The following is a 576,716-nucleotide window of genomic DNA, read 5'->3' on the forward strand; positions in this document are numbered from 1 at the left end:
GTGTAAAAAAAATCGTGTGCCCCCCCCAATTTGTCTCTGGATTAAAGAGACTGTTGAGGTAATTTCAGAACTTGTTCTTTGACGTCATCTTATGGAGGTTTCTCTCCGACACGGCGCGTCGCTCTGCTGTCTCTGAGAGTTCCCGGTGGACATTTCTTCATCTCCTGATGTGGCACAATTCGCGCGATGGGAACAAATTCTGGCAAAACAAGAGCGCACAAAAAAAGAAACCGGGAATGAAAGAGATAAACACTTCATGCCTAGGCGCTGTTCCGCGCAAATATGATACCGCCTTTTCGTCGACTCCATCAATTTGGCGAGCGCCTCTTTGCCGACCGGTTCGCTGTTCACCGTGGGCACCGCCAACAACAAGGCTGATCGAAAAGTTGCCTCTGTGGCGGCAATATTTGTTTTATCGTTTCGGAAAACGGATGTGGAAAGACGCAGGCACGAAAAAAATGTCGCACATTCAAATCGCGGCCACGATTGCGATCCCCGCAGCAATGTTGCCCATACCGGAAAGACACAATGAAAAAAAAAATGCTTAAAATGCAGCTTAACCGCGACGTCACTTTCATGAAATGTAATCCACGCTCCGCTCCATATCCGAGGCATCGGCAGCAGCTGAGCCGAGTTTTGATTGAGACCGGAGCACCAAGAATTCACCGTAAAGCAGTCGGGGTGATTGATGATCCGGGCACCCGCTGATTCACTCCGGTCCCTCGCTCGCACACCGACGGTCCGTCGCCTCCTCCAATCGCTACCATGGTTACGCTTCTCTTCACCTGTTAATGCCTCCACCCAATGTTTGAGGGCTCGCTCTACCAGACGCTGACTGTTTGTCTCATCCATAGCACCATCGCCGCCGCCCACCTCACTTCTCTATCCACTTCTTCCCGCGCACCGCTCCACTTGGAAATTATCTTTGCATCATCTCTTTTCCCAAGCTTCTTTACTTGAAGGGCCCTTTAACTCTTTTCCATTACGCCCTCAGCATGTACGTACGTTTCTTTAACTTCTGTTGCTCCGTACGCAGCCAACGGGGCTAATCGGAGGTCCTGTGGCACCGTTTGTTGCTACCTAGCCGAGCATTCTGGGTCATTTGTAAAACGGCAAGATGGAAAAAAGACTACTTCATCCTTCCTGCTGCCAATGAAGGAGTTATCGTCTATCGCGATGGGTTGGGAGCGGGGATCAATAACTGGTTTATTTTTCCCCAGACGTCTGGTTGTGTTTTGGGGATTTGCGAGGAGTTTGGGAGAGGAGGGAGAGAGAGCGAGAGATGGCAATTCTTGCCGCGGGCAGATTAATGCGGCGTAAACCAGGCGCATGGTGAAACCGCCGCCGTTCCCGTTGACGCCATCGCTTGGAAATTCCCTTCTTGGAGCGGGGCCAGGCCGATGGAGAATTTTCAGCGTGTGAATCGCGGAGGCGATGCTCGCACGTACGTATGCACGTACGTTGAACTTCTTTTGCGCCCTACGTGGCCAACCGCGCCAATTGGAGATTCCGGAGGCGGGGCACTGAGCAGAACAGCCGCAGCCATGGTCAATCCTCTGCTGGATTAAGGCTCTCCCCCCCCCAAGCCTTCCCCACCGTCGCACACGGCCGCGCGACCCAACGGCAACAGCAGGCGACCGTCTCGCCGCGAATTGACGTTGACGCCAGGCTCGGGTGCACTGTGAGGTCACGTGGAGCGCAGAAGGCTCCTTCGCAGCAGAGCATGGGATAGACCCGAGTGTCTATCCCGCGGTAACTGACTGAGATGGCCGGCAGATGCAACAATCAACCAAGCACCTGCACGCAAGCCGATTTCATTGCCCCAATATCCATGACGGACGTAACTCTTGGGCATTTTCCGCCATCTACCCCACCTGCCCGGGCCACCGCCTCGTCATTGGAGTCGGCTGCCAGCCATCGTCTTTCAGAGGTCGCAAACGGGTTTTGATTCCTTACCCGTACCCGTACCCGGCCGCACCAGGGTCGCAAACGGGTACCCGTACCCGGCCGTACCCGTACCCTACCCGTACCCGGCCGGGTAGGGTACGGGTATCAGGTACCTGATTGCGAGCTCTGGGATGAAGCCATGTTGCAGGCGTGGGTGGGTTGATTCTAGGAACTTGAATTGTGAGAAGAGACGTTGGGAAATGAGTGACAAACAGTTACTCACCAGTGACTCACGGTCTACCCGTACCCGGCCGCATCAGGGTCGCAAACGGGTACCCGTACCCGGCCGGGTACGGGTAGCCGGGTATCGGGTAGGGTACGGGTATCGGGTACCCGGTTGCGACCTCTGTCGTCCCTTCCAGCCACGACGCGTCCTGCCTAAGCCTCACTTACTCGCCTTGACAGCCGGTGCGATGTCGCTAACCTGCAAACGCTCTCGAACCCAGAACGGCGGAGATGCGTTAAGCTCCGCGCACGGCCCCTAAAAGCTTTCCCGTCTCGACAGGCCCGGCAGGAGGTTAACAAGAACGCTAAAACATGAAGGTCGTGGAGAGATAACCTGACGGTGAAAAATAAATGAGAAGTAACAACTGGGGCCTCCCTGTGACCTCATTGTGTCTGCCGTTTCCCTTCGGAGCTTAGTACACGGTGGAATGGTGGGAGTTGGCGAATGAGAAGCAGTGGTTAGGAGATAGTGAATCTGAGGTCTTGTGGGAGCCAGGGAAAACACTTACGAATCAGCACCCCCCCAACCCATCTGATCTTGGAACTGTCCTGTATCAATGACGTCAGCGTTGTCTAATCTGGTGGGACCAAAGTGTTGCATTGGGTGATTCCAACGTGGCCGTGTTTGCGTGGAATTAGTGGTCAGAGACGTGGAGACGTTGAGACGGAAAGGCTGAGATCCTGGATTCGAATCCAGGTTTCGGCTGCCCGTGAGTGAACGCGTTTTTAATTGAAGGTGTCGTGAAGTGACGGGTCTCAGTTTTGTCACAAATCACAGCGCACAAAAGAAACTGGCATTGTAAATTTGATTCTTTTCACGAAAATTTGCAAAATTACATCTCTGAGAATTAGAATATGAAATGTTGGTTTGACTGGCTGTGTGGCAGTGCATGTGGCAGAGTGCAGTTCCCCTCGCCTGGATAAAAAGCCACGCTAAGGAATCTCAGAAGTAGTTCTTTGTTATCGTCTTCCGCGGTCCATTCTCCAACATGTGGCGATGCACTGCTCGCAGAGCTTGAATTATTTTCATCTCGTTGCATGATGGTGATTATATTGGAATTGGGGATTTTTTTTACATTTTGGGGTGGCTTCAAGAGAGCAGGAGGGTCATGTGGGCAACCGTCATACCTTCATACTGCGGCGGGGCGATATGTAAACGTGATCATGCGATTGAATGGAACCTCACTGATTAGTGCGGAACACCGCACGCAGAGATAATAGCCACGGTGACAGGGTCGGTAACTATGCGTGAAATTAATTTAAGATTTCAGAATATTTTGGTTTCCAATTTGAGCGGTTGAGTGCCTTTTTTACTTCACGCTTTTGTTACGTATTTTTTTTTTAACGAAATTACTTTTGTTGTTGTTGTCGTTTGGTCGTGTGTTGGTAGTGCCGGTATTTAATAGCAGTGCTTGTGGAATTTAAATACCGACCTTATAGGCCTCGCGAGTGCGTGCGCGTGCAAAATACGGAGGCGTTGTACCATGCTCAATAAGAAGTTGACTAAACATCCGCTCAGTCAGCGTCTTCCTGAGAACAATAAACTACAGCCTTGAGACGGCCGGGCGTTCGTAGCAACGCTCGTTGTCTTTAATCCAGCGCTGTCGAGGCAGAAGCGGGGATTGGTGGATCGCCGCACAACTGTTGTGAAATTCCACTCCCCGTGGGCGTCGAGCAGGTGCCGTACCCTGGCTCGCCAGGAGACGGTGGTACAGCAAGTGGACTAATCGCCATCCGTTTCCATCTGTACAGAGATGAGTGTTGCCCCATCGCACACGTGGGTGTTCTCAGGTGCTCTGGTTTCCTTCCACGTCTATAAACACAGATAACATCAGGAGCTCCTGCATAAGAGTCTACGACTCGGTGTGGTTTTTCCTGGATAAATACGTAAATTATTATTACTATTAATCGTCTGTTATTCTCCCGATTTAAACAAATAACTTGTGCTGCTCGTATTAATGTATTATTCGATGGCCGAGGCATGTAGGGTCAGTGGGAGGCATTGCGCAGTTGCGCAGAGGGGGATGGATTTGGGGTTGTGGTCTCATCCCGCGGTGGAGGCAGTTGTTAGAGTTCACGACCCCATCTGTACAGCCGGAGAGATTAACTGCCAAGCAAGGAGCAGCTGGTGGCTATGGCCTCTGTGTGAGTGCGTGTGTGCTTGCGCGCGTGTGTGTGTGTGTACACAGGTGCAAGACCGATTCACTCGATGTAACACGGCAGATGCACTGGGTTAGTGGTCGTACGGTGGGCAGTGCGCTGCGACACAAACCCGGCTACCCGAGTTGGATACCTGGCCACGGCTAACGTCGGTGGAGTATACCTTAAACTGGACCCTGGTCTCCCTCTGGGTCAACTTAGCCTTAAACGAGTGCCTGGTTCCACGTGTAAACATCAGCACTGCAGAGACAAAGGCGGCCGGGTCGTGTTGCCGGCCACACCGCCCCCTCGTATTAACTTCTCGCTTTACAGCACTTGCCCCAACAGTCTGTTGAGGTTATGCGGGGGGAGCGGGGGGGGGGGGTCTTTTTCTCTGTGTATACACAGGTGCAAGATCTATTGCTCGTAACACAAGACCAGATAGAGGAACTGACCAGCACCAATGCCCTGGAGATATGTCAGTGTCAAAAACTGGTTTTATTAGGTTTTGTGTTCCCTGCAGGAGTAAGAGGGTTTTATGGTAGCTTGGCATATGTATATACCATGTGTATGTATGTACAGCTGTGCGCGAGAGCGGGTGGTTGAGTGTCCGGTGAATGTGGCGCAGTGAAATCCTTGTGGTGTAGTACAACTCCTCTTATGGGCATTGATGTTGGGGGTTTTATTGTCATCATCATCGTTGTGCATTATCAGTCTACTGCTGGGTGAAGGCCTCCCCAAACCAATGCCATCTGTCATGGTCCCATCCTTTATTTTAAACGTAAATCTACAAAGGCAAAGTAGCCCCTACCTAAAACTATAAACTATTTTTTTTTTATTTTACCAGGCAAGGTCCACTGAGCCTATATGGCTCTTTTTTCAGAAGCGACAAATGCACACGGTACATACATACGCCAAGAGAAGCGATGAATGATAGCTCAACGAAGTGGCTTATCGTGTGCGAATTGATAGCAGCCGAATATTCTCAACGCAAGTTTCTCAATGTGGAGGGAAAAATTGGAGGACCCGAAGAAAAATCCACTCCACCACGGGGAGAGAGACGCCGCAAACTCCAAATATAGACCAAGCGTCAGGGTCGGGATCGAACCCACAACCTCCTGTATACCAGGCGAGGTAGTTATCATCTCACCACTTGGCAATGCTCATTTCCAGTACTGGCCCTGAATCAGTGGCAGAAATTCCAAATTCCCATGTCAGAGACTGCGAAAATCCGAGCAACTGTCGGCGCGCTTTGACATCTTCATATCGGCTTCATTGTTACGCTATAAATACAATCGTCTGTATATTCAGACAGACCCAGTCTATTGCGGATGCGGTTATCCACGGGGGCCTGGTTCTGGCGTTCCCCAGCGCGACGAGCGGGACTTTCGCTCAGCACGTGGCGATGTGAGACACGTCGCATCGCTCCAAACGGCGGCGCTTCGCGATCGATCGGCGTGACCGCCCCCCCCCCTCCACCCCCCGTCACGTCCAAGAGCGGCTGTCGTGCCGCCCAAGTCTTTTTCCGAATTTGTTTGCGCGACGAAAGGCAGCGGCAGCGGCAGCAGCAGCTCCGATGTGAAAACTTTAGCGGAGGAAAATTGCAACAGCAAAAAAAAAATCTTCATGCACAATGGCAGTTGGTAATTCGTGCCTAGATGGTTACACAGTTACGTATGCCGAATGCGTATACGGGGGAAAGCGTTTAACCACGCTGAAACAGAATCCCAGTCAGAATGTTTATTTAGGCTGCAGGAGGAATCCGATGAGCTATGAAGCTCTTTTTCACAGATGTCGAGGTGAACAAGTTACAACAACAAACACAACAGGTGTGCAACATAGAGAAAAGGTAAATCGCTGTCTGTGGTGCTGATGTCAGGAAAAACCGCCACTTTTTTCTAAATTTTATTGCTGTGGATTTCACACCTGATGATTGCTTGTGTTGCAGTCGAAACTTCGTGAGAATTTGTATTGTTTTATGTTTGTATTATTTTATTATTTCCCTTCTACGTGACTTTACTGAAAGAACCAAGAATATGAATCCCTGCAGTCACGAAAGCTTTAAATCTAAATTTAAGTCAGTAAATTATCAATATATACATTTTTTAAACCTATATGAGTACAATTTGCACGAGTACATAAATTCCTGCCGATGTTGCAACATGAAAATGCAAGCTGGAGCAAGGCAGCAAACCAGCAGCAGTCATGGGGGTAAAGGTTTGTTCACAGTGCCTACAGATTGTTGTGTTGGTCACGGATATAGGAACCTTACGGCGGGACCTCGGGGTCCCGTAAGCCCCCGGCTCTCGCGTAAACAAATTATAATGTAAACTAAAACTTTGCTCTTTTTAAATCCTTTATATTAAGTTCGCTTGCTTGCTTGCGCGCTTGCGACCGTGCAAATCTTTCAGTCATTTTTTAACCCACTTCCCGTGATCCAATCGAGCTGACATTTTGCACACATACTCATTGTGCGTGACAATGCATTTTCGTGAAAATGTTTTCCCAAAATTTTACATTTTTTAGGAACAAAAAATTATACGTAATTACCAATTGCTTAATGGTGGCAACCAATCATCTGACCCATAGGTGGCAGCCATCTCAAGCCAGAGGACGAGAGGACTCTAGCCGCCACGTATATAAAGGATTTATAGTGAATTAACTTTGTTTTTACGGGTTAATTTTTTCACCAATGGGTTTGAAGGATGGTGGCAAGTAGGCCTTTAAAACTGAGAACTACTTACCTGCAGTACCTCTATTTAAATACACTATCGAAAAAATAATGTACACCCCTCTGTCCATCATCGTGTTACTCAGTGTGGATTTGTGAATACACTTTGTAAACAGTACCTAAATTAGTAGGCGTTTTCAATGCGCTGTTCATATTGTAACAAGCGTTTATACCAATGTTACTCTACAGAGTAGTGGGTCGCCGCTCCTCTTATCCACATTGATACGAGCGGTATGTGGGGACTATGGCTTAACCGCAAAACCTATCTGCACAGATGCATACGGACAAGAGAAGTATTATAATCAAACAGGAGGAATTAACGGTGCGACACATCTCATCTGTTAAATATCTGCAGGTAATAGGATTGTCATCGATTGATCCTGGCTGCAGACATTGGTAGGTCTCCAATTTGATGAGAGCAGTTTCACTGTATTATGCATACCGTGATGACAAATGAAGGACTCAAGTCGTGTAGGCAGTTTGAGCAGCTTTGGATGAGATTTGTTATGATCGTGCCCATACCCGAGCATGGAGTGCATTCGCTTGTTCAGCTCTTCTGCGCATTCATCCTCGCTGCTGCGCTTGGACACGACGTGACATAACAGAACGATCCGTGCCAGGTGGATCGCGGCATTTATTTGTGTGGTGGGACGGAGCCGCCAAAAATAAATTAGTTAATTACGATTTTGACTTCCGTTTATTCGGGACCCTGGGGTCCCACCATAAGGTTCATATGATGATTTTCCCCCTAACTTTTGAATGTACAGTAGAAGCTCGTTATTTCGGTATTTGATCATTCGTTATTGGGGATTATTCGGCACGGCTGTGCTTTCGCCATACATACGGTGTATTAGTAATTCGCCACGAGCCGAATTGCCGTACGGGATGGTCCATTTTCGGCATACGCGTGCATCGGCTCTGCGCGACGCGACCAAAACAACGACTCAGTCCTGGTGGCGGCCGTGCCTGGTCAGCGGCAGTGCAGACCCCGTCGCTTTGGACTTGACGTCGTTTGTTCACTCTGTGCAAGCCGACCCTTCTCAGACTTGTCGTCTAAACCGACATCAAGCAGTGAAAGGGACCGAAGTATTAATCTCCGAGTCTGCGAGACAAATTCAAAGTTTGGATGGAATTTATGAAGGTGTGTCAATGCGTACGGTGCGTGAAGAGTTTGGAAAGCAAATTTGGAAGAAAATAAGCTCCTTAAAAAAAGTTTTTTTTAAACAAATGTTTTATTAACAACTTCGTTTAACTCGCGGCCGAGAAGTACGTCAATGATGCGGCGCCTGCTCCCACATCAACGCTTACTTGAATTAATTGATGACTTGCGTAACTCGTTCACACGGAGCAGGCGATTCGAGAGTTTAGGAACCGCGGCGTTTTTTAAAATCTACACAAATAAATAATAATAAGGCATCCATACAAAATGTAAATTGCTTTAAAGTTGCGAATTAATTGATTAATTGATGCCGATTTTGGTACAGGCATGCTTTGTCACCAGATCTGAGTACGTGTGCACAATTTGGAATTGATTGGACAACGGGAAGGAGACTACATTTTTGATTACAAGATTTGACCACGACACGGGGATCAAGTTAGTAAAACCGTTGAAAAAAATTTATTGGGGAAGGAGGCACAGGGGAGTACCATTGTACATAATTCGGAATATTTTTTTTTTGACAATGCAGCAATGAAGCGAATAGAAATCTGTGCAAAAGCAATTGTGTCGCGCGACAGATCTCTTGTCACGGGGACCGATAGCTCCGGGTGATTCAACACGCCAGCCCAGCTCGGATTCGAAACATGGTGTACATTGATATGCTTTGTAAAACTTCCCAACGCGCTTCCCTATGTTTCAATATTAAACTTTAGATTTCAGTGCTCTGCGACAATTAAGCCTTTAGCATGTCACTGTCATGTGAAGAAAAAAAAAGCAGAAATCCAATCCCCTTTGCCCTTGCGGTTACGAATTCCATTTTACATGCCGCACGCGAGGTCCTCTCACCCATCTCATTCTTTCATCTTTATTTCGGATTGCTCACTAGATTTACATTGTACATAGCTCTGGTTGGTTATTCGTCATGTTCATAAAATGTCCCTGCTGCTCTTTGCAGCCGCTGTAAACCCTCCCTTCCCATGTAATGTGCCGGCTACCATTGTACCAACCGCGCTATGCAGCCCCTGTAAACCCTCCCTTCCAATGTAACGTGCCGGCTACCATCGTACCAACCGCGCTATGCAGCCCCTGTAAACCCTCCCTTCCAATGTAACGTGCCAGCTACCATCATACCAACCGCGCTATGCAGCCCCTGTAAACCCTCCCTTCCAATGTAACGTGCCAGCTACCATCGTACCAACCGCGCTATGCAGCCCCTGTAGATTCCAAAGAACACAGGATGAGATGTTACTATCCTTTGTGCAAGCACTTCCAAGAGTTCATGAACAGTGAGCCTGGTGAAATTTGGGGAGCGCATCGTCAGCAGTGACCCTTTGGTTCCTAGGGTGTTTCGGCCTTTCATACTATACACCCTCCCCAAAGGCGGCCAGCGACAGGGTGATCAATCCTACGCTTGCGTCCCATTCCCAATTAGTCATAGGAGTTGCCTTGTTGTTGGTAGCCAACATCCCATGGGACTATGCATGACAGGGGCGTCCTCCTCCCTGAGTCAAGCATTGTTGACTGCATACCTCCTGGCCCTCTCACTTTGGGGCCCAGCTGGGGTCTTTCCTCTTCATCCAGAGCCACTGACTGCTGCCTTCTGCCGCCTCCGATACAGCTTTGATTGCCGAACGCTGGCTCTGGCCCTTAATTCCCAGGTCTCTAAGCAGTCTGGTTGTAGATGTTGCCACAAAACCTCTGCAGCCCACCTCCACTGGTCGGACTTCTGTGTTCCAGCCATGATGCCGTGCTTCGGCAGCTAGATCGGCATAGCGCAGATGTTTTCGCTCATAAGCCTCATCTACTGAGTCCTCCCAGGGTACTGTGAGCTCAATGATGAAGACCTTCTTGAGCGAACGGGACCAGAGCACCACGTCAGGTTATAGGGTGGTGGTTGCGATCTCCGGAGGAAACACAAGTTGCCGGCCAATGTCAGCTAGCATTTTCCAGTCGCGGGCCAAGCGCAGCTGGTCTCGCTCTATTGGTGTAGAGCCGCTCTTCGGTGGTTTAGCCCCTTCGCGGACAAAGGTCGTCCGTAAGGGGTGTGATGCTGCTGGGGGTGGTAGGGAGTTGGTGGCAGCTCGCTTGTCCTCCAGGGCGGACGCAAGGTTTTTAAGGACTTGGTTGTGACGCCAAGTGTAGCGTCCTTGTAGAGGCTTGTTTTACACCCTGTGAGAATGTGCCTGAGGTTGGCTGGCATGGAACAGAGGGCACAGTCCGGATCTTCACCATACCATTGGTGAAGATTAACTAGTGTTGGAAGGATGTCATATGTTGCTCTGATGGAGAAGCTCAACCGCCTCGCTTCCGTGGCCCACAGATCCTTCCAGCTGATCTTCCTCTTCTCCACACTGTCCCATCGAGTCCACTGTCCTTGTTTGGCAAGAGAGACTGCCTTGGCCCACCTTGCAGCCTCCTCCTGATGGCGTACTTCCTGCACTACCATCTTCCGCCGCTCTGGTGCAGTGGCCTTACTCCAAGCAGCACGGCTAGTTAGCCCAAGGCCTCCTCTCCCTTGCTGAACATGACCCACAATGTCAGCATGTCTGAGGGCTGCTGTTGCCTCCTGGACTGCTTTTCCTGGCCTCCATTTGCGCCCAGTTGCCAAGGTCGGCGCGTTGTTGCTCACCACTGGGTCTCGAGATTCATTCAGTGTCATCTGGAGCCTGGTTTTTGCACACTTGAATTCCTCGGTTAGACTGGTGAGGGGCAGCTTGAGGACACCATCTCCATAGAGGCCTATGGTGGTAAGGCATCGTGGAACTCCGAGCCACTTCTTTAAGTAGCTCGTGGCTCCTCTTTCCATCTTCTCCACTGTTGAGATTGGAACCTCATACACTGCTAGGGGCCACAACACCCGGGGTAGGAGACCAAACTGCAGACACCAGGCCTTTAACTTTCCAGGTAGCTGGGTGTTGTCGATGGACTGTAGGCTACTACTGATGTCTTTGCGCAGCTGTTGCACCTGGTCTTTGTCCTTCAGGCTTGCATCCCTTCCAATGTAACGTGCCAGCTACCATCGGACCTACCGCGCTATGCAGCCCCTGTAAACCCTCCCTTCACATGTAACGTGCCGGCTACCATCGTACCAACCGCGCTATGCAGCCCCTGTAAACCCTCCCTTCCCATGTAACGTGCCGGCTACCATCGTACCAACCGCGCTATGCAGCCGCTGTAAACCCTCCCTTCCAATGTAACGTGCCGGCTACCATCGTACCAACCGCGCTATGCAGCCCCTGTAAACCCTCCCTTCCAATGTAACGTGCCGGCTACCATCGTACCAACCGCGCTATGCAGCCCATGTAAACCCTCCCTTCCCATGTATTGTGCCGGCTACCATCGTACCAACCGCGCTATGCAGCCCCTGTAAACCCTCCCTTCCAATGTAACGTGCCGGCTACCATCGTACCAACCGCGCTATGCAGCCCCTGTAAACCCTCCCTTCCAATGTAACGTGCCAGCTACCATCGTAACAACCGCGCTATGCAGCCCCTGTGAACCCTCCCTTCCAATGTAACGTGCCAGCTACCATCGTACCAACCTCGCTATGCAGCCGCTGTAAACCCTCCCTTCCCATGTAACGTGCCAGCTACCATCGTACCAACCGCGCTATGCAGCCCCTGTAAACCCTCCCTTCCAATGTAACGTGCCAGCTACCATCGTACCAACCGCCGCTATGCAGACCCTGTAAACCCTCCCTTCCAATGTAACGTGCCGGCTACCATCGTACCAACCGCGCTATGCAGCCCCTGTAAACCCTCCCTTCCCATGTAACGTGCCGGCTACCATCGTACCAACCGCGCTATGCAGCCCCTGTAAACCCTCCCTTCCAATGTAACGTGCCGGCTACCATCGTACCAACCGCGCTATGCAGCCCCTGTAAACCCTCCCTTCCAATGTAACGTGCCGGCTACCATCGTACCAACTGCGCTATGCAGCCCCTGTAAACCCTCCCTTCCAATGTAACGTGCCAGCTACCATCGTACCAATCGCGCTATGCAGCCCCTGTAAACCCTCCCTTCCCATGTTATCTGCTTGCCCCTTTGGCCGGGTCGCCATGGAATTGGCCTTACCCGAAATCAACTGACTCACCGACTGACACGCTTCATAATTAGTTTATTTAGGGTTAGGCCGCGAAGGTTTTGTCTTTACTCTAACCCTCCACCACCCGACAAAGGCCATCAAATGAAGCCTGCGTGTATAAAATCGACTCGCACGCGTAGGGGATCCACGTGAGTCGCATGGAGTGTTTGGCATGGGGACTTTTTAAACTGCGACATGTCACGGGGCATTTTCTAGTACGAGCACACCCCACCCTCGCCGTCGCGTACACAATTACGCACACAAGTGCGGTGTAGGATAATCCCAAATTGACGACTGTACCGTTGAGTCACTGCACTTAATCCGCAAACGTACTGCGTCGTTCCACTGCGAGTTTAATCGCACCATGAGCATCATTTCTCCTCTCGCGGCGCTGGCATCATTGACGGAGGAGATTTTGTCCACGAGCATGAAAGGAGTCGTCACAAACGCCCGGCAAGCCGTTTGAGGGTGAACCGCAATTAACAGTCGGGTTCTCGGGATACGAACGTACATTTCGCTGCATCGCCGTTGCGATATCAATTCAGGAGGACCGCGTATCCAGCTTGGGCGGTGGTGACTGCGGACGCCTGTAGTGCAGCACTGTGGGGGCGAGCGTTGGTGGATCACACGGCAGGCAATGTTAAACAAACTCCAAACAAATGTAATACGTCAACGGAATGAATGGCCTGGTGCGATCTGCCTTTGCCTTTCGTGCATTCTGGAAAGGGTGAAGAGGAAGAAGAAAAAGCTGCCACTCGTGTGAAATATTGTACCGAGATTTTTATGACTGACTACAAGGGGGGGTTGGGGATGGTGGGGGGTACCCACCCCCCTGCCCCCCGCCCCCATTGCAGACAGTACAGGACCGATTGTCGCATGGCTACGGAATAGCAATCCCGGACCGGTGCGCCACAAATCCAAATCCGAAGCAGCAGCGACGAACTGAACGCACGGCGAGATTTCACTAATTGGAGGCTGCCACGCCGGGACGCTGCGTGGTGGCGGCGGCTGACAGACGGCCGCGCCGTTCTCCGTTTCGCCCGCTCAGCTGCTCTCCGCAGGTGTCGCCCCGCCAGTCCCCCGTGGCCGAACGTCCGACGGCCACGCCTTGGTTCTGTGCGCGGCGGTTGGCGCTCCGCTCGCGACATATTGGGTCGGATCAGTCACGAAGCACGCCTGCTCCGATCCGCGACCGTCCTGTCTCGCCGAGCAGTGCACGGCGCCAGCCTCAGTGTGGACCCCTGACGGAAACCGGCCGACGGGTCCCCGCGGGCCCACGGCGCTCCTACTGCCGCTCCCCGTGGTAGCGCGCACGCCTGCGTCGGTTTCACCAGAATCGGAATCGGAATATTTGTAGTGGAGGAATCCCGTGAGGCTATGAAGTTCTTTGTCACAGATGTCCAGTATTTCACAGATACAACGTTGCGACGGATTTGTAACGTCCTCAACTGGCCCCCGACTGGACATCTGTGATAAAGAGCTTTACAGCTCATCGGATTCCTCCAGTCGAAATGAAAGATTCTGAGACGTTCCAGTACCAGGCTCTCCGACCCGAAGACCTGGACCCAGTTGCCGGTGGCAGATGTTCGGCATCCACCCTCGAGTCCGAACCGGTGTTGAAACGGACTGAAAGCAGTGTCGCCATTCGAGCTCGGCAAGCGTGCGATCGGCGCCGGGGCGGTCGTGATGGGCCGGACTCGCGAGGGTGCGCGCCATGACGAAGCGTTCAGACTTAATGCTGCGGCCGATTTTCAGCAGGAGACCCGGCCGTGATATAATCCCCCGCGTGACTTGCCCCGTCAACCCACGCTGCCTCGTTTCATCACCGCCCCTCGCGCGACAAACAAGCAATTAAGTGTGTGTGTGCGCGCGCGCTCGCAAGCGTGCGTGCTTTTTACCCGGCGTGGTGTTGGGGTTCGAAGGGGCATGGGACACACATCATTCAACCTGGCCACCAGCCCGCAAGCATCAAAGTAGCGTGAAACAACACCGAAGTCAATTGGAAGCGAACAGAAATCGCGAGTGTGTTTTGGTCGCGGTGTACGTGTGTGTCTGTGTGCATTATAAGTGACAGTTGGCACAGTCGGGGGCACAGATGGTGCATCAGCCAGTCATCTCGGTCATCTCAGTCAGTCGACTCGTGGCACCTGGGTCTGCCCCGTGACCTGCTGCCAGCAGGCGTTCGACACTTCACGTGGCCTCAAGGTGCACATGGCTTGGCACAAGTGTCGTGGTGACGTCACCGTTACTTAGTGGCGAATGGCGGTTGTTGTTATTATTATGGTGTGTGGGGGGAACGGTGGCGCAGTGGTTAGCACGCTGCGCCACGAACCCGGCGACCCAAGTTCCATTCCGGCTCACGGCCACCAAGACCAGTGACGATTATCTGAACCGGTCCTGGGTCTCCTTTAGGTCAACTCAGCCTTAAGTAAGTACCTGGAGTGGTGCGTAATCGTAGGAACTGGGGAGAGGAAGGCGGCCCGGGCACGGTTCTGATCACATGACCCCCCTTATTGGTGCACCGTGTCAGCCGTCGTAGGTGCTCGCTAACAGAACTTGCCCCAAAGCCTGTGCAGGCTACATGGGGGATCTTTGCCCTGCGCGCGCGTGCGTGTGGGCGGGTCGCGTGCATTTATTTTCATCCCCTTTATTACGTTCCGTCTTAGAAAGAGGACCCGTCTCTTTCACAGCTGACAATCTCCCCGGGAGCGCGGAGTACGACACTTTTTTAAAAGCCATGGACTATTTGTGCGACAAATGATGAGGGAGCTCGCCCTAATGATGGGGGGGGGTGGGGCGCCCGTACCCACGCTGATTTGAGGCGTGCATGGAACTGAGCCTTTCCGACTCTTCTCCCGCGGGCCTGTATGCTCACGCCACACTTTGCCTAAAAATGTAATTACGGCGTCGTTAATTCCGGTTGTCAAGCCCCGCGCGCACTTTCTCCAGCCAACGAAGTCGTTTTTCTTTAAGCTCCCTCGGGGTGCTTTGGGGACTGGGCAATTATCGATTGTGATTATCGAAGCAAACGTCGTCGTTGTTGTTTTTTTTCCCTTTTTCCCCAAGGCCGTCTGTTGTTGTTGTTGTCGTTATTTGGGGAACGTGGAATTTCCACCACTCGTGGCGGTAGCTCGGGAGGCGGTCACCGCCCTCGGCGCTCATTTGAGCGGGGAATCATTTTGAGAGCGAAGAACGTGCAATCGAAACGTCGCCTACGTCGTGTTATTTTCTGTCCGGCCACCGTTGTTGTTGACGAGCGAGTCGGTTTAAAAAGGAAAGCAAAAAAAATGTCACACTGTGCTCGTGCACTGTCGCCAACGCAGGAATTCCGGATTGTTGAGCCGCTGTGCCTAGAGGATTTGTTGGATGACACCGATCATTGTGAGAAGATAATGGGGCTTTTTCCACCGACTTTTGTTTTTTTCTCTCCAAAGTCTCTGACCCGGAAACATAAGACCCTGGCTGACAGCCTAGGATTTTATGTTCTCTGGCTTCCTATGTAGCATAAAAAAATATATATATTTTATCCGAGTGTTACAGACTTTTAAAGCAAGTGCTTTAAGTGGCTATTAAGGTTGGCGTGCCACACAAGGGGGTGGCGTTGCCAGCGTTACGCCGTGACCTCTTTGATCTCTCAGTACTTACGTTGCACTCATTTCAGGCTGAGTGAACCTAGGGGTGGCTCAGGCCAGGTTAATTTACCTAACTTCACCGGCGCTTGCTGCGTTAGCACTGGCGTGCACCTGCGGTACGGTACGTTTAATGTGTGTGTTTGCGTCGCTGTTGTGTACTACAAATGTTCAGCTCTTAATCACCACCCCATTAGCGAATTTCACGTTGCTAAAATCTCGAAACTTAATCTGTGTCTATTAAACAGCGAATGTTCCACGGCATGCCTCTTTGCCCACTGTCGCGCAGGCCCCTGCTGCCGAAGACGCGACGCGACGCAGCGATGGCAGACCCGTGCCCGTCGACCACGAGCTTACGCGGCGCCTAAATTGATTCCGCTCGGACCATGAGCCGCAACAAACCCTCGCTCGTGTCGAGGCTTCCCAAGTTCGGCTACGGAGGCGTCGCCAAGTCCCGAGGACCTGACGACGCCGACGCCGCCACCGCCGGCGATGACGAAGACGAGAAGAGGTCGAGGCCCTCGCTCGCCTCCACCTTCGGCTTCCGCGGCAAGAAGAACGACGTCGCGAGGAGGCCGACGGCCGGCATTGCCGCTGCCGGCGAATCGGAGCGGAGAGAGGCCGAGCCGGCACCGCGAGCGGCTCCCGACGCGGACGCCGCCAACGGAGGCCCCGGGTCGGACGATCGCGGCGCCGCCCGGCCGCCGCCCGCCCGCTCCCCGTCAAAGCCGCGGGTCGCCCGGCAGGCGTTCGGCTTTGCCGGGCCGGCACGGACGACGAGGGCCCCCCCGGTGAGGTCGGTCGTGGAGGAACTGCGGGAGGCGTCGGAGGACCGGCACCGAGCGCGCTCCAGCAGCGACTGCGAGCGGCGCGGCGCGGGCGACCCCGGCGAGTGCCGGAGTCGAACCGAGAGCCTCAAGTCGGAGGCCGGCAGCTCTAGCAGCCTGGGCGACGACGGATTCCCGCCAGAGACGGCGCTCACGCGGGCGCAGAGCTTCTCGCACGCGCTCGCGGCGCCCGCGGCGTCCGCGTCGGTCGGCGCGGGGCTGCTCCCGCCCCTCGCCGGTCAGCTCCAGCGGTCCAAGTCCATGTCGAAGGCGCTGCAGGCGCAGCCGGGGCACGGCGGCGCGACCTCGCGCTACCGCTTCGGCCGGCCGAACAACGCTTCGCAGCCGAACCTCACGCAGGCCGGCCGGACGAGGCCCAGGGGCGCCGGCGCCGCGCGACCGCCCGGCCCGCTCAGGGGCCCCGCGAGGAGCTCGCCAGCGGACGCGGACGAGGCGCCGACCGTCGCGAGCTTCATCCCGTCGTCGGCGCTAAAGAAGCCGAGGTTGCCCGGTTTCGCCGCGCCCGGCGCCAACGGCAGGGCCGCTGCCGGGGAGGAGGCCCACTTGCCGCGAAGCCGGCGAGCCCGAAACCCGGCGGGGCTCCGGAAGCCGGGATTGGCGTTCGCGCGGAGTCGCACGCGGGAGGTCCAGACGACGTCGCTGCTGCCGAGGGGGGAGTGCAGGTGGACTCGGAGAGCCCCACCGAGGAGGTCGACAGGAGCGAAACTGCGTCACTGCAGGACAGCGAGTCGAGTGAGTGCTCGCGTATAACGTGCATATGTGTAAATATGCATATACTGCTCTACGTTGTATGTATTGTATGTTGAACTTCTTCTGCACCGTACGTAGCTAACCCTGCTAATTGGAGACCCGGGGGAAGGACAACGAACGAAACACAAAAAGGAGTTCGAAAAAACATTTAAAGAGCATAACTACTCCCAGTGACTTCCGAATATCGAAAGGATGAGTCTTCCAGACGGCCGCGGAAGTGCATCCGAAAGCACATCTTTACGATAGTTATTGTGACCCCATGTTACGGACATTGATGGATGGACGGACAGAGCTCATGCATTGACGGTTTTCAAGCAGAGTTGTACATCGTCACAAATTAATGTTTAGAGGCGGCGCGAATTCCCTCGCGAGGCGATCTGTGTGAAATGAGCGCTGCACTGCGCAGGAATCCCGCGCTACGTTGCCCCCGCACCTCCGACTAGCGCAGTTGGCTACGTACTTTGTGCGAAAGAAATTCGACGTGCGCACAAACGTACACACGTACGCACGCGGCTCCGACCGCACACCGCACGCGCCTTTAATTTACCGCGAGTCTCACTGCGCCTTCTCCTGCGTGCCCGGCTGCAGGCGAGACGATCGCTCCGCTCCACGGGACCCACGGGGCCCACGGCGCCGTTTGCCACGACACGGTTCCCGACCCCGTCGAGGTCACCTGCTCGGCAGGCAGCGACGACGGCGGCGGTGACGGCGACGACGGCAAAGCCGGTGACGCGGACGACCCGGTGGATCGGAGCGACGCCGATCCGGCAGGAGACGGGGAAGAGCCGATAGGGAGGAGGGAGACGGACGGGAGTGGCGCTTCCGTGGACAGGAACAGTCCGGTAAGGCTGCTGTACGGCTGGATTCAATGATTTGCCCCCCCCCTCTCCCTCCCAGCAGGGGGCGATCTTTGTTGCGCGTAATTCCGGTTGAAGCAATTGGCAGGTAGTTTGTCGGCATTGAGATGTGTCGGCCACGCTTTTTCTTTTCGCCGTGGGACCGATAAACCGGAGAAGGCGTAGGAAACCCATGCAAGACAGCCTGAGGGCGTACAAACTGCGCACAGAATGGGAGACCTCGAGTCATGAATCGAAGCCAGAGCCTCCTGACTGCGGGGCTCTCAAGTGTTCACACCACGCTGCTTGCAGCCAAACGTCGAGAGCGACGCCAAACAACGAGTGGTACAACAAGCAAACGCGTCGGGAAAGTGCGGCAGTTTTTTGTGAGCTAGTTATCGTTCTTTGCGTTGTTTTTTTTTTCTATTTTACTCAAGAGGCACGAGTGTGTTACGGATGCGCTGCCAACCCGCCGAACAGAAAGTGCACGCGGCCATTCGTGCCGGAGACTGTGCCACGGAGGTGGATGTCACAGAGCTACCTCTGGGTCCACACGGTAGAGGGCAGCACTTTCTCACCCGCTCGGCACGTGAGAGTAATTGTTCGTGACAGGACGATTCCGCCTGGGTAAGGTAGAATCGACCTTGGGCGAGGAGGTTCAGGACCGGTGTTAAACGATTCGCTTGTGACTTATTGATCGTGAGCGCTAATCATAGCGCAGATCCCTAACCGCTACGCTCCCATTCCCCACTGCTACGGTCTGTACTCTGCAGTGAATAACTTACGGTTCAAATGTAAATTGTTAATAAATGCAACTTGAAAGTTAGCATAATACCGGTGTGCCTATTATTTTCTAGCAATGCATTCCATTCATCTTCATGCCTTTAAGGTAACATTACACGAGAGTAAATTTAATAATAAGCCAGCGTATCAGATTTATTTATTTTTTTCGGAGGTGGACCAGGCAGCGCTTACCAAACACATTTGTTTCAATCATTTATTGAGCACATGTTGCCCCCGGGGCTGAGAAGGCGCACGGAAAACGGTGTGACGGAGTAACGACCTTGGGGAATTTCTTCGTCTCGACTACAATTTTTGTTTGCAAAGTGGCCCGCCGAAGACAAACCGCTGAGCTCGCAGTTTGTCGCCGCCCGCAGAGTAATTAAACGCGGGGGGTCACGACTAATTAACTTACACGTGGCCCCACTCAAGGCCCGCTAAGTGCCACTGCTCGATACTATCAATCGCCTGCCCCACAGCCTTCCCCAATCCCAGTTCCACCGTCTCCTGCACGACATTTTCATTTCGTTTCTCTTTGCTATTGTGCACCCCCTATGCCTCCCCCTTTATACAAACTAAGAAGACGGTCCCTTCCTACCCGCCCCCCTCCCGCCCCCCTCCCTCCCCTCCCTCCCTCCCCCTCCCTCCCGCTCCCCTCCCTCCCGCCCCCCTCCCGCCCCCCTCCCGCCCCCCTCCCGCCCCCCTCCATGGACAGCCTTAACAGACTGTTAGCGAGCACCTATGAAGGCCAGAACGGTACACGAGGGGGTGGGTGGGCCAGCACCACGCCCGATCGCCTTTGTCTCCCCAGTGGCAATGTTTACACACTGCACCAGGTACTCATTTGAGGCTGAGTCGACCTAGGGGAGGCCCGTACCGGTTCAGATAATCGTCACCGGTGTTGGTCGTGAGCGGGAATCGAACCCGGGTCGCCGGGTTTATAACGCAGCGCGCTAACCGGTACACTACCGCTCCCCACCTACACTACCCCATATACAGCTACACTACCGCCCCCCCCCATACACCACCACCACCACTGCCACCCATCATACCTCCACCACCACCACCACATTCCACCTTCCCTTGTAATTCATTGACCTCCATCCATGCTATTCGCAATGACCTCAATTCCTCACCCTTCAGGGAGCAAGGAGGGGTTTGATGTTCAGCAGATGAGGTGCAGGGCCTGGCCTCCCGGGTGTTGTGGGGGTGCGTCTATGAAGTCTTCCTGTGGGTGGCGCGTGGGGGAGGGGGTGGGGGGGGCTGCTCTTGGGGTGGACAAGTTCAGATAATAATAAGGGCTCCACCTACATTGGACCGCGTGCTGTTTGGGAGTCATCGGGGTCACGGGGGGCCCCATGCCACGGGCACGAGGACTCGTCACGTTGTCCTCGCCTCCTGCTGATGTAGATGCCGGAGCAGCAGCAGCTACAATTTGGCATTCAGATGGTTAAGTCGGATAACCGCGTCAGGAGCCAGCGGAGTTGTGTATCATCATCGCCGTGATGTGTCTCCTTCGTATTTGCGGATCGGGGCATTGCGTCCGTTACACGTTGTACGGACTCTGTTCTGCGTGACCACAGTCGCACCACTACTACTGGAGAGTTTTTAATCTTCCATTTGTGCATCAGGTATCCGCATCTGCCACCGTTTCTGCAGTGGTTGCGGTTTAGGGTGGACCGTGAGCGTCACTGCAGTCGAGTGAGTGCTTGTGTGTACGTGGGGAGTGGTGGTGGTGTAGCAGTTAGCTCCGCACTACAAATCTGGCCGCCCGGGTTCGATTCCCGCTCATGGTCAACAGCAGTGACGATTATCTAAATGAGTCCCGGGCCTCCCCTAGGTCGACTCGGCCTCAAATGAGTACCTCGTGCGGTGTGTAGACATCGCCACTGGGGAGACAAAGGCGGCCGGGCGTGGTGCTGGCCACCCACCCCCTCGTGTGCCGTTCCGGCCTTCATAGGTGCTCACTAACAGCACTTGCCCCTACAGTCTGTTAAGGCTATGCGAGGGATCTTTGCCTTTGTCTATATATACCATGATTATTCCAGGTTTTCTAAAATTGTAAGCAGAGCCATCGTTCTCACAGAGAACCTGTGTGATAAGAATTCAGTATTAACCGGCGATCTCTACAAACAAGAATTAAGGATGTGCGAGAAGAGCCAGTGGTGATCTTAAAGCCCGGCGCTCGTGGAAATTACACTCAGTGTGGGTGATGCAGGTAGCCCAGTGGTTCGGAGGTAACGCTCCGTTTGTGAAACTCCCAAAGCAACTGACCTGCGAGGTGGCCGGGAGATGGCAGTATGGCAAGTGGGTTTCTGGAACCCATCTGTGCGGAGTCTGTGAGTCTTGTACCCCTAACGAGCGTCTTGGAGTTTTTCTCCCCAAGTCCTCCCCCCCCCCTCCCAGTTTCTTCCCAAATGCAAAAACACACGTGCAAAGGATTTTTTGCTAAAACTTTCTAATCATGCAGAATTCTTGCCAAAAGGGGAACTTGAGATTTTTAGCGAGGCCTCTCTGAATAAACTAACCACTTGCGGTGGTGAACAGGGGCATGGTGAACCGGGGGATAGTGCACACTGCGCTGTGAATCTGGCAGCGTGGGTTCTATTCCCAGCCACGGTTAACATCAGGTCCTCGGACTGGTCCTAGGCTCCCTCCTTAACCCGGCCGCACTGACCTGCATCAAGCAACGCGGGGCTGGGGGCAGCGCCTTCATCCAGCAGCGGATAGGCAATGCAGAGTAACTTTCGTTTTAATTCCACGACGTTTGCTGAGAAGTGTTTTTGATTCATAATACGTTTCTTTTGGGCCAGATTGCGTCGGTATACATTCAGATCCCCAGTCACTCACCCGCTCACACACCCCCGCGGTGGCTCGGCTCGGATGTGCCAGTGGAAACATGGTTGGCGCACTCACCACTGACGGCCGCCTGGTTTTGCACCTCGGTGCGAAAGAATTTCAACATACGTCCGGAGAAACTTCGCGATGCTGAAAAAAAAATTGTGGTTGAATTTATTATTCATAACCGGCCCTGCGTGTTTCGCCACCACCACTCTGAGCACTTAGCCGGCGGTGGATGTATTGACCGTGGCCCGCCGGAGCTGCGTACGCCGGCAGGGAGTCTGGACGCTCAAGTGGGCTCCCGAGGCTTAAACTATCAACTCCGGGGAGCGAACGCACGGCCGGCGACTGCCAATGGAGCGAAGTTACGGGCATGGCGCACGAAACCTTGGTGGCTAGGAGATGTTAACTACCTCGCCTGGTGTACGGGAGGTCGTGGGTTTGATCCCGACCCTGACGCCTGCTGTCTATTTGGAGTTTGCGTGTCTCTCTCCCCGTGGTCGCGTGGAGTTTTCTCCGAGTCCTCCGTTATTCCATCCAAATTTATAAACGTGCGTTTAGAGTATTTCGCTGCTGTAACATTTCCACGTGATAAGCCACTTTGTTGAGCTATCGTTTGTGTCAGGTCGCTTCTGAAAAAGAGGTGTATAGCTCAGTGGGCCTTACCCGGTAAAATAAAACAAGTTGCGTTTTAGTTTAGTTATGTCCTGGTGCAAGGAATGAAATGGGGGTCCTTCTGTCCGATTTCTCTGCCCTTTTGGCCCAACGCCTGGGCCCCTTTCCTTTGGGGCCCTTCTGTCTTTTGGGCACCGAAGGCTGTAGCGCTGAAGATGGATTGGTTTTTGGTGAGTTAGAGTTCAGCGATTGCTGATGACAGTTTTTAGGATTGAGTGATGTTTTTTTAACTGATAGGGTTCAATGGCTTGTATGAACTGGTCTTCATGGCTCAGTTGGATTGAGGTGGCTGGGCAGCTTTGAGGTCATAGCACTGAGATTCTCTATTGGAGACCGGATTTCAGCCTTCCGTATTTATACCAGGTTTATGGTTTCAGCCAGAGTCACGAATAACTGCGGCAAATAAATCTAAAAATTGTATTTGCACTTAATTGGGCCAAATCCCAGCTGTGAGAATTAAGACACTGCCATGGCTACTTGAAGGGCTTTTCAAGTCTGTGAATGTGTCTTGTGCAGATTTTTGCGAATGCATTCTTTGTCTAAAGACACATTGCCGATAGTGTACCGGGAATACAATTTTGCTAAAATAAATGACCCTTTATAAAAAGGCATGCCGCTTAATGTGCACACAAGAGCACGTTTTAGCGAAAACGCCTTGTGTGAACACGCGTTCAACGAGGACTTACCTACAGTAATTGTTGTGCGTGAAGTGTTACCACCGTAGCTGGCAATTTTTTAAACAAATTCTTTAACCAATGCACTATCGCCCCCTGGTGGACACACTGCAATTTCACATTGTTCCTTTTATAATAATTATCCGGAATATAGGTTTAAAAAAATAATTATTAAGATGTATAAAGGGCCCTTAAACAATCGTTCTCCGTGTCGGGATTTGCGCATTTGCCATCGCTTGTTTCAGAGCTGAGCAGTGAGAGCCCCAGTTGACGCCCTGGTTGACGCTCCGGGGTGTATTATAGCCGTAAGATCCGCGCCGTGTCTGCCTCACCGCGGGGACGTTAAAGATCCAACGACATCGTTAAACAAAAAAATAGCCGGCCACGTGCGTTGCGGAGTCGTCGTGCTAATTTGACCAAATTTTTTACCGTATCCGCGTAGAGTATTTGCTCGTTATTTGCAAGGGACACGTTCCGGGAGTCGCTCGTGAATAGAACGTTCCGCGGATAATATTGGCCTATGAAATCTTCAATTTTAAATGAATTACCTCAAATAAAAACATAAACAAGCTGCTAAATGTATGCAGATTATCATAACACAAAAATAATAAAATTGGTTAATAAGTATTAAAATATTTATTAACTTACCTTTATCTCATCACTTTATCTCTCTCTCTCTCATTGCAGTCGTGTAGAGTTCCAGACGTGATTCGCAGATAGCAAGTTCGTGAATTACGAGGGAGTACCGTACAGCTTTAGCTACTTTGGTCAAACCACTTTTGGCAACGTTGCCCCCTTGCTGGCAGATTACATTCGTCTGTGAAAAGTTGCGGCTTTCGTGATTGCCTTGTGCCGTAAGAAAAGCGCAGCTATCAAATGTACCGAACGTTGGCTTTTTTTACACGCTTTTATTTAATTCGCTCTGTCTGTTGTTGTTGATGTCGTTGTTGTATCCTCACATCTTGTAACTCAATGTTTACCCACTTCCTAATGTGTTATCGACTGCAAACTTGGTATACTTATGTCATACTGATGACAATACTATATTCTATCATAAAAAAATATATATTTTAGAACATTCTTTTTTACATGTTATGTTTCGGCTTGGGTCTAATTGTCCACGGTAAACTGACGTTGGCTGTAAATCACCACGGTCCCTTACGTTATGGCAAGCTTCGGGGCCACTTCCTGGAGTCGTGGAGTTCTTCCATTACTAGTTCGATACATTTCATTTAAGCGTGTTTACATTAAAAAAAAAATATGACTTATTTTCGGTTCCAACACGCAGGGACTTTGCTGCAATAATCAATTCAGATTACCTGACCGCACCGTTATTTTATTCGTGCCTTCAATCAATCGGCCAGTCAATCGTGAGCCCAAGCAACTTGCTGACCCGCCTTCGACCCGACATCTGTGAAAAAAGAAATTTCATAGCTCATCAGATTCCTCCAGGAATACAGAGACTCCTCTACTTACGAACGAGTTAGGTTCCAGAGGTCTGTTCGTAAGTCGATTACAAACACGTTGTACGGCATGTACACTCAACACGGGGAATGACTTTAAAAGTTGTATAATCTCTCGTAGATGTAGATGCCACCGGTTCTTCACGTTCTGCAGATGTAGATGCCACTGGTTCTTCATGTTCTGCAGATGTAGATGCCACTGGTTCTTCGCGTTCTGCAGATGTAGATGCCACTGATTCTTCACGTCCTGCAGATGGAGATGCCACTGGTTCTTCGCGTTCTGCAGATGTAGATGCCACTGGTTCTTCACTTTCTGCAGATGTAGATGCCACTGATTCTTCACGTTCTGCAGATGTAGATGCCACTGGTTCTTCGCGTTCTGCAGATGTATATGCCACTGGTTCTTCATGTTCTGCAGATGGAGATGCCACTGGTTCTTCACGTTCTGCAGATGTATATGCCACTGGTTCTTCATGTTCTGCAGATGGAGATGCCACTGGTTCTTCATGTTCTGCAGATGTAAATGCCACTGGTTTTTTACGTTCTGCAGATGTAGATGCCACCGGTTCTTCACGTTCTGCAGATGTAAATGCCACTGGTTCTTCATGTTCTGCAGATGTATATGCCACTGGTTCTTCATGTTCTGCAGATGTAGATGCCACTGGTTCTTCATGTTCTGCAGATGTAGATGCCACTGGTTCTTCACGTTCTGCAGATGTAGATGCCAACGGTTCTTCACGTTCTGCAGATGTAGATTCCACCAGTTCTTCACGTTCTGCAGATGTGGATGCTACTGGTTCTTCATGTTCTGCAGATGTAGATGCCACTGGTTCTTCACGTTCTGCAGATGTAGATGCCACTGGTTCTTCACGTTCTGCAGATGTAGATGCCACTGGTTTTTCATGTTCTGCAGATGTAGATGCCACTGGTTCTTCACGTTCTGCAGATGTAGATTCCCCCAGTTCTTCATGTTCTGCAGATGTAGATGCCACTGGTTCTTCATGTTCTGCAGATGTAGATGCCACTGGTTCTTCACGTTCTGCAGATGTAGATGCCAACGGTTCTTCACGTTCTGCAGATGTAGATTCCACCAGTTCTTCACGTTCTGCAGATGTGGATGCTACTGGTTCTTCATGTTCTGCAGATGTAGATGCCACTGGTTCTTCACGTTCTGCAGATGTAGATGCCACTGGTTCTTCACGTTCTGCAGATGTAGATGCCACTGGTTTTTCATGTTCTGCAGATGTAGATGCCACTGGTTCTTCACGTTCTGCAGATGTAGATTCCCCCAGTTCTTCATGTTCTGCAGATGTAGATGCCACTGGTTCTTCATGTTCTGCAGATGTAGATGCCACTGGTTCTTCACGTTCTGCAGATGTAGATGCCAACGGTTCTTCACGTTCTGCAGATGTAGATTCCACCAGTTCTTCACGTTCTGCAGATGTAGATGCTACTGGTTCTTCATGTTCTGCAGATGTATATGCCACTGGTTCTTCATGTTCTGCAGATGTAGATGCCACTGGTTCTTCACGTTTTGCAGATGTAGATGCCACTGGTTCTTCATGTTCTGCAGATGTAGATGCCACTAGTTCTTCACGTTCTGCAGATGCAGATGCCACCACCACCATCTATTGCGCGGCGGTTGAACCTACGAAGCTCGGTCTGAACAGGCGACTGGGCATAGGGGCAGGTTTGTTCGTATTTCTCAAAGTTCGTAAGTCGAATGTTCGTAAGTGGAGGAGTCCAGTGTAAATACAGATTGTGATGCGGTTGTGCACCAGCAGATGGCAGGCTAAGTGCACGCACCCGACAGTAAAACCGACCGCGTTATGGCAGCAGCCTGATTACCATCGGAGCCTTCACCCCCCCCCTCCACCGTTTCTCAAATTAACATTTTGCGCTCGTTAATTTATCGTTTGACACCGTGATCTTGGAAAGGTTTAAACTGCTAATGGTTTTGTTTTTTCCCCGCACACGCTGTTTCGCCTGGCTGCGCTGCTAATGCAGCAACAGCTGTAATGCGAGCGGTGTCTCAAAGTTTCACTCGTCTCCTTCCATTGCTCGGTTCACTTTTGTTTATTTCATTAAACATTCACAGCTTTTATATTCATTAAGATATCTACGCCGTTAGCTGACATCACCTTAAAAAAAAAAAACACCAAGCACCGTACTGATAATTATCCACCGTGCAAAATGCATTATTAAACAACAACAACTTGACATCAAAGATGTGCCCATAGGCTTCTTCGGTCCATTGTGTGCGTGGGGCGGGGGTTTCAGTGTGCTCAGCACAACCATCAAGATGAAAATCCTCCCCGTTTAGCATCGCCAAGGGGTGGCCCGTGCCACGACTTGCGGGCACCGTGCCCGGGGCAGCTCAAGTGCGGCTCGATAAGAGGGCCCCCGCCGATGTTTAACTCGTCCGCGTGTCTTCTTGGTTCTTTCGGTAAAGTCACGTAGAAGGGAAATAATAAAATAATAAAAATAAAACATAATAAAATAATTCTCACAACGTTTCGGCCACAACGCAAGCAGCCGTCCTCAGGTTAAGACCAGGTCTGTCGGGGAGACAGTGACTTTACCGAAAGAACCAAGAAGAGGAATCCCTGCAGTCACGAAAGCTTTAAATCGAAATCCTCCACGTGTCTTCGATTGATCCCGGAGAAATCGTCAAGAGTGGCGGGAGAAGAGCGCCGGCCACTCGCCTCTGGCAGTAGGTGGTGGGTTGGGGGGGGGGGCTGGTGTTTGGGCGCTCCCGCGGATTTCTTAATCCGAAAACTTCACGGCCAATCGGCGCAAGCGACCTGGGCCGTGTGACTCCCCCCCCCTCGCCCCCCCTTATTGACCGACTCCACGTGGCTCTTGTTGTGATCCTTTTGTGCCACGCGAGCATCTTGGTACGCGGCTTGGAGCGTCCAAGAAGTTTGGGTCCACCCCACCCCCTGTCGCTTGGGCTGTCGGGGAGAGTGCTGTGGGTGGTTAAAGACGAAGATTCCCCCAGTAGCCTTCGCAGACTTTTGGGGCAAGTGCTGTTAGCGAGCACCAATTGAGACCAGCGTGCCACACGAATGGGTGGAGGGCAACCGTTGTTCGGTGCCGAAGGTCACCACATCAGGTGCTAAGTGTCGGCTTGCTTCACCCGAGGGGAAGTCCGGACAACGGTTAGAAACCAACACCGACATCTTCATGGCCTGGGAAATCGAACCGATGTTTGTGTCGGGGTTGTGTTCGAGTGCAAAGATGACGAGCTTGCCAGTGCCGGATTAAGCTCGTGCAGGGCCTGTAGCATATGTTATAAAGGGGCCCTAAATAAAATAAAAACACGTAAATATTAAAACACACATTTTTTACTTGCATAGTAGAGTAATTGTATTTTTTCATTTGCTATACAGCTTGATAATACAACAAATCGCTAACCTTAAACACCCAGTCGTTCGTAAAAGTCGAAGGCGGTATAGTACTATAGTAATAGAGCAAGTGCGGAATCGCTGAACCGGAATTGATAGCTTGAAAACATTTAGCGCGGGGCCCTTGAAAGTGCGGGGCCCGTAGCTACTACACGTGCAGCTACTACTCGTGTAGCTACTACACGTGCAGCTACTACACGTGTAGCTGCTACACGTGCAGCTGCTACACGTGCAGCTGCTACACGTGCAGCTGCTACACGTGCAGCTGCTACACGTGCAGCTGCTACACGTGCAGCTGCTACACGTGCAGCTTCTACACGTGTAGCTACTACACTACACGTGTAGCTACTACACGTGTAGTGTAGCTGCTACACGTGTTGTAGCTACTACACGTGTAGTGTAGCTGCTACACGTGTTGTAGCTACTACACGTGTTGTAGCTGCTACACGTGTTGTAGCTGCTACACGTGTTGTAGCTGCTACACGTGTTGTAGCTGCTACACGTGTTGTAGCTGCTACACGTGTTGTAGCTGCTACACGTGTTGTAGCTGCTACACGTGTTGTAGCTGCTACACGTGTTGTAGCTGCTACACGTGTAGTAGCTACTGTTGCTACGAGGATAATGTGGCACTGGAGCTCGCCACCCCCATGACAAAGGTAGCCTTCTCCTGTAAAGCCATGCGGGCTGTTGTGGCAGGCAAATGCTGCACGCGGCCTGGCCACCAGTGCTGATGTTTTCACACCATGTCAGTTATTCATTTCAGGTTGGACCGACTTAAGACCCGTGACTGCACTCGCTCCTGGTGTTTGCTGCGGCTGGGAATTAAAGTCTGTGTGCGGATTTCCGTGGTAAACGACCGCACCACTGCTCCGCTGTACAATTTCTGTTATGACCCTGGAACAGACTGTTGGGGCAAGTGCTGTTAGTGAGCACCTATGAAGGCCGGAACGGTACACGAGGGAGTGGGTGGCCGGCACCACGCCCTGCCCCCTTTGTCTCCCCAGTGGCGATGTTTACCCACTGCACCAAGTACTCATTTGAGGCTGAGTCGACCTCAGGAAGGCTCAGGACCGGCTCCGATATTCGATTGTTGGTCATGAGCGGGAATCGAACTCGGGTGGCCAGGTTCGTAGCGAGGCGCGTTAACCACGACACTGCTGCTCTACACACACACTCTCTACACACACACACTCTCGCACGCTCGCATGCCGCACGTGCACAATATGCCGTTGATGCTCCGTCGTGGGAAGCCATGGTGTGGAATACTAAGAGTGGCTGTCGGAGAGACTTGGCAGATGTGTTATTTGTGGTGCGGTTGGTACGCCCGCCGCTGAGGGCGCAGCGGTACACTCGTCGGTACACTCGTCTGTACGCACGTCGGTACGCACGCCGGTACGCACATTGTTGGTACACGCATTTGCAAATGAGCGTTAGTTGCCAGTGCGACCTGAGAGCCATCGTGGGGGGGGGGGTCTTCCGCTGCTCCGTGCCCGTTGGGAAAAATTGGCAGTGAATTCCAAAATTAGAAAGTTTAATTCTTCACCTGCTGAAATGTGCCAGCACCCAACGGTCCTGCTTTTTAAAGAATATTCTATTGGACTGCCCGGGCGAGATTTTGTTAGCGACTGTCTGCTTTGGCCGCAATCATGGCCAGTGCTCTCTCCGTTTGGCCTCCCGAATCGTGCACTTGTCACAACTCCGTGCCAAGCGCCACTTTTATCCTCGCCATTATTGGCATTCGTATACCCAGGGGAACCTTCCCTGGGTCTCAACAATCGTTCCAGGAGGGGGTCCTGCATGATGATGTTAGGCCAGTGCCTTTATAAATGAGACCTAGTGTACCTGGAGACAACCTGTCATGCACGTGTTTGTGTGGGGAGCCGTAGTGTGTGTGGGGGGGGGGGGGGGGGTAGCACATACTCTTAGGTTTTTTCGATAAAGTCACGTAGGTAAAAAATAATATTAATAGTAACAAATAAAATAAATCACGACGTTTCGGAGGCAACACAAGTCTCCGTCATCAGGTAGGACCATCACAGCTAGATTTACTGTATCAAGTGACTACTTGTCTCGTTGTCTGTTAAAAACTCTAACAGATATGTGGAATTCCTCCCCGTAGAGGGTATTAATTCTAGATTTGAAGCTTTCGTGACTGCAAGGATTCATACTCTTAGGTTTATTTGGTAAAGTCACATAGGTAAAAAATAAAATTAATAGAAACAAAATAAAATAATAATCACGACGTTATAGCACACTGCAGCTACGAACCCGGCCACCAGTGACGAATATCTGCACCGGTCCTGCGCTTCCCCTAGGTCGACTCAGCCTCAAATGAGTATCCGGTGCGATGCTTAAACATCGACACTTGGGAGTGGTGCTGACCACCCACCCACCCCCTTGTGTGCCGGGCCAGCTCTCATAGGGTCACTTGCCACTGATGTTAGCCGTCAACTGGGATTAACGCCGAGTCTGCCCGATTCTTAGCGCAGTATGCTGACAGCTATGCCGCCACTCCCCGCCCCCCACCCCTGCTGTCGTGGACTATCGAAACCTCTAGCGTGTGAGGGTATAAGACTCAAAGCTGCACACAGTCCTCAATGCAGTGAATGGACCAAATCTATCTGTGGACCACACCCATTGCTATACTGCTATCTTGTGATACCTCACTTCCACGGAAGCCATACGCCCACAATACCTGTTTCAAACTCAACTCAACTTTTTTTATTTTACCAGGTAAGGCCCACTGAGCTATTTAGGTCTTTTTGAGAAGCGGCCTGGCCACACATGACAGCCCAACTTGGCGGCTCATCACGTTGAATTGTATCGCAGCCAAACACTCTAAATGCGTGGAGAGAGACGCGCAAACTCCAAATATGCAGCAGGCGTCAGGGTCCGGATCGAACCCACGCCGTCTCGTTCCATGTCTGCGTGTGGACGAATACCCCGAGCCCGTTTGTGAATCCACTGCTGGTCCACGCCCGCGGGTCACGGTGGGTTCCATGACCATACTTCACCGCACTGGTCAGCGCACGCTGGCGGTGGTCGGGGGGAGGGGAGTCCACAACTAACACCTCATTGCCTGCACTGCCCTCTACCGTCTACAATGCCCAATAACACCGGTTTGTTGTACGCTTGTTACGCGTCGCATGCAAGCACTATCCAGGCTCATTTTTCCTGCTTAGCTTCTGAGGTCTAACAGGATGGGGCACCCTCCAGGTGATTTGGTCGCTGGCGATTCCTGCTGTATTGGGTTTCCCTGCGGTGGGAAGTCGGTGGTCAGACATCGGATCGGCGGAGGTCGCGGTAATCCGGCAGACGAACCGCCCATCCCGTTGCGTGGAGTCTTCACGATGGAGCTCTGCCGCTCACCGGTGTAACGGCTACGCCACAGAGCCAAGCCAATCGGCGCCAAGAACCGGCAAAGCACCAGCATGAACAACAGCAGCAGCAGCAGCCGGCAACGCTGTACAATGCAGCAGGAGAGCGCCAGCTGCTCGACTCAGTTCCAGAAGAAGCTCCCAGCACGCGGAGCGAAACGTCGGACATCGTGCCGAACAGCACGCGGCACGGACCCCGCAAACACGTGGCGGTTGCGGGAGAGCTGTGCCGCCGATTAGGTGCTGACCTATTCAGCTGCCATTGGGACCTTGTTGGGGGGGCGGGGGGCGGTGTGGATCGCCTTCGAGCCGTTCCTGTCCGTGCAGAATGCTAACGCGCGCCCGCAATTGCGCCAAGGCTGCTTGCGGAGGGCTAATTGTTATTAATGGGAAGGCAACAAGCAATAGCAGAGAGTCGGGCCTGCAACAAGCCTTTTCTCCCAGTATTAATGAACGGGCTGCATGATTACCAATTAATCATTTAGTAATCTATCGCGAAAAGGTATAATTAAATACTCGGATTTCGCCCCACCCCCCCACCCCGTGCCCCCCCCCCCCCCAACCTGCTCCCCCTCCCCACTCCTAATTTACCACATGGACCCCGTCCGTCGATGTTGCGGCGTGGGTTTTTACTTTTGCGCTCGCGCGTGATGCAGCGGCAAGTCGCGAGCGCGTGGGAATGTGTCGGCGCCGCTGGAAATGCGACGCGCGAGACAAAAGTCGCCCACCCACCCCCGTGGTCGCACGGCTGTGACTGACGCACTCTACGGGGTTGAGAGCGCCAAAGAGGAGGTGTGTGTGTGTGTGCGATCGCGGGAGCTGGGGGGATGCGCGTGCCTGCGTCTGGCCTGGATCGTAGTCTAAACTGTATTTAAAAAAAATATTTACCAGGTAAGGCCCCCACTGAGCTACGTAGCTCTTATTGAGAAGTGACCTGGCCACAAATGATAGCCCAAGGAAGGTGGCTTTTTGCATACAGCAGCCAAATACTCTAAACGGGTGTTGATTCTAAATGTGGAGGTAAAAAGCAGAGGACCCGGAGAAAAATCAATGTGACCACGGGGAGAATATGCAAACTCCAAATACACAGGTGCCAGGGTTGGGATCAATCCCCACGCGCTCCTGCATACCGGGCGAGGTAGTTAACATTTCACCACGTAAACTAAACGTGCCAATTATTACTACTTCAGCACACCGGTGTGTTGGAGAGTAAACGAATGTTTATAATTTGAGTTACGACGTTTCGCTGGGGATTACAACCAGCTTCATCAGGCGATCTAACCCCCAAAATAACGTTATTTAATTATCTCCACAAAGTAGATGTACATTGAACGCTGCCAATGTGCATCATCTGGTTGATTTAAATGTGAAGGGGAAAAACCGGAGGACCCGGAGAAACAATCCACGCGACCACGGGCGAGAGAGACACCGCAAACTCCAAATATACAGCAGGCTTCAGGGTCGGGATCGAACCCGCGACCTCCTGCATGCCAGGCGAGGGAGTTGACATTTCGCCACCGCGGCGCAGTGCGGTGAGATCGTGGCCGTGCAAAGGTGGCAGCAGATGGAGTGGGCGGTCGGAGAGGGTCCGCATACAATCGATAATCCTTTAGCGGGAGTGAGGGGCAGCGCTGATGCCCTTAGGAATCCGAGAGCCGTCTGTACTCCGGGAGAAAGTGTCTCGGCTTATGCGTTTTTTTTCCTCTGTTTATTTATTTCATTGATATTTACCGACAGCAAATGCAGAAAGGCGCGGAACCAGAGACCCGCGCGACGTTTAGGCACTCGGCAACAAAACAAGCATGAGGCCCAGAGTTTCCAGTATTGCTGTGGTCTGGGAAACAACGGGGAATCAAAACAGCAACAATAACAACGGGCAGGGGGAGGGAACGGGAAGAACATGTCACAATATTTATTTCGACCGGAGGAATAGGATGAGCTCATGAAAGCTCTTTGTAACAGATGTCCAGTAAGGGGCGGGTAAACAAAGCTACCGCAGCAAAACGATACAAAAGCAATGATAGGAGTGCAGAGTAGAGGCAAGGTAAAGAAATCCCTGAGATGGCTGGCAGATGCACGGGGAAGGGAAGCTGGACAAGAGGAGACCAAATCTTCCCCGAGGCCAGCGGGTTGGAAACCAAAATAATAATCTGTATAAAAATAAAGCTCTATTTCGAGAGCCGCACAAAGCATGTGAACACACGAAATGATCCTTCAATAAACGACGTCGCGAAGCGGTCCTTAAGAGCCGCACGCGGCTCAGGAGTGGCGGGTTGGCGACCACTGCCGGTAGACCCAATGGTGAAGCCTGTGACAGAAGGGGGTTGGTCGGTGGGTCCTCCTCCCTCCCCCGTGTGTCAGCTGTCTGCATGTATGTGGAACTTCTTTCGCGCCGTGAGCTATAAAGCTAATTGGAGGTGCGGGGAAAGGACAACAAATTAAACGCACAAAGCAGTTTTAAAGAAATGAGTTGTCAATCTAGACGATTTTAAACGTGCACAGTTCCAGTGGCTTCCTAATATCGGAAGGAAGAGCGTTCCGGACGGCCACACGAGCGCATCTGAAAGCGACGCGCGATGCAGCGACCGTCTTTGTTCGATGGCCAGACAAAAGCCGCTGCTGCAGGCACGACGAGAGGATTCATACTCTTAGTTTTTTCGGTAAAGTCACGTAGGTAAAAAATGAAATGAAAATTAATAAAAATAAAATAATAAAAATCACGACGTTTCGGAGGCAACACAAGTCTCCGTCATCAGGTGGGACCGTCACAGCAAATCTGGCTGTGACGGTAAATCTGGCTGTGTGACGGTCCCACCTGATGACGTAGACTTGTGTTGCCTCCGAAAGGTCGTGATTTTTATAAAAAAAATTTTATTAATTTTTATTTCATTTTTTATTTACGTTACTTTACCGAAACAACTAAGAGTATGAATCCTTGCAGTCACGAAAGCTTCAAATATAGAAAAAAAATGGACGAGAGGAGTTCGCTTTAGGATGCTTTTATGCTCCTTGACGAGATCAGCGAGGTATCGTGGTTCATTTTCGGCAAGCGCTTTGTTGTGTGCAGCGAGTTTGGAAGTTGGGTTACCACGGCTCATTGCCTAAAGCATCGCGACGAGCGCTGGCGCGATATCTGTGCTCACGACGGCGTGATGCGGTGACGAGGATTATTGCGATGTCGGCTTTGATCGCGTTTTGCGTTTTTTTTTAATCCTGTCTCTTTCTTCGCCCTCGCTCTTCCCCTCGCCGTTCTTCTCGCGTCAACGAAGGGAAATTGAGAGTTTTTTTAAGTTCGCCCTTCGCGTAAGCCGCATTACAAATCTGCGATTGCTTTGGAAAGCGCGCTTTGCTGTCCGTTACGCAAGGAGCAATTAGAAATTCCACTCGCCGGAAAAATGATGACGTGCAATTGTCATTCTGATAATTACTTCAGAAAACTTTTTTTGGCAAAGCACTTATGGCATTTTTTATTTTATATATATATTTACAACTTTCATTATTTGGATTGTTAATTTGTACAAATTCTGTCAGGATGTAACACATTTAAGAAAAGTAAAATGAGCAACGACAATCAGTTTTAAAATTATGATTAAATTAATCTAAGTCGTTTTCTTCTAAAAAGAGCATTGAGGCATCGGCGTTCATCTGTTGACAGCCCTTACAGAGCCAGTGGTAGAAATTCCACATTCCTATGGCGGGGGCGAGCCTATCCCAAGGAAGAGCGCTGTTCTCCACGAAGTGTCACCTCGTTTTAATGACCCCGTGGAGACGGTGGGGCCGAGTCAACCCCCCGCAACTACCCAACCACGATGGGAGCTCTCGACCTTCCGATTGCGAGCCGCTCGCTCTACCGCCGGTGGCTCGGCGGGCGATCGAGAGCGAGCGGCGTGAGGCGCGCTCTGATGTTGGCTCGTGACTGCAAGGGGCCCGCAGAGTGTTGGTTGTGGCCACTCGGTTGTGGCCACTCGGTTGTGGCCACTCGGTTGTGGCGTGCGGCGGTTGCAGCCGCGCGAAAAAAGAGATGAGAGGGATTCGCGTGCGTCTTATTTGCGGGATCACTGGAGCGCTAATGCTACACAATAGCTGCGATCACGGCGTTTAATTTCCTCGCTTTTTGTTTTTGTTCTCATCTCTGCAGAGGCCTCTCCGCCGGCTGGAGAACAAAGCTTGGGCGCACGAGGTTGGGTGAGGGGAGGGGGGGGAAAAAAACTCGTCGCGTGCTTGGGCCGCCCTTGGTAGCCTCGATAAAAAAAATTCAACTCGGGCGAATGCCTCTTCTCTCTGTATTGCTTTCGTTATAATAATTCGCAACGTTGTGGCTACACGACGGGAAGGGGAGTAGAGTTCGAGGATGGAAAGTAAGTGATAAAGAGAGAAAAAAAATGGCAGTGGCAAGAGAGACGATTGGGAAACAAGAGGAAGCGGATGCATCTTCTTGGTTCTTTCGGTAAAGTCACGTAGAAAGGAAATAATAAAATAATAAAAATAAAACATTATAAAATAATTCTCACGAGGTTTCGGCCACAACGTAAGCAGCCGTCCTCAGGTCACCTGAGGACGGCTGCTTGCAGGTCACCTGAGGACGGCTGCTTGCGTTGTGGCCGAAACGTCGTGAGAATTATTTTATTATGTTTTATTTTTATAAATTTTATTCTTTTATTATTTCTCTTCTACGTGACTTTACCGTTAGAACCAAGAAGATGAATCCCTGCAGTCACGAAAGCTTTAAATCGAAAAAGGAAGCGGATGGTAACGGAATGGAGAAACAGGAGCAAGGGGCCAGGAGAGATGAGGAGGATGTGGAGGAAGAGGAGGAAGAGGCTGCATGAGGGCCTTGACGCTGCTGCTGTATGGTGAAGCGGAGTCTGTTCTCACAGTGGGCGGTGCCTGAGAGAGGGGGAGGGGCCGTTTGGCACATAGAGATTGGTATTCAACAAAAATAAATAATTATACGAATTATTTCATTTTTCGATTTAAAGCTTTCGTGACTGCAGGGATTCATCTTCTTGGTTCTTTCGGTAAAGTCACGTAGAAGGGAAGTAATAAAATAATAAAAAAGAAAACATAATAAAATAATTCTCACGACGTTTCGGCCACAACGCAAGCAGCCATCCTCAGGTGAAAACAGGTGAAAACTAGGTTTTCACCTGAGGACGGCTGCTTGCGTTGTGGCCGAAACGTCGTGAGAGTTATTTTATTATGTTTTATTATTTTATTACTTCCCTTCTACGTGACTTTACCGAAAGAACCAAGAAGATTAATTATTTCATTTTACATTAATTATAATTGCTATAATGTCATGATAGTAAAGTCCTTTATTTACTCTGAAAATCCCACCCGGAGTCTCCCACCTGCGTTTAGTTGGCACCGAAGTTCCCGGAGACAACTCGTGCGTACGAGGGGGTCAACGCTCCGAGCTCTGCTCGGTCTGCTTGCCGCAAGACCTCCTTCTCTCGTTCACCTCGCAGGCTAAGCCTGGCGACCAGGCCAAACCCTTGCATTGCTTCGCTGAGATCTGACCGAGACCGGGCACATTCGGTGCGCTGCGGCTCCCCCCAACCCCCCCCCCCCTCCCCCCGGGTTCACAACTTCACGGACACATACACCGCGCGCACAGCCCGCTTGTGAATCTGCTTGCTGATTTTAGACATTCCACGTGTTGTGCCACCGCAGGCTGGGTTTGGGGACGCTGCCGTGTTGTTGCAATGGTCAACACACTGAACTCGCAATAGAGAGGTCGGCTCTCACCACCGCTCCCCCTCCACCCCAAACACTCACCCCTCCTCAAGTGGAGGCCCTTATTCCAGCAGTAGCGTGAGAAAAGGAAATCGCAGGGGGCCACACCGCAACCTCTTACCTCTCTCTCTGTATGGCAAGGTGCATTTCGCCTTATCTTTTTTTTGCCTTTCCTTTGCTTGCCCAATCGAATTCCCATACTCTGCGCTGAAATCGGTTGACGCGTACGGACCGGACCCTCCGCGGGAAGTTCTCCAAGATCTCCTCGGCGGGTGATGTGACGCGATGATGATGTCGTGTTCTGTCCTGTCGTGTTGTCCGCGGGGCTCGTCAAAGCCATCTCCTTAACTCCCAATCCGATCGTAGATCCTCCCAGATGCTGCGAGGTCCATGGGATTTAGTTGACAAACGTCGAGTGTCTGCGCCTTCCATTGAGTGGGCCGGAGTAAAAAAAAAAGATAAACCACGAGTGGTGTGTGGCCGCGCGCCGTGGTACGGCAACGGTAGTGCAGCGGTTCGCGCGCGCCGCGTTACAAATCGGGCCACCCGAGTTCGATTCCCGCTCACGGCCACCAACATCAGTGACAATTATCTGAACCGGTGCTGAGCTTCCCCGCAGGTAGACTAAACTTCACGAGTACCTGGTACGGTTTCTTAACACCGCCACTGGGGAGACAAAGGCGGCCGGTCGCAGTCCTGGCCGGCCACCCATCCCATCGTGTGCCGTGCCGGCCTTCATCAGTGCTTACTAACAGCACTTCTGGCTGTCGCCTAATGAGGCTGGTTGTAATTACCAGCGAAACGTCGTACTTGCATTGTAAATGTTGTTTACTCTCCAACACAGCGATGTGCTGAGCTAGTAACGAATTTGCGTGTTTTGTTCATGTGACAAACCTTACTAATTGGCTGTATCTGGTGGTGGCGGGTTTAGCAACACATATTTATGCATGCGAACCAAAAAAAACAACCTCTAATGGATAATATTGGTCTAAAAAGTCTAGGTGTTAAACTAATAGCACCTGCTCCAACAGTCTGTTAAGGCTATACGTGGGATCTTTGTATTTGGTTATTATATATACGAATTGGTATCTCCTGTAATCTCTCATTTACTTGATACAGCTGTCGAGCTGTGACGGTCCACCTGAAGACGGAAGCTTGTGTTGCCTCCGAAACGTCGTGATTTTTATTTTATTTTACTTTTATAAATTTTAATGTTTTACCTACGTGACTTTACCGAAAAAAACCTAAGAATATGAATCCTTGCAGTCACGAAAGCTTCAAATCTAGAATTGGTTGTGGTGGTTTACGATTTTTCTTTTCAATATTTTGAACGGGTTTATTTTTTACTTCCCAGTTAATCAAATCACCGGGAATATCAAATCATAGTAAAGGATACTTGCATGTATATATTGCGCCCAAAAAATAACAACGTCTCACAGCGCACTTGTTTGACCTGGGGGATCCCCGCAAACGGCAAGCCAGAAGGGGGTCATTTTGATCTTGGCTGTCCCAATCAATCAATTTACGAACAATTTCTCAAGTTTGCCAAATTTGGACCACAATGCCAGCGCGGGTGGCCTAAAGTGTTGAGCATCACGTCACGGTTTTTCTTTAATGTCCGCTACAAAGCACGGTGGCGAGATGTTGACTACCTCGCCTGTTATGCAGGAGGTCGTCGGTTCGATCCCGAGCCTGACGTGTCCCGCTCCCCGTGGTCGCGTTTGGAGTGGTTGGCTGCTATAAAGTTTCACGTGATGAGCCACTTTCTTGAGCAATTGTCTGTTGCCAGGTCGCTTCTTGAAAAGAGCTGTACAGTAGCTCTGTGGGCCTTACCGAGTAACATAAAAACTGTTTAGTTTTTTTCGTTTCAGTTCAAAGCAGATATTGAGTAGCAGCTACTATTAATACATTTGCAGTATTAACCAGGGCGACCGTTGGGCTCGAACCGCGAACCTTTCTGCAACAGGCGGCAAACACATCACCGCCGCCATGCTCCCCATCTCGTCGGTTCTCAGAACCCAAGTGAGGTTCTGCTCGGGTTGTCCAGTGGGACATATGTACGTTGAACTTCTTTCGCACCATCCGCGGCCAACCGTGCAAAATCGGAAGTGCGGGGAAAGTACAACAACACTAAACACAAAAAGCAGTCCTAAAGATTTGAGTTTTCAATATGGATGTAAAAGTGCATAGCTCCAGTGGCTTCCTAATATCGGAAAAAAGAGCGTCCCGGACGGACGCAGAAGCGCATCTGAAAGCGCGCGATGCGGTGACCACCGTGTTTGTTCGATGGCCAGCCAAAAGCCGCTGCGAGAGAAAATCAAAGGTAAAAGTGACTAGACAGGAGCGTACATCATCATCATCATCATCAGCGAACACACACACAATGCACGATTGAACCTGGGTTCCCATCGGTGGGAGTCAGGGATTTAAACCTTGGGTAGCAGGTTTATTACTCTGACAAGGGGCATAGTGGTAAGTCTCTAACCACCCACCATTCCCAATTTTAATCACTCTTGGCAACATTCTCATATAGTGCTCTTTGTTTTTGTTATATGTACGGCTTCAGAGCAAACAAAAAAGATCACCCCGTGTAGCTTTTCCCCTGTGTCTCAGGAAAATGAATCATGGCTTTCATAAGAAAATGACACCAAGCCTTGTAAGCGGCGTGTAACCAGACCGGTGGTCGGGATTGGCCGTTTGCCCATCATGTGACCCTCCCCGGAGCCTCTGACGGTGGCAGCACCAGGCATAGGGATACCGGGCAAAAGGTTTACGGCCCCAAGCAGATCAAGTGGCCCCAGATTAATGCAAAACTAGTAATAATACGGAAGAACCAAATATCAGCTCAAATTCAGATCCGAATAAACGTAACAAGCCAATTCACGTTTAATGTTTTTTTTATTGATTTGCTGTCATCTCTATCTTGGCCACATCTCCCGTCTTTCGTTTCACGAGCTTTCCGTCTCGCCTCTCTCTCTCTCCATATCTTGCACCTCTGTATCTTGTCTATATATCTCTCTGGAGGGAGTGGGGGGTGGGGTGTGTGTGGACCAAAAATTACTTCTGCTTAGCAACCCTAATGGGCCAGCACTGCCACCACTTGGCTACAGACTGTCGTCTTCATTTCATTTGCGGACTGGAAGGCATACCAAATAACAGAGACACCCATAACTTGGCACCCAAACTAATAAACAGGACCCTGCGGGGTGGGCTGGTAGGAATAATACTTAGTACCGGTACAGAGATATCGACCGGGTATAGAGGAGTTAAAGAAAAAATTACTGTATTCTAGTGTAACGTTAATTAAAAGTGTTTGTTTTGACAAGAAACGCTGTGAGATTTAAAGACTCGTAGTCTTTCATTTCCAACACCACCCTCAACACCACCCCTCCCACGGACGGACGGACGGACGGACGGACACATTAATCTATTGGTGGTCTGGTCCACTTCGTTCCTACCAGTATAACAATACGTATCTACCTCTTGTGCAACTGAACCGGCTGCCAAACCATTACGCGATAAATGGAACTGCAATATGGTTCCGTACTGATGTGCGTGTGTGTATGTTCAACTTCTTTCGCCACCATACAAAGCCAACCGCGTTCATCGGAGGCGTGGGATGCATTGGTGGCAGCTGGCAAGATGCGCAACCGTGCCAGCAGTGGCAGCAGTGCAAGCAGCAGCCCATGTTTCTCAACAAAACGCTTCACGTGATGCTTGTGTGTGCGCGCCGCTCCGTGCGTGACTGTCTTTGCGTGGTTTGATAGTGAGCCTGATGTCATACCAGCAAAGTTTGGCTCGCAGATGTTCCCCGTGCACACTCGTAACACACTCGGAGCAAATAAAAACAAAGCATTGACCGTGTAGCCTGTACAGGCTTTTGGGGCCTGTTAACGCCGGAGCGGTGCACGAGAGGCTGATGTGGCCAGCACCACGCCCGGCCGCCTTTGTCTCCCCAGTGCTGATGTTTACCAATTGCATCGAGCACACTCATTTATGGTTGAGTAAAGATATGGGAGAACCAGGACTGGTTCTGATATCGCTCGCTGCTGATGTTGCAGTGGATGGGAACTGAACTTTGGTTGATGGATTTTTGAAGCACAGCATTCAGACAATCGTCACCGACCTTGGCCGCGAGCGGGAATCGAACTCGGGTCGCCGGGTTTGTGGGGCGCACTAACTAGGATACTGCTGTTCCCCTAACCCGAACACACACACACAGAACAAAGACCTCCTGTATAGCCTAAACAGACTGTTGGGGCAAGTGCTGTTAGCGAGCACCTATGAAGGCCAGAACAGCACACGAGGGGGTGGGTGGCCAACACCTCGCCCGGCCGCCTTTGTCTCCCCAGTGGTGATATTTACACACCACACCAGGTCCTCATTTGAGGCTGGGTCAACCTAGGGGAGGCCAAGGACCAGTTTATATAATCGTCACTGGCGTTGGCCGTGGGTGGGAATCGAACTCGGGTTGCCAGCTTCGTAGCGAGCTAACCGCTACACTACCGCTCCCCCCACACGCACGCAGGCACATACAGACACACGCACAAACACGGCAAGCAATTGTACACAGATCCCTGTTCTCCCCTTGGAGGCTCACATGCACACAGGAGGGTTCATCGCTGCACAGTTTCATAAATTCGCAACCAGACTGATAACGCTTTACAGCGCTGGTCTTCACCGATAATTGCCCCCCCCCCCCCCCATTCCCCCCACAGTTTTATTAAACCTCTGATGCCAAAATAACTTTTGACCATTTTGTTATATTTTACAAAAATGGTGGGGGGAGGGGGGGGGGAGTTGTGGAGGGAGAAACAAAAAAAAACCGTTCAGTAATTGGTTTTGTTCCTCCCAAATACGAGCGGCAGAGAGTTTTAAGCTGCGCAAATGTCTGCACAATCTGGCCGGCCGGATCCAGCATGTTGAGCCAGCGACTCGCAGTTTGAAGGTTTTGTAATTTTAAAGTCTGGTTGGTGGGTGGTGGGGGGGGAGGGGATTTACCCAGCCCCATCATCCCTACGCGGTCGATAAAATGAGTAGCCACTTTGCGGGGACGTCAACAGTGGTAGCTCTATGGAATGGACTCGCCATAGGAATTCCCACCGCTGGCTCGGGGCTGAAAACGGGAGATTAGCACCAATGATGCCTCGATGCTCGCGGGAGCCGCGACTGGTGTTGTGTGTTTTCCAAAGCTTAACGAGTGAGCGAGCGAGCGGCGGCGGCAATGATGTAATTACGATTTTGATTTATACAGCGTCCTAACGCGGCCGCGTCTGCGGTCGCTCAACGTCGTGCCACGCCTCTCAGGTGTCGCCGTCGCGTTTATTGTCCGTGAGATTGCGCTGAGCCAGCTTTTAAGGCCCATTATCGTTTGATTTGCCACCCATCGCTGCAGCGGCAGTCCCAACGGAACTCCTGAGCTTTTACCAAACACCCGGTCGAGAAATTATGCTTTTTGAGCATCGAGCTTGTAAAAAATTATTTTGGCTTAAAATTTTATAATGATTTTTTGGAATCTCGATTTGTCGCAGTTGCGCTATCGGCATTGTCACGGGACGGAGAGAATCCATGAGGAAACCTCACGGAGTGGTGCGGTGCGTGCCACGCGGACCCGCGAATGGCTGCGGAAGATTTTTTTTTTTTTACTCCCCCGTGAGATTTATTTCCTGAAGAACCCGGCCCGACTATCCCACACACAGCTTGGGGGGGGGGGGGAGGAGGGTTCGTGTCCTGGCACTCGCAGCTATGGCGTTGTTTGTTGCGTGACGGTCAATTCCATATTCATCGTTGTGTCAGCTGGAATTTGGCCACATGAAGTGAATAATCAACTTCAATGTGATGGGCGGGGGGTTTGTTGTTGTTGTGCGGTCATTATCGATCGAGCTGAGACCATCAGCTCCGCTACCTTTAAAAACTCGGTTTCAACCCCCTCCAGGGCGTCTCCTCCAGTGGGCATTGATTTTTAAGATAATTTATTCTGGTATTAAGGTACGCCCACCCCTTCCCTTCACCCCCCCCGGCCCCCCTTTTATTTTTTCCTTCCCCTCCCCCAACCTTCTCCCGAGAGCAAGGATGGGCAAACAAAATAACAAGAGACTTTTTTTTCGAATTCGGTAAAAAAACTCAATATTTCAAGAGCCGCAACGCACGTGAACAAGTACACACACACAAAGACATACATACACACATACACACAACAACAACAAACGCCATTAGCCACTCAATGGCGGTGACGTCACCACGGTGCTTGTGCCAGGCTATGTGTACGTTGAGGCCACGTGAAGTGTCGAATGCCCGCTGGCAGGAGGTCACGGGGCAGATCCAGGTGCCATGGGTCGCCTGACTGAGATGACTGGCCGATGCACCACCTGTGCCCCCTACTGTGCCAACTTGCTGTGTTTTAGCCACCCGGCGTTCCACTCGTTCTTGTGAGCGTCGCTCCTCCGCCCTCCGTTGTTGTTGGAGGGCAACTGCCTCCAACTGCCCAGTAGCGTCCTTCACGAGCCTCCTCCACAGAGGCCGATCTTGACACCGCTGGTACCAGTCATCAGCAAGTCCACTCAGCTCCACATCCTCTTGTACCACATCACTCCATCTCTTCTCTAGCCCATGCCGCGCCCGTTTAGCCCCCTCTATCTGGCCAAACAAAAGCTATTTAGACATGCGGTGGCTGGGCATGCGGGCTTACGTGACCCAGCCAACGCAGCCTTGCCTGCCAGAGGAGCTCACCGATGGGACTTTGTCCAGATCTTTCAAGGATTTGTGAGCTCACACAATCCAGCCTGGTTAAACCCAGGATGGATCGTAGGCAGGCCAGCCTAAATGTTTCTAACCGGCGAAGATGTTTCTTTAGGGGGGTCCACATACAAAGACAAAGATCCCCCTATAGCCTTAACAGATTGTAGGGGCGAGCACCTATGAAGGCCGGCACAGCACGCGAGGGGGTGGTTGGCCAACACCACGCCCAGCCGCCTTTGTCTCCCTAGTAGTGATGTTTACACATCGCACCAGGTACTCATTTGAGGCTAAGTCGACCTAGGGGAGGCCCAGGACCGGTTCAGATAATCGTCACTGGTGTTGGCCATGAGCGGGAATCGAGCCCGTGTCGTCAGGTTCGGAGCGCAGCGCGCTAACCGCTACACTACCGCTCCACATACATACACACATACATATACGTACACACACATTGCGGTATGAAGCAGTCCGTTAAGATCCACATGCGGCTCTGGCGCTGCAGGTTGCCGACCCTTCCCTTCGAGGGTTATCCAAGTTAAGGAAACAGACATCAAGGATGTAGAGTTTATTGACACGTGGCCAGAGACAGGTTCAAAATATTAAACGTTTGTAACAATCATTGTACTCCGCATTGTCTCTCTATACTGTCGTTAATTCCCATGCACGCCCTTTGTGTATACCTGGATCGTTTGTGCAATAAAGTGACTTAGCAAAAGAAACAAAAACCCCGTTTTAATCACGGGCGGCTAAAATATAGCGCTACTCGTACGCAGGATCTCAGCTGTACGATCGCTGTGCTCCGACAAACGGCCGACCGTGGCGATCGCTGCCTTCCGATTAGCGTGGTCGGCTACGTACGGCGCGATCGAGGTTCAACATACGTGCATGCGCGTGTTGAACTTCTTTCGCACCGTACTTAGCCGCGCTAATCGGCGGTGCTCGTGAGTTTGCGCCACCTGCCTGGAGTGGCGAAAACGTAAACCGCTTTGCTCGTTCATCGACACGGTCTCTACCTTCCTTCGTGCGAGCCTGCGCCTGGGATTGCATAAAACTCTGCGAGTCTAATTTCCGTGTTGTTTGTTTTGTGTGTGTGCGCGCGCGTGTGTTTGTGGGTGGATATTTGCAGGATGCCTCGAGGCGTGAGCCGTCCTGCGAGCTCGATGATGATGACCTCATGCTTGAACTCGATTTTCCGGATGAAGCCTCCCTGCTGGCGGCAGCCGCGGAAGCCGGTGAGTTGGGTTGCGGGGTCAAAAAAAGGTAAACCTTTGGGAGGCAGTACAGCAAGTAACACACGTGGCCACCGGTATTTCGCGGTTGTGCCGCGTATGCTCTCCCGACGCGGTTTTCAGGGCGGTCCGCGTGCTGTCTGGCACGATGTGTCAACGATTGTGCCCCGCGTGGGTTGATTCCGCTTTCTGACACAAGTTCTCGTGCTTTTTATCGTTTCGCTGGTTCTGCCAGGAAATAATTACTCAATACCCCTTTTTTCGGAGGGTGCAGCAAGTTTTGTGCAGTTGCAGTTTGGCGTTGCGATGTTGTCATCCACTTTCCGAGTGATTTTCCAATAATTTTTCAAGCATTGGGATATTGGGCCCAATGCTAATTACGCTGGGGGGGGGGGGGGTTGTGCTTTTTAGCTAAGCGAGGAAACTGGAGGACCTAGGAGAAACTCATGCAGAGCAGTGGGAGAACTTACAAACTAAATTTCGATTTTAAGCTTTCGTGACTGCAGGGATTCATCTTCTTGGTTCTTTCGGTAAAGTCACGTAGGAAGGGAAATAATAAAATAATACAAATAAAACATAATAAAATAATTCCCACAACGTTTCGGCCACAACGCAAGCAGCCGTCCTCAGGTGAAGAACAGGTCTGTCGGAAAGACAGCTGTCACCTGAGGACGGCTGCTTGCGTTGTGGCCGAAACGTCGTGAGAATTATTTTATTATGTTTTATTTTTATTATTTTATTATTTCCCTTCCTACGTGACTTTACCGAAAGAACCAAGAAAACGTACACTCTCCGCACAAAAGAGGCGCCACAGTCAAGGAATCGAAGCCAGGCCCTCCGAGTTGTTACCACCGCGCTACTTGAAGCCAGACGTCGCACGTGATGCCAAACGACATGTGCTACAACAAGCGTGTTTTTTTTCGCGAGCGAGTTATCATTCTTTGGGGGGGTGTTTTTTTTTTCTTTTTTTTCTTTTTCCCCAAGAGTGTAGTTTACCAAAATTAGAAATTGGCTTAACACCGTAAGCAGGGTCCTCCTGAAAATTGTGTTGGGACTTCCCGAAGCTTTCCAGAATAAATAAAGGAATTATGGAAGCCAGGTCTTGGTCTCTGCATCTGATTGATCAATCGATGTGCATTGTTTTTGTGGCCTGCTGGATGATTTAAAAGGGACCCTTGTATATTATGTCTACACAGCTGTGTGTGGCTTGAAGATAAAGCTTTTAGGAAGTACTCTACTCTCAGAAGCATATCATAGAGGTTATATATTTTCCGTATTCAATAAGGATGTGTTAATGAAGTGACGGATTCCAACAGAAGGAAAAATGTAATGCCAATACGGTGAAAATTACACAAGGCGATGGGGGGAGTGGTGGTGGCATAGTGGTTAGCACGCTGCGCTATTATCGTTATACAAGGCTCTCATTTTTTTAATGAAGCGTTTTCAAGTTACATTGCGTTGCCGCGCTATATTTTAGCACAATCGGTGCACGGTCGGTCATCTTTTTGTAAATATATACACATTGTTTGTATTTCTAAGTTTTTTTTTTGGCACAGAAAGTCAGTTTGCCAGAGGCGTTGAGGTTTGATATTCGGGGAGGAATTGGCGAGGCTGATGAAGAGGGTTTGGGGGGGCGATGGTGGAGGCGGGGAATGGGGGATTCTCTGCCAGCGCGTGGCGACGTCTGCTCGACTTTCCATCCGAAAATGCTTGCCCCTGCCACCAGCCCCCGCGCGAGCGCCGACGGTGACCTTTGTCGTGTGAAGTGTGCGTTATGAGGTCAAAAACGCACGCGCTCAAGATTAATGAGGGAGCTGCCGCATCGTGTCACCCACTGATTGCCGTTCGTTTTTCTTTCATTCGTTCTCCCCTCGCTTTGGCGTTCATATTATTATACATTTCTTCGCTTTTGCCGTGCGGCATAAATACATAAGCGGGCCCTCGTATTAATTCCCTGCGCAATGTCATTACTTAAGAATTCCACATTAATATTTCACAGCGTATCGACGTAAGCAAATAAAAAAAAATTCAGTGTGAGCAAGCGGTTTGCCAGAGATTGATTGAAAATGAGATGCGCTTGGCCTATTTAATTGAGGCTCGTTCAGTTACTGTGCTCCGGAGTTGTGTGTGTGTGTGCGTGCGCGCGTGCGCGCGTGTGAGTATGTGTGGGTATGTGTGTGTGGCTTCCTTCACTGATAGTCAGGGTAAAAGTAATTGCCATTCTTTAGGTTTAACCCTTTGACCTTCTGAACAACACTGGACAAATTAAATTGCGACAAGGGCCTCCGCTACGCACGCCAACAGCTGTGTTTGTGTAATGTGAACCTGTGCAGTAATGCTCTGGGCCCTTATGCTGGAAAGACAAAGATCCCCTGTATAGCTGTAACATACTTTTGTGACAAGTGCTGTTAGCGAGCATCTCTACGAAGGCCGGCACGGCACACACGTGGGGGGTCCATCACCATGCCCGGCCGCCTTTGCCTCCCCATTGGTGATGGTTACACGTCGCACCAGGTAATCATTTGAGGCTTACTGGTGTTAGCCACGCCTGGGAATTGACCTCGGATCGCAAGGTTTGTGTGTGCGGCATGGGATCTCCTGCACGCCACCGCTGAGCTCTACTCGTCATGCAAGCCATTAACGGACTCGTAATAAGAGCTGTTAGCGAGCACCAATTAAGGCCGGAAAGCTACACGAGGGGGTGGGTGGCCAGCACCGCGGAAAGGCTCAGAACCACATTAGGATGTCACTTACCACTAATGTTCGCCATGGCCAGGAATTGAACCCAAGTGGTTGGCTTCATAGCACAATGCGCGAAACCACTACAAAGACAAAATTCACCCATATAGCCTTAAGCGACCATAGGAGCAAGTGCTGTAAGCGAGCAGCGATGAAGGCTGACGCGGCACACGAGGGGGTGGGTGGCAAGCACCACACCCGGGCCCGCCTTTGTCTCCTGAGTTGCGATGTTTACACACCACTGCACTACCGTGCACGCTCGCAAGCACCGTTTCGTCTCAGGCAGCCGAGCCCTGGATTGAAACGCAGGATCTCAGTGGTCCTGGATCGGTGCTTTGACGTGGAACGGGCAGATCGCTCGTTGTGTTTGCAGATTGCCGCTCCTCTCTAAAGATAATGATACACTTGAGTAACATTCAAGAGTTATCACTGACACTGGCAACAGATGGCACGCGCGTTTATATCGCAAAGACGTTTTGGTTGCTAGTGGAAGGGTGACGGCGCAGCCCTTCAAACGCTTGCTCGCACCACTGCTGGCAGAAGCGCCTCCACTTGCGAGCACTGCCCCGGAGTGCTTGGCCTACTCTTCCATTCTGGCCAGACGGTGATGCGACCCGCAGGTGTGGTGGTTGGTTGAACACCCTGCAAGTCGAGATGAAAGAGTCATTCTGGTAGACGGAGTACTCGGCATGGACGAGTGGACGTTCACGGGAGCAGCGGCCACGGGTGAGAGAAGGCCCGGCTCGTGGGGGTCGCGTTATGAGGGGGGTCAAGGAATGGGCGGTTGTTTGCAGTGGCGGAGAGATTTCACGGCATCGTGGGCGGGGGGTGGCAGGGGGGGCGAGCGTCGTACGAGAGCTCCGTCTGCGGAGACGCAAAGCGTGCGGGGGTCTCCTGGCGCGGCTTTGTAAACTCGAAGAATGCAAACGTGTAGAAGTGATGACCGCGGCAGTGGCGATAGAAGAGTGACGCGGAGACGGCTGACCGCCAGAGAGCGAGCGAGTGGCCGGAGTGAATCCCCGCATCATCGATCAACCCGATGACTGCCTTACGTCGATTCCTATCGGGGCGCGGCGAGGTCGGGAACTCGGCTCCCCACGCCGCACCTCCGAGTTCCCCGCACCTCCGATTGGCGCGGTTGGCTACGTACGGTGCGAAAGAAGTTCACTGTACAGACGGACGATGACGACAGCGTTCCAACTTCATCCGCGGCGCGGACGGGCGGGGAAAGCGGAACCCGATGGCCAGGGAGGGAGGTGGTGGGGTGGAGGGACCTGGCGTGAGTCGTTGGTGAAAAGCCGGCTGGCACTGGTGAAGCGTCCCACCCCCCCTTCCCCGCCGATATTTGCCGCGGAAGCGATAACGGCGGCCTCGCTGCCGGCGCTGACCTCAGTTACAGCGCCGAGGCTGCGATAATTTTTTTTTATTTGGATAAAAATAGGACGGTCGGTGCTGTCTATCATATTGTACATTTCAATTCTGCGTGCGGCTTTGTGTGTATTTGTCTGCGCGAGCGATCGTTTGTGTACGGCGGGAACTTGTAAATGATTCGGAGCGCATAGCTGCGTATCGTCAAGGTGCAGTCCTGCAATTTAATATTCACTTCACTGCTGGCAGAACCACTCAGCTACCCCAACACAACCACGTGGACTCTGGTGGAGCAAGTGGACTGCTCCACTCAGCTACCCCAATACGACCACGTGCACTCTGGTGGTGCAAGTGGACTGCTCCACTCAGCTACCCCAATACGACCACGTGCACTCTGGTGGAGAAAGTGGACTGCTCCACCCAGCTACCCCAATACAACCACGTGCACTCTGGTGGAGCAAGCGCACTGCTCCATTCAGCTACCTCAATACAACCACGTGCACTCTGGTGGAGCAAGCGCACTGCTCCACTCAGCTACCCCAATACAACCACGTGCACTCTGGTGGAGCAAGCGCACTGCTCCATTCAGCTACCTCAATACAACCACGTGCACTCTGGTGGAGCAAGCGCACTGCTCCACTCAGCTACCCCAATACAACCACGTGCACTCTGGTGGAGCAAGCGCACTGCTCCACTCAGCTACCTCAATACAACCACGTGCACTCTGGTGGAGCAAGTGGACTGCTCCACTCAGCTACCTCAATACAACCACGTGCACTCTGGTGGAGCAAGCGCACTGCTCCACTCAGCTACCTCAATACAACCACGTGCACTCTGGTGGAGCAAGCGCACTCTCCATTCAGCTACCTCAATACAACCACGTGCACTCTGGTGGAGCAAGCGCACTGCTCCACTCAGCTACCCCAATACAACCACGTGCACTCTGGTGGAGCAAGTGGACTGCTCCACTCAGCTACCTCAATACAACCACGTGCACTCTGGTGAGCAAGTGGACTGCTCCACTCAGCTACCCCAATACAACCACGTGCACTCTGGTGGAGCAAGCGCACTGCTCCATTCAGCTACCCCAATACAACCACGTGCACTCTGGTGGAGCAAGCGGACTGCTCCACTCAGCTACCCCAATACAACCACGTGCACTCTGGTGGAGCAAGCGCACTGCTCCACTCAGCTACCCCAATACAACCACGTGCACTCTGGTGGAGCGAGTGGACTGCTCCACTCAGCTACCCCAACACAACCACGTGCACTCTGGTGGAGCAAGCGCACTGCTCCACTCAGCTACCCCAATACAACCACGTGCACTCTGGTGGAGCGAGTGGACTGCTCCACTCAGCTACCCCAACACAACCACGTGCACTCTGGTGGAGCAAGCGGACTGCTCCACTCAGCTACCCCAATACAACCACGTGCACTCTGGTGGAGCGAGTGGACTGCTCCACTCAGCTACCCCAACACAACCACGTGCACTCTGGTGGAGCAAGCGGACTGCTCCACTCAGCTACCCCAATACAACCACGTGCACTCTGGTGGAGCGAGTGGACTGCTCCACTCAGCTACCCCAACACAACCACGTGCACTCTGGTGGAGCAAGCGCACTGCTCCATTCAGCTACCCCAATACAACCACGTGTACTCTGGTGGAGCGAGTGGGCTGCTCCACTCAGCTACCTCAATACAACCACGTGCACTCTGGTGGAGCGAGTGGACTGCTCCACTCAGCTACCCCAATACAACCACGTGTACTCTGGTGGAGCGAGTGGACTGCTCCACTCAGCTACCCCAATACAACCACGTGCACTCTGGTGGAGCGAGTGGACTGCTCCACTCAGCTACCCCGATACAACCACGTGCACTCCGGTGGAGCGAGTGGACAGCTCCACTCAGCTACCCCAATACGACCACGTGTACTCTGGTGGAGCAAGTGGACTGCTCCACTCAGCTACCTTAATACAACCACGTGCACTCTGGTGGAGCGAGTGGACTGCTCCACTCAGCTACCCCAATACAACCACGTGCACTCTGGTGGAGCGAGTGGACTGCTCCACTCAGCTACCTCAATACAACCACACTCCAGCGCACCGTTGTCCGCTTGTGCTCGTGGCTGACATCAATGGCGAATCTCGTTTCCTTCCCCCGATTGAGCAGGATGGGAGCCGGGGTGACATGTGTCCTAACATTGTGCAAGCAACGAAATGATGGGTGGATGGAAAGAAATGGGGGGGGGGAGGGTCGGGGCAGTGAGATTCAAATGAGAGAAAAATATTAATTCTCCCACCCCTCCAACTACCTCTGAAAAAAAAAATACAAACAGAAGCTCGTAAAAAAATATTATCGTCGCGTAATTCAGCGGCGGTTTCGTGTTTTGTGGGGTTACTTTCAAGCTCGATTGGATGTCTAATTCCCACGACGCACCGCGCGTTTAGGGTGTTCCGACTGTCGCTCTCTCGCTCTCTGCGGCTTCGCGTCCGCCTCGTAAACGAGCCAGCGCCCGTATTCGACGCAAGTCGTCGGGGCTGCCGCCGGCAAAAACTGACCGCGGCTTGAACTGCGGCACCGGCGCTTGCGTTCGCGCCGACGGCCGCGCACGCTCGCGTGCCGTCAACTGCCCGTGGGCCTCCCCTTTCGATTCGTCGCTCAAATAAATGCGCGCGTCGCGACGGCCGAGGGGTGAGCCCAGAGGCTTGGAACTGTCGCCGATGCAGAGTCTCTCGGTCTCTCGTCTCCAGCCTCGGTTAGCGCGGTTGGCTTCGCTCGGCGCGGAAAGAAGTTCAACATGCGTACGCACGTGCATGCAGTCGGGCGGAGCGGTGTCTTCCTGCGTCTGACGTGGCCCGGCGGTCACCCGTTTGCCACCAGTTTGAATGCAGCCGCCCGCCATCGTTGTTGCCGCTGGTGCGTTTACCGTAAAAAAATATATGTATTCGTACACGCCAGAAGCGTTCAGTCCATACAAATGACATCCCGGCAATGAGCTCTGTAAGTAAAGACGCGACACGTCTTGTAGCAGCGCCGGACAGTGCGGTTTTGCTGTTGGAACTTGCCATGCGTCGTAAATGTGAATACAAAAGGAAAGAATGTAAAACTGCCATGTGCTGTCTGTTTTGTAGTGGCCACTAACGATCGCGTGCCATCGTTCGCGAGAGCAGGTCACTGTGCACCGGCGTCATGGTCCAAATGAGCCAATTTTTAAAGAATTGGGATTATACACCGCAACCGTCGCTCCCCCCCCCCCCCCCGTACTACGAGATTTGGCAGGACCCTCCAGAAAGAGAGTCAAGAGACCCAGTGAAAAACTCAACGAAACATTTTTTTCTTTTACAAGGCAAGGCCCACTGAGCTACGTAGCCCTTTTTCCGATGCGACCGGGCCATGAATGATAGCCCAACAAAGGGGCTTATCACGTGGACATTTATAGCAGCCGAATGCTCTAAACGCATCATTCTAAATGTGGAGGGAAAAACCGAAGGACCTGGAGAAAAATCCACGCGACCACGGGGAGAACATGCAAACTTCAAATATACACATGTCGTCAGGATCGGGATCGAAACCACGACCTGCATACCAGGCGAAGGAGTTAACATCTCACCACCATGGCATCCTGATGCTTTCCTGGGTAAACAAGTGGATTGGTAAAAAAAAAAATATTCGGCAACTTCCCTGATCCAAAATGCTGCTGCTAGACCTCTCGCCCACACCTGTAAATGCGACTGTATCACCACCACCACCACGATACTCCGATCCTCTTTACTCGGTCCCATTATGGATCATCGACAAGATTCACCCTCGCTGTTCTTCAGCGAAGATGAAGACCTGCCGACCTATCTTCTCTACCTACCTTGAAGACCTGCCTACCGCCTCTCCTCTCTAATCTCACTTTTACACTTGACCTCTCCTTCGTGGACTCTATACTCCAGCAACGAAGGACTTCTTTTCAAGGCCGGAGTAAACCTTTGTACGTGTGTACGTTGAACTTCTTTCGCACCGTACATAGCCAACCGTGCTACTTCGGAGGTGCAGAGGAAGGACAACAAACTAAACACAAAAATCGGTTCCAAATAAATGCATTTTCAATCTAGATGATTTGAAAGTGCATAGCTCCAGTGGCTTCCTAAGATCGGAAGGGAGAGCGTTCCAGACGGCCGCAGAAGCGCATCTGAAAACTCGCGATGCGGCGCCCGTCTTTGTTCGACGGCTGAGCCAAAAGCCGCTTCTGCTGCGAGGATGACCGGAGTTTGCGTGATGATGGTTGATGCTCCTTGACGAGATCGGCGAGGTTATTGTGGTGCGTTTGTGGCGAGCAATTTGTTGTGTGCAATGGGTTCATTGTTTATCCCCTGCTCCCTCTGTGGATCTGGAGCTCCCTCCATCCGGCCATCTGTGTCATGGACTTCCTGCCTCTGTTTCAAGTCCAGGCCCAAGACCTTCCCCTTCTCCACTTGCCTATGACTGTCTGTATTATATAAATACATGTCAATTATATGTAAGCATGCGTGTGCGCGCATAATGTTTGTGGGGAGCTGTAGTGTACTGGTTAGCGCGCTGCGCTACGAACCAGGCGACCCGAACTCGATTCTCGCTCATGGCCAACACCAGTGACGATTATCTGAACCTGTCCCGGGCATCCCCTAGGTCTACTTAGCCTCAAATAAGTACCTGGTGAGTTGTATAAACATTGTTACTAGGGAGATAAAGGCGGTAGGGCGTGATGCTGGCCCCCTTGTGTATCGTTCCGGCCTTCATAGGTGTTCGCTAACAGCACTTGCCCCAACAGTCTGTTAAGGCTATACTGGGGGATCTTTGTCTTTGTTTGTCTATACACACACGCCTCCTGTTTCCACACAGCGCACGCCTCAAATGTGTGTTTTGCCGCGTGTTGAGATCCGGTTGCGTTTAGACGCCGCTCGCAATAAATCCGAACGAATCCAAATCGCCGTCGCCCAAGTGTGACGCTTGTTGAATGTCAGCCGGCTGGCCGTGCCCAAATTTTTTTTCTTCTTAAATGTCCGGCAACGTTTCTATTTTACTTTGAGAGTTTTGCTTTCCACGTGGCCAGTCGGTCATGCCACGGGGCGGTACGTAAGGGACGCAAATATTTTTAGTGGCAACGTAACTCGCGGCACTGCCCGGTTGATTTTTTTTTATCTCCCCACTCCCCCCCCCGACCCACCCACTCCTCTCGCCTCTTTCCAAGCCACGTTTAAAAAAGGAAGCGTTTCACGTAACACATTCCGCTTGCTCGTCGCGTGGGCTGGGCTTTTTTGGCCAGGGCAGCTGCCGCGTCCCGGGGCCCCGCACGGTCAAGCCACCGCGAATTTTCTTCGCGAGCCCCGCGGCGGGTTACCGTTAAGCGCTTCGAAAGAGGAAAACAAAAACGATTCTAAAGTTTGGGAAAGTTCGTCGCTCGGCTTTGCGGTGAGGTACGGTCTCTCTCGAGGCGTCTCTGTTCGTCTGTCCGCGGCGTTGGCCTTTTTGAGTTTTCTCATCTGGCTCGGTTGGGTTTCCTCTTTGCTCTCCAGCAGTCGGTTGACGTCAAGGGGTGAGCGAAAGAAGAAAAAAACCGTGTCGACATTGATTTGTTTTAGCGGCTCCTTCTCTAACGAGGTCCGGCTCCCTTCGGGGCCTGAAACGTGAACAACAACAACAAAAAAGGGAGAGAACAACGGAGAAATATTTATAAATAATAAAAAAAGCCGCTGCTGTGATGCCGCGGTGGTGTTCAGTGGGCTGCGTGCGTGCACGTGTGTGCGTATGTGTGCGTGTGTCTGCATTTGTATGTGTGCGTGGGGAGCAGTCGGGTAGTGGTTAGCGCACCGCGCTACAATCCCGGCGACCGTAGTTTGATTTCTGCTCATGGCCAACACCGGTGACAATTATCTGAACCGGTCCTGGGCCTCCCCTGGGTCGACTAAGCCTCGAATGAGTACCTGGTGCGGTGTGTAAACATCGCCACTGGGGAGTTAAAGGCGGACCGGGCAGGGTGCTGGCCACCCACCCCCTCGTGTGCCGTGCCGGCCTTCATAGGTGCTCGCTGACAGCACTTAACCCAACAGTCTGTTAAGGCTATATGGGGGAATCTTTGTCTTTGTATGCATGTGTGTGTGTGTGTGTTTATTTTCCTCGTCATTAATGAGAGTTATGCTTCTTTAGCATCTGCTGCCTGCTGGCCATATCCTAAATGATGACAAGAGATGTTTACCCCTTAATGAACCTCACCGGATGTGTTCATTGCACACGGACCGGGTCTTGCCGACGACAACCCATTCGCCCTTAATGTGCCCGAACTCGTCAGATCTTGGAAGCCAACTGGGTTTGAGCCTGGTTATTTCTCGGATGGGAGACCACGCCAGGGCTTGCCAGGTGTCGTAGGTCTGGCGCTGAAAGGTGGTGGTGCTGAGCGCCACTTCCTTCGCACACATGGTCAGTTTCTTCCGGGTTCCCAAATTTTTTTTACACCCAAAGCCAAACGCTCTCATGTTGAGGTACTCTCACCCCTTCCAAGACGTCTGACTAGCATGGAAGAGTAGGCCAAAACACCATCTATAGCTGTTATTTAGAGCTACCGCTAGTCAGAGGCCCTTCCGTCAGGATATCCGTGAGCAAGTAATTGGAATAAGCAATTGCAGGGCTGCACCTTTACCTATGATACGCTTTGTCCTTCGCCCCCCACACCTCCGATTGGCACGGTTGGCTACGTACGGTGCGAAAAAATTTCAGCAAACGTACGCACAGGCAGTGCTTTGGAATGGAACCTTGGGATTTAGTTTTAATTCTGGAGACTTTGGGGAAATATGTCAGCTGGTTGATATATTTTTTTAAATGGATAATGCATGTGCACTCGTGCTTTTGATTATTCTGTAGGGTGTGCAAGGATCCCTTTTTTTGCATAAATTCCCGTCTCAAAATCGCACCCCCTTGAGCGTTGCTTCTCTCGAACGATCATTTCCGCATGATGGGGGAAAGAAAAAAAATTAGTTCCGTTTCCAGCAAGCGCTTACGGGTTCTGTTTTAACCATTGCCCGGATGAACACGTCGTTGACGACGGCAATGTAAAGCTATCAAAGGTATTTGACGTAGCGTGGGCGAAGACGCAATTTTACGCCTGTAAAGTGTTTCCCCGTGGAGCTGTCGCGAGATGACTAGGTTGGTCCTTCTCTGTGGACGGGACCAAATATTTTGTTGAGATCATTCCTTGAGACGCTTCGGCACGTGATAGGGAGCACAACCAACGTTTTTAGGTGCCTACGCCGGGGCCGGATGCGTTTGCAATTTTCGCCCCCTTTCGTTTACCAGCACTGTGGTTTACGACGGCCGTTCCTTGCGAAAGTGTCCGCTTACAAATGGCTACGCAGCCAGGCAGATATCTGAAGGATGAAACGAGGTCTGTGGGCTGACGTGGCGCTACGGGGAAAATGACGCGCGTCACTGCTGTGTGCGCGTGGGTGCCCCTTGTGTGCTTTGTGTGTCACCTCAGTCGGTCAACCCACGGCGCCTGGGTCTGTTCCGTGACCTCCTGCCAGCGGGCCTAACACCTCACGCGGCTTTCAAAGTGCTCCTAGCATGGCACAAGCGCCGTGGTGACGTCACCGCCACTTAGTTGTTGTTGTTGTGTCGTGGGCAGCGGTAGTGGTCATTGGCCTTGCCTAGGTCGACTCGGCCTTAAATGAGTCCCCGGTACGTTGCGTCAACAACGGCAAGTGGGGAGAAAGAGGAGGCTGGGCGTGGTGCTGGCCAGCCGCACCCTCGTGTGCCGAGTCGGCCTTAATAGGCGCTCGCTAACAGCACTCGCCCCAACTGTCTGTTGAAGGCTGCGTGGGGGATCTTTGTCTTTGTTATTTGTTTAGGATGATGCTGCTGTTTGTAGATGCCTGCCGAGGCAAACTGTATACGGAGTCATCCTGCTTCTCATGTTGACATCATGTGCAGATGCTGTTCGGTACGGCGTAGTAGGTTGAACAGCAGTGGCAGAAATACGTGAAATGATTTAAGAGAAAACATTTGTGGCGTTCTCTCAATAACTCCAATACGTCATTACGCACGAAATGTATTCCTTAACGTTTTTTTTTGTAAGTTTCTCTTATTAATTTTTTTCCGACCAAAGTAATTTGCCGTTTGCGCCGTTCGCAAAGCACAAAGGCGGCGGGTCACGGAGGCGCTATGTGTATGATTTGTAAGCTTGATTGGAATAATCTTTGTAACATTGCATCTCCCTTGTGTTGATAATCTATTCCTTCCTGATGAGCCGTTACAAGGGCAACTGGTTTCATTTGCTTGGTCATGATGAATGTGAAGTGCTTTCGAACTGCAGGCCATACCTTAGCATATACCGTCCGTCTCATTCATGTCAGTTATAATTAAGATGCTTACACTGTTGTTAATTGTTGAAGGTTTAATTATTGTTCCAATTATCGCGGTTAGCGCAATGCGTTACGACGCGCGCTGACCCGAGTTCGATTCCCGCTCACGACCAATAACAGTGGTCCTGGGCCTCCCCTAGGTCAACCCAGCTTTAAATGAGTATCCGGTGCAGTGTGTGTAAACATCAGCACTGGGGAGACAAAGGTGGATAAATGTAGGTTTGGCCACCCACCTAATGTGGCGTGCTGACCTTCATAGGTGCTCGCTAACTGCACTTGCCCCTTCAGTCTGTTAATCGCCATATAGGGGATCTTGCTCTGTATCCGAGGTCTCCCTTGAAGAGAACTACTGTTAGAGGTAGCCAAGGAGGCTTCGAGGACAGAGCGTCAAGTTGAATATATTAATTCTAGATTTGAAGCTTTTGTGACTGCAAGGATTCATACTCTTAGGTTTTTTCGGTAAAGTCACGTAGGTAAAAAATTTAAATTGCTAAAAGTAGAATAAAACAAATTAAAAAATTCACGACGTTTCGGAAGCAACACAAGCCTCCGCCTCCGTCTTCACCAATTACTGGACGACACAAATGTCAGTTTCACCGTCATTTGGCGAACATCCCTCCCGTATGCGGAGCGGGTGGGGAAGCGTCGCCCACTAATGTGTGCAACAGGGTCGCTCGAAGGGATCTCGGAGGTAGCTCTGTGATGCCCACTTCCGTGGACTGTTCTCTATGACACACAAAAGGCTTTTGGCTCTGCTGTGCGAGAGATCTGAATGTCCCGTGGCACGGTAATTGGCATCACAACGTGGATATAATTCAGAACATTTATGACAGAAGAATCTATTCAAACAACATTCGCATGCAATCCCTTTTTAAGTTTTAGTTATCATCTCTTAATTTTTCAGTAACAAAAAACCCTTGCAGCGGAAAGTTGCGACCCTTCACCTGTGCAAGCAATTTAAATCGCATCATCCCAAATGAAAGCACCTGGTGCAAAATGCTGCACTCGTGTGAAGTGTGTTGCAATCATCTCGATTGTCCACGCGACACAGTGACTTTAAAATAATATTGTCGCCGCTAGGAAGAAATACACACTTGTGCTGTGAAAGGCCTCATTATGAGCGTGTCATACGCCTCCACCTGTGGAGTTTGAGCGCGCGCCCAAGTCCTCTCTGGACAAAGGAGACGAAGACACACTCCCATGCACCGCCGTAAAGATCCCCCTCCGCACAGCGCGAACAAACTGTTGGGTTTCGATTTAAAGCTTTCGTGACTGCAGGGATTCATCTTCTTGGTTATTTCGGTAAAGTCACGTAGAATGGAAATAATAAAATAATAAAAATAAAACATAATAAAAAACGTCGTGAGAATTATTTTGTTATGTTTTATTTTTATTATTTTATTATTTCCATTCTACTTGACTTTACCGAAATAACCAAGAAGAAGACTGTTGGGTTGCAAGTGCTGTCAGTATTGAGTAGCGCCTAGCGAAGGGTGGCACAGCGCACGAGGGGGTGGGTGGCCAGCGCCGTGCCCGGCCGCCTTTGTCTCCCCAGTGGCAATGTTTTTTTTACACATAGCGCCAGCTATTCATTTGAGGCCGAGTCGGTTCAGTTTTTTCAGTTTCATTTATTAGGTATAACCCTGTGAGCCATGCGACTCTTGACTCGGGTGCAACCGCAACAAAACATAAACAAGAAACATCTTAAAGTGACTACACGCAACAGAAAAATCCTGGAAAAAACAGCAAAGTCTTCCAGAAAAAAACACGACCTAGGGTCGACCTAGGGTAGGCCCAGGGCAAATTCAGATAATCGTCACTGGTGTTGGCCGTGAGTGGGAATCGAACTCGGGTCCCTGGGTGCATAGTGCAGTGCGCTAACCACTATGCTTCCACTGTCCAAAATAAAAAGATCCCCCATATAGCCTTAACAGACTGTTGGGGCAAGTGCTGTTAGCGAGCGCCTATGAAGGCCTGTACAGTACACGAGGTAGTGGGTGGCCAGCACCACACCCGACCACCTTTGTCTCCCCAGTGGCGATGTTTACACACCGCACCAGGTACTCATTTAAGGCTGAGTCGGCTTAGAGGAGGCCCAGGACTGGTTCAGATAATCGTAACTGGTGTTGGCCGTGAGCGGGAATCGAAACTGGGTCGCCGGGTTCGTAGCGCAGCGCGCTAACCACTACACAACCGCTCCCCACACACACCACACACACCACACACAATCATTAAGGAATTGGAAAACCAATCTGAAGCACTAGCAGGGAGTGCTGCACTGAGCCTTGGCATCCAGTGAGGTTTTTTTCCCTTTCCCCTGGATAAATAAACATCTGCCTTCGTTAATATTTAATATGTATAAATAAACTGAGCCTGCCTATGACCTGTGCACCCATAATGCCCTCAATCTCGTCAGATCACGGAAGCTAAGCAGGTTTCAGCCTGGCCGGGGCTTGGAGCTTACACCGCCTGCGGGGGACACCACGTATCGTAAACCGTGAGCCGCGAGGTGGCCAGAGGATGGTGGTCGAGGAATAGATTCGTGAATCCATCTGTGTGGAGCTTTGAGTATTATGCCTCTATATGCGTAGGTTTTCTCCCAATACTCCTATCCCCCGCTCCCCTGCAAGCAATGCAAGATCCTCCGGGAATAAAAGTTGATGCTGGATATAAGCCCACCCCCTTGAGAGCAAGGCTCAGCCGTGCTGATATCCAAACTAGTGTGCTTCTATCAGAAGCTGCCCTTCGCCTTCCCCTCCACCATTGTAATGCAAGCACGTGTTGCTTACATGAGAACCATGGTTACATAGGGTGTGTTCTTATATTGAGCGTCTACTTTCAAGGACATTATTATGACAGAGGCAACTTGCCGAGGTGGCTAACATAGTGATCGAAGGCGTCGTGAAATATTGAATGTGTGCCATCGCAGAGACAGCTGCCACTGGGGGTGGCCCCTCTTGGCTAGACCACGGCATGGTTGACATGAGATGTGATGTGAAGTTTCCTTTGATCGAAGCGCCCCAAAAACTTGATTGAAACATTTGATCATCTCCCCCTCTGGGTCTCTGCTTCAGTCTTGTGGGTCTCTGTGCGAGTCACTCTATAAACTATTAAGCTATAAACATTTTTTTTATTTTACGAGGAAATACCCACTGAGCTACGTAGACCTTTTTCAGAAGCGACCTGGCCACAAATGATAGCTCAACGACAGTGGCTTATTGCGTGTCAATTTATCGCAGCAAAATGCTGTAAACTCTGGGAGTCTATAGGTATCCATGTAAATCTATACATTGCACAGGGAAGGCTGCCAATGGTAGCGAATGGAATAGTTGAGATCTGGTGTGATATCAGCTGTTTTGAGTTGCCTAAGCATTTTTAAGCCAGTGCACTTGACATTCGGTTGCCGAACGAATACGTTACAAGGTCGCACTCATCACACGCGGAGTGCTTGCCACAGATGAACCACAATACCTTGCTGACCTCATCAAGTCGCAAAGACCATCACGCGAACTCCGGTCATCCTCGCAGCGGCTATTGGCTGGCACAATCGGGGAATTCTCACCTCGGTCCTGTCCCCCCCCCTGGGTGGGTTCGTGCGAGCGATCGTATACGGAGACCTCTCTCTCTCTCGTCGACAGAGGGCACGGATGGAGTGAGGGCGGCTGAGATGAGGGGCCACGGTCGAGGAGAAGCACGGAGGGAGGCGCGCTCGCACTGGAGGTGAGTGACTCCGAGCTCCGCGCTCATTGGGTCAGGCTGCTGCTGATTTGCTGCCACTTTTTGTCTGGCTTTGACTGCAACACCACGGTGGCGGGGGGGGGGGGGGGGCACGGGAATGGGGTGGAGGATTTTTGGCGTTCGTGTTCGAGTGGCAGCAACTGATTTGTTCCAGCTCTGGTGGCATGCCGAAATTTATCCACGGTGTACCACCACTCAGTTTTGCTAGACCTTTCACTGACCGAACAATACAGGGCGTTTTAAAAAGATGGAACCGATTTGAAATCGCTATATCTCTGCAACCACGAACTGCCCGTGAATGAAACTCTTACCACTTGAAAAGGCGGGGCATAGAGTTTCAAACGATTACCGCTAGATGCCTATCCCAGCGCACAAACAGCCCCTAGCCTCAGTCATTCGCAAGACACACTGCCTCAACGTTGAATAGGTCGCACAGGACCCCAAGACTTGGCGCTACACTCTTGGCCCCCAAGATCGCCAGACATCACACCCCTTGTGGGGATACGTCAAAGATCGTGTATTTTTACCACCATTAGCGACAAATCTGGATGACCTCAAAAACAGAATCGCGGCAGCAGTGACTTCAGTGGAAGAAGACACTTTGAGAGGCGTTTGGGACGAATTCAACTATCGTCTCGATGTTGTCCGTACAGCAGGTGGAGGGCACATAGAGCATTTATAAAATGGTTCGTAAAACTAGATAACTCATTAAACCGTTTGTAACTTTTTGTGTGATTGTAACATGTTGCCATCGTGAAATATATTGCTTTGAAATTGGGTCCATTATTTCAAAAACCCTGTATATCCGGATTCTGCTGGAGGAAACGATGACAATGCTATCACTGGGTTTCCGTTAAGACCGGTGGTAGCGATCGTACGGTACCTGGCCCCATGACTCTGTTTCGTCCGGTTGGCGGCCAAATCTGGTCTCCCACTTTTGCAACGGCATTGTTATTGCGTTTGAATGAACGGATGTGTTTGACGTAATAATGATCATATTTAAATTGACTTGTATAAATATATATAATTCACGTGTCCTCTTGATTTTGCAAGCATTGCTCAATTTTACAGAACTTGATCAAGCAAAATATATTATTCAAAACGCAGCGATAGGCACAGAAAGGAAAGCCCTGTCTCTCTCCCTGTGTGCGCTTTTTCGTGCTCGAGAATGGCTCCTCATATCAAGCAGCCGATCAATCAATTCGGCTGTCAGTCCGACCGAGCGGTCAGAGCTTGTGACCGACAATCAGAAGACTCAACTCGGGGTTGCAGCTTGACCGCCGGTCTGGATCGATGCGGTTATCATTGCCCTTGTCAAAAAGTATCCCCCAGTGGCTGTTGTCTGGGGACGCTCGTAACCTGGCAAGGAAATGTGGATATTTCACCAAGGGCTGAAGACCCCCAATGGGGATTGAAGCCATCCCTGCCTGACGCTCGTTTAAGTTGTCGTAGCAGGTTATCAGGATCAGAATATGTATTTATACTGGAGTAAATTCGATGAGATAGAAAGGGCTTTTTCACAGATGTCCAGTCGTCCAGGTATATTGCTCCGTTTGCGTGCAACGTCAAATATGTGGCTTGATCATTAACGTGACCTCACACCCCCCCCCCCAAAATCAATCGTGAAAACACCACCACTCGTCGCTCGGGGGGTTTCGTATGGTGAGGTAAAGTGTGGGTACACCCATCTTTGCCAAGACGGTCTGGCCAGCCTTGAAGAGTGCTGCCAACATATTGTGCTGTCTTACAGAGGGCTCCAGAGAGCTCCCTCCAGCGGATGCCACCTCTGCCCAGCAGAGTCGCGAGCAAGCAATTGCAGGGCCCGCACCTTTACTTGAACAACAACAAAAAATATCTATATACTATTTAATTCGCCCAAGACACGGAGGTGTAATTCATCTCGTAACGGGCGCAAAACAAATAAACGGAGTGTGTATTTCAAACTGGATTAATGGCGCGGGAAAAGGGCACTCGCTCGCTCGCAGGCACCGTGAGGGGGATGCGCTTGAGCGCACGCCGCCGTTCATTAGCAGCGGAGCCTGCAGCAGCACCTGCGGTGGTGCTCAACACCTGGCCACGTTCTGGGGGTCAAAGGGAAATTAAAGGAAATGGAATGGCTCGTTGAAAATGAGTAGGTTCACACCGGCGGGCAGTGTTTTGTTGTTGTTGTTGTTTTTACATTTTCTCAGGGGGGGGGGGGGAGTGTGGAAGCTTTTGGCTAGAACCTTTGCGTTGGTCTATTTGCATTGAGCGTGGCCAACCACCCCCCCCCCCCCCCCCTCGTGTGCCACTGTGCCGGCCGTCATAGGTGCTGCTCGCTAACAGCACTTGCCCCAACTGTCTGTTAAGGCTATGTGGGGGAACTTCATCTTCATGGCGGCGCCACGGTTACCGCACCGTTCAGCGTTCCCTGCGCTCCCTGCGGTCCCGAGTTCAATTCCCGCTCACGACCAACAATAGTGGTGACTATTTACACTCGTCCTGGGCCTCCCCTAGGTTGACTCGGCCTTAAATGAGTTTCTGGTGCGGTGCGTAAACATCGCCAGAGGGGAGACAAATTGTGGCCGGGCGTCGTGTTTGGTGACACCACCCCACCGTTTGCCGTGCCGGCCTTCATAGGCGCTCGCTAACCGCACCCGCCCCAGCAGTCTGTTAAATACTACGCAGTACGTGGACTGTTATGTGTGTGTGTGTCCGGGTAAGCGATCGTTCAGTGGGCTTATGCACTGCACTACGATCGCTGCCCCGTGACTTCGATCCCCTATTCACCGAGAACATCATTGGCAATGGTGTCTGAACATGTCCTATGCCTTCCTTTGGTTTACTGAGTACCTGGTATGGTGTGCAAACATCAGTACCTGGGGAGACAAAGGCGGCCGGGTGTGGTGCTGGTGGCCACACCAGTCGGTACTGGGCCTCAGCAGCCTATAACGCCCGAGAGAGCATCTGTTCTTTGTCCGTGCCTGCTGCCACTCCAGGCTTCAGCTAATAATGAAGACATTGTGAAGTGTGTGACACATTGGAAATACTCGTCCCAAATACTCGGAATTCCCAACCCCGCGGTTCAAACAACAGCGTGAGCTCCGAGACTGACCGCTTTTCGCCATGCGCAGTGACGCAGAAACGCACTCGGCATATCTGAAATCGATCCCTCGCCTAGAGAAACTGAATCCAGATGTTAGCGACGTGTCGTGTTTTTCCGTTCTCCCCCATCCTCTCCCCACCTTTTTGGCCGCCGTGCATTTGTCCTTGTTGCCGCTTGTAGATCATCCACGCATTATCCCGACTTGGGCGCGATGGACAATAATACCGCGTGCACCGGTCGCCGACGGCCGCCGTACAATGCGGCGGAATTGAACTCTTTTGCTGGCGCCTCGAGAAGCAAATTCGAGGGCTTTCGTCTCGTTCACAGCGATGCTCTGGAGCGATTCGACGGGCCGAATGGAAATGTGCGCAGGCGGCGTTAGAATTACACGTTCGCAAAGAGAGGCTGCGTCTTCGGCGGCAAAACTTGAATTGGCGTCCCGGCGTGTCTGGATGCCATCAAGATGCTGCACGAAACAGTGGGGTGTGTTGATCGTCAGGGCGAAATGGAGGTGTGGATAGGTGTATATTTTGAAGAGGCAGGAGTGCCTACAAAGACAAAGATCCCACGTGTGGCCTTTAACAAGCTCTTGGGGCAAGTGCTGTTTGCGAGCACCTGTCAAGGCTGGGACAGCACACGAGGGGGGTCAGTTGGTCTACACCACGCCCTGGTCACCTTTGTCTCCCCTGTGCAGATGTCTACACACCGCACCAAGTACTCATTTGAGGCTGAGTCGACCAAGGGAACGCCGAGGCCCTGGTTCACATATTCGCCGCCGATATTGGCCGTGGGCAGGAATCGAACTCGGGTTACAACACCGTTCCACGTACACCGCACCAAATGCGGAGGGTTCGCCAATCGAACCCGTTCACACTGCTGGGTGAAAACAAAAACAAGCCAAAGGGAGAGCGAATGGGTGGAGGATAGGGTGACGATTTTGACCTTGGACTTGGCAAGGAACAAGGAGTTGACGGAGCAGATGGCCTAGTGGGAGGGTCATTCTGCCTGGGGTAGTCGAAGGGATGGAGTTAACTCCCACTGAGAGGTCGACTAGAGTCTTAGACAGGACGCCTTGGTTGATGGAGTGTCAAAGGCAGAGGTGGAGGGGGGCGTCGGTGGGAGATGAGAGGGATTTAGGTAGGCAGAGGTTGAGCCTACGAAGGAATCTTGAAGAGAATGAGGATTGAAGTCGAAGTTTATATCACGCATTATTTTTGTTCTGCACAGGAGTGGGTTTAGGGCAAAAAAAACCCGCAAAAAAGAACGAAATTTTGATAAACCGCTTACGTGGTGCTCGGCGGGTCACGCGTGCAAAAATACGAAAAGGAAAACGGCGTGGGGATGTTAAATAATGGATAGTTTAACTGGAAGCTCCCGGAGAATGCTCGCGCAAGGGCACGTCAAAACAGACAGCCGCCGACTGTTAATATTTTATGGCTCCTTGCGGCGATGGAGCTGCCCTTTTTTTTCCTTTCCTTCTCCCGCGCGCGTTCGTGTCCTCGCGTACACTTGGCGCAAACTTGAGCCACCATCCTCCGCCACGCAGAGACGTGTTGCTCGCCGCTGCCTCTGGGACGTTGTTGGGACTGACGCGCGGCGAATCCTTGCCGGCACGGCGAGTCACCGCCAACGCGGCGAGCCACTGCCGATGCGGCGAGCCACCGCCGGCGCGGCGAGTCCCGTCCGGTGCGGGAAGGCAGCATTTCAACGTCTCGTTCGGGCGCTAAAATAATACATTAAAAAAATAGATTGTGAATGCTTCGCTACCCCCTTGTTGAGATTCGACAAATTGTCACGGTCCACTATCACGATTTGTTTAAAATATAAAACAATCTAATCTATTTTTGCCTTTGTGGTGCATTTTGAGCCTCTAGTTTCTGCGAAGTTTACACGAATAAATTAATGCTACGTATATGACAGGACGCCCCGCCTTTGATTGGTTCCTGGTGGTTTTGTTTAGGATATAGATCCTCAGTGACCCGGTATTGCTAATGCTATCTCACTGTGAATGTGTGTTCATTGCGGCTGTCTGAATTTGTGTGTGTGTTTTTTTTCGTGTTTTAAATGTGTGATGCATCTGCCAGTGCTGTCAGTCAGTCAACCCATGGCATCTGGGTCTGTCCCGTGACCTCCTGCCATTGAGCCTTCAACACTTCACGCGGCTTCAACGTGCACATAGCCTGGCACATGCTCTGTGGTAATGTCACTGCCACTTAGTGGCGAATGGCGGTTGTTGTTGTGTGCCCGCTGACTCTGTGTGTGTGGATGTTGACCCTGTGTGTGTGTGCACGTTGACCACGCTTTGCAAAATCTCGTGGGTGCCACATCTGCACATTTCTTTCGGGGTGTCCAGACCCTCATGAACACCCACAGTGGCGGCTCACCCCGCTGCTTCTCACAATTGATTATTGCGTACAAAAACGACCGCTCATTGTGAGCGTGGCAAATGGAGAGTGGAGACCGTGACCTCTGGGGGGGGAGCACAGAGCACACTCCCCCGTGCTCACCTGTGCCTCCATTTCCACATTTCCACGCCCGGTGACAAAAATGTCCATGGGAACACGGGGGGGGGGGGGGGGGAGGGGGTGAAGCCTCGGGTAAAAAGCACAACACGTAAAAATAAAAAAAACCCTGGCCGGCTAATCCCCCCCATCCAGCGGCTTGCCCGGGACTCTTTTTGTCTCGCCAAAGTGGCCGCCAGATTTAGTGGGCAAGGCAAGCCGATGATCTGGAAGGCGTGGGGCTGGAATGGATGCCGGGGGCTCGTAGGGGGCAGCCTTTCCCGGCCGCTCTGTTTTAGAGGGCCAGTGCGCTTCGAGGTTGCTGCTCCGCTTGTGGATCATGCGGACGAGCTTTGGTAGATTTTGACCTTGAGCGGGGTGATCACGTAGGATTGAAAAAATAACAATAAGTTGCCGGGAGGTGGGGAGAAAATACAGTAATATTTGTGTTCGTCTCGTGGATTCCTCGACGTTTTCCAAAAGCCGCATTTGAGCTCTTCCGGAAGTATTTAATTTAGTGGTTTCACTCCGCCTCACCTGCAGCCGTTGTGCGATATTAAAACTTGAATCTAAATATATATATCTTTGCGTTGCTGTTCACTTAGCCACAGGCAAGAAATATAATTGAGAAACTTGGAAACTGTTGGGTGGCATGTAAGGGGAAGATACGTTTGCATGTTGTTAAATAGTCATTTTTTGCTCCGGATTGCATTTCCCAGTTTTGGCAAGTTCTTTGACCGATTTTGCCGAGTTTCGAACGTGCGCTCAAGAGCCTTACCTGGTAAAATAAATCACAGTTTAATAGTTGTAATACTTTAGTTAAGTCTCTAATAGCTACGCGACTTCACACACCAAAGTTTCGTTACGAGCGATTAAAGTGCCCCGGCACACACCGTTACGGACGGACGGGGACCCCCGGTGCGTGAACGCATCCGACCTCATTTGGAAAGCATTCAGCAAAATTCAAGGCCGAAATTCCATTCCCCCCTGTAATAACTCTCCATATTCACGAGATATCTTTTCTTTTTTCGGCCCAGTTGCAGCGTTGAGCCCCTTTGCTATTAAGCGTTAAAGCGGCACAATTATGGCGCGACCTCGCTCCGTTGACCTTTGCGGCCTATTTTTCCCGCGTGCACACCCAAGCACGGGTGGAGGTAGGAGAGGGGGGTGGGGGGGCAGGTGGGCGGCTTACTGCAGCCCCCCCCCCCCTCCACTGCAAGGGCATGCCAGGGTCTGTGCTGCAAATGAAAACCAAAACTTAGACGAAAACCGTCGCACGCCCTGGCCAGTGCACTCATCGTACCTATCTCGGTTGATGGAAATTGTGGACGTTTTTCACGGCAGTTGTCTCATTCGCGCGTGGCTTTTTATCGACTCTTCATGTAAACAACAACGACAAACGACGTCGCTCCGATCGTAACGTCCGCACGTGCGTTCGAATTCGGCGGCATGCAATTACTCTTCCGTATTGCACCGGATTATGAGATCCCCTCCTGTGTCGACAAAGTTGTAGAGGTCGCAACTCGGACACGCGCACCTACCAGGTTATGAGATGCACCCACACAGCTTTTTCTTTAAATTACATGGGGGGGGAGGTGGGGTGGGGTGAATGAATTTTATTATCTTGAGAAGGCGGGACTGCTTAGTCGGTTCCGTGTCAGTTTCAGTTTCATTCATTAGGTAGAGCCCTGTGAGCCATGCGGCTCTTGACTCGGGTGCAACAGCAACAAACAAAAACATGAACAAAGAACATCTCAAAGTGACTACGCGCAACAGAAAAATCCATGAAAAAACACCGGGAAAACCCAAGGGCCTTGTGGCATCACGACTCACAGCCCTTCCCCAAAAATGCCATCACTTCCACACGTTGCATTCATTGTTCTGTTTTATTTTATTTTTTCCAGCTCTCGTCTTTGTCATGTTGTCACACCCCTCTCTCGTGTTTCACCCTGTCCCCCGTGAAATATTTTATTTTGCCATTCCGAGGCCTATTTACAGATTATTATAAAGTAATAAAATTATAATAATAACGTGCAGCCCTTTAGCGCTCTACCTGCTGGATGAAGGCCCTCTCACGCTACGTTGGTCATGGTGTTTGGTTGACCGCACTTAACTGTGCCGGCCCAGTGCCGGTTGGGTGAATGGGAGAGCTGCGATGGTTGTCATAAAGGACTTGCTTGGGTATCACTCGCCGCTGATGTTTGCCGTGGCCCGGAATCAAACTCAGGTTTTCCAGGTTCTGCAGCGCAGTTCGCAAACCACTGCGCCACACTCCTGCAATTAGACTCTATTAATTATACTCATCATCATCATTGTTATTATTATTTTAACACGTTCCTCCCCGGGTCACCGTGTTCATAGCGCAGTGCACCGGCCACGGCGCCACCGCTCCACCCGTGATTTGCTCATCTCGCATTGCAGAGCAGGAATGAGTCATCGTGCGCCGTTGGCACGACCCGCGGGAACTTTTCCACGCGAAAAGCAGGTTAATCATCCTTCTTATCTGAGAACTCGCCCGCGTCCCTGTGGCCCGCGTGACCGCATCGTCACGGCGCCCTCTGAGCCCCCTCTCTTCCCCCCTGCGCCGCCGTCCGGCTGTTTCCCGGCACGGCACACGGGGGGGGGGGGCTGTTGGTGCGGCCCAGCATCACAAACGGCTGCCCGTCACTTCTCCAGAGCCCGACGTTGGCACACTGCGACGGCCGCTCGCTTGAGGCTGAGCTCAGGGACGCCCAGGACCGGTTGGTGTTGGTGGCCGTGAGTGGGAATCAAACTCGGGTCGCCGGGTTTGTGGCGCTGCACGCTAACCGCTGCGCCACCGCTCCCCTCCCTAGCCGGCACACACAAACACAGGCTTCACCTCACTCTGTCTAAAATAATGGGCCTGCCTGCAAGTTTACAGGCCGAAAACACTCCACGTTGCGGCATCGCGAGCCCTCCCCAAACTTCATCCCCTTTGGACGAGGCTGTAACACTTCTGAACTTCTGAAGAACTGTAATATTACTGGCATTACAGCTCGTAGCCTCAATAGATTATTTCTGTTGTGTGTTGCAACATTGATGGGGTCTGCTGCTGGTAAAATCTGATGGCAAGAGTTTCCCCCATGGACTGTTTCTAACTATTGATGGATTCATCGATTAAATCGATTCTCAGGGTCACGATACATGCGCCATCGAATTCTCGCTTGTCAGAATGGACTATCTGCCCAATGGGATGCTTCTCGCGTTGCCAACGGAACGGAGCGGATTCCAGTGGGGCGTCCGAGCGAGGAGACGGAGTGATTTGAGATCGGCGTGCAGGTGACTGCACCCGTTGGGCCATGATGGGTGGCAGCGGCTTGGGGGGGAGGCCATCATCCAGCAGTGGATTGATCAAGGCTGCTGCTGCTGCTGATGATGATGATATGCTTCTGAATCTGGCCCACTTGTGGTTATGCTATAGTTGTAATTTTGGTACCTCTGTTTTTGTTCCGTGAATGTTTAAACGGTTGCTTTGTGCAGCACCTAGAGATATACTTGCATTTATTCGCCGATTTAAATGCAAATCTTCATGTTATGTATACACACGGTTCCTATTTGCCTGCGGTTTCTCAGTGACCGTGGGATGCAATTTGCACGAACGACAACAGCGTGTTTGAAGGTAAACAAATTATTCAAAGAGAAGACGTTTTAGGCACTGGCCCCTTACCATGCTATGAAATCAGGACATGGAACGTGCTAGGAGCAAGACAGGCCCGTTGCCCGGAACGTCTACTCTCACGTATAATGTATTTTTTTCCCCTTCGCGATGGGAGTCAACACCAGGGCGTTATTGACGAACGTTCTTGAATTTTCTTGCCGTTGTTAAAAATATGAATAACGGTGAGCGACGTCCCCCCTGGGGGAGGGGGGGGGGTTTAAACGCCCGATGCCTTATTACCGTGATGCGCACAACGCTGGAAACAACAACAACAATAACAACGGCGGCGAAGACGACGGTTCGCCCCGTGCATTGTTTTCCGTTTTTATTGCCCACGGAGCCGACACTTTGACGTGTCAGAATTCCATCTCCGCCTGTTTATTACCTCCAAACGTCGTCGCACGTTTAGGCCGCGTGCATCGGGCTTTGCCCCCCCTGCCCGCCCGCCTCCGCCCTTTCCCACCGTCACAAGCGGGGGCCGCCCGCTCGTTACGTGCGATTTGTGAGGCGTTTGGGATCGTTTATGAGGATTTGTGGGGGTCTGCCTCTCTCCGCCCCTGGTGGGGGACTACTCGTTGTCCATCTGTCGCGACGCTCTGCTTGCCCCGCTCGCTCGCCTCGTGCACTCACCCCGCACACCCCACTCGCTCGCCCCGCTCACCCCACTCGCTCGCCCCGCTCACCCCACTCGCTCGCCCCGCTCACCCCACTCGCTCGCCCCAGACACTCACCCCGCACGCTCTCCCCGCTCGCTCACCCTGCACCCTCACCCCGCTCGCCCCACTCGCTCGCCCCGCTCACCCCACTCGCTCGCCCCAGACACTCACCCCGCGACGCTCTCCCCGCTCGCTCACCCTGCACCCTCACCCCGCTCGCCCCACTCGCTCGCCACGCTCAGCCCACTCGCTCGCCCCAGACACTCACCCCGCACGCTCTACCCGCTTGCTCACCCTGCACCCTCGCCACGCTCACCCCACTCGCTCGCCCCAGACACTCACCCCGCACGCTCTCCCCGCTCGCTCACCCTGCACCCTCACCCCTCTCGCCCCACTCGCTCGCCACGCTCAGCCCACTCGCTCGCCCCAGACACTCACCCCGCACGCTCTACCCGCTCGCTCACCCTGCACCCTCGCCACGCTCACCCCACTCGCTCGCCCCAGACACTCACCCCGCACGCTCTCCCCGCTCGCTCACCCTGCATCCTCGCCACGCTCAGCCCACTCGCTCGCCCCAGACACTCACCCCGCACGCTCTACCCGCTCGCTCACCCTGCACCCTCACCCCGCTCGCCCCACTCGCTCGCCACGCTTAGCCCACTCGCTCGCCCCAGACACTCACCCCGCACGCTCTACCCGCTCGCTCACCCCGCACCCTCGCCCTGCTCACCCCACTCACTCACCCCAGACACCCCGCACGCTCTCCCCGCTCGCTCACCCCACTCGCTCGCCACGCTCACCCCACTCGCTCGCCCCAGACACTCACCCCTCACGCTCTCCCCGCTCGCTCACCCTACACCCTCGCCCCGCTCACCCCACTCGCTCGCCCCAGACACTCACCCCGCACGCTCTCCCCGCTCGCTCACCCTGCACCCTCGCCACGCTCACCCCACTCGCTCGCCCCAGACACTCACCCCGCACGCTCTCCCCGCTCGCTCACCCTGCATCCTCGCCACGCTTTCCCCGCGCTCCTGCGACGAGCTGCAGGTGGATTTGCGGCGTTTGGTCAGTGGGGGGGCAGACCAGGCCGGGCAGCAGCGATTGAGGGTTAGCGGACGTTGTTATTGGTGATGGTTAGGAGGAGGCGAGAATGGATTTCGAGCGGGCGATGAAAAAAAACGCCTCTAAAGCACGCGGTCGCAGCCAATCAAAATTGATTGGTGGCGTTGTTGTTGGGGGGTGACGGAGTCATCGTTCGCGTTTGTGTTGGGGTGACGGAGTCATCGTTAGCGTTGGTGTTGGGGGTGACGGAGTCATCGTTAGCATTGGTGTTGGGGGTGACGGAGTCGGGGAGTCATCGTTAGCATTGGTGTTGGGGGTGACGGAATCATCGCTAGCGTTGGTGTTGGGGGTGACGGAATTATCGCTAGCGTTGGTGTTGGGGGTGACGGAGTCATCGTTAGTGTTGGTGTTGGGGGTGACGGAGTCGGGGAGTCATCGTTAGCATTGGTGTTGGGGGTGACGGAATCATCGCTAGCGTTGGTGTTGGGGGTGACGGAGTCATCGTTAGTGTTGGTGTTGGGGGTGACGGAGTCGGGGAGTCATCGCTAGCGTTGGTGTTGGGGGTGACGGAGTCATCGTGAGCGTTGGTGTTGGGGTGACGGAGTCGGGGAGTCATCGTTAGCGTTGGTGTTGGGGGTGACGGAGTCATCGTTAGCGTTGGTGTTGGGGGTGACGGAGTCATCGTTAGCGTTGGTGTTGGGGTGACGGAGTCATCGTTTGCGTTGGTGTTGGGGGTGACGGAGTCATCGTTAGCGTTGGTGTTGGGGGTGACGGAGTCATCGTTAGTGTTCGTGTTGGGGGTGACGGAGTCATCGTTTGCGTTGGTGTTGGGGGTGACGGAGTCATCGTTAGCGTTGGTGTGACGGAGTCGGGGCATCATCGTTAGCGTTGGTGTTGGGGGTGAAGGTGACGGGGAGGCATCGTTAGCGTTGGTGTTGGGGGTGACGGAGTCATCGTTAGCGTTGGTGTTGGGGGTGACGGAGTCATCGTTTGCGTTGGTGTTGGGGTGACGGAGTCATCGTTAGCGTTGGTGTTGGGGTGACGGAGTCGGGGCATCATCGTTAGCGTTGGTGTTGGGGGTGACGGAGTCATCGTTAGCGTTGGTGTTGGGGGTGACGGAGTGGTGGCGGAGTCATCGTTAGTGTTCGTGTTGGGGGTGATGGAGTCATCGTTGGTGTTGGGGGTGACGGAGTCATCGTTAGCGTTGGTGTTGGTGGTGATGGAGTCGGGGAGTCATCGTTAGCATTGGTGTTGGGGGTGGCGGAGTCGGGGAGTCATCATTTGCGTTGGTGTGTAAACATTGCCACTAGGTAGACAAAGGTAGCCGGGTGTGTTGCTGGCCACTCATCCCATCGTGTGCTGTGCCGGCCTTCGTAGGTGCTCTTAAACAGCACTTGCCCCAACAGTCTGAAATCTATTCGGGGGGATCTTTGTCCCGTCGTGTGCAGCATCTTCAGGCATTGCTGCAGAAAAAACAATAATGATTTCCAGCCCTTTGCTGAATGAATGCTTCCTCGCGCCTTTTCGATCACGCACTTCGCTTCGTTGACCGTACTTCACCACACTGATCAGTGCGGGTTGGTGGTGAAGGATGGGATGGACATGGTGGTGCACGTGACCGTTTCAGATATCGCTCACCGCTGACATTAGCCACGTTCGCTTCTAACAGCGCAGTGCTCAAATCCGCTGCACGTATCACTCCACAGTCCTGTATTAAACTCTCTATTAAATCGAATTATTATTAATTAGACAAATTCCACATCAGGTGCCAATGCTGTGGGGTGCCTAGGGAGAGGTTTAATTTGGCGCATCAGTCTAGGGTGCGGTAACCAAACGAAGGGTCAGTGCCATCGTGGTGGCGTGCAGCGGTGCGTATGTACCATGCGCGTGCAAGTGTGTCCGCGTGCATGCCCATCCACCGCATGCCCCAGGAGCTTCTGTTCGACTGGATAGAGGGGGCTAAACGAGCGCGCCACGGGCTGGAGTGATGTGGTACAAGAGGACGTGGAGCTGAGTGGACTTGCCGATGACTGGTACCGGCGGTGTCAAGATTGGCCTCTGCGGAGGAGGCTCGTGAAGGACGCTACTGGGCATTTGGAGGCAGTCGCCCTCCAGCAACAGGGGCAGAGGAGCAATGCTCACAAGAACGAGCGGAGCACTGGGTGGCTGGTACAGTGGGGATCAACAGTGGTGCATCTGCCAGCCATCTCAGTCACCGGTGTAGGCAAATCAGTTTCAAAGACAGTGCGTATATTATCGGAGCATATTTGTTTGCATGTTTGTGTGGTTAATGTAGACTTGATGCCTTGGTATTTGAACATCTTAACACAACTCCTGTTTTATTGGCAGAAAGGGGCAGAGCCTATATTTGTTTCTTCATCGTTTTGATACTGGCAAAAAAAGGTCCCAAAAGTACACCTTGGTCAGTCGATCCATGGCACCTCCTGGCTCTGTCCCGTGATTTGCTGCCAGCAGAGAGCCTTGGACGCTTCACGTGGCCTCGGGGGTGCAACCTGACCGGTCGGCTGGCCGTTCGGGCGGCCAGGCGATAGACAGGTCACAGGCACGGCCGCGTCACGAGAGCCCTGCCGGCGGGGGGGGGGGGGGGCACTGCACATTGCATTCTGCATCGCCCGCTTGCACTCAAAATCAACGATAATGAAATCGCGATGACGGCAGTAATAACGGACGATTTGCATCAATTATCAATCGTTGCAATAACACCGACACCCTCCGTGGTGTCTTAACGAGGTGGAATTTGTATAGGGTGTCCATATATATTCATATTAATATATGCCATCCATTATTTAAAGAATGATAATTTTAACAGCAGTCGATGATACACTTACATGAACCCACACTTGTTGCTAAAACAAAAAATAAAGGTGCAGCCCTGAAATGTCTTGCTCACGCCACTGCTGACTGTGAGGCCTGCGCTAAGTGGCTGCTTTTGAGAACCGTTCTCTAGGCGTGTTTGGGCTGCTCGTCCACGCTCGCCAGACGCCTCGGGAAAGAGATGGGAGAACCCACACTTTACCTCACCATGCGGTAGACTGCCGATCGACTACCTGTGGTGGAAAGAGGTAGCAGCAGGGGGATTCAAGAAGAAACGTCCACCGTCGTTTTAACTGTCACTCCGAGAGATCGAGCCGGCGGACCTCCGGTGACCCGCTGATCGTTATGCTACCACGGTGGCATCACTCTACCGGGTGACACGGAAGTTGACCCTCGTCCCTCTAAACCTCCACGTGTCTCCACCGCGACTCTGAGGACCTCAAGAGATGCGAGGCAGTGCCAGGCGTTCTCCAGCGTCTTGGCTGCGATTATTTCGACTGATCTCTTTGCCACCTGCAATGGTAGATCACGCAAAGAAGAGTTTTGGATTTTTTTTTGGGGCCAAACGCTTGGTTCTGCTTGCTTACCCATGCAGCGGAGCCTCACTGAGTAGTCACTGGATTCTCTTCAGGGAGGTTCCTGTGAGAGTTTTTGCCCGGGGGGCGGGGGGTGGGAGGGGGTTAGGAGGCGATTGGTTGTTGTGTCTTTTAGTTGTTATTTTTGTACTTAAATCCCATTGCGATTTTTGCCAACAGCCTTGTTTTTTACAGTGTTTTTTTTTCTTAAAGATTTTGCTGGTTTGCCATGGATGTTTCTGTTGCGTGTCGTTCTTTTAAGGTGTTCTGTGTTCATGTTTTTGTTTGTTGCGGTTGCACCCGAGTCAAGAGCCACATGGCTCACAGGGCTATACCTAATAAATAAACTTGAAACTTGATCATCGATCGCTGTGTAACGTTCCGAGCGAGTGGTTCGTGGGCTAGCAACTTCGGCACACCTGAGCCTCTTCCCGCGAATGACGTCACTGAGATCGTTAACGTCCACGGGGAAGCAGGCGGTACGTCTACGGTTAATACCCCCGCGGCATTAATCTTTCACATAACCCCAGCAAACTGTTGTCAATATTTCCTTAATAATGGATGGTACCTTGGTGGATGGCCTGAATATATGTATACATATGCATCGCTAATGGAGTAATGCATCCCCAGGCAGTGAGTGCATTGTTTGACATCTCACTCTATTGTTGGCTTTTTTGCTCCAAAAGTGACTTTTTCATTGTATTCTTGGCCAGGTGGTTTTTCCCAATCTTCCCGGTATCTGAGCAGTTGCTGCGAATACGCCGCCCTTGCATAACCCGCATCGGGTTAACTGTCGTCATGCGATGCGTGATATTTCCGAGATAGGCCACGTAACAGTCTGACCAAGCATGGTGTCGTCCGGTGCCCTCCACCACCCGGCACGCCGAAACAAATGAACGGCCGAGTGTGCGAGCATTTAAGGATGAGCCGATTCCGATTGTTCCGGCTAAATTGAAGGACCAAATGTAGCTCGGTCAGACGCGACCATTTGTTGGGCACTCCCTTGAGCGTCGTCGGGACAGGAGCCAGGAAGTCAGACCAACAATCCATGAAGTCGTTAAAAGTACGTTAGTTTTTCTGTCGAAGCATGTCTTGCAGCCTACCTTCACTCAGGACGAGATCATTAATTCTCCTGTGCTTCCCCCATAGTCCGGCATTTCACCCCCCCCCCCCCCCAGCCATCCGTGCTGTCGACCACCTGCTCCCGTTCATGTCCAATCTCAAGACCATCATTTTTTTTCTCCTGCCCATCACCGACAGCCTCTCTTACTAGTTGGCTGTGTCGGGTGGTGGCGGGTTTAGCAACACATTTATATATTTATTCGATCTAAAAAAAAAACCCTGTATTATGGATGATATTGGTTGCGAAAGCCTACATGTTAAACTGAGTATCCATTGCGTTCACTTCCGTGAGGAATGCGGGACCGCTGCAGACCCTCGTTTAAAACTATTGAAGCTATTTAAAAAAAAATGACCAGGTAAGGCACACTGAGCTAATGTAGCTCTTTTTCAGAAGCGACCTGGCTAACGCAAATGATAGCTCAACAAAGTCTTAAATCGTGTGGAAATTTACAGCAACACCGAATACCCTTAACGCACGATGTTAATTCTCCACGTGGAGGCAAAAAGCCAGAGGACCCGGAGTAAAATCCACCCGTTACAAACGGGGAGGGAGAGAGAGACAGACACGCAAACTCCAAATATACAGCAGCAGGCGTCAGGGTCAGGATCGAGGACCCGACCCTCCGCGCACCCTCACTCGGCTGACTGAGCAGATTTGGGTGAATTCATCAATGACTGGGTGGGCGACCGAGCCGTCTGGGACCAAATTAAGGGGCACCCCTCTGTTAAGAGGTGGCTCTCGCGTTGTCACGCGGCGCGCTCGCCTATTGGTGCCGAGGCAGCCACTTCGACGGAAGCGCGCTCGCGTGACGCCGGCAGCGGTGGCGCCATTAATTGTGGAGCCTTTCACCTCCCAGGTGAGCTCCGGCCTTATTAAGTCCGGCAAGGTTTATCGGTGTAACAAAAATAATTGAATGTCGCCGCTTTCATTTCCATTTATTTTTTCCGGGCGCCTTGATGGGACACTGTGCGTCACGTCGGAAAGGACTCGCCGTGCGACTCCGAAACGCCTCCCGAGTCGGAGAGCAAAATAGGCGAGGGGAGGTGTTCCTTTTTAATGGCACCGGTTCAATGGAGAGGGCACGGCAGAGGTCGCAACAGGGTACCCGATACCCGTACCCTACCCGATACCCGGCTACCCGTACACGGCCGGGTACGGGTACGGGTAGACCGTGAGTCACTGGTGAGTAACCGTTTGTCACTCATTTCCCAACGTCGTCTCTTCTCACAATTCAAGTTCCTAGAATCAACCCACCCGCGCCTGCAACATGGCTTCATCCCAGAGGTCGGAATCAGGTACCTGATACCCGTACCCGGCCTGGTACGGGTAGGGTACGGGTACGGCCGGGTACGGGTACTGGTACTCGTTTGCGACCCTGGTGCGGCCGGGTACGGATAAGGAATCAAAACCCGTTTGCGACCTCTAGGGCACGGTGGACGATGGGCACAGACGGCGATGAAAAGGATGTGTTGTTGAACACCGCAAACGGGTACGGGAGGGGGGACGAAATAGCGTTTCAGATGCGGGGAGCGGGGAGGGATTCTCACGTGCCCTGTGCTGAATAATTTAAAAGCGGCAGAGGCCATTCAAGGCTGGCGTAGCTGCCCCCTCAACCGCCAACTCCCCCCCCGCCCCCCCTGTAGTTCTTAATTATTAATTAAGGCACTCTCACTCGGTGCTCGGTTGGTGGTTATTATCAGTGTTGTGGGAAACATTGCAAATTGATTACTGTTAATTACAAAACGCGGCGACGACTTCGGCCGAGTGAAGGGCAGGTGGGTTGGCGGGTTCCCTTTTAGTTTTCATTACCCCCACTGCTCTAATTCGTGCACTTTTGCCAACTGGCCGGAGTTAACCTCATACTTAATTTGGAGCTTTCGTGACTGCAGGAATTACTCTGTGGTTCTTTCGGTAAAGTGACAAATAAAGAGAAAATAATGAATTAAATACTAGCATACGACGTTTCGATTGCAACACAAGCAATCGTCATCAGGTGTAAATGAAATAGAAACACAAATCTAGTATACTTAGAAATGTAATGTAATACAACAGATAGTCGGATAACATAACAGTCAACACCCTACCTGGTCGATTACGTTCTTCCTTAGAATGCTAAATTTGAGAGAGAGATAAAACACAGAAGCAGAGACATATAGACAGACATATAAGTAGAGACAGCTATCACAGAGATACCTAGAGAGAGAGAGAGACGTACATAGGCACACAGAGGAGTTAACCTCGTCCGTGTGTCCGCAAGTCCTCCAGTCGGGGTTTTGTGAGATGGGATTTTGTTGTAGAGATAGCTCGGGCAAACAAGTTTTTTTACGAAGCCGGTAAAAGTAACCGAAGGATGATTTTTTTGGTAAAGTCACGTAGGTAGAAAAAAAAATAGATCACGACGTTTCGATCGCAACACAAGCAATTGTCAAGAAAAAACTGCAGTGTTTTTCTTGCTGTGGTTGTCCCACCTGATGACGATTGCTTGTGTAGCGATCGAAACGTCGTGATCTATTATTTTTCTACCTACGTGACTTTACCGAAAGAGCCAAAGAGTATGGATTCCTGCAGTCACGATAGCTTCAAATCAAGATTGATGATATTTTTGTTAAGTTCATGCCTAGGACACGAGCCGTACGAAACGAGCTCGCAATTTTGCAGGGTTTGGAAACCTGCCGGTTTTTCGAAGTGAAAATTAAGTTTAACAAGCAACCAAAACAATCTTAAGATGTTAATCAAGCGGCTCGATTAGCTTTGAGAAATCGGTGTTGCCTTATCATTTGTTTCCAACGTTTGGCAAATTTGGAATTCGCCGTTAATTAAAAAGTTGTGTTGTCATGAAAGCACACGGGGAGTATTATAATGATTCGAAGACAAAGATCGCCTTACAGCCTAAACAGACTGTTGGGGCAAGTGGTGATAATGAGCATCTGCGAAGGCTGGAACGGTACACGAGGGGGTGGGTGGCCATCACCACACACAACCGCCTTTGTCTCCCCAGTGGCGATGTTTACACCCCGCACCTGGCATTCATTTGAGGCTGAGTCGACCCTGGGGGAGGTCCAGGACCGGTTTAGATAATCGTCACCGGTTTTTGCTATGAGCGGGAATCGAATTCGGGTCGCCGGGTTTGTAGCTTAGCACTTTAGCTGCTGCGCTACCGCTCCCCACATTATCATGGTCCACACCCCGCCACACACACACACACTCTGACCGCAGTGGTTTGAGGATAATCCTCGATCCAGGAATGCGAGCCGTAGGATTCGACAGGTGATTTTTTTTTCTTACTTTTACCATTTCTCAATAGTAAATGTTTTAGGTTTTCTCTCCAACACACTGGTGTGCTGTATTCGTAATGAATTGACACGTTCTGTTTACGTGACAAACCTTACTAATTGGCTGTGTCGGGTCGTGGCGGGTTTAAGGACACATTCATATTTGCGGAATCTAACCACGTAAAGAAAACCTCGATGATCGATTTCTCAATTTGTTCCGTGTTTTTTTTTTTTCCCAGACACAGTTTCGCATCCCTACGCTAGCCTGAATGCAGCGTGAGATTTTACGTTGCACACATTTCGCAGCGGCGAGGCGACGGCTCATCCGCATGCTGTGGACCTGGGTTTGATTCCTGTGGCCGTTCCGGAGTGGCTGATGGAGAAACCGCCACAGCAGAGGTCGCAAACGGGTTTTGCTTCCTTACCCGTACCCGTACCCGGCCGCACCCGTACCCTACCCATACCCGGCCGGGTACGGGTAGGGTACGGGTATCGGGTACCTGATTGCGACCTCTGGGATGAAGCAATGTTGCAGGCGTGGGTGGGTTGATTCTAGGAACTTGAATTGTGAGAAGAGACAAGACGTTGGGAAATGAGTGACAAACAGTTACTCACCAGTGACTCACGGCCTACCCGTACCCGGCCGCACCAGGGTCTCAAACGGGTACCCGTACCCGGCTGGGTACGGGTAGCCGGGTATCGGGTAGGGTACGGGTATCGGGTAGCCGGTTGCGACCTCTGCGCCACGGTGAGGCTCCTCAACGAGGCGGCTTAAAATTGAGACGCTCGACAGAACCGTGGGAAATCAACGACAGGGAACGGTGAGAAGCACTAGGTTGTGAAAGCTTGCGAAGGGGGGGGGGGGCGCTTCCCATGATGAAAATCAACTCCACCGTTGGAGCGGCCGTAGCACTCTGGTGATAATGAAGATGCTAAGCAAGGGGAGCGGCGATAACTGTGTGCCTCGGTAAGGTTTGAACGATGGCTGTTAATGCCTTCTTGGCCAAATATGGGACACTCTTAGACACTTTAGCATATTCTTGTCAACCCACCAATTTGGGTCCAATGCAGTTCTGTGGTTGTCTACGAACCCACGTTACCCCAAAATCACGTTGCTATGGAAGCTACGGCTTTAACATCGCACTGTGAAAAGAATATCAGCGCGTCGTCCGCATCGCTTTTGTATTTTTGACGATACCGTCTGCAGGGCACCGCAGTTGCGAGATTTTATCTCCCTCGCCTCATTTTCAGGAGGTCGTGGGTTCGATCCCGACCCTGAGGTCTGTAAATTTGGAGTTTGCATGTTTCTCTCCGTGGTCATGTGGATTTTTCTCCGCGTCCTCCAGTTTTTCCCTCCACGTCCTCCAGTTTTCCCCTCTACATTTAAAATCAACGTGCATGGAGAGTATTTGGCTGTTGTGAATTTCCACGCGGTGAGCCACTGCGTTGGGCTACCATTGGTGGCCAGGTGGCTTCTGAAAAAGAGCTCTGTCGTTTAGTGGGCCTTACCTGGTTAGAATAAAAACAAAACCTTCGACGCGAATGTTGGTGAATCAAAAGCCGTGTACGTGCTCGTTAAATTACGGAAGAGATCTGTCACAGGAACACGAGTGGAAGAAAAAAACATCGGCGGCTGTATACTTAAGAGGACACTTTTTTAAATCAGACTGGGATAGATATGGTGAAAGAAAAGAGGTGGATAAAAATATAACATAATAAAATACAATTGTGAGAATTGTATTTTATTATGCTTTATTTTTCTTATTTTATTATTTCCCTTCTACGTGACTATTCCGAAAGAACCAAGAAGATGAATCCCTGCAGTCACGAAAGCTTTAAATCGAAATTCAGGTTGGTAGTATTTTTGGTCTTTACAAAACTGAATGTGATGCAGTGATACCCCTATTCACATCTCCAACCATTTACGTCGTTTGGCAAATACGTCGTCGCTTTATTAACACCACTACCCGATTTGCATCGCATCAACCCACCCTCGCGTCGCTGACAGCATCGTCCATCCTCTGTCGTTATCCGTCGCCTCTCAGCTTTCGCCTCCACCTATTACCCTGTAAGTTGCTTCGATTCACGTCATTTCGAAATTCGGTGTATTCCTCTTAACAAAATGTCAAGAAGCGCGGAGAGGTGCGTGCTGGGAATTACCCTGAGAGGCAGGAAGAGGACCACTTGCATTAGAAAACACACCCAAGTTAGAGACATCATATTGTTAAGCAAAGTAAATGGGCGTCAGCAGGACATGCCACGATCACTATAATTATGGTTGCATAATCGAAGGACTGTGAGAGACGGTGACATGTCTGGGAAGCCTTCGTACAGCAGTGACTCGATCATTGCCATTGTTCGTGATGAATGGTACAATATTTCAAACCTCGATTTTGTCTCTCAACTTTTGACTTGAGGAATTGATCTCAAATTAACACCGTAGGTATGACGCTTCCGTACTTTGCGATCGAGAGCTTTAAAAAAAATGCAACAAATTTAAATAGAAAGTAAAAATGCCAACATGTTTGCAGACAATTTTTTTTTTACTGAGGCCTATTAAATGGTTTAATTGTCCTTGGGGGTGTGTTTGGATGCGTAGATGATGGGGCTGTAAACTTCTGTCGTGCTATAGGGTGTAATAACGTTTTTGTTACATTTTAAATGCACGCAGGCACAAGGCGTTCGGTACAAGCAGACATGAGCGAAATAAGCAGAGAACGTCTACTTAGCTGTCCGGCGTGCTTTCGCGTTGTACCGCACGTGCTGTTGTTCATCCCCGACAGCCTCGCTCCGTGGTCCTGGAAGCTTCGAGGGTGACTACGTTCGTGTGCTAGGAGAGCTGCACAACACAACTGTGAAAACCCATGCGGCACAACGTGTACTGGGGCACGACAACAACCGACAGCCTCCGTATGATGTTCGGGCTGTTGGAGCAAGCGCTGTTGTAGTGTGCACCTATCAAAGGCCGGCACGCCGCAGGAGGCGTTGGTGTGGCAAGTATCACACCGCGCTGCCCCGTCGCTACTCCAAGCTGATGTTGACACACCGCACCAGCTACTTGACTGAGCTCACCCGTCGGAGGCCCAGGACCCGTTCCAGATCATAATCATCGATGTAAGCCATGGCCAGGGAATCGAACTCGAGCGGTCGTGTTCATAGTGCCTGGCGCCAAGCACTACGCAACCGCTTCTTACTCGCACAAAGGCAAAGACAAAGGTCCCCCGTATAACCGTAACAGACTGCCGGGGCAAGTGCTGCTAGGGAGCAACTTCGAAGGGCGGCATGGTACACGTGGGTGGTGAAGTTGACACGCCGCAGCAGCGTCTCACTTGAAGCCGAGTCGACCCAGCGTAGGTTTCGGGAGCGGTAATAAAAAAAAATATTCGCCACCGTTGTTGGTCGAGAGCGGGGGAACGTAACTCGAATCGCCGGGGGTCGTGGCACAGCGCGGCTGACCGCAGCGCCGCCGCTCCCCGCCCTCGTTGCGCCCTTGCGCACGATGGTCGCGAGCGTGTGGCCTACTTACGTGGAAGTGTTGCGCTTGAGTGGGTCCCCCGGCTGCGGCCAGCATATTTGATGGGCCATAACCCAGTGTGACGCCAGCACTCGCTCGACATCTGCGGCTCGCTACGCAGCACTTAACTCAGTGAGCAGCGGGCGGGCGGGCGGGCGGGCAGCAGGGAGTGCGGGCAGGGTTAAGCACTAAGCAGCCATACAACGAGTTACTAGAGGGTAGGGGTTGCCACCTGTCCTTTTTAAAAAAAATTGTCATTATCCGATTTATTAAAATGTTTTAGGGCGGCAGCGGTGGTAACCACTCCGTGCCTCGCAACAAGAAGCACCTGGGTTAGATTACCGACTCGAGTGCCTTTCTACGTCGAGTTTGCATGTTTCTCCCACTGTTGCCATTTTTCCAATGTCCCTGATGCGTGTTACCGATCACGTACAAAATTCCTCGTGTGCTGTCCGGGCTGCTGGATCGTGGGGTGTTTTTTATTGTTGTTGTTGTACCACTGCAATCACAGCAGCAGTCGTGTGGGTCGTTTGACCATACATCGCTACGTTGGTTCGTGCGGGTTGGCGGAGGAGCGGGCCTCGAACTGGTTCAGGTGGAACTCAACACTGATGTTAGCTGCAGCCAGGAGTTGAAATCAGGTCACCCGGTTCATTGGTCAGCGAGCGACCAACTGCGCCGCCTCTCCACCCCGCTCGTCTGTTCACCCATTGTCTTGTAGGTCAACCGTCTCATTTGTATTTCTACTTAATGCGTCGTCTCGTTTGCAAAGTTGCGTCCGCCCCACGAACCTGACCCTAACGTCACCGCATCATATCCGTGAAGTGCAACTCTGCGGAATCTGGCGTGCGCGATCCGACGCGTGCCGCCGTGAGGAGCGATCAGTCTCGCTTTGGAATCGAATCGAGGAAATTCACGCAAGTTCGGGACTTGATTTTTTTCGGGGGGGAGGCGTTGGTTTGGGGGGATTAGTTGGGGGATGGCAGGGGATGTGTGGGGGGTGAGGGCGGGGCGTGAGGGTGGGGGCCGGGGGGGTGAGGTCCTCGAATGTAATCAGCCCATCAGCATGCGTCTTCGCCGGATTAAACTTAATTAGTCTCGGCCGGGTAATTGACCTGCTAATGCGCGCAAGATGCCTGTGCGCATGGCAGCTCTTAACGAGCGGCTCTCAGTGGGGAGCTTTGTTCACCTCGGCGTCGTCGGCGTTCGCCGTCTTAACCGCGCACCTTCGAGGCCCGCGTGGTGGCACGCTCGAGCCCCGAGGTCAAAGGTCACATTGGAAGGGTACAGGCCCGCTCCGACTGTGGCCCTGCCACCTGGCTGGCACGGCGAAGGGCCGCGCGATGTTCCTCGTACCCGGCGGGAGGTGACGGCGAGATGGAAGTGTCCGCCAGACGGGGGCTGATACAATCTTCCGGCAAAACGTACCCACTTGTTTGTGCCCGATAACTTTAAGTGGTTAGGCTGCCCAAAAGACAACGCGGTAAAATTCGTTGTCGTTGCTGTGCTATGCTCCCCAGGGACGCTGCCGTGGTGTGATGGTTAGCATTGCGCACTCGCAAACCTGAGGTCTCTAGGGTTCAATCTCTCTGCACGGCAGTTGAAACGACGGCGCAAATTTCTTTAATCTTCTCCCCACCCCCCCTTCTTGTTTGCCCAGTAGTGTAAATGGGTTCACCACAGTTAGCGCGTGGCGAGGTAAAATGAGGGTAGTCCCATCGCTACGTTCCAAGACATCTGACCAGCGTACTTTCTAAAAACGCCCTCTCGTGCTACCTCTGGTGGAGACCCGTGCCAACAGACGGCGATGCAAGCAAGATATTGCAGGGCTGCACCTTTACCTTTGACCGTATATCATCAGGTGACACCATTCTGTTCAGGTGAGACCATTATTTTCACCTCTTAGAACAACAACAACAAAAACGTGTTAAAGTCCGCGAGAGTCACGAGGCCAGAATACGTTTCTCTCAAAAAAAATAATAATCCAATATTAGCAAAAGGGGAATTTGACATCATTAGCCAATTTTTCTTTCCTAACGTGTCCTCGTTTCCAAATTCCACGCGGCTTACCAGATGCGCGCACCTTTCATCGCGTTGGTATGCATTTAAAAAAAATAAATGGAAGGGAATGGACAGTCACGCGTGCACCGGCATATGTTACGTGTACGTCGCTTTAAACGGCAAAAGTTGTCACCGCCGCTGGATGCGTGATGCCTGCGCGTTTTATTGCCGAATTGCGCGGAGTTCGGTCCTGATTGGGGCTCGTCCTGCCGCGCGTCGCCGCCGTGCGGTTTTGACGTCTTCCTGGCTCGGCCTCATGAATATTTCAGCAAATGTGTCCTCCCTAGTTTGTGCCAACAGAGAGGAGCCGGGGTTTTAACGAGGGAGCACCTGGGCAGTGAAAATGATTCGCTTGCGTGCGCGGTCACATGTGCCGCAGACAGACGCGCGCACACACAGTCAAGATGAAGATCTGCTGCGTAACTTACATAGACTGTTGGGGCCAGCTACGCTAGAGAGCAACCTACGAAAACCGGCACGGCGCACGAGGTCATCGTGTGGTCCAGAAACCACACCTGGCCGCCTTTGTCTTCCCGCTGCTGATGTTTACATACCACGTGACGTACTCATTTAAGGCTGAGGCCACCTAGGGGAGGCCCAGTGCTCATTTAGACGAACGTCACTGATGTTGGCCCTGGTAAAGAATCGATTTATTGTCGATGGGTTCATAGTGCAGTGCTCCAACCACTACGCTCCCGCTACCCACAAATACAGACACAAAGACAAAGATCCCCAGTGTTGCCTTAAACAGACACTTGGGGCAAGTGCTGTTAGCGAGCACCTATGAAGGCTGTCACGGCATACGAGGGGGGTGGGTGGCGATGTTTACACACCGCACCACATACTCGATTGAGTCGACCTAGAGGAAGCCCAGGACCGGGTCAGATAATCGTCACCGGTGTTGGCCACGAGCGGGAACTGAACTCGGGTGGCCGGGTTCGTCGGGCCCGAACCACTGCACAGTGTCCTAACCACTGCACTACCGCTCCCCATAACACATGCGCCCACACACCCACACCGCCCACCCACGCACACACTAACGTATGCATGTATGCATGCAGGCAAGCGTCGCGGGTGCACGCAGGATAGCTCTGATTAAATAGGCGCGGTGCTCACGCAGCAAATGTGTGCTTAGGGAGCGCGGGCTAATTTGCAAGTGAGAGAAATTGTCCTTCTTGGCAAAGTACACGCCACGATTGAAACCCCTAACGGGAGAGAGCAGGAGAGAGGCGCCGCGTACCGAGAGAGGGAAACACGGTGGGAGACGGGATGGAAATGGGAGAGAGAAAAAAGGGGCGATTGTGGGAGAGATGCAAATTGAGAGCTAGAGAGAGCCAGAGAGTTGAAGAAAGGCCCCCGATATTTTTTTTTTGTCACCAGAGGCTCAGCCAGGGTTATATTAGGTCAACCGATTCCCTTCCTAATGCAAATTTATTGACCTACCTTCTTTTTTGCACGTACGTTGGTATAAACAGCTTAATAGAAAGCGGTAATCTTTTTCCCATCGTAAAAATGATCTCAGTAATTCACCCTTAACCATATCCCATTTGCCGTTGCATTTAATAATTCCAAGACCCTGCCACAGCGGTCTAATGGCTGGAACGCTGGACTTGCGCACAGGTGACTGTTTTTGATTTTTATCTCCTGGCGTGGCAGTTGAAAGATTGGGGCAAGTTTCTTAAATTGCCCCCTCCCGAGCCCCCCATGCCACCACCTCTCCCGCCTCCACCTCTGCCAGATAGATGAGTTCACCACACATGGGCAGTTTGCATGTGGTGGGGTAAAATGTGGGTGTCCTGACCCAGGGTAGAAGAAATTTAGTATTTTGTGGATGACTTTAAAATTTTACAAACCTACTCTTGCGAATTATGTCACGCGATGTTAAAACATCCACTGTGAGGAAGACGGCGTGTAGTATTTTCACGGTTAATGGACTTTGCGGTATTAACCAGGGCGGACTCTGGAATCCGAACCGTGAACCCCTGCAACAAGCGGCTAGAGAACAGGACACCACAGGGCTGCCCCTTTACTTTTTTCCCCCGATTTAGAAAAATAACTGTTTGGAAAATGTTTTAGTTTTTTAAATATTTATCCAAGAGACCATCTCAGTAATTCACCCCTAACTCTATCACACGTGATCTGGCCACAATGGACACCCACAGTTCTTCTTCTACTTCCAGAGGACACCACGGTGGCTAGTAGATGTCAACTACCTCGCCTGGTATGCAGGAGGTCGTGGGTTCGATCCCGACCCTGACGCCTGCTGCTGTATATTTGGAGTTTGCGTGTCTCTTTCTCTCATCATCACGGTGGCTAGGAGATGTTAACTACCTCGCCTGGTATACAGGAGGTCGTGGGTTCGATCCCGACCCTGATGATGCCTGTGTATTTGGAATTTGAATGTTCTTCCCGTGATCGTGTGGATTTTTCTCCAGGTCCTCCAGTTTTCTTTACACATTTAGAATCATGCCTTTAGAGTATTTGGCTGCTCTATATTTCCACGTGATAAGCCACTCTCGTTGAGCTAGCATTTATGGCCAGGTCGTTCTCAAAAAGAGCGATATAGTTTCAGTGGGCCTTACCTGGTAAAATAAAATAGTTTTTATAGTTAAAAAAATGCAGTTACGCAACCGCTCGGGACGGGCGGTCGTCACGCGTCACGCGCACTCACTGGATCGGGGAGCCTCCGCACTGGCGGCGCTCTGCACCTCGCCCGATCCACCGCTGCCAGGGTGACGTCGAAGAACGCGCTCGCAGGTGACGCAGACAGAGCGAGCACGCAGGCGCCGGCAGTCGCGCGCAGACGCCACGACTCGCCACGCTGCCGGTCGGTGCTTCATTGTTCCCCGTGCGATACGTGAGATTCTGTCATTTCGAATGTCGAATCACCGGGCGGTAAGGTGGTGAAGGACAGGGGGGGGGGATTTGGGTTGGGCTCTGTTGTCTTGTTTGTTCGAGACCTCTGCGGTGTCATCAGATAAGCCGTGTCTGTAATAGTGATGGGTTGCAGAGGGAGCGGTGGTGCTGTGGTGAGCACACTGCGCGATAAACCCGCAACTTAAGAGTTTGATTCCCCAGTGCTGAGGTTTCCGCCCGCTTCCTGAGGCATTGGCCAATCATCCCCCAATGCAGGACTCGCTTCATGATTTACCGGGTAAATACACGGCATCATTATTATTAGAACAAGAGAGATTGCTTTAGAAAATGAAAATAAGTAGGTGTGAGGTGATCAGCCGAGGTAAAAGCTTGATTGCAAATCATCTGTGCCAAATGTAAAAAAAAAATCGGAGCCGTTGCACGCCTTCCACATCGCCGGTAGTCATTTCTGGAAGATAAAAATGGAAATGATGATGATTTTTTTTTTGTTCTCCTCCCGGTGTGCACAAGCGCTCCTCTCACCTGCAGCTATCGCCGTGCCAAGACATTACCATGCGCGTGCCGGTTAAAGAAATAAAATGCGGCTCCCGGCAAAAACCGGCTGGAAGTGCGCAGCGTGAATCATCCAGGATTGGCGGGCGGGCTAGGCGGGCTGGGGGTGGGAGAGCGGGTGGGATGAGGTGGGGGCGGCACAACGCCACGACGCGCACGCTCGTATGTCGTGCGAACGAACGCCGATGAAGATGTGGCCGGCTCGGCTCGCCTCGGTGGCGGGGGGAGGGGAAAAATGATTCGTCCCGGCTCTAATCTGCCTGCCACTGCGCAGGAGTTCCAAAGCATCGCTGCGTGTGCCTATTAGCGGACAACAAAATAGGTGGCGGTTTTCAAACGGCACGACCAAAAAAACGGGTGCGGGTAATTTGGGTTATCTTTTTTTTTTCTTCAAGGTGTTGTTCAACTTCAGAGTGCCTTGGCGGGCGTGCGTGCGAGCGCGTTTTCTTTTCAATGTCGGGGTTTTTTTTTTCCGGTTCCCTTTAGCGTTCGTCGTTTTCGCGTGTCACCTTTTACGTTGGTCACCGCCCAATGTTTTTAAAAATAATCATCCGTGGTACAGATGGGGGAAAAATGCTCGGCTACCAGAGCCTCGGCCAGCTTATTAAATCGCCATCACCACCATCGCCGCCTCCGTACACCCAGCAGTGCATGTTAACGGTGCAATGCCGCTTTACATATAAGCAGGCATTCATGTGGTGGAGAAATAAAGTGTGGGGACTTCAACCCCTTCCAAGACGTCTGGCCAGCATGGCATAAATAGGCCAAATATCCTACCCTGCAGAGGGCCTTTCTGAAACTCCCTTTAGTGGAGAGGCCCCTCTCGTCTGCGATGGCGTGAGCAAGCGATTTGCGGGGCTTAACGTATTCCATGTCGATTGTCAGAATTGAATCTGGGTCCCTAAGCAGTTCGTGGGATTTGGCAGAATCGTGGAAGTGTGTACGGAGGCTGCGTGGCATTTAAGCAAGAAAGGGGAGGAGGGCCTTTGGATCCTCGTCGTCACTGCGTTCCAGATCCCACGCTCCTGTGCACGCACTCTCATTGGCTTATGCAATCCACGCCGCCACTGGGGGTGCAACATTTGCTACAACTTTACAAAAAGAATCGACCTTTGAATCGAATCGTGACCCTGAATTGCCACGACTCGTCAGATCGCATGGATGGTGAATAGTTCCTCCCGTAACTCTTGAGTTGACTTGCTCTTGCCCAGTTACTCCCCCACGTAAAAAGACACACAAGAAAACGATTACTCATGGAACCTTATTGTTGGTGAGAGAATGCCTATTAGATCTGTTATGTCACACGAACTGCTGGTGCGGCCAAATATTTGGCTCCCCCAGGTCTCTCGTAGCAGAATTGTTTAATTCGTAAAAGTAAGTGGGCTTGTGCAGGACACGTTGCCACAAGGGATGACGGCCGGTGGTCAAGAATCACAGCGGTGCGGCGGCTAAAAGAGGTAACCCGTCTGAGATGACGTCCATCGTGGAAGTGGAGCAATGAAATTTATGCACCTGTGCAGGTGCGGGGTGGATCGTAAACATCACAGGATCGTGCGAGGTGGTGATGGCTTTGGGGGAGGCCTTCGTCTAGCAGTGGATCAATCCTGACTGATGATAATGAAGGGCTATCGACCCAACGTTGTGGCCCAATTCAAGTTCAGGATTGAAATTTCCAGCGGTTTTGTGTGAGGTAGAGATTGAACCCGATTCAGTTCATCTATGGGTTTACACATCTGCGTGGTGCACTCTATCGATGCCTTGTGGTCGAGAAGTTGACTTATGGGCTTAGGGTTTACAGCGTTACGTTAATCTCATGAACACATCTTTGAAAGAGGGCCTCGCTTCGTATGGACCTCGTTCCCCACGGACCTGAGAAGAGCATCGTCGGATGATTCTTTTTGTGGGGCGCACGTGCGTCCGTGCGTGCACGCGCCTGTGCGTGCGTGTGTGCGTGCGCCCGTGCGCGCCCCCGTGCACGCATCCACGCGTCAGCTGCGTATTGCGAACAACATCCTGCGTGGCGGGGGGCATGGCCCACTCCCCGCTCGATTAGAGTGGACCTGTGCCCGAAAGGGGAGGCACACGCACCAGTGCCACCTTCCGCATCGATCGGTTTACGTCCCCTGATGGCATCGCAGCTCCGCCAGACCCCCCCCCCCCCCCGTCCCTTTGGATCGGCTCGCTTCCGATAAGAAGAACCAGTTTCATTGCTACATTGTAAACCACGACACTGCGCTTCTGTTGGCCAACAGACAAAACAAATATATCTTGTTTTAAATCAGCACTGAAGTTTATTTTAGTGCAGAGAGAAGCAAACTATGAAGTGCAATGTCCACCTCTAAGGGTAGTCTATCTCTGTGCGCCGCATCCCCCCTCCTTCTCTCTTCTCTGAAGAAGAACCACGGCACACATCAATGGTGCCTATTCTGAGCCATCCCTCGGGTGACTCGGCCTAAAATGGGTTCCACGTGCGCTGGTGTGTGAGCTTTCGAGGTGAGGTTTGGGGGATCGCCACGGGATAGGGATTCGGGAATTGGGATGGGTTGCTGGATCGTGAACAGCATCATCGTCATCAACACCGCCATCTTCATTATGATTTATCGTCAACATCATTCGCCCGTAATTCGATCTGACGTCGTCTTTCTCCATCGTTGCCATCATGAGCGCGTAATTTTACTTGTCATCGTCGTCGCACTTCGTCTTCATCTGCATCGTTTCTAAGCAGTTGTCGAGCCGTCGTTGGGGTTGGCACTGTAACCCGCACGCCAGCAGAGGGCAACAACAACACTGAGTGGCGGTGACGTCACCACGGCGCTTGTGCCATGCTAGGTGCACTTCGGGGTCCACATCAAGTGTCGAAGGCTCTCTGCCGACAAGAGGTCACGGGACAGACCCAGGTGCCGTGGGGTTGACTGACCGAGATGACTGGCATAGGGCACAGCAACTGTCACGCGCGCTTTAGCGCGCACGCGTGCGCGTGTGTGTGAGAAACGCAAGGAGCCTGATCGGTCGACTTCATTGCCAGTGCGAGCATGATGAAATTATGACGCGTGGCCCATCACCGGGGCCGTCACTGGCAACGGGTGGTTTTCCACTGGCTAATTACGGAGCTGAGCCGGAACTGAACCACGATACACTGGCCTCGCAAGGCATCCATAGTCCTGCTCGGGGCCAAACAGAACCTGGGATGGGGGGCGAACGACGCATTCGTTGCACGCGACCATGGGGGACACGACATCACTGCGTGGTGTGACGACTCAGAAAGCGAGCCGCTTTGGCCAGTGGCCTTTCAAACCGTGCGTTCGACCTTGGCCGGCCGGAACGTTCGGCGTTTGCTTCGTCCTCTGCGGCATTAGGCTACCCTTTCAACCCCAAAGCCCGCGCGAGCCCAGCGCCTCCAACATGTGGCACGTAGCGGTCCGTGTGCGTAGGCGTTGCTGTGCATTTATATACGTTGCTATTTGATTCCTTGAAGGCTGCAACAGCATGCTGCTGCTGCTGCATCCTTGGAAAATGCGTATCGCTATGTACGAAAAAAGGAAATTAAATAAAGAATGAATGTACATGTTATCATTTACTTGAAGTGTAAATAGCTACCAAGGTCACCCAACTAAATAATTCCTGGGTTTCGCATTGTATTCCGCGTTTTTGATGCATTCTTTATTTCAGCTTTGCCGCGGATAACATTTCCGTGGGCTGCTATATTAATTCCCTGTGCGTTTTAAACGCTGACGATGCACGCTCGCGCACGCACGCACTCACGTACGATAGCGCGGGTCGCGTGGCACGTCTGCTTTTGGAAAATATTGGCAGCCTGAGGTCACAGCCCCCATATTCCGTTTAATAACATCAACCTCTGCGCCAATTCAATCTCACGTGCGCAGGTTTGCCTGTTAACGCAGCAACCTTCGCCAAAAAAAGTAGGCGTACAATTAAAAAAGACGGACGTTACATTTAATTTTTTTTTATAATTAGGGGACTTCTCCCCCCCCCCGAACGCCTCCGCATAATAAAAAATAATTACTTTCATATATTTTGTGATGTTGGTAGCGCTGCTGACTACGGAAGGTGCTTTGTTGTTGCGTGTGGAAAAATACAAATAAATCCCGCTTACAGTGAGGGAAAAAAGTATTTGATCCCCTGCTGATTTTGTACGTTTGCCCACTGACAAAGAAATTATCAGTCTATAATTTTAATGGTAGGTTTATTTGAACAGTGAGAGGCAGAATAACAACAACAAAATCCAGAAAAACGCATGTCAAAAATGTTATAAATTGATTGGCATTTTAATGAGGGAAATAAGTATTTGACCCCCTCTGCAAAACATGACTTAGTACTTGGTGGCAAAATCCTTGTTGGAAATCGCAGAGGTCAGACGTTTCTTGTAGTTGGCCACCAGGTTTGCACACATCTCAGGAGGGATTTTGTCCCACTCCTCTTTGTAGATCTTCTCCAAGTCATTAAGGTTTCGAGGCTGACGTTTGGCAACTCGAACCTTCAGCTCCCTCCACAGATTTTCTGTGGGATTAAAGTCTGGAGACTGGCTAGGCCACTCCAGGACCTTAATTTGCTTCTTCTTGAGCCACTCCTTTGTTGCCTTGGCCATGTGTTTTGGGTCATTGTCATGGTGGAATACCCATCCACGACCCATTTTCAATGCCCTGGCTGAGAAAAGGAGGTTCTCACCCAAGATGTGACGGTACATGGCCCCGCCCATCGTCCCTTTGATGCGGTGAAGTTGTCCTGTCCCCTTAGCAGTAAAACACCCCTAAAGCATAATGTTTCCACCTCCAAGTTTGACGGTAGGGATGGTGTTCTTGGGGTCATAGGCAGCATTCCTCCTCCTCCAAACACAGCGAGTTGAGTTGATGCCAAAAAGCTCCATTTTAGTCTCATCTGACCACAACACTTTCACCCAGTTGTCCTCTGAATCATTCAGATGTTCATTGGCAAACTTCAGACGGGCATGTATATGTGCTTTCTTGAGCAGGGGGACCTTGCGGGCACTGCAGGATTTCAGTCCTTCATGGCGTAGTGTGTTACCAACTGTTTTATTGGTGACTATGGTTCCAGCTGCCTTGAGATCATTGACAAGATCCTCCCGTGTAGTTCTGGGCTAATTCCTCACCATTCTCATGATCATTGCAACTCCACGAGGTGAGATCTTGCATGGAGCCCCAGGCCAAGGAAGATTGACAGTTCTTTTGTGTTTCTTCCATTTGCGAATAATCGCACCAACTGTTGTCACCTTCTCACCAAGCTGCTTGGCGGTGGTCTTGTAGCCCATTCCAGCCTTGTGTAGGTCTACAATCTTATCCTTGACATCCTTGGAGAGCTCTTTGGTCTTGGCCATGGTGGAGAGTTTGGAATCTGATTGATCGATTGCTTCTGTGAACAGGTGTCTTTTATACAGGAAACAAGCTGAGATTAGGAGCACTACCTTTAAGAGTGTGCTCCTAATCTCAGCTCGTTACCTGTATAAAAGACACCTGGGAGCAAGAAATCTTTCTGATTGTGAGGGGGTCAAATACTTATTTCTCTCATTAAAATGCAATTCAATTTACAACATTTTTGATATGCGTTTTTCTGGATTTTGTTATTGTTATTCTATCTCTCACTGTTCAAATAAACCTACCATTAAAATTATATACTGATCAATTCTTTGTCAGTGGGCAAACGTACAAAATCAGCAGGGGATCAAATACTTTTTTCCCTCACTGTACATGTAACGCGGTGATTTGCTTGGATGTTGAATTCTAATTTTGCTCTCCGACAATATGCAGTCAGAGGTGAGGTTGAGTAGAAGGGGGAAAATAACCGGCAAATGCCAATTTTACGAGAATTGCAACTTGCGAAAACTCGCCCCAATACAGACCGTGTGCCCCGGGGTCCGTGTGTTAAATATCGCAGGCAGCGTTTCGGTGCCTGTCGACAACGCATTACCGCGCTTTGGGTTAATTGGCCCGAGGTCACGGATAAGTTCCGTCTGTGAAATTACAGAATGCAAAGAGTCTCGGCTGCCTACGGATTGATATTGCGACGCTTTCTTTAGTTCACCGCACGCACCTTAATGCTCTCTTGTTGCAGCTTACCTTATGTATTCTGTATTGATCGGCCGTTCTTAAATGTCTTGCACGTAGCCACTACGTGTTTTGGGTATTGATGCGGATCCCTCGTTGCGTGCGTGTGCGTTCACGTGCGTGTGTAACTCGCATGTGTTTTGTGTGTATATATGTATGTGAGTGGTTAGTGCACTGTGCTACCAACCCGGAAACCCGAGTTTGATTCCCGGCTGCAGCCAATATGAATTGCGAGCGATGTCAGTACCGGTCCTGGGCCTCCCCGAGGTCGACTTAGCCTCAAATGAGCACCTGGTGCGGTGCGTAAACATTTCCGCGAAGGGAGACAAAGGTGATTGGGCGTGGTGCTGGCCACCCACCCCCCCGTGTGCCGTGCCGTCCTTCATAGGTGCTCGCTAACAGCACTTGTCCCAACCGCCTAAAGGCTATACGTGGGGAGATGTTTGTATTTGCTTTGTTTGTATTTGCTGCATGTATGTGTATTTATGCAGGTTCAAGGACCAATCAAAGTAAATGGGTGATCAATATTTTCTGAATTTACATTAGCTAAGGAAATTGTGTTTTGTTTTGTACATGTGTATGTATAGTAGCTACATATGTTTCCATAATACATACGTGTGTATATGTGTATGTATGGTCCTCCCCTAGGTGGACTCGGCCTCAAATGAGTACCCTGTGCAGTGTGCAAAAATCGGCACTAGGGAGACAAAGGCGGCCAGGCGTGGTGTTGGCCACCCACTTCCTCGTGTGCCATTCCGACCTTCATAGGTGCTCGCTTAACAGCACGTTCCCCAACAGCCTATTAAAGGCATTTCAGGGGGATCTTTATCATGCGTGTGCATAATATGATATGTATATATATATGCAAATTCAGAACCCAATCCAAGCAAATGGGTAATCAATATTTTCTGAAATCATATCAGCGAAGGAAATTGTGTTTTGTACATTTGTACGTGCATTTTTATTACACACACACACGCGTGTGCGTACGAATGATCCGTCAGCCTCCTCATTCGAAGAATTCCCACAATTCAAAGAATGTTTTTGTTCCCATTGCGATGATCGCGCCTTTTTACCAATTCACCCGGAATGCGCTCCGTCTCACCAGATCTCAGAAGTCAAGCCGGCTTGAGGCCTGCATCTTCTCGAATTGGCGACCGTCACGCACGATTGACTGCTCTTGCTACTAATGCTGCTGTGGGGTTACATGGTCGATAGCGGGGAGGGCGTTGCAGCAAATGCCCGTCAATGTATGGCGAGTCCTCGCTTAACGCGTGGCGGCGTTCGCACTACAACCAGCACGTGTTCGCACTTCAACGCGGCTCTTCCATTCGGGAACACTTTTCGCACAATGCAAAATGCGCACACCGTGATAACGTTGGACGCGCATCGCTATGACGTGGAAGGCGCGCACTGCTGTAATGCGGAATGCGCACAGTTATAGCGCGGTATGCGCACCGTTACAGCCGTTATAACGCGGGACGCGCCCTTTGACAATGTGGTTTCCGAGCAGACGACGAATTATGTTGAGCTGCGTGGCTCAGCAGAGTGATACGGTGCGCGGAACGATACAGTAAAGCGGGCGGCGTGCCCTCAGTTATTTGTCGTGCCACCTCACTGCGAGTGCTCAGCAGTAGTAGGAGTAGTGACACCGCGGCTCGCAAGACTTTATTGTTACATTACGGCTCGAAATTTGTTTTCGCTTCACACGTTTGTAGCTTCGTGCGGCCGCGTTGCACGAGGACTCGCCGCACTCCACCTGTCCACTCACCGCTTTCACCGACGCGCGCTCAGAAACGTGGTGAAGTATTCATAATAGAGTTTTTTTTTGGTTAGATCGCGTGAATATAAATGTGTTATTAAAACCGCCACCACCCGACACAGCCAATTAGTAAGGTTTGTCACGCGAACAGAACGTGCCTATTCTTTACTAGTACAGCACACCGGTTGTGTGTTGGAGAGGAAACCCACTACAACTTTTACAATTATAGTGTAGTGTATAGTGTAGTGTATAGTGTAGTATACTAGTTCATCACTCACCGGTTGTGTGTTGAAGAGTAAACCCACTACAACATTTACAATTATAGTGTAGTGTATAGTGTAGTGTATAGTGTAGTATACTAGTTCATCACTCACCGGTTGTGTGTTGGAGAGTAAACCCACTACAGCATTTACAATTATAGTGTAGTGTATAGTGTAGTGTATAGTGTAGTATACTAGTTCATCACTCACCGGTTGTGTGTTGGAGAGTAAACCCACTACAGCATTTACAATTATAGTGTAGTGTATAGTGTAGTATACTAGTTCATCACTCACCGGTTGTGTGTTGGAGAGTAAACCCACTACAACATTTACAATTCAAGCACCGTGACGTTTCGCCGGTAATTACAACCAGCATCATCAGGCGAACAGCCAGAGTTGCGGAGATTCCCTCCTGTTTCTAGCCGGTGAAGTATGGTCAAATAACTCCCAACGACCCGCACGGTGCGGAGAGTACCCTCATCCAGCAGTGGATCGACAACGGGGCGGTACGCACGCACATCATCAACGAGGATGGGTCATTGTACGCAACACCCCCCGCTGCGGTGGTGTTCGCAGCGAAATTATAATTCGCTGCGTGCGCCACGGCTGGGTTACCTGGGTCTCTGCAACAAGATATGCTAGCAATTAATCACGAAAGGCTCTCGGCTTGCAAAGTAAAGGACGCGAAATTGAACGCACGTTATTTTCGTCCGTCCGCAATGCTCTCGATGTACCTGGAACATCCTGCATTCCAGTTTCCAGTTAATGCCTGCCCCCTATATGTCAGTGGCCTGTGATACATTGCATTCTTTGCTTGTGTTGGCACGGCTCGCTTATTTTTTTCTATCCCTTACCACGGCAACCTGTGTCCATTTCTCACGAGCAAACCGAGCCTCTTGCGCGCGGCTGCTAGCTCAGTGTGATCCACGTGTCACACCGTGCCGTGTTGTCACCTCTACACCCCCCCCCCCCCCCCCCACTTTCCCGCTGTTCACATCCGAGCCAAGCTAACGGCGCAGGGGCGTTCGCGGTGCGGGTGCCGCGGTTGTTTTCCCCGCTGGCAACTTCGCGTGCCCGGCCCGTAACAAACCGCGATGCACGTCGGCATCACCGGCATGGTGGTGGGGGGGGGGGGGGAGCCAAGCAGGGCCAAGGGGGCGGAGCTAACGACGAACACTCATCGCTCGTCATTGACCTCGTGCGTGATGTCGTTGGCGCGGCACGGCTTGTTTGGTGGGAAAACAACTTGGCGCACCTCCTTAAGCCGCACCGGGCTTGGCTTGGAGCGTCGCCCGGCGTGGCTCCGTTGTCCGTTGGAAGAAATAGTCATCGTTTGACCTCCAGTTACTCGGTGCAAAAAGTCTCAATGGATTCTCACCCGGTGACATGTAAAGTCTTGTTAATCAATCAAGTTCCACGGGCTGACTTGCACACAAAGCACGTACCTGCGTTAATGCACCTGCATATATGGATATGTGCTTGTGTGCGTGGGTGTCCATGTGAATATTTTGGTTATTACTATTTATGAGTCCGTGCGACCGTAAGTGATGTCACGTCACCTTTTTCCTCCGAACGCTCCAGTAAAATTGAATTCGTAAAGATGCTGCTTACCATCGTTTTGTTTGAATCATGATCTCCTCCAGGGCATTTGCTCAGCTCACGGTCAGCCCTGCGCATTCCATCTCTTCCCCATATTGCGTCAATGATTGTCGTCCTTTATTCGCTCAAATAATCTTGATAGCGGTAATAATATTGCCATTTATCCAGGAATGCATTAGTGAATCTGAAGACACTGCATGCAAAGTGTACCGGGAATGGAGTGTCCAGAGGCAACGGTACTCGCAATACAATGAGGTGACACTCGCATATGCCTAAGCATTTCCCAGCCACCTATTTTGCCGCCCTGTATCCTGCTAACCACGTCGGGAGACTCGCGCTCGCTTCTGCGCGACAAACAAACAAAAAACACCTTCGTGCTCCGCCAACCCTTGCGTGCGTTACGAGGCAGCGGATTGTTGCGGCCCTGCAACGCCACTCCGAGATTCAGCCGTGCCATCCGGGGAGACCAGCATGGTGGTGTGACGGTCGGCACGCTGGACTTGCCATCCCAAGGGGGAGCAGGACTGCACCTCGTCCCTTCACCTGAGCACGTTAATAAATTAAGAGGCGGGGTGGTGGGGGGGGGGTGCCTTCCGAGAATTGCCTTATATGCTGTGAGGTGTGGGCGAGGGGCGGAGGGGGGGGGGCGGACGAGGGAGGGGGGGCGGGGTGGGGGGCTCGTTAAAGCATTGTCTAACGGCACCATTAGTGAATGAGCCAGAGCCATGAATGACAATGCGTTGCGCAAATAGGCCGCTGCTGCCGAACCCGCAGAGCTCCCAGGGGACAGATTTCAACGGCACTCGGTAGTTTCGGGGGGGGGTGGGGTAGAGTGTGGGAGGGGGGGGGTGGTGTCTGGCTCTTCCGCTCGCTCTCTCGCCGGAATAACGCGACGTACGCACGGGACATCGCGCTTCCTCTTTCCGGCGACATCCGTTGCGCTCCCAGTTGGCCGTGCGCTGTTCGGCGTCTTCCTGTGGCTGTGTGTCCTGGTCGGCGTCGTGGTCATCGTCGCGGTCACCCTCCGCGCTCGTTACGCAGAGCCCAGCGCAAGACGGCGGTCCAACGGACCTCTTGGGCGTGCGTTGAAATCGCTGTAATGATCTAGGTACAGGGCTTGGTGTGTTTTGATTAATAAACAAACAGATTCGACTAGAGCGCACAAACAACTTTGCAATTAGCGTGCTGCATTCTTACACCGTTTGCAGTGATGAAGGTGACCGTGTGAATTGCTAACGTAATGGTAGGTTCTAATGGTGCATCATAACCAATGAAGTTTCGGTTCTGCAGCAGGCTTCAGCTCCCCGTGTGGAGGCGGACAAGGGTTCCCAGCGGTTTGCTGTCCTGCATTTGCGCGATTAACCCGTGGTGGCTATCCAGTGGGTGCATCATTCGGGCTGTGGATCAAACTTTGCGGATACGAAACGAGACGGCACGTTTCGGTCGTCGGCTGCTCCTCACGCGTCGAGGGCTCGGCGACTCGGCAACTCGCGTGTCCGCAAACGCCGTGCTCGAGGAAACCAGGAAACAGTGAACACGTTCTACATCTTCACACCCGTTACGCATAGGTTAACCATACGTGCACATGTTTGTACGTATTTGTGTGGCGTGACCGTTAATGACAATCGGTAACAAGTGGTTTTGGCCTCACCATTCTCTCATTCGGTATGTTTTACGTGGTAGGTGCACAGAGAGTGCCTGTCTTCGCTCTCGTGCGTTTGGGTGTTTTGGTATGCACGGAACGCTGTGGTGAAGTATGGTGAAAAAAACTCATTATGGCTGACATGTTGCCTTTTGACGTTTCGGTGAGTTGTCAAAGGCTTCTAAATTGTTATTCAGAGCCTGCTGAGATGAGATGTCTGTTTAATGCTTTCCAGGTAAGTTTGAGAGCGTGTGTGCGTTCGCTTCACGTGTCTGTCTGTGCGTGTGTGTCCGTAATTTCAAACAAAGTGCACCTGGCCTGGCACAAGGTCCGTGGCGACGTCACCGCCACGAAGTGGCGAATGGCCGCTGTTGTTGTTGCCTTTCTTAGTTGTAGCTCTCATCAAGGTGATCCGATTCGAATGGAACTCCAGCGTGAAACGTGCGTTGCTGTTGGGAGCGAACCTATTGCAAAGCGAAAGGGATGAGCTTGGAGATGGGAACCCCGGCGCTTAACGGACCCGTTTGCTGAAACAATCTTCTCAAGTGGCACTCACTATGAGCGTTAATAACAACTTACACTGTGACCAGGCAGCTCACGGCACATCCATCCTTGCACGCAGGTTAGGAGTCTGCCCAGAGGCCAACAGGGTTATGTGTCATGGTGCAGGAGGCAACAGGCGTGCGCCGTCTATACAAACATTTAATTCGCCGCATGCATGTCTGTAAACCTGCAAATGCGAGAAACCACATCTCCCGCCGGACAGCCCATTGCCTAATTACGCCCTTGCTGCCATTTTATGTAAATTCAACAGGTCAGAGGTTAATTCTATTCTGGCTGTGGCATGCCAATGTGTCACGCGGCTCTTAAATGCCACGCTAAGGAGGGGCTCCCCGTCCGTCCGTCCGTCTGAGACTCTTTCTCCCCTCCTGCCGCCTCCTTGTACGGCTGGGAAAGTGACGAGCATCGGAGGAATGAATAATTTATATACCCGACGCTCGGCCTCAGATGTAGGCTTTGCCTGACGTGGGCTGCATAACCTGAAGCGAGCGTTCTCCCTCGGTTCATACCACATTTTGGCTTTATCTCATTTGCGCTTCTCCGAATACATTTCTTATTTTTTTGGGAGAAACAACAGTCGCTTCAAGCGGTGTGTCGCGCCGGCCGTAGCAAGTGGGGTCGTCTCTTTTTTTTCACATGCATTTTTTTTCTCTCTCTCTCGTTAAACGTTTTGCGATACCACCCGTGAATGGCAGGTGGTTTGGTTAAAGGTTGCCGATGCCACTCAACACGTTTCCCGTATGGATTGCGGGGGTGGGGGAGGGGGGGAGTTTTATCTTCTTTGAGCAGCCAGGCTGGGCAGCAGCAGCAGCTCTCAATTCGACGGACGCCTGGCCCCGCTACCCCCTGCGCAGGCTTTCACGGTTAGCGCTTCAAGGCAGCGCGAGCGACGGGGGCGCCGATCTTTTTCCAGCCCGCAACCGCCGCCAACGCCGTGTTCTAAGTTTAATTTGAATTTCGCCCGAGCCGGGCCAGCTGAGGGCAGGCAGCGTGGCTCTGCCAGCTTGAATGCCTGCCCTGGTGGTGCCAGTAGATCCAGGGGGGTTAATCTGTGACTTGAAAGCTCGGCTACGTATGGTACGAATGAAGTTCAACATACATACACACATTTGGCGTGCATTTTTTTAATCTAACATCATCTTTGTTTGACCCGCAGTTAGCTTTGCCCTCTCTCTGCCTGTGCCAACGTGCAATTTGTCTGCATCGTTTCCACTGCAGACTGTGCTTCTTGGGCTGAATTCACCCAGGACAGAAACATCTGTAACAATCTTGGGGTTTGTCCCATTTGCTAGAGTACCACTTTGCGCATAAAAGGCATTCGTAATGATTACATTCCCCAATGGCTGCGTGTGATGATGATGATGTTTCACCTGTCGTAGTAATCAGGGTACGCTGCGATAAGGCGATAGATACTGCACCTCCGATTAGCACTATTGGCTACGTACGGTGCAAAAGAAGCTCAACGTACAACGCTTAACGCACATCCTCGCCATGCGCCTGGCCGAACCACAGGTGCCAGGGCAGTCGTTCAAACCGACATCAACGCCACCTTGTAAACAGGACTTGGAATGCTCCTGCGTGGGCATCGGTCGCGCTCGGCACAGGCTGGCAGAGGCATGCCGCCCGCCCTCGTCGGAAAGGTAACGGCGGTGGGGTAACGTTACGTGCGGTCGCCCCTTCTCTTTCTGCTCGGAGGAAGGGCCGGTTCTGGAGCGTTAGCCCACTATATATTTTCGCTTCTGACCAAATCACCCCAAATGCACCCAATCTCCTCGGATCTGAGCAGGGTTAAGCTGCTTATTAACTTGGATGGGTAAACAGCCACCGGGGCTCGCCAAACGCTATGGATGTGCGGCTGCGAGGTGGCCAGGAGATGAGTAACGGAGTACGAGAGATGGGGGCAGCTCGGTGTCGGATAGATCACGCATGATGATGTTGAAAGACCGGCGTTTACATTTCGAAGTTTTCCCATCTCTGAAATGTGCAAATTCACGTGTTGTGGAACATTGACTCGATTAATTACGAGTGCTGTGCTGTTTACAATGCACAATGACAATAACGTGCAGGGAGACCTTCATAAATTCACTGCTGGATGAAGGCCTCTCCACGCTGGTCAGTGCGGGTTGGTTAAGGGTGGAGGGGGAGGAGTGCCAAGACTGTTTGTACGTTGAGCAGAGGCGCAACCGGGTACCCGATACCCGTACCCTACCCGATACCCGGCTACCCGTACCCGGCCGGGTACGAGTACAGGTAGCCGTTTGCGACCCTGGTGCGGCCGGGTACGGGTAAGGAATCAAAACCCGTTTGAGACCTCTGACGTTGAGCTTCTTTCGCACTGTACGTGGCCAAAACGCACCAATCGGAGGTTTTTGGACGTCACCCGTCACTGATGCGAGCCGTGTGCAGACATCGAGGGTCAGTTGGCGGTTTCCTACTCGCCCGCGCGCGCCACCCTGAGTTCAGCGTGGCAGCGAAGCGACCGCACGTGAAGAGAGGCGATGTCTTCTCAACTGGACCTGAAGGCAGCAGAAAACAAACAAAACAATTGCCGAGCAACCGTTATTCTTTTGGAAAACACCGGTGGCTTTCACTGGAGGGCTCATCGAAATCCTTGCGGGCGGCCTCCGTGCATTTATTTTGGCAGGAGCTCAACACGTGATGTGGAGTTTTTGTTGTTGTTTGAAGATTATATTTGGGCTGTGAATCATGTTATCGATTGATTCATTCATTCATGCAATCATTCATAGGGGTTTGCAATTTGTGTTCCTCCAGCGGCCGTGCCTTTAACAGGATGTGTCACTGTTGGCTTAATATCTTATTTTCCACGGATGTGGAATAATGTTTCACGCGGGTCTGTCGTGAGGCAACAAAAGCCAACCGATGCGAAGGGCACTCAACTTTTGGCCAATATTTGATTTCATCGGTTGAAGAAATACGTTGATAGATGGATGACCTTAATATAAGAACCAGGTAGCAGTGCTCGCTCTGACAACACTACAGTGTGAACCTAGTGACCCGATTTCGATAAAAAAAATCGGGTCGCCATGTTCTAAATCAGGTTTAGCGGTTTTATAGAGCAGCGTAACACGTAGGCTTTCGCGGCCAATATTATTCATAATCAACGTTTTTGGTTTTAGATCGCGTTATTTATAAATGTGTCGTAACCCTCCACCACCCGACACGGCCAATCAGTAAAAAAGTGTCACGTTGACAAAAGACAAAAAGTTCACTGCTTTAGCCCACCGGTGTGTTGAAGCGTGAAACCACAACATTTACAATTTGAGTACGACGTTTCGCTGGTAATTGCATCCAGCATCATCGGGCAATTCGCCAGAATTCTGGCGAATTGCCTGATGATACTGGATGCAATTACACATTTATAAATAACGCGATTTAAACCCAAAAACGTTGATTATGAATAGAGCAGCGTGTTTACCGTCACGACACCACTCCCTCATTCGGTGAATGTTCATTTTTTTTTCGAGAATCAAATGGCAGCAATCGAACGGTAAAATAAGCAATGCGTTTGATTGCAGTAGGTCTCAACGAGCGAGTGTCAACAGCGCGCGGACAATCCTGAATTCACAGCGGAGAGCCGTAAAGCATGGCCGCAGGAAAACCTACGCGGTAATGAGATATAAAAAGTAACACATATGTACGTTCGCGGTGCATCGGCTGCGAGGTCTACGTCTGCGCACAAAAAATGCACTAATCCTGTGACGGTCAGAAAATGCGATGCAGAGCCGAAGAAATTAGAGCGAAGGAAAAGGCCTTCGATTCACGAAGTTTGAAGCCTCTTGTTTGCTCTAATGAAAGCGCGCAAATGTAACCGAGTTCTTTCAACGCCCTGAGTGGATTTCCTGGAAAGATGCGGTACGATATTTATTTTTATTATTGCCACGAGGACAAAATTCCCTGCTCGTCGCCTTTTGTGTCGGTAATGAAAGAGCCACTCTCGTTATGTGCACCGCTGTGTAAAAGTACAAAAAAAATCCCAACGTATATTTACATCGAAAGAAGAAATGACAAGCAAAATTCTTAAGGTCTTTGTGCTTTTGTAGACTAATTGCTACTTGAAGGGAACGTGCCATTATCTGTTTTCTGCAGCATGCAACAGCGCGTTGTGGTCTGTTATATTGCCGCCTATGTTTAATGTCTAATCTGAGTGTCCTAAGCTCTACCGTTTGCTGACATGCGTGTTTATTTTTGTTTATTTTCCCGGTCTGCGTGAGCCCTGTTGGCTTAATGAATAGGGTTTTTTGTTGCTGTTGTTGCTGCTGCTGCTGCTGCACTGCCACGTAATCCAGTGAAATCTTATTTACGCGGCGGAGACGTCAACGACGACGCTTTTCCCAGAGCGCCACGCGTTCGCTTCGGAGCTGTCGCGTTAGAGTCCCGCACGGTCTTTATTGCTCGCGCGTCGGATTGCCGACACACTCCGCATTGCCCCTCCGAGTCGGAGCGCGCTGGTGGCCGCCTGCGAAAACGTAATTGCGAACAACAACAACAAGAAACTGGAAACTCGGCGATTCACCGAGATGCATTCCCGTTGCGTTCCGTCGCGAACGTTTCCGCGATGTGGCGATGCCACGACGCACCCGCGCGATCGTCTCGTGATCATGGCTTTTGCTCGCTTGACACCAACGTGTTCCACCCCCTGTGAATAGTCACAACGTTTTTTAATGATGTGCCTCTGTCAAAGTGTGCACTTGATTACTACTCGCCTCGGTTACTCCCACTGCATTCACGCAAACCACCCACACACACTGTATGCAAGTCATTAGGCATGTAATGATGCAGAAATTCATTAAAATAAAAGTATCGCCCGTTTAACCTCCATGTTAGAGAGCATTTTTTTTTAAAATCCTTTATATTAAGTTCACTTGCTTGCTTGCTTGCCCGCTTACGACCGTGCAAATATTTCGGTAGTTTTTTAACCCACTTCCCGTGATCCAATCGAGCTGACATTTTGCACACAGACTCGTTGTGCGTGACAATTTATTTTCGTGAAAATTTTTTTCCAAAATTTTCCACTTTTTAGGAAAAAGAAATTTCATATTTAATTTAAAATACCAATGTGATAAAAATGAAACTCTTACTCAAGAAAAACAGAAATGAATAATAAAATAAAACCGATGCCACGCATATAAAGGATTTATAGTGAAAAACTTTGTTTTTACAGGTTAATTTTATTACTGAGCACGTATTGAGGCTCACACGTTGGTACGGTCACAACTGCACCTAAACCATCTTTGGCTTCCCAGTTTTGTCTCTCTCACAGCAGCACAGTGTATTCAGTTTAGGCTGTGGCAACCTTGTGGACACACAGGTCAGGTTCAGATGCAAGTGTTCACCTGTTTTTATTGAAGGCGAGGTGTCAAACCCTGGCCTGTGTTTGCAGTGTTGGTATTTGAACCGTACGCACGCGCGCGCGCGTACGCAGATGCGAAAAACGTCAAATAATTCGGCATGTAACGATTTAGCGACTCATTAATTAAAATTGATTCCTTAATTCATTCATTATTCAATTTTAAGGCGCACAAATTGAACCTAAAAAAGGCGATCGGAGGCGCGCCGTGATTGTCGCGCTCACAACACACGTGTCCAGATTGTCCACGTAAGAATTGACTGTTTGCGAAATAAGCAATTGATAAGGCAAGTGATATGCTCATTCGGCACAGAAGCTAAATGGGGTGGACAACAAACTATATTATCAACATCGTACAACCGCTGTTGATGACCCCTTTTATCGACCACGCGTGGATGATGGTGGGGCCGGGTGAAAATCCCCAAACGGGATTTAAACTAGCGACCTATTCCCATTGCGAACCCGCTTTCTCTCCCGCCGAATCGCTGCGTTCCCATGAAAATATAAACAGTCGCTGGAAACAGCCGTACAAGTGGTTGACAGGCGTGCGAGCGTGCGAAAAAGGCCTCACTGTTCATATGTCAAATCGCGTTCCATCAACCAAAGCTGTTATTTACGGCTTGTTTCTGTGCGAATGCGTGTTCACTGCGCGTGCTCTCCACCGAGAAGTACTTCGTAACAATTAAGCTAATTGACTCCTTTTTTTGCAGTAATTAATAGGTCCACGATCTGCCTCGCTTTTCAATCCTCACAAAAAAAAAACGCTCTTCCTCGCACAAACAAACATACAAATGCTCGAAAAAGCACCCCTCAATTATTTACGAGCAGACGAGAACGACAACAACAACAACAACAAAAAACCCGAATATTTTTGTAAAGCAAAGGTTGGCTTTTGAAGCGTTCATTATCTGCAGGGCTCTCTATCTCCCCCCCCCCCACCGGAGTGAGGCATTGGCAGCTCTCGTGTTCCCAAACGAGCCACGTGAACGTGTTTCCCCTGTGAGCCGATGCTTGTTCCAGTCCGACGGCTTCGGCGTCCGGCAAAGCTTTGAGAGGAATTCTTCGTGCGTCGAGGCCTTTGACGCGTCTCGCATCTGAGATCTTCACGCCCTCGCCTGGTGCACGAGGAGGTCGAGAATTCGACCCCGACCCTGACCACCTCTTGTATATTTGGAGTTTGCGTGTTCTCTCTCTCTCTCTCCCCGTGGTCGCGTGGATTTTTGGAGAGCTTTTGGCTGCTATAAACGTCCACATGATGATAAGCCACTTCTTTGAGCTGTCATTTGTGATCGCTAGGGCGCTTCTGAAAAATATCTACATAGCTCAGTGGGCCTTACCTGGTAAAAAACTTTTTTTTTTATTAAAAAAATATTTTTCGATTTAAAGCTTTCGTGACTGCAGGGATTCATCTTCTTGGTTCTTTCGGTAAAGTCACGTAGAAGGGAAGTAATAAAATAATAAAAATAAAACATAATAAAATAATTCTCACGACGTTTCGGCCACAACGCAGGCAGCCGTCTTCAGGTGAAGAATGAGACACTGCCAAGTTTGGAGCGTATATATAAGCTGGGTTGGAGGTGGAAGAAGAGCGCCTTGACAAAAGAATTTGCATATCACCTCCAACCCAGCTTATATATACGCTCCAAGCTTGGCAGTGTTTCATTCTTCACCTGAAGACGGCTGCTTGCGTTGTGGCCGAAACGTCGTGAGAATTATATTATTATGTTTTATTTTTATTATTTTATTATTTCCCTTCTAACTGACTTTACCGAAAGAACCAAGAAGATAAAAAAAACATTGGTCGGTCCCACGCATCGTGTCGATGAGAAGTGCCGCTGATGATGAACGCGCACCATATTTAACCTCGTCTACCTCCCCCTGACACCCCACACCAACCTATTCTCTATTACAGCTCTCGGCCAAGCTTTGTCTCTTTAATGAGGAAACTCATCCAGGCAGAACTATCGACTATTAACTAATTCACAAGAAGATAAGGGAGGGGGAGGGGGTGGCAGACGGGAGAGTTGGGTGGAGGGTTGTGGGGGAGTGACAAAACAACAACACATGCAAAAAATCTTCTTATTAACAACGATGGCACCTCGGGTGTGATGATCGCGGAACGCTCCGATTCATTTTTGCCACCCACCCCCCTTGCCAGCGGTTCTCTCCGTTCGTGCTGCACGCTGCATGCTTAATGCAAATTAACCGTTTCCGTGCCCTTAAGACAGCTCGCCTCTCGCGCTTTTACCATCGAATCAAAGATGTCCCCAGACGACTGCCGCTAAAGTGCATTGGTATGCAGACGCGCGCGCCCGCATGCGCGCGTGCGCCCCACACGTGCTCCAACGTTGCCGAATGTACAGAGAGACAAAGACGACCCCCCCCCCCCCCCGTCCTCTCACTCCCCTACCCTCGCCTGCCATAGGTGGATCAGACTGCTGTGGGCAAAGTGTTGTTAGCGAGCGCCTGTCAAGGCTGCTACGGCCGTGTCTCCCGCCTTGTGCTGATGTTTTACGCAACGCACCAGGTGATCGCTCGTTTATGGCTAAGTTGGCCTAGGGGAGCCCCAGGATCAGTTCGTATGAATTGCCGCTGGCAGTCGGCCGTGGCAGGGGAATCGAACTCGGGGTGGCGGGATTTCAAGCGCAGCGCCATCACCACTTACGCAAAAGCTACAAAGGAAAAGACCCCCCCCCCCCCCCCCGTATAGCCTGAACTGATTGTTGGGGCAAGTGATCATACGTGCGCAACAGGTGCGTGGGTTATTTGTTTCTCGTACGCGCACGTGTGTGGCTGTGCCGGCCTCCATAGGTTACTCACGAACAGCACTTGCCCCAACAGTCTGTTGAGGCTTTACGGGGGATCTTTGCCTCTGTTGTTTACCGCTGCCGTTTTTCGCCCTTGCCAAATTAGTATTCTATATATAGAGATACCGTGCAGAGAGAGCCTGTTGCTGCATCTCTGTTAAGTAAATTCGAGGACGTTTTCGCATTCCGTTGTGCGATTGTTGACGGCTGTTTACTCCCCGCTCTGCTAATGTGCCTCCACGTGCCCATTCGTATTTGCGGGGGTCCATTTTGCACCGTTGGTAATCCAAGTCACACGTGCGGCGTGCGAGTAAGAGCGAATCACTCATCGTAGGTGGGATCAAACATTGCCAATAAGCGCGAGGGATTGTGGAAATGTAGCAAGCGAGCAAAACAACGCGAAACACGAACTCGTTATTCGCACAGCCGCATCCATTGAAGGTTGCAATTCAGCCACAGTTCAAATACGGTGGGCAATTAACACGGTCGGCTACGTACGGGGTGCTAAAGAAGTTCAACATGCATTCGTGCAAAAGAGGACCGCACTGTAATTGGGAATTAAAACACACACACACAAGTGGAGACGGTGTTACGGAGCGTGAATCATTTTCCTTCTTGGTGGATTCGGAAGTCGCGATCTTTACTTTGAAGCTGTTAACCACAAGCTTTAGACCCATGAAAGGGGCTTAGAGATTTATGGTAAATGGCCTGGGATGTCAGCTCCCGTTTCCTTCTCGTGGAGAGAGAGAGAGAGAAAGAAAGAACCCTCGGTGTTGAATCTGGATGATAATTCGCGAGTTAAAACTCTCCAACCCTATATTCAGTGTCACTGTGAGAACTTTCTGTGTAATCTTTATCCTTTTGTTGGGGGAAAAAAGACAGTTATCAGGAAATGGTATGCGGTGTGAAAAGGGTTCATTTTGGCCCACTTTGACAATGCATCGCACGCTATTTACTTGAATATAAAATGTATCTTTTCTTGCCAATGTATTACAACCACCACCATCATCCGCCTCGAAAATTTCTTGCCCAATGATAGTCACTGACTGCCGTCTCGGTTGGCAGGTGGGTATTGCATTTGGCACAAAAATAGTTGAGCCCTGCGTGTACGTTAAACTTATTTCGCACCCTTCGTAGCCAACCGCTCTAATCGGAGGTGTACGCACGCACAAGCAAGCCACTGTCGCTCACATTTAAAAGTTCTTCTCGCGCGTGCGCGCGTGTGTTGCAGTCGTGGCGATGAAATGAAGAAAGAAAGATGTGTCCACGAGTGAGTACGTGCGCAGCGACTGCGTTTGTTACAGGGGTATGGGTGGCGTGGCGGTTCGCTCGCTGCACTTGTGATCCCGGCAACCTGTGTTTGCTTCCCGAGCACTCTCACGTCGTCCAACCCATTGGTGCGTGAATCTGGTCTGCCCTTTAGGTCGGCTCAGCCAAGAAGGAGTACTGTGAGCACCCCTTCCGCCAATCCTACCCTGCCCTACCCCCTGCGGACATTCTGTTTTTTTGTGCTTCAGCTTCACGTGAAAAAACGAATGTGCGTTCGTTGTAGCGGCCTCTGGCGGACACAGGGTTCATGTCGACAACCCGTTACGTTGACCGTGTACGAACGGCAATGATGCTCTTGTCCGTGAGCTGATGCTATTTGATGGATCGATCTATAATTACACCTTTATCATCAACATCAGCTTGCCAGCCACGCGTGAAGCTGGCCCCCACATCACAAGTAATAATAAGGAAGGTGTTTGAAACCGCAGTTGTCCCAGCAGCCTTTACAACTCAATCGGAAAGCTCGGTATTTGTATGAGTTTTTTACGAGTGAGTGTACACTAGGGCGACGAAAGGCGGCCGGGCATGGTGCTGGCCACCCACCACCTCGTGTGCCATGCCGGCCAGCCTTCATCGGTGCTCGCCAACAGCACTTGCCCCGGCGGCCCGTTTAGGATATACGGGGGTTTCTTTGTCTTTGTGTAGATGGTGTTGCCCTTTTTGCAGCATATATATAGAAAAATAACAATTGAAATAGGTGTTGGATCCGATTTGTGCATCCGTCCAAAACCAATGAATGTAAATTAGCGCGCGTGGGCGCTTGCGCGGCGACGTGCCAAGGCGCACTAGCGCCTGCGCGTGCATCGCCAGCGCCAGAGTGGGCGACTCGAGAGATGATGGTGGGGGGGGGGCGGGGGGTGAGTGTTTGGTGGGGGGCAAGCGGGTGAGCGAGTGGGGCACGCAGGCATTGGACCGTGAGCACGTGTCCGGGCATGGTGTTGGCCACCACAACATGCCCGGCCTTCGTAGGATGCTCGCGAACACCACTTGTCCCCGACAGTCCCGTTGGCGAGATGTTCACTACCTCGCCTGGTATGCAGGAGGTCGTGGGTTCGATCCCGATCCTGACACCTGCTGTATATTTGGAGTTTGCGGTGTCTCTCTCTCTCTCACCGTGGTCGCGTGGACTTTTCTTCGGATCCTCCGGTTTTTCCCCTCCACATTTAGAATCAACAGCACGCGTTTAGAGTATTTGGCTGATATACATTTCCACATGATCGGCCACTTCGTTGAGTTATCATTTGTGGTAGCCAGGTCACTTCTGCAAAAGAGCTATATTGCTCTACACGCCTTACCTGGTAAAATAAAAAAAATTGAAGTCTATATGGGGGTAGGTTAATTCTTTTTTGTACAAACAACTACGACGTTCCGATCGCAACACAAGCGAAACACAAGATCGTCATTTCCACCTGATGACCACCGCTTGTGTTGCCGTCGAAACGTCGTAGTTTTTGCCATTTTTTTGTTTAACCTATCTACGTGACTTTACCGAAAGACCCAAGAATATGTATTCCTGCAGTCACGAAAGCGTTAAGTCAAGATTCATACGCGGGGGGGGGGGTCCTTTATTTTTGCGTGCGCGTGTTTGCGAGTTGGCGGCGTGCTGATGCCCACGTGGTGCGTGTATGCACGCAGAGACGAGTTTCTCGCTCGTTTCAGTCACCCGCCAGTCGCGTTGAGATGAGCCTTCTTTTTAAATCCTTTATATTAAGTTCGCTTGCTTGCTTGCTTGCGTGCTTGTGTGCTTGCTTGCTTGCTTACGACCGTGCAAATCTTTCGGTCGTTTTTTAACCCACTTCCCGTGATCCAATCGAGCGGACATTTTGCACACAGACTCGTTGTGCGAGACAATTAATGTTCGTGAAATTTTTTTTCAAAATTTTTACACTGTTTAGGGAAAACAAATAAAATATTTAATTACCAATTGCTTAATACTGGCAGACAATCATCTGACCCATAGGTGACAGCCATCTCAAGCCAGAGGACGAGAAGACTCTAGCCGCCACGCATATAAAGGATTTATAGTGAAAAACTTTGTTTTTACGGGTTATACTTATTCGTAGCTTACCTGCTGCTCTCGCACAAGTGGTGCGCACCTGTACGTCATGAAGTTTTTATTCTCTGTGCGGTGCCAGGGTGGTGTTGTGCCAGAGCACTGGGCCAGCAACGTTGTTGAAATCCTAGGTTCGATTCCCGAGCGCCTGCTAAAGCGATGAAACCCAACGGAGATTAACGTTTCACGAACCGACCGGGGAAGACGGAGCCGAGAGAAGCCGTCGAGCGATGGAGCTCTTTGTCAGAGATGTCTCGAACCCCACTTCGCCCAAAGCTAGGGTCGGCAGTGGCGGAAAATCACAGAGAGAGCTACGTTAGGAAGTTACATTGTGAGTGGCGGAGTAACGTTATGAAAACGGCAATGCAGGTTTCTCTCTCACTCGATGCGCCAGTCGCAGTAGTCATAGATGTGTTCCGACAAAAAGGTGCACAAAGCGAAACCGCATGAGAGAGCTATCCTACCGAGTAGCACACACAGTCAACACACAGTACATACGGTACAAACACAGTACACCGCACGGTACACACACAGTACACACACACTGTACTCACAATGTTGCCCACGTCTGACTGCATCGCCGAATGTAGAGTCAATTCAAACGGCATAGGAGAAAAAAAATTGGTTATAAATAGTGACAGAAACCTACATCATAATCATAGTTTCCAGCTGTCTATTAACCTGATGTTGAATGAATGCCTTAAGATATGACAGTGTGACTGGCTTAGAATAGTATAAACAAAATAAAAACAAATTATGCTCCAATTCTTTTTTTGGTTATTCGCAAAAGTCAACAAAATGTGACAGTATTTTTGTTCCGCTATCATTACCAAAGCTGACAATAAGCAATCATTTGCAGCCCCTGACCGATCCACTGCTGAATGAAAACCTCGCCATGCTGTGTTGGTCACAGTGGGTTGTTAAAGTATACTTCACCTCGCTGGACAGCGTGGGCTGGTGAAGAGAAGGAACCAGTGCGGAATTGACTCGCCGCTGACGCTAACCCCGGCCAGTAATCGAACTTGGGGCGGCAGTTGCGTCAATCGCTTCGCCACCACTTCATCCAACAGCGATCCAGATTAAACAGCGGACACAACAGAAGGGCGTTTGAAATTGCAGTTACAATGCTACACTCTTAAGCCGCAGAGAGAGCAACTCGCGATTATGACGAATATAAAAAAAAAAGTGAAATTAGAAAAACTAAATTTAAATGCGTGTGTCACCAATGACAGAAAAACAACCCTCGCTTGCATACATTTGCTTTTGTGTGTTAATTTTCCCCAGTGCAGCTCTTCGGTGATGTTTAGCAGATGGTGCGGAGTAAATGTTTCACTCATCTGCGCGACCAGCCATGCAGAGACACGGTGCAGAACATTCAGCCTATTGACACTCAGTCGTCAATTCTAGGTTTGTTTTCCCACATGATATGTTGCCTTATGGTTCGTTTTGGGGTACATGAGAAATATGTTTCGCTTTGCCCCTAGACGCCGAAGAGAGGCTTTGGATTCTAATTATTTGAAAATACAGCTCAAAAGGGACACTATTGTTTTTTTCTCTCAGCTTCAGACTTTTTTTTGTTACTCCCGAATTAAAAAAAGTTTGGCGATGAAACCCAAATCGTTCGTCTGTCACCACTCGCCTTCCAGATCTTCGTGAGATATAACGATTGGCAGCCCTCGCACACAGATCTCCCCAACGCCATCTCTCTCATGGAAGTCGCTTGGCCACACTTCACCACGCTGGTCATTCCTACCCTCCGAAGAGATAACCGTAGTCAAAGCGGTGACTTCAATCGGACCTGATCGTCGCGTCAATTTTTTTTGCATACCATGTTCGTGAAATATTTTCCTCCACTGTTTGCCGTGCACGCGCGCGGGCGCGTGCGCGCGTGTGTGTGTGCGGTCTGCATCACGGTGCCTTTTTAAATCTCTTCGGAGAGAGAATGAGACCCCACTCTTTCGCCTGTCAGCGGCAGCCATTATAATTATCCCACATTGACAACGAAGGTACCCATAATATACGAGCGTGTCCGTTTGTCTCCAGCGTATATTTTAGATGATGAATCGTGCTTTCATTTGATCAGGGTAATTTAACCCCCTCTTCCCGCACCCCCCTCCCCCCATCTCCTCGCCCCCCCCCCCACAGCTTGGGATCTTATTTTTAAAGCATATTGATTTGCCGATACATACTTGTTCAGAATTATTGACGGTGACATTATGAAGTCATCATCGTCCGCTGCTTCATATTATTACCTTTGGCTGCTGACATTTATGGGAATAATTCAAAATCTGCTGAAGCAAAACAAGTGCAGTCGGCTCCAATATCTCTCGGGGAGACAACAATTACCATTAAATTCCGAGCCCGTCTCCAATGCCATGCCACGCGCACACACGCGCACGCACACACGCACGCACACATGCACGCACACACGCTTACTGATTGAGTTCTTGGCCAGCGTCGCTCAAGTCTCCCCGCAGTTTCCACTTCAAGCGTCCAGTTCGCCTCCACTTGCCCCGGCTGTCGAGCATATTAATTAAGTCGTATATCTCCCAGCCGGGTCAGTCATTGGTATTTTTTGTCCGTACTTCATCACGCTGGTCAGTGCGGGTTGCTAAAAGGGGAGGGGAGGAGGCCAGAACCGGTTTCGGGATAACCCTGCCTGCCGATGTTAGTCTTGGCTGGGAATCGAACCCAGGTGGCTGGGTTTAGAGTATATCGTGCCGATTGTTGGACCGCCCTGCCGCTCTCCACCCCCTCTAGTATGCACGTATGTGGAGCGTCTTTCGCAAGCGCACGTATCCAACCGCGCTAAACTAAGGCGCATTAGCGTGCATGTTGCACGGTCCTCCTGATGCACCACTCGAGTTGGGAGTGTTGCCTGTGGATTAGGGGGGGGGGGAGGTGGTGGGTGAAGCGGTTAAAAAAAAAAAACGGGCGGCAGAATGGATGAAGCGAATTTTTATTCAGAATTAGAATCTCTATTTATCCCGGAGGAATCCGATGAGCTGTATAAGCTCTTTTTCACAGGTTTCCAGTCAGGGGTGGGTCAGAAACGTTCCAAGAGGAATGCTGGGAAACATGGATGGGGCCTGTTGTAGGGAAGAAATAGCCCAACCCATTGTTAGCACGTGGCTGGGAATCGAACTTGGGTGGCTAGGTCCCGAGCGCAGCGCACCAACCACTGTGTCACTCCTCCTGGTACTGCACAGGAAAAGGTTGGTTGGGGTCACCATGAGCCCCCACTCCTGGACATGCCCCCCCCCCCCCCACTGTCCCTCCCCCCCCACCCCCCATGGGTTGCCCCCCCACTCAATCGTGACCCAGCCACTCGTGAGCCTCCTCCATCCCAGAATTAATCGCTACCCTGTAATGGAACCGCACTCCCTCGTGTGCCCCCTCTGTTTAATAATCCCCAGATACGGCGCTCTGATTGATGCGAGCAGATTGTCAATACATTAGCTGTTGCTGCTTAAACCAGACATGGCATGCACACGCGCTCATTAACGGGGCAGCCCCGCAAAGACCGAGCGGCCACGTGACGCCGCTCCCGAATTTCACCTCTCCCGTGCCAGGGGCCCGCAATGCCACCGCAGGGGTGCCGGCAACCTCCGTCGCTGCCTCTCCTCTCTCTCGCCGCCGCCGCCGCCGTGCCAACAGCGAACCACCAAAAAAAAAGAAGTTCCACCCACACTCTCGCTTCCCCCGCCCCCCCTTCCCAAGCCTCCGGGTTTGATCGTACGGGACATATTTCATGGTATATGGGAGGGGAGAGGGGGGGAGGAACCGTGGCATTCATTATAATGTGGAGAGAGAGAGAATGAATAATTCAAGTGAATGTACATGCTTGGCAATGCTCAACAATCGGCGAGGCTCCGTGTTAATTGTTAATGAGGTGCACCTTGAAGGCAGGCGCTCGGCATAATGGGGCATTGTTCGCTGGCCTGGTGGGACCGTGGTCTGTCGTCCCGTTCGCGTTTAGACTTCTCCCGCGCCGCCCGCCTCTCCTCATCCTCCTCCGCCGCCTGTGAGCGGGCGTCTTCGATCTGTTCATATTCCGTCGTACCGTTTGTTGCATGTCGGAGACCACAACTCACCTGGGTGTGTGTGTGTGCAGTGGTGCAATGGTTAGCGCGCCGCGCTACGAACCCAGCGACCTGAGTTCGAGTCCGGCTCGCGGCCAACATCTATGACGATTATCTGAACTGGTCTTGGGCTTCACCAAGTCGACTCAGCCTCAAATGAGTACCTGGTGCGAGGTGTAAACCTCGCCCCTCGGGAGACAAAGGCAGCCAGACGTGGTGCTGATATTTGTCTTTTGGTGCAAATGATAGCTCAACGACATGGCTTTTCACGTGGAAATGTATGGCAGACATAGTTTAAGCGCATGTCGATTCTAAATGTGGAGGTGAAAATCCACGCGACCACGGAGCGAGAGACATGCAAACTCCAAATATACAGGTGCCAAGGTCGGGATCAAACCCACGACCTCCTGCGTACTGGGTGAGGGAGTTAACATTTTGCCACCACAGCACCTAACTACTGGCCAGCCCCGGTGGGCTAAATATCCAAGCACTAACCAGGCTCAACACTGCCTGTCTTCCAAGATCTGATGGGCTTTGGGCTCATTGAGGCTTATTGAGTGGTAGGCATGTTTGAGTGTCGGTATCAGAGGGTTACAATTATGCATCGGTTAACATAGATTCTCTAAGCTCACAAAACATGCATCGAATCGTCCGTGTAAGTTCCTTTGATTTCCTAATCATGTATGCTGTATGTTATGGGTTCACGTGACCTACATTCAGCACAATTTGAAAAAAAAAAGATCTGCTCCTGAATCAAATCACGGCCCTGAATAGCAACAATTCATCAGATCACCGGTGGAGGGGTGCGGGGGGGGAGAGGGTCACCACGGGGAGGTGGTGATTCTTTACACCTCCACTTGGTGGCAGGTCTTTTACCATCTCGGCAAGCATTCATTCAATTCCTACTCAAGTACAATACCAGTGGAAGTTGCCTTCGGCCTCTCCTAGGATTGACTGTTTTGCTTACCTTTCCTGTACTTTGGACTCCTATCTTTTTTTAAAATATTTATTGTTGTAATGTTCTGACCTGCTCATATTGAGCACCTGTGAAAAAGAGCTTTATAGCTCATTGGATTCCTCCACTATGAATGCATATTCTGATTCCGATAGACGTACTGCCTTAAGATTGTTAACAGCGGTAGTAAGTAAAAAAAAAAGGAAATCGTTAGACCTGTTACATCATCGCCAGGTTTTTGATTCCGCGATGAATGCGTTTTGCCCGCGAGCACTTCCCGGTGATGGATACTGCCACGGTGGCGTAACGGTCGGCGCGCTGCACTCGCAAGCCGGCGGTCCTCGTCGACGATTCGATGCGATCTTCTGGCGCCCGGCAGTTGCGACGATGGCGCGAGTTTCAAAAATACCCCCACGACCCCATCGTCCCTCTACCCAGCAGAGTAAATGTGTATGTCACGGTGAAGTCGATCGGCTGGTCCTGGAGGGGCCCTCTAGAGCGGCGTTTCGTGGGAAGTCCTTCTGCCAGCAGCGGTGCGAGCAAGCCAATTGCAGCGCTGTTATTTTTACCTTTGACCTTTTTGGTCTCAAGACAAGTCGTCAGCTGTGCATGGGGCTGCACAGCCGCCTGGTTTGCAACTCGTGTACTATGAGGCGGCTCCCTCATTGTCTGGATTTCCTACTTGACATTACGAGCAGGTTGATATTTATACTTTGAAACTTCTATTATCACGCTTCCCTTCCGTTGTGTGATTTCACGGGCGGCCGCCCTGCGTGCCGCCGCGGTGACCTTTATTAAACGTGCTATAATATCGGGGTCAATCGTAAATTCTAGATTTGAAGCTTTCGTGACTGCAAGGATTCATATTATTGGGTTTTTTGGTAAAATCACGTAGGTAAAAAATTTAAATTAAAATTAATAAAATTTAAATAAAAATAAAATAAAAATCACGATGTTTCGGAGGCAACACAAGCTTCTGTCTTCAGGTGGAACTGTCACAGCACGCTTGCTGTATCAAGTAAAATGATTAAAATTATTTACTTGATACAGCAAGTAAAATTATTTACTTGATACAGCAAGCGTGCTGTGACGGTTCCACCTGAAGACGGAAGCTTGTGTTGCCTCCGAAACGTCGTGATCTTTTTTATTTTACTTTTATTAATCTAAATTTTTAACCTACGTGACTTTACCGAAAAACCCAAGAATATCAATCGTAAATCATGAAATGTCTTATCGTGATCCGGAGTGACGTCTCGATGAATATTCGGAGACGCTCCAACGCTGTGCGTCTCAACTCGCGCTGGGCTTTCCGAGTGTTTACGCAGCAATCGATTGAAATCGGTGGGGGGAGGGGAAGCAAATTCTAACCTCTGATCCACTTTGTGCTGCTGGACGAGAGGTGATGGCTTTTGTATGTATGTTAAACTTCTTTCGCACCATACGTATCGCAACGTTGCCAACCGTCATGTCATCGTCAGGCCTGCCACTCTGGGCGTCGCCTATGGGGGGGTTTCCAGCCTTCGCGAAGCAGGAAGTGAGGGTGACCGCCCCCTTTTTTTAAAAAGAGGCCAGCCCAATTAGAAAAAAATAGGCTGGCAATCAAACTCAGGTCAGGACACCGCTTTCATAGTGCAGATATCACCTGCCATTGGCGTTAACCGTGGCCGGGAATCGAACTCGTTTTTTCCGGGTTCACAAAGCGCCGTGTGGACCACTGCACCCGTCGCTACACCCCTGCTGCACCGTCCTCCTGGCCATGATGCGCTGCTCGAGTGTCGGGGGGGGGGGTGTGTTGAGTGTGGATTGGGGAGGGAGTTGGTGGGGGAAGTGGTTAAAAACAAAAAGGGGGCGGTAGTGTGGATGAAGAGGACTGCTGGAGAACGTGAATGGGGTGTGTTGTAGGGGCAGTGCAAGCCCGACCCAGCCCGTGATAGAGAGCAGGATATGCCACATAAGCAACCACCCACCCCTTCACTCCCAATACTTCCCCTGCAACTCCACACACTCAGCGGCTGAGCACTTTTTATACATTTCATTACGCCCGAATTTCTCTGCGCTCCGCCCGAGTGTGTACGTGCATAGACAATATATATATGGAAATCTATCTCGGTATTTGACCAAAATGTATACCTTTCACCCAGACCTGAATGGCCGTTTTAATGCCGCGCCGTTGCGGTGGCAGCAGTTCACGTGGGGCGGTGATGCACGTTGGTCCGTACCCCACGGCAACATGGAGCGATTGTACTGGAGAGGGCAGTGTCTGCGTGTGTTCTACAGTGGTGCAAGGCTACAGGCAGACGGCGAGGCCACCAGGTATTCCCTATCTGCCCTTGTTGAGATGGCACACCGGTACCGGGCAGGGTGGCAAATGCTTAAGGGGTCATTAAAAAAAAAACATTTAATGGCTATATTTGAAGTTTTCGTGACTGGAGGGATCCATACTCTTTGGTTCTTTCGGTCATGTAGGTATAAAAAATAAAATAAATTTAATCACGACTTTTCGGGTGGGATAACCACAGCAAGAAGTGTCCACTTCAGCAATTATTTCTTTCCGTGGTTGTCCCACCTGATGACGGACGCTTGTGTTGCGCCCGAAACGTCGTGTTTAAATTTATTTTATTTCTTATACCTATTTAATGGCTAGTTCGTCGCTGTGTTTGTTAGCGAGGTGAGTGTGGTAGCTTTTTTTTTTACGGGGGAGATGATCATTAAAGAAGGCACATCTTAATGTGTTTGACAGAGAAGTTGATTTTGGAGAGAGAAAAAAGAATGTGAGAATATTAATATAATGAATTTAAATATTGACGGCATGTGACGCACGTCCGATTAGCACGTAATGGCTACGTACGTCGCGAAAGAAGTTCAACATACACAGACACACGGACACTATATGAACTAAGCTCTCTGACCCACGGCGGATACTGTTAGCATTTGCCACCCCAAGTGGTACCGACCGACCTCCCGTCGGCTTTTGTCGCATGTGACAAATCACTCGGGATGTCGCCATATGGCGATACTCTGGCTTGTGGTACGATATATAAGATCCGTGATAATCATGTTGTCCGTTTTGTTAAACTGTCATCATGTGGTGCTTGTCATCGTTTATTCTCCGTGCAAGTTTCCTCTCCCAGTAAAATATTTACGAAACAACAAAGGCAACAGTCGAGATCGTTAACGGATATCCATGAATATTATTCGCAAACTCAGTTGGGTTGTGAAACGTTTATTTCTATTTTTTGGAGCGATCAACGGCAAGGAAACGATGTGGCGTTGTCGGTTCGTAAGTTATACGATAGGCGTCAGTTCCGTGCCTCGGTGGCACGTTTAAAACATCGCGAGGGAAACAGAGAACGCGATTGGAGATAAGTGAATATGACATGACATGGATACGCAGCAGTTTACTTCGTTAGTGGGGCGTCGTTGGTTTGATTGCTTACACACCACGGTGATTATGTTGGAGTCGCAAAGCAACCAACTCCGCTCCCGAGGGATTGCAGTCGTGCATCCATAATCGTGTTCATCAGGCGCTTGTGATTTAATGTGACTTTTAAAAGAAATGGATATGTACATTTCTCTCGACGCATGTCTTTCTCCAAATTGTGTTCAGAATGTGCCGTCGGCAGCATCTGGTGAGATTGAGAACGGTTCCGCCCGTGCCTCGTGCTGTTTTAGAAGAGGGATGAACGTTACTTGGTCGACGCAGCTGCGTTGGCAGTGGTGCATCAGCACAAATAACATAAACAAAACAAACACAATGATCGATAATGCTGCGTGGCCTTAAAAAGAAAATATTGCCTTTGTTCATCGCACATGAAACGAGCGGCAAGAGAGATGATGAGATTTGCAAGCTGCATTATACACAACGGGGCCTGATGATGATAATAAATTAACGACCTCGTCCTGCTACGGAGGAGGTCATGGGTTCGATCATGACCCTGACGCCTGTATATTTGGAGTTTGCATGTTCTCCCCATGGTCATGTGGATTTTTCCCTGGGTCCTCTGGTTTTTCCCTTCCGCATTCAGAAAGAAGTGTTTAGAGGTATTTGGCTGCTATAAATGTGCGTACGACAAGCCTCTTCGTCGAGCTATCGTTTGTGGCCAGGTCGCTTCTGAAAAAAAGAGCTACATAGCTCATTGAGTCTTAAATTTCGATTTAAAGCTTTCGTGACTGCAGGGATTCATCTTCTTGGTTCTTTCGGTAAAGTCACGTAGAAGGGAAGTAATAAAATAATAAAAATAAAACATAATAAAATAAAATAATTCTCACGACGTTTCGGCTACAATGCAAGCAGCCGTCTTCAGGTGAAGAATGAGACAATGCCAAGCTAGGAGCTTATATATAAGCTGCGTTGGAGGTGGAAGAAAGAGCGCCTTAACAAAAGAATGTGCATATGAAGAGGAATTTAGCATATTCATGGAAAATGCGTAGGAGGTGGGCGGGGGGGTTTCAAAGTCATATTATGCCCATGCATTATGCAGGATCAACAGCACCAAGGGGGGGTGCAGGGATTAGCAGTAACAAAGGAAAGGAATGTTAATGATATGTAGCTGCAGTTACTCAACAACCACGTAGAAAACTAAAGTATAAACTACATAAAAAACTAAAGTATAAATAGCATAGCACCATCAGTATACTTACTATACTCTACACTAAGCTGAGTTACTAACAGCAAGTAATACATTACAATTCTACGTCGTAAAAATTATATAATATGCTTCCATCTAAACTTTATTCTATTGCATCACACGAGCATATACCGTACTATATACTGCCAACATTAAATTATATACTGTATTGCTGTAAACCAACCTATATCTTATACATTTCGACACCCTAATGTGTGTCGAAATGGTTTATTACGTCCTTCCAATGATTGCTAAGCCAGAATCCATCTTCTCGGTTTAAATTGTCTCTGTGTTTGTATATGTGGATCGCCTCATGAACGAATCTCTCATGATAGCCAGATGGCTTGCAGAGAACCTCTGTCTTGGAGAAGTCAATATCATGTGAGCCCACTGAGTTGTAACAGTGATCTGCCACGGCTGAGGTGTTTGTCCTACCGTGTTTCAGGTCAGCTTTATGTTCACGGATGCGGTCCGAGACATGTCGCTTGGTTTCCCCAATGTAACTGCTACCACAGAGGAAACTTAGTTTGTAGACGCCAGGGTACTGTATGTCTGGAACCACATCTTTTACAGACGGTACCAGATCACGGATTTTATGTACTGTGTTGAATCGGACCTGGATCTTGTGTTTAATCAGGATTTTGGAGATCTTTTTTGTGACCCCAGCAATGTAGGGTAAGGTGATGGTCTTGAAAGGCTCCTCAACAGGATCCTTCTTGATGGTTGGAGTGATGGCTTTGCGGATTGTGTAGTCGGAGTAACCATTAGCCTTTAGAGCTTGGCGTACGTGTTTGAGTTCACTGGCAATGTGTTCATGGGCTCTATGATATAGAGTCTTGATGAGGGAATTCTTCTGGGATGGATGGTGGTGGGAATCCGGTTTTAGATAAGCATCCGTATGGGTGGCTTTCCTGTAGACAGAGTGGCTCACTGAACCATCAGGTCTCCTTTTGATTAGGACATCCAAAAAGGGTAGCTTGCCATCTTTTTCGACTTCCATGGTGAATCTGATGGCTGGGTGTATGGAGTTGATGTGGTCGAGAAATTGGTCTAGAGCAGCACGGCCATGTGGCCAGATGACAAAAGTGTCGTCTACGTACCTCTTCCATAAGGTCGGGCGTAGAGTGGCAGTCTGGATGGCGTCCGTCTCAAATTTCTCCATGAAGATGTTGGCTACAACCGGAGATAGGGGGGAGCCCATTGGGGTGCCCTCAGTTTGCTTGTAGAAAGTTTCATTCCAGGTGAAGTATGTATTGGTTAAGCAGTGTCTCACCAGGGGGGGTACCCCAGCATTCAGTCCATGATGAACCAAGTCTTCAATGATTGCGATGGTATCAGGTACAGGAACCTTGGTGAATAAGGAAACCACATCAAAACTGACAAGCAGGTCGTCTGGGGACAGGGCAATCCCCTTGATTGTCGATACCAGGTCAGTAGAGTTTAGTACCGCAGAGGTGTTTTTTCCAGTGAAAGGCCATAAGATTTCAGACAAAAAACGAGCCAATTTATAGGTGGGGGAGTTGATAGTAGAGACAATGGGACGAAGAGGTGTATCTTCTTTATGTATCTTTGGCAAGCCGTATAATCTTGGTGGCCTGGCTGCAGAAGGTTTCAACGAGAACTGTTTGGTCTGATCAAATAATGCGGTTGAATCAGAAATGATTTTGTTGGTTTTAGTGACGAGGCTGTTGGTGGGGTCTTTTTATTTTTGTATAGCTGCCATCGTTGAGTAGTTCTTGAATTTTGTTGTTGTATTCTATTGTTGTATTCTATTTTTGTCCATGATGACAGTGGCATTGCCTTTGTTTAGCGTTCCTGGGCTCAATCACAATCACATGATCTGTGGAAGTTAATTTAACGGAACTGCTTCTGACAAACCTCCTTCTGCTGTTGGGCTGTGACGGTTCCACCTGAAGACGGAAGCTTGTGTTGCCTCCGAAACGTCGTGATTTTTATTTTTATTTTTTATTTTTATTTTACTTTTATGAATTTTAATTTTAATTTTTTTACCTACGTGACTTTACCGAAAAAACCTAAGAATATGAATCCTTGCAGTCACAAAAGCTTCAAATCTAGAACTCCTTAACACGCATGATGAGTGCCGCGCTTTGCTGTGCGCCTTGACGTCGGGGAAGTTCCACCTTGTTCCAAGTTGAGTTGAAAACCAAATTGAACGCAATCGGCTCCTTTGGTGCACTCATAATGTGAGCCTGGTTGAGAACTTCACGTAGCTGCACTTCGGATTATCAGCTCAATCATAGCGGCTGATCGAACTCCACGTTAGAAGCTAGACGTGCAGTGGTGCCAGATCGGTGTTCTGATCTCTGAAGCACATGGCTACTTAACAAACAAACACTACTACTGTATTTAAAAATCTAATAAATAACAGAAGGTATTCATGTATGTTGAACTTCTTTCGCACCGTATGTAGCCAACTGTGCTAGATGTATTCATACAGGAATACCTTGCACTTTCGTCTGTTTAGAGACCAGAGCATGGACGAATGTCAACAATGAACGAATGTCAAAGCAGAGCCTTTGTTTAGCTTGCACATTTATTTTGGCCGGCAAAAAACGTACGTGCAAAACACATTCCTGCGGAGGGAGCTGGTAGGAACGTTGGGTTGCTCGGTCAATGGCCAGGGTCAACGGCGGCGTGGTGTATTCCGCAAATATGCCCGACTGTGAGGGCGGGCACAAGCCGGCGTGAGTAGGTTAAACGTTGAGTTTTATAAGGGCACCACGGGGTGACCAGCCTCTCACCACCCAGCCACACCCTCCCCACCCAGCCCCTCCCCACCCTCCCCACCCAGCCCCTCCCCACCCTCCCTCCCCACTCAGCCCCACCCTCCCCACCCAGCCCCGTCGTGGAAGGTTGGGGATGAAATCGGACGAAAGAGGAAAGCGGCGTGGACGAAATTTGAAATGTGGTTATAGTTGAGAACGGCAGAAAGAGCAAAGCGACGAAAGTCAAGTGGACACAGTATCGCTGTACTGAGAGTTCCGTTTGGGTTAGATTGTGTGAGTGTAATGTATTTTTTTCCTAATAACCCTCCACCACCGAACCGAGTCAATCAAATAACCTTATCATGTGGGCAAATGTATATAAACTATAAACTAAACATTAAACAATTTTTTGAAGTTTTACCAGGTATGGCTCAGAAGCGACCTGGCCCCAAATGATAGCACAAGGAATTGAATCAGAATCTTTATTTTTACTTGAGGAATCCGATGAGCTATACAGCTCTACAGCTCTAATCTTGATTTGAAGCTTTCGTGACTGCAGGAATCCATACTCTTTGGTTCTTTCGGTAAAGTCACGTAGGTATAAAAATAATAGATCGCGACGTTTCGATCGCAACACAAGCAATCGTCATCAGGTAGGATAACCACAGAAAGGAAAAAAATCTGCTGAAGTACAGCTACTTGAGCAGTTATTTTTCTATCTACATGACTTTACCGAAAGAACCAAAGACTATAGAGCTCTTTTTCACAGATGTCTAGTTATGATGGGTAAGAACGTAGCAACAACAAACAGTACAAAAACGTGATCATTGTGAAAATTACAATAAGGGTAAACAAAATCACCCAAACAGATACAAATACAACTAAACCATCCTCATCCTACCAGGCAAAGCCCACCGAGGTACTAACTTGTTTTTCAGAAGCGGCCTGGCCACCGATGATAGCTCAACGAAGTGGCTTATCAAGTGGAAATGTATAGCAGCCAAACACACTCTACTATGCTGTCAATTCGGGTTCGGGTTACTATTACTGTTTAATTTTTTGTAGGTCTAACTAATAAATGATTTCTTCAAATTATGGACACATTTTGAGATGTTAGTGGCTAACCCTGGTACCCTTGAAATTGACGTTTCTAAAATTGCATATTTAGCTGTGTCGGTAATTACACACACTGATATTATTTTTAAAGATCTGACTCTTTTGCACTGGATGAAGCACTTTATAGATCATATTTCTAGACATCATTATTGCGAGCATTAGATATCGATATTCCTGCTGATGTGTGACACGCTAAATTGCCAATGCGCGGGTGGATGACCAGCATAGCACCAACAATGGCGCTCAGTTGTCGTGCAGATAGAGAATCACCCATCTTCAGGAGGAGGGTCCTGCATTGGGATGTTTTGCCAATTACTTTTTGCAACACATTCTTTGTTTCTCGTCCGAATAGTTGCGGTATTCCAATGGGAAGCATGTGGTGACGCGAAAGTACATATCGTGGCCCACGCCCCTTCTCGCTCACTCTCTCCGTTCACAAATTCAGCCGGCTCCCTCTCTCTCTCTGTCCCCACTCCTCCCTATGCCCAATCGCGATTCCCAAGACCCCCTCGCCGACAACGGGGGACGGTGGTGGGAAGGAGCAGAGGGGGAAGCGGGGGACCCCTGGGGAGAGAGGGGGGGGGGGACTCAAACCCCGAGAGTTCGTCCCACCCATCGTAGGTCCGACGTATCCCCTCCACGTACTGCGAGCTCCTTTGGGAAGTGAACTGGGTTCCTAAAGATTGCTCCCGGCGCGTGCCGCTAAAGCGTCGGACAGTCGCGTCACGCGACGCCGCGTAACAACTCGACGATGGGGGTGGGGGAAAAAAAAAAGGCCCCGCTCGGCACAGCCGCGAAAACCGCCGCAGTAGTCATCGGTGCCTCCTTATCCCCCATAATTCTCGGCGCCTGATCGCTCGCTGTGCATCATACCGATGTGGGGAGGTCAGGGCTGGCGACACTCATCTCGGGTCGAGAGCAGCACCCTCAGGGATGGCCCGGCACAAGCCTCCTCACGCCGCTGTCGATGGCCGCATTAAATCGCCGTGACCTCGGTGTCCACGTTGAAGCCCAGACTCGCGGGAGCCTGGGATAGAGCGGGGAAGCTCGCGGTGCTGCCCGGCAATGAGCCGTGCTTGCGTCCCGCCGGAGAGAGAGCTGCCCTACCCTGTCGCGTGCACGCGCGCGTTTGTATGCGACAGACGCGTGTCACTGAGCGAGCGAGCGCGTGTTTTCTGCGCAACCATCGCGCACACCGCTCGTCCGTGAAGGTGTCATCCGTCCATCATTATTGTTATTATTGTCGTGGTTGTCATTGACAGTCGTAATAAAGCCCTTCATTATGCAGCTCTTTGTCAATGCAATCCACTGCTGGATGAAGGCCTGTGTTGGTCACGGGACTTGTTTGACCTTACTTCACCAAGCTGGTCAATGCGGGCGAAGTTAGCCCTGGCCGGGGAAGCGAATTCAGGTCGCCGAGGTTCATTCAATTTCATAGCGCGCTGCGCGACCAACCATTGTGCCTCCGCTCCAGCGCCATCATCCATTATAATTACGGAGCTATAATTAGAGAGCAGTTTCACCTCGGTCGATAAAACAGCACACACATGTACACACAGGCCCGGTATAAAGATTTTATCGTACGAATCTCATCGCTGAAACCCTCCACGCGTACGCCGTTCGGGAGGAGGAGGGGGGGGGGGAGGGAAGGGTGGGGGACGTCTCATCGATATTTGACAGAGCCCCCAGGTGTTTCTCCAACTTCTCGAGCTGCAATCGGCTCCAACGCTTCTGTTCTTCGCCGTTGAAGGTCGCTCGGGCGGTCAGTCAGATTTATTGGCGGACACTTTCTGTCGACGCGTAGCACGAGCAGGGCTTCAACCGAGCAGTTGAAACTGCTGTTTTTGCAAAATCGTGATTTTGTAATAGCTCAGTGGACACCCTGTACTCTATCCACACACTCTCATGTAGCAAGCGCAGTGGGGATTAGTGGTTGTAGTGGTTGTAGTGGTTGGCGCGCTGCGTGCGCGCGATGAACCCGACGGCCTGTGCTTGATTCCTGGCCGCGGCTCTCGCGAGAGGCGAATGTGCTCCAACTTCCACCGCGTAAAGCGAGGGGGAGACCTGTTTGCGACGAACGGGGGAGCGGAAGGCGGCACTGCGCCATGAGCCCCGCGATGAGAGGGTCCACACTTCCCCACGTCAACGAACCAAGCCGCCACACTGAGCAGCGTGGCGCAAGTGTTGATTAGACAACCTCCTCGGGAATTACATGGAATTGGGGAGGCCTTCATCCAGCAGCGGAGTATAATTTTTTTATTTTTTTTTCCGCGAGCAAAACATTCACAGAAGTTTCAAAGGTTTTCCTCTCGACTCACCGCCGCGGCTGTTGTGCCCAGAAAAGAATGGAAGAGTTTCTTGAAGGTTTCCGCGTCTCCGTGGCGTTCGATGGTCCCTTGGTAGGCACCCCAAGTCCTTTGTGTCGCCGGTGGCACCAGCCCAACACCCTTCATTCCTGTGGTTTGCTCCGGCAGGTGAAGGTGAAGCGAGTTTATTGACAATTTAATTGTTGAATCCCCCCCCCCACGCCCTCAACAATTGCGATTGACTGCTTCGCCGCTTTGCTTAGATGTGCAGAAAGATTGCCTTTTCAGCCATGAAAGAAAATTAATTCCATTGATGATAAAAGTTTTTTTTTTCGGTTCGATTGCATAAATATACAAATGTGTCGTTAACCCACCACCACCCGACACAGCCAATTATTAAGGTTTGTCACGTAAACAAAACACTGCTATACACTACATTATACACTACACTACGATACACTACTATTCACTACATTACTATACACTAGACTAATATTCACTACATTACTACAAACTACACTACTATACACTACACTGCTATATACTACACTATACACTACATTGCTATACACTACACTATACACTAAACTACTATACACTACACTACTATAAACTACACTACTATAAACTACACTATACACTACACTATACACTACACTACTATACACTACACTACTATACACTCCACGATACACTACACTATAAACTACCACGATACACTACACTATAAACTACCACGATACACTAAACTATAAACTATAATACTATACACTGCAATACTATTCATTACACTACTATAAACTACACTATACACTACATATTGGGCTCTACAGAGGCCCATCATGAAGCGATTAGTTGTTAACAGGGGTACTGTGTTTATTAGCCTCCTCTCCCCCCCCCCCCCCCCCCCCACGTGAAGCCAAACACTCGTTCAATGGAAATGGCCAAATATCCCAAATGCAGCCAGGGCCCTCGTGAATAAGACAATCCTCGAGACTCGATGAAGCCTTTCCCGGGTAAATAATCAACGTTATTAAAACACGTTTTTCTTTCTTTTGTTATCGGCATTGTTGATGCATTTCATTCCGCTGAAGCAAGCCCCGCTTTTAATCTCTCCCATTTTGGGAAACTCATTACAACGATCCACACGTATCGTCGGTCGATTGCAATTCAAAGGACATTTAAATATTCTGCCGCTGATTTAAGGCGACCGGTCGTTTGAAACCGTCCCTCGAATGTACCGCGGTGCCCCCCGACCCCCCCCCCCCCCCCGCCAAAGTTCACGCGATCATTCGATGCGCCGCCCATCGCTCACGGTTTTGAGCGCTCCCTCTTGAGCAATCGTGACAGGAGAAAAGGGGATAAAGGCGCAGCCCTGCAACTTCACTCTCACGTCAAATGCTGGCGGAAGGGCCTCCGCTAAACGCGCCGCTCTGGAGAGCGCCCTGTAAAGGGGGTGCTTTGGCCTACTCCTCCACACCAGCCAGACGTCTTTGGAGCTACGGGTGCGCCCGCACCTAACCCGGCCGCACGTAACCTGCCGCCCGACTTACTGCGGTGTAACCTTTTATGATCGTTGTTACGTTAGAATGATTACTCATGTTTACTCAGGATAGCCTCACTGAGCCTCGAGACTCAATTTCGGGTAAGGGGGGGGAATTATTGCTTTGTACATTACACATTTGGAGCATTTTGCGGGTAATTTTTCACAATTTGACAAAGACGAACGCACAATGTCGTTTCGAGTGCCGCGCCGGGAGAACGACCGGAACCATCGGCCCTCCTAGTTGCTAGTCGAGAGCAACTGTCCGTGTAGGCCCGCGGTGTCAACATCACTGCGCCGGCCTACGTCTAAATCTCCTTGGGAGCCGAGGGCCTTCGAAGCTAGATGCCCGCCGCGTGGTTACTACGTTCGGAGGGCACGCACGGACAGCCGATGTCTCCCAGAATCTTGCGAGCGCAGCTGCAGTAATTAAGGACCGCTGGGGTTACGCTGTCGATATTTCTACCCAGTGTTTTGACAGATCTAATTAACCCCGTGCGACCTTTTTGCTGGGTTTCCTGGGACAAATTGAATTTGATTCCCCTCTCCTGCGCTCGCAAGTGCATCGCGCAGCGTTTTATTTTATTTTGCCTTATTTATTTATATGTTACCGAAATAAATTGCGGTGAGGTTAGTGCACGTCCTTACGATATTTTCACTTGAAATCCCCTGCAAGTTGATTTATTAAAATAGCGGCGATACATAACCCCGCTGAGCACTAGAAGCACAAGTGTCATGTTTTATTGCCATATATAATGTTGCCGAAAAGGTAATATGGCTGAACGCTATTATAGAGTCTCACGCAAAGATGAATTACACATCCCAAAAGTTATTTAATCTTCGTAATAATCTCTGCCGCCCTGGTCGGTGCGTGTGTACACGGGAGGGTTGTGGTATATGTACGTACATAGATAGGGGTGTAATGATGCATCGATTCTTAGGTTGATAAAGAGTCTTCAGCTCATGACGCGTGCATCAAATCGCATGCGTAAGGATCGATGTTTTAATTTGTACGGAGTATACGTTACGTGTGGAAGGAGTTGTGGTGCAGTGGTTCGCGGAATGTCCTCTGAACCCAGAGACCCGAGTTCAATTCCCGGCAGCGGTTAAATCCCACTGATGAGTGATATCCAAACCAGTCCTGGGCCTCTCTCCCACGTCGCCAGTCTGTAGAAGACTCTTTCTCATTAGGATTCTGGCTTTCTCTCCTTGCCAGGCCCAACCGCCACTGGCCGTCCGACCGTCTGTCTCGTGGCCAAAGAGAGAAAAGCGAACTTCATTTAACGCAATTTTGCTAATTTATGGCGTCGCTGGGGAAATGAAACAACAAGCAATTACACACATTTGAGAAAATTAAAATCTGTCGAGAAAGCTCCAATTTTTTTTACTGGATTTTTTTTTTACCTTCCCCTCCCTCCCTCCCTCCACTGCCTCCTTCCCTCCCTCCACTCCCACCCACTCCAATCTCCCACCCCCATGGAGGATGCGTGGCGGCGGAATGCCGTTCAGCGGTATCTTGCCCACCAGGGAGACACCGGTCCCAACTCTGTACGACGTAAATAACCCCTTCACCTGCAATAAAGTGCCTTGGCGGTGGAGCGCAAGTGGAGGCGCTGTGCGCTCGTCTGATAGGGGTCTGTAGGCTGGGGATTTAAAATGCAGTTTTTTGTCCTAATTCATCCACATCACCTACATTTCCCAGGGCGCTGGTGTGAAATGAATTTATGACGAGGTGCCTCCTTGCTCCTCACGTCCGGTGGATTTTCTTCTTCTCGTCGTTGTCGTTTTTTCTCTCCATGGCCCTCTTCGGAGAGATGGTTGCACTGCAGCCCCGCCACGGTCTGGGGCGTTAAAGGCCCCGCTCGGCTAAATCATCAGCAGCAGCAGCAGTCTCAATCGGGTTGAGACCCCCATCCACCTCGCCACACTTGATAAACAAAAAACTACCGCAGCCTTTAAAGGGAACACATGTAATGGGCAACGTTTCTGTCAATGGCCCTTCTTCATATCACATTCGTATCACACAAGGGTGCCACGGTGGCGAGATGTTAACTACCTCGCCTGGTATACAGGATGTCGTAGGTTCGATCCCGACCCTGGGAGTTTGCGGTGTCTCTCTCACCGTGGTTGTGAGGCTTTGTCTCCGGGTCCTCCAGTATTTGGCTGCTATAAATTTCCAAGTGATAAGCCACTTTGCTGAGCTATCATTTGTGGCCAGGTCGCTTCTGAACAAGAGCTGTATAGCTCAGTGGGGGCCTTCCCTCTTAAAATAAAATAAAAACAGTTCGTAGTGTTTACATATTAAGTTTTGAAGAACTCCTTTACATTTGAACCCATAATCTCGGCAGTCCCGGGGTCAGGTGCTCTGAAGCGACACTCGCTTGCTACGTGAGGTTGCTCGCTCACCTCATCGGCGCTCACCGTGGTCAGAATGAACCTCGTGCACCGGGGGGGGGGGGGGGCTCACTCGACCAGGCGTTCCCCCCACCCCCACCCCCCATCCCTTCATTCATCACGGGAGGCAGCTGAATCCCGGATTGTCATCCAGAGTCTCGGCAGCGCCGGCTCTCATCCATCAGTCCCCCTGAGCCACTCGGCCTCGCCGTTAATGGTATCCTTTGAAGACACCCGCGCCCCCCAGTAACTGCGGAACGAGGGCAGGTGGTGGGTATTCCGATTGGGATGTGCAAAGGAAAGCGCGGGGGGCGGGGAGGGAGAGGGCCGCTGTGGTTGTCTGTGATTAATAGCGATACATTATATTTTCCAGCTCCGTAAAAAAAAAAAATGACGTGGCGCGAGAGTTGCTTCCCCATCGCTTGCTCGGATGTCATTCAATTGAGCCACTCGGTGTAAACAACCGCAGGACAACGGGCACGAGGATGTAACGCGGCGATGGGTGCTAATCAGTCGATCGCTGCCACCCCATCACCCCCTTCCTTCCCGCGGGGACGTTTGCTTTGCATTCTTCGAGTTGATAGAGCGCGCGCCGGGAGACCCCCCCGCACGCTTTGCGTCTCCACGGACGGAGCTCTCGTACGACGCTCGCCCCCCCTTCCCCCCTCCCAATGCCGTGGAATCTCTCCGCCGCTGCTACCAACCGCCCGTACCCTCAGCCCCCTCATAACGCGACCACCATGAGGCCCCGACTTCTCACACCCGTGGCCCCTGCTCTCGTGAACGTCCACTTGCCCATTCCTACAAACCGAAGTTGAGGACTCGGTCTGCCAGACTGATTCTTCCGTCTCACCCACATCGTGTTCAACAAGCACCACACCATGCTGCAGGTCTACGGGTTGGCACGGTCGGCTACGTACGTTGGGAATAAATCCAACGTGCGTATTTCCCGACCTTTGAAAACCCCTCCCATCGTCTCATTCCCCAAGCTCTCACAACGTTGCGCAAATCAAGAGTTAACACATTAACCCTTACCCAGCAAAATCTTGATTACTCTGTTTGTTGCTGGCCGCTTAACGCGTTGGGCCTTGGGGCCCTGTGCTCGGAAACCATAAAACAACGACTCTGAACGCAGAGCACCTGTTGCCGGTGATAGCTTTGTCCCCTAAACGTGGCAGGTTGATTTGCCGCATTGCACTGAGAAGACATTGGGTACTCTCCAGCGGTTCGCAACAAATTAACCCTTTCCCTTTGAGACGTCTGCAAGTCGGTGGGTGGGTGTCCCGTTCACCGCTGAATATCGGAACATGCGAGCGGTTCAGCATATATTTTATTTCGAGAGGTGTAGCGCCGTTGTTTTTAAAGGCGCTGTACTGACCGCAGAGAACCGTAGCGACACCAGCTGCACTCTACGATCGCTGGCGCCAAACCCGTGCCACACGCCTTCCCGCATGGCCTTGTGGGATCCTCGGTACATTTTCCCACCTGAAGACGTACCGATAAAGATAAACCGATGATGTATGTCACGTACATCATCGGGACGGGAAAGAGTTAAGGAGGAGGTGGCTGGATGATGCGGACAGCTGATATCTTGGGCTTGGCAAGACACACTGGGCTGGCACCCGTGAGGTCCTGGGTTTGAAATCAAGTTTCAGCCGCTCCCAATTTAGTGTGGGTCTTCAGGTGTAGCGAGTTAATGGGCTCAGCCTGGTCAGAAATGACGGTACAAAAACCACCAGATTGGTTTTCGCTCGCATGAACACCTGCCTTCAGTGGCACTGCAATCCATTTCACTGGCTGCGGGAGAGTAAGTATATTTTCTTTTGCAGATGTACTGGAGTGTGGCAACCAATGAGACCATTTCTGGTATGGAAAGCAGCGCCTCTGTTTGTGAAATCACCAATCCACCCGGCCATTGGACGTCTATTAATTTATCCATTAATCCATAGATCCATCCATCTAGGCCAGCATCCACGCATAGATCATCCATCCGTCCATTGATTCCCGTTCATTGTGTATAAATGCTGTGGTCATTTATACAGACAGGAGCGCATGACCTGAATATTAACCGTTTTAAAGGGAGGTCGGTCGCCCTGGCTAGCGCGGTCCGAGTGCAAAACAATAACAACGTTCATGCCTGACAAAATTCAGTATGTGCTCGCTGTCACGGTGCATTTTGGGTCGTTAAATAATAAATAGATCAGGGTCTGGCATCATCGCGTAAATATTTAAATGTTAATGTACAAATGTTTGGCAGCAAAATGAGTTTAAGCAGGCAGAGTATGGGATTAACATGAGTCTTTTATGTAAGCGAGCGCTGCGGTGGAGAGATGTTAACTTCCTCGCCTGGTATGCAAGAGGTTGTGGGTTCGATCCCGACACCTCCTGTTTATTTCGAATCGACAGGCGTTCAGAGTATTTTTCTGCTGCTTTTCATTTGCACGTGATAAGCCGCCTCGTTGAGCTATAATTTGCGACAGCCAGGCCGCTTCTGAAATAGAGCTGTACAGCGCAGTGGGCCTTTAAATGGTAAATGAAAAACAGTTTACTTTTTTTAGCCTCATCGGCAGGGTTAGGGGGGTCCGTTGAACAATGTTTTCTTCGGGACGTTTTTTCTTGGCGGTGATGTCTAGCTCTCCGATGGGTTTGCCGGGTTGGAACCGCGCGATCTCCGTCATATCGGCTCCTGAAGAAGCTGCCAGCAGCGATGTGCGGAGGGAAAAATGTCGAACGGCAACGCTGAGCAACGACGGTACAGACCGAAAACGCGTCGCGAAGCTACAGGCTTGCCTGACCGCTCGAGGCGCGTGGATCTGCACAAATACCATGGGAGTCTGTTTCGTGTGAGGTAGAGGAATATTCTACAATATGTCATTGGGCGCTGACATGGTGAGACGTTGGGAATGTTGGGGAATAGTATTTGAATAAATGGCATGGCTTTTTTTCATTTCATCTGTCATCAAAGTCATTCCAAAGCAGTGTAGGACATGCACAATGGAGCTCTTTGAGACCAGGACCTTTAAAATTCGCTTGCGTTCTTTAAAATGTGCGAGTAATTACAGGGGATAGATTGAACCGAAAATTTAACATTGTCCCAGCATGCTCATGCTCTACGCCATCGGTGTAATTTCATTTTTTTTCATTATTATTATCTGTTACTTAGTGCTCTTGTCGGTTTTCTTTACACTTCACAATGTGCGCTCTCAAAATTGTTCAAGAATAAAAGCGGTCACCAACTGGCGTGTCCCAAGCCTCGTGCGGCTCTTTAATCCACCGCATGCGGCTCTATCGAAGGGGAATAACATAGCACACACTTTAAACTATTTGAACACATTTTGGTTTTTTGCAGGTAAGGCCCACTGAGCTATGTAGCTCTTTTTCAGAAGCGACCTGGCCACAAATGATCGCCCAACGAAGCGGCTCATCACGTGGAAATGTGTAGCAGCCAAATAGTCTAAACGCATGTTTATGAATGTGGAGGGAAAAACCGGAGGACCCGGAGAAAAAGCCACGTGACCATGGCGATAGCATGCGAACTCCAAATATACAGCAGGCATCAGGGTTGGAATCGAACCCACGACCTCTTGTATACCAGGCGAGGTAGCTAACATCTCGCCACCATGGCGCCCTATCACAGAAGTAGCAAAGAATAATTAATGTCTCTCATGCTGTACCAAAAACTGTCTATATATAAAAAAGACAAAGACAAATAACCCCCATATAGCCTTAACAGACTGTAGGGGCAAGTGCTGTTAGCGAGCACCTATGAAGGCCGGAACGGTACATGAGGGGGTGGGTGGCCAGCACCACGCCCGACCGCCTTTGTCTCCCCAGTGGGCGATGTTTACACACCGCACCAGGTACTCATTTGAGGCTGAATCGACCTAGGGGAGGCCCGGGACCGGTTCAGATAATCGTCACTGGTGTTGGCCGTGAGCGGGAATCGAACTCGTGTCGCCGGGTTCATAGTGCAGCGCGCTAACCGCGACACTGTTGCTCCCCACATATGTATACACATACATATAGACACACATATAGACGCACTTATAGACACACTTATAGACACACTTATATACAAACATTTGGCTCTTCGCAGAACTCACGGGCACTTTTTGGCTCTCGGTTTGTTACAGGTTGGCCGCCGCTGGCATCGCGTGTCCCCTCCTCGCACGTCCGCCGTGTTCCGTTTGCTCGCGTGACGCGTGACTCGCCAGGAATTTGCGGCGAGGATGAAAAGTTTTCCCCCAGACGCGACGGGCCACGCAGAAAAGTTCCGGTGCGCAATTTAACTCCCGTCCCGCTCGTGTCAGATTCAGCGAGGATGTTTAGCGCCGCTGAGGCGTGATGCGCGGTCCCTGCGTGCCGACTGGCGACGATTTAGCGCTCTGCTCTGGACTGGTACCACGACTCGATTTGTTCGGCCGTAATGTACGTTCTTAATTTTGGAGCTTTCGTGACCGCAGGAATTCTTTCGGTAAAGTCACGTATAAAGATACGTGACTTTACCGGTGTTGCTCTCTCTATGTATCTTGGTGATATCTGTCTGCTTATATGTCTGTCTATAGTTTTATGGTTAGATTTTATGTCGCTATTTCATTATACCTGATGATGATTGCTTGTGTTGCAATCGAAACGTCGTATGCTATTATTTAATTTATTATTTTATCTTTATACGTCACTTTACCGTAATGTACGTGTGTAAGGTGGACTTCTTTTGCACCGTGCGTAGCCAACCGAGCGAAATTGGAGGCGCATGGGGAAGGACAACAAACACAAAACAAAAAACGGTTATCAAGAAATTAGCTTTCCATATATATTTTAAAGTATACAGCTCCAGTGGTTTTCTAATATCGGAAGGAAGAGCGTTCCAGACGGCCGCAGAAGCAGATCCGAAAAGGCGCGATGCGGTGACCGCCGTTTTTGTTCAATGGAGAGCCAAAAACCGCTGCTGCCAGGATGACCGGAGTTTGCGCCGTGGTTGATGCCCCCCTGACGAGATCAGCGAAGTGTTTCTACAACAAAACGACACCAGCAACTCTCGATTAATACAAAAAAAGTGCCCTCAGCCAAAGTGGTTTCCCTGCTCCAACGAAGCACTGAGTCAGTTGCGTTCAGATTCCCTCGTCTTTTGCAGCCGTAAGCCAGTGGCGGAAATTCCACATTGCTCGAGGAGATATTCCTCGCGTCTCTGTCCGTGGCTGAGAAAAGGTCAGCGTGGTTTCCTGCTCGGTCGATTCAGCATGGGATGGTGCACTCACCTCCGCTTTACAGCCAGGAATCGCGCGGTGGCGCTTCTACAGTAGCCATGGCGGGTGGCGAATGTCTGACAACGACCTGATGACTTCTCTCCCCACAACGTGGTTCTCATTTATCGACTCCGGAGGAATGATGGGCTGAGTCATCCTCCAAAGAGGATTCAAAACTTGCAACCTTCCGCTCTACTGCTGAGCCATTTGGCCATAATAAAAGCCAAATCGCACTCCGAAAGGCTTGCCTAGCTCAGCTCGGGCCTGTCATTTAAGTGGGACTCATATTTTGAAGAGTGTTTTATATGATTGGTTTGACAAGTGTTAGATCGATTTCTAATTATACCCCGCGAGCCACGGGAGCATGGGGGGGGCTTTAGTTAAGCGCGTGTCCATAAGTGATTTTTTGTTTTGAATGCTAAACAGGCTTTGCGTGTGCCTAACGGTCCACACAGCGCTGACACGTTACGGCAGGTATTAATTAGCCACTCAAGCCGGTAGCCTGCAGCTATCGCTAATAGGGGAGGGTAAAAAAAGAAATAAGACGGCCACTTAGGAATCGATTTAGGGCCTGAGTGGTGCTGTCGGCATCAGGCATTGCCAGCAGCCCCCTGTTAGGGAGTAATTACAGCTGTGCTTGATTCCTTACTTGATATTCCATTGTGAATGTGTCGAGGTTTTTCACGACCGACACCGACAATGTCCCCCAGGTACGTGTTTTGCACGAGTCGATGCAACTTTGCTTGGCACGTGTTGGGTGGGGTGGCGGGGGGGGTTACTGTTGTAGATTTATTTTGGCGGCGTCCGACAACAACGAGAGGCAGGCGCTGGTCCGCACCCTGAAGACACGGCGGTACGCAGTGCTGCGGTACAGCGAGCTGCTGTATGCAGTGCTGCGGTACAGCGAGCTGCGGTACAGCTTGCTGCTGTACACAGAGCTGCGGTAACCGTGTCTTCCGTGTCTCTCGGCGTCATTTTATTGGGAAATTAGTCGTTCGTTTAATTTTTGTCTTGTGTACGTTTCCCAACAAATTGGTTACGAAGCAAACAGACGAACAATAATGAATTGTTCACGTTATACGTGAATAGCTGTTACCGTTCAATGAGTGCTTTGCGAACAGATGTCCTCTAATTAAATTTTGACTTAAAACTTTCGCGACTGCAGGAATTTCTATTTTTGGTTCTTTCAGTGAAGTCACGTAGATAGAACATAAGACAGCTTTGTGTTGCGATAGAAATTTCGTAGATTTTTTTGCTTTTATTTTTAATGAAAATTTTATTTTATAATTATTTTTATTATTTTATAATTAAAAATTTATATCCTCAATAATTGACAACATGGTTGATAATTATTTGTGTGGATATGTAATTATTTCTGGACCAGTTCGTGAAATCTTCTCTCCAACATTGACGGCGTGCCGAATCAACAATGAAACCACGAGTCTGTTCATGTCACAATTGTATTTATTTGGGTTGTGTCGGGTGGAGGAGGGTGTATGACACAACATTGTCATTTGACTCACGCGACGGTCTGACCCAAAAGAAAAAAAAATCGATTTTGACTCAATCGTAATTATTTCCCGTGAAACACTGCAGTGTCATGCTCATGTGGAGAGGACTGGATTGAAATAACTTTAAATGAAATATTTTTTATTTGTACTGCAAGTACAGCAGATTCGGAAGTACAATTACGAAACAGTTGTAAAGTTACAGGTAACTGATATCTTCATCATCTGTCCATCGTGAAAATTAACATCGTGTCAAGAAACTCGGTGTCGTCGCAAGCCTCCTGCCGTCGTAAACGTCACGACGAAAGAAAGTGATAAATAACAGCGAAATTGACATGGCGTTGGTACAAAATAAAAAATCGCAGCCTTGCCCGTGAGCGAGGTTGTCTTTTGAGTTTTTCTGGGGGGGGGACAAAACGAAACCACAATTCTTGACGAGCTGGCGGTGAATTCTTTACTCTCCCAACTTAACAGGAGCAAGCCCCACCCCCCACCCCTTCCCAGCGACCAAAGCCTTGCATCGGAAAGGAACCACAGATGCCCCGGGTAAAAAAAAAATAGATTCAAACAAGGCAGATGACGCGCGTAAATAAAGAAAAAATACAAAAGATAAGCCGTCCAGACGCATTGAGATGTGTGAACGAGCGGTGTTGTGCGAGGCCGTTGCGTGACGTCACGTGTTCACTGACATTTGTTTGGAACATGCGTCCCAAGTGCTGGGATGCCTGATTATCCGACGTGTGGTTACATTATGGGAACTATGCATAGGTGTACATGCCGTACTGCCTAGCAAGCTCTCCGCATTAGCATGAGTTGAGATTGCTAAATCTCTAGAAGTACTGTTCTTTTCCCAGAAACCTGAAATTATACTTGCGTGTTAAATCTGTGAATGAATGGGTTCATTTGTATCTCCTGTTTTGGATGGACTTAACCCCACCAGCCACTTGAGGAAATGCATTCGCTACAGTAAGAAAAATAAAGATTTTATTCCTGCACCTTGAAGCCATGACGATTCATCGTATCTCGGGGCGGTTTCACCTAGAACTTTTCGTGATAGTTTTGGAAGTGTTTAGCCACAACGTCCATTGCTTTTTATTTTAAACAAAAAAAAACGATTACAATTTTTTTACAAGGTAAGACCCCTTGAGCTATATAGCTCTTTTTCAGAAGTGACCTGGCCACAAATGATAGCTCAGTGAAGTTGCTTATCATGCGGAAATTTAACGCAGCCAAATAATCTAAGCGCATGTTTCTATACGTGGAGGGAAAAACCAGAGGACTTGGGGAAAAATCCACACGACCACGAGGAGAACATGCAAACGCCAAATAATACATTCATCAAGGTTGGGATCGAACCCATGTCCTCCTGCATACCAGGCGAGATAGGTAATATCTCGCCACCGTGATGCTCAAAAATCCACGCGACCACGGGGAGAACATGCAAACTCCAAATATACAGGCGTTAGGATTGGGATCGAACCCACAACCTCATGTTTACCAGGCGAGGTAGTTATCTCACCACCGTAGCTCTTCGTAAATTAATTGTTTTTTACACATTTACTGCAAAGGTTTATGAAGTGATATAAAAATAAAAAATGTGTAGATAATCTTACTATTATTAAGACGCTCATCCCAAAAATATAACTGGTTGTGTGAAGACTTAAGATGGTGCGCTGTTCGCCGCTCCTCGTACGAAGGAGGAGGAAAATCCTGGTGGCTTAAACTGTCCCAAATCGCCATAATCCAAACCTAATTTAGCCGCCAATGCAACAGACAGCAGCCTAAAGGAGGCTGTCAGTCCACATTTGCGCTATCAGCCTTCTCGTGACACGCATCATAAAAGTCAATATCCCAAGCAGGCCACTCCGTCAGTCACACACTGGGCACCCCCTTTACAAACAGCTGAGAATTGGGAAGGAAGGAGAGAAAGGGGGGGGGGGGAAGAGAAAGTTTGGGTTGTATATTTAATTATTTGGTTATCCGCGCGCTCTATTTACTTATTTTGACATTGCTTTCCTGGCACAACGCCCTTGTCAGTTTACAGTAAGTAATATTGTTGTTCTTTTTTTTTAGGTCCTTTCTCAGTTCTGTCGGTAGTGTTTAGCAAGAGAGAATTTATTTTAGCATCTGTGATCGGTCGCACTGCTGGATGAAGGCACCCCCCCCCCCCCACCACCCACCTCGCCTAAAATATGGCGCATATAAAACTATACACCTTGTGTGTACAAATTATACGCCACGTGTTAAAATGAACATTGGCCCAATCGAAGTCAGTCGATCATTCTGTAGGTGTAATGACCGAAATCAGGAAGCACTCGCCCCCCAAGTAAATGCGCAGCCAAACGGACTTCCAGGACGTATGCGACGGTCTCCCGATGGTGTAAGGAGGCCTCCGGGATGATGGAACCCGGGAGGCACGGTTTGAATGGATTTTGAGGAAAGGTTGAAACGGGGAAAAAAGGCGAGAAGCAGAAGTCGAACCTGGAGGCGGCGACGGTTGAGAACCGTCAAGGGAGAGAAGGACGGGGGAATGGCTGGAGGACAGACGGTGACGGGAGGTTCGAGAGAGAGAGGGCTCGAGAGGGATCAACGGGGAGAGCACGAGGGGGAGGAGGGGACGTCCGGGGGAGAGTGCGAGAGTCAAGCCTCGAGAAGAAGCCGGGCCCAGAGCTCGTGCCGTTTCACAAACAAAGAGGCTCCGAGTCCATGTGTGTCGGTGTCGTTTCATAGGTAAAAAAAAAAACCCACGTAAATGGGAAAGTGGCAATGTCCCCACCTCACCCCCCCCCCCCCCCCCTTGTCTAAAATGACCAGAAAGGCCTCATTTTAAATCCTTTATATTAAGTTCACTTGCTCGCTTGCACGCTTACGACCGTGCAAATCTTTCGGTTGTTTTTTAACCCACTTCCCGTGACCCAATCGAGCTGATATTTTGCACACAGACTCGTTGTGCGTGACAATTTATTTTCGTGAAAATTTTTGTTCCAAAATTTTCCACTTTTTAGGAAAAAAAAATTTCATATTTAATTAAAATACCAATGTGATAAAAATGAAACTCTTACTCAAGAAAAACAGAAATGAATAATAAAATAAAACCGATGCCACGCATATAATGGATTTATAGTGAAAAACAGTGTTTTTACGGGTTAATTTTATCAAACGAAGAATATCCCATTTCGGAACTTTACCGGGCTAACATTGCTGCACTGCGTTGTGACATCGAGAACTGCAGTGAAAGGAGAGGGGAGGGAGCTGCTTCTGAAGTCTTCTCCGCATGGCTCTCACGTTGACGCAAAGCAGCTGTGATTCTACATATCAAGGTGGTTGAGCCGGATGATCGCGTCAGGAGGAGCAGCGGTGCGAGAGTGTCTCTGTTTGTGACTCGGGCACGGAGTCTGTGTCCCACCTTCCGTGGTTCTCTTCTGGATGGGTGACCGCACGCGTCGCACGCTGCCAGAGAGTGGTGATGTTACTCAGATCTCTTCATCCACACAGAGGGGCACGCCTTTTGCACACTCCGAAAACCGGACGGTGTTTATCCGCAAGTCAATCAAAATGTTCATATTCTCATTCTCAGAGCGGAAATAAACTACATTTCGTGAAAAACCGAATATACGATTTTATTTTGTAATGCCAATCAATTTGTGGCCTTAACCCGGGGTTGAACTCTCCCTGTCAGCTCTGCTGGCTTTACCGCTCTGACCCCTGAGCAACCTGGCTTCCTCGGAGAAATACGGCTCTATAATGGATAAATATTAATCTGCGCGGGCTCAGTGTCTGAGACACGATGTCAGCCCCCTTGGACCACTCGGCTAAATTTGGGTGGCAGCTTTATTGATGGACCCCCACACCCCCCATTTGGCAATGTTTTGCCACTGTAAGCTCAGCCGATGCATGCGGTGGATAAAGGAGGGTTTAAGAGCGCACCGTGAAGGCGACGTTGGTGACATGAGGCCTTCAACGATCATTTAATTGTACAGACCGACGTGAATTATACCTCTTAATGCGCGGCTCAACGCACTGCATAGAGGCAACGTGAGGCAAAGGGAACGGTGCAGCCCCGTAATCGCTTGCTCAAGCCACTGCTGGTGGAATGTCCTCTGGAGGGAATTTTTGGCCTATGACCTCCGTATGTATTTTGAACTTCTTTTGCGCCGTACGTAGCCAGCCGTGCGAATCGGAAGTGCGGGGGGAGGGGGGGGGACAACAAACCAAACGCAAAAATCACTTCGAAAGAAATTCGTTTTCCATCGAGATTATTTAAAAAAGTGCACAGCTCCAATGGCTTACTAATATCGGAAGGAAGAGCATTCCAGACGGCCTCAGAAGCGCATCCGAAAGCGCAGCGCGATGCAGTGACCACTGTCTTTGTTCAATGGCTAGCAGCCAAAATCCGCAGTGGGGATGACCGGAGTTCGCGCGATGATGGTTCATGCTCCTTGACGAGATCAGCGCGGTGTTGTGGTTCATTTGTGGCAAGCACTTTGTGTGCGATGAGTACGACCTTCCATGCCGGACGGCCATCTTTCAAGAGGTGGGAGTCCCCACACTTTCCCCCACCGCGTGCGAACAACCGTCCGACTGTGTGCCGCGCGCCCATTTGCACGGCCGGGCACTGAGAGCGCGGAGGGGAAGGGTGGGTGTTGAGGGGGCGAGACATTTAAGAAACTCGCCCCGTTTTTTTTTGTCGACTGCCACGTCGGGAGATCGAATGCAATCGGCGCGACCTCCGCATCGCGAGAGCGGCACCCTGGCCGTCGCATCGCTGTGGCAGGGTCTCCCCCGGTAGCACACGGTGCACGCACTTTGGGAGTCAGAGCCAGCGGTGATTGGTTTTACTCGTCTTGTTAACTGGTCCGTCGCGGCGGTTTGGACGTATTCATGGAGCTGTTAGCTGACACCCTCCTTAATCTTTTTTTTAAAACTACGTCGACCGCGGCGGCATCCCTCCCCTGTCTCGTCGACATGACTAATGCGTGTCGCTGCGATATGCAATTCTTTACATTAATCAATATGGGGAAAAAAACATTTACCGTACATCTGCCTTGCCAACGAGCTTGCGTAAGTCAATCCGAATTTGTTCCACCGCTCTCTCTGCCCGTACTTACCTTCCCGTGCCCATTTCGTTGTCAGCGAATTATTTTTTGTTGCGGAAGCACATTTTTCGCGCGGTGCGTATCAGAGCGTGCGGCTTGCGTGTCAGGCATAGGTGCCTCCTCGCGGAAGGCGCGCTTTGCCTGATAACGCAGCTGTACCAGTTCGGCTCTGGCGGGACGTGACATCCGTGCATAATTAACCGGGCGGCGGACTGCAGGCGGCTGCGATGCCGCCTGCAGTCCAGCGCTGCGGAGGCAGCGTCGAGGGTTGGCGGATCACCTCGCGCGAATGTTGCACAACTCGCTCCACCGCGTGCGTCCCGGAGATGCCATAGCGTAGCTGGGAGTAGGCCGGTGGAATAGTTTGCCATCTGTTTCCATCTGTACGGGGATTGAGCGTTTCCCTCTCCTCTCGCAAGGCGTGGGGTTTTCTCCAGGCGCTCGCGTATTTCCTCCCACGTGAATAATCAACACTGCTCGTCATCAAATGGCTGAAAATACCTTACAAATAAAATCGCAATGTGGCAGCAGCAGGGCCGTCCTGGACAAAAGATGCCTCCGACTCGGCGTGATTCCCCCGGGTGAGCAAGAGGAATTATTTTCCCTCGGCTGTCCGCCGTAGAGTGACGTTGACCGAGTCTCCGTCAACGCTCTTGGTGGGCTCGGCGGTGAGTGACCCGGAGTGGCTGGTGAGGCCGGTTCTGGAGAGGGCCCCACCTCGTGGCCACAGTCCTGCCGGGCGTAGAGACTGCGTCGCCGTTGAGCCGGCACGGCTGCTGCCACTGCTGTTGTTGTTGCCGAATGTTTACGGTGGCGAGATGTTAACTACCTCGCCAGGTATACAGGAGGTCGTGGACGTTTTCCGACCCTGATCCCCGCTGTGTATTTGGAGTTTGTGTGTCTATCTCACCGTGGTTGCATGGATTTCTCTCCGGGTCCTCCGGTTTTTCCCTTCACATTTATAAACATGCATTTCGAGTGTTTGGCTGCTATAGATGTCCACGTGATAAGCCACATCATTGAGCTATCGTTTGTGGCCAGGTCGCTCCTGAAAAAGAGTTTCATAGCTCGGCGGGCCTTATCTGGTAAAAAAATTAAAAAGTTTATGGTTTTAAAAGTTGATATGGACTGCAGGAGGAATCCGATGAGCTATGAAGTTATTTTTCACGGATGTCCAGTAGAGGTAGGTCAGCAAGTTACAACAGCCTGAACCGCCACAATACGATCCTGCGCGCACGAGAGAAGATGTGCCGGTCAAGCAACGTATTTGACGATGCTGCTGCTGCTGTTGTTGTTGCGTTGACAGTGGCGCACACAAGCACAATTGTCACACACTCTGCACATTCGTCAATAACACTGTGCCCTTTAAGATAATAAAATATCTAGGCGACGTTTTGGGCAATGGCCCTTCTTCATAGCACACCGTAAGCGCATCAAGAAGGGCTGTCACCTAAAACGTTGCCTATTGTAGATTTGCCCCCGTAACGGCCACAGTGTCATTGACAAATGTGTTGGTTTTTTTTATGATTAAGTCCCTGAGCGCTGTGAGTGCAATCGCTCTGTGCGTGTTGCGGTTTCTCCTGGTACTTCATTTGCGTTCCCAACGCTCCTTCGTAGAGCAATTGACCAAGCAGCCCAATGCAGGAACCTCTGAAACGCTCTTTCTTCCGATATTAGGAAGCCGCTGGAGTTGTGCACTTGTAAATCGAGATTGAAAACCCATTTCTTTCGGACTGCTTTTTGTGTTTAGTTTGTTGTCCTTCCCCCGCCCCCCCCCCCCCGCACATCCGATCAGTACGGCTGGCTACGCACGCTGCGAAAGAACTTCAACATACATGCATGCATACCGTTTGCAGAACCAATAACAGTACTGAAAGTTATCGTCGAGGTCAAAGGTCGTCGTGGCCGCTGGCCCTTGATGCCATCTCAACGCGCCGCTGTCGCTTCCTCCCTCCTTCTGCCAGGTCTTGTAATTCTTGCAGAGGGGAGACTAAGTGCCTTTGCATGTTTTATATTCCGAGTGTTGAGCATTCGGCAACGCTACGTTCGCATTTAGTGCTTTGTTCCGAGACGCCTTTATTGACGTGAAGTGCGCCGTATAAATAAGGATTGATTCCTTGACAACCCATCCTTCAGGGCCCCCTCTTTACAGTGGTGTCCCACCATCCATCTGCGCTCGGGTTAATCTACTTTTGTCATGATTATCAGTATTAGTAACTTGTTTTCAGGGGCGTGTGCTGATCAACAATAATCAAATTTTGCAAAAATCCAGCATAGCAGAATGACGCAAGTGCATGCCGTAACGCCACAAGTTTTTCCCGTGATGGGTTTTTCCACATCGTTTACAGATATTTGATTGTCATCGGCATGAGCCAAGCTAATGGGGCCCATAACTTCGAGGTGAGGGACTCCACATTTGGTCATTTCCAGAGCCAAACTTCGCGGCATTGAGCGGCGAAGTGGCGAGCGCTGGCAGCATTACTCTGCTGATGGGTCCACAGTTGTCTTGTCACTCCTGCCTGTCCGTTGGGTCACATTTGCTCAAATTTACTTTGATGGTGACCAAAGACCAGAGTGCTTGTCATGCAAGTTTTCAGGAAATGCGTGTGGCTTTTTGCATATGCGCCGAGGCTGTGCGCCCTTTTTTCTTTCCAACATACTCACGTGTTGTTTTGGAATTGCCTGAACACTGAAGCCTTGCCTTGTAGCGTTAATCAAATTAATTTAAGTGTTGCATTGTGCAGTGAGCCGAGGCATTAAAGCAAGTAATAAATTGCCTCCATTTCATAATGAACTGTTATCAGACGTGGGCACGCGCCTAATGTTTCACTGCACGATTCATTGACATTTTGGCAGGATGACGGTAAAATTTTTGTTGTTATTTAAATTCGTGTTGGTTACTTGATAAAATAAACGATGGATCGTAGATTTATCAACACACAGAGGGATATGCTGAATCGCATGTACAAGAAGAGCTGTCAGCCTTATCCAGACCACCAGCTTCAAAGAACTGAACACCGTGGCCATTTTGTCATTTGTGACCTCCAACTTCAACGAGTTTTGAGAGGCGATTAAACGGCCGCACATCCAGCGACTTTGAGCTTGTGTTCCTGGATAAGGCTGACGGCTCGTGTACATGCAGTGCAGCACAGCTTGGCGTCTTGTGTTTAATCTATCTGTTCCCAACCTGCTTTCAATGTCCTGTTGTGGTGTGTATCTCGTAACTTGCAGATTCAAATCAGGGTCGGTAATATATATATTTTTCCCCAAATAAATGCATGCATACCCCCAACCAAGAGGAAATGATGTATAACTTAATTAATATTTTTTTCATAACAAGCTAATCTAGGACGCAGCAAATGAGAAAATGGTCTGATGAATCCCATTCAATCACGGCACTAATAACAAATCACGCATACATTGCTGTACACTCACATGAGTGCGCTGTTAAAGAACACGTTCCAATTCGCAAAATAGAAAGTCATTCAAGGTTTTGGCGGTTGTGCTGGGCGGCTCTACGGCGCGTTTGCAAATGACGTGAACTTCGAAGGCCCCATTTCACCAACGCCACTTTCACACAATGCGCCCTGAATGTCTCCTTGCCCTCCACGTGCGTCAGCTGAACTTCCAGTGGCAAGACTTTGGCAAGTGGCCATCAACAAAAGCTGCCAGCCCAAAGTTAGCCGAGTGGCTCAAACGCCGAGCCAGCGCACTGGAGTATTTTGTCTATTAGATAAAGTATAAATCTTGACTTAAAGCTTTCGTGACTGCAGGAATTCATACGTTTTGGGTCTTTCGGTAAAGCCACGTAGATAGAAAAATAATAAAATGATCGCGACGTTTCGATCGCAACACAAGCAAATCGGCATCGGGTGAAAAATGTTTTTGTAAAAAATTTCGTCATCAGGTGAAAAAACATTTCACCTGATGACGATTGCTTGTGTTGCGATCGAAACGTCGTGAAAATTTTATTATTTTTCTATCTACATGGCTTTACCGAAAGACCCAAATAATATAAATAAGTATATTTATAGTGGCCAGGTATCTTAGCTGGAGAAGTTATTCAGCGTTTGAAAATGAAACTCATGACAATTTAAATCTAATGAAGTTAAATTATTGTAATGCTTCTTAATTTAAATGAAGTGCATATGGACAAGTGTAATTATACAATTATTTTTATAATTATTATTATTATATCAGTGATGTATATCCCTCAAATATTTGTATTATTATTATTGTCCATTGTTTACTCAGAGTAGCCTCACTGAGCCTCAGTACGCTTTGTCAGGATGGTCTATCATTGGGAATTGGGAGAAAACCATCCACCGATACGAGGGATCGAAACGGAGCAACTACCATCTGATTTACTCCTTGCAGTCACACGCCGACACCGCCTGTAACAAGCCGGTGGTGCTTCGCTCATCCAAGCTCTAACCAGGCTCAACACCGCTTTGCTTGCTAGAACCGTCAGGCACATTCACAGTGACTTAATCTCGAGTTCCCGCAATGTACCGTGGGCTTCCTGCTTGCTTTGTTTTCCCAGCGCAGTTATTATGTAAGCTTCTTCTGCTGCTGCTGCCGCAATGAGTGTGCTAGATGAGCGATGTTTATTCCCGACGTCGCTCCCGAGGGGCCGTTGTCTTCTTCTGGCAGACGCCAGCTCATGTCAGAGGTCGCAACCGGGTACCCGATACCCGTACCCTACCCGATACCCGGCTACCCGTACCCGGCCGGGTACGGGTACCCATTTGCGACCCTGGTGCGGCCGGGTACGGGTAGGCCGTGAGTCACTGGTGAGTAACTGTTTGTCACTCATTTCCCAACGTCTTGTCTCTTCTCACAATTCAAGTTCCTAGAATCAACCCACCCGCTCCTGCAACATGGCTTCATCCCAGAGGTCGCAATCAGGTACCCGTACCCTACCCGTACCCGGCCGGGTACGGGTAGGGTACGGGTACGGCCGGGTACGGGTACCCGTTTGCGACCCTGGTGCGGCCGGGTACGGGTAAGGAATCAAAACCCGTTTGCGACCTCTGGCTCATGTGTGTGTTTGCTGGAGTGGCCAAGACAAGGCCTGTGTTGTTGTGACGGACTCTGGCGCTCGTCGGAGAGAGTGTAGCGGCGGCGGCCACGGACGAACGGGTTAAGGGGAAGGGCTTCTCGTGCCCTCTGTGGGATTGCCACCGCAGTAGCAGCTTGCGGTTGAGATCTCTGTAGAGTTGACTTAGACGATTCATTTTGAGGGCTTTGTGGGAGTGGTTTTCACTGCTCCAGCCAACCCCAACTTCCCAGCTGCCGTGTGTATCACCTCCCTCCCTCTCCCCATCCCTCCCACCCTCCCCTCCCTCCCTCCCTTCCCTCCCACCCCTCCCTCCCACCCCTCCCTCCCACCCTCCCCTCCCCTCCCTCCCACCCTCCCACCCCTCCCACCCTCCCACCCCTCCCACCCTCCCACCCCTCCCTCCCCTCCCTCCCTCCCTCCCTCCCTCCCTCCCTCCCCTCCCTCCCACCCTCCCCTTCCCTCCTACCCTCCCCTTCCCTCCCACCCTCCCTCCCCTGCCCTCCCTCACCGCATCCCTCATCCCCATCCATCCTTCTCCCCATCCATCCCTCCCCTCCCCCACCCCACCGCATCCCTCTACCCTTCCTTCTCCCCCTCTCCCCATCCCTCCCTCCCCTCCCCGACACCTCCCTTCCCTAACCCCATCGCTCCCTCTATCACCTCCCCTTTCTCACCTCTCCGTTCCTCACCCAGCTTCCTCTCCCAGCTCCTTCCCTCCGCCAGCTGTCTGCTCCCTCCCTCACCTCCCTCACCTCCCTCCCTCTTCTAGCTCTCTTTTCCCTAACCAGGACAAATCCTATTAGGACGAGTGCAGCCTGAGATGGAAGCAGGTGCCAGATTAAATGTACACGCAAAAAGAGCCTTCGGCTGGGTCCGTTATGTGGCCATCTCACGGGCGAGCACACAGTGAGTGTGATATGGGTGGCAGTGAAACGTTTTAATTCATTCTGGGGGAGAAAAAAAACAAAATCGCAGGTTACGTTAGATTAAGAGTAATTTTTTTTGTTAAAATAAAGAGTTGCGATGTATGGTTAAGAAAATGATCTTGTCCGTGGTGGTCATTATTGTGATAACCGCATGGTTTATTGTGGATATATGTGAATTTGTGGGCCTCAGTGTGAATCTATAGACCTCTGTGTGAGTCTCTGGGTCCCAGTGTGGGTCTATTAACCTCTGTGTTAGTCTGTGGGTCTAAGTCTGAGTCTCTGGGTCTCCGTGTGGGTCTGTGAACCTCTGTGTGAGTCTGTGGGTCTGTATTGGAGTCTGTCGTTCTCTGTGAGTCTATAGATCTCTGTGAGTTTATATTTCTCAGTGTGAATATTTAGATCTCTTCTTCTATGTGTGACCAATGTTGATATATAAAGCAAGAACGGTTATTTTACATTGAGCTGGTTAAGCCAGATAATCGCATCAGGCGTAGCAGAGCCTATCGCTGTGATGGTTTTTTCGTATTTGTAAATCGGGCATTGAGTTGATAACCCTGCAGGCTATGGAAATGCAGTGTTCGAAATTTAAAATATAACGTATGATTTCGATTTAAAGCTTTCGTGACTGCATAATACTGTGTTCAAGGCCACATGCATATTTAGAGACAAAAATCATTTTCTAAACAAGGCAATAAAGGTATAAATGTATTTTACAGGGCAAATCGGTGCACAATCTGTACCATGCGATAAAATTAACTTTCACCGCGATTTTCTCGCTCTCTTTCTCCAAAGAAGATCCCCTGCGATACCGTGTCGAGCAAATTCCTTCAGGACGTCCATTTGGAAGCAGAAATTGAAAGAAATCCCAGGGAAACTGAAAGAAAAATCGATCAAGATTTAGAAAAATCCAGCAGCATCCTTCAGGACTTGTTTTGAGGTTGTCTCTTTTATTATTATTTTTCTTCCGCTGCGATAAACTCCATTTGTGATTCTGCGCGAGCGGCAGTGCACGAGCACAAATAGCGGACTCCACAGAGCTGGTCACAAACGCTGCCGGGAGGAGAAACGCACACGCGCGGAATGGGTGACGTTTCGGGCAAATGGCCCTCCTTCACGGCAGAGGGATGATCTGTCTGCTATGAAGAAAGACTGTTGGCTATTATATTATTTTTTTTGGCGAGTGTAATTGACCGTTTGGGCGGCACGGTCAGCACTGTGTTAACACTCACAGCAAGAAAACAATTCCTGGATTCAATTTCTGAATCGGGTGTCTTGTCTTGCGTGGTGGAGTTTTTAGGTTTCTCCCCCTGTTCTGCATGGGTTTCCTATCAGTTCTCCTATTTCTCTCCCTAGCTAATAAAACATACTAATAAAACAATTATTTTTTATTAAAATTATCAAAGATAAACCGGCATTGCCCAAACAGCCAAATGCTGAAATATTACACTGATAATGTATCGATTGGGAGTGCGCACAGCGACGTTGCGAAAGCTTGGTAGGACCCTCCTGAAAAAAGTGCCTTTAGACCCGGCGAGCCTTTCCTGGGTAAAGAAGCGTAATGATATAATAATAATGATCATGACGTAGTTGATTTTTCGTTTACAACAGAGTGCAGCTTGGCCAGTGCAATTGTGAGTGAATCGTATGTCAGGGTAGAGCCTCCAATATCTGACAATTATTATTTTGCCAGGTAAGGCCCCATTGAAACTATGTATCTCTTTTTCAGAGGTGACCTGGCCACAAATGATAGCTCAACAGCGGCTTATCATCGCGTGGCAATGTTTCGCACGCGTGATGTTGGTTCTAGATGTGGAGGGGGAAAAAATCGGAGGACGCAGAGGAAAATCCACGCGACCACGGGGGAGAGAGAGAGCTTGCAAACTCCAAATATACATGCAGGCGTCAGGGTCGGGATCGAGCTCACGACCCGCTGTATACCAGGCGATGTAGTTAACATCTCGCCACCGAGGTGACATCTGCGGTGGCTGCTGTGAGGTGTTTTTTTTAACGACTCGTCCGTACAGTTTTTAAATCTCACGTCGAGAAGGTTAGGCTGCTTTTCGCACCCCGCTCCCTCTCCCCTCCCCATCACTGAGTGCCAAATTAAAGTTAAATCATTAAAACGTACGATATAAAGAGTGCCGGTGTTCGCCAACGCCACGCAAATCTCCTTAAACTCACGTCAAGAGGCCTGGCACATTGCTCGCTCAGCTCATGGCTCTCAACAATTCCATGTTCGTTGGAAGCGGAGACATGACATCGGTCCCAACGTAAGGTGTACAAAAACAGCAGTCGCAATCATGTAATTAATTAATATCAAACCAGTACTCGGGGTTGAACTGCTCCCACTTCTTCCAAGCTGTCTGTCAAGTGTGGAAGAGTAGGCCAACTGCCCTTGATAGGGGCTGTCTAGAGCTCGCTCCTATTCGAGAGCCTTCTGCCAGCGGTGACATTAGCAAGCCTCTGCAGAGTTGCATCTTTACCCTGCGTAAGGCAGCCGCGTTGATGACGAATGTAGTTTTCAGATTTCTAAATATTTTATAATAATTCTCCGTAGTGTGTCAGAGTTTACACTTCTCTCTCTGCCCCCTCGATAAGTCCTCTACTCACACATGGACACCCCCCCCCCCCCACCACCAGCCAGTAAACACCCAACGGCACCTCCACAAGCGCTGCTTCGCGGTCTCATCGTCGCCTTCCCATCGGTCGTCTCGTTTCGCGAAACGTCACCGCCGGAGAGATCCAAAACTACGCGGCGACGCCGCTTTGCCCACCAACGAGCGAAGTTTGGCATGAAGCAAACTAAATAATTTGCATCTCCTGTTTTGGATGGACTTAACCCCACCAGCCACTAGAGGCAATGCATTCGCTACAGTAAAAAAAAGATTTTAATCCTGAACCTTGAAACCATGCCGATTCATCGTATCTCGTGGCGGTTTCACCTGGAACACGTCTATTGCTTTTTATTTAAAAAAAAAAAAAAAACTATTAAAAATTTTCTACCAGGTAAGGCCCCGCTGAGCTATGCAGCTCTTTTTCAGAAGCGACCTGGCCACACATGATAGCTGAACGGAAGTGGCTCATCACGTGGAAATGTATAGCTGCCAAATACTCTAAACGCGTGATGTTGATTCCAAATGTGGAGGGGGAAAATCCACGTGACCACGGGGAGAGAGGTGTGCAAACTCCCAAATATACAGCAGCAGGCGTCAGGATTGGGATCGAACTCACGACCTCCTGCATACCGGGCGAGGTCGTTAACATCTCCCAGTCACCGTGGCTCCCCAAGCGACGAGTGCGAGGAGTGGCGGCACCACGGCGCGTGCGGGGGTGGTGCCCCTCTGCGCACACCTCGCTGTGCGTCGAGAGCAGATGCTTCATTAAAAGCCAAGATACAAACAACAGCTGCAAGTGTAAATTCAAAAAAGCACCCGGCAATTATGCGTAGCGCTCGTAATCAGCAAGCCAAATCGATAAATGTCATCTCTCTAGTCCCCGTCAAACTATGCAGCCTGCTCGCGTTTATTAATTTACCTCAGCTGTGTGTGTGTGCACGCAACGTGCTTCTCTACAGCAGACACCAATGTGTAGGCTGTGAAGGGTCCTTGCACGAAACGTTGTCTAATATATATTTATTTTGGGAAGCGTTATTGACGAATGTCTTGGAAGTCTTCTTTTGATGAACTCGGCCGTATAAATTCTAAAAGTCCTATCATTTACCCTCTAATACAGGAGCCATGTAGGTGCGTATATATTACGGTCGTATTCCCGTTTGTGTAATTCACCCCCCCCCCCCTTGTTTAACGTTCCAAAGTTGCTCAAATAAATGAGTCGCACTCGCCCATCGCTTGATTCGTGATAGCATTTTTTTACGTTGAGGCTGCACGAGGCCTGAGGGCGATTGAGGGCGTGGGCTGACGTCGGAATTCAGCGTCTCTATCTTGGATCGGGTGGCGCTTCTTCATTTCTCGTCGTCGTCGGACGGGGATATTTATTCCACCTTGGCATCATTCATTCATGTCCGTATAAATAAAGGAGGGCGTCACGGGATGAATTAATTAGATTTGCTTGGCCAACTTACGGTTGCGAGGCTAACGACACCGGCCCAGCCGAGATTGCGGGTCGCTGTCGCGGCGTAGCGGTTCGGGCACCGGACCTGCGACCCACCACAGGACGCCAGTTCGAACCCCTCACGTGGCAGTTGCAGTGCAAATTGGCACGTCAGAGTCGTGTGCGTGCACGCTGATCTCCTCTCGCACCGTACGTGGCCGGCCGTGCTGACGGGCGGTGCGGAGTTAGTCGATCGGCACGTCGCGTTCGGCAAGGAGTATAGAGTGGGTGCTATTCGCTAGCAGAACTGGCTCCAACAGTCGGTTAAAGCCTATATTGGGGTGTCTTTGTGTGGACTACATTCATGCGCACTTTACTATCAGCAACCGCCCCCCCGTCGCCGTCCCCGGCGTGGGTACGATATCATGATTGTATCATCATTCACGGCTTGGCAGGAATGCGCTTTCTTTCTCTTTCTCTCGCTCATGAATGCCTCCGTTTGATTTTTGTCGAGCCACACCGGCCCCCAGCCGTCTCGTCGCTTTGGCAAACCCCATCGCCGATTCTGCCCCACCGCTTCTCTTCAGCCCACATGCGATACAAACTCCTTCAGGTGGTCGGAGCAAAGAATATATAAAGGAATGGGTGCATGCACGTTATAATAATGATGATGATGATGACTGACTTATCAAGGAAAGTCACACGAAGTCCAAAGATCATCTTCTAGTGCGGAGAGTTGTTTATGCGTGTGGGCGGAAACCGGAGCATCCGGAAAAAAAACTAAACTTTTTTTAGTTTACCAGTTAAGGTCCCACTGAGCTATGTAGCTCTTTTTCAGAAGCGACCTGGCCACAAATGACAGCTCAACGAAGTGGCTCATCACGTGGACATTTAAAGCAACCAAACTCTCTAAACGCGTAATGTTGCTTCTAAATGTGGAGGGAAAAACCGGAGGACCCGGAGAAAAAGCCACGCGACCACGGGGAGAGACACACCACAAACTCCAAATATACAGCAGGCGTCGGGGTCGAGATTGAACCTTGCATACCAGGGACGCTTGTCACATGGCAAGCGTGCAAGACATGGGTGGCAACAGAGCACGTCAAAGGTGCATGCAAAAATAGTGCTTAAAGAACAAAAAAGAACAACACGAACAACATAAGTGGGCATATTCATGAGCCGCGCACCACTTTTTGCGAGTGTTATTTGAATCTTAGTCTCGAGGGCGCGTCAAGCACCTGCTGAATTCGCCCACGGTGCAAGAGAGCACGCGTCAGCCACCTCGGGCGGGCGGGCGGGCGGCATGGTCTTAGTGGGAGCCAAGGTGGTGGCATATGGCGACGAATTGTGCGGAAACACAAACTTGACGTGAGCACAGCAAATAACAACAAACAACACTTCGCCCCTGCACACCTGTGATTCCGAGAGCTCTCTGCACAAGGCGTGCTTAATGCAGTCGTTCTCTTGCTTTGGATGCAGCAACAACAACAACAAAGATCAAAACTTTCAGAATATCATTGAGTTCGAGGTATATTGTTTGTGTACGTCCAGTTTAACTTTTGTTCGAAATCACGTGTGAGAATTGCAACATGCAAGCATACATACACGTGTGCGTGTGTGCGTGTGTGCATGAAAGTTGGAACGGTAGGGAGAAAAGGTGATGCATCTACCTGCCGTCTCGGTTAACTCTTGACACCTGGGTCTATCCCATAACCTCTTGCCAGCGAGCCTTTGACACTTCACGTGGCCTCAAGACGCACCTAGCCTGGCACACGCGCCTTGGCGACGTCACCGCCGCTTCAGTAGCGAACAGCGGTTGTTGTCGCACGCGTGCACGATGGAGCATTGTGTCTCAAGATTTGTGTACGGCGATGTGTGTGTGCGTGTGTTTGTCTTTGTATCTCGAGTTTGGCCACTGGCATGAGCATGTGCGAGTTTTGCGAGTGACAACGCATAAATGTGCGCAGCGCGGCGTGTGCGAGTAATGTGATTGCCCAGCAGGAAGTGACATGGGAGTTCACTTTAAGAAGGTTCATTAGCGTTCATTAACTTTCGAGCGTCTTCACGGCGAGATCGTCCCTTGCCCACGATTGTTTGGATATGAATTCATTTAGATAGCAGCACGGCGCACGGGGAGTAGTGCGGTCTGGACCATCCCCCACCGGGTGCGATGGGAAGAGTTGCCACCCTCGAGGTACAAAGAATCAGGACGCATCATGGGAATAAGAAGAATATCTCACAATATTACACTATATTTCCATTCATTGTTTCGTATGTACGTATGTTGGAACTTCTTTCACACCGTACATAGCCAACCGTGCTCAGCGGAGGTCTTGAGTCGGTGCACTAGTGTTCCGCAGCTGATCGAAAGCGGGACTTTTAATCTCCCTGGAAGATTCCGCGGTACACATTTCTCACCACAGCTGCCTCAACAGGATGGACGATCCTGGGAAAACCTGGACAGGTGTCAACTCTTGTGGTGGCACAGTGGCACCACTCGCTGTGCATCGAACCAAGCGACCTGATTTCGATTCCCAGCCGCAGAGAACATCAGCGATGTTTGAATCGGTCCTAGAGCTGATGCTGCTGCTGTGACGAGGTGTTAACGACCTCGCCTGGTGTACGGGATGTCACTGGTTCGAGACCAGCCCTGACACCTGCATATTTGGAGTTTGGTTGTGTGGATTTTTCTCCGGGACCTCCGGTTTTTCCCTCCACGTTCAAAAACGTGCTCTTAGAGTATTTGCCTGCTATAAATGTCCACGTGATAAGGCGCTTCGTTCAGCTATCATTTGTGGCCAGGTTGTTTCTGAAAAAGAGCTACATGGCCTTACCTGGTAAAATAAAAAAAAATGTTGAGTTTTTGTTTAGTGTTAGTTGAACCCGCCTTAAATGAGCACTGGCAGCGGTATGTAAACATGATCACCGAGGAGACAAAGACGGCCCCAATAGTCTGTTGAAGGCTACACGGGGGATCTTTGTCTTTGTGTTTTTTTTTCGTGTTGCTTTGCCAGCAGGCAACTGTGGGGAAATTTTCACGCGTGGGGGTTTGCGATAAATATTAGTTAGGAGAGCCTGCTGGCGCTGGTCATACGGTATTGCTCGGTGTTATGCAATAAAGAATGAATGAACTCGCACATTACGTAATGTTTAGCAAGCGGAGAGCCCATTGAGAGGAGGGTGTCTCACTTAAATATGAAACAACCGTACTGCCAACCCTCCCCCTGTCAGACTGGCATCGCCGCCGCCCCTCAGCCGTCGTCCTGCAGATGGTGGGCCCGCAGGACGACGCCACGTGGCCATTTCGGGCAGGGCCCGACCGGGTTACGTGGGGTCACCCGGCCACCCCCAGGCAGAGGTCGTAATTGGGTACCCGATACCCGTACCCTACCCGATACCCAGCTACCCGTACCCGGCCAGGTACGGGTACTCGTTTGCGACCCTGGTGCGGCCGGGTACGGGTACGGGTAGGCCGTGAGTCACTGGTGAGTAACCGTTTGTCACTCAATTTCGGGTAGGGTACGGGTATGGGTAGGGTACGGGTACCCATTTGCGACCCTGGTGCGGCCGGGTATGGGTAAGGAATCAAAACTCGTTTGTGACCTCTGCCCCCAGGTCTGGCTCCAGGGGTGTGTCGCGGTATCCCTTGTCCACCGAGGGCGAGCTTCTCTGATTCTTGTGTTTTTCAACCGTTCACGAGGGGCCCGACTCCACACGCTGCTGCTTCCGCCGCGAGCCTCGCCACGTCGGGTGGACTGAGAAACAAACGAACTGCTAACTCACGCGGTTTTTGGTGGCCGAATGACCTCTGGGCACGTTAAATGTTATTTTCCTAAACGCACAGTGGGAATGTTTACACGTCTCAGTCAGCGCTCTGTGCTACGAACCCGGCCGACTCGAGTTCGATTCCCGCTCAATGCCAACATCGGTGACAAGTGTCTCCATTGGTCCCCGGGCCTCCCCTTGGTCCACTGAGCCTTAAATCGGGGGTTCCTGGTGCGGTGTGTTAACATTGGAACTGGGGAGACGAAGGAGGCCGGGTTGTTGTGCTGGCCACACAACTCGCTCGTGAGCCGTGCTGACCTTAATAGGTGCTTGCTAACAGCACTTGCCCCAACAGCTTGAAAAGTCTACTAGGTAGATCTTTGACTTCGTACGTGCACAGACAGTTCATTTGAGTTTCATCAGGCCAGCGAGTTCTACATTGTAACTCGTGTTTCGATAAAATTGTGCAACTTTCCCCTTGGAGGTTACATCTTCAATTGTTGATAATAGTTTACTTATCCAGGAAAGCCTCAATGGGTCTCAAGGCTCGTTAATAGGATGGCCTTGCAATGCGACGTTTGGCCAATTGCATTCTAAGAAACCAGAAGTACTCTGAGGAAACCCAGGCGTACTAGAGGATAACACTCAAGCTTGAATAATAATCATCATAATTATACACTCTGAACTGCTATAGCCGGTCAACCGCAGTGCGGCAGCATTGTTATTTTCACAAAATCTAGTGAATCCCCAACCACTTGCCTCCAGATTGCTGGATCACAGGCGCATGCCACCACTTTCTTCCCTCATTAGTAACGAGATGAAGCCAGAATAAAAATCCAACATTATTTGGTGACACTGCTGCTGAACTTGCTGCATCGGCAGTGGTGCAAAAGCAAAATTAAGAAGTAAAAAAAAACCTCAACACATTGGCCACTCCAAACACTGACGGGTCATTGCCCGAAACGTCGCCTGTTTTATATATTTGTTTTCTTTTAAGGCCGTGGTGTGTGTGGTTATTTATTTAGTGGAAAAAAATTGTCTCGGGCTCGCCAACTCATCGGGAACACTTTTGCCACAGCGCATTGTTACGTGCAATCCGTAGCACGGATGCACCTTAAGTTAATAAACACAACATTTGAGGTTTTATAGGGTGGTGCAGAGGACCGCCCTAAACTCTGCAGACCATTTGCATTACCGCGCTCTGCTGTTCTTTATCATTTGTTTCATGGGCTAGGTCTTTACGCTGCTGCTGCTGATGCTGCTGCTGCTGCTGCGTGCAGTGGTGCGGTTTTTGTCGCCGGGCGATCAATTTGGGCCCCATTGAAAAGCAAATTGTACTTGGAGGAATGCGCGGCTTTCATGCGCGGCTGCGCACGTACGCTAAGGTGGCTGCTCATAAACATCGCGTTAGACACGGTCGCGCGCGCAAACTGACGCGCGCGGATGACCTCGCGTTTCGCAGGCAGGGTCGGCGCAGCGCGCAACGGTTGCGCGCGCCGCGAGCTGTCTCAGTCTCGCCGCGATGGGACACGGCGGCGCGGCCCTCCGTGTCGGCGAGCGGTCCGCGGAAGCGCACGTCAGCCCGCGTTCGGGTGACCTCTGAACCGCAGGGTAGAGGGCAGCACTGACCCCCACCGGCTCTGCTGCCGTGTGAGAGTGAATGTTCATCGCGTGATGGTCAAACTGTTATTTTAACACACGGGAGATGGAATTTGGACAAATTAAGTGCGCAGCCACGTTTAGCGTGATGGGTTACATTCTTGGTTTTTTCTTCTTGGTTTTTTCTGTAAAGTCAAGTAGAAGGGAAAATTATATTATTTTATTATGTTTTATTTTTATTATTTTATTATCTCCCTTCTACGTGACTTTACCGAAAGAACCAAGAAGATGAATCCCTGCAGTCACGAAAGCTTTAAATCGAAATTCTTGGTTTTTATTGCATGAAGTAAATATACTGAAAACATTTGACCAGTGAAACTTTTGTGAGAATATAAGATGGCCATTCTTCAGAGCACATGAATGGCTATGAAAAAGGGCCATTTTCTGAAACGTTGCCTATTATATATTCGCTTCCTCTTAAGGCCGCAAGTGTTATTGCCGACCGTGTTGAGTCTGACAAGCCACTTTTAATCAGGGGAGATTGAATGATCGATGAGATTCACACCCAGGATCTCAGCTGTGCCGGGGCCTAGCGCTCTGACCTCTGAGCTGCCTGGACACCTCGAGTTGCGTTTCTGTTATCAGTGAACAAGAAAAGGGGCCACCGGGAAGGGGCATGAAAAACCAGACGGGGGTTTGGTCATCGCAAACCTGTCGAGCGTACAGCATATGTATGTATGTTGAACTTCTTTCGCACCGTACGAGCTGACCGTGCCAATCGGACGTGCGGGGGGAAGGACAACAAACTAAGTACAATAAGCAGTTCTAAACAATTGAGTTTTCAATCGAGATGATTTAATATTCATATCGAAAGGAAGAGCGTTCCAGACGGCCGCAGCGTGCGATGCAGTGACAATCTTTGGATGCCCCCACAGCCATAGCGTCTGACCATTCCTTCACGAGCAAGCGCCGCTGTGATTGCTAAGATTGTTATGGTGCGTCACGGTGGCATGAGGTTCTCTAACTCGCCAGGTACGCTGGAGTTCAATCCCCTACCCTGACGATGCCTTTTGCCTATTTGTAGCATGCTTGTTCTCTCTCAGCGTGACGGCCGCGTGTATATTTCTCCAGGTTCCTTTGGCTTTGCCCTCCACATTTAGAAACGACGCGCGTTTGGGCGAATGTTCCGTTGCTGTGAATTCTCACGTGTGACGATGAAATCGGGCACTTCCATGAGCTATCATGTGTGGCCAGGTCACGCCTGGGAACAAAAGAGTTAGTGGCTCAATGAAGGGTGCGTATGTGGGACATATTCCATTGTTTTCCGAGAAGAGCTCATAAGGGTTGCTGTGGGCCCTCTCGCAAGGTCCGTTGTGTCTTGCATCACGGTGCGTTGTTCGTCTGAGAGTCATGCATTCATGAGACATGCAGTTGTATTTAAAGCAGAGATGGTTCACAGATCTGGTAGCATAACGATATGAGCTGCACAATGTCGACCATCCATTTTTACCAACTGTGCGAGTTGTAGTTGTTGTTTTTTTAATGGAATGCAGTTTTGCTTTGAACTTGGTTTGCACTTATTGTTCATTTCTCACTCGTACACTTTTCTTCGAAACTAGGAATGTACACAGTGGCTGCGTGTCGCCTACCCTTCCAAAGTATTCCAAATGCCAGGCTTGCAAAACTTTCACCGCTCTCAGCCCACAGCGATTCCGCGACCTGTCACGATTGAGAGTCAGTGCTACGATGTGTGTGGCTCAAAAAGTAACATTTGCAAAGCAATATTGTTTTTCTTCTGTTTGTGCCATGAGCAGACGTCGGCGCTGAAAGTTGCTCGGTCGAAAACCGAAATCAATGGCCCTTGTTGAAATTTACCAAGCGAATGTGTCTTGGAAAAGTTGAACAAAATCTAAAAGCCAGGACAGTAGGAGAGAACGGCTAAATCCTGAGCCACCGACTTGCCCTCCCTCCCATCCCGAGTTACTCAGCGAATCGTCACGGTTCGATAATGTATGACGCTTGGCGTCGTACGCGTTGCCTACGATTCTCGGCACGAGCTTTTGTCTGCCGTTTCGCTCTAAAATGTAACGCCGCCGGATGATTTGGAGCGAATCGAAAAAAACGTCTCCAGCCTCGCCCGGCGCACAAATCGACGACCCCGCGCATCGCGGACGCAGGAGCACACGTTCATCGCCGCACCCTCCTGGCGCCGTGCTCCTCGCCGCGAATGACAGCGCAGGGAAAGCTTGGCGCAGCGCCGTCGCGGCGCAGCGCCGTCGCGCCGCGGCAGACGTTGACGGCAGTGGCGGCGGCCTCCGTAAGTCGCCGCTTTTGTCGCGACGGCAGCGGCGGCAAATTTACATGGCGGCGTCCAGGAAAGTCTTTTTTTTCCTTTCTTTCTTTCTTCGGCTGGAGGTGCTGACTTTGTTACTGCAGAACTTCGCTTCCGTTACAGAGCTGCAACAACTTTGAAGTTTATTTATTTATGAACTATATATTGTTTTTTTTTCCCCAAGAGCCAAGGATACAAGTGGGAATAATGAAAAGGAGGGAGGGCGAGAGACGGCATGTTGTGTGGAGTCACTTTGCACCCTCGTACTTGGGGAAGGAATGAGAGCAGTTAGGCTCGCCACCCTCCTGTTCCAGGGTTAATGGATCGGCAACAAAGTATTTCAAGGGGGGGGGGGGTGAAGGAAATAAATGAGAAAAATGGCAGGGAAGGAGATGGGGGGGGGGGCACAATTAAACCAAACAAGACCCAAATAAAAAGAACATAAATGCGATGTCTAGATTATTCTCAGTTTTTTGTTTTCTGTCGAGGGGAGGGTGGCTTATTGTGTCCGGGAGTCCATCTACGCCTCCCCTATCCCTTCTCTCCCGGCACCCAATTCCACGGATATTCACGCTGGGTGCAAATTTGAAGTTTGCAAAGCAACAATGTGTGTTTTGTTTTGTTTCCCTCCTCTTCCTCCGCCTGCCAAACACTCCCTCACTCCCACCCAACACATTCAAATATCAGTTAGCTAAAGTATCCGGGTCTGTTTGCAGGCGGTTTGTCGCATTGTTGTTTATATCAACAAACTGAAATGTAGTGAAAATTATGAACGTAGGCGTTCATAAGTGTTTCGCGTATGTGTAATGTTTGAATACTTGCAATACGCCGCCGCATGCTTGATGTTTGCCGATGTAGTTGCTGGCACGCTTTAATGGAGCTCGCAACAGTTACGTGATGAGGTGAATTATGCATTCGTGTTCGGTGTAAACGTTTTTATGCTGTGACGAAATGTTATGCACACTCCGAAGCGCATGTAAGGCACACCTTTAACCGCGCGCTCGATTTTACTAACGACCTTCTGAAACATAAATTTTAGAAAACAATCCAGTGTCAGCGCTTCTGAGCTTGTGGCCTTCCAGATGCTTTTTGGGTGAAATGTGCACTAAAAAATCCGTTTTGGCATCTCCACATGCATGGCATGCTGAGATTCCCGCAAGGGTTTTGCTGTTGAATACACTTATTTTACAAACACGTTCTCATCTGTATCCAGTCCGCACACATTTCTCTGCAATTCTAGAACATTCTCAAATGTAAAATTTTTTGTTGATCTCAATCTGGGTGAGTATCATGAATTACATATGGGTGAAAATTATATTATACATCACGTGTAAGTCAATTAGCCAGCCTGGCACGGCTCAAGAAGCACCAGCTTGTTTTTTCCCACTGCAGAAGCCGAGCTGAGCCGTGCCGTTGTAACGGCGCAAGTGTGAACAAGTCGGGGCCGCGTGTAGATGACACGTTAACGCCGTGTCCTCGCAGTGCACCCCACATGATGTCATCAGCTCCGCCCCTGGCCCTGCTTGGCTCCGAGTCAGATCCAGATGTCTCGCGTGTGCCAGCTTACCGCGGTTTGGTTCTGGCTCAATGTAGCAAATAGCCGGTGTCAAAAGCACCTGTACCCGCACCTCCGATTGGCACGGTGTGGTTACGTACGATGCGAAAGAAGTTCAACGTACGCACCATGAGAGCCCCGTGACAGCTCAGCTCAGATGCGCCAGTGGAAAAAATGGGGTGCTAGTTGACACTTTCCAGTCGTGCTGGTGGGGCCCCCCTCCTCAGATCGACATCTGAGGAGGGGGGCCCCACTGGTCGCCGGGCTGCATTGGCTTCTGGTTGCCACAGATGAACCACAATTCCTCGCTGATCTCGTCAAGGAGCACAAAGCATCATCACGCGAACTCCGGTCACCCTCGCAGTGGATTTTGGCTGGCCATCGAACAAAGACGGGTCACCGCATCGCGCGCTTTCAGATGGCGCTTCTGCGGCCGTCTGGAATGCTCTTCCTTCCGATCTTCGGAAGCCACTGGAGATATGCCCTCTTTAGAACAGTTTTTTGTGTTTAGTTTGTTGTCCTTCCACCGCATTATTATTCACATTTTCAAAACGACGACAGCAAAGTGCAGAATGGGGGTGCACGCTGTCCGCACGACCGGCATCAACGTGCGTAACGGTCGGTGCACCCCCTGGCCGTGATCTAGCAAACAGAAACAAGACAAGCGGAAGGAAAGAGAACATAAAGGAGCGATAAGAAAGAGATAGTAAAACGAAAAAATGAAAACGAAAAGGGAAGAGTGACGGGCGGCTTGTTTTAGTTATCGCCCCTTCCTCTGCACCTCCGATTAGCACGTTTGGCTACGTAGGGTGCGAAAGAGAGTTCAACATACGCACGCACGCATCTGGCCACGCCGTGGGTTCCGCCGTGTGCGAATCTCGGCACCGCCAGCTACGTGAGCAACGTCCCGGAGGGAAGGAGGGAGGCAGTGGAGGCCACCGCCGGCCGCGTGGCCAAACCGCGGCGGACGTCGTCAAGCCGCCTTGTTAGGTTGCGGAATTACGTCGGCAATAAACATCACGAGCGATGCTTTATGGCGGCAATTTAAAATAATAAAAGCTGACCCCCTTCCCCATCCTCGACGCCATCGCCCCACACCCCCTCCATCGCTTACACTTTTCACTCTTGACATCGGCCTCGTGTGATACTCTTTAAGAAACTCCGTCGGGCCGATGCCTTCTATCGACGCGGATCGCCGCGCGCGGCCGTCGCCATTCTCGTCGACAAATTGACGAGGGGGCTTGGGGAAACGTGGGCCCGGCGAGAGAGGCCGCTTGATAATTTATTGATCAGCTTGGTGGTGCGGGGTGGGTGGGGGCGGTCAAAAGGCGCCCCGCGAGAGTTGGTCTTTGCATCGCGGCCTGCGAGGTCAGATTCTGTTTTTTTATCGCTTACATCCCGCTACGCCGTGGGGCTGCTGTTGAGGAGTTGTGCGCCCATCCCGCGTCCATTGCACTGTCGGTGCGAGCGGTAAATTGTCGTGGCGCGCGGCTGGGGGGGTTCCGAGGCGAGGCGTTTGAAGATGCCCCTTCAACCGCTATTGGGAAGCCAACCGGAGCGATGCACGTATTGAGAAACTCTTTTCTTTCGAACTGCATTTCTCTTTGGACAGTTTGTTGTCCAACCCCCGCCCCTCCAACCGCCACCTCCGATTGGCACGGTTGGCTACGTACGGCGCGAAAGAAGTTCGACGTGCGCACGTACACACGTGTGCACGTCGAACGGGGCCACCGTCACGCTCCTCCACGCGTTTAGGCCGCACTGCGTAGCGTCTCAGAGTCGCGCCTGCGCGCGTTCCCTACCAGTTTTAAGTTTGTTTTAAGTTTGTCCGTATGCAATGTTGAACTTCTTTTGCACCCTACATAGGCAACCGTGCTCTAAATGGAGGTTTTGGGATAGGACAACAAACTAACGACAAAAAGCAGTTCTGAAGAGTTTAATTTTCAACCTCAATTTCGGTGACAAATTTATTGATGCACCCCCACACCCCCCATTTAGCAATATTTTGGCACTGGAAGCTCAGCCGATGCATGCGGAGGATAAAGGAGGGTTCAAGAGCGCACCGTGAAGGCGACGTTGGTGACACGAGGCCTTCAACGATCATTTAATTGTGCAGACCGACGTGAATTATACCTCTTAATGCGCGGCTCAACGCACTGCATAGAGGCAACGTGAGGCAAAGGGAACGGTGCAGCCCCGTAATCGCTTGCTCAAGCCACTGCTGGCGGAATGTCCTCTGGAGGGAATTTTTGGCCTACGACCTCCGTATGTATTTTGAACTTCTTTTGCGCCGAACGTAGCCAACCGTGCGAATCGGAAGTGCGGCAGGGGGGGGGGGGTAATAAACTAAAAACAAAAAGTAGTTCTAAAGAAATTAGTTTTCAATCTAGATTCAAAAGTGCATAGCTCCGGTGGCCTAATATCGGAAGGAAGAGCGTTCCAGACGGCCGCAGAAGTGCACGCGATGCGGCATTCCTCATTGTTCGAACTCGCGCTCACCTCTTCAGATCGTCTTTAGAAAGTAACAAAAAAAATTACTCCTCCTCTCTCTATCTCCGTCTATGAACCGGTCTATCGATTCGAGGACGTTCTGTGGCTTGAAGCCGAGGCGGCCGTCTATCTGAACGAGGACGTTTTGCGGCGCAGCTCGAGTTAACACCGCTGACCGTGTCTGTCGTAATTTAAAAGCCGCATCCTTGTCCATCCTGCCCGCGAGCGTGCGAGTCGCAGCCCACGGGGTTAACCCACGCCGCGGGCTCCCGTGCGTCGACACTTTTTAAATAGCGTGTCTGATTGGAAGCTTTAAATGTCACGCTGAAATATCACGTTATTTTATGCCCCCATCGTCACCCTTGCTATCAGAGCTCCCCTCTCTCCCTCATCTCTCGCCCCCTTCCAGCTGTTGCAGCTGCGGCGAGAACCCTTGCTTGTCGTTCTGTTTTCCCGAACCTTTTTCATCCGCCCACAATAAATACCCGCGATTCCACGTTCAGATTGTGTCGATGCCACCACCGCTATCGGAACTGCCCGGTGGCGCAACAGTCGGCGCGCACTGCGGACTTGCAATTCAGAGGTCTTCGGTTCAATTCAATCTCGAGGTGGCGGCGGCGGCATTTTAAACAACGGGGCCACTTTCTTAAATTCCCCCCCCCCCTTCTCAATCGCCCATCACCCCCACCACCGGCCCCTGTCCACCAAGCAGAATTAATGAATGGGTTCACCACGGTCAGTCGATGGGCAGTTCGCTTATTGTGCGGGGCACTGTTTGGGCACTTAAGTCTCTTCCCACATGTCCGGCGTGGAAGAGTAGCCCAAAGTACCCTCTCTCGAGAGGTCCCCTTAGAGGAGGCCCTTCCGGCAGCAGTGGCACGAGCAAGCAAGCGCGGAGTTGCGCTTTTACCATCTTTCATTATTGCGGTTGTCATGCCAACGGCTTTTTATTTATTATCGCCATGCGGATGTTTTTTACATTGTGCGCCTGTTGCTCGCGGAACCATTCACCACCACAAAACCACCGCCAATCCACCACTCCCCAGAACTTGCAAAAAGATGCCCGCGCAATCCCTTGGCAAAAAGCACCCCGATAAGTGCCGAGGTGTAAAATGAATGCGCTGACAGCGGTGACTAATTTACAAAGTTGGTGCCACAATTGCTGAGCCCTCTTTCCCGCGGAGTGCCTTGGCTGTGTGCTCCACTCGCCTGCTGCTAATGCTTGCTGCCGCTTGCTGCTGCCACTGCTCACTGCTGCGTGTTGCTGATTGCTGCTGCTTCCTGCAGCTGCTTGATTACTGCTGCCGCCGCTGCTGCTCAAAGCCGCATCGACACCAGAATATAAGGAAATAGATTCTCTCTCCGAGTCTCATCTTTGTGCATTAGTCGCATGACCGATCAAGAGCACCGATGATGGGATGCATCCCCCGACGCGTTTGTGGCACCCCCTGTTGTTCGGCACGATGTCCGACGTTTCGCTCCCACGCGCGATGCTGGGAATCCATTAGCGTAGGCGTGAACACATTTGCTTTCAATGTTTTTCCAAATATGGCGAATCCGGATGAAATGCCTGAAGAAATTGGAGCCTTAATTGCATATGAGATGAAATGCATTGATATTTGGGCTGATGCCGTTGAATATCACATGCAAGAAATTGATGAATACATTTGGATTTTGTCCATTATTGTGATGTTATATTTCACCCTGAAAGAAAATACCAACATTTCAGGTGTGTCGTCTGCATCATGATGTTTATGTTGTTGATCGAGACACTATAAACAACACCATATATTGGATTTACATTACATCATAGAAATCTATTTTATAAAATTGATTTGTAAACATTTTACAATTATGGGGCAGTATTTGGTTAGGTCGGAGGAGGTAATATATTGGACTTATCCATAATTGTAACATTATTAAAATGTATCGCTAGCCGAGATCTCTTTTGAAAATGAGACTCTTGGTCTGGGTGGAATTTCACGAGGTTATAAAAAAAGTCCACCTATCAATATTTTCAGCGCGTGGTTATTATGGTTTTGTGTTATCTTTATACATTAAAGTCTGTATAAAGTTTTCACCCCCAAATTTTAGTCACGGCAGCTGACACAAATTCTAATGAATACCCTTTGACTGATGGCCTTAAAATTGACGATCGCCAAAATATCCCAACAAAAAATGACCCCCCCCCCCTCTGCCCGTCCTGCCCCGCCAGCGATGCTTCTGCCGTGCGGTGGCTAGGAGATGTTAACTACCTCGCCTGATATACAGGAGGTCGTGGATTCGATCCCGACCCTGACGCCTGTTGTATATTTAGAGTGTGCATGTGGTCGCATGGATTTTTCTCCAGGTCCTCAGGGTTTTTCTCTCCAAAATGTATAAACATGCATTTAGAGTATTTGGTCGTGATGAATTTCCACTTTTGGCGAGCTATCGTTTGTGGCCAGGTCGCTTCTGAAAAAGAGCTATCGAACTCAGTGGGCTATACCTGGTGAAAATAAATAAAACGTTTTAGTTTGGTCGGCACAATGGTTGGAAACACTGGACTTGCAATAGAGAGGTGACCGGATAAATGGCACTATCCTGGCACAGCAGTTGTCTAGCATTTCGTGCAAGTTTTTCTAAATCTCCCTGGCAAAGCATGGGAGAGGAGGACAAACGGGTCACCCTGCAGAGGAACCTCTCTCAAGCGATCTCCCGTGGAGGTCCTCCCGCCAGCAGTGGCGTGAGCAAGCAATTGCAGTCTGTAAGAAAGCGTGTGCCCCCTTTTCGGTTACGAATGTTCACATTGACAAATTAAGGCTCGTCAAAGCCACCGATGAAATATCACATGGAAAAAGTTTATGTAATCATTCTTTTCTGTAAACCGTAATCCGAGTGAAAAGTTATTATCGTTTTAGTTTGTTCCTCGTTTGCTCGATCGCTTTTCCATGATCTCGTCAAGAAACATGAACCGTCGCGCAAACTCCAGTCATTCTCGCGTGGTTAGCCATTGAACAAAGACGGTCAGTGCATTGCGCGCTTTCAAATGCGCTTCTGCGGCCGTCTGGAACGTTCTTCCTTCCGATATTAGGAAGCCACTGGAGCTTTGCACTTTTTAAATCATCATCTATATTGAAAACTCATTTCTTTAGAACTGCTTTTGGTGTTTAATTCGTCGTCCTTCCCCCCACACCTCCGATGAGCGCGGTTGGCTACGTAAGGTGCTAAAGAAGTTCAACATACGTACACACAAACCTCCCTCCCCACCCCCAAAACAAAAAAACATTGCAAATAACCACGTCGACTGAGCGGAAAGAGGCGTTGATAGTCGCTGCCGTGCAGCAGCGAGCCCGCGGCCTCCCGCCTTTCCGGCCAAGCAAACGCTCAGCAATGGCCGTGAACGCCTCGGGCCGATCTCGTTGAAGTCGCGGCACGTAGCGTCGCCACGGCTCATTTCTGTCTCTTCCTCCCCCCTCTCCCGGGGCCGACGGCCGACCCCGAGACTCTGGAGGGGACTCTGGTCACCGCCGCACCCCAAGGATTAGAAAATGTATCGCCGTGCCGCTCTTCCGGCACAAATCTCCGACCGGGCCCTGTTAACCCCTTTCCCGTTCCGAGATGTCTGCAAGTTGCAGGGTGGGTGTCCCGTTCGCCACTGAATCTGGAAACGCGCGCAAGCAGTTCAGCGGTAGTTTTATTTGGAGAGGCGCATAGCGCCGTTGTTTTTAAAGACATTGGACTCATCTTCTTGGTTCTTTCGGTAAAGTCACGTACAATGGAAATGATAAAATAATAACGTCGTGAGAATTATTTTATTATGTTTTATTTTTATTATTTTATTATTTCCATTCTACGTGACTTTACCGAAAGAACCAAGAAGATGAATCCCTGCAGTCACGAAAGCTTTAAATCGAAACATTGGACTCACTGAATGAACTGTGCAGCGACACCACCACACTCAATGATAGCCGGCATGTGACCTTTCATTGCCACCGTGGCGACACTCGTACTCTTAAATGTGTGAATAGATTGGAATGACTTTGTTGGCACTGGGTACAGTCAATAACTTTATTACCACTGCACAGACGCTTCCACCATTACCGCATTGTTTAGATTATAAGGTGCACTTTTTTCCTTTTGTGAGAGATGTTTCATACTTTTTTGTTAATCCTTTTTTTGCGAGACTGGTGTCGGGAAGTGACGGGTTTAATGACACATTTATATTTACGCGATCTAACCTAAAAAAAAACTTCTTATGGATAATATTAGTCGCGAAAGGCTATGTGTTCAACTTTTTCAAGTATAGTCTACAATTTGGATGCATCTTATGATCAAGAGAAAATGGAGTGTTGAATATATAGTTGATTTAATTCTGATTATAATAATTTAAATCTATCAAGCATGTAAACTTGAGAATCTAAACGTGCTCTGCTAGGCATCCGTATGTAAACATAATTAGCAAAAAAATATGTATTTTTTTTATTTAAAGCTTTCGTGACTGCAGGGATTCATCTTCTTGGTTCTTTCGGTAAAGTCACGGAGAAGGGAAGTAATAAAATACTAAAAATAAAACATAATAAAATAATTCTCACGACGTTTCGGCCACAACGCAAGCAGCCGTCCTCAGGTGAAAACCAGGTCTGTCGAGGCGACAGCGTCTGAATGAAACAGCACACGTGCTTGGAGCATATATATAAGCTGGGTTGAAAGGGGGGGAAAGGGGGGGAAAGGGCTCCTTTTGTCAAGGCGGCCGTTGGCTACGTACGGTGCGAAAGAAGTTCAACGCACGTACATAGAGCAATCAAAAGGAAAACAACGCAAATTATATGAATGCAAAGACATGAACTATTAAAGCAAAAAAAAAACACGAGTTGAGTTGTTTGAGCAAAACTGCCTCCTCCACAGAGGTCGCAACCGGGTACCCGATACCTGTACCCTACCCGATACCCGGCTACCCGTACCCGGCCGGGTACGGGTAGCCGGGAATCGGGTAGGGTACGGGTACCCGTTTGCGACCCTGGTACGGCCGGGTACGGGTACGGGTAAGGAATCAAAACCCGTTTGCGACCTCTGCTCCTCCACCACCACAACCACGACGCTAACAATGGTGAATTTAATTCTTCATCGGTATCGCGAATGCAGAGGTAACCGCGAGAGATTCACTCCTAAGTGATTTCGCCATGAGATTGCTTCATCTGAGAGTTGGTGAATCGCAGAGAAAAAAAATGTTTGCGCAAAAATAATGTACTGGAATGTCTATTAATGGTATGAAGGTGCGGTGAATTGTGGCTTCACAACACCATCAAAGATGGTGACAGCAGCAGTAGACAGACAATGGCTGATTATGATGATGATCTATATCCTGACAGTGTCATTCGAATCACGTCCCTCCATCGTCGCATATGGAATGTATTCTACCCGAATGCATTTCCAATAAATTCATATTTTGCTTTATTCGCCGTGTAAGCTATTCATGGGATGCAACCACGTTGGAAGGCATTGATCAAGCGGTGGACAGACAAGTGGCTGATGATGACCACGACGATGATGATAATGACGTTATGTCGGATGTAAAAACACAAACGGTCGGGAGTTACCCATCGGTTACAGTTTTTCATGTCGCCACGGCCGCTGTACGGATGCGTTTAATTCCACGCCGCGTGAGTGATTACTGCCAACAGAGGAGCGAGCCTGCCCTCCCCCGCCCTCTAGCTTCCCTCCGCTGCCCTCATTGATTCGCCCCGTCAGCACTTCCTTTCGCACCGCGAGCAGATGGCGAGCGACGGTGGTAATGTTGGTGGCAGTGGTGGCGGTGGTGGTGGCGACCGTAGTGGTGGTGGTGACGGTGATAGTGGCGGTGGCGGCAGCGGTGGCGGCGCAAGTGTGGGTGGCAGTGTGGGTGGCGGTGGTGGCGGCGGTGGTGGCAGTGTGGGTGGCGGCGGCGGTGGCGGCGGCGGTGGTGGCGGCGTGGGTGGTGGCGGTGGTGGCAGCGGTGGTGGGTGCCAGTGTGGGTGGCAGTGTGGGTGGCGGCGCTGGTGGCGGCGCTGGTTGCGGCGGTGGCGGCGGCGGTGGTGGCAGTGTGGGTGGCGGCGGTGGTGGCAGTGTGGGTGGTAGCGGTGGTAGCAGTGTGGGTGGTGGCAGCGGTGGGTGACAGTGTGGGTGGCAGCGGTGGTGGCAGTGTGGGTAGCAGTGTGGGTGGCGGCGGTGGTGGCAGCGGTGGTGGCGTCCCCCACGTTAAGAAAGCTAGCGTGCCGTTCTCGCTCGCACTACTGCCAAACGCCCTTTGACATTTGTCGAACAGGTTTTTACTTACGGTGGTTCAGTTTCCTAAAAGCTCTTTATTGCTCGAGTGTTACTTTTATGGGAGGCAAATTTTATGAATAGTGTTAAATTGCCCTGCTGTTTGAGGTGGGGGTTACTTGTAACTTACCATTTACAATAAGTCCATTCCTCTACCCGCGTTTTAATGACCCTTTGGAACTTCAAATATTCCTGCATAATAATTCCCAGCAACTTGGATAAGTGACGACCATAATGATCGTGGTGATCGTGATAATATGAGTTCTACTCTGGTCTCGTAAAATTATACAGTTTAGCAATTACTTTAGTATGAAAGTAAGCGATGTACGAGAATTGTACAGCAGTGATGCCTAAAATACCATTTTTCATACATAAATCGAGCAGTAATTGCAAGCATATGTCCGCGGGGGGTTTACCGTCATGAATACAAAGTTAAATTGTGTTGTATTTTCAAGACTCGATGATAAAATTGTACCTGCGCTCTCACGCACACACTTATGTACATATTGTATCACCACCGACGATACTCGCCTGACGTGGTGGACACCACGTGACACGGACAATCAGGAAGTGAAAAACAAGCCCCCTTAATTGGTAACTCGGCGGGGCCTGAGAGGGGATCGGTTAGAGGCAGGGGCATTGAAAGGGATTGGAGGTATAAATGCAACGTGGAAAGGGCGGGAAACGGAGGATGATTGACAGGGAGGACGGTTGGGATTCGTGAGGAGAAGTGGAAGGCGATTGGCTGGAGGGAAAGCGGAAGGTCAAGGAACTTTCTGGAAAGGGGATTGAGGGTTTATATAAAGGGGGAGCGAGGGAGTTCGGGACACTTGGAGTAAAAGGGAATATTTGAAGACCGTGCCTCGTGCTGGAAGAAATAAAGACTACGATTCATAATGAAGGTTTTTTTTGGGTTAGATCGCGTGAGTGTAAATGTGTCGTTGGCCCGCCACCACCCGACACGGACAACCAGTAAGTTCTAGATTTGAAGCTTTCGTGACTGCAAGGATTCATATTCTTAGGTTTTTTCGGTAAAGTCACGTAGGTAAAAAATTAAAATTAATAAAAGTAAAATAAAATAAAAATCACGACGTTTCGGAGGCAACACAAGCTTCCGTCTTCAGGTGGAACCGTCACAGCACGCTTGCTGTATCAAGTGGTTACTTGATTTTACTCCGACAAAACGTGCCAGTTGGATACCACTTCAGCGCATGGGTGTGTTGGAGGGTACACCCACAACATTTGCAATTTGAGTACGACGTTTCGTTGGTAATCGGGCGATTTTGCCAGAATTATGAAGAGATCTACCTGCTCCCGGTCAAAAGCAGAGCAAGAGGTCGTCATCACTGTGACTCCTATTATTGAAGACTTCCGCACACCATGTCAATCCACACGGTTTTCCCCGTATTCTTGTCCAGGGAAATTGAGTTTTCAGGTCCATACGGCATACAGCCCTTTCATTACGGGCACACGTTTTATTTTGTCTGTTTGTGTTTTTTTCTTGTGTGGGGGGACTTTGTAGGATGAACGTTGAGATTTATTCGGGGCGCAGGGTGAGCAATGAGGTCTAAATTTGTCCGGCGAAAAGGTAGGGCGCTGATAAGGGGTTGACAGGTTTTCTGCCGTGTCTGGTGTCACTGCCGATACAAAATACAGAGACCCCCCCCCCCCCCCACTCTGTGTAACCTCGTGGACAAGAGTGGCAGGGTACTGGTGGCCCCAAGCCCTTCCGAAAGCTCCGAGTGACTCGGTGAAAGGTGGTGGAGTGGCCTAGCACCGTGCACACATGCGCACGGCGGTTCCTTCGGGCTAATGGCGTTTCATCGGTTTCCATGAAAGCCACTGGGAAGTTATCGTTGATGTAATAATGAGGAAATATACGTTAAAGGCTTGATTTGTTCCAAGACGATCGGCAGGTTGACCTTTTTCGCCATAAAAGTTTATAAGAACATATTAAAGCATTAATATTCAGAGGAACGTGGATAAATAATGAATTAACAGAGAATAAAAAGGTGCATAAAAATGTGCATAAAATACAAATTCTTACCACAGGCTAAGAAGATGGACCGCTTAAGGGGTTGAGTCCACTTGGGAGCGCTCCGATTGGCCGAAATTCGCGGCCGCGTGACATCATAAACATATCGTTAAGCGAAAATTTACCGTTAATAGAAACGATGGCACCCTATGGGAGGCGGATCGTTAATCGAAATATCGTTAATCAATGGCATCGTAAACCGAGGGACTGCCGGGGGAAATGCCGACAGCGGCTGTTTCGGCCTTCATGGCACATGATCAGGGAGTAGCTTGGCCAGCACCACACCTGACCACCTTTGTCTCCCCACCTCTGATGTTCACACACCGGATTTGTAGCACAGTGCCCCGACTCTACCTCTCCCCACACTGACAAAGCCCTCTCCCCCCATGTCGCCTTAGAGACTGTTTGCTCGAGATTTCTGTTGGCGAGGACTTGTTTAAGGCTGGCGTGGTATACGGGGGGGTTATGTGGCCATGGTCACGCCCAGCCACCTTTGTCTCCCCAAGTGTCGATGTTTCTGTACCGCAGCAGGTACCACTCATCGCCATGCCCAGCCATATCTCTCTCCCCAAGTGTCGATGTTTCTGTACCGCAGCAGGTACCACTCATCGCCATGTCCAGCCACATCTCTCTCCCCAAGTGTCGATGTTTCTGTACTGCAGCAGGTACCACTCATCGCCATGCCCAGCCATATCTCTCTCCCCAAGTGTCGATGTTTCTGTACCGCAGCAGGTACCACTCATCGCCATGTCCAGCCACATCTCTCTCCCCAAGTGTCGATGTTTCTGTACCGCACCAGGTACCACTCATCATCACGCCCAGCCACATTTGTCTCCCCAAGTGTCGATGTTTCTGTACCGCACCAGGTACCACTCATCGCCATGCTCAGCCACATCTCTCTCCCCAAGTGTCGATGTTTCTGTACCGCAGCAGGTACCACTCATTTAGGGCTGAGTTGGCCCTCACGTAGGCACAGTGACCACTTCCAGATATCGCTCGCTACCACTGGGAATGAAATGAGATGGTAGTGCAGTGGGCAAACTACGACTGCTCCCACGCTACTCTCAATCACCCACACACGCAATTATGTGGCGTGCACACATGCGCACATACACACGTTTTCTCTCTCGTGCAGGACAGATCATTGTAATTTCATCTCCTCTCTCTGGAAAGGGAGAGGAACTAACAAAAGAATCAATAAAAAGCATCCATAGTAACCAGCGAGCAAAATAGCTCCGTCATTGGCAAAAGGTTATATGGGCTACAGGGCATCGACGGTAAATGAGAATTTCTTAAATAATAATGTCTGTAGTTCAGAATCAGAATTTGTATTTTTATCCTGGATAAATAATGGCCCCAGTTATCTTTGAGGACATGCAAGTGTAGAATTACAGGCATATGCGGTGAGCGGAGCCGATATTGATTCTCAAACCGAATAAGTGTATCGGTAATTAAATGATCGTGATAAACTCTGGGCGAGCGGTGGGGCAGCGGTTAGCGCGCCCGCGCTTTGAACGCGGGGAACTTGAGTTTGAATCCCAGCCATGGCTAACACCATGGGTCTTCTTCTTTCGTACGGCTGCTGATGTAGTAGATGGAGAGCAACAACTAACGATTTCATGTGCAGGTGGGGCGAGCCGGCTGTCGACCCACAGCGAGAGCAGCAGAGTAGTTGTATCATCGTCGTCGTCGTCGTCGTCGCCCTGATGTCGGCGTTGCGTCGTTATACGTTGCACTACGGTCTGTTCTGCTTGACCACAGTCGCACGCTACCGAAGAGTTTTTAATCTTCCATTTGTGCATCGGCGATCTGTGGGTGGTGAGTGATGTCTGAACCGGGTCACTCAAAATCTACCCCACACCCCCCACCTGACACCCCTCACCCCACAATAAATACGTAGAATAGTTAAAGTATCTATCAACACACAGCCCCTCAATGAAATTGCACTTTAAAACTATTCGGGGGGGTGGAGGGAAAGGGGAGCCGTGGCGTTGTGTTTTGAACATTGCGCGATGAACCCAGTAACCTGAGTTCGATATCCCGTCCACGGCTGGCATCCGTGGCACGCGGTGCCCTGGTCACACCCACCCTGCGCTGGCCAGCGTGGTGAAGTATAGCCAAATGAACCGTTCATCAAGCAAGTGTAACATTTGTGCAAGTAACTAACGTAATTTCGTGTTAATAAATGCCGTATACCGTAATTATTGTTGTAATTATTGCCGAAGCTGAGATGTGTAATCGTAGCGAGCATGCTCAGTGTTGTGTTGCAGAATTGCCCATTACAGCACCTGTTTCATAGATCCTTGGGTAATTTTTCCGGCACGACAGATTAATCATGTCCGTTGTTTCAGCAGAAACCCCCCCCCCCCCCCCCCCCCAAGCTCATGTGTCCAAATTTATAGACAGTTTCATTGTAATTCATAATGAGTACTCTTAAGTTTTTTCGGTAAAGTCACGTAGGTAAAAAATAAATAATAATAAATAATAGAGATAATAATAGAAATAAAATAATAAATCACGACGCTTCAGAGGCAACACAAGTCTCCGTCATCAGGTGGGACCGTCACAGCTCGATTTCGAGCTAAAAGGTCACTTGAGACAGTAAATCTAGCTGTGACGGTCCCACCTGATGACGGAGACTTGTGTTACCTCCGAAACGTCGTGATTTATTATTTTATTTCTATTATTATCTCTATTGTTTTTTATTTTTTACCTACGTGACTTTTCCGAAAAAACCTAAGAGTATGAATCCTTGCAGTCACGAAAGCTTCAAATCTAGATTAAAAACATAATGAGTGCCCTGTGAGTTAGATCGACTACCATTGTGGATTTGTATAGTTTACGGGTGCAACGTTCTGACCCACCACTACTGCACATATGTGAAAAAGAGCTTTACGGCTCATCAGATTCCTCCGGTGTAAATTAATATTCTGATTCCGATAATGCTGACGGCGATGATGAGAAAAACGAAGAGGATGACGGCCACAGAGAATGCGGTACAACGTCGCGCTTGCGACTCGCCGCGGAATTGAGGCGATGAGGGCGGGTTAAAGCTAAAAGGTCAGATCTGTGAACGGCTCGAGAAAGCGACAGCCGCGCTACGGACCGATTTTGGGGATCGCAATGCAAAATAAATTGCGCAAACTGCTTCACACGTGGGGGAAATGCTTCGACGTGCTTTGTGTGGGCATGATGTCAATGTGTCACGTTAGCCCTCCACCACCCAGCAACAGAGCCAGAAGTTGTCACGCGGGCCATCGTGACGATTGATTTGGTTTATCGGCAAAACTGGAGGAGGAGGAGGAGCAGTATTGAAAAGGCCACACAATGTTTAGATATTTTTTTGTGATATACAACATCTCGCTGGAGACTTTACAACCAGCATCATCGGGTGTTTAACAGTATCTCAGATCGCGCCATGTACAAATGTTTTCATAATCAACGTTTTTGGGTTTAGATCGCGTTATTTATAAACGTGTCATAACCCTCCACCACCCGACACGGCCAATCAGTAAAAAAGTGTCACGTTGACAAAAGACAATTAGTTCACTGCTTTAGCCCACCGGTGTGTTGAAGCGTGAAACCACAACAATTTACAATTTGAGTACGACGTTTCGCTGGTAATTGCATCCAGCATCATCAGGCGAATTGCCCGATGATGCCGTGTCGGGTGGTGGAGGGTTACGACACATTTATAAATAACGCGATCTAAACCCAAAAACGTTGATTATGAATAATATTGGTCGCGAAAGCCTACGTGTTATAAAAATGTTTTGAATCATAAGGTTGGTCATGAAAGCCTACGTTAAAAAAAATGCATATTTTAATTCCATTCATATTATACTTCGCTGATCTCGTCAAGTAGCAACAACCATCACTCGAACTCCGGTCATCCTCGCAACAGCGGCTTTTGGCTAGCCATCGAACAAAGACGGTCACCGCATCGCGCGCTTTCAGATGCGCTTTTGCGGCCGTCTGGAACGCTCTTCCTTCCAATATTCGGAAGCCACCGGAGCTCTGCACTTTTAAGTCATCGAGATTGAAAACTCATTTCTTTAGAACTGCTTTTTGTGTTTAGTTTGTTATTCTTCCTCCGCACCTCCAATTTACACGGTTGGCTGTGTACGGTGTGAATGACGTTCAACATACTGTACATAATTATTCACACTTTAAAAACAGGAAAGTGCAGAATGGGGGTGCACACTCTCCGTACTACCGGCGTTAACGTGCGTAACGGTCGGTGCCCCCCGTAGCTGTGATCTAGGAAGCAGTGACAAGACAAGGGAAAGGAAAGAGAAGATAAATACAGGAGCGATAAGGAAGCGATAGTAAAACGAAAAGGAAAACGGAGAGGGAGGAGCGACGGGGGGCGGTAAGCCCACACCGCGGGGGTGAAAGGGGATCACAGATCGGAGACAAGGCGACAGAAATGAGGGGGGTCCAGTCTTGACCCATAAAGCGTCAGCGGAGCCCTGCGCGACGAGTCGTGGCCGTGCTTCTGAGAGCGAAACTTGCCTGGCGCGCGGGATTGCAGACGATACCCCAAGCAGGTGGCGGGTGCGGCGGTAGGGGTTGGCGAATGGTGGGTGAGCGCGGGGTGGGGGCGGGGAATAAAACAAGTTGTATTAGTCTTCTGGGGAAACAAAACTCATGTATTGTGCAGCGGCCCTTGCTTGTGGCGTGTTTCCAAACGGCATGTCTCGGCTCCGTCACGAAGAGTTGTTGCTCTCTGCCAAATATGCCCTGCATGGTGGCTTCCCCATCCTCTCCTGCAGGCCATGCAGTGTATCTTTTAAGCATCTTTTATTGATAAGCTAATGAAACATTCTGCCCGCGGGCTAAATTTGGTTTGCTGCGTCTGCATTTCGGAGACCCGGCTGGCGTCGGCAAGGGGAACGGAGGACAGGTTAGAATCCACGACGGGGCTTGCAGGCAGAAGGCGGTGCGGCAGGTAGATTAGCGGTCCATCTCGCCTCGGAGGTTTTTTAAAATTTCATTTCTAGGGGCAGCGACATGGCCGAGCGGTCGACCGTCCCCCACGTCAGAACGTCGCAATAACAGATAACACGATAGGAGTGCAAAGCATAGACAAGGTAAATAAATCACTTTAAAAATATACAAATTAAACTTCAGCATTTTTTTTTCTTTCCAGGTAAATTCCACTGAGGTATTAACTTACTTTTCAGAAGCAACCTGGCCAACAACACCATCATCATCATCATCGCCGCCATATCATCATCAGCAGCAAAGGCATCGTCGCGAGTTTATTGCAGCGTATGGACCTCCTGAGGCAGACGCGAAGGGCCCAATCAATGTCTGCCAGCTGTTCCCTATTTGAGAGTTCGTGCCTCAAGGTCACAACTCATTTTTCCGTATCGGTCAAAGCCCTCCTCCGCCTCCCGCGCTCACCAAAGCCGAGCCAAGATGCGGCTTCTCCTCGCGGTGCTCCGGCTGCTCGCGGTGACCTTGGCGGGGAACGGTGCCTCTCGGGCAGAGCCTGGAGTAACGCGTCCCGCCCAAAGGAGTCGCTCGTCGTGAATTATTACGCTAAGTGGTATCCACTGTGATCTATTATATAGCTCATTGCGTGATGTATGGCTCTGCCATTTGACTTCAGGAATCGTCCGAATGCGGGACCTTTGAAAGGCATTTCATTCCCATCCGTCCCGTTGAACGAAGTATCCTTCGGATCTAAGCACTTGACTACGTCTGATTGGATAAATAGGCTTTCGTGGGTTACTGGTGTTAATATTTAGTGCGGTGTTAACCTGCTAATTAACCACAGGCATTGGTCTTTGTTCTTTTAATTACAATGAGTCACACATCTTACAGCCCGATACTGCTTCAGATTAAATGCCAATAATCGGTTTATATTTAAATATCATCAGAACTACATTTTGTGTCTCCACGTACACATACAAATATGAAGGGGTTTTAGTCCGTCAGCCTTTTTTTCTTCTTTCGAGACCAACGCTGTCAAGTGAGCAAACTGTGGATCGGTTTTGATCTTTAGCATCTCATCAGCAGGGCCAGATGGCGGCCGTGAAGGTTTCGCTGTTTGAACTCGTACGCCATACGCCGAACTGAATGTCCTCTTCCTTGTCTCTTTGGTCAGGGCAGCGATCTCTGTTATTAAACCAGCAAAGGTTAAACCTGTCGGTCGCTGCGTTTACTGCACGTCCCAACTCTCACCAGATCACCCAACGGACACCTTCAAACAAAGACAAACATCCCCCGTATAGACTCAACGTTCTGTTGGGGCAAGTGCTGTCAGCGAGCGCCTATGAAGGCCGACACGGCACACGAGGGGGGTGAGTGGCCAGCACCACGCCCGGCTGCCTTTTCTCTTCCGAGTGGCGATGTGTACACACCGTACTGGGTACTCGTTTGTGGCTGAGTTAATGTAGGGGAGGTCCAGAACCGGTTCAGATCATTGCCACCGGTGTTGGCCATGAGCGGGTCCCCGGGTTCGTAGCACAGCATGTGAAACACTACTCCTCCACTCCCCACACGTTCCCTGCACACAATAAAAACGGAAATTAAACTTTTTATTTTACCAGGTAGGGCCCACTGAGCTATATAAACCTCTTTTTTAGAAGTGACTTGGCTATCACAAATGATAGCTCAACGAAGTGGCTTATCAAATATTCTAAACGCATGTTGATTATAAATGTGGAGGGATAAACCTGGAGAAAAATCCACGCAGATCATGGGGAGAGCATGCAAATTCCAAATATACAGGCGTCAGCGTCTTGATCGAACCCACGCCTTCCTGTATACTACGGCGCCGCAATTCACACAACCAGTCCCTGATCTCAAGGACCTCCTCCCTCTACGACGTGGGCTGCTGCATGTACGCCAGGGCATTGTCCTTCTGACAATGCTCGTGGAATTTTACTGAAGGTGCTGGCATGTTTCACTTGCGCCAGGGCGTCCACGCATTCATCTCGACGCAGTTGTTGGCAGCGCGACGGGATAGTTTCTGAAATGAGAGCAGGGGCTGCATAGCATCGACACGGCGGGACATCGCGTTGGCACGGAAATTTACTCCGGCGTTGGCGACGGGGAACATTGGCCAATTTTCGTGACAACATTTTGACATTTCGATTTAAAGCTTTCGTGACTGCAGGGATTCATCTTCTTGGTTCTTTCGGTAAAGTCACGTAAAGGAAAATAATAAAAAAATAAAAATAAAACATAATAAAATAATTCTCACGACGTTTCGGCTACAACGCAAGCAGCCGTCCTCAGGTGAAGGAGGACGGCTGCTTGCGTTGTAGCCGAAACGTCGTGATAATTATTTAATGTTTTATTTTGATTATTTTATTACTTTCCTTCTACGTGACTTTACCGAAAGAACCAAGAAGATGAACATTTTAACAAACAGGCAAATTTTACCATTTCGCGTATATTTTATGCCTGTCAGATTGTGGATCCTTGCAGCGCAAATGATTAAGTGAAATACGTGTGTATTTTAGTGGCTAGACAAATACATTTACGGTATATGCGTTTATGATGGAACTATGCATATATTTATGGATTAATATGGATTATTAATCTTATGGCATGTAAACTGAATCACTTGTTTAAGAAGAAACTTTTTTTAAATCAAAATTCGAGAATGGATTTCCGCTCAAGCAAGCATTGGCGAGCCACTCATCTCCTTTGTACAGCCCTGAACCTCTGGTGGAAATTCCACATTTCCACGTGCAGGGCTACGTCCTTCTAACACAGACCGCGATGATGGTGCCTAAGACATAATATTGTTAAGACAATCTTGATTTGAAGCTTTTGTGACTGCAGGAATTCATACTCTTTGGTTCTTTCGGTAAAGTCACGTAGAGTAGATGGAAAAATAACTAATAGATCACGACGTTTCGATAGCAACACAAGCCATCTTCTTCAGGTGAAAACAATACAGCAGGCGGACTGCTGAGTTGTTTCACCTGAAGACGATGGCTTATGTTGCTATCGAAACGTCGTGATCTATTAGTTCTTTTTCCATCTACGTGACTTTACCGAAAGAACCAAAGAGTATTGTCAAATTAGTTTTGGACTCGGCACCTAGTTTCACAGGCGCGCGCATAAAACAAACGCGCCCAAAGGCGCACGCACGCACACACGCACGCACACACATGGCCGCACGCACACACATGCCCGCATGCACACACACACGCACCCACACTCACGAGCGTGTGAGCTGCTGCCAACAACTGCCACTCGTGCCCATCCGTAAGCCGCCAATTTGTTGTCTGCATTCATTTATCCTTTACAAATGTTCCATTGTGTTGCAAATTGGTCCCTGTTTAGACGAATGCGGATTTTTTTTTTTGGGGAAAGTGGCCCTCCCCCCCCCCCCCCCACCGTATGCCTCTGGGGGCTGCTGCGCCGTCGTGGGACAGTGGTCGGGCCGCTCGCCACGCGACTCCCATCGCCGAGAGCGCCGCGTCGTGCCGTGTTTAATGTCCTAAAGTGGATGGGGGGGGGCGGCGGCTGTGGGGGGCGTTCGGGCTTAATGTCCCTTCTTTGAAGGACGGGTGTCTTTCGCAGTTGCTTGGCGATTGGATGCTGAGCCGGTTGACCGCCCGCGTCCTCCCTCCCTCCCTCCCCCACCCCACCCCCCACCCCGAACCCGGCTCAAACACCACAAGCGCACGCTGCATCAGAGGTCACAACCGGGTACCCGATACCCGTACCCTACCCGATACCCGGCTACCCGTACCCGGCCGGGTACGGGTAGCCGGGTACGGGCAGTCACTGGTGAGTAACCGTTTGTCACTCATTTCCCAAGGTCTTGTCTCTCAATTCAAGTTCCTAGAATCAACCCACCCGCGCTTGCAACATGACTTCATCGGCCAGAGGTCGCAATCGGGTACCCGATACCCGTACCCTACCCGATACCCGGCCAGGTATGGGTAGCCGGGTATCGGGTAGGGTACGGGTATGGGTATCCGTTTTCGACCCTGGTGCGGCCGGGTACAGGTAAGGAATCAAAACCCGTTTGCGACCTCTGCGCTGCATCAAGACGAGCAATGCACCGATTCAACAACACTGGTCAACACACTTTTTTCGGCATAAGGTATTCCAACGGTTGTAAGGTAATTTTGGGGTGCCGATTCCAAATCTGGCATCAGTTTTTGTCTATCACATCAGGTTTTTGAGATGTGAAATATTGCATTTTTTATAAAAACTGCAGAAGAAAAATGTTCAATTAATGTGGATATCTACATAAAATTATATTATAAACACACTATCCTAAAAATATTGAACCATGTTTTAACACTATAGCAGTCACTGACTCGCAACAACTTGCAATCATAAGTGACAGAGTTAATTTCGGATAAAATCAATGAAAATGGGGTATGACGATAGCATAAAAATGAGATGTGATAGAGCAAATCTAAGATCAGATTTGGAATCAGCACCCTGAAATTAGTCTAAAACAGCTGCAAAAGTCCAGACCAGAAAAAAATGTGCAATTGTTCCCATTTAGCTCCTTTTGCTCGAAGGTAGAGGTGAAGGTGCGGCCCCGCAATCGCTTTGCTCACGCCACTGCTGCTGGAGAGGCCTCCACTGGAGGGAGCTCTAGAGGGGGCTCTGTAGAGCCTCGTTAAAGAGGGATTTGGCGAGATGTTAACTACCTCGCCTGGTGTGCAGGATGTCGTTGGTTCGATCCTGATCCTGCGGTGTCTCTGCCCGTGGTCGCGTGCATCTTTATTTAGAATCAACATCACGCGTTCAGAGTACAGTAAAACCTTGGATTGCGAGTAACTTGGTCTGCGAGTGTTTTGCAAGACGAGCAAATTTTTTAATAAATATTAATTTGATAAACGAGCGAGGTCTTGCAATACGAGTAGTACGTATACGCTTTGTATGCCGAGCGTCACGTGATCACAACTGATATACGAGTGCTTTGATATACGAGTGCTTTGGATTACAAGCACGTTTCCGGTACGAATTATGCTCGCAATCCAAGGTTTTACTGTATTTGGCTGCTAGTAATGTCCACGTGATAAACCACTTCGTTAACTTATCATTTGTGGCCAGGTCGCTTTGGAAAACGAGCTACATAGCTCGGTCGGCCTTACCTGGTAAAAGAAAAAATAGTCCAGTTAAGTTTCGATTTGGCCTCCGAATCCACACTCGCCAGGCTTCTTCGAAGAGGTCGCAGTACCCACGCTTTACCCCACCACACCGCGACCTGCCGATCGATTGACTGCGGTGAGCCCATCAATTCTTCCGTTGGGGGATAGACGCGCGCCGCTCTTTCCACCGCGGCTTCCGGGAAATCAAGTCGAACCCGGCGATCTGCGGACTGCAAGTCCACGGCACGAAGCAGTGTTGTGCAGAGGTCGCAAATGGGTTTTGATTCCTTACCCGTACCCGTACCCCGCCGCACCAGGGTCGCAAATGGGTACCCGTTCCCTACCCGTACCCGTACCCTACCCGAAATGAGTGACAAACGGTTACTCACCAGTGACTCACGGCCTACCCGTACCCGTCCCCGGCCGCACCAGGGTCGCAAACGGCTACCCGTACCTGTACCCGGCCGGGTACGGCTAGCCGGGTATCAGGTAGGGTACGGGTATTGGGTAGAGTACGGGTATCGGGTACCCGGTTGCGACCTCTGGTGTTGTGCCGTGCCGTGGCAGCATCTCATTTTGACGGCAGGGCGTTGCAATCTGAGAGGCACCCGGCTCTTATTTCGCAGATTCATACCGTCACGATGTTAGGGTTTTTAGCCGCGTGGATTACAACAAAAATGCTTGCCACGTGTTTGTCTCGTGAAGTGCATGTAGCCGTCACAAATTGACCAAGCTTACATTTGCAGATCGGTACACTGTTGCCGGGCGAGAGTTTGTGATGCATTGGTTGGGTGTATGGCTCAGTGGGCCTTGCCTGGTGAAATGAAAGCAAAAAACTGTTCAGTTTAGTTTCTAGTTTCGTGAGCAGTTTTAACATCGTCACGTCGAGGTCGGCAGTCGAGGCAAGTGCACGGCCCCCAAGAGTAGAACTCCCGCTGTGAATATCTGGCGCTTTGATTCCTGACTACGGCTCACATCAGTGGCGAGTGATGGGTAAAGCAGTCCTGGGTCGGCCCCCCGCTTCACAGCAACCCGCCCCCCTCTTTGTGTGGGAGTCATTCGTCCAGCAGTTGATTGAGTGGTTGACCCTGTGAATACCTTGAGGTTAAGGACAAGTACTGGCCGTGAGCTTTTGTTACCCTTACACATGTTACGTGTGCTTTTAACAAACGTTGCCGGCACAGCTAATCCGCCTTGGATTGGAATCACGCGTTAGGTTTGTTTTTTTCCGGAATTTTTTTTATGAACGACGTTCAAAATGAAAGGAAGTTTCTTTTGCACGATGCAAAATTGTTGGTTTTAAAGACTGAGATTGATGTAATCCGGTGGAGGGAAAAAATATATATTTCTGGTTGAGATTTGTGCCTTCAATGAGATGACATAAATTCTTGTGAGTTTTTTTATTTACCCCTGAAACCCTCCCCACACACCCCCTCCCCGCCTCCCGCCACTCTCCCTTCCCCACCTCCCCCCCACGAAGTGGATTTCGTGCTGAAACCCGCCGGATTTGCGGTGCTCTCGCTCTCTCGTGCGCCTGTCTGACGAATTAAAATCGCAGACGCGGCGATGAAAGCTTTCGGTTGCAAAGCGGAGGGACCGCGTGCGTTGCGAAAGGTCAGGGTGCTGCTCTGGAATTGCTCGCCCGCGCCAAGCGGCCGTCGGAATGGCCTCGACTGGAGGCATTTGACCTCTACTCTTCCACGCTGACCAGGCATCTGGAAAAGAGGTGGAAGTACCGACACTTTTTCCCCGCCGTATGCAACCTGCCAATTGACTGGCTACGGTGAGCCTACGTACACCGCTGCCGTGGACGGAGGTGGCTGGTGGAGAATTCAAGAAACTTGGCCCATTGTTTCAACTGTCAAGCCGCGAGGTCAAATCGAACCGGCAGCCTCTGGATCGCAATTCGAATGTGCTGGGAATCACACCACTGTTGATAGTATCCTGTGCGTATATGTATGTTCATTACAATTTATATATATAAACATTTCACGTACTAAATCTTCATGTCCATCAGATTCGCTCGTCCGTGAACATTCCTTGCGGAGCACCGTTAATCGTCTACTTTGTGGCGAATGCTTACGCACACGTGGCTATCTGGCTTCATGAATTAATTCTGCACTGCTGGAGTGGAGTAGGGGCATGTGACGTTACACTTGCAGGTGACGTTCGCCTCTCGCCACGGTGATTCAATGACTCATCTCGCAGTGCAACAATGGATTCTTGAATCTATCTGTGGATTTTTTTTTATATATATCTGGATAACCCCTGTTTTTTTGTTCTTTCACATGCCAAGCACTCGTTTGGAGGAATTATCCCAACATATTTCATCATCGTCGTTGTCATCGTCATCAGTCTTGGTCAATCCACTGCTGGATGAAGTCTCCTCCCCAAGATGCTTACAAACCTCACGATTAGTCAAACGTCGCCCCTCGTTGCAGAGAACTTTGAGGCTTGGCGAGGCTTTCCTTGGCGGCTAGAGAGCATTATTACTCTAAGCTCAACGCGCATAACGTATCACTAACAACACGGTGGCATGAAAAGGAAACATTTTATAAAGGCAATGTTTCAGGGCATTATCTCTTCATCTTCGTAGAGCATATAATGCATTTAATACTGGGTGGGATTATTTCCTGAAATGTTGCCCGTCATATATTGTTTTTTTTTAAGACCATAGGGTTGTTATTGACACGCAACGTGTTGGCTTTTTTTGGCAATTTGCTTGTGTGCCACTGTCAATGCACCATCACCCAATAATTGGCATTATTTCGAAATGTTCTAGTTTTGTACGCAGCAATTCTGTTGTCATTTTCGTGAGATGAAGACTTTGTTTGTATAAGCATTGTAACCATTTTCCAAAATGGACTTGCTTCCCTGTGACTATCAATAACTTCTTGGCTTACAGTTGATTCTTGATTTTAACTGTCTGTAATTGTGCATAATCTGTCATGCGTGGCTTATTATAAATTTGCATTTTCACTGGGTCTTAAATGCATTATATTAAGAAAACAAATTAAAGGACCTACGCATGTTTATCTTGTTCGTGGGTGGGAAAATATTTTGTGCTCTCAGAAGTACTAAATAAGTTTTTACATTTCCTTCCAATTTTCCGTAGAACTATTTTGGAAAGAACCACACTTGCTTGAAATTTGAATACATACGTATAATCTTCTATGAAGCTATTTAAAAAAATTGAGTTAACAACATTCACACGTGCGGTAGCCAGACTTTTATGTGTTGGCACCGTGATAGTCACGAAAATAATAATCTGGCAATTAAATTGTGCCTTAATTGGGTCATTGAAATGTGGCTGTTTAAATAAATAAAAATACGTGTGATAAAGCTACGCGTGGAGCCAAACGGCCAAACTTGTAGCGGTGGCTTTCATTCCTTGGCGGGTCCATGCATCCCAGCCCTTGCAAACAATGTGGCATTGCCGCTGTGAATTATTTGAACCACATGGTGTGTGTGCGTGTGTGTGTGGTGTGTGCGGAGGTTACGGGCCCCCTCCAAGTATTTCACCTCATTTCCAGCAGGTAATTTCTTTTCTCTCACCCGTCAGCCCCGTACTTAGTGGCTCGAAATGACACTCATCCATTATTGTCTGCGAGCGAGCAGATTAATAGCGGGCGGCCCGCGCCGCGAGAGGCAAGTACTGGGGAGTAGACGGAATACGTGGACTGAGAAGCTAAACGTCGGGCCCCTTTTAAAACTCGTTTATTCCACATCACCGCGGTGGCTGTGGTGGTGGCTGTGTTGGTGATGGTGGTTGGTGTTGGCCGCACGGCCGCATTATAAGAAAGCGTTTACGCATTTCGTTTGTTGGGGAATTATGTGCGTGTAGGGGTGCGCCCGCACGCGCGAGTGTGTGTCTGTGCGCGCGCGTTTGAGGTGCGGTCGCGTAGTGGTGTGTGCTGCGAACCCGGTGACCCGAGTTTGATTCCCACTCAGTGACGAATATACGAACCGGTACTGGGCCTCTAATTGGTCGACTCGGTCTTAAATTACGACATGGGTACACGTCAGCACTGGGGAAACAGGCGGCCGAGCGTGGTGCTGGCCACCCACCCCTTTTGTGTGCCCTGCCGAACTTAAGAGGTGCTCGCTAAGACCGCCTGCTCCAACAGTCTGTTCAAAGCTACATGGGGGATCATTATCTTTTTCCGCTCGTGTGTGTGTGTGTGTATTCTTCTTCGAAACTGAATCGGGCGGAATAAAACATTCCTGCAGTAATGAGATTCGATTACGGGTTGAGAGGCCGGCTGAGCGCGTTGAGAAGCCGCCGTGATTTCTGCCCCGAGTACCGAGGCACTAGGAGGCCCTATTCATTCATTGATCCCCCGGTATCATAGCAGTTCGCGTTAGGCACCTGGAATTCATTGCCCTTCAACCCGTTATTTTATTTAGAAGTGGTGCGATCCGCCCTAGCAAGAAAAGAGAAAAACGCGATCCCCTCCGGAGGTCACGATGGGCTTAGACATCGGTAAAGGTATAAAAGCAACGAAAAAAAATTTCCCCCCAAAAAAAGAAAAAAGCGCCCTTACTTGTAAACACGGCACTTTCCTAAAAAAAAAGTCGTAAAAATGTAACTTACAGCTCTTCGCTCGGCATATTTACGATCGTAACTGTTTCAGTTTTTTATTCAATAAAAACAGACAGTGCCGATAATTTAGCCGCTTTCTGTCCCGCTCTCTGTGTGTGTGTGTGTGGCGACGACGGCACAACTGTGGGGCTGGCGGAAAGATTAACGCGATTGGTTTCAGACACTGGCCGAGTAATGAGCCCGCGGAAACGGCGGTGCCTTGGGTCATGGGCGGAGTTTAACTCTTGGCTTCCTAAGTCACCCCAAAAAAGCCATCGCCTGAATTCACCTGAAATAAGAATATAAGCCGTCTCAAGCTACGAGCGAACAGCTCTGTTTTATTTATTATAAATCGATTACTTGTGCGTTTTGTAACAAGGTGGAGCTGCGCTGTGCACCTGGTGAGCCGAGTTCGATTCCCGACCGCGGCTAACGTCGATCGCGAGTGATGTCAGAACGGGATCCTGGCCCTCTCCCTCCCCCTTCGCAAACCAGCACTGACCAGCGTGGTGAAGTATTGTAACGAAGATCCCCCGATGACCGACATTGCCGTGGGCAGGCCTTCGTCCGTTGATGGACTGAGGATGGCTGGAATTATTTATGTTCTGTTCCGGTTTGCAAGGTTGGCGTTTGTTTATCGCGAAGGTTCGTCAACACTTGTGGGTGTCGGGGAAGCATTGCGATTGTGGGATTGTGCGACCGTGTTGATATTTTACCGTGGGGCTTTCATTAATCTGCAGTCAGACTGAGAGACGGGACGACAGCGGCGCCTAGGACAGATGAACCGTAATCTTGAAGACAGTTTCCCTCCGAAAATTAATGGACCGGGGCAGATTATGTTACAAGACATCCATCCTCTGCATACACAGACAATTGTACTTCTCCGTCAACTGAAGTTACGAAAAATAAATTCATATTTTCACATTTAGACAGACGTACAGTATATATATTTAAAAATATTTCTTGGGTCTTTTTTAATTTTTTATCACGTGCTAATAGTTTTGCGGTTGTGTTGTCGGTGTCGTGTGGCGTGTGACACGCCACTTGAAAAAGCAATCCATTCGGAAATCTCCCGGAGCGGTTCATCCCGTGTGGAAGAATGGCTGTGGAAGTAACTCTTCAGAGGGCTTGAAATGAAAATCAGAATGATAATAACGGCAACTGCTAAATAGTGCGCTAACTTTGCAAGCCCAGTCCTCCAAACAGTCATTTACACTCTGTTGGTTCTCATACTTTCCGTTGTACTCTGGCACGACATTTGTGTGTCATATGATAATGAAATTTATATTTTTAATTCTCAGAACTGTAATTTAGCCAAAGAAGTACACACTCATATATGACGTGAAGGGTAATATTATGGGGGTTTTTTAATTGTGTGCAGTCATTGGTGGCCAAGTTGAGTACGTCAAACCCATTCACGGTTCAGTTTCAGGTGACTTCATCATAAAGGTTTTTGGGTTAGATCACGTCAATACAAATGTGTCATTAACCCACCACCACTCGACACAAGCCAATTAGTAAGGTTTGTCACGTAAACAAAATGTGCGAGTTTCAGCACGCTGGTGTGTTGGAGAGTAAACCCACAACATTTTAAATTTGAGTACTACGTTTCGCTGGTGATTACTACTCTCCAACACGGCGGTGTGCTGAAGTAGTAACCAATTGGCACGTTTTGTTTACGTGATAACCCTTTACTAATTGGCTGTGTCGGGTGGTCGTGGGTTAACGACGCATTTATATTTATGTGATGTAACCCGTAAAAACTTTTATTATGAATATTATTGATAGCAAAAGCCTACTACGTGTTAAAATCATAGGTAACTGGCCCGCATTCAAAATCAAGATCTCAGCAGTGCGACCTCGGCACTCTGAGCTCCGAGCCACCCGGCCGCGTTGCGTTCTCGCATTGAAGACACAACTCAAAGGGGGAAAAAAACACACACACAAACAGACACTTATTTAATTTCTTGCCGTTCTGTCGGTCCGCCAGGGTGACCTGTGTTTATAAATGCGAGAGCGGGTGTGCGCGAGCGCTTGGCACTTGGGGCGTGCACCGCTCGTAAAAAAAAAGATGCCGATCGTCGTGAAGATTCACGGTAATGCCGTCGCACACGCCCAGATTTTCACGGGACTATCGGTCAATTATCGCCAGCCTCCGTGGCCCCACGAGAGAGATTTGCATCTCGGCAGGGCGCTAATTGCGATGTTAACATGTTAATATTACGCGGCTTAGTGGACTCTCCTATGGGCTTAGTTCCGTTGCAGCGCGCGATAGCTTTTTGCCGGCAGTGTTTGGTGGCGGGAGACAACCGCGGACGCATTGTTCACGTGGCTCTCTCCGTGTAAATTCAGACGTTTTCAGAGATGACCGCGAGGATTGTGATTCCCGATCAGGCCTTCGTGAACGAACCCCCCGCTGCTTTTGGTAATGAGCACGGTGTCGCGGTTGTGGCGTTGGCGGTGGCGGTGGTCGTAGCTCTTGTTTCGTTTTATTAAAGGAACTGTTGGTGGTAATGGATGACCTCTGAACTTTTGACTCCCGTTGGAAATCCATCATCTTCGGCCCGTAGCGGTAAGCGTGGATTAGGGCTTGTGGTGCCACTTTGGTTGGGATACACTGACGATGTTTGTTAACACACCCGTGATTCATCATCATTATCATCAGCAGCAGCCACGGTCAATCCACTGCTGGATGAATATCTGCCAAATTCACCGGTCTTGTGATGTGACGATGCACTTTGCACGTTTCTTGCTACTCAAACCCTCTTCCAAGACGTCTGCCCGGCGTGGCAGAGTAGGCCAAATATCCACTTGGTCGGGGCTCTCGATAGCTCCTCCCTTGTGGAGAGGCCCCTTCTGTCAGCAGTGGCGTGGGCACGGCAATTGCAGGGGGCCGCGCCTTGACCTTTCACCTTGCTGCAATGAGGTGCGTGCTCTTTTCATTAAGGATGTTCACGTGAGCAAATTAAGGCTCTCATCCGCTGATGAATGATCACAGTTGCGCAATCTTCTTATCCTTTTCCATTTGGGCTCCGTGAAGCTCCGCTTTTCTGTGTGAATATTTTTTTGCGTTTTTCTTTTTTTCTCCCCTCCCCCTTCTTCGTTTCCAATTCCCGATCGCGCTCTCATTACCGGTTATTTCAAGACATCAAAGTCCTTTAAGCAGCCACAAAACCCACGCGCTCTTGCGCCGAGAGGAATCTCGCTGACCGCAACGCGCTTCCCTGTGAACGAGCGCCGCGAGCTTCTCTGCGATTTTTCCAGGAAGGGGCCAAGGTTTGGGGGGGCGGGGGTGGCGGTGGAGTGGGGGGGTGGTGAGGTGGGGGGTCAAGAACAGGGTTCATTTAATAGAGCAGAAAAAAATCTGGGATTGGTGGCTTCTAACGGCAGGGAAATTGTGATGCCGTGCCTCTTGGCTGATAGAAGCGCGGTGGGTGTTTATTTTTTTTCTCCCGGTTGATTTGTCGTGACAAAAAAACCGCGAGGGTCAACGGCAAACACGTGACACACACACATCTACGTCGACGCAGGCTCTGAATATTACCGCATATATGCATTGACCCTTTTACTCTCGCCACGTTGACTTACAGGCACGGGTGGAATTGCGAGCTCCGTGACTCTAAGTGCGCGCGACGCTAATAGAATTCGTAATGTTTCTGGCGATGCGGCGCCCGGGTTTTATCGTCACCGGTTGTGGCTGCGAGTCGCCGTCTTCGTCGTTATCAGCCGACGACGGACGCTTCGCTCGTAGCTGCTCCGCGCGTTGTTCGGCACGACGTCCGACGTTTCGCTCACTTCCTGGAACCAAAAAAATTATCTCCCACCACGTGGAATTCCGGTCCCCTTGAAAGCAGCTCCCCAGCACTTGGATGTTTCGAAAACGTCGGGGGCATCGTGCCGGATGGCGGCAACAACCATAGTTAACACATTTGAGTGATGCAAGCAAAACCACGGACACCTCGGGCAGTGGTAATGAACACCAGGACTTCCAGCTGTAGGGTATTTTTATTCCACCAGCAGCAGCAGCAGCAGCAACAACACTGCTCCAGCAATGAACGCCCTGGATAGGAAGGTCTCACCTATAGCTCGATGCTCTCAAATGCGTGCCGGGTGTCATCGCCCAGATGTCTGATAGCGACTGCTTCACTGTCTCGAACGAAGCTTCCCATTCGACCAGTCCACCAAGAAGTCACCCCCCCCCCACACACACACCCCATGTTTATAATGCAGAGGAGAACGCATTGAGAGCTCCACCCCCCCGATTGAAAGCGACACCATCGGAGGTGATAAGCAAAGGAAGGGATTTGCAGAAATTCACAAGTGAAAGCCGAATACGAAGTGTGATTGCGATCGCGAGATTCAACGCAAGATGTCGCGATTCACTATTGGTTTCGTGTCAATAAAACGTGTGTCGTAGACCCCTCCTCTACCCGACAGGCGATAAATAAAGTTGTCACATGACTCAAACGTGCCACTTTATTACCGCTTCAGCAACAGTAGGGTTGTGTGCACGTATGTTGAACTTGTTTTGCGCTGCCGTACGTAGCCAACCGTGCTAATCGGAGGTGCTGTTCTAAAGAAATTAGGTTTCAAATATAGATTTAAAAATGCATATTGTTCCAGCGGCTTCCTAATATCTGAAGGAAGAGCGTTCCAAACGGCCGCGGAAGCGCGTCTGAAAGCGTGCGATGCGGTGTCTTTGTTCGACGGTTAGCCAAAATCCACGGCAAGGATGACCGTCGTTTTGCGTGATGATGCTTTATGCTCCTTGACGAGATCAGCGAGCTATCGTGGAGGGTAGGGGCACATGGTTCTACGTCGGTACGGTGTGCATCCGTAATGTCGCGGCACGGTGAACTAGCCCCGCATCGTAGGTCCCAAACGCGACTGGATTAGATCGCGTGAACGTAAATGTGTCCGTAAAGACACCCCCACCCGACACGGCCAATCAGGAAGAGTTTGTCACGTGAGCAGAACGTGGCAATTCGTTACTGCTTCAGCGCTGGAGAGCAAACAGGCGCGACGACGTTTGAAAAAGTTGAGCACTTGGACGTTTCGGCCCGGTCATTACAACCACGGCGTCTCGCACGCCATCACGGTGCGACTCTCCCGCGACCGTCCGTGCGTTTTGCGTGCGCGGGAGGTTTCCGCGCGAGCGTCTCGCGTGCGCGTTTTCGTGGAGGCTTTTTTTTACAAATCGCATTATTGTTTTTATATATTTATTTTTTACGCGTTTTTTTTTTCTCTTTCTTTTTTTACTCGAGATTGCGCGAGCCGTGACACGCGCATCACGGAAAAGACGGAGCGTATAAGGGCACGGCGGAATGGTCGATAAAAACAATGCGAAACTGAATTATTTTCTTCATTTCACATTTCTGGGCGCTGTGTCCACGCTTTAATCAACAGTGGGGTGGGGGTGGGGGGGGGGGCACGGGGACGCAAGTGGAACCCCCTTCATTTGAGAGGCGCCCGTGATGTATTGTGGGATTGCTAAATGCTAGAGGAGGAGGCGCGTGATGGATGCAGGGTCGGCGGCGAGCGGCAAAACACGGAGGGACCGCTGCCTCGTTTGATTTAGGGGGAGGTGCGCGAGGAATTCAACCCCCCTCGCGGGGCTCCGTCGTCTCGGGAGATATCTGCGTCGGCGGCGTCGCCGTGTGGCGGCGCGTGATCGACGCGAAGGGAACGATTCCGCGTCGCCACGACGCTTTTTTTCTTTTTTCTTTGGCCGAGGCAGCGCTCGAGAACGTCTGTCCGCCTTCGCCGCCGCCAAAGTCATGGCTCGTTGAGAGAAAAAAATGGATTCTCCCCTCGTGGGAGAAATGTCGACCGCCCCCCCCCCCCCCCACGATGCTCTGCCGCGTGGCACGCAGACCTCGTGGATATCTGTGACTTGTAAAAAAAAAATAGCAAGATTTAAACGTGATACCACTGAGCGATGAGATCGTGTGGAAGACGACAGCTCTTGCTAAAGGTGCAGTCCTGCAACTGCTTGCTGGCGGAAGGGCCTCCACTGGAGGGAGCTCTATGGGATGCCCTCTCTGCTAGGCGGTATATTGGCCTACTCTTCCACGCTAGCCGCACGTCTCGGAAGGGGTGGGAGTTACCCACACTTTGCCCCACCGCGCACGACCTGCCGATCGATTGACAACGATAGTCGGATGGAATTGTATTTATTTGCTGGAAATGCTTCACGTGGAGAGCTGCGAGTTGAAACGCCTCGATTTTGTTTTACTTTGCAAGGTTGCCGGGAGCAATTGACGGATACTGAAAAATAAAAATCAGCAATCTCAATACTCCTACAAAAGGAAAATCGCAGAATAAGACGTACACACAAAAAATGAGATCGAAAATTGTCAGCTTCCTGACGTAGTAAAATATACTGACAAATTGTCCAAAGATGCTCATATAGGCTGACAGTAAAATGTTTTGCAGCTTTGCTTTGTTGCGGATGTCAGCAGGCGACTTGTTCCACGCACATGCATCGCTGTCGATTAAGTATCTTAGTGATTCTGCGTCGGCAGCGGTGCATCAGCTCAAATAACAAGAACTCCACGCCGCTATTCGTCAATAAGACTGTGGCCCCTCTAAGGAAAGAATGGCTACATATAAATTATACTGATAGGAACCTCCTGGTTAAAACAGCTCACAGGGGATTATTGTGTCCGTCCGTCGTGCATCCAAAAATGGGAGGGGTGGGGCTGGGTGGAGAGGGGAGGGTGGGGAGGGGCCGGGTCGGGAGGGGAGGGTGGGGAGGGGCTGGGTGGGGAGGGTGGGGCTGGGTGGGGGGTGGTAGGGGTGGGGCTGGGTGGGGCTGGTCACCCCGTGGTGCTCTTATAAACCTCAACGTTTAACCTACACACGCCGGCTTGTGCCCACCCTCACAGTCGGCCATATTTGCAGAATACACCACGCCGCCGTTGACCCTGACCATTGACCGAGCAACCCAACGTTCCTACCAGCTCCCTCCGCAGGAATGTGTTTTATATAAACAAATAAGTGACGTTTCAGACAATGGCCCTTCCCCAAAGCAGAGAGATCAGCAACTGCGGGCCGGTGTTTGTTGACGAATGTCGAGTCTCAGTTGATGAATCAAGAATCAGAATATTTGTTTACACCGGAGGAATCCGATGAGCAATGAAGATGTCCAATAACTGTGGTCCAGCCCCCCCCCTCCCCCCCCAGATGGAAGCCTCGTTCCTTTGATCCAACGACAATGTGAATTCTATCAATCTCAACTCCGTGCAACCCGGCCCTTCGTCGTTATCGGTCACTGGCGAATCCACTGCTGGATGAAGGCCTCGCAAAGGCGCCGTCATCTCTCGCGGCCCCGCGATGTAGCCAGTCCGCCCGATCCACCGGCACACGAACCGATTTCATCGCTCCATCTCCCCGGCGGAGAAGAATTCGCAGACGCGGAGCGCGACCGTCGGTTACCATGAATGTCTACGACGACGGATTTTACCGTCTGTTTTACAAGAGTTATCCGTCGCGTATTCTGATTTCTGACACGATGTTTTAGCCCGTGATCACAGGCCAAACTCTTCTATATATACGGTGTCTTAGCCCGACAATAATTGACTGTCTGCGTTGGTCTTTTTATTCACTTCCTGCTGCGGGATGCCGCCACAGTTGACAGTGTTGACACTCGATTGCTTTCTCAGAAAGAAATCCGCGTTGGCGCGACAACGGACGAGGGAGAGGTTCAGTTGATGATCTTAATTTGCCACGCTGGCATGAATGTTTTTTTCCTTTCTGTTTCGCGCGCCACATTACTGAGTGCTGAATAACCCTGGACGCGCCATTTCCATCCGATCAGTACCTCGGAGACTCAAAGGCCACTCCCTCCACCATAGGTTGCAATACCAAGCGTTGTATTCTTGGACTTTGACGTGCACAAGACATAGCAGTACAGCAATGGATTCTTGAATCCATCTGTGTGGAGCTTTTAGTGCCACTGCCTAGTACTGCGTGATTGGGTTTTGTTCGGTACTCCGGTTTGATGGCGCACGCACGTCAACCAGCACCGTGGAGGTGCGGATTGGTGGAACCCTGGTTGTTGTTAGAAGGCGGTACGGCAAAATCTGGACTCCACCGGTTCCATCCGTGTGGGATAGAGTGTTTCCCCCTCGCACACGTGGCTGGTTTCCTCCCGCGTGTAAACACTCACTAATTGGCCGACACATATGTAGAGGACCGCAGAGCTTATGCAATTGGGTGCGTAGCGCCGGCTCATCGCGTGGCTGCCTTCGCCGCTTGCCTGCGGTCGCTCCTCCGCTCCTCGCGAGTCGTCCAGAGCGAGCCGATACCCCGCCGAGCGACGCCGTGACAAGCTTGAAATTAAGATTATCGTTGTTGTTGTGAATGTTCACACGGCCTTGCGTGACCTCGCCGGAGCGAGTGTTGCGCTTGGTGGGTTAGTCGGAGCTCACGACGGCGACGGACACCCTGTGTTCGTCTCTTGTCTTGTCACATCCACACTCCCTCTTGTTGCACCACCCCCTCCCAGCGCCGCCAGTCCCCCACGGCAGCTGCACACACTCGCAGGCGCTCGCTCGCGCGCTCTTCCGCGTGACATTTTGCGTGTTATTGTTTCGCCGTGAGATTGTTATAACGAGGAGGAGGGAGACATTTGGAATGGATTTCTTCCCCCCCCCCCGTCCCTCCCATCCCCCCCATCCCCCCCCGTCGCTTCTCGAGGGGCTTCCTGCCGAGAGGACGTGAAAGTGGCAGCTCGTCCGTTGTGAAGGCGCCGTAACGACATCGGTCCAACGTTGGGGGGGCAAGGGGGCCCAGCGTGGCTTAGGAGGTTGATGAGGAGACAGCGGGTGGGGGTGGTGGGGGTGGTAGGGGATGGTGGGGGTGGTGGGGAGAGGTGGGGGTGGTGGGGGGAGGTGTGGGGAAGTGGGGGGAGGTGTTGGGGGGGGGAACCCAACCCAACCCAACCGAAATGCACAGAGAACACTTCGCACTCACAACTTATTCGCCCGTGCATTTTGACGTTTATTTTAGCGCTTCGCCGTTATCATCATCGTTGATTATTATCGTTGTTGTTGTTACTCCTCTCTCCCTGTCTGCGTTGTGTGGTGTCGTCAGCGAGCAATGCACAGCGTGTGCCTTCAGAGTGGAAAATCACTTCACTCTTTGGTTCTTTCGGTAAAAGGAAAATAATAAAATAATCAAAATAAAACATAATAAAATAATTCCATTCCACCTGAAGACGGCTGCTTGCGTTGTGGCCGAAACGTCGTTAGAATTATTTTATTATGTTTTATTTTTATTATTTTATTATTTTCCTTCTACGTGACTTTACCGAAAGAACCAAGAAGATGAATCCCTGCAGTCACGAAAGCTTTAAATCAGGAGGACCCAGAGAAAAATCCACACGACCACGGAGAGAGAGATACAGCAGGCGTCAGGGTCGGGATCGAACCCACGACCTCCTGTATACTAGGCGAGGTAGTTAACATCTCCTAGCCACCGTGGGTGGTGAGATGTTAACCTGGTGAGTATGTGGTGTGAACGCAAGTGTGCGTGAGATGAATCGGTCAGTATCTGGTAGTCCGGCTGCTCAGCAGGAGTGGAGGAATCCACGAGCGAAGCTCACAGGAGCAGAAACCACGGCAGCAGTAGCGACAAAAGAGTGATGCAGAGGCACCAGACCCCCCGGTGAGCGAGTGGCTCAACTGAATTAGTGAACGCTGTAGATCCTCAATCCAGTTGACTCTTCTACGGTGACATTATAATTGTCTTATTTCTTATAATTACTTATTTAACGTTTTTTTTGCGACTAATAAATAAGTGTTTTCATTATAAACGAGGGAGCTAAGCGTTACACCGCGCGTAATGAAAGCTGCCGTGTTGTTTGTACCGCCCATGCTTTACCTTACCAGGTGGTGGCCCATTGAGATAAATTATCTGTTTTAAATGTTTAATTGAGGCTAATGGTGCAAACCAGGACGCTGCAAATGAGACGTAAATAAAATCAAAATCGATACAAACGAGTAGCTACATATGTAGTCATAACAATCGAGGAGGAGAAGAGTAATTAATCCTTTTGCAAATCTACTGCTGGATGAACTCCTCGTTTTGCCGGCTCATACTTCACCACGCTGGCCAGCGCGGGTTGGTGAACGGAAGGGGGGAGGGGGGGAGGCTAGGCCTCCGTTAGGACACCGCTCTCCGCTGCTGCCGCTACCCACGTCGCCAGCAATTCATCGCAAGGTTGCCGTGCTCCCAAGCCCCTCAAAGGTTCACAGTTAATCGACTACCTGTGGTGAACCCAATCACCCTGCTGGGTGGGCAGAGGTGTCGGAGGGGGTGGAAAGAAACTTGCCCCCGTTGTTTTAAATTTCCGTGTTGGGAGACCGTTCCACCGTTGTTGTGGCAGCAGCGCGTCTGTACGTGTACCTACGGTGAACTTATTTCGCACCGTACGTTTCCAGCCGTGCTAACCGGAGGTACAGGTGAAGGCCAAGAAACCGAACACAAAGAGCAGTTCTGAAGAAACGAGCGTTCAATTTAGAACGAGTTTTCAATCGAGCATCCCTTGCGTCGCGCGTGTGTGCGGTGCGATTGTTTTTTTTTCCGAGTCGTTCCAACGAATCCGCCGGACATCGTCTCCCGCCATCCCTGTCCCGCAGGTCCCACGGCGGAAGGTCCGTGGATGGCGGAACGTCCGCGGCGGTGGCGTCACCGGGAGCCGGGATTCCCCCGCGTCCCACGGCCGGCCCCCACTCGCGATCGCCGGCGCCCCCGGGAGAGACGGCCGCTCGCGACGGCTCGGCGGGCCCCACGTGGAGGAGCGACCGCGGCGACGGAGACCGCTTCTTCTCCTCCAACGCCAACGCCGCCGGCATCACCGGCGCCGGACTGGACCCCGCGTTCCTGCGCCACCTCGTGCAAGACTGCACCGGCATGAAGACGCTGCTGCTGAAGCTGAAGCGAGCACTCCAGGAGGTGAGGTCGGAGTCGGGGGTGGGGAGTGGTGGGAAGCGGGCGAGTGCGCGAGAGTGGTTGAGTTGGGAAAGCGGTGAGTTGGTGAGTGGATGAACAGCGAGCGGGCGGGCGGGCGGATGAGTGAGCGAGTCAGCATATGCGGGCCATAATGTGTTTTATTCACGTTCCGTGTTGAGAGGGGGGGGTGTTGTAGTGGTCGTCACGGTGGGGAGTAACGGCACGGCAGTCGGCACGCTGCGCTACGAACCCGGCAGCTCGAGCTCAATTACCGCTACAGCCAACACCGGTGACGATTATCCGAACGGGTCCTGGGCCCTTTTTGCCACTCCTTCTGGAAGGGCCTTCACTACAGGGAACTCAGGAGAGAACATCTAGAGGGAATTTGACCTACTCCTTCGCTGGACGACGTGTCGGAAGGAGGGTTTGAGTAGCCATGCATTACCCCACCACACGCGGCGTGCTTAGCAAACTATCTGTGGTGTACCCACCTCTGTGCAAGACGTTGATGGGGGGGGGGTGGATGAAAGAAACTCGTCCCCCATAGTTGTGATTGCCACGCCAGGCGTTCCAATATGACCGACACCCTATAGGTCGTAAGTTCAGTATACTGACCGTTCCACTGGCGAGCATTCATAGGATCAATAAACCTGGTATTAAGAGGAAATAATTGGCAATAAAGGCGAGGAGATATTTGAGGGGGAATCAGAATATGAGCGAGGCGTGCTGCGGTTCAGTTGTGCATCTCAGGTGAGCTCGTGCAATTCAAGAGCGCGCGGCACTCCATATGCTCCGTAGTCTCCAGCTGTGCCCTTGCTTTAATCCGAGCGACATAAAAGAGGCCGCAAATGCAAACGCCGTAGTCTTTGGGGCCATTTCCGACGATGAAAAACGTTCCCCACCCCCCCCCCCAGCTCTGTCGAAGGCGACCGGAGTGGAATTGACATCCGCACCTGGCGCTGCGAAGCTCGGGATGAAAACACTTTTGTCGCGTTCCATCTCGCAATCGGTGGAGAACGCCACCTGTGACCCGTCAAGAACCTGGCACAGCTATGCAGGGGTTGGGGCCTTGACATTACCTGGCGGCACGCGTGGGTGACCGCCATGCACGCCAGGTTGTTATAGGTGGCTTCGGAGCTAGGTGCATAGTCAGCGAGGGGAGAGTGCAACAAAATAAATTGTTGTACAGTACTATAACCCCCCCCCCCCCATTCCCGCACACAGTAGTCATCTAGCAGTGGATTGACAGAAAGGTTTACCTCGTTGTGCGTGCGACTGAAAGCTTCCAAGTACTCGAGTTGACGGCTCTGAGGGGCTGGGGTCGAACCTGGGTTTCAGCCGCCCGTAATTAAATCTAGGGTCCAGTGTCATGAGTCAATAGTCCGTGCCCAGTCGCCTATGAATATCCCAAAAAAATCACGAGATGGAATGTCACGTTTAATACGATTGTACATATCGTTGACTCAATTGGGGCTAATGTTTCATTCCGTTTGTTCGTTAGTGAACATGTTTTTTGAGCAATGCATCATAGCAGGAAGTACGCACTGATTACACATTTCTTCTGGAGGCCACATTGGCATGCTTCTTTTCATTATGTTCGACATGTTTTGTGTAATGTTGCGCCGAACTGGGGAGGACACCATAACACAAAGCGGGGCTTCTTGCCTGCAACATTGGTAGTTAAAACTAAACAAATATTTTTTTGTTATTTACCAGGTAAGGCCCACTGAACTTTTTATAGCTCTTTTTCAGATGCGACGTGGCCACAAATGAAAGCTCGATGAGAAGTGGCTTATCGCGTGAAATGCATCGCAGCCCAATACTCGAAACACATGTGTCTAAATGTGGAAGGAAGGACCTGTAAAAACATCCACGTGATCACCACGGGGAGAACATGCAAACTCCAAACATGCAGGCGTCAGGGTTGGGATCGAACCCACGACCTCCTGTATATCAGGCGAGGTAATTAATATCCTGCCACCGTTGCGCCCAGCATTGATTCAATTTCACCAGAATGTGTTCAAGCGAGCCTTACTCTGCCCGTCTTGAATCAACGCTGCTGAAATAATGCACTTCCCAGAAGGCCGTGCACCTGATGGGTTGTGTAAAAAATATTTATTTTATTGTTTGTATGGAGAGACGGATATGTAAAGGAGACATTGTTTTGTTTGTCGTTATATTTGTTGTCAAAGACATGTCAATAATGACCGCCAGTTAATATTTTTACACAACAAAGAGACCAACACTGGGACCAGTTTGTCCGCGCGACATTGCGCTATTTGGAAAAAAACACACAACCTCCTCATCATCGTGATGATGATGGTGAAACAACCTCGTGCCGGAAACCCAGGTTCCCGCTGGTGTCCAACAGAGACTCGCCGATAATTTGTTGTTGTGTCACCGAAATTAAATCAGTCGCCGTGCCGACAGCGAGCCGCTTGTACGCACGCTGCGGGGGCGCGGGGGGCGCAGGGGGGGGGGGCCGTGGGGAAGGACCGGGAGGGGGGGCACGTATGTGCAGATGCACGCACGCCGGCTGGCAACGCGCCCGCCACGCCAATGATTCGTACTTTTGGTATTGCCGCCACTGTTATAGCGCGAGGTCGTCGCGTTATGGGATTTCTCACGTGCACTGCAGAGCAGACGGCATGGGCCTAATCAGTACCCTTAGGGCATAAGTTCATAAGTGCATGCATGCCTTACGAACCCTGCATCGCGCCCTTTCAGATGCGCTAATACGCCTGGAGCTATGCACTTTTAAATCCAGATTGAAAACTCACTTCTTTGGAACTGCTTTTTGTGTTTAGTTTCTCGTCCTTTCCCCGCACCTCCGATTAGCACGGTTGGCTACGTACGATGTGGAAGAAGTTCTACTTACAACCAAATACAATTTTCCCTTATCTTCACCTGTAATTGCATTGGGCATACTGTATACACGTGTTTCTTTACATATGAGTACAATAGTCACCCGATATCAGTTGAATATTTCTGCAACTTAATATTGCGATTGTAATTATGGTCTGTCTCAAAATAATATGCCCGAGCCAACTTAAGCTACCGCAAATTCATTGTCTCAAGTTGTACAATGTTTTTATCCTTTTCACGCGACAGTAATCTTTTGCACTTTTTCCTTCTTGCTGCTGCGCTTTGCTCGAGCAAAGTTACTCTGACAAATGAGACTCCCCCTGGTCTCCTGTCGAATTTACACCCGGTTAAATAGAAATGCGATTGGATAATGGTTTGTATTCAGGGCCGAAGGCAAGGTGACACAAACTAGAAACCTCTTTTCCACCTTCGTGCTGGCCAAAACCGGGGATGCTGCATTCTCTGAAATGGAGCGCGGACGATGAGGCTGTGTGTGTGACTTGCATACATTTCTCTTGGCGCTTCCAAGATCCCGGTTTGTCCCGTCGCTGACATGCATGGTGTCCATGATGGTATCTATCTCCCTTTATTAAAGATGTATGATTAGACAGCAGTTTGAGTTAGCTCAACTCACAGGCATTTGGGGCAGGTGCTATATTAACGGGGACCCACGAAGGAGGCACGGCGCACGAGGGGGTGGCTTGGCTAGCACAATGCCTCCCCAGTGCTGGTGTTTGCACACCGTACTAGGTACTAATTTGAGGCTGAGTTGACCCAGGGGAGGCCCGGTAAGAACTATTCAGATGTGCGTCACCGATATTCGCCACGAGCGGCAATCGAACTCGGGTACGCCGGGTTCAATGTCGCTCACGCGCGCACACACGCACACACGCACTTGTGTCCACACTTGGCAGTGTGAAGATTTGATCATACGAGCCTCATCCCTCTACAGCGACCCGGTGTTGGTGACACAACGCATCGAGATTTAAGAGTCTCGAGTGTTCATCAATACCTCGGCTGTGATTGACTTGGATGCTCCTGTTACTTGCTGTTGAAGATCACTCAAGATGTTGTGCCAGGGCTTACTTGACATTTGCTTTATCTCTCGCAATAGCCCCATCTCGTTCAACCGCACGCTTCAAACCGGTATAATTGTAAATATTTAATAATGGATGATATTTTTTATGCACAACCCTGCGTAGCATCGAGGGTTTTTTTTTCTTTTTTTAAATTTTGGGTGTGTAAAATAAAAATTGTGAATGTGGCTGGCATTTATTTATTTATAATGAAACAAATGCCAGGATGGTTTGTGCTGCGCCTCGTGTGGATACGAATTGTAGTTGGCGGTTGTATTTTTTCATTTAGATTTTGTTCAGTTTTTTTTGCCCGTGTGTGCGCGTGTGCCTCTCCCGAGTGTAGCGGTTTGCGCGTTGCGCTACGAACCCGGCAACCCGAGTTCGATTCACGTTCACGGCTAACACCTGTGACGATTATCTGAATCGGTCCTGGGCCTTCCCTAGGTCGACTCGGCCTCAAATGAGTACCTAGTGCGGTGTGTAAACATCGCCACTGGGGAGACAAAGGCGGCAGGGCATGGTGCTGGCCACCCACCCCATCCTGTGCCGTGCCGGCCTTCATTGGTGCTCGCTAACAGCACTTGCCCTAACACTCTACAGTTTATACAGGAAATCTTTGTCTTTGTCTCTCTCTACCCAGGATAGAGTTCCCTTCGACCAGTGTCTGCACGTCTGTCGACACACACACACACACACACGGCCATCCGTCTGTTTATCTGTCGATCGGCCCCATCAATCCTGAAATCCGTCCATTGTTTATTTACGTTATTTATTTATTTCTCAAAACAAAGCTTTGGCATGAAGTCGATGGTGTGATTGGCGCCTCTCTGCATTGGAGGATAATCATTTGTAGGCAGTAGCAAAGGGCACGGTGCGGGTACTGCTTTCAAATGTATCTCCGCTTTTTCTATATATTCTTTTTTTACCTCCCTGGTCCCCGATTCGACAGCGCAGAATCGAGGCGTGCCTCCAAAATGGGATGTCTCGATTTGTGACGTGAGGGTGATGGTGTGGGTGGGGACTTGATGTCGATATGTAGCAGAACGGAGGAGGAGATTTGGACTATCCAAGATCTTCTTGTATGAGTGAACCTATTTTTAAATCCTTTATATTAAGTTCACTTGCTTGCTTGCTTGCGCGCTTACGACCGTGCAAATCTTTCGGTCGTTTTATAACCCACTTCCCGTGATCCAATCGAGCTGACATTTTGTACACAGACTCGTTGTGCGTGACAATCTATTTTCGTAAAAAAAAATTTTCCAAAATTTTACACTTTTTAGGAAAAAATAAATTATATTTAATTACCAATTGCTTAATGGTGGCAGGCAATCATCTGACCCATAGGTGGCAGCCATCTCAAGCCAGAGGACGAGAGGACTCTAGCCGCCACGCATATAAAGGATTTATAGTGAAAAACTTTGTTTTTACGGGTTAATTTTTTTTTCATTTTACCAGGTAAGGCCAACTGAGCTATATACAGCTCTTTTTCAGAAGCGACCTGACCACAAATGATAGCTCAAGAGCCTGATACCTGAGCCCCAGAGCCTGATACCGCTGGTCTGGGTGAAATTTCCGTGAGAATGGTCAAACGTGACGACATTTTCCCATCGTTATAATCGTCACGTGGCCTAAAGCCTTTAGATTTAATGTTTCAGTGAGACAAATCTCGAATGATGCACGTGTGAGTTCTGTCTTGTACACGTATCCCTCCGCACTCGCACCTCCACCCGTCCATTCACGGTGATGCGATTCATATGCCCCCCACTACCACCTTGCCAGGCGATTCGATACATTTTCATCGATTGAGGGTCGATTTTTTTCTTGATTTTTTTTTTTTTACCGTGAATGGCAGCGCCTCGATCGGCTGCAGGTGGTGGGGCGATCACGCGAACGTCCATTCCTGCACGGGCGACTCTGAGCTCGAGAGTTGAGAGGAATTGACAAATCGACCCGTTGCTCCAACCCAAAAACGGAACTGATACTTTGCCGCGAATTCAAACTCGGGGGTTTATATATCTGACATTGAATTTTAATCCGGAAATTGCACACGTAATGTGTGGGGGAAGTGAACAGGAGCCTCCTTTCTCACCCCGTAATGCTCCACAACAGTCCTTAATGAGCATACAATAGCACACTCTTGCTTTGAATACAAATACTGCTTTGATACATTGGGCCAAAAGAATAAGGCAATAGAATAACTATATATTCTTGTTTTAATTATGATTTTTTTTTTCATTTTCCCGAGCGTTGGTACAAAATGTCCAATAAACAAACATATCAATTAGCATTCTCTCTCGTGCCCGTTACAATATACCAATATTCCTTATCAACAAAAATGTTGATACGCCTTAATTGGTTACCGCGCCCGTGGCAAGGGCATTATTACGACGCTGCGTTTAATGATGCGGCGTGGAACATGCTCGCCCGGCGCGCCACAAATGCGCGAAATCAAATCCGGTATCAAGCGGCCTGCAATCTGGTTCCCTTCCTGTCAAAGGGTAATATCTCTGAGAAGGTCAGCAAACACGCAATTGTAAATAGATGTCCGGCGCCTTTTTCGAAGGGGCGGTGGGGCCCAACTGGGTGGGGTTGCTGGGGGGGCTGAGCGTGGGAGGCATCGGAGGGATGCTTTAAGGTGGCTGATATAATCGCCTGTCGCCCGTGCAGTTCACCAGCAACCGCTCTGTCGACGCGGTGCTGCAGCCTCGCGCTTTTCGCCGCGGAATAGTTTAAAACGCGTTTTGCTTTTCTCGTTTACTCGGCCCGAGGTTTTTTTTTTTTTTTCCCGGAGCGGCGGAGGTGACCGCCGACACCGATATCGGAACCGCGATCGGAAAAGGTCGCTCGCGTTTTTGACGGGGAGGCGGGGGGGATGTGAAAGCGAACGATGGGACATTAGCAGAATGCCGTGCACCTCCATCAGCTTCAGTGGGAGACACGTCAACAGAGGATTTGTTTTTAACATGTGACGTATATATGATAATAATAATCATTATCAACAACATAAAAAAATCTCAATCAACCATTGCCAATCCACTGCTGTTGGATGATTGTCTCCCTCGCGCCATTCGCCATCCCTCACACGGTCCCTCGGTGCCGTAATCCGTCTACGTCCGGCACGTCAACCAAACTCATAGCTCCATCTCCGCGGCGGTTGCCCCACACGTTCTGTCCTTCGGATGCCATTTCCACCGCTCGTCTCTTCCGTCAGCTGTCATCCCTGCTAAGCGATGATGTGACCTTCTCGAGACCCACTTACTTCCCTCAACAGGCCCTAGGGAGCTCCCCTCTCTCGGAGATTGTATTTTGGTATAAAGTAAGTACATTGATAAAAGCCCAACTCTTATAACCTAGGTCATCATGAGAGCACGCGCAAGCCCATGCATTTTGGAATGCTGTGCGTGGGAGTTGTATGTACGTTGAACTTCTTTCACACAGTACTTCACACCATACGTAGTCAACCGCACTCATCGGAGGTGTGGATGGATGAAGGGCGACGGACTAAACACAAAAAGCAGTGGTAAACAAATGAGCTTTCAATCTAGATGATGATTTAAAAGTGCATAGCTCCAGTGGCTTCCTAATATCGGAAGGAAGAACGTTCCAGACGGTCGCAGGAGCGTATCTGAAGGCGTGCCATGGGGTGACCGTCTTTGTTGGATGGCGAGCCAAAACCCGCTGCGATATCTCTTCTTGGCATTTGTCTCCTATTTCAAGCATCGTATTGTTAATCCGCTCTATCCCCATGAAACAGGCTTAACAATAATATTCGTATACACACACTCACCATTTCATATGTATATGGTTATTTTTTTACATCCCAAACGTCGGCATTATATCATGAGACGATCATATTACGATTGCGGGAATATCGTGAGGCCACAGACGATTGTTTAATCATGTTCTAGAAGAACTAGAGAGAGAGAGAGAGCATTGATATGTTTCACAAATTAAGTTGAGTCTATGCTTATCGCCATAAAACAATCGGAAAGCCAACATTTTTTTTGGGTCCTCCAAATATTACAACCTGGAAGTTGAACGTCATCACGCACGGTCAGCCCAAATACCGCCTTGCTTGTAACCTCGTAATAATGATGATAATTATGTTCTAGAAGATTGATTAATATTATATAATAAACTTGTAATGATCATCATTATGATAATAAGTAAACTAATAATTGCAATAATTTCCACATGTAATGCGCCACACGGCACCCACTCGCTCTCCAAGAGAGAGGACGACTTCGGGGGCGTGAGGACGAACCACAGGCGACGGGCAGCAGCAGCAGCCACGTGGTGAGCTGGCACCAGCAATTGCCCAAGCTCTGCATTCCTCTATATATTACGATGCTATCGGCCAATTAATAAGTGCTCAACGGGTGATATCATGCAGCTGTTGGCTGGGATGTTACACCTTTGGTCTAACTTTCACAAGTATTATCCGTGCTTTGGTTTCATCTGGGTCACCCTTGCCCTGCTGTTACCGCGGATTGCTGAGAAATCGTCCAATGGTGATCTGAAACAAATCCACGCGGCTACGCCTGAAACAGTCGAATGGAAGTCAAATCTCAAAATCAGTTTGTAATCTTGTTGCAATCCCCATACATTCCGTACGGAAGAAGAAGAAGTGGAGGAAGAGGAGGCAGAAGAGGAAGAAGATCAGTTGACCATACCGTACACGAATCGCTAAATGTGTACGCAACTGTCGGACCACATAATTCTTCTCAGGAAAAGCATCGCAAGGTTCCGTTGTGTTGTCATCCCCCCACGGTTCTTGCAGTGGCTACAACGTCCTCGACACAATCGTCGCGAGGCTAATTTTTTACAAACCCCCAGAATAGTTTGACTAATAATATAATGTGACTGCACTTTTTGTTTCTGAAGCCTTCTTACCCGCGAATTTACATCACACCGGTGTGTTGTAGAGAAAATCCACAGATTGTACTCAAGATTGTGAACGTTGTGGTATTATTCTCCAACACACCGGTGTGCTGTACTAGTAACGAATTGGTGTGTTCTGTTTACTGTGACAAACCTTGCAAATTGGCTGTGTCGGGTGGTGGCGGGTTTAACGACACATTTATATTTATGGAAGACAGTTCCACAGTTTGCATCTGTGCTCGGGCGACAGCAGGAATTGATTTCTGCCCAGATGTGGTGGTGTTGCGTTGAGCCTCGTTACGGTCAGTTTCGATGGACCCACCTCGGGCTGGTCGTGAAGCAACGTCCGGCTTTGGTCCGTCGTGGAAAAGGTGGCAACTCCTGGCGTGCCCCCCGCTGGCCCCGAGACCCACAATCCAGGGCAATCGCAACGCCCTGGCACGTCTCTTCGGCGCGATGTTGGTCAGAGACGTTCGTTTCACGTTATGCATCCTTGCGTTTTGTTTCTACAATGCGCCCCCCGCCGCCCAACCACCCGACGCACCCGAGCGGTCTAAACCTCTCCTGCTCGGTGCCCATGCCGCAGCCTGCGCCCCCTTTCGTGACGTGCTCGGGGGGGAGGGGGGGGGGCGGCAGGTGACCTCAGGTTTTGAGGTGCGCTGTTAGCCCTCGGAATCCGAGGTGCCCATCCGGTCCAGTCAACAAAGAAAATCGAATCGCCTGCGTCGTTCAATTTGCCCACCAGGGGGAGGGAAAGACGGCGCTTGAAATGCGATTGGGAATGCGTGTGCATTGCATTCACGAATCCGCCCTCCCTGCAAGGGGATCATTTTAATGGGTGCATTGATCACCTCTTCCGATCTCTGCACGGCGCGGTCGTGGTGCGAGGTTGGCGCAGTCGTGGTGCGAGGTTGGCGTGTGTGCTTTTCTCTGTCGGCAAGGGTCTGCGTCGTCTGCCACCCATTATTGCCGTGTGATCAGTCCACGCTGTCGATCTGAAGCTGCGTGCAATGGTTGCGTCGATAAATTATTCACGTGTGTTTGTGTTTAATTGGTTTCATGCCCAGGATCCTTCCCGCTATTTTTTTTTAATAATTGCCAGCTTTAACACCTTTTGGCAAAGACATTTCTTTTGTTCTGCCGTTTGTCTCGATTTGCTGACGTGTCGTGCAGGGCCTGAATAGAACGTCTCATTTACAATAAAGCCGCTCGGCAATCCATTCCGCTGATATGCGCGGCGCATGCCTTCTGGCTGTGAGCAATTGAACCAAAAATCACACGAAATATTTAGCAGCGCCGACGAGTCAACAGAGCCAAATTGCACCGATGCGGACACCCGCTTCAATGGAATTAATAAGTCCGCTGAAATTTAAATTTTAATAGGGCAGATTTTTTTTTTCTCTCGATCTCTGCCGGCGATACAGATGTGTCCTCCGAAATAGAGCTTGCTGCTGTGAGTGTGTGAAACCAAGATTGTGCGACAAAATGTGAACTTTTGTGCGGTGCAAGTGCTGATGGGTACATTAATGTTGCGCGGAGTGTGTGTGCGTAGGGGGGGGAGCAGGAGTGTAGCGGTGAGCGCGTTGCGCTGTGACCCTAATCCCCCAAGTTTGATTCCCGCTCACAGCCAACACCAGTGACGGTTAATTATCTGAAACGTTCCTGGGCCTCCCCAAGGCGATCGGGAGGACAATGGCAGCTGGTCGTGGTGCTGGCCACCCACCACATCGTGTGCCGTTCCGGCCTTCATAGGTGCTCACTAACGGCACTTGCCCCGACAGCCTGTTAAGGTTATATGGGGGATCTTTGTCTTTGTTTGGGGGGAAACGCTAGCGTGGTGGTTTTTGCACTCCTCTAGGAACACGGCCTTGGCCAACATCATTGCTGAGTATCTGAACACACTCTGGGCCTTGTCTATGTCCACCAAACCCTCAAATGAGAAGCAGGAGTGATGTATCAACATCGGTATTGGGGGAGACAAAGGTGGTCAGGAGTGGTCAATCCCATGCCACCCCCTTCTGTGCGGTACCAGCCCTCATCGGTGTTCGTAAGCAGCACTTGGCCCAAACAGCCTTTGGAGGCTTTACAGGGACATCTTTGCCTTTGTTTGTACATCAGTCTCGAGGATGCTGCTCATTTATTGTTGCGTGGCTTTTGGTCGTTGCATTCTTTCTGACATTCCTTTATTCGTATTCTTTTTTTGTCATCCGTATTTTATTCCAGTTGTATCATCGGAGCGTGTTCACGAGACAAGAAGCTCCATCAGAACTGCACGGGAGACAATGACCCCCGTGGAAGCAGATGTCACAGAATTATTCATAATAACCCCCTTTAAGTCACCCCTTGTAGGATACCTACCGCTGGGCTAAGGGCTACTAATGGAGATAACTTCCACACCACCGCTTGTTAGTGCAGCAAGACCCGCTTTGATTACACGATCGTAATGAGAACACCTATCTCTTCGCTCGTCATTGTTAATGTGATCATTGGCTCCTTCCCTTGATTACTTCTTTCCTTCAGCATCGTTCTTCGTTTGATGTGCAAATGTGTACTTCTTCTCAGCTGGATGCATTTCATCATCGGCGTGTCATCAGCCGCGATATATCCACTGCTGGACGGAAGGCTTCCCCGAATCGACACCGCTCCTCAGTCGTACGATGCCGCAATGTGTCTCTCTCCTGGGGTCAATCAAGCTCTCGATAAACCAAGCCCCTGATAATAATAAAAATAATGACAATTAATGTATGGAAAATATCAGAATAATTTTGATCCGTGACGAATAACACATTGACACTCAGATAACGTGAAGAAAGTGTGAACATTTCAAATCAGAAGATACGTCGTGCAAGGCGCTACGCTCCTACCAAGGCGATACCCAGAGCGAGGCTTGAGGCTCTTTTCAAATAACTGGATCGGGAAAAATAAAAGCCTAAACGTACGTGGACTGTGCTACTTCTCGTAGGAAATACAGAAACACACACGGGCACACACACACACGCTGCACTCACAATAGCCCAGACATGCTCACACATACACACACACACAAAGACAAAGACCCTCCGTCTAGTCTCAACAAACTGTTGGGGCAAGTGCTGTTAGCGAGCAGCACCTATGAAGGCCAGCACAGCACACGAAGGGGGTGGGTGGACAGCCCCACGCCCAGCCACCTTTGTCTCTCCAGTGGCAATGTTTACACACCGCAGCAGAGAGTAATTTGACGCTGAGTCGACCTAGGGGAGGCCCTGGACCGATTCAGATAATCGTCAATGGTGTTGGCCAAGAGCGGGAATTGAGCTCGGGTTGCCGGATTCGTACCAAAGCGTGCTAACCGTTGCACTACCGCTCCCCACACACACGCAACACACACACACGCAACAGACACGCGCGCAACACACACACACGCGCACACACACGCACGCACACAACGCGCACCACATTTTTGTGCACGAAATCCCCCTGTGTCATTGTTTGCTGGCGTTAAGGAGAAACAGAAATCCGAGCATGACGTACCTGAGCTGATGTGCTTCAGCAAACTTCCATCGTAACGTTTATTTATTTATTTAGCATACCCTCGCAGTGCGGTCTTGTTGTGCTCAGAATTGATACCATCGTGAGCTGTGCGGTGAAATATTTTTTTTGCACATGGTGCATTCTGCCGCTTTAGCCTAATCCTGTCCACCAGGAAGGCCGCGGGTTTGTGTATGCACCGCCGCGCGTGTCCTCGGTGTGCTCGCAGTCATGAGCGGCTTCTAAGAGCCGTGGTAACGGTCCAAACTATTGGCTAGAACGGAACTTTAAGCCGTTGTAAAAATTTAGTTGGTCGCGAAACCTATGGCGATCATAGGCCCGCATGTTTTTTTTTTGTGTTACCAATTCTGTACGAATTCATTTTTGCGTGACGCTCACCGTGCATCGTTACAGAAGGCGTCATGGCCTCCCGGGTGTTTCTTTGACGAATTTCAGATAATTACATATTACCCACATGGACTATGTGTTTTTTTATTGTTCTTAAGACAGAACTCAGCTTAGCGTGTCATGGTGGGTAGGAGGTAATGCATAACTGTAACAAGCAAACAAGAGTCTGTTTTTTTCCAGATGTAAAATAAAATAACATTTGAGGAGAAAGGCTCAAAGGCTGGCTGATGGACTAAAATATATACATTTTTTATGAGTTTAAATATCTGTATGTAACAAACATGGCATCGCACCACCGAGTTCTCGATTGAAGATTGAATCCTATTCTTCAAGTATGCGTGTGTTATAAGTCGTAGCAATTATTATTTCTGCTGAAAATATACAGCATTCCCATGAAGGCATGATTAATAAAAGGGTTACAGTTTGACGTACGTTTCATTGGCGTGGATGAAATATCGGCAAAAGTGTTCTTGCGAACTCAGGTGTTGTTGGAAAGCCGACAGGCTACAGTGGCTGTCAGCTGCTCATGAAGGAGGCCGTTCGAATCGAACACACGGCCGGGAAGTTTGCGAGCCCATGGGACTCTCTCAAGTCCGAGTGCGATGTTGTGCCGCCAACAACCCTGGTGGAGGTGCGGAGGAGGGATGAGACGCGCGGGAGAAAATGTTGACGGTACAAAGTGCGCATCTCTGTGTGTGGATAGTTTTTTGCGGGGAGCGGTGGCGCATCGTTTAGCGCGCTGTGCTATGAACCCGGCCACCCAGGCTCGATTCCCGCTCACGGGCCAACACCGGTGACGATTATCTAAACCGCTCCCGAGCCTCCTCTAGGTCGACTCAGCCTCAAATGAATATCTGGTGCAATGTATAAATATCGCCACTTCGGAGACAAATGCGGTCGGACGTGGTGCTGGTCACCCACCGGCCTTCATAGGTGCTACTCGCTAACAACACTTGTCCAAACAGTTTGTTGAGGCTATATGGGGATCTTTGTCTTTGTTTAGATAGATTTGTTGACCCAGTTCAAGGATCTGAGCATATGTTTAGGTATAATTCTTTAACAATGGATTCTAACTTCATGAACTTCATCAATATAGCTTCTCAAACTGTTTTCTCATCATAACTGTTTTTGAATGCCAGCCTTTCTCAATCCACCAATGAATGAAGATTTGCACATGCCATCTCAGTCATAGGTTTTATCTATTACCATACTTCACCGCACTGGTCACTGCAGGTTTGTGAAAGAGGGGATGGCAGGACCAGTACTGATACCGTGCCCGCTATCGTATCAGCCGTTGTAGGCCAGGTCGCCATCGAAAAAGAGCGTCTTTGCTATGGGCCTCACCCGAATTGAACTGCGTGAAACTGACTGACTGAGCATTGATGTTAGCCGTGGCCTGGAATCGACCTCGGGTCACCGGGTTCATGGCGCGCTGCTACGCTAACCAATGTGCCACCACTCCATCTCTATAATCACACTTGTTTAACAACGGTTAATTACATTTATGGACACCCCGTATACACTTTGTAAATTATTTAGGCGGTGGCCCATCACGTCAGAGAATATTTTAAGGTATACTCCTTGGTTTTTTCGGTAAAGTCACGTAGGTAAAACAATAAAATAAAATGAAAACAACTAAATTAAATCACGACGTTTCGGAGGCAACACAAGCCTCCCTCATCAGGTGTTAAAAGGCACAGCAAAATAACTGTAGCTTTTTTACACCTGATGAGGGAGGCTTGTGTTGCCTCCGAAACGTCGTGATTTCATTTAGTTGTTTTCATTTATTTTATTTTATTGATTTACCTACGTGACTTTACCGAAAAAAACCAAAGAGTATGAATCCTTGCAGTCACAGAAGCTTCAAATCTAGAAATATTCCAAGGTTTTTGTTGTTGCGTTCATCATGAAGCTGCGTTGTGTGCTAATGACAATGGTGGCCGCGTAACCTTCAGCCTGTGTTTCCACACGACGGCTGACCGATGCGAACCCAACCCGCTCGTCACCTCGTTTATTGGCTCTGACGTCCAAGATGCGTTTGCGACAGGATGGCCGGTCCATGCAGTCAAACTCAATCTTTACCCGGCGACCAATCGATCAAGTTGAGACCTACATAAGATACACGTGTACTTCAAACGTATGCCACGCTCGGATGCTTGTAAGCGTGTGCGGAGTGGGTTTTTTTGTGTTTCATAGTGGGGGGGAGCGGTCGTGTAGCAGTTAGCACTACGCTGTGCTACGAACCCGGCGAACCCGACTTCGATTCTCGCTCACGGCCACCAACACCAGTGACGGTTATCTGAACTGGTCCTGGGCCTCCCCTAGGTCGACTCAGCCTCGATGTAGTACCTCGTGCGATGTGTAAACATCGCCACTGGCCGAGCGTAGTGCTGACCGCCCACGCCCTGTCACAGTTTGAGGAGGCCTTCATCCAGCAGTGGATTGAAATTAGGTTGTCAGTTATATGTTCATCGAAGCAGCCAATTGATAACACACACATATTTGAATATCAGAATCTGTATTCATACCGGAGGAATCCGATGAGCTTTAAAGCTCTTTGTCATAGATGTTAATTAGGGGCGGGTTAGATAGGTAAGCAAATCGCGAAAAAAAACTAGGTTCATTTTATCGGATAAAGCCCATTGAGCTATTAGCTTCCTTATCAGAAGCGACCTGGCCAGAAATGATAACTCGGCGAAGTGGCTTTTCACGTAGACAGTTATAGCAGCCAAATAATCGAAATAAACTAAACGTGTGTTTCTAAATGTGGAGAGAAACACAGGAGGACCCGGAAAAATGCACGCAACAACGGGGAAAGAATGCCAACTCGAAATATACGGCAGGTGTCAAGGTCGGGATCGAACCTCCGAGCTCCTGCATACCCGTCGAGGAAGATCACATCTCGCCACCGTGGCGCGAGTCCATCCATCAGAATAAATTGAGGTATTATGGATATTTACAGAATTATATTCTAAAAGGATAGATTGCAATTGTTCACGTTTATGCCCCGAAGGGAGACGGAGTCAAGATGGGCCTCAATTTACGCTGCCAGTGATTTTATTAGCTCAATTGGGTGTATTGGGTGGTTCACGCTGACTGACAGCCTTTCCATCACATCACTCTTTTCCCAGGGATTTGAGTCACCTTTAATTTGGAATCCATGGAATTCTTGATCCTCTGAAACCTACCCCGAACCTTGAAAGCTCCAGGCTCAAACCTCGCTATGTATCCAAGAGACGCTCGTCTTAACCGTTCCGCGCGCGGACAAGAATCACGTGGTGTTCTGTCATCATGTGTGTACGCGTATATAATCATCTGGCACTCCCCCATCTCCCGGTGTCAATTATAAAAAAAAATTAGAGCCAGGCAGACCTTACGAACTGCTCGGGGGTTTTCTGCACGGCAGGATTTTCCCATCGCCCGCCTTAAAACAACAATCAACTGACACCCTCCTAATCGGCCGCCCGTCGTCTGAAGTGTTAACCTTCTTGACCACGTGCGCGCAAGCGAACACAACGCGCGCGCAAAACTAAAACGCAAACCGTCGTCTGGAGCGAGATGGGGCCAGCTTCTTGCGCGGGGGATTTGAGTTGGCGGGGACCGATTTGGGTGACTGCATCGCAAATGCACCACGAGCACTGGCAGTGGCATCAGAGGGATGCATTCCTCGGGGTTCTTTCCACCCCCCCCTCGTCCTCCGTGTACTGCCAAGGGGGCTTAAACTCCGGTTGAAGCACAGGGCCCAGGGGGATTGTGGGGAGACGAGATAGCTGCACTTTGCCACTGACAGAATCTCCGCCTCGGCCGGCCGTCTCTCAACAAGTGCACATCAGTTAGCCTTACCGTTCCATCAATGCAGATCCATATTTCTCCATTTTCTATAGGGTATACCCACACAGTCCCCCCCTCCCCCCACTGTTTCTTTCATTCTCACGATCCTTGTCTATCTGCCCGATCCCAGCTCGTGCCCGGTGCATTTTTGTTGTTATTTTCTCTTTTTGCAACAACAACAACAACAAAAAGAGACGGGGAAAAACGGCCCAGACGCAAAAAAAATCCGCTGTCCGAGCCACTTCCGTTTGACAGCGCAGAGCTCTCCCGCCCATCAGATTCGTAAGCCGGCGTCTCCCCGCCGCCGATCTGCCGCACGTGGTTTTTTGACGTCTTCTCACGCCGGCGCGGTGCGACGTCGCCCGCGAGATGTCGAGATCTCAGCTGGCGCTGCTTACCCTTCGCTTGAAAGTGTGGCTAGGCACCACCCCCCCCTTCCCCTCCCCTCCCCACCCTTCCCCTCCCCTCCCCACGGCCTGTCTCGTGAGCGTGGCACGCGTTGACGAGAATGGCGTTCGCGCCTGAAGATCGAACGCGCGTTTGCGTTTCCTTCGCACTGGAATACGAAAACCGTCCTGTCGTCACCGCCGTGTTACTTACGAATCTCAAATACACTTTACGTGATGAGGGGGATTTAAAGATGTTTTCCCCGGCTAAGCCGTTAAATACCCCAAAGCGAGGCGGTGGTTTTATTGAAATAATAAAGTTAAATCTTGACTTAAAGCTTTAGTGACTGCAGGAATTCATATTCTTTGGGTCTATCGGTAAAGTCACGTCGATAGGTTCAAAGAAAATAGCAAAAAACTACGACGTTTCGATCGCAACACAAGCGGTCAACATCAGGAAAAGGGGCGATCGCTTGTGTTGCGATCGAAACGTCGTAGTTTTTTGTTATATTTTATTTGAACCTATCTACACGACTTTACCGAAGACCCAAATAATATAATAAAGTTAATGCCATTTTGTTTGCCCACAGAAAGAAACCTCACCGTCTCTGTGTCACGAAATTCCCGCTTTGGGATCTTTTTTTTGTTTGACCAATCCCATTCGTGAGTATTTTGCCACAACTTATGCGAGGGGGCGGTTAACAATGACAGCTCGAGCCAATGTTTATTTTATTTTTTATATACACACACACACATGTAAAAAAAAAATCGCGACTTATTTTCTCAGCCAGTTTGGCTATCGGCTTCATGCCATAAGACAAAGTGTCCGTTCACACATCACCCCATTGTAGACCACGGCCTGCAGAAGGAGATATCACAAGGGAGGATAAGGTGGGGATTTACATACATTTGCCGCTTAAATGCCATGACATCGCAAAGCGCCTTACGCAAGCGAACCGACAACATGTCGCCGGGGGAAAAGAAGAGAGGCGGGAGAGGGATCAGAGGCACAAAATACCAACAAGTCGTACGACACCGCAGACTTAATAACTATTTCCGAGGCCCCTTCAAGTCACGTTTTACCCAAACAAGTGGCACGGCGCTGCGTCACGCGCCTTGCTATGGAGACGCCCCCATCTCGTGGTAATCGAACCGAAACGTTTACTTATTTATTTGTCTATCAGTCGCGGATGTTTTTGCCCAGAACGCACATACATTGGCACGTAAAAATGATAATAAAATAGCTGTGTAAAGATGACAACCCTCTTCTTGGTTCTTTCGGTAAAGTCACGTAGAATGGAAATTAAAAAAACATAATAAAATATTTTTATTATTTTATTTCCATTCTACGTGACTTTACCGAAAGAACCAAGAAGATGAATCCCTGCAGTCACGAAAGCTTTAAATCGACAGATGACAACCCTGTTGGGCGGTGGAGCGGATGAACAACAGCAATATTAGCTTAGAACTACCACGTGGCTTGAATGCAGATCATTGCGCGAGTGATGCTTTATACGATCGGTTTTCTCGTACGGCTGCCAGGCTTTTTTAAATTCTTTATATTAAGTTCACTTGCTTGTGCGCTTACGACCGTGCCAATATTTCGGTGGTTTTTTAACCCACTTCCCGTGATCCAATCGAGCTGACATTTTGCACACAGACTCGTTGTGCGTGACAATTTATTTTCGTGAAAAAAATGTTCCAAAATTTTCCACTTTTTAGGAAAAAAAATTTTTTCCAAAATTTTCCACTTTTTAGGAACATTTTTTTTCCATATTTTATTTAAAATACCAATGTGATAAAAATGAAACTCTTACTCAAGAAACACAGCAACTTTTCCGCCGGTTGGGAAGCCCGGGTTTAATCACAGGCGGCTGATGACACCCAGATGATTACCAAGCCAGGATTTGAGAATTTGCCGGCTTCGTGCCGTGACGACTGAGATACCGTGCGTGCCACCTCATGGAAGCCCCCCATTTTTTTAAGAATAGGAATTAACAACTTCTCGTCAGGAGACATATACCCCGTTTGGCATTTGAGGTAAAACATATTTATTTGAATCGTTCAACATTGACGTCTGGAAGCGCAAAACAAAAAAGAGTCTCGGGCAATGTTTAAAAATAAAAATACCGTGGCAACTTTGCCTCGTGAATGTATGTGAGTTGAACTTATTTCGCACCGTACGTAGTCAACCGTGCTGATCGGAGGTGCGGGGAAAGGACAACAAACGTAACACAAAAATCAGTTCGAACCACACTGACCGGCGTGGGGATGTATGGGGCGGGGAACTGTTGGAGTTTTTTTTATTATATATATTTAAAATATTTAATCCCAAGGCAATGATAAAAAGAACGGCACGCTAAATTGGCTTTGTTTAGTGTTTTCGCTTCATTTGACTTATACCAGCTCTGCGGATTAAGCATTTATGCTTTGGAGCTCATATAAATGGTGCTTCTCTAAGTAAAGCCAGAAGCGTGGTACACCAGTAGAGTCCATTGCTTACGAGTTAAAATCCCAGTTGGGGGTTTACGAAGCACTTCATCTCCACTTAAAGCTTTCGTGACTGCAGGAATTAATATTCTTTGGGTCTTCCAGTGAAGTCACGTAGAGGTATTCCTAGCTCTGCGATCTTTAGTTTACTTGAAAATTCCATCTCTAGCCCCACCCACTTACCCTTGGGTTGTACCCATCTCATACCTATATAACCTTTGGCTGCAGTAGCTCTCTCGCTGTATTTCCTCCTGCCTCAGCAGTCCGCCTGCTGTATTTTTTCATCTGAAGACGATTGCTTTTGTCGCGATCGAAACGTCGTGTTTTTTTAATCATTTTGTTATTTTCCTATCTCCGTGACTTTACCGAAAAACCAAAAGAATACACTTCATCTCCCTCCGGGGTCGACAGAAATTAGTGCCACTATGAAGGCAAGTCAACGGTGATTTTACTGAACAAAGACTTGATTCCGCCATAGGAATGGGGAATTTCCACCGTCGGCTCATGGCTTCAAAAAACGATGAGTACCATCCCAGACTCATTTGAGCCAGGGGACCTCATTGTCTTTTCGAGTATGGATCGAAAAAGAGAAGTGAGGAACGTCTCCAAACAGGTTAAGACACGGGAGAAGTCTAAATTTCGATTTAAAGCTTTCGTGACTGCAGGGATTCATCTTCTTGGTTCTTTCGGTAAAGTCACGTAGAAGGGAAGTAATAAAATAATAAAGAACCAAGAAGGGGAGAAGTCTAATTAGAACGATTTCAAGAAAAAGGACAAAACGTGGATTCGGAACATTCTGGAAGCTACATGACGGATGTGCTGAAAGGAATTGATGTTGGGATAGAGGCAAAGAGACATACACGTGAAGGTGCCTCACGATTTGAAGCAAGGGGGCCTTGAAGCGAAATGAAAAGGAACGTTTGAGATCAGACACGATGGCAGCGAGAGGACTAAAGAATAATAGAACTCTACACCAAAGTAACTTCAGAAGGAAGTGGTTCTGTGACAGTAACTTCCAGGGCTGTTCTATTACACAAGATATTCAGTGCTGCCCAGTAAAAAAAAAATGGTGGCTTTTTTTTCTGCACGCAAATTTACATTTTGCCTCACGGCTATAATTAACAGTGACTCGTCCAATTTTTTTTTACGTTTCATATTTTGCCACGGGCATCCTGCCATGAAACGTAAAAAAGAAAATTTTCCTTCCTTCAAAATAATAATAATTAAACAAGACTTTGGCAGAGGTGTGACTAATCGACGAAGCCTTTATCATTTTGCTCTTGCCCCCCAAGGCGAGAGGCGAGCCTGCTTCCGCCGACGTGCAGAACGCACGTTCCCAAAACAAAACACTGTTTCACACACCGTCAACTCCGCGGCCGCCACACGTTCGTTCTCTCGCGGCACGGGGCAGCTTGCGGCGTGACGCGACTGCCCGCTTTTTGCTGGCGCTCTGCAGCGTCGTTTCCTTGGTCGGTATCGCAAAGGTGATCGCCGTTAAATTCTCCACGCGAATTTGTGCCAGCACACCGGCACGCAATGTCCCCTTCACTTGCAAACATTGCCCCGGGATTTCTCACGTCAACGAGCTTGGCAGTTGGGCGCAGAAGGGATGGAGGAGGAGGAGAGGTTTGTTCTGGAACACGTGGCGCTCTTGTTTCATATTGTTCCTGACATCACGTTATCAAGAGTACCAGATTAAGGAAGTTTAACGAAACCTTGTTTTCTATCGCAGGCCATGGTAACCAGTGTTCACAAATGTGTTCTCCCCCCCCATATCCCCCCACCTCTCCACATTTTCCCTGCCCCCTCTCTGCCCCCATTATGCCCATTATTCTTCCCCTCATCTTTCCCTCCCCATTTGAGCTTTCATCTTCCCTCTCGTCGTCCCCATCTCGGTGGAGCAGAGAGCCCGTATTTCCGCGGCCCTCCCTCCGCTTGTTTAAAAGCCCCCTTGTACTGTGACCGGCGCTTTGTACGGGGCTCACGTTGAGTCGCGAAAGAAAAAAAAAGAAAAAAATCGTTCTCAACCACTGTTCATCTTCACGATGGTCAGTGGGTCCAGCCGTCGTCAATTCACTGCAGAACCAAGGCTTGCCGCAAGCGGGCGGCCACCTCTCGACACGATGCTTTGACGTGTACACAAACAGAATCTACGTAGCCCGTGCAAATAAGGAAACCAACTCGATCACTCCATCTCCTCCATGGACGTTCGATCGGAATGCGTGCCGACGTTGTTTACCGAAATATAGATTTTTGTGCGTGCGGTTACACAACCGACGTGAAATTTTTTTTTTTATCTTTTCAATACAATTGCAATAAAAAAGAGAAAATGTAACATGAATCAACTGAAAGCAATTGAAGAGTGGTGGTGCACATTTTCTTGCTCGGAGCAGTTTTCAGCGAGTCAGTTTTGCGAGTGCTCTCCAGGCCACGCTCATCCGTACCATTCCGTCTGTGTGTGCACGCGCGCGTGCCTGCATATCAATGTTTGTTTATTCTGCGATGCTACTTTTCCCCATTCTGTGGGAAATGTCAAAATTATAATGGTTCTTCACACGCAATAATACTGTCGTTTAATTAAAATCTGAGCTTTCAAAGTAAATCTGAAGTCAGCTGGTAAAGTTAATTAGTTTTCTCGAGTTGTTGTTTCGATTGCACGGATCAACAAAATGCGGGGAAGACAGGTGGCCACGGATTTTACCTTTATTATCTTTAAAATAAGAAAAAATAAATGCTTAAATCGCACTCGCGATATGGCCGGCACGGCAGGAGCAGCGGTTCGTGCACTGAAATGCAAGTATCGTAACCGCGTTGTGAACGCAGCATAACTCAATTTGAGTTAAGCACTGTGGCCAACAGAGTGTGGGCGAGGGAGAGATTCATCCAGCAGTAGATTGACAAGGGGCCGTTAATTATTATTTTGTTTATTTCTCATTACAAATCTACCGCCCGCTCCTAAATTGCCACTGGATGTGTATTCATTCGCCAACAAATAAACCATTGTCCTTGTTTTAATGAGTGCGATGGCATTACCATGCTGGTCAGGTCAATTCAATTTCACATTGACACGGAAAACCTTTGAACACCAAAAGAATCTCTTAGGAAACATGGCTTTCAATGCGCCGAATTCCGAGATGGAAGCGGCCTATTCATGACTGTGGGTTGCCTCTAAAGCAAGAGTTTTGTTGAGCTGTAATGAGTTACTATAATTTGAATATACATATCCTGAAGATTTACATTTTAACATTAAATCGAGATGCAGAATATTGTGATGATTTATTTTGGCAGAAATTACTCCTCCGACAGAGGTAAGTGTTGATTTTTGTTATTTGGACCAAAGGGACCTTTCTAAAGAAATCTAAATAGTCATTATAATCCTCACAAGTAGCTCCACTACCATGCCTTCATAATTATTAATGACTAGCTGTACTACCCAGCTTCGCCCGGGACTTGGATTCACCACACTCGGCCGCCTTTGTCTCCCCAGTGGCGATGTTCACACCGCAACAGTTACTCGTTGGAGGCTGAGTCGACCTAGGGGAGGCCCAGGACCGGTTCAAATTATCGTCACCGGTGGTGGCCGTGAACGGCAATCGAACTCGGGTCGCCGTGTTCGTAGCGCAGCGCGCTAACCGCTACACTACAATGCGTTGCGCTTCCACATGCGCGGGTCACGTGACAGATGTGACGTCACAGCTCACTTGCCGTGCAAAGAATATATGCATTATTGAGCTCCCCCCCCCCCCACCCCCCCAAAAAAAGTGTGTTTTTTATAATTTTTGCATGGTGTACAGTCTGTAAAGTACCCACATGGCAAATTTGCAGTTTGTTGCATGTCGGGAAGTACGCTAAGCATTTTGAACAGACATATTCACAACTTTTTCTTTTACATATATGGAGATGAACTGTGGTGCATGCTAAAGCAAAACGTCAACATGCGTTGTGGTGGGATCACAGTACAAAATTTGATGTTGTCGGTGGAGTCTAGAAAATAATACTTTACAATTGAAAACAGGACCTTAAAAATGAACCCGTAAAACAAAGTTTTTCACTATAAATCCTTTATATGCGTGGCATCGGGGCGGCTAGAGTCCTCTCGTCCTCTGGCTTGAGATGGCTGCCACCTATGGGTCAGATGATTGTGTGCCAGCATTAACCAATTGGTAAATAAATATTTAAAAAAAAAATTCCCTAAACAGTGTAAAATTTTGGAATTTTTTTTTCCACGAAAATTCATTGTCACGCACAACGAGTCTGTGTACAAAATGTCAGCTCGATTGGATCACGGGAAGTGGGTTAAAAAACGACCGAAAGATTTGCACGGTCCTAAGCAAGCAAGCAAGCGAACTTAATATAAAGGATTTAAAAATAAGACAAAAGACGGCCGTCCCTTCGTTGCCTTACCGACTGTTGAGGCAAATGCGGTTAGTGAGCACCTATTAAAGCGGGCCTGGCGCACAAGGTTGGTGGTGTGGTCTACACCACGCCTGCCCCCCGCCTTTGTGTTCCCGCTGCCTTTCTTTACACCCCGCACCAGATCCTCATTTTAAGTTCGAATTGACCTTGAGGGAGGCTCAGCACCGGTTTGCCTGTCACTCAACACCGATGGTAGCCCCGGTTGGGAATTGAATTCAGGTCAGATGCTTCATAACAAGAGTGTGCAATCCACTGCTCCAGCACTCACTCCCTCCAGACAGCACCAAAGACAAATGCACAGGCATGCAATCAGAACCACTAAAGTATAAAATATTCACAAAATTTATGATTATTTCGATTAATGTAGTCTATAGTGTTTGTGTTCAACTCTGACCCAAATATCGTAAGCAGAGGGTCCTTGCCTGCAAGATCAGTTCACCAGCATTGATTCAAGCAAGCCTGACTCTGCTGATGAGACACTGCTGTGTGTCGAAACCGGTTCACAGTTTTCTTGTCTTGAAACAATGCTGCTGAAATGACGCACTCCCAGAAGGCCATTCGGCTGTGATGACGGACTGTTTTAGAAATACTTTTATTTTCTTAATGTGTAGAGAAGTACATGTGAAGGAGCCATATTGTTTTAAAGCTTTCGTGACTGCAGGGATTCATCTTCTTGGTTCTTTCGGTAAAGTCACGTAGAATGGAGATAATAAAATAATAAAAATAAAACATAATAAAAAAATTCTCACGACGTTTCGGCCACAACGCAAGCAGCCGTCCTCAGGTGAAGAACAGGTCACACACACATATTGTGTGCGTATTAACGTTATCACTTATATTCTCCACAACGACCATAATGCCGCGTTTTTGAATTGCAAAAAGTGAGATTCATTCTACTGCAATCTGCCCATGGGAATTGCCTACCGTGTCATATTTGAGATACCGCGTTCATTTTCAGAACTGATATTTCCCAAGTAATTTGCTGATCTGTTTGAGTGCACTTGTCGGCAAGTCTCAGTGGACTTGATTCGTGCCACGTTACTCACTCGGACAATTAACGATTCACTTCTTTTTTTCTCCTTTCAAATCCGGATCCTCCTTTTGTAACCGAAGGCTTTATCGAGGCTTTTATACGTAGATAAAGCAGGGGATGTTGAGATCTTGTCTCCTGCAGCACAAGGTGTACAATGCGCAGAATGCCGTGTAGAGAAAATAACTGCATTGACCTTCTGTGCCCATGGGGGCATTCAATTCTGGGTGGGTTTCTTCATCTTCTTCCCAGTACAATATTAGTTTATTTAACATTAAGATAAAGCCGGTGGTGGTGGGGGGGGGGCGCGTCCGTAAAGCGCACGCGCACGTTCTCGCATAACGCCTTCCACTATTGATCGCAGAAGCGTTTAATTAGCGCTGTGGAAGCCGACGACGGGTGTAACCATCACGGGTAAATAAACTCGCTTCCAACTTGTCATTTTATATAATGAAAAAAATGCTCTTGATTCCGTCACGAGAAAACAAGTTTGCGCTTTTTAGGAATTAGATTGTTCAAAGAATGTCATTCATTTCACTCCGGTGAAGTCATTCTGTCGTCGTGTTTAGCAATTTTAAACGTTGCATTATACAGGCTTAAAACCCGCACCCTTTGGACATGTGAAGAGTTTAATTTATTGCAATAAATTGGCCCTGGCAGTGTAAACAAATAATCCTTATTTCTGACAAAGTAAAGCTCTCCTTATTTAATGAAGGGCGATTAAACACGGAACTGAAAGCGTTATTCGCTCCTTTCATATGATTGGGGAGACAAATGCTAATGCTGATTAAAAGTATGTCCACATGCCTGCAGACATCTCGGATCAAGTGGACGTTTGCCATTTCTGCAAATCTTCTTGGTTCTTTCGGTAAAGTCACATAGAAGGGAAATAATAAAATAATAATAATAAAAATAAAACATAATAAAATACTTCTCACGACGTTTCGGCCACAACGCAAGCAGCCGTCCTCAGAACAGGTCTGTCGGAAAGACAGCGTCTGAATGAAACACCCCCAGGCTTGGCAGCGTATATTTAAGCTGGGTTGGAGGGAGAAGAGCGCCTTGACAAAGGAATTTGCATATCACGAAAGCTTTAAATCGACATTTCTGCAAGCTTAAATGTTTACTTGCAGTCTGCGAGACAATGAGCAGATGTGCTCCAAGAGTGACTTTTCAACTTAATAGTCGTGGTCCCCTAGGCCTAAAGTGGGTGTACGCAGTCTGAGACTCACACTCATGCTCATTTATAAATACGCCAGTGTAGTGCAGCTGAACAGCTACGGTTTATTGTACGTTATATCAACTCCTGTTTATTAATTCTAGATTTGAAGCTTTCGTGACTGCAAAGATTCCAAAGAACACAGGATGAGATGTTACTATCCTTTGTGCAAGCACTTCCAAGAGTTCATGAACAGTGAGCCTGGTGAAATTTGGGGAGCGCATCGTCAGTAGTGAACCTTTGGGTCCTAGGGTGTTTCGGCCTTTCATACTATACACCCTCCCCAAAGGTGGCCAGCGACAGGGTGATCAATCCTACGCTTGCGTCCCATTCCCAATTAGTCATAGGAGTTGCCTTGTTGTTGATAGCCAACATCCCATGGGACTATGCATGGCAGGGGCGTCCTCCTCCCTGAGTCAAGCATTGTTGACTGCATACCTCCTGGCCCTCTCACTTTGGGGCCCAGCTGGGGTCTTTCCTCTTCATCCAGAGCCACTGACTGCTGCCTTCTGCCGCCTCCGATACAGCTCTGATTGCCGAACGCTGGCTCTGGCCCTTAATTCCCAGGTCTCTAAGCAGTCTGGTTGTAGATGTTGCCACAAAACCTCTGCAGCCCACCTCCACTGGTCGGACTTCTGTGTTCCAGCCATGATGCCGTGCTTCGGCAGCTAGATCGGCATAGCGCAGATGTTTTCGCTCATAAGCCTCATCTACTGAGTCCTCCCAGGGTACTGTGAGCTCAATGATGAAGACCTTCTTGAGCGAACGGGACCAGAGCACCATGTCAGGTCTTAGGGTGGTGGTTGCGATCTCCGGAGGAAACACAAGTTGCCGGCCAATGTCAGCTAGCATTTTCCAGTCGCGGGCCAAGCGCAGCTGGTCTCGCTCTATTGGTGTAGAGCCGCTCTTCGGTGGTTTAGCCCCTTCGCGGACAAAGGATTAATACTTTTAGTTTTTTCGGTAAAGTCACGTAGATAAAAAATGAAATTAAAATTAATAAAATTATTTTATTTTTATTAATTTTAATTTCATTTTTACCTACGTGAATTTACCGAAAAAACTAAGAGTATAAATCCTGTTTATTACATTAAGTGCGTAGCCTATGAAACGTTCACCCTACATACGCCGATTCTCAGCGATTTCTCGCGAGCTAAGCAGGTGCAATAAGAAAATTTAACACCTTTGGCCGGCCTACTGTAGAGGGCTGAGCCGATCGGTGTCGGAGCCAGCAGCAACAGCGGAGGCATATTTTGCAAACGACACAGAAAAATGTGTCAGTGGCACCCAGCTGTTTGTGCAAACGCAAACAAATCATGAGCATTCACCGACGAAGTGCATCACGGTCCACTTATTGCCTTGGGGTCACCGTCAAGATAATTGTGAGCGAATGCGACCGACTGGCAGCGGCGGCGATGCAGGGACAGACAACTGTCAACTGTTAAATTTCGATTTAAAGCTTTCGTGACTGCAGGGATTCATCTTCTTGGTTCTTTCTCTGTCTCCTCGACAGACCTGTTCTCCACCTGAGGACGGCTACTTGCATTGTGGCCGAAACGTCGTGAGAATTATTTAATGTTTTATTTTTATTATTTTATTATTTCAATTCTACGTGACTTTACCGAAAAAACCAAGAAGAACTGTCAACTGGCTTCGTCCTCATTACTACCCGAGAATACGCCAGGGTGGTGTGTGCGGGGGGGATTTAACCCCTGATAGAACTTGACCAAGAGGCCTGCGACAAGTCGTTGCGGATCACCACTCATGCACGTGGCGCTTCTCCCGATGATGCTCCATCACCTTACCAGATGAAGGCAAACACAACCGGTCAATGGCATTGAGCAGACGTCTCAATGAGGAGGGGGCCCTCCTGAGTGAGATCCATGAGCCTCGGCGTTGAGGCGTTCCCGGGTAAATAAGTCACATTGTTAGAAGAAGGGTCGCAGTCTTGCAAAGGGGGAAATGTCTCGTTGAGCGTGTGTGTGTCGCTTAATATCCTCTTCGGAGATCGTCATGACCACTGGTCACGATAACAATAATCATTCAAATGGTTTATTTTTCAAACAGCAGTCTCCGTTCGCGCCAGGGCTTCTCAGAATGCTTCACGCGCGATACAACGCAACTAATAAAAATCATGATTTTTAAGAATTTAGTTGTAATGAACAAAGTAAAAAAAAAATTTGAGGGGGTATATGATGGGGTGATGAAGGAGGGGTAGAGAGGGCGAGAGGGGGCAGTGACGGGGGAGGGCTGAATTAAGGGGGTGGGGCGGGGGGGGAATTGAATTGAGGATAGAAACAGATGGTTCCTTCTGGCCAGCGTGGGGGGCGGTATTACAAGTGGGGGGGGGGGGGGGGGTGGTGGAGAAGAGGTGGGGGTTGAGGGGGAAGATGAGATTAAAGGAAGGTGAAGAGAGTTGAGAGAGGAGAGATGATGGTGGGAGAAGCATCCGGGTGCTGTGAAAGTCTCCCTCGATGTCTGTGTACACTACACGCACACATCCTGGTCGACTTCTCACGTGGTTATTAAGCAAATGAACGTTAACTTGATGTGTTTAAACAACGAAAAAAAACCACCTCAGTAACTGAAAACAGAATTTTCCATAATTTATGGGGTTTTGTTTAGAGTTAGGCCGATCAAGTGTATGAATTATTAAGCTCATCCGCCCAACACACGTTCCCTTCCTTCCTTCCTTCCTGGGCAGATGAGACCACCTTTGTGAGCCTGAGGAATGCCCCACGACGCACGACATCTGTGACACCCCTTGACGGCCACCCATCTCGACCACAGGGTTCCCATAACACGAGAGCCCCCTTCTCCACCCGCGCGGGGCCGCCCTGAGCTCGCTCGAATTAAATGCCTCTCGTTAAACCTGATGGGGACAACTTTGTCAGCTTATAATGCCGCCCGGCACCGCCCAGGACCCTCAATGATCAAGGCGCCATTTCAGTGGCGGCTCCTGCAAAATCTCTCAGGGGGGGGGCAAATGTCTGGATGATTGATAAGGATAAGGTCCACCCATGCAATGGATAAATTAACAGCTTAAGCATGTAAAGGCAACTTCGCTACTTTAATATTAATGAAAAATAAAGTGACTCTTACAATACATCTCCTTGTTTGTTTCTATACTCACAATTATTACAATCCACTCAGTTTATTTTATTAAAGATTCCACTAGGTGGCGACAAATAATATTGTTGACTGAAACGTGCTTACGTATGATGACGTAAGCACGTTAGTGCGAGCCCTCCCGGAAGCTATAGAGAATGCATTGAAGCGCCTGCCGTTCGAAAAAAAACATCTTTGAATGTAAGTCTATGGGAACACTCTGGGCGATTCTCAGCCGGAGTGAAATCGTCCAAAAAGAGGCGGTACTCCACAGAACGTGACATGACGCTGATTGGACTATATCCAGAGGCACAGTAACGGCTAGCGTAACTCTGTGGTTGAATGAGATTTTGAATGTGATTGAAAAAGTCCCTTTCACACTTTGGTGGTGCGTCGCCCAATCGCCCTAATGAAGAAACCGTCCCTGCGCCATTTGCCGTACCAGTAACCACCATAAATCCAGCCCGCTGTGTCTGGCCTCACAGCTCACTGCATGGCCCGAGGGCTGTCCCTTCTCGCTCTAATCCGTCGCTACACCGCAATCCCTCCAGCTTGAACGGCTGATCATTTCCCGCTGCCACTCGAGGTAGTAGCATCCTGTCAATGATTAGATTTTTTTTTTGTTTCACCGTGACTGGCATGTCTATTTTCTTCACTGGTTGAACCGTACAAAATTGGGTTCGTGGCTTTGTTTAGTTAAGTTGGGGCTCGTGTTCGTCCGTGGATATTGCCGACGCGCAGTCCCGCGGTCATTATCAGTCACCGGGCCGTGGGTCCTCACGATTAAAATTGACCGAGCTCCCACCGTGTTGGAGTTTGAGTCCGTATTAATATAATTCATAATAAACACACACACACACACATCGCGTATGCAGGCGCAAGCATGCAAACGCGCACGTGCATGTATTGTTTCGTGATAAATATACGCGACTAAATTCGTAGTTTTAATATCTGTAAAAATTGTTATCAAATGTTGCGCGTGTGAAAATGTCACGCATGTCATTCCCAGTTGTACGGCAGAGCCTGAGTAATATCTGTGGTTTATCACTCCTTCCGTTATTGCCACACACACACACAAAAAACACCGTGACATTTCGGCAGGTAAGAGTCCTGTCGCCTTAACCCCATTTAATAGCAACGCCACTCTCTGCTGTGAATTTCCACGCGGCTCAGCCATCGTGTGAAGCCCCCACTTTTGGTAAATGATGTCATCTCCTGTCGCCTGCAAACGTGCAAGCCGTCAGCGTTCATGCCCAAACGTAGCATTGGCCTCTTTCCGAAGTTGTAACAGAGTACGGAATTAAATGAACGCTCGAGGAAAGATTCTTAGCCTTATTGTCACTCGATCGTGTAATTATAAAGTCAGACTGTGGTGATATCTGCCAGGGCAGGCAAGGTGGCCCGTGAATGTCTTCCCGTGTGATATCAAGGAGCGTATTTGCTGCACGAAGGGCGAGTGAGCAGACCAATGCGTCTCACCACATTCAGTCACTCTGCAACGGCGCCTCCTCTTGTCGATCAAAACGAAACTGGAAACCCGAGGAGACATGACGAAAATTAGCTGCTCGCCAACCTGAACAGCAATGAGGACCGTAACAAGTTTTAAATTATAAAAATCTATTATTAATAATTTCCTCATTGCAATTCAGTGTTGAACGACGTTTTGGAGTCTCTTTTGCTCAGTGATCCAAATCTAAGCCGTTCCAAGCACAATGCAGAGCCTTAAAATAAGTAGCGAGGACACTTTCATAAATTCACCGACGTACCCACATGGATGTAACATTTTAGAGAACTTTACCCAAGTGAATTTTACGCCGCTCACGAGATTGTGCTAAGAACGGCGTCCTCGTTCACGAAATGTAAATATGATCCCGCGTTCGTATGTACGTAAAGGGCTACGATTCGTCCAAAACGTTTGCATTTGGCTGGCCCTGTGCTCTCGCTACCCGCGAACGGCTTTGGAGCTGGTCTGCATGAGTCCGCCGACCTTCGGGGAAGGGAAGGTGTGGTGGTGGTGGCGGTGGCGGGGGTGGTGGTGGTGAGGGTGGTGGTGGTGGGGGGGTGGTGGCGGGGGTGGTGGGGGTGGTGGCGGCGGTGGCGGTGATGGTGGTGGCGGTGGTAGTGGTGGGGGTGGTGGTGGGGGTGGTGATGGAGGTGGGGGTGGGGGTGGTGGTGGCGGTGGTGCCGGCGGCGGTGGTGGCGGCGGTGGTGGGGGTGGTGATAGTGGTGGAGGTGGGGGTGCTGGTGGTGGTGGTGGTGGCGGTGGGGGCGGTGGTGGTGGGGGCGGTGGTGGTGGAGGTGGGGGTGCTGGCAGTGGTGGCGGTGGTGGCTTCAGCAGCCCTGGCCACGACGCCGACGAGGACGACGTCGCCTGGATCTCTCGATCACAAAAACGCGCAAGTCGCCGCGTGCGCAGCGCTCGTTCAGGTTGCGCATCCGGGGGGGTCTACGGCGACGTCCAAATCTCCCCCACCCCGGTAGCTGCCCCCCCCAACCCCCCCCCCCCCCTTGTGTTGCATAGAGGAGTAAACATCGCCGGTGCAGTACTTTGATGAGATCCGTCCTCAAAATACCTCCACGGCCGCACTCCCGAGTCTCATCTTCCATTCCAGTCAAACCCCCGTTGGTGGGTTAGGCCCCCGGGGGGGGGGGTGGGGGGGGCAGCTTCCCGTTTGACGGATTGCAGGGAGCTCTGCGGCGGGGGACGAAATTGATGTGCACGCGAGGTTACGTAGAGTGTTTATATATATAAGCGTTACAAAAAATTAACGCGATAGCGCTCCGGGGCTAAACCGGGCACGAAGAAGGGGAAATGAAAGGGGGCGGCCGAGGAAAGTCGCCCGTTGAGCGCGATCGCCGAAGAGACACCGCCGTCGCGGTGGTGGTCGCGTCGCGTTGCGTGTGCGTGCGTGTGTGTGTGCGTGCGAGTGTGTGTGCGTGCGAGTGTGTGTGCGTGCGAGTGTGTGTGCGCGTGTAGCGGCCCATGTTAATTTTTGCTCCGGATTAAAACGGATTTCCCCGACAATTTGAAGGATATTGACATTTGGCGAAACTAATGAAAGGCGGAGGATGATTTGGAGGAGGAGGAGAAGAAAAAAAATCAATTGTGAAGATTGGAAGAGCGCGATGACAATATTGTTTATTAAGGCGCTATCATGATGGCTGTGGCCGGCAGCCTACCCTTGGGAAAGACGAGCAGTGCGGGCTCCCCGTCGTAATAATCGTTGCTGAGCATTCTTAATCCGCTGTGGGATGAAAGCCCATCCATGAACATCTGACAAACCCGTTTGTTTTTTCTGTTGTTTTGGTGGGGGTGGGTTTTCCCCCAATCACGTGACCCGGAGGTAGGGATGTGGCCTGTGTTATGATATATTGCCTGCGATGATTATTAACCCATCCAAGCGGCCGTTAGGCATCATGCGTGCAGAGTCGTTGATTTTTAGCGTCGTTTTCACTGTCGCCAATGCGAGAATCATCGTCGTAATGATGTTTAGTTTTATACGTAGCATCGTCGTTGGCCTGAATTGCATCCCACAATCGCTGTGGAACCACAGGCAAGCTGGAAGTCAGCAGCCAGGCAATGAATCGAAACCAACAGTTGCCCAAGATCTGTAGTCCTCTATAATTTAAGATGTTTTTCAGCCGACTACTGAGTGTTTGTACACGTACGGGGAAATCGGAGCGCCCAGGGGAGAACCCACGCCCGTGAGGGAGAGCACCATTCATCGCGTGCAGAAGGGACAGATTACATTCAACCACTCTTGGCCGTGCACCGGCTTCTCCTGGCATCGTCCGAGTACGGCTCCTCTTCGACACCCATTGGAAGGGAATTTCGCAACATCGTCAGTGTTCGTACGCGGTGATTCACCAACCCTCGCCGCTGCCTCCACAGCGCTGGATGCCGGACAATTCGCCTATGCGATACAAGGGGAATTGTCGCGTCAATGCTAAACCGACTGCTTGCGCCTTCTTTTTTTGAAGGCAAATCATATTATTGCTTGGTATCGATGCGTATAGGGTAGGCCACGCAGCCTGTGACTCCATCTGGCCAGTGGGCAGCGCCTAATCTCTGTGGCACCTCTGTCATCGCATCCTTGTTTTCGTTTGTCAGTTTATTTGTCAAGTTTCCTTTCATCAACAATTTCTTTACGTTCGCGATATTGAACTCACGTCATAAGTTCAAGGAGTCCAATCTTGATTTGAAGCTTTCGTGACTACAGGAATCCATACTTTTTGTTTCTTTCGGTAAAGTCACGTGGGTCGAAAAAATTATCGATCACGACGTTTCGATCGCAACGCAAGCAATCCTCATCAGGCTGAAGAAAGAGGTCCATCTTTAAATAAATAGTTTGAAAACTTGTGCATTATAACTTTTGTATAAAATACGCGATGAAGATAAAGGAACAGCCCCAACGTTGGTCTCCTCTCACACGCCATTGCTGGCGCTAGGGCCTCCAACTGGAGAGAGAGTGAGATAGTCCTGGGGAATCTGGCCTACTCTTCCACACTGGCCAAATGTCTTGTCGGTTAAGAGGTGGGTGTACCCGCACTGCACCCCATCACACCGCTCACCTACCGTTCAACAAATTGCGCTCTACTCATTTATACTGCTTGGAGGACAGAAACGGGGTGGAGGGGTGGGTGGGCGGTCGCTGCTGGTGCAGATGGAGATTCAAGAAACTCGTGTCGTTGTTTCAATCGAATCCCGCGACCTCCGTCAATCGACCTCCGGATCGCAAGTCCAGTGCGCTGCCTAACCCATTGCACCGCGTACGACGTGAAATGCGACGGGAAAATTCCGACTTTCCTTTCGGGTGTTTGAGGCACCGGCAAATGTTGCTCCTGCGCGTCCGTTGTTCAGCCGCCGTCGCGCAGCGCACGAGCCGGTACGTACGATGTTTAAAAAAAACAAGGACACCGTGAACGTGCCGTGAACGTTGCGTCTGGTTGACAAGGTTATCCTCGCCGTCCAGCAGCGTGTTGGGGATCAGGTCAACTGGCCCCATTCAGATAGGGCTAAACACACAAAAGCTTTTAGATGCGCAGAGTGGCGGTGCAGCGCAGTGCCGCGGCCGGCGTGATAAGTGACGCGCGGCAAGAAGAACCGCGTGTCACCGGCTTGGGCTTTGCCGTACGCCGCTGAAGCCCCCGGTATATATATATATACCATCCGGTGTGAGCGCAAGGGCGCAGCTCCGTTTATGAATTTATTAACTGCTCAGGGCATTCTCCTTTGACTACGTCTCTCTCTCAAAGCCGTCTCCTTTAGCCCTCGCGCATTAACACCGAACCCTAATAAATCTAAAAGTGACCTCGTCTGGTCATGTGAGCATCTAGTCTCGACCACCTAGCCCTTAACCCTAGATGGGGCGCTTCAGTGTGACCCTCTCGAGACTCTGGGGGGGGGGGGGGGGGGGAGTAAACCCTGAACTCTTGAGTATGCTGAAAGGTGCCCTCAGTCTGGCTGTCTTAGCCCCAGACATTAACGCCTGAAGGCTAAGTAGAATAACTGTGCCGCCTACTTCCTGCCGCTGAGCGCTGGGGTTATTTTGCGAAGAACCCTGAGAATGATCACGGAGTCCGGACGTCTGAGCCTCGGGTTCACAAAAGATACCGACGTTTGCCGTGCTTTGAGACGCAATATCATTCCGCGTGCCGAGTGTGGCGAGAGATGCAACGCAGTAATATGGATGCAATATGTATTTGCAAATGTATGGGGGTGCCGCGGTGGCGAGATGTTTACCTCGACTGGTATACGGGAGGTTGTGGGTTTGATCCCGACCCTGACGCCTCCTGTATTTTTGGAGTTTGCGGTGTCTCTCTCTCTCTCTCCCCGTGGTTGCGGGGATTTTTCTCCGGGTCCTCCGGTGTTTCCCTCCACGTTTAGAATCAACATCACGCGTTTAGAGTATTTGGCTGCTATACATTTCCACGTGATAAGCCACTTCGTTGAGCTGTCATTTGTGGCCTGGTCGCTTCTGAAAAAAGAACTCGGTAGGCCTTACCTGGTAGAAAAAAAAAAGACTGCTTTAATTCGGAGCTTGTTTGTAAGCGGTTCAAACTGCGCGTCTCATCGTGCACGCATTTCACCGAAGGGCTCACAGCGAGAAAGCGTTCGTGCCGGACGCCTGCTGTCTCGCTTCAATTTGGCACGGAAGCGTCTCTTTTGATGCAACGTAGCGGGGAGCCATACGCGTCGCTAATTTATTTCTTTTTTTAACTTCATTAATGGAGCATATCGCATCGCTCTTGTGCGTTTCATGCCTCCTTGACACGGGAATTCATATTTGGGAAGGAATGCGTTTTACAGTAAATTAGTAGCTAATGAGGAGTAATGTGTGTTCTTAATTATTTATGTGCGTTTCTGCATATGTTTGTGCGGCACATATCACGGGTTGTGTCGATCTCCCCCCCCCCCCCCCCCCCAATATCAGGCCACACAGGTCAGATGTGTCCTGTGTTACTTTATTTTCGGGATGTAACGGTTTAAAGTTTCCTAGTGCAAACAAGAGTGACAATCGGCCAAATGCTACGCTTTGGCCGTAAGAAGTGCGGGGATTGATGCGATGAAAGCTGCGCAATTGCGGATGAACCCGGAAGGCACCGCAAATTCCGATCGTCCGGAGTTCCGCATCGCGCCTCGATTTTTCGGATTTTTCCATACGATCAGAAAAATGGGGAACGCGTCGCGAGTTTATATTTTTTATTTTTTTTTATCATTGATAGAGGTTCAAAGATTGCCTGCATCATGAGGACAAAATTATTTCAGCGGACGAAAAAACATGAACGTAGCAATTGCGGCAATTTGTAAAAATGCTAAGAGAAATGCAATCTGGGAATAATGACAATCGGGGTTATTTTGACAGTGCTTTGCCTGGCACGTGCAGTGAATGCTAGACCGACCGGGTTCCATCAATACGGACAGATCAGGGTGAACACAAGACACTAACAATGAGAACAAACACTGGCTTGTGGACTGAAATGAACCTGACCGTCTACATAATTCATGAGCACTGCCTCGCCAACAATAAGAGTGCTCGCAACAATAGAATGCCATTCCAGACGGTGGTCTTTCTCAACGTGTTTTATAGTATACAAGGCAAATGCGTAATTCCTTGTTTGTACGACGATTATTGTTTGGTTCAGCGACGTATGGTGTCAGTGATCTTGCACTTGCGCACATTGCTTTGTTGGGCCATTCCCGGATGAGGTCTCCCCCGTGGCTTTATTCGTCGTGGCAGTTGTTTGACCACACTTAGCCATTCTGGTCAGCGCGTGCTGGTGAAAGGGCGGACCAGTTCAGATACCGCTCGCCATTCATGTCAGCCGTGGCCCGAGATCGCACTTAGGTTGCTGGGTTTGTAGCGCAGCGTACTTACCAATGCATTAAAGATCCCCCGCCACCGCTGCATATGTTTTTCACTAAACATTTTAACGACTCAGAAGTTCGTTATGATGACATGAAATGTTGAAGATGAAGAAAATATCATCCAGAGCCACGTATTTTTAGCCATTCTTGTTTGCTCATTTTATTAGAGGTAGACAAATTTAAGATTGGGTTGCAAAGACTACGCATTTTATTGTACGTCCACAGGTTTGGAAACATTTGTATGTAAAAAAAACAGTGGTATTTTGACTTGTGGGTGTGTGTAAACATTTGTAACGGTTACCTTGCCGAGTTATTCACACGTTCTCGTGCACTCAGGAGCGCCGGGTACAGGGTTCCGTTGGCGTGCGCGTGCGGTAATTTACGGCCACGTTTGTTATTTATTCCCCGCCAGGACGAGGAGCTTGTTTCTGGGAGCAGAACGCAAACGTCTTTGAACTGTCAGTCAGAAGGGCAGGAGAAGACGCACGACAAGGTACCCTGCAAGTTTGCGCACGTGCGCTCACGCGCGTAACATACGGAACGCACGCACGCACACACACGCGCAGGAACGCGGTGCCGTAATTGAATATACCCGTGTCCGTACACTCGCGTTACCAGGTGTTTTTTTGTTGCAGGGTCACATTTAAACTCCGATACGTGTAACAGGGCGAGCCACCCCGAGCTTTTGCAGAGTGCAGATTTAAAGTGACCCACTGGGGAAAGCATCAATCATTCAATTACGTGTATTGGACATTCCTGACGTGGGCCTCGGCTGAAGATGTTGGGCCATCCTGCCGCCCCCCCCCCCCCCCACCGAACCACACACACCGTGGAGGTTAAATGAAACCCTTGCGTTGGCAGTGAGCGATTGCGTTGCATAAACCCAGCGTGAAATTTGGGTCAAAGCCAGTGCGGAAACGATCGGCCACTGCTTTTGTACTATTACTCAACGCGGATTAGCGTATGACTTTGTCAGAATTACTGTCGCCGGAATTGAGGATCAAAGCACTCCTCTCATGTTTTCACCCCTGCCGGAGAATCCTTCCTTTGGAGGAAAAAAAGAGCGTATGCCGTGCAGATGGGACCTAATTCTCTAAATACTTTGTCCCCGGCTTTCAGCCCGAAAAGATTTGTTGTTTGGCAAATGCCCTCCGACGGTGAGACCGTCTGGTGTTTTAACTCCCTCCGTCGAGCCAACCGCGTCCTCGAAGGGTGGATGTGCCGCTTGTTACAGCCGGGGCACCACGGCCAAGTTTGAATGGCGCCCACCGAGGGTTCGAAACCGGCAGATGGGAATTTTTTGGGAGCGAACGCATCTGCGGTCAGGGAAGCCCTCTTTGATCCATCATCATCGTCGTCGTTGTCGCCATCGTCAGGCGTGACAGAGAGGCGATTAATTTTTCGTCTCGCTCAATTTTATTTAAATTTCATGGCCACGGCGCGGGGAGGACGATGGCAATTCATGGAAACATCACGGAATTTGTATTCCCCATAGAAAATATGACATAGGTATATTTATTTTGAATGTAAACAAAAATACTTTTAAAAAAATGACAGCTCATTGCCAGTCTCACCGGCTCCCCCCCACAAACCGGCATTTCTTAAAGGAAACAAGTAATTCATGTAATATACAATGTCCTTCAGCCACCCTGTGATTAATGTTGATTGTTAGCCAACATCCTTTCTCATGTAAATAGTTCAGATTATTTAGTTGACCTGTCTGTGCGTGTCCTCTAATGTTGGGAGTGGTAGTGTAGCGATTAGCGCGCTGCACTACGAACCCGGTGACCCGAGTTCGATTCCCGTCCCCATCCATGGCCATCAATACCGGTGATGATTATTTGAACCCGATCCTCCGTTTAGCACGGTTGGCTATGTGCAGTGCGAAAGAAGTTAAACATATGTATATTGCAGACAATATATTTTTTTATCACCTCCTACTCCGAGACCCTGGTATCTCGTGCACAAGAAAAGAGTTTAGACTCAAGTGGCGAGCGATTCTGTTGTTGTTTACCGGTGCCTTGTTTTTTGCGCCCAATGCATACCTTTTCAATCACGTTAAGGGGACACGGCGAACCTCGCGCCCATCCCCTTTGCCTTCGCCCAGTCTGGAGGTGACACCTGTGGCGCAGCCAAAGCGGCTGATTTCCCGGCGGGGTCACCTAAATCCTAAAAAGTCACCTCCGATGCGCGAGAACGTTGGAAAAATTTGAATTCATATCTGGCCCTGGGAGTTTAATCTTTGAAATCTAGATGGAAAACGAATTTCTTCACAACTGATTTTTGTGTTTCATTTGTTTTCCTTTTGCCCCCGCACCTCGGATTAGCGCGCTGCTTGCTACGTACGGTGCAAAAGAAGTTCAGCATACGTACACGTACATAATCCTCCGTGCTCGCCCCGTCATTCTCTGCGTGCCTGTGCCCTCATCAACAAACAGTTGCTCTCCCCCGAATAATGCCACTGGAGAAAGCGAATAATCATGAGGGCTGGAGTAGCGACTGCCCCTGGGAGCGTGTCCACCGCCGCAGATGGACAGCGTTTGTTTTCTTTTCTTTCTCCTTTTGAGCATTTCACCTTCGCCCACTCTGACCGCGTGCCCCCTCCGCTCAACAGGACGCGGCCACCGACGAGGTGACCCGGCTACGGGGGCAGCTGAGAGCGAAGGAGGAGGAGAACGCTCGGTTGAAGGCAGAGCTGGTGAGCGTCGCGATGGCTCCACTGTGAGCCCGCACACGTGCACGCATGCGCAATCACCCTCTTCACGCACGCATCCGTAAACCGAGGTTAACTTTGGGTAGCGCGCACGGATTGGAGTCGATTGCCTCGCAGCGCTTGGGCATCGCCAGGTTCGGTTGTGCGGCATTCTTTCGTGTCACCGAGCGTCGATGGAGAGACGAGGAAGCACTTTGGAGCAGGCTGAGGAGGAGGGGGGAGGGGGAGGAGGGGGATGGGGGGGGGACGTTTATTTTGAACGATGAAAAAAGGCTCATTGGATTTGGGCATATTCCCAGATGTAAGAGCTTGATGAAGGAAATTGTAGAAGGATGTTGGAAATTAGGCCAGAAAGAAAGGTGGGTGGGAGGTGGTGGTGGTGGTGGACAGCAAATAGAAAAAGAAAGCTCAAGAAAGAACAGGGATTCAGGAGTTTGAGCCAAAGCCCTGCCATTGGACAGAGCACTAAGTTAGAACCCTTTTGCCAGCCCTTGCAGACAGATGGACAGAACAAAAATAGTTGGCTCTACACTTCTGAATGCCATTGCGTTTTCATTTTTGACCAATTATAACGGCTAATGATTTGGATTAATTTTGAGCATATCGTGATGCTGGACCAGCCACAAAGAGTGCACGCGAAGATAGAAAGAAAATAAATAAATGGATGCCACAAAAAATAAACACAAGTTGGCGCAGATGTTTGTTGGTGGTGGCTACACACGTGGCCTGTACCCCCCGGCACTGCGGAGGCAGCGAGGGTCGGTGGATTGCGCAGATCCTCTGAATCTCCCTTCCCGTGGTTCTCGAGGACGAGCTGTGGAGGCGGTAGAGCAAAAAATGTGAACTCCACCTGCTACGCCTGTATGGGATCGAGTGTTTCCCCCTCGCACGCACGTGTGTCTTTTCCGCGGACGCTCTGGTTTTCATCCACGCGTGAGCACCCATGAAATTGGCCGATAACACCTCAATATACGGAGGACCGCAGAGCTTGGGCGATGGTTGGCGGTGGCTCGCCGCGTGTCTGTAGTTCCTCCCCCTGGCGCCTCTGAGTCGTCCTCTCTCTCCCTCTGTGTGAGAGAGTGAATGCTCTCTGGCGACGCTGGCGGCATGGTGTTACAATTTCGATTTAAAGCTTTCGTGACTGCAGGGATTCATCTTCTTGGTTCTTTCGGTAAAGTCACATAGAAGGGAAATAATAAAATAATAAAAATAAAACAATAAAATAATTCTCACGACGTTTCGGCCACAACGCAAGCAGCCGTCCTCAGGTGTCTTTCCGACAGCCCTGTTCTTCACCTGAGGACGGCTGCTTGCGTTGTGGCCGAAACGTCGTGAGAATTATTTTATTGTTTTATTTTATTATTTCCCTTCTACGTGACTTTACCGAAAGAACCAAGAAGATGGTGTTACAAGTCGACATCTTCATTATTATTATTTGGAGCAGCATCACAATTCGGGTTATTTCACGACACTACACGATAAGATATTCATCTTGACACTATGGCAGTTATCGCAATGTAATTTTACCATGAAGTTTGTATTTGTTACCGTACTGTATTATCGTTGTGTTTTGCAATACTTGGAGTGCCAATTACAGACTACTTAAAAGTTCTTAAACTGCAGGTCTTTCAAAACGAGCCTGCCACAATTCTCTTCATCTTTATAATCTATAACGCCTTTAACGCACGTGTGCTGTTAGTGTCCCTGAAATAATTTTTATAATGAAATTAACTGCGGTAATAACATGATGCCCCCATGTAATCTCCACGCCATCAATCGGGTGCAAATAACGTTTGGCAAAGCCCTAACGTAATGGGCAACGGTTATTTATTTATATCTCTAATTACCGGGCTGGTTATTTAACAAGTATTTTTTTCCCGTCTGGAATTAAAATATTTTGAATAAATAATGAACGTGCGCGGCAATAAATCACGACGGCGCGATGATATTTTGCCAAAAACACGGACTGTGCGATTACCGTGGATCCGTTACCGTGTGGCGTAACTTCTCATCATCACGGCGACCATCGCGGGAGACCCTCCCGTCGTCACGGCAACCCTCGCGTCGTCACGGCGACCCTCGCGTCGTCACGGCGACCTTCGCGTCGTCACGGCGACCTTCGCGTCGTCACGGCGACCCTCGCGTCGTCACGGCGACCTTCGCGTCGTCACGGCGACCCTCGCGTCGTCACGGCGACCTTCGCGTCGTCACGGCTACCCTCATCAGCAAAACACACGACCAACAATGCAACACTGCATCTGCCACAACGATGGTGATGATGATGATGACCTCTTTATCTGTTAGTTTCATTCCGGAAACAAAATGCCTCTTGGCTAAGGACAATTCCCTGTGTCTAAATTAATGGACGAATCAATTATGCAAATTATTTGTTAACTGAATTTCATTACGTGTGAGTATATATGTACATGATGCGTGATTAGTGGAGGATTTTTTGTTGTTGTTCTGATAGACTAAAATGAATCGTGGAAATGTATAATCATCGTTAATCACGGTTTGTCCACCGTGAGATGAAGGACTCCGCACGCTATCGCCAACCCTTACAATGGCACAGTCCCACCTCTCCATCTCCGCGATTGTCATCCTCTAGGGCAGGGGTGGGCAACCTTTTTTCTGCCAAGGGCCATTTGGATATTTATAACATCATTCGCGGCCCATACAAAATTATCAACTTAAAAATGTGCCCGTTATATTTGGTCAAACATTTAATTAACTCACCCCTAATGTGATGGCTGGAACTGCTTCTCTTTGGCGAGGCGTGTGATGTTAGCCGGTATTGATGATGTTGCTACTCGCAACTGCTTTTCCAGGTTTGCTCCTAGATTTATTGAATTTAGAGTCCCGCCTGCGGTTGCCTTGGCAGGGTCAGACTAAATGATTTTGCGGGCCTTATACGGCCTGCGGGCCGGACGTTCCCCACCCGTGCTCTAGGGCATCTTTTCTTCTTTGGCTGCCAGCTCACAGCCAGTCTCATCCATCGGCGACCATCCCTTATACTATTCCGCTTTGTCCACTGGCCGCGACTCCTTCTTCACCAATGTTTTCCCGCGGAATGTGTTTAACCGGGAGAAGTGTGGACTGGCTTTCGACAGTTCTTTTACCGTCGTGCAAATGTGAACTGTTTCCCTAAATTTCCCAGTCTTTTCTAAAGGCGCAACTTTGCAAAATGGCAACTGAATCCCAATGTTCTGCCCTCCATCCGATATACTTTGAAGAGTAGCCAATGCCCCCCTAGTTTTTAAAATCACTGATTATAGCATTGCCAATGAAGACGTCAGAATTAGTTTGTCAGCTGAATCTCAGTTAACATTATTCATTGGGTGCCCATTAAGAAGCGAAATAAATTAGCTTATTGGAATATAAAAAAAGATTCACATAAGGTGACAAAGTTTATATTCTCCAAAAATGGAATTATTTTTCCGTAGTGTGTGCTGCTGGCACCTTGCGTGCTGTGATTTGTGCACTACTGCGGCAGCCTCTTCATTAAAACCGTTCACTCATTATTCCTCCTTTCAACTCATTCACTCGCGACCTGATCTCATGTGCTCGGCGCAATATATATCTCTCACGTATAAATATTTATCCACTTTTCCCTGCCACGCTGGTATTACTGTCTGTCCCAGACACTGGATTTCCTCCCAGACACTGGATTTCATCCCAGAATCATAACACACGTGCCACGCATGATGGTTTACTACTGGTGACAATTTACGCTTTAGAGACGACACCACTTTCACTGTTCCTGTCTATCACTGTGTATGAGCCTCTTGAGCGATGAAATGGTGGTGCAGTGGAAGAACTCACTTGCCCCTATGAACCCGGCAACCTGAGTTGGCTTCTTGAGGAGCAGTGTAACGGAATGACCCCGGATGGTCACATTTGCGTTATTAATCCAGACTTTAGACGCATTCTTTATTTGCTGTGCAAAAAGCGCCTTCCGTTCGTCGCATTAGAAACCAATTTGTGTTTCATTAGCAGAGCTGGGATTTGCTACAAATTGAAGTGAAAGTTACAAATTCACTTTGATGCGATTGGACCGATATGTCAGCAGCGAACATTGATGATGTCCTGTACTGATGAGTCCTAATGAGGATGAAACCGGTCAGATGTTTTGCCTTTGCGTCGCTGCCGCTTGTCGGGACGGCCACATTTTTTCAGCTCTTTGAGCCAGCCGGTGGTCTGAACGACAAAATGGCCACACACATTCAGTTCTGTTGAGTTGGTGGTGTGGATAGGCCAGTGCTGGCACACCTGATGATGCTAGTTGTGATTACTGGCGAAACGTCGTACTCAGATTGTAAATGTTGTGGCTTGGCTCTCCAACACACCGGTGTGCTGTACTCGTAACGAATTGGCACGTTCTGTTTACGTGACAACCCTTACTAGTTGGCTGTGTCGTGGCGGTGGCGGGTTTTAACGACACATTTATACATTTACGCGATCTAACCCCAAAAAACCCTCTATTGTGGACACCTCTTTGTGTTCCTCCACCTCTCAACCCAGGGTGGATGTTTCTTCGTATGACAGAAGGCACCGAGTGTTGGCTCGGCAGCAGAGGTCGCAACCGGGTACCTGATACCCGTACCCTACCCGATACCCGGCTACCCATACCCGGCCGGGTACGGGTACGGGTACCCGTTTGCGACCCTGGTGCGGTCGGGTAGGGGTACGGGTAGACCGTGAGTCACTGGTGAGTCACCGTTTGTCACTCATTTCCCAACGTCTTGTCTCTTCTCACAATTCAAGTTTCTGGAATCAACCCACCCGCGCCTGCAACATGGCTTCGTCCCAGAGGTCGCAATCAGGTACCCGATACCCGTACCCTACCCGTTCCCGGCCGGGTACCGGGTACGGGTACCCGTTCCCAGCCGGGTACGGGTACGGCCGGGTATGGGTACGGGTACCCGTTTGCGACCCTGGTGCGGCCGGGTACGGGTAAGGAATCAAAACCCGTTTGCGACCTCTGCTCGGCAGTAGCACTTCCCCGTGAAAGACTTTACGCGGCTAAATATTTAAATCAATGGCTAAATATTTAAATAACGGGGACAGTTCCTCGCTGTTTCCCCCGGGGGGAGGCAATGAGTGGCAGGGGGCCCGGAGTGGCACGGGTTGCCTGGGGAAAAGTAATGGCGTGCAAAGTAGCGGCAATTAAAGTAATTAGCAATTAAATAGCAGCCCTGGAGAAAACGAAAATTGTTCAAATATACATATACTTAAAAAAATAATTGTATCTATTAATTAATTTCTATGCCGATCTGTAACGGGTTACGCGTTTTGTTTGCACTTCCTTCCCTGCTCCCCCCTTGCCCTCTCCTCCACACGTGGCGTTCGCATGCAGCCGCTGTGTGTTCCCGGGCGGCAAGGCAACAAATTCACTCGTTGCCTCCGCGCAACGCAGACGCGCTCGCCGCAAAGGCCACCGCTTGCCGGGGAGGGGTGGTGCGGACCCGAAGGGGCATGTGATTGCGCGAGAGGAGACGCGTGGGCATCTCCTCTCGTTTCCGCGAAACCCTTCCAGTCATCACCGCCCGCTGTCCTCGCTCGTGTAACTTGTAACGAGGACTCCCCGAAGGACCTGAGCCCCCCTGTGTCAGGAGGCTCGGTGGCTCAGAGAGGCCGTAACGCTTTCTGCCTGTGTCCCCGCGTCCAGCCGGAGCTCAATGTGAAACGGGGTGTTTGGCGGTCTCGGCCCATGTCACCGATGCGTTCACGGCAGCAGCGGTGACGTAGGAATCCGATGAGCTTCATAGCTCATCGGATTCCTCCAGTCTAAATAAGCATTCTGATTCCGAAATGATTAGCACGGTCGACTACGTACGGCGCGAGAGAAGTTCAACATACGTACGTACAAGAAGTCCAACAACGTGCATGCGTACAACTCGGTTGCCGAGGCTGGCAACTGGCGCTTGGTGATGGGGGCATCGTTGGGGTTTAACTCTGGCTGCTAGCCCCGGTTTCCTCGTGCAGTTGCTCAAACTTGTTTATTCCACTTCAATGAGTCATTGATGAATTTGTGCGTATAGAGGGTTTTGAAAAAACTACATTCTAATTATATGAGCTAATATTTGGGGAGGGGGGAGGTGGGGACATGTATGATGAGTGTGACGAAATTAAAGGTGTGGGGTGCCCCACGTGGCTTCTATAAACTATTGGTGTAAAATACAGACAAGGGTGAATATTCTCCATGAGCTCCATCCGCTCCCTCATCAGCCACCGCCTCGTTGCCAGCACGCGCCCCAGGACAAATATCAAAGGTTCCTGATCTGGGTGAAAGCTCAGAGGGCATGTGTACGCAATTATCAATACCACAGGGCCCCGTGGTTGCTTCTGATTACAATCCAAATCCGAATCTTTATTGAGGCTCAAGGAATCCGATGAGCTACGAAGCTTTTTTTCTACAGATGTCCAGTACGAGCGGGTTGGTCAGCAAGCTACAACAGCACGAAAAAAAACGATAGCAGTGCAAAACCGAGGAAATTGCAAGCAAGTCACTAAATATAACTCGCGAATTACTCAATCACAAAAGTCTGATTTATCAAGATTGGGCCGAGGCAGCTAAAAAACAACAAGACAACCAGTCCCAGACCACGGTGACGAACCCTCACAATCACTCTGTGCCATTAAAACCGTTCAACCAAACGCTGCGACTGACAGCAGAGGTCGCAAACGGGTTTTGATTTCTTACCCGTACCCGGCCGCACCAGGGTCTCAAATGGGTACCTGTACCCGTACCCTACCCGAAATGAGTGACAAACGGTTACTCAACAGTGACTCACGGCCTACCCGTACCCGTACCCGGCTGCACCAGGGTCGCAAACGGCTACCCGTACCCGTACCCGGCCGGGTACGGGTAGCCGGGTATCGGGTAGGGTACGGGTATCGGGTACCCGGTTGCGACCTCTGACTGACAGACAAAGTTTGCTGTGTCTGTGTGCGTGCGTGTCAGGACGAATGTTCGTAAGCGGTGGATATGAACTGCAATTCCGTGAAGCGCCGCAGCCCCAAGAACAAGACGGCGCAAACCCAAATTGAAAAATCCATGTTCGGGACTGTTTTTCTTTTATCCCAAGATGATCGCCCTTCGCTGTACCGCGACGGCGGTGGCATTTCAAATTGAGACGTCCAAATCCTTGAAAGACTCGTCAGCAGCCTTCGTATTTTTGTCATTGTTATGTTTGCAGACTGTTATTCACCTTGAGGTTTATTTTTTTTGAGCAGCATTGCAGTGGGTGGCAGAGCCAACACGCCCCCCCTCCCCCCCCACTTAACCATGATGGATGGAGCTTCTGTCTCATGTCGGATCCAAGCGAAAGTCTGCCTCCTATTACCGACTTGATGCCCGTCCGCTGTTGCTCGGAAACGCGTGCCAACTGATGATTCAGCCTTTGCGTTGTGACCACAGTGGCGCGTGTGTACAGAGGAGCAAAACAATCGGGGGCACCCTGGCCCATTGCGTCTCTGCCACGCCACCCCAGACATCCTGGGGCGCTTCCTGTCCTCATCGCCCCCACCCGCCCGCCTGGCCCCCACCCACCTAGCCACCATCCGCCTGCCTGGCCCCCACCCACTCGCCTGGCCCCCACCCGTCTAGCCCCCACCCGCCCGCTGGCCCCCACCCACCCGCCTGGCCCCCGCCCGCCTGGCCCCCACCCACCTAGCCCCCACCCACCCGCCTGGCCCCCACCCGTCTAGTCCCCACCCGCCCGCTGGCCCCCACCTGCCTAGCCCCTACCCGCTCGCCTTGCCCCCGCCCGCCTAGCCCCCACCCGCCCGCCTGGCCCCCATCCGCCTAGCCCCTACCCACTCGCCTGGCCCCCGCCCGCCTAGCCCCCACCTGCCCGCCTAGCCCCGACCCGCCCGCTGGCCCCCACCCACCTAGCCCCCACCCGCCTCCCCTGACCCCTCCAGTTTATTTTTTGTTTATCCCACTCAGTAAAATCACGTGGGCACACATGTCTGGGGCGGTAAGCTACTGCAGGATAGCGGTCAGCACAATGGGCTTGCGATCCTGAGTTCGCCGGTTCCACTCCCATCTCCCCACTTTTGCGACCAATATCATCCATAATAGAGGTTGTTTTGGGTTAGATCGCGTAAAAATATAAATGTGTCGTTAAAACCCGCCACCACCCGACACAGCAAACTAGTAATGTTTGTCACGTAAACAGAACGTGGCCAATTCGTCACTAGTACAGCACACCCGTGTGTTGCAGAGGCAAGCCACAACATTTACAATCTGAGTACGACGTTTCGCCAGTAATTACAACTAGCTTCATCAGGCGACAGCCAGATTTGTGAAGAAGTCTTAACTGTTTCGTTCCTTATATAGAGGCGTCGATGTGGTGACCACGCTTCTGCGCTCTTGTGCAAAGTGGTGGGGGGGGGGGTTTACTGAGTCAACGTACATTATGCATGTGCATTCAGCGTGCCCTTTGATCTTGTCCTTCCTGTCTATTGTGTAAAGTAATTGCATTTTTTCATTTGCTATACAGCCAGATAATACGACAAATCGCTAACCTTAAACACCCAGTCGTTCGTAAGAGTCGAAGGCGGTATAGTACTATAGTAATAGAGCAAGTGCAGAATCACTGAAGCGGAATTGATAGCTTGAAAGCATTTAGCGCGGGGCCCTTGAAAGTGCGGGTCCCCTAGCATTAGTGGCTACTTTTGCTCCTAGGATAATCCGGCACTGGCTGCACCACCCACTTTCCCGTCCGCCCTATCCCTATCTCTGATTCCCAGTGCTGTAACGAAATCCCTCTGCACGGGGACGGCGGCAGAACAGAAAAATCCTAACAGTGTTCGGCATTAGTGGCCGTCGTAACAGTAGTGGCAGCAGAAGTGCCACTTAACCCGTTCCAATTACGTACGTGTACAACTGATGACGTACGTGACGTGTACGTCATCGGAACGGAGAACAGAACCGCAAGTCAAACTAAAATAAAATAACTTTATCGGCACCGAAGCTCTCACAAGGGCCACGCGGGAGGCCGTGTGGCACGGTTTGACGCCGGCTATCGTAGAGTGAAGGTCGTGTCGCTGCGGTTCTCTGCGGCCAGCTCAACGTCTTTAAAAGCAGCAGCGCTACTACGCCTCTCTAAATAAACTTAACGCTCAACTGCTCGCGCGTTCCGACAATTCAGCAGTGAACGGGACACCCGCCCTGCAGCTTGCAGTTTTCTCGTTGATGAGCCAGAGGAAAGAATGTTATCTTAACCCAACAGGTCCCACCGCTGGGAGCATTAGTAATAACGCCGATGAATTGAAACGGTGTTCCGTTCGGCGTCTGCGCCTTGCCGTTGATGCAAATTCGGGAGCGTTTGTCTCCACGGGAGTTTTCGCTGCTTTGCCAGGCCTTATGGTTCAATGTGAAATGATGCAGGAGCCTTTGAAACGTGGATCCTCGATTAGACAGTAATTAGGGTTGTCGTTACCAAAGTCATTCATGGATTGGGCTCATGGCACCGATCTTTTTTTTGGAAGAAAATTGCAATCGTGCGTCAAGATGCGCGGTCAGCCTGGAACTTCGCGCGGGGTTAAGCTGCTCTGCATGAAACTAAAGAGGGGGGGGGGGAATAATCGCAGGTGGATGATCGTATCGGATGTCAGCCGAGCAATTTTGTTTTTTGCACCCGCGATAAATGACTCGGCTACGATTTAAGATTGCATTCTCGCTGCCTTCCAATTTTTGTTCGTTGGTGCAGCCACGGTAATTAATGCGGTGCAATCGTTAGCAGATTAATAGCATGATGCTTCTTTGTAATTGACCTTTATCTTAGCCTCCATCGCTATTCACCTCCCCCCCCCCCTCCGTGAATAGAAAAAAAAATGTCCCTGCTTGACCTTTGATCTGCCTAGACGAACATTTATTTTTTCCCAAGCTGCTGCTTCCGCGCATTCGTACTTTTAACAACTGAGTTTGTACAACCTGGCAACAGGAATTTTCTAATTCGCCTGTTAATTGGAAGGGTACTAATTTGATGATTTTAGGGGGGGGTGTTTTTATTTATTACCATTTGCCACGTATTTCTTGCTGCGCTTCAGCTTTGTTGACTGGGGGGGGGGGGGGGCGCTCTCTGTTACAGCAAACAGAAAACCAAAACCCATCTTTGCTGTTCCTGGCTTCACGTTGGCCACATTTCAAGCGCGCGTCAGCCACCGCCCCGAAATGTCAGGCGGCGAGAATTAAAATGGCCCAGCCACCTCCACTGCCACCCCCCCACCCCCATTTTGCTCCGCCTTGTTTATATCGAGCGCGCCGCGAGAGGCATCATGCCGCTCGGATGCCGCTCTGATGGCGAGGGTGGGAAATCAAATATGAGGACGCGGGCGCTTCGGAGTGAGCCGTCGGCGGGTGGCGCTTTGTCGGCAGCGCGTGGCTGTTCGCGCGTCTGCCGAGGCGCGCGGCTGGAGATTAGCGTCGCAATCGCAAGCGCGGGGCTTTGATTCCCCCATCGCAGCCCAGCGCCATCCCTTAACTCCAACGCGGAGATCTCTTATCTTGCTTTTTAAAGCTCGGCTGTCTCATCTGGAATGGAATAATGTGATTAGTGGCGTGCGTTTGTCTGCGCGCCCGGCGTGTTTGGGGGGGCTGATGGGGGTGAGGGGGGATGGTAGACCGGCAGCGTAGTGCTTCGTAGTGGCCAGTCATAGTGGCTAGTGGTAGTTGCTAGTGGTTAGCGGCACTGCGCTACAATCCTGGTGATCCGAGTTCTGTTCCTGGCCACGGCTAACACCGGTGGTCGACCTGTGCACACGCGAGTACTTGGTGCAGCAGTGAGAGATGAAGGCAACTGTGCGTTGCGCTGGCAACACCACCCCCACCAAGGCCCCATGCCAGCCAAAATAGGTGCTCGCTAACAGCACTTCACTTGCCCAAACAGTCTGTTAATATCTATATAAGGGGATGTTTGCGTGTGTTTTTTGTCAATTGAATTGGGTGAGTGGAACACGGTCTTAAGCTCAAATGCTGCAAAGTGAAACCAAATGAATGAATTCGATTGTATCCACCATTTGAGCGACGGACTACTGTGGCATCCCACTCCTGACGTGCCGCTTACACCTCGGTGTCGATCGAACGTTTCTTGAATGCTGCGCGTGGGGAGAGAACGACGACGTTCGTAATCGTGAAGTGGAAATTGCTGCGAGCGGTACGACAAAATCTCAATCCCGTTCTCATCGCCGCGCATCCCGTGGCCGTTTCATTTTGAAATGAACGAATTAAATGGGGCGCCGCATTGTTTAGCAACGCGCACCACCCAGATAAGGGCTCTCTTTCCCTCTCTGTTATTACACCGACGCAACAGTGGAATATTTGGGTTCCAGGGCCGTGAGCCTGGAAAATTGAGGCCGGAATAAAATGGAAAGGCAATGAATGTTCTGTGCGTGCGCTGTGCCGTGAAGCGGCGGTGCCACGGTTTAGCGGCCCCAGCTCGATTCCCGCTCACGGCCAACATCGGTGACGATCATCTGAACCAGTGCTGGGCCTCCCCTAGTTCGACTGGGCCTCAAATGAGTACGTGATGCAGTGTGCAAACATCGCCACTCGGGATACAAAGGCGGCCGGGCGTAGTGCTGGCCACCCACTCCTTCGTGACCCTTACCGGCCTTCATAGGTGTTCGCTAACGGCACTTGCCCCTACGGTGTGTTGAGATTATACGGTGGATCTTTGTCTTTGTGTCGTGAAGTAAACCGTGCCATACGCACAGAGAGGCAGAGGTAAAAATGAAAAAGAAAAATCACAGTTGTGTGAGTTTTATCGAACAGCGGTTTAGGTGCTGAGCGGCCTAGGCAGTCGTATCAGAGCTTGGATTGTCACCGCTGTGGATTCCGGGTTCCAGTCCTCCAGGTCACCAACGATCAAGTGTGGCTAATTGATTGGGTCAGCCCTGTGCCCAATAGCTGCACAAAAGGAAACGTTGAATTAAATATGACTCCGTCACTTGAGGTGGACGGGCGGCTCGGAGGTCAGGGCGACGGGGCTGGCTCCGCTCACATCCTCAGTTCGAATCTGGGCAGTTGGCCGTCACTAATTGGGCTTCTCAAGTGCGGCGAGTTGATGACTCTGGTTCTGCACTCAACCCTTTCCCGTTCCGAGATGTCTGCGAGTTCCTAACCGCTGCACCGTCGATCCACTCCACATTTCATTGTAATCTAACGTCAAATGTAGGCTGGCGGAGCAAAACAAATCTTCACAAATGGGACGGAACAAGAGGTAAACAAAGCGGACGGGAAATGAACAACATTTTGTACAAAAATCACAAAAGAAATGTCGAGCATGTTTGCAACTCCAAAATTTTCTTAAAATGTATCGAATGGCGGGCACGTGAATTACCACGTGGCTCTCCTCCCAACATCGCCATCCATTCCCCTGCTGTTGTTTTGTTGGAACCAGGCGATGTCAAAATGACCTCACTCTTCAGGGCTGAAAATGTATTACGCTAATTTGACAGCGATGCAATACCAAAGAAGATAATTATAAAGCGCGCACCGATGGATCTTATTTCCACTTATAAATAAGAAATGGTTTCCCCAGTGTCTGTGCTGTCGGAACAGTGTTAAAATGTATGTTTGTAATAAAATGAATCCCCGTTCATAACAAACAACATCAAATGCTCGTTGAAGCTAGGGTGATGCTCAACATTCCCCAGCCTGCAACTGTGATTCCATCCTTTGCAGTTGAGAAGACGATCCCTTCCAGAATTGTGGTACTAGCAGGATCGTAGAATCGTGGTGCTACAGGTAAATGCAGCTATGTAGGCATACGTGTAGCCGTGACTACATCCTAAACCTATAAACTAAACTTAAACTATTTTTTATTTTACCAAGTAAGGCCCCCACTGAGCTTCATGGCTCTTTTTCAGAAGCGACCTGGCCACAATTGATATCTCAACAAAGTGGCTTATCACGTGCAAATTTATAACAGACATATAATCTAAGCACGTGCCTATTCTAAATGGGGAGGGAAACACCGGAGGACCCGGAGAAAAATCCACGCGACCTCAGGGAGAGAGAGACACGCACACTCCATATATGCAGCAGCAGGCGTCAGGGTCGGGATCGAACCCACGAACTCCTGTATACCAGGCGAGGCAGTTAACTTATCACTACGGCGGCACTCCAAGAATATACACAGGGCAGCTACGTACGTGTATGCTTGACTATAGCCTAACATATACCTTGGGCAGCTGGGTGTACATATAGCCATGACTGCATTCTAGCATATACATAAGGCAGCTACGTATGCATACATGTAGCATTGGCTGTATGTTTGTTGAACTTCTTTCGCACCGTGCGTATCCAACCGTGCTAATCGGAGGTGCGGTGAAGGACAACAAACTAAGCACAAAAAGCTGCCCCATGGATATGCAAGTCCATGGGGCAGCTACGTGTACATATCGCCATGACTTCATTGTAGCGTATACACGAAGCAGCTGCGTCGACACGCGTCCTTGACTACAGCCGAGCCATACACTCGGGGCAGTGGTCACGCGACGAGTAAAATAACCGAGCGGATAAAAAAACATCATTAATCGGTACGAGTAATTGCTCCCGTAAATGATCGGATAGCCCAGTTGAAGTCTTGAGCATGCTTTGAGTTTGCGGCTCGCATTGTTACCAAAGTTTAGTGGGACGCCTTACATGCTGCGGGGAGCGAGTCACTCGCTCCCGTGAACACCGCCTTATCAGCTGGTTTCCATCGGCAAACAAAAGCGAAGGAAAATCGTCTGAAGCCCGCATCACGTCCGTATTGTGGTATCTCCTCCCACGTGTAGTGTCCCGGTTGTCAATAAATTGATAAATGCTCGGCGCCTATCGCTTGAGCCCTGTTTGTTATCGAGAATCAAACTTAATGATGCCGGCGCTGGCGTGGCGATGGGGCGGGCTCACGCTCGCCGCGCGAGCAACGAGCGCTCGCGCGGGCAGCGCGACGGGGACGTGCATCGCCAATGTCGGCGCTTTGCGTCCGAATACTCGTTCGTTCATTCTATTTTCAAAGCCGGACGAGAGTCGCGCTGAGGCGAACTGGAAGAGACACCTCGGTCGAGCGAAGCAACGTAGGAGAGCTGAGGTGGGATTCTGGTGATATTTGCCCGATGATGCTGGATGTAATTACCAGCGAAATGTCATACTCAAAAACTGTAAATGTTGTGGATTCACTCTTCAACACACCGGTGGGCTAAAGTAGTGAACTATTTGTCTTTTGCCAACGTGACACTTTTTTGCTGATTGGCCGTGTCGGGTGGTGGAGGGTTACGACACATTTATAAATAACGCGATCTAACCTAAAAACGTTTATTATGAACTGAGGTAGGATATCCGATTATCCGATTATTTTAAAGTGGTCGATTATTCTACATCGGTGGCTCAAAACACTTTTCATGCGGCGGTACCCCCCCCCCCCCCCCAATGAAGACCACAGTGCCACCAACATCCCATTCCCGCTCCAGACATTCTGGGTTACTAAGGCCAATATTCAGAGAGATCACATATCCATTGCTCTAGACTCCTGCACAGTGTCCATGCCTCTAGTCTCCTGCACAGTATCCATGCTGTAGTGTATGCGTGGAAAGCCCCTACCGGCAATCATCGTCCCGAGTTTAAAAGTCCATCGCTGTTGTGTGTGGGGGGTTGGGGGGGGGGGCACCCTGAAGTTGGAGGCTTGCAAATTTTCCGCGTCCACTGCGGTGAAGACCTTGTTGAAGCTAATGCAATTACACGTTATGGGATCGTTTCATTATTTCTCCCCCCCTGCCCCCCGCCCCCTCCTCCCGTTTGGAGGCCGTTCGTTCATTCGTCGCGAATGAACGAGGAGCCGGGCGCCATTTGCACCGTCGTGACCTGCCGCGGCATGGAACGTCGCAGGCACGATTATGCTCTCCACTTCACTCCGAGGCGCTGGAATGACCTCTCGGGCATTTACGTCGGCGATGTTTGGAACCGTGCGGAATGGCTTCCCGGCTTCGCGGCTTCGAATGTAGATGTACGTCGACTGTTTCGTTACGCGGATGTCTGTTGGAAAAATAAAGAAGATCTTCGTAGTTCATCGGATTTCTCCAGGATGGAATAAATAACAAAAATTCTGATTGCAAAGCACGGAGGTGGCCAGATGGCTCAGAGGTTGGGGCACTGAGACAGGACTGCTGAGGTATCCTGGTTTGAATCCAGGCCTGTGATTAAACTGGATTCCGCAGCGTAGCGAGTAGTGGGTCACAGCCCGGTCATCAATGACGCCCCAACAAAAATAACCATTGTATGAAAATACAATTTTAAAAAACGTTATTGATTAATTTGGCTAAATTCCAACTCTGAGAACAGAATAGTCTTACTCTAATGGGGCAAACGGAAATCTCGTAACAACGTGTTTGGCAAAAGTGTACACTCCCTGCCTTAGGTAAGCATTGAAAGGTCACTTGAAGGATTTTTCTCGGAAGAACTTCTCTCAAATTCTCTTGCGCAGCCATCGTTGGACCCGCCCACGGGGAGATTTTAGAATGATTCTTTTGTCCGATCACGTGCCCACCGACAGCGCTTCGTGAAGAAAGTTTGTAGAAAAAAAAAAGACCACGCGTTATTTATTAGAAAGGGAAAAAAAAACTATCCGTGGCGCAGGGGTCATTTTTTTTTGACCTGACACAAACACAGACCACACAGAATAAGAAGGAGAGGAATAAGACCACCTGGACTTGCTCTGTGCATCTGGGGAAAACATTTTGATGAAAACCAAAGCCAGAGTTGAATGCTTCACGCCAGAATACCATAAAGATATCCACATGTCCCGTTGAGCATAAGAGCACAGGGAAAAAATTCAGGGGGAATTTTGCGCGAGCAAAGTCATTTTATCTCCAATGCATTTCTCTGACCGGTTATTTATGCGTTTGTTTATTTCTTTGCAGTGGACGGCACTTGCTATGTTATTGTTTTCAGCGGGGGTTTTTTCTATGCCCTATGCTCTGAAGCTGCCCTCTTGAATGCATTTCATAAATGGCTCAGATAATGTGAAGTATCTATTTTAATAAGTTCTGTATGTTACCAGATCCGCACAGGGGAGTTGTGACGCCGAACCTCACGTGACATCAGCAACCTTCTGCCCGATGATGTCATTATTATTCAACTTTCATTTGTATCGCTTCATGTATTCTATCACAATCCCACCACGAGTGAATCTTTAGACGTGAGCAGTTATTGCGCGATTGAAGATAAACGCACCAATTGAACCCAGCACCTCCGATTAGTGCGGTTGGCTACATATGGTGCGAAAGAAGTTCATCAAACACACAAAGAACAAACGGTTAACGTCTTTTCCCCTTCCGAAGAAGGGAAAGCGCCCAAGGATTCACGTCCACAACGGAGATGGAGTTACGAAATCAACTCACGATGCGCACGTGATAGATGGATTTTTGCATCACGACTCAATGAGAGATGAGAAGGGTGGGGAGGGGAGGTCCTCTTTCAGCAGTGGATTGATCATGGTTGTTGAAGTTGATGATGTTTGAACCCAAAGGGGCACAGACGGCCAGGCGTATACCTTCACGATTCCTAGGGCTTCATCCTCTTGGTTCTTTCGGTAAAGTCACGTAGAATGGAAATAATAAAATGATAAAAATTAAACATAATAAAATAATTCTCACGACGTTTCGGCCACAAATTATTTTGTCAAGGCGCTCTTCCCCCCCTCCATCCCAGCTTAAATAGTCGCTCCAAGCCTGGGGTGTGTCATTCAGACTCTGTCTTCTCGACAGACCTGTTCTTCACCTGAGGACGGCTGCTTGCGTTGTGGCCGAAACGTCGTGAGAATTATTTTATTATGTTTTATTTTTATTATTTTCATTATTTCCATTCTACGTGACTTTACCGAAAGAACCAAGAAGATGAATCCCTGCAGTCACGAAAGCTTTAAATCCAAAGATTCCTAGGGCTCATCAATATTTCTCAATGCTCATAGACTGGGTCACTTTCATAGCGAGCATAGTGTCTGGGATCGTATTAACGTGGATGATATTCTCTATATGCAGTGCGTGCCGACAAACGTGCACATGGTAGAAAACTGGCAATATTTGCAGCAAGAGACCTTGGAGAATCTGATTATACAACAGCCTTCCCGTCAGGCCCCTAAGGGGAAAGGGTTGGCAAAAAAATTACCATGAAATAAAGTCATACACATGCCTACCCAATATCATGTGCCTTACCCTATAACATACATTGTTATTTGTTTTTAATATGAAAGAAAAAAAATACAATATCTCACACTCTCAATGTTTATTTCTTCCTGCCTGTCCAGGTTGTTCACAATAGCTGATTTTATAGTTGGTGTGAGCTGACTTCACTGCGCACGTACATCGAACAAAGATTCAGCAAACTGTGCAATGTATTTATAGGAGCATTGGTCTAAAACGTTGTTAAGAGAATATACGATTTCAACATTTACAGTCATGTATATATGTCTTAAAATATAGTGGCCTCATTAAAAGAGTGAATTTCATGACGTATTGATAACTGAAGGCAATGCGTTTTGTGTATCTGTGCTTGTGTCTGTGTTGGACGTATCGAAGCGTCATTACGGTTCATAATTAAACTAATTATCTGGTGATTAACAGCACAAACTGAACACGTTCGTCAAGAACACTGTGGCCTTGAAATAAGTCAGGACAAATTCGTTTAGGGATTTTTGTTGTACATTTTTTGTAAAATTTCATGAGCGTGCCTGCACATTCACGCCAAATTCCGTCGTGCATTTTCCACAATCCTAAATCGTGACAATTCACCAAATCTCTTGTGAGTGGTATAAACCAAAACAAAGATGTATCCCCACGGTTAATCATCATTATATAGCTGTTTAAGGATGGCTGAAACATATGTTCTTGAATATAGCATAACATTTAATGCCTGTGTAACTTTACGTCTCTGTTAAACCAAAACATAGAGCTTACTTCCAACCGTACCTAACTTTTTTTCCGCCACCATTTCGCTGTCGCACTATGTTGCACCGTCTGTTTTTTCCCCCGATGATCCGGTTTTACGACCCGTTAAATTCCCTATAGCTTTTTGAGTTGTGCAATATTTTCTTCAGCACCCTCCTGCAATGTCGATGTTTTTTTAACCTTTTTTTGTGCTGCTGCTGCTGTGCTCACACAACACCCGTGGAACTCCCTTGTAAGATAGCCAGGCAACTGGCTAAAGGCGATCGTACGTGTAACAAAATCAAATTAACCAAACTCTTTCCAGCCCCTTTGTAAACCTACTGGTGGACAAAGGCCACCTCCCTTCCCTCCATTCTGTGCGTCCGGTCATGTGTGTATGTCGGCTTGTGCTTCGTACAAGATCAGTTTCGGTGGGACGCTCAATAGCTACTATTCGTGAAGCTGTTCATATGCCAATAAAAAAAAAACGATGCTCATCGGAATCCCATATTTAAAATTCTATTCTTATCAGAGCCCATCGTGTCAAGTACGCAGTCTGCAGCTCATATACGCTCTAGCCCTCTGGCTTCTCTAGGTGTGTGCTCTGATGAAGGGCAGTTGCCCGAAACGTTGCTTATTATATTTTTCCCCTTTACGTTCACAGTGTTATTGTTGATTTGGTCGAGTTGTTTTGTTGTTGTTGTTGTCCAATGTGCTTGTGTACCACGTCTAACGCACGATCGCCAAATAATGAATGGTAAGGAGGCCCTGGACCAGGACAGATATCGCTCACTACTGATGCCAGCCATGTCCGGGAATCGAGCTCAGGTCACCAAGGATCATATGCGGGCACGCGAACCACTGCTCCACCACTCCCCCTCTGTAATTCCTTCTTCATACGCCACTGCTGGCAATGGATCCTCACGAGATGGCGCTTTACAGAGCCCCTCTCGAGGGTATTTTTTTCCTACTCTTCCACACTGGAAAGACTTTTTTTGAAGGGTTTGGCACTTTACCCCGGGCGCCCGTTGCGACCTGCCGATCGACAAACCCCGTTCATACCTCTGGGTGGACAGAGGCGGCGGGAGGTGGTTTCGAGAAACTCGCACCGTCGTTTCAACTCCGGCGCTCGGCGATCGAATCGAACCGGCGACCCCCTGGAGGGGAAGTTCGGTGTGCGAGCCATCCCACCACAGCGACAGCATTCATCCGAATAATATTATTACGACAACTAGATCCTATTAAGGGGGAGACGGCTCTCCCGCGCCACGACCCCAGCGCAAGCGCGCGCGCGCCTTATCTCTGCCGCCGCTGTCTCCCAACCCCCAGGCTCGTCTGAGGCCGGACGGCGTGGCGGGGCCAGACGGCATGGCGGAGCCGGGAGCCGCGGCGACGGAGGAAAAGTCCACGCAGACGGAACGACGGCGCCGGTCCTCGGTGAGTCCCGAGAGCTGCCCTCCGTTATTTTTTTTTTCTCGCGCCGCTCGCTTGGAGGGAGCGTCACCGGTCAGCCGTAACCAGCGGTTCGGACGCACGCCCCACGGACCTCTGAGCGAGAGACGGCGGCGCGAGCTTGTGCGGTCACAAGGTTGTGCGGTCACGAGGTTGTGCGGTCACAGGCCGCCACAGGACGGGAGGCGATGCGCGAATGAGCAACGGGGCCTATCGCTCGTTTTGAACGTCGCTGCGCACGTATTTTTTTTTTCATATGTTGCGCCGTACGGCTGCTCCGACGTTATTTTGCGGGTCGTTTGTTGTCGCGATGTCCGACGTTTCGCTCCACGTGCTGGCTGGCTTCAGGAACGAACTGAAGACACATCCAGAGGTCATTTCAAATGATGCCCCCCATCCTCACCCAGTGGTGGAGGTTTTACGGTTCTCAAAGGATGACCCTTGCGCTAGTCATCCTCTGTTTCTCAAGCTCCAGAAGCTGCCTGACTCCTCGACCTTGGTGCTGCTTCCCGTGATTACCACCTATCAGGTGCGCGCAGTGTGTAGCAGCTTGACTTGCGCATGAATGCAAAGTGTGGAAAGATTCACCCGTGGTTGGTTATGAAGACTTGAGGTTGGCAAAACAACGACGCAAAACAAATGAGGACATTGGTACTCATAGTTTTTTCGGTAAAGTCACGTGACTTTACCGAAAAAACTATGAGTATGAATCCTTGCAGTCACGAAAGCTTCAAATCTAAAATTAAGAGGACACTGGTGCAAATTTTTGGCCCTCAGTATTGCTTGACTCACAGATCGAAGGTTACTGGCACCAGTCAATGTCAGGGGAGGCGAATCAGGTGATACTATGTATGTGGTCAGTAATACGTGAACTGCTTTGTGGGAAATCAACAGGGGCTAATCATTATAGGACCGGGCCCTTCCCATGATAACGTGGAATTTACATCAAGGGCTCAGGGTCATTGATGGATATAATGCTTGGCCATTTATCTCGTGAACAAGGAACAAAATGTGATTTGTGGTTTTTCCACGATCCATTTCCAGTAAATGTTTCCGATAATGCATCATTGTGCATTACTTGCAATGCGAAATGGTGTCTATGTACGTTTTAATTATCTATTGTATTATGCTTTTGGATTCATTTCTTAAAGAGGAATATAGCACTCCTCTTAACACAATTCTATAATGAAGCTCTATGCCATATATTTTTTATTTAGTTTTTTTTTCATTGGTCCGTGATTGTTTTCGCGATCAATAATATGTTACGTATTGAACAACTGCTTTCTGATAATTGTATTTTCGTAGGATTGTGTACCACGACACGTTGTTGAACTCGTCTTATTTTATCTCAAAATTCTTGGTCGGATGTGCAAAATATCTCCCCAGTTATTGTTTTTTTTGTTACGTATTTTCATGCACCTACGGGCGAGTTTTTTTATATTTAGTTTGCTTGATCCATATTAAAAAAGGAAAAAGACACATGCCATCTCAGTATGCTGTCCACCAGGTTATAAATAAGGGATCAAGATAAATATTAAATTTATCCAATTTTCAATTCATCCTTTTAATTTCCAAGGGAATTTGTCTCCCCGCTCAATCCTCCACAATCTGACCCAGCCAACCTTCGTTGTCACCCCCCTGCACCTAAACCCCCCCTCACGCCCAACCCTCCCATCCCCTGCTTCGCGCATCTCACAATTTCCACCATTCCTCAAGCAACATAATAGCCATAAGAAAAATAAAAAAAATATATAAAACTAAAGTAATAAACCAAATAAAAAATAAAGGTTGGTTTAGCATTTGTCAGATTAATAGTCGCTCAGATGGCCAGGATGTATTGCTGTTGTCATGCCAGTTTTCAAGAGATGATTTTTCCAGCGGAACATACGCTTAGCTTTATAGGTGCTCCCCGAGCAATCCTGCAACACCCATCATTTGTACGGATGAGCTATGGGATTTTTTTTCAATGTTGTTATTATTGTTATCTATCTATCTGTCTATCTATCTTATTTTTTTGCTCGTATATATATTTTTTCAAAATAGATTATTGTCTGAAATAGCTCAAACACTGCCTTGGGTATACTTTTTCCTTTTTTTCTGCTACCCTTCGGGGGAAAATTGGCAAAGCTGGCCAAGAAATATAATATATTGCCGTGTCTCTGTCCATACCGCAGCATATAGATATAAAGCAATAAATGAATAGGGACACAATACACAATATAGTGAAAATACGTCAGTTTTGGCAACGCAGCACTTTTTCTTAGGAAGTACAGATTTCATATTTTCTTTTTCATCGCAAACAACAGTATCCATCCCTTGCTGCCTTATCGTTTTAAAATAGGGCCCACGGTCGAATTATCCGGCTGTCCCGCAGAGGCAAGAGAGTCGGACTGTCGCCACAGCCACCTCTTGGTTCCCCCGGTCAAACCCGCCACGCTGTTTGACGGCTCGAAAAAAAACACTGCCTCCGAAAATCACAAAAGGAGAGAAGAGTGGATAATGTGCTGGCATTTTCGGAGTAAATCACGCTCCGTGCAGCCTAAGAGGCAGCCTTAGGGGTCGTCAAGCCTGGCCACCTTTGCCTTTCCAGCTCTGACGTGTACGTATGCAGTTACGATGAACTTCTTTCGCACCTTGTGTAGCGTTGTTCACGTCCCGTACCACGTACTCAAGTCCCTAAACTGCTCTCAGAATTGCTCGCCTCTTGATTTTATCCTCGACCAGGAAATCAAATTTCGGTTTCCAAATCGGTAGCGCAGTGCGGTGACCACTGCGCTACTGCACGAGCACACAGACACACGCACACACGCACACACTTAAAACGTACAGCCCTGCATCTGAACCTGGTTCCAGACACGGCTTGAAAGTCGCAATAAGACGCTCCGACTGAGTGCAAACGGAAGCAGAAGGCTCCACCTCCGACAATTATTTTTTATTTTTTCCCAGAAAATGTCACTGCTGGGGTGGTGTTCAACACAGATGCTGCAGTCTTCATCACGGGTTCCTCATGGTCCTAAACCAATGCCCCTGATTGTCATTCTAAATGCATGTGGTGGCCATTCACTTATACAACATTACATATCCATAATGCAGGTTTTTTTAGGTTAGATCACGTAAATATATAAATGTGTCGTTAAACCCGCCACCACCCGCCACTGCTAATCAGTAAGGTTTGTCATGTAAACAGAACATGCCAATTCGTTACTAGTACAGCATACCCATGTGTTGGAGAGCAAATCCACAGCATTTACAATCTGAGTACAACGTTTCGCTAGTAATTACAAATATCTTCATAAGGCTACAGCCAAATTTGTACGCAATCTAACCCCAAAAAAAAACTCTTTGGCATAAAATTTGTCGCGAAAGCCTACGTGTTAAAATTAGATTTCACCTTCCCCACCCAGCCCCTCTCCACCCTCCCACCCAGCCCCTCCCTCCCCACCCAGCCCCTCCCTGCACGACGAACGGACGGATACAATAATCCCCTGTGGGCTGGTGGAACCAGGAGGTTCCTACCAGTATAATTATAACGTAGCTCACGAAGGAAGCTTTCTTGCCTCGCAATTTAGAACACACGGAAGCACCCATCTCTTCATCAGCGCTCGCGTCGCTCCCCGCTTCCCTGACGCAGAGATTCTTTTGTTCAAATGAACTTCATGAAGTGTTCCGATTTTCCGCCCCTTTATTTCTTTCCGCCGCGAGCCACGGCGAGGGCGTCATCGTCATTGTCAAAGCTGCCCCCGTTCTCGCTCGCCACGTCGTCGCGACACGAGCATATGAGCCCCCGCTTTTGTCTAACGAACAATGCCCCGGCTGAAAGTGCCGTGTATTATTTGGCGGCTTTTTTGCGAGCGTCGCCTCTGCCTTTTGAAGGGCACGAGGCAGTTTTGAGAAACAGCCGTAAGTTATCTTCCTGCCGCTTCTAATCAAATCCTTAAAGAGTTCATTTGTCATTACTTGACACGTCATTTTCCAAAAGTCCAAGGATGCTACGGTGTAGCGAATCTGATTTCCAGTTGCGGAGGAATTCAAATTCCCCTTCTATAAATAATGCGCATACATTTGTGTGATAAATTCTGCTCCATTCTTGAGCGCAATATTGCACTCTGCCTTTGGTATTCAAGTATCTTGTGGAAGGATGTTCATTGATTGGCAAAAAAAATGGGCCCAAAAGTGTGGTTATCACGGGACCGTTCATTTTGTGAAAGAAAAAGAAAATCGCCGCATTTTTTCGGTGCAGCTTTGGAAGTAATAGCTGCTCGATTACATACCTTCATGTTTCATAACAAAAAACACGGTATCATTGACAGGTTCGCTAAAGCAATGCTAAACAGTGTGGAATACTGTTGAGAATGTTCTAAGAATTTAAAGTGCAGCTCCCAATGTGTTACAACAAGGCTATGGTGCTGACCTTGGATAGCCTGGGGTTCTGAAACACATACGCTTATCTATATGCGGTGGTGGTGTTGGGGAGCGGTGGCGCAGCGGTTAGCGCACTGCGCTACGAACCCGGAGACCCGAGTTAGATTACCCATCACGGCCAACACCTGTGACGATTATCTGAACCTGTCCTGGGCCTCCCTTAAGTCAATTCAGCTTGCAAAGAGTACCTCGTGCGATGTGTAAACATCACCACTGGGGAGTTAAAGACGGCTGGGCGTGGTATTAATGTACATTCGTTGAACTTCTTTCACACCGTACGTAGCCAACCGTGCTATATTCAGAGGTGATGGCTACCCACCCTTCATAGGTGCTCGCTAACTGCACTTGCCCCAACAGTTTGTTAAGGCTATACCAGGGACCTTTGTCTTTGGTGTTGGTGGAAGATTTATACAAAAAAACATGAATGTTTAGGTTACTGGAATGTGTTCACTAAATAAATCATTATAACACCAGTAGTGGTATTATTGTTTAAGTATCCAGAAAAAAAAGGTCACTGAAATTCAAAAAAAAAATTGCCAAGGGTCCTGCAATTGAATGTTTGACCAATTAATTTTTTAAGGGAGTATACCAAATAAACGTATATATATATTGTGTGCTGCCTTGGAAAAGTGTGGGCAAGACGCAAATAAACGGATGCTGCCGCAGCAGTCTGATGCTTATCATCATGCTGGAGTTGCAGTTCAGAGGTCGCGGATTCGATCCCCTGGAGTGGCAGTTGAAATCATTTTTACGTCCACCCAAAAGTGTCAACGGGTACAACCACAGTTAGTCGTTCGGCTCGTCGTGTGTGGTAGGGTAAAGTGTGGGTACTGTCACCTCTGGCATGGAAGAGTAGGCCAAAAATATCCTTCCGAGGGACTGTCTGCAGCTCCCTCTACTTGAGGCCCTTCCGCCAACAGTCGCGCGAGCAGCAATTTCAGCGCCTTACCGTTTTACCGTTTGTATAAATTAATAAGAAAGGCCATTTGGCCTACTCTTCCAGATACCTTTTGAAGAGGTGTAAGTACCCACACAGTACCCTGCCCACACGTGACCTTGCCGATCACCGAACTGCGGTGAACCCGTTTGTACTGCTGGGTGGATAGAGAGGGTGGTGGGGATATAAAATATTTGCGCCATCGTTTAAACGGCGGCGACGGGAAACAAAATCGTACCGGGCGACACAACTTCTTGATGGAAAATTGAAGCGTGGCAACCGCTACCACGGCACTGTGGCAGCATTCGCGCCAGCAGACGGTTCTCCAACTAATTGTTGGCTGAACACAAGAGAGATATACGCAACCGGCGGTTATTAACCCTACGTTTCCCAGCGCGTGACGCCCGCTGATCGATTTGAAGCGAGGCTCGGTGGCCGCGTCCCGCTCCCGTTTGTTTGTGCGGATACCGCCGCCGTCGCCGCTGCGACCGTGTGCGCCGTGACGCAGCTGTGCTCAGCCGTTGTAAAACACCGCGGGCGAGGAAGTCACAAATACGCTGTCCGATTATTGTAGCCGTTAAAAGACTCCCACCACGTCTGGTGGGGTTTTTTTGTTTTTGTCACGAGGAGATGCCTGTGTGCGATTCGTGCACGGTGGTTTTAGGATATTGTTCGCTTTACGAAACACGGGGAGGGCTCGGCGGAGTTCGCTGGCGCAGCGATTGCGTGGTCCTGCGCGCAAGTAGATCTAAACGTCCGTGCACGCTTGGGGTATTTGTGGCCGCGTGCACTGTTGACTGGCGACTGATGTCAATCTCCGAGCCATTTCGCGTTGGAGTCCGCCAGTTCGCTTCTTACAAATGTCTTGATAACCTCCCGTTTGGGGAATTGACATCACACTCCAAGAAGCCGTTTAAAAAAAAAAAAATTTAAACGTCATTTGTCTCGAGCAGAGAGGCCGCGATGTGCCCGAGTCAAAGCCCCCACACCTCGACATTCAACAGTTACTCACCAGGATACGTGTGTGTAAAAAAAAATACGATTCAAAGTAACTGACTGCGCCGGCAGTGATATACAATGACGTGCAAAAATGACCAGATTCGTCATCATAACACGGGCCTATCGTAGGCTTGTGATGATGCACCGAGTCAGCAATTGATGTTGATACTTGCGCTAGTGCTACCCGCGTCGAATTCACGCGTGTGGGAATCGATTGTTGATCATTTTCGGCAAAATGGCGTGCTAACATTACCTTTGGCTCACGGAGCAAACTAAAATTCTACAAAACGGACAAAGCCAATGAGATGCCAGTGGGTCGCAAATGAGAACACCTTAATGGGGAAAATTTTCACAAAAATAATTTGTTTTTGAATCGAGTTGTGACAATTCATCGATTCGTTTTGGGGTGGGGAGCAGGAGCGGGATTGGGTAGAATTGTTTCATACCTCTCGTAATATCAGCAAAATAAGTATCTGGCTGGCATATTGGGCAATAACCATTCTCGACCTTACCACCGTGAGCCAGCGATGGCGATTCCACTGTCCCACTGGCAGAGGTGAGTCTCTTATAAAGCAACCGCTGTCGACTCCCCGCAGAAGTGGGGTAGTCGTTTCGTTGACCCCGGAGAGGTGTTGACAACAGGGCTGAGTTAACCTTTTGACCGGAATCACGACTCGCATTCTTCCAAGGGAGAACGGTTCGCGCTGACCGCCGTGCGGCCACCCAGCTGCGTCTCTAGAAGAGCGACAGAAACGAGCCGTTTGCCGGCAGATGTGCGACCGTGTTTGTGCGTGGAGCGGGGACGATGAGACAACACGGCGACACGGGGTGGGGGGTGGGGCCTTGGGCACCCCCTGAAATGCTGAGCTCTCCTCCCCCGTGTGCCGTGCAGATGGGTTTTTAATTGCCTCCGGGAAGGGGAAGTGATTTTTTTTGTTTTGTTTCGCAAGGGGGACCGCTCGCTCGCGAGCAGCAGCAGCAGCGGCGTAATGTGCGTGGCCCGCGGGCGGTCTGGAGGGAGGATTGCTCGTGCCGCCGCCGTGTCCCCAGGCGTCGGTTGTTGAGCAGAGGGCCCGGAGGCCCGTAACACCGGGAGGCCGGCGACAGACAGCGCTCGTTGAAGGTGTCGTAGGTCTGGCCGCGTGGCTCGGCCGTGGAGCGAAGCGGCCCGCGGTAGGCAGGGTCGCGAGCTCAGATCCTGGTTCTGGAGGATTTAATCAGCCCATCATCTCTCTGGGTCGATAAAGTGAGTACCACTTTGCGGGGAAGTCAACAGTGGTTGCTCTATTGATCGACTCGCCCCTGCCATAGGAATGTAGAATTTTCACCACTGGCGCAGGGACTGCAGTAAACGGGACATGAACGCCAATGGCTCAATGCTCATTTGAACAGGAAGTCACTTTTCTTGGTAGAAAAGAGTCGATAAGTGTCTTAACTTGAGCAGTCTTCTCAGAACTCGAGAAGAGAGACGATGGGAGGGAAGAAGCAGAGAGAGCAGTGTTGTGACCTGCAGCGTGGTGGTGGGTCACGGTGGATGAGATGAACAGTGCTAAAACTATAAACTAATCTACTTTTATTTAACCAGGTAAGGCCCACTGAGCTGTGTAGCTCTTTGTTGAGAAGCGACCTGACCACAAACGATAGCTCAACGAAGTGGCTCATCACGTGGACATTTATTGTAGCCAAATACCCTGAACGCGTGACGTTGATTCTCAACGTGGAGAGAAAAACCGCATTACCTGGAGAAAAAAACACATGCCCACGGGGAGAACACGCAAATTACAAATATACTGTAGGCGTCAGGGTCGGGATAGAACCCATGACCTCCTGCATACCAGGCGAGGTAGTTAACATCTCCTAGCCTCCTTGGCGCTCATGAGCGAGGTAGACCGAGGGACCTCAACGTGGGTGGATGAATCAGTGAGTGAAGTTCGTGGGAAAAGAGTAACCATGGTAACTTAAGTCTACTTAAAAGTCACCCCATGCAACGTGATGAACTTCTGGGTTCATCATCTTGACGCAGCTCAAAGCAGTTTTAGTGAAATGTCGTCATCTGTTGGATCCACTCAGTGGAGAGTCTGAAGCATTATCGGTCAGAATTTGATGAATTACATTTGGCCACGTGTAAATAATAACGATGTCTTTGAATGTCGATTTAAAACTTTCGTGACTGCAGGGATTCATCTTCTTGGTTCTTTCGGTAAAGTCACGTAGAAGGGAAGTAATAAAATAATAAAAGTAAAACATAATATTATGTTATATTTTACGTGACAATCCCGTCCGGGTGGTGGAGGGTTAATCAATTACAAAAATAATTTGTCTCAAGTCACCGCGTGGCCTAACCCCGAAAAACAAACGTGGATCAGTCGCCACGGTCGTTAGGAGGTGGAAGAGTTTGGTGGTGCGGGCGGCAGGTCGACCGCTCGCCCGCTCGCGGGGGTGCCGTGAGCTCGCTGTGGGACAGGGCTGTTAGCGAGGTTATAACGAGCGAGAGGCAAGGGCCCCCCCCGTGTGTTAAAATCCCTTTATTGGGCGGCAAATCATTAAAACGCCGAAAGTCCCAATACGAATGTGTGTTTATCGTAAATATGCGGTAATGCATTGCGATGCATCAAAAAACTGCGGGGTGAATATAGGGGTAATTGTTCACCAGGTTCATGAAAGTATTGCGCCGAAATGAAACATGCCCCGCGATAATACGGCCCCTAATCTGCATGTAAATTATACACCGGGTATTCTGTGGCCATTTGATGCTATAATTGGATGGCAGAAGTTGAGGGGCTTGGTAAGGGCTTACGGCAAATGGGGAACAGTAATAGCTCCCTGTATTTGTATCCCTGCGTGCGGCTTTGTCTTATGCCCATTGTTACATGCAGGAACCCAAGGTCCCGTATTTATTTCTAGCAGTGCCATCCGTTACCTGTACTTGTTTGTGTGTGCGTGTGTTTATGTGCGTGCGTCCGTCCATGTGCGCGTGTCAGTAGCATAGTGGTTAGCGCGCCGCGCTACCAACCCAGCGACCCGAGTTAAATTCCCGCTCGCGACCAATAACAGCGTCGAATTTATTTAACCCAGTCCTGGGGCTCCCCTAGGTCGACTCAGCCTTAAATGAATACCTAGGTGCGATGTGGCGTTCGCAGCTGCTCGCTAACGGCACTTTCCCCAACAGTCTGCTCAAGACGACACCGGCGATGTTTGTGTTTGTCTGGCGTGTGCACGTTGCTTTGTCGTGTCGTGGTTCGCTTGCTGTGACGAATGTTTGAAGACCAGAATATAATTCCTGGCCATGGGTAACACCATTGGATGGCGGTATCAGATACTATCCTCGACTGTAGTACAGAGTTAGACTGATGGCCTTAATCTAAGTTGTCTTGCGGTTGTTGTTGTTTGACTTGCATCCCACTGGGATTTTTGCACACAGTGTTGGTGTACGGTGATTTTTCTGCAATATTTTGCTGTCTTTTCTTGGATTTTCTGTTTGCACTTAGTCACATCGTCACTTTAAGATGTTTTCTTGTTCATGTTTTTGTTTTTTTGTTTGTTGCGGTTGTACCCGATTCAAGAGCCGAATGGCTCACAGGGCTATACCTAATAAATGAAACTTGAAAACTTGAAACTTGACTTAGTCATACATTGGTGCCTGATGCACTGTGTAAGCATCAACAAAGGTGGCTGGGGGTGATTCTAGCTTCACCCCTCCCCCCCCCATCCTGAATAGGTCTTCACCAACAGCGTTAACCTCAACACACTAATTAAGTTATGCAGGGCATGTTTGTTATTGTCTTGTTGTTTGATTAAGCCAGTGTATCATTCTCCGCACCACTACAACGTCTATATACGTTGGTGTCAATATATTTACGTGGATATAAATACGTTTATGTAAATGTGTGGATGTGTGTGTGCGCATATTCATATTTTATTCAAGGCAGCATACTGCCCTTGGGATGCTGCAATGTGATGCAAACGGACAGCACCCGGGACATTTTATCCAGAGCTCACCGGTTCCATCCCAACATCCCGGTCCAAGAAATTTAACAATGGGTCAAGTTTTTGTTTAAATCCTCCCTCCCCCCCCCTAATCTCTGTCAATCGAGCAGTTGTATGTGGGCACAGCAGAGTTATTCGATTGTTAGGTTACGTACGGCGGAGTAACTCCCACCTCTTCCAAGATTTCTGGCCAGAGTGGATGGGTTTAGACCAAAGTTCTCTCTTGAGGAGCTCTGCATTGCTCCCCTGTGCAGGAGGGCTTGCCGCCAGCAGTGACCCGAGCAAGCAAATTGCAGGGCTGCGCCTTTAACTCTTTATTTTTACACCTAGGGTATCGCGACCAATATTATCCAGAGGGGGTGTCGCCTGATGAGGCTGGTTGTAATTACCGGCGAAACGTCGTACTCGAATTGTAAATCTTGTGGGTTTACCCTCCAACACACCGGCGTGCTGTACTAGTAACGAATGGACATGTTTTGTTCACGTGACAAACCTTACGAATTGGCTGCGTCGGGTGGTGGCGGGTTTGACGACACTTTTATGTATTTACGCGATCTTACCCAAAAAACAAACCTCTGCGGGATTATTTTTACACCGCTCCCAAAGGGGGGCACTGTTCTATCCCCTGTCGCCCTCACGTCGCCATACGGAGGTTGGGCATACGGGCGGCGAGGACTTTCTGTCTTCCGCGGGGCTTTGGGAAGGTGCGAGTTCAGGCAGGTTGCTCAACAAATGCGTGGCAGCCGACGACCGAAGAGAGTCGGTTTGCCGTCGCTCGTAGATAAAAGTTTGTGACTTGACAGAAGTGGAGGATGCTCACTGGAGTGACACAGAAGCAGGTCAAGTCAGCCTTGTTAGGCTCTGAGAACAATTGCCGCATTGACACCGCTTGTTTTATATTTATATATGTGTGAGAGAGAAAAAGAAATCCACCCATTGTGAATCCAGTGCTGAAGGAAGGGCCTATACCACGTGCTCTGTCGCTTGTTTTTTTACCACCACACTTCACAACGACGGTCAGTGTGGGTTGGTCGGTGGGGTGGTGGTAGAGGAGGGGGTGGTGGTCAGGATTGGTTCTGACATCTCTTGACGTTAGCCGTGGCCGGGCATCTAACTCGGTTTGCCAAGTTCACCGCGCAAGCGTGCTAACCGGTGAACCACATCCCTCTACCTCTTGCTCCTGTTCCGCCGGATGACGGCGTGGACGGGAAGTCATTCTTGGCATTTGGGTTGTCTCTGCAACAAATAGGGATGGATGGTGGAGGTGAATTTGTAAGGAGAGAAAGGTTCACGGTGCGTGAAGATAAAACCTCTGAGTTGAAGTCTATTGCTTTAGAGTGGAGTACCGTGGGTAATAGTGAAACATGTAAACCCTCCATTTTCTATTGACACACAAATTAGTAACAGCTGGTAGACCAGCAGTATTTTACTGGTAGGAACCTCCTGGTTACACCAGCCCACATGAGAGTATTGTGTCCGTCCGTCCGTCGCTCATTCAAAAATGGGAGGGGTGGGGCTGGGTGGAGAGGGGAGAGTGGGGAGGGGCTGGGTGGAGAGGGTGGGGCTGGGTGGGCAAGTGCTGGGTGGAAGGGGTAGGGCTGGGTGGGGGGTGGGAGGGGTGGGGCTGAGTGGGAAGGGGAGGGTGGGGAGAGGCTGGGTGGGGAGGGTGGGGAGGGTGGGGAGGGGCTGGGTGGGGAGGGTGGGGTTGGGTGGGGGGTGGGGCTGGGTGGCGAGGGGCTGGTCACTCCGTGGTGCCCTTATAAAACTCAACGTTTAACCTACTCACGCCGGCTTGTGCCCGCCCTCACAGTCGGCCATATTTGCGGAATACACCACGCCGCCATTGACCCTGGCCATTGATCGAGCAACCCAACGTTCCTACCAGCTCCCTCCGCAGGAATGTGTTATTGGCAATCCTGATTTTGCTGATGAGATCCAAGTGGATATGGTCAGTCCAGTGTTTGTGTGCTTAAAACAGGTGGATGTGGAAATCCTGTAGTGCAATGCACTAATTTTTTTGTTTATTGACGACAGTTAGCGACTGAAAAGAATGATTTGAACCGCCTGAAGGGAGCCAAACGGATATGCATTGCTCTAACCATGACATATTTATCCATCTGTCTGTGATTGGACGATGCTTACATTTTCACGAAATTGCAAAGTTCCCGAAATAGATTGCAACAAAACGTACGGCACAGCTTTGCAACGCAAATGCCCACATCTGTATGGTGTTTCGGCTTAAAGTTTGTCCATAAAAATATTATCATATAAGCGTAATGCATTTTTTAGATTGCTTTACGTTTAGGTGCATCCCGGCGCCATGAGCGCACGGCCTTGTGCGAGTAACCTGACGCTCCTGAATCACGATGCACAAATGTGCGTGCGTCTGTGTGTCTCCGCGCCCAATTTTTCTCCGCGTGTTCAAATCACCTTTAAAAAAAAACATACTCAACACATTCGTCAATAACACTGCGGCCTTAAGAGCAAATGAATGTATAATGGGTGATGTTTTCGGCAATGGACCTGCCTCATAGCACGTAGATAAAGCACGTAGCATGATCCATGAGCTATGAAGAACGGCCTGTTGCCAGACACGTGGCCTTTCGAGTTTGTTTTATTATTTATGCACCACTGTCATCGCAGTATCACCAAATATATCTATATATAGTTTTTTTTTTAATTGAATAAGCAAAAAATCACACAGAGCATCCCTCGATGGAGTGCCTTGATAGCTTGTATTTATTTCAAGCGGCATGCTTGGTGATTCGCATCGTGTCTCAAACCTATCGCGTCCGTATCCTCGCCCGTTTGACATTTGCGCACACGGAAACACCGCGCCGCTGAAGAGTTACCGCCTCAAAGCCCCGCCGTGCGCCGCGTTTGAGTGAGAGCCATATTCTAATTTCCCCGTCCATCTTCTGTCACTGCCCCCTATTACTTGCAGCTTTGCGTGCATATTCGTATGTACGGTGGGTTAACTTCACGGGACGTAATTGTTGGCCTTATTTATTTATTTTGTTGCAACCCACATAGAGAGAGAGAGAGAGAACACGCAGAGAAAGCGTGCGTGTAAGGTGCCTCAGCCCAAAACGCCACCAGCCTGACATTTCCAGGAGGTTGGTTTCAAGGGGAATCGATTTGTTGCCTGGGACAGAAAGCAGCTGTATTGAGGCTCTGCTGGTACTTGAGCGTGTACGAGCAGCAGCAGCAGCAGCAGCAAACAGCGCAGCTGCAGCAATGCAGCAGAAGCAGCAAGGCAGCTGCAACGCAGAAATACGGCAGCAGCAGCAGCAGCAGCCACGGCATCTGCTCTTGCAGACAGACGTACGTTTCCCTCCGAGGCAAAACAGTGACACACGGTTCAACGAGTTGAAGGAGAGACGTTTCGTAGAACACCGGCATGGTTAAGTGCAAAGTATAAAAATTCCTCCGTGGTAATTCTTTAGAGTTTTCATCCCTTGTTGTCACGCCGATATATTGGATGGTGACTTGGCCTAGCAACGAGTCGTGCGCCCGTCGTTTGCCTTGGAGGTTCGCGGTTTGAATCCAGCGGGCTCCCCTGATTAATTCCACGGTGTGTGTCAACCGCCGATAACGCGCCGCCGTCTGCTTTCACGGTGGACGTGAAAGCTCACGTGACCTCGTTCGCAAGAGTAGGCCATTGAGTGCTGGCATCACTGTCCAAAATTGCCCTCAAATTAATTAATTGGAATATATATATACGTACAGCAAGCATCGCTCCCTCCTATGAACACTCTCTGAGCCCTCCTACAAATGAGTCATGATACTCAGTGAGGCTTTCTTGGGTAGACAAGTCCAAATAAATAACGAAGTATGATCACAGGGATGAGCTACTTGAACAAATGATTGTCTACTGGTAGCTGTGTGAGCACTATCTTCACTCAGTCAGTCATTCACTCAGCCAATCGCTGAGTGAATGACTGACTGAGTACGTGGCGCAGTGTGTAGTAAACATCGTCACTGGGGAGACAAAGCCGGTCGGGCGTGGTGCTGGCCACCCACCCCCCTTGTGCCCCGTGCCGCTCTTCATAGGTGCTCGATTACAGCACTTGCCCCAATAGTCTGTTCAGGCTACACGGGGAGGTGGAGCGGAGGGGGGCTCTTTGTTTTTTGCAGACTCGGGAATACCAACAATGCGCCATCACCACTTTGGCGGATTATAATAATTTCGTTATAAAAAATATTAGTATATTGAAATGCGGCGTTCCGGAGCAGCGACGACGCTAATCGCGGAGCGCCACAACTGGGGCTGCAGCTGCGGACGATTTAACGGAGGCTCATTAACCCCCCCTTTTGTCGCCTGGCATTTTTATTTTACGGACATATACAAATATATAAAATATAAAATTTATTTTGCAAGAGCCTTTTAGAAAGAGCGAGCGGACGACGATCCCGAGGCCAGGTGGCCAGGGGGCAGGAGAAAGGGGAAGGTCACGGTGGTTGGGCTCGCAGCCCTCCTCCTACCCACGTAGAGGGCAGCGTTCGGGAACGTCGTTTTTTCACGGGAGGGGAATACGATGGGAAGAGAGCGGGGAGGGGGGGGAGAGAGAATATACTGAAACCGAACCGGAAATTAAAGTAACGTGCAAGCGCCGCTTGTAATTTTTAACCGGCTACATAATTAGCGCACCGCCCTTCTGCACAAATGTGCCTCTGCCTTTGTGTGTTTTTTGTTCGTGTTCATTTTCTTTGTGTTGTCAGTGCCACCCCAGGGATGCGTGGAGGCTCAGGCCTAGAGGCCCCAGGGCAGGATTCTGCCACTTGGGGTGCCCCATTAGACGGTCGCATTTGTCCAAAATAAACTGACAATTCAGGCACTCATCCTCTTCTCGACAAAGACCAACAGCCACGGCCTCTTGGTCTCGTCAAGGAGCATGAACCGTCACACGAACTCTGGTCATTCTCGAAACGGCTTTTGGCTGGCCATCAAACAACGACGGTCACCGCATGATGCAGCGCTTCAAGATGCGCTTCTGCGGCCGTCTGGAACGCTCTTCCTTCCGATATGAGGAATCCACTTGGGCTATGCACTTGGAAATCTAGATTGAAAACTCTTTCTTTGGAACTGCCTTTTTGTGTTTAGTGTGTTGTCCTTCCCCCACACCTCTGAATATGATGGTTGACTACGTACGGTGTGGAAGAAATTCAACACACGTACAAAGAAATGTAACATAAGTGCGTTATTTATTCGCAAGAACAAAAAAGAACAGGCCCGTTATGCGGCCCTCATTTAGGTGAGGCCTGAGGCAAATTTACCCTCAAGCCTCCCCCTCTGGGCAGCCATGTGTGTTGTGCGTTTTCTTCCACTTCCTTTGGCACTTTTGTTGGGTGATGGGTTGTGGAATCCTGCGTCACTGCCAACAACAGTGTAGTGACACGAAATGGGTCACTATGGCGCATAGCGCTGGTTGCAGGCAGAGAAAAGGAATCTGCAGTTGTACCAGCCCTGTCTGCCAGCAGGTCACGTGATAAGCCGGAGAGAGGGAAGTGGGGCAAAGGTGACAGAAAGGGGCACATGAGGTAAAGCCCAGGAACATTCTAGTAGATTCTAGAAGGGGGACGTGGCCAAGGACGGAGCGAGGCCACGCTGGGTGGAGGGACCCCGAGCGAAGGTTCGGGGCTGTTGTTTGGAGTGGAACCGTCATGCTGCTGGAGTCTACGTCACCGTCTTCACCTCCTCGGCGTTGTTGGTCAGGCAGCCTGTTAGCTGTCCTGACCATAGTGTAGTTACTCCTTGTACCTGTGAAGGCGATAATAGATAGAGTGCCTCCTACAACTAGTGTCTCTGAGTGTATCACTACAACAGTACAGGGCAGTCCATTGCTGGGATGAAGGCCTTCCCATGCCGTGTCAGTGAGTCATACTTCACCACGCCGGTATTTGTGGGTTGGTGAGGGTAGGCAGTGGCCCCAGGACCGGTTGAGACATCAGCAGAAGAGTGCATCACACCTCCAGTGTGGCCACGAGGTCACTCTACGGCATCTCGCAAGCCGTTCCGAGGTATCTCCTCTCAAGGGATGCCCTCTAACACAGATGGATGCGCTGCTCTCCGATTAGCGCGGTGGGCTACGTGAGGTGCAAAAAGAAGTTCAACACACACATGCTCTGCCAGAGTGCCGAACATGACATGGAGAGCACAAACTGTAGGCAAATCAAATGACACAAATTTAGGTGAAATTCAGTATTCTCATTTAGTATGGGGCTGTTACGTTGCCAACTGGTAGAGAAGTTCGCCGTTTTTCTGCCAAGGTTCGTGGTTCGAACCCAGCGGCCGCCCTGGTTATTGCTGCGGGTGCGTTCACGGTAGCAACAGCGTGCGCTGTCTGTTTAACAGTGGACGCTAACAGACCCACGTGACGTCATTCGAAAGCGGAGGGCCGTTGCGTGCCGGCGCCACGGGGCAAATTGGCCATTTGCGATACGTTACCCGCTAATTTGGAATTAAATTTGGGATTAGCGTAGCAATGAATAGTGCGCCTTCCTGTGAAAACTTGGCAGGACCAGCCCCTGAACACGAGTCATGATGCTCCATGAGGCTTTCATGGGTAAATAAGCATAATAATAATAATAACAGTCTCTTAATCCGCATCACCGAATTATTGCACATATGATGACTGCTGGCCGTCGCCATGCCTTTGATTGCAGACGGGGTTGGCTTTTAGTTTATTGACCCGCAACATAATCGCAAGCAACCGCAACGCCCAGTGCCCCCCCGTCGTAGCAACAGATGCGCCGTCTATAGCAAACGTGTGGTGCCCGTGTGTCCGCACGTGACGATTCTCTCCCACGCGGTCCATTTACGCCGGGGTGGGTTGTGGGGGGGGGTTGGGATTGTCAAGCGGTTTCTGCCTTTGATCTGTGAGTAACAACAAAAATAACACAAGGACAAAAAATAACGCATGCATATGCATGGCTTCCATAATCAATTCCCACGTGCGCGCGTTTGCCCTTTAATTGGCGGTGACAACGCCGAACTGCTAGCTGCCAGGCCAAAGCTCATTTGCATACCCGTTTGCGCGCTCCTAAATGGTCCCTCGATCTACCGCCTCGAGTCGCCAAATTGTGGCCGGCCCTCGGCTCAAAATGACCCCCCGGGGGGGGGGGGGGCGGTTTCCCCCGTTTCTTCTTTCCCCAGCCGGGACTCGACTTCGCGCACGAAAGTTGAATTCACGTCGGATCTTCTGTACGAGGGACGTCGGTCCGAGCTGACGGCGCGGTGAATCCTTGAGTTGCAAAAGCGTCACAAAGAGGGATAAATTGCCACCCGTGCGCGGCTTTGACAGCTTAAGTTGAACGTTAGCCCAGCTTTCTTTTATACTTGAGCCACGCCTTGGGTTGTTTGTCGTTCTCACTTTGGTGCGGCGTGCGGGGAGTTTGCGTTGATTTTCTCAGTCTTAAGGGAGGCGGTGTTATTTACTCTTCGGTAAAATAAGCTCCGTGGCTCAGTGGGCTTTACCTGGTGAGATGTTAAACAGTTCAGTATTTTATTTTTTCGTGAATTTGCTTACCTTTCCTATTCTTTGCGCTCCTGTTGTGCGCATCTGCATTGTTTCTTGTTGTCACTTTCAGACCCCGTGCCCCTCCCAGACATCTTTGCAAAAAGCAGCTTCATAGCTCATCGGATTCCTCCAGTAAAAATAGAGATTCTGACATTGGGTTTGAGGGGGGGAGGAGATAACGAGAGCGACAGAGGGACAGGGACCGAGGCGGTAAGAAAGAAGCATGAGGATGCGGAGAGACAGGATAAAGCCTTGGAAAGGAGCAAAGGAAATTGGTACGCTTAATATGAGCATAGCTCTTTCACAGGCGTGATGATTCAGTCACCGTGAATGCTACGGTTGTGTTTTTTTTCTCCCTTTTTCACAAGGGCTCCCGCTTAGCAAGCCACGCACGCAGCGGCGCATGTGCCAGGACTCGCACACACTCACGGTCACACGGAGTCACGGACTCGCACAGACATCGGACTCGCACACACTCACAAAGATAAAGATCCCCCAGTAGAGATTTAACAGACTGTTGGGGCAAGTGCTGTTAGCGAGCACACACAGACATACGGACTCACACACTCACACACACACAGACACAAGGACTCACACACTCACACGGAGAGTCACACACACTCACACGCACAGAGACACACAGACTCTCATACACTCACACAGAGCGACACACAGAGTCACACACTTACACACAGACACATGGAGTCACTCACACACACAGAAACACGGACTCGCATACATTCACACAGAGACACAGACTCACGTACACTCACACACACTCACACATCGAGACACACGGACTCGCACACACTCACAGAGAGCGACACACAGAACCTCACACTCTCAATCACACAGACACACTGACTCATGCACGCAGCTTTGTCTCTGCTCTGCCGAAAGAAGAGTGTTTAATTTTTTTCCCTCTTACCGTTTGTCCCAAGTGTCCCGGGGGCAAAGCTGACATCACCCGGTGCTCCGTGCGAACGAGGCCCGTTCAATGATGTATTGTCCCCGTCAGGCTAATCTCCACGCTCTGTCTACAAAAATTAAAGGCCTGCCACTTCAATTAAGCCCGCACCGAGTTTGTGGCACATCGAGATTTTCCCTTGGTGTGCGCGACGTTTGTGCACACACTTGTGTGCGTGTGTGTCTGTGTGCGCGGGCGCGGAGAAGCGAGAAAAAAAATCCGAGGCGCAGAAAAAAGTAACAAAAACAACGTTTGCTGATGTTAACTACCTCGCCCGGTATGCAGGAGGTCGTGGGTTCAAACCCGACCCTAACGCCTGCTGTATATTTGGAGTTTGCGTGTTCTCTCTCTCCCCGTGGTCGCGTGGATTTTTCTCCGGCTCATCCGGTTTCTCCCTCCGCATTTATAATCAACGTGACGTGTTGAGAGCATTTGGATGTTGAGCATTTCCACACAATGAGCCACTTCGTTGAGCTATCACTTGTGGCCAGGTCTCTTCTGAAAGAGAGCGACATAGCTTAGTGGGCCTTACCTGGTGAAATAAAAAAAATAGTTCCTAGTCTAAATATTCCTCCTGCTTGTGATTGTCCCTGCTGCATGAAAGTCAGAGCATTTTTTTTGCATGTTCACCACAAGTATATGTGGTTGGGGGGGGGTTGAGAAATGTGACGTCACAGCAAAATGCTCAACTTTAAATAAATATAGACAACATTTTCTACTTAATTAAATAGACTTTTTGATAAATGTTTTCTCCTACAACATCAGAGTGCAGCGGCACATTAAATACGAGTCTTCCGCGAGGGAGCAGCAAAGCATCATCACTGAGCACGCGCATCGATCGGCCGATCGCTAGTCTGCGTTCCTAATTGGATTTTGGCATAGAGAGCCGCGGAAAGTTTATATTTTTGGATTATCCGCGATTTTGAATTATCTGTCGCCATCCTCCCCATTGTGAGCGCGGATATAACACATTCCTGCGGAGGGAGCTGGTAGGATTGTTGGGTTGCTCGGTCAATGTCCAGGGTCAACGACGGCGTGGTGTATTCCGCAAATATTCCCGACTGTGAGGGCGGGCACAAGCCGGCGTGAGTAGGTTAAACGTTGAGTTTTATAAGGGCACCACAGGGTGACCAAGTCCCTCCCCACCCCCCACCCAGCCCCACCTTCCCCACGCAGCCCCTCCCCACCCTCTCCACCCAGCCCCTCCCCACCCTCCCCACCCAGCCCCTCCCTCCCCACCCAGCCCCTCCCTGCACGACGGACACAATAATCCCCTGTGGGCTGGTGTAACCAGGAGGTTCCTACCAGTATAATCGAGAGTCTTCTCTCTGTCAAATGCAATGGGTTCATATCACCCCTACAGCCACTGGAGGCGCTGTGGAGGCTGCGAGGGTTTGTGGATTGCCGCACAAAAGTTCTGAATCTTCTTCTTGGTTCTTTCGGTAAAGTCACGTAGAATGGAAATAATAAAATAATAAAAATAAACCAATAAAATTATTCTCACGACGTTTCGGCCACAACGCAAGTAGCCGTCCTCAGGTGGAGAACAGGTCTGTCGTCGAATCGCAACCCCCAAATCGCACGGGGGACAAACCTTTATCGGTCGACTTTTAATAAATCAATCAATCTTTATTTTACGTGCCAATATCACCTTCAGTAAAGTAGTGAAAATTACAACAGAACGGGGAATGATGCAGGGGCCACGGAGCAAACAGGAATGAAAAAAGAAAGCCGTCACGCCCTCAGCGGCAAGCGGCAAGCGGCAAACACCGACTGAGCAAAGTTAATTGCAATCGCGCGCAAAATAAAGTGCAACCGTGCGCGACGAATCCGCAAAAGAAAGTTAAGTAGTAAAGAAAATTCTTATAAAATAAATGAAAAGTGAAGAGACATTATTTTACTCACGTTTTTTATTTTTTGGGAAGGCAAGTATGAATAGGTGTGTCTTGCACAGACCACGGAATTGAGAGATTCTCAAAGCTCGTGTTACACTCTTCTTTGCCAGTGCAGCCACACGGCTAACAACATGGCACTTACGGACAAGAAGCCGCAAGTGCTGCTTGATGTCCCGGCAGTTCAAACAACGGTGCGAGTTTCTTAACCCTTTCACCCACCTCCCCTGCCTCCCCCCGTCTCTCCCGTCTAGTATAACTGAGCACACCGCAGCGAGAAGTCGATCGACAGGTCGCGACTGGTGGGGTAAAGTGTGGGCACTTCCTCGCCAGCGTGGAAGAATTAACCAAAAAAAAACCTCCTAGCGGAGGCCCTCAAGAGCTCACTCCAGTGTGTGGCCCCTTCCACCAGCAGCGGTGAGAGTGAAGCATCTTGTGTGGATTTACCCCTTCACGATTATTGACGGAACAATTCACACGTTGCTCTGTCAAAGTTTCCTCCTCAATTTCAGGGGGAATTGCCGCCGTTGACTTCAGCGGCAACAGCGATAGCCCCATCCGAATCTCCCTTTGTCAAAATTGCTAAAACCCGGTATTGTGGCAAACAAAAAAAATGGAGCGCTTAAACGCAACTGGGGTTGAGAGATTATTGGCTACGCGATGGGCGGTGTTTGCAAGCCTGTTGGCCCTCCGTCTCTCTGCAACTGTTTTTGACGGCTGATGGATTTGGTTAAGTGGGCTGTTGCTTAATTGATTGAATACTTTACTTTAATTAGTTTATAATACTTAGCGTGATTCCCTATAAGGAGTGAAGAGCATTGTGAAGCCGGATGCGAGACACCATTTATATTTTTTGAGGCCCACAGCAGCTACATGCGCAACAGCTGCGCTTCCATTGTGGTATTTTGTTTCAATAATTAAAATACGAATCGGAATGATCTTTAACGCTTTGTCGATCTACGACTGGATGAAAGCCCAGTGTTTGTCATGTTTTGCTTCAGCACGTTGGTCAGCGTGGCTTGGTGATGGGGTGGGGGGCCGTGGGGGAACCCAGGATTGGTTTAGACATCACACGTGACTCATAATAAACGTTTTTGGGTTAGATCACATTATTTATAAATGTGTCGTAACCCTCCACCACCCGGCACGGCCAATCAGCAAAAAAAGTGTCACGTTGAGAAAAGACAAATAGTTCACTACTTTAGCCCACCGGTATGTTGAAGAATGAAACCACAACATTTACAATTTTTTTAGTAAGCCGTTTCGCTGGTAATTACATCCAGCATCATCGGGCAATTCGCCAGAATGGTGAGGCTCTGCTCTTGCTCCCGGTCTTGAAATCACACGTGACTATCGTTAGCCGTGGCCGAGAATGAAACAAACATCTAGCCGCGGTGGTGAGATCTTCACTTACTTGCCTGGTATACAGGAGGTCGTGGATTCGATCCAGACCCTGCCGCCAGCTGTATATTTGGAGTTTGCGTGTATCTCTCTCTCCCCTTGGCCATGTGGATTTTTCTCCAGGGCAACCCTGGTTGTTTCCTCGGCATCTAGAATCAACATCACGCGTTTGGCTGCTAGAAATATCCACACGATGATAAGCCACTTTGTTGAGCTATCATTTGTGGCCAGGTCGCTTCTGAAAAAGAGCTACATAGTTCAGTGGGCCTTTCCTGGTAAGATATAAAATATCAGGTTGATAGCACTTTGCGCTAACCGCTGTTCCACCGTTCCAATTTGCCAATGATGTTAGCTTTGATACGCACTTTTATTGTTAATTCTTTTTGCGTTTTGGTGGAGATGTTATGAAACTCCTTTGCTTTGGATGACTCTTTTAGCTTTTGTCATTGCAACACAATGCAATTTATTAAGTACCCGACATGCATTCCTTTCTCAATAACCCTGCCTCAAGAGGCAATCGGTTTGATTTCCTCCTCATTGTTACATCTTAGTGCCAACTCTGAACTGACTAGACACTGCCAAGGTCGATGCTTTTATGAATTCTAATGACACGGTATTCAAATATTCCACGCACCCAATCACCCAGCGTGTAGCACTAGGCCACGTGCGTGCTGCTAAAGCGCCCAGTGTGCTGTGACCCAGCGGTCAAATCTGGCACCATCGTCCAGCCCCTTTACAGAGGCCGCTGGATACATGAACGTCTGGCAGCAGCGGCAGCGACAGCAACAGCAATCCTCCGCTCTTGGACGATCATCTCAACTGAACTAAAAACTATTAATTCTTTTTTTTATTTTACCAGGTAAGGCCCACCGGGCAATATAGCTCTTTTTCAAAAGGAACCTGGCCACGAATGATAGCTCCAATGAACTTGTCATTGGGGCTATCATTGCAATTGGATTCCTCTGCAAAAACATGTCAATCGTGCCGTCCTGTCGGTGGGGTTAACGTTCGCCTCCGCTGTCGCGGGGCTTAGCAAGCGGGCGGTTTTTCGAGTTGTGACGGCGTCTTTGGCTCGGCCATCGCGCACGGCTGGTGGCTGGCTGGCTGCGTGCGACTGTTCCGGGGGGGGGGGTGGCGGGGCGTAGGTTTGTGCTGTGCCCACCGTTCCATTGCAAGCAGTCGGGCTCTTTCAGTGCTTGCGTCCGTAGGACTGTGAAATATCAACTGCTGCTACTAACCACTCCAATGCTACTGCTACTAAATTACACTAAATTAAAAAATTTCCACGAGGTTCTCACGGCGCTGTACATCACACGAAAAATATCGTAGGCCATGGGGAGGCAGAAGTTAAGAAGACAAAGATGATTGCTTGTGTTGCAATCGAAACGTCGCGTGAATTGTATTGTTTTACTTTTATTATTTTGTTTTGTCCCTTCTACGTGACTTTACCGAAAGAACCAAGAATATGAATCCCTGCAGTCACGAAAGCTTTCAATCGAAATTTAAAAAGACAAAGAGAGGTTAATGTAGACAACTACAATCCATGCAACCCAAACTATTGACCGCAACAGTAAACCCACTGTGGACTGTGCTCCTTTAACAGAGGAGGAGGAACAGCTAAACGACACAAACTGTTTCTCTGCCTAAGCCCCTCTCATCGTGGCCAGCAGCAGACCACCACATTGGCATCTAGCTCCTGAACGTATTGCTGCTGCCATCATGCGCGAGAATAGAAATAGACTTTGGAGAACTGACAGCAAGAGGGAATAGATGCGTCTTCGAGGCGGGGGCTATTAGCTCTGTGGTATTATCCCAGATCAGAGTTGGCGCTTAGGTGAACTCACTCCTCTGCGGCGCCTCCGATGAGCACGGTTGGCTACGTACGGTTTCGAAAGGAGTTCAACAGACTGTGCACAGTTTAACACGTAGGCTTTCGCGACCAATATGATTCATAATCAACGTTTTTGGGTTTAGATCGCGTTATTTATAAATGTGCGCGTAACCCTCCACCACCCGGCACGGCCAATCAGTAAAAAAAGTGTCACGTTGACAAAAGATAAATAGTTCAATGCTTTAGCCCACCGGTGTGTTGAAGCGTGAATTGTAAATGTTGTGGTTTCACGCTTCAACACACCAGGTGGGCTAAAGCAGTGAACTATTTGTCTTTTGTCAACGTGACACTTTTTTACTGTTTGGCCGTGTCGGGTGGTGGAGGGTTACGACACATTTATAAATAACGCGATCTAAACCCAAAAACGTTGATTATGAGACTGTACACACATTCATGTGCAATGACGAGAGAGTGCGAAGGAACTAAAAATTCCAGTTTGGCGGTGAACTAGTGAGTGTAAATAGTACAGTCATGGCAAGTACTGACGGCAGGCCAAGGATCAAAATTGTAAAATAATCATACTCTGAATATATATTTACATACTGGAGGAATACAATTATCTATAAAGCTCTTTTTTCACAGATGTACAGCAGGGAGACAGGTCAGAAAGTTACAACAAACAAACAACAATATAACAACAAAAAACACGATAGCTGATTTAATCTGGCACTCTCAGAGGTTGCAATCCTGGGCTGTCACTTTTTCATTATGTTTGACCACCAGCTGTCCTTCCTCATGATTCGTCTTACCCAGGCCCACTTACTTTTTTCGTGACAGTTTTGACAGATGTATTTAACCTGTGAGCGTTCCCGAGTCCATGTGTTTTATTTGTTAGTTTAACACGTAGGCTTTCGCGACCAATATCATCCACTGGCCTTTTGCCCGTCCAAGGACGCGGGTGTATTGCAGTAAATCTGAGACTCGCAAGCGAAAAGCTGAACGTGATATTCGTTGCATCCATTCGTGTGCAATTTGTAAGGGTGCGGTGACACAGACCTATTTCATTTTAAGGTTATAATTCCTTGTTCATCGTGACGTCCTTTTTACTTTGATGTCTCAAGAGCGTCACGGAGATCGCGTGACGTGAGGGTTCTGCCTTTGTAGTGAGGGTTGTGAGTTGACGCCGAGGAGGGGGGAGGAGGCGCCTCGCCCCCCCATGTGGAGTGACGTTACCCGCTAATTATTATTAATGGAGGGGGGGTGTGTCCATTTGGAGGACATCACCTTATAATGATTATTAATGAGGGGGGCTGTTCGATGTGGAGTGACGTCACTTGCACATGATTATTAGTGAGGGGGGGGGCAGTACTCCATATTGAGTGACGTCACCCGCTCATGATTATTAATGAGGAGGTGTGGGGGGGTGTCCATTTGGAGGACGTCACCTTCTCATGAATATTAATGAGGGAGATTGGTCGATGTGGAGTGACGTCACGAGTGTTCAGGACAGATATTCCTGGGTGATTATAGTAGGTATCAACAATAGAGGTTTTTTGGGTTAAGACTAATTAGAGAATCTGTCGAAATTGAAAGAAAAATAATTTTAACCGTTCGGATAGCTACCGCCTTAGTGCTGCATGGAAGCGAATCATCAAATACTACATTGTTTAAATGCATGCCTACAAAGGGCAGCGTACTTCAGTAGGGATTACCGTTGGTACGGCTATTTTAATACACAAATGGACAGGAAGGACATGATCAAAGGGCTCGCATAATGCACATGCATAATGTACGTTGACTCATTAATTCCCCCCCCCCTACTTTGCACATCCATGCCTCTATATAAGGAACGAAACAGGTGGACTTCTCCACAAATCTGGCTGTTGCCTGATGAAGCTTGTTGTAATTACTGGCGAAACGTCGTACTCAGATTGTAAATGTTGTGGCTTGGCTCTCCAACACACCGGTGTGCTGTACTGGTGACGAATTGGCCACGTTCTGTTTACGTGACAACCCTTACTAGTTGGCTGTGTCGGGTGGTGGCGGGTTTTAACGACACATTTATATATTTACGCGATCTAACAAAAAAAACCTCTATTATGGGTTATAGTTGTTGTTAGCACGTGTGGTTAAAGCACACAACAGGGTGTGATTCTCTATTCTCAATCATCTCATGGCTCGTACGGGATGGCCGCTGTTTTAATGTGAATGTAAAACATTTATGTATACTTCAATTAAACGTAGATCCCACTGAATATTTTTTTTTCTAATTGAAAGATGACATCAATTACTGGTACAAAGGGTGATCCAATATGCAGGCATCATCTTTCCTTTGAATGCTATCCCTGTACTCTGTACTTTGGGCCCGTGTCCAAATTTTGTTTAAGTCCTCTTTGTCGTTATGACGGTGGAACAGAGAATGGCTTTTGCTCTTTTCGAATTACGCTTCACGGATGGCCCAGGGTTTCTGTGTTGTGGCGATTCTGCGATTCTGCAATGCTACGATCGCACAGCATAAGATCCACAGCAGTCCTATCACCCATTTTGCAACATACCCCATTATATTCTCGGTTCTTTCGGTAAAGTCACGTAGAAGGGAAACAATAAAATAATAAAAATATACAACAATAAAATTCTCACGACGTTTCGACTGCAACACAAGCAATCGTCATCAGGTGTGAAAAACACGGCAAGGCTCTGCACAGCCACTTTTTTTAATTTTCTTGCTGTGTTTTTCACACCTGATGATGATTGCTTGTGTTGCAGTCGAAATGTCGTGAGAATTTTATTGTTTAATATTTTTATTATTTTATTGTTTCCCTTCTACGTGACTTTACCGAAAGAACCAAGAATATGAATCCCTGCAGTCACGAAAGCTTTAAATCAAAATATACCCCATTATATTTTATTTTACATTTTGCGTTTCCAACGAAAACATGTTTCATGAAATAACGATTACTCAAGTTCACAACAGTGATTAAATTGATACCAAAACAATAGCTGGTTTCTCATTAACAGAACGTACTTTGTGATGTAGTGTGGATAAAGTTATGGGGATGGTGTCATATTTTTTTTTTTCCTGAAAACCATGTCTGTTGTTGAGCATTCTCGTCTGACAAGTCGAAGTGATATGAAGAGACACGTGGCTGGCTTACGTGCATGAGTGGACTGCAGCTGACCGACTTTCAGAGGCCTTTATTCATGCTGCTCCAGCAAGCAAAATCTATCATCAGCATTTAGGGTACAATATATCTGCAGAGATTTTTGTAATATACGGTACAATAAGATCGCATCGTTATGGATAGACGGTCCCTTGTACTAAGGTGCCGTGCCTTATGCCGATATATACCTAACTCTAAACTAGCCTGTCGGCGTTCACGAAAATTTCGAGTGAGAAATGAAGCCCTGGAAATACTATTGCAAGATTAAGGGAAACCGATATCACTATAAGTGTCATATCGTGAAATTCGATGTCATGAAAAAATGATATCGCGGCATCCCTAGTAACGTGGGTACAGGACGTTATCGCGGTGGGGAAGAGGGCGGGGGGTGGGAGCTGACTTGCTGGATTTGGGCAACGAACCTAATCTTGGCCCTACAGAAGATTGCATTGCAACCTCGGGCCACCCGGCCAAGGTTCGGGAATATTGCAAAGCGTGGAGGCACGGAACCCGGGAAGCACCACGCCATCAACAGCGGTCGCAGGCGCGCAAAAGAAATAATGAATCACCGTGTGGCTCTCACCTGGTCGAATAAGGACCATCAATCAAGCGGGCGGGAAAAAAAACTTGTACCTTACCGCGGCCGGATTATAGGAATGTTTGGGTGAAATTGGGCCACGGGGGCCTGCTGCTCGTCAGGCGTTGTGAGGTTATCGGTGCGGACGCGGCGGCTGTGCGGGCGCGTCGGCGGAGACCTGCGGGAGACGCCGTGCCCGGGCGGAATGCGGACGGCGCGGGCTCATCGCTCGCCGGGCTTCCCCGAGGCGGTGAGGAGAAGCGTCTTTCGCGATGCGTCTTCGGGTTGTGCCGCGCGTTGCTGTTAGGCGTGATGTCTCGATGTTTCGGAGCAGCAACAACGACAACAAGTGAGAGATGGTGGACGGGGGTGCGCCGAATGTTGGCTATCTCAACGAAGAGCACACACGGTACGACAGCGAACCGTCGACGCGTCGGAGAGGCAGACAGCAGCAACCGCGAAAACAGACGCAGACGTCGTAGAAATAACTCGGCTGCAGGCATCGTCATCGGCCATGATCAGTTCACTGCTGGATGAAGGCCTCCACAAGCCAACGTAATAATAATAATGTCATGGTTCTGTGATGCAACAACTCGTCGAGCATCTGCGCATCCGCTGAATTAATCGCTCCATCTCTGCAATGGACGTCCTCTCTTGATGTGTTCCCTTCCTTACGCGAACCTAATTTCTGTCTTATCCCCAGAGAGTAAAACTCAGATCGGAGAGGAAACACAAGTTTTCGAGGCATTATGTAGATGGAGAGATTATTCCGTTGTAGGACCATGATAGAGGATGGTGGGTTATGTAGGCATTTATCCAGCAGTGGATAAACGACACCTAGTGATGTAAACCAAAATAACAAAATGTATTTCCAAAATACATTTGTTTCTCAATAACAACCACTGCTGGTGTCTTGTGATGTGATTCATGAATTGTACTTTTTGTACAGGCTCCAATTATAACTTCCTCTGATTGGATTGGATCTGTCATAAGTAGCATTTTTCAGTGTATATCATCACTGCATCCTGATTACATTCATTCCATGCAACCTAAGGTAGGTATAATGGTGTTATCCTTTCTCGAGATAGGTTATTATTTCATTTTAATTTTGTTACATTTGTACAGAATATCGGAATTGTTCAATCCATGCTTTGTATTTTCCATTCTGCCCCCATTAATAAAAAATAATAATGTAAGGATGGACAAAAATAACTTTTATGAAGGCGAACAACGATTACTCAACGAAAAATAGTCAACTGGAAATCCTGTCACATTTCCCCCCCTCTCTCCACGCGTGTGTAAATACAGGGCGACTCCGTTTAACCCTGCAGGACCCTTACAAGAAGAGGTTGGCCAGATGGCTCATGGGGGCTAATGGCACACTCAGACACTGAACAGGCACCACTGATATACTGTGTGGCCACCCGTGATTAAACTGGGACCTCAAGTGGTGGCGAGTTTGCTGGTATCACATTGAGTTGCAGTGCGTTGAACACAATACGCATCCACGCAACCCAACGGCAGTTTGTTTGGCAAGCCTCGTTCTGCTGATGAGACTAAGGAAGTTGAAACCGGCCTAGACATTGTCTGCTGCAACAAAGGTTGCTGGAAAGCACTGGTCGAGAAGGCCCGCATATGCCGATAGACACCAAGAAACGATTGCCTTGCCCGTAGAGATGACGATTTTTGTCTCCGTATTTAATGTGTTCATGCATAATCTCCCTCAGCATATGAGCAGGAATGCCGGTCCCCCAAGGCCTCGAAAGCTAAGCAGGTTTGTTCCTGGATAGTCTTTGGATGGGCGACATCCTTTGCTTAGCGCACGTTGCAGTAGGCGTTGTGAGCAGTAGAGGTAAAGTGCAGCAAAATCCATTGTTGTACTCTACTCCCCCCGCCCCCCCCACCTTCAAAAGCCCTAACTGACCATTGCGGTGAAGTATGCTCAAATAACCGTAAATGCCTACGTGGAATTGGGAGGCCTTCATCCAGCAGTGGATTGACAAGCGGGCTGTGCATGAACATAGAAAATCCTCCACGCTGGCGCTTAATTAATTTTAAAGGGCTGTAGTGGGTGCACCTGTGAGGGTATACTGCCTCGCGTGAATGAAAGGGCAATTGAAGTGACATCAGAAGTAGTTTTGTGGTGTCATCTTTTAGGGGCCTTATTCTGACACATAGTGATTGATGAACTGGTAACTGTCAAAGAGTTACCGAATCGGAAATTTACTTCACATCCTGACGACATGACGCCTGCGGGCACGATCGGAATATAATCATGATAGAGAGAGAGAAAAGAAAAATGACAAAATGGCAACAACAACAAAAAATGGAGCTCCGGTGCAGGTGACCCGTCGTGAACTTTGCACCCAAAACGCCGCCACGCGCCCACTCGGCAATCCATCGCAGCAGCCGCCGACGCCGCCACTCGGCAAACGTCGCCCCTAGTTGCGATCCGATCCGGAGGTTTCCGCCAAATTTCGCCGACCTCCGTCACCCCCTTGAGTGCTTTTCTATCGCCGCTTTGCTTTCTCTCTCGTCGCGGCACCCCGCTGTAGCTCTGCCCTCATCGCTCGCGCGCCAGGCCGTGGAACTCTTGATGGTTCGCTCCTGCCACGGCGCTGCGAGGAGACTTTTAAGTCGTGGAATGGCCGGGACCCCTTTAAAAATGACGTACCTCTCGTGAGGTGGCCGGGTGGCTCGGAGATCAGAGCGCTGGCCCGGTAGCGCTCAGATCCTCGGGTTTAATCCGAGCTGCTGGCTGTGATTAGACCGGCTTCTCAAAGTGTAACGAGCTGATAGACTCAGGCCCGGTCACTGAGGACTGCACAAAAGAGAACCATCAAATTCAATTTGATTTTGCTCTTGTATATAATGGATGGATTCCAGCTGTGAGAATGTCACTATCACCGTGACTACATGGCGAGCATCACTTTCACACGCAGAGCGGGTGGAAAAGCGCTGCCCCTCCGCTGTGCGTGGAAGACACCGCGTCCGTGGGCCCTGCAAACATGAAGGGGTTTCATTGCCCTGCGAGAGATCCGAGCGGATGACGTTGTCTCGTGAAATGACGCTGACAGCACAGTCAAGATGCAGTTCGGACGAAAACATTTTTTTTTTTAAACATGAAATTTCAATGAGACGAAAAATCTTTCATAATCACTGCAAACGTGTGTGTTGTACTAACCATAGAGCGAGAGGAATGTGATTAACATACTTTGTGATGGGATACTTTGCTGCTGTGCTTTAACCTTTAACCCTGCTTATGTCCGCCCGTCTAACCCCTCCTGCACTGTCGCTTGCGGTAGCAGTGCGTGTGCGCGTCACCTTGTCTGTCTGTGTGTGCTTGCATCTGTTAATGGTATGTTACCGTGTCTGTGTGTGCTTGCGTCTGATAACAGGACGTCACCGTGTCTGCGTGTGCTTGCGTCTGTTAACAGGACGTCACCGTGTCTGTCTGTGTGTGCTTGCGTCTGTTAACGGTATGTCACCGTGTCTGTGTGTGCTTGCGTCTGATAACAGGACGTCACCGTGTCTGTGTGTGCTGATGTCTGTTAACGGCAGCTGTGTGTATGCGCGTCACTGTGTCTGTGCGTTTGTGTCTGTTAACAGTCGAGTCCCAGGCACGGCTCTGCGGCACACACTCAGTCGGCCTTTAATGCTGGGAGCTCCCTGTCGCACGCACAGAGGAGACAGAGTGAGTGCACTCACCGGATCCCCCTCCCCCCCCCTAATCCAATACTCACCTCCATCCCCTGCTCTGTCCACGTTGATGCTCTCTGCTCTCGATCGCTTCCGCTTGCCGGCGCCGTGCCTCCGTGATAACGGAGCTCGGCAAAGACTTCATTTAACAACGCTTTGCTCATTTGACGATTCTCTGGAGGAAGTGTGGGTGTGTGTGGAGCGGGAGGGGGGGTGTTATTATACGCCTATTAATGTGGAAGAGTAGGCCAAATACCCTCCAGAGGGATCCTCCAATGATCCTTCTGTCGGAGACCCATCCGCCAGCAGTGGCGTGAGCGAGCAATTGCAGGGTCTGCACATTTACTTATGTTGGTGGCATATACAACAACGGCCACAACAGCTGCCGTTCGCCACTAAGTGGCGGTGACGTCACCACAGCACTTGTGCCAGGCTAGGTGCACTTTGAGGGCCACGTGAAGTGAATGTATACATTCACACACACAACGAGGTGGTTCCACACAAACTAAGCCGGTTTTATTTCGATTTAAAGCTTTCGTGACTGCAGGGATTCATCTTCTTGGTTCTTTCGGTAAAGTCACGTAGAAGGGAAGTAATAAAATAATACAAATAAACATAATAAAATAAAACATAATAAAATGAAACATAATAAAATAAAATAATAATTTTATTTTATGATGTTTTATTTTTATTATTTTATTACTTCCCTTCTACGTGACTTTACCGAAAGAACCAAGAAGATAAGCCGGTTTTCTTTTTTAAACATTCTCCTCTCTGAACCTAGGGCATTAACACTGAACCATGAGATGGTTTTACTCTGTGAGCCTCAGGCATTAACATTAAGCAACGAGAATCCCAAAGGTGCCTTCGTCTGGGTCTTGAACCTCCAATTAACACCAAGCTCTAAGCATTCTCAATCTGCCTGAGCGTGACTCACTGAGTCTCAGGCGTCAAAAATTAACCCCTAAGAATGGTAAAAGATTCATTTTTCCCAATCGGTCTCGGGCAATAACACCGATCCTTGAGATTCTTCGGTGAGCCTTAGTCCGGTTCTCTGACCCTCTGTAATGCAGCATTAATAAGAACACTAATAACATCCGCTATGCATTGGGATGTCCTCATTGTCCCACGAGCATCTGAGTCTCTGGCGACGGGCGCCGCTTATTAATGTAGATAACGTTACAATAGAAAATTACAATCGCGATCTGCAGAGCGTCTAAATGTGACTGCATCTCAAGACCGCTGTGCAATAAAATGAAAATGGTTGGGGGGGGGGGGTGAGGTCGGGGGTATATACACGCAAAGGGGGGATTGCATAGACACTGTCATACGCAATATTCATTACACAATCACACACACACACACTAGGGACTGTGTCACATCATTATCAAAGTGAGCAAAAGGTTGTTAAATGAAGTTCATGATCCCATCGGTTCCCCGCTTGACTAAAGCCTGCAACCAATCACATCGACGTTAATGCATGTGCAGTGAAAGCTGATTCGATGCATGACAACAACATGAACTAAATGATTTAAATGAACAAAGAAACATATCTTAACAAGTGTCGCAAAACATTGAAAGTGATTACGTGCAATTGCGGGCAGATTTATTTGCTTGCCGGGTCTCGCGAGATGACAGCAACATCGGGTTATTGTCGACCAGTCAGTTTTAGAAATTGGGAACTGTGAAAGTGGAGGAAGTTCGGTTGCTCGGGGGGCTAACACAGATGTCAAAGCGGGGAGATGGCACCGCTGGGGTCCTGAGGTATAAATCCTGTTTTCAGCCATCCATTATTAAAACCTGGGTTCTCAAGTGTAGCGAGGTTATGTCATCAGCAAAAAAAATCCATCGCGTTAAATTACATATTTTTTGTGCCAAAACTCCGCAGCATATTCCAGGATTTCAAGCTTTTCACCTAGATTGCTCAAAGACTCCCACCGGCCTCGAAAGTGGGGGCTGTGTGTGCGCGAACGTGCCACCACCTAGCAAGAAATGGGAAGTGTTGCAATTGGTGGGACCTCATAAGAGTAGCTTTGCGATGTCAATTTACCCAGGGGGTCGATCTTTGGCACGCGGCGACGTTACAGTGCTCGCCGCAAGAGGTTACGAACGCAAACTTGGAATTCGGCAAGACAACTTGAAATCTGATGAGGAGAATAAGGCGATCTTAACAACAACAACAACAAATAATAATAATTGCCACGCGACCACTCTCTTCGTGGTGACGCTCTGATCGCATTGCCAAGCGTAGCGGAGCTGAATGTCGGCCGAGTTCCGCTGCGGAACCGGCGACGCCACCCGCGCACCCAAATTTTAGCTGTTTGCCATCGGCGGGACCCGCAGCTTGCAAGCCCCACACAGCAGTATCTGCTCCGCGTTAATAATCAGTGTTTGCCTTGCACATCACGTGTCTGCTGCCCTACGTTGTGTCTCTATCGCCTGTTTGTACCGTTGGCATTTTGTCGCCGACGCTTTCTGCTTGCCGAACGCTGCTTGCTCCGGCAGGGACCGTCGGTGCCGGCCGTCGGTGCGAACGACGTAATAAAAAATATAAAAAAACTGTTCGAGACCATCGCTGATGCTGGACAAACGATTCCGCCGTGGAGGCAAACTCCAGCCTCGTCGCGTCGGCAAATGAGCCGGTATAAGCCATGAGTAAGTGTGGCTCTCCTGTGGCCTATAATGGGGCTTCTCAGTTAAAGTCTATCAGTCGTGCGATTAACTTATACTGGTGATACGCTGTCCGTAATTTATGCTTGGCCCTTGAGCATTATGGGACATGGCATATATATGGCCAGAAACCCCATTCTGTATCTCCATTGGTATGTAGTGATACACTCAGAGACACTATTTGTCGGAGGCACTCTATCTATTACAGCCTTCACAGGCACAAGGAGTAACTACACTATGGTCAGGACAGCTAACAGGCTGTCTGACTAACAACGCCGAGGAGGTGAAGACGGTGACATAGACTCCAGCAGCACGATGGTTCCACTCCAAACAACAGCCCCGAACCTTCGCTCGGGGTCCCCTTTAATCCACCCAGCGTGGCCTCGCTCTGCCCTCGGCCACGTCCCCCTTCTAGAACCTACTAGAAGGTTACCGGGCTTTACCTCACGTGCCCCCTCTGTCACCTTTTGCCCCACTTCCCTTTCTCGGGCTTATCACGTGACCTGCTGGCAGACAGGGCTGCTACAACTGCAGATTCCCTTTCTCTGACTGCAACCAGCGCTATGCGCCAAAGTGACCCATTCCATGTCACTACACGTATAAGCAAAAATGCGTTTAGTCTTTAAGCTGATTGGCTTTCCATATCAATATCGTCCAGCAGCATTTGTTTAAGCAAGCAGACTCAGGACATTTTTTTTTGACCTCCGGGACCCATCGCTGCGATGGAGCGCTCTTTCCATTAACATCTTGGCAAACCCGGCAGCATTTGTTAATCAAGAACGACTCTGCTGCCGAGGCCAAGAAGGTCTTCGACAGCAGACCAAAGTTGTTTTTCTCTCTTGCTGAAACAAAAATGCCGCTGCACAAGGTTGCCATGCAGAGCCAATCGACCGATGGACTAAAACCCGCGTGTCTTTTTTGTTATCCGTGTGTGGAGATACGCATATCGGAATTCTAATACTTTTATCCATCGTGCGCCACGGTAAAGCATAACGAGGTTCATAGTTAATTTCGCGATTGAATGATGAATTGGGAGGCTCAATGCAGTGGTGCTTAATCTTTACTGCAGCCTTGCACCCCTTTGGTTCTCAATCATTACAAAAACTTAGAATTTTAATAAATACATACGTTTGATGAACCGAAGTAGTTGTACTTACGTGCCTAATATGTGTTTCTATGATTTACCTTCTAAACAACATCTGGCCGTGTCTCGCACCCCCAGGGGGTGCGTGCACCCCAGCTTAAGAAGCACCTGCTGAGCGGAAGTCAAAATGTTCGGCCACTTCTCACGTGGGCTGCAGTGTTCGGCTGACAGACAGCATTTTTTTTTTCCGAACGTGGTTATGGCGACGCTGAAACCAGCGGCCGTGATTAGACGCCAACGACGGCGGGCCGCTCGCAGCCGGACCGCGACGGAACAACGTCGAGACAGATTTAGGTGACCAGAACTCGGGGTTCATTTGCTAAAAAACAGCAATTGGTGCCCAAGGGACGACGAGTTCAATTGTCGTGCCGTGTTGTTGTTTTTTTGCGGCCGCACGTCCGTACGCGTGCACGCACGTTGAACTTCCTTCGCACCGTGCGTCGCATAACCGTGCTAATCGGAGGTGCGGGAATCGGAGGTGCGTTTTGTTGAACAGGAATTGTCTCCGCAGGAACGTGCGCTTCTATCGAGGAAGGAGATGAGACGGTACTTGATTATGTTTTTTTTTCGTTACGCTCGTTTTTTTTATTAAACAAGAGCCCAGTATGGAGTGCGAGCGACGTGGAGGAGGGGGGTTACGGACAGCTCGCGAGCGACAAACCCCCCGAGGCCACGTGCCCCCGGGGAAGGGACTGGGGAAAGGTGGCTGGGCTCACCGCCCGACTCGCATAGGGGGCAGCGATCGGGAGCGTGGATAGAGGAGGGGAAGATGAGGGAAGTGGGAGGAGGGGGTTGTGAGGAGGCGAGACGTTATTGAGAATTGCGAATCTGCCGCCGGTGGACGCTGCGTGCATCTTGCCAAGTTGATGTCACGTCACGAGTTGCCGCCACTTGTGCGGAACAAAAAAAAAAAGTGGGACTTGAAAAAAAAAATCGGAACGAAGAAATGTATCTCACAAGACCCGAAGAAGGGAGAATTACGGGTAAATGCATTATATTAAATGGTGTATTACACAACTGACACAAATCACAACTTTTTACGTCCCGGGAACTCCGTAAACAACAATTGTATGTATGTTGAATTTGTTTCGCAACGTACATCGTCAACCGCGTTAATCGGAGGTGTGGGGGAAGGACAACAAACTAAACACAAAAAGCATTTTTAAAGAAATCAGTTTGTCGATCGATATTATTTAAAAGTGCGTAGCTCAAGTGGCTTCCTAATATCGGAAGGAAGAGCTTTCCAGACGGCCGCAGAAGCGCACCTGAAAGCACGCGAGGCAGTGACCATCTTTATTTGATGGCCATCCAAAATCTGTTGCGGAGATGAGTGGAGTTCGTGTGACGGTTCATGCTCCTTGACGAGACCAAGAGGCCGTGGCTGTTGGTCTTTGTCGAGAGGAGGATGAGTGCCTGAATTGTCAGTTTATTTTGGACAAAGGTGACCGTCTAATGGGGCACTGCCTAGTGGCAGAATCCCGCCCTGGGTCCTCCAGGCCTGAGCCTCCACGCACCCCTGGGGTGGCACTGACAACACAGAGAAAATGAACACGAACAAAAAACACACAAAGGGAGAGGCACATTTGTGCAGAAGGGCGGTGCGCTAATTATGTAGCCGGTTAAAAATTACAAGCAGCGCTTGCACGTTACTTTAATTTCCGGTTCGGTTTCAGTATATTCTCTCTTCCCCCCCCCCCCCGCTCTCTTGCCATCGTATTCCCCTCCCTACGTGGGTAGGAGGAGCGCAGCGAGCCCAACCACCAAGACCTTCCCTTTCTCCTGCACCTTGGGCACCTGGCCTCGGGATCGTCGTCCGCGGAATATTACGCCCCCCCCCAATCTCCCACCATCTCCCCGTCGCTCGTTCTTTCTAGCAGGCTCTTGCAAAATACATTTAATATTTTCTATATTTGTATATAACCGTAATATAAATGACAGGCGACAAAAAAGGGGGGGGGGGGGGGTTAACGAGCCTCCGTTAAATCGTCCGAGGCTGCAGCCCCGTTCGTGGCGCTCCGCGATTAGCGTCGTCGCTGCTCCGGAACGCCGCATTTCAATATACTAATATTTTTTATAACGAAATTATTATGATCCGCCAAAGTGGTGATGGTGCATTGTTGGTTATCCCGAGTCTGCAAAAACAAAGAGCCCCCCCCCCCCCCCCCCGATCCACCCCCCCCCGTGTAACCTGAACAGACTATTGGGGCAAGTGCTGTAATCGAGCACCTATGACAGACGGCACGGGACACAAGGGGGGTGGGTGGCCAGCACCACGCCCGGCTGCCTTTGTCTCCCCGGTGGCGATGTTTACTACACACCGCGCCACGTACTCATTTGAGGCTGAGTCAACGGGTGTGCACACAGCACATGCACGTGGCAAGCCCAGTTTAGTTTGTGGTATCCCCGTAGCGATTGGCTGAGTGAATGACCGACTGAGTGAAGATAGTGCTCACACAGCCACCAGTAGACAATCATTTGTTCAAGTAGCTCATCCCTGTGATCATACTTCGTTATTTATTTGGACTTGCCTACCCAAGAAAGCCTCACTGAGTCTCCATGACTATTATCACAAAAACATTAACGGTCCTGTGAGCACTACCTTTCACTAATTGTACCATCATTGCCTCATTACAGCACGGCTAAAAAAAATCTTACAACTTGACAACAACCCTACCCGGGCACACGCACCGCTCGGCTTGCGAGTAATTACATATTTTTCCCCGTACGTGATTAGGCGATAATAGTTTTAAACTCTTTGACGGCGAGCGCCGTCACGCCGCCGCGTGCGTCTTGACGTTTCTTCGCCGCGGCAAATCACGCGTGGGTGTTGCGCTGGCGCCCAGTGCAGCGCTAACGGACGCGGGACCTGGAGCTGAGATCACGGATTAACACGCCATTCTCAATGAGCAAACGTGCACACTCCCCCCCCCCACCTCCTTCTCCCCGCCACCCCCCCCCCGGCACCCACCCACGCCTCCCGACGGCCCCCCCCCACGCCCCCCTCCACGCCCCCTCCCCCCCATGCCCCCCCCCCCCACCTCCCTTCTCCCTGCCACCCCCCCACGCCCCCCCCCACGCCCCCCCCCCCCACCGCACTCCCCGATCGTTCATTCCCAGGTGCCACCTTTGTCAATGCGAAGCACTAACCACCGGCCGACGTGGAACATTCTCTTCTTGCGAGTGATGGCGGCGGCAGGGTGTTTCTCAGGAGCTAAATGGCAATGTCGAGCTCCGCTGGCCACGACGGGAGGGCTTCAGCAGCAGAGAGAGAGAGACTTCTTGAAGAAGTGCCAGACTAGAGTGGTTTAATACACGCTCCAGAGTGTGAGTTGCATGGCCACAGCCGCACCATGGCTTGTTTGTCTCTTTGTATCTCTGTGGGTCTCTTTGTGTCTCTGTGGGTCTCTATCGGTCTCTGCGTATCTCTACGTGTCTTTGTGAGATTACTATATGGTCCTTAGTTCGGGTTGCATGGCCACAATGGTACGACTGTGGATTGCCCATGCGTCCGTTGATGATGTGTGCATCGGTCTGTAGAGAAGCACATGACACATTATTTACGGTTAATACACCCACGGTATTAACCGGGGTGGCCACACGACTTGAGCTTGGGACCTGCACAACAAAGTGGCGAACACGCTCGTAGGGAATGAAGAGTTAAAGTCTGTTCATTTTCATGCACGAGGCATGCTGCCGCTGCTACATCACTACAGCCCAACATGAGTCACAGGGATGGAGATGCCACGTTAACTCACGGTAACACACAATAAATCAATTCCACGCCTCCGTGCTGTCAACCTTGGACGAGAAGTTAGGCAAATGCGGTGACCCCGTTCGTAGAATTGGCCAAACAACCCAACGGCGGAAGATCCTCGTGGAAAAAAATTACAAGTGAAAATGTCACACTCTCGCCGAAGGTTTCCTGGACAAACGAAGCGAATTATTCATCTCGTTGCATGCGGTTGTTATGTCGAAGGCAGGACGGATGATTTACAGGACGGAAAATTATCACGGTTGGCTACGTACGCGGAAGGTTGACACCTTGACATAACTGCCCATCCCACTGCAGACAGAGTTCACCTACTTGGGTGGAGGGGCTTTAAGACCCCGACGGCAAGCGACACGTGCTATACCCACACTTTGCCCAACCACGAGTGATTTACACGAGGTTTATTCCAGGCAATAGCCAACATTGATGGCGAGTGATATCTGGACCAGCCCCTGCCTCTGCCTCTGCCACCCTCAACCTTCATCAACCTCAGAATCATAATGTTTATGCTGCAGGAGGAATCCGATGAGCTATAAAGCTCTTTTTCACAGATGTCCAGTAGGGGCCTACGAGCTCAGATCGTTACAACAATAAACAAACAAAAAACACGAAAGGTAAACAAATCAGTTAAAAATATAGAATTAAAACCAAACAATTATGTTTACCTTACCAGGTAAAGCCCACTGAGCTATTACCTTATTTATCAGAAGTGACCTCACCACAAAATATAGCAGCAAAATAAATCTCAGTAATCTGAAGGCGTGTTTCTAAATGTGGAGGGTAAATCCGGGGGACCCAGAGAAAAAATCCACGCGATCACGGGGAGAGCGTGCAAAGTAGAAATGTAAAGGCTCCAGGGTCGGGATCGAACCCCCAACATCCTTACTCTTTGGTTCTTTCGGGAATAAATTAAATCACGACGTTTCTGGCGCAACACAAGTGTCCGTCATCCCAACAGCCTGCATACCAGGCGAGGAAGATACCATCGTGGCCCCCCTTAAATAAATAAGATGAATGTTTAAATTCAAATTGCATTAGGACATCAACCTGACCAGCCTGGTAGAGCACGTGTCAAACAACATCAGTCGTTTGATGCGTACTTATGGGTTGGGCATCACTCAAAGGGCTAAGAAGCCCTCTTGGTGGGGGTTGCGGGCATCTGGGACAGGGAGGCGACGGGCACGAGTTGGGATGTAGTTACATTGAGCTCGTAACCCCGACGCCCCCCCCCCCCGCATACCCCCCACTCGGACCAAACTGACATGGATTGAGGTTGTCCGTGTCAGTGAAGTCGTTGAGGATATCATCAGCATCTTAGTTAATTTTATTTCCCACTGCTGCACAACTTACCCCTGATTATAATCTGTTGGCTGCTCCGGATGCCCTTAGCGAAGGGCTCCATTGCCGGGTTAAATAGTAGTGGGGGAAGGGGGCAGCCCTGCCTTGTGCCTCTACTTACTATAACATTTGGGGAGTATGTATATAGTACGTATGTTGAACTTTATTTGCACCGTACGTAGCCAACCATGCTTATCGGAGGTGCTGGGGGAAGGACAACATAAACTTAACACGCACACAAACATTTTTTATGAAAAAAATACAATTCCAAAATTATTCCATAAAATGTCCACACACGCACGGCGGTGTGGAAATTGCGGTGGAGTTTCAGATGCATTACGACCTCTATGTCACATCATAACATTTTAGCCGCGCTCCCCGCATGTATTTATACGCGCGCCAAACTTACAATGGGCACTGGCAGAGGCAGACCTATGAAATGCAGCTCATCCAATAACGTTACAGCGAGCTGATGCCTGCAGCCGATCTGCCCACCGTGGGCTTAGTCTACAAGGTAATGACTTTTTGCGAGAGATGATGACTCTTTCATAAGGGGGCGGTGGCAGTGGGGGGGGGGGGGGGTCGGTCATGGCTTTCGTACTCCCCAGGCCAGTAAAATAAAAAAAAAATGTGATGCGTATGCGGCTCTCCGAGATTGCGTTCACCTGCGCCGTGTGTTCGTCGACAATATTCACGGTGACCTCCCGCTAACGACGCTAAACCGGTGAACTGGAAGTGTCATCTTCTCCTTCCAGCTCTTTTTTTTCTTCACCCTGCCTGAAAATGAGAATCTCGTTTGGCCGCCGGTTCACGCGGCCTAACGCGTCCACTCTGGCCCACCGAATTATTTATCGTTTTTTTTCTGCATCGGGAGTCATGGCACATTTTCTCCGCCGGCTCTCACGGACCATCCCCGTATCTCTCCTCTCGCTCTGTCTCTCTCTCACTCTCCTCTCCCACTCTCGTCTCCAAAGTTTGTTCTAATGGGAACATATTCACTTGCGGCAAGTGCCAAAAAGAAAAATGCCATCGATCGGAGACGAAATGTTCGCCCAATAAAATCGTAGGAAAATTTTTCGCGCTGTGCTCTATAAATCTTCACGACCAGTCTCGCGATATTGGTACATCTTGTTCATCACGTAGACGTTGTATTGTTTTAATCTGTAAAGGCTCGCATATCGGTGGAGCGATCTTATAATAATTATCTCTAAATGCTGGCATATCGGTGAAGTGATATTATTATAATGATTAGAATCATGTTTAGTTTTATACAGCGTTGTCATGGGTGCAAATTGCATGTCTTGCGATCACTGAGGAACCACAGACAAGAAGGGGAAGGCAGTAGCCAGGCCGTGTGGGCAGCACTGCCAGCAATTGCCCAAGCTCTGCGGTCCTCTACACATTTAAGTGTTTTCAACCAATCAAAGAGTGCTAATACATGTGTGCGGATACCGGAACCCACATGTGCGAGGGGGACACACTCAATCCTACGCAGAAGGGAAAGATGGAGATTAGTCCATGCTGTGCTGTCCCGCATGTTCGTGGGCAAGCCAGGAATATGGCATTCTAGATTTGAAGCTTTCGTGACTGCAAGGATTCATACTCTTAGGCTTTTTCGGTCAAGTCACGTGACTTTACCGAAAAAGCCTAAGAGTAGGAATATGGCACCTTGACACCCACAGGAAGGGAGTTGCTCAAGATTTGTTTCATCCATTTACTCTCTGCCACTTGCTGCTGATAACAATAATAATAATGCCATGTGGAACCTCGCATCAATTCACATTGCAAGCCTGTCTAAGAAATAATGTTTTTTTTATTTGCATGTTGTACTCTAATTTGCACTGCGGAGGGTATGGATTTACTTGTTCGAGTGTGACATCTGGAGCTTCCTCTTAGTCCGATAAGTGTCTCCATCCATGGGCTATACGATATTCTTTTGCACGCAAGATCTGCATACAAATCCCTCTGCCCGTTTCAAGAAACGTACTCTCTCGTGAGCTATTACAGCACTATCTTTGTAACCGAAGGGGTGCCTCAATGGCGAGATGTTAACTACCTTGCCTGGTTTGCAGGAGGTCGTGGGTTCGATCCCTACCCTGACGCCAGGCTGTATATTTGGAGTTTGCAGTGTCTCTCTTCCCATGGTTTTGTGGATTTTTCTCCGAGTCCTCCGGTTTTTCTCTCCATATTTAGAAACATGCTTTTAGAGTATTTGGCTGCTATAAATTTCCACGTAATAAGCCACTTCGTTGAGCTATCATTTATGGCCAGGTCGCTTCTGAAAAAGAGCTGTATAGCTCAATGGGGCCTTACCTGGTAAAATAAAAAGTAGTATTAGTTCATAGTAATGGATTGATGTGAACCTGTGCAGCCACTAGAGGCGTTTACAGTCACTGAAATGTAGAAGAAAACCAGAACCAATCATTGTACCGAATCTCCACCCTAAATTGCCGCAATTAGTCAAATCGACGAGCGGAAAATTTACCTCATTCCAAATAATGACCGTGTGATCGTGAAAGAAAAACAATCATTGCAATATAATAACGAATTAATGAAATGCAAAGCAACGAAAGGAATAACTTGCACCCAAGTGGGCCTCGGGGGTGTTCGAGCCGCCGAGCGTTCTGCTGCACCACCTGCACGGTGAGATTTCACTTCTGGTAAGAAAAAGGCCCCCACACAGCTCGTTAAGTGGCATAAATCTCTCGGACTTTAATCCAGAAGTCGGTTTCTTCCCCTGGCGGTGGCGGAGTCTGTGGGGTTTAGCGTGGAGACCCAGGCGGGGGAAGGTGGGGTGGAAGTGGGGGAGCGGGTAGTGTAGCGGGTTACACTGCCGCTCGGTCGACTCGGGCCCAGCTGCGCTACGAACCCGGAGACCCGAGTTCGATTCCCGCTCACGACGGCCAACGCCGATGTCGATAATTATATGCGACCGGCTCCTGGGCCTCCCCTAGGTCGACTCAGCGCCAAATGAGTACCCAGTGCGGTGTGTAGGAGCAGCGTTTCACCCGCTGTGCTACGAACACGGCGACCCGAGTTCGATTCCGCTCATTGGCCAATACCGGTGACAATGATCTGAACCGGTTTTGGACCTCCCCTACATCAACTCAGCGACAAATGAGTACCCGGCATGGTGTGTAAACATCACCGCTGGGGAGACAAAGGCGGCCGAGCGTGGTGCTGGCCACCCACCCCCGCGCATGCTGTACTAGCCTTCGCGATAACAGCACTTGCCCCAAAAGTCTGTACGGGCTATACGTGGGATCTTTGTCTTTAGTGTGTATTTGTGCTGCTGTGCTGTGGCTGTGTTGCTAGTGGTGCTGGCACTGGTGAACAGCGGTATATGGGGGTGGGAGGTGTGCGAGAAATATTAAGTTTACATGAGGATCCACAGCGAGTGCAATATTACAAACCGCCCTCCGGGGCACGCGGGCGCCCACCCACGTGCCCGCGTGCTCTGGCATGGCCTAACAGCTTCCTGCACTCGCTGAGCCGCGGGTTGAGTTGGAGACGCGTCTATCCACCGGGGCGTCTCAGACTTTGCCTCCGCACGCGCTGCTACACCGCCCGCTCGCTCGCCCGCTCGCTCGCTCCTCTGTCTAGCTGCCCCCTTTGTCTCTGCGCCTGGTTTGCACGGCGCGAGTTCCTTTTTCCCAATTTCTTATGTATGTGTGTGTATATATTCATATATACTTTATATGTAAACACTGCCCCAGTCTCTGGATGTCCGTCAAAGCTCTTCGCCCCTGTTCTCAATTGAATATATTTTCCTTTCTTCAACTCGCCGAGCTTTTTTTTTTACATTTCAAGATTTCGGAGCGCCGCACATGTCATTTTGTGACATTCCCGCCGTCCGCCCCGCTGTCACCTCGGAGTCTTAACTCGAACGTGCCGGCCTTTTGTGTCTCCTCCGACCCTTCGCCAGCCATTGTTGTGGTTTAATAACAAATCAGAGGTTGCCAGATCGGTCTTGGAATGGCCCAGGGCTTCATGCTAACGGCACGGGAGTGGCTTTTGTGCGCGCGGTGTGCATGTTTCCCCCGCGGAAATTAGGTCTGAGATCTGCCAAAGGCCATCCCAGCTGATCTAACTCAAGCCTTAGTGTGCAATGATGGGTTTATCCGAGGCTCACCTTGAAATATTTCTCAGAACGTACGTATATAAACCTACCCCAATATATGCGTGCTCACACATGTGGACGCCTGTGTGCACAAACACGTGTGATACGCTCGCACACGTCCTTGTACATATCGCCAGACGCGCACACTAAGTAATAATAAAAACGCATACGTTAAATGCATAATTCAAGCAGTTTAGACAAGTGGGCTTGGGTAGGACATCTCACCGCATGAAGAAATGATCGTCAAGAACTAAGCCTAGTGAAGGAGTGGCAGTCAAAGTACGGAACGAGTCCGAGAGTACTACTCTGGGGTACGCGCACTGGAGGAGGAGGAGTGGAGAGTACGTACACTGCGTGGCGATGAAATCATCGGCCCTTGTGCAGGTTCCAGGTAGAGAGATGATTATTTATATCGTAGGATCGTGAGATGTGGCGATGGCTTGGGGGAGGCCTTCATCCAGCAGTAGATCCATCATGTCTGATGATAACGCCGACGATGATTCATTCTCAGCGGTCCGATGAATCGTCACGATTGTGGAGTCGTGCTTTAAGAGCCGTTTCTTTCCTCTCTTGATTTTACCTCCCATTGCATTGTGGGTTATTTTTTTTTTTTCCATTTCATTCGTCACAGTTGTGTCTGCTCCAGTTTAACGCACATGCTCTCGCGACCAATGTCATCCACAAGAGATGTTTCTGGGTTAGATCGCGTGAATATAAATGCGTCGTTAAATCCGTCGTGCTCAATTAGTCGTACGAAACGTCACATCGTTGCGCTGAACTAGTCGACTAATCGACATGTGTTGCTTCCGCGACAAACCGTACTAATCGACAGTATCTGTTGGTGGCGGGTTTAACGACACATTGATATTTACACGATCTAACCCAAAAAAAACTCTGTTTTGGATGTGTCTGCTCCATTAACCCACATTGTGACATTCGCATATCCCCCAACGCTTACATTTTGACGAATCCTTACTTTGACCGATTCTTACGCGTGCGATTCTCTCCGGATCAATATCAAGGAAGCGGTGCGTTTGCTACGCCGCCTCGATGTTGACGTCTCCATGGGAGCCTGCGACACCTCACCGACATCATCGCTCGCTCCCCCCCTTTGCAAACGCCGCTTAGTTCTTACATCAACAGAAAATCACCGACCTTATCCAGTGCATTTCAGAGCCGCTCGCCTATAACCCAAACTTAACGAAGAAAGCCACTTTGGTTTACCGGTCCTTTAAAGATGATTTTTTTTTCTCCCGCACACTCGATGAATTGAAGAAAATCATGGATAATGCCATCTTGGTAATATAAACTCTATAAAGGGACTTTGTGCTTTATCAATTAAAAAAATTACAATGAGCCGCTTTAATTGGAATGAAAGTGTACATTTGTTAAAATGCTCCCAAAGGCAATGCATGCGTGGTTGAAGAGCTGTCAAATGATAATTTATCGGCTTAAAACATCTACATTTACACAACTAACTTTTTGATTTTCCCGCAAAAAACACTATTAGTAGCCGTTTACAATTTGAAACGACAAATTGCAGTTCACTGATACCCTTTTCCGTGACTGAGTGTGATTACAATCTTCAATGGACTCTCTCGAAGTGTCCCTCTCCATCTCGCACTCTCCTGTATCTCCCCCTCCATCCCTCACGTCTCTCTCCTGTGAACACTTTTTTTTATTTCTCTCTCTCTCTCTCTTTTGTTTTAGACTGCGTGTGCGTTCGTGGGGAGCGGCAGCGTAGCGGTCAGCGCTCTGCGCTACGAAGCTGGCGACCCGAGTTTGATTCCCGCTCACGGCCAACACCGGTGACGCTTATCTGAACCGGTCCTAGCCCCCCCCCCCCTAGGTCGACTCAGCCTCAAATGAGTACCTGGTGCAATGTGTAAACATCACCACCAGCAGATAGAGGCAGCCGGGCGTGGTGTTGGCCACCCAACCGATCGAATGCTGTGCCTTCATAGGTGCTCGCGGAACGGCACTTGCCCCAGAAGCCTGTTGAGGCTATAAGGGGGGGATCTCTGTCTTTGTATGAATGTGCATGTGTGTGTGCATATAACTCTGCAAACATGCATTCACTTTTGCGTACAGGAGTCTGTCCGTGTGGGTGCGAGTGTCTGCAAGTCTTTGCATGTATGTGTGCGTGCGTGCGTCAACCTCTCTCCTTTTCCATCTTTCATCTCACGGTGGTATCCCAAGGTGACCTCCTCTGTCACTTTAGACTTCACTTCTCTCGTCGCTCAGTAGTCTTCTCAAGCTCTTCAATGCCTGTTCCTCCCTCCCTCCCTCCTTCCCTCCCTCCCTCCCCCGCTCCATCACCCCCCCAGCCCACCGCATCACACATCATCCTCGCCGCCCCCTACCCTCGCCTCCTCTCCTCTCCCATCGCTTATCGTCAGCGACAGTCTTCGCTATTTGTTCACTCATCAGCCGACCAGCTTGACCGACGCAACAATAATAACAACGTCGCTTCTACCTCGCTTTGTTCGACGCCGTTTACAGCGGATATCCTCACATCCGCAAGTTAAATTTTAAATGCATCCCCCGAATCGATTCGCAAAACCTGCGAGTATCACAAACGAGAGGCGGTCACGACTGAATATTCCTACTATTCGTATTGAATTATTGATGTATCCGTGGGCAAGGGACTGAACCCATCCTGCGTTCGGCATTTTCTTTGTGGATAACAAGGAGTCGTGCGTTGAGTCCACCGTGCCCACCCGAATGTTCCTGCAAGAAAACGCTGACAGTCGTCCTGGTCCCCCCTTTCGTATTCGCAGGAGTGTCGGCAAATCATCTCATTTGTCTTTGCCCACACACATGAATGAAAAGGAGTCGCGTTTGTGGATAATCACTGATGAACAGAATATGCCGAACGCACCCCCCCCCACCAACACCCCCATCCCCCCCACCAACACCCCCACACCTCCCCCCCACCAGCACCCCCATCCCCCCCCCACCAACATCCCCCCCCACACCCCCACCCACCAACACCCCCACCCCTCCCCCCACCAACACCCCCACCCCTCCCCCCCACCAACACCCCCACCCCTCCCCCCCACCAACATCCCCATCCCCCCCCCACCAACATCCCCCCCCACCGACACCCCCATCCCCCCCCGACCAACACCCCCCCCCTCCACCAACACCCCCCCCCCCACCCACCAACACCCTCATTCCACCCCATCAAAGGAGAGTTTTGCCATACATTTCAAACACGAACGGCTCAGCTTGATGGTTTAATCGATCGGGCACGTGCTGCCAACCGCACCGTATATATGCGTCCAAAAATGGCCACTTATTCCACCCACTCGCCCACCGCGATTTGAACAAAACATCTACCGTGGCTCGTTCTTTATTCTTTATCATTATTATTACTCGTACCCCCCCCCCCACGTCTCGCCGCTGGCGGGCTGGACGAGTTATCTGCACGCGACGAGGGTCGTCTGACTTTTCCCGTCGTCGAGGTCGTCGAGATCGTATTGTTCCCCGCAGGACAATTAAACGCGGCACGATGTTGCCGTTCCTTCCCGTAGGTTCGGCGCACAAAGGTATCTGCGAGGCACGGTGGCGCGCACACTTGACGATAGGACAATATGTCATTGGGTACGTACACCGCTGGAGGCGGGGTGGGGGGGGGGCTCGGGAGAAATGTGCAGAGAATGCGAAGTAAGAGGACGAAAGAGTGCGGGCCGAATGCAATTACTTTCTCTAAAACTTCTCGTTTTTGTTATGATATCGGCATTAATACGCTTACACTTACGTCGATAATGTGTTCTCAGTTCCAAAACGGTGGAGCGGTTTATTAGGGTACAGCGAAAATGAGAAGTGAAAAAAACAGCAACACAAGCGTATTTTTCTTGAAGCAACAAACGTTATCGGCACAATGTGATTAAATAGCGCTAACGTTATGCTACGTATAAACTATATAGATATGACATGTGTGGTCCAATACAGAAAAAACTAAAGTAAATTAGGGTCAAATTGTACGTAAATCTCTGAACTCCGTATTACGAAGTACACCGGATGCTCTTGATGATACGAACATTAGATAAATGCCACCATATCAAACGTGCACGATTTCAAAGTGAGAAAATTCTCCCCTCTGGAGTGAGGCAGGGAAGCTGGGCGTCAGAAAGCAAAGCAAACGCTTCGGGCCCCTTAAGCAGCTTGGCAGGCCTTCCCCCCCCCCTCCGCCCCTGGGTTTCATGAAAAAAAAACGACGAGTGAACAAATATTATCTCAAATCAATTCCTAATAAAACATAATAAGCCAATTAACATTACAAATAGAAATAAAGCTCTCTCATCTCGCTTACATCTTCTCTTCATTGACCTCTATTCTCTACATTTCTCCCATCCAGTGCATCTGTCGTCTTGTCTCCACCTCTGATGTCATCTCACTGGGAGTTTTAAAATTGAAAGGGTGGGGGGGTGGCCTTAAAAATGTTATAAAATCACAATATTAATTTATACTGGATAAATCCATTTGAGATGTAAAGCCCATTTTCACAAATATCCAGTAGGGGCGGGTCAGAACATTACAAAGGCAACGATATGAGTGCAAAGTATAGGAAAGATAAACAAACCACTTCAAATATTATTACAAATAAAAACTAAAATATTTTCTGCTTTGGATACACTCCCCCCCACACCACGATGTGCCACCACTACCACCACTCCCCTTGAATTTAACCAAAAACCCAGCAGAGCTTCTCCATCCCGTGTGCCCCAAGCTCCATGTCCCTAAACTCCTGGCCACCAGAGATCACGCGGAGGTGGGCGAGGGTGCCCGATGATTTTTCTTGGGGTGTGGAGGAAGGGCGCTTGCGGCGGCTGAGTCTGTTGCGCTGGGATCGGGATGGCCAGAAAAGCACGCCACTCAAGGCGACGAACAATGCACACGGTTATAATTACATTAGTGCTGTAGTTTTTGGGGTGCTTAAATCCACTGCTAGATGAAGGCCCACCACCGCACGCTGTGCGAGTGGATCGTAAGGATTTACTTGACCAGTCTGTTGGAGGGCCGCCGCACGCTGTGGTTGTTCGGGGCTGCCGCAGGCTGTAGTTAAACAAAAGCTATAATTTTTACTCTGGACACAAATCATGAAAAAACTTGTAAAATGGACCAATGCAAGGTTCGATGAAAGTAAATTGTATGGATTGAAGAAGTTATGATTCCTTAATTTGCAATTGAACAGCGCGGGAGAGTCAGATTTATGAACGGTAATCTAAATGCTCTATTTACCCCTGGAGAGCAACAACGGACCAGGAGGGACCCCTTCCCCGAACCATGCTGGGATACGATAGTCGCACAACAATCAACTCTCTATAATTCACACCAACGTCCGTTAAAATGTCATTGTCAGCTCAGTTGCCTAACTTTTTTTTGTTACTTTGAATTCCGTAAAAATACATTTCTACCATAATTACGCGTGAACGATTCCATCCTGATCAATAGCCATGCCAGCCATGGAACTCAATCGAGCCGCCCCCCGTTCTTCAAAGGGATTTTGTCAGAACGGCGCTCAAACATGATCTAAGGTGCTTTGTTTGTTCTTTGTTTGAGGCTCACAGCCTTTGTAAATATTTCTCGTGTTTACTATTAAAAAAGGCCGCTTTTGCAATTACTCGCAAATTGATTACACAACTATATTTAAAGAGGGTTTCATATCGCCTGTGGTGCGAATTGAAGCATAAGTATATCAACAAAAGGGATACTGCCGCAGTGGTTTCGGGGGCGGCACACTGGACTTCAGAATCAGGATGTGTATTCATACTGGAGGAATCTGATAAGCTATCAGATTCCTCCAGTATGAATACACAGTAGGCGACGGGTCAGAACGTTACAACAACAAACAATACGAAAACACGACAGGAGTGCAAACTATAGGAGAGGTAAGCGAATCACTTAAAAAAAAAGTGTTAAAATAACACTAAACTAGTTTTATCTAACCAAGCAAAGCCCACTGAGACTCAAAATCGAGAGCTCACTGGTTCGATTCTATCTCCCGGCACGGTAATTGAAACAATGGGGGGCGAGTTTCTGAAATTCCCCCCCACTACTTCCCACTGTCTCTGTCCACCCAGCCGTAAAAATGGGTTCACCACATTTAGGTCGACCGGTGGGGTCATGTGTGGGTGACTCCCACCTTTCCCAAGACATTTTGCCGGCGTGGAAGAGTAGGCCCCCGAGTGTATCCTTTCGTGGGAGGTGGGGGCGGGCGGGGGGGGTTCATTCCTTCACCCCCCTTTAGTGGAGGCCCTTTCATTCTAGATTTGAAGCTTTCGTGACTGCAAGGAAACATACTCTTAGGTTTTTTCGGTAAAGTCACATAGGTAAAAAATAGAAATAATAATAGAAATAAAATAATAAATGTAGCTGTGACGGTCCCACCTGATGACGGAGACTTGTGTTGCCTCCGAAGCGTCGTGATTTATTATTTTATTTCTATTATTATTTATACTATTTTTATTATTTATTTTTATTTTTAACCTATGTGACTTTACCGAAACAACCTAAGAGTATGAGGCCCTTTCACCCAGCAATGGCGTGAGCAGGTCAAGTGCGGTGTCTTGACCCTTGACCTTTTGAAGTCAAACAAAACGAAAACGCCGCGGAGGGCGGGGTGGAAGCTTGCGCCGGCGTACATCGGCAAAAAATCCAGAAAGGTGCCTACGGGTTGGGGAAACCGTTTCATTATTTTGTTGTTGTCCTCGCCGCCGCATGCTCCCTGTGTCGGATGTGAGGGAGGCCTCTGGGGAAATCCCCTGGGCTCGCGCTCAGCCACCAAGAAGCGAGCTCAGCCAAGGAGAGCCGGCTTCGTGTTGTGGCGGAATAGCAGCCGCAGAGATGCCACCTCGTCGTGACTCACGCACGCCGTACACTCGGGAGGGGATGCAGGTGACAAGGGGGGTAGGCATTATACACAGCCGTGAAAATGTGGCATGCCGGTCGCCTTGCACCCCACGCTACATCACGGAGATGTGCGGAGGGATTAATGCACCTGAAATGAATTGGGACACTCCGGTTCTCTATTTTTATTTCATTTATTCCCAACCCGACAAGAATATGACTCTCTCGGTGCTCGACTTCATGTGCGCGTGCATGTTGGGGGGAGTGGTGGCGTAGCAGTTAGTGCACTGCGTCGCGAACCTGGCGACCTGGGTTTGATTCCCGCTCATGGTCGACACTGGTGACGATTACCTGAACCGGTCCTGGGCCTCCGCTAGGCGTGCCGACCGTCATAATTGCTCGCTAGCAGCACTTGCCCCAACAACCTGTTAAGGCTATACAGGGGATCTTTGTCTTTGTTTGAACTGTGGCATAGTGGTTAGCGCGCTGCGCTCCGAACCCAGCGAGCCGAGTTCGATTTCCGCTCACGGCCAACAACAGTGACAATGATCTGATTGTTAGAATTATCAGCGACTGGTCCGCGGGCCTCCCCTAGATCGACTCAGCCTCATATGACTACCTGGTGCGAAGTTTAAACATCGCCACTGGGGAGACAAAGGCGGCCGGACGTGGTGCTGGCCGCATAACCCCCTCGTGTGTGCCGTGCCGGCCTTCATAGGTGCTGCTCACTAGCTGAGACCAGATAGGGTTTTTTTTGGGTTAGAGCGCGTAAATATAATTGAGTCGTTATACCCGCCACCACCCGACACAGCCAACCAGTAAGGTTTGTCACGTAAACAGAACGTGGCCAATTCGTCACTAGAACAGTACACCGGTGTGTTGGAGAGCAAATCCACAACATTTACAATCTGAGTACAACGTTTCGCCAGTAGTTACAACCGGTATCATCAGGCGACAGCCAGATTTGTGGAGAAATCCTCCTGTTTCGTTCCTTAAATTGATCGGTAGATGTGATAAAATCACTTGTGAGCCCTTCACGTGTGATGTGGGTGGGTTTAATTAATCCATATAAATTACAATGAGTATCCAGTCTGCTAAGGCTATGGCTGGAGGGGGGGGGGGAACGTTGTCTTTGTGTGTACGTGTCACTCGCTCGCATTCGTAGATGCGCGGGCGGCGGGCCCTTGTCAACCTTCCAGTCGAATTACGGCTCAAACCGCAAGGCGCTCGCGGCGCGTGTCCTCTGCACGGCCGCCCTTACAAGCGCCGCGATGTCAAAGGACAACGACGTTGATAAATACATAAGTTGCGCGGGACACTGAGCCGAGCCGAGCCGCGTCCGGCTCGGTGTCCCGCGCAAAATTAGTCGCGGCCATCTTTTACGCGACGCGATATAACGTCGCCTCGAATCCGTCACGAGCAGGTTGGCAGCGCCCCGCGCCCAACGCGGCCCCCGTAAATCGGATTGAAACTGCGCCTGCTGAATAAATAAATGAGTAGAAGGACATTAGCCCAGAGCTGGTGCTCGCTGTCACACCAATCGCTCCCCCCGTACTCCGACTGCGGCCTCCTCCCGTCGCGCTGCCGTTCTCTCGGAGCCACCACCCTTCTGCAACGCTCGCTCCACGCTCCGTCTTCATCTCACATCTGTTGCTGCCATTCGCACGCCTGGGTTTGCGGTCGGATTTGGAGTGCGTGTTCACAGTGGGTGGAGCGGCGGGGCAGCGGTTAGCGGGCTGCGCTTCAAGCCTGGCTCGCCGAGTTCAATTCCCGCTCGGGGTCGACAGCGGTGACGATTATCTGAACCGGTCTCCTCTAGGCCTGCTCAGCCTGAAATGAGTACCCGGTGTGGTGTCTAAACATCGCCACGGGCGTAGTGCTGGCAAACCACCCCTTTGTGTGCCATGCCGGTGTTCATGGGTGCTTACTAACAGCACTTGCCCCAACAGTCTGTTAAGGCTATACCTTGGAAATTTGTCTTTGAAGTGGTCGTGCAGTGGATAGTGTCCTGTGCTTCAAACCTCGCATTCAGAGTTTGAATCCCGGCCATGGGAAACAGCAGTGGTGATTCATCTGAACCGATTTTGGGCCTGCCCTAGGTTGACTCAGCCTTAAATGAGTATCCGCACTCGGCTGACAACACCACCCCGAGCTGCGCCGTGCCAGCCTTCATAGGTGCTCGCTGTGTGAGTCTACACGGGGGCTCTTTGCCTTGATTGTGAATGTGTGAAATTGTGTCTCTTTACCCAAGGGCATTGGATGCTGTAACTTCCCACCGTCATGTAATGGCCAAACATGTATTTAAAGTCGCATAAATTGCTATTTAAGGGCTAAGTCAGCCTCGGGGAGGCACGCACCATATGTATTTCTGTAATAACGTTTTTTTTTTTACTTCATGTAAGATCCATAATAGGAAGATTAAAAAAACCCTCCATTACGGATAATATTGGTCACGAAAGGCGACTTGTTAAAGTGATGTAAGATGTAATTGCACTGAGAAACAGAGAGAGGAACACGCGTGTCGGAGAACAAAATGCAAATTCAGAAACCTTTACTGACCGTTGAGGAAAATAATTAAGCCTGGGTAGGACACATCACTCGAAGGGCCGAGAATAGACGATGTGTGAGACTGATAACGGTGGCTTAGGACGATCGCCACGGAAACGGAGCGATGAGAACCAGTTCATGTGCAGGCGTGCGACGAATCGTGACCTCGCAGCACCTTGAGGAATAGCGACGGCGTGGTGAGCCCTGCATCCAGCAGTGGATAAGACCATAGCTGACTGTGATCTTGATTAAGAGGTCTTAATCTAGCAGAGGATAGGCCATAGCTGACTGTGATCTTGATTAAGAGGCCTTAATCTAGCAGACGATAAGACCATAGCTGACTGTGATCTTGATTAAGAGGCCTTAATCTAGCAGACGATAAGGCCATAGCTGACTGTGACATTGATTGAGGCCTTTATCTAGCAGACGATAAGGCCATAGCTGACTGTGATCTTGATTGAGGCCTTTATCTAGCAGAGGATAAGGCCATAGCTGACTGTGATATTGATTAAGAGGCCTTAATCTAGCAGACGATAAGGCCATAGCTGACTGTGATCTTGATTAAGAGGCCTTCATCGAGCAGCAGACAGACCATATCTGACCGTGATCTTGATTAAGAGGCCTACATCTAGCAGCGGATATACTATAGCTGACGACGACGATGATGACCGTGATCACGATTAAAGTATTTCGCCTTTCTTCACGTCGCACGAACAAATAATTACCCCTCCGTTACTAATTGCTTCGTTTATCTGCATTGGGCACGACCGCCACACATTGGCCGATTGTTTCACTCCCTCATTTCCAACCCGTGCGCGGGGTTTTAATCTCTCTCGGCATCCATGGCGTTGCGCGGGGGGGTCAAGAGGTCGAACCGAGCGTGGCCGCACTTTGCCTCTAAGGCGTCCGCCATGGGCAGGCCCTTACAACGATGACGACGACGACGATTTGGTATCATGGTTTTTGTTTCATCTAACCCTATACCGTTCCCCTTGACATACGTGGACGTCCTCAGTTTTTTCCTTCCCGATTCCTTTTCGACAACGTACGTGTAGAAGAGTGTTAATAAAATTAACTTTATCGGTTGCGAGGCTCCCAGGAGGCCACACGGGAGTGGCGTGCGGCACAGTTTGGCGGCATAGAGTTGCAGCGGTCGTGTCGCTACGGTTCTCTGCGGTGAGTGCGCAGCGTCTTTTAAAAACCGCGGCGCTGCTACGCCTCTCTAAATAAAATTGACGCTAAAACCGTTTGCGCGTTTCCGAGATTCAGCGGTGAACGGGACACCCATCCTGCGACTTGCAGAAGTCTCCGAACGGGAAATGGTTAATTAACCGTTATGGGGGGGGAGGAGGGGTTGGTTGAGGTGGGTGGGAGTGACTCCTCCTCCTCAGTTGCGCTCCAGTCCTCGGATGGGCGTTCTACCTGGGAGCGACGCGTTGCCGAGTGAGCGGCGGGCGTGCATGTCCACGCTTCAATTACCGAGCGCCCTACGACCTCATCTCGACCTTCTCGTTCCGCGACGCTTTTTTTTTTCCCCCTCCTCTTCATTCCGAATCGACCTGTGTGCGCTCAACAATCGTTCAACAGCGAATCATTGTCGTGCTCCCAAGGAAGCCCTAATTGATCCGGTAAGAGCTTCGGTTGGGGCGGCGGGAGGAGGAAGATGGTGGGTGGAGGGGAAAAGAGAGAGAGAGAGCGAGGCTGTGACAACAAACCAAAAAACACAACAGCCGTTAGCATTTCGAGTCTCAACTGAAAGGTAATGTAGGCTGCAGCAGAAAGCCAATATAATACAAAGTGGCGGCGCATACTTTGGCCGTAAGACCTCCGGCCTCCTTATATTCACAAGCTGATTGATGCTTCGCGCTCTCTTGATATAGTTCATTGTGTAACATTGGGCTCAACCCCTAACCTCCAGGGGTGAAAGAAAGAAATAAAATAGTGTTTGGACATGACTGTGAATTATTTGAATGAGGGTGGGGTAATTTTTTATTTTTTACAAATATTTGGCGACAGTTTATATGGAGATGTGGACACGACTCGGGGAATTGCTGATGTGGACCGAATCGAGAAGAGATCACGCAATCTCACTCCTCGTGTTTTCTGTCGTGGACAATTCCCAGAGGCCCTCCGACATTGTGGACGCGATCGCGACGTCTCTGCGAGCCTCTTCGTGTTGTTGAAGAAGTTCCCGGTGTCACTGCAGCTCGGTGTTCACTCATTTTCAGAGGTGTGGGTGGGGGGGGTCACACTTTGGCCGATAAGACATTATCAGTGTGTGAGAGCCGCCACGCATTTGAAACCATTGTTGGGTTTGACAGCAGCACGATGATGATGGGGGGGGTGGGTGTTTTCACCGTTTGTGTATTGTCGGGGGCCTGCACGTCAGAGGCCGAACTAAAGGCCACCAGGAGCCGCCAGAGGCCGCCAGTGGCCTGCGGGCCTTGCAACTGAAGAACACCGCTCTAGCCGGAGTACTTGACCCATAATCAGAAGGTTATGTTTTCCAGTCCCGGTTGAGTGATGATCAACTCAGCCTGTGCCACTTTGTGAAAAAAATCAACAGTGGCTATACCGCGGGGTAAATGGCCCCCCTGCCATAGGAATGCGGAATTACCACCAGCAGCTAAACGTTTGGCTTTGTAAACCTGCCCAGGAATGAAACGAACAGAACACAAACTGAAAAGTGGACAAATAACAATCGATCGGTGCGTGCCTGGAGGTGCATTGAGTGACAGAAAGAGGAGCTCGTGTGTTGGAGAACGGAGACAGGTCGACGGCGTACAGAGGCGTTCCAACCTCCTAAACGACGGTTAGCGGTGCTTGGACAGGACACGTCGCGAGGACGGGTGGCTGCTGGTGGCCACGGGTAAATGACGGAGAGCGTCAGCCAGGGGATGCGTCTTGAGAGGACGTCCACCCTGGGCGAGACCTTCAATCCAGCAGTGGATCGACCACGGCTGATGGCTATGACGATGATGAGCTTAATACGGGTGACAAATGAGCGGACAGGAAGGCTGCCGGATGCTCGTCCGTACGGGGAGGAACCTTGACGTTGACTCCTGTTGCGCGTTCTCATTGTCCCGCTGTCATTACCTCGCTTGTCCTTCAAAGGAAGATAAAAAAAATAACCGCTGTGCCTGTGCAGTGGCAATCCATGAATGGCAAATCTGTTTGTAATGGTCCTTAAACTACGCTCCTCTGAGTCCCATTGTCCAACACGAAAATCAATGGCCAGCAATGGAATCGGAGCTAAAGGTCTAACCTTTGACTTACGGTCCCTCCCAAAGTAGCCGTGATGTACCGCCGCCATCGCAATCTGGCGGCGGTAATTCGCGCCCCCCCCCCCCCCCCGTGTTTGTTAGCACGGAATGAAAAGTGTGATGTACGGTATTTGCCGCATATGCACGGTAGCGAAAAATGAGGTGTGATTGCGCAATTGTCTCCCGCTCGAGTGTGCGATAAATGTCACGCTAATCGGAAATGGCAACTGCGGCGGGTGAGCGGAATAGAGATGATGGCTTCGACATCCCCCTCTCAGCTCCGACATCCCCCTCTCAGCTCCGAGTCGCCCCGAGAATCCTCGGCTTATTAACCCGAGAGAGAGAGAGCAGAGAGTGAGAAGACAGAGAGAGTGAGAGAGAGGAAAGTGAGAGAGAGAGGAGAGAGAGTGATGAGAGAGAGGAGAGTGAGAGCGAGAGCGAGAAGAGAGAGAGAGAGGATGAGAGAGAGGAGAGTGAGTAGAGAGAGAGAGAGTGAGACCCTTTGACGGGCAGTTCCGAAGCACATGGCTTCATTCACAACCCTCTGGGACAAATCCTCCCATCGTCAGTCGCTGGGATCGGCCGCCGACGCAATCGGCCGCCTGCGCCGCTCGGCGAACGCGTTCGGTGAACGTGGAAACACACTTCACGGAGCGTTGTGCGCGAGCCTTTGCCATCGGTGTTGCTGTGCCTGCCAGCCTGGCACGCACGCAAATTCGAACCAGCGGACCGTGAGGAAGCGGGAGCTTGTGAACGCTCAAGTCAAACGAGCAGCCGAGCGAACGGCGGTACGCATCTCGCGCGCGCGTGCGCGGGGAGCGGTGGTGTAGCAGGGTCAGCGCGCTGGCGCCACGAACCCGGCCACCCGAGTTCACAGCACAACACAGATTATCTGGACCAGTCTTGGGCCTCACCCTAGGTCGACTCAGCCTCAAATCAGCGCCCGGTGCGGTGTGTAAACTCCGCCACTCGGGAGACAAAGGCGGCCGTGCGTGTGTATGTTGGCCACCCACCCAATCGTGCGCCGTGTGCTCGCTGAAGAGCACTTGCCCCGACAGTCTGTGAAGGCTATACGGGGGACCTTTGTCTGCGTGCGTGGCTTTGTGAAGAAGTTAATGGTGGTGCGGAAGAGCTACACTCGCCAGCGACCGTCTCTGTGCAGTCACCCTTCGTGATTGAGACCCCCCCCCCCGCCTCCCCCCCCCGCCTCCCCCCCCCCCCCGTCGCCATCGTTGTGAGTCGTCGTCTATCCACTGCTGGTTGAGGACATCCACCGTGCTGTCGGCATCCCTCTCGGTGCTGCGGTGGCATGGTCCATCTCACTCGTATCTCGTCCGTCTCTTGGGTGCGTTCTCCACCGTGGCTGCCAATTCATGACCAGTCGATAGTTCAATGTTCAAGTGCAATTTTATTGCGGGTCTGTGTGTTGTCTTGGTGTGGTCTGCGACTGTTTTTATTTTTATTTTTGCTGCCTCGCCGAAGCTTGCATTCAGTGTTGAAAGATCGTCAGGAATGTATGCGCTTATATAATTTTGTATTATATCTTCTTCTTGGTCCACGCGTTTGTCCCACTCCTGTGTGGGTGTTTTCCGCTGTCCTTGCCAACCTTCTCCACGCTGCCCTGTCCTGCGCCGTCTCTCTTCCCGCTTCTCGGGCCATCACGGTCCGATCGCACCGCATCGCCCCCCCCCCCCACCGCTTCTTTCCTTACCACTTGCATCACTTGCCACATTCTAACCCACATTATTTTCCTGTCGTCTCCCCACGTGACTGAAACACACCCAGAGCCTTTTCTCTACCACCTTCTCAGTGATTCCTATATTTTGTATTAGATGTTTTTCTTCTTTGGTATTGCTTGCTTACCTTTTTAATATTTTGCACTCCTATAATTTGTTAAATCCTTTATATTAAGATCACTTGCTTGCTTGCTTGCGCGCTTACGACCATGCAAATCTTTCGGTCGTTTTTTAACCCACTTCCCGTGATCCAATCGAGCTGACATTTTGTACACAGACTCGTTGTGCGTGACAATGTATTTTCGTGAACATTTTTTTCCAAAATGTTACACTTTTTAGGAAAAAATAAATTATATTTAATTACCAATTGCTTAATGGTGGCAGGCATTCATCTGTCCCATAGGTGGCAGCCATCTCAAGCCAGAGGACGAGAGGACTCTAGCCGCCACGCATATAAAGGATTTATAGTGAAAAACTTAGTTTTTACGGGTTCATTTTTTTCTTTGTATTGTTTGTTGTTGGAACTCGCCGACCCGCCCCAACATGGACAGCTGTTTAAAAAAAGAGCGGCATAGCTCATCGGATTCCTCCAGGACACACACACACACACACAATAAAAAAGATTCCAATTTGGAGCCCGCTGGCCATCGGCTAGCCACACTTAAGAACCCGGCTTGATTGATTACCGTCGGCTCAGATTCAAACCCCCACGATCGCCGCTCGACGCCGTTACCTCTGAGCCGCCCCGTTCACCCCTGGGGCTTTACTTTCAACTGACTCTGGCTCGGACCGATTAGCGCGCGTAACTTTTGAGACCGGAACACGGTGTGAATATGGAGGCAGAGACCTTCAAAGCGATGCCCAGGAACATTCTGTTTGCGAGACCGGGGGGGGGGGGGGGGGGTGCGGGTCAAGGCACTTGTGACGAACGCAGGAAAAGATTGTGCCAAATTAAAGCAGTAATCTCACCTTATTTAAAGTACGCCGCACAACGCAGGGAAGCCTGCAGTCATCCGAGTTCCGGGGTGATCATTCTGCCACGATCCACACGCTCACTCCCGCTTGCGTTGAGGTTTGGAGTAATTACAATTTTGTAAAGGGGGAGGGGGTGGCACGGGGAGGTGGGGTGGCCTGAGCCATTGTGATGCCGGCACAGCTTGGGATGCGGGCACACTTGTTGTCGTTCGGTGATCGCGCAGCGCTCTTCTCATTTGAGGGGAGCGAGCGAGCCAGCGAGCGTGAGAGTGTTCGGCCTGGGACAAGGCATCGACCCATCAATTCAGAAAATTTCCTTCGCTCGCAACCCACGCGTCGAGCACGCTGCCGTGTGATGGTTGTCACCCCTCGGAATTGCAATCCAGAGGTCGCCCGTTCCATCAACCGACGTGGCAGTTGAACCAAACGGGGCAAGTTTCTCTAATCCCTCCTGCATCTGTCCACAGTTCGGTGGACCGCAGTTCGATCGCGTGGAAGAGTAGGCCGAATTTCCATACAGTTCCCGCAATTGGGGAGGCACTTCCACCAGCTGTGGTGTGAGCAAGCAATTGCAGGGCTGCACCTTCATTTTTGTATTTATCAGGCATTGAATTGTGTCCGTAGGAACAGAGCGATTGCATAGCATGGCTTATTATTATCATTACTACGCTTGATTACCCAAGAAATCTTGACTGAATCTCATGACTTTTTCTCAGGAGGGTCACGGTGGTGAGATGTTAACTACCTCGCCTGGTATACAGGAGGTCGTGAGTTTGATCCCAATCCTGACGCATGCTGCTGTAAATTTGGAGTTTGCATGTTCTCCCGATGGTTGCATGGATTTTTCTCCGGGTCCTCCGGGTTTTCCCTCCACATTTAGAAACATGCGTTTTGAGTATTTGGCTACTGATATGAATTTCCCACGTGGTGATGAGCCTCTTTTTTGAGCTGTAATTTGTGACCAGATCGTTTCTGAAAAAGAGCAATATAGCTTAAGTGGGCTTTGTGGTAAAATAAAACATAGTTTTAAGATTTTGCAGTGGGGGCCGATGTTGTTGCTGCTGCTGCAGCTCTGTGTGATCCCAATTGAGTAATTAAGCAGGGAATTCTTCGGCATTGGAAAGTTTGGCCAACACCAGTTACAGTTTAGGGTTTTTTTTGTGGGGGTTCAGCTTTGCGAGGAAGCCAGGTAACCCCGAAGGAAACCTGTGCCGCACACAGGGGGAGAACACACAAACACTCTAGCGGTGGAGAAGTTGAGCGGGAGCTTTGAAAAGGATGCTTCGGTTACTAAAGATTATTTAGATTAATTTGCTGCGATAAATTTCCAAATGATAAGCCACTTTGTCGATCTATAATTTGTGGCCAGGTCGCTTCTGAAAAATAAATTAATCACTCAGTAGGCTTTGCCTAGAATTATTTTTTTTTTGTGTGTGTATTTTTTTAAGTTATTTGTTTATCTTACCGTTTGTTGTTGTAATATTCTGACATTACCCTACTGGACATCTGTGAAAAAGAGATGTATAGTTAATCGGATTCCTCCTGAAGAGATAAATATTCTGATTCTGACTTGAGCAGAGAGCACATGGCAGGCAAGAGGTGGCCTGGGATGACTCCAGTGGATGATCTTGAAATTAAATTTTTTGATTGGATTGATTGGATTGTGGGGGACAGTCTTGCAGTTATTGCGCGACGGTGTTGGGAGCCAGCTGAGGGATCGGAGCGGTGGGGAGACGTGGTCTCACTGACGAAAGCGTTCGTGGGATTTCCGTTTTGGTGTTGTGAAATCGAGTTTGGAGTGAGTGTGGAGGCGAGAGGGATCTTAGCCCAGTCCTGCCACCCCCCCCACTCCACGTGTCCCGCACTCCATATGCGCCAGTCATGGGCACGGGCCATTCACGTGTCCTCCTCGTGCGGTGAAAAATGTTGATGAAGTGGGAAACAGCGGAGTGTCGAAAGTGCGGCTCAATCGTCGCTCGCCGATGCTGCCAGCACTTGGGCGGCTCTGGGCAGAAATGATTTTGGATCGCATCACGTGACCACTGTACAGGCAGGCATTTTGCGCTGGACAAACCACGTAACCCAATTATGTCACCGTTGTTTGACGGTCATTAATTGGGGGATGGGGATTGGGATTTGGCACCGGCTCAGCGAGTGGCTGCTGCCTTACCGCTCGTCTGTGTTTGCTCGCGACTCTGAGTATGTTGCCTCTCTTCAAGAGCGAGCGAATACTGTGCGGCATGTTACGAGTTGCAATTATACACATTTTTTATTATCATTTACAAATACAGTTGTTTTTAATAGTGCTCTTTGAATGTTGAGCTTTTGTGTGTTCATAAGGATTTGATGTTTGGTGTGTCCCATTTTTTTCCTTTACGAATCGTCGGGGAAGGCTATTTGAGCTCCTCTGTTGCTAAGCTTTTGCTACGTTCACTTCATGCCTAGCCCTCCAAATGTTGACGCTCATGCCAAAGGAAGTCACCTTTCTCCAAAGTCGTTGCCTGTGGCGACTTCTTGAGCGTAATGCCTCCGCCTTTTTAAAGAGGCAAGCCTGCGATCCTAAGGCTTTCCTCTGCCACCTTTTATTCTGGGGGAATAAAGAGGGGAAAAAAATCCACACACAAGGCTTCTAAAACTGGGCGTGCAACGATAGATCTTAGAGACCCCGTGGCCTCGTGCTTTTAGAAGGTGAGGCACGGTAAACCCGGGCTCTCCCACTTCAAACGAGAAATTGAAATGTTATTGGACTAAAGAGAAAAAGGAGGAAGAAATGGTAATAGACTCGACACAGCCAATATCATCCGTGACATTTTGTACTTTCTGAGATACAAAGTAATGTCCACGCGCCTAGCCGATTTTTATTTTATTTTTCTTATTATAATTTTTCCCCCCCGCCCTTTGCTGTTCAAAATGCCCCCTCAACACGAAGACGAGACAATTTTCTTCTTTCTGGAACAAGTTTACAGCGCGACTTTTTCTTGCTTTGTGTCCTGCTGCTGCACCCTACTATCCCCTGCTATGCTCGCGAGAGGAGGCCGCAAAGCCTCGCAGTCAATGCGGAGCCCCTCCGTGCTCGACGCCCGTGGGGGCCGTGCACCAGTGCCGAGGCCGATGGCCAAGACATCTAAAGCTAAACTATTTATTTTCTACTTTTCGGTTCTTTCGGTAAAGTCACGTAGAAGGGAAATAATAAAATAATAAAAATAAAACATAATAAAATACAATTCTCAGAAAATAATAAAAATAAAACATAAAATACAATTCTGAGAATTGTATTTTCTGAGAATTGTATTTTATTATGTTTTCTGAGAATTGTGTTTTATTATGTTTTATTTTTATTCTTTTATTATTTCCCTTCCACGTGAATTTACCGAAATAACCAAGAAGAGATGAATCCCTGCAGTCACAAAAGCTTTAAATCGAAATTTATTTACTTTCTATTTTATTTTATCAGGTAAGGGCTCACTGAGCTATATAGCTTTCAGAGGCAACCTGTGCCATCACAAATGATAGCTCAGCGAGAAGTGGCTTATCATGTGGAAATGTATGGCGGCCAAATACTCTCTTAACGCACGTTTAATTCTAAATTGTGGAGGCAAAAAAATCTGAGGGCCCCGGGGAAAAATCAACACGACCGCGGAGAGACACACAAACTCCAGATACACAGGCGTCTGGGTCGGGAACGATCCCACGACCTCCTGTATACCAGGTGAGGGAGTTAACATCTCCTAGCAACCGCAGTGCCCTGAATCACTCAGAATGCGCTCATTCTCCTCAGATCTCGGAAACTAGGCAGGAGTTGAGCCTCGATAGCGCTTGGAAGGGCGACCGCCACTCGCAAACAGTTTGCTCCGGCTTGCTGCGGGGGCTACGTGTTGGGCAGCAAAGGGCAGTGCATAAAAATCCAGTGTTGCACTGTTCTTCTACGCTCCCTGGCTTCACCGATCCGCGCTGACCAGCACGATGGAGTTTGGTCAAACAACAGGCGTGGGGAAGGCCTCATCCAGCGGTGGGTTGACAAAAGGGGGCTGTTGTGCTTGTGCACGTGTTAAGACCTCGAGTTTTGATGAGGTGGCCGAGAGGTCAGAGGGCCAAGCTGATCCTGCTGAGAGTCCAGTGTTCAAATCCAGTCAGCCACCCATGAACTGGGTTTTCAAGTGCAGTAGTTCTGCGCTGAATTTGACGAAATTCCGGCTCTGAGAATCAAAATATCCCCTGCGGCGAAACATCGCTCTCTCGTATACAAAGCGGGAGTGGGAAAGTGCCGCCCTTTGAGGGGATCTCAGAGGTAGCTCCGTGATACCCGCTTCCATGGGCCATTCTCGAACACATTGGGGTTGCACTGCTGCGTGAGGTCACCCAAACGGGCGCTCCGTCCCCGTGCCGCAGAGGCCGATGGCGCGATCGCGACAAAATTTGGAGTGGGACGGAGGGTGGTGGAAATGATGACGGTTACGAATCAATAAAACAAGTATAACCCGTAAAAACAAAGTTTTTCACTATAAATCCTTTATATGCGTGGCGGCTAGAGTCCTCTCCTCCTCTGGCTTGAGATGGCTGCCACCTATGGGTCAGATGATTGCATGGCAGCATTAAGCAATTGGTAATTAAATATAATATTTTTGTCCTAAAAAGTGTAAAATTTTGGGAATAAATTGTCACGCACAACGAGTCTGTGTGGAAAATGTCAGCTCGATTGGATCACGGGAAGTGGGTTAAAAAACGACCGAAAGATTTGCATGGTCCTAAGCAAGCAAGCAAGGGAACTTAATATAAAGGATTTAAAAACACCCCTGGTGTTGTGAAGGACTCCGAATGGTGCACTCAAGAGCCAGCCGGGGGCCGGGCGCCACTGTTCGGCTTCTGGAGCGCGACGCCCCGAGCCCGGGGGGGGGGGGGGGGGGGAGGGCACCGATTCGAGACGGCTCCAGCTGCGCGCTCCGTGTGACCACGCTCGCTTTGCCACCCGTCCTGCTTTTTCCCGGGGATCGTCGTCCCGCTTTTGAGATCGCTGTCGCCGGGCAAATGTCCAAGTCTTCCCGGGACATTGGAGAAGGTGTCCCCGTTTAATTTTTATTCATCAGTTGCGCAATAATTATAATGATGATACAGTACTACACCACACAAGATGATTTTTTTTTTACGTTGTTTTTCCATATTCCATTATTGTGATATGTCCCAGGTTTTTGTACATCAGAGGTGGCAACCTTACTCGCCACACCACCCGAGCTCATTATACTCTACTGTGGAGCATTGTAGTTAATCAAATGAGCAAACTTCACTCCTGTCTATATGAATAAAAAAAAATGTCCGTCAGCACGTGGGCCTTCATGATCGTGTTGTGCGACAACATTGGTTTCATAAACCCAGAAGGGTGAGACCAAGTCCAGAGTTTGCTTCCCTGAAAATAAAATGCTCTTGGATTAGATTACCCGTCTGGGAGGCCCACCCGTGTGCTGACGGACAAAAAAATAATAATATTAGATTTCTACGTGGGAGGCACAAGCAGAAGTCTGTCGACTTCAACCTTTCCAAGTTGGACCTGCAACAATCTCAGCTTCGAGTCTTGCGTGAGGCAGCAGAGGGCACGCGGCTGTGACATCGCGAAGAAATCCTGGCTTGTGCTCCGGCCAAACATTTTAGTCGGCGGGGGAGAGGGGGGGGGGGAGGTTTGGCGCGGGGTCGGTTCTACCGCTTGTGACTCTCACCTGGTACGTCACCTGCCGCCTGGCGCTCGCCTTGTGAAGTCCACCTCCAGCGGTCGTGAGCCGCCCGTCGTCTCTCCAAACGGAGCTCTTTTGGGCGAGACTCGCGCGTGGGTACGGTGGAGAGGAGGGTTGGGGGAGGACGACGTTGCCCCCCCCTCCCCCACTAAATGCCCATTCCCTTCACCCTCGCGCCCCACAGACCGTCGCTAAACACCTCGTCAGTTTCCTGCCCACGTTCACTGCCGCTGCTTAATTACGGGGCCCCCGATGAATGGTGACAGAATGCAATTAGCGACTCCGCGGGGTGACGTGGTGAGTGAGCGTTGTACTCCTTGACCCCCCTCATTTAAACTTGTTGTTAGGCGCTCGTCACTTTATTTTAAATGTACGTCTGCGAGGGGAGTGTGTGAGCGTGCGAGCGTGCATCTGCGCGTAAGGGCCTTCGCGTGCGTGCGTGGCAGCGGTGAGCGCGACGTGCTACGAACCCGGCGACCCGCGTTCGATTCCCGCTCGCGGCGAACACCAGGGACGATTTTCTGCACCTCCCCTAAGGTTGACTGAGCCTCGAATGAGTAGCTAGCGTTGTGTGTAAACATCGCCGCTTGGGAGGCAAAGGCGGCCGGGCGTGGTGCTGACCGCTCAGGCCTTCAAAGGTGCTCGCTAACAGCACTTGCATCCAAAAGTCGGCGAGGGCTATACGGGGGATCTTTGCCTTCGTGGTGATTTGCGGGGTAGGCTGCCTTTCATGGCATAATTTCAACCGCCTGGACAACAGCAACAGGTGACACAGGATTGGAAGGCTACCCCCTGGTGGTGCTCCTCTTTGGAATGGGGGAGCTGGCACTGATTGCCACGACTACCGGGGCATCTCGCTCCTCAGTGTGCAGGCAAAAGCTCCTGCCACTGATTATTCAACATTTCCTTGCCAGGCACGCTGAAAAGAAGCTTGGAATATCGCCGATGTCTGCTGTATGTATTTTGAACTTTTTTTGCGCCGTAGGTAGGCAACCCGCGCTAATCGGAGGTGCGGGGGAAAGACACCAAGCTAAGCACACGAAGCAGTTCTTAAGAATTGAGTTTTCAATCTAGATGATTTAAAGATGATTCCAGACGGCCACAGAAGCGCATCTGAAAGCACGCGATGCAGTGACCATCTTTGTTCTATGGCCAGCCAAAAGCCACTGTGAGGATGACCGGAGTTCACGTGATGGTTATGCTGGGCCTACGCTAACTAGGTCGACTGAGCCTTGAATAATTACGCTGTGTGTATTTGCTTAAGCAGCACTGGGAAGACAAAGGTGACCTGGCGCAGTGCTGAGCGCACCTGCTCTTTGTACACCATATCAGCCGTAATGGATGCTCGCTAACAGTACTTGTCCCACACGTATATTAAAAGCTACGGGAGGGGAGGAGTATCTTTGTCTACGTGTGCGTGCGATCTAAGTGTGTGTGCGCGTGTAAGTGACTGCATTTGAACAGAACGTACAGCCTTTGAGTTGGGCAGCTGGTGTCCTGTCCAGCCTGCCTTGTTCACCAAAATGAAATGCAAATCACTCGTCGCACCGCTGGCCACGTGTGCTGCCACAGATATATTGGGTGAATCCGTAAGGGCAGTGGCATTGGACACGATGCTCCATCTTCAGTTTTAACGCCCACCCACCCGTGTGTCACGCGCGCGTGTCTCTGCGTGTGTGTTGGACGGAGGGGTTGTTAAGTGTGTCGAGCGGTAGTTGTTACCGGTTAACGCGCTACCGTGATACGAATTCGACAGACCTGAGTTCGAGTCGCCGCTCATGGCCATCGCCAGAGGCGAGATCGAGTGCTCTCGGGGAGATAAATGCAGCAGGGCAAGTTGTCGATGACACCACCCCCATGTCGGCCTTTTATCACGAACAGCACTTGCCCCAACAACGTGTATGTCTGTAGGGGCATCTTTATCTTTGTGTTTGAGGGTGGGAGGGATTTTAGCGTTTTCGCAGCATGGAATCAACTATCCCAGTTGGTCCATAATAGAGTTTTTTTTGGGTTAGATTGCGATCTAACCCTAAAAACCTATGATGGATGATATTGGTCGCGAAAGCCGACGTGTTAAACTGATTCCAGTTAGATTTAGAGCCACGGCTGACATTTGCGAGCGGTATCAGACGCTGTCTTTACCACCACCAACACCCCCTTAGTCAACAAGGCCTCAAATCAGTGCCTATTGCCACATCTTAACTTCGGATACTCGGGAGACAAAGCCAGCCTGACGCGGTTATGGCTAAACCCGCCACCCTTTTTGCATCGTGACGGCCTTAATAAGCGCTCGCGAACATCACTCCGGCCTCGACAGTTTGTATGGCCGTTAGAGGAAACTGTTTATCTCGTGGACGTGAGTACGTGTGCATTCGATGCATTCTTGTTAATATTTCTCTTGACATTCCACGGTGCAGCAATTCCTAATAATTTAGGGGGGGGGGGTGGGTGGGGAAAAATATGCCTCGATAATTTTTGCTACGCTGTTACGCAACAAGAATCGAATTATAACGCGCGTTGTTCAATTGCTCGCGGATGGAAGCGGTGCAAAATTCTCGATTGTCGTTTTGATGTTCGGGTGAAAATTGCTTTGTAGAATAAACAAAAAAATCACCATTGGAGTTACATTTACCCAATCGCCAAGCCATGTTGGTGAAGCATAACTTTAATTTACGTGACCGACGAGATGTTAGTTACGTGCCTGGACTGCTATAAACTGATTCATTCCATACAGTGTTGTTGCTGGGCAGGCATAGGTCAAGCCTATGTTCACGCAAGGTCATCCTACGCTCATATTTAATCAAGAGGGGTGTTTTTTTTCGTCCCATTCTCTTTATAAATCACCGATAGCTTTTTTATTTATTGTTCTTTTGAAAATGTATCTTTTTTTTTTACGCGTGAATACGTTTTTAATCTGCGATATCATGTGATGCAAGCACTGAGCCTGTGCTCACAATTGCACCGTTTGCCATTTAGAAATCACCCTTGGCCTGTATCATTTACTCTTTTAAGACGTTTCGCTGCCATTGGAAAATGGACTCCGAGACCCTCGGTTTAACGAGGCAGCGGTAAGGTGCGTTGCGCTGTGCGCGCGTGCCCTCTTTGGCGAGAGCAGCTTTAGCCTTTCCCAGCCCGGCTCGCGGTCGGTGTGGACGGATCTTGCCGCATCAATCCGGTGGGTCTCGTTGCCCAGCTCAGTGTCGGCATTTATCGAAGGGAAAGACACGCTTACGGACAGACGGCGGAACAACTTGACGTTGCGAATTAACCCTCGGATCCACAGACGTGGGCACGGTGGGGCTGGAGGAGGAGGAGGGTTGCGGTGGATTCCTGTGTAAGTCGGCACAGACGTGTGTGTGCTCAGTGGCTGACATTCACGGGCGGGCGGCAAGGGCCACTTCTCTCCGCGTGGTTTGTTTGTTGAGCTGCGCCAAGCGGCCTGCACGCTCCCCGTCTTTCAACTAGAGACCACATTGACCGGCGCTTTCTTTTTTTATGCACATGTCATTCTTTGGTAGTGCCCATTTACATTTATTCAATGGAATTTTTTTGTCGCCCAAGGAACTGTTCCTACTCCTACTGAGATATCCATCGTCAGGATTTTGAGTCGTTCCGTAGTCTTCTTTGATTGCCACTCCAACTCAGTGGCTCTTAGATATGCGACAAATTGTAGTAGGTCTTAGTTGAATGTATGCTTGCTATTGTTCAGTCTGTTCCTCTTCTACCATAGAAGAATTCTATGTTTAGTCGCCTTTGTGAAATAATCATGATAATACTAATTTAATTTATCCAGGAAAGCTTCGCTGAATAAATCAATTTTTTCACGAGGGTCTTGCATTGGGATTTTGTTCAGAAAGATACAAAATACTGAAAATAAAGAGAGGGAGTGGTGGAAAAGTGGTTTGCGCACTGCGCTATAAACCAGGGCACCTGAATTCGATTTCTGCCCATGGCTAACATCAGTAACGAGTGCTATCTGAACTGGCACTGCTCCCAACAACCTCCCCTCCACTCCCCCCTTCACCAGCCTACACTGGCCATCATGGTGAAGTACTCTATGGTAAAACAGTCGCCATGACCAACGTGGCATGGAGAGTCCTAGTTCATCCAGCAGTGGATTGACAAAGTGCCGTACATAATGAATTCATTTTATTCTTCGTACACAAATTCTTTCACGTGACCCCTATTGACTCCCTATGCCATTCCATTGACCAAAATATAAAGTAAACGAGAATTGATTCTGGAATCGGGTTGCGGACGACAGTCGTAGGACGAGTCCTTGATCTGTCCACGATCCTTCGCGTTGCGTGGGCCTCACTGGGGCACCGCTGTACACGAAACAAACGCGCCAGAGCGTGTCACGCCTACCGGTTGCCTCGTAGTGATTGTTGTCGGCATTGCCTCTTTGTGCTGTTCGCCTTTTGGCGTTCTCCGGTCCAACACTGTTTGGGACTAGGCTCTAAAGAAAGCTATATTCTTGGGTTTTTTCGGTAAAGTCACGTAGGTAAAAAATTAAAATTTATAAAAGTAAAATAAAAATAAAATAAAAATCACGACGTTTCGGAGGCAACACAAGCCTCTGTCTTCAGGTGGAACCGTCGCAGTGCGCTCGCTGTATCAAGTAAATGAGAAATTCCAAGAGATCCAACCCCGTATATATACTAAAGAAAGCTGTCTCATGCGTATACTATCAGAGCATGTGTTTGTTTGCTTGCAAGTTCACCACAAGTAGCTAATGCATATGTGATTCCTCGCGAAAGGTTTCTGTTTGGTGTTTTAACATCTTAACACCTGTGTTATGGACAGAAAGGGTGAAACCAATTCTTTTATATTTTGATACTGGCAAGGGAGGTCCCATGATGAGGCATTGCCTCTTTGCATGTTTTTCTTTCTGTTGCCATTCCACCTGCCTCACCCTTTGATGGAATACATTACGGAGTCATTTGCAAGCACTAAGTCTCTGAGCGTGATATTTTGAGAGTGAAAACAACTGTTATTGTTTTTTTACGATTAGTGGTGGCATATCCACAATGTGTGCGTGTATTTGAATATGTGGCTCTTGTCACTTTGCCGTGATGGCTGCCATCATCAGTAACCTTACGGCGCTAATTGAGGATGCCTGCATGAGTTGTAACGCGCCGTTTTAAAACTGTTTTTCTTTTATGAGTACATGTAACAAACATTCTGCTAGATGAATACATTCACGCGTGCACCGTAAGTGTGATAACTTAGTTTCATCAGTGAATCGACGCATCATATCTGGCCCGTAAGTAACAAAAGTTTTGACAAAATGTCTTGGAGCGGTGGTTCCAAACCCGCAAATGATTGCTCAATGAAGCGGCTTATCACGTGGAAATTTAGAGCAGCCACATACTCGAAAAGGATCTTGTTTCTAAATGTGGAGGCATGAACCAGAGGACCCGGAGAAAATACCCGTGACCACGGGGAGAACATGCAAACTCCAAATATCCAGTGGGGTTCTGGATTGAACCCACAACCTCCTGTATAACAGGCGACGTAGTAAACATCTTGCCATCACAGTGCCCCAACTTCTGTGATCCACAAGGCCACGTGGGAAGTGGTCTGAGGAAGTGTTGCAGACATCACGATTGTGGGTCGTTTTTAAGCTTTAAAAAAAATTATTGGTGCACAGTGGTCCGTGATATTCTATTGAGACTTCCCAGTGCTTTGTGGGTAAATGGACGTGGAGAACGACTGTCTTCGTCAGAGTGGCATTTTAGTGGATTCTTTAACGGATGCGTTTTGTTGTTTAGTTTACTGTCCTTCCCCCACACCTCCGATTAGTACGGTTGGCTACGTACGGTGCGAAAGAAGCTCAACATACGTACGCACAATTTTTTTTTTGGGTTTTGCGCCAATGTTGTTCTGTTTGGCATTGAGGATGTTATCGCCCGTTGCACCTTTCATGGCAAGGATGCAATCTGATGCTCTCCGGAGTAAAAAAAAAAGTGGTTTATTCCATCTGGCTGAGCAACTGTTTCAGCTTTTATACCTATTCTTTGATCTCCAAATTCCGCGAGTCGTGGCGTTGTGCTGTAATCCAACTCTCCGCAGCCGCAGAAGCCTCTGAGCCCCTCTCGGCCGCCATGTGGCTTTTTCCGCATATCTTTTGGCCTTTCCTTTTAAAAAAGCAAAGCGCATGTGAGTCGCTCTTTTAGCCTTGGAAGAGCTTCAAACCACACCGCACCACCACACCGTTCTTGCATCCTGCTCGAAAGGCACATTTGGTTTTGGGGCAGTGTTTTTTGTGTTCATCTCCTTTTTAGCCCGAGGCAAATTTGTGCTCCCTTTAGAACATTCGACACTCCCCCCTCCCAACCTCCACTGCCCCCCTCTCCCCTATCCTAAGGCCTCCCCACCCCACACCACCACTGCCCAACCTCATCTAGCCACCCCTTAAACACCGTAATCTCTCTCTGTCTCATCCTGTTCGGGAGAAATTGCCCACTCTAGCATTTTACTTGGCTTTACACTGCTGCACAAGTTTTTTTTTCCATGAGAAATAGAATGAAGATATATTTTGTTAATTAATTTATTATTACTACTACTACTATACTTGTGATATGCAAAAGAATCACGGAAAGCCACAAAACGTCTGCCTAGCTTCCCAGCAAAGCGGCGATTCGTCCAGGACGGGGGAAACGGCTCCAATTTTTTTTTGCCACGAGGCTAAAACCATCAATAGCCACATCGCAGACAGCGAGCGCCCATTACCGCCCGCGGATTAACTAACCCGCTCCCGTTCCGAGGCCATCTGCAAGTTGCAGGTCGGGTGTCCCGTTCACCGCTGAATCTCGGAACGCGCGAGCGGCTCAGAGTTAATTTTATTTAGAGAGGCGCAGTAGCGCCGCTGATTTTAAAGAAGTTGCGTTCGCCGCAGAGAACCGTAGGGACACGACCGCCACTCTGCGATAGCCGGCGCCAAACCGTGCCACGCGCCTCGGTGCCGATACAGTTATTTTATTTCAGTTGTTTCTTCCAGTTCTCTTCCGGAAAAGGGTTTTAAGTGGTGTGACGGTGCATTGGCACGCGTAAAATCATCGCCGCGGAGAGGACTCGGCCGGTGGTTCGACCGATGCCAGCTTCCGTGGCCGGACGAGATGGTGGACACTCAGCACCACGCCCCTCCCCCCTCCCCCAAACCACCGCAGTTTCGTGGGGTAGGGGGGTTGCAGAGGGGTGAACCTCCACCTCCACACCGATAGGACGGGCGCCACGGTGGCTAGGAGATGTTAACTGCCTCGCCTGGTATACAGGAGGTCGTGGGTTCGATCCCGACCCTGACGACCGCTGTATGTTTGGAGTTTGCGGTGTCTCTCTCGTCGCGTGGATTTTTTTCCAGGTTCCTCCGGTTTTTACCAGCACTTTTAGAAGCACGCATTTAGAGTATTGGCTGCAATACATTTCCACATGGTGAGCCACTTCGTTGAGCTATCATTTGTGGCCAGGTCACTTCTATAAAAGAGCTAATATAGCTAAGTGGGCCTTACCCCGTGAAATAAAAAATAGTTTAGCTTCTAAGTTTAGTTTACATCGCTCAACCCCCTTTTAAATTGTCACAGTCATTTGCGTGTTTGCACATTCTACATTTTCGCTCCGGATTGCATTTCCAATTATCGGACTACGCTTGAGGTAAACTTCGCCGATTTTCCATCGAGCAATCTTCTCACAGCAACACGGACTTCACACTGCACTTTGGTGGTCATTGCGTCATCATTGGCGAGCATTCACAGTGCCCCTCTCATTACGGACGGACGAACAGAGCCAACGCGCACGGCACCGCTGCTCTCAGTCTTAGTTGGAAAGCGTAAAATGGTAAAAAAGGGGCCATCGATTGGGTCTCAGGCAGTTTCTTCCAGCAGAATGTTTTCAAGCCGTATTTTCAACTCGAGCGGTTCAGGTCATTACATTATTGAGAAGATTACATTCGTGAAACAATCCGTGTAAGCTTTTGATGTACATTTTAAAGTTTGGTGCACCATAGGTTGCACCTCGTTGAGTGTGCCTGCGATTGTGTCCGTGTGAGTGCGTGAGAAGCGCTGTCTGCCTTTCTGTATGTGAGTGTGCGTATATGTGTTTATGCGTGTGTGCTGAGATGTGTAAACATCGCCGCTAGGGAGACAAAGGCGACCGGGCGTGGTGCTGGCCAACCACCCCCTCGTATGCCGTGCCAGCCTTCATAGGTGCTACCCGCTACGAACAGCACTTGCCCCAACAGTCTGTTTAAGGCTCCACCGGGGATCTTTTTCTTTGAAGAATGGTCGTTATGGTGAGTTTGCGTACTGTGCTCCAAACAAACCCAGCAACTTGAATTCACTTCTCGGCCACACGGCTGACGTCAGCGGCCAAATGTTACCAGGATCGGTCGTGAGCCTCCACTGGGTTGACTCGGCTGCAGACGAGTTCCTAAGAGCGGCGAGTAAATATTGTCGCTGGGCAGACGATGGTGGCCGGGCATGGTGCGCGCTGGCAACGGCGCCCTCTCTTGCGTTGCCGTGCCGGTCATGCGAGGTGTTCGCTGACGGCACCTGCCCCTGGCAGTCTGCGTAACCATACGGGGGATCTTTGTCTCTATTTGTTAGTTGCTTGTGTGTGTGCGTGCGTGCGTGCACCTGCACTCAAACTTATTGCGGCGAGCGTCTTTTGCCAGCGTGCGATCCGCCACGCTTCCACCATGAGCGTGGCCAAAGTAAAAAAAACAACAAACACCGGGGGCAGAGAAACTTCCACAAGCATTGGCATTATTACCGAGGTCTTAGAAGGCATTAATACTCAGTAGTTTGTCTGCGTTGCTGGTGTTACTCATTGGGCCTAATTGCCCCTCTCATCAGTGAAAAAGGCCACGGCAAAAACGGAAGAGGTCAGATCCACGCGGCTAGATTCGTTGTGCGGTCAATTAACCCCCTCCCCTCACCCCCTAACCCCCAACTGATCTCCCCCACATCTCCCCTTCGTCTTCTGTTGTTGTTGTTGTTTGCAAAAGGGTAACTTTAAGTTAAACTTATCAAAACAACATATTTTTAATCCATGAAAGTGCTGCGGTGGGTGCAGATAGTGCAGAAAAAAAGCAGTTGTTGTGCTGTACCACTATGCTCCTGCGTCTATTCTTTTCGCCTCCACCGACCCACACTGACCCACACTGCCCAGCGGCCCACACTGACCCACACTGATCAGCGACCCACACCGACCCACACTGACCAGCGATCCACAACAATCACTGACCCTTAACCTGCGGTGGATTGGCCAAAGCGGCTGTACGTTCCAAAATTGATTGGCATTGGCTGATGATGACAATGATGATGAATATTGTAATCATATATCTATCCATAACATGTACAGCTACAAGGGGCTGTTAGCACCGTGTACGAGCACTGATCCATCGCCGCGGAAATCCCGAGTTATTACATCCGGGCAACCATCCGTGATTAAACACGATTCTTACGTCCCCCACGTTGATGGCCTCAGGCTTGCCAACAAATAAAATATAGTTTTCACATCGCAAAAAATTACGTCGCCACGAGAGGACAAAAATACGCGACGGATGACGTTTCCGGCAATGGCCCTCCTTCACGGCACCTCCGATTAGCAAGGTTGGCTTCGTGCGGTGCGAAAGAAGTTCAACATACATGCATACATGCGCACCAGAGAGATGTTAAATCGGCTTCTCGACTTGCGTTTGGACGTATTACGACATTGCCGATGAAGAGGCCCCTTGCAGAGACTTGTGGAGTAGGATGTCACGTGGTGTTATCGTCCGCGGCCATTCCGACGGGCGGACGCGTCGCTTGCGAGGTTCCGAGCGGGAACTCCTCCGTCGCTCGACGCGATGCCGAGGCTGCGGTGGCGACCGATTCATTGTCGGGTGGTAGGAGGGGCAGAAAGACGGAGATATAAAAAGGCTGGATTTCTTTCATTCTTTCTGCATTGCATGGCTGTGTTTGAATACAAACATTTATACTGCATAGTTTGTTGTCTTTCCTCCGCATCCTGCGATTAGCGCTGTTGGCTACGTACGGCGGGAACAAAGTTTAACGTACATACGGACAATTAAATGTACATGTAATTACAGTACACCGAGAAAAAAAACACATTTCCTGAATAAACGAACCCAACCAAATAGATATGACCACGGATCGGGAACAAATTTGCCCTTGTCACAAATTCAGGCAGCGCCGCCACTGCATACATTTTCACGGTTGCGCCGCACGGCTCTCCGACGCATTTCCGTCGTCCGTGCCGTGCGTTGTCCGACGTTTCGCATCCGCGTGCTGGGAGCTTCTTCACAGGCTCTCACATGCTGGGGGGGGGGGGTGAGCACGAAACGTCGGGCATCATACCGGGCAGCGCGCCGCGTCGCAACCCGAAGGCCACGTCGGAGAGAGCTGAAACGAATTCAGATTCTGAAGCACAACAACATTACGGGGGGCGGGGGGGGGGGTGGAACCACACTGCGCCGTACTCTTATACATTTTCATTTGGTTGGGTAAATAGGATTTTGTTTTATCGGCATCTGACCTCCCAACAGACCTCCAAGTGTCTGGCACTGGTTTTTTTTGTTTTGTTTGTTGCCGCCGTGTTCATTTGGGCTCGCCAAACAACGCGGCACGGTTCCCCGCAGACGACGCTAAAGATTGTGTCAAAATAAAATAGCCGGAGCCGCTGACGAGATAAGCGGACACTCGAGGGGGGAGCGGGGGGCGGCGGGGGTGGAACGGGGGGTGGGGGGCGGGGGGGGGCCCATCAGACCGCAGCATCGCAGTGCACTTCATTCGAACCAGCACGCTGTGATTAATTACGAATTCAACACCGTTCGTTCAATAACGGTGCCCGGAAAGTGGGGAATGTATATGTGTATGTAATTGGCATCTGCTGTGTGCCTGTGCACTACTGCCATGACCTATAACGCGGAGGGAAAAATAAATTGCGCGTAATTAATTACGCGAGTAGGGGGGTACGGGTTTAATTTCTTTGTTTTGATAGAACAGATGTTAAAATTTGCGGTGAGAAAGAACTGCAAAGGTAAACAACAACGACTATCGAGAGATATCTCAAATATCTCTCTCCATTCGCCTCGGGGGAAATCTTGGGCCCTTCTGTTCAATTGAAATGAGATCTCAGATCAGAAGACAATATCTAGAACGAGGCTGATTAATTTAATTAGGGGGGGCGGGGGAGAGGGAAGAGAGTGCACGCAATTGCTGCATGGCACGCACGCAGCATGGGAGGGTCGCGGTCGCGAGCTTGTGCGCGTGACTGTTTTGAGAATTTCGCCACTCCGGCTCTCGCCCCGCCTCGCTCGGCGCGTTAGGGATTGGGAGCGTCGCTAAATCTCGCTCTCTCGCATCCTCCCGCACGGGACCAGGCGCACGTTTGATTATTTAGGCATAACGTGCGCTCTTTTGAGCGATCTTTGTTCGTTCTTCTTACGGTCGGGGTGGGAGGGGAGGGGGGGGTCGAATTGCATCGCAAGGATTAATTTCCGCCAGTCACCCGAGGATACCGTGTGTTGCTCTCTGATTTTGCGCGAAGAGTTACGATAATCTAACGGCAAGTGACGCTTTTCAGTGTTTAGAAATGCCGGTTTCTTCAGTGTGTAGTAATACATTTCATAATAAATTACGCAATCATTTTTACTTAAAACCACTTTGTTAAACCACTGCTGGATGAAGGCCTCCCACCATCAGAAGATGTTTTGATACTGGAGGAATCCGATGAGTCACGAGGCTCTTTTTCACAGATGTCCACTAGGGTCATGCGGGGTCATGGATCATACCGCAACGCGTTGTTGAGTGCGGGTTGGCGAAAGGAGGTTAGCTCAGAATAGCTCGCCACTGATGTTAGCTGTGGCCAGGAATCAAACTTGGGTCACCGGGTTCGGAGAGCACTCCGATAACCCACTGTGCACCACAACCAATCCCCGCGTGATGAATGTTACGTTGCGTTCGCCCAAGAGGCTCTAGGCGCTTGGCCTACAGTGTGGAGTAATGTGTGAGCTAGTTTTACCGCTTGTGCAATCTGTTCAAAAACATGTACTCAGCTGTTTGATGTACACGTTACGGGCAGACAAAGGTGACCGGGTGTGGTGCTGGTCACACCTCCTCCGTCATGTGCGGCCCTTAATAGGTGCTCGCTAACAGCACTTTTCTTCCTCAAACATCTGTACGGCTGCAGGGGGTCTGTGGTGAGGAGTTTGGGGCCGTCCATAAATGACGTCACGCACCTAGGGGGGGGTCAGACAGTTGTGACGATGTGTGACGAGGTGGGGGGGGGGGTTTGAGAAATTTGACGTAACATCAAAATGCGCAACTTTAAATAAATATAGACAACACGTTCTACTTAATTAAATAGACTTTTAATAAATGTTTTTTCCTACAACATCAGAGTGCAGCGCCACATTAAATACGCAATACAATGACAATAGTTTAAAGCGATTTGAAGCATGTTTTTTTTTGGGGGGGGGGAGGGGGCAGAGCTTTGTGACGTCATATTTGAGGGGGGGTCTGACTTTTTGTGACGCCGTGTGCTGACGAGGGGGGGGGGGGTCAAAAATCGTCCAAAATCGCGTGACGTCATTTATGGACGGCCCCTTTGTTGTGGGTGCACGAACCTTGTGTCAGCTTCTTTAAGTCCTCGAACTGCGGCTATTTTCTTGTTGCTTCGATAAAGACTCTGAAAATAATAACAACAACAACACGGGCACAAGCCGGCCCACGGGGGAATAGATAGAGGGGTTTGAAAATAAACAACCTTTTGAATTCACGCTAACTTCACTTACATGTTAATTTGTTCTGGATAGTTAAACGGTTGTCCCAACAGCAGCGGAAGCACGGGAGGCAGCGCAGTGCTCACACTCGTGCCTCGCAGCAAAGGAGGGCCTGGGTTTGATTCCCGACCTTGGGCGCCTTTCTGTGCGGAGTTTGTACCTTCTCCCCGTGGTGCCACGTGGGTTTCCTCCGGGTTATCCGCTTTCCTCAAACAGCCAAAATAAAACACGCACGCACACACACACAACTTTAACGGGTATTGGATAAACATCCTAATGCTGAAAAATTGCCTGCAAATTACTCAATCGGCTTAAAGCTTTCGTGACTGCAGGGATTCATCTTCTTGGTTCTTTCGGTAAAGTTACGTAGAATGGAAATAATAAAATAATAAAAATAAAACATAATAAAATAATTCTCACGACGTTTCAGCCACAAATTCCTTTGTCAAGGCGCTCTTCCCCCTCCAACCCAGCTTAAATATACGCTGCCAAGCCTGGTGGTGTTCATTCAGACGCTGTCTTCACCTGAGGACGGCTGCTTGTGTTGTGGCCGAAACGTCGTGAGAATTATTTTCTTCTGTTTTATTTTATTATTTCCATTCTACGTGACTTTTCCGAAAGAACCAAGAAGATACTCAATCGGCGTTACACAGCAGCAGCAACGTCACCCCCCCCCCCCCCCCGACTTTCTGCGAAAATGCAGCAGAACCCTCCTGAGAAAGAGTCTTGAGACTTGGTGAGGCTTTCCCGGGGGAAGCGAGCGTGGTCATGATGCCGCTTGAGTGCCACTGTGTTGTGCTACTTGTGGCGAGGGATGTGTCAATGTTTTGAATTGAGGGCACCAATTGTGCACATGTACGTACGTTGAACATCTTTCTCACCACACGTAGGCCAAGCGTGATAATCCGAGGTGCGGGGGAAGGACAAACTAGACTCAAAACGTGCAGAGATTGTTGTTGTTGTGATATAGATATGAGAGTATACTCTTAGGTTTCTTCGGTAAAGTCACGTAGGTAAAATTTTTTATAATGAAAGTAAAAATAGAAATAAAATAATAAATCACGACGATTCGGAGGCAACACAAGTCTCCGTCATCAGGTGGGACCGTCACAGCTAGTAAAACTTTTATTAATTTAAATTTTATTTTTTACCTACGTGACTTTACCGAAGAAACCTAAGAGTATGAATCCTTGCAGTCACGAAAGCTTCAAATCTAGATATGAGAGTGCTTAGGAGACCTATGTATTCAGATTGAGACGGGAGATTTGTTAAGCAGACGAGATCATGTTTACGCTGAAGAGAGATATAAAAGACAGGGCGGAGATCGAATAGATATGGGAGACAGGATATACATTCTTCAGCGAGAGACATAATTAGAGACATATTTGACACAAATGTAATTCGAAGAGATACTATTTACTATTCACCATGTTTTTATTTTAACAGGTAAGGTCCGCTGAGCTACATAGCGCTTTTTCAGAAGTGACCAGGCCACAAATGATAGCTCAATGTAGTGGCTTGCCATCGTGTTGAAATGTATAGCAGCCAAATGCTCGAAACGCACATTCATTCTAAATGTTGAGGGGAAACCCGGAGGACCCGGAAAAAAAATCCACGCGAACGCGGGGAGAGAGACAAGCAAACTCCAAATATCCAGACGTCGGGGTCAAGGATCGAACCCACGACCTCCTGTATACCGGGCGAGGTAGTTAACATCTTGCCACCGCGGCGCCCCAAGAAGCTAGAACGAAGGCTTGCCTCTGCAATACTTACAAATGATGCAATATTCCCTCCCTCCCTCCCTGGCGCTGACCTCTGCCCCCTCCGCGTCGCGTAAGCGCAGAGATCCTCCATTCTCGCCGAGACGGTTCACTTAATTAGCTCGCACGTTTCTCCCGTGTGTGAAATAATTAATGACTTTATTATTTCAATTCAAACGTTCGCGGTGTGTCATTTTTTTTCTTGCTCTTCCATGGCAGGCTTTGAGCGACGCCACCGGACACGGATTAAACGGGTTTCGCGGGGTCACATTTTGGACGCCCCCCCCCCCCCCCCCCCCAGTTTGGACAGCCGATGAGCGAATAAACGAATCGTCGTGACATGATGAGTAACGATCGCACGGTCGGTTGAGCGGCATGCGTGCGTGCGTGCCGCGTGCGTGCCTGCCGCGTGAGCGAGCGTGCCTCCGAGAGGCGTTCGTGTCTCGGAGGCCGCCGCCGCCGCCACCGTCTGCAAGGCTCGCGTAACCTTTTGCGGTAATGCGTCCGTGCGATCCAATTGTTGTGTGCGTCGTGCTCATTAGCGCGGCGTCGCCAACTACGTTTGCAGCTAAGTGGAGGATATGGCCAAGTCAGTGGGGGGGGGGGGGGGGGATGATGAACGGAGGCTTCTGCGCCCAGGCAAAAGTCATTTTCGTGATGGTGCCACTCCGTTTGCCGGCGATAGCCGCGTGCATCCCTGCTCTCGCGCCATTGCCGGACGAAGGGAGTGTGTGCGTCAAGTGTGAGCGAGCTCAGGGCCAAGGGAGGCTTGGGGCCCAGACAAACTGTATTGCCCCCCCCCCCCGGGCCCGTGGCTGCGTTCATATCTGTCCCATTGGGGGACTGCGCTGTGAACGTGACTGACGTCATTCCCCTCGTTGTTCGCGAGGGATACGTTCCGGAGGCGCTCGTTAACAGCAAATTTCGTGGATTTTTGTTGTTATTGTGAATTACCCTGAAGCCGTGCATAAATAAGCTATTTAATACATGGGAATTATCATAACACGAAAAAATTGTTATAATAAACACAGAGTAAAAACAAATTAATACTAATTATGTATTAAATAATAGTTTATAAATGAGCTTAAATTTAATTATGATGCTGTGCTGTAGCATCATCGTCATCACTTTCTCGCATCACATTCTCTCCCATCCCTTTACCTCATCGCTTTCTCTCTCTCTCTGTCTCGATGCAGACGTGTAGAGTTCCAGATGCAATTCGGGAAATTGCGGAGAGCAAGTTCGTGAATAACGATACCAGTAATCCCACGTGTTGCAGGATTCATCAGCAGCCACAGTAAATCTGCTGCTGGATGAAGGCCTTCCTTTCCTAGCCACGGCCATCTAACGCGATCCTGCGTCGTAACGATTCACCGAGGACCTGCGCAGACCGCCAGCGGATCTTATCGCTCCATCTCATTGTTGGGCGTACACTCACACTGCCCCTCTCATTCTTCTTGACGATTGGCCATCATCACTACGTGTGACGTGCCCTGGCCATGGCTACTTACGTTTAACGGTCATCCTGCTTTCTGGACTTGGACTTAACTAAACTATGAAACTCGAAAATTTCAACAATTTTTCAATTTTACCAGGTAAGCCCCACTCAGCTATATCGCTCTTTTTCAGAAGCGACCTGGCCACAGCCTGGGTTCACGGCGCAGTCCGTTAACCAATGTGACTCCTATCCACCCCATTATCGGTTTCATTGTAATTTAAATATGCTTATTGCTCCACCTATAACTCGAGTTCAAGATGAGCAATAAACCCAAACTCTGAACAAATGCCAGTCACCCATCCCAAAATATGCACGTCTATTATTAAATCCCTGCCTCGCATTGGCAGTGACGAATGCCAGTGCACGAGGTTTACCTTTGCTCGCCACTCGGGGTCATTAAGGGCACCAAACGTTGACTTTGCCACATGGTACGATTGCCCACGGTATATTTTATTCACGATACGATATCGTTGACATCGCGTTGGGACAATTATCAGGTAATCAGTTGGCCATGACTTGGTAATCGCAGTGAGGTCTTTTATTCGTGTCATTTTGTGCTCGGCTGTACTGCCAGGAACTATAAAGATTACTCCAAGGTCAATTCACTGGAGGTCACTCAACATAAGTTGGCCGCCCAGAGTCTTTTTCATCATTGCGACTTTGCAATCCGCAGCGCTTTGTAATACTCATACAACAAATAGTTACTCATCAAACGGACTGCCACAACACACGCTTCGTCTTCTCTCGTATGGCGTTTGAGAAAATCCACAATCTACCGTTCCACGGCATCCAGGGTGGTGGCGGAGTGCAGCAGTCTGGCTTGTTCCACCAGAGCACGCGTGGCTGTATTGGTGAAGTCGTCATCAGTGCCTCACCAAACAAATGATGCCATCACCACCACACCATCCGTCAATTACACGAGAAAAATCATGAACAGAGCACTCATTGAATTAGCTCTTTGCTTTTCACGTACAACTCGCATAGGCATATTTAGAATTTTAGAAATGTTGTGTCAAGGGAATACAGCAGCGAAGAGACAGTGACCAATGATAACCTCGATGGGACGATATTTTGCTCAACGATTATCGCGGCTGTTGCATCGTACGATGTATCGTATCTCGGTGACCCTGCGCGGGGGCCAAAGGAACCACCGAAGCTTGCAGAGTTATCGCTTAACATTTGTCCTGAGCCCCATACCGTGATATCCACACAGCACTGAGATCCTCTGGGTTAGGAAAATATCTCCTTGGCTGGCCATGGAATTACAACGCCGAATTCATAGCGTGCATATGTGTGCGTGCGCGGTAACAATGCGGTTAGGGAGCGGTAGTGTAGCGGTGAGCGCCCCGTGCTTCGAAGCTGGCAACCCGAGTACGATTCCCGCTTACTGGCCAACACCAGTGACGATTACCTGAACTGGTCTTGGCCCTCCCCTCGATCGACTCAGCCTCAAATAAGTACCCGGTGCAGTATGTAAACATCGCTACTAGGGAGACAAAGGTGGCTGGGCGTGGTGCTGGCCACCCACACCCTCGTGTACCGTGCCGGCCTTCAGAGGTGCCCGCTAACAGCACTTACCCCTACAGTCTGTTACGATTATACGGGATCTTTGTCTTTGTGCACAGTAATGAGAGTTTTAAAAGTGTGTGGATATTTACATTGGTAAATGTCTAGAATTACATTAAATATCTTACTGTTTCGGCTTCTAGTAATATATTACTTTTATATCAAACAGATTAATTCACAGGATCGTGAATGCTAATTTTAGTTTGCTTAATTATTTTGTCCTTGAATAGTAACGCTGTTAGTACCGTGATGTGTCATTATATTCAGACAGACCTGTAACGCAGATTAAATATTGTAAAATGTTTATATTTTTTTAATCGAATTTACTGCATTGATTTTTTGTCTCTTCCCTTGTTAACACAAACCGATCATTGCAAAAGTACAATTATAAAATAATATCCTATAATTTACAGCCCTTTGTCAATCCACTGCTGGATGAGTGTCATCTCCATGCCATGTTGGTCATGGAAGTTGTTTGACCATACTTCACCACGTCCGTCTGTCCAGATCAGAGAAGTTGATTCAGATATCACTTACCACTGAAGTTAGCCTTGGCTGCGAGGTGGCTATAAAGATGACGCATAACCTCAATGGATCGTTGAATCAATCCGTGTTGAGCTTCCAACATTACCCCCTCGTATGCATCGATTTTTTTTTTCTTCTTGGTACCTGAAATTGACCAAAACATTTCAATGCAGGACCTTCCTGGGAAAAAAAGAGTTGTGAGACTCAGGATTGTATTTGCTAAATACAAGGTCATGCGGTGCAGCCCTGCAATTTTCTGCTGACACCGCTGCTGGGGAAAGCGCCTCTTGGATTCTGGATAAGCTCAAAGGCATTATGTTTTTCAGATGATTATTTTCAAGGGCTGATGTTTTAAGAAGCATGGTAAATTGGTGACAGCAAATGAATTGCTGTAAGCAGTAGACTTAAAAACTAGAGAAACGTTCTAAAATACCTCATTTAAATTGAACACCGATAACAGTTTCTTCCTGTGCTTACTGATCATCACATTTGTGTATTTTTGCACAGTTCCAAATGAGCATATCGCAACGAGTGTATTGAATGTTTTTTTTAAATCGTACGTTCAGGTTGCTCGTTTAGTTAATGTGAGGGGCACTGAAAGCTGCATTTTGACGTCAACATTTTTGGAGCGAATGCCTCAACAAATCCCACCACCCCCTCCGGCCCCCGGTTTCATCTCTTTGGAGTAGGCTAATGGAATAGAACAACACACAAAAATGTGACACGCGCATGCGCGCGCTGGGATTAAAAATTCGAAATGGACAACATGTTGGTTGATATGCCTTCATCGTTTCTTGCTGCACAATGCGCACAGCTGCCAAATATATAAAAAAAATGTTACGAAATAATTCCCGGGCGAAATGTAATTTTGTCTCTGTGTTCAGAGAATGGTGTGTGGAAGATTCATTTTTCTCAAATCCACCCTCAAATATTTCGTGTGAATTGAAAGTTAAGCCGTTCGTTTTTACACATTCGCATCACTGATTTAAACGTCTCTACATTTGGCCATTTTTTGGGGGGAAAAGTACAGGACATGCTTTGCAAAACTAATTTTTTCTTGTTCTTTTTTTTGTTCTTTCCCCCTCGCTAATCCGCAAGTTACAACTTAAAACTTGTTCTGATTTTAATTTGTGAATCGTAATGGCTCGTGTACATTACGGCATTGAATTACAATTCGTTATTTTGTTTTAGAAATACTGCCAGCCACTTTTTTCGGCTTTGCATGGGAGTTCATGGGCTTGAGAATTCTGCTCAGAAGTCATTATTTTAGCGCGGGACTGGGTGAGCGAGAAATCCGTGCGTGTTTGCTAAACCCATTCACCCCAGGAGCACCACTAAAGTGGTTTTGAAGGTCAAATTTTGTTTGAAAAAAAAATAGAAAAGAAACCTTTTTGCCTCGGGGCCACTTTCACTCGCTTTATTCAGACAATCTTGGCGTAAAAATGAGGAAAAAAGGAAAGGGGGGGGGGGGGCGAAAGCAATTTCGCACGGTGGTAGTGATAACATTCAGTGATTTACGTCGCTGTGACTAGGGCTTAGAGATTTTGTGACAAGCCGTACATCTTTAATTAACCCTTCGCCGGGGTATATCTGCCGGTCGGGGGTGTCCCCCCCCCTCCGTCCTCTGCACGGGGGGGGGGGGCGGGGGGGGGGTACAGGTGCAGCCCCGTAAATGCCAACGGGCTAAAGTGGGGCTTGGCTTGAGAAGGTCAAAGGTCAAAGAGAGCCTTTCCAGAGGTAGAGCGTTTTTCGTGCCTCCTCTTCCATTACTGGCCAGAAAACGTGGGACAGGTGGGAGCGTACCCACGCTTTGCCCCACCCACGCCCTGCCCCCGATCGCCGTCACGGTGGTTGCCACCCGTTGACGCTGCCAGGTGGACCGAACTGGTGGGGGTGGAGGTGAGGGGGGGCGTGGGGCAGTGGCGTAGCTAGGATATTTTGCGCCCGGGGACGAACTATAAAATTGGCACCCACCCCCCCAGTTAATCACATACCAAAATGTAATTACATGACATGTAGGCTGTGTGTGGCGGGATATATAAATTTTTAGGTTGAGGTGTAGATTGTGCAGTAGTTTCAGGCTGCTGCGCCCGCCGCAATAAGTTATAATGTAACGTTGTGAGCCTCATTTTGGCGCCCCTTTACCTTGGCGCCCGGGGACACATGTACCCCCCTGCCCCCCTCCTAGCTACGCCTCTGGCGTGGGGAATGGAGAAACTTGCAAAAGCAGTTTGTTGCAACTGGCTCTTGCGCCAGGGGGTGGGATCGAACCTTCTCAGACCTCTGGTTTGCAATTCCACGGCGCGGACCATCGCCCCGCAGCAGCGCCATCACGTAGAGTGCCTCGAGAAAATCGGGTGGGGTGGGGGCGGGACCTTGGAGGAAGGGGATTGGGTGGGGGGGCAGAGAGCTTTTGTGTCAATAAACCCCAAGGTGTCTCTGGACAGAGGGAAAAGGATGGGCATTTTGAAGTGCCGTATCAGTGTCGAGAGCACGCTGCGCCGAATCGCTGTGACGCGTGTGATTGTTGTGCCGTTTGATGGAACCTATCGAATGCCCTCCTTTGGACCGCGCTGTTTCAGGGCCACTGATTTGCGTGGAGATAGGAACTCCCGTGTGAGAGCCACGAAGGCTGGAATCTTCTCCCCGCTCCCCCCCCACCCCCTGTAAGGGCAGTATAAGTAAAAATTTATTCTGACTTGCAGCAGCTTTTCGCTAGCCGTCGAACAAAGACGGTCGCTGCATAGCATGCTTTCGGATGTGCTTCTGCGGCCGTCTGGAACGCTCTTCCGATATTGGCAAGCCACTGGAGCTATGCACTTTTAAATCATCTAGATTTAGAACTCATTTCCTTAAAACTGCTTCTTGTGTTTAGTTCGTTGTCCTGCCCCCGTGCCTTCGATTAGCGCAGTTGGCGACGCACGGTGCGAAAGAAGTTCAACCTACATCCTGACTTCTTTCACAACTCTTGTCGACTTGCCGGAGCATTCCGTTTGGTCGACCCGTCCACCCGCTGGCATCCGGCTCCCTTCTCATGGATTCTTCCGTCCCCAATCGCAGTCGGGAGACACGGGAACGCACATTTCATTTGTTAGTGATGAAACTGCCGCCCAGTCATTCAGAATCAGAATATTTATTTATACTGGAGGAATCCGATGGGCTATCAAGCTCTTTTTTTCACAGATGTCCAGTAGGGGCGGGTAAGAGCGTCGCAAAACCAAACAAACCAAAGATATGATAGTCGTACAAAGTACAAGAAAGGTAAACAAATCACCCAAACAGATAAAAATACAATTAAACCATTCCCATCCTACTCATTGGTTTTTTCTGTAAAGTCACGTATGTAGAAATTAAATAAAAATAAAATAAAAATAATATTTAAATGAATACAAATATTTAAAAACAAAAATTAACTTAAAATATTATTTTTATTGTATTTATTTTTATTTTATTTCTACATACGTGACTTTAGCGAAAAAACCAATGAGTATTAATTTCTGCAGTCACAAAAGCTTCAATCCTAGATCATCCCCATCCGACCAAGAAAAGCCCACTGAGTTACTAACTTATATTTCAGAAGCAACCTGGCCACCGATGATAGCCCAACTAAGTTGGCCCATCATTTGGACACTCATAACACAAAAATCATTTTAAATAACCTCAATGCATCGGAGAAGATGACATTAGAACAGTTCCCACCGGGTGTGTTGCTTGCACGCAGCAGGAAGGTCTAGTGCCTCCCGCCGTGCGATTGACTTTAAGCCACCGTGCCAAACGACAACTCGGCCACGCGTTCAGCTCTTTTTGGAGCTGGCGGCTTCGACGAGGCTGAGGGCCATCGTACATGCAATGCGGTGGTCACATGACAGGTATGCAAGGCATGATGGGAGCCGTGCGTTCCTGCTGTCTCTGAACAGCAGCAAACACCTCCATGGGTTGTCAAATGCCGTCGGTCACTTTAAATGCGTACGTTTTAGATTAGCCGCTTTTATTATTCGGCGAGTTACCCTTGGTTTTTGAATAGGTCTTTAAAGATCATCCGGTTGAGGGCTATATGGCTAATTGTTGTTATTATTGAGTTCTATTTCTTCTCCGTGAGTAAGTATTCTCACATTCCCTGCTGCAATTTTGTGTGGCCTATAAATTTGAAATTGGTATAAAAACAAAACAAATTCAGCTTCTTCGAAAGAATTATGACCATGTCCAGTGAAGGATGCGAACGCTTGGAATTAATTTCATCGTAAGACGGAGAAAGTGACGACATAAAACAGAGCAGGAACGTAGGGATGGAAAGGTTAGGGCATGCTGAAGACTCTTAAGTGCTGGAATTTTCCTCGTAATTTTATTCCAACATCATGTCATGATATTATTGGTTCTTTCGGTGAAGTCACGTAGAAGGGAAATAATAAAATAATAAAAATAAAACAATAAAATTATCACGACGTTTCGATTGCAACACAAGTAATCATCATCAGGTGTGAAAACCACAGCAAGAAAATGTAAAAAAAAATTAAACAAAATTCTTGCTGTGGTTTTCACACCCGATGATTATTGCTTGTATTGCAATCGAAACGTCGTGAGAATTTTATTGTTTTATTTTGATTATTTTATTATTTCCCTTCCACGTGACTTTACCGAAAGAACCAAGAATATGAATCCCTGCAGTCACGAAAGCTTTAAATCGAAAAATCATGTCATGAGAAGAAATATTTTTCATTTTTGAACCCTTGCAGCCAGCAGTGCACCACCCTGTTACCAACCCGTTACAGAGATTGCTACCAAAATATGATGTGACAGAACTACTTTCTTCACTCCACAATCGGACCACACTTTTTATATGCCCTGCAAAGAGTATTCGTCATGCTAATCAGACCAAAATGTTAATATCTCAAGAGCTGGCATCTTCCAAGGTGAACAACCAAATGTCACATCGCGTACATTGTAACTGCTATTAGAGAGCACAATGTACGACGCCATACATCCATTTTCACGTCAACCGGAGTTGCGTCAAAATTTTATGTAATTTGTTAAACGCGGTCACTCGAGACCGAGCTGCGCCCATCAGCTCTCGCTACACTTGAAGGGCTTCGCTTAATCACAGGTGGCCCAAATCCCAGATTCATCAAACCTCCTCATGTCAGCATTGGCGGCTACGCATCTCTGACACCGCTCTACAGCACCCCCCCACCCAACCCACCCATCGGAGCCAACCGGAGAAACCTCCCCGCACAAAGCTCTCTTTACACCGGACTTCATCGTCACAGTCGCACAGCGTTCAATCGCTTTCAGACCCCTACATACCTTGGATTGCGAGTAACTTGGATCTGCGACTATTTTGCAAGACGAGCAAAAATTTTAAATAAATATTAATTTGATAAACGAGCAAGGTCTTGCAATACGAGTAGTACGTTTATACACTTTGTCTGCCGAGCGTCACGTGATCACAACTGATAGACGAGTGCTTTGGATTACAAACACGTTTCCGGAACGAATTATGCTCGCAATCCAAGGTTTTACTGTACGTTGAACTTCTTTCGCGCCGTATGTAGCCAACCGTGCTAATCGGAGGTGCGGGGAAAGGACAAGAAACTGAAGACAAAAAGCTGTTCCGAAATAATTTTGCATCACATTTACGTCACGGGGTTTTAACAGTTGAGAAACTTTGAGGTGTACCGCAGAGTGACGCTCATCCTTCACACGCTATCTACGACAGTCGCGTCATTTCACTCGGGATTCTACATTCAACCCCTAAACAACACACACCTGGCACACCGTGGAGATGTGTTTGTAAACCTGAGATGAAACTGGATTCATGAGCGTGTGACTGAAGTTATGTATGTGTGTTGAACTTCTTTCGCACCGTGCGTAGCAAATCCGCGCTAATCCGAGTTGCGGGGGAAGGACAGCAAACCAAACACAAAAGCAGTTCTACAGAAATTAGTTTTCAGTGTCGATTTCAAAGTGCTTAGCTCCCAGTGACGTCCTAATATCAGAAGGAAGGAACATTCCAGACGCCCGCAGAAGCACATCCGAAAGGCTCGACCGCTAAGCTCCCCCATCCCATCATTCTCTTCGCCGTCTCATGTTAATGCCGCGGAATCTCCATAAGACCCCTTCCTCTGGGATCTTCACGAGCCTGGCGCTTGTTACTAACGGGGGTGTCGCAGACGGCGATCGAGCAGACGGGGCAGTGAGCGAGCGGCCGAACGTTGGTCTCGTTTTAGCATTTTTTTTTTACGTATTTTAAGCCGTCGTTTAAAACATCTCCGCCAGGGGAACGTTTTAAAGGATTACTTTCACTGACTCTCTTCATGTTTTTTTCTTTTTAAAGCAGCTGGGGAAATTATGGTGGTGGCAATTTATTTATTTGTACCTGCACCAGCGATGAGTATGCGATGTAATTTTTCAGATTTTATTTTTTGTTCAAAGAGCGGTTCTCTCTCTCTCTCTCTTTTATGATGCTTTCATGCATGTAGCTGATGGAATGGTAATGATGCCTGTAAATGATGAACTTGTCATGGTTTCCGGACAACCCATAAATATAATCTACCGTACTCACAACATTTGATTTTTGGTTGCAGTCTTATGGATATATAACAATGATGCAATGTGAGATATACCCTAACATCTGCAAATTAACTTACCGCCTAATGATGCTTTAAATCGACACAAGTAAATCGAGAAAGGTAATGACCATCATGATGATCCAAGTATCAACATAAATGATATTATGCTTTCGGTTTAAACAGATTGCTCTCATCAATGCTATTTAAGTGAGAGGGTGTATTGATGCAAGTGTTTAGCGTACTGCGCCGTGAACCCAGTGAACTAGGTTTGATTCGCATCCATGGCAAACGTCACTGGTCCTGGGACCTCCCTTTAACCCAAAATGACCCCAAAGCGCTTGAGAAAAGTGAATATTTACTTACTTTGGATGGTCTTGAGTCAAGGATGTTTATTGTTGTAAGAATATGAAATTCTAAAACATGTTGTTTTTTATTGCACTACTATAAATGGATAAAACAAATAAATAAAAAGACCTTTGTCAATCCACTGCCTCACAACATGCCTCTCAGAGGGCAGTGCAGAAAAATTGTTGTACTGTACTCTGCTTTCTATGCTCCCACGTCCACAATTCCCACTGTCGCCTAGTTCGCCAGTCTTGGGCCCCTTCCCCCGTGCACCAACCCTCACCAAACCAGCGTGGTGAAGTACGCTCAAACACCCCCCTCCCCCACGACGCCGACAGACATGTAGAGGCCGTCATCCAGCAGTGGATGTACACGGCTAAGCGACACGTTTGGAAAGGGAAGGATAAAGACGGCACCTCCGTGGCCCGGAGCTTTCCGCCGCGTTCATCATCATCATCATCACCACCACCGCGATCGTCACGATCCATGGGCAGATAGCCCATAGGAGGTGTCCACTGCTAATTTCGTAATTTCTTTCCACGTTCCTCTGTCGTGCGCCGGTATGACTCAAGTGTTGGCAGCGATCTCTTCTTGTGTCGTAGTCAAGACATTCTCTGTCAGGTCCTCCTCTTTTTCCGGCCCCTTAACATTTTTCCCCGTACAAGACACTTTTAATCACCCTGCCGTTGTCCATCCTACACGCGTGTCCAAATAGTGCACACTTTCCTTCTCGTCACTGCCCGCATCGTCATCATTATCAGTTTGTGTTCTTCCGTGTGCACAACTTTTTTCTTACTTCCAGCCGCTCTGCGGGATTAAAACCGGGGGAGTTATCTCCCCGTGGCGGAATCGACGCGCCAACGCACGCGGCCGTCGCAGTAATCCCGGGGGCTGGCGCGACTGCACCTCGGAGCACGGAGAATGGGGAGGGCTTTCGATACGCTTTGTGCCTCCCCGACCAATTTTATCCCCCGACTTAGGCTTTATTATTGCAGCTGTTAAGACCCCATTGAGTTAAACAGCTCTTTTACAAGGGCAGCGACTGCAGCCCGGTTTTGTCGGCAGTAGAGAAGGAGTTACCGGACGTCGCGTTTACAAAGAGTTACACGGAGACCCGTAGAGACTCGTAAAATTGCACGGAGATTAATATAGTTACGCATAGACTCATCGACTGGGACTTAATCATTTCGGCCGGTAAGGCCACTATTGAGCCCAGCAGCGCTGCCACAATGACGGTAGCCCAGGACCCGTCGGCAGGGAGGTCGGAGGTCCACGTGAAGAAAAGTAACGAAAGCAAAAAAAAACGACTGATTATTTTCACGACGTACAAACTCGAGATAGTTATTCAAGTGCGGAGGGACGTGGAAGGGCGCCACCGCTGCCGTCTTGGCCAGCGCCCGGGGACGTTGCTTACACGCAAGCGGGGATCTGCGCGCGCCGTTTCCGTCCTCACTTTGTAAATATGATTTGCGGATGCTGATGAAAGGGGATAAAAATAATTAGTTTTTTTTTTTACTCCGGTGCCTTTCGCTGCGTTGGCATTGTCAGATTTACGCGCTTGCTTTCTCTTAGGGCCTGGTTTGTTTTCCCTCTGTTGCGCTTTCATCTGATAAGCAGGAGCCGGGATGACGTGCAATGTTCATCGTCCCGAATTGAGACCGGTGTGTCCCCACGTCTGCATCTTTTTTTTCTGGTTTCGGCGGTAACTCACGATGTTCCGTTGCGTCGCGTTTATCGTCCGCTGTTTTGTTTCGCTCTTTCTCCACTCTCGTTTTGGGAAAGTGCAAGGCAAAGGTGTGGTCTGGGTCTCCTATACGAGAATTACGTTGTTATTTTTTTTTGGCGGTTTGCTTAACTTTCCAATACTTTGTACTCTGATCATGTTTTTGTACTGTTTGTTGTTGTTACTTTCTGTGAAGAAGAGCTTTATAGCTCATCGGATTTCTCCAGGATTAACTAAAGAGTCTGATTCTGATTACGTTTAATAAAACAGACACGCGAACGTGTCACGGGAAAGGGTCAATGTTGAAATCGAATCGTGACAGGTCATCGTGACGGCGCGGGCTGCGACACGGCCCAGTGGGAGCACGTCCACCGATTGTTCTTGCACAGGTTCGTGGTTCGAATCCAGCGGCCGCGCTGATTAACACCGCGGGCGTATTAACCGTACAAATTCGCGCCGTCTGCTTTACAGTCGACTTTGAAGATCCCGTGACACCATTCGCACGGCCACATTTCGTGATAAAAGGTGATCTCGTCTTGTGCGTGTCCAACTCATGTATTCTGTTTTCTCTCTTCCTTGCACGCACGCACATGGACGCCTCTCAGCTCAAACCATCGCCTCCTCCCAGTGCTCAGGGCAGCAGCGCGGCTGGAAATCCCCAAAGGCCGGCGCTCACCGGGGACCCCAGTGACGCCAACGGTGCCGCCCCCCCCCGCGCCGCCGAGAGCGCCCGAGAGGCCGCTTGCCGCGAGGACGAGCTGAGCGCCCTCCTCAGCGCCAAGCTGCGCATCGACGAGGGCGACGGCGTTCGCGACGCGCCCCCCGTCGCCGGCCGCCCCTCGGGCCGCTTCACGGTCGCGCAGCACCGCGCGTGCCGGCCGCCCTGGCCTCAGCACGGCCACCGGGGCCACGGGCAAACGCAGGCTCCCCCCGGACCGCCGCCCCTCGACGAACCCCGGGCGCCGTTCGTCTCCGGGGACGAGCGGCTCCGACGCGGAGACCCCCCCGACGCCGCCGCCGCCGCGCCGTCCGTGGCCGTCCGGCCGAGGCCGCGCGCGTCTCTCGCGTGGGACGCGCCCGGGGTCGCGGCGGCCCTCCCCGGTCACCCCGCCGCACCGGCCGCCGCGATCCCCGGTCGGCAGACGCACCGCCCGGCGGCGTTCGCGGGCGAGCGCGGGCCGCCCCCGCGGCCGCCCGGCACGCAGGAGGACGGCGGGGCTTTCCCGGCCGCCCCCGGAGCGCCGGGCGGCGCGTGGGGCCTGCACGCGGTGCCGTCGGCGGGCGCCGGCCGCGACGACGCGGAGCCGCACCGGGTGGCGGAGGGCGGCGCGCGACCGGGGCCCGTGCCCCGGCACGGACGGAGAGCCACCGGGCCCCAGTCGCGGCTGCCAAAGCCGCGGTCGTGAGCGGGGCGACCGTTTGAATTCGTAAACCGGGGGGGGGGATAGAGCCGGAACAGTGCACCCCCCCCCCCCCCCATCGTCAGATGCCGCCGCGTGCCCTGCCCCCCGCCCCACCTCGTCCCCCCTTTGCTTTGTAATCCGCTCATATTAGCGCAGCACGCATGGCTTAATGTAAAATGCGTTTGGGTTGAGCGGATACAAATGAATGGGAGATTTTACATTAGCAGGCTCTGCGTAATTTAACCCCACTCTAGCCCGCACAATTAGCTAGACGCTGCAGGCGGGAGCCCGCTTTTTAATGACGCCTCTTTGGTTTATCCCAATTAAGTGATCTGGGTGGATGTGGTGATAATTGGCCAAAATATGGAGTCGACCTATTTCACAAGGAGGACTGAAAATAGATGTAACGGAACACTTGAAAATGTTTAGTGCGGTTAATTTCATTCGTATCTTACAAACTGTTTGCTTCGAGATATAATATACATTCTTATTGCTGTAAGTTAATTAAATGAAAATACTTACGAGTTAGGCTGCGCTTTGGAATAAAAAAAAAATTGATGTATTTAATTACGTAATAATTTAACACGTGCATGCGCGGCTGTTCATTGTATACTCGCAGCAGCATTACCTCTTGGACACTGGATGAGAATGTATTGCCAACAATTAAGGCCCCGGCAAGCATTGGCAGAGAGTGGGGAGGGCACAGAAACGAGTTCGGGAAGCGTGTGCAATCAACAGAGGAAATGAATGCAATGTCGCTGGCAAGGTACCTTGGGTGGGTAGGTGCCTATCGAGCTGTGTGTTACAGGGCGCCTCCCCTGTTGTCCGTCTGCACAGTGTGCTCAGAGAGCGAGTGGACGGAGAAAAGATGGAATTGGGCACTCCACGGTTTGTCGTGCGTGCGTGCGTGGGGAGTGGTGGGTGTAGTGGTTAGCATGCTGCGCTACGAATCCGGTGGCCCGAGTTAGATTCCCGCTCACGGCTGACACCAGTGCTGATTATCTGATACGGTCCTGGGCCTCCCCTAGGTCGACTCAACCCTCAAATGAGTACCTGGTGCGTTGTGAAAACATCACCACTGTGGAGACAAATGCGGCCGGGCGTGGTGCTGGCCACCCACCCCCTCGTGTGCCGTGCCGGCCTTCATAGCTGCTCGCTAACAGCACTTGCTCCTACAGTTTGTTAAGGCTATATGGGGAATCTTTGTCTTTGTTGCGTGGGTGTATGTGTGTGACGAATCCGTAAATACTCACATTTGATTCCGGGCCACGGCCAAGATCAGTGGCGAGAGATACCTAAACCAGACCTTGGGTCTCTTCCCTGGATGGTCTCGGCTTCAAATGAGTACCTGGTGCGGTGTGTAAACTTCAGCGCTGGGGAGTTTAAGGTGGCTGGGCATGGTGCCTGCAACACCCCGGCCCCTTGGTATGCTGCACGATCTATTTGGCCATACGGGGATGGTCGCATCGTTGTGTGTATGGACCACACAGCTGATATGCTGAGAGTGCAGCTTGTCTCCGTTTGTTTAGCTCGTATCGCCGAAGTGATGGTGCTGCGCTTTTTGCCAACAGTCGCCACTCAACTCTGCGATAGTGAACCAGCCCGTGCCAAGCAATTCATAGCAATGTGTCACTTGGACGAATGGAATCGTAAAATTATGCACTGACGGCTGGACAGACGGACCGGCAGACTGACAGATGGCTATATTGGACAGACAAACAGATGTTGCCGTGCCACTAATGTCCACGATAGTCCCAAGTTTTATGTTGTTGTTGTTGTTGTGATTCCCCATTGCCAACGTACCTGCCAGCCATTCGGAACGCGAATAGCGCTTCACTATTTCATCCCCAATTGTTACTCGGACACACGGCGCTAATCATTATTAACACATTATAATGTGCGCGTACAAAAAAACTAAGTCCAGATCAAGAGGTCACCGTTGCCATTGATGGCACAACAGCTCCCACGTCACTTCGTTGTCTCAGAGTGGACACCCGACATTTGAGGCCTCGACATCTGGCTGTGTCACGTGGCCAGCACGGCCTTCAAGGGCCCCTCATGCAGTCTCAATACCACCGCCGCCACCAGCCTGGTTGTCAACCTCACTGACAAAGGGGGAAACGATCTGAAACCGAGCCACGGTGTTGTGACTGAGATGGTACCTCTTGGAAGGCGGGTGGTGACATTTCCACTCCGTGGCTTCTACGAGTATAAATGAGAATCAGAGGTTTTGTTTCGAGGGCGACTCGGCCGGCAGACATCAAAGCAATGATGCGATGGCGAGGTGTTGTGACGGCAGCGTCATTGGCCGCAATGACCTACTGACCTTCCACCTTGCCCTAACTCTAACGGTCTCACCATCACCAGCATCTGACGTTCGGTGTTCCCTCTGCGTGCCACTCCAATGTCCGGTCTGGGTTGCCTGCCCTCCACCACCCTGTACACGTGTTCCACCCATCACAACCCCCTGCACCACCCTGTACACGTGTTCCACCCATGACAACCCCCTCTATGTCCTGTACACGTGTTCCACCCATCACAACTTCCTCCACCACCCTGCACACGTGTTCCACCCATCACAACCCCCTGCACCACCCTGTACACGTGTTCCATCCATCACAACCCCCTCTATGTCCTGTACACGTGTCCTACCCATCACACCCCCCTCCACCACCCTGTACACGTGTCCTACCCATCACACCCCCCTCCACCACCCTGTACACGTGTCCCACCCATCACAACCTCGTCTTGTTTACAGCTCCAGCCCTTTCGTTGCCACGTTCTTTTCTTTTTTAACTGCAACACTGTATTACGAACTGTAATCCTGATGTAATTTGGCGATAGTGTCGAAGTGGACGAATACATAAGAATCCGCATATAAGCACACCGTGTCTAAGCACATGTCTGATGTAAGCAACAAACAAAAATACTGAACACGTTCGTGAATGACACAATTAATGACCTTGAAAAGAAAGGTTTTATAATAGGCGACGTTTCGGGAAAGGGCCCATCTTCACGGCACACAGAGGCCCAAAGGTAGAGAGGTCTAATTGGCCTAATTGGTCTCTCTATGCACCGTGAAGAAGGGTCATTACCTTAAACGTCGCCTGTTATGTTCTTTTTTAAGAGATAACTATTTGCTGTTGTTTGTGCTAACGCACCACTGCCAATGTAGTATCGCCAAATAAATCGATAAGGGCAACACGTGTTTAACATTATACTGGTGATGGTGAAGGGCAACTTCTGACACAAGCACGCTACTTCGGATATAAGCACACTGCTGGCCTTGCTCCCAAGGTGTGCACTATATATCCAGCTTCCACAATTCATGTTTGTTTGTTTTTTACAACTTTGCTTGCTAAGAAATAGGAGTAAAACGGGAGGGCGGTGAGTGGATGGGGGGAGGGGTGGAAACTATCAAATCGGGGTGCAAGTGCGGAGCGCGTGGCTGGGAGATGGGAGTGGGCCCCACACTTTGTTCACAAGGTAGAGAATGCGCCTCAAAAGAATAGAGCTGGGGGTATGCGCGCTTTTTTGACACGGGTATATCAAGAGAGAGAAAGAGAGAGAAACACCACGGCGGTGCGACATTGTGGACGATGCCTTCCCGTCTCCGTGACAGCGTGGAGTTGTCGCGGTGGCCACGTGCGTGCGTGGCCACGTGATCGTTGTTCGTGGGAAACTGGAACGGCGGCGGCGGCGGCCGATGATGCCCTCCGTGCTCGTGTCCAGGCACAGCTTGGCACGCCGCGCGAACCAGAGACCGAGAGAGACGGGAAGGAAACGCGTTTGGGTCTTTGTTGTTGTTATTGTTATTTGTTTACGCTCTTCTATGAAACTTGAGTGCAATGCAAACCTCCACCCACGTGATTTGGACCCACAGCCATAGCGAGGTGGATATACTGGATGTGGTTGCGCCGGGTGCAGGGATATTTCCGGGACGCCGACCCAGAGAAAATGAATCCCTGCCCTATATTCGTTGTTATTATCCTTTGATAATTTTTTTCTGTTGAGAAAAGTGATTTCCAGCTGTCAGATGAAACAGGTGTTCGGTATAATGTCCTTCCAACCCCATTAGCATTACTCATTTGGTCTCAAAAGCATGAAATCTCACGTCTGATATTTTGTTTTGTACAATTGTGACTTTTACTCTACGATCCACATTTAATTTCAGCTTCCTCCACTTGTGTTTTTATGCAAAACCATTGTCTCATCACACTTGGGTAACAATAAAATAAAACGCTGTTTACCACCCTTTGTCAATCACATTGTTTAAGGAAGCTCGCCCCCAGAGGTTGTTTGACCATACTTCACCGCATTGGTCAGTGTGAGGTTGCTGAAAGGGGCGAGAGTGTGTTGAGAATCGGTTGGGGTTTTACTTTAAAACGAATTGTTTATTCGAAACAATTGTAATGTGACCAAGGAAGGCCTATTGAGATATGTAGCTCTATTTCAGAAGCGACCTGGTTATTATAAAATGATAGCTTTACGACGTGGCTTATTACGTAGACATTAAGAGCAGCCGAATACTCTAAACGCGTGATGTTGATTCTAATTGTGGAGGGGGAAAAAACCACTAAGGGCTCGGAGAAAAATCCACGCGACCATGGGGAGAGGGAGAGACACGCAAATTCCAAATAAACAGGCATCAGGGTCGGGGTTGAACCCATGCTTAGCACGGTTGGTTACGTACGGTGCGAAAGAAGTTCAACGTTTATCCATGACCTCCTGTGTACCAGGCGAGGTAGTTAACATCACGACACTGCGTGGCGCATGTATGTGTCGTCACTGCCTCTTGCCCCCGTGGAATCAGGAGCCTTGATGCACGAAATCTACCTGTGCTGGCCTCGCAAAGGAGAAATGTTAAATGTAGCGACAAAATTCTAGATTTGAAGCTTTCGTGACTGCAAGGATTCATACTCTTAGTTCTATCGGTAAAGTCACGTAGGTAAAAAATGAAATTAAAATTAGTAAAAAAAAATCACGACGTTTCGGAGGCAACACAAGTTTCACCTAAAGACGGAAGCTTGTGTTGCCTCCGAAACGTGATTTTATTGTTTTTTTTAATTTTATTTATTGATTAATTTCAATTTCATTTTTTACCTACGTGACTTTACCGAAAGAACTAAGAGTATATAGCGACAAAATGCCACGGGGTTGATCACTGGCTCCTCACGGGACCCAATAAGTTAAACTCGGCGCTCCGCATTTCAATCACTAAACGACTTCCCTCGCTGGCACACATTCACAAAGGCGCAGCAGAAGAAAATTATAGTTTACATTCCCGATGGGTCCTATGCTATCGACTTTTTTTTTATTCTACCCACATTTGGCTCACGGTCCCAGGGTTTTTTTCTGTTGTTTGCCAAACCCATCGTTACATTCTATGAAATTGATTTTCAAATCTTCTGATGTGTCATAATGGCATTTTGGTCCAGAACTGTTAATTATTTTCGCAATGTAGCAAATTGTCTTTGCAACGTTTTTCTCTTTTTTTATTTTGCCAACCATGGCGCAATTAAGAGCCAAGGAGAATGCGAGTGGCTAATTAAAATTAATTTGGCTTCTGCTGTGCGAATGTTTCTATCGACGCCCGGCTGGTATTTATTTTTTTTATTTTGAGGCCACGTGATCGCCCGTGTAAAAATTGTTAAGCCAAAATCATGTTCGGAGCTTTTCACGCGCATGTTGACGCGTGATTTTTAGTTTTTAAAAACAATACGCAAAAACAATTTGCCATTTATTTCAATTGCACTTTTTGGACGCTCCTACTGACGCCGATCAATAGGAACTAAAACCAACCTTTAACTAGCGCCGCTGGAACAGAGATAGCGAATTAATCAGCACGAGTACCCTAATTGATCAATCACAGATATGGAAGCATTCGTTTCACCGACTGGCGTATCCATCACTTTGCCTGATGATAAGAAATCACGAAGCCATTTATGGCCCGCGCTCTTTCTCGCTCTCTCGCTCTTTGGCAGCCTGTCATTTGAGCCGTGATGGAGCTATTTTATAAAATGTGGAAAATTAACAAACGCTGTGTAAAGTGTGCGAGCTTTTCAAGAGCGGGCTTGTTGGGGATGTCATCTCGATGATGTATAGCCGACAAGGCTACGAAAGGTCAAGCGCAGCATGACCTGTGTGATGGTGCTGGATTAACCGGGGGGAGGGGGGGGGCAAACACAGATCCATTGGTGGTGTAGAGTTCACAGAGAGACCCATATTACTGGTAGGAACCTGCTGGTTACACCAGCCCACAGGGGATTATTGTGTCCGTCCGTCCATCGTGAATCCAAAAATTGGAGGGGTGGGGCTGGGTGGAGAGGAGAGCGTGGGGCTGGGCTGGGTGGGGAGGGGCTGGGTGAGGAGGGTGGGGCTGGGTGGGGAGGGGCTGGTCATACTCTTAGGTTTTTTGGGTAAAGTCACGTAAGTAAAAATGTTTTATGAAAGTAATAATAGAAATAAAATAATAAATCACGACGTTTCGGAGACAACCCAAGTCTCCGTCATCAGGTGGGACCGTCACAGCTAGATTTACTGTATCAAGTGAGGCAAAAGATTTCAAGATACAAGTTCATAAACACAAGTTAAGGGGGGGAGGAGGGGGGAGGAGCTTATCTGAGTGTGGTAGCCAATGAATGGAACGTATGAGGGGGGGCGGGGCTAAAAGAGAACAACAGGTCACATGCTAAAGGTGCACATGGTGCTAGAAGAGAACGACATGTTGTTTTTCCCAGTGTTGGTGGCCATCCAAATACAAAAAGGAGAGTGCTGTTTAACGCTGGGGATGCTAACACTCGGTAAAGTATAATAGTACCTGTCAAATAAGATGGTCCAAAAATGTGTAGTTAAATCTTTTTTGCATGGTTAATAACAACTTTCCAATGATTACTCAGTTTGTACCCATCATCACGGTTGGAATTATGTCTGTGTTTGTGTATCTGTAACAATCACCACAATCACCACAACTGCACTGGGGAAACGAAACGTCATGTCTCTGATCGTGTCCGCGAGCACAAGTCAGAAACACGGCAAAATTGAGTCTTCCGCCGTTGCCGATCATTGCTACAACGCTGTGGGCTCTCATGATATTGTTTTTTCCGAGACCAAGGTGCTCTGCAAACCCTCTGGCTACCATCAAAGGTTTGTACACAAAGCCATCCGACGCTGTCTCCCCGACAGACCTGGTCTTCACCTGAGGACGGCTGCTTGCGTTGTGGCCGAAACGTCGTGAGAATTATTTTATTATGTTTTATTTTTATTGTTTTATTATTTCCCTTCTACGTGACTTTACCGGAAGAACCAAGAAGACGGTATAGTACTATAGTAGTAGAGCAAGTGTAGAATCACTGAACCGGAATTGATAGATTGAGAGCATTAAGCGCGGGGCCCTTGAAAGTGCGGGCCCCGTAGCACGTGCAGCTGCTGTTGCTACTGGGATAATGCGGCCACTGGTGGTTACACGTCCAGTTCATAGGCGAGACAAAACTGCTGCTTGTCATATAAATTCGAAGACCACGTGCAAGATGTTTTTTTTTTGTTCCGATATATTCGATGTGTTTGCGGCTAAGGCTCGATTTCGCGTGGGCGGATAATCCGCGTTTGAGATTAACCGTGCGAGTAAGACGTCAACGCTCGCCGCTCGCCACGTGCGCTCCGGGTTTGAATTGCCGACGGTCGCTCCTCGCTCATCGCGGTGTCTGCGGCCGTACCACGTGGCTTCAGTCGGTCAGCAAACCAGTTACTGGACTAAAAAAACACACTCAAAATTGATTATTTTTAAATCCTTTATATTAAGTTCGCTTGCTTGCTTGCGTGCTTGCGTGCTTGCTGGCTTGCTTACGACCGTGCAAATCTTTCGGTCGCTTTTTAATCCACTTCCCGTGATCCAATCAAGCTGACATTTTCCACACAGACTCGTTGTGCGAGACAATTAATGTTCGTGAAAAAAAAATTCCCAAAATTTTACATTGTTTAAGGAATTTTTTAAAAATATTTAATTACCAATTGCTTAATGCTGGCAGACAATCATCTGACCCATAGGTGGCAGCCATCTCAAGCCAGAGGACGAGTGGACTCTAGCCGCCACGCATATAAAGGATTTATAGTGAAAAACTTTGTTTTTACGGGTTAATTTTTTAAATCCTTTATATTAAGTTCACGTGCTTGCGTGCTTGCTTGCTTAGGACCGTGCAAATCTTTCGGTCGTTTTTTAACCCACTTCCCGTGATCCAATCGAGCTGACATTTCCCACACAGACTCGTTGTGCCAGACAATTATTGTTCGTGAAAAAAAATCCCCAAAATTTTAATTTTTTTAGGCAAAAAAAATGTATTTTACATATATTCAAATAGAACGCATTCATGGCTTTGGCTGAACGTCAGAGTGTAAGAGCCCACAGCGTAACCCCTCCACAGGCCGTGGTGGAGTAGCGCAGTTGGTAGCGCCCTCGCTTCCCATGCCAAAGGTCGCGGGTTCGATCCCCGCGTCCTCCACAGGCGAATATATTTTTAAATACTTTATATTAAGTTCTCTTGCTTGCTTAGGACCGTGTAAATCTTTCGCTCGTTTTTTAACCCACTTCCCGTGATCCAATCGAGCTGACATTTTCCACACAGACTCGTTGTGTGTGACAATTAATTTTCGTGAAATTTTTTTTCCAAAATTTTACACTGTTTAGGGAAAACAAATTAAATATTTAATTACCAATTGCTTAATACTGGCAGACAATCATCTGACCCATAGATTGCAGCCATCTCAAGCCAGAGGACGAGAGAACTCTAGCCGCCACGCATATAAAGGATTTAGAGTGAAAAACTTTGTTTTTACGGGTTTACTTGTTTTCAATTCCACACCCGGCATACACACAGGAACACAACAAATAGCGTTTTATATCCCAATAATTCACGTCGATTTTGAATTATCCGGGCCTCCCCAGCCAACATCCGCGATTAACCCGGGTAATCGGGAGTTGACTGCAACGCTAATTGTGTACCCAGTTTCAATGCTTTAATCACGAGATAAAATAGAATTAAAACAAACGTGACGTCTTTGGTGGATTGCCAGTTTCCAAATAAAAAAGACAAACTAGTGTGCAAAGATAATCATCATTCGGTAAAGTCACGTAGATGAAAAATACAAATAATGAAATGACAATAACTAAATGAAATCACGACGTTTCGGAGGCAACACAAGCTTCCGTCATTAGTTGGAACAGTAAAATTATTTTAGTATTTTATGTAGTAAACTTGCTGTGGCTGTTCTACCTGATGACGGAAGCTTGTGTTGCCTCCGAAACGTCGAATGATTTAATTTAGTTATTTTCAATTTTATTCTTTTTTATTTTATTATCATTTTATTATTTTTCACCTACGTGACTTTACCGAAAGAACCAAAGAGTATGGATCCTTGCAGTCACGAAAACTTCAAATCTAGAAATAATAGTAATTACATCGCGGTCTCACGAAATGCATCTTGTTATATTTATTATGGCGAGTTAACGCGACGTTTTCGCGGCTTGAATCGGCGAACTTATAGACGCGAACGTCGCCCGTGTAAGCCTTTCCTTGGCAACAGGTTTAAGGTGAGCCCCCCAAAATGCTGCGGGCGCTCGGCAAATAATCACGGCGAGTTTATCGGGCGCTCACCACGCAGTGGAGTTGCTTCGGCCGAGGGGCAATTTATAGTGACCGCACCAACTTGTCACCCACGAGACCAAGAACGTGGTTAGGAGGTTATTCCCTCTCCCCGCTCCGCTGTTGCTCTAGCTCCTATAGAGGGGGGTGGGGGGAAGGCGCTATCTACGAAACGTCAGACAACTGTGCCGAGCGACACGGGGCGGGCACAACCACCCCACGCAAAAACCGCAATCGAACATCGCCTAGGGCGTATGAGCTGAATCGTTGGTCCATTGTCTCAATTTTTTTGTTTTGCGCGCTCGCCCTGTGAACCGGTTGCAGCGCGCCCTGTAAACCGGTTTCAGCGCTCCCTGTATACCGTTCTGCGGCGCGCGTGCCGAGCTGATCTGGAGCCATCGCGCGACGCGTTTGGTTGGAATCGTGCTGTGCATGAACGAGCATCAGTCACGGGGGAGGTCCCGGCAGGTCGCGTGATCTATCGCAGCAGTGGGGTGCGGCGTGCAGCCCAGCTAGAGGTGGCGGTGGCTCCTGCTGCTGCTGTTCCTGCTGCTGCTGCTGTTCCTGCTGCTGCTGCTGTTCCTGCTGCTGCTGCTGTTCCTGCTGCTGCTGTTCCTGCTGCTGCTGCTGTTCCTGCTGCTGCTGCTGTTCCTGCTGCTGCTGCTGTTCCTGCTGCTGCTGCTGCTGTTCCTGCTGCTGCTGCTGTTCCTGCTGCTGCTGCTGTTCCTGCTGCTGCTGCTGTTCCTGCTGCTGTTCCTGCTGCTGCTGCTGTTCCTGCTGCTGCTGCTGCTGTTCCTGCTGCTGCTGCTGCTGTTCCTGCTGCTGCTGCTGTTCCTGCTGCTGCTGCTGCTGCTGTTCCTGCTGCTGCTGTTCCTGCTGTTCCTGCTGCTGCTGCTGTCCCTGCAGCTGCTGCTGCTGCTGTTCCTGCTGCTGTTCCTGCTGTTCCTGCTGCTGCTGCTGTTCCTGCTGCTGTTCCTGCTGCTGCTGCTGTTCCTGCTGCTGCTGCTGTTCCTGCTGCTGCTGCTGTTCCTGCTGTTCCTGCTGCTGCTGCTGTTCCTGCTGCTGCTGCTGTTCCTGCTGCTACTGCTGCTGTTCCTGCTGCTGCTGCTCCTGCTGCTGCTGTTCCTGCTGTTCCTGCTGCTGCTGCTGTTCCTGCAGCTGCTGCTGCTGCTGTTCCTGCTGCTGTTCCTGCTGTTCCTGCTGCTGCTGCTGCTGTTCCTGCTGCTGTTCCTGCTGTTCCTGCTGCTGCTGTTCCTGCTGCTGCTGCTGCTGTTCCTGCTGCTGCTGCTCCTGCTGCTGCTGTTCCTGCTGCTGCTGCTGTTCCTGCTGCTGCTGCTGTTCCTGCTGCTGCTGTTGTTTGCCTGCTACTCGCGGCCACGGGAAATGTAGACGCTGATGGAGTCCTCGGTATTTATTGCCACGATGATGTCTGCGTGCTGGTTTCTGATTTTGTAAACAAACAACGACGACAAAAAGCAAATGCGCTGGCGAGGAACGCGTTTAGAGTCCGTGCAGCCGATTGTGCAGGCAGGCAAGGCGTGTGCGGTTTTATTTTTAAATCCTTTATATTAAGTTCGCTTGCTTGCTTGCGTGCTTGCGTGCTTGCTTGCTTGCTTACGACCGTGCAAATCTTTCGGTCGTTTTTTAACCCACTTCCCGTGATCCAATCGAGCTGACATTTTGCACACAGACTCGTTGTGCGAGACAATTAATGTTCGTGACATTTTTTTTCCAAAATTTCACACTGTTTAGGGAAAACAAATTAAATATTTAATTACCAATTGCTTAATACTGGCAGACAATCATCTGACCCATAGGTGGCAGCCATCTCAAGCCAGAGGACGAGATGACTCTAGCCGCCACGCATATAAAGGATTTAGAGTGAAAAAACTTTGTTTTTACGGGTTATACTTATTGTTGCCCTGCCCCCCCCCCTCTCTCTCTATTTAAGGCCTCGACACAGAGGCGTTGTTTCTCTGTGTGCCTATGTGTGTGTGTCTCTCTCTCTCTCTCTGCTTGTGTGTCTGTCTGTGTTTCCGTGACTGTGTTTTGTCTCTCTTTCAAATCTAGCAATCTTTGGAAGAACGTAATCAACCAGGTCGGGTTGGACACACGGCACGTGGAGATGGGGTGAGGGTCAAGAGGGAGACTGTGGGATTACGTTGGGTAGGGGAGGGAGCTGCTGTATGGTGAGGGGGACACCTCGGCTGACCTACAGGAGGAGCCCCATTGTGTTTCTGCTTGACCCATTTTTTTATGTTTCTTAAGAAGGAGAGAGGAGGTTTCGGCGCGATCTTTCAAAAGGACAGTTTTACGAATGCGAAGCATAAAACTACAACAACAACAACAACTCACAACGCATTTGTCAATAACCTTAAAATGAAACATGAACAACATGCAGCGTTTCGGCTCAACAGGCCTTCTCCATAGCACGCGAAACACGTCTTCATTGCACAGTTTAGGGGCCGTCCATAATGACGTCACGCACCTAGGGGGGGGGGGGTCAGACATTTGTGACGATGTGTGACGAGGGGGGGGGGGTTGAGAAATGTGACGTCACATCAAAATGCGCAACTTTTAATAAACATAGACAACACGTTCTACTTAATTACATATACTTTTTAATAAATGTTTTCTCCTACAACATCAGAGTGCAGCGCCACATAAAATACGCACTACAATGACAATAGTTTAAAGCGATTTGAAGCATGTTTTATTTGGGGGGGGGGGGGGCAGAGCTTTGTGACGTCATATTTGAGGGGGGGTCTGACTTTTTATGACGCCGTGTGACGAGGGTGGGGGGGGTAAAAAATCGTCCAACATCGCGTGACGTCATTTATGGACGGCCCCTTAGTGCTGTGAGGAAGGGCCATTGCCCGGAACGTCGCTTGTTGTGGCTTTTATGGCCACGGTGCTGCTATCGACAAACATGTTAAGTGAGTCTTGTGTTGTATTTATTAAATTTCGATTTAAAGCTTTCGTGACTGCAGGGATTCATATTTTGGTTCTTTCGGTAAAGTCACGTAGAAGGGAAATAATAAAATGATAAAAATAAAACAATAAAATAAAATTCTCACGACGTTTTGGCCGCAACACAAACAGACACGGCACCTGAGGACGGCTGCTTGTGTTGTGGCTGCAACGTCGTGGGAATTTTATTTCATTAAGTTTTATTTTTATCATTTTATTATTTCCCTTCGACGTGACTTTACCGAAAGAACCAATAATTTGTATTTATTAGTTGTGTGCTTTTTTGCACCACGACCAACTCAGCATCTTTCACACCACACGCGAAGCAATTTCTATTGGGCAAAATAAACGTGCGGTGATTACAATCGCCGCACGTTCATAACAACGATAATTATTGTTCTTATTTTTGACGCCACTGACTTGTTGAGAAAACGAGCGCGGGCTCATTGTCGGAGTGAAAACTCCCGAAATTCCGCGGTCCCAGTGATCTCCGTGGCAATCTGTGACACGCGTGCGGAGGAGAGGCGAACGGGTGGTTCTTCAAGTGTCTCAAGTCAGGTCGCATTGTCGAATATCGCAATGCCGCCCGAGGAATGAGGCCCATGCGGAGTTCGTTTGGTGGTGCTGCGTCAAGTGTCGAATGAGTGAATCGTCATCCAACAGCTGCTAGTAATTCCCATGGGTGGAAAAAAACCTGATTTTTCCAGCGGCAGGCATCGGGTTTTTTTCTTTAATACAATTAAACCCGATTTCGGGGAATTAAAACCTGGTTTAATGAATACGAAACTCTGATCCAAGGCTTAGGCTGCTTCCTCGTCGGTGCTGCTATCGTACTCGGGGGGGCCGTCGGGCACGGGGTAGTCGTAGAATGCGGCGGGCAGGTTGGTCTTGATGAACACGAGCTTCTCCTCCACAATCGTGGGCGCCAGTGAGTTCCTTAGCTTGGAATGGACGAAGCCCATCGTTGAGAAATGCGGTTCTGTAATTAGAACCAATGAAACCGGATTTCTCCCAATCTCAGATGATCGGTTTTAATATAAAAAGACAATTAAACCCGATTGTAAAAACCCGACTGTGCCACCCTTGGTAATTCCTTTGATGGTGTCCTCGGCGTCAAACCCTGAGGTGCCGAAGCTGTTTGTCTTCAGTTCATAACTCTGACCACGGGACATTACGATCACTCTGTTTCTGGATAATGCAGATTAATATATATCAATCACCACTTCGCCTGCCCTTTGTCGACCGTGCAAAGGGCATTTTACTTGAGTAGCATTCAATGCGTTTCATTTAAGCGTTGGCAAACTGATGCCTAAACGAATCCACATTTAGAAACAATAAATCCTTGCTTAGAAACAATAACTAGCCTTCATTAAAATTAGCCAACTATACTGGGATTATTTATTTTAAGTATGACAAGACATTATATCGCACATCCGTTAGCACGATTGGCTACGTACGGCGCGAAAGAAGTTCAACATGCATACGAATGGGATGACGATAGCTACCTAATAATACATTTTAGCAAAAAATATAATTGGACAATGACAAATACCTCCGCAGTAATTATAACTTCCAATTAAAATTAACTTGCAAGATATCATTTGGGAGCCCAATCAAGAAGGCAGCGAGGTTGTGATGAAGTAAAAACGAGCGTGAAAACATACATACAACATACATACAACATACATACAACATACATACAACATACATGCAACATGCATACACCATACATACAACATACATACAACATACATGCAACATACATATAAAAATACATACTACATACAAACATACATACAAAGATACAACATATAAACATACATACAACATACATACCAACATACAAACATGCATACATACAAACATACATACAAACATACAAACATACATACAAACATACAACATATAAACATACATACAACATACATACAAACATACAAACATGCATACATACAAACATACAACATACATACAAACATACATAGATACAAACATACATACAACATACATACAACATACATACATACAAACATACAGAACCATGACGTGTCCTGCCCAAACCGACTTACTTTTCTTAACAGTGTCAATGATTGTTTTCGTTTTAAAGCTTTCGTGACTGCAGGGATTTATATTCTTGGTTCTTTCGGTAAAGTCGCGTAGAAGGGAAATAATAAAATAAAAAAACAATAAACTTCTCACGACGTTTCGATTGCAACACAAGCAATCATCATCAGGTGTGAAAACCACAGCAAGAACATTTGAAATAAAGTGGCGGTGAGACATTTGGGCTATTATTTTTCCTTCTACGTGACTTTACCGAAAGAACCAAGAATATAGTTTCAATGATGTTATTAAAAGGCGTTGAGCACGGTGTGAAAGAAGTTCAACGTACAGTCTTCTCTATAACGCTGCATGTTGTCATCACGCGAATTGCATATAACGCGATAAATGTATTCGTGAGCACATTTTTCATAAGGGGCCATCCATAAGTGACTTTACACACCGAGGGGGAGGGTCAGACATTTGTGACGAGGGGGGGAGGTGAGAAATGTGACGTCACATCAAAATGCGAAACTTAAAATTGACTTTTTAATAAATGTTTTGTCCTACAACATCAGAGTGCAGCGGCACATTAAATACACACTACAATGACAATAGTTTGAAGCGATTTGAAGCAAGTTTCATTTATTTTGGGGGGGGGCAGAGCTTTGTGACGTCATATTTGAGGGGGGGGTCTGACTTTTTGTGACGCCATGTGACGACGACAACGGGGGGGGGGGGGGGTCAAAAATCGTCCAAAATCGCGTGACGTCATTTATGGATGGCCCCTAATTTATGGATTTTGATGTAACGGAATCAGCGTACTCTTTGACTCTTTCCAAGCTTCAAATCTAGATAGCAATAAGCGGATGTACCCCTGCCTCGGCGTAGCGCCGCACAAGGCGGTGGGATACTGCTGGATGCTTCTGGACGCTACCCACGCGCCTCGGTCTTTGTTCAGCCTGCGTGCGCATCTCACCGTGTTACCGGGGACTGTGCTTGAGCCCATATTGTCTCACGCTGGTGTCCTTCCAGAAGGCGACTGGCCAGCGCGTTGTCGGAGAACAGACTGTGCACACACAACACGTGTCGTGACGAGGGAGTGCGAAAAAACTAAAATGGCAAGTTGAGTTGAGCGGTGAATTGGTCATTTGTTATTTCGGTTAAAGTCGCGTAGGTATAAAATAAAATAAATTAAATCACGAACTTAGTTTATGCCGACGTGACTTTATCGAAATAACCAAAGAATATGGATCCCTGCAGTCACGAAAACTTCAAATCAAGATTGAATTAGTTATAAATAGTACAATCGTGGCAAGTACTGACGGCAGGCCAGTATCTAAACGGTTCAGAATATTTCTTTATACACTGGAGGAATCCGATGAGCTATGAAGCGCTTTGTTTCACAGATGTCCAGTAGTTCAATTAAGAGGCGGACGAAGAGAGTGGGCGTCAGCGCTTTTGTCAAAACCCGAACTTGATGGATGAATTAGGGAACAGCTAACGACGTGGATCAGCACTAGGGACGTTGAGGAAGAAAATGGAACAAAAGATGAAAGGTGGGACACAAAGACGAGAGAGACGCACGCGTTGAAATTACACCGAGAGGCAGAGACGCATTGAGAGAGAGAGAGAGAGCGAACGCACGGGGCAGTTGAGAGACGTGTCTAAGAGCTTTGATGAGTGGGTTTTGAGAAAGGGTGGCACAAATTTTTCCATTTAAAGCTTTCGTGACTGCAGGGATTCATCTTCTTGGTTTTTTCGGTAAAGTCTCGTAGAAGGGAAGTAATAAAATAATAAAAATAAAACAATAAAATAATTCTCACGACGTTTTCACACCTGATGATGATTGCTTGTGTTGCAATCGAAACGTCGTGAGAAGTTTATTGTTTTATTTTTATTATTTTATTACTTCCCTTCTACGTGACTTTACCGAAAAAACCAAGAAGATAAAGGGTGGCACAGTCGGGTTTTTTACAATCGGGTTTAATTGTCTTTTTATATTAAACCCGATCATCTGAGATTGGGAGAAATCCGGTTTCATTGGTTCTAATTGCGGCATCCGAGCGGAACTTCTCAACGATGGGCTTCATCCATTCCAAGCTAAGGAACTCACTGGCGCCCACGATTGTGGAGAAGCTCGTGTTCATCAAGACCAACCTGCCCGCCGCATTCTACGACTACTCCGTGCCCGACGGCCCCGAGTACGATAGCAGCAACAACGAGGAAGCAGCCTCAGCCTATCAGAGTTTTGCATTAATTAAACCAGGTTTTAATTTCCCGAAATCGGGTTTAATTGTATTAAGGAAAAAACCAGATGCCTGCCGCTGGAAAATCGGGTTTTTTCCACCCATGGTTTTGAGCAGGACGCGTTTGCCAACACGGATGATGACTGTTGGTCAATACAGGGTGGTCGGAAACCAAAAACAACAACAAGAGACATTTTTTTCTAGAATTCGGTAAACAAAAAAAGCTCAATATTTCAAGAGCCACAATGCACTGCGTGGTGGTGATTACGAGACGGCGGCCCTTGATAAAGAAGGCCACGAAACAGTCCTCAATGAGCCGCTTGCCTCTCTGGAGCCGCAGGTTGCCGACCTCTGCCCATGGTGAAGTGGCCTTCCATGGTGAATTGGTCTTCCATGGTGAAGTGGCCTTCCATGGTGAACTGGGTTTCCATGGTGAAGTGGCCTTCCATGGTGAATTGGCCTTCCATGGTAAACTGGACTTCCATAGTGAACTGGCTTTCCATGGTGAACTGGTCTTATACATGGTCAGGGGCCGGCAACCAAAATAACAAGAAGAGCCCTTTTTGTTTGTTTGTTTTGTTTCAATTAAGAGCCACCATTTGCGGCTCCGGAGACGGAGGTGGGTCAAGACCAAGAACAGAATAGCAGCCCAAGGAGGGGGGGCACCGCTGAGAGAACGTACATCGTAGACACGTTCCTGACATTGCGTAAAATCACCCCCGGTAGCCGCCCAACTGAAATGCGATGTTACTGCTGTACGTGGGTTTCATGTTGTACAGTCTCTTGTCGACGCTGTAGTGTCATTCGTCGTCTTCATTGTCGTCAGTTATTATCTGCACGGCATTGTATTTGTTCCGTGAAGCAACTTGAATGGCGTGTTGCTTGAGCACGCATGATGATGACGATGGTTATGATTGACCATCGACTTCTGTGGGACATTACCAAAGCACACACACAATCACACACGCGGTTTTTTTTAATTATCACGATGGCTGACCACAAACACACAAAAGTGTCAAAATGTCAAACTTCCAACAACAAACATCGCCATTGAAGGTACGAGCATCCATACAGGTTTCCCTGTGTGGACTGTGTGTGTACTGTGTTAATATGTGTACTGTGTGTACTGTGTGTACTGTGTTAATGTGTGTACTGTGTGTGTACTGTGTGTGTACTGTGTTAATGTGTGTACTGTGTGTGTGTACTGTGTTCATGTGTGTACTGCGTGTGTACTGTGTGTGTACTGTGTGTATACTGTGTGTACTGTGTTAATGTGTGTACTGTGTGTGTGCTGTGTGTGTACTGTATGTAGTGTGTGTGTATTGTGTGTGTACTGTGTGTGTGTACTGTGTGTGTAATGTGTTAATGTGTGTACTGTGTTAATGTGTGTACTGTGTGTGTACTGTGTGTGTAGTGTGTGTGGTGTGTGTACTGTGTGTACTGTGTGTGTGCATTCTGTGCGCTACTCGGTAGGCAGCATAAAGCAAGGGCACCCCGCATATGTCTTGAATTGAGCAGGGTCATCGGCGCTTGGGAAGAGAGGCAGTGCTAGGGGAATTTCAAATGTGAGCAGTGGAAGGGAAGAAACAATAAGATGAGAGTTGTGAATTGATTCTGATTTGCAAAATGTACGGAACAGTGGCAGCAGTAGCCATGGTGACTGGTCCCATCGCTCTAAAATGTTCGTAGAGCGATGCTAAAGTGACCGAAATTTTAGAATTGAAGCTTTCGTGACTGCAACGATTCATATTCTTAGGTTTTTTCGGTAAAGTCACGTAGGTAAAACATTAAAATTAACAAAAGTAAAATAAAATAAAAAATCACGACATTTCGGAGGCAACACAAGCTTCCGTCTTCAGGTGGAACCGTCACAGCCACGACAGCTGTATCAAGTAATTTTAATGTTTTACCTACGTGACTTTACCGAAACAACCTAAGAATATGACACAAGAAACCCCGCGACATGCACAAATATCAACAGCGGGCTGTTGCATGCCCCGTGCCATTCAAAACATCTTCACGCGAGTACAATGGCCGTAACAGCAGTCCACGGTTGGCCGTCATATGGGGAGGGACTTCTACTTCAGGAGCGTGAGAATCATCCACCTGTGTCTTGTCCAGTGCTGCCAATGGAGATTCGTACCGCCGCCCAATGCTCGCTTGAGTCTGCAGATGCTGGCATTCTGAGTCCAAATGACTGTGCACGCACGGCTACGGTTTACTGAGTCTCCGGTGTAGAATATAAAACAACAGGTCGTGAATCTCCACGGGATCGTTTTGCAACTTTAATAACGGACGTCCGGATTTACATAGAATTCGACATGCCAGGTGCATCAAAACGAGGCGTGTAATTGTCGAGAAAGTGTATGCAAATGTGCTTCTAATAACTCTATTAGCCACACCTGGCACAGAGCATTCTTGTTTTTTAAATGATCTTGCTAAGAAATAATGGATTTCAAAAATAAATAAAAAACCTCCACCTTGACTTCCACGTGGGAATTTGTCGCGCGGAGAGTCAGCATTGTATCGGTTTCAATTTTCAATCGCTCATTCCCAGGGTGCAGTTCGTTCTTCGGATGCAATACGTAATATAAAAAAAATACTTTTTTTAAAACACGCTTTAATGAAATGTACCGTACGAGTAATGGAAGAACTCCACGACTCCATGAAGTGGCCCCGAAGCTTGCCATAACGTAAGGGGCCGTAGTGATTTACAGCCAACGTGAGTTGAGCGTGGACAATTAGACCCAAGGCGAAACATAACATGTAAAAAAGATGGTTTAATTTGTTTTCTTTTTAATGATAGAATATAGTATTGCCTTCAGTATGACATAAGTATACCAAGTTTGCAGTTGATAGCACATTGGGAAGTGGGTTAAAATTGAGTTACAAGATTTGAGGATACGACAACAACAGACAGAGTGAGTTCAATAAAAGCGTGTAAAAAATAGTTTAATAATATATATTTTTATTTTTAATGATAGAATATAGTATTGTCATCAGTATGACATAAGTATACCAAGTTTGCAGTCGATAGCACATTGGGAAGTGGGTTAAAATTGAGTTACAAGATTTGAGGATACGACAACAACAATAACAACAGACAGAGTGAGTTAAATAAAAGCGTGTAATAATAATAAAAATAAAGGCGACTTTGTCCCCTTTCGTGACTTGCGCGGCGGTGATTGACGGTGTCGCCGGGATTACTCGTCGGGGCTTGGGGCGCAGAGCCATCGGTGGGGCGTTCGTGAACGGTCGGGTTCTCGTGAACGCGATTCCGTCCAAACAAAACCCAAAAACACATTCCTGCTGCGGAGGGAGCTGGTAGGAACGTTGGGTTGCTCGGTCAATGGCCTGCAGGGTCAACGGCGGCGTGGTGTATTCCGCAAATATGCCCGACTGTGAGGGCGGGCACAAGCCGGCGTGAGTAGGTTAAACGTTGAGTTTTATAAGGGCACCACGGGGTGACCGGCCCCTCCCCACCCAGCCCCACCCCTCCCACCCCTCACCCAGCCCCACCCTCCCCACCCAGCCCCTCCCCACCCTCCCCACCCAGCCCCTCCCCACCCTCCCCACCCAGCCCCTCCCCACCCTCCCCACCCAGCCCCTCCCTCCCCACCCAGCCCCTCCCCATCCTTCCCTTCCCACCCAGCCCCCCTACCCAGCCCCTCCCCACCCTCCCCACCCAGCCTCTCCCCACCCTCCCATCCCCACCCAGCCCCTCCCCACCCTCCCCACCCAGCCCCTCCCTCCCCACCCAGCCCCTCCCTGCACGACGGACGGACGGACACGATAATCCCCTGTGGGTTGGTGTAACCAGGACGTTCCTACCAGTAAAAGAAAGCCTCACGTCCACGCACAAAAAGTCGTCGTCGATGCCTCGCCGGGTTTTTTTTGGTGACAATTAACAAAAAAAGTGGGGGGGGGGGGACGCGGACGGAGTCTGTGGAGCGTCGTCTCAAACGACGCGGATTCGTGTCGAGCAACGCAGCAGCGTGCGTCGCATTTGAGCTAAATTTGGAAGGCGCTGGGAACCAAGCCAATAACAACGTTTCTGTGCTATTAACGGGAATAACAGGACGATCGACCGTACGTGTGGTTGTGTGTCTGTGTGTACGTGCGTACGTGCGTACGTTTAACAGTTAAATAAGTTAAACTTTAACTTATTTCGGGGGAGCGGTGGTGGAGCGGTTAGCGCTACGAACCCGTACGTCCCGAGTTTGATTCCCGCTCACGGCCAACACCGGTGACGATTATTTGAAGCGGGTACTGGGCCTCCCCTAGGTCGACTCAGCCTCAAATGAGTACCCGGTGCGCTGTGTAAAACATCGCTACTCGGGAGACAAAGGCGACCGGGCGTGGTTCTGGCCACCCACCACCTCGTGTGCCGTGCCGGCCTTCATAGCTGCTCGCTAACAGCACTTGCTCCTACAGTCTGTTAAGGCTATACGGGGGATCTTTGTCTTTGTTGCGTGGGTGTGTGTGTAGTTGCAAGCGTGTGTGCGATGAATCCGAAAATACTCAAATTTTATTCCGGGCCACGGCCAAGATCAGTGGCGAGAGATACCTGAACGAGACCTTGGGTCTCTTCTCTGGATGGTCTCGGCTTCAAATGAGGCTGCACGGGGGGGGGGGGGGGTCTTTGTATTCGTTTGTCTTCGTTGAACTTATAGTTGAACTTCTTGGTTCTTTCGGTAAAGTCACGTAGAAGGGAAATAATAAAATAATAAAAATAAAACATAATAAAATAATTCTCACGACGTTTCGGCCACAACGCAAGCAGCCGTCCTCAGGTGAAGAACAGGTCTGTCGAGAAGACAGCGTCTGAATGAAAAGACGCTGTCTGAATGAAAAGACGCTGTCTTTCCGACAGACCTGTTCTTCACCTGAGGACGGCTGCTTGTGTTGTGGCCGAAACGTCGTGAGAATTATTTTATCATGTTTTATTTTTATTATTTTATTATTTCCCTTCTACGTGACTTTACCCGAAAGAACCAAGAAGACGAATCCCCGCAGTCACGAAAGCTTTAAATCGAAACTTATAGTTGAACTTATAGTTGAAGTTCTTTCGCACCCTAAGTAGCCAACGGTGCTAATCGGAGGTGCGGTTCAGTTTCGCACGTGGGTGACATTTTACACCACCACGGTGTGCGGGGGGGGGGTCTACCATTGAGAAGCCAACCACTCCGAGGTGGGCCTCAGAGGTGACCGTTCATCCTTCACGCTCTACCCACGACAGTGGCGTCAGTTCGCTCGGGGGGCTGCATCCTCCTCCCAGACAACGCACACGTGGCACGCCGCGGAGATGTGTTTATACGCCTGACATGAAACAGGATCTGGTAGCGTGGTGACTGAAGTTACGAATGTCTGTTGGACTTATCTTCTTGGTTCTTTCGGTAAAGTGACTTTACCGAAAGAACCAAGAAGATGAATCCCTGCAGTCACGAAAGCTTTAAATCAAAATCTGTTGGACTTCTTTCGCACCGTACTTAGCCAACCGTGCTCATCGCAGGTGCGGTGGTAGTGGTGGTGGTGCGGGAAGGACCTACAAACGAGAAACATTTACGACAAATCTTCGACTAATCTTATTATTTTATATTTATGGAGCGTCTTTATTAAATGCGCTTAACATAATTTAAAAAAACAGCGGTGCAAACTAAGACATTGTTAAGATGGCAGGGCCGTGCAAAGGTACAAGGATTGGTTGGCCACGACCGGGGAGGGCTTGGTGGTATGGGTCAGGTCAGGGCAGGGGAGGGGCGAGGGGAGGGAATAAATATTGGGGGGGGGGGGGATGGAGTAGTGGTGAAGCTTTGAGTGAGAAGAGGTGAAGCTTTGAGAGAGGAAGGGAAGGGGGTGAAGGAGTGGGAATGCTTCACTTCGTGGAACCTGTGCGCTTTGAAACAGACCTCAACACCTTTCTACACACCACGTGCCTCCCCCCCCTTAAACAGATATGTCTGAGGTCACGTAGGTAAAATAATAATAAAATAAAATAATAATAAATGAAAATAACTCAACTACATCACGACGTTTCGGGGGCAACACAAGTCTCCGTCTTCAGGTGGGACCGTCACAGCTAAACTTAGTGTATGAAGTGTATCAAGTGATACAGTAAATGTAGCTATGACGGTCCCACCTGAAGACGGAGACTTGTGTTGCCTCCGAAACGTCGTGATTTAATTGAGTTATTTTCATTTATTATTATTTTATATTATTATTTTTTTACCTACATGACTTTACCGAAAAAACCTAAGAGTATGAATCCTTGCAGTCACGAAAGCTTCAAATCTATAGAGGTCACCGTGCACATCGCTCGGCGTGAGCCACCGATGTCTTAACAGGTGCTCGCTGCTCTTGCTCCAGGCCTCCTGTGAGGACTGTTGTTATTCTGGGTCTGAGGAACGAGGTGTGAGATTCTTATGCTGGAAACTAATGGGCCACGAAACGGCGATATAAACTGAGCCGCGCTTTGTATTTGCAAAATACGTTGGGTATTTTTGCGATGTGGAAATGCGTTACAATGAAATGTGTGCGCGTGTTCATGCCGGAGGAGGTGCTCGCTAACAGCACTTGCCGCAACAGTCTGCCCAGGCTTTACGGGGGATCTTTGTCTTTGTAATGTGGGGGGAGCGGTAGTGCAGCGGTTAGCGCGCTACACTTTCGAACCCGGCGACCCGAGTTCAGTTCCCGCTAATGACCACCAATACCAGTGACGATTATTTGAGCCGGGCCTGGGCCTCCCCTAGGTCGACTCAGCTTCAAATGAGTACGTACCTGGCGCGGTGTTTAAGCATCGCCACTAGGGAGACAAAGGCGGCCGGGTGTAGCGCTGGCCGCCCACCCCCTCGTGTGCCGTGCCGGCCTTCGTAGGTGCTGCTCGCTACGAACAGCGCATTTGCCCCCAACACGTGTGTACGGCGGATCTTTGTATTTGTTTATGCAACGCCGTGTTTTAACAGGGCACACTACCGTCTCAATGTTCCCGTGGACAGATGTTCAAGTGCGCTGCCAAAACAGCCAGACAGAAGAACACTTTGCGTGCCGTAACGGTCGATCACTGTGTTGAAAAATTAAAGAAATAAAATACAATTGCGATGAATACGCTCACGTATGTCGATAACACTGTGGCGTTTAAAGGACACACAAAAAACAAATGTATAATTGGGTGTCATTCCACGCAACGACATTTCCCGAAACGCTGTTTGTCAACGTATTCGCTGCATTATAAGAGACACCTCCCCCCCACCTCCCTGTGTTTTAAAGCGTCCTGTAAGCTGGCAGGAGCGCGTGTGTGCGTGCGTGACCGGGTTTGTGTCATTTTATTCATACCGGGCACACGTTTTGGGTTACGTCTCACCTTCAAGAGCATCTTACAATGCAGTGTATATAATGTGTACTCCTTTTAGCCCCAGTGTATGTTCACGGATGTGCTGAGTTTTTGTTATTGTGCCACATTCTCATTCTACTTTTCAAGGCCCATCTCACCAACACCGCTCCTACACCTCCTCCCTGTGGGGTTCACGGCTCGATATCGAGGTGCCAATTCTTGCACTTTTCTAAGCGCAATGTCACATGTTCTCGCGAAAAGAAAACGCGGCTTGCTCCATTGCTGTGATTTGCAAGTCACGGCTAATACCGACACAATCGCAGGCAATCAACATGTTAAGGTGTTGAATCTCTGTCTTGTGTGTATTTGTCGGCTCGGTTTTTCTTTTGGTTGCCTTGAACAATGACAGTCGCAGGATAAATTGGGTGTGATGCTAGACGCGAAATAGCATGTTTGTCCACAGGGGTGTATTACGCCACATAGGATTCACGTGTAAATTAAGTGTCTCTCTGCTTTGCACACCTGTGCGTGTGTACGTGCTGGCAATACCTTCGCGGACCTATTGCAAATCTCAAAGGCCCTTCCATGATTTTGCAGAGAATCGTCCAGCCCTCCGATGCAACTCGACGCAAATGATTTCACCACGCCTGACGTTCGCTTCCTTCCTTCTGCTAGATCCTCCAGTTGTTGCAAGGTCGAAACGTCACGTCCTGGGGTCGTTTACAGTTTCATCGCTGCTATCATTTGGCTTGAGCTACCCGCCGCCACCCTTGGTACACAGTCTGCCTGTCCTTAACATGCCACTCGTATTTACACCATTGGAACCTCATTTGTCAGTAAAAAATATGATAATTGTTTTTTTACCCTTCTATCTGGCAACAAAACTGACACCTTTTTTACAAGGAGCCATGTTTACATAGACCACAATACCTGCAGTCATAATGCAAACAAAAAACATAACTCTGATAATGTGCACTGTCCTTGTCCCGGGTGTGGACCAATCAACTTCAAGGACAGTGCACATTATCAGAGTTATGTGTTTTGTTTGCATTATGACTGCAGGTATTGTGGTCTATGTAAACATGACTCCTTGTAAAAAATGTGTCAGTTTTGTTGCCAGATAGAAGGGTAAAAAACCAATTATCATGCCACTCGTAGTCACCACCACCACCACAACAACTACCGTCGGACTTAACGTCTTCCCCTTGAATCGCCGAAATCCGCGTGTCAATCCAGCGCCTGTCTCCGCAACCTGCTGCCCGACATCTCGCCCACGTGCCCCGGACCCAACGTGACCCTCCCCTGTTCCGGATGACATCGACAACAAACGCGTTCTTGTCGCCTGTTTCGAACGCGGTTGGTCACGTACGGTGCTAAAGAAGTTCAGCACACGCACGGAACTCGCCAAGTTGCTTAGGGGCTGTCCATAAATGACGTCACGCGATTTTGGACGATTTTTGACCCCCCCCGCCTTCGTCACACGGCGTTACAAAAAGTCAGACCCCCCTCAAATATGACGTCACAAAGCTCTGCCACCCCCCCAAAAAAAAGAAACATGCTTCAAATCGCTTTAAACTATTGTCATTGTAGTGCGTATTTAATGTGGCGCTGCACTCTGATGTTGCAGGAGTGTTGTTATAACAATTAGTGTTGTTATAACAATTCTATATTTATTTAAGGTTGCGCATTTTTACGTGACGTCACTTGGCGTGACGTCATTTATGGACGGCCTCTTACCCCGTCCTTTTCAGCACGATTTTCCGGCGTACTCTGCGTTCGCCTGTAATGCGACCGGCGCATGGCCATTGCCATTGTTTCTGGTGAATCGGGCATGCCCCAAAATTGCACATTGGCTGTGCCGCGTTCATTGTAAATGAGAGATCTCTGCGTGGCGATGCGCATTAAGCATATCCACGTGGCCGGTGCAAGCGCGGAGGCGCGCTGATGGTTGTCCGCATTGTCATCTCACTTGGTATGCAACGCACACATCCCATAACGGTAATGAGGTGCGCTGCGGTATATATCAAACGCAATTTTAAAAAGGCTCAGCCGTCCTCCACTTACAACGCGTTTCTGTTCTTCGCTAATGAGCCCTCGATCCGATTTAACGCGCGTCCACGGAGGGCGGTGCTCTATCAACTGAACGTTCCCCTTACGTCGCGGCCGCCAACGCTTTTGAGCCGTCTGCTGCGGAGGAAGGACCCTTGCCTGAAACGTCGCCTCGTATCTATATTTTTTAATTTTAGGGCCACAGAGTTGTGGATTCGTTTGTTGGGTGTTTTATGTGTAGCTGTTGTTGTGGTGGTGGTGTGTGTAACGCAATAAATAGCTGGGGGTTTAAAGTGTACGGGTATTATATACTAGGGCTGAACGATTTGGGGAAAATCTCTAATTGCGATTTTTACGACGGATATTGCGATTGCGATTTGATTTGCGATTAATTTTTTTAAAGTCAAGCTTCAGTTCAATACTCACCGTGTAATAGATTTAAAACATTAAAGCATTACCACATGATACCATCAAAATATGAACTGCTCAATATATTTTAATGCAAGGATGATAACTTAAAAGATATGAATTGCTTCCAACATGTATTTTAAAACATTTTTAATTGAAATAGAACAATCTAACATAGAACAATTAAGTTAAATGAATAAAGTTATTATAATAAAATAATAAAACAATTCCAATAAGAAAGTATTAGGACTTTTCAAATCGCAAAAAATCGCAGCCTTTGAGATTTGTTAATCGCATTGTTTCAAATTTCGATTTAGATTTGAAATCGATTAATCGTTCAGCCCTAATCATGTACATATTGTGCACTAGCGTGTGTGTAGGAACCCCAGCAACGTGTTGAATGTGAGTGCACATTTGTCCTATAAAGGGCAGGAGCATAGCAGTCTTAAGGGCACAAACACGGCTGAATAGAGCCATCTGCTTTCATATCCTCGTCACTTTTACTGAGTCGCATTTGTTTGTGTTGTTGTTATCGTCGTTGTTGTTGTCACTTCCACGCAGAGGGCGGCACGACTGATCGTCGCCAAATCAGGGAATACCCAGAGAGCTTTGCGCTCCTGAGATGCCACCTAACGCGAGGGAATTGGCCAATTGCTATCACTGTCGATTAAACTTACCCCTTGAATAGAATGGCCAGCCAGCCGATATTCGCGGTTGGCTGCTAATGTTAAACTTTGTTAACACGTACTGATTAAAAAAAAAAACTAATACTAACGCTTCTTAGTTTTTAAAAGAAATTTTTTTTTCTACCCAAGTTTACTTTAAATATCAGCATGTGATCAAATGGGGGCTTTAAAAAAAGCAGCAGCCTACCGCCTAAATTAGCACGATTGGCTACGTACCGCACCTCCGATTCGTACGGTTGGCTGCATACGGCGCGAAAGAAGTTCAACATACATACGTAGAAACATGTCTATTCGGTGAATATTCCACCTTCATATACTGTATACATATGTAAGTACTCATGGTTTTGTGCGACTCACACCTATTTTGAGCTATGACTACATCCTTTTGTGAACCACCAACCTTGCCCCCGAGTTTCTGGATCACAATCGGACCCGGCACGGAGGCATGGATGAGCCGATGAAAACGCCTTTGATCGATGTTAAGAGGTGGCATGCAGGTCATAGAGGTCATTTCAGGTGGGCTTTCAAACACGGGCCACACCGTGTACTCTATAATCGGGACTGGCTGTGGCTTTGAGTGGCACAGATTAGTAATACAGTATCGCATGTGTCGCTTTCCCCTTTCTCTCTCTCCCTCTCGCTCACTCTCCTTTCGATCTCGGCTGCTCCCTTTTCACGGGCTCCTGTAGGAAATAATCATGTTGCTGTCAAGACATCACTGCCCTCAAGGGCAATAATTGGAAGATGGCACAGAGAGGGGAAAGAGGTTAACAGGAAGCAATAATCCTGATAAATGTCGACTCGAAGCACGGTGCCTCTTACATATTGTGGTTCCACCAAATGAAACGGCTCCAGTCTCCGGGGTTGTACATTTGAGACGTCCTGGCCAAAGAAGGTGACGACAACCCAATAGGGCAGGTCGCGCGCGCTGGGGTAAAGTGTAGGCACTCCCCAACTCCAGCAAGACGTGGAATACGCGGGCCATGGCACCATCAAGAAGGGGCTTTCAAGAGCGCCCTCTGGTGGAGGCCCCCTTCTGCCGGCAGTGTCTCGAGCAAGCAACTGCAGGGCTTGCGCCTTTATGTTATATTTTTTTACACGCGTTTATTTACAAGTGAACGTGTCCGGGCATAATTGACACGCCTGATAATATTATATTCCTGGTTCTTTCGGTAAAGTCACGTAGAAGGGAAATAATGAAAACAAAAAGCAAAACAATAAAATTATCACGACGTTTCGATTGCAACACAAGCAATCATCATCAGGTGTGAAAACCACAGCAAGAAATTTTGAAAAAAGTGGCGTTTTTTTCTTAACGTCAGCACCACGGACAGCAACTGACGGTTGTTCAGTCGGACGAGTCTATCTATGCTCGGAACGGAGGAGGGGGGAGATAAGGTGAATGGAATGCGGTCTGAAAGTCACCATACGCGTGAACACAATCAATTATTTCCCTTCTACGTGACTTTACCGAAAGAACCAAGAATATGAATCCCTGCAGTTAACGAAAGCTTTAAATCGAAATTTACGCCTGATAATGTTCCATCTCCACCATAGACGCACCGTTTCCCTAAATGAGCCGCTCGCCTCCATCGTGCAGTTCACGTCCGTGCAATAAGACCATCCCTTCTGGTGACTTAGAGTCTCCTCCCTTGCGAACGAGACATGTCCCCGTGTCGCTTGCCTTCTCACTCGGTGAGAGAAAAAAATAAACGTGGAGGAAGGCAGGTGGAAACATGTGACCGACGAAAACAGTCGAACTCCGAGCCTTGACCAAATCTTCATTCGATAACTCCAAAAATGATGTCGTCACGTCCCCTCGCTCGTCATAAACAACAACATTGCACGTGTAATCGGAGTCCAAGCGCACGCGAGCACACTGAAATGATCGCGATCTTAATTCGAGTCAAAGGCGCGTCTGCGTTGTGTGGGACGTGGCCATGACACTGATCTTTCAATTATCAGACCTGGAATTGAAAACAATTACATTACCTATTGAATGGCGTTCGTTTTTAAATCCTTTATATTAAGTTCGCTTGCTTGCTTGCTTGCGTGCTTGCTTGCTTGCTTACGACCGTGCAAATCTTTCGGTCGTTTTTTAACCCACTTCCCGTGATCCAATCGAGCTGACATTTTGCACACAGACTCGTTGTGCGAGACAATTAATGTTCGTGAAATTTTTTCCAAAATTTTACACTGTTTAGGGAAAACAAATTAAATATTTTATTACCAATTGCTTAATACTGGCAGACAATCATCTGACCCATAGGTGGCAGCCATCTCAAGCCAGAGGACGAGAGGACTCTAGCCGCCACGCATATAAAGGATTTATAGTGAAAAACTTTGTTTTTACGGGTTATACTTATTGTTGTTGCAGTGAGTCACCGATGGCCAGGCTGATACCCCATCGACTTGTTGCGCTTGAGAAACCGGTTTTAATAAGGTTCCAACCAGGATCTCGGCGGTGCCAGGTCAGCATGTGAGCTGGCAACGAAACATTAACATCGACTGAATATCGATTTAAGGCTTTCGTGACTGCGGGGATTCATATTCTTGGTTCTTTCGGTGAAGTCACGTAGAAGGGAAATAATAAAATAATAAAAGCAAAACAATAAAAGTATCACGACGTTTCGATTGCAACACAACCAATCATCATCAGGGGTGAAACCCACAGCAAGAAAATTTGATTTTATTGTTTAATGTTTTATTATTTCCCTTCTACGTGACTTTACCGAAAGAATATGAATCCACTGAATAGTATTACATTATTGAACATTATTGAACATTATTGCCACAAGACTGGGACAGATAAGTTATTTCTCCAACCGAACAGCAGAATATTGAATGATGGAGAAAAACATTACGGAAATATTGCTCTTGTTATTTACAATCGCGTTGCGCAGTCACAGATACTCTTGCAAACGAGCTTACAACGGTACACCAGAGTTTCCACGAATGTCTTTAACGTCACGATGGGTGTAATATCCGAGTCGAATGAGACACGCACCCCAGGATGGTATCGCACTCGACTGCTCCCAACAGAGAGGAATCATTCCTTTGATTTTTGTCAAAAATTACATCAGAGCAGCATAGCGAACGACACGTTAATTTCCATGCGTTTCCCTAAGTGTGACAGACTGCTGTTATCCGCCGTGCCGTTGTGGCATCGCTTTGTATGAAAGCCATCCGGGAAATGATTTTCTTTCTTCACAAAAATCTTGAAGTCCTTTTTTTGCCCTCCCCCACCGCACCCCCACCCCTCCCCTCCCCCACCGCACACCCACCTCCACCTCCCCACCTCCCCAACTCCACCCCCTCCCACCTCCACCCCCCACCTCCACCCCCCCCCACCTCCACCCCCCCCCCCACCTCCACCCCCCCCACCTCCACCCCCCCCCACCTCTACCCCCACCCCCCCCCACCCCCACCCTCCACCCCCCCACCTCCACCCTCCACCCCCCCACCTCCACCCTCCACCCCCCCACCTCCACCCTCCACACCCCCACCTCCACCCTCCACCCCCCACCTCCACCCTCCACCCCCCCACCTCCACCCTCCACCCCCCCCCCACCTCCACCCCCCCCCCCACCTCCACCCCCCCCACACCTCCACCCCCCCCCACCTCCACCCCCCCTCCACCCCCCCCACCTCCACCCCACCCCCACCTCCACCCCCCCCCACCTCCACCCCCCCCCACCTCCACCCCCCCCCCACCTCCACCCCCCCCCCACCTCCACCCCCCCCCCCACCTCCACCCCCCCCCCCCCACCTCCACCCACCTCCACCCCCCCCCCACCTCCACCCCACCTCCACCCCCACTTTCCCCCCCCACCTCCACCCCACCCCCACCTCATCCCCACCCCCACTCCACCCAACTCCCTCCTACGTGCACAGACAGTGCACGTTAATGAGTGCTTGTCACCCCCAAGAATGTAGACCCATATTAGCCGGGCAAACATTCGTTCAAAGCGTAATTAGAATCACATTCCCCCCCCACCCACCCCCACCACTCTGTCCAGCGCGTGCAATTGTTGGGATTATAGCTATCAATTATGCAATCACAAATCTCACAATCGCGCGTGCGCCCTCGCCACGTTGAGTCACCCTTTTGTAGCGCACTCCCTTAGCTGTCGTAAACAGTTGGAATTGATTAACGAGCGGCTTCGAATTTATAATTTAAAACGAACCTATTAGCTTCCGCGCGCCGCGTTTCGCAGTGCCGGGGTTTCCCCGCTCTTCAAATGCTCCGCTCCCGGTTACCGCTGCGCCGAATCGTGGGCGCGAACACGGTGTGCGCGCGTGAAGTGTGTGGACTTAAATGAGCGGTGGGTGGGTTTAGAAGGGGTTGTCATCTGCCAATATTGAGTGGCACCAGGAGTTACAGCGTCTATTCCAGAAGATATGCATGTTAACGATGTACGGTACAATTACAGTGTTATTAAAAGGAAACTAAACTACATTTTTTAAAATTTTATGTTAAGTATGGCGCACTGAGCTATACAGATTTTTTTCAGAAGCGACCTGGCCACAACTGGTCGCACAACGAAGTGGCTTATCATCACGTGGACATTTATAGCAGCCAAATACTCCTAACCGCGTGACGTTGATTCTAAATGTGGATGGGAAAAACCGGAGGAGCCGGAGAAAAATCCACGCGACCACGTGGAGAAAGACACCGCAGACTCCAAATATACAGCAGCAGGCGTCAGGGTCGGGATCGCACTCACGACCTCCTGTATACCAGGCGAAGGAGTTAACATCGCACCACCGTGGCGCACCCAACTGGGCTTGGGAGAGTCACAAGTCTTGAAGGAATGACGGCCGATGGTAAAGTTTGATGATGGAGTGACATCCAGAGACTGGAACTCGTCCGAGAGGTTTGTCAACCGACGGAGCGATGACATCAGCTCGTGTGCAGGTGTCGGCTGCTGTTATAGTGAGCAATGGCATTGCTTTCGGGAGGCCTTCATCCAGCAAAGGATTGATCATGGCCGATGATAATCATGTTGGCAGAAATCATTGCAGACAACTGCTGCCACATCCATTCTCCATTGTAGGAAATGTGAGTTTCCGAAATCTGAACAAGCTACTCACTCCCCCTCCCCTCCCCGTGAGGAGCAACCGGCAAAGCAACGTCCAATTAGATCACGGTCAGAAGTTACATGACCACTCGGGGTTGTAGTCTGTCAACCGATCATCGTCGATCAAAGACAGTCGTGAACAAACAGAATTCAATGTTTCATACTCTTAGTTTTTTCGGTAAAGTCACGTAGCTAAAAACTTTAATTAAAATTAATAAAAATAATAAAAATCACGACGTTTCGGAGGCAACACAAGTCTCCGTCATCAGGTGAGACTGTGACCAGATTTGATGACGGAGACTTGTGTTGCCTCCGAAACGTCGTGATTTTTATTATTTTATTTTTATTTCATTTTTTACCAACGTGACTTTACCGAAAAAACTAAGAGTATGAATCTTTGTAGTCACGAAAGCTTCAAATCTAGAAAGAATTCAATGGCTAAACAGAACTGCCGCCCGATGCAATTGCAATGCCGAGTTGCCAAAGTCGTTCTGCGTAAATATTCAATCGGGCTGTACAACTCTTTTTCGGAAGCGACTTAGACACAAATGATAGCTCAACGCAGTGGCTTAGCACGTGGACATTTAATAGCAGCCAAATAAACACTCTAAACGCATGATGTCGATTTTAAATGTGGAGGGGAAAAAACCGGATGCCCCGGAGAAAAATCCACGCGAAGATGCGGGAGATGAACACGCAAACTTCAAATATACAGCGGACGGTCAGGGTTGGCATCGTGTCCACGACCTTCTGTATATCCGGCGAGGTTGTTAACATCTGGCCACCTCGACGCCGTCCTGGATTATGCATGAGCGACCAGTGCCCTCTGCTGGCACGCCGATGCCCCCAGGTGATTCATCCTGATCTCTGGAGTTCACACCTGCGCGGTTCATCAGAAACGATCTTTGTAACTGACCGCCGCTACTTTGCCCGGCAACGATTGCCCGGAAAAAAATAAAAAGCAACAAAAAAAAAGCAACAACAAAAAAAACCAAGCCACTCCGCCGGTAGTAAATCGTGGTGTTTAGGCGTCCTCAGATGTGGCAGTAATTAAGCGTTCGTGTTAAACGGACCTGCCGAAGCATGCGCTTACACATCCGTCGTGTGCGTGAGCGCTACCTGAGCGCCCGTGCTGCGTTCAACCGATACTCGATTTGACTGACTTTAAAGTTTATCGCGAGTGAGGTGGGGGAGGGGGAGAAACACCCGTTAATAGATTACACCTTTCTTCCTTTTACCTTCGACAATATTAGACGCTATACTTTGGCGTTCTCTGGCCTGACACTGGTGAGACTAGGCCCTAAATAATAAAAAAATACCCCGTAAAAACAAAGTTTTTCACTATAAATCCTTTATATGCGTGGCGGATAGAGTCCTCTCGTCCTCTGGCTTGAAATGGCTGCCACCTATGGGTCAGATGATTGCCTGCCACCATTAAGCAATTGGTAATTAAATATCATTTTTTTTCCCTAAAAAGTGTAAAATTTTGGAGAAAAAAAATTCACGAAAATTTATTGTCACGCACAATGAGTCTGTGTGCAAAATGTCAGCTCGATTGGATCACGGGAAGTGGGTTAAAAAACGACCGAAAGATTTGCACGGTCGTAAGCAAGCAAGTGAACTTAATATAAAGGATTTAAAAAGGCTGTCTCTGGTGTTGGCCGAATCAGTTTCAAAGACAATGCCATTTCTTCATAATTATATTATCAGAGCATGTTTGTTTGCATGTTCACCACAAGTACCGTGTGGGGTTAGTGCAGTACACAATTCCTTGCAAAAGGTTTCTATTTGGTGTTTGAACATCTTAACATCTCCTGTTTTATTGGCGGAAAGGGTGAAACCAATTAATATTTTTTCATATTTTGATACTGGCAAAAATGTCCCATTTGGTTTAATTGATGCCGACCGCTAAAACGCTTTGTTTAAATGCACAATTATCAAACGCAAGTACGTATGTTCGTTGAACGTCTTTCTCATCGTACGTAGCCAACCACGCGAATCGCAGGTGCGGAGAAGGACAACAAACTAAACACAAAAAGCAGTTCCAAAGAAATTAGTTTGTCTATCAAGATGATGTAAAAGTGCGTAGCTGCCAGTGGCTTCCTGATATCGGAAGGGAGAGCGTTCCAGACGGCCACAGAAGCGCATCCACGTGAAATAAGGCGACACTTTGCCAAATACATCCGGCTTATTCCACTTGAATGTATCGCCAATGAGATGCAAAGCCAGTCCACTTGGAGGGCTTCAAACAATGTAATGGTATTCCTAAGAACATCTCATATCCAATGCAATGCTGAATTTATAGAGTAATATATATATTTTTATTAAATGGAAAATGTGCAACCCTGACATTACTCGCGCACACCACGGCTGGGCAGGAAGGGCCTCCAACTCGATGTTGGCCTACTCTTCCACGCTAGCCAGACATCTTTGCTAGAGGTCGGAGTACCCACACTTTACCCCACCACACGTGACTCTGTCGGTTGGCTGGGGTGAAACCATTGGCAGTGCGTGTGATTGAAGAAACGTGAATCGTTTCAAATGATTTTACTTATTTATTCATCCACGCAAGCGACACCTACTGGTCATCTTTGAAACAAAGAGCTTTGCAGCTCATCGGATTCCTCCAGTTATACGTACATAATTTGATTCTGATCTTAGCAGTGGATTGATGAATAAAAGTTGTATGACTCTTCTTTAGGAAGGTCCTAAATAGGATTTTATTTTAAGATGTTTTCAACCATTTCATGAAGGTTTATGCAAGTGGGAGGACACCTGGTACAACCCAAACAAACCGCACGCAAGCAAAGGGGAAACCACTCTGCCCCTGTAAAGATAGAAAACTGATGCCAATTAGTCCACGTGATCTATTGCCATCTCCTGACGAGCCAGGGTACGGCATTTCCTTGACGTCCACGGGAAGGGAGTTTCAGAACATGTGTGCGGTGATCTACCAACCCTCGTTGCCTCCACACTGCCCGACTGGTGCCAGGTTATCGATTTGGCAGTCACTGGTGGCTAGGAGATGTTAACTACCTCGCCCGGTATACAGGAGGTCGTGGGTTCGATCCTGACCCCTGATGCCTGCATATTTGGAGCGTGCATGGATTTATTCCGGTGGTCCCGTGGCTTTTTCTCTGGGTCCTCAAGTCTTTCCATCCATATTTAGAAATGTGTTTAGAGAGTATTTGGCTCCTATAAATTTCCATATGATGATAAGCAACTTAGTTGAGATATCATTTGTGGCCAGGTCGCTTCTGAAAAAGAGCTATACAGCTCAGTGGGCCTTGCCTTGTAAAATTAAAAAATAATTTAGTTTTGAAGTAGTGACCTCGGAATTGCAAGTCCAGTGTGGTAACCATTACACCATTACCAACAATTGCATTACAAGTGGAGTTGATTGGAAAAAAAAGACGTGTAAATGTATGCAAGTGGATGCACATAACGAAATACTAATGTTTAATTCCTCCCGGGAAAGTCTCACTGATTCTTTCAGACTCCTTTTCAGGATGATCCTGGCGGTGGCTAATTTGGACAGATCCATGCGGAGTACCCGGAGAAAAGCCAAACATACGATTAGATACCACTAACACGTCCAGACCGATATATAAAATATATAAAAGCATTGCTGCTGTACTCCCAATCCCTCCATGTCTACCTTTGGATCCAAGCCCACAACATCAATCATTCTCAGTCCACTATCCCATACATTTAGCAACACTGGGCTCAAGCCTGCTCGTACAGTTTTCTTTAACCTGACGAGTTCTAACGAGATTCAGGATGATTTGGTTTTGTAGGCGCCTACGCATGCACTTTAAAACAAAACATGCACATCGAGGCGTCGCCTTGGTTATCCATGCATGCACGGTGCAACTGTTGTGAATGTACATGCAATATGTTATCACGCGTTAGAGTGTTTGTATGCGTGCGTGCTGGGACCCACGCGCGCGCGTTTTGACAATGATATTCGTGTGGGGTACATTGTGCAGGGTTTGTTTTTAATTAAACCACTTTATCTTTTAAAACAACGTCATTGCCCGATGTTGCCCATAAAACAGCGCATTTATCTTGGCATTCGTTTTCGCGAGCTGCTTCGTAAGTTTCGTAGCGATTGGATTGGCGGTTTTGTAAACAAAAACAACTTTTCATAACACGTGTCGTGTCCACAGATGGACAGACGGATGGACAGACGGGCACGATATGAACTGTGAATAGCAATAATTATCCCAATCAGCTTCCGTTCGAATGAAATGAATCCCGCAATTTTTCAAGGACTTTGCTGACTCCTATCCGGCGGTGGAAATTCCACATTCCTATGGCAGGGGCCCAGCTTATGCATAAACCCAGGGGTTTTCAAACCACGTGAACCTCGGAGCCACTAGCCATCATCTTCGCGGGGTGCGAGAGATGCACAAAGAGCGAGTGGATCGCGTTGGATGGTTACGTGGTGTGGTGATTTGGTGTGGTCATTTGGTGCGGTCATTTGGTGCGATCACGTGGTGTGGTCACTTGGATGTGGTCACGTGGTGTGGTCATTTGGTGTGGTTATTTGGGTGCGGTCACGTGGTGTGGTCAATTGGTGCGATCACGTGGTGTGGTAATTTGGTGTGGTCACGTAGTGTGGTCATTTGGTGTGGTTATTTGGTGCGGTCACGTGGTGTGGTCATTTGGTGCGGTCACGTGGTGTGGTCACGTGGTGAGGTCACCTTGCGGGGTTGGCCCGTGCTGGTTGGCTGTGGGGTTTATGAATTGGAAATTCGTGGAAGTTCTCCCATGTGTGGCGAGCACAGTCGACTACCCCCTTCTCGCTTCTGCAAGATGTTTTTTTTTTCTCTTTCCTCGTTTAAAGTAAAGTTTAAAATTAGCTTGAATAATTCTGCTCTATTTTTGGCGTTTTTTTTTTATTTGACACCATATTTCGATTTAGCAACGGCCAAATGTGGACGTAAAAACAAATAAAGAATAAGTTGCGTCTCTATTTAGAGTAAAGCTATTTCGTGATATTTTCGTTCCGCACACTTAATCTCTCGATACAACCTTTCGTAGGCCAAGATTAAAAACAAAAAGTAAATGTAATTTTAATCACAATTTTGGGGGTCCCAAATATAAAAAAATAAATCGGATATGTTTTTGTTGTTGTTATAAACATACTCAACAGCTACATCTGTGCCCAATATGATCTATCAAGAACTTCTTACACATCATTCGAATTTCCATCAGGTACTCAACTCCCAACCGGCTCTATATCAGACATAGATGTGGGTATACGTGCGTTATTATCCCGTGGGGAACAAATTGAGTTTATTTTTGGCGATGGGGAGTGGGAGAATTTAATCGTGAAATTTCACGGATATTTTCAAGGTAACAATTTTCCATCACATTAACACCACGGGTCTATCATTGCGAAACCAACCACTCCAATGTGTACCGTAGAGTAACGCTCATCCTCCACACACTATCTACACCAGTCATGTCAATTTGCCCGGGGTGCTGCATTCAACTCCCAAACAACACACACCTGGCACACCGTGGAGATGTGTTTGTAAACCTGAGATGAAACTGGATTTAGGAGCGTGTAACTGAAGTTATGAATGTACGTTGAACTTTTTTCGCACAGTACGTAGCCAGTTTAACACGTAGGCTTTCGCGACCAATGTTATTCATAATCAACGTTTTTGGGTTTAGATCGCGTTATTTATAAATGTGTCGTAACCCTCCACCACCCGACACGGCCAATCAGTAAAAAAGTGTCACGTTGACAACAGACAAATAGTTCACTGCTTTAGCCCACCGGTGTGTTGAAGCCACAACATTTACAATTTGAGTACGACGTTTCGCTGGTAATTGGCGAATTGCCCGATGATGCTGGATGCAATTACCAGCGAAACGTCGTACTCAAATTGTAAATGTTGTGGCTTCAACACACCGGTGGGCTAAAGCAGTGAACTATTTGTCTTTTGTCAACGTAACACTTTTTACTGATTGCCGTGTCGGGTGGTGGAGGGTTACGACACATTTATAAATAACGCGATCTAAACCCAAAAACGTTGATTATGAAGTACGTAGCCAACCGTGCGAATTGGAGGTGCGGGCTAAGAACAACAAACTAAACCCAAAAAGCAGTTCTTAAAGAAATTCGTTTTCAATCGACATTTAAAAGTACATCGCTCCACTGGCGTCCTAATATCGGAAGAGCGTTCCAGACGGCCGCTGAAGCGCATCTGAAAGCCAAAAGCTGCTGCGAGAATAATTATAGGCAAAGGTTCAACCCTGCAATTACTTTTTCTTGTCCCTGCTGGCAGAAGACTCCAGTAAAGGCAGCTTTCGAGAGAACCTCTAGAGGGAATTTTGACCTACTCTTCCATGTAGACCGGACGTCTTAGAATATACTACCAATTCTAGAACAGCCTCGTTCGCAACACTCAATGTTGCTGCCACATTGGGATGATGTTTGGTTTTGTTGAGTGTTTGTTGGGAGGTAATTGGAAAACCCGGGAGAAAGCCCCAGGCATACGAATGGGTGCCTTGTGCCGATGTAGTGGCGTTAACTACTCGCTGTTCACACACTGAGAGATCGGATCGTAAACAAGGTTTTCCTGCTCAATCAAACGGCCAGGGTCAAAGGGGGTGAGGTAGGATCCAAACGCCAGATTGGGAAGGACCAATCGGAGGGTCCCACAAGGTGGCCGGGGATTGGACAACCCGGCCACGAACAGGTATAAAAGCCAGAGCGCTGAGAGCTCTTGGCCAGTTCTGCTACACGAAGACCCAAGTCGGCCGAAGACATCTAGGACCCTGGACCAAGTCCATCCAGCCCTTATCAGGGCTCGGGCTCAGAGTAACCAGTGGTCGGGGAGAGAGCCCCTAGGTCCAGCCAGAGGACGCTGGGAGAGCAGGGAGATTAGATAGCCTGCAAGGTCCAGAGGCTGTGTCTCCTCAGGGTAACGGGTGAGGGGACCATATACCCCCTTTGTGTGATAGGGACTGTGTATTAAGATAATACAGTGTTTGCCATAAAGAAGTATAGAAGTCCGTCCTTTACAACACTACACCTACAACACAAGGCAAGCTCCAGTGATAGCCCCTCCAAGGACGAACGGGACTCAATCCAGCAAGGCTAGATTGAGCCGTATCACTGGTAAATGAACGTAGCCGTTGCCATTGAATTTAACTCGGGTAAATCAAGCTTTCCGGCGCAGTGCGCTAACCATTATGCCACCGCTCCCCTTCTTATGTATTTGCCGGACGAATGTCAATATTCTCTTATGTTTTTTCTGTTGTTGCTTTGATAGAATTTAAATACGTGTCAATCGCTCACCACGCACGCACAACATCACCAAGATATAGCCTCAAAGGCATAGTAGTGGTAAGAATGTTACACGCGAAATAGGCCTCTTATTGGCTCTATAGCCTTCTGAAGTTAACCAGCAAGCATTGTGCAAGTTTCACTCCACGCTGGTTTCCATCAACTCGCTCTGGTGAAGCAGCCAGGCTTCTTTCTTGGTTTCTTTGTGTTAGTTTATAATATAAAATCGCCCGCTTGGTTTAACCAGAAGTTGTTGATGAGATGACTCCTCCGTCTACACGGTCAGGGCACGCTCAGCACACCCCCCTTACGCCACGCCACAATACAGCCTCACGATATGTTGCGAACATACACCATTCATATATATACAAGACAAAGATCCCCCGTATAGCCTTACCAGACTGTAGGGGCAAGTGCTTATAGCGAGCACCTGTGAAAGCCGCAAACAGCACACGAGGGGGGTGGGTGGCCAGCACCACGCCCGGCCGCCTTTGTCTCCCCAGCGGCAATGTTTACACACCGCACCAGCTACTCATTTGATGCTGAGTCGACCTAGAGGAGGCCCAAGACCGGTTCAGATAATCGTCACTGGTGTTGGCCGTGAGCGGGAATCGACCTTGGGTCGCCAGGTTCGTAGCGCAGGCGCGCTAACCGCTACACCACCGCTCCCCACACATTCATACACACACATACACGTGTTGTTTTTAACTCAAGCCAAAGTCTGCCTTCGTTCCTCCTCCTCCTCTGTTGCATGGACGCTGCGCGTTATTGCTCCGTGCCTCCTCTTGAGACGAAGCCAAACGGGCAGTGAAGAAGAGGGAGGGTTGCGGCGGAGGGGCATAAAGCGAGGCAATGCATGGCAGGGTGGATGCGTGGTGGCTGCCTTGCTAGGTGAGTGAGTGAGCGGTGGATGATGGTCGGAGGTGGTTGCCTGGCTCGTGATGTCGGTTGTTGCGCGCGGCAATGTTTGCTGGGTTCACGGAACTGGTTGCTGCATTGTGGAGGGTGGAACTGGAGAGGGCATCTGTGCGCGCGCGGGTGCGTGGATGTCTGCGTGATGCAGTGGTGAATGTCTGCGTGATGCAGTGGTGGATGCAGTGGTGTCTGCGTAACACTGTGGTAGATGTCTGTAACGCGGGGAGCGGTGGTGTGGCGGTTGGTTAGCAAGCTGCGCTACGAACCCGGCGACCCGAGTTCGATTCCCAGTCACCGCCAACACCAGTGACAAACCGGTCCTGGGCCTCCCCTAGGTAGACTCAGCCTCAATTGAGAACCTAGTGCGACATTGCCACTCGGGAGACAAAGGCGGCTGGACGTGGTGCTGGCCGCCCACCCACTCGTGTGCCGTTCTCGAGATTCAAAGGTGCTGGCTAACAACACCTACCCCGCCAGTCTGTTAAGGCGATACGGGGGATCGTTGGCTTTGTGCGTAACATCTAGTGGGTGATGTGAGTGGTGGAGAGGATATTTTGTGGGGTGGCGGGAGGTTGGCGGTGGCGGGGGGATGGAGGGATAATAGCGGGCGAGGGGACTGAGTGGTTGTTGGTGGTGGTAGTGGTTGGTTGTCGGCTCATTGGATTCGCCTGTGTAATGATGCGCAGCTGGAAACGTGAGAACAGTTAGCAGGGGCAGTGATTGCGTGCGCGCGCACGCGTGTGCACATCTCGCCCGTGCGCGCACGCGCGTGTGTGTGCGTGTGTTTGCGCGTGCGTCCTGCGCTCCCTTATTTAATAATATTATTATTATTTTCCTTCTGCGCGTGTGCGCGTCGTGTGTGAACGCGCTCAGCGGCCACGGGACACGGGGCAGCATTCACTGTTTGCTGCTCCGTCCCCTTGCCCCCCTCTGCAAATCGGCTCACCTCATCCCCTCCTCCTCCTCCTCCCCCTCCCCTCCACGCGCTCACTGCACCCCGCGCTCCTCCGTGTCACTCTGCACGGTGCGCACGGATGACGCTCGGTGGCCGAACATCGAAGAGGTCTTTAACAATTTAATATTTTCTTTTGGTGAATGTAATTTTTTGTTACTTTTTTGTTTAATTCTTCAGCCTAAGCTGTGCAAGGCGTGTGTGGTGTGTGTGTGTGTGGTGTGTGACCGGTCGCTCCTCCCTGAGTGGCTGCAACGCGCCTTGGATTCGAGTCTCCGAGTGGCTGGAGGAGGAGGAGGAGGGAGGGTTGAGGGCGGACAGCCATGGGTTATTGCTGCTCTCGGTTATACCCGGCGAGGAAGAGTCGGATGTCTCCGTAAGAAGAAGAAAAAGAAAGCAACAAAAAAGTGAGACGGAGACGAGGAGGAGACGGAGGAGGAGGAGGAACTGTAACTGGAGGAGGACGGGAGACGCCACTGTTGCCATGCGTCTCGCCAGAGCGATGGGGACTCTGGCAGTCGTCTTCGCCTTTGGCTGCGCGTGGGTGGGATGCCGCGGGGACTCCATCATACACATCGGTAAATGTGTGTCTGTGCGTCTTCTCCTCCTCGTGGGCCGGTGTGTGTCGATGTGTCCGTGTCTTGTGCGGAGCGGTGGTGCCGTGGTTCGCGCGCGCCGCTACGAACCCGGCGGCCACTCGAGTTCGAATCGCGTTCACGGCCAACACACAGTGACGGTTAACTGAACCGGTTACGGGACTTCCCTAGGTCGACTCGGCCTCAAATGAGTACCTTGTGCGATGCGTAAAACATCACCGCTGGGGAGACGAAGGCGGCCGGGTGTTGTGCTGGCCACCCACCCCCTCGTGTGCCGTGCCGGCCTTTGTAGGTGCTACTCGCTAACAGCACTTGCCCCAACAGTCTGTTAAGGCTACACGGGGTATCTGTGTCCTTGTGTGTCTTGTATACATGCGGAGCGGTCGTGCAGTGGTTAGCGCGCTGCGCGACTAACCCGGGCGACCACCAGAATTCGATTCCCGCTTACGGCATCCGTGACGAATATATATGACCGGCTCTGGGGTTCCCCTAGGTCGACTTAGCCTTAATTGTGTAAATATCTGGCGCTGGGGAGAAAAATGCGGCCGGGCGCAATGTTCGCCTTGCCGGTCTGCATAGGCGCTCGCGAACAGCACTTGTCCCAACAGTCCGTTAAAGGTTATAGGGTGATCTTTGTCTTTGTACATGTGCGCTTGTGTCTGTGTGAGTCTATCGGCGTGTGGACGCGTGGTTTGTCTTCATGTATCTGCGGCGCTACGCGTGTGTGTCTGTGTGTGTCTGTGTACCTGTGCACATCTAGGTGTATGTTCTATTGCGTGCCGTGCCCGCCTTCGTAGGCGCTACTCGCCGACACCACTTGCCCTGACATTATGTCGAGGCTCAACGGGGAATCTTTGTCTTTGTGGAATGTATTGGGGGAGCGGTGGTGGAAATTGTCTGCGCGCTGCGCTTCGTGCTCGGCCACCACAGTTCGATTTCCGCTCATCGCTAACACCGGCGACGATGATCTGAACCGGTCCTCGGTCTCCCTTGGGTTGACTCAGCCTTAAATGAGTACCTGGTACGATGCGTAAAAACATAGCAGCAGGGGGAGACAAAGGCGGCCGGGCGTGGTGCTGGCCACTCCACTCCCTCGTGCGCCGTTCTGGTGTCCTTGCCCCAACAGTCTGTTAAGGCTGTACGGGGGATCTTTGTCTTTGTAGAATGTCTACCCGTTTGTCTCTGTCTAATTATGTGTCTGTGTCTAATTGTGTGTCTGTGCACGGCTTGATATAGTTAGCACAATCATACCACGTACCCAGCAATTCCACAAGCTACTATCCCAACCTGTACCCATCGTCCCCCTAGGTAGGCTCGGCCTTAAACGAGTTCCTGATGCAAGTCGGTGTGTAAACATGAAGGTGCGTGAGTTGGGATATGGCCGAGTGCTGTTCACACACTTGGAGCTCGCTCTTCGTGGCTGCCTTTAATAGGCGCTCGCTAACAGCAGTGATTGTGTGCGTGATGGGGGTAATTTGCAAGCACCGTGACATTCGAGTGTGTACAGCTTTTTGCGAATCTACTGCTGGATGGGAACGCCTTTCCAAAGCGTCGCGTCGGTCGTGCGGATTGATTGGCCATACTTCACCACGCTGGTTCGCCCCGGGAAAGGGTTTGGATGTCGTTCGACTACGACGTTTAGCCGTGGTCGGGAGTCGAACTCGGTTCGCCGGGTTCATAGTGCAGTGCTCTCGTGTGTGTGTGGCTGTATGGCCTCAAAGTGCACCTAGCATGGCACCAGGCGCCGTGGTGACCGCGCGGTTGTTGTTATGAGTCGTTGTAGGGAGCGGTAGTGTAGCGGTTAGCGCGCTGCGCTACGAACCCGGGAACCCAAGCACTGGGCCTCCCCTAGGTCGACTCGGCCTCAAATGAGTAACTGGTGCGGTGTGCAAACATCGCCACTTTGGGGAGACAAAGGCGGCCGGGCGTGGTGTTGGCTACCCACCCCCTCGTGCGCCGTGCCGGCCTTCATAGATGCTACTCGCTAACAGCACGTGTCCCCTACAGCCTGTTAAGACTATCGTGGGAATTGTTGTCGTCATAGAATGTGTACATACCCACACATAGCCACACAGACACTCGCATAACCATATCCTTACCAGCCCCTTCGCCATAACCCGCATGCGAAATAGATCCCATCCACGCAGTCAGCAGCCCGGTGAAGTATGGTGAATCAACCCCCAATGACCGACCTAAACTCCCACATACCTGTACAGCAAACCCCCACGTAATGGACCCGCTACCTACTAACTCGTATGGGAACCGGGGACTGACCGCGCATTGCGTGGAGGTTAAATGAGATGCGGTCTCGTCTTCCCGTTGGTGTGCACACTAAAATCTACAGCTCTAAATCTTGCGATAATCCCGCATGCATTGGCATGGCGGCCCGCTTGTACCAGTGCATGTAGGTTACATACCGTAGAAGGTATGGCAGTTTATACTTTGTTTTATTTACAAAAAAGAAGAAATCATTTAATTAGACAAAAATACTGGAGCGATGTCAAAATGATGTCGATGGGGGTTTCGAGAGTGCCAACCATTGAACCACGAAAAGTAATCGGGCGAGTCTATGCAAATGTCGGCGGGTCCCCGTAGACATTGAGATCTTTCGACAATCCCATCGACGAGTGGCCCTCTGCACGCGTGGAGAGAGAGAGAAGGGGAGAGGGAAAAAAAACCCTCCTGGGAAACGCGGAGAAATCCCACCACGTGACGGGGGAGCAATCACTCGGCCCTGAGTGATGCTTAAACTACCACACCTGGCAAGCCTTGCCAGGTGCACTTGCAACTAACCAGGCTGAAAAAGAAGAAACCTGCTTTGCCTGACGGGAGCGGGCTCAGTCCGGGAGATCTCTGTAATTGGCATGGAGCACGCGCGCACACAAAAGCAAAGACGCCCCCGTACAGCCTCAACAGGCTGCTGGGGAAAGTGCTGTTAGCGAACACCTATTAAGCCACGCACGGCACACGGAGGGGGTGAGTGACCAACCCCGCGCCCCGGCCGCCTTTGTCTCCCCACTGTTTGATGTTTACACACCGTACCGTGTAGTCCTCGTTTAAGGCTGAGACGACCTAGGGGAGGAATCCCAGGAACGGTTCAGATAATCGTCGCTGGTGTTGGCCGTGAGCGGGAGTCGAACTCGGTTCGCCGGGTTCGCAGCGCAGCGCGCAAACCGCGAGACCGCCGCTCCACGATGCAGAGCGCACACACAGACAAAGACAAATATCCCCCGTATAGCCTGTAACAGACTGTCGGGGCAAGTGCTGTTAGCGAGCACCTATGAAGGCCGGCACGGCACACGAGGGGGTGGGTGGCCAACACCACGCCCGGCCGCCTTTGTCTCCCCAGTGGCGATGTTTACACACTGCGCCAGGTACTCATTTGAGGCTGAGTTGACCTAGGGGAGGCCCAGGTCCGGTTCAGATAATCGTCACTGATGTTGGCCGTGAGCGGGAATCGAACCCGGGTCGCCAGGTTCATAGCGCAGCATAGCGCTAACCGCTACACCACCGCTCCCCACACACACGCACACACAGACACACACACACACGCGCACGTACACGCGGGTGCCTTCTACAAAACCTACCGTGGTACACACTTTACGTAAACACGTATTAGTCACGAGTGTGGTAAATTGGATCATTTTCAATTCGGCGTCCACTTTGAGTTTGCGTGAAAGACCATGCAATGGTCTTGCACGCAATTTCTGAATAGCCTACGGGAAACATGCAAATGGTTAATGGCAATGAAAAAGAAATATGTTTTAATGAACGTGTTCTGGGTCTACGCTCTGTATGGGAAGGGGCTGGGTATGTATTAATGGTAAACTACTGTATATTACTGCTTTTGGTTGGCAAACCAAAAGCACTCTTTTTACCGACCTTAAACTCTGCCAAGGTTTTTTTTTGTCTTCTCAAAAGCGTTGCAAATCAGCGAGTTTTTGTGAGGCGTATTCAGTATTCATGGAATGCACTACACCGCAACTCGACAAGAAGACTTGACGGCCGATATGTTTACTCTATTCTAAAAAAAAACATTTCCAGACATTGGGACATTATATTTTTTTCTTGGGCATTTGTTAGAGATATTTTCTATGAAAGAAAATCTAAAGTTTTGGTATTATCTGGGATGTGTGTAAAGAAGGGGGGAGTGGTGGCACAGTGGTTAGCGCACTGTGCTATGAACCCGGCAATCGGAGTTTGCAGCAAATATATCAGTGAAGCCGGTCTCTCTCCCGTTTCCCAAATAAACCAATGACACAGCAGTGGATTACACTGGTTGATAATTACCATTTACAAAGTGTAATATAGCGTGGTCTCGCGTAAATTCATGACCCCAAGATGGTGAGTGACTCACACCATGACCAGCTTCTGTCAGGTGACTCATTCAAGGACACGCACCGGTCGTGAGCCTTCACTGAGGTCCAAGCAATATTTGCGGCGAGGCCAAAAGGGAATTCCAAAGCTGATGACCACGTGCAGAGAAAATCCAATTTATCCTGCTCGTGCGTGTGTGTGCGCGCGAGAGCACGTGTGAGTGTATGCTACGTGCGCGTGTGTGTCTTAAGAATTTGATTCCCGGCCACGGCTAGCATACATCAGTGTCATCTGAACCGGTCCTGGGCCTCCTCGAGGTCGACTCGACCATACATGGGTTCACGTTACGCCGGTGTGGAAACATCCAAACTCTCGGGGAGCCAAAGGCGAGCGGGCGTGGTGCGGGTGCCACACCCCCCACCCCCTTGTGCATCGTACCCACCTTCACCGGTGCTCGCGAACAGCCACTTGCCTTTACAACCTATGTGGGCTATACGGGTGATCTTTGACTTGTTTTATGTGTGTGTGTGCGCGCGCATCCCATGCTCATTTACACCACGCAGCGATATCGCTTCTGCCACAAACTCAATTAGGAAAACGCATTCCAAGGCAGCGCAATTATTTGTCAGTTTGTTTCCTTTTATTCAATGGAGATCGTCGTCGTCGTCATCATCGTTGTCCGTGAATCTCGCGCAATCGGTGCTCTTTATTCGCCGTTTCTATTGCAGCTACTGCCCCTCACCCCCTCTACTCACCCACAGCTGCCTTGCTAATGGCGAGACGGCGCTTGTTGTTCGTGGTGGTGTTGGTGGTGTTGGTGGTGGTGGTGGCGTGCAACGTGCTCGCCCACGCCACTTGGGTGTGCGACAATGGAGGAAATGCTTCCCTTTCTTTGGGCGTCTCTATGGGGCGAGCGCCGCGGCGTTTCCATGCCCCCATTACTATGCAAGTCGAGTTCTCGTCTCAGTGTCTCGGCCCAAACGCGCACTGGTGTGTGTGTGAGCTTGCGTGAGTCACACCCCCCCCCTCCCCCCCCCGTGTGTCCCGCATAGACAGACGGAGGAAGGGTGTGGGGGCTTGGGGGATAATCAATAGGCTCATAATTGCTGGATATTGTACCCCGATGTTTAGATGAGTTCGATTATTTTGCTTCTATGAATTTCCACACGATGAGACACTTTGTTGAGCTATCATTGTTGGCCAGGTCGCTTCTAAAAAAAGAAACTTCATGTGTCAGTGGGCTTTTACCTGGTAAGATAAAAAAAAAGTTTCATTTTAATAGTATTTATTTTAAAGTTATTGTTTACCTGTCCTATAGGTTGCACTCCCACCGTGTTTTCGTGCTGCTTGTTGTTGTGACCTTCTGACCCGCCCCTACTGGACATCTGTAAACAAGAGCTTTATAGCTCATCGGATTCCTCCTCCACTAAACATAAATATCCTGAGTCTGACACGTACATGTTACGAAAGATGCACACGTGTTCGCGTTGATCAATGCGCCAGAAGAACGATGTTCTTAATCGATGGGTGCTGTCTGCCATGCATGACGCGCTGTGAGGAAGTGCTATTGCCAGAGAACGTCACCTTTTTTAGGTGTTTCGTTTATTACCGAATGTGAGTGTTTGTTGTTAACTGTGCTTGTGCACCACTATCAACACCGCAGCAGCAGCAGGAGCGACCGCAGCATCGCCTAATGATCTGCAATGTATGACGTATGGCTCGGACACATTTATAAAAGATGACATGGAAACGTGTGCAGAGATGCGTGGGAGAGACGCATGCTGGGCTAACGCCATCGACAGACAGAAAGATGGGCACGTTAATGAGAGGACGTACTTGGGATTAGGACGGGTTAAAGGTTAAAAGCTCCATTCAAACTCTGAATAGAAATACGTGGGCTCAGGTAGGGCACGTCGCTCAAAGGGAGGAGGATGACGACGATGATAATGGTCAAGAATCGTGATGTCGCAATGAAATCAGCTGGTGTGCAGGAAAGTGCGAGGCAGTTTTTTTTACGTTCATGAACTGTGAGAGACTGTGACGGCTTGGGGAGGCCTCCATCCAGCAGTGGATTGATCATGACTGAGGATGATGATGATGATGATGAGGTTGCAATACATTGGCCAATAATTAATGCAAACGCTCATTTCGGACCATGGCTGAGGTCTTAGAAATCCTCATGCTCAGGACCTCAGCCAATCACTCTACCCTGCAAGTATGGACATTTTATAAACATTCGTACAAGGCAAGGCTATATACAACCACAGCGGTAGGTTGTGTGTGTGGTTAGGCGTGTCCTGAGTTCGAATCCCGGCAGTGGATAAACATCGGCGGTGAGCGATAGCTACCGTAGGTTAACTCGGCCTCCAATGAGTACAGTAACCGCATGCGTTGTGTCAAGGGTAGGGAGACAAAGGCGGCCGGGCGTGGTGGTGGTTACATCACACGCTATGCTCGCTAACGGCACTTGTCTACAAGGATATGTAAACGGCTGTAGGGGGGTGATCTTTGTGTAAGTGCCAGAATGCGTGCCAATCTTTTAAAATTACATTTTGTTGTTTGCTAATGAGACCCCCCCACCCACCAAAAAAATATAACTCTTATCCGGAAGGCAACACGGCTTTTATCATAAAAAGCAGCAGCGATAAATCCACCGCTGGATGAAGGCCTCCACACTCCCCCTGAACGCCGCTACCACCCATCTCACGCGCACCTTCTTCACGGGGTTTGCCCGCTGGTTGCTGAGCGCTCCCTCCTTGGACTGCGATTCTGTCACCAGCCTCGTCCATCACTGGCCCATCGTCCCCTCTCGCTGCCCAGCTATGACGCGTCCCGACTCCCCCCCCTACCACCCACCCTCTATCGTAATTTCATTCCGTGCCCGTGATCAACGTTGCCTTCTCAATGCGGTTCGGCTGTAACAACGGCGCCATCGGCTAAACTAAACAAAAAAACCAGTCCACAAACCCCCTACCCACGAGGCTAAATCCCATTTCGGAGAAGAGCGAGTGACGCCGGGTTTTCTTTTTTTTAGAGGGATGAGGCGCCACGTGCGAGGACATGATGAGAAATTATGAAATAAAGCAACCCCCCCCCCCCCCCCCCCCAATTAATTCAATTCATCACCGCCACGAGCCACATCGCAACCCCATACATTCACCCCTCTTCCTCACCACCACCACAGCGCTGGGGCTGTGCGCGTCCGCTACATTCTCATACCGCCCCGGTAGGGGGCGCCTTGCGCGAATGCGAAACGCGTTGGGGTGGGGCCTGCCACGATGTGGACCGATAACTCGCGATTCTGGCCGCGATAATCGTATCGAATCCGTTGCGAGCAGTATCGTCGTATCGCGATTATCGTTGGTCGTGGTTTTAAAAAGAAAAGTGCTTGTAGAAAATGTAGAATGTCCCGACGAAATTTTTTTCTTTCTGAAATACTGTAACAATTAATCATTTTCAGAATAATAATTACACTAACAATTTGTTTTGTTATTCCTGGGTAGTAATTGTTATTTACTAATTGCTTAATGCCTCACAAGTACAGATACTGGCTATTATTCCCCACAAACTTTGCTTTTGTGACCAGGACAGTGATATTTAGAAATTTAAATATTTTCAGTGAGAAAACGTGTGTATTTGATTGATTCCTGTACATTAAGTCCTGGTCACAAAAGCAAAGTTTGTGGGGAATGATAGCCATTTTCTATACTTTATAGGCATAAGCAATTAAAACATATCACTTGCTACCCAGGAACAAAAATCGTGTTACATCGTGTAATCATTGTTCTATTTTTGGTATTTGTTATTATGTATCGATTCAAGTAGTGATTTGTAAAAAAAAAAATTGGTTCTGCAGAATTTTAAGGCGCATAACGTTCTAACGTTAGAAATTGTAAAGGTAAAACATTAATTTTTTTAAACTTAAAATTGTAATACTCCTAATGCATATTTTACCCACTCTGGCAAGTCTGATTTGCTTACAACATTCACCGATGCATAGGCCTAAATAATTAAAAATATGAAGTTGATTAGAAATCAGTGGAGTATCTCCTAAACTGATTGCTCTGTATTTGTATAGCATATGGTATACAAAACCAGGGTGTCTGCGTGTGTGTGCCGCATGTCTACATGGAGAATCACCGTGCATGTGTAAGCACCTAATCTCAGAAGCTAAGCAGATTCAGCCTGGTGAATACTCACGTAGGATGCTGTCTGAGATAATCGGGCGTTTATAGGTTTGGGTTTGCGAGGTGATCGGTTGATGGCAGCACGGCAATGTATTTCTTGAATCTGCCTGAAGCTATGGGTGAGATTCTTCCCCGCATCATATATTCATGGTGGGTGTTCTCAGGGTCCTCCCCGTTTGTATCCCACGTTAAATTGGACGCTCATTCGTGGAATTGCTTAAACATCCTAAAGGAGCAGCACCCTTCTCGAAAAAAATATTGAGGTTCGATGAGGCTTCCATGGATACGCAAGTGTTTGTGTTTATTATTCCATGGGACATTTCCCATTCAGCAACGATAACATCAACTGCAGTATTCGCTCTCTACTCATCCGTGACTTCCATAGTTTATCCTTCCCCGCTGCCCCTTCTACTAAAACCCTTGACTTGCCACCGTGACGATATGTTGCCTGCCATGCAGGAAGTCATGGGTTTCATCCCGACCCTGATGCCTGTACATTTGGAGTTTGCATGTTCTCATCGTGGTCGCATGGATTTTTCTCCCGCGTTTCGAGTATTTGACTGCTATAGATTTCCACATGCTAAGCCACTTCGTTGAGCTATCGTCTGTGGCCAGGTTGCTTCTGAAAAAAGTTCTTCATCGCTCAGTGGGTCTTAGCTGGTAAAATAAAAAATAAAAACTAGTTTAGTTTTAGTTCAGTTTACACAATGGGTCTCCCCCTCCACATTTGAATGGGTGTCCCCACAACGATCTTCTGCTGCCCCTAAGCTGAGATAAGCCGAGGCAGCAGCCCAGACAGGCCCCATCGCTCCTCGTGCCTCACAGACAGTGGCTTCACCAAAGTCCACGTATTTGTCAACTGCTTCGCGCTGTTTCGTGTGTAATGCGTGGAATGAGTCGCTCTGATCCAGACACAAATTCAAGGTGTTGCCGTTTTCAAATGACCCATCTTCTTTTTGGCGGTCTTGAAACAACTCTCGAGATTACACGCCCCCCCTCCCCGTGCCTTGTGATTGGCAACTGTAATCTGTAAGAGAGCAACGGATACCTGAACTTGCCAACAACCGCAGACCCTGACGTTGGGTATGATTGACCAACATTGTGATTGGATAATGAATCGCTTGATAATTGTGTGACACATTAGGAATGGATCACTCTTTTAATTATATCCTTGTGCAGCAAGGGAGTAAAGTGTGGTTCTGTGAAAGTCCTGATGTGCTGTGCAGTATATCAATGCATGTGTGTACAGCAGCATGTGATGACTGAGTTGGGCCTGTAGGTGGCTGGCAGGGTTAATGAATAACCGCACGTGTAAACCAGCCACGTGGTTAATGGCGACTCGGAATAATTGCTGTGTGTGACACGTGCTGATGCATTTCACAGAGTGACGGCGCTGTTCTTCACAAGATTGCTATTAACCACAATAAATGTGTCTGCCCTCGATTTGGAGCACCTGCCCACGTCCTTCATTTCGAGTGTGCAACAATTGGCTGATGATTCTATAAATGAGTTATTTGATAAGTATTATTATTCTGGAAGTTCATGATTTGATACGTGGTTGAGATGTTTCTACAATGAATGATTTTGATAATGTAACTGGTTTAACCTAAATATATCATTGCTAATTATGATGATGGTGATTTAACAATACATTTTAATGTTATTCTTATTTGAAACTTGATGTAGATGATTTAATAATTTATAATGTAACACTAACAATTGATGATGTAATTGGTAATGGTGATGATGTTGTTGGTGGTGATTGATATTTTGATGATTTAATCAATCATTATTTTCATGATTTGATAATTCATGTTTTCACAATTGACGACGATGATGGTGATGATGAAATCAATTATCGTCGTGGTGAATGGCAGTGGAAGGAAAAAGACGTACCGGATTTGACGCATTCCACAGGAAGATGGCTTCTTGTAGCATGCATAGGGGGGGGGGGAGATTGAGAGCAAGGCTGAGGATCAGGATGTTGGAGGTGGCTGAAGGAACAATGATCTTTTGTGGGAATGAAGATGAGGACAGATGGATGTGAGTATGATGGTATTATGGTGAAGATGACGACCCACGAGCTGCCGTTAAAAGCAAAGCACCAAAAAAGATGATGTCGGTGACAATGATGATTTCATAAAGATTTTATAATTGATGAGGAAGTTGACGTCGGTAATGAGGCTGAGTAAATCCCCACCTGAATTCGCACTCGTCTATCATCAATTTGCTAAACTGAACACAGAGTCTGCCGTGTAAACACGCACGCAGGAGTGTCTAGAAACGCTTGGCTCTGATTTAGATGCATCTTGGACGCTCTTTGCACATTAAATCCAGACACTGGTTGTGCTGCGCTGTGCAATGACGTTAAGCGGTAGCACAGAACGAGATCCTTTATTTCGACTGCGGGCGGAATCCGATGAGCTACGAAGCTCTTTTCCACAGACGGTCCAGTAGGGTTTCAAGGTCGACAAACGCACATCGAGAGTGCACCCTGGCAATGCTCGTCCGAGACGGGAAAGGACAAAGCAATGCAAAGTAAAATTTCAAACGAGTGTGTGTGTGTGTATTCTTGGTTCTTTTGGTAAAGTCACGTAGAAGGGAAACAAAATAAAATAACTATATAAAAACAATACAGTTCTCACGACGTTTCGACTGCAACACAAGCAATTATCATCAGGTGTGAAAAAACACTTTACCGAAAGAACCAACAATATGAATCCCTGCAGTCACGAAAGCTTTACATCAAAATTTAAGTGTGTGTGGCACTGTGTGTATGCGTTTGTCTGGGGAGCGGATAGTGCAGCGGTTGCCGCGCTACGAACCTTGAGACCCGAGTTCGATTCCCGCTCACGGCCAACACCAGGTGACGATTATCTGAACCGGTTCTGGGCCACCTCTATGTCGACTCAGCCTTAAATGAGGACCTGGTGCGGTGTGTAAACATCACCACTGGGTAGACAAAGGCGGCCGGGCGTGGTGCTGCTGGCCACCCACCCCCTCACAGGTGCTCGCTAACAGCACTTGCCCCAACAATCTGTTAAGGTTACACAGGGGAGCTTTGTCTTTGTTGGAAGCAACGGCGCAGTGGCTACAAAACCGGTCACCTAAGTTTGATTCCCAGCCATGGCTAACATTTCATGGTATCCGAACCTGTTCTATATCTTCACCCCTTCATCAACTCGGCCTTAAGTGAGTATACCCTGGTGCAGTGTCTAAACATCGGCACGGGGGAGACACATGTGGCTGAGCGTGGTGCTAAGCCCAGGGGTCGGTATCCAAACTAACAAGAGGAGCCGTTTTTGTTGTTGTTGTCAAATTCGATATAAACAAAAGAAAACAACTCAATAATTCACGAGTCGCAATGCACTGCGTCGTGAACACGAGACGGTGGTGGGGTCCTTGATAAACAACGTCACGAGGTAGCACCAGTGAAGTTGGTGCGGGGCCTGCGGCATGTGTTATAAAGGGGTCCTAAATAAAAAAAAAGCATATTAAAACACTACATTTGTACTTGCATAGTAAAGTAATTGTATGTTTTCATTTGCTATACAGCCTGAAAATACAACAAATCGCTAACCTTAAACACCCAGTCGTTCGTAAAAGTTGAAGCCAGTATAGTACTATAGTAATAGAGCAAGTGCAGAATCATTGAACCGGAATTTATAGCTTGAAAGCGTTTAGCGCGGGGCGCTTGAAAGTGCGTGGCCCCTAGCATATGTAGCTACTTTTGCTCCGAGGATAATCCGGCACTGCAACCACCTCATCTTGCACCGTATGGACTGACCGTAACAGGCGTTCCCGAACAAACACTTGCCCCAACAGTTTGTAAGACGAAGCAAGGCATCTTTGTTGTGTTTTTTCTTTTTTTCCGGGCTGTGTGCGCGTGTGTGTGTGCAATATCACCACCTCGCCCTTCATGCCACGTGTGTTACCGCTGATAAGAACATTCATATCTTGCGCCTCCGGTGTCATCAGTTTCACATTGGTGCTTGGAAGGAGCCTTCAGCGCATTATCTATCCACTGGTGGATGAAGGCCCCCTCCCCTCTTCCGTGCCGAAATGCGTCTCGCTCGGATATAAAATGCGAGCGCACCGATCCCCCCCCCCCCCCCCCGCGGTTCAATCGCGGGGCTTGTGGCCGAGAAGAAGAAAGGAGGGAGGAGATAGTATGAAACAAACCGCACGGCTTTGTAAGCAAAGCCGTGCATAACAATAGCCTGCCCACTGGCGTGCAGGTGTGTATCGAGATGAAAACGCTTATTATGCACGCTTGATTACGCGCGAAATGTCACAACACTCGCGCCATTAACACGAAACGGAAACATAATAAGCAACCTTATTACGATAACTATTAGGCCAGTGTGTGTTCGTGTTAATGATGGCCCGCGGATTAATTATGAGCATTGGGCCAAAACGCTCATTAAAAACATGAAGCATAATGTAATGCCCCCCCACTCACGACCGCCCCCCCCCCCCCTCGTATTTTGTAGCTCCCATCTGGTTTCGGATTCCCGTGATCCCCCGTCGATTGCGTGTGGCTTCAACTTCATTCCCGCCGCACGAAGGCAGACAGGCAGGCCAGACAGGCAGGCCAGGGAAGCCAGACAGACAGGCAGGCCAGGCAGGCCAGACAGGCAGGCCAGGGAAGTCAGACAGGCAGGCCAGACAGGCAAGCCAGACAGGCAGGCCAGACAGGCAGGCCAGGCAGGCCAGACAGGCAGGCCAGACAGGCAGGCCAGGCAGGCCAGGCAGGCCAGGCAGGCCAGACAGGCAGGCCATGCACGTTAACCCAGCTGGAGCCAACATTTGTTTCATTTGCCAATTGACTTGGAAAGAGAACAAAGAAACAAGATTTATTTTAAGGCTGCTGCTGCTGCTGCTCGTTTCCCGGCTCCGGGATGTCACGCGGCTCACGGTTAAATAAATGGCTCTGCCATAAAAAATGATTTCGAGGCCCTCCTCCAAAAAAATCAAATATCTAAAGTTTCTCGTGTGAAAGCACTTTGACGACATGAAACTTAATGGACGCACCTTGAACTAATACGGGGCGGAGTGGGGGGTGGGGCAGTAATGAAAATAAGTTGCACGAGTGAGCTGAAAAATCCCCAGTGTCACCCGAACAATGTTGAGCTTAATTTGAAATCAAATTTAAGTGTTGTCTGCAGCATTTACGCAGGAGGCAAATTACCTGCACCGCTTGAATTTTTGGTATTCGCTCCCACGCTTGATAGCACAAAGACTATCGCAACGGCACGAACATTTATTCCAGAAGATGGGGAAATGGTGGTCAGAATGAAAAACAACCTTGCAATCTTGTCCCAAAAAAAATTCTCACCCCCTGAAGCACGTTTTTATATGAAGAGTGAGCGAGAGAGACAATTAATGAATGGAATAAGACCGACCGGTGATTTTCCTCCTCATAGTTACAACCACAGGTGCGCGCATGCAAGTCACACACACACACACCTTCCTAGCCAATTCTAAATAGATCACGTTCATTGAGCGGTCCCGCTCCTGAGCGCACAAAAGCCACGACAACTGCTGTAATGACAAGCCCATCGCTTTTGTAAACGTCAATGAAACCACCAGCCCCCATCCGCCCCCCCCGCCCGCACATAAAGATTTGGTCTTAACACCTCTTAACACCTCGAGAGGCATGTGTGCACAACTTGCATTCCCAACAATTGCATTGACAATCTAAGCGACTTGAGTAAACAAAGCAAAGCGCCACGTGTAAGAAATTCATTGATGAACGGGCGAGCAGTTTATTATTATTATTATTTTTATGAAAAAAGTGCCGCAAAGCTGTTTTTCCTTTCTTCTCGGCTACATCGCTGCAAATCCTGAAGCTGCGCCGTGCCAAATGATATTGGGTGATGGCAACTTCCACTGGGAGGGGCTTCTGTGTGCAGAACTTTACAACCGATGCGTTTCTGGCGGCTTTTATTAACGCCACATCTTATATTTACACTGTCGAACCCAATTAGAAAACACCTTTATATTGGATAATATTGGTCGTAAAAGCCTACGTGTTAAACAGATCTGATATTGAAGAAGCACGTCATTTCCATGACGATCGCCTGCAAATGCCAGCGAACTAGACGGTGCGATGCTGTTAGGATGTGTGGGATTCTGCTAAGACGTGTGTCGTCAAACCGTGGCAACACATCTTTAATGTATCTTCTTGGTTTTTTCGGTAAAGTCACGTAGAAGGGAAGTAATAAAATAATAAAAATAATAAAATAATTCTCACGACATTTCGGCTACAACGCAAGCAGACGGCTGCTTGCGTTGTAGCCGAAACGTCGTAAGAATTATTTATTATGTTTTATTTTTGTTATATTATTACTTCCCTTCTACGTGACTTTACCGTAAAAACAAGAAGATGAATCCCTGCAGTCACGAAAGCTTTAAATCGAAATTTTAAATGTATTTTACGAATTCTGTCATTCATTGGGTGTTGAATTTTTTATATTTTTACCGGGCATATCACGACGCAAGCTCGGTTTGTGTGGGTGCTATGGGGACAGCAGCTATGTTCGCATTCGGCATTGTTGGGTGCAAAAGGGTGGTTCATGGTCAACATTGGTGACGGATATCTGGGCCGGTAGCGGGCCTCCCTGAGGTCAACTCATCCTTCAATGAGTACTTAGCGTGCAGTTCGTAGACATAAGCACCGGGGAGACAAAGGTGGCCAGGCTTTCCTAGGCACTCGCTAACAGCACTTGCCCCAAACAGCCTGAAATGGCTGAAAGGAGGATTAATGGCATTGTTGATCACAGTGAAGCTGTTGGGGTGACAGGGTGTGTTGCGGTATTGGGTACAAGCACGGAAGGGTAATTCTGCCAGTTGGAGCTGATAACAGTAATCATGACATTGTTATCAAGGAGGATGTCACCCTCTCTAGATATTTATACATACGCGTCCACCCACCAGCGTGCGGCAAGGACTGCCATCATCCTACACTCCAACGCAGGCTGGAAATGAATACACGCAGGCTCGCGCGTATAATATAGGCAAGACAAACACGGAGATCCGCGGTCTAACCTCATAGACTACTGGGACAATTACTGTCATTGACCACCTATGACAGGCAGGATCACACGCAGGGGAGCAGTGTAATCTGCAAAACATCCGCCCGGCTGCATTTTCCTGAAATTGGTTCGGCATTTATTTTCGGCCGAGTCTTTCGTTTCTTGTATTTTGTTTTCTTGCACCCCCCCTCCCACGTCCCACACGCAATTTGATTCCAAGTGCACTGTCGATGTCAGGTTCTGAGACGAAGTGTCCACTCGCGAGAATGTGCTGCAGGGCAGTCCATCGTCTCGTGTTCGAAGAGGATGGCTCGTGGAAGGAGACGTCACAAAGCTACCTCCGAGATCTCTGTCATATAATCGCCCGTCTACACTCGTGCCTTGCTCTTCAACAAAAATAAACCTCGTGGAATGACCAATGAGGGTTTTAAGTGGATCACGGGGTCAGAGCTCGCTCTGAGCCAGCGCCGCCGCTGGGATCTTAAATCTCGGTGGCCCCGCTGTGAATGAAGTGGATTTTTTATTTTTTTAAGTCGAGTGAGTTGATGGCGGTCTCAGTCCAGCCAGCAACGACTGCTCAGAAAAAAAACAACCCATCGCATTAAATTATATAGCTCTGGGGAAACAAAACCTACATTTTGGATTGCGGTGAAACAAACGACTCTTCGCGTGTGCGAGGTCACTCGGAGGAATCTCGCTAGTAGTTCTGTCATATTTTCTTGCACAGGTTGTGCACTCGCAGGATGGGATGACGCACCGGACCGTGAGGGTTTTCCGAACGCAAACTTCACCCTCGTGACGCCCGGTCGCACAATCGGCATCAAAATGTCAAAAAGACAAAACCGAGTTCTTCACTCGCTCAACCTGTGTTCTCTCTCCCTCCCCTCCTCCCCATTCCCCCTCCTCCCCCCTTGCTCCCTTCCCGGCGCCGTCGACCCAGGGGCCATCTTCGAGGAGTCGGCGCTCAAGGACCAGGAGGCGTTCAGCCTGGCCGTGGCCGACATCAACGCCAACGAGGAGATCCTGCAGAGCGAGCAGATCACCTACTCGATCCGCACCGTGGAGGGAGACAACCCCTTCCAGGCCCTGCAGGAAGGTACGCACGCGGCCTTCCAGTCGGGGCTGTGTGGGGGGCCTACGGGATGTGGGGGGCTGAGTGACGCCATGGTGGGGGGTGGCGGGGAAATGAAGGGGGAGGGGGACGGGGTGGGTTGATGCAATGGTTAGAGATGTTGAGTAGGAAGATAATGGAAGATAATGATCAGCTTCTGTGTCGACGGGATGGGACGTGAGATGGCTTGGTTTAAAACTTGCGTGGAGGAGCTGTAGCCAAGGGGATAGGTCGTCGAGCAGGCTGTGCGTACGTGCGTCGAACTTCTTTCACACCGTACGCAGCCAACCGGGGCTGATGGGAGGTGCAGTTGAGTTTAACACGTGGAAGGCGGCGTGTCCGAAACCCCCGCGTCTCACACTCGCGATAACCAAGGCGATCGGAGTTGCCCGTTCATAATGTACTTGCTTAATTCTCCCGATCGCTTGGTGACGTGTCTCCGCACCGCGCGACGCTCTGTGCTTAACTACCCCACGGCGTGTTACACACTCGACGTGCAACGCCCGTTGTTATATATTTTTCCAGTAAAACCACGCGCCGATAATACGGCGCGCGCTTCGCCCTGTTGAGTTGACGCGCACGCGTACGATGCACGACGCTGCGTCCTGCTCGCACGAGAGAACTGGTCGAGTTTTGTTCCACCGAGTGTAATCGCACGTTTGTGCGCGCACAGCCCTGACAAACGCAACACGGTGCTTTAATTGCACTGGGCGGAGGGGGGAGGGGGGAAAGGCAAAGTGCCAAATTCTGATACAAGAACACTGCTTGGGATATAATCACAGGCTGGGCTTGCGCCCGCAAGGGGTGAGGCTTATATTCAGCGTCTCATCTTCGTCAGTCAAAAAAGTATCGACACTGCACTTGCTTTAAAGCTTTCGTGACTGCAGGGATTCATCTTCTTGGTTTTTTCGGTAAAGTCGCGTAGAAGGGAAATAATACAAATTAAACATAATAAAATAATTCTCACGACGTTTCGGCCACAACGCAAGCAGCCGTCCTCAGGTGAAGAACAGGTCTGTCGAGAAGACAGAGTCTGAATGACACACCCCAGGCTCTGTCTTCTCGACAGACCTGTTCTTCACCCGAGGACGGCTGCTTGCGTTGTGGCCGAAACGTCGTGAGAATTATTTTATTATGTTTTATTTTTATTATTTTATTATTTCCCTTCTACGTGACTTTACCGAAAGAACCAAGAAGAAGACTTCACTTGCTCTTCGGTTTTCGCTTGTTCGGTATAACAGAGGTTGAATTCATTCAACCCCTACCTGGTACTTTTTGTTTTAACCCCTCCCCACGGGGTCTACAAGTTGATGCTGTTTGGTGGTCAGGCAATTAGGTCACTGTGGGTAGGACTCAAGTGCCTGTGGGTGCCCCACTGGGTTTTATGTGTCCCGGTTTTTCCTGCACGAATAAGAGGTGTCATCTTACACCGCTGGAGGAGGGTGACACATTTATAATTTGCGGCAAATCTAATGAAAATATATATTTTCTCAACCTTTAGCCTAATTAACTATAATAACGCTTGGTAATTATCTTCCATTTTATGCAGAAGGGTTTTCCAAAAAATGATAATGTAATCTGTGTGCCTCTGTTTCTGGAATATTTTTTTTAGCACGGGCATATCTAATATATATACATATGTTTTTGTCTCTTACATAAAGGGCTTACGTATAATCTATCACAGTATTCTTGGTTAATGAACAATTATCAACTCCTATTCGGCAAAAGCATATTTATTTTTTGGCGTCATATATTTCAATTGGAGTGTCTCACCTTTTTTTGCGAAACATCAAATTAAAACCTTGCATCCACATTTCGCTTTGATGTGATGTTTGCAGATGTAGGGCGCTAGTGAATGTAACTCTGTCATCACGTTGTCCTTTTGTCTCCATTTACAGTTTTCGCCTCTCATTTGATTTCCCGTCTTTGTTCAACAAATGTTCACAGCATCAGTGGGTGTGTTTATTTTAAATCAGCGTGCCGAGAAAAGTGGCACACCAGGAAGAATTTTTAATTGCAAATTTTGCTATAAATTCCCTCCTTTACAAAGAGGGCTTGGAGCATGTCAGCATTTCTTTACCACTGAGATTCAAAACGTGTTAATAATTGCGTGCTTGCCCCGTATGTCAATTACATCTATAGTTAAATAGAGGTGTTTTTATGACTTTCTCTGGATGTCGAATATTCATCGTGCGTTAATTGCATGTTCGTTAACGCACAGGCTCTCACGATCAGTATTATGCATTAGAGGTTTGGGTTAGATCTCGTGAGTATGTCGTTAAATATACACGTGTGTGTTTGTTATCGTTTATTTTATTACGAAGTCACTTAGTCTATACAACGAATAATCCAGTTGCCAAGTAGTATAATCGTGAATAAAAAAAATTGTACAGCTCTGTCCACTGCTGGGTGAAGGCCTCACCACATCGTATCAGTCATGGGGGTAGTTTGACCATACTTCACCACGTTAGTCAGTGTGGGTCGGTGAGGAGTTGTTTGGGAGCGGGAGGGGGGCCTGGTCTGGTTCATATTGCTTACCACTGCCCATGAATTTAACTCGGGTAGTTGGGTTCAAAGGCGCAATTAGGAACCACAAACGAGTAGGAAGGCAGGCAGCCATGTGGTGGGCCAGCGCCAATAATTTCCCAAGCTCTGTGGCTCTCTACATATTATGCTGCTCCAGCCCACAGATATAGGGATGTTTAAACGACCCGAAGTAGGGCCACAGCAATCGACGTGAGCCTGACATCTTGCAAATCGGTGGCGAGTAATATCTGAACCAGTCCTCGGACTCTGCTCCACTAACCTCTACTGACCAGCATGGTGAAGTATGCTCAAACATGCCCACTAATAAGCAAGCCGACTGGCACATGGGTATTCTCTCTTACTCTTAACTGGCTAATCAGCGACTGCCATTCGCCCTCCCGACTGACCACTGCCTCCCCATTTGGTGATTATCAGTCAACTGCAACGGTAATGATTACATTTTAAAAACGATGAAACCTTGTGCTGAATATCACGAGGGATTTCGGAGCGTCTGGGGGGTGTTGCGTTCAGCAATGGGATTCCCCGCTGCGGTCAACAGATGGTGCTGTGCTTTTCTTAATTGCGTTTCTCGACACGTCGCTGAAAAGGCCCCGGCAGTCCTCGCCCTTTGCATCGTGAATGGTCGACGGCAGCGGCGCCAGGCGAAATAATAAAAAACGACAGCCCCCGACAGCTTCGCCGCCGCAAGTAGCTCAAAGGGGCTCACGGATTCACACGCAAAAATAATAGGTGGGGTGGGGGAGTATTAAATATCAGCTGGGATACGAATCCAGATAAACGTAACACATAACTGTCAACCCATACGGTTTACCCCGTATTATTGTACAGGGAAATAGAGTTTCCAGATCCATACGGCGTACAGCCGTTTCGAAACGGCAATTTATTTGGTCTATTTGTTTGTGTTTCTCCCTTGCGATGGTTTTTGTAGGTTGAACGTTGAGATTTATAAGGGACACAGGATGACCAATAAGATCTGAATTGGTCTGTAATAATGTAGGCACTGATGAGGGGTTGACAGGTATGGTAACAAAATGCAAAAATTGACGCGGAAAATAAATTGATCGCTCTTATTTATGCGTTCTGTTCATGTAAAGTTTGTCCACATCTCTCTCTCTGTGATCTCAGTTCATCAATATCTCTAGCCTAGATCTCAGCAGTCATCTCATGAGGACTTTGTAGACAGAAAGGGAGGTGGCCCAAATAATGTATGCTTAAGCCCCCCCCCCCCCCCCCCCCCCATGGACTGGCACCAGCACTGAGGGAAGAATTACCGCCCGTGGAGGTGTTCGGGAAGGTCACAGGTCAGAGCGCTGAGTGGCCCAGGCTCAAATTCCTGGGGTCAAACGTGGGGTTTGAGGCGCCCAATTTTCAAATGTTGTTGTTAAGCGTAGGGAGTCGATGGTCTCGGGCCGGTCACCAATGACTGCACCAGATAATTCCATGCTATAACAAATTGGTATTTTCTTAACTTGGCAAAAAAAATGTCCAGCTCGGAGATAAAAAAAAATGTTTTACTGCAATGTGACGCACCTCTACTTGAGGGCATGTGGGAATGTAAATGGATCTCAGAAGTAAGTTCTGTGATATCTCCTTTCACAGGCCGTTCTCGAAAAACACGCTGTTAGCGCTGCTCTGTGAGTGCTCTGAACGGACACTCCTTCCCCCATGGCACGACGTGGCCCGTACAATCGGAATTCAATTTTTGTAAAATAGAGAAACACAACCAGTCGCAAGAGATGCAGCTCAGCGCTGCAGTGAGTGCGCGTGACATTTACCAGCTGGGTGAACAAGGTTGACTGCGTGTGAGGTTGGTACAGCATGTTCTCTCCCGGCCTGCGTGGGTTGTCTCTCCAGGCACTACTCATTCCTGTCACGTGTGAATGTTCTGCAAGTGGGAACTGTCCAGTGAACGACCTTCTTCTAATTCTTGAAAAGGTCTTGAGATGCTGTGATATTTTCCTGCGCCCCAAACAATAAAACAGTCATGATCTCCATCTTCATAACCATCATTATCATCAGGTGATTAATATATCATCATCACTGCCATCGCCACTGCCTATCACAATCTTCAACATGATCGCGATCATCATCATCATCACCCAAACACCATCTACCTAGTCTTTAGTATCACCAAAATCATCATCATCAACAGTTGTCACCGCCACACTGTCAACATTAAACTATCTTTGGCCATATTTTAAAGCGTTGGGAACCGAGGGTAAAAAAAGCAAATCCGCAATTTTTAGCTGCTGCAGTTTACCTGCACTGAGCTCTCAGGGTAGGCGATTTAATGCAACGCTGTGCGGGGGTGACGCATGAGAGATGGAGCCCTCTCGTTTGGGAGTGGGGGGGGGGGGGTAATGTGGGGGGTGTCAGGCACATCAATGCAACACTATGCAAGGTAACATATGAGAGGTCGCGTTATCTCGTCTGGGGAGGGGGTGTGGAGTTGGTGGGGGGGGGGGATTGGGGGTGGGGGTTGTCAGGCACATCAATGGATTTTCAATTTCCATGCACATTAGTGTGGGGAGCTAATGACCTTAAATGAAATCTGTCGGAGGTGCTCCGTTGCTTTGCAACTTGCGGAGGAGCTGCGCCGGTGAATTTCCTTCCAAATTGTGTGGTTTAAATTAAACCCTGGACCCGTGAACCATCCGTCTCATTGGCACGCTCAAACTTAAATACAACTCGGCTATTGCACCCTCTGTGTGCACTGCCCCTACTAGTGGGGAGCGGTGGCGCAGTGGTTAACGCGCAGCGCTACGAACCCGGCGACCCCGAGGTTTGATTCCCGCCCACGGCCAACGCCAGTGACGATTATCTAAACTGGTCGTGGGCCTCCCCTAGGTCGACTCCGCCTCAAATGAGTACCTGGTGCGATGTGTAAACATCTCCACTAGGAAGACAAAGGCGGCGGAGTGTGGCGCTGCCCATCCACGCCCTCGTGTGCCGTGCCGGCCTTCATCGATGCTTGCCAACAGCACTTGCCCCTACAGTCTGATAAGGCTACGCGGGGATCTTTGTCTTTCTGCCCCCTACACCAGATTTAGGTATGTTTACCCCTTGGGACAGCACAGCATAAAATACCCTAACCCCAACCTCATTTTCCCACCTCACCCTCCCTCTCACCTACAAGAACAACAGCCGCCATTAGCAGGGAAGCAACAGCGACGTCTACCCCACGCCTGTGCCAGGCTACGTGCACCTGGATTGAGGCCATGTGAAGTGTCGAAGGCTCGAGGCAGGAGGTCAGCGAGCGGGGTGTTCCTCATGGCCGCAGCTGACTGAGACGACTGGCAAGATGTACCGCACGCACAGGTTCAGGAAAAAATAATGCACAAAACAGACAAAGATCCTCCATATAGCCTTTAACAGTCGCTTGCGGAGGCCAACACTGCACACGTGGGTGCCAGTACCGCATGCCTACGGGTATCCAGTACTCATTTTAGGTGGAGTCGACCTAGGTAAGGCCCAGGACCGTTTCAGATAGTCATCACCGACGTTGGCTGTGAGCAGGAATCAAACTCGGTTCGCTAGCTTCATAGAGCGGCGCGCTAACCACTGCACCACGCTGCCGCTCCCCGACAGATTTATTTGCCCATTATTGCTCAGCATTCAGCCTGCAGACGTATTCAGCCTGCAGACATGCACTCAGCAGCACAATCCTAAATTACAGCCCCACGCGCAGCGCTCTCCGCGAGTATCGTGACAAACGGGAGGGAATGGATGTTCCAACAATATTTTCCCCACTCAATGTTTTCCTTCCGCCACCGCTGTACCAATATAGATCGGCGAGGCTGCGACATGCGGCGGCGGATTAGGTGCACCCTCATTTGGCTCATCACGCCTCGATGCCATAATTTGGCTTAATGAGATTTCCAAGTCCTCCTCGGGGCGGGTCCTCGATATCCTGACGATAATAAGTGTCCTGATTGACAGCTTTTCCCCGCTCTCGCAGAGGAGCGGAACCAAAGTTAGCACCACTTCACCCCTCCTGTTCACCCTCCGCGGTCTTCATATCCAGACCGGAGGGAGAGCGGCAAATGTATGAGCGTGTCAAGTACCTTTGCTCGTGCGAGTAAAGTTGAAGGTGAAAATTGGCCATTAGCAATTGAACCCACCGTTGCTCGGCTGATCTTTGTCGCCCCTACGCGAGTCGAGTGCCTCCTTACGATGCGGCAATGTTTTTTTGTCTGTCATGGCCCAGGTGGGAGGTCGAAAAAGTAAAGGTCAAGGAGCAGCCCCTGCAACTGCTCGCTCACGCCACTGCCGACGTAAGGGCCTTAATGAGAGGGAGATCTAAAGAGATTCCTAGAGACGTTCGTCTACTCTGTCACACTGGCCAGATGTCTTTGAAGAGGTGGGAGATGTTAACTCCCTCGCCTGGTATAGAGGAGGCTGTGGGTTCGATCTCGGACCCTGACACCTGCTGTATATTTGGAGTTTGCGGTGTCTCTCTCTCTCATCATCATCATCATCACGGTGGCTAGGAGATGTTAACTCACTCGCCTGGTATAGAGGAGGCCGTGGGTTCGATCTCGACAACTGACGCCTTGCTGTATATTTGAAGCTTGTATGTTTTTGCCGTGCTCGCGTAGATATTTTTCCGGGTCCTCCGGCTTTTCCCTCCTCATTATAAACATGCGTTTAGAGTATTTGGCAGCGATTAAATGTCCACGTGATAAGCGGAAAAAGAGCTGGCACAAGACAGGGCAGCTTGGAGAAGGTTTGCAAGGACAGCAGGGACCCCACATGAGTGGGACACGCGTGGAAGAAGAAGAACAACAAATCTCCACACGATAAGCCACTTCGTTGAGAAATCTTTTGTGGCAAAGTCGCTTCAGAAATAGAGCTTCATAGCTCAGTGGGCCTTACCCGTTAAAATAAAACAAATTGTAGTTCACGCCACCACATATGACCCAGTTAGTCGACTAACTGTGGACGGACGGATAGAAAACCTTGTTGATGCCACTGCAGTGACACGATCGTCGTGACCGAGGTTCATTCGCGGAAGAAAAATCGAAAAGAAATCGACACCTACGGCCTAGGAATTAGGCCGACGGACAGAGAGGAAGTTTTATTTATGACCAGTTGAGGATCTCACTGAGACAGACGACTCTCTCTCAAAGGAGACCCCCCACACAGAGACCAATACGAAACATACGACAGAGTTGTAACCAACGAAAGATTAATTACAGCCAGAGCTTCTGGGGCTGAGCTCCAGAAAATATTTCCACACCCCCCGCTCAACCACCCCCCCCCCCCCCCGCTTACCACCCCCCCCCCCCCCGCTTACCACCACCCCCCCCCCCCTGCTCACCACCACGACTATATTTTATCTTCCTAATTTTAAGCGTGCGTCTGCACGTATGGCTTCGCACGGTCGGCACACTCAACGCTATCCGAATCTGTGGCGGGCGGCATCCCCTAGGTCGACTCAGCCTGAGACGAGTACCTAGGGCAGTGTGGGAACGCGGACGGACGGGGGGCGGCGGTACCGCCCATCTCGTGAGTCGGGGATGCCGGTGGCAGCCTTAATAGGTGCTCGCTAGCAGCAGCTGCCTCCACAGCCTGTGCGATTGAACAGGGGGTGAGGAGTGGGGGTGCATAGCCCTGGACGCAACACTTCACCAAACACAACATTCAGGGTTTTCTAAGCTCCGTAAGTTGGGAAGAGATCTTTGCTGTGGATATTCAAGTTGTGGAAAAACAGATGCGTGGCAAATTCCGTTTTCTGTGAAGAATCAGTCTGGACGCCTTCTTGTAAAATGCTTGCATGTTGCAATATATATGATAAAAAATAAAAACCGAAATTGATAGTGTCAGGCACATTGGTGCTCTTCTTCCTGCTTGGCTAATAAGCCATCGGCGTTTCTTGTAATTAGCCGTGCTCCTGAGTAATCGAGATGTTAATTAGAGCACAGCGTTGTTTGCTGGTCGTTCTCAATTAATACGCGAGGTAGACTCCGGATTGCAGTGCTGGATATTGCTGTAGATTCTAGAGCAGATGGCGCAACGTTGTTGTAATCTAGCGTTCATTCCTTCGTGAAAATAATTTAAACAATAATAGCAATAACAATGCACCTCTTCTGTCCAGGTGTAGTGTCTTGTTAAATTACTCGCACCGACACGTTGTAACAAGTCACCTGCTTAGACTTTATTTCACCTGTTCTCGCGCGAGTTGTAGGCACTCCTATAGCTATCTGTATGGTCACATACACTTGACTTCTCCCCGCTCTTATCTATTCTGCAACGCACTAATCCTGCACTCCGCACTCAGCGACTCCACACTCAGCGACTTCGCACTCAGCGACTTCGCACTCAGCGACTCCACACACAGCGACTCCACACACAGCAAATTTCGCACTAAGCGACTCCGCACTCAGCGACTCTGCACTCAGCGATTTCGCACTCAGTGACTCCACACTCAGCGACTCCGCACACAGCGACTCCACACACAACAACTTCGCACTCAGCGACTTCACACTCAGCGACTCTGCATCTCCACCGTTGCCCTCACCTACGCTCCCTCATACCCGCTCACCTGTCTGTCCCGGGCGGGGGGTTCAGCCAACACCCGCCCGGCAACGGCGTGAGGGTTGAGGTCCCGTTGACAGCTTGAACGGCAGCAGCGAGATGTCTTCACTCTTGGTTCCCGGGAAACTCTCCCTCCGCTTGAATCCGAATCCTCACGTGCTCCCTCTCAGGCCGGCACCAGCCCGGCACCTGTTGCCCCATTAATCCCTTATCATCACCCACCATCTCCCGTCTCTCTGACGCCAACCTCCGGTCACAGCGTACCCACCTGTTCGACCTCAATTGCACCCGCTTAACAGCACGCACCACGTATCTCTCCTCTACACAGGTAAGAATCGCCTGTGTAGGTGAGGTTTCTGTTTATACCCAGGATCCTGCAGTGGGATGTTTGATCAATTCCACGAGTCGTGTTTTGCCGCTTCTGGGAAGCACCTGGAATACTCCAGAGCCATCTCGAATAGTCACCTCTCAGCCCAAGCCTATGACACCTGGTATTCTCAGAGTACTAACCAGACTCCACCCTGCTTCGCTGCTGAGATCTCACAAGATCGGACACATTCGGGATGATGTGGTCATATGACCACGTCGCGGCTTCACAGGGACGTGGTTTGGAATTGCGAGGGAGGTTAATGGTGTTAAAAAAAATGTGTTGGAGTCATCTTCTCCCCCCAGTTGTATCCTTATTGTCCTTTAGCAGCCTCGTATCAAAGCATCAATTTAACTTTCTCATCAAGCCCAGCCGCCCCCTTCCCCCCCCCCCCGCTCCCTCTACTCCAGCATCCTTTACTCATTTTCATAGGGGGGGCCACTTTCGCCGATAAGACATCATCAGTGTGAGAGCCGCCACAACATCTGAAACCATTGCAGGTATGACAGCAGCACGATGATGATGGTGGTGGGGGTGTTCGCAACATTTGTGAATTGTCAGGGGCCGCCAGTGGCCTGCGGGCCTTGCATTGAAGAACGTCGCTCTAATCCCCTAATCCCTTACTTAAATTCTTCTTCCCTCACCTTCCCCTTCCCCAATAATAGTACAAACACCCACTCGATGGGACGGCAGTAAGCCCAATCTCGCCCGCCTCCACTAAATTCAGGAGCACAGAGTTGGCGACTGATATCCGCGGAATTTCTGTACCCCCCCCCCCTCTCCCGGTCCCCTAAAGTCAAGGTTTGTGCTCTGTACCGGGCACCTACTTAAATATAATAAACATTAAAAATAATTCTCACAAACTGGGCTGTATCGCCCCATATTAGAGTCGAGTCGACACTTGGGGGCAACACAAATTCTCAGCCGGCCCGCACACAGACAGAAATGTTTATAGCGTGGCAGTCCAATCGACACATTTCATTCTCGGAACTTCAAAACGGCCAAACTGGTTGAAGAACGAATTTTTGCATATTTCATCGGCAACCACGCTGACACCATCATCTGCCCCTCGGCTTAAATCAGAGGCTGTGGCTCAACTCGAGATTCGAACCCAAAGTATCTCATTTGGATGACGGAATCGGCGCTGTCACCTCTGAGCCAAACCGTCCACCCCAGGGATGGCTTTTAATGCTTTCAATGTGTTCGTATGAAACCTTTTATTTTTACTTATCTAAGCACGGGTGCTCGTTCCGCGATGCACGTATCCCCGTGCTACAGTGGCTCTCCGCTCGCAGCACTTGTCCTAGAGTCCTTTGTGCGTTTGAAAAAGGGGAGCGCTTTGTTTCCATTAATGAGTGCAGGTGCTTTTATCCGGCGATGAGAATGAATGATCTGAGCAAGAGATGAAAGCCGCCGTTTATTGAATATCGGTGCGACTGCGTAGCGACTTTAATGACCATGCTCAGGTGTGGTTTGCTCTGAGAGGCGCCGTGGAAGGGAAACTAAGTGGTATAAGCGACACACCTGCCGGACGTGGTGGAAAACATACCGTGCTTTTTTTAAAATATAACATTTGGTGTCATTCAACGCCGTGGGGACAAGGCCACACGGAGCTCTGCAGGCCACGGTGGGCTCGGCAAGAAAGAAGCCAAACAAACAGTTATTCCTTGCGCTGGGCAGGGGCCAATGCATCAGCGGGGGAGCCGATCCATTAACCGCGGGCGTGCCTCGGAAAGCGTGGACGCGACTGTTGTGTCTTGAGCACCGCATGCCCCGTCGAGGGTGCAGGACAGAGGTCGCAAACGAGTTTTGATTCCTTACCCGTTACCCGTACCCGGCCGCACCAGGGTCGCAAATGGGTACCCGTACCCGTACCCTACCCGATACCCGGCTACCCGTATCCGGCTGGGTATCAGGTAGGGTACGGGTATCGGGACCCGATTGTGAACTCTGGGATGAAGCCATGTTGCAGGCGCGGGTGGGTTGATTCTAGGAACTTGAATTGTGAGAAGAGACAAGACGTTGGGAAATGAGTGACAAACGGTTACTCACCAGTGACTCACGGCCTACCCGTACCTGGCCGCACCAGGGTCGCAAACGGATACCCGTACCTGGCCGGGTACGGGTAGCCGGGTATCGGGTAGGGTACGGGTATCGGGTACCCGATTGCGACCTTTGGCGCAGGACGAAAAAAATTACCCCACGCACGCAATCGCCCTGCCACAGCCATCTCCCCGCGGTCGGTCGTCGCCGCGCTCCTCTCGGCTCGATGTCTGCACCCCCTCCTCCGAGCCCTTTGCCCGCCACCGGCTGTCTTTCCCATGTGGCGTGACAGGCCCCGTGTTGTATAAATCGATGGACGCAGATGCGAGCATGTGCACGTACGGAGATATGGGGTCGCCGCGGTGGCGAGATGTTTAACTATCTCGCCTGGTGTGAACGAGGTGGTGGGTTCGATTCCGACCCTGACGCTTGTATAATTTGAGTTCGTATGTTCTCTCTCCCTGCAGTCGTGTGGATTTTTCTCCGGGTCCTCTGGTGTTTTCCTTTCAAATGTAGAATCCACATGCGTTAAGGGTATTTAACATTCCCACGTGATTAGCCACTTCGTTGAGCTGTCATTTGTGGCCAGGTCGCGTCTGAAAAAGAGCTATATAGCTCAGTGGACCTTACCTGGTAAGATACATTTTTTTGTTTAGTTTATAGTTTTTATTGTTTCACAGATACGGTAAAGGTGCAACCCTGCAATTGCTTGCTCTCGACACTGCTGGTGGCAGCACGTCCACTCGAGGCATCTATTGAGAGAGGGCCCCCTGCCCCTAACCACTCTGCCTGCTATAAAGGGTGCCTTGGAATGCTCTTTCACACTGGGCAAACGTCTTGGACCAGGTGGGAGAACCCATTCTTGACCCCACCACATGCTGGACGGAGAGAAGTGGGGGGGGGGGGGTGGAAGAGGGTTTAAAGAAATGTTCCCTCTGTTTCAAGTTTCGCACCAGGAGATTGAAATCGGCCGGTGACCGCTGGATTGGGAGCCATTACACCACGGCAGTATCCCACTTTAATATAATCGGAAATTAATCTCGAGCTGAATATATTCTGGGTTGCTTGTAGACCGTAGTAGACACGTCACTTGTGGTAGTCGTAGCCTTGTATGGAGATATACTGGATGTGGTGTGCCGGGTACAGACATCGTTTCAGGGTCGTTAACCCAGACAGATCCTGTTGCAATGAATCCGTGTATGAAGGCCTGTCCATGCTGTCTCACTAGGGGATGGTGGCTGTGCCCTATCTATCACCAAGCTGCACTCAGCAGAGTGGATAAAGCCCAGACTTTCATAAAAGAAGAATGCAATTCCCTACAGTTTCTGATGTGACCTTGTTGCGGCTGGCATCCATCATCATCAGAAGAGCTGTTGATGTGTGCCATCCATCTTCAATCTATAAGAGTACAGATTAATACATTAATCTATATTAATAAGTTGCATCTGTCACCAGAAAGTCAATGGAACGCGAGGCGTTGTGACATCGCAGCGCTCGCCCAGCCGATATCAATAGCGTGATATTTTTCGTGTTAATATTTTGAGTCTATACACAAACAAATTTAAAGATCCCCCGCATAGCCTTAACAGATGTTTGGGGCAAGTGCTGTTAATGAGCACCTCCTAAAGGCTGGTAAGGCGCACGAGGGGGTGGGTGGCCAGCACCACGCCCGGTCGCCTTTGTCTCCCCAGTGGCGATGTTTACACATCACACCAGATGCTCATTTGAGACCGAGTTGACTTAAGGGAGGTCCACATAATCCAGATAATCCTCACTGGTGTTGGCCGTGAGCAGGAATCGAACCTGGTTTAAGTCCTCCTTAAGCTCCGTATGGTTAATTTATTAATGCCTGAGGATCACAGATTCACTATCACCGTTCGGAGTATTTGGGTCCATTGTGAATACTCCATGGTTCTTTCGGTAAAGTCACGTAGGTATAAAATAAAATAAATTTAATCACGACGTTTCGGGCGCAACACAAGCGTCTGTCATCAGGTGGGACAACCACAGCAAGAAACAACTGCTGAGGTGGGCAAATTGTTTCTTGCTGTGGTCGTGATTTAATTTATTTTCTACCCTACGCGACTTTACCGAAAGAACCAAAGAGTATGGATCCCTGCAGTCACGAAAACTTCATATCCATTGTGAATGCCCGACTCTCGGAGTGCCAGACTAATGCCTCATTAGGATTCTACTTGCCGAGTGTTAATGCCCAAGATTCCATTATAAAGAGTGTTGTAGCCATGGGAAACCACCTAAATTATTTCAGTTGATAGAGAGCAAGACCTTTATTGCTTGGCATTGTTGATTTCTTTAGCATTAAATATAAATGACTGGCAAAGGGAGTTACCGCCAGCGCTTATGACGTTGAATGTTATTCATACATCTCCATTAAAATGTGGCAGGTGTGAATGAATGAGCGAAGCAATGAGTCCAACGCTCGCGATCTCGTGGCAATTGCACACTTGCAATCGAATGACTTGGACGCAGGGTTGGTGGATTGTGCAAGGATGGGAGCGCGAATTTCTTCCACTTGCTCGGCAATGAGGTGCTTGCCTGTATGAAGCAGGTGCACCGAAGTAGTTTTTTTTCATATTTGCAGAGTTGAGTGTTATCACTGAATGTGGCAGTAATTGTATAAGGATTGGCATTTTTGCTCGTGTACATTTGTTTTTTTTACATTTCTAAAGCAGGTAAGTGATATGGATTACTCCACTCATGATGCACGCATTGCATTGTGCGTGATCAATTACATTATTGAAAAGGTATGGATTTTTTTGTATGCACAATATGTGGTGATGTTATATTTAGCATAATGGAATGAACAAAACTGTAACAACAAGGCGTGTATTATTCTTAATTTAGTTTTTTTTAAACGTTAAATATAGTCTAAAGGAGCATACAACGTTGAAAGAAGAAAAAAACAGAAATACTAAACGAGAGAGAAAATTTGACAAACATTAACGATGATTGAATTTAACTGTGAACCCAAATTGTGGCAATGCGTTGAATCCGCTGGGGGTGGCACGTGGGAGAGTCGTCGGATTCCCAGAAGAATGACCATGAAGCTGTTTTGGATAAAGAGTTCATATCCTAGGTAAAAATAAAACTTCTGTTGGTTCTTGACTTAAAGCTTTCGTGACTGCAGGAATTAATCTTCTTTGGGTCTTTTGGTAAAGTCACGTAGATAGGTTCATTTTCTTTCTCTCTACGTGACTTTACCGAAAGACCCAAAGAATATTTGTTGGTTCGCTTGTGAATATTTGACATTTTGCTAAATCTTTGCGAAATGTATAAAAGAGTATGAATCAACTGTCCGTTGTCAATCTGCTGCTGCGGCATAAAACCCGATCCATGCGGTTTCAGTCGTTGGTGTTTAATGACAACACCTCGTCACCACGCTTTGTCAGTTGCAGCTCGGTGATTGATTCGCGGCCAATTCCGAAGCCGCTCGCCACCGATGTTAGTCGTGGCAAGGAATCAAACCCGGGTGTCCCTGGTTCACAGGGCAGCACGCCACTGCTACGCACCCCCACTAATGCGCTGCCTTGTTATCCTTGTTTTTGTTTGGTTAATTAGAGGGTGTGGGGGGTGTTCTCATTTGGCATGGGTAGGTGCACTTGGCGACTTTGACTCCGCGAGGATTTAATTCGATGCCGATGGGTAGGATGGGTGCCCTTAAACGCAGCATAAATAACGGGGTGTGCGGGGGGGGGGGGCGGCAGATAGTTGCCGAGGTTGTGGGTCTAAAATGATGATGCTTGTTCCAAATGTGTTAGCGCCATGCAATTAACGTATTAAAAACGACCTTTTCGCCCACTCATTAAACTCGATCAGTAGAGTGGCAAAAATTACAATTCAGGGCATTGTTTGCCAACTGTATGCATTGTGGTGTTTGTCGCCCACGTTTCTGTTTCCGTAGTTTACGTGTTTTTCTAGTTACGTGTTTATAACGACGAAGACGTATCCGGCTAAAAATGTACCTTCCAGATCTAAACAATTGTCAACAGCTGCATATTTATCCTCGTGTGATAAAGGGCTGCGAAGTTAAACGCTTTTTAAAATGTTATCTACGCCTATGCACAACTACGCTGCATTGCCAACACCGTGGCATCCATCTGCTCTACGTATACAAACAATTGTAATAACGCCCCGCTCCCTAAAAGCGAGGGTAATACATTTTTATTTTCTTCTAGTTGCAAAACTACGCAAAGGAGGTTTATAAAAACGGAGCGTGAAGGGCCCCGGGATATTCCAGGGCTCCAGCAAAATTTAACCGCCTCCTGAAAATGTTAACGGAATTTCACAAATGCTGCCGGATAGTCTCGTAACACGGCGTACGTAGCAAACGCTCGCTTGCGATCTCCCAACTGTCTTAGTTCATGGGCATGTGGTTACGCGCTGCTTTATGTTCACATTGGGTCCAGCAAATACGACAATTTCAAAAACAGCAACTTGCATTTATGTTGGTACCACAACGCGACGGACATCTCAGAGCATAGGTTCTGTTAGGTTTGGGGATGCCCTCTGATGACAGCTGTGCCTGTGGGGTTACGCGCCTTATCAATAAGCTAAACTATTTAAACATTTTATTTTTATTTTACCCACGGTCATGCCCACTGAGCAATACAGCTCCTTTTCAAAAGCGACCTATCACAAATTATGGCTCAAAGAGCTGGCTTTTCACGTGGAAGTTAACAGCAGGCAAATACTCAAGGGACATGATGCAGAAAATACCGATGGTACAGTGGCGTAGCTGTCGAGTGTGCAGGCACCGCAACTGCACCGGGGCCGACAAACCGTAGGGCTCCAGGAGCCGCACGGCTACAAAGATCGAATGGGGGGCTCCGTGTAATTCCTCACACTGGGTCCCATGCCAAGCACCGCCACACCACTGGTGAGGTAGCACGGCTCCCCTAATCCTAACAAACGAAGCGACACCAACAAAAATACCCACAAACACCCAGTTTAAGTCGAAAGCCTCTCGGGGGACTGGCGGCTGTAAGCAGCCGGGAGAAATTGTGAAATTCGTGGAGGCTGGAGCTCCATCGGGGTGTCTGGGTCAAAGGTCGCGAATACGGGAGACTCCCGGCAAGTACGAGCGCGTAAACACGAGTCGCGCACGCCACTGGCCCCCAACTCAGCGGGCGTCCCTTTCGATACAAACGATTGCCATCAGCGCCGGCTCCTTCACCACATCCCAGCTGCTGCCATTATTGATGATTGCAGCTGCTGGGAGAATGTGGAATATTCTCCGGCGTACAATTCTCTTCCCGCACGCAGAATTATTAGCCATTATTTTTCTAAAATTTGCTTCGGATAAAATTGATTCATGCCTGCCAATGTGTCTTCTATGGATGCACTGGGCCTGACTACATATCTCCCATCGCACAAGAAGCAATCTTGAGCTTGTTTTACTGCGGATAACATAATTGGCATTATTTATTGAGACAAGCGTGACCGGTTCTCAAGACGCCTTTGTCAGGAGGGTCCTGCATGTTTAGCGAGTGTGATTAAAGAGTGTTTGGGTAGGTGAGAGAACAAAACCCATGTACAGGTATGCGAGGAGGTGGTGCTAGGGTTGTCACCTGTCCTGGTTTTTTCCAGGATCCTGTGGTAGCTGTCCTGGGAAATCTCTCTTTCTGGGATACTTCAAGTCCCGGTATTTTTGTCAGTTAGCTGACTAATAATAGTGAGAATGCACCGCTCAAGACGATGCATTCACATGTAGTCATCTTTCCCCCCGTCTGATAACGCGGGTTATTCTTCTTTTCGCAGCATACTGTTATTTTTGGAATTGCAGAGGTGACAACCCGAGGTTAACAGTCGAGGTTCGACACAGACGGATCGAGAATCCGTGTCCCCCCCCCCTGGCCAATATGCCAGAGACAAGTTCATTTTAATAAATATCATTAATTAGTTACAACCGCCTGTACATCAGCTGCTGGGCAAAAGGCTTCCTTCCCCACGTTGCATCTGTCGTGGCGGAAGTTTGACCGCACCTCACCACGCTGGCCCATGTGTGTTGGTGAAGGGACGGTAGTTGGGGCGCAAGGGGAGGGCCCATGGCCAGGCGTGATCGGAAATCAAATTTAAGTAGCCGCGTTCATCACGCATCGTGCTAAACCACCGCGCCAAGCCTCCATCCTCTTCATGTAATAGCTGTCCTTTAATTACTACTCAGTGGGCGTTCGTAATTAATAACCCGGCTAATTGAGACAACAAAAATTATCTGTTGCCTGGGAGACGAGAAACAGGAACTGGATATCGGGTACATTCAACCAGCTTATCCATTATAATTTATTATAAACCATTATAATGGATAAGTTGGAGTGCAATGAATTCCCCAAGAAGCTCGCTAGTAATGATAAAGCGGCTTGGAACAGCTTTGTCGCAGTGATTTGTGACTTCCTGGGCAATCACAAGGTCGAAAACTATGTGGAGCTGGTTTGATACTCTGGTGAAGAACTACGGCACAATGGGCTGTAGGATGTCCCTCAAAGTCCATATCCTTGATGGTCATCTTGATACATTCAAGGAGAACATGGGAGCGTACTCGAAGGAGCAAGGCGAGTGTTTCCTCCAGGATATACTGGACTTTGAACGCTGCTACCAAGGGCAGTATAACGAGAACATGATGGAAGACTACATTTGGGAGCTAATTCGTGAAAGTGATTTACAGTATAATCGTAAATATCGAAAAATTACTCGCTTCTAAATCTTTTGTAGTAATTTTTGTATTACTTTCAGTATAAATACATGTTCATTTTGTATTCATATGTTGTTTTTTCTGACTTTATGTGAACAAAAAGACACAATTCGCTCGTCTTCTCATTGAAAATAGGTAAATTTCAAAATATCACTGTCTTGGTCACAAAATAGCACAGTTTGTGGGGGAAAATAACCTATTTTCTTTTTTACAAATCACTAATTTAATCTATACATAATGATAACAAATACCAAAATTAGAACAATGCTTACACGATGTAACACGATTTTTGTCCCTGGGTAGCAAGTGGTATTTTTAAATCCTTTATATTAAGTTCGCTTGCTTGCTTAGGACCGTGCAAATCTTTCGGTCGTTTCTTAACCCACTTCCCGTGATCCAATCGAGCTGACATTTTGCACACAGACTCGTTTTGTGTGACAATGCATTTTCGTGAAACATTTTTTCCAAAATTTGACACTGTTTAGGGAAATTTTTTTAAATATTTAATTACCAATTGTTTAATGCTGCCAGACAATCATCTGACCCATAGGTGGCAGCCATCTCAAGCCAGAGGACGAGAGGACTCTAGCCGCCCCGATGCCACGCATATAAAGGATTTATAGTGAAAAACTTTGTTTTTACGGGTTTACTTGTTTTTATTGCTTATGCCTAAAAAGTATAGAAAATTGCTGTTATTCCCAAAAAGCTTTGCTTTTGTGACCAGGACTTAATGGAAAGGAATGAATCAAATGCACACGTTTTCTCACTGCAAATAGGTACATTTCTAAATATCACTATCCTGGTCACAAAAGCTAAGTTTATGGGGAATAACAGCCATTATCTGTACTTTTCAGGCATAAGCAATTAGGAAATAACACTTACTACCCAGGAACAAAAATTGTGTTACATAATGTTATCTGCCAATTAACGCACCACCAAAGTTTTGTTTTCCAATTAATTAGCATGTAAAGTAATCGCTTAGCAGGGAATGGTCCTTGCGAGAGTCAACAAATTGCTTGTGAAAGACCGAACGCAGAAAGTCTCTGGATTTCGATCTTCCACAAAGTTCATGGTCCACCCTAAGCCGCATCCACTGCACAAACCATGGCAGATGCGGATACCTGATGCCACAAATGGTAAATTAAAAACTCTGCAGTGTGCGACTGTGGTCATCCAGATCGGAGACCGTACAACACATGATGATGCGATTCCCCGATCCAACCCCGCTGCTCCTGACGCGGTTATCTGAGATTGACCACCTGGATGCGAGATTGTAGCTGTTGCTCTGCATCTACATCAGCAGCCGTACGACAAGAAGAAGATCCATACTCCTTGGTTCCTTTCGGTAAAGTCACGTAGGTCGAAAAAGTATTAGAAGCAGCGCTACTTCAAAAGTTGTTTTCTTGCTGTGGTTGTCCCATCTGATGACGATCGCTTGTGTTGCGATCGAAACGTCGTGATCTATTATTTTTCTACCTACGTGACTTTACCGAAAGAACCAAAGAGTATGGGATTTCTGCAGTCACGAAAGCTTCAAATACAAAAGAAGAAGATCGTTTAGCACACTGCAGAGAGAGAGGGGGGGGCTGGGACGGGGCGGTGCAAACGTAGTGTTGTACTCGGTACACTGCACTTGGAATCCAGAGACCGCTGAAACCATGGAAGAAGAGGCCAAGTACCCTTTCGGCGGGGCTTACGCGAGCGGTGAGCCCTTCCACGAACAATAAGCGAGCGAGCGAACGAAGGATTTGCGTTTTTACCTTTTAGCTTTCGCTGTAGAGCGAATGAGTTTGAGATGCGACCGTCACTAGGAGGCTGGATAGAATGAGCTGGTGCGGAAGGAGGGATGCGAGATGTGGGGGGGAGTGTTCAGAGAGAATCGGAAATTCTTGGAAGTCTCATCACAAAGGGAGACAGCAGTTGTGGCCCAGTGGCTCCTGTAGTCCATGAGCAAGCAGAAAGTGGTACCACCTAAGGTCTTGAGTTTCACCGATCCATTTATATGGCTAATAAGAGTGAATTACTTGATGTAGCCCTACTCCCTATCAAGTGGTTATCACGTGATTCACAATTATTGATCACACTGAGGAGTCGAAATGGCGAAAAATGATGCCACCGCAGGCGTTACCGACAAGGGAATTCACCGCTAACAATCCTGGCTTGGATCCAGATTTTAGCCACCGAAGCTTGCTTGTCTTTAAACAATTCTGCTGAAACAATGCACTCCCAGAAGGCTGGGCAACGGATGGGTTGAATCAGAAATTCTTTTTTTTTAACTTACATTCCTCACAACGACGCTCATTGTTATTTAGAGTTGTGACCTAGAGGTGATGTTCGAGTGTTAACGAGTTGATCTGCTGAGCCTGGTAACTCAGTGCGTTCACACACAAACACCTATCGTGACATACTATTGGTTCTAAAACAATAATGTTTAATATTTATATTATTTTATTATTTCCCTTCTACGTGACTTTACCGAAAAAAACCAAGAATATTAATCCCTGCAGTCACGAAAGCTTTAAATCACCTATCGTGACATTGCGTTCAAATCTATGGACAATTCAAATTTCAGAGTTGATTGGCAATGCCGCGAATATACCTTTTGCAGGGCACGCAAACAAAACAAAAATTGCGCTCTGCGTCGAGGTAAAGAGGCCCATTGAAGGGAGTTCAGAAGTAGTCCTGTGACGCCATCTTCCAGTGGCTATCGTCTGACACGAGGTGATGGACTGCCGGCGCCTCGTGTCGCGACGCCTCTCGAAAATTAATTTTGTAGGAAGAAGAAGAAAAGGACGGTGGCATACGTGAGAGGTATTCATACGAGGATCAGCCGGAGTGATTGTGAAGGATGATTCTTACACAGGGAATGAAAGGAAAGCCCTGGATCGGTCGGTGTGAGAATTGAGGAGTTGTATGGAGGTTGTTACATGGGAGGCAATGATGGTTCCACGTGGCGAAAAGCATCTTTTAAGGACATTAACCCTTCCCCTCCGCAGAAAATCAATTGTCACTATCTCAAAGATTATATTCTCTAGATTATAACACGTGCTGTTCTCCCCCGCCCCGTCTTCCTTTCCGGAGCATCTCATAATCCGGATAATTCGGTATGTGGAGTTGCGATTCGTTTCAAATATCGATTGTTAGTGTTTAATTTATACCGACTCATTTGCATTTTTTTTTCCCCGTGTCATTTTGTACCATTTTTCATTTGCTATGTTATCCTAAATGCAACATGAGTACCTTCTGTTGCTGATCTAATTTCCATAAGTTGTGAAAGTAAGCATCGATTCGTGAATCTAATGAAGTCATCTTGGAAGAGGTGGAAGTGTCCACACTTTACCCCACCATACGTGACCTGCCGATGGACTAACCGTGCCGCACCTGCTCAAACTTCTGGGTAGACGGAGGCAGAGCGATTTAAGAGACGATGGAATCGAACTTGCGACCTCTTGGATTGCCATTCCGCCGCGATAACCAACATACCTCGTGCTAAGTGGCACTCCCGATTGCAAATGTAGGATATCATGAATTTAGATTGAGTATATTTAGGATATTAAGGGTATCGTGAAATGCATTCTTGTGACGATGCACTGGACCCTGTCTAGATATCTCCCATTGCACGGTTCAGGGGGTTTCCAATCTGGGTGCGAGCAAGCAGCAACGGCTGCTCGCTCCCTCCCTTGCTCTCTCTCTGCTTTCCTGCCTGCCCTGCCCTGCCTGCGGACTCTTTTGCTACGCAATTATTCTAAGTGCCGAGGCGACCGGCCGCCCTCCGCTGGGAAATCAAATCGTGCACCTACGTCGGCCCAGGTTCGTGCGGCAGCCACAGGGACCCTCCGTGGTCGGTCATCGAAAAACAATGCACGCAATTTCATTACGCCTGTAAGTAACACGAAGTGTTATTGCGCCATCTTGAACGCTAGAATGGCGCAATTAATTTGAGGTTGAATGAAGCAATGAAGCGGTGAAGGGTGACGTGGGGGTCGTGTCGTTCCTTGGTGGAGGTTTAATTGCTGGGTCGTCATCATCGCCAGCGTCATCATCATTGTTATCAACATCATCCTTGGTGTCACTGCCACCACGACGACTCTCGCCTTAATCATAATTACCAGCATCATGATAATCATCATCATCATCGCAATCATCCCCACCATTGCCATCATCGTCACCATTGAAATTTCCATCACTCCTAGAGTCCTAGTATCGTCCTAAACATCGTAGCAGCTGCATCACCATAATCATGCAGAATATATTCATTTGAAGCTTTCGTGACTTCAAGGATTCATACTCTTAGGTTTTTTTAGGTAAAGTCACGTAGTTAAAAAGTAAAAAATAAATAATAAACGCCTCAAGGTATGCTGCACTTCCCATGCAGTACAGATATTAAGTGATGGCGATGATGACACCAAGCACGTTTGAGCCTGGTCACTGCTTTCATGGGTGACTCACTTTGGAGAACCAGGTGTTGTCGGCTTGGGCTCTGAGGTGGCCAGGAGATGACCATAACAGCTATGGATTAAAAAAACTATACTTGTGGTGTTTGTTTTTTTACCGACTTAATATTCATGGTTTCACTCCGGTGCCTCCCCACGTGCCCAAACGCTTGTGCCATTGGTCAAGCATTCGAACTGAAGACTGCAAAAGTCTCGAGTTACGGTGAATCCTATCAAGGTTTTCCTCGAAACCACCATCATCTGCAAATAGAGGGCATTATTTATTATTATTTGTAGAGCGGTGGTACAATCGTTAGCACACTGCGCAATGAGCGCAGAGACCTGGATTAGATTTTGGCTCCCGGCTAACATCAGTGGCGAGTTATATCCGAACCAGTCCTGGGCGCCGCTCCCTCTTCCCCAACCCGCACTGACGAGCTTGGGTGAAGTATGGCCAAACAATCCTCATGACTGACACGTCAAACATGGGGAGACCTTCATTATTAGATGGATTGTTAGCAAAAAATGGTTGTATTTTTATTATTATTATAATGCGTGGCAAAAGAGACACTGGTGTTTTTTTTGCAACATTGCCAAGGCCCCCTATAAGCCCCCCGTAGTTCAAATCTTTATCGCTCACTCACTCCCCACCGCCCCCCACCCCACGCTTGTTTCCATGAGGGAATGAATTTGTGCTGTGTGCGGGTCCACCAATGTCGCGTGCGTCAGGATCCATTCCGGCAGACTCCGTGCTCCGCTTTAACCGCCGCCACTTTCCGTTCCTGCGAGATGGACTTTTTGGCAAAAGGCGTGTGACCGGGTTTGGTTTCTTCATTCCCGGAGCCCGTTCACGAACGACCCCAGGGGTTAGTCTCGGAGGGCAGACGTCGCCTCTGTGTCAGCAGCGATCCAGAGTTGGGGGAGACAAGAGTGGGGAAAACTCAATTGGTTTTTTATTTATCGAGCCGTACAAAGGGAATGGCCGAGGGAATGTAGTTCTTTTTTTTTAATTGTGCCGTGCAAATACGAGGGAAATATGAGGTGATGTCAGCAGCCCTGCGTCAGCATAACCATCGGCGAAGTCGTATATGCCCAGCTCGGTGTAGAAAATCATTGCCATTCGAGATAGAATTGCTGGATTAAAAAAGGAATTGCTCTAACAGTCGAGTTATTATGATGAAGGTTTTGCGGATGTGGTTGGAATTTTCACCGCCATTAAGCAATAATGCATGTCTCCGTATGAATGTAACAAAAATATATATTGGCCATTTGCGCTTCGCGATAATGAGAATAAATGTGGTTCATATTGAGTCTGATGGGCCCAGTCACAAAAACATTTGCATACTGTTTTACGTGCATTAAAGTTTAATAAGCGTAGTAAAAAAAAATTGTGAAAACTATAATAAACATTTGCACGCGCGTGTTCATTTTCATTTTCACAAAAGCTGCTCCTAATGAAACGAATAGGTCCCATATCCAGGCTTTGACACCGGGGTAACCATCGACTGCATGAGAACACCATCAGCAGGCCGATGCGCGCATCTCTTTCGTAAATGGGAATTTAAAGGCGCAATCCACGGTTGTGCGATTGCGACTATGCAACTCAAACTATGGACAACAGGAATAGCAAAGCTACACGAACTATCGCCCGAAACCCTCTCGTCGTGGCTAGGAGACCTCACTCGACATTGGCATTTAGCTCTTGAACTTATTTCCATGCGCAAGATAGACTAAGCGCAAGACGGCATAGGTGCTAAGACCACGACCTCCCTGGATGTCAAAAGGTCAAGAAACGCAGCGACGGACTGAGAGAAGTTGAGAGAGGCACGACTGCATGGAGAAATTGGTGACGGAACCATTTATGCTCTGGCCGCAGTGGCCCAAACAGGCCGAGGTAAAGAAGATCATTCAGTCCCCTGTTTGTGAATATGAAGTACATCTGGGGTGGTACAGCGGTGAGAGCATGTATCTCATCATGGCAAGGCTGAGTGTTGTTGACTTAAGCATTTTGTCCATCTTGGTTTCATCAAATTGCTACCATACTTTTTGGTTCTTTCGGTAAAGTTACGTATAAAGAGAAAATAAATAATTAAATACTAGCATACGACGTTTCGATTGCAACACAAGCAATCATCATCAGGTATAAATGAAATAGAAACACAAATCTAGTATACTTAGAAATGTAATGTAATACAACAGAGAGTCGGATAATATAACAGTCAACACCCTTCCTGGTTGATTACGTTCTTCTTTTTCGGTAAAGTCACGTAGGTAAAAATAAAAAATACTAATTATAGAAATAATAATAGAAATAAAATAAGAATTATTTTATAATAATAGAAATAAAAGAAAATTATTTTATTTCTATTATTATTTCTATTATTTTTATTTTTTATTTTTATTTCTACCTACGTGACTTTACCGAAAAAACCTAAGAGTATGACTCCGTGCAGTCACGAAAGCTTCAAATCTAGAAATTGCTACCATTTTGTGGGAGGAGGTCAGCTGCGGTGTAAAATACCTCGTGTCACAGGAACGTGGAATTGCCGATCATGTTCCAGCATTGTAACAATGGGATGTGGCCACTGTACTGGGCCCATGCTCGCTCGACATAGAAGCCGCGCACGAAGGGAAGGCTGAAAAAAGAATTCCACGGTTTAGATGCTCAATCACAATTTGCATAAATGAAAAAGGTCCCTTGAAATTATTATCGCTCGAGGTGTACGGACTATTAGCTGTCATGGCTAAATATATTCTCTCTGCCAGCAGTCGGCTATTAATACATTCTTGGACAAGACATTAGGGACGGTAAATAATATTACACGTCCTAATTTCACAGTTAGTGACAACCCTGAACTGATTGTGTGGCGTACGAGGCAATGGGACCGTCAAACGAGCTGGATATTTAATTTAGTGCCTTTGTTAATATTATATTTTTTAAAATAATAATTACCATCTCCTAGCGTTGGTATGCTTGGGGGATGTGTCCCTGCTTTTCGGATGAATCTGAAAAATAAAAATAAAAATTAGGCCAAGACAAAATGGCAAGTGATCCGAATTGTTTTAGTTTAATATCATCCGAAAATGTGACGTCATAAGTGACGTCACTCCAATGGCGTCACGTGGAGTTTTCCCCGCCAAAATTGCCGTCGCGTGACGGAAAAGTTTGTTTTATGATTATAGACGTAAACTTTTTATTTAAAAAAATATTCTAATATAAATTAAATATTTTAAATTAAAGTAAAAATGATGGAATGCTATGTTAAATAATAAATTTATATAATGTCCATTTAGATTTATGATTATTAGAAATTACTCGGATTAGGGCTTAGATTATAATTAAAGTAATGAAAATTTTGTAAATTTAATTTCGAAAATCTGAACGATAAATTAGGCCTTAGAAAACAAATTATATCGAAAAATATGAAATCCAAACCTCATCCATTGTACACTTTTTATCCATATTCACAGAATGAATTAATCTTAGCGGCGATCCATATCGCCTGAAACACAACGCTTTGCTCGTTACCTTACAGGAATGAGAACATTTTTCAAAAGAAATTGAAAAATTACTTTCCAGCACTATTCTTTTTCAGGACGATGCACATTTTTTTTCTTTCTTACGGAATAACATTTTCTTGCTTATCTGTGGCCGTGCAACTCTATTTTCCATATTCATATGTGGCTTGGTATTTTTGTGACTTCTTCTATGTACCTTTTGTGTAAGCCCAAAATTATGGTGCATTATTTTCACGCTCGTTCTTTAACAAAAAGTTCCGCCGTGATGGAATACTTTTTACGAATTCTGCAATTATGTTGGTGCGGTGTTATAAACGCTTCTCGAAACTTTTGGCCATTATTCATACACAGCACTCTCTGTATAACATGGACACGGCCCCATTTAGCTGTGTAGATTGTAAGGGCAAGTGCTATAAGTGAACTATAAAGGCCGACGCAGCACATGAGAGGGTGGTGTGGCCTCCACCATGGCTATATTTTCCCAGCGCTGATGTTTTCCACAAAAAGAAACCCTTTTAGCCGTGGCACAACTACGGCAAGGGGGAGTGGAGTCAAGTAGACAATTTATGGCAAGAGACGAAGAAATTGGAGGGGAAAGAGAGAAGAGAAATAATGGGGAAATAAGCGGAAAAGGAGTGGAGGAAGGGAACTAAAGGGTCAGCAGACATGATGATGATGTTGGCTGTCCACTTTTTTGCGTTTAGTTTGTCGTCGTCCCCTGCACCTCCAATGAGCACAGTTGGCTACTCCGAGCTATGCATGCCCCTGATAGTGATATTGTGCTTGTGCTGTTCGCCTTTTGGCGTCCTCTGGTCTAACACTCTTTGAGACTCGGCTCTAAAGAAAGCTGTCTCTGGTGTGGACCAATCAGTTTCAAGGACAAATGCGTATACTATCAGAGCACGTTTTCTTGTTTTGCATGTTCACCACAAGTACGCGTGTGGTTAACGCAGACAGGATTCCTTGCAAAAAGGGTTATGTTTGGTGCTTTAACATCTTAACACCCGTTTTATTGCCAGAAAGGGTAAAACTCATTGCTACATACACACATGCATACTGCAGAGGACGGCTGCGCAAGGCCAGAATGTAAGGTGCACGGAGCAGTGTCTGTTTTCAAAGGGGGCGGTGGGGGGAGGGGCGGCGGATCGAGAGTGGCTGTGGCCACGCAAGGACACGTGGGTTTAGCGGAGCCTTGCGCTGATTTACATTGAGATATTGAGCATCCATATTAAAGTTGAGTCGGCCTAACGGAGGTCCAGGATGTGTTCACGTTCCACTGTGCATCGCTGCGAATGAAATCTAGATTACGGACATTACAGGAGATGTCATAAACTATACGGAGCACTTCATATGCAGTATGCGCAGCGGGTTCAGGGACAGGGGTAAGCGGCGATGCTGTGTTATGAACCTGGCGAACCGAGATTCCCCATCACAGCTAGCATCAGTTGCGAGTGACATCCAGAAACAGTCCTGACCCCTTCGCTTCACCAACCTGCACTGACCAGTGTGGTGAAGTATGGTCAAACAGCGTAACAAACATGGTGTGGGGAAGACTTCGTCTAGCAGTTGATGGGGAATGTCTGAAAATGATCATTACATATACACAGACACATTTACGATTAGCACGGTTGGCTACCAAGCAGGTCCAGTGTTCTCGTGTGTTTGTACCGATTAGAATGCTGCCATTGAACGTTTGTGATTTATATGATCGCTGCACTAGTAAAATTCTCCCGTACGGAGTTTAATGCTAAGCGACCAAATTACACGGCATTGTGAATTGTGCGGAATAGCGTTCCGCTTAGTCAAGTAGCTCCCGTGTTAACGAAAGTTTTTTTTTTTTTACAATTGCGAGGGTGCATTATAAATTAATTCACCTCGCTCGTGATAATAAAGGAACAGTCGTAAGAGTTGAGGGCAAATTTTTACAACCCCGCATGTAAACCGTAAAGCATCGCGATGCCGAGAAATTCGCGCACGTTGATATTTTGTGCTCCACGTCAGCAGGATGCTGCAGTGGGGCGCAATGGTGGTCGCTCGTGGCATCGGCGAAAAGTGTCGGTACATCTCCGCCTCCTTCGAAATCTCTGGCCAGCGTGGAAGGTTAGGCCAAGGTACCCTCCGGAGGGGCTCTTTAGCTGCTGCTCGTGGTGGCCATTTTCCACCAGCAGTGTCTTGAGCAAGCAATTGCGGGGCTGTTCCTTTACCTTTTTACTTGTGTTATTCTGCTCGTCTCCCCCCCCCCTTCTTTACTTTATTATTATAGTCTAGATTTGAAGCTTTCGTGACTGCAATGATTCATACTCTTAGGTTTTTTCGGTAAAGTCACGTAGGTAATTTTTTTTTAAATAATAAATGAAAATAACTCAATTAAATCACGACGTTTCGGAGGCAACACAAGTCTCCGTCTTCAGGTGGGACCGTCACAGCTAAATTTACTTGATACAGTAAATTTACTTGATACAGTAAATTTAGCTGTGACGGTCCCACCTGAAGACGGATACTTGTGTTGCCTCCGAAACGTCGTGATTTAATTGAGTTATTTTCATTTATTCTTATTTTATTTTATTTTTACCTACGTGACTTTACCGAAACAACCTAAGAGTATTTATTATTATATATCACGTGCGGTAGCGAGGGCGAATTGTGGTTTACGGAAGCATTAGGGAATGGCAATGTCATGGGGGGGTGGCCGTCATCCAGCAATAGATAGAAAAATGATGATGCCACGTTGCAAAACAGAGCGATACAGAGTGTGGCATTGCGGCTTTTAAACCGCGGTAATTAACTGGAAGATTGTTTTTTTTTACTTAAAAAAAATTGAATGTGTTGACATTGAATTATTTAATCCACTGGTAATCACCGGGTTTGATCAATGCGATGTCGCTGCCGAGTTCACGCGGAGGGCTGTGTGCGCGTGAACGATGATGATGATGATGTGCGCCGGTGTCGAGTTATAACCAAAACACAACGCATGATTAATGCGCAAACTTTACATCTCAAGCTCCGGGTTTTACCTTTTCAGAAAGGTCGTGTGGAAGGGAAAAAAATGTTGATGCCCGTGCTGTGGAAATTGTGAAATGAATAATAAAATAAACGTGCAAACATAACTATTTTATTCCCTGAAATGTAATATTTGCTCTTGTTTTGAAGCAACTCCAAAGCAAAACAAGCGAACTGTGGGGTTGAGATATTTTTTTTAATCCTTTCTAAATTGTAGTTTGTTCGCTTTTATTTATGTTTCCATTGTAAATTTGATATATCTGTGGCCTTGCACCTGAAAAATGATTGCAGATGAAGGTAGGGAAAGGAAATTGGTCTGGCAATTGATTTTTATGTGTGATGGGTTATGCTACACAGAGAAATTGGAAACTACACGGCACAATGAGTGGAGGATAATCCTGCGTGGCTTAAAAATATAAATAAATCCATAAAATATTCTCTTGTTTTTTAAATGTATCATTTGAGTAAATACAGACTTCCGACAATTCAATATGTGCATTTAAGCTCATGTTGAAATAGCTTACATGAACGTGTTCACTGGAGGACTTAAAAAATAAACCCAAGAACTTATAAGTTTTCCCAACAGGATGGCAAATATAAGGTTTGCAGGGTCTTCCAGCACCATACAAATGTAATATTTCATGTTAATTTAAAATCAAGAGATTTCTTCTCTTGCTCAGTGCTTCCCATGGGAGGCTGGAAAACCAAGAGTGGTCTCATTGAAGATGTTCACACAGCTGGCTTTGCTCCAGAGTTCACATTGAGCAGTTTCACAAGAGCAATTTAAATGAAAATACAAAATAGGAATTACTTTCTTTGTGTGACCATAGATATTCTCACGCTCCTCAAAGGTAAAGACGCAGGCATACAATCGCTTCCTTGTACCACTTGCCAGCAGACGAGCCTCCACTAAAGCGAGATCTGGAGAGCGCTTCCTAGATGGTATTTGGCCTACTCTTCCACGTTGGCTGCAGATGTCTTGGAAAAAGTGAGAGGAACCGACTAACTGCGATGAATTTTTAGAAGGGAGGAATCCGATGATCTTTGAAGTTCTTTTGCACACGTGTCCAGTTTGTATGGCTGGGTGGACAGAAGCAGTGGTTGGTGGTGATGTTGGTGGGGGATTTAAGAAACCTGTCCCATTGTTTCAACCGCCACTCCGGGGAGATCTAACGGAGCCGGCGGCCTCTGGAGTGTTGCTGACCATGACAGCACGTCTGCAGCATCCATGCCCCTCAATTGTAGACTCCAAATATACCGAAGCAGATCATCGCCATGACAGGCCGGTCGTTTCACACATCAATAAGCAAAACAAAAACTCACCATTTTTATCAATAGCCTTGCCTTCAATATAAAAAAAAATTCACAATATATAAAACAGAAAAATAAACAATGTAAAATAGAAATAATATTTTTTTTCCCTGGCAACAAATCTGAAACTTTTTACAAGGAATGCTGTCTGCATTAACCACAATACTTGTGGTCAGAATGCAAAAAAAACATACTCTGATGATATATGCATTGTCCTTGAAACTGATTGGTCCACACAATGTAAAATATGTTGTTGGCAATGGACCATTTTCAAAGCAATTTAACTTCACTTATACCTCGTGCGCCATGCCGGCCTTCATGGGTGCTCGTCAAAAACACTTGCCCCATCAGTCTGTTCAAGGCTATGCAGGGTATCTTTGTCTTTGTAAAGCTATGGGGAGCCCAAGCGTAGTGGTTAGTGCACTCGGCCGGGGGCAACCCGAGTTCATTCTCGTTCGCAGCCAACATCCGAGACGAATATCTAAACCATGGTCCCAGGGCCCCCCTACCTCCCCATCAAGGTATATTCAGCCTTACATGAGTACAGTACTTGGTGTGGTGTTTAAACAAAGTTCGTGAGCTACAGTAATTTATTTCCCCATCGGCATGAGTAGCTGTCGAAAAACAACGACACACACACACACAATACACACGTCAACACAAATGGCTGTTTCAAAATGTAATCACGTAATAATGTCCGTCTAGGAAGACCTTGACTCTGACCGCCGTTTCCGGCCGGGCTCCACGCAGACTCGCGGGGCTCTGCCCCCGTTGTTTGCCGCCGCTGACAGCAGTCAAACCTGCGAGCGGAATCTGCGGAAGCCTTCCATTTATCACTGAGCCCTAGGAATTAGGCCGTTAATTAAATGTTTCATGAATTTAAATAGCTTTGAATAATATAACACCAGTGCGTGGGCTTAAGCGCATTATTGGGTGAATAATTCCGCCGGAGACTCAATTTTCGAGGTCGTGAATTTAAAGGTCGCACGGGAGGGCATTGCTGGTGGCGGTTAAAAAAAGTTGTTATCGCCCACAGGCAGACCACGAAAAGGTTAGTGTGTTTAGAGGGCCAAGGTTATGTTATTCTATTTGTCAAATTAGCGCTCTCGCAAGGGGTGCTCATGACAAATAAGCAGAGGATTACTTTGGATAATCATCAGCATCATTCTCATAATTACCAACATATTGTTTATTATTTTTTTTATTCATCACGTGCAAGAAAAGAAATGTCATCCTATATTCTGAATATGGTTTGTGTAGTATTCGACAAAAAAGGATTAGATAAACAACAATCGCTCATATAGGATTCGTGAATTCCAAATGGGATGCTGCCGTTGAGTAATTGGTATTAGCTCACCGGTTTGATCTTCCGCGTACGGCAGAATAAATCGGTTAACCGCAATTAGTTGGTAGATCGTGGGCAGTGGGGAAAAAGTGCGGGTACTCCTACCTCTTCCAAGACGCCTGGCCAGCATGGAAAATTAGGCCAAAATCCTCCCGAGAGGAACTCACTCTCCTGACTTATCCCTCTTGGCAAAAGGCCCTTCCGCCAGCAGGTGCGTGAGCAAGCAATTGCAGGGCTGCACCTATTACCTTTGTCTCCGCCAAGTGTCGAATTGGTGGGATCATACATTTAAATGGTGAGATTTATAAGAGATCAGAGTAGACGCCACTTGCGGTGACAATTCAGAAGCAGAGACTTTGCTGGGAAGATCGTGTCACCGGAATGCCAAGCGAGGGGGGCTTTTAAGGTCACGTGTGAGATGGCTGGGCCGGAGGGAGGAGCGTGACAAAGGGCAGTCCACCGAGTCGCAGTGATAAGGGCTTGTCCAGGTGTATTAAAAAAAACGAGAATAAATAAATTGGGTCATGTCATTGAGTGACCTTGGGGGACATTCCTCAAGCAGGGAACGGCAGATTAATACAAATACTGATTTTGAGGTAGTGATATTGGGTGGTGCTGTTGTTGGATGATAATGATTTTTAAATCACAATATATATTCACCATAGAGCACACTCGGCTGTGCATGGAGCCACGTTGTAATGGCTATCACAGTGGGCTTGTAATCGAGGTTGGATTTGATCTCCCGTCATGCCAGTTGAAACAACGGGCAAGTTTACGCAGCAGTGCACATGGGAGCGCAACCGCAGCTACTTGCATATTTTCAGCAGTTACATCAAAATAAATATCCATGCAATTTGTCCCGTTCTGAATCTAATAAGTTATCTTTCGACATGTGGGAGAGCTGTGCAAAGGATGAAAAACTTGAAGCAGCAGCAATGGAAACCCTTCCTTGACGTAATTCCATGGCTCTCAAATCTTCTCAATAATCGCTTCTCACAGCTTTCACAAAGTGATGGACATTGACGTGACATTGATTTCAGCGTTGTTGATACTGAAGTTGTTGGTGGGGAGTAGTAGTGCAGTGGTTAGCATTGCACTGAGCCACGGAACCCGGCGACCCGAGTTTGATTCCCACTGACGGCCAATAACGACGGTGAATATTGGAACTGCGGCACTGGGCCTCCCCTCGGTCACCTGGTGCGGTGTGTGTAACCATCAGCACTGGGGAGACAAAGATGGCCGGGCGTGATGTTGGCCACACCATCCCCTCGTGTGTTGTGCAGGCCTTCGTGGGTGCTCGTTATCAGACTTTGGTCTGATAACGAGGCTATACGGGTGATCTTTGTCTTTGTGTTGTACATCTGTTCGGGTTTCAATCAAGAGAGTATTTCAAATGTCATTTTTATGCTTCTTAATAATCTCGTAAAAAGAGACCATACTTGTCCCCCCCCCCCCCCCCTTTTTAACAAGACCTTTCTAACGTCCATTAGCATCGGAGATCGCTAATAATATAGAGCATGAAAAAGTATGTCTTTAAGTTTGAAGAATAAAAACCTAGAGATGAGACTTTCATCAAAATGGGACAAAAGTGGGAGGGGGTGCTGGGGGGGTGATGTGAATGAGCAGAATCTGAGAGACGATATTAAAACATCAGCAAATTTGGATGAAACAGAAAAAAATTGGTCCTTCATGGAATTTCTTCGGTTGAAATTGGTTCACCGGTTCATAGTTTTCTTTGCGTTGTCAAAGTTGTCAAAATGCTAGAAATAAATGTAAATAAATGTAAATAATTGCAAATCGCCCCCTGTGAAAGCTTCCTTTGGGTCTGTCGTTATTATTATTTCCTATTATTTTTTTGCCAAAGGAAAACAAATGTTTTTGTAAAGTGCATTATATATGCACCAGCAATTAGTAATTTATCCAGTTTACTTGTAAAAAAAAACATTCTGACATTTGCGTTGTAATTATCCTCAATCAATATTAATGAACTGAGAATGAATTTAATGTCTTGACTGAAACTATTTTTTTTCACAATATTGTAAAATTAAATAGCTTTTTGCGGGGGGGGGGGGGTGTCAAAATAAATAGACTTAAGCTGGCTTGTTGTAAGCTGTAATTAGTGCCAAACTAAAAAGTAAATGAATGCTTAACCAAAACTTAGACGTAATTAAGTATTGGAATTTATGAGATGAAAGCAAAAAAACCGAATAATACGGAACTAATAATGAGGCTATTTCGAGATTTTACTTCACTCTCTGGTCCTCAGAATGTGAGAGACAAGTCAATGCAACTCACCCTGCGTGTAAAGGTGTTCCCACGTGATATGCACACATTTGCCTCCAGTGCAACAAGCGTTGATTTTTTTCGAAACGCGTACACAGGAATTTCAGCGCATCCCCCACGCCCAAGGCTAAAATCCAGGAAACCGTTCTGGATACGCGCCCCTCTGCTCAAGCAGCCAAACGTAAAGACACTGCCACCCTCGGTGGTCTGAATCGTAGGCGGCTATGGACGTGGCAAACAAAAACATAATTCGCGACTCGACGGTGGAGGCACCGGGATTCTCTCTTCCGCGACGACCATGGACCACGCTGAACCGCGCTCGAACACGACACGGCGGATGCGCGTGCACGTTCCGTCAATGGAAGATTAAAGAATCGCCCGACTTCGACTGTGGAGAAGTCCAAAGCATCAAGCACATCGCCGATGAATGCTCCATCCATGCACATCCTGGCGGTATCGCTGAAATCCACAGTGTCAACCACAGCATTGGACTGGATGAGGAACCTTTGCATTCATTTATGACAATTATTTTTAAAAATAAAAATAAGAAGAAGCGCATCTGCTCCCGCATCCTCACCACTTATTACCAACCAGCGTCCATTTGTTTCAAATCGTATATTCCCTTCACTGAAATCACTTCCCTGTGAGAGACACGTATCACCAATCTGTACGACTACCCTGTGAATGTCAGCCGGTTGGGGCATTTTCCTTCACCCCAGATACTTGAACGGGCAACGAAGTCTCGCAGCACGTGACTCGCTCTCTGCTTTCATCCTGTGTTGCCACTTCACTCGGGAGTTGCTAGTTGTTGGCAGTGCCACTCCACCGAAAGGATAACCGATAGTTGAAAGTCTGTGGTCCGACTATTCTTTTATAATTTGAGCAAAAAACAAAAAAAAGGCAGGTTGACCACGAACCATGCTTGTTGTAAACAAATAGAACGTCCATCTCTCCAATGCGCGTGTTGCTCAGGATGTCTGACGGTTCTGTCCCAAGCCGTGGGGGCCTTTTAATGTCCAGAAAACACATCGGAGAGCTGAGGAAGCTTGCTGCAAATGGAACGAAACGTCGGACATTGCGCCGAACAACACGCGATACAATCAGAAAACAACCGTCAACACATATACGCAGTAGTAAATAGCAATCAATATTATTCTTTAAAAAAAAAACTTTTAGGCATAAATATGGACATTAAGATGTTCAATACAGTACTGGCAAAAAAATGGCCCCATAGAAGTAAAGAGACATGTTTATAAATGTAAATATTTGCATTTGATGGATGGAAAAAAACAACAAACATCTCTTTAATAAGCAAAAGCGTGATTCTTGTAAGGTACGTGCAAGGTGGGCCACTGCGATTATACTGAGACGCGAGGCTATTAGTCTGGCGCCGGAGCAGTGTACATACGAAAGCCAAGGCAAATGACTTCCTGGAGTGTTGATGTTCGTGATTGTACGAGTGTCTAAATTAAGGGTAAACAAAGCAAGATTGAGCATTATGCTTTCATTAGCATCTCATTCGTACAGTTGCTGAGCTAAGCAGCGTGCAGCGATTGAACGACCAAACACACACGTGCAACGTCGCTAATGGGGAATTAAATAATAATGCAACCGTATTTGATCATAAGTCAGCGGCGCTCTTTGCATTTAGAATGAGCACCTGAACAACGGGATGCTGTCACAAGTGATGTAATGGTCAGCACACCGGATTTGCAATAAAGTCATCGGGCTTTTGTCAGCGCAGCTCCGAAGCTTCGGAACAACACTTTTTCCTTCGCTAATAAGACAGTCAGAATCGTTCACTATATTTAAGTCCCGTCTTGAAAACTCGCCTCTCTAAGCTGACCTTCACCCCAATCCGCCTAGTTCTGGCCATGTACCCTGCGTGTTCTGTTTATTTTTTGGCTTTCCATACACGGTGGTGGCGTATTGGTGGTATCTACAGATTAAATGCGCTACTTTGCAAAATGTAAATTATCGTTATTGTCCGATGTCTCTGCGCGGCGGTTGAAACATTAGACACATTCTTGCCAGAGGCCTCTGTCCACCCAGCAGCATAAATGGGTGCACGCCACAGTGAGCCCGATCAGAATCTGGTTAATGTGGAAGAGGAAACCAACATGCTCTCTAGAACTCTACCTGGTGGCCACGTGCAGTTGGGTAAAGCGTGGGTGACTCTCACCGCGTCCAAGTCACTCTGTGGTCAGCATGAAAGAGTAGGCCAAATACCCTCCAGAGAGAGGGGATGTCCAGAGCTAGGGCCTCGAGTGGAGGCCCTGCTGCCACGAGCAGTGGCGTGAGGAAGCAATTGCAGGCCCTTTAATAAAATCGAAAAACGAAACTATATTTGTTTTACCAGGTAAAACAAATAACAAAGTGGCTTATCACGTGGTAGTTTCTCGCAGCTAAATACTCGAAACGCATGATGTTGATTCTAAATGTGGAGGGAAAAACCAGAGGACCCAGAGAAAAAGCCATGCGACCACAGGGAAAGAGACATGCAAACTCCAAATATACAACAGGCATCAAAGTTGGGATCGAACCACCATGCCACCCACGGTGGTGTGCAGGTTAAGCAGCTAAGATCGTTAGGATAATTAGCACTTCTTTTCCAAGATGCCGTAGGGTTTCTAAAAGAAACAAATAAAAACAGAGGCGGTAAAGTGAGCGAGCAATCTCAAGGACTGAGGACCTTTTATCTGACCAACGGCCAGTGGGCCTACGCACTGTGTAGAGATGATTACACCGTCAAGAGAGGGTCACACCGTCTAGAGAGGGTCACGCCGTCTAGACAGGGTCACGCCATCTAGAGAGGGTCACGCCGTCTAGAGAGGGTCACGCCGTCTAGAGAGGGTCACGCTGTCTAGAGAGGATCATGCCGTCTAGAGAAGGTCACGCCGTCTAGAGAGGGTCACGCCGTCTAGAGAGGGTCACGCCGTCTAGAGAGGGTCACGCCGTCTAGAGAGGGTCACGCCGTCTAGAGAGGGTCACGCCGTCTAGAGAGGGTCACGCCGTCTAGAGAGGGTCACGCCGTCTAGGGAGGGTCACGCCGTCTAGAGAGGATCACGCCGTCTAGAGAGGATCACGCCGTTTAGAGAGGGTCACGCCGTCTAGAGAGGGTCACGCCGTCTAGAGAGGGTCACGCCGTCTAGAGAGGATCACGCCGTCTAGAGAAGGTCACGCCGTCTAGAGAGGGTCACGCCGTCTAGAGAGGGTCACGCCGTCTAGAGAGGGTCACGCCGTCTAGAGAGGGTCACGCCGTCTAGAGAGGATCACGTCGTCTAGAGAGGGTCACGCCGTCTAGAGAGGGTCACGCCATCTAGAGAGGGTCACGCCGTCTAGAGAGGGTCACGCCGTCTAGAGAGGGTCACGCCGTCTAGAGAGGGTCAAGCCGTCTAGAGAGGGTCACGCCGTCTAGAGAGGTCACGCCTGTCCTAGACAGGGTCACGCCGTCTAGAGAGGGTCACGCCGTCTAGAGCAGGGGTCAAGCCGTCCTAGAGAGGGTCCTACGCCGTCTAGAGCAGGTCCGCCTGTCTTGACGAGGGTCAACCCGTCTTAGACAGGGGTCACGCCGTCTAGATGCGGGTCACCCTGTCTAGAGAGGGTCACGCCGTCTAGGAGAGGGTCACCCGCTATGAGAGGGTCACACCCGTCTAGAGAGGGTCACTGCCGTCTAGAAGAAGTGTCACGCCGTCCTAGAGAGGGTCAAGCCGTCTCTCGAGAGGGGTCACGCCATCTAGAGAGGGTCACGCCGTCTAGAGAGGGTCACGCCGTCTAGAGAGGGTCACGCCGTCTAGAGAGGGTCACGCCGTCTAGAGAGGGTCACGCCGTCTAGAGAGGGTCACACCGTCTAGACAGGGTCAAGCCGTCCAGAGAGGGTCACACCGTCTTGACAGGGTCACGCCGTCTAGTGAGGGTCACGCCGTCTAGAGAGGGTCACGCCGTCTAGAGGGTCACACCGTCTAGAGAGGGTCACGCCGTCTCGAGAGGGTCACGCCGTCTAAAGAGGGTCACGCCGTCTAGAGAGGGTCACGCCGTCTAGAGAGGATCATGCCGTCTAGAGAGGGTCACACCGTCTTGACAGGGTCACGCCGTCTAGAGAGGGTCACGCCGTCTAGAGAGGGTCACGCCGTCTAGAGAGGATCACGCCGTCTAGAGAGGGTCACGCCGTCTAGAGAGGGTCACGCCGTCTAGAGAGGGTCACGCCGTCTATAGAGGGTCACGCCGTCTAGAGAGGGTCACGCCGTCTAGAGAGGGTCACGCAGTCTAGAGAGGGTCACGCCGTCTAGAGAGGGTTACGCCGTCTAGAGAAGGTCACACCGTCTAGAGAGGGTCACACCGTCTAGAAAGGGTCACACAGTCTAGAAAGGGTCACGCCGTCTAGAGAGGGTCACGCCGTCTATAGAGGGTCACGCCGTCTAGAGAGGGTCACGCCGTCTAGAGAGGGTCACGCAGTCTAGAGAGGGTCACGCCGTCTAGAGAGGGTTACGCCGTCTAGAGAAGGTCACACCGTCTAGAGAGGGTCACACCGTCTAGAAAGGGTCACACAGTCTAGAAAGGGTCACGCCGTCTAGAGAGGGTCACGCCGTCTAGAGAGGGTTTCACCGTCTAGGGAGGGTTACATCTCGACAATGGCTGAAAGGGGACGTCGGTTTTCTAAGGCTCACATTGACTTGTGGGTGGCGGGGAGGGGGGGGGCGGGAGTCGCCGCATTGATTTCCGTGCCGGTACATTGGTTTTGATTTTGAGGCGTCACACCACACAAGCACATGAAATTAGCTCTTGCGGTGTTTTTTTTTAACCAAAATTATCACGCAGGAAATTAACAATTTTGCACAAGCGTGTGTGTGGGGGGAGAAGTAGTGCCGCAGTTAGCGCACTGTGCTACAAACCCTGCGACCCGAGTTCGATTCCCGCTCATAGTCGACACCAGTGACGTTTTTCTGAACCGGTTCTGGGCCTCCCGTAGGTCGTCAGCCTCAAATGAGTACCTGGTGGCTGGTGCGAGGTAAAAATATCGCAACTGGGGAGACAAAGGCGGCCGAGCGTGGTGCTGGTCACCCACCCCTTCATGTGCTGGGCAGGCTTTCATGAGTGCTCGCTAACAGCACCTTCCCCAACAGATTCTTATGGCCAAACGGGGGAACTTTGTCTTTGTGTGTGTCGTGCGTGGGTAGCGGTAGCACAGTGCGCTAAGTCACGAATCCGGCGACCAAAGTTTAATTCCGACTTACGACCAAAGACGGTGAAGAATATTTGAACATGTCCCTAAGTCGAGCACCTGCTGCGGTGTGTAAGCATCAGCACTGGGGAAACAAAAGCAGCCGGGCATGGTGCTGGTCACCTAATCCATAATTATACGATTAAAAGCTTTCGTGACTGCAGGGATTCATCTTATTGGTTCTTTCGGTAAAGTCACGTAGAAGGGAAGTAATAAAATAATAAAAATAAAACATAATAAAATAATTCTCACGACGTTTCGGCCACAACGCAAGCAGCCGTCCTCACCTAAAATAATAAAATAAAACATCATAAAATTATTCTCACGACGTTTCGGCCACAACGCAAGCAGCCGTCCCCAGGTGAGGATGGCTGCTTGCGTTGTGGCCGAAACGTCGTGAGAATTATTTTATTATGTTTTATTTTTATTATTGTATTACTTCCCTTCTACGTGACTTTACCGAAAGAACCAAGAAGACATAATTATACGATTAATAAAATGCCAACATATGAATGAATACAGTACCATAGGAATCAATCCAATTGCTATGATAAATACGAAATGTATGGTACACAGAGATGTTATTTCGGGGTCAAAATCTGAGCCCCCTATTTAATAAAAAAAATTAAATCAATACTCTCGAAAAAAATACAACAAAAAATTACGAAAGCATACACCAAATCAAAACCACATTCAGCCGAGAAAAGTAAAAGCAATTGTTAATGTGGCAGGGTTTTTTTTTTCCTTGGTGCGATCATTCTTAAGCAGTCCGAAACCGTCCCATCATTAGCTACGCTTGAGAAACGCGGTTTAATCCTGTGCAGTTGTGACCTGGATTCAAACCGAGTGTTTCAGATTGCAAGAGGCCCATGATACATCCCACCCGTTCTGGTTCATCATAAGTGTGCGAAACTGACTTTTTTTGCGCGTAATTGACGAGCGTTTTCGGTAGTCCGATGGGTAATTCTGAATCTTTTTTCTTGCTAGAAAAACCGATCGCATTACAATTCGGCTGCTGTGTTTCGGCAGATTAATAAACGGCTTACTTAGCCAAGAGGACCTTTTGTCAAGGAGTGGGAGGTGGGGGCAATAGGGAAGGCCGCAGTCTGCAGTATTGGCAAGCTCAACCAAGCGTGGTTGTGTTTGTACACGCGCAGGCCTGCGTGTGTGCGCGTCTGTACACGTGCGTTGTTTTGTAGCTGTGCGGGGAACCTCTCCGTAGTGTTTAGCGCACGGCACAATGGACCCAGACTTACCGAGTTCGATTCCCGCTCACAATCAACATCGGTGAAGAACATCTCAAGGCTTTCCTCTATGTTGACTCAGCTATAAATGAGTACTTGGTGCAGTGTAAAAACATCAGCCCTGGGGAGACAAAGGTGGTCGGGCATGGTGCTGGCCCGACCATCCCCTTGTGTCCTCTCCGTTCTAGATAGGTGTTCGCTAACAGCATTTTTCACAACAATGTGGTAAAATATTCTTTGGGTCTTTCGGTAGAGTCACGTAGATATAAATAATTATAAAAATATTACGACGTTTCGATCGCAACACAAGCAATCGTCATCAGGTGAAAAAATAACGGGAGAGCTGCTGAGGCAGGATGTTATAAAGGTTTGAAATGGGTTTAGCCCAAGGGTCATAAGCGAAGTGGGCGGGGCTAGTGATGAAATTTGTATGTAAATGTAAGATCGGGTACATCGGAGAGCTACCTCCATGACAACGAAGCTGTGGAGGTGGTCATTGTATTGTGAGAGATTAGCATGTCAATATAAGTTCGTAGAGTCACCGCCACATCGAGGAACAACGAGCACGGTGGCTGTGTTCGTGAGACATTTAACCTGTTAATGTAAGACATTTAACCTGTTAATGTAACACCAGAGAGTCGAAAATAACTACTAATATCGGTAGGTAGGATGGAAAAATCACAGCCAGTTATGATTAAAACTGGATAATAACGTCCTTCCAATGATTGCTCAGTTTGTACCCATCTTCTAGGTTGAAATTGTGTCTTTGTTTATATATCTGGATGGTAGAGTACATTCGTCTTGGAAAAATCATATTTCAGTGTGTGCCCACAGCATTAAAACAATGATCAGCCACGGCTGAGGCATTGGTTCTACCGTGTTTCAGATCTGCCTTATGTTCACGAACACGGTCCGAGACATGTCGCTTAGTTTCTCCAATGTAACTACTGCCGCAGACACAGTTTAGTTTGTAGACGCCAGGGTATTGCATGTCAGGGATCACATCCTTCACAGATGGGATCAGATGACTAATTTTATGTACTGTGTTGAATCGAACCTGGATATTGTGTTTGCTCATGTTTTTGGAAGTATTTTTAGTGACCCCTGCTATGTATGGCAATGTGATGGGTTTGACTGGGTCCTCAGATGGTTCTTTCCCAACGGTTAGGGTGATAGCTTTACGGATTGTGTAGTCTGAATATACATTCATCTTTAGGGCTTGGTGTACGTGTTCCAGTTCACTGGTTAGGTGGTGATGGTCGGAAATACATCGAGCTCTATGGTGTAGAGTTTTGATGAGGGAATTCTTCTGGGATGGATGGTGGTGGGAGTCAGGTTTTAGGTCGGCATTCGTATGGGTGGCTTTCCTGTAGACAGTGTCCCATTGAGCCATCTGGTCTCTTTTCGATGAAAACATCCAAGAATGGTAACATTGCCATCCTTTTCCACCGCCATGGTGAATTTGATGGCTGGGTGTATGGAATTGATGTGGTTGAAGAATTGGCCCAGAGCTGGTAGGCCATGTGGTCAGATGACGAACGTGTCATCTACGTACCTCTTCCACAAGGAAGAACGTAGGATGGATGCCTTGGATGGCATCTGTCTCAAATTTTTACGTGAAAACATTGGCTACAACCGGAGATAAGGGAGAACCCATTGGGGTACCTTCAACTTGTTTGTAGAATGTTCCATTCAGGTGAAGTAAGTGTTGGTGAGCCAGTGTCTCACCAGGGCCGGTACATCAGCATTCAGTCCTTGTTGGACTACATCATCAATGATTGCAATGGTGTCAGACACAGGAACTTTGGTAAGCAAAGATACTATATCGAAACTGACAAGCAAATCACCTGGAGATAGTGAGATGTACTTAATTAACGATACCGAGTGAGCTGAGTTAAGTACAGCTGAGGTGGTCTTACCAGTGAACGGTTGTAAGGTATCAGACAGAAATCGGGCCAGTGTGTAGGTGGGTGAGTCAATGATGGAGACGATAGGACGAAGTAGTGTACCTTGTTTATGGATTTTTGGTAAGCCAGTGTGGTAAAAAACTATATGGGGGATCTAGTCTGTGTAGGGAGTGTTTGGAAACCCACTGACGTGAGAATTTGATTGCTGTTCATGAATAATATCATTGGGCAAGCGATTTCTGAACTGTTCCTGGGCCTCCTAGGTTGATTCTGCCTTTTAAAAAAAGGACCTGTTGTGGTGTGTAAACATCAGCAACAGTGTGGAGACATTGGCGGGCAGCCATGACGCTTGCCTTAATAGATGACTTCTAACAGCAATGTCCCGGCAGTCTAGAAGTCTAAATGGGGGATGTCTCTCCCAGTCTTTGTTGGTGAGTGCTGGAGTCGTGGTTAGTGCACTCTGCTACAAATGCCGGCATTTTGAGCCTTATTCCTTTACAGTGGCTTAACCATGGCAAGCTATATCAGAATCAGAAGTTTACTTCCCGAGTAAGGAGGTCCATTGTGCTGTACTGCTGCTTTTTCAGCTGGCAGGCATAAACGCATTCCACAATTACGGATTTAAAAAAATGTATAATCTCGATTCATGTTGGCAAATTAGATTCGCACTTAAAATGTACTGATTTCAACAGAGACAATTTAGGTGAGGGCAGAGATGGCAGAATGGAGCTGGCAAGAGACGAAATGAGATGGTCCCAAATCTTTGGGGGCAGCAAGCTGCATTAAATACTTTTGCGTATGGACACATGCGTCTATGCATGTGCACGTGCTCGTATGTGCTGCCTATGAATTACTGCCCTAAGCCTGCCCATGAGCTTACAGGACATTAATTGCTATGCCCTTTGTGGAAATGAGCCACACTGCGAGGATGCTCTGGGCGTGTGAAACGCTGGAGAGAGCGGCTGCCTTAATCCCTTGAGCTACAGTCGCCTGCGCCAGTTCGGGCGGGCGAGCAGACATTACAGTCGGGCGATGAAAAACTGGAGACCAGATAGCCGACTGAGCACTTGTGATATTTCCCCGGCAACGTCGTTTTATCTGAGCGGTTGCGAGTCCCAGCGATGCCGAAGCATCCGCGGGACGCGAGGATGTGGCTCGTGTCGGTAAACAACAACAAAAAGATTTGGCACAGCTCGGTATTTCGTGCCCCGTCTCTTTTTTTCCGCAGCAAGGGTACGCGCGTGTCCACTATAATGCGAGGCGAAAAGAGTTGAACGCAGTAGGTTCTTGGTTCAAGTTCCCTAAATTCTGCCCCCCCCCCGCCCTGCTTGTTATAAAAGCTTGCTGTAATCTCTGCCTATTAAATAAATTCTGCACTCATTGGCTAGTGGCCGTATCTGATTGGGCCCTCTCTCTTCTTCTCTCGACTCTCTGCGCCTTTCCTTTTTAGGACCCGCCCTTTTTTCACATTCCCCGCCTCTTTTACATATGCCCCACCCCTTTATATATGCCCCGCCCTTCCCTCTGTACAGGTGGTTGGGTTTGTTCGGGTCGCGGTGGGGGGGCTAAGGAACGGTGGGGGGGGGGGGGGGGCTTCACGACGACCAGAATTACTCTTAGAGAAGCAATATAACAACAACAACAACAATAGGTTGCCGTATTCTCCAATCGAGAAAACATAACCTCGCCGTTGTCGTTAAGCAATCCATGTTGCTCGACAAAGTGTGGACGCATGTGCGCCTTGGGCAAATCATGTCAATTAAAAACAACAACAAAAATGTTACCCTATTCTCTGGATTACGAGATGTTCCAGAAAGTAAGACGCACCCCGAACTCGTGCGTGGTGCCAATAAAGCGACACAAATCTGGTCACGTACCACCCACACTCGCCCCCCTGGGTTATAACACCGCAACGTATCCACCCCCAACTTTTTCATGGGAGGGGAAGAGTGGTTTGTATAATGCGGAGCTGTGGCGATTGGTTTGGGGCCGTCCATAAATGACGGTCACGCACCTGGGGGGGGGGGGGGGTCAGACATTTATGACGATGTGTGACGATGGGGGGGGGGGGTTAAGAAATATGAGGTCACATCAAAATACGCAACTTTAAATAAATATAGACAACACGTTCTACTTAATTAAATAGACTTTTTAAAAAAAGTTTTCTCCTACAACATCAGAGTGCAGCGTCACAGTAAATACGCACTACAATGACAATAGTTTAAAGCGATTTGAGGCATTTTTTTGGGGGGGGAACGGGGGGGGGGTAGAGCTTTTTGACGTCATATTTGAGGGGGGGGTCTGACTTTTTGTGATGCCGTATGACGAAGAGGGGGGGGGGGGTCAAAAATCGTCAAAAATCGTCCAAAATCGCGTCACGTCATTTATGGTTTATCCCAGGATGTTTCTGTTGCGCGTCGTCGCTTTGGGATGTTCTGTGTTCATATTTTGTTTGTTGCGGTTGCACCCGACTTCAGAGCCGCATGGCTCACAGGGCTATACCAAATAAATGAAACTTGGACGGCCCCTTTGATGTGCCCAGTTTTTTACACATTTGTTGTGTTGCCACATTGCGGTGTTTCAAAGAAGTGCCTCTTGCCACCACCACAACAGAGCATTTATTCGGAGTGGAAGCGCACGGGACTGGGATCACCATTGTGCCAATATGCCTTTGAAGCGTTGCTTTTATTGTAAGTGGTGAAACTTAAGTTACCCTTTCAAGTGTTTTTTTTAATGTTAAATTATACGTGCTTTACGGATATCAATAGCATGCAAATGTATAATTGTGCCGAGATTTTTTCTGTGAATTTAAAATATTCGTCATCTCTGTCCCTCTTTATGGATTCATGAGCAATTTACTACCTCTTTTTTATTCTTATAGCGCCTATGATCATCAATGATAATTGTAGAGCACAATGTGAGCTGCTTAACCGACACCACTTGGGGATGGGTGGACAGGCAAAAGGTAAAGTGGCTGCCCTGCAGTTCATTCCTCACGTATAGAAGGGGCCTCCACCAGAGGGAGTTCTAAAGAGCCCCCCCCCTTATTTGAGGGTGTTTTGGCCTACTCTTCCACGCTGGTAAAGATGTCTCGGAAGGGGCGAGAGTGACCACACTTTACCCCACCTGCCGATCAACTAACCGTGGTGCCCTCATTAACATTGCTGGGTGGACAGGGAGCAGTTTGATCAAATAAAAATTAAACCCGTAAAAACAAAGTTTTTCACTCTAAATCCTTTATATGCGTGTTCAATGGGCCACAACCCAGCCCACATTGGTCGTTGAAATGGGCGGCTAGAGTCCTCTCGTCCTCTGGCTTGAGATGGCTGCCACCTATGGGTCAGATGATTGTCTGCCAGCATTAAGCAATTGGTAATTAAATATTTAAAAAAAAAATTCCCTAAACAGTGTAAAATTTTGGAAAAAAAATTTCACGAAAATTAATTGTCTCGCACAACGAGTCTGTGTGGAAAATGTGAGCTCGATTGGATCACGGAAAGTGGGTTAAAAAACGACCGAAAGATTTGCACGGTCGTAAGCAAGCACGCAAGCACGCAAGCATGCAAGCAAGCAAGCAAGCGAACTTAATATAAAGGATTTAAAAAGCACCATGATTATTCTAGATTTGAAGTTTTCGTGACTGCAAGGATCCATACTCTTTGGTTCTTTCGGTAAAGTCACGTAGGTGAAAATATAAAAATAAACTGTAGCAATTGTTTTCTTGCTGTGGTTGTTCCCACCTTGTGTTGCGCCAGAAACGTCGTGATTTAAAAAAAATCCACCACAAAGGGCCATATGTCTTTGATACCCACACTTTAACCCACCATACGAGACCTGCCAATCCACTGCGGCTTACCCATTTATACTGGGGAGGTGAGGGGGGGGGGGTGTAGGATGAGGATGTATTAAGGAAACATGCACCTTTGTTGTTTACAACTGCCGCGCCTGGAGATCGAACCGGCGACCTTCGGATCGCCTGTCCAGGGTGCTGACCCGTACACGGTCGTGGCAGCATCCCCGGGGTGTGAAAGCGGCCGGGTATTAAGGGAGAAAATTACTGGGGGAAAAAAAAAAGCAAGACGGACGATAAATCAGTATCGTCACGGCCCGGCGTGTTTGCCATTACGTCGCTCTGATGGCCACATCTAGACCAATAACACCCGCTCTGTGATAATGCAGATATGGGCCTCATGACTCCCGAACATTTAAATCCCGCAACGTTCTTAATGCAGACATGGCGGCAGAAACTGGGGACCGCCACGCGCGCACATTCACGGCGTTGCGGTTTTGTCAATTTGTATGCTGTTAATAATTATTATTATGATGATAATTCATTAAAACATTTGTGCGGTTTTAATGAGATTTGCTTGACTACGATCACTCGTCGAGTCCCTTGAAAACTGATTAGAATATTTCGGAGCAGTAATTACGCATTGAGTTTCGTAACTTAACAAAAAAGTAGAGTACACATCATGAACAGGTATAATCTCAGGCGTGTTTATTTTATTGTTGTTGTTGCTGTTGTGTTGGGCCGATTGTTTACCGACGATTGCATTAATTCACCAGATATGCTTTCTTGAAATCTGTACGAAATAAATGCTCAATTGCAAAAAAAAACATTTGAATGAGTAATAATTGTTACTCCTTAAATTTTTTTTTAAATAATACTCATTGTACTTCTTTCAACGTGTTGTTACGGGTGTTTACTCTGAAAAGGATAATGTGTAGCAGATATAATGTGCCTCTTAAAGGTGAATAATTCAACAGTCAATTATTGCTTTTATTACCTGCATTAAAGACCCGAAGTGTAAGTAAATATGCATATCATGGGACCTCCTTTGCCAGTATCAAAATATGATAATAGATTTTCCCTTTTTTCTGGCAACAAAACAGGTGTTAAGATGTTAAAACACCAAACTGAAACCATTTACAAGGAATCATGTCTGAATTAACCACAATGCTTGTGGTCAGAATGCAAACAAAAAACATACTCTGATAATATTTGCATATGTCTATGTAATAAACACCGTATGTGTGTGTCGAGTACTATACTGTATACGTAGAATGCGCAAGGAATAAAAATGTATGCCTACACATGGATTCCGTAAAAGCTCTCCCAACACGCGGGTTGTCTTCAGTTAGCATTCAATTCGTGATAACAGTTTGCTTCTGCAGGCCACGTTGAGAAATGGGGCTTCTATGGGTACCTCTGCCGGAGGGAGGGGGCAGACAACCGAGTGATCAATGCTTTTGGGCAATGACCCTTTGTCACAGCTATGAGGAAGAACCATTGCCCAAAATGTCACCTATTTATTTTTATTTTTTACATTTAAGGCATCGTTGACGAATGTGTTTTTTGTGTGTGTGGTTAATTGCGTTTGAGCACCACAGCCAATAGAAATATCACGAAAAATACTATTGGTTCTTTCGGTAAAGTCATGTAAGAGTATGGATTCTTGCAGTCACGAAAACTTCAAATCTAGAATATCACGAAAAAATATATTTAATTGTGATCAATGTGGTTGGTTTCTAATAGCATTAACTTATTTTGTTTACCAGGTAAAGCCCACCGAGCTATGAGCTCTATCAGAGGTGACCTAACCACACATGGAAGCTTATCGAAGTTGATAATAATGTGGGACTTTAAAGTCGCAAGCCAAATAATCCAAATGTACGTTTCTAAATGTGGAGGGCAAACCGGGAGGACCTAATAAAAATCCACGCGACCACAACGGGGAGAGAGAACGTGCCAATTATAATTCTACAACAGACATCATAAGGCTCTGGGATCGAACCCAGGACCTACTGAGTACAAGGCGAGGTAGGTAACATCTCCTCACTATCGTAGCGCCCTCATGGCTTAAGTCCAGAATAGCAAATCAACTTTTTTACACCAAATTTAGGGTAAAATTGGATCATGACGATGAGCTCATGTATTCATGCTTTCAAACATGATTGGAAAACCTCAAAAGGGCCCACCGCACACAATGCATTTGCATATTTAAATTGAGCGATTTATTTATTTACGTAGAATTATAATTCCAAATGACATACATTTGTAAGTAACGAATTATCATTTTACGTTAAGAAATACATGTAATTCGGCCAATTTTGAATCAACGCAAATCTCAAATATGCTCTCTCTTCACTACCTGCCCCTTTAAGACATGAAGCAAAAGATATATATCGTATGCACGTGCTGGGGAAGATAAAATACAATCTCTTTTTTTGCCACGCATATCACTAATCAGTGGCGCTGTCGCAAGCCTCACGATAACGCAATTTGAACCGCAGGGAGGAGACACGCAGTCACTGTTGCTGATCCGTGACCAAATTTCACCACCCCCTTATCCCGCCGGCGGCGGCGCGGTGGGGGGGAGATGCTTAAGCTTCGATGTAAAAATTCAAGGACGGCTGTTTGTGGATTAGAGGCAACGTTCACGATTACAGTTGTCATTCGCAGGCACAAGTGTGATTAACAATAATGTGGGAAGAGGGCTCTTCCAGCCATTCATGTCGTACAATGTGGCTATCACCGTTGGACCACTACCCAGCTTTGTGTCAAGGGATTGTCTCGTAAGGGACCCACCTTGTTGTTCTTTTGTTGGTTAATTCCCACGGCGCCACAAATTAATGAGCATAATTGCAGCTATTACTGCAATCCCAGACTGGAGTGCCTGGTTCTTAAGAGCCACTGCCTCGCAATGTAACACGTATTAATAACGGTGGCGTGTCTGCGTGCGTGTGGGCTCGCGCGAGCTGACAGGGAAGGAATGCTTTCAATAAGCTACCGAGCATTCCGTGTGCACAACCCAATGAGGAATGAATTGTTCATATCACCTCCAATTAATTCCATGGTTTAATATTGTTATGATAATGCGAGCCATATCGTACTAATCCCCATTAAATCCTAAGCATTATTCCCCGCTGGGAGAAAAGGGGAAAAAAACAACTAAGAGTCATTCCGTTTCGGATTTTTCAGCACGGCTGTGCGTTTTCAAGAATTAAACTGCTTTGCAAAGATCAATTTAGCAGATACAACGCGCAGGCTCTATCACCTGCAGCAGCAGCAGTGTGCGCATGCTGTGTGTACTCTGTAGTGTGTGTTGACGCTCTGGTGATTATCATTGTTTAAACCTTCCGAAGTTAAAGCGAATACACAAACACACTTTCAATGAGTCGGCGTGTACCGATGACCCATGCAGATGTTTTATTTAAAAAAAAGTTTCCAGGATTGGCAAGCAGTAGGACTGCAATTCCAGAATTGAGCATCATCAGGGTAAAGCTTATTCTTACTTTATTCAGCATAATTCAGTTGAAGATTTTATTTTATTGTGGCGAATATAGCGGCCTCTAGTGGCATTATGGCAGACATGAACCCATCAGATATGAGGTCTCGTTTTGTGCCATGCTGCTCGTGTTGTTTTTATTATGTTTGGTCTCGTATTCTTAGCCACATTTTGTTTCACACAATTACTGGGCACAGGTCCAAATGTCCAACAACGTTAAGTGGCCAGCAGCAAACAGCACTATCGTCAAAGTTGTAATAGATGAGAGGTAATGTGAATGAATAGGTGAGTGCGTTTCTTGGTTTAGTGAGTGGGTGAGTGTGTTGTTGTGACCTGCAATGTGGTGAATAGATGAGTGAGTGGGTGAGTGAGTGACTGAGTAAATGGATGAGTGTATGAGTTTAGTGGCTTAGTGAGTGGGTGAGTGAGTTGGTGTGACCTGCAGTGTGGTGAACGGATGAGTGAGTGAGCAAGTGAGTGGGTAATTGAGTGATCGAGTGAAGAGGTGAGTGATCTCAGTGGTTTAGTCAGTAGGTGAGTGAATGGGTGAGTGAGTTGTTGTGAACTGCAGCGTGGTGGCTGAACACCGTCTGGATGAGATGAATCGGTGGGAGGGGGTGGGGCAGATTAAATCATACAGAAGCCTCTGTACGTATGTTGAACTTCTTTCGCACCGTACGTAGGCAACCGTGCTAATCGGAGGTGCAGTGTACTGACCGTCACACCGCTCACTGGGGCAGCATGCCCCTGTGTGTGTAATTATCCGTTACAGTCACCGTGGCTTTAAATTCCATGGCGCACAGAGCGCCGTGACGTGTATATGTGTGACCTTATCAAATAAATTATTTCACTTTATGAATAAGTCCATAATGTGGTAAATAATTCAATCGATACTTTTTATCTTAACCATCTCTGTGTCTGTCTTCGGGAATTCCCTTGCTGTATGCACACTCCGTCTTCCGAAAGTGAACTTCGACGGGGGATATGTAAAACTACAAAGTAACACAAATATAAATCCCCTCCAATCGATGGAGCATGCGTGGCCAACGATGTTCCAACACGCGTTCTGTTGCCTGAGGCCAAATCAACCCCGGGCGTATTTTCTCGGACCTCTGACGCTCAGCGAGGAGTTGACACTGGGTATCACTTGGGCGGGAGACCGCACCAGCAGGGCTTGCTGCCACGTGGTGGTGGTGGTTGGAGGCGTGGGGCTGCCATGTGCCCAGCCGATAGCAGTGCTGAGTTGCCAAGCCCCGAGTCGTATGCCCGGCGGGGTTTTCTTCCGGATTTCTCAGATTTTCTTCCACGTGAAGCCAAAAAGAAATCTCACGAACGGAAATGGCCAGACATCCGAATGGAGCAGGACCCTCCTGATCAAAAGTCTTAATAATCAATTAAACCCTCCCAGATAAATAATTTCCATTATTATCGGGATAATGTTGCCGTACTTTTATATACGCATTAGCATAAACCTCGCCAATGTCTTGTCTCTACCGCCGCGTTGTTCAGCACAATGTCCGACGTTCTGCGCCGCGTTCTAGGGGAGGGGGGTGGGAAGCCTTCTTCAGAAACTGCAGTAAGCAACTCACTTTCTTCCCACAACTAATTTTTGCTCTGCCGGCTGCTGCTGCTGTTTCCGGCAACGCTGCGTGATCGAGAGAATATGCGTGGGCTGCCTCATTTCAGTTCTTGAAGGAAGCTCCCAGCACGTGGAGAGAACCATCGGCAGAAGCCGTGTCGCACAACCATAAAAAATAAAACCTACGCAGCGCTATTACCGTAACGCAAAGTGAATGTCCCTCTTTGAGCTGTGTAGATATTGGTAGTTGCGTATGTACATGTGTTGGACTTCTATCGCCACAGCACGTGACCAACCGTGCTTAATCAAAGGTACGATAAGCACGGCAGGCTGGCTCAGGCTCTCTGGATTTGGGGCTCACTTTGCTTTCAACTGTGGAGTTTTTTAAGAAGTTGGCATGAAGTCGAAGTTGCCTGGCTAAGTCCCGACAGCCCGAGGCTTCGTCTCAAGCGAACTCTTTCCTGGGCATGATCATCGCCACGTTGCCTTTGTAATCTGGGTGCCGTTCTCTAGGCCTTGACTTTCGTCTGTTGAATTGGAGAGATGAATATTCCTTTAAAGGAAACACATACGTTTCGATTTAAAGCTTTCGTGACTGCAGGGATGCATCTTCTTGGTTCTTTCGGTAAAGTCACGTGACTTTACCGAAAGAACCAAGAAGAGGAACACATACGATTATTAAAGGGTGGCGGGGGGAGGGAACGTCTGATATAAGTGTGCGTTAGATTCGATTGTAAGCCCTCCGGTGTGATTTCTGGTTGTACATTACCACGTGATATACGCGTTGAACTTCTTTCGCACCGTACGTATCTAACCGTGCTCATCAGAGGTGCGGGGGAAGGACAACGCACGATACACGAAAAGCAGTTCTAAATAAATTGGTTTCCAATGTAAAGTCACGTAGGTATAAAAAATAAAATTAATTTAATCACGACGATTCGGGTGCAACACAAGCGTCCGTCATCAGGTAGGGCAACCACAGTACCCTCTCTATCTCTCCTCCCTGCCCCCCCCCCTCTCTTACCTATATAGCCTCTTGTTACAGCAGCTCTTTTGCCCACTTCAGCAATTGTTTCTTGCTGTGGTTGTCCCACCTGATGACGTGACTTTACCGAAAAAACCAAAGAGTATGGATCCCTCCAGTCACGAAAACTTCAAATCTAGATTGGTTTCCAATGTACCCACAAAGCACATCAGAACGCTACACGGGCACAGCTGCAACAACTTACGCAGCCGTATAACGACAACAATGCCTCGCTTAATGAACGTTACGTATTATCTAATCGTCTAGTCTCCCTTGATGAGGTGGATGTGGTTGGCGATGTACGCCCGCGATCCTGAAACTTGGCAGGCAAAGACTGGCGGATCATTCAGATGAGTGACCCTCCCAGCCCTCTGGGCAGTGAGGTGGCCCAGAGATGGCAGGACAGCGAATGGGTTGAGAACCCATCTGCGTGGAGCATTGATTGCTGTCCCTTCGTATGCGCTGGGGTTTCCACGGCACTCCAGTCTCTTCCCGCATGCCAAACACTTGCTGCCAATGGATATATCCAGATAAACATCCCAATGCATGGAATCTTCTGGATGAGACTCAAACGGCACCGTCTCTGGATATCAGCAATTTATTGATATTATTGTTCACAGAGGTGTGGACTCGAGTCATGTGACTTGGACTCGAGTCAGACTCGAGTCATGAATTTGATGACTTCAGACTCGACTTGGACTTGCATAACAATGACTTTGTCCCACCTCTGAGGTGTGGACTCGAGTCATGTGACTTGGACTCAAGTCAGACTCGAGTCATGAATTTGATGACTTCAGACTCGACTTGGACTTGCATAACAATGACTTTGTCCCACCTCTGATTGTTCATCATTCATGAAGGAATTCACCACAGTTAGTCATTCAGCGGATTGTGTGTGCGGTGGGTGACAGCGTGTGTGGGGGTACCTGCTTGAATTTTGCACATTGCCCGTGTAATAATCGATTTCTCGTAATAATCGATTACACGGGCTAAAACACAACGTGAAATAAACCGTCTATGTTACGGCCCAGAAAATGAAAATACAAAAGGGGAGAACCACCGCATGCATTTATAATTAAAGTCTAATTATCACGGTGTCTACAACAAGCACTTTGCAGTAAAAAGGCAAACAACCTTGGCTTGAAACGCCGAGTTACACAGTGGGAGGTGATTTGAGTGGAAGGTTGCAGAGGTGGATGGGCTGTTTTACGAATCTTTGAAACTGTTAAAACGTACCACGTGAATTAACGCGATTGATTTAAAATATTTAACCTACCGGTTCCACCGCGATACGTACATCTTGTTTTTACAAGGCCGGACATGTGCGTTTTAATTGAATATCTTTACACTTGTGTCTGATCTATTGAGTTGTTGTGTGCTGCTTTTATATAGAGAGAGTGTGTGTGAGATTGCCTGATTGCTTTGGAATAATTGGAATAATGCCTGCGCAGTTAATTTGGCACACAGTGGAGGCATGCGTTTGCCCGTGCCGGTGAATGGAATAGAATATTTTATGAGCAACAACAACAAATTTCGATTTAAAGCTTTCGTGACTGCAGGGATTCATCTTCTTGGTTCTTTCGGTAAAGTCACGTAGAAGGGAAATAATAAAATAATAAAAGTAAAACAATAGAATAGACACTGTCTTTCCGACAGACCTGTTCTTCACCTGAAGACGGCTGCTTGCGTTGTGGCCGAACCGTCGTGAGAATAATTTTATTATGTTTTATTTTTATTATTTTATTATTTCCCTTCTACGTGACTTTACCGAAAGAACCAAGAAGATGAACAACAACAAAATTATTCGAGAGGGAATCAAGTGGCCGGGTGAACTGGGGGTCAGAGAGATCCCGTGCCGGCACGACTGACGTTTTGGCTTCGACACCGGGGTCTTCAGACACCCATGCTTCAAACCGGCTTCTCGTTTGCAGCGAGTCGATGGTTCTCAGGCTGGACCACCGATGATCACGCAACAAAGAAAAAATCACGTTGACGTTGTTTTATTAATTTGGCTCATTGCAACACCTTTCAGCTCGTCTCACCCCCCCTCCCACCCCCATCGTGTCACCAAAGTGCCAGTAACCAAAAAAAACATTGCAATCTATTACAGTTTTAGTTTTACTTAGTTTGGCAAAAAATATATAATTATAGCTCTGAAAATGTGAGAATAAATTGCTGCATTGATTTCCATGTGATGAACATTTTATTTCTCTGCGCCAGGGCATGTGAGAGAGAATGCCCTCTTGTGTGTGTGTGTGAATTAATTCGGTTCATTGAAGGGATATCAGAAGTCGCCTGCTTATGCGGGCCGGTTTCTAACACGGGGTAAAGCGCCGCTGCTCTCCGAGAATTGCAAATGGACACTTCGTCATCTATTGGAATATAATGTGAATAAATTAAATTTTAATATTGTGTAAATATCACCAAAATGATCAAATAGTGCACAAGGCGGTACGACTGATATTATTATCATCATCATCAGCCATGTTCAATCCACTGCTGGATGAAGGACTCTTTAAGCCATCACCATCTCTCATGATCCCGCGATGTAACAATCAAACCTGGAACCTGCACACGAACAGATTCCATCGCTCCATCTCCTGGGCGCGCACCCTCGCGCACGCATTCCATTCGGTAATTCGCCACCTCTCCAACGGTTTTGAGCTCTTGGCTCAGTGTAGGTGGTGATGAGAGGTTGAAAAAAAAATGTAAAACATTCTTAGCTCTCAAGGTGAAAGAGCTGTCTTCGTACTAACGACGCCCACGAATTAAATCCGTCTTTGATCACCGCCCCCTTCACCGTGCCCCACATGCCATCATCTTAATTCATCGCACAACTCTTTTGAGTCTGCAACCAAAGTGGCTCATAGCAGATGGAACGTTTGCCTTTGTACGCAGTTGTGTTTTCATTTTGTAAAAAAAAAAAATCTGCATGTATTGTTACCCCAATTTTTTATCGTTTATTCATTAATGCATTCATTTGTTTGGAATGTTGAGAGATTCTTAAGGAAGCAACTATTAGAATAACAAACAAAGAAATCCGCATTGGCGCGTGTCACATTGGAGAGGAAAGTGTAACGCAATATCTGCTCGCCAAGCCTTGCTTTTGATGCCAATTAGATTGCAAACCTGTGCCCATATATTGGCTTGGCACAATGGAGAGATATTTTAAGGTCTGCCGACTGCCAGAGTGTTTGTCGGATGTGGGGTGAACAGTCGGGAGGGGGTGTTGAGTTTTACGGCAGGGGTGCAAACATGTAAGCTCACTCGGGGACATTTTATCCCACCTATCTCTCCTTCTTCCGCATCAATGCTTTATTGTATAAGCAGCAATCACCGCAAGCCTGAACAAATTTTTTGTTTTTAGAAATGATAATACAATCATATTTTGATATAAAGCTTTCGTGACTGCAGGGATTCATGTTCTTGGTTCTTTCGGTAAAGTCACGTAGAAGCGAAACAATAAAATAATAAAAATAAAACAATAAAAAAATTCTTATGTTTTATTTTTATTATTTCACTAGAATATACTTTTGGTAGCATCACGACTGATGTGAGGTCACGAGTCAATGCGGCGTGGATGAAATGGAGGCAAGTCACCGGAGTCCTCTGTGATCGGAAAATGCCGGATAGGCTGAAGGGAAAAATATACAAGACCATCGTCCGACCGGTGGCACTCTATGGATCCGAGTGCTGGCCAGCCACAACTGTACACGAACAAGCTCTCCACACCATGGAGATGAGGATGCTCAGATGGAGCCTCGGGCTCACTCGATGGGATCATGTCAGGAACGAAGACGTTCGGAAGCGACTTGGTGTGGCCCCCATTGCGGACAAGATGCTTGAGGCAAGGCTTCGGTGGTACGGCCATGTGATGCGAAGTGAAGAGTCATCAGTGGCCAAGACTGCCGTGCGTATTGAGCCAGAGGGCCGCCGTCCACGCGGACGTCCGAAGAAGCGATGGATGGACCGAATAAAGGAAGACATGAAGACGGTCAACGCATCCCCTGAAGATGCCCTGGACCGAGCCAAATGGAGAAGACAATGCCGAAAAGCGGACCCTGCGCCACAGCGGGAACAACGCTAGGAAGAAGAAGAAGAATACTTTTGAAAACTCATTTCTTTAGAACTGATTTTTGTGTTTAGTTTTAAATTCTTATTTCATTTTTTTCCTTCTACGTGACTTTACCGAAAGAACCAAGAATATGAATACAATAATAGTTAGTGGGAATAATAAAGCCATATATTTACCCAGGAGAGCCACGCTGATGGTCTTAAAACTGCATTTCAGACAGGTCCTACATTTGTATGTTGGGCAATTTGATTAATGACAGAACGAGGGTGCATCCTTGGAAAACCAGAACAGGTGGCAATCTCAGGGTATTTGAGTGCATCTGGCTGGAGCGCGAGTAGAGCGGTTCATGCACTGCACCACTAATCCAGTGACCCGAGTTCGATTCCCGTTCACAGTGAATTACAGTGGTGAATGTTTGAACCGGTGCAGGGCCTCCCCTAGGTCGGCTCAGCTTTGAACATGCACGTGGTCTGCTGCCTAGACATCAGCCCTGGGGAGACAAAGGCGGTCGGGCGTGGCGTTGGCCACCCACCCCCTCTTTTTAGCCATGTCGGTCTTAATAGGTGTTCGCTCTACGGGGGATCTTTGTCTTTGTTTTGCGCACGTGTGCATGCGGTGTGTGCGTGTCCATCCATCGTTAATGTGCGTTGACGTCAAATGTATGGCCACTTGACCATCTGTTAATGTCACTCGGGCAAAGGTACTGACAAAGGCGAGGTAGAATAATTGATGTTTAAGTCCACATTTGAATACAATTTTCTCGGCGCTATGAACTATCACCATTGGTGTTGATTAGCCCGGTTTTCTCATTCAAATGAGGTGACCATTAGCCACAATAAATCACCGAGCTATATTTTATTTAACATTGGTTTGTTACAGTGAATAACAAGTACCATTGCGGTTGTAGAAAAACTAATTTACGCAATCAATTTAAATTGGAGTTAATTATGCCCTGTTTGTTATTCTGCCGCATTGTTGTCTAAATCCGATGAATTATTCCGGTCAACTTGAACGTAGCCCGCGTTGAGACCCACACGGATGTGAGATTATTGGCCAATTGCTGTCATTAGCTGTCGATTAATTCTTCAGCTGTATTACCGAGCATTTTTTACCGTCCTTGGTCAGCCCACCGCTGGATGACTTCAGCGAAAGAACCAAAGAGTATGGATTCCTGCAGTCACGAAAGCTTCAAATCGAGACTGGATGAAATTCTTCCTATGCCCGTCCAGTTGAGCATTGTTTGATCGTAACTCACCACATTGGTCAGTGCCGGTGGGTAAAGCCAGGTTGGGAGTGGGCTGGCTAGGACTGTTGGGGCAAGTGCTGTTAGCGAGCACCTAATGAGGGATACACAGTGCAAGAGGCGTTGGTGTGGCCTGCATCACGCCCGCCCGCCTCTCTTCTCCCAAGTATTGATGTTTACACACTGCTATAGCTTTGCTGTTTACAGCTGAGTTGCCCTGAGAAGGACGTCTAAGACCAGTTCAGATAATAATCGCCACTGATGTTTGCCGTGGTCTAGAATACAGAATCAAAGGTTTCTCCGATGGCGAAATGTTAACTACCTTACCTGGTATTCAAGAGGTCGTGGGTTTGATTCCGACCCTGATGCCTGTTGTATATTTGGAGTTTGCATGTTCTCCCCGTGATCATGTGGATTTTTCTCCGGGTCCTTTGGGTTTTTCCTCCACATTAAGAGACGTGCTTAGGGAGTATTTTTGGCTGCTGTAAATGGTCACGTGATTAGCCACTTCATTGAGCTATCATTTGTGGCCATGGTCACTTCTGAAAAAGAGGCTACGTAGCTCAGTCGGTGTTACCTGGTAGAATAAAATAAATAGTTTCGTTTAACACGTCGGCTTTTGTGACCAATTTCATATTTGGGTTAGATCTTGTAAATACAAATTTATTGTTAAACCAGCCACCACCCGGCACAGCCAATTAGTAAGGGGTTTGTCACGTAGATAGAACGTGCCAATTCATTACTAGTACAGCACACCGGTGTGTAGGAGAGCAAAAACAAATAGTTTTAGTTACAACTCAGATTCCTGGGTTTAGAGCAAAGTTCACTCGCCGCTCCAGCCTTATACAGCTGATATATGGATATGTTTTGGACGTCTTGGCATTGCCTCATTATTATTTGCATGGTCTGCCACGCTGCCAACTCTCAGGTAGTAGCCGGGTGTCTTACTCAAACTTGTTTATATCTAGAAATCTAGAATTGTTCATAATTACACGCGTAAATAAAGATGTGGTATTTCATATTTTTACGTGGTATAACATTTCTGGATGGGAGGTTCCAGTTAAACATACTTTATCTCAATTAACTTTCTCTCGATAAATATTTTAATACAAATACATGCATTATTCTGTGATAATATGAAGATAATTACGCGTGGCTCTGTGTAGCCATCAAACTTGCATTCTCTTACTAAACATAGCACGGTGTTAATTTTGGTTGAACATCTTCGTTTAAATGCTTACAAATTAACATTCACTGGAAACAAACTAAGCATGTACTAATTCACATTTTCGTGTAACATTTGTTTTGACCTTGAAGAGTGAATCGATTAAAGGGTGGCAATATGTTTTGGTTTCTTTCTACTCTTTGTATTTTATTTAAAATATTTTTATAACCAATTTTACTGGGTTTTATTTTTCTTCTCTGTTGGCTTCATTTTTAAAATTAGCACATCACTAGAATATATTTCGATTTAAAGCTTTTGTGACTGCAGGGATTCATATTCTTGATTTTTTCGGTAAAGTCACGTAGAAGGGGAAAAAACACGATCAAATAAAACATCTTTTTTTTTCTTATTTTTATTTTTATTATTTCACTAGAATATACTTTCGAAAACTCATTTCCTTTTGAACTGATTTTTGTGTTTAGTTTATTGTCCTTCCCCCGCGCCTCCGATTTGCACGGTCGCTACGTACGGTGCAAAATAAGTCCAACGTACACATATAATAATCTGTAAGATACTTTCTCGTACGCACAAAATGACGTACGTATCATGATCATAACAATTGATTGTTATCGATTAATTTATCCAATGTTACATGCCCGGCATTCACCATGTGAGCAAAATGGATCCATATTTATAGATTATGCCCAACCTTGATAAAAAAACAAAACAGATCTCATTATTTAATCCTTGCCAATAATTTATGAATCTCACTGCCATTGTTTTTTTTTCTGTTAATGCATAGCCATGACCTGTGTCACATCCAAGGTGATGGACAGACAGACTGGATGACAGATGAGCGACAGGCAGCTCCAGATTTTTGACTTATGGATTCGTGCTCCGTGCTGCGAGTCGTTAGAGTATCCTTCAAATTGAGTCGTGGCAGGAACATATTTCAAATGGCACGGCAGTTTTTGCAAAAATTGCGTGGACTTAAAAGGTCCCCGCAGAGAAGTACTGGATTATAACAAGTACCTTTGAGGTCAAGATTTATATTAGGTGGCTCCTGTCGAAGTAGGAGGTGGCTAAAATGTTGTAGGGTTTCAGACATCATTGCATCTGTTCAGCCAGTCGTAAAATGTGCACATTTGCAGCTATTCTATTCGTGGCTCGCATGTAGTGGAATCACGTGTGGGTAGCCCCTACAACTTGCAGCTCTTAAGGCTAAATTATAAAAGAATTGCATTACATTAGCCGATGCCGAATCATTTCGAATGCGCCCGATCTTGATGTATCTCGAAGCAGAGTTGAGATCGGGAAGTACTTAGATAGGCGAATGGAGGACTTGCTTTGTATGCAACTCCGCCATTTTACTCCCACGTGCCTCGCAGCAACTAGTGGAACTACTGCGTGGGGGTTTTGCCATCGCGTCGTCTGGCTCTCCGGCGTGATGTTTTCGCGGGTTGTACCTCGCATCATTCTGACATTTTTCTCCCAGCACCGTGGCGCGAGACTTCCCAGCGCACGGAGAGCGAAACATCACGCATCGCGCACCACCACCACCACTACGCCAAACGACACGCGGTGCAATTCCGAAAACACATCGGAAAGCCGCTCGTTAGTGGCATTGGCCAAATATCCCGAGGCAGGATGCTCCAGACTCCGAGTCTTGAGATGAGGTGAGGCTTCCCCCGATGGTAATTAATTAATAAAGAGCGTGCAATGAAGGGCAGGCAAATATCCTGCGACACACGAAGGAGAGCCCTCGAACCAGAGGTCGCAAACGGGTTTTGATTTCTTGCCCATACCCGGCCGGGTAGGGTACGGGTATCGTGTACCCGATTGCGACCTCTGGGATGAAGCCATGTTACCGGCGCCGGTGGGTTGATTCTAGGAACTTGATTTGTGAGAAGAGACAAGACGTTGGGAAATGAGTGACAAACGGTTACTCACCAGTGACTCACGGCCTACCCGTACCCGGCCGCACCAGGGTCGCAAACGGGTACCCGTACCCGGCTGAGTACGGGTAGCCGGGTATAGGGTAGGGTACGGGTATCGGGTGCCCGATTGCGACTTCTGGGATGAAGCCATGTTGCAGGCGCGGGCGGGTTGATTCTAGGAACTTGAATTGTGAGAAGAGACAAGACGTTGGGAAATGAGTGACAAACGGTTACTCACTATTGAATCACGGCCCACCCGTACCCGTACCCGGCCGCACCAGGGTCGCAAACAGGTAGCCGGGTATCGGGTTGGGTACGGGTATCAGGTACCCGATTGCGACCTCTGCCTCGAACCACCGTGATGGGCCCACCGCCGCAGAGCTCTGGAAAAATGATGGGAAAAGGGCAATGCAGCGGTGGCTGAAAGCCCTCATGGTTGATGATCCCCATCGTTGAGTGAAGCTCCCTGAGGCCTAAGCCCAGGTTGCATTACTGCCCGAGGTTACTGCCGTGTCGATGAACAATAAAAAGTATATAGTCCCGGCACTGAAAAAAAGGTAATTGCCAATTCTGAAAAGGTGATGAAATTCCTTTTGGAAAAAGAAAGAAACAAAATCAATGGGCTTTTGTGCTCACTGTTTATAGTTTACCGAAAGGAAGATATGATTTACACGGTCATCCCAAGATTCCTCTTGTGTCATGGTCGGGTTTCAGATTATTTATTGCAATCCAGCAGCCAGGTTCTTAATCCTTAAAAACACAAGTTGACCCAAAGTGGAGTTTGGTAAAAAACTAAAATCCCTGTTTTGTGTGTGTGTAGCTGCTTTCACACCCAGTTCCGTGGGGAGAGTGGGCAGCAGCTCATGCATAGTAAGCTCATGCAAAGCTGATATGTTACCTGCTCAGCAAACTTTGCACGGTCTTATGAACCTAACCTTTTGGCATTTTGCAATTTATCTTCTTGGTTCTTTCGGTAAAGTCACGTAGAAGGGAAATAATAAAATAATAAAAATACTACATTATAAAATACAATTCTCACGACGTTTCGGCCACAACGCAAGCAGCCGTCCTCAGGTGAAGAACAGGTCTGTCGGAAAGACAGCGTCTGAATGCTGCTTGCGTTGTGGCCGAAACGTTGTGAGAATTGTATTTTATTATCTTCTTGGTTCTTTCGGTAAAGTCACGTAGAAGGGAAGTAATAAAATAAAATAATAAAAATAAAACATGATAAAATAATTCTCACGACGTTTCGGCCACAACGCAAGCAGCCGTCCTCAGGTGGAGAACAGGTCCGTCAAGTAGACAGAGTCTGACTCTGAAACGTCGTGAGAATTATTTTATCATGTTTTATTTTTATTATTTTATTTTATTACTTCCCTTCTACGTGACTTTACCGAAAGAACCAAGAAGATGAATCCCTGCAGTCACGAAAGCTTTAAATCGAAATGTATTTTATTATGTTTTATTATTTTATTATTTCCCTTCTACGTGACTTTAGCGAAAGAACCAAGGAGATGAATCCCTGCAGTCACGAAAGCTTTAAATCGAAATGTATTTTATTATGTTTTATTTTTATTATTTTATTATTTCCCTTCTACGTGGCTTTACCGAAAGAACCAAGAAGATGAATCCCTGCAGTCACGAAAGCTTTAAATCGAAATGTATTTTATTATGTTTTATTTTTATTATTTTATTATTTCCCTTCTACGTGACTTTGCCGAAAGAACCAAGGAGATGAATCCCTGCAGTCACGAAAGCTTTAAATCGAAATCTTGCAATTTGTCACGTGTTCACAGCAACTGCTGTCCAGTGTCCCGTGTCATTGCTGCACTGCACAATTAGTTGTCCCACGGCTGTGGTGTTGCGACGGCGCTTGATGCAGCTCCGTGCTTGCCGAGGTCGCTCAAAGTTCAAAGTTCATTTATTAGGTATAGCCCTGTGAGCCATTCGGTTCTTGAATCGGGTACAACCGCAACAAACAAAAAACAAAAACATGAACAAGAAAACATCTTAAAGTGACTAAGTGCAAACAGAAAATGCAAGAAAAGACAGCAAAATATTGCAGAAAAAATCTCCGTACACCAACCCTGTGCAAATATCCCAGTGGGATGCAAGTCAAACAACAACAACCACAAGACAACTTAGATTAAAGCCATCAGTCTAACTCTGTACTACAACAAACAAACATGTCCAAACCAAAAAACTTTTCGAAAATCACCAAAATAAAGCCATAAAAGCAATGAAACAGCGATCATAGGAACTGTGACCGAATTTTCACAATAAACGACGTCAACAAAACATGTTCTACCAAACTCTGCAAGCCATAGCTGGCTGCATGAGTCACTCCTCAACAGCAGGAGCATCAGTCGGAGTATCAACATTTTTCAATGCACCTTTAAGATCAGCACACTAAATCAAAACACAGATCATACTTTGCGCTCAGCGGCAGGAGCGAGCGGCTCGCAATTGGAAGTTCAGACCCTGGTTGGGGGGGGTTCGACTCGGCCTTTCGCGTCTCTGGGAGGGGGTGGTGGTGGTGAGGGGGGGGGTCAATGAAGTGGCGTGAGTTGACAGCGGTCGCTCTCTGGAGAGACTCACCCCCATCGTGAGAAATAAACCAAATAAAGCACACATCCCCAGACCAATTTTTCAGGCACACATACTCTCAAGTCGCCGTGAGCGACCTTGGCAAAAGCGCCCTTTCCACGTCTAACTCCTCTTGAGGATGTGCAATGCCAGTGAAGTTGTTCCATCTTGGTTAATGGTTTTTTAAATAATTTCTACGCGTATTTCGCATTTACAGCTTGGTTTGCGGGAGCTTCAATTCTACGTCAGTTTCTACTGCATTTTTTTTCAATGCCGTTTCGTACTTTTTTACGGAATGGTCGGGGGTTAGTTGTATTTTTCTTAATTCTGTGTCTTTGCTAGACTTTTTAAACAAAGTTCTGACTGAACGAGTCTCGTATTTCATCGTGTCTTCGGAAATAATGTCATAAAACCGCGAAAGTTTGTGCCAGAAAAAAGAAACCCCACTGAAATTAGCCGGTGGCTTTTATTTGATCACGCTAATATTGACATCGTGTGAAATTGCGAGCGGAGAAAAACCTGCGGATGGTTGGCGAGAAATAATTTATCTGCGGCAATAAACGAACACGTTGGTGATGTAATGCAACGCAGCAGCCCCCACACCGTTAAGTGCCTTGTAATTGCTGTCGAACGCAAACACTCTTTGCGGAGGATATGCTGAGGTAATGTCTGTGAACAGGGAAATAGTGAACCGATTGTGCTATTTCTAGATTTGAAGCTTTCGTGACTGCAAGGATTCATACTCTTAGTTCTTTCGGTAAAGTCACGTAGGCAAAAAATGAAATTAAAATTAATAAAAATCAAATAATAAAATCACAACGTTTCGGAGGCAACACAAGTCTCCGTCATCAGGTGGGACCGTCACAGCCAGATTTGCTGCATCAAGCGAGGCAGGGATTCTGTTCGCGAGTTCAGAGCGTTGAACTGAACTGATGACGGAGACTTGTGTTGCCTCCGAAACGTCGTGATTTTATTATTTTTATTAATTTTATTTTTTACCTACGTGACTTTACCGAAAGAACCAAGAGTATGGTTGTGCCATTCTCAAGCTTAAAAATTAAAGCTTTGGTCGAAGAGCTCACGGGACACTCTCGGCTGCAGCCAGAGCTTCCTCACGTCACGATTTCATTGCGCAGATTGTATTATTGCACGGCGTTAGCAATTGAGGGTTAGGTCAAATATCCCCTCATATCACCTTCGTGTTAATTTTTCAATGCCCGTTAATTAAATCGCCCCTGCGGGTTCAATTAATCTGGGAACCGTTATACTTCGCTGTTTTTTTGCTTTCGAGGTGGTAATTAATAGTGGCCTTGATGAAAAGGTGTTGATGTCCAGATATTGGCAATCAATGTGTATATGGCCTGGCCACGTTGCCACCACCCCACCCCCTCCCCGTTCCTACCCCCACCCCCTCGTGCTCTGCAACTGCTTTCACGGGTGCTCGTGAACAGCACTTGCCCCAACAACCTGTTTAGGCTACAGGGGGGATCTTTGTCTTTGTGTGTGATCGGTTGTTGTGCAAGGGGTTTGCTTACCACAGTGTATGCATGAATAACAGAGATCAATTCCTGGCTACGAATATCACCAACGGAAGGTGATTTCAAATCCTTTCCAGATGACTCAGTCTTAAATGAGTAGCTGATGCGTGTGCGGGTGGAGCCGGTGATGCAGTGGCGAGCGCACTGCTCTACAAACCGGGCAACGCAAGTTAAATTCCCGGCCACGGCTAACATCGGCGGCGAGTGATATCCACATCAGTCGTGGGCCACCCCTGAGTCGACTCGCTGCAGTGTGTCAGCGTCAGTCATGGGGGGACAAATAGCAGCCGGCCGGCCATCGTGCTAGCCACACCACCGCATGGTGTGCCGTGCAAGCTTTCAACGGTGCTCGCTAACAACAGCATTTGCCTCGGCAATATGTTAAAAGGTTATACAGGGGAGTTTTTTTTTCGCCAACTCCTTGTGCCAATAGCCTCATGGTTATGCATTGTATGTGTAGGGGCAAATGCTGTTAATGTGCACGTATGAAGGTTAGCGCGCTGCGCTGCGAACCCGGCAACCCGGGTTCGATTACCGCTTACGGTCGACACCAGTTACGATTATTTTAACCGGTCCTGGGCCACCCCTAAGTCGACTCGGCCTCAAATGAATACCTTGTTCGTTGTTCAAACGTCGCCACTTGGGAGATGAAGGTGGCTGGGCATGATGCTGGCCACCCACCCTCTCTCATGTGCCGTGCCGGCCTTCATAGGTGCTGCTTGCTCACAGCACTTGCCCCAAATTCTCTGTTAAGGCTATACCAGAGGGATCTTTGTCTTTGCCTTGTCAGAGCAATGCCAGTGAGCGGTACAACCCAGCCCGGAAATTCGAGACATACATACGGCAACACACGCCGCTACTCCAACCAAGAAATCTACATCACCCACCGAAACGCAAAGCCCGATTTTAGAACAATCGATTCGAACTTTGCTTAATGGAAGAGGAATGACGTTTAAAAGTGCCTGCGACCGTGCTCATCAAAAGTGTGCATGGGCCCGCCGATAGATGTGGGTAAAAAAAACTTTTGTTTTCTCTTTGTTCCACAACCCATCGCTCGAATTGCAATCCGAAGCAAATCAAATGGAAAGGTTCCGTTTGCCGTTGCCCGGGCAAGATATCTACGCGCTTGCTTCCCACCCACGTGCCGTCTAGACACGGAGGTGCGATTGTGTGTGCGCGTGCGCGCGCGCGCGTGTGTGTGTGTGACTTTTCAACTTTTCAGCGAGACAGCCCAGGCGACGCGACATCCCATCCCCACCCATCCCAGAGTGTGAAGAAATGCTTTAACAACGATGCGATGCACACCGCTGACATTGATAAATATCCATCCGAATGCCTCCAGTTCGCTGCAGACAATAATTTTGTTACCGTGAGCGCTGTCCGCTTTTCACTCTCCGACTACTTTCACACCCCTTCTTCTTATTCTTCTTGCTGAAGTTGATGTGGAGAAAGATCGAGACTTTGACATTGAGGTGGTTGAGCCTGATAATTGCATCATGAGTTGTGTGGAGCGCTGTATCACTGTGATGATGCCTCCGTCGTGTCGACTGCCGCGTGAGTCTCTGCGTGTCTCTATGTCAGTTCACGGATCCACATCTCATTTCCATTGCAAGACATTATGAATTTTGAGCGCATGCAGTACAACAACGGATATCTGAAGTTGACTTTCACGTTGGAAGGTTAAATAAAATGCATTTCATTTGTCCCATATCTGGCTGGATTGTAGGTGCGCGCCATAAAATAGCAAATATGCGGACATTTTGATCCTCAGAGTTACCGTTTCTGAGAATAACTACATCCCACGACAAACAAACACGTGTTTGGGGAAAGCGTTACATAATCCACGTAATATGTGCGATTATTTATTTTCCTTCCTTGCGTTTATTTTCTCCCTGCGTTATACGCGGTATCGGGCGTTTAAATATTCGGTGTTGGCTCAAGTTCATCGCACGTCATCCTTGTTGTTCGCTTGTACGAAGACGTTCGCCCGCTCGCTCTCGGCCACTCTGAAGATCGCTCCCCATCTCGTGGTCGCCTTCCTCGCCTGCTCCCCCCCTCCTCCCACCTCGCGCCGTTGCCTCGCCTCCGTGGGCTGTGCCTGGAGTGACCTCTCCACTCCACCATAAAGTTTTTATTGTCTGGGGATCGAGCCGATCAGACCGCGTGACAGATGGAGCTATCGGGTACAACCCTCGGCCGGGAGGAACCACAGTTTTACGGGCTGCCATATTTTTCGGCAGAGGTGCACACGGCCGTTATATTTCCCCAATATAGATTTTGTGTCGGTGATGGGGCTGTATTTGTGTGCACTTTAGGGATGGAGAGAAAAGATTCCAGTTTACAGGGCTGTGTCATCCCCACAATATATAGAACAATTCCCCGTAAAAACCTTCAAAACCTAGAAAGCTATACCACTCTCGCTTATGTGCATCGCTTACTGTGATGGCATGTGACACATCAATCGGTTACAGGCCAAGGTATCACTGACAGTGATGGAAATTATATTTATAATAATGTAACAGCATATGTTGGGGGGGGGGGGGTGTTACACACGTTTGTAAGTTTGCTCAACTTGGAAACAATTCGAAAGCGTTTATAATATATTTGTGGAAGCGTACAACTTTATAAAAGAATGTTTACAAGTAACAGACGAGGTTATCTGCAATATAAAAAAACGTGCTTTTGAATTCTACAGCTCTTTGCCTGCACCGTATAAATTTAATCACATCATAAAAATTGGCAAAGCCTGTTCTGGTTTATCATTATTGTAAAAAAATAAAACGTATAAAATTGAGCAGCGCTAAGTGTATTGTCCAATGGTTTATGTTAAATATTGGAATTTGGCAAGGCACAAAATTGAATTCTCCTGTGTAAAGAACACACACACACGCACATAAGGCCATGCGGGGTTTGTATAATTCAGCAGGCATCCTTCACCGTGTCTGGCGGGGGGGAGGGGGGTCGATCAAATCCTGTGTGTAAAGTACATCTGGGTGTTCATCCAAAGTGTACAGGATGTGGATTGATTCCATTGAGTGATTGGGATCAGAATGTAGAGTGACATGGACAGGGGGCGGTGGTGGTTGGGGGAGGAGGAGGAGGAGGGGGAGGCGGTGGGGTTGGGGTTTGGGTCATGGCAAAGATTTAGGGGGGGGTGGGGAATTATTCTCACGAGATAATAGATCAAAGGTAAAATCGTGGCAGGCCCAGGTGATTTTGTTTGTTTATACTCATTGCAATTGCCAGTGGGAACTGTGCTTTCGCGCCAGACTGGGCCTCAAAAACTGGTTTCATGTGGCATCCCAACCGGGCAAATCTTCGCATCGTCACCCCCCTCATCATATTCCTGGGTGTTCTCCAGGTACTCCAGTTTCCTGCCACATGTGACACACACACACACATATAAATATTATTGACCAAACATCTCAATTGAAGGACCCTCCTCAATGAGTGAGGCTATCCTGGATATGAGTGAAATGTATTCATCATATTGTTAGTTCCAAGCTCCAGAGTCATGCTCATTTATTTCTGTTAAATATTGCATGCATTACAAACTGCATTATGATTACAGTGAAACGCCAATCATCTGGTCTACAAATACTCACTATTCCTCCTATCCTTCCCTCTTGAATCATTGAATTTATAATGTATTACCCTCACAAAGAACGTTCCTCCAGTTTACTCCAGTTTTCACTCACATACTGTCACACACTCCCACGTGGATTAGGCCAAGCATCCCAAGGCAGGACACTCCTGAAAATGAGTCTTGAGACTCAGGTGTTCGTAGGTTAAACAAGCAGCCTCATTACTATACGCTCTCTGAGCCACTCGGCCTCTTGACCCCCCCCCCCATTTCCCCTGGGCGTGGAGGTTCGGGAGGAGGGAAGAAGCAGTGGGGAAGGACAGAGAGGATGGAGCACACAAAGCCTCGTGGTTTATGAGGACAGGGACCCATCGCTGGGCCCTGTGGTCCCTGAGCCGGTACTGGGCCATTCAATGACCAGCAGTGCTCGTGGAACCGAGGCACGCGTGTCTCGCTTTTGAATGCATGCTTACGTACATATTCTTAGTTTTTTTCCGGTAAAGTCACGTAGGCAAAAAGTTAAAATTTGAATTAATAAAAGTAAAATAAAATAAAAATAAAATAAAAATCACGACGTTGCGGAGGCAACACAAGCTTCCGTCTTCAGGTGGAACCGTCACAGCACGCTTGCTGTATCAAGTAAATGAGAGATTCCAAGAGATACTACCCCGTATATATACTGGTTGAGGGGGGGATGAGTCAGGACAGGCTGCCTTTTTATTACTATGGTAAGGTTGGTGCGTCTTGATTTATTTGACTTTTATTAATTTTAACTTTTTACCTACGTGACTTTACCGAAAAAACCTAAGAATATGAATCCTTGCAGTCACGAAAGCTTCAAATCTAGAAGCATGCTTACATGGTGCACTTCCCTTCAATTCTGTTCAACGCAGGTTACGTTCTTGGCTATGAATTCTGGTGCTCATTGGTGTATTTACCTCGTCCTAGGATGTCGATTGGTTCAGCCAAAAACCAGTAAACGAGTGTACGCACGTTGAACTTCTTTCGCACCGTACGTAGCCAACCGCGCGAATCGGAGGTGCGGGGGAAGGACAAAAAACTGAACACAAAAACCAGTCCTAGAGAAATGAGTTTTCAATCTAGATTATTTCAAAGTGCATAGCTCCAGTGGCTTCCTAATATCGAAAGGAAGAGTGTTTCAGATGGCTGCTGAAGTGCATCTGAAAGCGCACGATGTGGTGACCGTCTTTAAAAGCAACATTTTGATGACGTTAATTAAAGCAATATTTATGGTTATCACAGTTGGGAAAAGCCAAATTCAAACTAAATTTAATGAAGTACAAAAAAACGGTGGCCATACTAGCAGAGAGGCAGTCTCGTCACCTCCCCATATATTGACTGGGGGCTGTAATGGGAGTTCACAAATGGCGTGCATGACCCAGCAGCCCAAGCACAACACGTTTGGAATTTGGAATTTGCTCCAGAAGATTGCCGCGAGACTTCTCACCCACGCCACCTTTTCAATGGATCCAAGTCACCACAGTCCTTAGGTCGCTCCGCTGGCTGCCAACCCAGTAACTGCCACGACTACAAAATTGCCCCCCCCCCCCCCACTATCTTCGAGATCCTACACGCACTTACACTCTGCCCACATCTCCCCCCCACCACCCCTCACCTCCCTCTGCTCCCCTTCACTTGCCGGGCGGTCGTGGCGCACGCCTCTAATGCAGTGGCGGAGGCCAAGGGTTTGGTGGATCAAACGAATTTTGAGAAACTCTCTTCCCGTGGGCGTCAAGGTGCCGTAACCCTGGATTGCCAGGGGAAGGTGGCACGGCACGGCGTGGACTAATGTCACATTTCCCTTCTCTTCGGCATAAAGTGTTGCCCCCCCCCCCCTCACGCATGTCGGTGTTCTCGAGGTGCTCCGGTTTCCTCCCACGTGTATACACACTCATTTAGTTTCGGTAAAGTCACGTAGGTCAAAAATTAAAATTAAAATTAATGAAAGTTAAATAAAAATAAAATAAAAATCACGACGTTTTGGAGGCAACACAAGCTTCCGTCTTCAAGTGGAACCGTCACAGCACGATTGCTCTTACTTGATACAGCTATCGTGCTGTGACGGTTCCACCTGAAGACGGAAGCTTGTGTTGCCTCCGAAACGTCGTGATTTTTATTGTATTTTTATTTTATTTAATTTTTTTTAATTTAAATTTTTTTACCTACGTGACTTTACCGAAAAAACCTAAGAATATGAATCCTTGCGGTCACGAAAGCTTCAAATCTATAATTAACTCATTTAGTTGGCTGAAAACATCTTGATGCATAGGGGAATGCAGAGCGTAGGCAGGTACTAGCTCACCAGTATCTGTGGTTGTCTGTGGTTCTCCAGCAAATGCCAGGTACAGTTTGCACAAACGACACATTATAAAACAAAACTGAACATGGCATGCTCTCTGCTCGGGCAACTACGGCCTTCTGGGGTTGCTAGTCTTCTTCCGCTGAGCCCCCCCCCCCCCCCCCCCGCTCTTCAGGTTCAATGCCTTCTGCCCCTTCCTTCCCTGTCTACTTCTGTCCCCCCCCCCCCCCCCCCCCGATGTAGTTCCTCCACATTTTTACCTTCAAGTGATTCTGCTCCAAACGCTCTGGTCTCAAAACAATCGGCAATATAACTAATGGAATAAAAAAAATAAACTCAACACCTTTTTATCCGTAACTCTCTGGCCGTAAAAGGAAAAGTATATCAGAGATGACGTTTCACGTAATGGCCCTGCCTCTCGGCACTCCGATTCGTGCGCTGTGCAGAAGGGCCGTTGCCCGAAACGTCGCCCGTCATAAGCGTTTACGGTCGTAGTGTAGTCATTGATGAACGCGTTGAGGTTTTTTTGCTTTTGGTATTTCAGCACCACTGCCAACGCGGCGGCGGTGGCATCGCTAATTGATTTCTAGAACTCGGCATGACTCTCCCGCTTGTCGCATGTCCCCTCCTTGTTCGCGTTCGCACGTCGAGACGGATCCACGTCTCCAGACGCTGTCTCGTTCGGACACTTCGTAAATCCGAACGGCCTTGCGCTGCTTGCGTAACGGCCAAGGGCTGCGGTGACCCCGGGGTTTCTGGTTGAGCGTTGCCGTGCGGCACAAGGCCGAGCGAATGGGTGCGCTCGCGTGATTCAATCCGCTGAGGTCGTAATGCAATAATAATACAAATACATCCACCCCCACATGACCCAGCCTGCGATTTTCACTGCATAACCTTAAAATCCGCAGGTCATTCATTTTTCACACCAGACCATCCTACGCACACAAGCGTGCTGTGCAAAATGATATCGCCCCGCTTCTCAGCCATCTCACGGGGTGACGATTTAGTGAGTTGTAAGTTATCAAATTTGCCGCTTCCAGTGAACTTGTACGTAAATAATTTTTTTAAAAAATAGCAGCACTCGAGAGCGATGATTTGGAGGAAAAAAAAATAACAACTCGTTACTACTTTTAATTAAAGTGTTATTTGATTTACCGCGGACGTCGTCTGTAAATTTCTCCGTTTCGGCTCCTTCGCATCCATTTCCCAAGATTAATTATTTTTGAGGAAAAGGTGTTGATTATTTCCATGTCCTTTTCGGCTGAGAATTCTAATAGATGCTTGATTCTCTCATTCCTCACCCTCATTCCAAAAATTTTCAATCGTCCTCCCATCTCTGTTCCTTTTACGTTACTTTGGTATTAGTCACCCGTCACGGTGTTCTATTCATGGTTTGACCGCGCTTAAAAGTTAAGTTCATATTCACTCATGCTTTTAGTTTTCATCGGAGCACGCATTTTTATTTTTTTCCTCCCGAAGCATTTCAAAAGCCTTAACGTCAACTGATATCCTCTTACATCCTACAATTCTACGAGACACGAAGAATCCCACACCTCCATAATTACTGTCAACCTTTTCGTGATGGAAAATGTTGCCATTTTTCAAAAAGGTGCCTTTTCTCTTGAAATTACACCAAATACGTGGATCGGTGAGCAAACGCGAGTCGCGCGTCGGAGTGACCGTTGAGAAAAAGCTCGCGGGCTTCGCGCAGGACGGTGGCCGATGGTCGAGACTAACCATGGAGCGACAGCCAAACGAGTGAAACATGCCACCACCGAGACGGAGCGGTGAGATCAGGCCACGTGCGGCAGCGCGATAGTTGCGTCGTGAGGGTCGATCGTTGCATCCGCGAAGGACAGTGCTGGCTCACGGAGGCCTTCATCCACCAGTGGATAAATTTCGATTTAAAGCTTTCGTGACTGCAGGGATTCATCTTCTTGGTTCTTTCGGTAAAGTCACGTAGAAGGGAAGTAATAAAATAATAAAAATAAAACATAATAAAATACAATTCTCACGACGTTTCGGCCACCATGCAAGCAGCTGTCCTCAGGTGAAAAATGAAACACCACCAAGCTTGGAGCGTATATTTAAGCTGGGTTGGAGGTGGGAAGAAGAGCGCCTTGACAAAATAATTTGCATATCAAGAGGAATTTAGCATATTTGACTTTTAAACCCCCCGCCCACCTCCTACGCATTTCCCATAAATATGCTAAATTCCTATTGATATGCTAATTCTTTTGTCAAGGCGCTCTTCTTCCCACCTCCAACCCAGCTTAAATATACGCTCCAAGCTTGGTGGTGTTTCGTTCTTCGCCTGAGGACGGCTGCTTGTGTTGTGGCCGAAACGTCGTGAGAATTATTTTATTATGTTTTATTTTTATTATTTTATTACTTCCCTTCTACGTGACTTTACCGAAAGAACCAAGAAGATGAACACCAGTGGATAGATCATGGCTGGCGATCATCAGGATGATGGTCATCAGGATGACGCTCGTGTGCGAATCCACACAAGTGTATGTGGGAAAGCTGTACGTTTTCTTTTCTTGTTGAGTACTTGGGGTGACTCGTTTGCCTGACCGTCGATGTAACATAACCACGAGGTAGGTTTGCACAGGAGTCGTCTGCTGTATTCCTGCGGATGTTGGTGGGATTGTCATGGAACCGTATCCACGGCAATGTGATTACAGTAAAACCTTGGATTGCAAGTAACTTGGTCTGCGAGTGTTTTGCAAGACGAGCAACATTTTTCAATAAATATTAATTTTATAAACGGGCGAGGTCTTGCAATACGAGTAATGCGTGTATACGCTTTGTCTGTCGAGCGTCACGTGATCACAACTGATATACGAGTGCTTTGATAGACGAGTGCTTTGGATTACAAACACGTTTCCGGTACGAATTTTGCTCGCAATCCAAGGTTTTACTGCAGTTAGTTTCATTTGTTTCCGTGTGCACGTTTGCCATCGTCAGCATGTCAACGTCACGAGACAAACACGTGTCCATTCACAACTCGGCAGCTGGCAGTGCACAACCCCGCGTCAGAAAAGGGTCCTGAAAGAGGCTGTCAGAGAACTACTCCGGAAGTCACTTAAATACATTTGTTCATCTACAAGAGGGACGTGCCTTTTCATATGAACATCTTTATTCGTACTGGAGGAATCCCATGAGCTATGAAGCTATTTTTCCACAGATGTCCAAAACGTCACAACAACAACAATACAAAAACACGATTGGAGTGCAAAGTATAGTGTACAGAGAATACTCACCGCATATCAATCTCACCAAATGGCTTCAGTCTCAGGGCTGGAAACACATTCCTGCGGAGGGAGCTGGTAGGAACGTTGGGTTGCTCGGTCAATTGCCAGGGTCAACGGACGGCGTGGTGTATTCCGCAAATATGCCTGACTGTGAGGGCGGGCACAAGCCGGCGTGAGTAGGTTAAACGTTGAGTTTTATAAGGGTACCACGGGGTGACCAGCCCCTCCCCTCCGCACCCAGCCCCACCCCTCCCACCCCCCACCCAGCCCCACCCTCCCCACCCAGCCCCTCCCCACCCAGTCCCTCCCCACCCTCGCCACCCAGCCCCTCCCCACTCTCCCCACCCCACCCAGCCCCTCCCTTCACGACGGACGAACGGAGGACACAATAATCCCCTGTGAGCTGGTGGAACCAGTGGGGGTTCCTACCAGTATAAAGGGCTGAAAATCAGCGCTGTGAAGTCGAGGGTTGGTGGACCGCAGAGATTTTGTGAAACTCTCTTCCCGTGGGAGTCGAGGCACCAAACCCCAGAAAGTGTAACAGCAAAAAAATGTGGACTTCACATGTTCAATCCATATGGGATAGAGTGTTGCCCCCTCGCATCCATGTGTGTTTTTTCCGGGTGCTCAGGTTTCCTCCCACATAGAAACACGCATGAATTGCCCGATGACATTTTACTAGAGAGTACCACAGAGCTTTGGTAATTGTTCGCCGCCGGCTTGTCTGCGGTTCCTCCCCGCGCCTCTGAGTTGTTTTTCTGCCTTCGGGAATACTTTGCGGCTCACTACAAGTTGAAACTATAATTTATATACTGTATATTATTGACACCCAATGTAACACAATTGGTACATTTCTTAGCGGCCATAGGTGACTCGACTGACTAAGGCGCCCAGTTTAATGAGGGGGTCCTCCCACTCGGACTCGAACCTAGCATCTCAGTGGTGCCGGCCTGAGTGGTATGACCCGTGGGCCAAACCACACCACGGAATGTGATCACTAAAGACAATGTGAAGGCATTCACAAGTCGAGTGCGTAACCATCTTTAGCTACTGTCATGGCCCAAACTGCCAAATGTGAAAATGATTTAGTAATTTCAAAAATATTTTTTTGTTGTCAAAATTATGGTTTTGCAGATCTCTGACGTCGAGAGTAAGACGGCTGTCGCCTGGTTTACACGGGAAAAGCAAATAGAACAACATGTTTCTTGGCTTTTGTGTCGCAATTTGAAACCCCTTTTCATCCTCTTGCTATTGTACTTCTTGCTACCGGTGAAGACTCCGATGTGGTGGCATGCGCTTTAGCACGCGCGTCACGTCGGCATCTTAAATGTGCTGTGCAAAATGTAATTTGTCCATTCTGCTTTCCTCTTCCGCTGCCCCACACACCCCAGTTGCCCCCCTCCCCCCTCATCCCCACCACCCCCATTGCGCTCGGTTCTTCTGCGCCATTCTCAAATTTATATCAAACTCGCAAATGGCGCCTGGTGAAAGCCGCCCGTTCTCATGATTTTGATTATCGCCTTGGAAGCTTAAAGCTGGGGGCGGAATGTCAGGCATGGTGGGGAGGGTGGGAGGATGCGTGGGGGGACAAGAGGTTACTTGTGTAGTGATATCAGCTGACAGCTGCATTACAGGTTTCTCTGGCACCATAGGTGTCTGCAGGCACACACAACCCGCTAATCTGCTTTTGGAAATGGTGTGTCTGCGGACAGAGAGTGATTCGCGTGCGTATTTTGGGCTGATTTTATATTCTTTTATTTTCGATGCAGAATTCCAATCTCCGTCGCCTTCCCACCTTGCCTTCAATGTCGCCACCTTTCTTCCCTCCCCGAGCCACCCTCTCTTGCTTATCCCACCGAACGCCTCCGTCCAGCCGTGTGTCCCCCCCCCACACCCCACCCCGCCTCATTCCCGCGGCAATACGTGGCTCTTTGCATCAACTTGCAAATGCGTAGTGACAGTGGAGAGCCTGAGCCCTGGCAATAATATCGGGGAGGTGGGAAAAAAAAAGCTCTGCAAAAAAAAATGGGACGGAGCAATGATTTTTTTCAATCATTGTGTGTGTGTGTTTTTTTGTCGACGCCACGCCGTTATTTTTTATTTTGTAATACGTCAGCACATATGTGGCATTTCGGGTACAAAATCGCGTTACTTTGGTGACATTTATAGCATTAAAATAAATATGTGTGTGCATTAATGTGCTGATTTAGATACTGCAGAGTGTAGACATTTCTTTTCGTCCTCCGCATATTTTACAAAAAGCAGAAAAACGAATAACAAAAAACACGGCCGTTTTTTTGTCGCATGTGTGTGTGTGTGCCGCAAGGTAAACCACTCGAACAAAGTTGCCGCAAGTTGTCAGCACGAATGTGGATAAGTGCGCTAAACGTGGTCACCTCAAGTCACATTACAGCGCTTATCATTTTCTCCGGCTCTCATGACGTGCGCGTGTTTCAAAGGGCCTTTACTCAAACCCTGATGGATAGGAGCTATGCAGAATCATCAAGATTAAGTCGACTGTGTGTAAAGCTGGTGAGATTGCACTTCGAGCAGCAGTAGCAGCTACCTAGATAACTGTCTTTGTCCTTGAGTTTTACCTTGCGTTTGATAATAAATCAAAGTTTATAATGTCACTTTGGCAAATTCTCAATTTTCGCCGGTGGCTTTAACTCCTCCGAGCTGGCATTGATAAAAGTTGCACATATCACCGAACCAACTCGTATCTTAATTTCCCTGCCATTGGCAAAGAAGATGAACGACCGTGGCTTTCAACATATATCCTGAATATCTGATGCAAATGCAGAAAATATTAACGCACGCTCCTCGACAAACATTACGTTATGCCACTGCGTGATTCATGACAGCATTTTTTCCCCCTGTCATATTTTATTTTATAATTTGGACCGCATTAGTCCTCAGGCGACGCATTATTGTCCACGAGATTCTGTGTGGCCGATGGGCAAAGAAGAGTGCTTGCCACAAATTGACCACAATACCTTGCTGATCTTGCCAAGGAGCGCAAAGCATCACGTGAACTCCGGTCATCCTCGCAGCAGCAGCTACTTTTCGCTAACTATTTGTAGAGGAGTAGGGGAGAGTAGTGACGTCGTGTGCGCTGTCCAGTGCGGTGACGTCACGGGACGTGGGGTCACGCGCGCTGGACAGTGCACATGACGTCACGTCTCCTAGGGTGCTTAAGGGATACCCCGTGACGTAAGCGGGGTCACTGTGGGAGCGGGTAGAGTAAGCAGGGTGAAGAGGGAACCAGGGGTAGAGAGAGGGATCGAATAGGGAGTCTGGGGAGAAGCCGGTGGTAGCCGTAGAGGTGTGTGTCTGTGTGTGTGTTGCTGTGTGTGTCTGTGTGTCTGTGTGTGTGTCTGTGTGTGTGTCTGTGTGTGTGTCGGTGGAGTCGGCAGAAGAGTGAGTCTGGGGAGAAGCCGGTGGTAGTAGCCGTAGAGGTGCTTCTCTCTCCGCTCGGTGGAGTCGGCAGAGTTCACGATCCGACACGAGAGAGAGAGAGAGACCGGAGCTAGCCGGCAGGGACCCGGACTCAGAGTAGGACCCCTAGCCCCTGGGAGTTGTGCACCCTGCTGTGTAATATTGCAACAGCTTTAATAAACCCTGGCGGAAGACCTTAACTTACCTCCGTCTACGAGTACGTACGTCAGGAACTACTCAACATATTGAACAAAGACGGTCACTGTATCGTGCGCTTTCAGTGCGCTGGAACGCTCTTCCTTCCGATATTAGGAAGCCACTGGAGCTATGCACTTTTAAATCATCTGAATTGAAAGCTGCTTTTTGTCTTTAGTTTGTTGTCCTTCCCCCGCACCTCCAATTAGCACGGTTGGCTACGTGTGGCGTGAAAGATGTTCAACGCACACACAAGACGACGTGAGGTGTTGTTGGAAGTGGAGATGATGCATTCGGCAAGAGGAAAAAACATCTGGGCGTCAAATTTGGACTGGGCGCCAATAAAACATTTCTTTGAAAAGGCATCAACTGGGATTCACAGGCTGTCCATCAGTTGTGCGCTTTAAAGACTATTCACAGGTCACACTTACACACACACACTCTGCGTTTATGTAAACCCACGAGGCTTAACACTTGAGCAAGTTCCTAACGAATGCCCTGCTCGTGAAACGCTTGCACGTACGTGTGAGTGCGCGTATGGGGAGCTGTCGTGTAGCGGATAACGCTACGCTGCACCACGAGCCCGGCCACCCGAGTTCGATTCCCGGCCACGACCACCGCCAGGGACGATTATTTATTATTTTAATCGGCCCCAGACCTTCACGAGGTCGACTCGGCCTCGATTGAGCAGCGCAGCGGAAGGTCACGTGACGAGCGGGGATGACGGCTCGTGGTCAAGAATAATGACGGAACGACATCGAAGGATCACCACGTGTCTGAGAGACGTCTGCAGAGGAGACGGAGCAATTAAATCAGCTCATATTTGTGTGGGTGCCACGTGTACATGACAATACAGGGTCGTGAGTGATAGCCGTTGGCTTGGGGGGGGTCGGGAGACCTTCAACCAGCAATGGAGGCTGATGATGATGATCACATTTAATTAAACCCGAAATTCCAAATTCCAATGGCAGGGGCTCAATTCTCCATAAGCCATTCACATGGAGGCGAATGCATCACTTGTTGACCGTTTGGTTGTGACGCAGAAGAAAAATAACTTCTGTGTTTATTTTGTTGAGCATCAGAGCAATGATTGGTGGGCGGGCCTTCTCCCGGCAATGTCGCGGTGCGTTTGTGCGTGAAGGTGCCCGTGAAAGGAGCGGCGATTCGCTAAAGAGGCGAGGAGACCCACAGGGCATCTGCTGACCATACGCTGGAAGCCACTTAATTCTTACCCGCTCGCGATATCATCTGCATTCCTACAGTGGTCAGGTGGGAGAGCCTGCTGTCTAGATACAGGGTAAAGCTGTGCTTACTTGTGCTGCTGCTGCTGCTGCCACTGCTGTTGCCAATGTCTCTGCAGAAGTATTTATTGATGGCAGCAACAACACCAAAAACAACAAAAATCCTCCCAATTTTATTACGATTGCGATATCGGTGTCACTTGATGAGATTAAATGTCGATTTGCAACTCTGGTTGAGCCGTGAACACCACCCCATGTGTGGTATGTATGTTGTATGTATGTTGTATGTATGTTGTATGTATGTTGTGTGTATGTTGAACTTCTTCCGCACCGATACATAGCGAAATGCGCTAATCGGAGGCGTTGGAGAATGGGCCGTGATAATAAACATCACAGGGCTATTTATTTATTACTTCCCTGTGACCTCGAGGGACGCTGAACTCTCCCACACGCCCTGGTACAGAAATGTGCATTGCCCAGCAGCCAAATCAGTTTATTTTTTATTCTCAGAGCTGGAATTTAACCAAATTCAGTGAAAAATAAAGTTATAGTAACAGGGTGTTTTTTACTGCTGCTACGATTGTTGTTGCAGCAGCCATTAGTGACTGTGTGCTGAGACCATAAACTCTCCACACTTAAGAACAGAGTATATTCACGTGTGGTTGGAACTCAGATTTGAACTCAGGATCTCAGATACTCTGGCTCAAGCTCACTCATCACTTGGCCACTCTAGCAATTCCTCTTGTCCCAGGTTTAATTCCCGGCCAAACTCCACCACCCGTGTTTCGTCAGTTAAGCCTCAAAAATAATCACCTGGCATGCATAGTTGAGTTGCTGATCGTGATGGCCATCGAAATTACATTGGCTAGACATGTTTGAATTCTGGCCTCGCCTGCCACCTCTTGGCATGTCGAGTTGGCCCTGCAACGTTCTTTCTGTAGGCACTCATCCCGACACTCTAAACAGGGGGGGGGGGGGGGGGCAGGGGTGAATCTCCGTTGGTGCCATTGGAGGTGTCGGATCCATGGAGCCAGTCATGCGGGAAAGGGCATCATTGCTGTTGGTGTCAGTTGTGCTGCACGTTGTGCTGAATTGTGACATTGGGAAGAAGGGCTTGCGTGGGTGGGGGGGTGGGGGGGTGGGGGGTGGGGGGAGCGATGTTCTCGGCGTGCGAGCGCAGCGAAACCCCCTGTTGGGCCTGTTCTGCTATTTACAGGCAAACTACCACCCTCACGTCACAGATGACGGACAACCCACACCACGCTGAGCATCGTCATGATCCATGGTCTATTCATTGCTGGATAAAGGTCTGGCCATGCCCCTCCCCCCTACAGTTCTGCAATGCCATGATCCATCTCGCTCCCGATCCCATCGCCGAGTCTCTGTGGTGATTGCCCTCTTGGGTGCCTCCTCTCTTATGGCTGCCATTCCTTCACCAGTCTCATCCTTAGGCCAACATTTCATGATGTGTCCTTTTGTCAACAATAGTAAGCGTCTGATTTGTATTCATGTGCGTATGTACGTATGTTGAACTTCTTTTGCACCGTACGTAGCCAACCGTAGCCAATCATGCCAATGGGAGGTGCGGGGAAAGGACAAGAAACAAAAATGAGTTCCGATTAAATCCCCGTTATGTTCCCAGGGCCACGTGTTCCTCCGTCGACCTCGGTGATATTTTCCTTGCATGCATCTCATCCCCCAGCATCGGAGTCGAAATCGACCGAGCGCACCCTGAAAACGATTTTTCTTTAGAACTGCTTCTTGTGCTCGGTTTGTTTTCCTTCCCCCGCAGCTCCGATTAGCGCGGTTGACTATGTACGGTGAGAAAGATGTTCAATAGACACACGTGCATACATACATACACCCGCCACGCTTAGCTGCGGGATTTCGTTGAAACAGGCCTGGGAAAAAAAAGTGCGCGTCTTGTGACGAATTGGACTAAATTCCCTCTCTCCCGTGACTTAATCAGCAACCCCCGTTACGAAAACTATGGTACACATGTAGAGAAGAGCACAACTCCTGCACGTGGAGATTCGACACTGTTTTTTTTATCTGTGTACGTGCATGTTCATGGTACCCCAGAGTGAAACTCGCTAATGGAACATTTTGTGGTTAAAAAAAAAGCTAGTGGTTATGTTGGTTGTGATCCGTCAATTGAGCAATAACTCAAGCCTAATGGCTTACCAGGTGAATACTATCCAACACCTCATGTTTAAGTAGGAAATCTCTGGACCCGGTTCGGCCTTGTGCATTTCATCAGTAGCATCAGCTTCCTTAAACAAATGCTGCTAGATTGCCATATGTTAGTTTAACACATAGGCTTTCACGACCAATATTATCCAGAGGTTTTTCTCGCTGTCGCCTGATGATGTTGGTTGTAATTACTGGCAAAACGACGGGTGTGCTGTACTAGTAACGAATTTGCATGTTCTGTTTACGCTACAAACCTAACTAATTGGATGCGCCGGGTGGTGGCAGGTTTAACAACACATTTGTATTTACGCGATCTAACCCAAAAAATATCGATATTATGGATGATATTGGTCGCGAAAGTCGATGTGTTAAACTAAACTTTTTAGTTTATTTTACCAGGTAACACCTACTGAGCTACATCGCTCTTTTTGCAGAAGCGATCTGGCCACAAATGATAGGTCAACGAAGTGGCTCATCATGTGGACATTTATAGCGGCCAAAAATTATCCAAACGCACGTCTCTTAATGTGGAGGGGAAAACCGGGCGACCCGGAGAAAAATCCACGCGACCACGGGGAGAACGTGCAAACTCCAAATATACAGCAGGCGTCAGGGTCTGGATCAAACCAATCTAACCCGTAAAAAGCCTCTCATGGATTTCCAAGTGTTATTGACAAGAACATTCCACAGTTTAATACGTAGCAGGCTTACGCGACCAATATCCATAACAAAAGGTTTTCTTTTTGGGTTAGATCGCGTAAATATAGAATGTGTCGTTAAAACCCGCCACCACCCGACACAGGGTTGTCACGTAAACAGAACGTGGCCAATTCGTCACTAGTACAGCACACCGGTGTGTTGGAGAGTTAAGCCACAATACTCCACGTAGACTATGGGGACCCCGTTCAATGCAAACACAAACGCACAAGGCGTAACATCTGGTAAGACCGGCAGCATTTTGTTTAGCAATACTGACTGCCAGAGGTCGCAATCGGGTACCCGATACCCGTACCCTACCCGATACCCGTACCCGGCCGGGTACGGGTACCCGTTTGCGACCCTGGTGCGGCCGGGTACGGGTAGGCCGTGAGTCACTGGTGAGTCACCGTTTGTCACTCATTTCCCAACATCTTGTCTCTTCTCAAAATTCAAGTTCCTAGAATCAACCCACCCGCGCCTGCAACATGGCTTCATCCCAGAGGTCGCAATCAGGTACCCGATACCCGTACCCTACCCGATATCCGGCCGGGTACGGGTAGCCGGGTATCGGGTAGGGTACGGGTACCCGTTTGCGACCCTGGTGCGGCGGGGTACGGGTAAGAAATCAAAACCCGTTTGCGACCTCTGCTGACTGCTGATGAGACGCCGGACTTTGAAAACGGGTCCATGCAGTTTGTTCGCTATAAAAAAAAACTGCTGCTTGATCATTTTGGTCGAGGAAGCCAATTGGCTGGTGGACTACAACATACAAACGCACAACAAAGATTACCACCCACGTTCATAATACCTAAATTATCTGCGAACCATGAGGCAATTTCCACTCCTGGGCGAACCCAAAAAAAAGTGTACATAATTTAAAAGGTATAACAAGTGCGTTACTTTTTCTCTATACACTGTAATCACAAAAGGGTTGCTCATTTAGTCTGTGCAAGTGCAATTAGGTTGCACGGCGTGCATATAAAGTGTAACTGCTTATAGATGCTTTTACCTATAGGGCTCAATCGGAACACATAATGAGTTCGTGTCAAAAATAATTGCTGGATTTGAGACGACTCCCGGATACGAGCCTCCTTACTGAGTTCTCCCTCCACACTGCGTTCTACCAATTCAAACCCATCGCTTCCTGTAAATGGTGAGAAGAACCGATCCGATCAGACCCAGGCGACTTGCGCGCAAGAGCTGGGACGCCAGTAGCGATGACAACGTGCGGCGCTGCTGCTGCTGCTCCACGCAAAATGTGCAAGGTCATGAGTCCCATCATGGCGTGTGTGCATGTCGTGTGGCCGCCACAACGCTTGCACGCTACTCTCAGCCTTGCCTGAGCCAGCAGATCCGAAGAAGTGACGGACACATTGTCGAACCAACACGGGCCACGCGTCTCAGCTCTTCTGTGAGCTGGTGGTCGAGGCAAGGCTGAGGGCATTGCACAGTGCATGCCGTGCGGTGATCACATGACGTGGCACGCAAAGCATGATGGGAATCGTGCCTTGATGCTGTTTGTGAGAAACGCGCACCTTTTGCTTGTTGTTATTTTCTGCGGTGCTTGACGTGGCACCCCGCTCTCCCCCCCCCCCGTTGTGTTGCCAAATGCAATCAGTGCAGCTGATGCCCTGGCAGCAGTGGAGGGGCTTCATCATCCGGAGGTCTCCCTGATGTGGGTTGTGCACCGAGGTGCAATCGCTGGGTGGAGATTGGGTCAAGGAATGAGGAAGCACCGCTGTCTTGTGAGTGTCTCCCGGAGGGGAAGAAGACCCGGCTTTTATTGGTGATATAATAATAATAATGTTTATATTGTAGTGGTAATAGTAGTAACAATGCTCTTATATTACCTAGGAAAGGCTCACCGTGCAAGGGTCCTGTCGCATTGAGATTATTGGTTAATTCCTGGTTTAAGCAAGCCTGACTCTGCTGATGAAACACTGATTGTCGAAACCGCTCCAGAGTTTTTTTTGTTGTTGCAAAAACATACCCTTTCTTATGCGGAGTAATAATAAGTATAACCCTTAAAAACAAAGTTTTTCACTATAAATCCTTTATATGCGTGGCAGCGAACTTAATATAAAGGATTTAAAAATATATTCGCCTGTGGAGGACGCGGGGATCGATCCCGCGACCTTTGGCATGGGAAGCGAGGGCGCTACTAACTGCGCTACTCCACCACGGCCTGTGGAGGGGTGACGCTCTGGGCTCTTATACTGTGACGTTCAACCAAAGCCAAGAATGAGTTCTATTTGAATATATGTAAAATAATTTGTTTTTGCCTAAAAAGTGTAAAATTTTGGGAATTTTTTTTCACGAACATTAATTGTCTGGCACAACGAGTCTGTGTGGAAAAGGTCAGCTCGATTGGATCAAGGGAAGTGGGTTAAAAAACAACCGAAAGATTTGCATGGTCGTAAGCAAGCAAGCAAGCATGCAAACTTAATATAAAGGATTTAAAAATGAGGCGGTATTGTCTGCTGATTTTTTTTTATGACACCTTGTGTTCTCCACATTCACGCTAATTGTGCAATGTATACTTGATATATGTGTGGGAGGAAATTGGAAGTTTCCTGAACTCTGCAGTGGTGGCTCCATCACTGCAGTTGAATGGCCCCGTTTGTTTCATGTTATTGCCCTTTATTGCGAGCTCTTTATTTACCCAGGAGAAAGTCTCACTGATTCTCGAGACTCGATATCAGGGGGTTCTCCTTAACCTTGGGGGTGTTTGGCCAATTCCATTCGCGAGTGTTTGGCTTCACGTAGGAGGAAACTGGACTAATTTATACTGTTATATCTGAACACATATCATACTTTGTCCAGCACACAGATCAGTGACTGGAACAAAAACTCCCAACCATGTAAATTTGAGTTCAAATCATGGTCAATATCAGTTTCAGCCTCATTGTCAGAGTTGTTCTGGCCAAATGCCCAACAAGCCAGCCTTGGAGTTAGGCCATTGCACATTTGGCCCAACTCAAATTTCAATCAGCCAGCCAGTGATTTTATTTTGGTCAAGGGTGTGGTGGCCCAAATCCAAGACCAGATTAGAGGGAAAATTACCAGGCCCAGTCGACTTTTGCCTATCATCAGCCACTTGTATGGCCAAATGCCCAACAAGCCAGCCTTGGAATTAGGCCATTGCACATTTGGCCCAACTCAAATTTCAATCAGCCAGCCAGTGATTTTATTTTGGTCAAGGGTGTGGTGGCCCAAATCCAGGACCAGATTAGAGGGAAAATTACCAGGCCCAGTCGACTTTTGCCTATCATCAGCCACTTGTATGGCCAAATGCCCAACAAGCCAGCCTTGGAGTTAGGCCATTGCACATTTGGCCCAACTCAAATTTCAATCAGCCAGCCAGTGATTTTATTTTGGTCAAGGGTGTGGTGGCCCAAATCCAAGACCAGATTAGAGGGAAAATTACCAGGCCCAGTCGACTTTTGCCTATCATCAGCCACTTGTATGCATGTATGTTTAACTTCTTTCCCATCGTACGTAGCCAAACGCGCTAATCGGAGGTTGCGGAGGAAAGGGCCGCTTGAGATGATCACGCGAGAACTGACTGAGGTGGCGGTGCACAGCTTGGTGCAGGAAAAGGCAACGTGGTTGTCACACGAAGAGACCGATTGGTACTGTAGGAAACCCAATTAAACTCGACAAAAACAACAATAACAAAGCGGACACGAGACGGTGTTTCATAAATAATTTGCCGCTATCCCTGATCGTGTTGGTTCATCTTGTTGGCAAGCCCCTTTTTTGTCCACAGGACTCGGTGACCTTCGTGAAGTTCTGGGCTCGGCACCCCAGAGCTACTCAGGGTGGGGAAAAAATTGTTGAAAGTCTTCCCCGTGACCTGCACGTGGCCCTGCTTCGTGGCCAAGTCAAGAGGGAATTGTCTGGGCATTCTTCCCTCTACAGCTTGACAGAGCTTGCCTTTTGCCAAGGGGTGGGGGTGGAGATCAAGCAGTTGGTACGTAGCATCTTAATCATCAGCAGCCGTGATCAATCCACTGCTGGATGAAGGCCTCCCCCAACCCATCACTATCACCACAATGATATCATTTTTTAGAGGAACACAAGTAATTGACGACCAAAAAAGCAATTATATTTTGTTATTGTTGATTAATCAACTGAATCGATTCATTGTCTCAACTTATAACGTCTGATGAAAGAGAACATTAATCAGTCAGAGTATCTGTCCCCGGGTGTTTTGTTTCATTAATGGTGATCTTTATAGCACCATCCTGTACTTTAGACAACGCAGACAAAAACTTTGTCAACAGCGTGCCAGCGAGCCAGACAAACGAACTGGTGGACTGCGAACCTTAAGCATCCTCGAGCATGATGTTGAGACGTGGATTTTTTTCTCTTTGAAAATAGCAAAAGCGGCCTCTCCACGCAGCACAGAGTTTGAATTGGCCTCTTTGGTTTCCACAGAGGACCCTGTAGGTGGAGTGAATTGTGCTGATAAATGCGAATTGCCCTGGGATGTGTCGATAGAGCAATTGGGCCGTCCCTGAACTGCACCTTTTTTTTTTTGCAATTCTATTTGAGGTAGTGTATCAGTGTTACGTCGTCGTCGTGAATTGGACACATTTCCATCTGGCAAGCGAAGTAGTGCTTCACGCCTGCGCCAGAGAATAGCCCCAGCAAATGAGAGACCTGTTTCTGAAGTCACTCCAAGACCTGTGGGAACCTTTTAATGCCGGCGTTTGTCACGTGTCAAACTTAAAATGCTTCACTGTGCAATAAGCCGAATTTAAGTACGGGCAGTCCTTCCGTTCGTGAGTCGAACTTTTCTTCATTTGGAAACTCCACAATGCACTGTATTCAAATGCCCACGTGGTTAGTGTTTTTAAATGTGTTACGGTTCAACAAAAGGACAGCATAGTTAGACTCCTATTGGAGTAGTATACACTTGCATGCAACAATGTAACACAAAATACTCGAAAGGGAACAAAACATAACATTACACGTGATATTGTTTTGCTGGTGCAGCAATTGGTGACCGGCCCCATCTGCATGCTACACTTGAGAACCCGGTTAAATCATGGGGCGGCTGAATCCAAGATTTAAACCCGGGATTTCAGCGGTGCCAGTTCAATTCTCTGACCTCCAAGTCACCCGGCCACCCAACTCGCACTGAATCGTAACATAGACCTGGGCGTTTGATTTCAGCTGGGAGAAACCTGATGAGCCATCAAGCTCTTTGACACAGGTTACACAATGATAGCGCAGCCCAAGTCACACAGGTAGACATATTAAACGAACATTCGTAACCTCAAACAAGAGAAGAATATATTTTTTTTAAAGTTAAGAATTTTTAACGAAAGGGGTAAATTACAACTCTAAACATTCACAGTTGTGAAATCACAGCTGCAGATCAAAGTTACATAATATCCTGGAAAGCTGGAATGAATGTTGTAATGGACCCCACAATTTGTACGATGGCTTTAAATGATGTATGGTGCTGTTTGTACGCTTGGGGTGGTTCATTGCTTTGAATGGTTGATTACGAATCAATATCTAATCCATGTGTTTGATGGAACGTTCTACTCATTTCGTACACTAAGCATTATCACATGGGAGGCCACACTTCCACATGACAAACTCTTCAGAATCAGAATATTTATTCAACAAACAATACAAAAATACGACAGGAGTGTAAAGCATAGGAAAGGTAGGAAAATAACTTAAAACAATATACAAGTAAAACTTAAATATTTTTTTTTATCTCAAGCCCAGCTATTAGCTTATTTTTCAAAAGCGACCTGGCCACAAACGATAGCTCAACGAAGTGGCTTATCATGTGGGCATTTGTAGCAGCAAAATAATCTAAATAATCTGAATGCATGTTTCTAAATATGGAGGGAAAACCCTGAGGAGCTGTAGAAAAAAATCCACGCGACCACGGGGAGAGAGAGAGAGACATGCAAACTCCAAATATACATTCTAGATTTGAAGCTTTCGTGACTGCAAGGATTCATATTCTTAGGTTTTTTTCGGTAAAGTCACGTAGGTAAAACATAAAAATTAATAAAAGTAAAATAAAATAAAAATCACGACGTTTCGGAGGCAACACAAGTCTCCGTCATCAGGTGGGACCGTCACAGCCAGATTTGCTGCATCAAGTGAGGCAAGGATTCAAGATGTAATCCCTTAAATGCAAGTTGAGGGGGGAGGAGAGGGGGGGGGGGAGCTCATCAGAATGTGGTAGCCAATGAATGGAACGTATCGGGAGGGAGGGGGGCGGGGCTGAAATATACAGCAGGTGTCAGGGTGGATTCGAAACCCCCCGACCTCCTGCATACCAGGCGAGGGAGATAACATTTCACCACGGTGGCGCCTCTTCATGTGGCCACGAGACACACGGTAGGGCTTTAACACGTGGACTTCTCTAGCGCCAACACTGGGTTGGTAAACGTGGGGTGGTGGTAAACGTATGGGCGACCTCACTATCGTGGGCCCGCATTACCACTTCGCTCACCATGTCCGTGGGAGTTCTGAAATTAGAAATATGCGGAAGCGCCCCGACAAGTACTCAGTCTGACACCGCTGGCAGCAGGGGTGACTGACCTCGGGAAACTACCGCTTCCGCGGACTTCTCTCCCCCACCACCGTCCATTTAAACGCAAATATGTATGTACGGTCTGTTGAACTTCTTTGTCACCCTACGTACTCAACCAATAACTATGGATAAGAATGTTTAATTATCGAGTTTAGAATTTAGAAATCAGTAGGAACGTCTCGTGAGTACTCGTGTCCTTTCTCCGCTGACAAGAAGGAGAGCGCCGTGGGATACTTCCGCGGATTTTTTATTTAAAACACAATTTCAAGTTGAAATATAACAACAAAAACCGTATCTTCATCGCGATGCATTTGAGCTCCCCCTTGAGCCACACTGGGCTCCCGTCATTATTATTATTATTATCGGAGTACATCGTCAAGTTGTCGAATTACGGATATTACAGTTGGGTCTCCCTCTCACCAGCAACATTATCGGCGCTCCCTTACGGCGATGCTACGAATAGCTGCTGCTGCTGCTCTTTGCATTTGATTGTTCGCGTTGAATGGAGGGTGGGGAAAGAATAGGTACATAAATAAATAAATAACTAGACGCATCATTGTCGGGCCCCATCCCCCCTCCAATGATGCGAAAGTGGCGGTTTTAGTGGGGGGATGGAGGCGAATGAGTGTCCTTGCCATGGAAAAAAATAATCACTGAGCCGTGAAAACCTCAGCCGAGAGGGCCCGTTCCCCAACAAAGCAGCTCAACCTTCGGCACATTTGCTTGGGTGAGAAATGCGTTTTGATAGCCCCGTGTGTCATTGCGATCAATACACAACAGCTCGATAGCCCAGCGCACAAGGCATACATTCCTTTTTTTTTGTTTCTGCTCCTAGGGTGTGTTAGCCCTTCTATACCGCAGCCTCCTCCCCCTCACCTCGTCCAGAGGATGATCCAACGAGATTGTTCCTGACATCCATGTATGTAGCATGTATGTATGTTGAACTTCCAACCGTGCTCATCGAAGGTGCGGGAGAAGGACTCCAAACTCAACACAACAGGCAGTTCTAAAGAAATGAGCTTGCAATCTAGATGATGATTCAGTAGTACTTAGCTACAGTGGCTTCCTAATATCGGAAGGAAGAGCGTTCCAGACGGCCGCAGAAGCGCATCTGAAAGCGCCGCTCGATGCGGTGACGAATGTATTTGTTCGATGGCAATAGGCCAAAGCCGCTGCGAGATTCACCGGAGTTCGCAGAGGTTTTGTGGCAATATCTACAACCAGACTGCTTAGAGAGACTGCTTAGAGACCTGGGAATTAAGGGCCAGAGCCAGCGTTCGGCAATCAGAGCTGTATCGGAGGCGGCAGAAGGCAGCAGTCAGTGGCTCTGGATGAAGAGGAAAGACCCCAGCTGGGCCCCGAAGTGAGAGGGCCAGGAGGTATGCAGTCAACAATGCTTGACTCAGGGAGGAGGACGCCCCTGCCATGCATAGTCCCATGGGATGTTGGCTATCAACAACAAGGCAACTCCTATGACTAATTGGGAATGGGACGCAAGCGTAGGATTGATCACCCTGTCGCTGGCCGCCTTTGGGGAGGGTGTATAGTATGAAAGGCCGAAACACCCTAGGAACCAAAGGTTCACTACTGACGATGCGCTCCCCAAATTTCACCAGGCTCACTGTTCATGAACTCTTGGAAGTGCTTGCACAAAGGATAGTAACATCTCATCCTGTGTTCTTTGGAATATGCCTGATGAGAGCAGCGAGGTATTGTGGTCCATTTGTGGCAAACACTTCGTGTGTAACGAGTGCGATCTTATCATCGTGTATCCGTTCGGCAACTGGCACCCAGCATCAGACATTAACAAGTATAACCCGTAAAAACAAAGTTTTTCACTATAAATCCTTTATATGCGTGGCGGCTAGAGTCCTCTCGTCCTCTGGCTTGAGATGGCTGCCACCCATGGGTCAGATGATTGCATGGCAGCATTAAGCAACTGGTAATTAAATATAATATTTTTGTCCTAAAAAGTGTAACATTTTGCAAAAAATTTTTCACGAATATGAATTGTCACGCACAACGAGTCTGTGTGGAAAATGTCAGCTCAATTGGATCACGGGAAGTGGGTTAAAAAACGACCGAAAGATTTGCACGGTCCTAAGCAAGCAAGCAAGCAAGTGAACTTAATATAAAGGATTTAAAAAAGTAAGCACAAATGTTCGTAAATTAAATTTGGGGGGGGAGAAAGTACCGAATGTGAAAAATGTATTAATACAAATGGGCTTGTACAGGGTAAGCGTAGCTACCCGTGCGTGGCACTGCAGAAGTTGTTCAATTAGCTCGTGAGGTGGCTGCGATGGTAATGTAAGATGTAATAGAAATGTTACGTAATCCTAGGTGCTGGGAAAGTTCAGTTACATTGTTTTCTCTCTCCCCCCCCCCCCCCATTTCACGTGGAATGTTGCGTCGTCGAGTGGCAGGAGCGGTGGCGCAGTGGTCAGCAACGCTGCACTACGAACCTGCCAACCTAGGCTTTTAACTCGTGGTGATGGCTCGCATCAGAATCAGATTCATTTTGAATTTAGAATGGAGGAGGGATCCGATGAGCTATGAAGCTCTTTGTCACAAATGTTCAGGAGTTTTCACAAGATGTTCAGTAGCCGGTGGCTCCACATATCTGAACTGGTCCTGACCTCCTGTCACTCCTAATATCAGCATTTGGAGTGTAAAGCAGGGGTGAGCCTGGATAGTGCTTGGATGGGTGATAACCGTCAACAAACATGTTGTAACGGGCCATAATACGGTGTTTTTGGGTTATAATCTAGACTTGAAGTTTCCGTGACTGCAGGAATCCATACTCTTTTGTTCTTTTGGTAAAGTCACGTAGGTATAAAATAGAATTAATTCATTTGGGTTATATCTCGTGAATATAAATGTGTCGTTAGACCCGCCTGATGCTGCTAGTTGTAATTACTGGCGAAACGTCGTACTCAGATTGTAAATGTTGTGGATTTACTCTCCAACACACCGGTGTGCTGTACTAGTGACGAATTGGCCACGTTCTGTTTACGTGACAAACCTTACTAATTGGCTGTGTCGGGCGGTGGCAAGTTTAACGACGCGTTTATATTTACGCGATATGACCAATATCGCGAAAGCCTACATTGATATGCTAATTTTCTCTGCCCCCTCCCTCTCTCCGTCCCCGCCCCCCCTCTCTATATTTAAGGGACCGTCACAGAAACGACCCCTCTCTTTGTGCCGATATGTGTCCTCTCTCTGTGTGTCCTTGTGATGTCTGTCTGCTTGTATGTCTGTCTATAGTTTCCTAGTTAGATTTTTTGTTGCTATTTCTTTTATGCCTGATGATGATTGCTTGTGTTGCAATCGAAACGTCGTAATATGCTATTATTTTAATTTATTATTTTATCTTTAGACGTGACTTAACCGAAAGAACCAAAGAATAAGCCTACTGCGTGTTGACCTGAGGCTGTGATTGGGCTTGCGGTGGCTACGTGGTGGTCAAAAGGGGGACAGTCTTGTGCTGTACTGCTGTGTTCCCACGCATAATTCACTCACCCTCACCAACCCACCCTGACCAGCACAGTGAAGTATGGACATAACTTGGCACGGCTTAAATCTTACAGTGGATTGAAAAAGAATGGCTTTATGTTATTCGTTTTTTATTACGTATGTATTTAATATATTTGTTTACGCGCACTCACTCCTTACCTCAGTCACGTGATGAGTTGCTCGATTGAATATTCATCCTGGCATTCAATTCCATAAAATTAAGTTGCCGCTAATAGTTTTAGGGGGACATCTCATTTAAAAATACACGTATGGCTATGTACAAATTTACTGTACGCATTTCCCCACCCCAAGGCAAGGCCAAGCAAAAAAAATACATCTCCCATTCTCAATGAGGAGAGTAAATCCTGTTTTTATTATTTGCGTTTAATAAACTCACACTTGATCTATCGCACGGCAAACGATTTAATTACCGGGCATGTCCGCACGTACCTCCACGTATATACCATCGTATAACGCGGCCTTTACGTTTTCTGTGGAGACCCCCCCCCCAAGATTTAATGGGGTGCCGGGCTAGCAGAGGAAAATAGCTTTGGCGTTTTTTTTTCTCTCTCTCTCTCTCTCCCCTCCGGCTTTATTAAACTTTCATAACGTGTAATTTGTGGGGCAGGAAGAATAATTAGTAAACACAATAATTTATTCACCTAAGACACGGAAAGCAATTATTTAAGGTGGATGGGGGATCAAAATGATGCATTGGAAGAGGCGAACGATGATGCGCGCCGGATGTGTGGGGGGGGGGGGGGGGGAGTGCCTTTTGGAAAAGTGAATTTGCTAAATGCAAATCGACGTTTTCCAAATTGCCAGGCCAAGGGACGTGTGGACCTCCGCTAACACGCTGCTGCTGCCACCGCGAGCCTCGCCGCAGGACTAGCGCGCCGAGAAACGGACAAACGAACGCATTCCAAATTTGCTTGAAAATGTATTTTTCTCCAGTGATTGAATATGGATCATAAACGTGGACTTTGGGCGAAAGAAACGGAACAAAATCAGCAACAACAATAAAAAAAAGTAGTTTGGCATTTGAGTTAATTTGCAATGTTTGGAATTCCTGAGTCAGAAAGAGGAGCATGTGTATTGGGGAACAAACGCCATTCACTGACACCAGCATCGCTAAGACAGCACGGGGGTCAAAGGGTCAGACTGATGACGGAATGGCAGCCAAAGGAGGGAATGCTCTCGGAGAGAATGCTCTCAGCGACGAATGTGAAAGCGATGCGTTCAGCTCGTGCACGCACGAGCGACATGAATTGTGAGATCCTCGCACCGTGAGGGATGATGGCAGCACGGGGGAAGCGTTCATCCAGCAGTGGATAGACAAGTACTGGCAGGTGGCTCAGCGCTAGAGCAAGACGCTTTGCAATTCGAAGGCGAAGAAGCTCAAGCCCTGGTTGGCAGTTCACGCAGCCTGTCATCCCTTCGGGGTCGATAAATTGAGCGTCGTTTTTGTGGGGACCCCAACAGTGGAGGTCCACTGGATAGACTCCGCTCGCTGCCACGGGATCGTGGAATTCACACCATCGCCTCACGCTTGTTTACAGGGAGATGAGCAACCCTCTTCATCGCTCGCTTTGAGCGGGAAATCACTTGAGACGTTCGATGACGATGATGACCGGGAGGCGCCCGTGACCTTTGCCTCTGAGGTTTCTCAGCTCACCGTCCTCGCCCCGTGCGCTGTGGGTCGCTGCCACCTCTCGTATTGAAGTGCAATTGTCCAGCTCCGGGAGAAGGCGGCCACGCACGTACCTCTTTCGATTCCGCACGTAATATACCTCGCAGAAAATGGGAACAATTTGATGTGGGATATTGGTAAAAAAAAAATCCATCTGTGATCTGTTTTATTTTTGTTCAACGCGTCTTACATAGCAATCTATTTATGGGATAGACGGTGGTAAAGCAGCGAACGCAATTTTGTATGCATGCGGCATCAGCTTGGTTGTCGGGAGGGTGGGTTGCTTTGAGCTGATTCTCGAGTTGATGGGATCAGCAGCTCCTGTGTCTTCTCAATGAATTACGAATCGTTACCCACACACGCCCCGCTCTCCCGCCCCCAGCCTCCTGCTTCCGTTCAGCTTGCGCAGAGGCCCACCGTTCGGAATTTGTCTGCAAAAGCAAAGCAAAATGGACGTTAAATTATCGTGTCCGACGCTGGTTTTACGCCAAAAAGACGAGCTCGCTGTGCTATGATCTCCGAAGATCCGAGTAAAAATCTACGGCGAGTGACATCCGGACCGGTGCTGGTCCCCTACGGAGTCACCAACCTGCGTGGTGAAGTATGGTTCCTTACAAATGCCACGACTCCCAACACAGCTTGGCGGAGCAATGAATCCAGCAGTGTATGAACATAATGACAGTATGATAATATTGGTATTTTAGTATGTTAATTAGCAAAGCATGGTAATGCTTTCTGTAATGGGCTTACAGCATCTGGGCTGATTGTGAAAAGCTTAAACTTTTCTCACAATAATCTTATTAGCCTTGCCAGTCTCAACCATTTATTATGCATTGCATTTACATTTTATTTTGAGCATGTATTTCCCAAAAAAATTTAATAGCAATTAACTTGACAGTGATAAGCAGCATTGAGATTGCTCAGAATTATGATTTCAGCCAGGATTACCAGAGGGTAAATGACCTCAGCAGGCAACGAACATTGCGGTCGAGTGCTTCTGCTGTGAATGTCCGCGCAACGATGCATCGATGTCATCGATGGAATAATCAACTCTTGAACTCGCGATGCATCCGTCGAATCTCGCGTGCAAGAATCAACTGTTTGTGTAAATGCGATGTGACCCATATGCGATGGAGCCAACGAGACTGTGTAAACGAGATGATGATGGGAAAAAAAAAACTACACGTGAGATAATTCACACGAAATCTGGAACGCTCTTGTTTCCGATATTAGGAAGCCACTTTTAAATAATCGAGATTAAAAACTAATTTCGTTAGAACCGCTTTTTGTGTTCGCTTTTTTGTCCTTCCTCCGCACCTCCGATTGGCGCGGTTGGCTACGTGCGGTGTGAAAGAAGTTCGACGTGCATACAATTGCTGGGCAAATTGTCACACGCCGAGTAGTGAGACAAAGTCGTTGGACTGAATGAGATGCTGACGGTATTGGAGGGCCATCCCTTTGGTGGAGGAGCTCCTCCACATCGAAGAAAATCAACACGTGTTTGCTGAGATCACGTCGAAGAATTGGAGATCACACCAAACGTTCGCATTCTTTTAAACAGCGAGTCGACTGCAATCTAATTTAGTTCTGACATCGCCCTTGCAGAAGATGTGAAGAGAGAGAGCGGGGGGGGGGGGGGGCCTGTGCGATGAATGAAGCCAAAGCAATTAAAGTTGTCTCGTCGAACCAAGGGGTGGATTGCACTGTGTGCACGCGCTCTGTGGCCCCATCGCTGCTCGCAGTGGCAAAAGTCAATGAACAACAACAACGGTTTAATTGGAATCACAGCTGTAATGAAGGGTGGCATTCAGAGGCACTTGGCCCAATCGTGATTTGTGCGTGTGCGAGCGAGAAAAGCGAATAATCCTCGGGCCGGGAGCTGCCATCCTTCCTGCGAAATCGCAGCAGGGAGTCGCGGGTTCCCCGCTGTTCCACCGCCAGAGTTTGAAGAATCTGTTCTATATATTTGCACGTTTGCCTGTTTGCCTGTTTTATTTGCTTCAGAACCACCGCTTATGAGAGGATTAGTAACGCTACGCCGTTGTCTAGACAGGGGGAGGCTGCCTGCCCACGGCGGTGGATTTGCTGGCGCGCTGACCTTGCGACCCCGAGGTCACCAGCTTAATTCGACCTCCCGGCGCGGTCGTTGAAACACTCGGGACAAGATTCTTAAATCCCCCCCCCTACCCCCCCCCACGTCCGTGAACCCAGCAGTGTAACGGGTCCAGCACAGTGAGTCGATTGGCTGGTCGTGTATTATGGGGTCAAGTGTGGACACCCCCAGAACTTCCAAGATATCTCTGGTTGACCATGGAAGAGGAGACCTAATAACCCTCTCGAGCAGGGGTGGCCAACCTTGTAACAGGCCTGGAGCCAAAACACTCCCGTGAGTTCTGCAAAGAGCAAAGTGTATATATAAGTGTGCGTGTGTGGATATATATTGAACGTTTTCGGCACAGCACGGGGGACGTTAATTATTGTTTGCTACTACTGTGATAGTGCGTTCTATGTTATGCCCCCCCCCCCCCCACGTGGTGGATTAAAGAGCCGCACGTGGTTTGGGAGATGCCGGTTGGCCATTGCCGCTCTAGAGGGAGGGGGTAGGAGGCTTTCTTGAACTTCCTCGAACGGAGGCCCTTCTCAGTTTAACACGCAGTAAGTAGGCTTTCGAGACCAATAGTAGAGGTTTTTGGGGTAGATCGCGTGAATATGAGTGTGTCGTTAAACCCGCCACCACCCGACACAGCCAATTAGTAAGGTTTGTCACGTAAATAAAATAGTCAGAGTTGGATCGCCGCCTGATGCTGCCGGTTGTAATTACTGGCAGAACGTCGCACTCGAATTGTAAATGTTGTGGGTTTACTCTCCAACACAACGGTGTGCTGTACTGGTAACGATTCGACACGTTTTGTTTACGTGACAAACCTTACTAATTGGCGATCTAACCCCAAAAACCTCTATTGAGGGCGTGTAATCCTGCACGCTGTTTTTTAAACAAACAAGAAGTACGCCTGCAAAGTCCATTTCGAATGAGCAACCGTGCAGCTCTTAGACATCAGTGGGAAAACCTCAAATCGAGTACCATCTGTTTATGTATTTATTTCAAGTGTGTTCACACACATTTGTTTTTATATTCAGGTAAAAAAAACCGATAACTCGGGATTGTACATAATGCGCTTTTATATACGCGTATTGCTGTGATGAATTCACCCTACTTCAGGCGAACTTCAGGCATCGAGGCAGTATTGACCTCATGATGTCACTGGTTCTACATTACATGTTCGACAATTCATCGTTTCAAAGTGTTATTTTTTTTATGCTCACTATATATATACACACATGCATGGATAAAAGTAGAGCATGTGATTTACGAGCCACATTTATTTTATGTCATTTGGGTCATGGAATCCTTGCAAGCCCGAATGGATTTTGCTCCACATTGGCAAATAAAATATCACATTCTTGAATTGATTTTCGCCTCCGAATCGAGTTAATTGACTATTGGAAGCAAATCATTGCCATGGTGGCTATGATATGTTAACTTCCTCACCTGGTATGCAAGAGGTCGTGGGTTTGATCCCGACCCTGGCGCCTGCTCTATATTTAGAGTTTGCATGCTCCTCTCCCCATGATCGCGTGGATTTTTCTCCGGGTCCCCTGGGTTTTCCCTCTACATTTAGAAACGTGCGTTTAGAGTATTTGGCTCCGATACATTTCCACGTGATGAGCCACTTCGTTGAACTATAATTTGTGGCCACGCCACTCCTGAAAATATATAGCTTCGTGGGCCTATCCTGGTAAACTAAAATAAAAAATAGTTGAATAGTTTCGTTTGCTCCATATCAGTGGCATAGCGTGGTCGGAATGGACACTGGTGGAGGGAATAAAATTGGGCCCCCTGTCTCAGCCTTCACAACTTTCCTTGTGGCCCGGCATATGGACCTCTCTGACCCTTGGGCCCCTGTGCAGTTGCAACCACCTGCGTACTCATTAGACACGCTACTGCTGCCTACGACTGCTGGCGATCTCTGGGTGGCATGTGACATCACGGACTCGTGTTTTTTTAATTGGCCGCTCAATGCGCCCGACTTGTGCTGTGCAGACTCGGCTGTCGGCTGTCGTCGCTGAGGTTTGCCTGGCTACACATGATGCTACTCGGGTCACAGCACTTATGCCAGGCCAGGGTGCATCTTAGGCCACGTAAAGTGGAGAAAAGTTTTGCTGGTCGGACGTCGCAGGGACGGACACAGATGTGATGGATTAACCGACAGAGATGACTGGCAGAAGTGCCACCTACACCGCCTACTGTGCCAACTTTGTACATTTCCGCTGCCCGTTAGACACTCTTTGTTGTCATGGTCACTCCTTACCTCTCAATGTTGCTGGAGGGCGAATGCCTTCAACTGCCAGGTCGTGCCACGAGACTCCACCCAAGCAGCAAGTCCACCCAATTCCAAGTTTTCCTCTGCCACATAAACTCACCTCTCTTCATGCCTCTTTTTAGCCCCATTAACTGCTTGGGCATGAGGTGGTTGGGCATATTGGCAACATGACCGAGCCAATTCCTGCCAGAGGAGTTCAATATTGGGATTGTGTCCAGTGCTTTAAAGAGATCAGTGAGCTCCTCACACAATTCAGTCTGGTTAAACCCAAGATGGATCACAGACAGGCCAGCCAGAATGCATTAATCTGGCGCAGGTGTTGCTGTGAAGAGGTCTCCGCGTTTGCAAGCATAGACAAAAGAAGGCATGATTATGGCCGGAAAGCCTTGGAGCTTCGTGTGGAGTGGCATGCCAAGCAGCTTCCGGACAGCGTTATGTTGTCGATGGATATCGAACACCGCTCAACTGATTTGCAGTGAGACCTCTGCTACAAATCCGACGTTTGAATGGTTTAAAAGATGGCACCCAGGCAGGCATTTTGCTCATGATATGGCATGACCTAATTTTGGTGTCAACATACAAAAGACAAAGATGTCATTATTAAGACTTTTGGGGCGAGTGCTATTAGCGAGCATAATTACAGCTGACTTAGCACACATGAATGGCGGAGGAAGAGGGAGTTTGGTTCGGTCATGTCGCCAGCACCACAAACAACGCACCTTTGTATCCCCAGAGCCGCACCATTTAAGATCGAGTCGACCTGCGTGGATGCCTGTGCCACGCGCCAAGGGTGCGGCTGGGAGTCGAAATCACGGTGTTACAGATTCATTGCGCAGCTGTGCGAACTGCTGTGCCACCAATCGTCCGTATTTTCAGCGGCACGCTCACGGGATCAGGTGTTGGTATCAAACCCGTACGCCGTGGCTGTCTGGGGAAATGGTCGTGTTGGTTGACTTTATTTTCTCTTTTTTCCTGTGGAGTGAGGAGAGCGCGTATTTGCTGTATGCCCAGTGCATTAGTACCACAAACAGACATGCCTACCCACCAGAACACGCATTACTTTTCTGGTAATGCCTTTCAATGTCTTGAAGACAGAGGAGTGGAATGGAAAATATATAATTTTCGAAGACATTATGGGTTTTTTTCCCTTTGTAACAAATACGCGTGTGTAAGGAATGTGTCACTATTTTTCAATATCAGTGAGCGAGATTCACAGTGTTTTTTGCAAGATGTCCCTTGAAAGATGTATTACGTTGTGAACGTTGCGGAATCACTGTTCATTGTAAATGAAAGTAAAATTTGTACGCAGCAACAGCATTCCAAATGCAAATGCCTTCCAGCACGAAGTCAATAAATGGAAGTTAACAATTCTAAGCACGGTCAAACATTTTTCTCCAAACACATCAACTCGTGCAAGCATTGGGAGTAACAGATTAGCAGTGTGCATCAAAAACAGAGGAAAGGAAATTACTGAACAGGCTAAAACATGGAAGGCTAAGTGATACGAATGGTAAAACATAGCTTTAATTGGTACATCACTTTATAATTTACAGCCCTATGTCAATCCACTGCTATTGCAGCAGTACATCAGTACCAATGTCATGCAGCAACTCATATTGGGGGGGGGGGGGGGGAAGATACAGAACCAGCAATTCCTCATTTAACGGGCAAGATGCGTTCCTGAAAAGCATGCGCGTTAAGCGAAAACGGCGTGAAGCGGGGAATGACTGTGACTGAATCACATTAATAATTAACCTTATGGCGGGACGCCGGGGTCCCAAATAAACGGAATTCAAAATCGTAATTAATGAATTTATTTTTGGCGACTCCATCCCACCGCGCACATAAACGCCGCGACACACCTGGCGCGGATCATTTTGTTGTCGTGTCATGTCCAAGCGCAGCAGTGGGGACGAAAGCGGAGAAGAAACAAAACTTTTAAACTTTGATTAGTGCATCATGCAGAGCTCGTCGAGACGAACATATTGCCGTGTCGTTCACCTTTAACAGGCATAAAATGACGTCGCAACGCAGTTTATGCAAGAGCCGGGGGCTTATGGGACCCGGGGGTCCCGCCGTAAGCTTCATTATTTTGCACGGTAACAATCAGCCTACAGTCATCCCATGGTGCGACAAAGATCTGAGATGAGGGTACGCCACCGCGTACACACGCTGTATTGTTCCACGTACTGTATCATACTGCACAGCCGGGCAGCTCAAGAGAGTAGCTTGTTGTCAACCGCTCAGAAACCACGTTATAGCGGTGCACGTTCCTCGTTATAACGGAGCCGGAGGGAGGGGGGGGGGTGTGTGCCGCGTGATAACGGTGCGCGTTCCATGCTATAACGGGGGGAGGGGGCTCGTTCTGCGTTATAACGGTGTGCTTTCCATGTTATAATGGGGGGGGGGGGGTGTGCGCATTCAATGTTATAACGGGGGGCGCTTGTTCTGCGTTATAACGGGACACGTTCCACGCTATAACGGTGCTCATTCTGCGTCATGCGAAATGCGTTCCCGAATGGCAGAACCGCGTTGCAGCGAAAACTGCGCGAAAGCGTGAACACCGCGCGTTCAGAGAGGACTTGCCGTATCAACATTTTCATGGCGGGGTGAGTGTGTGAGGGTCGGCCTTGGCGTGTGTCTGGAATTGGGGAGAATGCTGAGGAACACCGCACAAGGTGGTCGTGCGCGAGGTGTTTCACGAGGCGGTGCATGAGGTATGGTGGACAAGGTCGTTCTCATTTGTCTCCAGGCAAGGGGAGGGCTCAGCACGTGTCACAGGCCTTAAAAGTCTTCGACGATCAAAGTTAACAGCGGCAACTCCAAAGAGGCAGGTATCCTTGCAGCTTTGCAGGTGATTTCCAGGTGATTTTTAGAATGAAGTCGATTCCTGGCCATGGCCAGTAACAGTAGCGAGTGATATCTGGACTACGTGGTACCCCTTTCACAAACCCGCATTGGCCAGCGTGGCCGAAGTATGTCAACACCCATGACCAACACAGCAGGGAAATGCCTTCAAGTAATCAGCGGATTATTGGTCATTATTTCAGTCATACCCAGCCTATGACACTACATTGTAAGAGCTGTTTAAAGCGTGCATTTTCGTAATAATGATGCTTGTAATAGACCGTGCTTGCAGAGCATTTGAATCTGCATAACGTTGTAGGCAGACAATATTTTGTTTGTTTTAGCTTTGGGATAACGACACCCAAGGGTGTTTGCCATTGCTGCCGGTTCAAACCGCGGTGGCGTGTTGGGTCGGCAAAGGTTTTTAGCTGCCGCGGGGAGGTGATGGGTAACCCGCGCGTGAATGTCGGTCTCATTAGCTAGCCGCGTCCCTTTGCTCTCACCTAAAGCCTTGGTCAGAATGACGGATGATTGACTTGGACTGTGCCGCTCTGAAAACCGCCTGTTTAGCGTTAAGTACGAAGCCGCGCAGGACAAGATGACAGGGTGTCATTTTCGCCGAGATGCTTGTTCTGCAAAATGTCCCGGCATCGCCGGTGAAAGCGTCAAGGAATGCAATTTATTTTTTGTTTTGGTTAACGGACCGTTGCGTTCCTAAATGGCAGCAGGTAACTATGACATATTTTGACATTTACGATTGCAACAGGCTGATGAAAAATCATACCCGGCGCCGTTGACGCCATGACGCGCTCTCACGGTAGACCTCATTTCGAATTTGTGCTCTCATCCACCACAAAGATGATGATGATGTTGTTTTTTCCCCCCTTCCTCCCTGACTAAACATTTTCTCCATAATGAGACCTTCAAAAATTATCGCGAAAGAAAGCGAGCATTCGGTTTTCGGGATTTATCGATCAACTTTTGTTGTTGGTACGGTGAGACAGGACGCTGATATTTAATGAATGAATCACTCACTCAACTAGGTGAGAAGATAGCAAGATGTATTTGTTTGCATTGTCATCATCTGAATGTCGAGTCCTCTTAGACAGAGCTATTGCTTTCACATATTTGGCGCATGGATAAATGCCATGGACATTCAATGTGGTCAAAGATATTATTTTGTTTCCCTGATTTCAAGATATTTTATGCTGAAAAATGGTCACTATCAATTGGAAATCATAGCATTCCTTTAGCAGCATGAGCCATCAATCATCGAAATGTCCTTTATTCAAAATCAGGCGTAAGCCCATTTGGTAGACGCCATCTGTTTTGAATGTGTATTCCACGTAATGACATATTGACCATTTTGAATATTTTCATAATTTAGTTTTTAATAATTTTCATATTGGGGACTTGATCTATGACATTTAAAAATTCGTATTCCACGTGGCGTGAAGCTGTGAAACCTGTGAATTTACATTTCCATGTATATAAAGCCCTCTCCGTCGTCATGAGGTAAAGGTGCAGCTCTGCAATTGCCTGCTCACGCCACTGCTTGCAGAACCTCCACTAGAGGGAGCTTCTAGAAAAGGCTGGAGTACCCACAATTTACCCAACGATATGCACTTGCCAATTGATCAACCGTGACGTACCCGAGTGTATACTTTAACACGTAGGAGGCTTTCACGACTAATATCATCCATAATATACATATTTTTTGCGTTATATCACAGTTAATATAAATGCGTCGTTAAACCCACCATCACCCGACACAGCCAATTAGTAAGGTTTGTCACGTAAACAGAACATGCCAATTCGTTACTGGAACAACACACCACAACATGTACTCCGATTATAAATGTGGATTTGCTGTACTAGTAACGAAATGGCATGTTCCCTTTATATTATATACGTGTATACTGCCGTACAAAATGGATTTCTATAGCTTCTAAATGCAACTGCATCTCAGTATTAATGGAAACAAAATACAAAAAAAAATTGGTCCAATTGAAGAAGCTTCGTGGAGAATAAGCAGCAATGGGAAGAGAACAGGCGGAATAATGTCTTGTAGCTCCACGTAAATAGAAGCGGGGCCTTGGCAGCACGGATGCCTGGGAGGAATTCTACAACCCAAGGGTAGCAGCAGCAGATGAGAAGGAGCGTCCTCCCACCGAGCAGATGTTTGGGGTTTTTTTTTTTAGAGAAGGCCCTTGGTTGATTGAGTGGAAACCTCAAATTGGCTTTTGTGAATAATACAAAAAATAGACATTTTTAAAATCAAATATCTTGACATAACGGTGTCAGAGTAAAGACTCGAAACCAAGTGGCTCGTTCAAGTAGTTTATTTCTGGATGTGTTTTTGATATTTTGAATTGATTCGACGAGAAACGTTGCCGAAAACAATCAAAAACCCGGGCGCCCTGTTTTCATGGAGACTGCCCTATGCCCTCCCTCCCCCACCCAACACCCCCCCCCCCCTCACAAAAACTACAGATTTGTATTTTGAACGCGCGTTACGGCATTTCGGAAAGGAAATTAAGGAAGTGCCTCATCTCGACGGTCATTTCCGAGACTTTCACAGACTTTATTTCAATTCGAGATTTCCCCGTGACCCACCGTGACCCACCGTGACGTCCGTGACAAAAACCAAAAGCCTAAACCATCGTCGTCCAGAGAGGGGGGGGGGGGGGCTGGGGAGGGAAATCTTTAAATCTTCATCATCGGCGGCCACCCCCCTCGCCGCGCAACTGAAACTACGACGTCGTGACCGGAGCACAATTTATAGAAACTCGTTAAACGGTTGACAAATTCATCCTGCTGCTTTAGGGCCCCCAATTGTGCCGGGTGGGGGGGGGGGGGCCCTGTCGGAGACTCGCAGAGTTTATAAATTAACATCGGCGAAAAACATTTTCAGTGTCATTTTATGGGAACCAAAAAATAAATAAACGTATATATCTGCCAGTTTAAGTTCATATTTATGGGAGTATTAATTTGCGTGTAAAATGCGCGTGCACGAATGCGTGCGCTGACTGATTGAAGATGTTTTTGAGCACAATATACGGCATATTTATTCTAAATATAATGAGACACTGCAATGCTCATGGGGTCGAGTGAAAGCGCAGTGGTTAGTGGCACCACACTATGATCCAATCAACCTGAGTTTGATTCCCTTGCCGCGGCTCGCATCTGTGTCGAACGATATCCGAACTATGTGCTGAGAACCCCCACTTCACCAGCTTGCACTGACCAGAGTAGTGAAGAATATTTAAACATCCCTCCATGACCAACACAGCATCGGTAGGAGGCCTTATACTGGTAGGAACCTCCTGGTTACACCAGCCCACAGGGGATTATTGTGTCCGACCGTCGTGCAGGGAGGGGCTGGGTGGGGAGGGAGGGGCTGGGTGGGGAGGGGAGGGCGGGGAGGGGAGGGTGGGGAGGGGCTGGGTGGGGAGGGTGGGGAGGGGCTGGGTGGGGAGGGTGGGGCTGGGCTGGGTGGGGCTGGGTGGGGGGTGGGAGGGGTGGGGCTGGGTGGGGAGGGGCTGGTCACCCCGTGGTGCCCTTATAAAACTCAACGTTTAACCTACTCACGCCGGCTTGTGCCCGCCCTCGTAGTCAGCCATATTTACGGAATACATCACGCCGCCATTGACCCTGGCCATTGACCGAGCAACCCAACGTTCCTAACAGCTCCCTCCGCAGGAATGTGTTTATTGAAGTGGATTGCCAATGGGTTGCACATTATTATTATTATGATCATGTTCAGTAGTTATATGATAAGGTTAAGTACATTATTGTTGGCATTGCTACGGTCAGCCCACTGCTGGATGAAGGCCTCCTTAAGCTGCTGCCACGTCTCAGGATCTCGCGCGGTGGAATAATCCGGCCTCGCCAATAAATAACGTCAATTGCACATGCATATCAAGTCCTGTGCTCAGAAGCCATCGACCGCCCATTACAAATGTGTGCATTGTTCGCGGTAACTGCCGGACGTGTTTGCCGCGTGTGTGCAACGATTTTGACGTTGAATATATGTGTCCATGAGTTCACGTTCATTACAAAAGACAAAGATCCCCCGTATAGCCTTAACAGACTGTTGGGGCAAGTGCTGCTAGCGAGCACCTATGAAGATCGGTGCGGAGCACGAAGGGGTGGGTGGCCAGCACCGCGCCCGACCGCCTTTATCTCCCCAGTGGCGATGCTTACACACCGCACCAGGTACTTATTTCAGGCTGAGTCGACCTAGGGGAGGCCCAGGGCCGGTTTAGATAATCGTCGCTGGCGTCGGCCGTGAATGGGAACGGAACTTGGCTCGGCGGCTTCGTAGTGCAGCGAGCTGACCGCTATGCGACCACTATATGTGTATCTCGCTCCCCACTACGTGCGTAGATGCACGTACACAAACGTACGCAGGGAACACGGCTCACTCTATACATTTGGTTGCCACTCCTTCTCAGCTCGCCCTGACAATCGTCGATTCCATTACTAAAACGAAGTGCTATTGATTTATTTAAATGCTGAAGGAGGGAGCCCGCCCGAGTGTCCGACCATCATGCAGATGGAGTGGGGAGATCAGCTCAAGCTTGGGAAATAAATGGAATATTGCATCACAGCACCATGAGGAATGGCCATGACTTGGGGGAGGAGGTGGGGGGGGGGCGGGTGTCTTCATCCAGCAATCGATAGAGCATGGCTGACATTGATGACGAATTGATGTTTGTGTTATATTGTTGCCATGGTTGTTTTTTTTTACGAGGAGGAGGGTGGGGGGACCATCTGTCCCACGGTGACCCCATGTGGCTTGGGAGACAAGTGTAACCAAAGCTACAAATTAATGCCAACGATATACGAAACGGAGTCCTTTACGAGAAGGTCAGCGGAAGTGGGTTAAGGCATAAAGATATCAGGGAGGGGGGCAGGAGGTCACCGCCGAGGCTGCCGTTAAAGGGAGGGAAACACAACGGGAAATGTTTGCCGGGCGCATCGCGAGAACAAACTGGCTGGAGATGAGAGAGGCAGAATCAACTCCGGGGGTGAGGACCGAGGGAAGGGAAGGGGGAGCGGAGGGAGAGATGGCGGTGGCAGCAGCGGCGGCCGTGACGACATCGCTAGAGTTCGGAGGTCACGGCCGGACAGGAGCAACAGGGGGAGGGGAACGAAGGAATTGAATAAAATAGGGAAGGCCTTTGCCCAGCTGTGGGGGAAGTTCAGAGGCCAGCAGCAACAGTAACGGCAAAAATAGCAACGGTGTCTTTGGACATGTACGCGTGCGTGTATGTATGTTGGACTTGTTCCGCCCCGTGCCTAGGCAATCTTGCTAATCCAGCGGTCGGGAACCTTTTTGACTGGGAGAGCCATAAAAGCCAAATATTTCTCAATATATTTCATTGAGAGCCATATAGTATTTTTAACGTATAATAAATTAAATATGTCTTACTTTTAATGCGACTTCTGGTCCACGGAACCCGTGACCCAAGAAATTTTATCTTCAAAACTAATTTCTGTTTACTTTAAAATGACGCAGTATTATTAAGCAATATCACAAGTATTTTAAAATCGGTTCCAAACTGATTTTATTTTTATTTTATTATTATTATTTTTTTCAACTCAAAATTGTCTGGGAGCCATATGCCGTCACCGGAAGAGCCATGTATGGCTCGCGAGCCATAGGTTCCCGACCGCTGTGCTAATCGAAGGTGCGGGGGAAGGCATAGCAGCAACATGTGAATGTTTCAATGGAAAATGAAAAATAGAATAGAGGCAGTGAAATATGCGATGGGCTCACATGGCCATATGGATACATCCATTCAAAACTGCAACCTTCAAATTTTAATTTGAACACGTGTGAGCCAATTGCATCGATTTATCACGAAACAACGCTTAAATTTCGATTTAAAGCTTTCGTGACTGCAGGGATTCATCTTCGTGGTTCTTTCGGTAAAGTCACGTAGAAGGGAAGTAATAAAATAATAAAAATATTATTTTATTTAGTTTTATTTTTATTATTTTATTACTTCCCTTCTACGTGACTTTACCGAAAGAACCAAGAAGATGAAACAACGCTTCTCTCGAGTTCGAGTCCCGCTCACGGCCAATAGCAGTGACGATTATCTAAAACGGCGCTGGGCCTCCCCTAGGTCGACTCAGCCTCAAATGAGTACCTGGTACGTTGTGTACAGGTTGCTTAAAAAATGTTAACACTTATATGGGACTATCGTTTTTAATGGAAAAAGAACGGTAACATGATAACAAACGTATGTTATTAGCTGCGAAAAGCCAAAGAATCTCCACTTGTTCACCATCGTTGTCAACGCGTGCCTGGAATCTTCTCCAGGTGGTCTCCAGACCCCAGAGGCACATTTCTTGTGGTGCTGTTACAAATTCTTCGAAGTGTTCACATTTTTTTTAAGCACCCTGTAAACGTCACCACTGGGCAGACAAAGGTATCCCCAAATGTGGTGCTGGCCACCCACCCACCCACCCCCTTGTGTGCTCGCTAACAGCTCTTGCCCCAACAGTCTTTTGTGGCTATACGGGGGACCATTGTCTTTGTCCTCTTTCACTCTTAACGCCTCTCCCATTCATAAGCTCTCTCCCATTATAGACGCAACGTGCATAAGAGATGGGAAAGATGCTGCCTTGCTAACCCTGTGGCGAGGAGAGGTCCCACAGGTACGCGACAATTACCTTTGCGAGCGGCAGAAAAAGTTGCAAAACAAAAAAAAACCCCGAAATGATTCCGTCGGCACGAGGAGCCCCTTCACATATTTCGAGAGGCCAAATTGCCTCAACGCTCGCCCAAAGTAGGAGCCTTATCTGTAAACATTAGCGTCCCCGCGCCTCCACGTTGTATTCCAATTTCCTCATTGTGTGGGGAAGGAAGACCTTGGGGGAAATGGAATGAAAAAGCAATATAAAGGGGCCGTTTTTTTGGGGGGGGGGAGAAGAAGGGGGGGGAGGAGGTTGTGTTTGTGCGCGTGTCATATCAAATGTTTGTAGAAAATGAGCGTTGGCGGAGCTCTAGGCGCGCGCGAGTTTCCGCTGGGGCGAGTGTTATCTGTCGCGGTTTGAAACGCGCTCCCTCGCCTAAATTGTACCGACCCCCGCCGCTACGCCTGGACGTACCCGGATTCCACGAGACGTGCCCTCCCCAACGCGCCCCCATGGCCTGAAAATATTCCGTCGCCTCCGATCAAGGTTAGACGGTACAATGCATCACGGATGTGCAATTGCACCGTTGTTGTTGTTGTTGTTCCGGTGTCATCAATTCCAGTCCACCCTGACGTCAACGAATGTGAAGAGGTGAAGGGGCAGCCCTGCAGATGCTTGCTCACGGTGCTGCTGGCGGAATGGGCCTCCACCAGAAGGAACTTTAGATAGCGCCTCTAGAGGTTACTTTGACCAACGCTTTCACGTTAGCCAGCGGTATGTTTGTGTGTGTGTGTGCATACGTTGAAAGTATTTCGCACAGTCCGTAGCCAACCGTGCTAATCGGAGTTGCGGGCGTAGCACAACAAACTTAAACACACACAAAAGCAGTTATGAAGGAGGTGAGATATCTTGGAAGAAGAGTGAGTACCCACACTTTACCCCACCACACGTGACCCAACAGTCAACAAAATGCGAGGGGGGGGGGGGTACCAATTTATTTAATCCTGCTGGGTTGACGGGCGGGTGGGGGAGATTGAAGAAACTCGCCGCTTTTGTTTCCAACTGCCGTGCCGAGAAATCAAATCGAACCGTTGACCTCTGGATTGTAAGTCCAATCTGCTGACCGTCACACCACCGTGGCAGCATCCGCAAGGCATGCAGAGAAACTTGCTCAATTTATCTCAGCAGCAGTGGACACATTTGTTAAAATGAGTCCGTGAAAGGCTATTATATTTGTAATCACAGTTTAATGTTTAGTAATGAACGGTACAAACGGGCCGCTTACGGTTGGTAGGTATGCCCGAAAAAACGTGCCAATCTAAACCAAGGTATTGGCTCAATCATTTTGCAAGCTCTTATTAATATTTATTAGATCGTTAATTATAGTTGTTGTTGTTGTTATCGAAATTCATTGCCAGATTAATTTTTTTACTTTGTTGTAACTCTAAACGTACGCAGAATGTGCTTGGGCTAATGGAGCGAGTGTGAAGCGTTTCATCTCAGCGGCGGATATGCATTGTGTTTTTTGCATTCAGCAAGAAGGAGAGTACTTTTGGAGACAAAATATGTCCGCGTGATATCGCTGTACAAGCGCGAGGCTCGGTTTAAAAACCATATAATTAACAAAAAACTATTTTGAGGGCAGTATTCCGTGCGGAGGCACTGACGCACAAGTCCATTTTAATCCAGCTGTCTCTCACGAGTGAATGGAATTCACATTAAATACGAATACATCAAAAGTTTGCGCTTACATAATGTAAGCGCAAACTTTATTCCGTCTATGCATGTTTGCGTCCGTATACACACACACACAGACGTACAAATCTCTGGAAAATGAGCAAAATAATGAAAAATGTAGAAGGCCAAAATATATACAGTCAAAGCCATACAAAACGATGTACATTAATGGAACACTACACGCTATGAAAGCAAACACGTCCATTTCCCACACAAAGTTTCGAGGATTTCAATATTTTCCCAGTTCTTTCCAATCAAATCTCAGTCATTTCTGTCAGCATCATGGCATCTACCGTAGTTTCGCTCGCCACACTCTAATTTCTGGCAGCAATGCAGGCGAATTAAAACCAACGCCAAGAAATAAACACACTTAGGGGGGGTGGTGGAGGGGAGGCGGGCAAAAGGATTTGGCCCGTGGTGACTACAAATTGCGCGTTTCCTGGTCACGATGACTTGTAAACGTTAAACAGAACAACGACACCATGAAGGAGACGACATTGGCATTGATGCACACGAGCACACGAAAAATGACCACACTCATTAACACAGTTTTATTTATTTATAACAACCAAAGGTAAAGGTGCAGCCCTGCAATTTCTTTGCTCTTACGCGACCGCTGCTGAAAGGGCGTCCACTGGCACTGAGCTCAAGAGATGCCGACCTCCTTTGTCTCCACATTGGAAATGTTTATTATACACATCTCACTGGGTACATATTTGAGGCTGAGTCAACTTAGGTGAGGCCCAGAACCGGTACAGACATTCGTCACTGGTATTGGTGGCACACACACACAATAATCTCCACATCATTACATTTGGCTAAATTCCACATTTGAAAATTAAAAACATCCGTTTCACCGGCATGCGACAGACCTCGCTCTCACGCGCAAAGCAAGTGAGAAGTGCTTTCCCTCGAAGTGCTCTGCGTGGACCAGAGGCCGCTTTGAATGTATCTCAGGGGTAGCTCGGTGATATCTGCTTCAGTGGCCCGTTCTCCAACACGAAGGGTCGCATTGCACCGCGAGACATCCGAATGGATTCTTCGTCTCGCGTCGCATCGCCGATAGCAACAATCGGGCTCAACATCTTTATTTCAACAATCGTTATTTTTTTTTACACAAGAGCCCGCTACAAAGCGCGTGCGACAGGGAGAGAGGGTGGTGGGGGGGGGTTACAGATATTCCGCGGACGACGATCCCGAGGCCTGGTGCCCACGGGACAGGAGAAAGGGAAGGTCACGGTGGTTGGGCTCGCTGCCCTCCTACCCACGTAGAGGGCAGCGTTCGGGAAACGTCGTTTTTTTAGGAGAGGCGTTAGGCCAGGGAAGGGAGTGGGGCAGCCAAGTGTCACTTTTGTATCCTGGACGTTTGTCAAACAGAGCTTCAGAGCTCATGGGATTCCTCCAGTCTGAATGAATATACTGCACTGTACTCCGCTCTCGTGGCAACAATAAAGAAGCGTTGTTCATTTTTAGCATTGGGCTAAATTCGCCATCGTCACATGCGAAAGCGGAGAGCGTCAGCCCGTTCTGTTGTGACAAGGGAATGCTGCAGAGTCGCGCCGTCGTAATTAAATGCGCTGTCCATTATTTCATACGTCCTCTGGCGAGGAGCGGAGGGGGGGGGAGGGTTTGCAACTTAATAATTCATGCGGCAAACACATAAGTCCACGGTGCCTCGCCGAATACTTACCCGCATTATTAATGGGAAGCATCCCGCATCTCTTCCACGTTTATATTTACAATGCGGTTCAGCCTGCACGTTTGCGGTTAAGTATTTTTTGTTGAAAAAATAAAATGTGGGGCTCCGCGTGAATTGACAATAATTATAATTTGTGAGCACTTTATCGATGCTCCGGCCAAGATGAAGGGGTCCCACCCGTTGCTGCATCGTTCGCGGGAGTTGGTTGACCATACTTCACCACGCCGGTCGGTGCGCATTGATGAAGTGGGGCGGCGGGGGGGGTGAGGAGTACCCAGGATCGGTTCAGAATCCACATTCCCCGCATTGCGGTTCAGAATCCACATTCCGCGCATTGCGATCGGTGCAATTCTGCGTAACTCACAATGTTGTGTTCGCGCGATCACCCCCCCCTCCCATCCACTTTCGATTGTTCTGCAATCGTGCTATTGAGCCGTGTCGGCATTTTTGCGTTGTTTTTTTGGGGTACGGAATTGATACCCACGTGAATTGCAAATTGCAGATTTATTTTGCAAGTGTGTCGTCGTTCTGCTGGAAAATTGGCAGAATGATGATGAACGCAGTGGCGCGAATTGAGCTCCACGTAATACGTTGACCGTCATCACGATTTTGACCCCGCGCATTCTGACGAATGACCTTGCTATTGACCAAGCGTTCACCTCACCCCTTTCAAAATCATTTATTCTCACGGCGGTGCACGTTAATGTGAAGCGTTTCGTTTTATATACTTGTTCATTTAAAACAACATTTCCCTTTTGTGTGGCGTGCCGTTACTCATCGCATGTATTTTGCATGCACGCCCGCATTTGCGAATTAAATTGTTTGTTGGGAAAGAAAAGAAATGAAGTCTCCTGTTCAGCTTGAGAGAATTCGTTTTTTAATATTCTCTTGAGATATACACGCGGCTTTCTTGCCTGTGGTGCTCTCTGTAGGGTAGGGGGGGGGTGTCATAGTTCGATCGCCCCCACCCGCCCGCCCGCCCCAGCATAAAGATTCTCCCAATTCAATTCACGCATCGAACGGTGGCCCTTAACCGGATCGCGGTCAGAAACATCGCGCGGCACACGCAGCTGTGTCCCTCCACACCGACGGACAGTGGAAGGCCGTGTTCGCCGCTCTCAATCGACGCCACCGCCCCCCGCTTTGATCATCCCCCGGTGACGGCGGCGTTTCGGACGTTCACCGGGCGGTAGGCGGCGGTGGGGTGGTGTTAGTACCGAGACCGCCCGCTGGCTCGACCCGCCAACCTCGACGCGAGCGCGCGGGAACGTTGCCGGTCAACTCCCGGCCGCGTGGAATGAGTCGCGTGTGCGTTTTGCGTCTCCGGGTCTCCACGTCAGTCCGTGGGTTTCCACTCGGTGTCCACAGCCGTGCACGGTGGGGGGGGGGGGGGGGGAGGTCTGTCGGTCTCTGTGTAAGCCTAAGGATCCGCCCGTGAGCCTACGTCTCAAACCGTGGACCACCAACCCTCCACACGAACAACACAAACGTTGCCAATCGACTCCCCCTGCTGTACGAAAGTAGAAGAGAGGGGAAAAAACGGACGTTTTGAGCGCTCATAACACACACAAAAATCCGGGACGTTAAATTAATTGACATCGTTGGTTTCATTGATTTAAATCATTGTTTTAATTCGCCGCGTACAGACGCAACGAGGAGTCCCCCTCCCCCCACCTCCTGCAAGCGCTTACTTTAAGAAAGCCATGGGTTGCACTCCGAGCGCAATCGCTAATTCGGTCTGTGTGCCGCGTGCAATTTGCGCTGCGGTTTGCCGCGGAGATATTTCTGGGCTCTGGTCAAGGTCAAATTTGCAAGACGCAAAACACACTTGGCGGCGATCGTGCAGGCCAGTGTTCTTCACTGATTTTTATAGGGGGGGAGGGAACGGGTGTGTACTTTCGCCGAAAAGACATCATCAGTGTGAGGTCCGCCACAAATTTGAAACCATTGTTGGGTTTGAGAGCAGCACGATGATGATGATGATGGGGGATGTTTTTACCATTTGTGTATTGTGGTTGGCCTCACTAAAGGCCCGCCAGTGGCTTTCGGGCCTCGCAATGAAGAACGCTGGGCGTAGGCAAACTCCTAATTGTTGAACTTGTGAAGACGGTCACGAAAAAGCACCATTCAAACTCCGGATTTTACGTTTTGTCTCTTTGCAAGCTTTAGGTAGTTTCACTTGTTGTGCAGTTTCGAGGTGTATTTCATCTCCGCGTCAACGTTTCACGAACAGGTTTTTCAATATCTTCGACGGTCCCGCTGCTTTGACGGCGTGTCCACAGCGTTGCACTCTGGTTCGGGAGCATTCCCTCTTTCACGTAGTGAAGAACCATGCTTGATGTGGCAAGTGTGACATTTAGAGCATCTTCCCCATTATCCAAAAATATATTTGTTTCCTGTGGTTTATGATTGTTTTGTTTATATTCTGTCCTTTTTCATGCATTTATGGTTTCTTCTTGTACACCACGGGGGCCGCTGTTTGTGATTTACTAATCATCAATTTGACTTTCATTGCTGTTGTTCGCGATGTTATTTTGTCAGTCTTCTCCAAATGGTTTTTAAAGATTTCTCTCCCCGTGTCGTACGTTTAGTTTGACAAACGTCGAATGGAGAAAACAAAGGCGGAAACGTGACATGAAGGAAGGTATTAACCATCTCGGATATGCTGACCGGCACAATCAGAGCAATCGATTTGAAATTAACTATAGCGAATGGTTGAATGACTCGACAAAGGAGGCTGGAAAAGTTGGGCTTTAAGATACGCCATGTTGACACGGGGAGGTCTTCATCCAGTAGTTAATTGCTCATGGCTGTTGTTGATGATGATGATATAATTTAAGTGGCAGTCATGTCTTCTAAATTAGGTGCACCGTTGCATCGCAGGCTCAGGTGTGAGCTGGTGATGGCGGACTTGGGAGACTTTCATCCAGCAGTGGATTGATCATAGCAATGCCAAGAATAAACGTACTCAAGCTGTCAGATAACTACTGAACAAATAATAATAAACAATAAAAATAAATGATAAAAATAATATAAATAATAATAGAAATAAAATAATAAATCACGACGATTCGTAGGCAACACGAGTCTCCGTCATCAGGTGGGACCGTCACAGCTAAATTTACTGTATCAAGTGAATTTAGCTGTGACGGTCCCACCTGATGACGGAGACTTGTGTTGCCTCCAAAACGTCGTGATTTATTATTTTATTTATATTATCATTTCTATCATTTTCGTATTTATTTATATTTTTACCTACGTGACCTTACCGAAAAAACCTAAGAGTATGATTCCTTGCAGTCACGAAAGCTTCAAATCTAGAAATAATAAACAATTTGCAGCCCTTTGGCAAACCACATCTGGAGGAAGGCCACCACGCCCCCCCCACCTGCCCATGATGTCCTGCCCATGCTGTGCCTGTCTCGGCGGCTGTTCACCACGTGGTGGTGTAGAGGTTAGCGCGCTGCGCTACGAACCTGGCGACCCGGGTTCGATTCCCGCTCACGGCCAACACCTGCGACGATTATCTGAACTGGTCCCGGGCCTCCCCTAGGTCGACTCAGCCTCAAATCCAGATGAGTACCTGGTGCAGTGTGTAAACATCGCCACTGGGGAGGCAAAGGCGGCCGGGCGTGGTGCTGGCCACCCACCCCCTCGTGTGCCACAGTGCCGGTAGCCTTCACAGGTCCTCCCTAACAGCACTTTGCCCCAACAGTCTGTTACAGGCTACACGGGGGATCTTTGTCTTTATCTTATGTCACCGCGCTGGTCAGTACAAGTTGGTGAAGTGGAGGATGATCATGATGGTGAGGCTCAAGTGGCGAGTGGTGGCGCAGCGGTTAGCGCGCTGCGCCACGGAACCCGGCGACGCGAGTTCGATTCCCGCCCACGGCCAACACCTGCGACGATTATTTGAACCGGATCTGGACCTACTCGAGGTTGACTCGGCCTCAAATGAGTACCCGGTGCGGTGTGTAAACATCGCCACTGGGGAGACAAAGGCGGCCGGGCGTGGTGCTGGCCACCCACCTCCACGCGTTCCGTGCCAGCCTTCACAGGTCCTCCCTAACAGCACTTTGCCCCAACAGTCTGTTACAGGCGACACGGGGAGTGAGATCTCCGCCTTTGACGAGGCTCTAAGTGAAGTAACGTTACAAGTTTGTCTTCGGTGGATTGTAGAGCTCAATTCAACAGTTAATGCGAGCTTCAATCTGTTAGATGGTGGTGTCGTGGGTGTGAGTGGCAGATGCTTCCGCTAGGGATGGAGTTGGGCGCGAGCGATTTTTTGCTCGAGCAACGCCCAAAACCACCCGCCCCCCCACACCCCCCCCCCCCCCACAACCACCCATCACCCCCCACCCCACAACCACCCACCACCCTTTGTTGCGCGGCTACATTTTACCGGAATTAGAATCCGACTTGTCGCCTCGTCAAGGCCGCCTTTTACGTCAAGCAAATTAAGTTCATTTGACAAATGTGTGAACCCCTTTCGCACCGAGACGGCACGAACCTCGCGGACTGCCGTTGCCGTAATTAGCAGCGGCAATGTGAAGCAGCAGAACGTGCGTGGATTCAATTTGTCGAGGGCCGAAACATTGGAACCAAATCAACTGCGCCCATTGAGGAATACAAATTAAAATAATAACGCCCTTCTCACAAAAATATCATTTTACAAAAACATCCAAATGGGCATCGGACCCACTGGGAAATTGCAGGGCTGCACCTTTACCTTTCCCCACAAAAAATCGTGTACATCGATTGTCCTGTAATGGTCGTTGGCAACTTTGCAATCCAGGGGTCGGTCAGCTCGGCCTCGGAGCATGGCAGTTGACGTGGCGGGCGCAAGTTTCTTCAAATCATCCAACGTCTCTCCGCCCAGCGGCGTGGATGGGTGCGCCACAGTGGTAGGTCGATGGGCAGGTTTGCGCGTGGTGGGGTAAAGTGTGGGTACTCTTACCTGTCGCAAGGTGCCTTGCTCATCGACACAATGCCGAAATACCTTCAAGAGGGGCCCCTAGGGCTCCCTCTAGCGGAGACCCTTCCGCCAGCAGTGGCACGAGCAAGCAAATTGCAGGGCTGCACCTTTGCCTTTTCACATAAAAAACCGTGCACATTAATTGCCCTCCGAAAAAGGACCATTGCTTAAAACGTCACATTTAAAAAAAAAATCCAGGAATTGCTATTGACGAATATGAGTTTTTTTTGGTTGCTGTTCATTCTACATGAATTGGGTCCATTATCTCCTGTTGGACGCGGATGCATTGTGCCAGCACCATTGTGTCCAGGTCAAAGTGAGCGAGGAGGCAGATTCATATATAAAGGGGGGCTAGCCACTGTTCCCCGCGGCTCCTCTGTGAGCCGACAGCTCTATTGATATCGTCGGTGCCACTAAACGCCTGTCCCTTCCACGTTAAGGCTCTCATCTTGACGCGAGAAGTAGGGCGTCCACAAACATTACCGCGTGCCTTTCTCTTGCCGCGTCTCCAAGGTGAGCGAGGAAGCAGCCGCTGTGACGATTATAGACGGCGGTGAGGGCGCAGCCCTGCAAATTCCTGGCGTCACGCGCAACTGCTGGCAGAAGGGGGCCAGCTTCACGAGAGATAGAGTGGGGGGGGGGGGGGTAATTTGGCCTTTGCGCATTCACGCTGGCCGCACGGTTTGGGAGTACCCGCGCTTAACCCCAATCACCCGCCGCCAGCCAATTGGCTAAACACAAGCCCCGTAGCTGCTCCCGATGGCACTTTTTTTTTGCTCGCGCACCGAAAATTCAGTTCCTGAAGAAGCTCCACCGGCACGTAAAGCGAAATGTCAGATATCGTGCCAAACAAGACACGGCTATGACCTAAAAATGCACCAGAAAGCTAGTATTATTATTATTTCGACATGCCTGGTTGCCTACCATGCATGCTGACAAGCGTAATTTTGTCTGTTTTGTTTCACACGACACGGTGATGACAACTGACAGATTTCTGGCCTCAAAGGGTAGTGAAAAAAAAGCATTTACCTCCGTTTGCCGGCTTGGCTCGGTTATGTATTTAAATCAACCGCACGCAGATTCGCTCCGTTTCCCCCGCTTGCGCGTCACCACTATGTTTGCACGCTTCTGCAGGGGTAACCAGCGCGGAATGGCTGCGCCGGTGCCGGGGGTCGCGTTGCGATGGAATTGGGATTAGATCAGTTTTCTCTGGAGTTCAAACGAGTTCACGCGGTACAAATCTACGCAGTCTCAGGGACCACACAAACAAACCCAACCCGCTCTCATTGGCTGGCGGATCCAGGCCTCCTGATACACGCCCAACCCGAGCAAGCTGTGTGGACCGCCACTCTCGAATCCTTTTCTATTTCTGTGCTTTCTCTAGCGCGGTGGTTCTCAAAGTGCGGTCCCCCGGTACCACCGAGTGCTCCGCGACTCTCCTCCAGGTGGTTGCTGGTTCCGTGGGGCTGTGATGCAAACACAGGTTGATCCGGAAATAATGACGGTGTTTATACCTTTTTAGGACATTCATTAGTATTTTGATTGTATTTTATTTGAAAATAAATGTAGGTCAACTACCCTGATTAAACTTCCCTTATAGCTGCTAAATGCCCTCCCCTAAAAAAACTTTAATAAAAAGACTTGTTTTCATGTTCCGGTAATATGGATCATTTAGTACGAGTGGTATTTAGAGAGAGAAGACGATGCGTTTTGTCACTCGGGGTGGTGGGGTCCTGGCTTGTCCGCATAAATGTTTGCATTGGCTGAGTGGTCCGCGGGCCAAAAAAAGTTTGATAAACACGACTTGCGTTGGACGCAATGAAATAAGGTTCACCGGTGAAGGTCATCTTCATCATCAGTAGTCGTGGTCATCATCAGTTTCCGTAGTCATCATCAGTAGCCGTGGTTGATCCTCACCTGGAATAAAGCCTCCCCAAGCCACCACCACCACCACACAATAATACACCAAGCAGCTCCTGCTTTCTCTGCTCCATCTCCTCGTCACACGTCCTCTCGCATGTGTCCATCCCTTATCTGATGTATACACGCAGTGTGTATTCCGTTTCAAGTAACTTTAGAGATTGCATAATTGGGGCGATTGTATTCTTATTTTTATCGTCAATTGCACACGGGAGTTTTAGGGCTATGGCCCTTGATACTCTTGCCACTAAAATCTAATTTACTGTATATGTATTATGTTTAAAAGTATATAACCACTTTTTTTTTACCCTCACAATGTTATTGGTAAGCTGACACTATTTAACCCCTTAAGAAATATAACGATAATCATGGCCACTTTTACAAAAATTCTAGTTTTTATCGAAACAAAAACACATTCGCGTAATTTTGCCCATCTTCATCCGGTACGTGGTAAAAGAGTTTAGAAATTCTTAGCCTACAACTACAATCCATAGCGGTGGTAAGTTACGTCTAAATGTGCGATTGTACCTGGCAATCCTTTTATAGATACCCCATGGACTTATCATGTTACCCTCTTAAGTTTCTTCTCAACAAGCGAGTGAATATTGTGAAAGCGATGGCTCCGTAACTTGCAACGGGATTTTTTTTTACAGATTTAACAAACGCATAGAGATTGGTGGAGAGATGTGCCCCGGTCTTGGATACATTAGTGAATGTTATTTCTGTGCAATTTCCACCGCGTAATTTTAATTGATTGTCCACCGTGTTACAATTAATTGGTTAACGACCTGTTACACTGGTCAACACACTTTTTCTGGCATAAGGTATTACAACGGTTTGATGGTAATTTTGGGGTGCTGATTCCAAATCTGGCATCAGTTTTTGTCTATCACATCAGGTTTTTGAGATATAAAATATTGCATTTTCAATAAAAACTGCAGAAGAAAAATATTAAATAAATGTGGATATCTACATAAAATTATATTATAAACACACTATCCTAAAAATACAGCACCGTATTTTAACACTAAAGCAGTCACTGACTCGCTACAACTTGCAATCATAAGTGACAGTTAATTTTCGGGTAAAATCAATGAAAATGGGGTATGCAGATAGCATAAAAATGAGATGTGATAGAGCAAATCTGAGATCAGATTTGGAATCAGCACCCTGAAATTAGTCTAAAACAGCTGCAAAAAGTCCAGGCCAGAATTTTTTTTTTTTTTGTTGACCAGTGTTATTTTAGTTGAAGAATATCGTTGGCCACTAATCTTGGCTGCTGGCGAGGAATTAAACTCGGGAGGTTGGGCTCACAATGCATTGTGCTAAACCACTGCGCCACTACTCCCCCCCTAATCAGCGTGTGTGCTGACAAGCAATTGTTACACGTGGGTTTGTGTGTTTTTCTCAATGTCACCTTGTATTCTCTCATGTGCACTTTCACCCACTCCGTTTGTTGTAACCATTTATACAATTTTAGTGTAGCGGTGCTTTGTTTTGTTGTATTTGTTCTGATGGCAATGTAAACATCATAGTGACCATTGTCATTTCTTAACTGGCATCGTCACCCTTGTCGAGCATCATTATTGGCAATGGTATCATCAATGTTGACATCATCACCATCATAGTCACCACCACCACCAGCAGCAGGACCAAACGCAACCGACAACTCTCCTCTTTTTGCCGTTCCCACTGTCACCGGCAAGACCGTTGACCTTTACCGCCGTGAATGTGGCGTTACCGCTGTGCGCGCAAGTTGATGGGGGAAGCGAATCGCGGCGTGGCGAATTTATTTCCCGATATTCTGAGAAATGGGACAGTGTAAATGCGTTCAAATGAAGCCCTCCTGCGCAAGTCGGGCTCATTTCCTGAAACGTCACGGTTTTGCCGATTCAATCCGACGGGGCAGTATCGCCTGAACCCGCCGCTTGATTTGCACGCCCAGACAGCGGTACGCGGCGTCGGCACGCGACCCGGCGCTCCCTCAAGACGCTGCACGTGAACGCAATTCGGGACAAGGAGCTCGGCCGTCTCGGCCCGCGATGACCACAGGGACTTGCCGTGACTTTAAATAACTCAACTCTCGTGGATTGTGAGCGCATATCCCCCCGGACGCGCCAACCCCCGGCTCCCTTCACACACTCACCGTGGCCTCCCACCACACAACTCTGCCGCGTGCTCCCCCGATCGCTGCCCGCTTTTCAAATCCCGGTCTGCACAGTTCTGACCGTTGGGCTAATATTATTGCATGCCAATGGTTCTGGTCGCCAAAAGAAATAAAAATGCGGATTTCGCACCGATCCTATAAGCACTTGGAGAATTCCCGGTTAAAAAAAAAACCTGCTTCAGTCGTTGGCGTGTGTAGCTCCTGCGTGCCAATTCTCCGTTTATTTCCGATTGAAAATATCTGCAGTCAATGGGCACACGCGCGCATTAACACGCTTCTGGTACTGCTTATGTGGGAACGCAGCAACATATTAGTCGCACGCGTTTAAAACACCAGTGCGTGGTTGGAAAGTGGAGCATACGGAATTCGAAAATACACGCAGGTTAATGCCATCACTCACACTGTGAAGAGAAGCTCGTGGGCTGGGGCAGGACCCATCGTGACGAGGAATACTGTACAGTGGTCACGATTTAAGGATGGAGTTGTCTCGCGAGGAGACAGAGCAATGAATCAGGCCGTGTGCAGGTGCTGGCTGAATTATTATTTTGCAGGAGCGTGAGAGATGTCAGCAGATTTGGGAGGCCTTTAGCGAGCAGTGGATTGACCATGGCTACTGCTGCTGCTGCTGATGTTAAATTCCATGCCGTGCTGAAATATAATTGCAATAACTTCACAAACCAGTCTACGGCTTAAGGGTGCAGTTGTTTGGAGGCTTAATTAGCCCACTGCAAAACTCATGCTCAGCGACCAATGAGAATACATTAAGTATTTTTTCTGGTTTGCGTTTGATCAGGGTAAAAAGGTGTAAATGAAACGTGTGGAAGGTCAAAATAATTACGGGAAAAGTTCCATAACGAGAGACGCACTTACAATTATTTCCATGTTTCTCTCTTCTGGTAGGGTCGTTAATTTTCCAAAATTTACAAATAAGATTTCTATTCAAGTTCTCTCTAAATAGTTATTCTACTGTGTTCACGTGTGCACATTTAAGTACAGGGACACTCAAATGACTACGCACTCTGAATGGAATTTAAAAACAAAACTATACGCCCTGGGCATAAATAAGAAGTTTGCACCATTAAGCTAATGGGTTACGTTAATTTATCGTGTACGCATTTGCCATGTGGCTTGGGATGTGACCGCCCTAGTTTGTTTATGTACGGTTCTGAAAGCTTTGCTCATTTCGTTGCCGAGACACGGGGTTTATAATTTGACAGGCTGTGTGGCACTGTCTTCACACGGATATTCTCCTCGTATGTACGTTGAACTTCTTTCACATCGTGCGTAGCCAATCGTGCTAATCGGAGGTGCAGAGAAATGACTGAATACAAAAAGCGATTCTAAATAAATTAGTTGTCAATTTAGGTTTCAAAGTGCATAGCTCCGGCAGCTTCCTAATGTCGGAAGAGCGTTCCAGACGGCCGCAGAAGCGCATCCGAAAGCGCGCGATGCAGTGGCCGTCTTTGTTCGGTGGTTAGCCAGAAGCCGCCGCTGCGAGGATGACCGGAGACAATGGTTTATGCTCCTTGACAACATCAGTGACGAATTGTGGCTCCTTGCAAACTCTGTGCTTAATACCCGAGGCAACAGAAGCCGGCTTGCGAGGTGCACAAAAGTGAGTCACGGTGTCAGGACTGTGGTTTATCTTTGTTTTTTTTACCAGATTAGGGATTTCTGGAATGCGGCAAGAATAATTAATTAATTGCTTTCTGCTAATTTCTAGGCTGAATTTGAAAAGTGTTAATTGAAAAATTGTTAAACTTAGACCAAAGAGGTGCAGCTAAATTTTCTGTTAATAAATGACGGAATATATTGAACATTGCATTAATTATTTTATCATGGAAAATGTCTATTTATAAAAAAATATACATTACTATTTTGAGCCATTGCTTTTATCAGAATTGCCACTATTAAATCACACCAGAAAATAATACAATTACAATAATGTAAAAGCTTACATATTGCCTCGTTAATTTTCATTCACGTGTGCGTGCCTTTAAACATGCGTGCGCACGTAAAAAAAAAGAACATTTAAATCGACTTAAAGCTTTCGTGACTGCAGGAATTCATATTATTTGGGTCTTTACCGAAATACTTTACCGAAAGACCCAAATAATATTTAAATCGACATTGTACACGTTGCCCTCGAGAAAACTGCAAATGCGTGTTTACGGTCGGATCCCGCCATTGGACATCCTTATTTATTTACATCGCTCAGAATTCATGCATTATTAGCCGGGCAAATTGGAGTTCTGTCGCTAATACTTCTAGGATTGATGGAGAAGGGCGTCAGGTCCTTGAGATGAGCAGGGAAAGGAGAGATTCATTTATATCCCCACCACTCTCTTTCTCTCTCTTCGACTTTTCACAGTCCAAGAAATGTCATTAAATCTCACCTCTTTTTTTTTTTAATCCTTTATATTAAGTTCACTTGCTTGCTTGCTTGCTTTTGCACGCTTACGACCGTGCAAATCTTTCGGTCGTTTTTTAACCCACCTCCCCTTTGATCCAATCGAGCTGACATTTTGCACACAGACTCGTTGTGCGTGACAATTTCTTTTCGTGAAATTTTTTTTCCAAAATGTTACACTTTTTAGGAATTTTTTTTTATATTTAATTACCAATTGCTTAATGGTGGCAGGCAATCATCTGACCCATAAGTGGCAGCCATCTCAAGCCAGAGGACGAGAGGACTCTAGCCGCTACGCATATAAAGGATTTATAGTGAAAAACTTTGTTTTTACGGGTTAATTTTTATCCTTCAACGTTTTTTTCCTCCCTATTCTGATTTTAATGAGCCAAATAGCCCGACTTGATTTTCTTTAATCCTTAATTATTTCAGCTAAACGACTCGCCCCCCACGGCATGCGCTCGCGTGCAGCTCACAATTTATCCAAAACTACACGTGGCAGCAAGAAGCTCGACTCGTTGACACAAAAACAAAACCCGTTGCTCATAAGCCCCCAAAGTAGACTTGGCAAATTGTAAATGTTCCTTTTCATTTAGCCACCGCTCCGTTAACTTCCACTCCGTTACCTGTACAGACAGCCAATTTTCACATTTTCGCTTGAAGCCACATTTTAATCTTCACTTAAAGCCTTCGTGACTGCAGGAATTCATATTGTTTGGGTCTTTCGGTAAAGTCACATAGATAGGTTCAAATAAAAGATCTACCTACGTGACTTTACCAATCGAAAAGTCGTAGTTTTTTGTTATTTTCTTTGAACCTATCTACGTGACTTTACCGAAACACCCAAAGAATATCACATTTTAATGTCAACATATCTCGCTCTTTCTCTCTCTCTCATATCTCTCTCTCTTATCTCGTATTTCTCACAGTCGCCTTGCCCTCTCACCCCACGCCGCTGCTGTCGGGAAAGGAAAATACGCGACATTTGTTGCCCGTCTAGTTTATTTCCCGGCCCCTTGTCAGGGCCCGACGAGCAGAAGCATCGGGGCTCGGCCCGTGGGGCCCTCCTCTTGGCCAAGGCACGGGGCGGAGGCTGCGGAAAGTAAAAAAAAAACATTCCCCGATGGCACACCTAGGCAATCGAGCGCATTACATCAGCCGCACCTAGTTTACACAACAAAGGCTCATTCCTAACAGCGTGCTTCAGCGGCACCGAACCTCACAATAATAATATTCAGGGTCTACCTTGGCTCCTCCCACCCTCAACCAGTATATATATAAGGACTGTTTTCTTGGAATTTCTCTTACTTGATACAGCTATCGTGCTGTGACGGTTCTAAAGTCACAGACGGAAGCTTGTGTTTTTACTTTTATAAATTAAAATTTTTACCTACGTGACTTTACCGAAAAAACCTAAGAATACGCATTGAAAGTGTTGCACCTCAATAACCGGTGCAGCAATACCTGCACTCTCACTCTCGGTGTACCCGGGTGTTGGGATTACAGAAACTCCACAGTTGGCGTCTTTAAATATCTCCGCAATGACGCCGGCTCCGATAAAACGCACAGAATCGAGGTTAACTTTCTCCTACGAATATTTCAATTCCCAATATTAGAAGCATATCGGACACGCAGCTGGGTCACGTGTTGATGTTGCTCGTCTTTGCTAATTAACGTGCAAATGGAATTCATTTTTAAACCAAATTTGCTGAGGATTACCCGCCGCAAACGCTGCATGTCAATTCACACTCTATGCATCTGGAATGTCTTCCCGGAGGTGAGCTTTGTCCGGCGAGACGGCAGCGAGTGCAATGTTGTCGTTCTGCCTAATCTCGCCGAGGCCATGTTCACGCGTGCCCCAGAGGGCAACGTGGTGTCTATTCAGATATCTCCGCTGTCAATAAAGGGAATGGACTTCAACCCGATGGCTGCCTCTGTTAGGTGGATTGCTACATTGCAGGATTGTGAGAGATAAAACTGATCGCATAGGGAGGCCCTGAGCAGTGGATTGATTAAGGCTGCTGATGATGATGGTGATGATTTTAAACCATCACGCGAACTCCGGTCATCCTGGCAGCGGCTTTTGGCTGGCTATGAAACAAAGACGGTCACTGCATGGCACGCTTTAGGATGCGCTCCTGAGACCGTCTGGAACGCTCTTCCTTCCGATATTAGGAAGGCCACTGGAGCTATGCACTTTAAAATAATCTAATTTGAATACTCATTACATTTTAAAACAGCGTTTTGTGTTTAGTTTTTTGTCCTCCCCCCGCACTTCCGATTAACGCGGTTGGCAACGTACGGTGCGAAAGAAGTTCAACATACATACATCGTGAACTCAAGTTTAGGCATATCGTTCATGAGAGATATTTGACTATACTTCACCACGGTGGAAGGTGCAGGCAGGTAAAGTGGCTGCTCCCCGTGCAATGTTGCCAACTCGGGCCTCAACATGCTGCGAAGCTTCTCTTCCACATCTAGGCAGTGGCACATTTCACGAAGGTAGGCAGCGCCACGGGGGAGGCCTTCATCCAGCAGCGGATAAACAACGGCGGACGACGATGATTAAGAGATGCGCTGCCCGCCACATAGAGGTAGAGCTTGATATCGGTGCGTGTGCCGGTGCCGGATGGATTGCTGCGTCGAAACATCATCAGCGATGGCCAAGTCTTGGGCAGAGGCCTTAATCCAGCAGCGGATTGGCGATGGCTGACGATAGCGTGCGTCGGGCAGTTGCGATCCGGCGTTGTCCGGGTTCGATCCCCGACCCTGACAATGCCTGTTTGTTTGGAGTTTGCGGTGTGTGTCTCTCTCTTTCTCCCCGTGGTCGCGTTGATTTTGTCCCCGGGTTCCTCTGGTTGTTCCCCCCCCCACATCTAGAATCAACATAAAGCGTTTAGAGAATTTGGAATTTTGGGTAATGATGATAAGCCACTTCGTTGAGCTATCATTTGTGGCCAGGTCGCTTCTGAAAACGGGCTGTACAACTCTGGTCAAATTTAAAAAAAGGTTTAGTTTTTAATCGTTTTCAGTATTTACAGTTTATTTTGAAGCCGTCGGGACGGCGCTAAGCAGCATTACAAAATATCTGCAATGTACACAAAAGACAAAGATCGCCTGTATAGCCTTAACAGACTGTTGGGGCAAGTCATTCGAAACAGAGGCTGCCGTAAGCTCGAAACATCGCTATTTATATTCGGTGATTGCGAATCTTGACTCGTGCGCCCCCACGAATAATTACAATAAAACTAATTGCAAGTGACTTGCGGTCTACTTCATTAAAGCCTGTTATGCGAATAAGCAGTATTCATTACTCTTCATAGCAATTTAGGAAAACTGCACGCACTTCAATATTGCTGCTGCTGCTGCACATATTACGTGGCCTAATGAAGTGCTCGAGTTGCGAGAATCACATTGCCATTCCCAGATCCTCATTTGTGTCGATAATAAGCGTATCAGCCATTAAAATGGGTTGCACCTGCGAACAGAGGTTTTATAAAAAAGAACTAATCGCCCACAATTTCGCAGCATCGGCTTGTGCCGTGCGCAACGGCGTCACCGCGGTAATTCGACGCATTCGACATTTCCTTCGCGTGAGAGGAGCAGTGGAGCCCGGTTGGTGGTGCGCTCTGAATCTGCTCACCCGAGTTGGATTCTCGATCACGGCTGTAACGTGAGTGGCGGGTAAATAGTTTCGCGAGTTTGAACTTTGATTCGGCGTTACAACGTGTCCGCAACATTAACAAACAAACCAAAAAAAAAACTGCAACTTAAATAACCATCGGTGAATCTCGATGGAGGTCTTGGCATCGCGCTTTGCTGCGTTGGTAGAACTGGGAAGGTAAGGAATTTAATAACACAAACGTTGGATGGGATGTAAAGCTGTGAGAGTTTTAACCGGCAACAGTGGACTGAGAGAAGTGGAGACAGCGGTGCAAGGAGACGGTCATGCCGCGTATAGGACGGCAGCATGGCCCAGCGGCAACACTCGTGCCTCACAGTGCGAATGGCCTGGGTTCGATTGCCAACATCGGGCATCCTTCTGTGTGGAGTGCCTATGTTCCTCTGGTGTTTATTCGCTTTCCTTCCATAGCTGAACACAAAAACCACACACATACAAATGTACCTGCTGGTATTGGACTAACATCCCGATGCTAAAACAAAATATACCTGCAAATTACTCAACTGGGTTTACGCATAGCAACATCGCCCTCACCCCTACCCCCCTTTTCCCCCACTACTGCGAACATTTGTTCGGACCTTTCTTTAAAAAAAAACAAATGTATATTTGAATAGGAGCCCAGTACAGAGGAATAACCCGCGAGGCAGGGATGGGGTAACAGACACTCTACGAGCCGCAGGCCCCGAACGATGTGCACCTGAGTTTACAGAAAGGGGAGAGGGGAAGGGGGGGTAACTCTAAAAAGATAGTGGACGGAGCAGGGGTGGAAGAAGAGGGGAAAGAGGGGGAATGGTCAAAGGAAATGGCTGAACAGTTAGGAAGGAATAATTTAGACGATGTGCTTTGGTGAACTCATCATTTGGTGAACTCATCATAGTCCCAAGAGCAGTGGATCGGACTCCTGCCCAGGTTGGAACCTTCCTTTAAAAAAAATATTCAAGCAGTCTGCAGACTAATTAAGGCTTTCTAGAGTGAGCATAATTCAAATAATTTTACCCCACATGGTTCGAAAGGCCAAGCAAGTAGAGGAAGAGGGACCTGCATCGTGGTGGACGACTAAAACTTCTCTTCACGAGACGCACGCGCCTTCCTGGGCCAATGAGGCTTCACTGAAAGAAAAAATTAACCCGTAAAAACAAAGTTTTTCACTATAAATCCTTTATATGCGTGGCGGCTAGAGTCCTCTCGTCCTCTGGCTTGAGATGGCTGCCACCTATGGGTCAGATGATTGTCTGCCACCATTAAGCAATTGGTAATTAAATATAATAAAAAATTTCTAAAAGGTGTAAAATTTTGGAAAATTTTTTTCACGAAAATACATTGTCACGCACAACGAGTCTGTGTGCAAAATGTCAGCTCGATTGGATCACGGGGAGTGGGTTAAAAAACGACCGAAAGATTTGCACAGTCGTAAGCAAGCAAGCAAGTGAACTTAATATAAAGGATTTAAAAATAATAATATTTAAGCCAAAATCCGCTCCATAATTTTTTTTGGGAGCTGAAATTGAAATAATTTCCTTGGAGAGACGACGGGAATGGCAGTGGCCACGTGATTGCAAAAGAAAACGACGAGAAAAATGTCCACGGCTTATTACGAACAATTAAAAGCTTCGTGTGTCGTGGATCGTGACTCTGATGGATGTTGAAATTGCTGGAAGGTTTGTTTTTATATTGAGGAACGCAGACGCGCAAACGATAATGATGATTAAATGTCACTTTGCGAATGTCTCACATCGAGAAATGTAAGAGCACAAAGTGTGGTGTTTTGGCCAATAACTTACTGAAGTAATAAAAATAGACGTAAGGTAAAGGTGCAGCCCTGCAAATGCCTGCTCATGGCACTGCTGGCGGAGGGCCTCCACTCGAGGGAGCTCTAAAGAGCCCCTTCAGACGGTGTTTTGGCCTACTCTTCCACACTAGCAAGACGTCTTGAAAATGCCGGAGGACCCACACTTTACAAGATAAAGAACCCCCGTGTAGCCGTCACAGACTTTTGGGGCAAGTGCTGTTATTGAGCAACTGTTAAAGGCTGGCACAGCACGCGAGAGGGGGTGGGTGGCCAGCACCACGCCTGGCCGCCTTTGTCTCTCCTAGGGCAATATTTACACACCACACCAGGTACTCATCTGAGGCTGAGACGACCTAGGGAAGGCCCGGGATTAATTCAGATGACCATGACCGGTGTTGGCCGTGAGCGGGAATCGAACTCCGTAGCACAGTGCGATAACCACTGCGCTACCGCTTACCCACGCACACTTTACACAAATGCCACTACGCGCGGATGGAAGAAACCCAGACATGATTTCATCTGCCGTGCCGAGAGTCAGAATCTGGATTTGCAAATCGAACGTGCGAACCATTGCACCACGGAAGCATCCAAGCTCACAATGCCAATCTCTAAAACTATTCACAAGGGACTTGTAACATCGACGAACTGCAGTATTAATTAGCATCATAATAACACAACACATTTTGTCTGTCGATCCACTGCTGGATGAAAGCTCCCCCCACGCTGTGCTGGTTGTGGGGGTTAGTTGACCGCACTGAAGTAATTTCACCTCATTGTTCCATTACCGAGCGCTATCTTCAATTTAGCTCATCCGTCAACTTTTTCTCTGACCACTGGGAGTCAGATTAAGTGAAAAATTGGTTGGCATTTTTAACGAGCCTTCAATTGCCTATTTGGTTCGCAGCTTACGTAAGATTCAGCCAATTCACACTGAATTGTCCAAAGTAGTTAGATTTCAAATGATGATGTCGAAGGCTGCCATTTGTTAAAATAATATTTTTTTGTCAAACGTACTCAAGGATGTATGATCTGCAAAGCAACGGTTGCCACATTTAAGTGTGATAAAGTTATAATCTGCTCGCTTAAACTCCCACCGAAAAGAAAATTCTTCCAATGCCCGAGGCAGCACAGTTTTTCCACGGCATGGGTGGACGTGTGCATATGAATGAAATCAACAAGTTACACATTGCTCAAGGGCAAATTCCCTTACATGTATCGTATAATTTCGTGTATCGTCCATTATCTCCATATATATAAATATACAAGCGGGGTCGAGGGGTGGTTCTGTGGTAAGCGTGCTGAGCTTATCTATCCCACCGATCCAAGTTCGATTCCCAGCCACGGCTCACATCAGTGGCGAGCGAGAGAGTGATAGGTACCGGAGCCGGTCCTGCCGTGCCTCACTTCACCAGTCCGCACTGATCAGCGCGGTGATGTATGGGGTAAAAAAAAACATGATCGACATAGCATGGAAATGTTTTCATCCACGAGTGGATTGATAGTTGCTAAAATGTATGATTACTATTTTATGTAAAATATAAAAAATGTTTTACTTGACAGCGATTTGAAACGTTGACAACATATTAATGTGTATATTTGCGTAGATTTGGAAAATCGAAAAGACTTGAGTGGTCGTTAACGGAGCGTGGCGTAAGAATTGGACACAATCACAGCTGAGAAGTTGAAGTTTAGAGGGATTGAAGATCACGTACCAGAGTATCAACCGTGTGTTTATGTATAGTCAACCCATGGCACCTGGGACTGACCCATGACCTCCTGCCAGCGAGCCTTCGACACTTCACGTGGCCTCAAAGTGCACCTAGCCTGGCACAAGCGCCGTGGTGACGTCACCACCACTTAGTGACGAATGTGTCGAGTTATTTTGGCGTTTGTGCTTGTGCACCGCTGGCCACCGCAGTAGCACCGTAATAATTTAGTTCAACAACAGATGATACCTACATGGACACACCTAAATACTTTCAAAAAGTGCACGGTAGGGCCTCGCTAAACGCGTCGTGTAGCCATAACGCGGTTCTTCCATTAGGGAAAACACTTTTTGCACAAAGCGAAACACGCACCATTATTATAACGCGGAGCACACAACGTTACACCGCGGTTTTTGAGCGGTCGACGACGAACTACTTTCTTGAGCAGGCGTGCCTGAGCGGAGTGATACATTACGTGGAATAATACAGTAATACGGCGGCATACCCTCAGTTATTTGTCCGGCCATCTCACTGCATGTGCGTAGTAGTCCATCGCATCTCGCCAGACTTCACGATTATTAACGGGGGGGGGGGGGGGGGAATTGTTTCCGCTGAATGCGGCACTTTTCAGGAACGCATCTCCCCGCGTTAAACGGGGACTCGCTGTGTACACCGCGACGAACGACGCCGTTGTAACCTGGAAATACTCCACTGCATGCACGCCGCAGACAAGAAGGCGGCGTGAGCTTACGAACGCCGTGGCGAAATGGAATTCTTTGCACTTTTTGTATGCAGCATGGACGGGTTGTGCTTTTTCTATAGGATTTTATTGTTCACGTATGCGATGTTTAGATTTGTGTACAACTAATTTTAGGTGTATCTTGTAATTTAATTGTTTGTGCGGTTGAACCCAAATCAAGAGCCGAATGGCTCACGGGGCAAATCCTAATAAACGAAACTGAAAACTGAACAGCGAGCGCAGCCCCTTCGCTCCGCTGATGGAGGGGAGGTTCGATGCGGGCGTCACCGCTCAACCCGCCACTCGCCGAGCGAACCGCAGATAATTCCGCCTCCGATTACAGCGGGGGATCCGGAGATGGACACCTTCGGCCGTCCAATCGGACCGACACAGATGCCTCCCTTAACCTTTCTACCTCCGCTCCCCCGAGTACAACACATGGAATGAGGTTACAGCGAGGGAGCCATGAATTCTCTACTCACACCGGGGCGCGTCCTTGAACCCTGGGGAGGAAGGGGGAGGGGAGGAAGAGAACAAATTGTCATACAAACGCCGCTTAATTTATTTCCTTGTAGTAATCAGGGCTTGTGAAGGATTGCCGAGGTGTGGGGCAGGCCCCACGGTGTTTATGCTTCGTGTGGATTTGCGTGGGAGCGGCAAGGGAGGAGAGAGCGAGCTGGTGACAGAATGAGGAGTCGTGATGGAGGGAGCGGACTGTGGCCGGCATGCACAGGGGACCGGCCGAAGCCGCCACTAATACGCCCCAGCAAGAGTAAGAAGATGAACGCCATTTATTGTTATCCATAAAAGCTTCGCGAAGTCACACAACCTCTTCATCAGGGGGTCTTGTCCTGTATTTGCCATATTTGGCCAATTCCATTTCTCAGTTTTTTTTTTATAGCAGCGTCAGGTTGGAGACTGTGGGTAATCCAAAAGGAAATCCACCGCACATACGAGAGAAGCAACACACACACACAACGCCACGCAGACTACGATGTTGTGGTCCCCCGCAGACTACCAAAATGCACCAAGACAAAGAGCCCCCGTGTAGCCTTAACAGACTGTTGGGGCAAGTGCTGTTAGCGAGCACCTATGAAGGCCGGCACGGCGAACGAGGGGGTTGGGTGGCCAGCACCACGCCCGACCGCCTTTGTCTCCCAGTGGCGATGTTTACACACCGCACCAGGTACTCATTGGAGGCTGAGTCGACCTAGGGGGGGCCCAGGACCGATTAAAATTGTCACCGGTGTTGGCCATGAGCGGGAATCTAACTCGGGCCACCGGGTTCGCAGCGCAGCGCAGCACTGACCGCTACATTACCATTCCCCATATGCATCAACACACACCCTTGCTGTGCCGCCATCTCCCGGTCACCTCGCGTCGGCCACAGGGCCTCCCAAAGAGTCTCTCGCAAATCTCTGCGTGATCCACGGCGAAGCCCTCTCCCCCATCACCGCCTCCAAAGCGCGCCCGGCCACAAAGCAGGAGGCGAGATCTCAACCAGACAGTAAACCCAGGGTGGACGTAGGTGAATAATAGGTGAAGGGATATTTGCCAGATCTCCCCCCCCAATTCGCTACCCCCTCCCCGCCACAAAGGCAACCACCCCCGACTTTATTCTTTCTGCCGGCGTACGTAACCCGCCCACGGACACCGGGGACTGATTTATTCTCTCCCCCCCCCCCCCCCGGAGTTTGCTCGTGCGATCCTTGAGAGTGGTCCGGCCGTCATTGCGAGTCGTTGCCGCGTCATCGGGACTAAGCCGAGAGATGGCAAATATTCCCACGGCGAGAGATCAATCACTGGACGGGGTAATGCGTGGCAGGTTTAGCGCCGTATCCGTTCTCTCCCTCGCTAGCCCCCCTAGTGTTGCGTGCGGGGGGGCTGGAGGGGGCTGACCTCCACACCTCTCCCCCCCCCCTCCATTACCTCCCACTTCTTGTGTGTGTTAACTCGGAGTTCTGAAAGTCAAGTCAGGAAATGTTGGTGCGATTTTGCGGCATTTACTTCTACGCACCGCGGGTGAGCGCCAGTTTTTAGAAATGAACGACGTGAGCAACGCAGTTCGTGTCCTGTGACTCGTTCTGTTTGAGGGTTTAACGTTGAACGTTGAAACGCGTGGGGGGTGTTCGTGCCGATACAGCTGTCCGGGTTTGTTCGGGCACGTGATGCTTGGTGGTTGTGGTGGTGGTGGTGTTCTGTCGAGCGGTAGTGTAGCGGTTAGCGCGCTGCGCTATGAACCTGGAAACCCCGGTTCGATTCCCGCTCACGGCTAACACCAGTGACGATTATCTGAACCGGTCCTGGGCCTCCCCTAGGTCGACTCAGCCTTAAATGAGTACCTAGTGCGGTGTGTAAACATCGCCACTGGGAAGACAAAGGTGGTCGGGCGTGGTGCTGGCCACCCACCCCCTCGTGTACCGTTCCGGCCTTCATAGGTGCTCGCTAACAGCACTTGCCCCTACAGTCTGTTAAGGCTATACGGGGGATCTTTTATCTTTATCTTTGTTCTGTCGAGATCCCTCTCATTAACCTCCCCACCCCCGCAGATGAGATTGTCACGTTTACGAAGACAAAATTTTCACGTGGGGTCAAAATTTTACCTATAGACCTATCCTCACCGGTGGCTTAAGACTTTTCATGACTGAACTCAACATCAGATGGATGGGCCCTCCCCCCCTCTCGCACTCTTCAAACAAGGTCACGCTGCCAGACTTGTCCTTTGCATCTTATGATTTGTGCTGCTCATGGCAGTCACAGTCCACGTCAGGTGTCGTACCCATGGCCACTCCTGGCTGCAGATATAAGACCACAGTCTCCCGCGTTTGTAGTGGTGAGCACAATTGGACTTGCAATCCAGAGGTTGCACGGTTCTATTCCATATCCTGGCTGGCGTGGCAACTGAAGACAGCGGGGCAAGTTTCTTAATTCTTCCCCCACCACCTCTGCCCATCCCAGCAGTATGAATAACTGCACTTGCAGTTAGTCGATCGGCGGTTCGTGTGTGGTGGGGGAAAGTGTGGGTAACTCCTGTCTTTCCCAGGACATCCGGGCAGCATTGATGAGTCGTCTGAAATATCATCGGGAGGAGTTCCTCTCTGCCAACAATGGCTTGAGCAACGAAATGCAGGGCTGTACCTTTACCTCTTGTGCCAGCTCAGTAGCACAGGGTATGAGATTCAAATGCAGGCAAGAACGCAAAGCTCCATGTAAATATGTATATAATAAAAGCAAGTGCTTCTTTGACAGTTATGCACAAACACAAATGTACTCAGTACCAAATCCTCCACAATAGAGGTTTTTGGGTTAGATCGTGTAAATATAAATGTGTCGTTAAACCCGCCACCACTTGACACAGCCGATTAGTAATGTTTGTCACGTAAACGAAACATGCCAATTCGTGGCTAGTTTAGTACACCAATGTGTTGGAGAGTAAACCTACAACATTTACAATTTTACTCTCCAATAGACCGGGTGTGCTGTACTAGTAGCGAATTAGCACCATTTATTTACGTGACGAACCTTACTGACTGGCTGTGTCGGGTGGTGGCGGTTTTAACGACACGTTTAAATTTAGGCGATCGAACCCAAGAATCCCTGATGGATGATATTGGTCGCGAAAGCCTCCTGCGTGTTAAATACCAAATCGATCATCACACATTTTTTTCTAACAGAAAGCGGACAAAGGTGGCACATTGGTTTGCACACTACCACCTAAGTTCAATTCGCGGCCACAGCCAATAGCAGACGAGTGATATCTGGACCAGTCCTGAAAGCGGCGTGGTCAAACAACCCGCATCATCCACACGGTATGATATGCTAGGTCTTCATATACAAGACAAAATAGACCCCTGCGGTGAAACGACTGCAGGCTATCTGTGAAGCAGCTCTTTCGTGATAGCTCTGCATTATCAGAATGCACAAATGCCAAATGACGTGACTTTACCGAAATAACTCAAGAGTAATTAATGCAGTCACGGAAGCTTCAAATCAAGGACCAACACCTCGGCCGTGGCAGATCACTGTTATAATTCAGTGGGCTCACATGACATTGACTTCTCCAAGACAGAGGTTCTCTGCAAGCCATCTGGCTACCATGAGAGATTCGTTCATGAAGCTATCCACAGATACAAACACAGAGACAATTTCAACCGAGAAGATGGATTCTGGCTTAGCAATCATTGGAAGGATTTGATAAACCATGTCGGGTCTTAATTGATTGTGTTCACGCTTGCGGTGACTTTCAGACCGCATTCCATTTTCTTCTCCCCCCTCCTTTTTTCCGAACATAGATGGATTCGTCCATCTGACCAACTGCCAAATCGCTGTCTGTGGTGCTGACGTTAAGAAAAAACCGCCACTCTTTTCAAATTTTCTTGCTGTGGAGTTCACACATGATGATGATTGCTTGTGTTGCAGTCGAAACGTCGTGATAATCTTTATTGTTATATATTTTTATTATTTTATTATTTCCCTTCTACGTGACTTTAGCGAAAGAACCAAGAATATAAATCCCTGCAGTCACGAAAGATTTAAATCGAAATTTAACCAAGCTATTATTATAATTATTTGCCATACAGCAGTAGATTAACAAAGGTTGTGTTGTTTTATAAGGTTTAGTGATATGAGAGGCAAAGGTAAAAGTGTCTCTGCAGGCTCAAGTGAGCAGCGTGGGAACGAGTGAGAGAAATTCCACATTCATCTGGCGGGGACCCAGTCTCGCCGCAGGGACGATTTGACTCTACACCGATTAGGATTTGAATTTCGATTTAAAGCTTTCGTGACTGTAGGGATTCATCTTCTTGGTTCTTTCGGTAAAGTCACGTAGAAGGGAAATAATAAAAATAAAACATAGTAAAATAATTCTCACGACGTTTCGGCCACAACGCAAGCAGCCGTCCTCAGGTGAAGAACAGGTCTGTCGGAAAGACAGCGTCTGAATGACCTAACCCTAACCCTATTGACCTAACCCTATTTCAGACGCTGTATTTCCGACAGACCTGTTCTTCACCTGAGGACGGCTGCTTGCGTTGTGGCCGAAACGTCGTGAGAATTATTTTACTATGTTTTATTTTTATTATTTCCCTTCTACGTGACTTTACCGAAAGAACCAAGAAGAAGGATATGAATTGGCAAATATTCTACCGTGAGAAATTGCGCACTTAACCTTTTAAAGGATTGTTTGACTTTTTTAAAGGTGTTGTTTGATCATATGTCAGTTCAAAATTGTTCATTTGTTGACTTTCTTTAAAGTTTCTACTTTTGTCAGACCCCACGGTTTACAAGTGAATCTCTCTGCCTTCTCTTTGATCTTCTCTGAAGATGGGACGTCACCGCGAATGTCAGCCTACTATATAATTGTGTTGATGTTGTAAGGCGGTGTTAATAACACACGTGGGGAGTGTTATTGATTCATCAAGTTACGAGTCAAGTGCTGCGTGCCACAGCATCACACGGCAGAAGGAAAGTTCAAAGTTTACATTTTAGTTTTTCTACTTGAATTGTCACTCAATCTTTTGAGAAAGTTGGCTTGGGCAGCACGCGTCAACGCAATGCATCATGGCCAACGGTCATGAGTGACGTGGGAGAGACAGCTAAAGAATTGAATGTCCCCTAAGAAGCTCTTGGCCTTGTGCAGGTTGCTTGGGTGGATTATTACATCGCAGAATCATCGCAAGAGGTGGCATTGGCAGTTTGGAAAGGCCCTCGTGTAGCAGTGGATTGACCATCTGACAGTTGGTAGATGCCAGAAATCTGTTTACCAAGTCCTCGTTAAAAATAATAAACATTGTCAAAACAATCCGTTTGCAGAGTGCAAGCAATGTAAAAAAAAACATGATAAATTAACTGACTAAAAATCTGCATGAAATGTCATCAAAACAGCACAACATCTGAAAACATGAAAAGGAAAAAAAGATATCTACAAAATATATAGTGTAACGAAATAGAAATAATTAAATAGACTAATATTTCAGCACTTGTTTGCATATTGAGATGAGGAATGTACACACGTTCGCGTGCAGCCCTTTTCCCAATCCACTGCTGGATGAGAACCTCGACGTAGCAACGCTTCGGGCTGTACGCTGAGGCTCAGTGCGGCGGACAATGCATTGCCCATACAAATTCCACCAGCAGAAAGCACCGCACGCGCGCACGCACACACCTACGCACCCACGCACCCACGCACCCACGCACGCACGCACCCACGCACGCATGCACCCACGCACGCACCCACGCATGCACGCGCCCACGCATGCACCCACGCACGCACGCATGCACGCACGCACCCACGCACTCACGCACCCACGCACGCACGCACCCACGCACTCACGCACCCACGCACTCACGCACCCACGCACCCACACACGCACGCACCCACGCAGGCACGCACGCACCCACGCAGGCACGCACCCATGCACCCACGCACACAGACACGCACGCACGGACACACAACCCAGGCTGTTTTGCACCGCAGGCCCACCGGAGAAGAAACGCCACTTTGCTCATCATTCCCACCCCTCCCCCGCTTTCATTTACCTGTCATCGTTTTATATTTTCCGTTTAATATCCTTCGGTCGAGCTTTTTATGATGATGATGATGACGAGCGCCAGTCTTTAACGCGTCGACTGATTTCCCGCGAGTTTCACCGAGTCGGGGAGAGCGCCCCCCCCCCTTTCTCAGACAAGGGATTTAATTGGCCTCTAAGCCCTCTGGTTCATTAGGGTGCCGTCAAGGCTGCCGGCGCTCGTGGGTTTATTTTATTAAACGCCGCAGCGCTTTGATTTGCCCACGGGAAGATTGGAGCGAGTTCAGTATTTGAGGGGCTATTAAAATGCATGCATGTCACGCGGGGTAGCGCAAAAGTCGGGACACACAGGGTTATTCTAATTATCTTAACACATCCAATAGGGTTGTTTTATTTATTTCAACGAATGTTCAAACTGACTACCATTAACATTAATGCACGCATTCATTTTGTTTTGAAATTAATGTAGGACTTTTTTTAGAGATTACAGATGTAACATCTTTGAACATTCATCAGTTATGTTTTGTTTCAACTCATCCAGGGGTTATTGGTCGAGTTTTGTGAATATCATCTGAAAAAGAAGAATACAAATAGACATTATTCGTAATTATAATATACACCATACCAACTTGAAAAAAAAAACAATTAGAATGTTTGAATCCAAAGTGTAAGCATAAATGAAGCTGATGCGTCCTGATTTTTGGGCCACCCTATGTATATGAAAATATATATTTCAATGAGCATAAAGAAGCTCAAATGACATTTCGCTGCCTGGAATTCATTAAAAATGCACGCATGCACTTTTCACACTTTTGAGCAGCTTGTGCGTGGAGTATTTGAACCGTCCATGTGTGTGAGCAGCGTTTGTTCTCCGCGGCTTCCCTGTTGGGCATTTATTTATTTTTAAGTCCAAATGAAAACGTAATCCCTTGTCCCGTGAGCACTGACGCTAATGTTTTTTAACAGAGGTGCTCTCCCCATTAATTTTCTCCATGCTTTAATGGATGCCCTTAATCCGCGGTAGATTATTTTGAAAAATATTGAAATATTTCTTGACAACCGTGGCGTAAGACATCGCCAGAATTATTAATTGACTCCAGCGTATGAGTTCATATCACGCACTTTCTTTTTTCAACCCTGTCTTCCTCTCCCAAACCCATCTCATCAACTTAATGCCTCCGTTCACCATGCGCCACTCCGCTCTTACTCTTTAATCTGCACACGACCGGAGTTTGATTTCAGCTGGGATCTGTCTGTATTCGCAAACCTCCGAGATATTTCTGCACCCGTCATACCACATCCACTGTAAACTCTGGCTCTGTGCAGCCGTGTTTGGTGAAATGTCGTTGTTGTTGATTGATGGCGTACTTATATTTTATTTTTGGACATTAAAATTTAGTGTTTCTTGGGAAAAGGAGTGTTTTTCCGCTGGCACTTTTTATGCCGAATCTTGAACTTTTTTTTCTTCCTTAATTGGCTACAGCGTTTAAAAGATAAATGTTATATTTAAAATGATATTATTTCTTACATTTATTTTATTTACTCATTTGTATCATTCATTTATTTTTCTCTGATGTTTTATATCTGTCACGGAAACGGCGTGTTGCTTTTATTGATGAAACCCGACCTTAAGAGCTTCTTGGCTCACAGGGCAATTCAAAATAATCTGAAACTGAGGCAGGTTCCTCCTACTCAAGTTTACCAGCGACATGGAAAATAATTTAGCAAGAAACTAAAGCTTCGGTCCCAACCTTCTTCGCACGCCTTCGTTGACTTGTTTGTCTGTCCACCAGAAATTATAAATATTCCCCAACACAGCCACACACACCCACATACAAAGATCTCTCATATAGCCTTAACCGACTGTAGGGGCAAGTGCTGTTAGCGAGCACCTATTAAGGCCGGAGCGGCACACGAGGGGGTTGGGTGGCCAGCACCACGCCCGACTGCCTTTGTCTCCCCAGTGGTGATGTTTACACACCGCACCAGGTACTCATTTGAGGCTGAGTCGACCTAGGGGAGGCCCAGGGCCAGTTTAGATAATCGTCACTGGTGTTATTGGCCGTGAGCGGGAATCGAACCCGGGCAGCCAGGTTCGTAGCACAGCGCGCTTACCGCTACACTACCGCTCCCCATACCACACACCCACACACACACCCACCCACACACTCACACACTCACACACCCACCCACACACCACCCCCCCAACTTCCCCCTCCAGCAAATCGATGTTCGCACAATTCAGGGATCATAATACGATAAAAAATATATCTATATTTTGGTCTCATTTTTACAATTTCAAGTTTTTCTCCAATTTTTTCCCCTCCTACCTTGCAGAACTTTATTCACCCACTTAGCGTTAATGTAACGCCAGGACATCGTTTTATGCACATTTAGCGTGAATTGTGGTTCATTTGGACCTACGTGCACGATCCAACGGACGCGTCATTAGCGTAAGAATCCATTTTAATCGATGTATGAAAGCATTGCTAAATACCCAATTACGACTGTCGGCATTCTCTCCCCGCACTGCGGCCCCTCCACTTTGCACTCTTCCTTCTGTTAGTTATGTTCACGAACCCTCTCACCTCCTGTGCTGCTCGTTTGGCTCTCTCTGGTCTCCGTGTCTCAGAATCCGTTTTTACCTCTCTCTCATCTCAATAAATACTCCTGCCTCATCGCCGACTCAAATTGCTCCTCCATCATCTCATCAGCCATCATCTATTCACTGCCGGATCAGGGCCTTCTCAAGCCATCTCCGCCTCTCATGGTCTCACGGTCTCGTATTACAAATAAATCCATCGAGCTCCTGCCCTTGATCTGGTTTCATGGCTCCGTCTCTGCTGTTGACGTCCTCAGTCTCAACCACCGACCGTCAACTCTGCTCGCAATGTGTTCGAAGCCCACTTGCTGAACAGCCACCGTGACCATCTTCTTGGCTCTTTCGGTAAAGTCACGTAGAAGGGAAGTAATAAAATAATAAAAATAAAACATAATAAAATAATTCTCACGACGTTTCGGCCACAACGCAAGCAGCCGTCCTCAGGTGAAGACCAGGTCTTCACCTGACGCTGTCTCCCCGACAGACCTGGTCTTCACCTGATGACGGCTGCTTGCGTTGTGGCCGAAACGTCGTGAGAATTATTTAATTACGTTTTATTTGTATTCTTTTATTACTTCCCTTCTACGTGGCTTTACCGAAAGAACCAAGAAGATAAATCCCTGCAGTCACGAAGGCTTTAAATCAAAAAAAGCCACCGTGACATCTCTAACTCCTGTACGCTCTCTGATCCATGTGTTCCACTTTCTGTCTCGATCATGCAAACTCCGGTCATCATCCTTGCGGCCACTTTTGGCTGGCCATCGAACAAAGACGATCACTTCATCGCGCACTTTCAGATGCGCTTCTGCGGCCGTCTGGAACGCTCTTCTGATATTAGGAAGCCACTGGAGCAATGGACTTTTAAATGTAGATTTAAAACTCATTTCATTTTGAACTTATTTTTGTGTTTAGTTTGTTGTCCTTCCCCTGCACCTCCAATTAGCATGGTTGGCTACGCACGGGGCAAAATAAATCCAATATACATACAACTCTTGTACGCTCTCTGATTCATGTGTTCCATTTTCTGTCTCTATCAGTGTAATTCCAAGCATGCCCATCGTCTTACTTCTTTGCACACTTTCCAACTTTGTTCCATTTTCTTTGTAAATGTTCTTCCGTCTCAGCCATGTGTCAAAGTAGTTGCTATACTACATTCTGCTTAAAAGCTTTGTCTTTTTTGCTCACTTTTTCCCAAAAACACCCCAGCCTGCTCTCCTCTGCTCATCTGTTTCGTCCTTTTCATCACTGCCCGCCTTCGTGTACTGCCCGAGGTTTGCGTTACTCTGATGTGGTTTATAGTTATGTCCCTCAGACAGATGTCTTCAAGTGTTTAGCGAACTTTTTTGCACCTAAAGTTTATTTGGCTCGTATTGATATTGAACGTACGCTTAGGAACGTTCATTTATGACGTTATTCTATTATTTCTTGCAGGTTCATTCTCATCGGTTGTTTGAAATTTACTTATTTTTCCATAAAATCCGAAATGGTTAATAACCTATCCACCACCATGCCTTCATTTCTTGAATTTATTTTGTTAAGAAACATCTTCTGATATCACTGCGGGTGTATGAACCACAAACATGCACCATCCGCTTCACAGTAGATGTTAAAGAGCCAGTCCCGTTATTCGAAAATAAGAATGCCATGCGTGACAGTGTCATGGTCCAGATTTGACAAATTTGATTAAGTTAATTGCAAATTAAAAAAACATGGCAACGTTCCTCCCTGGTGGCATACGAAGGCCCACTGAGCCGGCTGAGGACATGTCGTGCTCCACAGCGACAGCTGCCACGGCGGGGGAGGGGGGGGGTCCCCTTGGCTGGGCTGGAGCGCTTCACTGAGACGCTTGAGATGAGACGCGATGATGATGATGCAGTGTCGCTCGGAGTTGCTTACAGTCGACCCTGTTCCCCTCCTCCTCTCGTACCTCCCCCTCTCACCCCTCCCACGTGCCCCGCCTCTCACCCCCCACGTGGCCCCCCTCTCACCCCCCACGTGCCCCCCCTCTCACCCGCCACGTGCCTCTCCTCTCACCCCCCACGTGCCTCCCCCCTCACCCCCCACTTGGCCCCCCTCTCACACCCCACGTGCCCCCCCTCTCACCCCCCACGTGCCTCCCTCCTCACCCTCCACGTGGCCCCCCTCTCACCCCCCACGTGGCCTCCCTATCACACCCCACGTTCCCCCCTCTCACCCCCGCCCCCCCCCCCCCCCCAGCGTGCGAGCTGATGGAGCAGGGCATCCTGGCGCTCGTGAGCTCCACGGGCTGCGCCACGGCCTCCTCGCTGCAGTCGCTGAGCGACGCCATGCACATCCCGCACCTCTTCGTGGAACGGGGGGGCCCCGCGGCCTCCCCCTCGTCGGCAGGGGGGGCGGCCGGCACGGGGGGCTCTCCCCGCAGCGGCTGCGAGCTGCCCCCGCACCCCCCGCCGCTGCCGCCGCAGACGACGACCGACCCCGGGGCGCCGGGCGTGGAGGAGCCGCAGGGCTACACGCTGACAGCGCGGCCGCCCGCCGTGCTGGGCCACGTGCTGACGCGCGTGCTCGCCGACTTCGCCTGGCGCAAGTTCATCCTCTTCTACCAGGCTGGATACGGTACGCGGCCGTGGGGCCGCCGGGCGGGTTGGCGGGCGGGCAGGAAGATGGGCACGGGTGGCCTGACCAGCTTGGCAGGGTGGGCGCGGGGAACCCTGTCGGGTCCATCGCGGAGAAGTCAGAATCAGAATATTTGTTTATGCTGGAGGAAACCGATGAGCTGCAAAGCTCTTTTTCACAGGTCTCTTGACAGGGACCCTGTCAACAGGTCTCTCTCTCTCTCCCAATGTGTCCCCGTATTCTTTCTGAAAAGACATCGGCAATCGTGGCATTATTTCCTTTTTGCTTCGTCAACGATATTAATCGAGAATGTTCCGTTGGACGCTCCCAAATTTGTTCAAACTGCTTACGTGTTTTTAATTAGTCGTCTTCCCCGGCTTCTTGCACCTATCGTTGTTTCCCAGTCGAAACGTTACATTCAGTCTCTTGTCATTTGTGCATCACTTGTCCACGAAGAGGACTGTCAGGAGATCCGTTGGAGGGGTTCATTATGGGGACTTGGCGGGTCCATGAAGGAGATTGTTGCTGTCCATGAAAGGGTCTTTAAGGTCTGTCGGGAGGTCTATCAGTCTGATGGAGCTCATGATGGGTGTTTTATTCGAGGTCATTTTGCGGTCTGTCAGAAGATCTATTCGAGTTGTATACGTGAAATGTGAAGTAGCTGCAAAGCTGCCTATGAGGTGGTAATGTGCAAAAAAATACAAGATGCTTCAAACATTTTTTTACATTTATATGAGACTATCGTTTTTAATGGAAGAAGAACGGATAATACGCTGTAACATGGTAACAAATGGATGTTAATGGCTTCAAAAAGTTGAAGAGTCTCCACTTGTTCGCCATCATTGTCAACGCGTGCTTGGAATCTTCTCCAGGTCGTCTCCAGACCCCAGGGGCACATTTCTTGTGGTTTTGTTGCCAATTTTCAGAAGTGTTAAAACCATGTTTTTGAAGCACCCTCTACTATCAGGTATTCAAGCAAGCCAGCTGACAGAATTGGACCACTCTGTAGACGGGCCAACGAGCAATTGACGAAGGCAATGCACAACCACGCTAAGTTCATTTACATTTAAACACGCTCACAATTCAAAAGTTCCGAGAAGATACATATAGATATAGTATATGCAGATAATATATACAGAGAACGCCTAATGTTCAATGTAATTTTAACAAAAACATTACATTTTCACAGGCATCTCAGATTGTATGGCAACCAGTGAATTTCAGAATCTCGCGTTCACTTGCCGAGCACTGGCATGCGACGGAGGCTGATAACTCACTATGACTATATCAAATGAGAATTTTTGTCTAAAAACATAATTAATCATCGTAAATTGGTTTTTCCCCTTTTTTTCTGGCAACAAAACAAGTGTTAAGATGTTAAAACACCAAACTGAAACCTTTTACAAGGAATCATGTCTACATTAACCACAATGCTTGTGGTCAGAATGCAAACAAAAACATACTCTGATAATATATGCATTGTCTTTTAAACTGATTGGTCCACACCAGAGACAGCTTTCTTTTGAGCCTCGTCTCAATCGGTGTTAGACCAGAGGACGCTCCATTCCCTGGCCACCCCGTTCCGTTCCTTGTTATTATCCCTTGGCGATGCCGATTACACGCGTGTCTCTTGCGCCCACAGCGTTCGCACATCCAGGAGCTATCCGGGCTCAACCCCGCTTAGCCTCGGACAGCTAACCAGACCCGCGGCACATTCGAGGTCATTTTGTCACAGTGTCGTGGAGGCGACGAGTATTCAATACGACACGTTGTTTCTGGGGTGTTTGCAGTCGTGGCAACTAGCAGCGATACAATAAGTTTGTTCACACGGCCGCGCAGTTCGAGGACACTTTGAAGTAGCAAAAAAAAACAGGGGCGCGCACGGGCGGACACACACACACGCGCGCGCGCAAGGACGACTGCGCTCTTGCTGAAACACGCTACGCCTTGGCTCTTTCGGGGATTGGGTCTGGCGCTCTCTGGCTCGTTACGGTACAGGCCGTGTCGCTACATGGCGTTACGGCGCAGTTGTCGCCGCAACCTGATTGACAGCCTCTATTAACCTGCGGAGTAGATTCAGTTTGCCGGCCAGTGGTGTGTGCGCGTGTGTGTGTGTGTGTGCACGCGTGTGCACGCGTGTGTACGCGTGTGTGTGTGTGCTGTTGTTGTTGCTGTTGTTGTTGCTGTTGTGTGCGCGTGTCCACAGTTGCGTGAATTTGCGCCGGTGGCGGTCAGTGCTGCACTGCGCTGCGAACCCGGCGACCCGAGTTAGATTCCCGCTCATGGCCAACACCGGTGACGATTTTTTTAATCGGTCCTGGGCCCCCCCCCTAGGTCGACTCAGCCTCAAATGAGTACCTGGTATGCTGTGTGAACATTGCCATGAGGGAGACAAAGGCGGTCGGGCGTGATACTGTTAGCTTGCCCCAACAGTCTGTTAAGGCTGCATGGGGGACTTTTGCCTTGCTCACAGTTGCATGCGCCTGTGCGCGTGCGCTTTTGATTTGAAAAATCACGGCAATAGATTAGCTCACTCCGACAGCACGTGTTTATTTATATCTAGCACCGTAATGAGATTTACTTTCCTTACTCGGTGTGCTTGTTATTTACGCCAATATTGTCATATAATTATACTGTATAACAATTATGTTTTGTTCCTTGGTAGTTGGTGATATTTCCTAATTGCTTATGCCTCAAAAGGACAGAAAATGGCCATTATTCCCCACCAACTTTGCTTTTGTGACCAGGACAGTGATATTTTGAAATGTACCTATTTTCCAGAACATTCCAGATAGATTCAGTGCTGAGTAAATTTGGAGTAACTTCTAGAAGGTTCTAGAACTTTCCAGTAATATAAATACAGGCGCCTTAAGCCCACCAGCTCAGTTTAGTTCCAGCTGCCGAAGTGGATACATATCTGCATTTTTCTTGAGATGGTATCAGGAGGCTGCAAGCATCCGGCAGACACATTTTGCTATGTCTGCAGCCAATTTACCAAGACAAGAGTGAAAAAGTACTCTGTGGAAGCATCTGCTAAGATGTGTGAGGCCTACAAGGTATATTTCGGCATGCCTGTCGGGGATCAAGACAAACTCTGGGCACCTCATTTCACCTGCGAGCCATGCAAAAACACTCTGGAAGGTAAGATGGACAATTGGTGCTCGGAATTTTACGTCATAAAATTTGTAAAAAAAAATTGTAATAGTTTTTAACTTTAAAATGTTTTACAGTTTTAAATGTTATCGAAAAAATATATCATGTATTAAAAATGTTGCGAGAATCTCTAACACATTAGTCATGGGTGAAATAAATGTATTTTTGTAGGATGGTACAGAGGGGAAAAGATAACCATGAAGTTCGCTATCTCAAGAATTTGGCGGCAACCCACTGACCACTCAAGCAACTCCCACTTGTGCATGGTGGACCCTTCCAAACGTCGGACTGGCAAGAATGCACCTGCTTTCACGTATGCGGACCTTCCTTCATCCATCGCCCCGGTGTCACACTGCCCATGAGCTCCTTGTACCCACTACTCTGGAGAGAGAGCAGCCGTCTTTAGAAGAGAGCGGCAAGTCAGAGAGCGAGGAAGACGTTGTAGATCCAGGTTACAATTTCAGAGGTGGAGCTGAGGAGAGATACTCGTACTACCCCAACCAAAAAGATCTCAACGACTTGATCAGAGATCTTGGTCTCACCAAGTCCAATGCCAATCTTTCGACGTCTAGGCTCAAGCAGTGGAACTTGTGGGATGAAAGTGTGCAAGTCACAGATCAGAGGGAGCATCACCAATCTTTTTGCAGCTTCTTCACCCGTCAAGATGGGCTCTGCTTCTGCCACAATGTGACCAGTCTGTTCGAGGCAATCGGAATCGCCTGTAACCAGAATGAATGACGCCTCTTCATTGACAGCTCATCCAGGAGCCTCAAAGCCATACTGCTCCATAATTGTAAAAAGTGCTCATCTCTTCCCCTGGCTCACTCGGTGCACCTCAAAGAGGATTACAACAGCATCAATACCTTGATGGACGCCTTGAAGTATGATGAGTATGGCTGGGAGGTCATCCGAGACTTCAAAATGGTGGCATGCCTGATGGCTCTGCAAGGCGGTTTTACCAAATTTCCTTGCTATCTTTGCCTTTGGGACAGCAGGGACACCAAACGCGCACTACCACAGGTGGGACTGGCCATAGTGGACCGAGTTCTCTATTGGGAGGAACAACGTCAAGTGGCAGCCACTGGTGGACCCCGGAAGGTGCTGATGCCACCACTGCACATCAAATTGAGCCTTATGAAACAATTTGTCAGAGCTGTAGATAAGGAGTCGGCAGCCTTCAAGTACCTTCAAGACTTCTTCCCTGAGCTGTCTGAGGCAAAGGTCAAAGCCGGTGTCTTTGTCGGACCACAGATGAAGAAAATCCTGGAGTGCAATGAATTCCCCAAGAAGCTCACTATTAAGGAGAAAGTGGCTTGGAACAGCTTTGTCGCAGTGGTTCGTGGCTTCCTGGGCAATCACAAGGTCGAAAACTATGTGGAGCTGGTATGATACTCTGCTGAATAACTACGGCACAATGGATTGTAGAATGTCCCTCAAAGTCCATATCATTGATGGTCATCTTGATAAATTCAAGGAGAACATGGGAGCGTACTCGGAAGAGCAAGGCGACCACTTCCACCAGGATATACTGGACTTTGAACGCCGCTACCAAGGACAGTATAACGAGAACATGATGGGAGACTACATTTGGGGGCTGATTCGTGAAAGGGATTTACAGTATAATCGTAAATCTCGAAAAACTACTCACTTCTAAATCTTTTGTAGTAATTGTTGTATTACTTTAGTATAAAGAAATGTTAACTTTGATTCACATGTTTTTTAAATGACTTTATGTGAACGAACAGACACAAATAAGTATGTTTTCTCATTAAAATAGGTACATTTCTAAATATCACTGTCCTGGTCACAAAAGCAAAGTTTGTGAAGAATAATAGCCATTTTCTATACTTTTTCAGCATAAGCAATTACGAAATAACACTTCCTACCCAGGAACAAAAATTGTGTTACATAATATTACGTAATATTTAACGCTGTTCGTGTTGTTCTGGTGGCGGTGGTGAGGTTGTTGTTGTTGCACAAATAAGTGCAGTCGTTTTTTAACAGCGACAATTTGCTTTATAATGGAAAAGTCCCCGAATGAGTGGAACAAATGTCACCTTCCTGCTCCCCTTTCTCCACTCATTCCTAGCCTGGGCTTTCATCTCAACATCCACTCCAGGAAATTCCACATTCTCACTCACCACTTTGAACCTCCTCTTCCTAAGCTGCCTCCCCAGTCAGAATGAGAATCAGCATGGTTGGCTATGCTCAGTGCGAAAGAAGTTCAATCTAGAGTGCATACATTTATCCTGGAGAAATCCGATTAGCCATGAAGTTATTTTTCACACACATGCCACCCTAGTGCCACCACATGTTTCACCCCTCTCCTCTTTCCTGCGCCTGGGTTTTTCCCTCTCTTGTCCTCGCCAACCGAGTCGACATCTGCAACACCCCCTCCGTGTCTTCTCTTCTCGCCTCTCCGCCTCCGACCCAGTCCATCATCCCTCCTCCTGTGTTGGGAAAAAAACAAGTACCACTTTGTGGAAAGGCAATAGCGGTTGTCCGGTGAACAAAATTGTAACCCCCCCCCCCCCCCCGTCCATCGTAGGAACGCGTGTGATTATTTTCGCCACGGGCTCGAGACTGCCCGTGCGAAATTGAGCACCGCCCATTCTTCATTTGGGTGCCACGTGGTTAAGCCAAGGTGAAGGTGACGGGAAGAAGGTTGAGCACTCCCTTCTCTCCGTTTGCCTTTGCCACTTACGGCTGCGGGTTTGCTGTGAGAATACATTTTACCGAGTCTTAACGGGTCACGGGGTATTACATTTTTTTTATTCCGCAGGGCCCGCCGAGAAAGCTATTGTTCGGCTTCCCCCTTGCCTGCCGTGGGACACGTTTTGTTTTCTGAAAGATTAAACAATAATAGGAAGAGCAATACCCTTCCCCCTGGCTGCTTAGTCGCCCTTGGGGGAAATTATCCTTAGCATTATTGAATCACAAATAAGGAAAGGAAACAATTTCGTTTTGCTCCGCTGGATGAAAGGCAAAGGTACAGCCCTGCAACAGCTCGCTCAAGGCGCTGCTGGCGAGAGGGCCTCGAGAGAACCTCTCCAGAGGATATTTTGGCGGACTCTCCCATGCTCGCCACACTGTATGTATGTACGTAGAACTTATTTCGCACCGTCCGTAGCCAACCGTTCTTATCCGCGGTGCGAACTTCACAATCGTGGAAACGGGTAGAAGTATCCACGCTTTACCCCACCACGTGCCAGCTGCCGCGTTTCCATTTACATTGCTGGGTGGACAGAGTCGGAGGTGATTTAATAAAGCTGCCCCATCGCTTCAACTGCCATGTCAGGTGATCGAACCGGCGAACCTCTGGAGTGCAAGTTACGAGTGAGGTGCAGGAGAGGTCTAGAGAGTATGCACTTCACTCATAAGCAAGTCCCGTGGGATAACCATCACAACGCATGCACCTTATGTGTACGTCAACATTCAAGGTCCCAGTGCCAATTCCATCACCAAGAAGGCGAGGCAGATGTACGAACATGGCAACAAAATCAATTGTCACACGAATATCATCCCACTTTTATTTATTTATTCCGTCTGAACAGAAAGTGAGATGACATTGCGAGCCCCCCCCCCCGCGCCTCTGTGTGTGCATTTGATAATCGGCATTTTATTGCTAATCAACGGAACGTGAAAGAATCCCGGCGAATAAAGAATAACCATTATCCCAATGCACAGCTGCTCATGGGCCATATTTTACAGCAGGCATTTTACCCAGTCAATGGGCCTAACAAAGGACGGTGCAGTAAATAATGATGAGAAACTATTATTGGAATGGAAATGTCAATTCTTTTAATGTGCTCTATGCACTCGTGTGTGTGTGTGTGTGTGCGCGCGCACGTGCGTGCGTGGCTCTTTGCTGAGCTTGGGAATTAGTGTGGGAGCGTGAGAGAGAGGGTAAGTGAGTTAATAAAATGAGTGCGTGTGTTTTGAGTGAATTGGGCGTGCGTGCACGCACGAGTGAGTGCTCGCGAAAACGCATTGCGCGAGTGAGCAAGTGAGCGGCCGAGTGAGTTGATTTTAGTGTCGCACTTTCCTCTTACGGAGCAGTGGCACAGTGGTCAAAGCCACTACGCTGTGAACCCAGGGTGACACGAGTTCGCTTCCTGACCAGGGCTAACAATCAGTGGCAAAGGTGATGTCCGAACAACGTCCCCATCCCGGGCCATTGCCACCTTCACAAACCTACACACCTGGCTGGCGTGCCCGAGGTGTGGTCAGTCAACCACGTGACCTGACAAAGGCCTTGGGGAAACCTTTGGCGGAGCGCCTCCTTCCAGCAGTGCATTGACAATGGGCTCGAACAAAATTAAATTCTACTACTTCTCCCCATTTCAAGCTGCTCACTATCTTTGTAGTTAACAGCTCCCCCGGGAGTAGTCACTGAAAAATGATGCCTCAACGCAAGCCTGGTGGCTGGCCTTCTTTAAAACGGGTGGCGCACGCAGCCGTCTCAACGAAGTTTTAACTTGGGATCCGAGCCTTACGATGCCAGCGCTTGCCTGGCGTTGCGCGCTCGTGATGTCCACCTGTGGTATGCTACGTACGCTAAGCGTGGTGAACCAGGCGCAAATTGCATGTCCCCCTACGGATTGACCGCATCACGCGTGCGAGGTGCTTGCTAGGAGCGCTTGCCCCAACAGCGCTGTGGGCAGATCTTTGTCCACGATGCACTTCTCGCTTACCGCGCTGCACTACGAACCCGTTCAATGCCCGTTCGTGGCCAACACCGGTGACGAATATCTGAACCGGTCTTGGGCCTCACCTAGGCCTTCTCAGCCTCAAATGAGTACCTGGTGCAGTGTGTAAACATGGTCACGATGGCCACCCGCCCCTCGTGCGCCGTGTCGACCTTCATAGGCGCTCGCTAACAACACTTGCTGCAATAGTCTCTTCAAGGCTAGATTTGAAGCTTTCGTGACTGCAATGATTCATAAAAACCTAAGAATATAGTCTCTTCAAGGCTATTCCAGGAATATTTGGCTTTGAAGTACTCAACGGGGTGCAGTAATGGCCATTAGTATTCATTTTCACATTCACGTGTCATATATTTAATCCTGAATTTGAGGCCATCTAGCCGAGGGCCGCCCGCTGTTGCACTTTAACACTACGCGAGGGGCTGGCTCGGGGAATGAGATTCAAGTGCTCCGAACTGACCTCGACGCGAAAAAAAAAATCTGAAATTGAAATCCCGTGCGAGCATCCGCCCGTATTGTGTGTGCGGGCGAGCGAGCGTGCGTGCGTGCGTGCATATGTCTTGTCCTTATGCTACCTGTTGCTTCGTATGGCTGTCCAATACTGTTTGCTATGAAAAAAAAATAACATCAAAGAGATTGCCATGACTGACCCTAACCTGCAAGGTGTCTCCTGAGCAATGGTTTTGCTCTTCGCGTAATTCAGGATGCCCCTGTTTGAATACCCACGGTTTGTGTGGCTGCGAATACAAACATCCCCCATGTAGCCTTGCACAAGATGTTGGGGCGAGTGCTGTTAGCGAACACCTATGAAGGTCAACACGGCGCACGATGGATGGGATGGGTGGCTAACACCACGCCCGACCGCCTTTATCACCCCCGCGCTGTTATACCCACCGCACCAGGTACTCATTTGAGGCTTAGGTGATCTAGGGGCAGCCCAGGAAGGGTTCAGATAATCATCACTCATGTTGGCCGTGGGCGGGAATTGTAGTGAGGTCGCCAAGTTTGTAGCGCAGTGCGTTCATCACTGCGCCACCGTTCTCCATGTGTGGCTGTACACATGTACGCAGCCCTTCGTGCAGTGTGTGGATTAGTGAGTGTTGCGGGTGAGTTTTTTGTTTGTTTAAAACTACGTGTCACTCTTCTGTACCCTTACAGCTTCATCTATGCTCTGCGTGTACCTGTGCCCGTGCATCTCCGCCCCGTGCGTCACGACCCCGCGCCTACCTACGTGCGTACGTAGTACTCACACACGTACCCGCGTGCGCGTGCGCGTGCCCGTGCGCGTGCAGACATCCGCGGCGTACGCGGGTTCCTGGCGCGCGCCGCCCGCCAGGGAGCCGAGGTGTCGCTGCAGCAGGTGGACGGGAACGTGGGCCGCATGATCGCCTCGCTCTTCCGCTCGCTCAAGTACGAGGAGCTGAACCGCTACCGCGACTCGCTCCGCAGGGCCGTGCTGCTGCTCAACCCGCGCCTGGCACGCACCTTCATCGCCGAGGTATGCGGCGTTCGCTCGCCCAGCCCGCTCGCTCGCCTGCATTGTCATCGTTTCGTTGTGTGTATCGTGCTCCTGGGGTATGGATACTAACGGTGCTGCTCCGTGTTGTCGCGTATGCACGAGCAATTCTAAAGATGTATGTTTATTGGTTGCATGGAATTTGGGGGACCCCGTGTACTTAGGCGCCTCAATCTGAGGGTTTCCTGGATGTGAAATGTGCTTTTTAATAAATTTCTAGATATTTGTATAAGTTTTTCTGGCTGGCTGGGTGCCTGGCGCGCACCTTCATCGCCGACGTACGTGGCGCTCGCCCACCGCGCTCGCCCAACGCACTCGCCCCCGATTAGCACGGTTGGCTACGTACGGTGCGAAATAAGTTCTACGTGAATGCATACACACAAATATACACTGCCGCCACGACTTAAAAAAATGTGTTCGGGATAAAAAAATGCGCGTCTGTCTTTGGAAGTATTCAATGAGCAATATGGAAGCTTGACGGGTAACCGTCTACTGTGGATCCCTTCCTCCAGCAGCGGCATATGAGCAAGCAATTGCAGGGCTGCACCTCTGGCTTCTTAGCTTGACGGCCACGCGCCTTGCGTACACGCATCATCAATGTCGGGAGTGGGGGGGTGGCAACGGGGGGAATTGTAAGAATCGGGTGATTTATCCGAAACTGTGATTGGGGGTTATTAACAGGCTAGCAGGTTATATAAGGAGCGTTTAAAACTTTCTAGAGAGATGTTAAAATATTCATGGAGGTGCATTGAATAATTTACCTTCCAATGTAACCGCATTCATCATCACTAAAATCAGGACACTTTTTATATTCTTTGTACCTAATTATGGAGCCTTAAAAATGTATTTAAAACCTATTTTGTTTCACATAATGTACCAACTCAGAACCAATATTGTCTCGTTCTCAACATTTTGAGATTGGCCATCTGCCAGGAGTCAGAAGGCCTCTTACATTCAGATGAATTCAACCAATTGCTGTTTGTACAGCTGACAAATATGAGTGGCACGGCACGGTGGTGCACACAGTTTGGCCAATAAACCTGCCGATCTCAGTTTCGATCCCTGACCGTGACTGTCATCAGTGGCGAGTGATAGCTAAACCAGATCTAAGCAAGACATTTTTCAGAAAACCGAGAGAGTTGCGAGCATGGTAAAGTATTTAACTAAACTCATTTTATTTTACCAGGTAAGGCCCACTGAGCCTCTAGAGCCCATTTTCAGAAGCAACCTGGCCACAAATGATAGCTCAATGAAGTGGCTTATCATGTGGAAAATTGTAGCAGGCATATATTCGAGACGCATGTTTTTAAATGCAGAGGGGAAAACCGGAGGACGCAAAGAAAAATCCACGCGAACACGGGAAGAACATGCAAACTCCAAATATACAGCAGGCGGTAGGGTCAAGATCGAATCCACGACCTCCTGTATACCTGGCGAGGTAGTTAACATTTCACCACCGCTATGACTAACACGGCACGCTGTGCTTCCACACGTAAATCGAACGGCTGAGAATGTTTATTATTTCACGTGCTAATGTGTGATACGTGTACATGTGTATGTACAGCCCTTTTGCCAATCAACTGCTGGATGAGGGCCTCCCCATACCGTGCAGGCCATGAGGCTTATTTGACCAGACTGCACCTCGCCAATGCCAAATGCATGCAGATGTAGAAATAGATGCTACTCCTCCTGCAGTGCCACGTAATATACTTTTTTTGTAAGGCTATCCATATGTATGGTAGCTTGCTCTGACGCAGAGTATTAAATCTGATCGCACGCATTATCGCACAGCGCTAACTGCACACGGTGGGCCATTAAGCCACGTTAATTATTTCCGGGCCTTGAATTTATCGCCGATGCAGATGGCAGGCACAAACTTTTGAAAGCCATTCCTCAATAATACTGTGGCTCGTCAACGTAATAAATTTGACACTTCGGGAAAAGCACGGGTAAATAATAGTAAATAAACAACGAGGATGGCTTCTTTGCTTCTCACACGTCTCACATTTAGCCGTGACTCTCTCGCAGAGTTGCCACTTAAATGGATCCACGGTCGGTTTTAAGTGCCGGATGTGCGGTCCATTTTCACCACCGCGGTATTAAAACAGCGCAAGGTGTTCAGTCGGTAATGCACCGGGCCGGGTAATAGCGCGCATATTCCAGCCCAAGAGTAGCCACTTATTTGAATAATGGCGTTTGCATGCAGCAAGCATTCAAGCGCCCTAATGCGCACCGTGAATTATGGCAGCTAGCTAAGCTGAGGGGCTGCACGAGAGGGCATGACCCCCCCTCTCCACACCCCCCCCCCACCCCCCCCACACTAGAATGCTCGGGGAATTAACGCATGCACGGCAGTGTGCCCGCCCGCCCGCCTGCCCACCCGCCCCACCAATCGCTACGCCGTGAAATCCCATCACGACCGGCGGCGCTTAGGAGCGGCCCCCACGGGCCGTTAAGCCGGCAGCGAGCGCGCGCCGAAGCGCTCGGAGATCCGCAGCGGTGCTTCCTCCGTGCGTCGCTGCGCGGAATACGCGCTGGGGCGGCGGGGGAGGGGGCCGGGCGCGATTTCACGACACTAACTCGGGAGATCGGTGACTGTTGTGACGTTCCCGGCACGTTCGCGTCCGCCGCTTGCGCGGTTCGCCAAATCGAATCTTGCGCCCTGCGTGCATCCCACACGGAACGTGTGCGCATGCGCACGCACCTCCACCGCCGCAATGACACGCGTCAAATTGCTCTCATCATCTCTCCGGTCTTTCTCCATCACATCGATGTGTCAAATACAAGAAGGGAGGGAGGGGAAGGTGCCGGTGCTGCAGCCATTACTATCCGTCAGTGATGTGCCCTAACCCCGTGGGCGACTTGCCGCTTCAAGGTTATTGTCCAGAAAGCGTTTTGATTCATTTGGTTTTGCCCTTCACTTCTCAAATTCACTCTCCCTCTCGTTGTCTTTCATTTCGCAACGGGCAGGGTGGGGCAATTCACGCCGCATATATCCGTGAGAGATAATTGAACAGTATAATTGCAGTAGACTATAGTGTTTTTCGTGTTTTACTTGCCTGGGTATAACTCTACCAGATTTTACCACGACAATTTTTTTTATATTTTCCAGAATATAGTGAGCCAGTTGTTAAAACTACAAATCGTAACAGATACTTAGAATTCATAATTAAATCTTCGTACAAATGGAAATGCATTGTGCTGTGATGCAAACTGGTGGCGAGATGCTAACTCCCTCGCCTGGTATACAGGACGTCAATGAATTTCTCCTCCCAGTCGTCGTGTCTTAGAGAGGTGAGTGCGTGCCACACTTGTGAAAAATGAAGAAAATAACCCATTCAATGGATTATTAACTGCATAGACCACCTCCATCCCCCTCCTCTTCTCCCATCCATCCTTTTCCGTGCCGCGTAAATAAGTTTACCCACCGGCCGTCACACGCTTTCTGAACAGGCATGGCGGCGGATGACCGCTCAGGGTTCTGATGCGTGTGCCTGGCTTCGGCGGAGTGTTGAGCGATGAGCAGCAGCACGGCTCTCCAGAGCGGGTTCAGCTCCTCGTACGTGAGCGTAGCAGACGAGCGAGGCGATGATGCGGCCCACGTTCTCCCGTCCTCCAGCTGCAGCGACGCCTCGGCTCGCTGGCGAGCGGAGCGTGCCAGGAACCGTGCCCGTGCATGCGTGCGCATGTACGGATGTAGAACTTGTTTCGCAGCGTACGTAGCCAACCGTGCTAATCAGAGGTGCCGGGGAAGGACAACAAATTAAACACACACAAAAAACAGTACTTAATAAGTATAACCCGTAAAAAAAGTTTTTCACTATAAATCCTTTATATGCGTGGCGGCTAGAGTCCTCTCGTCCTCTGGCTTGAGATGGCTGCCACCTATGGGTCAGATGATTGTCTGCCAGTATTAAGCAATTGGTAATTAAATATTTCATTTGTTTTCCCTAAACAGTGTAAAATTTTGGGAAAATTTTTTTCACGAACATTAATTGTCTCCCACAATGAGTCTGTGTGCAAAATGTCAGCTCGATTGGATCACGGGAAGTGGGTTAAAAAACGACCGAAAGATTTGCACGGTCGTAAGCAAGCAAGCAAGCACGCAAGCATGCAAGCAAGCAAGCGAACTTAATATAAAGGATTTAAAAATGAGGTTTCAATATAGATGATTTGAAAGTGCATAGTACCCAGTGGTTTCCTGATATCGGAAGGAAAAGCGTTCTAGACGGCCGCAGAAGCGCATCTGAACGCACCGCGCGATGATGTGGCCATCTTTGTTCGATGGCCAGAAAAAAACCGCTGCTGCTGCGAGAGAGGCCGGGAGTTCGCGCGATGGTTTACGCTCCTCGGCGAGATGGGCGAGCGTGTGAGATGACACCGATGGTCACCAATTGGCTCGTCGGCTAAACACGCGGTGGCCTCCATCTGTCAGAGCGTGGGTTGGGAAGAGGCCAGCGTTGGCGCTCGTGCATGAAATGTGCCTCTCTGCAATGCCCCACCAACCCTAGCAAAGAGTCGCACGTTGTCAAACAGAGTTTGTGAAAGTGGCGGCTCGTGACATTTCCACGAGGTGGGGCTTTTGTGAGTGACTTTTGAAACTATGGTGTTCTAATTAAGAAAAACCTCGTCATGTTATTGGCCTTCCCGTGAAAGTGATATAACTGTCTACCAACGGGTAGGCATTAATAAGCAATACGAAACAAAACAACAAAGCACTCCAATTATGTTCCCATGACCCTCAAGTCCACACTAGACAACCACTTTGACACTGCCAAAAGCCGTGACCGGCTGCATTTGCACAGTGCAACCTCGCGTCGTGACATCGTCTCTCATTACAGCCACGGGCGCCGTTTTCACCGCTCTGAATGAATGGGTCTCAAATGGCGTGGCTACAATGCGAAACCGCTATCAATGAGTGAAAGGAAATGTCTCACTCGGATGCCTTCACAGCCGCCCCGAGACCTCCCCGAGGCACAAGTCATGGGTTTCGAACAGGGACAGGGACATCTTAAAATGTTATCTTCATTAGGAAATTCACGTTGAAAGAATCATTGTATTTCAATTGTTTCAAACACAACAAAATAGATTTATAGAAAAGTTTTTTTTATTATTAGAAAAATTATTTCCCATCTCCGGCTGCTTGGTGGGGCAGCGCCCCAACGCCCCTAGTGGACGAACCGTGCCTCGTTTGCGATGCATGCCAGCCGAATTGTCAGCAGCCAAATCACAAAGATAAGATATAGGTCAACAACTGCAAGTTTGTTTTTTATTCAAATTAATTTATTTAATAAAATGCAAATTTCATTGCATAAAATATATTTTTTCCTCTTGTTCTGCAGACATTAAACGATTTATAAGTGCAGCCACGGGGTTGCATTCTGATGAACAATTGCTTAAACTTGTCAGAGGCAAATGGCATAACGGTACATGGCATGCTTTGTAAAATTGGCCATTAAAAATTAGGCCCATTGTCGGTTTTCTAGGAGCATGTTTTCTGGATTACACATTTTAAGATCATGCCTGCAACGGTTATGTGTCTTCATGTGAAGTGCAATATGTGCCATGCACTTTCCGGGCTGTGCGCGTGCCTGCGTGCATTTGTGAGCGCGTACATGTGTGTGCGCTCATGCGAAAGATGCCAAATTACATCGGGGTTTCTTCGTTGCAGCAGGTGGGAGCCAATTTGACCTGTAATGCACACCGCAATTCCGAGTGAAGGTCACATCTAGGAACGAGGCCTGCAGCTCCGTCCAGGAGAAAGCGCCATGTCACCACCATTACCACCATTGCCACCATTACCACCACCATTACCATCATTACCACTATTATTAGTATTACCACCATTGCCATTATTACCATTATCACCACCATTACCACCACCATTATCATTATTACCACTATTATTAGCATTACCATTACCACCACCATTACCACCATCACCAGCACCACCAGCACCATCGCCACCATCGCCACCATTACCACAGACTGTTGGGGAAAGTGCTGTTAGCGAGCACCTATGAAGGCTGGTACGGCGCATGAGGGGGTGGGTGGCCAGCACCACACCCGGCCGGCTTTTTCTCTCTAGTGGTGATGTTTACACACCGCACCAGGTACTCGTTTGTGACTGAGTCGATCCAGGGGATGGGACTGGGCCCTTCCTCATGTATGACTAATCTGCGGCGTTGTGAGGTGTTGCTGGGCATGAATGACGCTATATAAAATGAAATTATTATGATGACCTTGAGGGCAGCCGTGGATTTTTTTGCACCCTCGGGTACCCTCCTCCACACAGCGCCACCGCCTAGGACACCCTCTTAGTGCGTGGTAGCCATCCATCCAAGCACACGTCCAGGCTCACCCTTGCTAAGCTTCTGGCATCTGATGGGATGGGGCACATTGCAGGCGAGTAGGTCATCACGAGCCCGATCTTTGCATCAGATTTATAATAACGCCCTTCGTTCAGGAAAGCCACACAGACCATCGATACTATTTCGGGCGGCTCTTACACTGGGATTTGGCCATTTCCACCACTTGAGCAATCGTATCCATGACCACTGAGGCGTGCGAATAACGTCATATCGTGTGGCAATGATCTTAGACTTTAGGCACGTGGACTAACACTGAGGAGTTCATTTCAAGTTCATTTATTAGGTATAGCCCTGTGAGCCATTCGGCTCTTGAATCGGGTGCAACCGCAACAAACAAAAAACAAAAACATGAACAAAAAACATCTTAAAGTGAATATGTGACTAAGTGCAAACAGAAAATCCAAGAAAAGACAGCAAAATATTGCAGAAAAAAACACCGTACACCAACGCTGTGTGCAAAAATCCCAGTGGGATGCAAGTCAAACAACAACAACAACAACCATAAGACAACTTAGATTAAGGCCATCAGTCTAACTCTGTACTACAACAAACAAACATGGCTAAACCAATACACTTTTCGAAATCACCAAAATAAAGCCATGAAATCAATGAAAAAGCAATCATAGGAACTGTGACGGAATTTTCACAATAAATGGCATAAACATGTACTACCAAAACCTTGCAGCCATAGCTGGCTGCATGAGCCACTCCACTGGGAGGGGAGTTTGAGTGAGAATATGAGATGAATGAAGATTGCCAGGCAATCTCTAAGCACCCATCGTGGGATAACACAGAAGAGATCCGGTCCGATTTGCCACGTAAATGTTACATACGGCCACATAGTCGCGGTATTAAAGAGAATGCCTGTGATTCATTAACGATTTCACAGGAAGTTTTACGGAGGAGTGTTTGAAACGATTGCTGCCTCAAAATGAGTTGTTTACACAGGCCCTGCCCCCCCCATGCATAGAAGTTCAACACACTCTAGTCTGTATCCTAACCGGGCACCCCACTTAACTCGTGCAGTCAAAAGACGATCGCACTAAGGGGTAGGGTCTTTTCAAACAATAAAACGCTTTAAATAATCGCACCAAAAAAATGCGAACAGCCACAAAGCCACGGGCCTCACTCCGACTCACGCCACGGCTGCACCCTCACTATCCAAAAACGTCTGGGAGGAAAACGGCTCCCGACCCTCTGAACACGACCAATGTTAAAAAGTTTGTCTACAAATGCATACGCGCACACAGCCCCCGCTGTGCGTGTGTGGAAAGAAGGAGGCTACTTGACAACGCCCACCGCTTGATTTGTACCGCTCATGGCTTTTTGTGCAATGCCCCTGTCGGCTCTCCCCTGCAAAGCATCGAGTGAGAAATGAAGCCGTGGTTCAAGTGAAATTACGGCGAGGTGAGGCGTAGTGCCAGACCTGCCCGGTTGCAGCCCCTCCCACCTCTCCCCACAGTAATATCACGTCAATGAATGAACCAAAAAGGATGCCACGAAAGGCTTTTCAACACGGCCACTAAACACGCGCCCAGCACAGGGCGAGTTGCTCGACGGCCGCGAGAAACTAAATTTTACAGGTAGGAACAATGTTCCACACTGCCCACCAGGGATTTTTTGTCTGTCTGACTGTCTGTCGTGCATAAATAAATATATAACATAAACAGCTCTTTGATTCACTATGAGATCTCCTTAACCAGTGGCAATAATAGGTTTTTACCCTTTTAACTGGTACAAATGTTTGATTGGTGGAGACCTACTGCCGGGTACGGAGAGGGGCCTAAGGGAAGGGGGGTCAGGGGAGGGGCCTAAGGGAAGGGGGGTAAGGGGAGGGGCCTAAGGGAGGGGGGTAAGGGGAGGGGCCTAAGCAAGGGGGAGGGGCCGATAGTTAAGGGGGCTGGCTACCTGGCTGGCTGCCTGGCTACCTCAAGTCACGTGATCTTGTACACAGGTAGGAACAACAGGTTCCACACTGCCCACCAGGGATTATTTGTCTGTCTGTCGTGCACGAATGCGTTGTGCAACCAAGTTCCTACCTGCCCACTCCGAAGGAACGTGTTGGTAAATGCCATCGAGCTAGGGACAAGCGTTGGGTACAAGACGGAACGCAAACAATTCAAGAACAGTCGCACGGTTGGGAGTTAAAACATGTGCTCTTTTACTCTTTGGTTCTTTCGGTAAAGTCACGTATAAAGAAAAAATAGCATACGACGTTTCTCTGTGTGCCGATGTACGTCTGTCTCTCTCTATGTATCTCTGTGATATCTGTCTCTACTTATATGTCTGTCTATATGTCTCTGGTTCTGTGTTTTATCTCTCTCTCAAATTTTGCATTCTCAGGAAGAACGTAATCAACCAGGTAGGGTGTTGACTGTTATGTTATCCGACTCTCTGTTGTATTACATTACATTGCTAAGTATACTAGATTTGTGTTCCTATTTCATTTATACCTGATGATGATTGCGTGTGTTGCAATCGAAACGTCGTATGCTAGTATTTAATTTATTATTTTCTCTTTATACGTGACTTTACCGAAAGAACCAAAGGGTAGTTCCTGCAGTCACGAAAGCTCCAAATTAAGTATGTGCTCTTTTACCACGTGCTTATCACCGTGATGTCATTCAGATATCACACAGCAGTTCGACCGCATATGGCTGCAGAACAACCTTTGGAATGATATATCACAGAACTGATTCTGAGATCCCTTCAAATTACCTATTTATCGAGACGCTGAATGGCACACTCTCCCTGCTAACGAGAAATGTTCATTCGGATATTTTTAAATGTCAAAGATGGAATAAGCCAAATTAATAGAGAGAAAAAAATAATTTAACGTGATGGCTTTTTTCATTGAGTCATTGATATAATCAGTCTGACACCAACTCACTGCACTTGAGGACACGGGTTAATTATACAACACGTTGAAACCCAGATTTTCAAACACAGGATCTCAACAATGCCGACCCGTTGCTCTGCCAGACCTCTGCCACCCAGCCACCTCTATCGAATTATCGAGTTACGTGCATACGAAATGTAGATAGAAACGGGAAATAACATCACGCGTGCTTGTGATGAACCGGAGAGCAATGCATGTTGAACTTCTTACGCACCGTACGTAGCCAACCGTGCTAATCGGAGGTGCGGCGGAAGGCCGACAAACGAAACACAAAAAGCAGTGCTGAAGAAATGAGTTTTCAAACTCGGTGATTTAAAGGTCCATAGCTCCAGTGGGCTTCCTAATATCGGAAGGAAGAGAGCGTTCCAGACGGCTGCAGATGCGCAGCAATAGCGAGTGTAGAACGTGTCATGTCACCTACCCCGAGCTTTTGTCATCACTCCTCTCCCCCCCACTCCTGCCTCACATTAAGCAATTTCGTGTTGTAATCACTAGCCCGCGTGCTTTTTAAATCCTTTATATTAAGTTCGCTTGCTTGCTTACGACCGTGCAAATCTTTCAATCGATTTTTAACCCACTTCCCGTGATCCAATCGAGCTGACATTTTGCACACAGACTCGTTGTGCGTGACAATTAATTTTCGTGAAAAAATTCCAAAATTTTACACTGTTTAGAGAAAAAAATTAAAATATTTAATTACCAATTGCTTAATGCTGGCAGACAATCATCTGACCCATAGGTGGCAGCCATCTCAAGCCAGAGGACGAGAGGACTCTAGCCGCCACGCATATAAAGGATTTAGAGTGAAAAACTTAGTTTTTACGGGTTAAATTTTTATACGTTTAGTTTTAGTTTGTAGCTGTAGACAGCGCTGTGCAACCTCCGGGTGAATGGTGCTTTGCAGGCTTAAATGATAATCGTTATTAACATTCTTATTACCAGGGTTTGGTGACAAGGCAAGGTTAGAGCGGAGGAACTTGCGCCAGATTCTTTCGTACTGTGTCTGTTTGCCTCGGTAATTAAAGTTAGGGCCTCTTTCTATCACTTCAAGCTCAAACGAATCCGTAGAGGATCTGACATATGGTGAGTGTTATGAAAATTGCTATCCAGACATTCGTTTTTTATATATATACATGTTGATCCAGTGAGAAAAGTTAAGGGCGGCTTATAATTTTAATCGAAAGTTGTACATTTCAAAGGCTAAGACATTCTTAAGGCTATTTTTTTTTTTTTTTTAGAACGTATTCATCACCAAAGAAAATTCTTCTTTCACCGGCTTGAGACGAAGCACGAAATCATTTGAATGTGAGACGCTGGGTTGTCTCTGGTCGGCTAATTCCCACGTCTGGGAACCGGGCCCAGAAATCTTCTCAGAAGTCCCACGGTTAAAGCCCCCGAGGCAAATGGATGTCATTTCGCCCCCATTCCTAACAAAACAAAAAGGGGTCTTCGTGTGAGACGAGCTTGATGAATTCATCGCAGCCACCCGTGCAGTGTTCGCAGAATGAAACGATGAAGAAGGTTGGTGGTGTATTTGTACCTAATTTCTAACTACACTTGCTCTGCGCGATACGCTCGTAGGAATCGCCGCTTGATTAATTCGGGGTGCGCACGGAAGGGTGAGGATAAGAGGCGGTGGATCAAGGGCCACTGGAAGATACGTCGCACTGCTCGTTTGTTAATGTTACAACCGCGCCTGATGAGCGTGTGTGTGTGGCCGCAGTCGTAGCTGGGAACGACAATGTTGGAAACTACAACTGTGTTTTTTTCGCTTGTTACACAGCCATAACTTGCTTTTATTTTTATATTATGAACAGCTATAAATAGTCTATATTGTATTTTCTCTCATACTGCTCAATAGCATTATCTATTTGTACGTGTATGGGTATTGCTGTGAAGGCACTTTGGGTGGCATATTTGTGCCAGAAAGGCACCACACGTTTAAGCGAAAATAAAATCGACTTGACATTGAGGGTACAACATAGTACTGTTTACAAAAAAATACTTAGATATATTGAAAGAAAAATAAATCCTTCATATGGTTTCTTTGGATGCTGCCGTGGTGAAACGGTCAGAAAACTGGACTTGTGATCCAGAGGTCAACAGTTCAATCTCCTGGCACGGCAGTTGAAACAATGCGGCAGGTTTCTTAAACCCCTCCACACCTGCCTCTGTCCACGCCGCAGTATAAATTGGTACTTCACGGTTCGTTGATGGGCAGGCCACATGTGGTTCGGCAAAGTGTGGGTACTCCCTCCTCTTCCAAGGCGTCTGGCTAACGTGGAAGAGTAGGCTAAATACCATCTCGAGGGTTTCTCCAGAGCTCCCTCCAGTGGAGGCCCCTTCAGTCAGCAGTGAAGTGAGCAAATAATTGCAGGGCTGCACCATTACATTTTCTTGAAATTACGAATGTTTAATGTCGCAGTTATAAAAAATATATAAAATCACAACTTCTCACTCGTCTTGTTATGATATTAACCCATTGATGAATATACTCTTGTTGTACTAAATTAAAATGAAATGTTATCGTGGAGGGAAAAGCAGTAGAATTATGATTGCCTTGGGTATCCTGGGATTTGGGCATCAGGGAAAGTGCTGAGCAGTGAGCTATGAAAACCTTCTTAGGGCACTTTAGAAATATTTCATGAATCTCATGTCTTAATCATATTGAAAGGAATATGGAAATTCACATTATGTGAGCAGAGGTTACGTGACGGGTTGAATTGAATTTGCTTAATTTTAATGCCGGGCATGTCTGTGGGGCATTTAATTATGCACAGAATCTCACTAGATTCATAAACAACTTCAATTGTGAAAGCTCTACACTCGGCCTGTAATAGAGTTTAAATCGCTTCTCGTGTATCTGTTTAGTTATTTACACAGCAAGCAAACGAGAGGTACAGACATACGATCTTTAATTTCACGCTAGCAGTAACAATTGTCAGTTCGATGAAAGCTAATTGTTTTGGACCCCGTGCTATCGGAAGCCCTGCCTGTATTGGATGGATAACAACTGCGCATCATTAACCACCCATTGCAGCTCTCAAAATAATTCCTGCCTCTCCGCATACGATGCGGCATTTTTATGTCGACCATTTAGGGCGCTTCCATGCTGCCTCGCCTTTTTTCATTTCTTGACCACATTTGTTTTAAATAAATACATATATATATACCCTGTCACTGCCACTATGCCTTAGAATTTTATTGCCACCATGTCCTTTCAATTTGATACATTTGAAGTCACTTAAAATAACATAAATTTGGGATAGGTTTCTGTTCCGTAAAACATATTTTTATTTATCAGCCATTGTGCTTGTTTATATGTAATGCTCATGTGTCTTACCCTACTGTTTCAATTGATAGAAATATATTGTTATTGAAATAGATTATTTCCAAACATTGCTGAACGTGTACAATATGTCATAAAAATAATGAACACAATAAAAATGTATTTTACGGGCGAATATCTAAATTTACCTTTCAAGTCACTTTGCGACAGAAAATTCGCGGCATATTCCAACGTCGAATGATGAGTCGCAATGTGCCGCGAGTAAACCATGCATTTAGGAAAATGCTGCTGGAACACTATCTTGTCTCTGTTACATTTAGTGATTTGGTTATCACTCGCCAATGGCATTAGCCTTGCCCGGATTTGAATTTCAGGTCACCGGGTTCGCAGCACAAGATGTGGACCACATTGCCACCATTCCCCTCAATCACAGGAAGAGTATAATGGTAACTTACATTTTTACTTGAAAAAGGTTTTATGTTATTTAGCATTACATATCCGCAACTTGTTTATTGACTTTGTGCCAACATTGCGCAATGTATTATTTAACTAAATTATGTTTGCAGAATATGCTTTTGTCAGTGCAAATGTCACGTGCAATTCCACGAGTATATATTGCAACTGGTTTATTTACTTTGTATTTATAAAGTATATATTGCTTTAAGCAATTGCAAGCGAATAGTTTGCGTCAAGTCCCCAAAAAACCTCTTTACTCATGAGCACACCTCAGTGTTTGAAATGCATATTGCGCAATTAATTCCTGAGAGAGGAAACTTCATGTGCCCCAGAAGCTTTGCCCTCTGTCCTGCGGAGCTGCAAATTAGAATCCAAGATAAGAGCTGTCAGATCATCATACAGGCTCTCACCACACAGAGGTTCTCTCTGTTGGCTGAGCGGGTCAGGGCATTGAGGCAGCACCGCTGAGAATGTGGGTGTCGGGCGCGACACGGGCTAGAGAAGAGATGGAGTGACGTGGTACAGGAGGACGTGGAGCTGAGTGGACTTGCCGATGACTGGTACCAGCGGTGTCAAGATCGGCCTCTGTGAAGGAGACTCGTGAAGGACGCTACTGGGCAGTTGGAGGCAGTCGCCCTCCAACAACAACGGAGGGCAGAGGAGCGACGCTCACAACAACGAGCGGAGCGCCGGGTGGATAAAGCACAGAAAGTTGGTACAGTAGGGGGCACAGGTGGTGCATCAGCCAGTCATCTCGGTCATCTCGGTCATCTCGGTCAGTCGACCCGTGGCAACTGGGTCTGCCCCGTGACCTCCTGCCAGCGGGCGTTCGACACTTCACGTGGCCTCAAGGTGCACATGGCCTGGCACAAGCGTCGTGGTGACGTCACCGCCACTTAGTGGCGAATGGCGGTTGTTGTTGTTGTCAGCCTCCCACCCATGATGAGACTGAGATCTCAGGTGTGGTCAGGTGATGGCCTCGGCCCGAACAACAAT

General features: G+C 48.7%; 2 protein-coding genes, 1 long non-coding RNA gene and 1 other non-coding gene across 9 annotated transcripts in view; all 4 read left to right on the forward strand.

The window, feature by feature from the left end:
- Positions 1-16,299: 16,299 nt before the first annotated feature.
- LOC133354432 (collagen alpha-1(I) chain-like) lies at positions 16,300-356,664 on the forward strand. Its single transcript, XM_061571253.1, has 10 exons — positions 16,300-16,704; positions 16,854-17,493; positions 18,100-18,353; positions 45,162-45,267; positions 61,387-61,468; positions 199,746-200,061; positions 237,054-237,134; positions 239,256-239,339; positions 258,600-258,707; positions 351,628-356,664. The coding sequence occupies exons 1-10, from the start codon at positions 16,300-16,302 to the stop codon at positions 352,426-352,428; spliced, it is 2,877 nt and encodes a 958-aa protein (XP_061427237.1). The 3' UTR covers positions 352,429-356,664.
- Positions 356,665-360,850: 4,186 nt separating this feature from the next.
- On the forward strand, positions 360,851-360,923 carry TRNAG-CCC (transfer RNA glycine (anticodon CCC)). Its single transcript has one exon. It is a non-coding gene; the product is annotated as a tRNA-Gly (tRNA).
- A 33,113-nt stretch (positions 360,924-394,036) lies between these two features.
- LOC133354336 (glutamate receptor ionotropic, delta-1-like) overlaps positions 394,037-576,716 on the forward strand; it is a 255,216-nt gene continuing 72,536 nt past the window's right edge. The window contains exons 1-4 of one of the 6 annotated variants that reach the window (XM_061571085.1): positions 394,037-394,627; positions 411,127-411,282; positions 552,953-553,330; positions 562,482-562,687. In XM_061571085.1, the coding sequence (XP_061427069.1) occupies positions 394,534-394,627; positions 411,127-411,282; positions 552,953-553,330; positions 562,482-562,687 (834 nt within the window). In that variant the 5' untranslated portion in view covers positions 394,037-394,533. Of the gene's footprint in view, positions 394,628-411,126; positions 411,283-511,872; positions 511,894-519,150; positions 519,329-524,809; positions 524,863-526,832; positions 527,123-552,952; positions 553,331-562,481; positions 562,688-576,716 lie in introns of those variants that run through there. The other 5 variants (XM_061571084.1, XM_061571086.1, XM_061571088.1 and 2 more) reach the window with 5 other exon arrangements.
- Positions 555,714-557,610, forward strand: LOC133354402 (uncharacterized). Its single transcript, XR_009756580.1, has 2 exons — positions 555,714-556,471; positions 556,655-557,610. It is a non-coding gene; the product is annotated as an uncharacterized LOC133354402 (long non-coding RNA).

This window comes from Lethenteron reissneri, chromosome 47, assembly GCF_015708825.2.
Source record: "Lethenteron reissneri isolate LAM-NWPU_2019-01 chromosome 47, ASM1570882v1, whole genome shotgun sequence".
Lineage (NCBI taxonomy): Eukaryota > Metazoa > Chordata > Hyperoartia > Petromyzontiformes > Petromyzontidae > Lethenteron > Lethenteron reissneri.

Excerpts from the sequence above, each read along its gene's own strand:
- LOC133354432 (XM_061571253.1), top strand. The coding sequence starts at position 16,300 with ATGAGCCGCAACAAACCCTCGCTCGTGTCGAGGCTTCCCAAGTTCGGC. Across the intron at positions 18,354-45,161 it reads CCGTGGACAGGAACAGTCCG|GATGCCTCGAGGCGTGAGCC; the intron begins GTAAGGCTGCTG and ends GGATATTTGCAG. Across the intron at positions 45,268-61,386 it reads GGCGGCAGCCGCGGAAGCCG|AGGGCACGGATGGAGTGAGG; the intron begins GTGAGTTGGGTT and ends TCTCGTCGACAG.